General features: G+C 40.2%; 41 protein-coding genes, 4 long non-coding RNA genes and 1 pseudogene across 61 annotated transcripts; 32 read left to right on the top strand and 14 right to left on the bottom strand.

Moving 5' to 3' along the window:
• The first annotated feature begins 6,127 nt into the window (after window positions 1-6,127).
• pdss2 (prenyl (decaprenyl) diphosphate synthase, subunit 2) lies at window positions 6,128-39,628 on the top strand. Its single transcript, XM_042389186.1, has 8 exons — window positions 6,128-6,581; window positions 14,980-15,114; window positions 21,416-21,614; window positions 27,770-27,844; window positions 32,750-32,923; window positions 35,191-35,322; window positions 36,225-36,260; window positions 38,737-39,628. The coding sequence occupies exons 1-8, from the start codon at window positions 6,349-6,351 to the stop codon at window positions 38,890-38,892; spliced, it is 1,140 nt and encodes a 379-aa protein (XP_042245120.1). The 5' UTR covers window positions 6,128-6,348; the 3' UTR covers window positions 38,893-39,628.
• A 6,958-nt stretch (window positions 39,629-46,586) lies between these two features.
• Window positions 46,587-51,111, top strand: bend3 (BEN domain containing 3). The gene is made up of 4 exons (XM_042388914.1): window positions 46,587-46,755; window positions 47,550-47,604; window positions 48,039-48,220; window positions 48,329-51,111. Exons 2-4 carry the CDS (start codon window positions 47,553-47,555, stop codon window positions 50,558-50,560), a joined length of 2,466 nt encoding a protein of 821 aa, XP_042244848.1. The 5' UTR covers window positions 46,587-46,755; window positions 47,550-47,552; the 3' UTR covers window positions 50,561-51,111.
• A 334-nt stretch (window positions 51,112-51,445) lies between these two features.
• On the bottom strand, window positions 51,446-54,509 carry mtres1 (mitochondrial transcription rescue factor 1). Of its 2 annotated transcripts, none has more exons than XM_042388918.1 (4): window positions 54,404-54,509; window positions 52,733-53,189; window positions 52,014-52,086; window positions 51,446-51,883 (listed from the first exon to the last, which is right to left on the bottom strand). In XM_042388918.1, the coding sequence occupies exons 2-4, from the start codon at window positions 53,164-53,166 to the stop codon at window positions 51,701-51,703; spliced, it is 690 nt and encodes a 229-aa protein (XP_042244852.1). In that variant the 5' UTR covers window positions 53,167-53,189; window positions 54,404-54,509; the 3' UTR covers window positions 51,446-51,700. The 2 variants fall into 2 exon arrangements, with proteins under 2 accessions (XP_042244852.1, XP_042244850.1); XM_042388916.1 differs by lacking the exon at window positions 54,404-54,509 and adding an exon at window positions 54,049-54,067.
• Window positions 54,510-55,229: 720 nt separating this feature from the next.
• On the bottom strand, window positions 55,230-60,342 carry tmem151bb (transmembrane protein 151Bb). The gene is made up of 2 exons (XM_042388915.1): window positions 59,785-60,342; window positions 55,230-59,136 (listed from the first exon to the last, which is right to left on the bottom strand). The coding sequence occupies exons 1-2, from the start codon at window positions 59,860-59,862 to the stop codon at window positions 57,727-57,729; spliced, it is 1,488 nt and encodes a 495-aa protein (XP_042244849.1). The 5' UTR covers window positions 59,863-60,342; the 3' UTR covers window positions 55,230-57,726.
• Window positions 60,343-61,021: 679 nt separating this feature from the next.
• On the bottom strand, window positions 61,022-62,803 carry grxcr1b (glutaredoxin and cysteine rich domain containing 1 b). Its single transcript, XM_042389125.1, has 2 exons — window positions 62,024-62,803; window positions 61,022-61,793 (listed from the first exon to the last, which is right to left on the bottom strand). The coding sequence occupies exons 1-2, from the start codon at window positions 62,441-62,443 to the stop codon at window positions 61,749-61,751; spliced, it is 465 nt and encodes a 154-aa protein (XP_042245059.1). The 5' UTR covers window positions 62,444-62,803; the 3' UTR covers window positions 61,022-61,748.
• A 2,211-nt stretch (window positions 62,804-65,014) lies between these two features.
• Window positions 65,015-73,295, top strand: utp25 (UTP25 small subunit processor component). 2 transcript variants are annotated; one of them, XM_042389428.1, is made up of 12 exons: window positions 65,015-65,178; window positions 66,324-66,363; window positions 66,514-66,691; window positions 66,787-67,035; window positions 67,200-67,288; window positions 67,455-67,865; window positions 68,902-69,118; window positions 69,214-69,416; window positions 69,792-69,974; window positions 70,302-70,411; window positions 70,550-70,795; window positions 72,493-73,295. In XM_042389428.1, the coding sequence occupies exons 1-12, from the start codon at window positions 65,078-65,080 to the stop codon at window positions 72,746-72,748; spliced, it is 2,283 nt and encodes a 760-aa protein (XP_042245362.1). In that variant the 5' UTR covers window positions 65,015-65,077; the 3' UTR covers window positions 72,749-73,295. The 2 variants fall into 2 exon arrangements, with proteins under 2 accessions (XP_042245362.1, XP_042245361.1); XM_042389427.1 differs by having other exon boundaries at window positions 66,514-66,697.
• A 173-nt stretch (window positions 73,296-73,468) lies between these two features.
• Window positions 73,469-83,394, top strand: LOC121881486 (b(0,+)-type amino acid transporter 1-like). Of its 2 annotated transcripts, none has more exons than XM_042389266.1 (6): window positions 73,469-74,282; window positions 81,219-81,352; window positions 81,531-81,660; window positions 81,753-81,877; window positions 81,976-82,063; window positions 82,187-83,394. In XM_042389266.1, the coding sequence occupies exons 1-6, from the start codon at window positions 73,584-73,586 to the stop codon at window positions 82,415-82,417; spliced, it is 1,407 nt and encodes a 468-aa protein (XP_042245200.1). In that variant the 5' UTR covers window positions 73,469-73,583; the 3' UTR covers window positions 82,418-83,394. The 2 variants fall into 2 exon arrangements, with proteins under 2 accessions (XP_042245200.1, XP_042245199.1); XM_042389265.1 differs by lacking the exon at window positions 73,469-74,282 and adding an exon at window positions 78,865-79,592.
• LOC121881487 (b(0,+)-type amino acid transporter 1-like) lies at window positions 76,783-78,359 on the top strand. Its single transcript, XM_042389267.1, has one exon. It carries the CDS (start codon window positions 77,616-77,618, stop codon window positions 78,351-78,353), a length of 738 nt encoding a protein of 245 aa, XP_042245201.1. The 5' UTR covers window positions 76,783-77,615; the 3' UTR covers window positions 78,354-78,359.
• A 14-nt stretch (window positions 83,395-83,408) lies between the features above and the next one.
• adprs (ADP-ribosylserine hydrolase) lies at window positions 83,409-86,970 on the bottom strand. The gene is made up of 6 exons (XM_042389264.1): window positions 86,551-86,970; window positions 85,633-85,729; window positions 85,290-85,497; window positions 84,875-85,062; window positions 84,563-84,663; window positions 83,409-84,277 (listed from the first exon to the last, which is right to left on the bottom strand). Exons 1-6 carry the CDS (start codon window positions 86,735-86,737, stop codon window positions 83,886-83,888), a joined length of 1,173 nt encoding a protein of 390 aa, XP_042245198.1. The 5' UTR covers window positions 86,738-86,970; the 3' UTR covers window positions 83,409-83,885.
• Window positions 86,971-89,560: 2,590 nt separating this feature from the next.
• Window positions 89,561-111,836, top strand: si:ch211-266o15.1 (zinc finger MYM-type protein 4). Of its 3 annotated transcripts, none has more exons than XM_042389258.1 (29): window positions 89,561-89,985; window positions 93,795-94,380; window positions 95,026-95,078; window positions 95,478-95,627; window positions 95,961-96,024; window positions 96,302-96,498; window positions 96,700-96,824; window positions 97,518-97,752; window positions 97,872-98,087; window positions 98,348-98,498; window positions 98,662-98,777; window positions 98,905-99,267; window positions 99,386-99,536; window positions 99,713-99,888; window positions 100,021-100,198; window positions 100,381-100,494; window positions 101,126-101,169; window positions 101,307-101,445; window positions 107,237-107,382; window positions 107,480-107,597; window positions 107,728-107,973; window positions 108,201-108,277; window positions 108,567-108,696; window positions 108,813-108,964; window positions 109,064-109,178; window positions 109,801-110,058; window positions 110,280-110,391; window positions 110,510-110,578; window positions 111,091-111,836. In XM_042389258.1, exons 1-29 carry the CDS (start codon window positions 89,947-89,949, stop codon window positions 111,236-111,238), a joined length of 4,668 nt encoding a protein of 1,555 aa, XP_042245192.1. In that variant the 5' UTR covers window positions 89,561-89,946; the 3' UTR covers window positions 111,239-111,836. The 3 variants fall into 3 exon arrangements, with proteins under 3 accessions (XP_042245192.1, XP_042245191.1, XP_042245190.1); XM_042389257.1 differs by having other exon boundaries at window positions 93,765-94,380; window positions 97,875-98,087; XM_042389256.1 differs by having other exon boundaries at window positions 93,765-94,380.
• A 3,723-nt stretch (window positions 111,837-115,559) lies between these two features.
• Window positions 115,560-116,324, top strand: LOC121881478 (heat shock protein 30-like). The gene has a single exon (XM_042389253.1). It carries the CDS (start codon window positions 115,575-115,577, stop codon window positions 116,211-116,213), a length of 639 nt encoding a protein of 212 aa, XP_042245187.1. The 5' UTR covers window positions 115,560-115,574; the 3' UTR covers window positions 116,214-116,324.
• Window positions 116,325-118,038: 1,714 nt separating this feature from the next.
• On the top strand, window positions 118,039-118,884 carry LOC121881477 (heat shock protein 30-like). Its single transcript, XM_042389251.1, has one exon. It carries the CDS (start codon window positions 118,135-118,137, stop codon window positions 118,771-118,773), a length of 639 nt encoding a protein of 212 aa, XP_042245185.1. The 5' UTR covers window positions 118,039-118,134; the 3' UTR covers window positions 118,774-118,884.
• A 1,771-nt stretch (window positions 118,885-120,655) lies between these two features.
• LOC121881476 (heat shock protein 30-like) lies at window positions 120,656-121,501 on the top strand. Its single transcript, XM_042389250.1, has one exon. It carries the CDS (start codon window positions 120,752-120,754, stop codon window positions 121,388-121,390), a length of 639 nt encoding a protein of 212 aa, XP_042245184.1. The 5' UTR covers window positions 120,656-120,751; the 3' UTR covers window positions 121,391-121,501.
• Window positions 121,502-123,272: 1,771 nt separating this feature from the next.
• LOC121881475 (heat shock protein 30-like) lies at window positions 123,273-124,118 on the top strand. Its single transcript, XM_042389249.1, has one exon. The coding sequence runs from the start codon at window positions 123,369-123,371 to the stop codon at window positions 124,005-124,007; it is 639 nt and encodes a 212-aa protein (XP_042245183.1). The 5' UTR covers window positions 123,273-123,368; the 3' UTR covers window positions 124,008-124,118.
• Window positions 124,119-125,889: 1,771 nt separating this feature from the next.
• On the top strand, window positions 125,890-126,735 carry LOC121881474 (heat shock protein 30-like). Its single transcript, XM_042389247.1, has one exon. The coding sequence runs from the start codon at window positions 125,986-125,988 to the stop codon at window positions 126,622-126,624; it is 639 nt and encodes a 212-aa protein (XP_042245181.1). The 5' UTR covers window positions 125,890-125,985; the 3' UTR covers window positions 126,625-126,735.
• A 1,771-nt stretch (window positions 126,736-128,506) lies between these two features.
• On the top strand, window positions 128,507-129,352 carry LOC121881473 (heat shock protein 30-like). Its single transcript, XM_042389246.1, has one exon. The coding sequence runs from the start codon at window positions 128,603-128,605 to the stop codon at window positions 129,239-129,241; it is 639 nt and encodes a 212-aa protein (XP_042245180.1). The 5' UTR covers window positions 128,507-128,602; the 3' UTR covers window positions 129,242-129,352.
• Window positions 129,353-131,123: 1,771 nt separating this feature from the next.
• On the top strand, window positions 131,124-131,969 carry LOC121881472 (heat shock protein 30-like). Its single transcript, XM_042389245.1, has one exon. The coding sequence runs from the start codon at window positions 131,220-131,222 to the stop codon at window positions 131,856-131,858; it is 639 nt and encodes a 212-aa protein (XP_042245179.1). The 5' UTR covers window positions 131,124-131,219; the 3' UTR covers window positions 131,859-131,969.
• A 1,771-nt stretch (window positions 131,970-133,740) lies between these two features.
• On the top strand, window positions 133,741-134,586 carry LOC121881470 (heat shock protein 30-like). The gene has a single exon (XM_042389244.1). The coding sequence runs from the start codon at window positions 133,837-133,839 to the stop codon at window positions 134,473-134,475; it is 639 nt and encodes a 212-aa protein (XP_042245178.1). The 5' UTR covers window positions 133,741-133,836; the 3' UTR covers window positions 134,476-134,586.
• A 1,766-nt stretch (window positions 134,587-136,352) lies between these two features.
• On the top strand, window positions 136,353-137,203 carry LOC121881480 (heat shock protein 30-like). The gene has a single exon (XM_042389255.1). The coding sequence runs from the start codon at window positions 136,454-136,456 to the stop codon at window positions 137,090-137,092; it is 639 nt and encodes a 212-aa protein (XP_042245189.1). The 5' UTR covers window positions 136,353-136,453; the 3' UTR covers window positions 137,093-137,203.
• A 1,727-nt stretch (window positions 137,204-138,930) lies between these two features.
• On the top strand, window positions 138,931-139,820 carry LOC121881479 (heat shock protein 30-like). The gene has a single exon (XM_042389254.1). It carries the CDS (start codon window positions 139,071-139,073, stop codon window positions 139,707-139,709), a length of 639 nt encoding a protein of 212 aa, XP_042245188.1. The 5' UTR covers window positions 138,931-139,070; the 3' UTR covers window positions 139,710-139,820.
• A 1,795-nt stretch (window positions 139,821-141,615) lies between these two features.
• On the top strand, window positions 141,616-142,437 carry LOC121881130 (heat shock protein 30-like). The gene has a single exon (XM_042388777.1). It carries the CDS (start codon window positions 141,688-141,690, stop codon window positions 142,324-142,326), a length of 639 nt encoding a protein of 212 aa, XP_042244711.1. The 5' UTR covers window positions 141,616-141,687; the 3' UTR covers window positions 142,327-142,437.
• Window positions 142,438-144,186: 1,749 nt separating this feature from the next.
• Window positions 144,187-144,975, top strand: LOC121881138 (heat shock protein 30-like). Its single transcript, XM_042388787.1, has one exon. The coding sequence runs from the start codon at window positions 144,305-144,307 to the stop codon at window positions 144,941-144,943; it is 639 nt and encodes a 212-aa protein (XP_042244721.1). The 5' UTR covers window positions 144,187-144,304; the 3' UTR covers window positions 144,944-144,975.
• A 1,874-nt stretch (window positions 144,976-146,849) lies between these two features.
• Window positions 146,850-147,671, top strand: LOC121881123 (heat shock protein 30-like). The gene has a single exon (XM_042388771.1). It carries the CDS (start codon window positions 146,922-146,924, stop codon window positions 147,558-147,560), a length of 639 nt encoding a protein of 212 aa, XP_042244705.1. The 5' UTR covers window positions 146,850-146,921; the 3' UTR covers window positions 147,561-147,671.
• Window positions 147,672-149,420: 1,749 nt separating this feature from the next.
• LOC121881141 (heat shock protein 30-like) lies at window positions 149,421-150,209 on the top strand. Its single transcript, XM_042388790.1, has one exon. It carries the CDS (start codon window positions 149,539-149,541, stop codon window positions 150,175-150,177), a length of 639 nt encoding a protein of 212 aa, XP_042244724.1. The 5' UTR covers window positions 149,421-149,538; the 3' UTR covers window positions 150,178-150,209.
• Window positions 150,210-152,083: 1,874 nt separating this feature from the next.
• Window positions 152,084-152,854, top strand: LOC121881160 (heat shock protein 30-like). The gene has a single exon (XM_042388817.1). It carries the CDS (start codon window positions 152,156-152,158, stop codon window positions 152,792-152,794), a length of 639 nt encoding a protein of 212 aa, XP_042244751.1. The 5' UTR covers window positions 152,084-152,155; the 3' UTR covers window positions 152,795-152,854.
• Window positions 152,855-154,204: 1,350 nt separating this feature from the next.
• LOC121880761 (tubulin beta-4B chain) lies at window positions 154,205-158,572 on the bottom strand. The gene is made up of 7 exons (XM_042388260.1): window positions 158,417-158,572; window positions 158,151-158,259; window positions 156,706-156,816; window positions 156,207-156,451; window positions 155,761-156,083; window positions 155,334-155,678; window positions 154,205-155,132 (listed from the first exon to the last, which is right to left on the bottom strand). Exons 1-7 carry the CDS (start codon window positions 158,471-158,473, stop codon window positions 154,985-154,987), a joined length of 1,338 nt encoding a protein of 445 aa, XP_042244194.1. The 5' UTR covers window positions 158,474-158,572; the 3' UTR covers window positions 154,205-154,984.
• Window positions 158,573-160,418: 1,846 nt separating this feature from the next.
• nrde2 (NRDE-2, necessary for RNA interference, domain containing) lies at window positions 160,419-172,211 on the top strand. Its single transcript, XM_042389326.1, has 19 exons — window positions 160,419-160,526; window positions 161,979-162,084; window positions 162,536-162,715; window positions 162,832-162,972; window positions 163,248-163,516; window positions 163,995-164,221; window positions 165,336-165,560; window positions 165,686-165,875; window positions 166,080-166,213; window positions 167,020-167,140; window positions 167,391-167,563; window positions 167,704-167,866; window positions 167,974-168,194; window positions 168,326-168,821; window positions 169,746-170,140; window positions 170,312-170,451; window positions 170,663-170,804; window positions 171,599-171,670; window positions 171,793-172,211. The coding sequence occupies exons 1-19, from the start codon at window positions 160,463-160,465 to the stop codon at window positions 171,916-171,918; spliced, it is 3,585 nt and encodes a 1,194-aa protein (XP_042245260.1). The 5' UTR covers window positions 160,419-160,462; the 3' UTR covers window positions 171,919-172,211.
• A 2,712-nt stretch (window positions 172,212-174,923) lies between these two features.
• LOC121880988 (calmodulin-1-like) lies at window positions 174,924-183,610 on the top strand. Its single transcript, XM_042388643.1, has 6 exons — window positions 174,924-175,154; window positions 181,179-181,209; window positions 181,430-181,573; window positions 181,669-181,775; window positions 181,975-182,110; window positions 182,424-183,610. The coding sequence occupies exons 1-6, from the start codon at window positions 174,939-174,941 to the stop codon at window positions 182,450-182,452; spliced, it is 663 nt and encodes a 220-aa protein (XP_042244577.1). The 5' UTR covers window positions 174,924-174,938; the 3' UTR covers window positions 182,453-183,610.
• A 3,943-nt stretch (window positions 183,611-187,553) lies between these two features.
• On the bottom strand, window positions 187,554-210,199 carry ttc7b (tetratricopeptide repeat domain 7B). Of its 2 annotated transcripts, XM_042388755.1 has the most exons (23): window positions 209,996-210,199; window positions 207,334-207,488; window positions 206,995-207,070; window positions 206,755-206,847; window positions 206,012-206,175; window positions 205,201-205,322; window positions 204,178-204,256; window positions 203,592-203,767; window positions 203,340-203,403; window positions 203,082-203,219; window positions 202,640-202,828; window positions 202,287-202,404; window positions 201,950-202,007; window positions 201,263-201,335; window positions 200,939-201,099; window positions 199,597-199,713; window positions 198,521-198,618; window positions 197,656-197,919; window positions 195,287-195,334; window positions 192,272-192,412; window positions 190,597-190,799; window positions 189,625-189,698; window positions 187,554-189,204 (listed from the first exon to the last, which is right to left on the bottom strand). In XM_042388755.1, exons 1-23 carry the CDS (start codon window positions 210,114-210,116, stop codon window positions 189,057-189,059), a joined length of 2,880 nt encoding a protein of 959 aa, XP_042244689.1. In that variant the 5' UTR covers window positions 210,117-210,199; the 3' UTR covers window positions 187,554-189,056. The 2 variants fall into 2 exon arrangements, with proteins under 2 accessions (XP_042244689.1, XP_042244688.1); XM_042388754.1 differs by lacking the exons at window positions 195,287-195,334; window positions 197,656-197,919 and having other exon boundaries at window positions 209,996-210,198.
• Window positions 210,200-220,439: 10,240 nt separating this feature from the next.
• fam177a1 (family with sequence similarity 177 member A1) lies at window positions 220,440-225,205 on the top strand. The gene is made up of 5 exons (XM_042388283.1): window positions 220,440-220,573; window positions 221,914-222,099; window positions 222,862-222,928; window positions 223,022-223,119; window positions 223,294-225,205. Exons 1-5 carry the CDS (start codon window positions 220,505-220,507, stop codon window positions 223,516-223,518), a joined length of 645 nt encoding a protein of 214 aa, XP_042244217.1. The 5' UTR covers window positions 220,440-220,504; the 3' UTR covers window positions 223,519-225,205.
• A 941-nt stretch (window positions 225,206-226,146) lies between these two features.
• ppp2r3c (protein phosphatase 2, regulatory subunit B'', gamma) lies at window positions 226,147-231,963 on the bottom strand. Its single transcript, XM_042388374.1, has 13 exons — window positions 231,754-231,963; window positions 231,459-231,583; window positions 230,507-230,611; window positions 230,303-230,415; window positions 229,645-229,742; window positions 229,235-229,305; window positions 228,966-229,098; window positions 228,715-228,770; window positions 228,308-228,383; window positions 227,811-227,947; window positions 227,230-227,367; window positions 226,990-227,049; window positions 226,147-226,610 (listed from the first exon to the last, which is right to left on the bottom strand). Exons 1-13 carry the CDS (start codon window positions 231,818-231,820, stop codon window positions 226,416-226,418), a joined length of 1,374 nt encoding a protein of 457 aa, XP_042244308.1. The 5' UTR covers window positions 231,821-231,963; the 3' UTR covers window positions 226,147-226,415.
• Window positions 231,964-232,386: 423 nt separating this feature from the next.
• LOC121881527 (protein only RNase P catalytic subunit) lies at window positions 232,387-244,298 on the top strand. Of its 2 annotated transcripts, XM_042389366.1 has the most exons (11): window positions 232,398-232,499; window positions 232,755-233,153; window positions 233,303-233,441; window positions 233,585-233,819; window positions 234,002-234,306; window positions 234,914-234,961; window positions 235,161-235,293; window positions 241,724-241,834; window positions 243,209-243,357; window positions 243,750-243,948; window positions 244,039-244,298. In XM_042389366.1, exons 2-11 carry the CDS (start codon window positions 232,772-232,774, stop codon window positions 244,165-244,167), a joined length of 1,830 nt encoding a protein of 609 aa, XP_042245300.1. In that variant the 5' UTR covers window positions 232,398-232,499; window positions 232,755-232,771; the 3' UTR covers window positions 244,168-244,298. The 2 variants fall into 2 exon arrangements, with proteins under 2 accessions (XP_042245299.1, XP_042245300.1); XM_042389365.1 differs by having other exon boundaries at window positions 232,387-233,153.
• Window positions 244,299-244,570: 272 nt separating this feature from the next.
• psma6a (proteasome 20S subunit alpha 6a) lies at window positions 244,571-249,917 on the top strand. The gene is made up of 7 exons (XM_042389453.1): window positions 244,571-244,823; window positions 245,507-245,601; window positions 245,771-245,852; window positions 246,317-246,472; window positions 246,800-246,978; window positions 248,293-248,387; window positions 248,957-249,917. The coding sequence occupies exons 1-7, from the start codon at window positions 244,586-244,588 to the stop codon at window positions 249,012-249,014; spliced, it is 903 nt and encodes a 300-aa protein (XP_042245387.1). The 5' UTR covers window positions 244,571-244,585; the 3' UTR covers window positions 249,015-249,917.
• Window positions 249,918-251,822: 1,905 nt separating this feature from the next.
• nfkbiab (nuclear factor of kappa light polypeptide gene enhancer in B-cells inhibitor, alpha b) lies at window positions 251,823-255,860 on the bottom strand. The gene is made up of 6 exons (XM_042389426.1): window positions 255,512-255,860; window positions 253,685-253,790; window positions 253,335-253,545; window positions 252,493-252,581; window positions 252,116-252,376; window positions 251,823-252,014 (listed from the first exon to the last, which is right to left on the bottom strand). The coding sequence occupies exons 1-6, from the start codon at window positions 255,763-255,765 to the stop codon at window positions 251,979-251,981; spliced, it is 957 nt and encodes a 318-aa protein (XP_042245360.1). The 5' UTR covers window positions 255,766-255,860; the 3' UTR covers window positions 251,823-251,978.
• A 9,764-nt stretch (window positions 255,861-265,624) lies between these two features.
• LOC121881603 (insulinoma-associated protein 2) lies at window positions 265,625-271,257 on the top strand. Its single transcript, XM_042389476.1, has one exon. It carries the CDS (start codon window positions 265,656-265,658, stop codon window positions 267,594-267,596), a length of 1,941 nt encoding a protein of 646 aa, XP_042245410.1. The 5' UTR covers window positions 265,625-265,655; the 3' UTR covers window positions 267,597-271,257.
• Window positions 269,297-339,841, bottom strand: ralgapa1 (Ral GTPase activating protein catalytic subunit alpha 1). 3 transcript variants are annotated; one of them, XM_042389473.1, is made up of 45 exons: window positions 339,182-339,841; window positions 335,491-335,601; window positions 335,287-335,336; window positions 333,999-334,056; window positions 333,545-333,588; window positions 333,174-333,351; window positions 332,886-333,001; window positions 332,375-332,513; window positions 331,976-332,184; window positions 331,226-331,549; window positions 330,802-330,981; window positions 329,583-329,651; window positions 329,258-329,406; window positions 328,978-329,101; window positions 328,212-328,358; window positions 327,697-327,787; window positions 327,051-327,215; window positions 321,598-323,502; window positions 317,407-317,531; window positions 316,845-317,079; window positions 316,357-316,566; window positions 316,055-316,225; window positions 315,748-315,941; window positions 315,568-315,666; window positions 315,135-315,290; window positions 314,677-314,805; window positions 314,440-314,565; window positions 313,575-313,633; window positions 312,756-312,864; window positions 311,012-311,122; window positions 309,269-309,337; window positions 309,015-309,152; window positions 308,601-308,784; window positions 307,145-307,263; window positions 306,856-306,975; window positions 305,856-306,489; window positions 305,472-305,587; window positions 304,998-305,122; window positions 301,729-301,800; window positions 301,084-301,207; window positions 300,640-300,795; window positions 297,375-297,533; window positions 296,019-296,146; window positions 278,524-278,648; window positions 269,297-273,609 (listed from the first exon to the last, which is right to left on the bottom strand). In XM_042389473.1, exons 1-45 carry the CDS (start codon window positions 339,285-339,287, stop codon window positions 273,464-273,466), a joined length of 8,304 nt encoding a protein of 2,767 aa, XP_042245407.1. In that variant the 5' UTR covers window positions 339,288-339,841; the 3' UTR covers window positions 269,297-273,463. The 3 variants fall into 3 exon arrangements, with proteins under 3 accessions (XP_042245407.1, XP_042245409.1, XP_042245408.1); XM_042389475.1 differs by having other exon boundaries at window positions 323,299-323,502; XM_042389474.1 differs by having other exon boundaries at window positions 332,895-333,001.
• A 110-nt stretch (window positions 339,842-339,951) lies between these two features.
• Window positions 339,952-345,630, top strand: brms1la (BRMS1 like transcriptional repressor a). 3 transcript variants are annotated; one of them, XM_042389478.1, is made up of 9 exons: window positions 339,952-340,079; window positions 341,146-341,305; window positions 341,539-341,629; window positions 341,773-341,900; window positions 342,012-342,091; window positions 342,325-342,421; window positions 342,541-342,630; window positions 342,776-342,840; window positions 342,956-345,630. In XM_042389478.1, exons 2-9 carry the CDS (start codon window positions 341,167-341,169, stop codon window positions 343,052-343,054), a joined length of 789 nt encoding a protein of 262 aa, XP_042245412.1. In that variant the 5' UTR covers window positions 339,952-340,079; window positions 341,146-341,166; the 3' UTR covers window positions 343,055-345,630. The 3 variants fall into 3 exon arrangements, with proteins under 3 accessions (XP_042245412.1, XP_042245413.1, XP_042245411.1); XM_042389479.1 differs by having other exon boundaries at window positions 339,952-340,082; window positions 341,149-341,305; XM_042389477.1 differs by having other exon boundaries at window positions 339,953-340,079; window positions 341,154-341,305.
• Window positions 345,631-347,680: 2,050 nt separating this feature from the next.
• Window positions 347,681-368,434, bottom strand: ctage5 (CTAGE family, member 5). 4 transcript variants are annotated; one of them, XM_042388885.1, is made up of 28 exons: window positions 368,141-368,434; window positions 367,809-367,942; window positions 366,349-366,435; window positions 365,844-366,153; window positions 360,677-360,979; window positions 360,311-360,411; window positions 357,086-357,217; window positions 356,892-356,913; window positions 356,643-356,731; window positions 356,280-356,351; window positions 355,767-355,877; window positions 355,206-355,277; window positions 354,976-355,080; window positions 354,665-354,787; window positions 354,216-354,395; window positions 353,983-354,073; window positions 353,704-353,771; window positions 353,536-353,606; window positions 353,341-353,442; window positions 353,150-353,246; window positions 352,743-352,810; window positions 352,303-352,388; window positions 352,047-352,160; window positions 351,428-351,562; window positions 349,958-350,131; window positions 349,699-349,751; window positions 349,408-349,585; window positions 347,681-349,319 (listed from the first exon to the last, which is right to left on the bottom strand). In XM_042388885.1, the coding sequence occupies exons 1-28, from the start codon at window positions 368,259-368,261 to the stop codon at window positions 349,123-349,125; spliced, it is 3,396 nt and encodes a 1,131-aa protein (XP_042244819.1). In that variant the 5' UTR covers window positions 368,262-368,434; the 3' UTR covers window positions 347,681-349,122. The 4 variants fall into 4 exon arrangements, with proteins under 4 accessions (XP_042244819.1, XP_042244817.1, XP_042244821.1 ...); XM_042388883.1 differs by lacking the exons at window positions 365,844-366,153; window positions 366,349-366,435; window positions 367,809-367,942; window positions 368,141-368,434 and adding an exon at window positions 361,107-362,737; XM_042388887.1 differs by lacking the exons at window positions 360,311-360,411; window positions 360,677-360,979; window positions 365,844-366,153; ... (1 more) ...; window positions 367,809-367,942; window positions 368,141-368,434 and adding an exon at window positions 359,000-359,091.
• A 404-nt stretch (window positions 368,435-368,838) lies between these two features.
• On the top strand, window positions 368,839-372,697 carry gemin2 (gem (nuclear organelle) associated protein 2). The gene is made up of 10 exons (XM_042388844.1): window positions 368,839-369,120; window positions 370,014-370,098; window positions 370,330-370,419; window positions 370,733-370,792; window positions 370,902-371,018; window positions 371,147-371,191; window positions 371,288-371,356; window positions 371,774-371,884; window positions 372,030-372,088; window positions 372,200-372,697. Exons 1-10 carry the CDS (start codon window positions 368,999-369,001, stop codon window positions 372,237-372,239), a joined length of 798 nt encoding a protein of 265 aa, XP_042244778.1. The 5' UTR covers window positions 368,839-368,998; the 3' UTR covers window positions 372,240-372,697.
• A 1,205-nt stretch (window positions 372,698-373,902) lies between these two features.
• Window positions 373,903-381,989, bottom strand: pnn (pinin, desmosome associated protein). Its single transcript, XM_042388843.1, has 9 exons — window positions 381,836-381,989; window positions 380,823-380,903; window positions 379,368-379,439; window positions 378,763-378,838; window positions 378,210-378,304; window positions 377,994-378,069; window positions 377,239-377,394; window positions 375,993-376,131; window positions 373,903-375,900 (listed from the first exon to the last, which is right to left on the bottom strand). The coding sequence occupies exons 1-9, from the start codon at window positions 381,946-381,948 to the stop codon at window positions 374,639-374,641; spliced, it is 2,070 nt and encodes a 689-aa protein (XP_042244777.1). The 5' UTR covers window positions 381,949-381,989; the 3' UTR covers window positions 373,903-374,638.
• Window positions 381,990-385,767: 3,778 nt separating this feature from the next.
• LOC121880643 (F-box only protein 33) lies at window positions 385,768-407,647 on the bottom strand. 3 transcript variants are annotated; one of them, XR_006091610.1, is made up of 7 exons: window positions 407,071-407,643; window positions 404,366-404,476; window positions 402,197-402,357; window positions 401,804-402,012; window positions 400,761-401,058; window positions 394,871-395,245; window positions 385,768-386,813 (listed from the first exon to the last, which is right to left on the bottom strand). XR_006091610.1 is itself a non-coding variant. In XM_042388028.1 (7 exons), the coding sequence occupies exons 1-7, from the start codon at window positions 407,511-407,513 to the stop codon at window positions 386,771-386,773; spliced, it is 1,527 nt and encodes a 508-aa protein (XP_042243962.1). In that variant the 5' UTR covers window positions 407,514-407,647; the 3' UTR covers window positions 385,768-386,770. The 3 variants fall into 3 exon arrangements, 2 of the variants coding, with proteins under 2 accessions (XP_042243962.1, XP_042243963.1); XM_042388028.1 differs by having other exon boundaries at window positions 394,984-395,245; window positions 407,071-407,647; XM_042388029.1 differs by lacking the exon at window positions 385,768-386,813 and having other exon boundaries at window positions 394,358-395,245.
• Window positions 407,648-407,682: 35 nt separating this feature from the next.
• LOC121880645 lies at window positions 407,683-413,395 on the top strand. The gene is made up of 3 exons (XR_006091612.1): window positions 407,683-407,767; window positions 411,974-412,089; window positions 413,007-413,395. It is a non-coding gene; the product is annotated as an uncharacterized LOC121880645 (long non-coding RNA).
• Window positions 413,396-416,517: 3,122 nt separating this feature from the next.
• LOC121880644 lies at window positions 416,518-424,373 on the bottom strand. Its single transcript, XR_006091611.1, has 2 exons — window positions 424,203-424,373; window positions 416,518-417,320 (listed from the first exon to the last, which is right to left on the bottom strand). It is a non-coding gene; the product is annotated as an uncharacterized LOC121880644 (long non-coding RNA).
• Window positions 424,374-468,133: 43,760 nt separating this feature from the next.
• LOC121881172 lies at window positions 468,134-471,583 on the bottom strand (annotated as a pseudogene).
• A 4,246-nt stretch (window positions 471,584-475,829) lies between these two features.
• LOC121881173 lies at window positions 475,830-478,622 on the top strand. Its single transcript, XR_006091710.1, has 3 exons — window positions 475,830-476,728; window positions 476,807-476,868; window positions 477,705-478,622. It is a non-coding gene; the product is annotated as an uncharacterized LOC121881173 (long non-coding RNA).
• A 24,790-nt stretch (window positions 478,623-503,412) lies between these two features.
• Window positions 503,413-519,352, top strand: LOC121881386. Its single transcript, XR_006091774.1, has 5 exons — window positions 503,413-503,962; window positions 506,843-506,940; window positions 507,649-507,818; window positions 508,299-508,423; window positions 518,893-519,352. It is a non-coding gene; the product is annotated as an uncharacterized LOC121881386 (long non-coding RNA).
• The last annotated feature ends 54,744 nt before the right edge of the window (window positions 519,353-574,096 follow it).

Raw genomic sequence — 574,096 nt, 5'->3', positions numbered from 1 at the left:
TGATTATTTCTCTGCATGATCAATTCATACTTTTCATGCTATATTGGTTAGATTATTAGATTTATTTCATATAGTTGTTATTTTAATGTCATGTGTGTATGATAAAATATTCTGTCTTTTAACCATAAATTCACTGATGTTCCCTTTAAACCCACCTGCTCCCATTAAGCCCACTTGACTGTGTTTCAATGGGGATTTTCTCCCTTTTGACCTTTGAACTATTTTCCACTCTAATTTTGACCTCCCCTGATGAATCAGCTCCATAATTCAGATAATTAATACCCCTATTAAAATATCAGTGATAATCTATATGTTAATTGATTCTGGATAGGCCTATATTCTATCCTATTAGATTTTTTTTAATCTTTACTTTTCAGATTAGTTTTAGTTTGAAATGACTAAAACACAAAATAACTACAGTTCATGCCAATGCATGACAGAAGCATGCCATCTGTACAGGGAGGGAACAATGCGAAATATCTAATTTCTGGCATAAAGTTATGGAGTCGACAGGAAGTCGCTGAGACAGAGAGGAGTAGCTGAGCATTGATGCACAACAGGGACATGTGATCGACCTGTGTCCAGCGGTAGAACAGGACATTTCAGAGTGTCTTCAGGGTTACAGTGACTGATAAGCTAAGAAAAAGGTAACATGAAACAGTGGGAAGCCTAATATGAGGTATAGAAAAATGTGATTTTGCCTAATCTTGTGGTTTTCAATGTGTGGCTTGTGTATGTGTTTGTGTCCACGTGCATAAGTATGTGTACAACGTGTGTGTGTGTGTGTGTGTGTGTGTGTGTGTGTGTGTGTGTGTGTGTATATGTGCGTGTGTTTGTGTGCATACATACGCATACGTCCAGGACTAATGCTTTGTTCTTGATCCTGTTCAAGAGTTTGTGATAGCAAAGAATCTTCAAATGTCCTTCAAGGACCGAAGGTTGAAAGTGGTTTAAACGCTTCATGCAGGACGGAACAGGTCGGAACAGTTCCCAGAGGCAAGGGCAAAAGCCACATCCAACTCAGCCATTCTCAGAGGCTGAGAACTATCTCCTTTTTGAGGAGCGAAAAAGGATATGGTTAAAGCCGATGTCATGGATAAGCCAGAAAATATCTATCTCCCATGAATGCTAATATTTGACGGACATGCTTCCCACATCTCCCTCAGCCTTGCTTTAAAGGCGAAACAGAACAATGTGGTATTGCTGAGACTGCCCTCTTGCCTAACCCAGATTCTTCAGCCACTCGACAGAGTTGTTTTCAGGGAGGTGAAGAGGCGGTGGAGGACAAAGCTGTGGTGGCACTCCTGTGTGACCAGGGACAAGATCCGAAAAGAGAATTTCCCATCCAAACTGAAGGCGGTGTTGGAGATAGGTCTAAAGGGTGAGAATCTGAAGAGTGGGTTTAAAAGCACTGGCATTTATCCTTACTGTCCAGACAGGGTGATCACAGAAGACTACATACCATTCACCATGGAAGATGGCCAAGCACAACCACAGCCTCTGGCAGAGGCTATGACAAGCAACGACACTCCTCTGGGACCCCATGTGGTCACTCTGTCTCCACTTGCACAACCTCGCCCAGCCAGGAAAACACCACTAAACTTTCCAGTGGGACCCTGTGCCACTGCTGTATCTCCAACTGCACAACTACACCCATGCTCAACATCTGTAGGCGAAGAATCCATGTCCCAGATTATCCTCAGTGTCGAAACTATTGCTGGATCCAACATTCTCAACATCAGCAATATTGAGGTTGCAATGCCTGCAAATCATGAAATGTCACAACCCCAGCCAACAACTTCTGCATACTCTGCAACTTCAAGCCCTTCACCCTCATCAGGCATTGGTATCAAAGACTTCTTCCTGCTACGCATCATGCTAACGAAGAAGAGCAAACCAGCCAAAAGACATAGAATCCACACTCTAAAATATGGAGACTCTCTAACATGTGAACAAGCCTTGTTACAGCTAGAGGAAAGTGAAAAGAAGAAGGCAGCAAAAAAGAAACAACCAAAGGATGGCAAGACCAAGAGCAAGTAGGCTCCTCTGGAGAATCAAATGCATCGGAGGCAGTGGGCAATGAGGCAGCGGGAGGAAAATGAGAAAGAGGGAAGGAGGCAAATGAGAATACAGAAACCTACGCCACAACCTTCACAGTGGAGAGAGACGTGTACTATGCTTTCAGTGTTCATGAAACCGGCGGCATATCACATCGCACGATCACGCACTGAGTCAACACCACCAGAGGGTGAACGGTATGTGATGAAGTTCCTAGACAGAAGGCCAAACAACACATTCTTGCTCCCATCCAGGGACAAGATTGAGGATGTAGAGCACAAGTTCATCCTCTGCAAAGCAGGGCTGGAGGGACCTGGACCATTCTATTTGTGCAATCATTGAAAATCTGTACAAAAACAAGATGAAAGCCCTCAAAGACTTGTTAGCATAAGACTTGCAAGCAAAGACAACCACAGTGTGGACAAAAGATTGAAACAAACAAATAAGATAAAGCTTAGACAACCCTATAGCCTAAGTTATGTTACACAACTAAGATAGGCTACATGGAGCAAATGATAGTCTAACTAAAACAATACATTCACCTCAAACAGCACAGGCCTACGTTTAGCCTTTAGGAGAAAGTGGGAACTGCAGAAATGTTGACATCTTTCTTGTTTATTTTGCTTAAATTATCAAGATGTTATGACTAATGTCTCCTCACAATGAACTGAATGGTTTTAAAATGTGTTCTTAAAATGTCTTCAAACTACCAGCCTAAATGGTAGTTTTGACATTTGAAAATCAATTAAAGTTATTGTTCAATTGTAAATCCTGAAATTGACTCATTTACTATCCTTAGAACATTATTATTAAACCTAGAAACTGTTTCTCTCACAGTAAGTCAGTCTTCAGACATCTACACTTTCAACCAGCTGGCTGGACCAGAAATTTTGGCCAATTTCAAATGCTAACAGCACATCATAGGATAGAGATACAGACAAAATTACAAGACATACGTATAGAGAGATGAAGTATTGAAGAGTAATTTCCACTCTAGTTTGGATTTTGTTCGTAAATAGTTTTTTGGCTACATTCCAAAGAAAACGTGTTTTAAGTTCGACTTTTTCTGTGTTAACAACACAGCAAAAAGGCTGGTCACACCCATTTCAATGCAATTTACATTCCACAGGATAGGAGTGGAAGCAAAATGAAAAGCTATTGAGAGCTAAGAGATTACAGATTTGAATAGAACGAGTTTGTATTGTTAGGATTTTTTAAATATATATATTTATTAATCAACAAATCATGAAATGGCCTTATTTGGAACACCCATGGGCTTAAAAGGTACATAAAGTATTAAGTCCATGCCAGACTTTTGACATATTCTGACAAATTAAACAACAAAAACATTAGAAATTGGTATAAATGAATTCAATTGAGAGATTAGTTTTTCATTTTAACTAAAATGTTCTCACTTAAATTGAGGCATTATATATCAAAAATGTCTGAAAAGCAAATTTGGTGGGCTTAATAGGGAGGTTTACCTATCTGTGTTTGTTTTGTAAGTCAACAAAGGAGACTGCAGCTCACATGTTGCAAGCTGTCCTTGACACACTCTCTTTCCAGTCCAGTAATAAGCCAATGGAGTAGGATTCAATGAAAGCATTGTTAAACCTAACACTGCTGGGGCATTTCCCTATCATACTGAGGAACTGTTATATTGTAACAAGGACTGTGTTACATGAACTGAAACATGAGGGGCCTCTTTTTTCATTATTTCAACAGTTTGGTTTAAATGGATTTTCAGTTTTTTTCCACTTGGTATTCTTTTTTTTCAAACCTCAGCATAGTCTTAGAATTACATGACATTTAAATGTATGGTTTTAGTATCTGGCATTTGTCATAATAGAAACACATGATAGTTTTAGGACAGAACTAAGAGAAGTGTTACCACACAAACCCTCACTAAGTACATGTTCTTGTTTAACAGTAATCTGATTTAATGTGAAACATGCAGCTGCAAAAGAAAGACATCAGAATAAACATTACCATTACATTAATGGGGGACTACCCTACAATAACTGAGGAAAACCATAGGTGATGTTCTCTAATGATCAAACATTACTAACACATTAAATCTCAGATCAGTGCTGCCCTCATTCAGTCGCCTTGCAAATGTGAAAATAATAACATCCACAGCAAATGGAAAGCAGATGGAACAAGATATTACTTAATCATAGATGCTGGGTAACACCGCTGTTAGGTATAACCTCTTTTTCAATCTGCTTCCTCCTGGGCAGCCAACTCTGAAGGTAAACTGACATTTTACTGATAAAGCACATGTTTGTGCAGTATGGTTGTAGCCAGTAATTAATAAAAAGAAGTTAACTATGATGTACAGCTGGGCATATACGCAAGGAAAACAACCATCATTGCAAAATTCAATCACATTAATTTACAGCATATTGGCTCTATGACTTTATCATTTAACTTAGTTATAATCTAACAATTAAAGTCATAATCCTTAACCTATAAATAGGACCATTTAATTGGTAATTTAGGTGGGTGTACCCTCCTCTATTGCACGTCTATGGAATGTTATTACATTTTAAGTTATATTTTGGTTTTCAAGTCAAAGTAACCCAAATCTATATAAAGCTATACTGCCACCCAACATTCCTTTTCAAGGAACATATTCAGAAAATGAATTCTTGTTTATATCAGTAGCCTATTTTACTGAGAGAATTATATGGTTAAAAAACATTTCAAAGATGTACAAAATGTCTCCCTGACTGAACTTATATTAGAAATTTGAGAAAGCTTAAGGTGGTATGCTACTAGACTGGGGTGTCACCTGTGGATAGCACCTAGTAGGTGTAGGTGAGTGAGTATTCTGCTTCCATGACTGATGATTAATAAATGGTACGCTCACTTCTTCCACAATCACATTGTACTAAGTAGTGAACAGGTGTGAACCAACTGTTGAAGCTTATATTTGATGAGATGCTTGATAGATCTGCCTTTAGTTTTTGTGCATCCAAACACATGGAATGATTTTCAACACAATCTCAAGATCAACATTCTCAATATAACCCTGGAAAATTCAAGACTGTTATCTCAAAGCACTTCTACTCAGTGAGCAATTGTTTTCATTAAGTATTATCCTCTTTTTTGATCTATTGAAGTCTATTTATTCAGGAAGGCTTTTTCATCTCACCTATTATTATTAAATATTATTATTATTACTATTATTATTATTATTTTATTTATGTTGTGTGCTCTATGTTATTAATATTGAGGAAAACCTCAGTATATATGTGTATGTGTGTGTGTGTGTGTGTGTGTGTGTGTGTGTGTGTGTGTGTGTGTGTGTGTGTGTGTGTGTGTGTGAGTTGTATTGTATTTATTGGGACAATGTACAGTTTTAAACATAAATGTTAACATTTGATGTACTGCACCAGAGTTAATTTTCATCTGCAGTCCCTTACAATTAAAACATATAACAGCACAATAACAAACAGTACAAAGCAAAAAACACACAGGACACATTATACATACAAATACAAACTACACACAATAGCACATCACATACACCCACAATGTCAACTAGAAATTAATCATGTAAACTTGTCAAATTAAAAGCAAGATTATTTGTGTTCATGAGAAGACCATGAGATGAAATTTAGAGTAGGTGGTTACAGAGCTGAATAGTTTTTAGCAGATTTTTTAATTTAGTTTTGAACGTACTGATGGAACTGTAACTCTTCATATCATCAGGCAGGATATTCAACTGAGTTGTGGCTTTCACAGAGAAAGCTGACTGTCCAAATGCAGTGCGACGAGATGGAATGGCACAATCTTGTATAGAGGATATTCTGGAGGATTTAACAGAATTTACTGAGCGAGTGTGCACAAAGTCACATAGTGGAGGAGGAGATAAACCATTTAAAAATGTTTAAACTATAAATGACTTAGTCTAATTTTCTAATTTCATGCTTGCGAATCGTGAAACCTTTATGAAAAAACAAGACAATTCAAAGCCGTCTGCTCTTCAATGAAGGGGAGGTTGGGAGGGGGAGGAGTTGGGGGGGGCGTGTCGGAATCTGGCAACAGCCGTCGTTACGTTTAAGCACGTAACGTATGACGTGTACAAAAATGGCAGCTCGCATTGTCAGGTCGTGTGTTGTAAACATGGATGTATTATGAGAGCATGTTCTCACAGTGACAGTGTGATAGTATGATATGATCAAACTGGAGACATAGTTGAATAAGATGATGCCACGTGCCTGCGGGAGGCTTTAGGCAGCTGTGTCAAACCAGAAAAAACATTACAGTCAGAGAGAGAGAGAAATGTTTGCAGCTACACTGTCGCGATTGTCCAGCCGAGGACAGAGGACGCTGAGTCTGTTCTCCAGCTCAGGACCTTCAAACTGGAGCAAAGTGGTGTCAGACGCAGAGAAGATCGTCGGTTATCCAACGTCCTTCATGAGCCTCCGCTGCCTGCTCAGCGACGAGCTCAGCAATGTGGCCATGCACGTCAGGAAGCTGGTCGGGACTCAGCACCCTTTACTCAACACTGCCAGGTAACACACCTTCCTCTCCTCCAAACCAAACCTCCAGTCACAGTCTGTCTTAAAACAACAGTCAGGTGTCCATATGAACACTGAAATAGTAATCATTCCTCCTGTTCATACTGACTATTAAAAGATCCCCTTCAAATGTCCTTTCAATGTAAGTGACAAAATCCACAGTGTGTCCACACAGTCATTTAGTGCAAAAATGCATTTAAAAGTTGATCTGAAGTTTATATGAGGCTTCAGCAGTCTGAGTTAGTCATATCAAGGGATATCTGCCACATTTACAGTCTTTTTAGCATCAAATTCCCTTTTTATGTTTCCTTGGACAGTGTTCCCTGTTGAGTACAGTAGTAGTATAGTAACAAAAAGAGGGACTTTGGCACTAAAAAGACTGTACTGTTGAAAGATATCTACTTGATTTCGACAGCTGAAGCTTCACATTAGCTTCAGATAAACTTTTAAAGACATTTTTGCACAGAAGGAGGACTGTGGATTTTGTCCCACATCTCTTACATTGTAAATGCATTATGAAGGGATCTTCTAATGGTCAGTATGAACAGGAGGACTGATTACAGCAAGAAAAACATGTTTCAGTGTTGATTTGGGTGCCTGCCTGTTGTTTTAAGACAGACTTGAAATATTGTGAACCTGTCCTTGAAGGTTCCCAGGCCTGGAGGTAAATTTTGTGTAAGGTTAAAAACTACAGCGCCACAAGACAAGGACAAATAAAAGAAACGGCACATACTACTAAAGATTCAAAGTTCATGAGTACACTGTTCATCATTATTAATCCTGTCTCTACTTTGTGCCTCTCACATAATCATCACTTTTACATTTGAGAGTTGCACTGATTATAACATTCGAGTCACAGATAAGCCACTGATTTACTCAAAAATGAGTATAAGGCAGACTTTGGAAAACATTAGTGTGTTTATGTTGGTGTCTTATGAGACACAAACACAGCTGCACTTGAGTGCACATGAAGATGCATTCTTAGTATCTCATTTCATCACTCTGTTGCCATCAGGGTAAACAGCAATTGGTAGCAATCAATAAAGGTTTTTTTCAGTCAAGCAACAGCAGTTGCTATCAGAATACGATATATATTACCACTACCATCTAATTATGAGTCTCATTATGCTCCAGGTTTGATTTGGAGTGTTCAGGAGGACTTTTGTACAGATGGAATGAGGTTTTCATTATGTTAACAGAGTAAAAGTCAGACTGAAACCCAGAAGACTTAAAACTCAAACTTATAGAAAATAGATATCTCAAATTCTGACCTGTTTGCTCACAGCTCCATACAAGAATCACAAACATGATAGTTTACATGTGCAACCGTATTCTTGAACACTCTCATTTCTGCAAAATTTATTATCACATAATGGCCCTCTTAGACGGCACCTGCAATATAATGGAGTTGAGGCATTAGTGCCACTGAGTTCATGAAAACAAACTATAAATGTCCTGCTGCCATCTATCCTTGTAACATTAATCAAATAATGTTGTTACCAAGGCTTTGATTTGTTCTCTCTCTACTGGACTGTTGAAGCACTTGACAGACTTTTCAATTTGGATAGATGCAGTTTGAAAGCATTTAGGGGCTTTACTTTAAAGTGGATACATAAAATACCAGAATACAGAAGAAAAGCAGTACTGAGGGTACATGTGTTAAGATTGCTCCTTTCACATACTGATGCAGCCAATGCTTAAAAACAGAAAAAATAAATTACAATTCGATACACATTGTGACCTGCTGTAAAGAGAGGAAGGAACACGTCCCATGACATCAGCTGTAGCCTCTTCAGTAAACATCAAGCTGACAAACAGCAAGTGCCAAGAAACGTATCACGGAGCAACATGCGTTTTTTGGAAGCCATGAGACTCCATCCAGACAGCAACAAAGTAAAACTGATAACATTGACAGGGAGACTTTGTAGTTTTCAGGGGCACTACTACCCAGCCTAATGCTGAAATTTCAAGGCAATTTGGGGAACATTCATGAGCATTTTTGTGCAGAATCTGGACTGTGTTGCACCAGCTGTTCATAAATCCATCACAAAGTTTATGTGTAAAGTCCTCCCTAAGTTCTTAGTAACTACTAGCTATTTTCAAACTAGTGATTTACTAAATCTGGTTGCACCATTAAAACCTAAAAGGAATGTCTTTGCTAATAAACACTTTAGTAATGTGTAAATCAGTTGCGAGGAAACATGTGTACCATTGACCAATAGGAAGCAACCAATTGTGAACATGAAGTCACTGTATCACGAACTGTAATATAAATTCCAAAAATAACAATTTTAAGTGTCGAAAGATATAATAAACTTGACTGTAAATCCTTTGTGAATGTAGGTCTGACTTTGTTTCATTTATGTCTGCATACCTGGAGGAATATGTGTGTTTTATAATTAATAGTATTCACATTTACAGTGAGAGGGAAATATCCCATTATGCTAAGCTAACAACGTTATTTGGTCATTTAATGTTATTGGCATAGAGGTTTGTAATTTAAGGAATATTGTGTTTTTTTCTGTGAAATATAAAGTGTCAAGTCAGTTATGTTGACCATATTCCATATTTTACTCTTTTACTCTTCAGTTTAAACGGGTTAAATATTAGCAAGCTAACGTTAGCTTTGTCAGCGAGCTAACGCAACAGTTCCACCTGGCAGTTGGTAGATGTAAATATTTAGTAATAACTTATCACTATGTGAGAACTAGTTTGTGTGCTGCAACTGGCTTTAATTTAGTGATGCGTAAATCTCCATTTAGCAACTCTTACCTTACTAGGCTAAGTTTCAACTTTCGAACAGCTGGTGCAACCAGTTCCTATAAGTGCAACTTGAATAAAAATCTGTTTGAGAGGCAAAAACAAAGCTTTCTTGTATGAATGCTTAATTTCAGAGAAAGATTCCAAGATAGATTGACCAGAGAGGCATGACAGGTTGTTCCAACCTTTGCTACTGCTAAAATTATGTAAATACAACTCTAAAATACTTTTACAACCCTTCCCCTTTTGAATTGTAAATCCTTTTGTTTTCTCTGAAATTGGTAATAACTGCATGTAGAGCTGCAATGATTGGTCGATTAATCGATTTGTACAGTTTTTTTTAAGAAAAAAAAGTTTTTCTTTGGTGCCAGTTTCTCAAACATCAATATTTTCTGGTCTCTTTAGTCTTCAATGACAAGAAGCTGAATATCTTTGGATTGTGGACTGTTGGTAGGGACAAAACGGTACATTTGAGGATGTCATCTTGGGCTTTGGAAAACAGTAATCAACTTTATTCACCATTTTCTGACGTTTTATAGACCAAACAACTAATTAATATAAATATGTATTTATATATCCTGTATTTGCTCAAAGCCAGTTCTCAAATGTTACTGGTTTGTGATGCAACTGCAGAGCTACTATTGTATATTGAGGAAGGTGGAGCTAGAATAGGTTGTATTTTCCAGCTGTTATCTCATCACCTGTTTCGTAGGAGTTGCCAGAGCTTATGTTTTATCAAAAGAAATCAGGGACTTAGAGAACCAAGGAAAGAGAACGAGAAGAGAGAGTCCTCGAACTCAATCCCGCCATGCAGACGGGTGTGTTGGAAACTGTAGCCCAAGGGTGTAATAACCTATACACCTAAATCTGATATGACAATCCATTTGGGTGTTGTAGCAAGGGGCGGGGGCAGGTGGAGGGGGGGGAGCAGACCTCTTGACAGTCTGACTCCTCACTGTCAGCTTGGGTTGGCTGGTTCGTATTTCCCACTGTGTCTCCGCCTTAGACGCGCGGCAGATAAAAATATCCACAATAGCAGACAGGCAGACCCTCGTGGAGTTGGGTTTCGGTTTTTCCTTTCCTTTCATTCTCAAAAACTGCAGCTCAGCTAACTTTGCCCCAAAGTCTGGAGTTACAGCGAGGGAACTGCGGCCCAGGAGAAGAAACTTTACTTGCTTTAAGGACAGTCCTTGAGAGTTTGACTTAGACTAGAATTCCCTCACTGCTTTCTATTATTTTCTCTTTTTTTTTTAAAACAATCTTGCACTTTAATATTTTGATAAATTTGGTGACTATAAAGACTATTTAAATGGGGTGCCTATAGTGTGGACATGAATGAATGATGATTTAGAAAGCAATTGGAAGGCTTTAGCACCAAGGGTACAGAATGGAAGAAAGAGTAAAGACTAAATAAGTGCTTTACATAAGGCCAGACCTTGTTATGAACTGTTTTCTGAGGAGACAAAAGCACTTGCAACACTAAACTGTGTCAAGATATGACAAAAGTAATTGTGTCAATGTGCAGCCTTGACATATGTCCCGAAAACAGTGTGTCTCTCTGTTTCACTGTCAACTTTTCCATGTAAAGCCCCTCTCTGTAAATTCAATTTTTATGATGAAATTGGCAACAGTCAATGTTAAAGCATCAGGACTGTGAGTTGGTTTGATCAGATTTGATTGACAGTGGCTTGGCAACAAAGGCGAACAACCCCTCCACTCTGTCAAGACATGACAAATAAAATAATTAAATATAAAAAATAATACATTAATGAGGTGGTACAGAGACTTCATGTGATGTTTTGCAACATTATTTCCATGCTTTAGACACTCTTTACCTATTTATTGGCCCTGCTTTAAATGTATCTTTGTAATCTGATCATTCAAACAAAACTTTGGGGAGATTTTGAAAATGTTGACTTGTGTATGTGAAATTGTGTGAAAAAATATAATCAAATGAATCATATTATTCGGGAAGGAGGTATTATAATCAAAATAAGCAACCATGTCTTTATTCCTTGACTGTATACTGTAACCTGTATCCCCTAAATATTCCTCGAAATCTTTACAAAATTTCAGATAAATCACAAGAATAGAATCAGTGTATTAATGACTCTTCCTATTTCTTGTAAAATGTACAACTGGTTTCAGTGTCAGTAAATCTGCCAATCATGCTGTCACAGAGATATATCTTATTAAGAATTTTTTTATTTGTTAGAATTGAAATGGAGTAAACAAAGCATTTTTCCATACAATAATTTCAGTGTTAGCATTCCAATAGATCAGACTGGCACATACGGGTACTTCGCAAAACATCATGGCCACGCCCCTTTTTGGGAGAAAGAAAACCTCAGATCCCATAGATTTTAATGTGTGTTTAGCTGTGAATTTTGACAAGTTTGTATGCATTCATTTTGTGATAAACAAGCCTTTGTTTTATAGACATGTCTGGTAATTATTTTGCTACCTTGCCTGAACCTGATCATTATACCTTAACAAATTCAGGTTGATTGGTCAGCCATCATGCCCCTTCAGCCTCCATCCGTCCAAGTGGATCAATGACCCGACACAGTGGCCGTCACTGACATAACTATTAAAGTTTACTACTAGGTCTTAACTAGTAGAGACTAATTATGTTACTTTGTAAGTTATTAAAGAGTGACATTACCAGTTATGGAGTGTTTCCCACACACATATACATGGGATGACACTGGGTCCCATAGCTTCCCCTCATCATCTTGTCTCTGGATTGCTTAAAGCCATCAAACTATCCTTTTTGGATCCCTTTCTTTTCCAGGAAGGATGGGGAACCGGAGATCTGGATTTGTGTGTTTATTTGTTTTACAACCTCGGCATTTTGCTGTTTCTCCATTATTTGAAGGTGCAATTCTTTCCCCCAAAAGGGGGCGTGGCCTTGGCACTTGGCACTTAATGACGCTTTGCCGGTCTCGTCTATGGGAAACTCCTCTTGCTGTAACTTTTAACTAACTGTTAGCTCACTTAGGATCTATAAAATAAATGCACTTAAGTGTCAAAATAGGTACTTATTATTTATCATTTGGCAAGACAAATAGTTTTTAATTTTCACCGATTGGTGCATGGAAGTACGCGTCATCACATTTTTCAAACTGAGCCCCACCTGCGTCAAACCAGTGAGAAGAGCGTGAAGAAAAACACAAATGCAAAAATCTCTCAAGTGAAATAACTAAAACTGCTCTAACTTTGGCAGAGAGTCGTGTGTTCATGTAGGATCCCATCCCTCATAGTAAGTAGCTGATGAGAAAATTCATGTTTTATCAGGATTTTTGCAACGGAGAGAAGCACATCACAAGGTAGGAGCTACTGACTGTATTTCAAGTTTTTTGGAAATGTGAGAATCAAATCCTGGAAACTGGACTAAACTGTTGGTCGATATTCTAAACATATTGTGATTCTAATCTATAAAGGTATCTGGCTGCACATGGGAGGCGGATGCATTGCATAAATTCAGTCTTTAAGAAAAGGCATATCGTGCACATTCCTTCATTCATTACTTTGGAAAAAAGGTAGGTAGGGGATCAATATGACACCACACATGTGAGGTCACACATTTGCATGCATTAATTCCAGCCCCTGCGCACAGCAGCTGAAGTTTTGCCGAGCAGAAGGCGTGGTGACCTGTTCACAACCCTTTAAAATGACAGCAGCCCATTTCTCTCTTTCTGCACCCTCTGTATCCCTACTATCTCTCTTTTTCCACATCATCCTCACCCCACCCCTTTGCAGGAGGGCGGTTGTGATTGATTGATGTATGCTGGTGTGGATAGTGACATAAATATTAATCATCTGCCACCCTCAGGCCAGTGGCTCACCCGGACTCCCCAAGAGGAGAGCAGCTTCATAATTTTCGCTCTGTAGCTGTTTCTGTTCAGCGGGCCATGCTGCTGCGTTCATCAGTGCACCAGGCTAGTCCCTATTTTCCAACTGAGTAAAGATTTAGAGTGACCATAAATAAATCTCAAGAGCTGTGATGAAAGACAGCCCTATATAATGTCAGCTTTATCGTATATTTTTTTTGGAAAAACAGTATGAGGTGTTTTGTGTGATAGGTTTGGGTTTTTTGGGGGGAAGGAACAAAGCTTCAGGGCATGTGGGTTTTTTTTCCCATTACCACGACACTGAATCACTCATGTATTCCTTCTGTCGTCTTTTCTCGCATTCTCATTTCTGTCTGGCCTCTATTCCCTCCATCTCTCTCCATCCCCTCCCTCTCTTCATGCTCTATCTCTCACATCCACTCTCTGTCTCGGGTTGTGGGGGGGGAGGGAGAGGGGGGTTGGAGGGCTGAGGCCGATGTCTGGGCATTGAGCGGAGGGGGCGTGGCCGCTTGTCTGCCTCGGAGCCCCTAACGAGAGCGTGATTCATGGCACAAGGGGCTCCCATAGGGACAGGATTAGAGGTGCTCTGTCTAACCGCTCCCCAGACAGAGTAAAAAGATATTTAATCTGCCCACCACGCTGCAGCTACCACTAGGCTCTGTGGGTGTGTATGCCTTTCTGGGAATGTGTCAGAAGGTTGTTGGCCAGTGGATGGGAGTACACCCCTCCACCACCTTTCCACCCCCCCACCCCCCACACAAAAGAAAAAATATAGTCCTGCAGCCAAATTGATCAATTATAAGTAATTTATTTTCCATCTTTCATGATAAATTCTCACTTCAGCAATTCAACTCATCAGTTTGCGTGGCATCTTTCGGTCGACATTGTTTCTGTATTATTTTATGTCCAGATCATGATTTGAAAACTGGTGTATAATACACATGCTGTGTGTCTAGTGTAGGTGTATTTGTAGCCCACAAGTAAAGCATTGATATATTGGCCAATATTCGTTTAAATTTACCTGTGTTCATAAGGTTTTAGTTAGCTTTTTTTCCTTTAGATATTCCTTTCACACATGAGCAAGGAAGAGTGATACAGACAAACAATACATGTACTTTGTTAAAATTTAATATAAACAGATAGCAAACAAATAGCATCTACCTGCCTTTACACTGCATTTCACATCAAGTATCTCCAGGTTGGATTTCACTAGAAAATCATTCCACTAGTATGAGAGCAATTAGTCAGTTAATCCATTAGTAGATCAGCAGAAAATATTCAACAATTTTGATAACTGAATAATAATTTAAGACATTTATCAAGCACAAATGCCAAACATTTACTGGAGCCAGCTTCTCAAATGTAAATACTTGTTTCTTTTTTCTGTTGTACATCATGGTAATTTGAATATCTTTGGGTTTGGGGTTGTTGGAAGGAAAAAAAAGTACAACTTTAAAGACTCCACCTGAGGCTCTAGGAAATTGTGATGGCCATTTTTAAAAATGGTCTTAAATTTTATAGACTGAATAATTAGTTGATTAATTGAGAAATAATTGACACATTAATCAGTAATGAAAATGATTATTAGGTGCAGAGCTACATTCTACTACTCAGTCTTCATAGCTTCAAATTCATATTAATTGTACCACGTGTCATTATTAGTTACAGTTAAGTAAGATGCAATAACAAAAATACAGTTGAGTATACAATTGAATAAACTACAATATTTTGATGAATTTCTAACTGTATTTTTAATATACTGTAATGTTTCCCTGCAGAGGCTTTGTCTATGACAGCAAGAACAACCTTCAGATGAGGGGACTGGTCGTCCTGCTCCTGTCGAAAGCTGCAGGGCCGAGCCACGCAGCCTCAGATCTACTGGCTCAGGACATGGTCAGCGGCATCTACCCCAGGTAAACCAATCAACCAACTATCCATCTACAAACTATCTGCATTGGTTTACACTACCGTGAGTCACAGCAAGGCAAATGAGGGACTACAGATTCTGTAATTGAACTAAAGCTTTACTCATCACTAGTTAGATCAATCTGAAGTCTAATAATCTAAAATGATAAACTGTTCTTCTGGCTTTTGTTTTGGTGTGTTGATGTCACACCTCTTGACAACTGTCACACTTCCTGAATACCTCTGCTTGTTTGACTTTACAACTCAAGAGGGTGCGAGTATCAACATTAGCAGCATGCACTAAATCTCCCTCCCATGCCGGCGATTCCCTATAGCACGGCTAAGTGTGAAAAATGTAATTTGTTGCTATTACTCATGTGGTTGCTAGGGAGCTAATTGGCAAATCATTATATAAAAGACATTATACCCTTGAGGGTCTTCTTGAATGCTTAATGGTGTCTTCCAACCTTAATCACAGTTAGTGTCGTATCAGGAATATCATACCACAGGTAGTTTCCACTAAGCAACTTCTTCGCTCAAATGCATTAAAACCATATTGCTTATTCAAATCCAAAGCTTTTTCTTTAAATGCCATCTGTAACCAGAGCATAGCTGACAATCCGTCTACCTTCCACATATTTCTATTCTCATCTATGTACTGTTTGGAAGAAAACTGATGTGGGCAGTAAACATGCGTAACATTGTATTTCAGAACCATAAATGTGCATGGCAAGCCAACCAAGAAAGGCAATACCTTTTGTCCTTGTTAGATGGTAGCTGAAGAATAAATAGTGAAATAAAATCCTTGTGTCAGGTAATTCTATCTTGTCCTGTGTGGTTATAGTCCATATCAGTTCCTGTAAATGAAGCACTACATCATTTTGTGAATATGATGGAATGTGGGGGCAATACAGCCACAGTTACAAGGTGGGAGGATTTTTATTTTATTTGGTTTTATTTAGATTGTAGCTAATTCAAAAAGTCGTTTCAGTAGCTCCTTTCTTGGCCGCCGTCACTGCCGTGCATTTAATTTGCCAAAAGTTAGATAATGTACCATGTATTAGACTGGAAAGTGCACTTATGGCCAACAAATTTTATTTTTAATTCAAACTCAACAGTCAGATTCATGACAGAATTACCATATGGGACACAAAGCTACTTTCATTCAGCAACATACAATCAGCTGTTTGCATGTATAAGAGCATCTCTCAATACTTGTTAGCAGTAGAAGCTAAAATGAATCAACAGTATTATTCTTGTTGGGGCTTTATAAATATGGTATATGTATTAATTGAATATGAATATGTAAGAATTGCAATTTTTGATGTGCATAGTATTTACAGTAAGTTTGTATTTCCTAGTGTATCATAATTGTAGTTATAATCTTATGTTACAGTTGTTCTGCCTGTCAGGACGCCACCTTGGACAAGACAATCTCAATGCAAACAACTATTGGACTTTTTGTGGTTCTAATTGTATATTTGTAGCCATGCTAGTGGCTCTAGGGATAGTAATGTTTGTCAATTGGTCAACACCTTTGGTAGAGACTGAAATATCTCAACAACTATTAGATCAATTGCCATGAAATTTTGTGTAGACATTCATGATCCCCAGAAGATTAATCCTAAAGATTTTGGTAAACCTCTTACTTTTCATGGATGGATTGTCATGAAATTTAATGCAGATATTCATGGTCCCCAGAGGATGAGCCCTAATAACTTTGGTGATCCCCTGACTTTTCATGTAGCGCCATCATCAGGCCATTATTTTAATTTTTGGTTTATGACCAAATACCTGCATAACTAAGTAATTCCCATCAGCCTCAGCTGTACTTTGTGTATAGTGCTAATTAGCAAATGTTATCATGTTAAACTGATATACTGAATATAATGATGATTGACCACTGAACAATAAAAGCATGTTCATTTCTCATGTAAAGTGAGAATAAAATTGAAATATATAAGGATTCACTATTAGAAACCGACAACTGTATTTTGAGAATTAAAAAAGGGTATATCTTTGAATACTCATTCAACAGTAGAAGCACATGACCCGAACAGTTTCTTGTTGGCAGCAAAGCGTTTGCCATTATTTGCAGTTACTTGTGTGTAATTATTTTTTTATTTTGACACCACCCTCTGCCAAATTTACTTCACAATGACTGCTAAAGAGATGAAATCCAAAAACAAATTTTGTATCTAAATTTTTTTTATTCTCTTCAATGAGCATTACAGCCACACAGAGCGGCTAGTGTGGCTGTAGACTTGTTAAAGTATAAATTGGTAGAAATGACTTCCTGAAATTTCTGGAATAGATGTTAAATTACAACATTTGTTGATTTATTTATACATGTTTAAATGACAAGTGCCAAATGTGGTATCACTTTGCTGCTGTTAAAATGTTTCAGGTAGCACCCTCAGGTCTTTTCTGGCTTTTTTACACACGTCAGCTACCAGCATGCAGCTCAGAACAGGGTGTGGGTGTGTGCCAAGTGGTTTCCAGAAGTGACTGCTGTGTTTGGCGTGGTTCTGCACTGTGTGTCTGAAAGGCTTCTTTCTTACTGCAAGCTGGCACAAGGCACATGTGTGTAGTAGAGTCGTGTCTGTGCAGAAACATCCTAATATTAGAACTAATTGGAATAAACCAGGCGTCATGGAAGCGCTTGAGTCCGGTCGCGTTTAGCCCGTGAAGCCGAGCCATATCGGCAGGTTTGGTCTCACTATAGGACGAGTTATTACACACTCACCTCATGTCATGACCTGGCGCTCGCATCACTGTGTGACACTGGATCACTGAATCCAACATGCATTCCCTCACTCGTGTGTGATGGATAGTCCAAAACCAAACACACACACACACACACACACACACACACACACACACACACACACACACACACACACACACACAGCATGACTTGATCACCTCATTTGCACTATCTTGCTCCCTCTCTCTCTCCCACCCACAGTACTCCCCCCACCACTCCGGGGCTCATTAGCACCTCTGCTGATGGCGAGATGGAAGGATGGAGGGAGTTGGGGTGGGGCGGGTTTGGAGGGTGATTGAAACCTCCGGGGGATGGTCTCCTCCCTCCTGACAGGCAGCATTTGTAAAACATTTCCCACTCTGCTGCCTGACACTTATGATTCACCAAAGCACCACAATGATAGATAGATAGATAGATAGATGGATAGATAGATAGATAGATAGATAGATGGATAGATAGATAGATAGATAGATAGATAGATAGATAGATAGATAGATAGACACTCACAGATAGTCCAACTTGTACCCACCACACCTCTTAATTTCTTGTGAAAAATGAAAGCCATACCACCGAACACATCACACTGCCCGTCTGATGGACAGGCCACCTCTTTAAATCACACACAGGGACGCACTCAGATCTGCAAGGCTGTATTTGATGGCGAGGCAGACTGCGGAGGGAGGAAAATGGAACAGAACAGTCAGGACAAGGGGCGTGGTGAGGGGCGTTACACCTCGGCAAGATGGCATCGGTTGCTATGCAACTGGGCACCAAAGCTATTTATACACCGGCCCCCTTGTCCCCCTTTTTTCCTCCCCAAGCTCCACTGCTACTGATCAGGACTGCTAGATTGGAGGCACAGCTTTGGGATATGTATATACCAGGGTTCCACAGATATGGATTTTTGGAGGCTGAAACTTTGTGCCACTGTTCAATACTTTAAATACACAAATTCAAAGTAGATCCAAGGGTTGTGTGTTTCCTCATATTTCATTCGTGTCAGGGTGGAAATCCCTTTTACTGGTCCATCATGGCCATAATGGGACAATACAAGTGTCTGCTGAAAGCAAAACTAATTGAATTCTGATCTATCCAGTCATCCTCCAAAACAGATGGGATTATGACGATATAGATGGTGAGACAATATCAATGTCCAGTATCAGAGATTTTCCATACCATTTATACCATAGTAGGTATCTCTTTAATATATTTTGGTGTATCAGGCCATTGTGTACAATGTTGCAAATTATCAGAAGGGCTGCTTTGTTACTTTGTATTAGAGCTGAAACAGTTTATCAATTGATCAATCAACAGAAATTAATCATCAACTATTTTGATAATCAATTAATTGTCGTTTAAATTCCAGCCTCTTGAAAGTGAGGATTTTCTACTTTTCTTTGTCTTATGTGAAAATAAATTAATTATATTTTTGGGTTTCAGACAGTTGGTCAGACTAACAAGCAATTTGAACGTTACCCTGCGCTTTAGAAAAATTGTGATGGCCATTTTCCCTGTTTTCTGACATTTTATAGAAACAATTAATCAATCAGTTAAAAGAAAGTAACCAGCAGATTAATTGATAATGAAAATAATTATTAGTTGCAACCCTTCTCTAAATATTGGATTTCATCATTTTGGATATTGGATTCTGCATCAATGTGATAAAGTACCTTGGTTGTCAATCATTTTATTCAGTAATTAGCTAAAAAGGACATTTTTGTCTGGTTATTTTATCCATAAACATTTTCCTCAATTGATTTGATGTCCTATTATTTAGTATCTGTTTACAGCTCAAAAACTCTTGGCAGCATCAACAAACGACTGTCCAATTCTGATTCAAACAATTCTGACTGGTGCAAGGGAATACGTGACATCACCTTTTTCCAACAGAGCCCCACCCAACTCAAACCACTGACTTTGGCAGATGTGTTCGTGTTGGACCCCATCATTCATACTAAGAAGCAGATTGAGAAAATAGGTTTTCAGGGCCTTTAAATTCCCTCCCAGAGATTCTACATTGGTCTAACTCTATCTAGTGTATATAAGCAGCTATATCTGTGAGTCTAAACATGCATGTGTGCATTGAAAGAGCCGCTTTCATCGCATTGTCAATGTGCTGAATGAGATAAGCTGTATTTGACTTTTATTAGATATAACATAGTAGCTGTGAGAGAAAAGCTCCTGTTTGACTAATCAGACTTGCAGTAATTGTTTTGCACTTTGATGGATTGTCACAGTCGCATTTTCATGTGAAGCCAAAAGCATGAAGAGATGACAGGTTTATCACAGATTATCCTTTTTATTGTTGTTTTTTGGCTAATCAAGGAAACAGTCCCCTTAAGGCTGACCTTGGAACTTGGATAAAATTTTAAAATGTTATTTATCTTTACAACCCAAAATGAGTCTCATCTCTTTGTCGTGTTCCTCTTGTTGTAACAATGATCTCTCCTCTTGAAACCTGTCGAGCGTAGCCATCACTCCAAGGCACCTTGACTGTCAATCTGTTAATTTCCTCTTATTTAAACCCTGAACTTATTAACTCTCATTCGGGCGACTGTGTTGTTGCTCTGCGTCACCGCGCAGAGAAACCAACCAGACAATGGGTGTGATTGAGAGGCGAAATAGATGACATTATTGAATTTTAATCACATCTTTTTCGACACCAACGTTGAACACGGCAATTACCTGGCTACAAGACGTGTGTGTGTGTGTGTATAGGAAGGGGCTTGAGCGCAGAGCAGATGACTGGCTCATCAGGTTCTCACAGCGACTGAAAGAAGGTCGTAAGTGGCTATCAGCGCACCCAACCCTGTCTGGATGGATCCCTCCTGTCGCAGCGTGGCGAGCTCCTTCCATATGGAGAGGGGCCTAATTATCCCCCACCAATGACTGAATCAACATTTGATTATATCCTCCCTAAGGCTGCGCTGAAAGGCTCTATTCAAAGACCACTTTTATGTCTTTTCTCTCATAATCAAGAATGGCTGTTATTTGCTAATGATAAGTTTAATTTCTTTTTTTAACACAACCCCTGACACGCTGTGCAGCAAGATGTCAGACATATCTGGTGGTTTATGCCCTTGAGTACACTGATGTTTGTCTTTTAAACCAAATTGTAGTTGTAGAGAAATCTATGGGTTTTTGTTTTCTTAAAAAATACACAGTAATTCCTTCTTTTAAGTTGTCTCGTCAGTAAATGTTTCAGATCACCTTTGAATGAAGTGTGATGATCCCAACAGTCTTTGTTTGGAAACCGGTTGTATATTATAAACAAGACTCCAGCTTCTGAATATTGCAGTTTTATTGACTAAATAGATGTTTTCCTTTTTGTGAGATAGATGAAATAAAACCCCACAAATTCTTTGTTTTGACTGATTCTTTTGTGCTCAGGACACCTGTATGTGACGCTGTGAATAAGTTTTCAAACTTGAGAAAGCATGAAGACAATGAAAAGCTTTCAAATGCTTTTCTTAAAAGCTGTCGACAAAAAAGCTGTGATTTTTAAATTTATCCTTTTTATGTTTTGCTCTCCTGTTTCATAGCCAGCGGAACTTGGCAGAAATCACAGAGCTGATCCACACGGCGTTCCTTGTGCATCGTGGGATCGTCAATCTGAAGGAGTGGACGGTTTCAGACGGCCCGCTGAAGGATATGCAGTTTGGGAATAAGATGGCTGTCCTAAGCGGGGACTTCCTGCTAGCGAATGCTTGTACCGGACTGGCTGAGTTGAATAATACTAAGGTACTCTGTCTGTCTGTCAGTAACAAACTGTACCCCTGAGAAATATCTGACCTGACATCAGTGATATTAATGAGAAACACTGCTGTCTTAATAGGCACTCCCAGCGGCCCTTGCAGCTCCACATATCAGTGTCAGTCTTCATCACTACATCTTTTCTCTCGCTCACACCACATCCAAACTCTGACATCTCCCACTTGCAATCATAATATCTTGCAGGGTTCCCACTGTTCATGAAATTTATGATGTATTATTGATTTTAGACGTATTTTACTTCTTTTATCCAGAGCAGAATACCTGCAGTTCAACCTACTATTAATCCCTTTAGCAAAACAACATTAATATTGTAATCTGTAATATCCTCATGTTTTTTATTTTGTCTGAATCACTGGTGCTGAGTTTGCATCGGTGTGATGTTTTGGCTGTAGCCTAATATTTAACAGAGATATTGGAGTGTTTTTTGTTCTTCTCATCTAACTCTCAGCAAGCAACTCTCAAAATGTTGAATCATTCTTTTAACAAGATTAGCCTGGTTCAAAAATATGAAGAATGTGGGACATCGTTTTCTTACATAGCTTGCGAGCTACGTAGCTACATCCATGGAAAACAGCAGCAGGAAAGTTGTGACATAGTGTGGATGACATTGACACAGCTGTGCAGGTTGTTGCAAGCAGACTTACAGAAATAACTCTAAAAGCAACACATTTCTTTGATTTAGAGCTGCAAAGAAAAGTCAATTAATCGATTAGTCGATCAACAGAAATTTAATCGGCAACTATGTTGATAATCAATCTCGAGTCATTTTTTTTATAAAAAAAACCCCAAATTCTTAAATTTGAATATTTTTTGGTTTCTTTAGTCTTCTATGATAGGAAACTGAATATCTTTTGGGTTGTAGACTGCAGGTTGGGACAAAAAAAGACATTTTAGGTTGCATTTTGGGTTTTAGGAAACCAAACAACTAATCAATTAATCGAGAAAACAATGGACAGATTAATTGATAATAAAAATAATCGTCAGTTGCAGCCCTACTGTGATTAATGTTAACTACTCCCAGCAACCACTACCACAGCTTCTGTGTCAACTGCAGATAAATAATATGAATGAATGATATGAAACAAAATGGTAATTCAGTCTGATTATCAGGCTATAACAAGATGAGAAAGATAAAAGATGAAAATACACTTCAGCTGCACAAAATGATTTGTATTATTCTGACTTTTTTGGGAAATACTGCAGAGTTTTACCTTCTGAGACCTCTTAAAAGTATTAAATGAAATGGTCTGAGAGGAGAAAATCTGTCTTTTGTTGAGCCAGACACAGACATATGCAGCCTTTGACGAGGGGTCACAAGAAGACATTGCTTGGCTAAGATCACAAGTCAGGAAGATTGGGAATCGATGGTGTGGCCAGAGCTGTGAGGTCTTTTTATTGGATGTCATGCTGTGGTAGCCGAAGTTTCTGTAGGTGGTGGTCTGTTCAGCCATGATTAACGTGACTGCTAATACCAACTATCTAGTTTCTCTTTAGTATGTTCAAACACATCACTGCTTCTGTCATACAGTAAACGTCTCTCTGTGCATCTTCCCTCAGTCAGTTAGATAAAAGCTCAGATATTTGATGGCCTACAGCCTGTTTTGTATATTGGACAATGCGGTCAGGAGACCCCATTGATAACGTACACCATGGGAATCCCTCTTATTGAGTTTTCAGTTTTGGATGTATGTGTGGTGGTGGTCTCCTAAGTGCACCACAGATCATATCTGCTACGTAGCCTGGTAACCCCTCGCTGACAGATTCTGTCACCACGCTGTTCTGTCAGAATGCGGTCGCCTGAGGGGATCAAAATAACCGTCTCCCCTCCCCATGTGCCATCAGCCGGACCAGCCCTTATCACCTTCCCTGCCGCTTCGTATTCAGCACACACAGTCTGGGTTTATGCCTGTTGTACGGCGGCCAAATGATGCCCTACCAAAAATATGACGGAAGCGGTATCCATGGTGCTTCTGCTGTAGGAAACATTGCAGAGGGTCTAAAAAAATCTGTATTTCCTTTATGAATGAAAGATAATTCTAAAGGTGTGGCATTTCCTTTACTGTGCTAATTGGCTTTCATTAGGATTTGTCACTGCATCAGTATGATGAGAGATAATTGTCACACTGTGGCCAAGCTACAAATTACAGTAATGGAACTGATACTATTGTTTCCCTGGAAGATGGAAAAAAAACACTGAGAATGAAATGAAGGCAGATCTGCTGATGACTTGAGCTAATGATGATCTAATTTCATTAACTGTACATTCACGTCAAGCAACTTGGCATCCATTTAATCAAGTTTGGGAGCATCTGTTCCTTTAGTTTGGCTCATTTTCAAGATGAGAACAATGCCACTCAAACTCAGGTGGCACCAAATGATTGCACAGCGGCACATGAAACTATTAGCCTCGCTTTTTTTTTTTCCCTCCTAACAAACCTGCGATGCTGTTCATTAGGAGCGTGAAATCTGAAGCAACCGCAGGAAAGGGCCCCAAAGTGGAAGTTTTTAAGGGTAATAAGGACATCTGATAGCCAGCAGTTACTCATGTTTAAAAAGGTTAGCAAAACAAAATGAACCAAGGGCAAACCACAGAATGGACCTATGCTCATATTCAGCTGTTTTTCATGTGTGTTTCAGTGGTATGAACACAAGGGAAATTATATTATGGTGAGCAGCACTGATGAGTCCATCATACCTAGCTTAAGTTACGAGAAAGGGATTAGTTTTGACCAAAGTTTTGACCTGGTTGGATTTTAGGTTTAGCAAAATCATAACCTTAACCTCCCATTTGTGAGTCACATTTCACTTTAATTCAATTCTTCAGAAACAGAATCTTGAGAAATCTTGAGAATCGTGATCATGCTACACTAAAACCCATACAATATCTCAACTCAAGGTCCAATTACTTGCTCTTGAGCTTTTGACTGCATCTACCGCCTTCATCAGCTGATAGAATTAACTGTCAACCTCAGCTTTAAGCCAGTATGGACTTTTCATGGCAAGCTACACTTCTATGACAACTGAGAAAGCAACATCTGCTGATGAAGACAGTGTGATGTGGTGTGATCACTGCCATCTAATACAACAACAAACTGAATTTCACAGACTATTTTGATGCCATATACAAGAAAGCCAGTCAGATTATTTCTCATTAGAAAATTAAGGGGTTTGGAAGTTGGTCAGAATTTTCTGGAAGACGTGTTAATCAGCCTGATAGAGAGCAAAGAAGTGTGGCAAACAAAAATAAGTTGATTAGGGGAAATTGTAGGTCACCAACAAAAATCACTGGATGTTCTGTATAATACAGCTGCATCCCGTCCACTCTGAACTTGAGTTAATACCTTATGGACAACACTACAGAACACCTCTAGTGAACAAATTATATGTATGGGATTCTTTTTTATAAGTGCGGTCAATATAACAGACAAACAGTGCCAGCATATCCCCATGCCAGGAAATTTCAGGAAATCAACGTTTGCACACAGGCTTTGTGTTGCATTCATTGTTTCTATTGTCATGTTACTGTTTATATTTTGTTTTCTTTCTCTTTTTTACATTTTTACTGGTGACTGTGTTTACTGGTGAGATGAAGACACATTTCATCCCCTGATGGCACAATAAAGTTCTATTCTGTCTTACTCTAAAGGATTTCAATGGGTGTTTTGGTGGATTTGCAGAGACTTTTTGGAAACATTGTTCATAAGGCAATGAGGCGGATGATTAACGGAGGTGTGATATTCATACAGTTCAAGTATTTCTGTACAGATCCACATGACATTTGCAAACTTTGTGTCTGGCTGCAGAAATGGAAGATAAACCCACTATTACTGGCCCATTTAAATACCATGAAGCATCAGAGATGTGATACATACTGTAACTAGGAATAGAAATGGAGAGTCGCTGCAAACACTGCACTCTGCTGAGAGTCGTCTAGTTGTGGGTTAAAAACTGCATCCAAACTGGTTCAGCTCCTTTAGCTGAAAAAAGACGAACACAAATATATTGTTGCAGTTTAAAACTTACCCCGAGGCAAATACAGTAAAGGCTGTATAAGATTTAACTTTCTCTCATTAAAATCTGCTAATTACCTGATATTTATAGCCTTGCAACAGCGTCAAAGTGTCTTAAACTGAGTGGAGTTCGACTCTGGTATTAAAAACTGTCATAGTCTCCTAAACAGTGAATTGTCTTCCTTTTCTTGCAGCGTGTGTGTGGTCACTGTACCACATTGTTTTATTACACAGGGTGACAGATGAGTAATACTTGGAGCTTTGGAAGTTTTTCTCATAAACCAGCCTTTTTTTTTGTTCTTTTAAGGCAGTGAGAGCGATGGAGATTGTGTGTCGTGGCCTTGAGAGGAAACCTATGCCGCTACTTGTATAAACTGTAAAGTAATCTCGCCATGGAGCTCCGGTTTCTTCCCCCTCGCAGACCTGTCGGCAAAACACGATCTGGCTGGATTTTGGAATGGAGTAAGGGGGAGGCAGAGGGAGAGCTTATCTGATACTTTCCAAAAAAAGACCCCCACTGGCCCCCACTTCCCAAGGCAGGCAGAGACACCACATCTGGTAATACTGTAGGCACATTGTCCTTCCAGGTCTGTGGGCGAAGCTCTGGTTTCCTGAATATTTTCCCCCAGTGGATTCAGTTACCCAAAGGGCACTGCGAGGCTGACGGAGCAGCCAGCGTCACCAGACTTTTCTGATGAACCAAGGATGTCTGGGATGAGCTGAAGGAGCTCTAAATTTAACCTCATTCATCTGAACTGTACAGGCGTGGCATCGAGTTCTCTGTCCATGCTGTTCTGTGGCTGTGAATGAAGGATGCAGAGATCGACTTAAGATTTTTACTCATTCATCAGATAATCGCCTGAAAAGATGCAGCCTCTCATCTGGAGGTTGATAAGGGGCTGGTAGTGTTTCTGGAAGCTAAAATGTAGTCATGCATGCCCCCTGTAAGAGGAAACGGGCAACTGCAGTCTTAAACAAACAAAACTCAGGCCTCCACAATGCTTTACCACAACAGACTGTGTGACATATTTTTTAGTTTTTTTTAACTTGTCACTCCTCTTAAATGTTTTTATTGTTAAAGTAGGAAGTTAAATATTCTCTGATGTCTGTTCCCCAAAAGCAGTCCTGCACAGAGGTTGTGGCCTGGTTAGTTACCATCATCCCTAACAGCTTGAAACTCAATTTCTTTTTTGCCCTTACCTCTCTTATTGTGTCCCTTCTGCAGACATTTAAAAATGTATAAATACTCTAAATATCAATAGATGAATATACTAATAGGCCACACCCAGGCACACAAAGTGAAATAAATCGTCAAGAACTTGTGGATTGGAGGAAATGTGCAACCCTTGTGTCCGATCATTGCTCCAAAACCTTGTTAACCCCTCTGCTCTCTGGACACCGTCTTATTTCGTCTCACCATCTGCCTTTCAGCTCCATTTCAGCCCCTCGAAATCGGACAGACACCTGATCTGGCTCTGTTGAAGCGTCTCAACTGGACGTCGCTATAAATACAAAGTATAATGAACCAAGCAGAGCCTGGATCTGCTTTATGAAATCAACAGGAGCTCCCCAACAGCCTATTAATGAGCAGCTGAGTTTGCAGCAGTTCACCTGGTTCCAACCCCTCAGTACCAACACATCTTGCCTCCGATTTATTCACCAAACCAGCTGCTCAGATGAGAGCGCTGTTTGCTGGTGCTTCAATCAGGGCAAATTGTGGTTTTTAATTACAAATGTCACGGTTGAAGCGAGTGGCATGTCAGTTTTGATCTACCTCATTTACATCTACATTTTAGGATTAATCGATGCTGTTATTCAGAGAGATTATAATGAGGAAGAGGGTTATTGGTTCAGTGCCCAAGCCCAAGGACACTTCAGCGGGACATGTTGATTGTTGTGCGGATCAGATCTGAAGTCTTTGGCTTAAAAGATGATCAGCAATCCTTCAACCTGTTTCCATCCCATAGGTTTGTAGACTTATGAGTAAAATAGTTGTCTTTTTTTCTCAGTAGTGGTACGTGTCTAAATATGTAACTCTGAGGCCTGTTAATGCTTGAAGATTTATATTTTAGCCCAAAGGTCTGATGTTTTTTGTCTTTTTCTGTCTTACAGGTTGTTGAATTGATCTCCAGTGCCATCGGTGATTTAGTTCAAGGAATCTACTACGAAAATTCCAATAACACAGAGGTAAAACATCTATTTTCCTTCTATAGATCTACTTTGACGTGATGCAGCAGAGTCAAAAAATCTGTAAGAGTTTAGAGGCATGGGAGTACATAATGTCCAACAAAATAACAACCTTTAAAGTTTGTTGGACTCAATTTGAATAATACGATATGAGTAAATAATCAATCACTTAATCAATAATAAAGGCAAGGCAAATTCAGTTGCAGAGCACATTTCACACATAATGGGAACTGAGAATACTTTACATACAGAAACACATTTAAAAAGAAAGTTACAAGACAAGTTCAAGATTGATATATTTTTTAAAAGGCTAAATTAAAGGAACAGCCATCAATGTTATATATTGTTCTTATTGTCAGCAACTAACAATTAAATATTGTCCAAATTATCCAAATCCTGATATTTCTTGTTCATGTATGCCATAAATCTCCAGTCTTATCCAGAAACTTTAAACACATTAATGAGCCACACAATTACATACACCATTCTGCTTCTGTAAATACTCACTAGAACAGCAAATGTGTATTCTTCTGCTGCTGAAAATAGTCCCCAACAAATGCAGTTTACTCCTGTTTGAACTACGTTTGCTTAAAACTACAGTGCCCAGTTTTTTTTTGCTAAATTATAAAGATGAGCCCTTTATGAGAATGAAGCTTTATATTTGTGACAAGTTTCCCACTTTTTATTGAGATCTCACAAAGATATAAATAGAGCAGCACATCAAAGTCAGACAAAAAAATAATGCAAGAAGATACACAAACAAACAAAAATAACAATGAACAGTTGTCTGGAAATATTTCAGTATTCATACAAATATATCTTAATTAGGCATTCATTTAGGTGGTGTCATGTCTCATGAATCATATGATCATAAATATCATGAATATCATGAATCATAAATGTTTTTTCCAGGTCTTTTTAAATGACTCTCAAAAGGTATGTCAACTTTTCCATAACGAAAATGTCTTGGACAATTTCCAGCCACTGTTCCTGTTTTGGAGTGCCTACATTAAATCATTGCCTGGTAACGGCTTTCTTACTTCCTGCAAGTAAAACTTCTTCTCTAATCACAACATCTTCATCCTCCCAAGACACTGTATATCACAGGACAGGTATTTGGGATCACATATCCCAAAATATTTTTAACAACTGCATTAACATTTTCCCAATACAGCCTTATCTTTGTACAATTTCAGAAAATATGTGAGTGGTCAGCCTCCATGCTTCCACACAGCCTCTAATAGTGTTGTTGTGCAGCAAGTTGCCTACATTTTTATTCTGAAAAAACGAGTTACGCTCCATACTAGTGAGTTTGTGGATGTATATTGTGTCTCACACATTTGATACCATTCTTCCTCTGTTATTTGAATGTTTAACTGTGCTCCCCATTTTGCTTTTATGTAGAGCATTGATTCCTCCCCTGCTTCTTCCCAAAGCTTGATAGAAAGCAGAGATGACCCGAGGCCCCTTCTGTTTGTATGCACCCACAATCACCCCAAAGCTTGGTAGAAAGCAGAGATGACCCGAGGCCCCTTCTGTTTGTATGCATCCACAATCACCTCAGTCACATTATTTGAAGTTTCATCTGGTTCCGACCTAATCTCTTTTGTAAAGTAGTCTCTTAAAGGACCAGTGTGTAGGATTTAGTGGCATCTAGTGGCGAGGTTGCATATTGCAACCAACTGAATACTCCTCCCCCTCCCCCCCAAGAGTATAGGAGAACCTACGATGGCCACAAAACTTGCGAAAGACATGACAGAGCCAGTGTTTGATTTGTCCATTCTGGACTACTGTAGAAACATGGCGGTGCAACATGGTGGGCTCCATGGAAGAGGACCCGCTCCCTATGTAGATATAAAGGGTTCATTCTAAGGTAACAAAAACACGATTCTCATTAATTAAAACATACTTATGAATATTATATTCCATTTCTGCCAAGTCTGTTCTGCAAGATGCCACTAAATTCTACACAATGCACCTTTAACTGCAAGTATCTAAAAAAGTCTTTGTTTTCAAGACCGTACTTTGCCTTTAAATCTCGGAAGCTCATAAATTCACTATTTTCTGAAACTGTACACATTGCTGTTATGCCTTTTCATGTTCATTCTTTGAATATTGGATCATACACCCCTGGCTTAAACTTTGAGTCATATGCAAACCACCTCAGTGTGCAAACCCCTCTCTTTAATTTGTATTTTTCTACTATCACAGTCCATATTTCTAGCGTAAATGCTGCTATTGGATCCATAACATGTCTCAGAGCCCCTATCAAATATTTATATCCCACCAGGATCTGGGTCTTATAACCTTGTATTTGGTTAAACCATTCCCCCCTTCTTTTCATCCTTGGCTTTTTGCAATTCCAAATGAATCTAGAGATCATCTTGTCCCAGACTATGAATTTGTTTTGGGAAACATTAATTGGGAGAGATTTGAATAAATATAGTAGCTTCATTTTAACCGTTTGTATTCTGACACTGAAGTCTAAAGGGAGGGTAGACCACCTTTCAACATCTATTTGGATGTTCTCAATTTTGTTAAAGTTGGCTTCAGCGTGTGATTAATGATAAAATCAGAGGGGGGGCTGGGAGGGGAGATGGGGGTTGAAATGTTTTAGTGGGCCTATATAGACAATGATGCCTATTAGGCTATTTCCTGCAGATGTTACAGTAACTTTAATAAAACAATTATGAAATTTGAACTTGACCACTGCATTTGCAGGAATATTTTAATCCATTTTTTAAAAATTTAATTCATCAAGTAGCACAATATTTTGCCTTGTCCTTTCCTCATGCGGACACATAGGAGATGTGATCATATATAACCAAACAAAAGGTAAATGCTAATTAAACATACCAGAATTAAATCCCCCAACGCTCCTTTTAGTACTGTGGACAGTTTCCCTCGGCCAGACGTGCCAATACACTTAATTCAGCTTCTTCAATATTGAATAGAAAATAATAACAACATGCAATAGATCAACATGCTGTCATCATAAAAATAAATAGGCTACAGTACATGCCTACTTGTCAGACTCGCAGTCTGCTTTGATGACAGACTTCTGTCTTCTTCTGCTTTCCTGTGAAGGGGTCATCTGATGTGTTGCCCCTCTTTTACCCACATCAGATCTTTGAGCAGGGAAGGAGGCAACCCCTGCTACATTTACTGCGTCATCACGTAGCCCAGACGCGGTGTCATCTCTATTGGCACACAAGTGCTGACAGTGAAAGTCAATTTCTTATTTTAATGTTGTTTGCACCAATGACTGTTCTCACGTTGCAGCTCTTTACTTAGATTTTTTTTAAATAGCCTATTTTTATTATAGATATCTTTCGTGGTCTATGGGTGAAGCAGCATAAATCACTAAGAGGGGGATACATTTTTGTCCCCACTGAGGATAAAAATAACTCAGCAGAGGCAGGAATATATAGACCAGAGGCGGGGAAATCCCCACCATCCGCCCCAGCAAATCGCACCCTGATTTGGTTTCAAACACGTTGGAAAGCATGTTGTTTATAGTTACACCAAAATACTTAATTGTTTTTTTGCACTTGTGATAAGGATAGCCACTCCCCTCTTCTGGCTAGGTTTGTAGGAACTATAAAATGCATTTCTAAAACCAAGGAGGTTTCTCATGTTCTTTTTGAGGCAGGTGGGTTTCTTGTAAAAATAGCACTTGAGCCTTTTCTTTTTTTCAATTTAGCCAGGCCCTTGCTTACCTTGCAAGGCAGCTAGATTCGCAAGATCATGGCATCACGAGATCATGCAAGAATCCATCTTGTCAGGCTTCAAGTAATGTGCTTGTGTCTGAACCACTGGTGGTTCAAACCAATCAGTGTCCTGTGAGGATTCTCGTGTGATCTTGTGAATCCAGCTGCCTCCAAGACAAGACGGTGATAGACAGATGGTTCATCCAATCACCTGCCAGGTATTGTTTGAAAGTGCCTGCCCTTTTCTAAACAGTTTCCAAGGACGACTTCTTCGTCAGGTTAGGACCTTGCTCCTTTTAGCTGGATTATTCGTCCCATTTACATTAAGTGACACCAATTTTATATTGTTATGTCGCATTTAAATGACCCAATCCTGCATTGCATTTATAAACCTCCAGATAACTGCACATGCCTGAACGTCTGGCCAACGTGTGCTAAATAAAGAAAAAACAGTTGACTTCCAAGTAAGGGTGATTCCTTGCCACCCTAAGTCCCCATTGGCAGGCAGGGAAGGGAAAGTCTCCTCCCAGAGTGCCCCTCACTAGAAGTGAAATACACCATCCTAGTAGTCCAGTGTCATCCTATAGCACTTATTTTGTAGTCCAAACAGTCTTCAGCATTGATCAAAAATAATGTAGGCCAATATATAGCAGTATCGGAAAAGAATAAAAAGGAAAGAGGTCACTTCCCTACCAGTCGTCCTTATTTGAGCTGCAAAGTAAATAAAATGCCCTTCAAAGTCGAAGTAAGAAACAGAACTTTTACATTGTAGCACACCCAATTTCAAATATTCCGAAATATGTCCAAAGATGGTCTATTTAACTTTATTGTATATTTGCCAGCCAACTGCTGTATCAACCCAATTTAAGACAGAATACCCAATCATAGATCTTAGAAATAGTATTTTATGTATAAGGGTAAGTGTTTATGGAGTCACAAGAGTATCTTTCCTGCTCTGCCTGTGTCCCTCTCCCAACTTCCTTTTGCTCTAAATAACTGAAGAGCTTGTGGGAAAAGCTGTGTTAATGCTCTGTTACTCCCTCGTGCACAACCAATTACACACTGAAATAAATTCACAGAGCAGGAGGGGTTGTTTTGATTGAGTTCTGAGGTGCTTCATGGGAACTTTGAAGTTATACAGTATAAGCAGTGAGAGCTCAGGCCTGTGATGTCTCTGCCTCTATTTGCTCCTCAGGAGAATATTCTCACCAATGGCGTCGACATGGCGACGTGGGAGGAGCAGACGTTCCTGTCCCACGGGGCACTGCTGGCCAAGAGCTGTCAAGCTGCGATGGAGCTCGCCAAACATGACAAGGAGTCCCAAAGACTGGCCTACAAGTACGGCAAACACCTCTCTCTGGGCCACAAGGTAAGTCTGAATGCCCCACCCACCAAGCACCAAATACTAGTGAAGTTGGTCTGAGGAGGGTAAATCAATAAGGGTCAACTGCCACACCAGTGGGCTACTTTTTGAAATAATCACAGTAGAATGGTTTAGTTTAAAGGTCCTGAAAACATATTTTCTCAACCGGCCTCTTACTATGAGAAATAGAGTCTTGGACACACAATTTTCTGACTGAGGTAGAACAGCACATGAGAGATTTCTGTTTTTGTGTTTTGTCCTTTCTTTTCTTACTGGTTTGATGTGGGCAGTGCTCCATTGGAAAAATGTGATGTCACATATTTCTGTAAACCAATCAAAGTTAAGCAACATTTGAATCAAAATGTCGTGGCAGTTGTGGGATTGTTTATGTTGCCAGCACTGGCAATCAAATCTAACCAAACACTCCCACTTTTTTAAAATGAATATGTTTTTCCCCAACTGACTTTTTGATCTGACACTATTTTCAGGGGCTTTAATAAGGTCTTTGGTATTTGTTTGTACTGAAACTTGACCACTGTACTTTCTTTCTCTGGCTGTGATCAAGTTATATCAAAGGGAATGAATGACTCTACACCACAAAAAGCTGCTGATTAGCTGCCTGTCACACTGATTTACACGAATCAGTAGTGTGTATACGTGGATAATTGGTCTTATTTTAGCTTAACCTTAACAATTTTAGTATATCTTTTGATCCAATGCGTCAAACCGTAGCTGATTTGATACAAAAAAGTAGGTTGAAAGGGGACATGTGATAAAGTATATTCCTACTGAAAAATGCAGATGAAATGTGTTCACAGGTAAGAACCATTTGTGAGAGTTTCTTTTCAATATTATCATGTTTTTGGATACTACCATACCATTAAATTTTGATTTTGATTATGCGCCTTAGTATTCTCACATCAGAGTGAAATAAGAAGGAAGGTTAATTTGCACCAAGCTGAAATGTCATTGATATGTAATGATAATGCAGCAGATAATGCAGGTGTTCAAACATTTTTCAAGTTTCAGACATTTATTTTCAAATGAATCTCATCAGTGTTAGTCAGGGCTCTCAACTCTCACACATTGACCCGCAATTGACATTTTTCACACGCTCTCACGCCACACTTCCGATTTCCTCATGCAATGAAAAACAAATTCATAACTGATAACGTAAGAGGACACTGAGCGCACGGACAGACAATACAGAGCAGCACAGCGCAGCAGAGAGTTACTCAGACCATCAGGGGGAAAAGTGAGAAATATACACAAATCTATTATATTGTAATGTATTCCCATGCATGCTGCTCACAGAAATCTCAGTCAGTGAGTTACTATGGTTACGGGGATGCTCTGTGCCTCTGTCGCTCTGAAACTTTCTTGAGATTCCAATAATAGGTTTTTAACACCCTCAATCTAACTAATCTAGACTAGTGCAGGTGGCTGTTTCTTGACTTAATACAAGATGTTAGGTGGTGTAGAAATGCAGGAAACCCCCAGAACTCCCACCAATGATGTTTGTTTAAAAGTTTGCTCCCCCATTTTAAAACATATCTAGGTGCCCATGTTTGCATGTGTTGTCTTTGTTCATATGTTTATGTGGGCAGTGGGGGGGGCTCACAGATTACAGTCACTCATCTCACAGATTTCAGTCACTTTAACTTGACATGTATGCAATGATCATTTGTCTAATTTTATGAATTTGTCAGGTGTTACTCAGGATCTGTCAATGTAAAGTTGTAGAGCAGGTCTAAGTAGAGCAAGGTCATTGCAGCATTGCAGCACTAAACAAGGCCAGAAAGAGGTCAAGTGGATCAATTTACCACAAATAATTCACATTCTATTATAAACAAAAATAAGTAGTACTAAAATACCCCCACCACCATGGGAACAAATTTCAAGCTGAAGTCAAACATTGGCAGCCCTGGTGCTAGTCTAAAAGTCATTCATAATGATCCCACTCGCAGTACTGTATTAGTGAATCCTCTCCTGCTGTGGTGCCCTGTAGCTGCCTGTCTGCAGGCCTCAGTGGCCGCAGGGAATCTCAGCATGGGATGAAACAGGAATGAGGTCTTTGAAGGAGAACCATCCTAGCTGTGTGTTTCACTAGGCTGTTCATCATGTTCCTCATTAACAAGGTCACTCAGAGTGTAGGTAGGCACAATGCAGGCTCACCCAGTTCACGTTCTCACCACTTGGTTTGTTTAATTGGTGCCTTGAAGATACAAATGTGGATCTCAGCCTGACTGAGAAACATGCTTTCCCCTTTGCAGCTGAACTCCGACCTGCAGCCGTTTGTGAAGAGCAGCATGGGAGAGCCGGTGTCGTTCAGTTTTAGCGCCGCCCCCGTGGTTTTCCACCGTCAGATCATCGGCCAGGAGAAATGGCATCAGCAACTGCAGCAGGTACAGTGAGGGTGGTCTGTGGCACCACTGCAGCAACTAGATTTCTTTACTTTTTTTAGAACAAAGTCTGAAAGTCACAAAGTTTTAAACTTTAGTCACTAATTTGCTTGAGGATGACAGGCTTTTTTTTGTGATCAACTATGAGCAGATCGTTGAATGACCACCACGAAGATGTTGCGCCTAAGATTAGCTTCCATATTTAAAGGAATAGTTTTACATTTTTGAAAACACACATGTTCACTTTGTTGCTGAGAGTTTGATGAGAAGATCGATACTGTTCTCAAGGGTTACCAATCGTCTCTTTATTTGTGGTGGCTGTGGCTCAGGAAGTAGAGCAGGTCATCCACTAATCAGAAGGTTGGTGGTTCGATCCCCAATTCCATCTGTCCACATGTCAAAGTGTCCTTGGGTAAGATACTGAACCCCAAATTGCTCCTGATATTTGCTCCAGCACATTGCGTGGCGTAACTTTGGTGTGCTATTCCGTGTGTGAGTGTGTGTGTGAATGGATGAGTGAGCAGCAGAAACATTGTAAAGTGCTTTGGATAAAAGCACTTTATAAATGCAGCCATTCATCTAACTCTCCTCCAGATATTGAATAAGCATATTTTCCAAAGTGTCAAACTGTTCCCTTAAGGCAGAAGGGCTTCAAAATGTTCATTTAAGAAAATTGAGTAAGGTTAACAAGGTTTGGAGTGAATGAATAGATGGCTTTGAAACTAATTGAAGTAGGTTTTTTTATTTTATCATGACTTGCACCTCTCCCCATTATAAAATGTGCTGATCTTAAGTTGTGTGATAAAATAGCACCTAAAAGTCAATAAAAAGTTGTTTAATCATGTTAAAGGGAACTTGGAAATCTGGATAATTATACTGATTCTCTTTTCTGTCTTCTTCATAAGGCAAGAACGCTGAGAAACCAACTCAATTACTCAAAGGTAAGCCCAGTTTATTTATTGAAGTATACAGAATGTGAAACAAGTTAAAGAAACATTATACTCGTAATGAAAGTAGTAACTGTGCGGCTTTTATGTTGTGTATCAGACAAAAAAATCTGGAACAAATTTGTAAGATGACCATATTTTTCATAGTTGTATCCTATTGTATTCACCTGTTTTTTCATTGGCTCTGTATGTGACAGGGCCATCAAAGAGAAACAGGATGTCTTTTCACTGTAACCTGTATCAAAGTTGAGAAATGTGCTTTCCAAAGTCAATGTGTGAAGGAAGAACGGGACCGATAGGGGTGCAAGAAGAGTCTGAAGCTACAGAGGAGGGGTCTGATGGTGTTGAGGGGGGGTTATCTGGTCCCGTCTGAAACCAGAGCAGGGAGGATTAGTTACCGAGGCCTATTTGTGGAGGAGACACTGAGGCTCTGAGACAGTGGCATTGTGAGAGAATCTCCTTCAGCAGACCTGCCGAAAAGGGGACGTGGGGAGAAGTTTGAAGGGAAGGAGAGATGACGGGACACGAGGAGGAAAGCTGAGAGCAGAATTGAGGGAGGGATGAAATTTTGGGGACTAAAAAGAAAGACCTTGGGCCAATAAACATGAAATTTTGCTCTGATACAGCTCAAAGATTACAAAAATAGAAACTAATAGAGAAATAATTAGAGGAACTCTGTGTATATCCCTGGCATCTACAAATTGTCCACGTGATTTAGCATGCGCTTTCATCCCATTAACTACAGATTACTTACATAAACTCATGTTTTCTCATTTTACAAACAGCTAAACCGACAAATTTTTTAAAAAATTATCATTGTGGCTATAATTTGAAGATATAAATACTTTAACAGTAATAATATAACAAAATTTGACCACATGAAAGAAGTGAAGATGGCACATTTTACCTTGAAGACGGCTGTTGTCACTGACACATAATGACCAGTCACAGCTTAATTTCAGCTAATGTCAGCTTAATTTCTTGTGGTAAACATTTTCTGTGTCTTTGAGTCAGCAAAAAATGTGTTCAACTGAAAAAGGGAAATATGTATATTTTTGTTTGTTTGTTTTTTTGTTTGTTTTTTTAAGAAATAAAGTTTAACATGACAAATAGAGACAGAAAAAGATGCATTGATATACACTGAGTCACATACAGGCCCCAGGAATGAGCATAATCCCATTAATAGAGAATAAATAATATAAAGATAAAAGTGTATCACACTTAGTATAGACAGAAGTATAAATTGTCCTTATAAGCAATGCCTTATGGGTATTAATGAGAGCAGAATGCACAGGATGAGATGAAAGAAGGAGCAGGTGGGGGCGGATTTGCAAGTAGAACTTATGAGGTTCCCTAAAATGCAAACAATGAAGGGAACATTAAGTTACTGTAGAACAAAACAAGGTTTAGCAGATAAGATGTTGTGAAATGAGAGTGAAAAAAGAGTACAGTCTAGACCTGCTCTGTCCCTGAGATAACTTCTATTGTGATTTGGCGCTATATAAATAAAACTGAATTGAAAAAGAACCTTTTCTAAATTAAAGAAGTAGCCAGGGTGAAGCTGAGTTCGATACCTGCAGTTTTTTTTCTTTTTTTTTTTTTTTGTTGTTTTTTTTTTTTAAGAAGGAAGGCCTTCAGGGCTTTCCACCTCCAGAATTCATGAGGTAAAATGCCCTCAGCAAAAAGATGTCCCAACACACCAGCAGTAAGGCACAAAGAGACGCCCAAATTCACTCTGTCTGTATACTTAAGCTGTTGGTTGGGGGTTGATTTAACTTGATGTTTTGCCACATCCTCATATGCTGTTTGTGTGTGTGTGAGTACCTGGCCTTCAGTTCTTCAAATATTTAAGTAGTCTCATCGAGCTTAAATTTTCTTTTAAAAGAGACATAAAAACGAAAATCAAACTGGAGCTGAAACAAGCCAAAACATAAAGAACATATAGTAAGGAGTAATATACAAAATCATGTACATTTTTGGGGCGAGGGGCAGACATTTTATTGTCAGTGTTCTGCAGTTTGTTCAGTTTATAACCTGGACTGAAGTTCAGACTGTAACAGCAGCCAGTCCTGTGATCTGGTGCAATAATTAGTCAAGTAAAGAGACAGGAGGGCTGTGAGATATATAAGCAGAACCTGCAGAGAAAATTCAGGGTATTTTCCTGCTCATGGTCAAAGAGGACCTGCCAACTTTTTAAAATATAACTCACACTAATGAGTCTGAAATGTTTCCCTTGTAGTTAAATGTGGTAAGATGCCTCCAGTGGTACCAGGGGCAGCATGCAAATGTAGAAAGACTCTTATACAATGAGTTTTCTGTCATTAAAGAAAGGTTTTGCTCCTGTGCAAGCCTTTACTTTAAGAGTAAGCTAACTTTCTCTGGCTCATAACAGTTTGTTGTGTTGACAGCTGGATAGTAACAGGAGTGACACAAACGTGACAAACTAATGTGTGTTTTCATCCCTCAACAGCTTTTGGCAGCAGTTAAGTCGGAGAAAGGCGTGAGCTCAGCGGTGGACCTCTGCTGTTACCATGGCAACAAGGCTCTGGAGGCCATCCAGGCTTTCCCCTCCTCTGAGGCTCGATCCGCCTTGGAGAACATCGCCTCTGCCATCACCAAATTTTGACCTGGACTCACACATGTGCGCACACACACACACACACACACACACACACACACACACATACACACACACACACACACACACACACACACACTCTTGCTTCTAAAGCCTGGAGTGTCTATGTACAGAGGCAACAGGACGAGACCCAGTGAACAGCTGACACTTGAAGAGACAAATGAACTTCTTTTGAGCCAGGTGCTGGGTCACGTCTGGAGAAACTGTTCTGCTCTGTTCTGGATAACAGTGTGCATTAGAAATGCAATGGCAGTATCCATAAATGGTCATCATTAAATAAAAAAAAATAAAAACACATTACTTTAGCATCATGTCATGCATTGTGTTGGCTCTGATACATACCCTTTCCCTCCTGCATAGGGAAAATATCACACCAAGCTGCATTTTAAAACCTGGCAATTTATTGTTACCTTGCTTATCAGCAGAGGCACATACCAGGCAGAACGTAATTTAAGATGTTTTGAGGAACTGTTATTGTCATCTTGAAAATGTGCCATGAACGGCAAATGATGCACTGAGCAACATTTATTCTAACAAAATTTCATTTTTTTTTAGAATCAGTTCACCCTGCTTGTTACTGTGCACTCACCGCTGGATGTAGTGTGTGTACGCTAAATTGAAGAGCAGCTCCAAACCAGTTGTAAAAAATGTCTCAAAGTCATGTTCTACCACGTTTGTACCTCTGCTGATAAGCACAGCTGTAATAAAATGTTTTTTAAATGGAGTTTGGCGTGATATTCTCTCCACAGAGAGGGAGACGGCATGTATCAGGAGTAATGTCATTTATGTTGCCTTATTATGTCTGTCCCCATGCCTGTGTATGTGATCCAAGTCAACCCAGGGGTGGGGAAAGGTCACACAGCCTCTCCCCTTGGCCCAGCCAGCGAGCGCATTGAAGCTCCGCCAAGCAGTAATTATTAATGAAGAGACCTGAGCAAATGGACAGGAAATGCAGAGGTATTGATTGGGCCGGCTGCCCTGCTCTAAGCCGTACAGGCTGGCGCCAGCCTGGTGGCCTGTGGTTTCCCAGGCTGCTGTCTGCGGAGGGGGGGACAGCCAAGGTGTGAAACCAGGCCACCGCTGGCAGCTGTCTGTCACATCCAGGCCACACCTGAAGGACAGAGCACAGGAGACAGGATGAGAAAAAAAAAAGAGGATGGAGGGTACACTGCTAACAAAGAGGATCCTGTGTAGGTCCAGAGACGAGCATCTGCTTCTGCCACATCAGAACATCTCTTTAAGGCTTTGAATTTACATAAAGAAGGTTGGTGCAAGCAGGCATCATGAGACAGACGTGCCTGTGTGCAAGTAATTGTTAAATATACTGTACCAGTTAAAAGTTTGAACACACCTACTCATTCAATGTTTTTTCTTAGTTTTAACTATTTTCTACACTGTAGGACAATAGTGAAGACATCAAAACTATAAAATGACATATGGAATTAAAACAAAAAAGTGTTAAACAAACCAAAATATGTTTCACATTTTAGATTCCTCAAAGGAGCCAAAGTTTGTCTTGATGACAGCTTTGCACACTGTTGACATTATCTTAACCAGCTAGTCACCTGGAATGGTTTTCAATTAACAAGTGTGCTTTGTCAAAAGTTGACTGGTGGAATTTCTTACCTTCTTAACGTGTTTGAGACCATCAGTTATGTTGTGCCGAGGTAGTGTTGGTATACAGCAAATAGCCCTATTCCATTAGTGTAGTAATCCATATTATGTCAAGAACTGCTCAACTATAGGATAAGTTTGCCTTGGCAAAGACAGTCTTTAGGCTGCAACTTTGGGCAATCAGGTTTCAGACTTTTACTCTTAATATGACACTAAAATACAAACCCAAACCATGCTTTTTAGCCATGCTAGTGGCCTGGCTCCATGATGGCAAAATCAGTCTGTTGCTCAGTCCACCATCTCTGGCTAGACTAAAATATCTCAACAGCTATTGGATGGACAGTCATGAAATTTTTTGAAGACACTCATTGCTCCCAGATGATGAATCTTAATGACTTTGGGGAAACCCTGACTTTTCATCTAGCATCACCAGCAAGTCAAAGTTTTTATTCATCCAACACATTGATTTCTGACTTGCAAAATTACTTGCAAAACTAATGGCATTCCCATTAGCCTCAACTGTACTTTGAGTTTAGATCTAATTAGTAAATGGTAGCATGTTAACACACTAAACTAAGATGGTGAACATGGCGACATTATACCTGCTCAGCTTGTTAGTGTTGTCATTGTGAGCATGGTTTTGTCCCTGTGTGCCTAAATACAGCCTCATTGAGCAGCTAGCATGGGTGTAGTTGCTTAGTTTTGTTATCTGATAGTTCCCCTATGAAAGACTCAAACTCAACTTTGCAGTTTCACAGACTAGAGTTCAAGTTGCATCCAAATTGCACCATGTAAACCAAATGTTAGCTTTTCTGTGGGGCGCTGATTCGTAGCTTCAAACTGTGAGCTCATTAAGAAAAAAACATACAAAGATTCACTGGGAGTGTTGCAATTTTTCAAGTCTCTTGTTTACTTGTTAGTGATAGTTATCTGATCAGACAATACAGTTAGTAAGATTTTGAAAGCATGGGGCAGGAGGGGTGGTGGAGATGGAGGGAACTTAAGGTGAAAAATGAATGAGTGGAGGATGAAGACAGGCAGAAGAAACAAACGAGCGGATGACAGGGAAGGGGGAGAAGATACGTTATAAAAGAAGAAGGTGGGGTTGAAGTGCAAGAGGTGGTGATGTGGAGTGAACTATTTCAAAAACAAGCTCCTGTCTGTTGCTGGGTTGTACGTCCACTTCCTTTACTGTTTTGGTTTCCGCTGGTTGGGCTTCCTGGGTACAGCGAAGTACAGCGTGTGCCAGGGAAAGCCTCAGGCTCTTCATGAAATATTTATCCTCGCCGTGAGGAGACATGAGGAAAGTTACATGGAAAGTTAAAAGGACCAAACAAGGAAGGAGGCTGGGGCAATGCCAGAATGACAAATATAGTTACTAAACAAAACTTTTTTCAAAAGATGAGGTCTGGCCTAAGCAATGAAACTGTTGCATAGATGCCCCCAGTAGAAATCAACCAGGCAATGCAGAAGAGGATTTGATAGGATGAGTTTTTTTGTTTTCAACTTCAAGAGGAAAACAGAGTTCCTCCAATGGTAAAGCTAAATGTTTAATGCAGAACAGAAATCATATCCTTTATTCCTCCCTGATAACATTTCTACTCCTAGTATTAATCTTTGCATAGTCCAGATAGAGAGCAGAATGAGGAAGGAAGGAGCAGAAACCTTAGACTGTGTTTGCTTACAGTTTTCACTTTGAGAGTCTTGGGTATCATGAAAGCAGGAGTTGGCGAGACTATGCAAAACATGAAGTGGGTAACAGCGGCCCTAGTGTGCCCGTCCCAGACGATGAGTGGTGTAATTACAGCAGGGTCCAGTGGAGAGAGTCGGTCAGCACAGTCCAGCGGATTCCATTACACACACACACACACAGACACAGACACATACACGAACAGCACACAGTGTGGATGCTGGGAACAGACAGCCACTCCAAACTTGTGATTTTGACAGAAAAGATACAGTGTCTTTTCTGTGGAATATACAGAAAAATGGAAATTCAGGTTCAGCTAATACAAAACATTGTCTTCTGAAGCAATTTTATGTAAGGATTCTGTAGATTTGATCAGTGTTATGTGGAAAAACACCAGTATTCTGTGTTGCAACTCAGCATTTTATTCTTGTGAGGGTGAAAACAGCCCTAAAACAATTATTTCTTAGAGTGGGTTGACTCACCTATGAAATGCTGCAGGAAACCATTAAAAATCCTTTAAATTAAAAATTCTTTCATATGACTTTACCATTTGTACATTGCAACCAATATCTTTATTAGTGGTTAATACATATTTTTAATGGTGTGCTAATCATTAATAAGAGCAAAATCCCTTTGACTGATATTTATCCTCCTTCACTCTTGCTTTGTTTTTAGCTTTTAAATTCATCAGGAGGAGTGAAATCCATTTATTAACATTATTAACTTATTAACTGCAGATTGGATTGATTATGGTAAAAAAAAAAAAAAGCTTCATTAGCATTTATAACTAGAGACTTGATGACTTTATGGTGAAGTAAGACCCCCTCACGACCCTTTATTAATGGATTGAACATTTATAACTGCATTATTACTAAACAGAGAGGATAAATGCATGACAATGGCATTTTCCACAACCTGGCAACGAAAAATATGTCCTTATTAATGATGTATAACTAGAAAGTGGTACCACATATATAATAACATATACAATGAGTAAAAATAATCACATTTCGTTGTATGTTTTGAAGTTTTTTATGAAGCTTTGGTCAGTGAGAAACCTTTATCAGATCCACACTACTGGCTCACATTTGATATGGGGATATAAACTGGTGTTGAACCTCAGTTCTCTCTGTTCCTTACTGCACATCTCACATGAAAATGTCATGGTCTAGAAAGTACGTACCTTTGCTGATAAGTAAAACTGTAAGAGATAAAAAAAAGTTTTTTTAAATGAAGTTTGGTGTGATATCCTCTCCACAAAGGGGGAACATGAATCAGGAGTAATATAAGCTATTATATGTTGTTGACATACAGGTCAGAGTCTCATATTTGTGCATCGCTTAAATTTTATGTCACTGTTTAAACCCTTAGCTGTGGTGTTACCCTGCCTCCCCTCCAAATGATGCTGGGATAGATTCCCTCAGCTCCTGTGACCCTTTATGGAATAATCCAGTATGTAAAATGACTGACTGAATGAGTGTGGAGTGATATTAGAATCTCCATTTGTCTTCTTGTGAATGGCCCATCAGTAAACACCTGCTAATATCATCATATAGCTGACGGTGATGGATGAAAGTCATTCTCCTGCGATGGGAACAGTATGGCTGATTGGCCTCCTCGACACAGACGAGCATATTGGCCAAAAATGACACTTTAACGAGCTCTTCCCGGTGTTAAGTGCTGCATGCCGGCCCCTCGTAGCAAGCCGTCGCCTGGCTGACCCTGGGCCGTGCTTCCCCCTGCACAGGGCCTGCTCGCTTCATTGGCTGACAGATCAGACTGCCATGGAGACAGCTCATTAGTCGAATAATGAGAAGCACACCAGCCACACGTTGTCTTGTTATATCATCTCTGTATCGACATATTTGTGGCTGGGGACAGAACATTGGGTGCTAGTATGTGCATGAAATAGCCAATGATTAAGATGAAATTACGGCAGTGTGAGGTCTTCTGTTCACCCTTAGCTGACTGAAATCTCTGTTCATCAGAGAAAACCAGTTTACCTGCTCTGCTTAATGGCTGCTGCCACTTAAAATCAAAATTCTCCTCTGACTCCAACAATGTGGTATACGACTGCCTTCTGTTATTAATCATCTCACTCTTGACTTCACTTTCCACCAGCTCATTGTTATAAATATTTCACAGCAATGCGTTTTTTAAAATATTGACTTCATAATATTTAAACCTGGGATGTCATATGATACTATAACTATTGATGTACAGACTGCCAGTTGCCATTTGAGGATGTTTGTAACCAAACTGGATGAACAGTCAAAATCACACACACACAAACCACCAACTTCAGGATTTCAGGTGAGACTAACAAATTTAAAACTTAACATTTTATCTTTCCTCACTATGTAGTTAAGTCTGCACTCCATAAACATCTCCAGGTTGAGTTATCCATGTGTTTTTTTACATAAAAGAAAGTTTTTACACACATTTTTTTTTTTTAGAAAGAAAGGTAAACTTTATATACCACTCACACAAATCATATCAAAGCCTGCAACAGAACAGAAAAGGAAAAAGTAATTGCCTTTAATACAGCATTTACACATCGCTACCTCACATAATGTCACAGTCAGCTGCACAGAGGATGAGGACATATTTGACAGGGACATACACACTGTGTATTCACTGTCCATACTATGACAGAGAAGCATTTTAGTTAAAACATCATTGTGATTGTGTACAAACATATTTTCAAGAAATTCTGCTCACTGGTAAAAAGGGTTTCACTGAATTAGGAATTTATTAAAGTTCAATATAATGTAATTCAACAAAAAAAACGTGCGGTTGGAGTACAACTGTAGGTTTTACTCTCATCACTAATAATAAAAGAATCTTTCTAAATAGCATTCATGGTGTACTGTGTGTATTTGTGGGTCAGTGCCATTAAAACACTGATATCCTCTTGCTTTACATACAGTAGGCCTCACACAGACTGCAGGGTGGCAGATTGTTCCTGACAGACATCAGTTTATTATAATATTGTTGCAGTCTCTTTCCACTTGAGGGCGATGTTGCCCATGTAATAAGGGCTCTGTGTAAACCACTTTTTCTGGAGAGAGTTAAAGGGCCACTGATGTTGCTGTCAGATCTAAATCCATACTGCATAGCTGCAGATATACACATAAAAAATCTAGTACAAAATTTTAAAAAACTCAAACATTTTCTTTTAAAAGATAAAGAACAGTTTTTGCAGGTACTCCTGTTTTTCACATATTCAGTATTATGATGCAATAATGACTGCTGATGAAGGGTCCTGCATAAATTAGCTGCTGTATTTTGTGACATCATATCCTGCTAATTACTGATGCACTATTTCATCACACTATAGCTTGTTGTCTGTTTCATAATCAAGGACTATGAATCCATGTGTCAGCTGAACTAAAGGTTTTGTGTGTTTCTGAGGAAGCCATCATAAATCCCCTCTGTATGATTTTTGCTCCACTTCTCTGCACTAATAACTACCACTTAGACTAAGTCTTATGATGAACTGTAGCACAGTAATTTACACCATACTGTATTTTAAAGAGGTAGCTACTATGGGCTTAGTATATGCTGTTTGATTACTATAGTGACACCATAGCATATAGAAAAACCACATCATACTACACCCAATAACATCCCCACAGTGCATCCCCACTTATGTCAGGACAGGTGACTCTGTCAAGCCCACAACATGAACTGTTGAAACCGTTTGACTGATTGGTTTTTAGAGGGTTAAGGAAGAGTTAAGGGATGCAGAGACGATTTTATAGCAGCTGAAAACTGCATCTCCCTCTCATGTCTTTCAATAAATTGACAGTTAAGACAAATGAGCCCAAAATGCCCCAAAATGTGAACTGTAAATATTTCATAATGTCTTCATCATTTAACATTACCTGACTTTATTAAGTTTGTTATGCTGTCACGTGTGTTCGATAAATTAGTGATTATTTAACAATGGTATCAGCACTAAAGACAGGAATTACAAGAATATATCCAAAAGCATTAAACATTACACAAAGTATATGGCATAAACACAGCTATACATTTCTAGGTTCCGACATAAAAAGGGGGGAATTGTGCACTGGGGAGAACAGGGCCAAAAAGCAGGTCATTTCTTTTGTTTACTCGTTCCTCATGTGGTGATAATAAACAGCTAAAGATTTTTTTAAAAAGTCACATCACTGTTAGTAAACGTGACAGCTGCTCCAGTCCAGCTATGCACGTGACATTCAAAATAATAACAGATGTGATTAAACACTTTTTAAAAGACATGGTGCTATTGTTAGGGTGTAGTAATATTAGTTAAATAATCATATTTTCTCATTCTGACAGTAGGTTGAGCCACATTTCCTCTCTTCTCCACAGCTGTGCGGAAGTGACACAGCAGACGCGCGCACCGTCACGTCACGCGAGAAAGCGCAGAAGCCGAGCGAGAGAAAAAAAAATTATCAACAACAAGAACAACAGTTACCTGCAAATACAGCACCGTGACACTTCACAGACATGTCCAACACACCGCTAACAGTCCTGAAGGGTTGCATGGACTCGTAAAGGTGAGCTCAAACGCGCCGGTTACGCGCGTTTACCGTTAATTAATTTACCAAGAGTCCGAGCAGGAGAGAGCAGAGCCGTCCACGCAAACACTGCCGCGTCATTAACATTCACAAACAAAATGTTGCACAACTAAACCAACGCAGTGCGTAGATATACATATTGACGTGCGCTGTTGTTAAAAACGATAAGTTTGTGGCGGGGCATTGGCAGAGAAACAGTCTGCACAGCTGGTTTGTCTTGTGTTTTGGTTCAAGGGTTCATGGGCGGAAGAATGAGGAAGTATCCTGGTTAATGAAGGCTGCAGGACAGCTAACTCAGTGCACTGTGCCATGCACAGCAGAGTTTCTGGCAGCAAAAAAAAGAACGTAGCTACTTTCAGTGTGTTAGAGAAAATGAGATGGAAACTCAACAAATAGATTTCGACGTGTTTTACAGAAAGCGAGCTCAGGCTGCCTGTAAGTTCATGTGTTTGACTGCAGCTGATCACATGCTGTTTGTCATAACGGCAGCATACCAGACACTGTACTGTATGCTTATATGCTAACTAAACAGAGTAGTTTGTAGGTTATAAATGTGTTCAGTAAGGGTAAACGTACAGTATGAATGTGTTTATCGATGACATGATCCATCAAGCATATTTCAATAAAACCATAAGTTAGCTGGTCCAGTGTAATTTCTAACTTCACTATGTTAACATCAATGAAAAGTGTGACTTCTCTTACAGGTGCAATCTGACACCATATGTATGTTTATATATTAATTATGTATTTAAGATATGTTTTTTTTCTTTTAGGCTATGAATTCCTCTGAGTATGGGGAAGTTTCAGACGAAGCGATGCTTGAGAAAGGTAAGTTCAGCAACCGCAGCAAACATTCACCAGAATATTTGATGTTTGAGATGAATCACTGAGTATGGCAGAATGCTAAAGTGTTTAACTTAGGAAGTTGTAATACTGTGAACAGATTTAGAATATTTTAAGTATATATTATGGTAGAAATCCCAACTAACATGTGTTTTCAAAAAACCTGCAGGGCTATCGCATAGAAAAAGCCTTTTGATAAGACAGGGCATTTAAGGAAGCATGAAACAAAACACTTGTCCTCAAATATATGCACTTTTACATAAAATACATGTTGATCAACTGCTTAAAAAAAATGTTTTCCTTTATTTATTAATGTCATTGTCATAAACGTATGTGTAGGATATTAACAGTTAATAAATGTGAAGAAGAACACAAATGCTTTAACAAAGGAAACATGAAAATCTTTTTTTTTTTTTCAGAACACAAGCATGTCGAAGATGTTAAGGAGGAGGCAGAGGATTTTGCCATTTGTGAGCCACCTGAAGGAGGAGGAGGAGGAGGATCTCCCGGGGCCACTGAGGCTGGTAAACGGACATCTGCAGAGATGGGCCCTGACACCAACCAGTCCACAAGCAGCAAGAGAGCCAGAGTCTCTGGCGAGGTGAGCTAAACTCAAAAAAAATTTAGGGATACACTATTGAAAATTTGTATTTTATATAAAATATGTCACTGCTGTAAGATGTGTTCTTATGTTATTTATTCTGTCTAGATGAGGCGGCACTTGATGGATGACAGCGGCAGACAAGAGCCTCTATGCCTCACCACAACCGGAGAGAAGAGGGACTGCATCCAGGAGAAATCCAGAGCTTCCTATAGAAAGCCTCTCTTCAGCATCTCCCACAGGATCTCAGAGAAGAGGAACACACCAAGTCTAGAGCAGCAGGCCAGTCAGGGTGCTGGAAATCAGCTCAACTACAGCAGCGTCCTCTCATCCAAGCTCCAAAGTTCAGAGGAAAATGGCCCATTGGAGGCCTTCCCCACCACAGACACTTCAGGCCAAGCCTCGTCAACAGATTCTAACCTTTATCCGCTGATTGAGAAAATGTTTTTCATCCTTAATACCCTCAATTCGAGCATGACACAGTTGCATAGCAAAGTGGACTTGTTAACCCTTGAAGTCATGCGGATTAAGAAGCAGATCAAACCAGCTGAGATGGTGACAGAGTTCCAGCCTCCTCCCGAGTATCTGCTAACAAGCGACGAATTGAATCAGCTGATGGAACAGACATCAAGCGCTGGGGAGCTTGGCTGTCGCCTACTGGTGCATCTTTTCCCAGAGCTGTTCAAAGCCAGGGAGTGCTCTCACGACTGCATGGCGAGCAAGAGAACGTTGGAGTCTCTGCATCTGCAGCTGATCCGTAACTATGTTGAGGTCTGCTACCCCTCAGTCAAGAACAACAGTGTCTGGCAGGAAGAATGCCTCCTTCAGATTAATGACTTCTTTAATCGCTTCTGGGCGCAGAGGGACATGGAGAGTGCTCGGCTGCTCAGGAAGCAGACAATCACAGGTGCTGGGATAAAGGCTGAGCATCCTCAAACCTATCATTTTATTAATGAACAGGGTCAGGAGGAGCATCTCTCTCTAGATAACCAGCAGAGCAGCCTAGCTGCATCAGGCCTTGCTTTCAATACTCAAGCCACAGAGGAGCTGGATGAGTTCTCCTCCCCAGAGGACTTTGTTATTTTTCTTATGCACCGGCTCTTCCCTGAGGTTTTCGAAGAGGGAAAAATGCCAGAAGGCTCCAGCAGTTTCAATAGTGTGGGGCAGCTGATTCTAGACTCTGACAAGATGGAAATAATAAGAAAGTATATGGAAGCGAATTTTCCTGATGTGCCTGAGGACAGCTGGCTTCAGGTATGCATTCAGCATATGGAGGATGCACTCGAGGGTCCTCACAGTAATGGCAATGGAAGTGAACCTGACAATATCACTGATGAGGGCTATGACCTGGCCAGCCTTCCTGAAGATGTTTCTATTATTAAGGTGCCAGAGGTGGGTGATTATGAAAGGCCCAGTCGCAAGTCCAAAAAGTCACTGCTTACACCCGTCGATTTTGACAATCTGGAGATTCCCCTACCGGACTTTACTGTTCCCCAGGAGTACCTCTTGTCCAAGGAGCAGCTCAAGAACAACTATGAATGTAGCTTGTCGATTGGGAACTTTGCTTCTCGGCTGCTGGTGCTTATGTTCCCTGAGCTCTTCACTCATGAGAACACACGGAAACAGTACAACTGCAGTGGTTCTCTTGGTAAAAAACAACTCGACCCAGTTCGTGTAAATCTGATCCGTCATTACGTGCAGTTAGTCTACCCACGAGCCAAGAATGACAGAGTGTGGATGTTGGAATTTGTTGGCAAACTTGATGAGAGGTGCAGGAGACGTGACACAGAGCAGAGGAGATCTTACCTTCAGCAGCGCAAAGTTTATGGTCAAGACTCAGACCAGGACTTTCTTTGCCAGTTGAACCAGCTCAATCCAGACAATATGAGGGAGGATCCAGAAATTCCCTCTTTACCCCCAGAGAAAAGTAGTAAAGACTTTTGCAAAATTCCCCTGGATGAACTGACTGTATCCAAACCTGACTTCCCTGTTCCTTCTATCTACCTGCTCTCAGACACTGAGGTGCGGGAAATTGTCCAGCAGAGTCTCTCTGTTGGGAACTTTGCTGCCCGACTGTTGGTGCGACTATTCCCCGAGCTCTTCACCCAGGAGAACCTGCGGCTGCAGTACAACCATTCGGGGGCCTGCAACAAGAAGCAGCTTGACCCAGTGCGCCTCAGACTGATCCGTCACTATGTGGAAACGGTGTATCCTGTGGATAAGATGGAGGAGGTGTGGCACTATGAATGTGTGCCAAGCATTGACGAACGCTGCCGGCGCCCTAATCGCAAGAAGTGTGACATTCTTAAGAAGGCCAAGAGGTCAAGCACTGTGTCCTAGTTACAGTACTTTTCAGTTTGGCAACACTTTTTGTCATAAAAATAGTTGCACAGCATATAAGCTGAAAATGCATTGTTGAACTTTTACAAACTGTCCTTTGTAGGATGAAGCCAAGCTGTTACAAGTTTCTTCAGTACTATTCCTAGTCAGACTTTACCTTTTGACTACAGCAGTAGATGTTGTAGTTTATGTAGTATTATTATTGTTGGATAAAGAGTTAAAACAGCTTCTATTTATAAGCCAAAACTGTCATAGCTTCTCTAACATTAACTTTACTGATAACTTTATTGATAAATGTTGTAGCCTTAAAAACAATAACAATGATAGTAGCTAATAGCATAGATCACACATTTTGCTATATGGATAGAAATGAATCACAATGACGTGATATATTTCCATTGCAGTTACTGATGTAGCATTGTGCCACCACTGTTTTAATAACAATGTGCTTATGTTAAGCCTTCTTATAGAAGTTTATATTATAAAGACAATTTAACATGACAATGGATCATGATAACCTATTTCTAATAAAATCACAATTATAAATATTACATATGACTGGCCTGTTTCACATATTAATAGCTGTATGTGGACTGACTGAAGTTTAACACTTTAAAAACATCGATCTGACTTAAATAGCTTGTATTGTAAGCGCTACCTTCTTTTAACCGCTTATTCATACATTTTTTACCACACACCTAGAGGAGTGAGAGGTGTCCATTTCCTGAACTAATGCAATAATAACTTCTGCTCTATGTAACATGAATTGCCTATACTTGCCATTTTCTATTTTTGCTTTGATAAAACTGATTCAGTAGGTATTAACAGGGAAAATGAGAGGAAAAGCACGATATACTCAAACCATCAGGACATGATTGCAAAGTGTCAAAACTTCAAAGTGCACCTTTATTCGGAGAGTTTCACAGTAACATGGGGAAAGGTAAAGATTCAAAGTCTTTCTCCCAAACAACTGCGTCATGTCTACAACCATTGACTGTTAACCTTTACATCATACGTGTATAATCCATTCTAGATCCAGCTTGTTAGAGACCAATCAAATACCATTTGATGGCCTTCAATTCTCTGTGTTGTGGCCTTTAGGGGCCGATGGTATTACAGTCCGTACTGTCCTATTCGAGTTCATGGCTTTAAGGCCTCATCCTTGGATAGCTCTATAAGTTTCCAGCGCCTTAAGGCAACTTTGTACTTGTCTGTGTTACTGGATTCACCAAAAACCCTTTTGAGGATGACTCTCATCAGAGTGACAGTGTTTGTTTCTCGGTTCTCCGACAGCAGCAGGTCCAAGGTGTCCCCAACTTTCACCTAAATAAGCAACAAAATGTGTTATAACAACTAAATTATTAGACCTAAAAGCAAATACTGTATGTAATATATGTAAATGTGAGAATTAGGGGCAGGAATATGTCCTTATTTATAAGCATACATCACTTACTGTTTTACTTTTCTTGATGAGTTTGTGTCCATTTAGTCTGAGCTTGTTGTCATAGAAGGCATCCTCAATTTTACTGTGACAAGACAAAAGGAGGTTAGTATCTACTACAGTCTATGGTATCTACTCACGTTGGAAAAGGAAAGTTCCTGCTAGATTGCTGGTGTTTTTCAACATTTAGAAATCCAAATTTTATTATGTTCATGCAACAACAAGTATTTTCCCTGGAGTGCATGTTACCTTTTGTCTTACATATTCTCTAAAAACATTCATCAATTGTTTATTCTTAGCATTCAATTATCTATGTTTATTGCTAATTTTGTAATATTTCGTCATGCCAGACAATGAATGCCTGATTGATAGGCTGTAAAAACATCAAGGACAACATTGGAAATAAGTCCAGGACTTTATCATTCTAACCCTGATGAAGTCTGATATGTTGTATTTTGAAATATCTAGTAGAGTGTTGCCAATAAACCCTAAAACTAAAAACTCAAACACCACTGACAGCAAGATAAACCAGAGAAACAAGTGATGTAGAATAAATATGCTGTCATCTTAATCATTCTTATGCAGCATTTCACTTGCTTATATCCAATTGGTTGAAAAACTCAGATCGGGAAAACCCATTTATCCACTGAACCCTACTTTCTTTAAACTCAGCCAGCTAGAAGGAAAAGATTGCCTCCAGATCTGAAAGCAGCCAACACGAACTGACTCACTTGCGTGCCATGTCCAGGCCAGCTTTCATGATGACATCATAGCGGAAGGACTGCACATATTTCTCCATGTCTTTATAGTCTTTTGGCAGATTTGGGTCCTGATCCACCTCATCTTCATAATCGCTGTCCTCAGGATCCTTTTCGTCCTCTTCTTCCTCCTCCTCTTCCTGTGTTGCCCTAGCAGCAGCTTTCTTCTTGTTGCTTTTGAACCTCAGGTGATGGACAGACCAACTCCTGACAGCGTCTCTGCCACGAAGAGCAGGCCTGTGACAGCCGAGCACTGGGAACGCAGAGCAGCCCCACAGCTGCCGTGTATGGATGGTCCTGGGACACCATTCAGTCTGCCTCAGTCCATATCCAGCAGCGAGCAGGTGGCGAGGGTTCAACCTTCCTAGCTGCCTCATGGCCAGTGCCTGCACCACCAAACTCTGCATGTTGGCGCTCCTCAACTCAGCCACTACAAACACAAAGCAGGTTAGGAAGAATTATGCTAAATAACTATCAAATGAAGTTGCATCAATAATATCAGCAGGCAGACTGAATTAATTAATATGCTTTCAGAGTCAAGAGTCAAGTCATCTAAAAAATATTTTTCATCTGCTGCTCTCAAGGTCAAGAATGAACAATCAAGCTCAATGCCCTCTTTTATCCTATAATTTCAAACTTGGTACCACTAGTTGCATTATTCAATTAGATAAATGTGATTTTTTAAAATTTATTTATTTATTTAGCTTTAATTTGACTGCTGGAGCACCTTTGGTTAAAAAATATGATTATTTGGATGTCTTGTCTGCAGCACTTTTCAACTGCATCAAATCAGAGATAACACAAGGTAGAGATTTACCTTCAAAACATTCAAACTTTTACACCGACTTCTCATCGTCTTTGTAGAATAATGTTAATATGAGATGACATAAATTAACTAGTTATGTTTAAATATGTTTGTTTGTATCAGAAGTGATGTTTTTATGCCTGTTTAACTTGACACTACCTGACAACAAACATTTACGGTAGAGATGCACCAATACTGGTATCGGATTTTGGTCTGATACTGACTCAAATAGCTGGATCAGGTATCAATGACAACGGGCCGACAATGGGTCTGGTATCGGATACCCTTGTTTTAATAGATAATAATTCAGACTTATATCTATGTATTTATTTGTTACATTTTGTTTAACAAAGTTAGGAAAGCAATGTTTAAGTCAAGCCTGATTTTTGCCTTAAACATAAAATAACGATCCCAGTCTCTTCCACACAGTGAGGCATACAGCTTATTGATTAAACACTAGTAGCCTATAGGATCTGTAACTTACTCGGTATCGGCCGATACCCAAAGCCCAGAAATCAGTATCGGGTCTGAAAAAGTCGGAACGGTGCATCTCTAATTTACGGAAGGTCGCGTTGTCCCATTTCAGCGATAATATACTCGGTCTTTTGATATTAGCTGCTGTTTGTGTACTTTTCGGTCATCAATGTATGGACTGACTCTCTGCTTGACATTTTTTCAGGCTGAGGTTGCTGTGCGGCTAACTGCTAACAACAAATACTTTTCTTCGGCTGAGTAACGAGCTTGTTCATCAACAAACACACCACAGACAGTTTTTTTTCATTGCTAAATGATAAATATGAAGTTCTTGACGTGCAGTTATTATCAGTTAGTCCACTCACCTGTGAAGTAAATAACCTTTCACAGCTTGTTACTGGAGCTACTTCGCCGCCGCTTCCTACGTGCTATTTGTTTAGCAGCCAGTGTGACTGCTGCCACCTATCGCTATGGAGGGAGACGTATTCTTCTTTTTTTTATCCTGGATGGTTTATGCAAAAACATGAAGAATGCTTCAGGAGATCCTTTTTCAATTGTGGCTCCCTCACTGCACTACAGAATTACATGAAAAATATCAGAGTCTGTGTTAGTCTCTCAATTTCTTTGTCTAGACTGGCAACAGCCATGTTATGTACTGTTACCATTTAGTAGAACTTGTAGAGAACCGATTTGTTGTAGTTTGCATGTAATGTCCAAATACTTTCAACATTTTATTTTAACCAATATTTTAATGTTTATCCACCATGTTTTTTTAAAAGGGATTTAAGAGTAAGAGCACAACATCATATCAGAAATCAGAATCAAAATTAACATAAAATGTAATTTATATATACTGTATGTAAGTCCTAATTATGACAGGAAGGTTTTGCATTGTAGGAAAAGCACAGGTGTTACTAATCACATTAATGATGGCTCTGTTCTATGAGTGTCCCAGTATCCATGACAGTTTTACAGTGAGGCAGCATGAACAATACCAGGACCCTGAAACTGAAGCACCTAAATGAAATTCAGCCTTCATTCATTTCATTATTCACAGCTTTGCTTTTCCTGCTGTGATATTATCTTGTGTGAAAAAAGGCTTATTGGTGTCCATGAAGCAGCTCCTCCAGTGCTCACACTCTCCACTCAGATTTTCCCTCAAGTGTGAGAATCCAAGCCACAACATTTTTTAAATATACACGGGTTTCCCCCAGACATTTATTGCAACTTTTATTTTTCCAGCATGAGATAAATTTGAATACATATTTTAAAAGGTAATCAAGTTATTTATACAGCCCATTTGATTATTATGACAAGAACATTTTAATATTGTACAAGAAGGGATAAGCTCTAAGTTGCCGTGTACTGTTTTATGTCTGAGCAGTTATGTATTTGTCAATATATCATCTTGAATATTTTATTACCTCAAGGGAATTTACATCAACATTCAGCTTCACTACAATTCATAATGTCTAGTGTCACTTCAAGTGCATAATACTGGATTCACTACATTATTGAAAACAATGTAAGAAGAAGATATTATTTGTCAGGATGCATACAATATGTTCCTGTTAGATGTAAAAAAGAAAAAAAAGTCAGTATTATAAAGTTTGTATGTATGTCCATATGTAAATGTAAGTGCATTTACATCCTTGCATATACTGCCTGTAAACTCTACTGGAAAGAGCCAAAGATCCTCCAGATGAATCACATGTCAACAACCAAACACTCCTCTGGACACATGGTGGCATGTTAGTGTGCTCTGTCTTTATCTGAGCACATTCAGTATACACTGGACAGTGAAATCATCACTTTACAGATGAAAAATGGAGTATTGTTCCTTTACTATAGACACATAATGAATATACTTTTCATTGATGCTGGTGGTTTACATTCAGGTATGTTTTATGGTTTATAACACATTGTGTTAGCGGAAGGAAATCATGCAAAATTGGGCATGGATTTAATGATCATATGATCTTTTTGCTGCTGAATACACAGAGTTTGGTGGTAAAGACAGATACTTTAATAATGTTTGTGGCTGATGTGACACCCACCAGTTCAAATGTGTTGTACATTTAATGTAAACCTGTCCTTATCTTTTCTGACCACAAGATTAATGTAATGAGATGTCGATGTGTTTGTACCACAGTTGCCAGCAGGTTTCGTCGTGGCAGTAGGCAGCAAAAAAGTTTAATTTAAGACAAAACGTTTAAACTGCTTGATCGATTATGAATGACTAAATGCATTTTAGTCTAGGTGTTTAAGCTGAAGGCTGTTTTTGTGTTTGTACTTAGCTAGTGTTGGTGTTTGCACCAACAACTTTCCGGCTTGTGGGTCAGTCAAGTCAAATCAGTCAAATGTTAAAGCAAATATCCACCCTAAAATACCTTCTCTGACTCTGTTTTGTTGTTTCTTATTTCCTCACAGGTACCCGAACTTTGACAGTGTGACATCACATTGAGATATTTCCAACATCTACAGTGGAGGTTTGTAGGAAAGAAAAAATGTTTCAGAAATCTAAAACATCAACTGTAAACATCAGGTTTAGGTGTCAGTCTCTCAGCATCCAAAAGCTGCCATATAGCACCAACAGTCAACAGTCAAACAGAGAGAAATCCACTGAAGAAGAAGCATAAATATCAGTTATATAAGCCTCAATAGACCAGAATGCAATTCAGCCGTCAGATTTGCTTGTCTGAATTAAAACAGGCGTCACTCTCTTTTTATTGTCATTATGTGACTCTCCACCTATGCACATAACCCACAACTGAAAATAAGCTTATACCTGTTATCTGGGGTTGTTGAAAGGCATTCTGGGAAATGTAGAAAGTTATTAACTGAAGTAGAAAAAAGATGAGGCAGGTTGAGAAAAAGTAGGTACACCAAAAAAGTAAATTACGCCACTTCTTCAAGATATAAGAAATAAAACTGTTGAAACATCACATACTGGTATAACAGTGAGTCAGAATATCCAAGAGTTCATTTGTCTCTAACAGACTGGAGGGTTTCATGTTGACCAGTGTCAGTGTGATATGCATAAGCGCAACATATTTAATCAATATTCCTCCTTTTACTTTTCACTTGAGAAGATGGTATTTATTTTCACAGTTATTGCTGTAAGTAGAAGTATATTAAACTTGTAGAAACTCCTACTTACCATTTTTGATGATGTTAAAAACATCATAATCAGCTCCAACCTTATCTGACTTATCTGTCATCATTCAGATGTTTTTGTGTTTGTGTCACTGAGATTTCACTGAATGAATGAGATATTTAAGCCTGTCCATGTTGTCTGTGGCCTCTGAAAAGGTCTTATGAGGTAACTGCAGCTTCAGTTTCAGTTTCATACTGTACATATGAGATCTTAAAAGCTATGGCAATGATGTGCAGTGTAACAGTCATTGTCTGCTTGGTTTTCATTGGAAGCCAGACAGATATTGTTTTTCCATGAGTGTGTAACCTAGTAGGTTCAAACACCACTGTCACTGTGCTCTCCACTCACTAATCACTGTTATTGCTTTGGTGATTCACACATTCAGGATTCAGGCATTTGTTTCAGATAGTATGACAATACAGCATGAATCTGTGTATCTCACATTAAGACTTGTTTGCACACTCTGTTTCTGATGTCCAGAGTGTTTGTATGCTACAGAAATGCCACTGCGTTTTATCAGTGACTGCATAGTCATAAGGAGGTCTCCACACAGGAGCCATTTCTGTGGAAGGACCTGTGGTTGTGGCAATTCTCGCTGCAGTGGACAATGAGCACTGGGTAGCAAAGTGCATCCTCATAGTCTGGGGGTTCCTCATCATCTGTGGTGAGGCGCTCTGATAGGCAGTGTGTGTTTTCACTGGGACTCTCCTGATCATCCAAGCTGCCGCTCCTCCAGAAGCAGCTACGCTGAGAGCCATAGCGCCGTGCCAGGGAGAACCGACTGCCGCTGAAGGGAATGCGGGAGCTGGCACCAGTACAGATGCTGAGGGCACTCCTGGAAAACACTGAGGAGCAACTGATGGCTCTGTGGCAGCGCTCACAATTCTGACGAATCCCACCGAAGCTGGACGGGCACTGGGCCAGGTCCATCAGGCCAGCCTCTGAGTAACTGGGCACGAGCTGCTGGTTGGACCGAATGTGCCATTCCAGTTCTGTACTGTCAATGGTGTTAACACGGGGGATACGACGCCAATATGGCCGATCATCACACGGGGTCACAGGGAGGTAATCATGCCCAAAGAGCTTCTCAACACGATAGTGGACATATGCAGTACGATACTCTGTGAAGACTCTGAGAGGCCATGAGAATGTGAGGAATGAGGCAAACCAGAAGACATAGTGAGACAGATACCAGGGGTGGTGCTCTGGGTCAGACAGCACCATGACATATTCCTTCAGGTCAATGTTTTTCAGGTGCATGCCCTCCCTGGCTTCCATGTAGTCATCAAGGCCCTCATTGTCAGTGAAAAACCTTGCTCGTTGTGTAAGGTAGGAATTCTCTGATTCAACGTTAGCAAAACTAAAACACTTTGTGAACCGCATCTTTGTAAGGGCAGACTTCTCCAAGCCAAGCAGTTGCTTTGAAACATCTTTCACACCACAGTGACTGTAGTCAAACTCAGCTTCTGCCACATGGGTGTTGACACGTTCATGGTAAACCTGGGTACTAGTGTAAGCATCTCCATTGCGATAGCGTGTGACTTGTCGAGTTCGGCGAACATAGTGGTAGCTGATGGCCTTCCACCAGATGCAGGGTTTAGCTTGCTGCATCCTCTGGATGCGCTCGTAAATGCCCTCCACATCCACTTTGTGCTGCAGCTCGTTCTTCACATGACAGTGCCAGCACTCCACAAGATAAACCAAATACAGCATGCCCAGTAGGGCTAGAGGAATGTAGATATAGCCATCAGAGCATGGGCTGTCATGGTACATCATGGATTTCCCTTTGAAGGCACTGTCAAAGGTGAGGCGGGTCACCTTGGTGACATGACACCAAACCATTGCTCCCATGCAGCCATACATGAGAATGGACAGCAGAAGGCATTTCCAAAAACTCTCTCGACATAGTGACTTACTCAGAGATTGTTTAAGGGGTCTTTGCTGTTGAGTCAAAGCAGAAACAAAAGAGAAAGTAGTAAATAATAATAATAATAATATATCACATCCTTAAAATGTCATTTTGCTTGTTGCGGTGTGTATCACTGCTGAATGATGACTGCAACATCTGTAGCACAATTAGGACTTTTTCCAGACTAAAATTAAATGAATGGATCATGCATCCATAGTAGTAACACCCATGTGTTAGAAATTCTCTTGCAAAGATGATCAGACTGTAGGCAGTGGATAACAAGAAAGTTCTTTCAGCTCTGTGGATATTTCATCATTTTATAGCTCTGCTGAGTACTTGTTGGCTTGGTTTAATGCTGGAGAGACATTAAGATGAAATCAATGCTAAAGGCCCACTACAGCTGATGATAGATGAAAGACAGGTTAAGATGCTGGGATAAGCAATGCCATGTGTGCAGAGAATTTTACTCTTTTTTTTATGCTGGCTACAAGATCATAGAAACACTCCCATGTCAAGCTAGAACCTGGGAGATGTTTCTGTAATACTATACTCCTGGCAAATCATTAACCTGCAGTGTGCACACCATGCACATGGATTGATTGAAAGCCCTGCGACAAGATGTAACAAGCAGATCATAACAAAAGGCATTTGCTCTAATACGGGATGTCAGAAAATGATACCTCCTCTCTGGTGTCCTCCTCGAAGACGGTGGTCGTACTGCTTTCACTCGCTGTCGCAGCCGATGCCGGAGGGGACATGGTGCTGGGCAGCTATTGATAATAATGATAGGGCGTGGGAGTAGGAAGAGGAAGAGATTTCACTACCTTGCTCCGCAGCGTCCCTTCAACCGAGACGAGCTACTTGTTAGACGTGCACCACATCTGCTATCGTTTAGAGGCGCTCCACCCTAAGAAAAGCCCGAGACGAGTCGACGGACGCATGCTGATCGGAGAAACCCAAAATAAGGGGATCTTTCCGGCGGCTGAAAAATGGGGGGAAAAAAAGCGGGGGTGTGTCTATAGGAAAGCCCGCATCCTGCCCTCTACGGTGTTTAGCTGTCAGTGCCGCAGTAACATGAGCGTAGATTCCGCTGTATTAGCTGGTCGTCATTACAAAATGAACATGCCCTGCCCCTCGGGGACCCGCTGTGTGTTTATCAGTGTGTGTGCAGGAGGTGACGGCGTCGTCAGCGGGCTATGGAGAGCTGGCAGGGTCGCTGTCCATGGTGCTGACTGAGGCAGGTGTACGGTGAGATGCTGTTGCATAAATCTGTCACTTAAAGGGAAAGTCCACCCGAAAACTGAGTCTTTAAATTGAGCAGTTCTAGTGATGATGGGGCAGTGGAGTCATTATACTGTATATATACTGTATATACACAAACACACACAAATATAGACAACAAGCTGGAGATTAGATCATCAAAACTTGAATTGTTGATGTGATCATGTGACACAGATGGGGGTTGCCCCGTGACTTATGTGATTTATTCTAATGAACCAATCTGTCTGCTCATTATAAGTACTATTACATCTAAATGAATTTTATTTTAATGTAGAGTTTTTGGTTATGAATCAGAAAATGTCATCACATAGTTATATTTACATAACAATTTTAAATTTAAATCTAAATAAATTTTTCAAAGACATGTATGTTAGGGTTAATGCTCCTGTCAGTGCTACTGACCACTGGCACTAGCAAAAAGAACTGGAGTTGGTCCACAGGTGCTGCACTGCGGCTGCTCCCTGTGTATAGGATGGGTCAGATGCAGAGGATCAATTTTGTTTCAATGTATGTGAGTGCTGAGAAATTCGGTAATAAAAATAATCATTAGTTGCAGCGCTGAACCAACAAAGATAGAGGGTAAAACATTTTATCCTCATTGAGCATTTCCATGATTGATTTACAGTTGTTGCAATTAAATATGAACACCAACGCTTACATTAGTAATGTTATACTGTGTTAAACAGAATGTGAAAAGTTGTTTCCAGAAACCAGTGTACCAAACATATGAATCTACTGCAATAGAGGAATGAGAACAAAGTGTGTAGCTACCTCCTGAAACAAAGGAAGATTTGTATAGTTACTGTTTATATATGGAATTATGTATTAGAAATAATATTAAGCACATCTAGTACGAACATTATTTTTTAAAAATGCTTACAAAAACATGCATGTTCACATAATTGCCATGAAAGAGACCCAAATGTCAAAATCATATGAAATTCTGGGTCACAATTATACTTACATCATTTTAAAAAAAAAATACAAAAATCTTTTCAGAAACCTATTTAAAGTCTCAGATGGTCAGGTGAAGTTAATTGTTTAGTTGTTACTTGCCTTTAGTGATGCACATGCATGGGCAACAGTTTAGCAACATGTATAAAACTGTTACACAACCACATTTTAGTGAGTCTACATCAGTTTTTATGCTTATCAGGGAAATTAATCTGAATCAAAGACCTTGAACAGATTGAACCATTGTTATTCAGTAAAGCTGTAGTCCTTTTAGAGTAACAGGAGTAATGACTGAAGACACTGAACAGCTTGTTGTAAGTTGAGTGAGGAGTCCTGCTGTACACAAAACCACAGGCAATCTTCAGCCACAGGGCCATTTCTTCCTTTTGACATCATTGTGTGAAGCTATTTACTCCTTTTCCCAGGGTCTCCTTTTCTGATGACGAAGGGAACCCTTAAAGAGAGAGGGAATATAAGTTACAGCTAAACAAGCTCTTCATCTATAGGTCAAGAATTGTTATAGGACTTTATAGCTGTAACTAATCTTAAAGTATGAGATGGCAGGATGCGTGAAGATGATTCCTTGAACTGCTTTCTGGCAGAAATAATCTGATCACAACAGAATCAACAGGCATTAAATAGAGTTTCAAATAACTCCGTTCCACCTTTTCCAAAGCTACTTACAGAATACATGTTGGAGAGATTGTTGAAAAGCACCTGGCCCGCGCTCACTTTGTTCCTCACTCCTCGTATGGTCCCGTTCTTGCTGCAGATATTAATCCTCTTGTTGCTAAAGAGCATCTCTCTCTTGGCACTGGCATACAAAAGCAGGTCATCGGGTTCGCAGCCGTTCTCGTCCGCAGCCGTTTCCACCAGCAGGCCATTCAGGTGGCTGTTGGCCTCGCTGGAGGGAAGCGAGATCCCCTGCTCTGCCTCCGGGCTGCTGGTGCAGTCAGAGTCCACTGAGTCCGACACTGACCCACACCAGGCCGTTTCATCCTTGAACACCTCCGTCAAGACACGGCCGCTGTTGGCAGATGCTACCCTAAACCTTACTGTTCTCCCACCCTTTCCTTTCTCCTGTTTCAGATTTGGCCTCTCCATTGAAATACAAGAATGTCTCACATGTTTGACATCCCATTCAGCAAAGCGAGACGTGCTCTTTCAGCCTAATCCATAGTGGTATGCAATTATCAAACAATAATATCCTCATTGGCGCGTCAAAATGAACTGAAAATACCCCGAGTACAAAAATGGTTAATAATAGATGAGCTTCTGCCATGGTAACAGCTAAAACAGGCAAACAGTAAACTGATATCAGCATGTTCAATAATTGATTAAGGTTAGTTTTCACACATCAGATAGGCTACAGACCAGTGTCTGGTCCTTAGGAGATAGACACTCAGGATATGGTCTGTTAAACCAGCGATGAGGAAGAATTACCCACAAAGCGCTGAAGATAACCTTTTGTTCACTTTGCTCCATTAACCCTTGTCTGACCCTGTAATCTTAAGAGAACTAACTAATAAAATAGTCACAGTAACATTAATAGTTATAGTAACTTGCTATAGAGATTACATTATAAGACTAGCAACTAATTTTGTTGTGGTAGAAACTTTAAGAGTTTTTTAAGCTGCAGATGGCATTGATTTTGTTTTGTTTTGTTTTTTAAGTTTTTTTTTTTAGGTCCAGCACTTGTGCGTCATCAGCATAAGAACAGGTAGTTATTAGTGGACGTCAAATCAAGAGTAAATGCTCAAAATCCATAAATTGTCAAAATCATAAATAACTAAATATCTTATGTGGCGTGGAGTGAATATTTACAGTGATTTATTAAAAATTGGGCTAATTATTTAATGTTTACAAAAAAGGGGAATGAATTTCCAAAAAAGTCAATGCACACTGCTTTGTCAAGGTACAAAAGTTAAAAAGCCCTGAGGAAGACCAGTTTGCGCTCAGTACACATTGGTCTTCTTTTTATCATGTAGCCACTATAATAAAGGCATTTTAACTTTTATAGCTTGAGAAAGCTGTGTACTTTGACTTTTTTGGGAATTCATTCCCCTTTTTTCTGGACAGTGATCGCTTCCCTGTGCATCAAGAGCACCTGTTTTGTGTCACAGTGTAATATTGCTATAAATATGGCAGGTCCTGATTCTTGTGCCGTTCCGAGATGGAGTGCTGTATATCGTCCAGACACTCATCAGCTTGCTGGAGACCAAAGGCAAGAAGATAATGGTCAGCAACAAGAAAAGGTTCAAGGCAGATGACATACTGTTCACTCTGCAGAGACCAGATAATTACCATGCCATCTTCTCAATGTGGATATAATTTGTCAGTCTGTCTGTCTTCAGCCTTTCAATAGTCATCACGAAGACATGAATTGTCACTCTCTGTTTTTATTTATTGATCTTTTTTTCTTTCTATGGGTTATTTGTTCTCTATGCAATGCTGTTGTGTTTTTAGGATTTAATCCAATTTTTATTTATTTTATTCTAGACTTTTATTCTTTTTCACCTTGAGCCCCATAACTACATCTGTGTTTTTATTTTAATTGTATTTCTCTGTTTCTGTAAAGCACGTTGGTAAATTTTTGTTGATTTTAAATGTGCTCTAAAACATAAATTGACTTGATTTGTCTGTGTAAATGTCTTCTACCCGGGGCCCCAACAAAATGTCAAGCTGCTTCTGCATCACAGGAAACACAAAGCAGATGTTCTGCTTTTGTTAAGAATGAAAATTAACAGAGATTTGTGGGAAAGTAGGTTATTTCAAAGCATAGTACTAATACTGAGCAAACTATGAATGAAATGTCCAGAAATACATGTCTCTATTTGCAGTGTTCTTGCATTAACATTTAAGGTGTACTATATTTCACTTTTTTTTACCGAGTTTTAATTATGTGAGTTGAAATGTACTCTGTTATCTGAACTATTGTTCCTTCTGGACAAAAATATGAGCATCAAATCCTTCATCACTCTGACCTGACCCGACCTGAAAGGACAGGTTCACGATTTTTCAAGTGTGTCTTAAAACAACAATAAAGTAACCATATGCACACTGAAAGAGGTTTTCCTTGCTGTAATCATTCCTCCTGTTCATACTGGCTGTTAAAAGATCCCCTTCAAATGTGCTTTCAATGTAAGTGATGGAGGCCAAAATCCACAGTGTGTCCACACTGTCATTTGTGCAAAAATGCATTTAAAAGTTGATGTGAAGCTTATATGAGGCTTCAGCAGCCTGAGTTAGTCATATCAAGTGGATATCTCCACATTTACAGTCTTTTTAGCATCAAATTCCCTCTTTGTGTTTCCTCGGACAGTGTTTCCCTGTTGAGCTGCAGTGGAACTATAGTAAGAAAAAAGAGGAACTGTGGCACTAAAAAGACTGAAGCTTCATATTAGCCTCAGATAAACTTTTAAATACATTTTTGCACAGGAGGACTGTGGATTTTGGCCCCCATCACTTACATTGTAATTGCATTATGAAGGGATCTTGTAATGGTCAGTATGAACAGGAGCAGCGAGAAAAATGTTTCAATGTTCATTTGGGCGCCTGAATGTTGTTTTAAGACAGATTTAAAAAAAAAAAAAAAAAAAAAATGGGAACCTGTCCTTGAAACTCAAAGTGCAAACCTGTAATGTCACTCCGGTCCTGTAGATGGCGGTAATGTGCTGTTAATAACAAACAACAACCATCAAAGAAGCCGCAGAGAAACACGTGTAGCTCAGTGTCAACATGGGCAAAAGAAGGCAGAGCAAACAACTTTTCACCAATTTGTCTAAAAAACAGAAGAAACACTTGAAAGAGTTTGGAGAGGAGCATCCATTTCATGATGTGTGAGTTGCAAAGTAAATGTGGGCTTGTCTTGAAGAGATAGTAAAGCTTGTTAGCCAACTAGCCGAGTGACGAGCAGCGGCTGGAGTAACCGTCTATTCAAACAGAGTTAGTATGTTAGCTATAGATATGTGTCATTATTACTATCATAAAGAGAATATTAGTTGTTTTGTTTGTTTAACGTGGTTTGGGCTTTTTATGTAAGACCTTTTCAGTCCATTTCGTCAATTTAAAATGCAGACTAATGTTATCATCTGAAAGTGCTTTTAAAGATGATGCCTCACATGCCTACTCTATATTCAATTTATTATCCATAATAACTTAGCAATTGGCTAGTAGCTAGCAGAAAGAAGTGAAAACAATAAGAATATCAGTAGCAGACACATGTGCACTAACGCAGTGCAGGTTAACTTGTGTAGTACCTGACTGATACACATCCATACATGGGCGCACTATCATCACTACATAACCTTGTGTAATATGCACTGCCTTACCTGGATATTGGCTGGATGCTGGCTTAAGGTGTGTGAAACAGGTAGAGGTAGATGATTCAAATCTTACACTTCAGTGAAGAGTAATGTTTTTGACCAGATTAAGAAACTTCTCTGAACACACGTTGTATAATGGAAATAAGGCTACTTTGGAGATAGTATTTGGGTGCTCTGACATAAAACATTGTTTTTATTATACAGAGGTAACGTTAATGAAGAGGTACTTTTTGCACTTCAATAACTATAAAGGCTTACTGAGACACATGACTTCCCTGCTCTGTATGTTCTGTTAATCTTGAAACACCTTCAGTTTCAAATATTCAAACAAACTAGTTTAATCAGAGAAACATAAACGTGTTACTTATAATTTTGGAAAATCATATGTGCATACGTGCTTTTCTGTCCAAGGATTTTGTTCTAGACGTGTCCTTCACACAGTACTTTCATGGACAGGCTTTCCTCTCTTCACCTCTCATCCACAGAGCAGCCTAGTAATTTAGTCACCTCATTGCCTCACTCTCAGGCTAATTTGCAGCTATCACAGAGCCTTACTTTTTTCTGACTGAGAGCTTTGTAACCATGTCATTATATGTTTATGGTATTACAGAAGATGCTTGTTGTTTAAGTTTATGTCCCCCTTTGTGTTTTTGTCACAGAGTCAATGAAAGACCTGAAAGAACTGAAGTAGTGGAACTGGTGAGTAGCACTATATTTCTTATGATACAGTCATAAACCCTGATTTATGAAATACAAGATTGATGATGATAATAATAATAATAATAAGGATTCCCTGGTATACAAGACAGTTTGTAATATTTCACTTATACCAATATTTTGCAATTGAAGCCAGCAAGTCCAGAACATTCTGACGCTGATCCTGATGATCTGGAGGAAGAGGAGGATGAACCAGAGCAGAAAACAGCCTATCAGAAGCTTCTTTCAACTCTCAGCCAACCCGCCAGTAACGACCAGAGTGAAGAGGAGGAGAGCACCGATGATGAAGAGGGAGAGGAGGAGCTCCTTGGTGAAGGCAAATAATTTATCTCAAACACACCAATGGACAATAAAAAGGCCAACATACTGCAATCGACTAAATACAATTTTGCTTTTCTATCGTAGGGGACAGTGATGCAGTTGGCGATGACAGTGAGGACGGTGATGAAGATGAAGGGGAGGAAGAGGAACCTGAGGATGCAGATGAAACTCTGACTGAAGTGGTTGAAGGGAGGGAGGGGGAGGATGAGGAGGAGAAGCAGGCAGAAGATGAAGAGTTCATAGACAAGGAGCATGAGTCCCAGTTCTGCCTGGAGAGCAACTTCATGGGTGAAGGAGAAGAGGAAGACACTGAAAGCACTGCTGACAGCAAGGGTGAGAAAGGAGTGAATTTCTCCTCAAAAAGCAAGATTTCTATTAGATTTGTCAGATGCATCAAACTGTGCACAAAATAAACAAACTCCTCTCGGAATTAGACAACTTTAAAAGTGTGTGTAGTTGAGATATGTTTTTTTTTTTTTTTCCCTCTTGATTTGCAGACATGTTTTTACAGCATTTGGACACAGAGCTTGGTGAAGAGGATGTGCAAAAGATTACATCTGGCAGCAAAGCCAAGACCCAGATAACGGTATAACTGTTTTACTTCTGTTAAATGTTTTGCATGCATAGATTTCACTATTATTATAGTTTTAGATGAAAACAACAAGCAAGCTTTTTTCATTAGAATAAATCTTGCATTTTAACCATAGTTAATGTGCTTTTCTTTCTTTTGTATCTGTCGCTGCTGAACTCAGTGGCCAAAATTGGGCACTCTTCTCTGCACCAATCCCTTGGAGAAGTTTGGCCCCATCAGCTCTCAGAAAGACACAAACCCCCCAGTTTTCCACAAACTCGTGGATGCATGTTGGAAGGATTTAAACCAGACTTCCAACCCTAAAGGGGCGGCTGAAGAGATCAGCCCTTTCCAGCTGGAGCTATTGGCTCTCATGGGCTCCTACAAAGATCTCTACTACCCAGAGACCTGCCCTTTGAACCAGGGCCCACAGGTTCGCAGTGCGTACTGCCTCCACGCTCTCAACCACATACTGAAGGCCAACTCCCAGGTTCTAGCTCACAACGCGCAGCTAAGAGAGCGGAAAACTCAGGCTAAGCCTGGAGCTGAGCTGCAGGAAGAACCCAGAGACCAAGGTCTGACTCGGCCCAAGGTAAACTACTGGATAAATACTTTGTTTCTGAACAGAGCTGCATAAAACATTTTTAAACATCCCAATTAAAGGTACCCTGTGGAGTTTTTGACCCCTAGTAGTGCAATCTTTTTAACGGTGGGTCCTCATTTTATTTGTCTCATGCACATGCACCTTGGTGACACATTACACATTCCTGACAATGGTTTCACACTATTCCACTAATCTAAGGGTGACTGTAACGCACCAAGAAACACAGCAATGTACCAGCAAAGTCACAGTAAAAGACGACTGCTCGCAAGTAAACATGGATATAAACAATGCAGGTTTGAAAATGTTTTAAAAATCAGCTTTGCAAATGTTTTATGAGGAAGGAAATACATTCAACAAGTTAAGCAGACCTCAAGGATACACACATTGTTTTAGTGAATTACACATGTAAACACAAACTTTGCTTCTTTAAGAGGACTCCACAGGGCACCTATAAGTGTCAAACTCATTATGATACTTTGTTATTCACTCTGCGCACTGTGATAGCTCATTAGCACATAGTGTTTTTCTATCTCACACACACTGTGTTAGATTTACTGAACCTTTTACACCAGTATCAGGCATTTTCGGTTGTTGTATCTATTGTATGTTCTTCTTATTATGTTATTTCTCCAACAGTCCCACAGCATGATACCCCCATATACATGTATATTGCTCTAAACTACTGTGCTACAGAAGGATCTGCGCCTCAGGTGCTTTACTGTTTATGGCGTCATAAATTGTAGTATTACAACATACATTTTTATATCAATGTAGATTGACTGATATAAGGGATATAATATTGTCCAGTGATTTTTCTTTAATTATTGGGCTAATAGTTTCCCTCAATCCCCCTAAGGTAATTTATGTGTGTAGTCCATGAATGTTATCCCCTATCATCGCTTACCAAAATACCTAAAATGTACAAATATTCAAAAACATAGTATTTAATTCATTAATTTTTGACAACTTGCTCTCTCATGATGTTGCATTACAATTACATGTGACGTTGTTACACATATGGCAGGTCTTGATTCTTGTGCCGTTCCGAAGCGGAGCATTACATATTGTCCAGACAATCATCAGTTTGCTGGAAACCAAAGGCAAGAAGATGGTGGTCAGCAACAAGAAGAGGTTCAAGGAAGAGTTTGGAGAGGAGGTGGATGACAAACCATCCAATCTGCAGAGACCAGATGATTACCATGCCATCTTCTCAGGCAATGTTGATGATCACTTCAGGATAGGTACATCTGGAAACAAAACAGAAGTTGACTTACCTTTGGTGAATCTCTTCCATTTTCCTGTCTGAGGCCCTGTTGCTGTCCTCTCTCTTCACCAGGTATCTCCATCATCAAGAGCAACATACGCCTCTATGCCCCCTTCTACTCATCAGACATCATCATCGCGTCTCCGCTGGGCCTCCGCACAGTGCTTGGAGCTGAAGGAGAAAGTAAGAGAGACTTTGACTTCCTCTCCTCCATCGAGATGCTGGTGATGGACCAGACAGATGTCTTCCTAATGCAGAACTGGGAACATGTCCTGGTAAGAAAGCACAGCTCTTCTGACCATCAGTGTCAACATCTGGTATTACTGCTGGGGAAGATGGGGTACCATCTACTGTCCGACAACCACTGTAGAATTTGATGAATCACAACATTTTCTGTCATATTCAGCTTTAAGCAAATAGCACCGGAGCCTTGACAGAGCATTTCAGACTAAAGTTTGACTCATTGAAGTTTCTGAAGGGTGATGCTGATGTTTTTGGGTTCTGCTTGGTTTAATTTACTGTAAAAGGTTGTGATAAATAATCTATGAGCAGATAATTTTAACAAACTATTCCTATCAGAAGTTGCTATTTTTGAGGATTGTCTGTATATTTGATGTCTTCTGAAAACACACATTGTCCACCCCCACCAGCATGTGATGAAGCACATGAACCTGCAGCCTCTGGACTCCCATGGAGTGGACTTCTCCAGGGTGAGGATGTGGAACCTCAACAACTGGGCTAGACATTACCGGCAGACGCTGGTGTTCAGCTCCATCCAGGACCCACAGATCAACAACATCCTCACCAAGCAATGTGTCAACTACCGTGGACAGGTACACTTCACACTCAACATTACACCTGCTCCAGGGACTGAACATACAGTGCTGACTGCAATTTTAGTTGATCATACTACTAAGAGGTAGAGCAGCTCTGGAGACAGACATGATCTCATAGTTGTAGATAAGAGTTAATCCTCAGTGGCTGGAGCAGTAGCCACCCTAAGTTGTTTACTGTGGTTTGAAAGATATCCCAGGAAAGTCCTGGCTGTGAAAACAGTGAATCATCACCAGTTACATTTTCATTTGTATTTTGACCAGCGTTTCTTAATTGTCATTTGATGTTGATTTTTAAATTTAATTATCTCTGTGGTTTTGTCTCAGATTGCCACCAAGAACATCCCAAAAACAGGTTCCATCTGTCAGGTGCTGGTTCAGCTGCCCCATGTGTTTCAGATGTTCTCCTCAGACAGCTTCATGGACCATGATGCTCGGTAAAGTGCTCCTTTCAGTTTATTAGGTTATATTGTTCCAAATCACAGAATGTGCTGCAGAGATCTTGGCCAATATTTTGGTTGTTCCCAACAATATCTAAAGCTGTTTCATTTCTGCTGTTCTCCATCCTCCTATAGGTTTCAGTTCTTTGTAGATAAAGTGTTGCCACAGTACAGGGACTCGGTTATGTCCCACACTCTGATCTACATACCCTCTTACTTCGACTACGTCCGGTTGCGCAACTACATGAAGAAAGAGGAGATGAATTTTGCCAGCATCTGTGAGTATTCCAGCAAATCAGAGGTGTCCCGAGCCAGGCACTTCTTCCAGAAAGGGGACAAACAGTTCCTGCTCTTCACTGAACGCTTCCACTTCTACAAGAGGTCAGTTCTTTTTATGGCTTTGTTTGATTTGTGGGGGATTTTGTCTTTTCACCCAGTAAGTAGAGTACACATCCAGTCAGCTAGTACACTTCTCATGAAGGTAGGAGTAGGGTGTTGTTGCTGAAAGACACCAGCTGTTCAGTGGATCAGACTGGACATTATTAACCACTTCATGGATAAACATCACAGAATTTGAAATGCATCCTTATGGTATTAAATCCTGGAATCACTGCTTTGCCGGCAAAAGTAAGTATAAAGACAGTGATCTTTATTACCTTTTTAAAGGTTAACATATCACCTGCTGCAATAACCTGTGAAGGAAACACATGTGATCCCTTTTACAGAGTTCAAAAGTTAGACCACTTACTTTGATTGTGTATTTGTGACTACCTTGTCATGTGACTGGGTAGTCCTTCACTGCGGCCTTTTTGGCTGGACTGGCCACCAACCAGCCCTGTAACTGCGGTTGTCCGCAGAGCAACTGAATGAGTGATGAAGTTACACCATTGGTCAGCCAACCGAGTGTTGGAGTTTCCCCATTGGCCTTTGCCCTTTCAAAATGAATCAGCATAAGATGATGGAAGTGGAGGACAGCAGCATGACACACAGTGACTGTGTCTCCTGCTTCAAGCTCTGACGCTCTCAGCTCCGGTGTTAAATGCAGCAAAGTTGGCTAAACTCCTGCTTAAACAGACGCATACCAGTGTCTCCTTTCTACTGTACAGTGTGATCGACTCTCCGGTTGACAGTGCTGTCAGCAGCCAGCAGGAGAAACACTTTGCAGTGTGTTTGGATTTTATAACTGAACTAATACCAGGATGCAAGCTTTTTATTTCTCTGATGTTTTCACATCACAAACAATGAACAGCATTAAAACACGAGTCTTGCAGGTAAAACATGTGACTCATGTAGCTGTTATATCAATTTCGTGTGGGGCAGTTGCTCTGCAGGTGCGCTTGATTTGACTGTAACTGCGATAACCAGGTGGTTAACCTCCTGAATTTGCACCCAAAATGCTGTCAAAACTTTAATTTACCACAGTCTCCATGGTCATCAACCAGGAGTGAGGCAGAAAAAAGGCACAAAGAGGCATGAGGGAGAGTGCAGACTTAAAGCACCCCAAATAACAATCAGACAAAACACTCAATACAGAAAAACAAGAGATATCTGCAGAGTGAAACAGATGAAAGAGCTGGAGGAGTTAACAGATAATTAGAATAGTTAGAATCAAAATCAGTTCTCTTTCAAATCAAACACCCCAAAATATGATTGGAAAGTATTGTTCTTGCAACTGCATTCATAACCTTTTTTTCTGACTCAAATGTAGTTCAACCATGTCATGTGATGCTTCTTCAGTACACTTTAACATAAAATATTACTGGGACCACTACAGAAAATTGCAGATGAACTTTTAATATCCAGGAATTCACATTATAGACACTACGACTGACTATCCCTGTAAAAAAAAAAATTGGCCTCAGTTTCACACATGACCATACACGGTCCAGCCATATACTAGGTTTTGACCTAGTCTTTTTTATTATAGTCGAATAGTAATAAAACACACACATATATTTGTCGGTTGAATGAAACAACAAGAATGTTATTCTTCATACATTTCAGAAGGTGTGCTAATAAAATCATGATTGCACTCAATATTGCAACAGCCCGGATAACGTTTGACATCTTTTATTTAGGTACACCATCAAAGGGATCCAGAACCTGATATTTTACGGACTTCCCTCCTACCCGCACTTCTACAGCGAGGTGTGTAACATGCTCTCAGCGGGCAGTCAGGGGGAGGAAGCTAGCTGGACCTGCACTGCCCTCTACTCCCGCTACGATGCCCACAAACTGGCTGCCATCACCGGAGCCCAGCGAGCCGGACAGATGCTGCACTCCAACAAAACTGTTCACCTCTTTGTTACAGGAGGGGAAGATAAAGCCTCCTGATGGGGCTGGGTAGTTAAAAGAGGGACCACTGGACTGAAAACATGGTAGCTATCTACAGTACTTCATATAAAATCCCATCAGGATCTATTCCACAATGCTTTCCATTTTATTTGGACAGTATTGTATTCACTCACTCATGCACAAGGAATAAAACATGTTTATTGGCTTTGTTTAATGTGTTGTAGTTGGAAGTCGTTCTGAACAATCAAGTCAGTCATGTCAAGTCACACACAGTTGAGTGAAAAGATCATAAAATTTAATTGTGATTTATATAGATTGTATTTATATAGATTGTATGCGTTATCACTGTGATAAGATAGTGTTAAAACATCACTCACAGGTCAGCTATGTTTCCAGTTTCAACATATAAATATTTTATTATGTTGATTTTCATGTAAACAATTTGAAAAGATTTCATATTTGTAGCAGTACCTGTCTTAAAAGTGCTCAAATGTTCTGAAATTGGTAAAATAATGACCAATGACTTTTTTATGGTTCTTAGTCTAGTGTCATACTACAATTACAATATAAAATTGTTTCAAATCAATCAAGGGTGTGTTGCCTTTGTTTTCTGGTTAACTATTTTAGGAATGTTAAGCCAGAAGAATTTAAACTAGTACTAACTAATGCTCTGCCAAACAATCTCATTCTTAATGGACACTGATCCCTCTAAGATAAAGCAAAAGGCAAAACAGGACCCACCCACAGTCATATATTCCTTCAACATAATTATTAACTCCATGAGTTGCTGCAAGAGTACTTTGGCCACAGAATTATAGTGTTGTCTCATTTGGAACATGTGTTGGACAACAGCAGGTCTGTCACTGCTGCGATTATGGACGACAAGACACAGAAGCTTAGCCTGAAGCGGGAACTAGGGCTGGTGGGAGCCGTATCCCTCATCGGAGGGACAATGATCGGATCCGGGATCTTCATGTCCCCGCAGACGGTGCTGTACACCATTGGCAGTCCTGGAGCCAGCTTGGTGGTGTGGGCATGCTGTGGTGTGTTGGTGATACTGGCGTCTTTCTGCTACGCTGAGCTGGGCACTGTCATAACAGAGTCAGGTGGAGAGTACATCTACATCCTCAGGACTTCAGGACCAGTAGTTGCCTTCCTGTTAATCTTTAGTTCTGTGTTGTTTGTGAGACCTGCTGGTGTTACTGGCATCGCGCTGAGTTTTGCCCAGTATGTCGTAGCTCCGTTCTACCCGGACTGTGCCCCTCCAGTGCTGCTGGTTAAGTGTGTGGCTGCAGCTGCAATTATAACACTAGCCACTGTAAACTGCCTTAACGTTCGCTTTTCAGTGTCAGTCCAAGTGTTTTTTATGGTGGCCAAGGTCCTGGCCCTGGCAATCATTATAATTGGAGGTGTGGTGATGCTCGTCAGAGGGCACACTGACAACTTTGAAGACTCCTTTGAGAACACAAACTTGGGCATCAATCCGATTGGTATTGCTTTCTACCAGGGACTGTGGTCCTATGATGGCTGGAACAATCTGAATTATGTGACGGAAGAGTTGAAACGTCCAGAGGTAAGTATAAGGGGATAAACAGTTTGAGTGTCAAGTGTCATTGCACTGAAGGGAAACCCAATAAGGAGGCACACTGACATTGGCTGTTCTCCTAACCATCACCCTAAAAAAATAAGGTGGAGAAAAACAGTAAAGTCTTATAAGAGATGGATCCCATCATTAAAACTATTATACCACCCAAGCAAGAATATAAAGGATTCAATTAATGTTTAAGCTTTTATATCCGCTATAATACACTAGATTTTCAATGTCATCCTACATGACATACACTGTATAATGTCATGTAGGAGTGAAGTGAAAATCTGCAAGGAACAAAGAGCAAATGTACTGTATGTTTCAAGAAATGTTAATCAGTATCAGACCTTTATTGAAAAATTAAAAAGAAAATGTATTTTATAAAGCGATGATCATCTCTGTTGGGAAACTCTTTCCTCTGGCTGCCTACCAGACATACAAAATGAACCAGCTGTGGTAGCAGGCACATTAAGACAAAGTGTGATGACTGAGGCAGGACAATGGTGACACAGGACAGGTGATCCACTTAGACAGTCACAAAAGTATTATCAACCAACTGCTGTAACCACACTCGTGTTCTAAACTCACACTAAAATAATAAATAAGGAGTCCAGTGACCCAGTCAATGTTTAACACCATGCCTCTGGGACACTCCTAAGATCACTCTCTATCTGATCTACCTACTGCTTTTTGAATGTGGAGGGGTTTTTATAAAGACCTGTTCTGGGTTTGTTTGGTTATTTGAGTCAGCAGTGTGTTTGTTGTGTGTCAAGAATCTGCTTAAATTTACCTGCAAAACTTGCAAAAAAGATGAAAATGTTTCAGGTGTAGTAGGTACATTGCAGTTTTATACTAACCCTGCTGAGAGACTTGCCCCTTGTATCAACTCAGACCCTTTGAAATTAAAGTATGCCACTAGTGGTTTCATTTGTAAGGAGTAATAATACGATCACTGTCAAAATTTTCAGGGATAGAAATAATTTGGATTGTTTCATCTTTGGGTTTGTGTCACCATTATACTGACACTAGAAGTTGTGTCAGGTTATAAGAAGCTCTGCATAACTACTTATAATCTCAAGTCTAGTGAAAGGTTAACTTGTTGTGGTGCATCCTTTTCTACAGGTTGAGGGTATAGAGGTAATAATGAGCAATGATTTCATTGGCAATTGTGTGTGGTGTGACTTGCCTCTTGTGCTACACTGCAACTTACTGTCTGTGCAACATTATAACAATGTGTGCTGTGAAAGCTCTGACACAGTTCGTTTCTATCTTCTGCTTCAAGGTTTTTCACAGTTCCAAAGTATCACATTTCCCTAAAACTAAGTTTGCAGTAATTCTGAAACAATGCGATATCTTACATAGTCTGCAGAGCATAAAAAAACTATTTTTAGTCCTGGTCATCATGTCGAGGCACTTCTCCCTGTGATGGGCTCTGTCTTGATTTAGAGTTTATTGAAAGGGTAATTTCTTCTCATATTGTGACATAGCTGTGACGTTACATGACAGTAAGCATATGATCTACAGCCAGTTCAGAGCATGTCAAATGTCCTCTGTGAATGTCTTTGAGGAGGCAGCAGAACTGGACCACAATGAAGAGTGATAAACATAGACTCAATCTGAAGATGGAAGTAGGGATTATAGGAGCTGTGTCATTCATTGCTGGCACCATTATAGGATCTGGGATCGTCATATGCCGCCCAGTATGTGCTGTCAGCTAGCGGCAGCCCCATGGCCAACTTTGTCATATGGGCCTGCTGTAGGTTGATAGCCATGCTGATGGAGCTCTGCTATGCTGAACTGAGAACAGTCATTCCAGAGTCTGGAGAGTTTATCTACATTCAACAGACAATGGGGGGAGTGGTGGCCTTTATATTTGTCATCAGCTTCTTCATTGTCATGAGGCCTGCCAGTGCTACAGGAGTCGCTCTGAGTTTTGCTGAATACGTTGTGGCCATGGCTGTACCCCTCCACAGCTGGTGGTGAAGTGTGTAGTTGCTGGAGCAACTGTGGTGCTGGCCAGTTGTTGCAGAAGCAAGAACTTGTAGGAGGCCATGGAGAAGAGCTTACAATTGGCCTCAAGCATTCATCAGAAATACTCATGAAGCTGAGGCAGAACCTTCTCCACACAGTTTTTTAGGCAGAGGGACTGCTGACTTTGACTGGGGATATTGTCAGGCAGTGTAAGGATCACTTCAATGAAGTCCTGAACCCAACCAACACAGCCTATGTCGAGGAGGCAGAGTTTGACGAAGTCTTACCCATTTCCCTGGCAGTGGTCACTGATGTGATCAAAAAAGTCTTGGGGGCTCTCTTACCGGGAACAAGTTCTAGGGATGGATGACATTCACCCTGACTTGCTGAAAGCTCTGAATAGTGTTGGAATGTGTTGGATGACACCCCTCTTAAATGCCTGGGGACTGGCAAGCAGGGTTAATGTTTACCATTTTTACTATGTTTACCATTTTTTGGGGACTGGAGGGTGTGATCCAATTATAGAGGTATTAAACTGCTCAGCTTTCCAGGGTGCTGAAAAGGAGGCTTCAGATGATTTGTAAAGCCTCAGATTCTGGAGGAACAATGCTGATTCTGTCCAGGTCATAGATTAGTGGACCAGCTCTTTATTATTGCAAGTATACTGGAAAGGTCAAAGGAGTTTAACCATTCCGGTCTACATGTGCTTTGTGGACTTGGAGATAGCTTACAGCTGTGTTCTTTGGGGCGATTTGTAGGGGGCACTGTAGGAATATGGTGTGCCAGAGATATTGCTACATGTCATCTGGTCCTTGTATAATTGGAATGAGAGCTGTTTCTATATTATCGACAAGAAGTCAAGTGCATTCCCTGTTGATTTTGGGCTAAGCAAAAAGAAGAGATGCAATCCTGAGGTCACCATCCCAGGCACTCTCCACCCCTCAGCTGTGCCAAGAGATTCTGTCCTTCAATCCCTTATTACTGATTCTAGTTGTTATTTTCAAGAACAGAATCAAGGACACAGCATACCAATTTACAGAGTCCTAAAAATGTTACTACTATGGATTTGGATAGAAACTCATAAATATCAAACAGTCTTTGCTGTAAAAAAAGGAAAGAGTGATTTGTCTGTTAAGAGAATGCAACTGATAGTAACGAGCAAAGTCGAAGATGAATAATCATTACACACCTTGGTTTAGTGGCTGTTGACAGGTGATTTCACCTCGTACTGATTTCACCTTGTACTGTTGACCTATTACCCAATAGTTACCAGTTAACCGACAGCCAGTTCTCAGCATGTCCAGTGTCCTATGTGAATGCCTTTAACGAAGCAGCAGCACTCAAACAATGGAGAGTGACAAAAACAGACTCAATCTGAAGAGGGAAGTTGGGATTATAGGAGCTGTGTCGTTCATTGCTGGAACCATGATGGGATCTGGGATCTTCATATCTCCCCAGTATGTGCTATCTACTATTGGCAGCCCTGGGGCCAGCCTGATTATATGGACCTGCTGTGGGTTGGTGGCCATGCTGGGGGGGCTCTGCTATGCTGAACTGGGGACAGTCATTCCAGAGTCTGGAGCAGAGTTTATCTACATTCTGCGGACAGTGGGGAAAGGGGTGGCCTTCATGTTTGTCTTCAGCTTCATCATTGTCATGAGGCCTGCCAGTGCCACAGGAATCGCTCTGAGCTTTGCTGAATATGTTGTGGCCCCCTTTTACAATGGCTGCACCCCTCCACAGCTGGTGTTGAAGTGCATAGCTGCAGGAGCAATTGTGGTACTGGCCATAGTTAACTGTCTGAGCGTCCGCTTGGCCACACTTATCCAGGTGGTGTCCATGGTGGTCAAAATGCTGGCACTGGCAGTGATCATCTTGGGAGGTGTTGTAATGCTTTTCCAGGGCAACACCAGGAGCTTTGATAACTCCTTTGAAGGAACAAATGTTGGTGTCAGCTCCATTGGCATTGCTTTCTATCAGGGCTTGTGGTCCTATGATGGCTGGAACACTTTGAATTATTTAACTGAGGAGCTGAAACATCCAGAAGTAAGAGTTTCACAGTTTATTATTCATAAATTAAATTGAGAGATTAAAGGATTTTTTGTGCAATCAACCATGGTAAACTGTAGGTTCTTTCATCTTTTTTGTCATTCAGTGTTTATTGATTTTGCTGGGCAATCAGTCAGCCATTCAACAAAACAAGAAATTCACATTGCCCAGGAACACCTAATTCCCTCATACATACATCTTTTTTAAGATAATACTTCTATTATGAGCCTTTTATCTTAGAGGCTTTTAGTGAATAAACAAGGTGACAGTAAATTACAAAATGAGTGGATATGCTGAGGTAAATGTTTAATTGACAGAATAGAGCTGCCACTGCAGTCCAGTAAAAAGGTGATCATATCCAGATAAGGGATTGCTGCATAAAATTACTGGGCATGCGGAGTAGTTAATGTTAAATTAAGGTAACCTACCTTGAACAGTTTTACTGCCTCTTGAGCTGTAATGTTTTGTCTATCTTAATGCTTGCAGTCTTGTGTGTGTGTCTGCTCTGTAAGAGTGGATAGCAACTACAGTACCTTGTGCTCTCTAATTTTTGTGGCCATGGCTGACAAAGAACCTGAAGCCCTGAAGATGAAGCGGGAAATTGGATTGATTGGCAGTGTAGCATTAGTTGCAGGAACCATGATCGGATCTGGTATATTCATGTCCCCACAGTTTGTATTGGTCTATGTGGGAAGCCCTGGAGCAAGTTTGTTGATCTGGACTGTCTCTGGAGTTGTAGCTATGTTTGCAGCACTGTCCTATACTGAGCTTGGGACAATCATTCCTGAATCTGGTGGGGACTTCATCTACATACTGAGGATCTATGGTTCATTTCCTGCTTTCTTCGCAGCAATCACTTTTATCCTGGCTGTGAAGCCATTCGGCATTGCAGCAATGTCATTTAGCATTGCAGAGTATGCCATAGCACCCTTTTATGTGGGCTGCCACCCTCCACAGCTGGTAGTGAAGTGCGCTGCAGCTGTGGCCATACTGATTGTTGCCATAGCCAACATCTTGAATGTCCGCATTGCTGTCAGAATCCAGGTGGTCTTCTTGGTGGCTAAGGTGCTGACGTTGACATTCATTGTAATTGGAGGGATTGTGGAGCTCATACAGAGCAGCAGTGTCATTGTGGAGAATTTAAAAGTTGAGAATGCGTTTAAAGGCACTCAGTATTCTTTGAGCACGCTGGGAATGGCTTTTTATCAAGGACTCTGGTCTTATGCTGGCTGGTACAACTTGAATTATGTCACTGAGGAGATGAAAAGACCAGAGGTGAGACTTTAAAAAGCTGGATTGTGCCTGTTGATGACCGAAAAGCAAAACCTCCTCTCCGAAAAATGCAGTTTTTTGAGAAAAGTAAAAAAAACTTGTTTTCTTACAGAATGCTATTTATTAAGGATACCCAGTACATAATACACTGTTTTTGGACTATATTATTATATTATGTGTTAACAATACCGACTACTGCACCTCTTCCACTTAGTGCATTGGATATTCTATTATTTATTCAATATTTTTCAAACACAACAGTCCTTCTGGTCAAGATTATGCAGGAAAAACATGAATGTCTTATTGCCAAACTGGGAGGAAAATGATAGTGGCTAGCTAAATTGTAAAAACTAAGATGAACAGTGTTACTTTTTGACCTTCTCCTTTTCATAAGTTTATTTCAAAATAATTTATAAGTTCATTGAATATATGGCAGTTCAGATCTTCAGTTAACATGCTTGAAAGTTTCTATATAGACTGCAACTAAAGCGTTAAAGGTGTCAGTGCTATGTTACATAAAGGCAATCATGGTGTGATTGTAAGAAAACTTTTTTATTGGTGCAATTGCAGTCTTATCTAACTGTGATAAAGGTATGTGCCTGTGATGTTATCATCTTTATCGGTGCAATTAATATAAAGTAGAAACATGTAGCAACAAGCAGCAGTTAAAAAACAACCTGAATATTTTAAGAGAAAAAAGGTAAACTGAACTTTTTATTTGACAGCAAAAACAGATGAAGCCATTATGAGTGTCATGAAAGATTTTCCCTCACCGGTCTAGTTTTTACTAACTTTTCTCACACAATAGGTAGTTCATGATTATTTTATTCAGAAATTTCTTTAAATGGTAATGCTGTTTTAGTCTTGTGACTAGAAAGTCTAGTATGATGACAATGTGACCTTGTTGTGGGCATTTGGGCCTTTCGACAAGGGATGTAAATCATTTTCACTTTATTGACAATGGTTAAACCCTCTGTGAGATAACACTCATTGTTCATGGCAGCTCAAAAAGAAACTACAATCAGCCGCTTGAGCTGAATGCTTAAAATATTGTCGTGGCAAAAGGTCTAAAATATGTGTAATTGTACAGACTATTACTAAAAAGCTTTCAAGTTTTAATAGAGATTATTTTAGATAATTTCTGTTGTTAAACTCTTGGCACTTTGTGCACCAAACATTCTTTTTTTTCCAGATCTATGTCTTATTTAATAATAGAGGAGTGATTTTTGAGGGTTTGGAGGGCGATCCTTTTTCACACAGAACAGGTGGGGTGACTACGGTAGGGAAGATAAATACTGCTGAATAAAACATTTACTTCATAGCTGAGAGTTCCTGAAAATTTTACTCTGAGCTTGGAAGATGGTTGTTCCTTTGAATGAATCATTCTCATATTCAAGTTAACATTGTGTTATTCAGCTACTTTGAATTCCTCTGTTTGGCCCACAAACCATGTAGATCAAACCTGGAGAGAAAGAACTTTTGTCTAGCTTCAACCAGCCACATTTGTACAAAATAAATATTTTGGGGGGAAAAGCACAAAAACAGTTTCCATACAGTACATGTTTTTAACCCTATCTGTACGTACATATTAACCAGAGCATAAAAATTATTTTTGTTTTTTTGTCCTAGGTGAATCTTCCCAGAGCAGTTGTGATAGCAATTTCCCTGGTGACCGGCTTGTATCTGCTGGTGAACGTGAGCTACTTGACAGTAATGACGCCCAAAGAGCTCATGTCCTCCAATGCAGTGGCAGTTACATGGGGGTAAGACAGCACCTGATGTTGATGTTGACAGATTCAAGTAGACAGGCACAGATTGATAGTTTGACTTGCTGTTTCTGGTGTTAAAATTGCTTGTTATTTAAGGGGTTTTAATGTGTTAAGACTTTAGAGAAAGAATTGTGTTGCAGCTTTTGTGAGAACTTTAAACCCTTTTCCACAGGAATAAGGTGTTAGGAAGCTGGGGGTGGATCATGTCTGTAGCTGCAGCTTTGTCTGCTTTTGGTTCACTGAACGGGACGTTTTTCAGCGGTGGCCGTGTGTGCTTTGTTGCTGCCAGGGAGGGACACATGGTGAGAATCTTTCTAACTTATAAAAATGTGTATCATTGTTTTAAAATAAGATTGCTGTAACAGAGTTTCACTCAGTCTTGTTTGTTTTGTAGCCAGATATTCTGGCCATGGCTCACGTCCGCAGACTGACTCCATCTCCAGCATTGATCTTCACCACTATCGTCTCCTTGCTGGTGCTCATCCCTGGAGACTTCCAGAGTATCGTTAACTACTTCAGGTGAAGGCTGGCTCTGCATTTATTCTTACTTTCTTTTTTTTTTTTTAAATGCAATCTTTGTGTGTTTGTCTGACATTCCTCTTCATTGCTGTTGTCAGTTTCACTGCCTGGTTTTTCTATGCCATCACCCTGTCTGGACTCATCTATCTCAAGATTAAGAAGCCAGAGCTCCCAAGGCCATACAAGGTCAGTGTCACACATCTGCTCTCAAAGCTCTATCATCATAAACAAACATTTGTCTCAATTCTTGAACACCAGATGAAAATCAGCTTGTGTGCTCTTGTTCTCTTGTTCTTCCTTTCTCAACAGGTTCCCATTATTCTCCCCATATTGGTCCTCATTGCAGCAATATTCCTTGTGCTGGCACCCATCGTAGACAATCCTCAGATTGAATACCTCTATGTGTCTTTATTTATCGTGAGTGGAGTCATAATCTACATACCTGTCATTCATTACAAGCTCTGCCCAGGCCTGTTGACCAAGTTAACAGTGTTCCTGCAGCTGTTCTTAGAGGTCGCCCCGGCTGAGAAAAATCTGTGATTTGGACAGAAAAATCCAGGAGAAAAATGTGTTGTTTTGTTTTGTTTTGTTTTTTTGCTATGATACTTATGAAACATTGCAGTTTGCATTCAGTGGCCATTAAATATTTCCTCCCACTTCTCTCGACTACTGTTAACACACAACAATCTGCCTGTAAAAATGCTCCAAAAAGCATTAATCAGTTGGAGTTTACATTTGACTGTCTTAGAAGCAGTGTTCAATGTGCCCAGGTGCACTTAGTTTTCTTTTCTTTGCTGACATTCTTGAAGAATTGGAGAGCACATTTGTTTGTTTTGTTGCATGTGCAACAATTTATCACATGTGGCTTAGCAGAATATGAACTTTAATAGCTGTGAATTTCTGTTTCAGTTTATTGTGAACATTTATCTGCAGCAGGTTTCAGACCAAAGATCCATAAAAAAAGTATTCTGGATGAATTTAGCAACAACAAAAACCCATATATAGAGATTTTGGAGGAGCAAGAAGAGTTATTCTTGACTCCCTCTATTCCTGCACAATATACAGACACTAACGACAGCTCTCACTGTCTGCAAACTCTTGCACTGATACCACAGTGAGAAAAAGCACCGCAAGCTAAATGCTCTACTTTTTAGCTACAAGGGAAAAAAATTGTCACAATATTGCAGCTCCTCCGAGGTGCATGAAACAAAAAAACCAAAGAACCAAACTGCAGCAAACTTTGTCATTAAACACTTACTGTTACATAAACATGACTTGTGATTTCAATAATATGATGCATCGGAAATATTGTATGAAAAGAAAACAAGGTTTTTGTTCTAACACCAGCATATGATTTATAATTTCTTATGACTTAATATTTATATGCCATATATTTTGCTACTGACAATGTCTGCAATATTTGTTTTGTACTGTATTTGATTTGTGATTAAAAAAAAATACAGTGTGGATAAATGCATAAATGATTTTTGGGGACTTAAAATTCAAATAAAAACAAATGAAAGAGATTCTGTGAATTTAAAAAAACTTTATTAAATAATTGTTATACACCGGAAGGATAAACAAGACATGGCCAATTCACAGTGCAACTTTCACATGACAAAAGATTGTTCGACACAAAACAGGGAAGAGATGTATGGGGAAATGTATGTGTGTGTGTGTGTGTGTGTGTGTGTGTGTGTGTGATGTACTGTGTATGCACATGCAGACCACATTTTTTAAATAATCTGACACTTTGATATTTTCGTTTGCTGAAAAAATAGCCTTCCAGTATTTTTGCTTGCAAGCTTGTGAGTCTCAATATCTGCTGATCCAATTAGAAAGAAGAAAGAAAATTTGCTGTTTTCCAAGTAAAATAACGCTGCAATGTCGGAGTAGTTTGCTCTAAATCACAGGTTCTCAGTTAACCAACACAGTTCAGTCCAAAAAGTTTAAGTGTTTAATTTCTATGTGTCTTCGAGAGTCCTTATGTCAAAATTCAGTTGAGGCATCACTCTGCTCCTGTCTTCTTCTCTGTGCCGTTAGAAGTGTTTGACTGGTTTTCAGATGCATCTTCACTGCTCCGTCCCCCTGCTGCACTCCCGCCCCCCTGTGATGACTGGTGGTACAGCATGTGAAGTCGCTCTGCGTCCATGTCTGCATCCTCCGCCCCCTCGCAGCACTTTATCCAGGGCTGAGGAATGGCCTCGATGCCGTAATGGGCCCCAGCAATGGCCCCTGCCATGCAGGCTATGGTGTCTGTGTCCCCTCCCAGGGCCAGGCTGTACGCTATTGTTCTCTCCACGCCACAGTAGTTCTCTGGGAGGCTTTCCCGGGGCTGCAGGCAGTGGAGGACGCAGAAGATGGCAGTAGGGACTGAGTGGAGCGCTGCAATGCCGTTACCTGGAAGGAAAAGCAGGAAATGTTGAGGGATGTGAAAAACTAGAATGTGAGTTGCAAAACTGAGAAAAGCAATAAATTCTTACAACGATTAATCGAGAAATTAATTCAGATTCTGCTGATTAATCAATGATATAAGTAGTCGTTAGTTGAAGCCTTAGATACGCCAGTAGAAAAAATATAAGAATATAGAGTTTGCATGCAGGCCATGGAGGGACAGAAAAGGATGGATGGACATAAAAAACACAATCAAACAGACAGTAGGAAAGATCAGAGACAGATACTGACCCAGTTCAGAGATGACTTCCTCTATGCTGACCTTGCTCCTGCTCATCAGGTCTCTGATTCTATGAAGACGCTCACAAAACGGCTTCTCTGCTTCCTTCAGGCTGAACAGACACACCATGTTAAAGGAAGATGGACACTGAAAAATAACACTCCCAGTACAGCCTGAATTGGTCATTTTTGGGCCTTAAAACTATATTTTAAAATGAAATAAATGTTCCATGTTTCCTGACTGCTAACCCCAAACATATCTCCACAGACAGCCAAAACTAGACTTAATCAGATCTGAAGCAACCTTATTCATGTAGTACTTACATTCTGGCATCATTTTGTGACGCCTTGTCTCCCTCCACTTCCTCCATCTCTGTGATTAGCCTGCTGATGAACTGCTGAGGCAAGTCTAGCGCCCCCTGCAGGGAGAGATGGACAGCCAGTGCTTGCAGCACCGCCCCGTTATAACCCAGAGAGCAGGAGTGTGTCAGCATGGCGCCCAGGCGTGCAAACTGGAAAGAAAAGAGAAAAAAATAAATAAAAGCAATGGACCCACATGTCAGAATATAACTTTTCTGCTATCATGCAAACAACATTCAGTTTAAAAGTTTTTGATGTTTTGTGACTGACTCACAGCATTAATGAAATGACAAACATTACAATTCATGGCAATGTGCATAGCTTCAACATGCATGTCAACAAGGATGAAGTTTAGCTCACGAAGATGTCCACTGCTCACCCTTTTAACATCAGCCTGAACAGGGAAAGCCAGAGCGAAGGGGGCCGCCCTCATGGCCCCCCCGTTCCCAAAAGAGCCCCGACCATTAAACTGGTCCCTGGCTGGCTGGTACACGTCACTGAGCTGAGGGGAGGACAGCTTCTTCAACACCTGGATCACCCCAGAACCATAACCACGACCTGGAGATGTGCTGTACTCCTTAGCAAACCTAGAGGGGTGAGACATCAGGGCTTCACTGTGTGTGTGTGTGTGTGTAAGCACAGCTCTCAATTTACTTCACAAGCCTTTGAAACAATATTTTCACCACAACACACAAAAGTGTCAGCAGCACACATTTGTATACCTGCGAGCCATGTCCTGCTCATCAAAGCCGGCCCGGGTGAGAAGAGACTGGATCACACAACGTGCCATTGCTGTGTCATCACTGTACTCAAGGATACCTAAAACACACACACACACACACACACACACACAGATATAAATTCACCTTCCTCAATCAAAAGGCCTTTAACAGACTACAGTTTGTACAAAACTCAATAGCAATGTTTGAACTAGCACTACATTTACTTTCCTTACACTTTTTATTTTTGCATTTTAAATTCATTACATGACCAGGCACCTAGCTACATCCCTGAACTGTCACATCCACAACAAACCTTTACACATCACCTGAGATCCTTTTTGCACTTGGTCATTTGATTTTCAATATTGCTCAATACTGCTGTTGCTTCCATGTTGTACAGCACTTGTAAAATTTGTGTTGCAGTGCTACTTATTATTATTATTATTATTATTGTGATAATCTAATATTCCCTTTTCACCATTTACCAAGTAACAACATGTTAAATGTCAATGAATTTAACAATGTGAAATGCAGCTTGGTTTTCTCTGTTTTAAATTGAATACTTTGGGGTTTTGGACATCACTTTGGGTTCTGGTTATTTTCCCACTGTTTCCATGTCTTGCAGTTAATTACAGTACATTAAATTAAGATGAGCTATTCATAATACATGCATGGTTTTAAAAAGTGTTAAACCGCCTATTTAACGCTTCATTGACTCAGATTATCGCCCCAGTTTAGTATCATATATCTGACAGATGCAGGCTTGCAAAACATTAACAGCCCTATTTTATAAATAGACTTTTCAAGCTCTTCTGCAACACGGCTCGGCATGCCTGAAGAGTATAGTAGTCTGTGTTTACAGAGAGGAACCTAGCATGTTGCAATCTGGTGATTCAGAGATGTCATCCTGTCACTGACCGTTTCCTTTAGTCTCGTCGTCCAGGCTGTTGAGATGCTGCAGCACACTCTCCATGGGAACCTCCTCCGCTCCCTCAAACTCTCCGCCGACACAGTCGCCCAGCACAGCCGCCACCAGCGCTCCCCTGAACCGGGACAAAGACGCCGGCCCCCCGGCTGCCATCGCTCTCACTGCCGTCACTGCCATTCATTAACCGGAGAACAAGATTCTGAAGTAAACCGAGAAAACAGTCTGCTGGTCCGCTGACCAGGCTGCCAGACAGGGAGAGGATACAGCACAAGTGACAACAACAACAACTAATGTCCGCTCGGCTGTCCCTCTCATCTGCTTCCTGAAAACGCGTTGATGCCTGTTTGACCTGTTTAGGTCGTCGCACATAGAAATGCTGATAAATAGAGTGGGCTTTCATTAAGAAGGAGGCTGCAGTCTGATCTGGTTTATCAATTTCTATATAAGGAAACTAGGTGGATACCGAAATGAATATAATAAATGCGAAAAAAACATTACACTTTAAAGGACGGGTTCACAAAGTCTGTCTTAAAACAAGAGTCAGGAGCCCAAATTAAAATTGAAACATGTTTTTCTTGCTGTAATCATTCCTTCTGTTCATTCTGACCATTAGAAGATCCCTTCATAATGCAATTACAATGTAAGTGATGGAGCCAAAATTCAGAGTCCTCCTTTGCAAAAATGTATTTAAAAGTTTAGTCCAGATTAGTCAAATCAAGTAGATATCTTTCAACATTACAGTCTTTTTAGTACCAAAATTCCTCTTTTTGTTACTATACTTCCACCGCAGCTCAACAGGGAAACACTGTCCAATGAAACACAAAGAGGGAATTTGATGCTAAAAAGACTGTAAATGTGGCAGATATCCACTTGATATGATTAACTCAGACTGTTGAAGCCTTATATAAGCTTCACATCAACTTTTAAATGCATTTTTGCACAAAATGACTGTGTGGACACACTGTGGATTATCACTTACATTGAAAGCACATTTGAAGGGGATCTTTTAACAGCCAGTATGAACAGGAGGAATGATTACAGCGAGGAAAACCTCTCTCAATGTTCATATGGACACCTGACTGTTGTTTTAACAAACCTATCCTTTAATATTAAAAAATTTGAAGGGGACACTAAATTTACAACAGCATTGAAACATAAAAGGGCTTCTGAATAGCAATGACAACTTAAAATAGAAAAATATTTTTCAAAAGAGAAAAAATAAGTGCAATTTTTAAAAAGTAGTTTATTGAGTTTTACAATTGCATTATCCAAACTTAGGTATGTCCTGGGTGGTTTAGGATGCACGTTATTCTTGACTGATGAGTTCACTCTTCTCATGCCCCTTAAACGATTGTATTTTGCGCACATACATGTAGTCTTACGGTAGAGCCATACATGCGTTAAGCTCGCCCTCTGCTGGACAGGAGCTCTGAAACTGACGAAAAGTGAATGTCTTTGATTTAATAGTAAATTATTAAATAGATAACTGAGTTAAAATACTAAAACTGCGTACAAATTACAGAACAGTGTCTTCTCTCCATGTGGCCTCGACCTTGTTCTTAATTGTGCATCAATTGTGGAATTTGCTTAAAGTGCACAAATTTAAGAACAGTGTGACCACAACGTGGCAGCATGTCTACCAATCAAGAATAAATTAATTAATATAACTGTTGATCCTTTTCTTATCTCTTACACTTACAATGATATAAAACATGTATCTAATCCATTACAATTACCTGATTAATCCTGTCAAATTTACCCTCAAGTGAGAGTGATTAGGCCTATGTTTACTAAAAATTGTGGGGCTTAGACAGTTTGCAGATGGTATGCAGAAATCTTTTTACATGCCCTGAAACCATTCAGATAGAAAGACACACTTTTGTTGTGCCTCTTATGGCCACAGATAGTATTGTGCAGACCTAGCAATAATAACCATTATAAACTGTTACTTACAGTTGGTGATTATCATAACCTGCAAAAAAAAAATCAATCACATTTGCAAAAAGATTTAAACCATTTATAGATCATATCTTTTGTGATATCGGTTATTTGACGTCAAGATGAGTATATAAAGATATCTTTATATACAGTCTGCCATAAAGCAACAAAATAGGAGCTGTAATTTCTCTGCAAACATAAATGCATCGTTTCAGTCACCCAAGCTAAAATTACCGTACTGACATGCATATAGGACGTTTGGATATTTGAAAAAGCCAAGAGATGTTAAATTTGAAGACTATAAGCAGATGTAACGCATCTACAACCAAAGATTGCACTTAAAAAACAAAACTATAATTTTGCTGGAGAAAGCTACTACCAGTTGTCAACTGCCCACAGTATCAGGAGTAAATTATGGAGAACCCATCACTAAAAATTACGGTAACTACAGTGTTTCTTCTCTCACTTGTTCTTCTTTGTATTTATTTGGCCAGTTTAAAGGATTTCTTAACTTCATAGAGAGTCGAAAGCATGTGTTTCACTTGTGGGTGTTGTGTTGTTCATACAGTTTTTGCAAATTTAATTTATCAACGTTAGCCGGCTGCCTGTTCATACATGTTTTCCAGCAGCATCCTGCTTGCACACATAACCTGGACGACACTGAAGTCGGTTTCTGATTCGGTGTTAAGGGAAAAGTTAAAGGGAAAGTTAATGGAAACATAAATAATGATATTTAGCGGATAATTCACCGTTTTTCACCACTTACACTTGTGAAAAGTGATCCACATCGAAACAAAAAGCCTGACTGCTGTTTAAACCCATGCTCAGATTTGTGAAACTTTTATTTTGCTCATGAAAACAGAAAAATATAATTTCACTGATTATTTTACCATCCAGACCACATTAGACCAGGTCCAGATCAAAAACCACTATACTTAGACTTGCCACACCTGGACTAGATTAACAAGGAGATTCCAGAGACGCATTAAAACACAGTTTCAGATTTGTGAAACCTTTATTCTATTTGGAAAAAAAACAGAAAAATTGTGATTTCATAGTTTTTCTCCCATCCAGACCACATTAGACCAGGTCCGGATCAAAAACCACTATACCTATATGGATTAGATTACCAAATAGGCTCCAGCGACTTAAGTACAGTGGTTTTTGATCTGAATGGGGGAAGAGCAGTGACATTGCCCCTTTTTCTGTTTTCATAAGCAAAATAAAGGTTTCACAAATCTGAAATTGGGTTTCAACAGCGTTACGGCTTTTGCTATGATGCATAACACATTTTCATAAGTGTAGGTGGTGCAAAAACGGAGAATCAGCTGCTAAACATCATTATTTATGTTTCCTTTAACTTTCCCCTTAGCTCGAATTAGAAGCTGACTTCGGCGTCGTGGAGCTGGTGGGTGTTTGAAGCGCGGCGTCTGCAGCATAATTAAAACATGGCGGACTCGGAGGAATTTAGACTCAAACGATTAAAGGTAAGAAATACACTCCTGATATGTAATTATAGGAAGATTCGCTGCATACTAGCCACATACTGTGACATTTCGTTACTGTGGACTAGCTCCCAGTCGAGATGTGCATATATATAAGCTAACGTTAGCCAGCTTAGCTTACAACCATGCAACGCTAGCTCGCTGCATGTTTAGCAATGATGCAGTCTGACAATTTTATAATTAGCAAAACGAAGTCACTTCATGAAATACGACCCTTTTGTGAATCACCATAGCCTTTATCAATTTAGCACTGACACATTGTGTGGCAGCTGGTTGCACAAAGCCCCCTTTGCATAGCGCAGGGCTGCTGCGAACAATAAAAAAGTGGATATTTAGTTGAAGTTAAATGTTCCCTTGTGATTCACTTGCAGCAACAGCTACAATGTCTTAATTGGGTTCTTTGTTGTGTGTCAGTATAGAATTACAAATATGCCAGAAAGCAGTATAATGCCGATTTTTAAGCGGAGTTTGGTGGGACGCCCCCTCTTTGCAAATGATTGGGCAGCATGAGGCCTGCAGCCATTACCATCAATAATAGCAAGACATTGATCAGGATCATCTTTATTGGCCAAGTATGTTTACACACAAGGAATTCGACTCTGGTTTAGTGGCTCTCAGTGTACTTACACAGAACAACAACAACAACACATACACCTGGATTGACTGTATATAGGTGAAACCTTTCCTGTGAACTGTAAACAGGATACAAATAGTGCAAAGAAGTGAAGAGTGCAAGGAATGATGAGATGATATATAGTCATGTACCTATAGTAGGTAACATAAGTTAGTGGTTCTTAAAGTGGAGTCCTGGGACCCCCAGGGGTCCTCGAGGGGGTTCAAGGGAATTCCCAGCGAAAAGGGGAATAATTTATTTTCACCATAATCCCATCTATAAGTAACATAGTGACAGTCAGAATGTATGACTGTTTTGGTCATTGGATTCATACACTTTTTTTAATGAAACATCTAAAAATCAGCTGGGGACCGTGGTCTAATTTGGGTCAGTTTAGGGGTCCTTGGTATGAAAAAGTTTGAGAATCACTGAAATAAGTTACATGATAACAGTAAGGCTCAATTAGCTAGATCCTAAAATGTTGGCAAAGAGGCTATCTAGTGAACTAGGACGTTATCTGATGATGTTGTGAGGAGGTGTTGTTCCTCGTTATAACCCAGATAATAACAAATAAACTAACAATAACACTAGAATATAAAACAGAAACATAAAGAGCCCAAATCATATCTTCCCTTATCACCACGTTCAGATACTTTGTGTATTGGCCGTAGGCTGTCACTGCTCTATTACCATTCTGTTTATTATTATGTTACTCTGTGTTAGGAAAGGGAAAAGGTTGGATTTCCAGTCAACTGTGTTGAAAATGGGTTCACTGCTGGAGGCAGACTGTGTACAGTCTTGTCTATAGTGGAAGAAGACAGTTGTATGCAGTAGTTGGACCAGTAGACCTTTTCACAACAGGCATTTTGACACGTAGAATAAGAAAAGCACAGTTGTATTCAACAACATTAACAACGGTTGCACTCTGTTTAGGTGCCCCTGTTCCACGGCCCTGATATTGTGCATGCTGTGTCACTGGCATGACATAGTGGGACACTTCAATGGAGAAGAGGCATTGTTAATGTTGTTAGTTCCACCTGTGCTTGTCCTGTTATGATCAAATAAAATATGTGCTGTTCAAAGGCCTGTGAATTTAAGTGAAGATCAAAATTAACCACCACACTGAAATGATTTTACTGTGACTTTATTAAGAGCAAACAACACATTTAGCCTGTAGCTTCTTCAGGTTGGCTCAGCAGAATTACATGAGTACTTGCAGGTGTGATAAATGCATCTGGGTCACATTAATTTTCACAGTTTTCATTTTTTCAAAGTGTTTCAAAGGTGAGCATTTTACAAAGAACATGACTAATATTACACAAAATTACATTTTTCAAAAAACATAGCATGGTTAATATTACACAGAGTTACAAGAATTACACCATTTTACATAATTTTAACTTAATTAAAAGAACTAACTCCTGTGAACAACTGACTGAAGAGGATGAGCTAAGTTTCCTTAGAAGAACAGACAAGAACAGACAACCGGTTCTACAGTTGTCCCTCTACACCACTAAATCTGAGAACCTAGTGGCTCATCTCTCCCTAAGCGTCCAAAATTACCAGTGGAGAGAGATCAAATTAGTATTTTCATATCACAGAAAAGAACTCAAATCCTGTGTTTCATTAAGTCTATAAGGTCCAATTGTTATTCAATTCATAAATCCAAAATGCCTCCCTTCTTAAGATCTGGTTTATCAAATTACCACTTCTTGGATTAGGTCGCACTTTTTTAATGCCAATAAATTTGAGGGAAGTAGCCGAGCCGTGGTTTTTCTCCTTGTAGTGCCTAGCAATGACATAATCCATATTTCCATTTCTGATGGCAGCCTTGTGCTCAGCAACTCTCAGTTTAAGATGGTGCTTTGTTTGGCCTACATACATTAAGCCACATGGGCATTATCAAGATATAAATGACATGGGCAGAGAGACAGTTAATGAATTCTTTTATATCATATTTCTTTCCTGTATGAGAGTTATTAAATGTCTTGGGATCAAATGTGTTTGAACAGTGTGCACATTTTCCACTTCTATAGTTTCCATACACTTGTTGAGAAAGCCAGATAGTTTGTGCAGGTTCCTTATACATAGAACTAACAATATCACTGACATTTCTTCCTCTCTTAAAGCAAAAACAAGGTCTAGAGGATGACAAATGATTCAAACTTGGGTCACATTCTAGGATTTTCCAGTGTTTGTTAATAATCTGTTTGACTTGGATAGATGCCGTACAATATTCAGATAGAAAAGTTATTCTGTTTTCAGTGTGTCAAGGGGGAAGATTTAATAATTCTTCCCTATCTATTCTGTTAACTTTTTCAATAGCTTGATTAATAATTACCTGGTCATATTCCCTTTGTCTAAATCACTGAGACATTTCTTTAGCCTTAGTTTGATGATCCTCTTCTTTACTACATATTCGTCTCAACCTCATAAACTGACCATATAGGATGTTGCTGATCATACGGTCAGGTGGAAACTTGTAGAGTGTAAAATGGTGTTTCTGTCAGTTTCTTTTCGATAAATAGATGTCTCCAATTGTCTATTTTCATTAACAGTAATCAAAAGATCCAAAAAAATTTTTTTTTTTCACAGCTGTATTCCATAGTAAAATGCAAAGTGGGATGAGTGCTATTTATATAGTCACTAAATGCCACAAGAAACAACCATGTATAAATTAATACTCATCTTTAAGTGCTTAATATGAACACATAATTGATTAGAAAAATACAAGGTCTGTTGGGCATTTTCAAAATCTGATGGTTCATTAAGTTAGTAAGATGTGAGAATCCATTTTTGTCGTATTGTTTTATTATGGTCCATTATAAGGAAGTGGCACATATGCATATAAATGGAGTGAGGATTCAATATAAAACATGAATATCTGTCTGAATGGCGGAATGACATCTTGAACTTATTTCTTCTAATAGAGAAGGACAGATTTTTACCTCAGCAGTCAGGGTGCATCTAAGGAGAGCTGTAAAAACACCTTTTGCAACACAGTCTTTGTAATGAACATTTTGTTGTAGATGCTACTAAAACGGATTTGATCTGTAGAAAATTAATTTGTCAGATATTGACATTCATGTGTAGAAGAGTGAAGTGCATCATCCCTAAAGTACTAATATGAATTACCCCTTTGAAACAGCTTTTCAACCAACGTTTCCCCCCCTTACAGCACGAAGAACGCCTATCTAGAGTATTTGATGAAGTGATGGGGCTGGGAGACTTTGCTGACTCTTCCAGGGGCTCTGCAAGCTCCTCCAGGAGCGGAGATCAGGATGAGACAAAGGGAGTAGATGAAACTTCAGGACAACATCAACCGGTGGAAGAAGAGGATAGCAACAGCAGCAGACAAGAAGAAAAGATAGACAAGGGGATAGAAGAGTCATCCTTCCCTCGCATTGCCTCCCCTTCCTCTGACCGACGCTCCTCCTTTACCATGGGAACCAATGAAGGCGGAGGAGGAGGAGGAAGCGGAGGGGCGGCGTTTGATGACGCGCTGGACGGCCTTCCTGTGTATGGGCCAGAGGAAGACGATGAAGACTGGCACTTTGCCCTGCCTATGGGCACCTTGGAGGACGTTGATATGAGCAAGATGAACAGAAATGACAAACAGCCAGAACAAGGGAACAACAAAATTCAAGAGGATCCCTTTGCTCGGGAGTCCAGAGAGGAGGAGGAGGACCAAGAGAGGGAAGGGAGCAGTGGGTCTGCAAACACCTCCCACTCCTCCCAGGACCACACGCCCGAGAACAGCCAAGGTAAAGCTTCATTCACACACATTCATACAGTTTTAAAGGACACGATCAATCACCAATGCAATATTGAAGGTCCTGACACACCAACCAATCTGTGGGGTGTCATTACGTGTCTGTGGCCAGTTATTACCTCTAGTTAGTGGGTTGTGTTGGCGCTGTTGGTTTTGACAGAGCCAATTGCAACTTTTTGTCTGACACATTTTAATTTAGTATTCTGGGTATATAATTAGGCCATTTAGTTGGTTTGTTGGTCTCTCCTAATGTTCTTTGGAGTACAAATTTGGCATGAAACACTGACAAGTTATTTTGATAGTAGTTGAGTCTAGTTCTTTGAGGTCACCTGGGTGTGTCGGGGCTTGGTGTGACTTGCCCTGATGAATGGCACAGATGTGCATGGGAATCGAACAGCTTTTGTTTGTCCCAATAAACCCAGTTTGCTAAGACTGTTTTCCATGGAAAACTAAGAAAAGGTAGCTGAAATGCTTTGAAAAAAATAGTTATATGTTTGGCCTGATATTGTATGCAACAGTATATGTGCATTGTCCATCAGTTTCAGGTATTTTTTGGTTGGCACATGTGTAGTTTAAAACTTCTGGTTGAAGAGTGTACTGTTCTAATTAAATATTTTCTGTTCTACCTCTCTGTCAGATGGAGGGGTCCTGAACCAGACAGAGGAGACAGAAGACAGCCAGCAAGGAGAGGTAGGAAAAGTTTACAATGCTGGAAATGTAACATACCCAGGTTTAACATATGCTCCTCTGGAGCAGGTTCACTGCATCTCTGAGGCTCAGCTGGCGCAGTGATCTACCCTCCTTAAAAATGATCTGCCATCTTGAGGATGAAAAGCCAAGGTGTGGCTAAAATTCATTCATTAACCGTCTCATCTCGCTTCTGCATGTACTTTGCCACAAGACTCAGAAAGCTGCTCTCTGTTGACCTGGGGTGTTTTGTGATCAGAGATTTCTAAATGATATAATAAATGTTTTTCAGCATTGGAAAATAGATGAAATGACAGCAAGATGTGTGATTGAATACAAGTCAAAGATTGATCATTTGTGAATCCTCAGCGATTAATTTCGAATACTTTATTATTATTTCAGAGGTCAGAGGCAGCTCCGACAGAGGACAGTAATCCCCCGATTTCCCCGAGTATCAACATTAAAGATGAGCCTATTGATGAGGGTTATGACGCTGCTTTACTGCCTCAGAGCTCCATCAGACAGATCAAAGAGGAGCTGGAGCATCAGGAGGTAGGTGTGGGGAGAGAAAGTTATCATTATTTTGTTCAGTACCGGGTGTTGATTTGTAATTTTCATATTAGATAATACAATGGAGGATTCATCAAGTGTCAGCAAGTGAATAACAATATATTTGGCCTGAAGCTGTCGACATGCTGATTGATGCCACTAAAATTACATATTTTTTATAACAATACAAAATATTTAGTTAGATTATATTTATATTAAGAACTTTTACTTTTGAACATGACTTAAAATGCTTTACAGACGAGGCTTTGGAGGTTTAGGAACATATACAGTATTTAACTTCTTAAACTAAACCTCTCTTCTTGTTTGCTTATTCAGGAGGAGTTGAGGATCAGCTCTGTTTACTCTGTAGGTGGAGGGAACACCTTTGCATCCCCTACCGGTGAGTTGATAAGTTTCTCTTTTTTTTTCATTATGACATGTTTTCTGTCATTTATTACCACAGTTATTCTTTTGCAGTGGTCATATAAACATTTTTCATGACATGTCAAATGTTACTGGTACACCTGTGTTTTGACTGCTGTAGCAAATTAAAATGGAAAAGGTGTATTGGTTAAACTCTGCAAGATTAGTAAGAGTTCAACTCAAAGGGAAGCATTAAAATAATTAAAATCATGATTTCTTGGCTTTATCAACCTTTCTCTTCTTATTCACTTAAGTACCAGCAGCAGTCCCAGCTCCCCCTCCAACGGCCATTTTTATCCCAGGTAGAGGAGCTGTCCTACAAGCCATGGCTCCCCTTCCTGTCAGACCACCAGCTCCAGTCCCAAGTTCTCTCCCAGCTCTGACACAAATGCCCCCACGCCCACCTCACCCCCCCATTCCCGGTAGTGTTCGCTGCAGTGGCTGCTCTAAGGTACTGTTGCAACACTGTGCTGCTGACATTTAAATGGAAAGACAAAAGGATCTAGAAAAAGTTGCTCCATAAAGTATTAATGAGATAAAAATGTTAATAAAAATATAAAACTTAAAAATTAACCAGCTGTGTTTTATACAAAGTAATCAATCCATTTATTCGATGTGTTCATGAGTTTCATGGTTCTGTAAATGGTTCTAGGTTCTGCTAAAAGGCCAAACAGCATTCCAAAGAAAAGGCTCGACACAGCTCTTCTGCTCCACAGTCTGTCTGACTGGCCATCTGCCTCCAGCCAACAAAAACCGAACCTGTTTCCAGTGCAACAGGTATATTGTGGTCTCCCAATTTCATGTTCCCGTTCCAAGAATTAACTTTATACTGGTGAATCATCGAAGTCAGGACTTTACTTACAAACTGCCATTTGCTTACAGTTGGCCTATAAAACATAATTGGTTCATGTGAAACCTGATACATAGTAATAACCCACTGTACTCATGTGTTTATTTGTTTGTTTGTTTATTTATTAATAATGTTATAATTTTAACAATACAGTAGTCTACATGACTAGAAGTAATTATTCCTTACCTTTTGTCCAGGTAATAAACATGGAGGGCCTGTTCCCTTAAAACATTGAAGTTTGAATACAAAATTAATGCACAATCACTGAAGGCACTTTTCACTAGTCATGAGTGATATTTCATGTGCTCTTTGCAAATGTCACTGGCAGCAGCATTTGACTGAATCTTGACATTATATAAGAGAATCCAAATACTTTTCAAATGTTGCACCTTCAATGTATAACAATAATACGCTGATTTGGAGCTTGGAACCAAAGCAAAGGAAATTGCATTCACTCTAGTCACCTGTATAACACATGCAGTATGTTCTCATTCAAGTGAATGGGAAGGTGTGTCCAAGCTTTTGACTAGTATTGTAAATCATGTGCATTTGATAGGTTATGTTTGTTTTATCCATCCTCTAACCTGCCATCATCTTGTATCGCTTGTATTTTTTCACAGAGAGATTCTTCAGCCCAGGGACATGATCACGATTCCAGCAGATGACAACGCTTTCATGCACTTTTGTGGCCAGTTCTGTCTGTCTGTCTTTAGACACAAGAAGAAAAATTCTGAGAAGGTCATTGACAAATGGGTTGACAAACGACTTGAGAAGAAGCCTGAGAAGCCACAGGAGAAACCAGCTGAGCGACAGCCTGACAAAATTTTCTGCAGTGTGTGTAAAATCGCCAACAGGGTAAGATCCACAAATTTGAAATGAGCTTTTATGACAAAGACAGATTTGGGGTCAATTTTATTTGCTCCACAGTCTTATTGTCTATGTTGTCTTTGTTTTTGACTGTGATATGTCTCCAGCAGATTGAGCATGAGGTCAGCCATCAAGGTCGTCTGCACAGACTCTGTAGTGATGCTTGCTTTGTAACATGGCGCAAGATCCGACAATTAGCCATGAACTGCTGTGAAGGCTGTGGACTTTACTGTAATAGCAACTCGGGCTCCTGCCAAACACTCGTGATTGAAAGATCTAAGCTCAACTTCTGTGGTCCCACCTGCATTGGCACTTACAAACAGGTATGTTTGGTCTTTTTTTTTTTTTAAAGAAGAGAGAAATTATTATCACTTTGGTTCCTTTTTTAAAAGGAAGGATGTTATGCCAGGTTGGTGTAAGTTCTAGCCAACTTTGCGTGATGGTAACACAAACATTTCAGCTTCAGGTCCCAGTAATCATATAACATCCCCAAAAAAATTATACAGCACCTACATGTTTGTAAAGCAAACAGTCATGTGATTGCTGCCAAATGTAAAACTCTACAATACTCAATGTGTTACAGACTTGCAGAAAAACGGTTGAATGTGCCTACTGTCACAAGATGGCCATAGTGTCCTCCACCATTATGGAACGAGACCAAAAGGGCAAAGTTCAGCTTTACTGTTCACCTGTCTGTGTGGAACAGAGTCGACCACCCCGACACACTCTCAGCGGTAGGGTGCACCACAGAAACACATACTTACGTGCAAGAGTACACTGGTATATGCAGTACTTATATCACAACAGGGAAAGCTTGTTAAATTATTTATTAATACACATGAATGCATGTTGACATACTAGCAGGTAGGCTGTTTAATGTTACTATTATCTCCCTAGGTACTCCATTCCCATGCTGCCTGTGCAAGGTTCCAGCTGTTCCTCAGTATCATCTAGCTATGGTGGACGGCACCATTCGTAACTTCTGCTCCTATGACTGTGTTTCTATATACAGGGTAAGGGTACCAGGATTATTGGAACTGTTTTTAATATCCAACAAGAAAAAAGATTGATGATGGAACATCTGTCTGTCTAATCCCCATAGATTTGACCGTGCTGTTATTTTCCCTCCATCTGTTACAGAAATCCGGTCACGCCTCTCAGGCAGACATGACCAATGGAACCTCCTCTCCCAGGGACCCCTCCCTCAGAGATGCCCCCAGACCAGGGCCGTCTGCCGGAGCCAGCTCAGTCCCTCCCATCCCTCAGGACTACCCATCTTCAGTCCCCTACCCCGGCCATCATCCCAGTAATACCTCAGTGCCCCCATTGGTGCCTCCCTACCCAGCCATGTCCTCCCCCTCTGTCCCGGGGCAAGCCCAGGCCAGAGCACCCCCTAGTCAGCCCCTGAAACCAGCAGAGGGTGGACCAAGTGACGCCTCCAAACTGACCTGCCATCAGTGCAGCAAACAGTTCAACATCAAACCGCTGCTATTCAGTCACCAAGTAAGTCATGCACATACAAACACTCAGTATATACATAAACACTAACATCCTTATTGCTACCTGTATTACCTGAGTGTAGCACTCATCAACTAATACTAATAATGATTTTTTCCTGCAGGGTCGTATCTCTATGTTCTGCAGTGAGATGTGCTGTGAGCAGTATAAAAGCCAGAAAAATGTCCTGGCATTGTGTGAGTGCTGTAAACAGGAGAAGGTGCACTTTGACACTATCAGCTACAACCAACAAGACCTCTTCTTCTGCAGTGAAAGTGAGTTAGTTCACAGTTCCCTCTCCTGTGAATTATTTTGAATGTCATAAACTGAAACTTCCATCCCAAACATGAGCAGGAATCTCACTAAATTCTAAATCCCTTATATGATCTGTGTCAATGGGTCTGTAGGCTTATACTTGTCCCATCTATGCCCCACTCATTGTGTGTTTCAGGCTGTAAACTACTCTTCAAACATGATCTGACATCTCGTAACAAGGATCACCCCTGGCGTCCCTGCAGCTACTGCTCCAGCATTGGCCAGAAGATGCTGCACAGCCACTATGGAGGCAAGATGGAGGAGTTCTGCAGACCCCACTGCATGTCCCAATACACTGTACTCTATTACGGGGTAAAGTAAATAGTTCTTCCAGTACACTTTACATTGTATGCTATTGCACCAAGAAGAGTTCAATGTGGCTGTGTTTTTGTTTTACCTTCTCATCTGTCTTTCTCTCCCTCCTTCTTCTTCACTCCTGCCCAGATGGGTCGTTGTGACAGTTGTAGGAAACAGGGCTACTTGACTGAGAAGCTGCAGTGTTTGGGTTCAGTCCGTAACTTCTGCAACTTGCCCTGCCTACTGCAGTACTGCTACATGCATTTTGAGACGAGCCAACACACCAGCAGTAATGGTACTGGAACGGCCCCACAAACACCACATGGTAAATTGTGTTGTGTCATATCAGTGTTACATGATGTAATGGAAAACTAGATGTGGCCAGTTCCCATTGCAATGTTATTGTATTGCGAGAACATGTTTTTGGGTCAGCTAAGGACAAGTTAAAACAATCACAAATATTTTTCCATGTCAAGTATGATCGATCCCCTCTTTCTCTTCTTCCAGCTCCAACTCAGCCCCACCACTCCTCAAAGATGAATCCTGTCATAGCTGATGTTGTCTCATTGGCTAACGGCTCTGCCACTCAGCCCAGCGTGTCAGCAGATAGGGCTCTGACTGGTTAGTTCACACACATAGCCCATACACATAGGCTGTCTTAAGTACATCTCTGCATTTTTGAGCCACTTGTCCCGGTCAAGGTCATGATGGCCCCCGCTACCTCATCCAGCTCCTCCCATACGCTTCAGGCATCTCCAGGGTCTAGACTGGGGTCTCCTCACAGTCATCCATGCCAAGAATATTGATTGATGGTATTTATTTATTGGAACAGTGTAGTTTTTAACATAAAAGATGCACTGCACCGGAGTTAGCTCAAAGCTAAGTTACATCTGCAGTCTCTCACAATCATAACATACAACAGCACAACAACAAACAGTACAAAGCAAAAAATAGCTTGATTAATTTAAGTTTTCCTTTTTAAAACTCATTCTTACTTTGATTTTTTGTAGCCTTAAAATGTTCCAAGTATATAAAAATGAATTATTTATAACACTAATTGTAGGGGCTTCAGTAACATTAAAAAAAAAAGAATTTGAGACTTTACTTTCCTCACTGTCCCAACTGGCCTCTTTACTTTTGGCTGGCAGATGTCATGATTGAGTGTCCACATGGCTTTAGCAGTATTTACAGTAGGATTATACAGTCATATTAGTTTGAAGCATGGTTTTAATACAGTGTTGTTCTTTTGCAGGAGCACTTCCAACCTCCAACGTAGACGGCAAGAACCTAGACCATGTACGTAGTTTGTGTGTGTTAATTGTTGAAAAGAATAGTATTTCACAATTGTTTTAAATATTTGATATGAGTTCCAGTCAACACGCTTATCTGGGTTTGAGAATTAGATCAGATCTTCTTTGTTCATTTTTATCTAGGCCAGTACTCAGACTGACGCCATGCGGGTGCCTGTGTCCCGTCGCCGTCAAATGAAGAACAAGTCAGTTCTCTGCCGGCCGTTCACCATGGACCAAGAGAGCATGTGTCTGCTGCCCACACCTTCCACTGAGTCAGCAGGTAACTACAAAAAACACCTGAGCAGTTTAGTTTTGTTATTCCTCGTTCACACAGGACACAGAACAGCTGCACAGCAGGAATTATGTGCACCATTTCTGGCTACATGTACAGCAGCTGTCGATAAAATGCACTACGGGAAGTACAAATGCCATGTGCTCAGCTTACTGTACATTGTTCACACAGACATTACAACATTATGCACTTGAAATGTTTTTTTGGCAAACATAATGTTGCAACAGTCTTAAACATTTCCCACTGTGGATGTAAATTTATAATGACTTTCTGTATACTGTGCACACTGTGAAGGTGCTAACTCTTCAGTAAAATCTCTCCAGTGTGTGTTAAACATTTTCACCCAAAACATATACTAAAACAATGTTTGCATTGCCAAGCACAAAAATTAATACTCACAGTCTTTTGTAAAAAGGTTAAAATGCTCAAAAAATAGAGTTAATAGAGTTGATCCATTCAAGTCTCACTTTGAAGGAGATGCAGTTTTCTTATGGCAGAAGCTGTGAAATTGGAGTGGGTGGATGTGCAGTGTAGCATACAGTAAAGGTGGAAAAAGAGCATTGGTTGGATGCATGAAAATTTAGATAAAATATCATCACAGTGAAGACAATATGTCACTGAACGCTTTGTCATATTATATTGAGCATGCTTGAACTGTCACTGTCCACACAAGGATTAAACTGATATGTTGGGTTAATATTGATGATCTATCAAGAACAAAATCTACACAATAAATGACAATAAAATGAAAGCACTGATTTAGCACTAATGCTTTCCAAGACTATTGCTGGTCTGACCTTTTATGTAGGCTGTCACAAACTTCACCTTTCCTTTTATTCATTTATTCAGTTACTCATTTATTCAAACATTCGTTGATTTGTTGCTCACGACTAGCTGTTTCAATAATTGCACCAGCTTTGATAGATAGCGCCTCGCAAGTTGACCTGCCGTCTGCGGAAGCATCCACATCTCCAGCACCGTCACCAAAACCTCAGGGAGAAACTCAGCCAAGTAACGGCGTGCCAGCACGCTTAACCGGACGCCATTTCCTGGGCAAGAGGGAGACTGACTCTGACTGTAAGGTCTGCTCACACTACAAGAGGAAGAGAGGAGAGGAAGAACAGGAGGAGAGGAAGAAGCAGAAGATGGAGGAGGTGGAGGAGCCAGAGAACAAAACGGAGGAGGAGGCAGAGGGTGCACAGGGAGTAAACTCAGTTGATGAGAAGGATGGGGAGAGTAAAGAGTCGGAGCACTCTGAAATGAAGGATTGCGAGCAGAATAGTGGGACAGTGCGGAGGCAGACGTCGTTTTACTGTAAAACGTGTTCAGGAGAGCCCAGCCTCTGTCCTGTACCCTGTTTTGAACTCTACCACACAAGACTCATCTACAAAACACCTCCTGAACTGGAAAAACAAGGTGAGCCTTCTGAATAACACAGATAATCGATGTCAGTTTTACTCTAAATATCCAATATCACTTAGTAAAAAAGTTATTGTTCGTAGCACAGCTGTATCCAAGGTGTCCTATATTGTGTTTGTGTGTGTAAATTGTGATACTTATTTTAATGCCATTGCAATCAGAATAACAACTATGATGTACTGACATGACCTTTGGAGATTTATGTGCTTTTTCAAGCTATTTCAACTGACTTAAGAGGGTCGAGTGTGTCACCCGAGTTTTTCTCTCCACAGCCTCCTGATCTGCTGACATGAGGAGTTATCTTCCACCCTGACCCTGGACAAAGATTTTAACAGCTACAGGGTTATCCGGTTGTGTTCACACTTACACTACTTTTAGTCATTTTTGTTTTTGTGGTTTTGAAAACCATATTCACGGCAAATGCAACTGGAACTGCTGGATGGACCACCATTAGTTCTTATTAGTTACATGAATGTGAACTGGTAGTGTAGTGATATTATGCATTTGAAGCAGTGTTTCTGTGTTTTTAAAGATGGCAGTACTTGTCATACATTCTGCAGAACAGATTGTCATGGCTGTTTGTGTCTGCTTCATATAAAAGGGTATTTACTTTGTGTGGGGGATATTATAAGTGGTCTAACAGATGGGATGACAGTCTTGACAAGGTTGAAATACTTACAGAGTACTGTAACATGGTAGGAAAAATAAGATTTACTTTATTTATTAATTTGTGTCAAAATACACTTCATTATAGAACTTCATTACAGTTTATTCCAGTTATGGCACATTTGTCAAGTGTCTTAAAACTCCTGAATCTATTGTTCCATTCAGTGATTTGTGTAAGTTGCCTCAGGAAATGGTCTGTAATGGCGTACACATGTGTGATGTGGCATCACTTCATGTCCCGGCCTGTAAAGTCATGACCTTATCGCATATTTCATCGCATAACACCCATCATACAGTCTGTAACCCGGTTCTTATATTAATTAAGGTCACTTGTGCCTAACTGCCTCCCCAGATGCAGCCCACAGAATCTGTTCTTCCAAAAATGTAGCATGTAAACCGGTCACATTTCATTGGTTTTGAATAAGCAAACACGCTGTTTGTTTGTTCACATGTTTAGGAAATGGCTGCTAAACGAATGCCAAATGCCAGCAAGGCAAAATCTGTAAAGCTAAAACTGAATTTTACTCAACAAAGACATGCAGATTCATGGGGCTGGATCCAGGCAACCATACTAACAATGTGATTTTACTTTGTGTGTAATACTTGAGTACTGAATAAGTATTAAATGATTCTTTGTTTGATTGCAATTCCCTGTAAAACTGGGACTCATTTTTTAATGAATTTTCATTCAGCTGCGATAAACTCTGCATCTTACCTCTAGATCAGGCACAGATTCATCATAATCCAGCTGTAATTTATAAAAGAAAAAGAAAAACAGTAATAGCTCCAACATGGCAAGAGAAAGCATTACTTCAACTTAGATTGATATTGTTCAAAAGCAGTACAGTGCAGGTTTGTTTGCCAAAATAGCAGTAGATAAAAATGAATGTTCATGCCAACGGTTTATTATCATTTTAATCCTGCTCATTTATATTAGAGTGCATATGATTGCCTGTAATTCAGATTAAATAATGTAGAAAACACCAAGGTGTTCAACAACAGCTGTCAAGTTGTTGCACAAATGGACCATTTCGCTGAGAAAGTCCTCTAGACCCAATGGAGGGTTATAGGGTTATATATGTGTATATCTTCGGGTTGCACTGTTACTGCCAAAATAACCAGTGGATGACTGGATTACAGTAGAAGATGGAGGTTAGGGAGTTTTTGATAAACCAGGATGAACCTTCCAGTCAGTCATACTTAAAAATGCACTAACAGGTATAAATGAGGCTACAATCTGCAATCACTTGAATTTTTTAAGTGTCTGAGTGAAATAAAAACATTTATTTGGATGTTCACTTAACTTATTTGTACTGTTAAGCTACATTTTAATGTTCAGTTTACTATGTATGTGTCATGTATAAAAGTTTATGGTTAAATTCTTTGCTGTACCTCACTACTGATGCAGTTATGAGAACCAAGACTGACTTCAATTCATCCATCTGTTGTTCAGTTGGTTCCAACCCTGCATTACATTTCTGAAGTTTACTTTTTTTTTTTTTTTTTTTTTTTTTTTTTTTACTTATTTTACAACCTACTTTATGTATGTTGGAAATTTTTGTTACTTATCTACTGTAACTGCATGGTTTTTTTTTCTGTTTTTTTTTAATAATTCAACTGACATGTATCCGATTGTGAAATCATGTTCCATTATTGCTTTTGCTTGTTTTAATCAAATATTGTCAACACCTGAAGAAAAAGTTGTGTTTTGGTAAATGCAAAAAAAAGTCAATAAATTTAATTTTAGAGTAAAACTTTGTGGCGAAATTTATTTCTTCAAATTTACCTGCCATATCACTTACAAATGGCCTCCATCAGTATGAAAAAAACCCCCAAATGTAATTCATGACTAAATAAATATAGAATCTACAAACTGCAATAATCAGTATGAGGTGTGTGTGTGTGTGTGTGTGTGTGTGTGTGTGTGTGTGTGTGTGTGTATGCATGTCTCAGTAACATTGAATGTAAGAAAGAAGTTTGGAATGACTTTGGATGTAAAACTAACTACCCACACATGAGAAACACAGACGCATCAGTCTAAACAGAACTATGAAGTATCTATTATGTAGTAGCTAAATAGTTTGTTTCTATTACAGGTGGCTACTGTCATTTTAAATCACTTCAAGTACGTTTAAAAACAGAAAATTAGATTAGACCAGATTACTTTACCAGTTGAAAATTAAAGTCAGACAAGTGCATGAAAATAATACAAATCAATAAATATAACACATAGAAATAAGTTATTATAGATAAAAAATACATGGAAACAATATGCACACTGTGGGTCTCTATATAACAGAGAACCAATGAACAATTAAGATGTGACCAGTCGAGCATTCACGGTGTCTTTCAAAGAAGCTGAAGAGAAGACATGGGTTGTAAATACATCTAATGGAGACAGGAGAACTAGACACTAACATTTTGCCTTAAGTGCAAGAAAGGTGATTTATTACAAGTATTGTGTTCAGCAATGTATATTTACACTTATTCAAACCTTAAAAGATAGTGAACAGAGTCGTGAAGAATAAAAAAGATGTTAAATCAAACCTGTTTATATCAAGCAGCAGTTCTGCTTCAGTTAAATCAAGTGTGTAAATCAAATCTGTAACAATTTACCAAGGCTGTTCTCAATTCCTACATCAGCAGTGTTTGTCATTTGACTTTTTGAGTTCCATCCATGATACATGTACACGTAAATAGACTTATATTTGATTGTGAAATTTGTTAACCGACAGATTAAAAAGGAAGCTTTATACACTGATGACTGATCTTCCTTCTAAGAACTAAGTCAGTATAGCAGATTTGTAGTTTAGAAATTCAACTGCTGCAGATGATAAAGCCAATTTGATATTGGTAGTAAGTTGTGAATAGTTGTGACTTGTGTATTTTCGAAAATCGCTGGATACTAAAGACATTTTTGAAAGATCTTTTCTGATATAAAGTCATGAAAAGTTAGTTAAAGTTCCTTGAAATGTTAAGACTACTGATGCATCTGACAGCATATTTCATTAATATGTTGTCATTAGTATGAATTCAGAAAGACCTGTTGCACAGATAAGAGCTCTTTGGGAAATGCCAGAACATCTGAAGTCAGGTTACATGTAGTCTGTAGATGTTTTACTATTTCAGTTCAGTTCATCTATTGTGAGACATTTGAAATTAACTGTGAGGATTTATGAGGAAATGTTTTCTTATATTAGTGAAACATTCATTAACAGGTCCACTCATATGAGATAAAAGAGAGTCAGACCAAATACAATCTCATATAAAGTATTGTACATAGTATTGTATGTACTGTGTATAATTTTAGATGTGTATCACAATAGCCTTGACAACAACATGATGATAAATGTCATGTGTAGATCTTGAAAATAGTTTTTTTTAGTTTACTTTCACCAGCAAGAGAGAAGATACACCTGTCATTAATATTCTGTTCAACATTTTTAAAATCAAAAAAAAGTTCAAAGTGACCATTTAATTGTGACCCAGTTAATGTGTTTTAGTCACTGAGATTTCAGTGTTTTTTTGTAATTATTTCAATGTTTTGTGATATCTTTTGTCCTTAATTTACATTCTTGATTATCATCTTGTCTCATTTATTTCTCCTCTTTTTCTTTGCCTCTTTCTCCCTGCCTCTTCTTCTTCTTCTTCTTAATCTTTCTTCCTCTCATTTCCTGTTCCCTCCTTCCTCCAGCTCTGTCTCTGCCCTCAGGCAGCTGCTCAGTAGGAGAGGAGAATGTGAAGGTGTTAATGGTGCCAGTCCCAGTACCAGTCTTCATTCCAGTGCCTATGAACATGTACTCCCAGCACACACCTGTTCCAATGGCTATGCCCATGCCTGTACGTCCCATTACATTACATATAACACTGAATTGAAATACCTGCTGTCTGTGCAGCAGTAAAACAAATGTTAAGTCTTTTTTCCTATATTTTCCAGGTTCCAGTGCCCATTGTAGTACCACCACAGAACAAGGATGTAAAAGATGCAGCCGTCCAATCAGATTCTTTGGCTGTGAAGGAAGAAAATCAGAATGATAGGCATGTCTCCGGGGCAGGTGAGGTCTTATCCTGACTAACATACATTTAGATTGTATGTAATTCTACAAACTTTAGATATTTTGGCTACATTAATAAAGTCTCTGTTCATTTTTTCTCTGCATACTGTATGTTTGTGCATGTGTACAGACTATAGTGGAGATGTAGAGTCAGAGGTGGTCCCTCCCATAATCCACAAAGATGAGGAGACTCCTAAAGCAGTGGAAGCCCACCTGCCACTTACTGTAAGTTCAGAGGGGAGCACAGAGTCAACTGTACCCCAGCTTAATACCCAGCCAGAGGAGGGCACGACGACAAGCGACCCACCTACCACCAGTGCCGAGCATCAACCTCCCTCTTCTCCAATGATGGATTTGGAGAGTGACTTCCCACCTGGTGAGATATAAATTAAAGTTATAGTCAACCCCAAATCAATCTGTCAAAAAACTTCAAAGCTTTCACGTGTGTAACTGTTTGAATGCCAGCACACAAATAATATTATTGATTTGATGAAGATAAACAACAAGTGCTGATAGAAAAACTACATAACTACATACTCGACAGCACACACACAATGTGACTCTAACCTACAGGTCTTTTGTGTGTGTGTGTCTTTTTTGCAGAATCGTTGGATCAGAAGTCATCTGTTCCACAGCGAGGAGTGAAGAGACCCAGAGAAGGTTTCTCCGGCCGGAAACGGGTATGACTGACACCCCTGATAGATCAGCAGTCTTTGGGTAAACTCAGATTCATTTTAACCTTTTACTCTTCAGACTTAAGTTTGTAGGCAGTTTGTTTCGATTCCAAAAACCTCTCAAACCAAGAGTACCTCCCTGTTCTTGGATGTTATGTGTATTTATAGAACCAAAAAGTTTTCAAATTCACGCACTTTTGGCCAAGAAGTGCAATTCTCTGCTCACAGTGAACCTTTCAGCCATGTCAGTCATTTTCTACACTACCCAGTATTCATTACTATTCTGTCCATCCAGGGTCGAAGGCGAGTTGGTTCAGTGGACCGCAGTGCGGCGGCATCTCCAGCCACCTCCAAACTGAACCACCTGTATGGGGTTAAAGCCTGGAGGAGCTGGGTCCAACAACAGAGCAAACAACCCCAAAAATGTGAGCCTTCATTCTCTTTACTGTTTTCTGTTGTCTCTTCCTCTAATCCGCTGGTTGTTCTATTGAATCTGTTTTATCCTATACCAACTGTACTGTATGGTCTCTCTTCTCTGTAGCCGGTCCAGTAGATATTAAAGAAGACATCCTTCAGTGTGACTCTGCTGAGCTGAGCTTTGCTCTGTCTCGCTTCATCAAAGAAGTGCGTCGGCCCAATGGAGAGACTTACAGCCCGGACAGCATCTTCTACCTTTGTCTGGGGATACAGCAGGTACACAAATATTGTGTCACGGGTCTTGCTTCTTTAAGTGTGGTTCTCCTTTTCCCTACACTTCAACTCATTGTTTTCTATCTCCCTCTCTGCGGACAGTATCTGTTCATGAAGGGCCGCATAGAGAACATCTTCACTGACGAGCTGTACAATCAGTTTGCCTCCGAGATCACTGGGATGCTGCAACTCTGGAGGCCTAAACTACTACCTAGTGGTATGACCATTTAAAGCTGCACTAATAAATATTTTTATATTAGCAATGGGTCAAAAGAGTACATGTAATGTAAAAAGGTTGTCATAGTAAGAAACCCACAGCTCTACAGAGAGTTTTAGCATCTTTCAGCTCATTGTTTTGGTTTCACAGCCTGCAAGTTTAATGTTTTGGTTCACTCTCATTGACAGCATTTCTTAACTATAGCAGGCAGCTGTTTTTGTTTTTCTTCTACCTGCCCAGCACTAACAGACAAAGAGATAGACAAAGTTAGCAACTAGCTGGTGAACAAAGTGGAGCACTTAGAAGCTAAGATATTTCCTCCAGGAGTTGGTGGAGACCAAAACAGAGCTAAAAGGAGAATAAATATTGGATTTACATTCATCAGGTGGACCGAAACATGACTCTAAGGCTACACTTTGTCTGCTGGATGTGTAATTGGCCAACTGTTTGCTAACAGGATTTTCATATTGATTATTAAGTTGTTTCAATGTCGTGTTTACAGCTTGTTCTGCTGCCCCCAAGTGGGCAAAAATAAATGAATTCTGCTTTAATACAACCCAACACCTATGGGCAGTAGGTCGCTTTGATCAATTGTATCCCCACTTCCTACTTCCTCCTCCAGGTGGCTTTGTTTCCTCCCGTGTTGAAGAGCACTACCTGTGGGAGTGTAAGCAGCTGGGCGCCTACTCACCCATAGTGTTGCTCAACACGCTTCTCTTCTTCTGCACCAAGCATTTCCGCTTCACCACGCTGGCGCAGCACCAAAGCCTCTCTTTTTCCAACTTCACTCGCCACTCCAAACCCTGCAGCCGGACCGGCAAAATCCACTACCTCCAATACCAGAGAAGCTGTGCTGCCACACCGAGCCGAGAGGTGACAGGTGGGTGTCAGAGAACAGCACATGTACATCTTTCTAAATAAAAATTGTATTTTCAAACTGACCATTTCTTTCTGAACATCAACAATTTTGTTTCATGTATCTGCTTTCGCTCTTTTTCTAAGCATCAAAGCCAGATTCATAGATTGACTCCCTTTCTCAAAAAGCAAATTATGTTAAGAAATATTGATTAACTGAGTATTGGTACTTACTGTTGTTTTTAGAGCGAACCAGAAAAAGGCAGGAGGAGGAAGCGGGAGACCTGGAGATGCTAGAAAACGTTACCAACCCTCTACACTGTCCAGTCAGACTCTATGAGTTCTACCTCTCGAGATGGTAAGACATACAAACACACAAAGCAAAGCTACAGGCAAACTGACACATGAAGACAACAGTACTTACAATCATATATGTGTTTACAACAACTAATAAAACCGAACTTGCTCTCCAACAGCCCAGAGACGGTGAAGAAGAGAACTGACGTGTTTTTCCTCCAGCCTGAACAGAATGTCCACACACACAGGTCAGAATCACATTTAATAAACCTGGTGATGTCCAGATATTTCTCTCTGTAAAAGCTTTTAAGAAAAAGACATCTTTGAGGTAGTGTGTCAGTGCAGCAGGTTCACCTTTAAATGAAGTACATGTCAAATATGAAAAACAGTTGTAGTAATGTAGGACTTTGTTTTTTGTAGGGATTAAACAAACAATGTTTAATAACTGAGCTTTAGAGATGCTGGTAGGCAGATTTTGACCTTCAAACAGGCTAGCTGTGTCCCCATTTCTCCAGTCTGAGCCAGGCTAACTGGCTGCAGGTTTCAGCTTCATATTTGTAAGACTGCGATATGAGAATAGTATCAATCTGCTCTTCTAAAAGCTATTAAGCATATTTCAACCTTTCCAGATCTGAGAGGAGAAAACATCAGGGTAATGAAGATATGAAAATTCAAACACGTTCTCCTTCTCTTGAAGCTGCTAACATGCAGAGTTTTTCTGTTTTTTCTAATTTTTTTAAATTTCCATTTCTGACCTCAGTTCCCACTGGTATACTTGTCAACCATTGGAGCAGACCACTCTACAGAGCATGCTCACGCGCATCTTGGCTGTCAGAGAGCTTCACCAGGAACTGCAAGCAGCCCAACATCAGTCCTCAGCCACCAACAATGATGACAGCTTACAGTGATATGAAGCTGTTTATCCACAACCCTCATTGCAACAGAAACCTTCGCTGATGCTGAACAGTTCACAGTGAATTGAAGCTTACGCTCATCAGTCATTTCAGACTGAGACTGGCAGGTCTCTGAAATGTGGAGTTAATATAAGGATGCTGAATACCAGGCTGTCAAAGACAGAAAGGATACTTTGTCACAGGGAGACACATTTAAAGGACTTTATAAGTGTGGGATCATGGTATTTAGTTACCTCAGTGGCCACCCCCTCCTCATATAAATGCACAATGAGTTTACAAACATCTGATACTGTTAGATATGAAAAAGGGAGTGTTAAAGAGTAAATCTTCTTTTCTCACACCAGAGTGACCATTTATCACATGTGGCAGGTTTATTTACTACCAGTAATGGTCCTCACCAAGACTCTCAGATAAACTCCACAATATTAGAGTGGTGTAAGCAGCAAACTGCTTGTGAGAACAGTCAGTGCTGAATGTAGATGAGTTTACATCCATCTGTTGAACAGAAATGTGTTGTTTTTAGTGTTCACCCTCTTTGTATCAGCACTTTTTAACATGGAGCATATTGACTAATATGAGCTTTGAAGGTCAATGCTGGTATTTTTGGATCAAAGCTGCCACAAGAAGATACCATCTCCCTTTAAATTTCACCAAAACCTAACAGAATTATATTTTGAACAGGTGTTGTTATTTAGCAATGTGGTGCAACCGTGCATAACTGCACTAAACTTGGTAACACATACAGCCAGTGTATTATTTATCAATGACAGAATAAACATGTAGTTAAAGGATAAGGCTGACAATATTCTATATTTTTTATTATTGTCACCAAATCCCATGAAAAGACCAAAAACAACACTGTTTGACTTGTTGAGTTTCTGACTTCCCTACTGTTACTGTGGTTCTCAGTCCCAAGCCATTCATTCCTACTAAACACATAAATCTTTAAAGAAACATATATATATATATATATGTAGAGGTAGGAATCTCTGTATGTATGTATGTCCTTTGCGTATCTCTTGAACCGTTCATCTGATCGACTCCACACTTGGCGGGTGTATGGCTGGGGATTAAGGGGAGTGCAGTGTCAAATTTGGTGCAATTTGGACACATGATAGATTTAATATTAATGAACTGTGAATAGACCAGCTATCAGCGAGCTGCTCCACTCTGTGCAGGGGCAGGGCAGTGCTTCAGGACTCTGCCAACTGACTCCAGCATGTCAGAGAGACCAGAGATGAGGCATGACATGAGTCAGAGAAAAGTGCTCTAAAAAGAGAAAAGTAGACAGTGAAAACAGAGCTTTTAATAAAGAATGGACACTCTTACCCTGTGTCTAGACAGAAAACGTAGCGTTAGCAGCATGTTTAGCAGATCAGCAGCAGCGAGTGACTACACAGGAGGCATTCAGGTACAATGTTGAGTGTAGGCCACCCGCGTTTTGGATCCACTCAGAGTCCAATACACAATGACTGTATTTGCATGCATAAAACGAAGGAAATACTTTCCATGGGCAGTACAAACAAGTTTGTATCATATGCTCTGAGACCGTGGCAATTTTGAAGTGCCACTACAGACAAAGCACAAATCTTTGGAGGAAACATAGCCACTCAAATCCAAACTGAAGACACAGACAATAGGAACGATCTAAGAGCCCAATATGATCGATCCACTTTATATTAGGATGCACATTATTTTATTTTTCAAAGCAGCCCCTCTTTTACTTTAAAAGAGAAAAGAACATTTATTTACTATTCAACTACATATTATTTATAACATCTGTGTATAATAGAATATTAGTTTCATTTCTCAAAACAGCTGGACAGTGTAGTTTTTGCAAACATTACACAAACAGGAGTAAATAGTGCATTTTGTTGGGGACTACTTTCAGCAGCGTATTAATACACATTTGATGCTTTAATAGTGATAATACAGGAACATAATAGTGTTTGACTAGATGGAGTACTGCGGAACAAGAGCTAATTTATTGTTGGTTTTGGTCTTTTTATGGGATTTGTTGACAATAAGAAAAATATGCCGTATATTCATCAAATTAGAGGTGGATGAAATTGACTTGCTGACATTTGATTAAAACCCAATATTGGATATAACATGTTGTCAAATCAATATGTATCAATGTAACCCTTCTTGTAATGTTAGAGGAGACTCACGGTGCTTCTTTTTTTGTTTTGCTTTTATTGCTAACTAATTATCTGATGTTATGTTGTTCTCATTTTAGATTCTTGATGCTGTGAGGCCTTATTTCCTTCCATTGGCATCGCCCCCTTTTCCCTACACACCATCCACTTATTACCTCTGGAATTATTGTATGTAATCCTTCATGTTTGTCCTCCTTCATACCCTTTTATGTCTCTTCCTTCCTTACAGTGCCATTATTTTTTTCCTCTGGGACATAATTCTTTTTTTTTTTTTTTTTCCCTTCCTTCCCCCATTTTCCTTTGTTCCTCAATTTAAGGAATGGTGTTGGGAGACTTTGTGTTAGCAGAAGACAACTCAGTACTGGCAGAGTACTTTTCTTTGAGGGTTTTCTGTATTATAACTAAAGGTCCGTATGGTTTATGTATTATGTATTATTGTATGACGGTGTGCCTAAGATATTTACCACTGTGGTCAGCAGTGGTAATAAGTTTCTACTCATTCCTGTTATATGTAATAGACCTTAGATTAGGCATTGCATTCTGAACTTCTTTCTAATTTGGGATAAGGATCGTCCTGGTGACTCACACCATAGACAAGACATGGGAAACATGATTGGCACATAAGTCATCTAAAGCTCAAACACAGCACACCACTTGTCAGACACTTGGCCCAAATTTGTCTGAACATACTAAACACTTATGCCTATACTTCCATTGATGATTGCCATTTAAATAAAATTTGGATTGTATCTCATTGACACATAAGACAAGTAATACTCATTATTACTGCAAAATGTTAAATCAGTTTAAGATTTTCTGAAAACAGAAATGAGCATGTCAGAATTCAGCCGGTTGACCAGAAACTTTAAAAAAAAAAGAGTATAAAACACATGTTGCTATGTTGAGATCTCATTTTATTCTGTTGCTTGTGGTAATAAATACTCCACTACCCACAACACCATGTAGGGCAGCAGGGAGCTGGTGCATTTGTAATGCATCCATTATTACTTGCAATGGTTTTTGTTGTCTCAGCTGTTATTTCATTCTGTTGTGGAGGCCAATGTGCCTTTACTTCGCCTCATGTCATGTCCATGTTTTATATGAAATATATGTTACAGTGTAAATGACTTACAAAGTCTACAAATCAGACCAACACAAGGTCTGGAGTTGAAGTGATCGATCCTTCCAGCGCTCCCTGCGAAGATTTAAGCATTTAATGTTGACTGATAGTGATGGTCTCAGAATATAAGACTCTGTGTCACCGCTGCTGGTGTCAATGAAATATTACTGTCTGAATATTATCACTGCTGTCTGAAACTCCCATTTAAAGGTTGTTCAGCAGGAATAGGCCCGAAGACAGTCAGATGTTTTTTATCATCATGCACAACTGCTATATTGCCATCAAGTATTGAAAATTCATCTTATTCCTTACTTTCCTTGGTTGCAAGGAAAAACATTTATAACGAAAGCATGATGGAAATGAAATGTGATGTCGAGAGTGTACTTGAAGTTTGTGCAGTTTTGAAACATTGATTCATAAAATGTTTAAAGTTTTTTGTGTTTGACTTGATTTTAAGATCAATTTATCAGTGTGTGTCTCACTTTCCTCACTCACTGAGTCCTCTATTTTCTCTCTGTTGTCATGGAGATTGAGATGGGAACAGAGTACCCTGAGTTGAGATTATTTTTTGAAACTACTTCCACTGTCAATAATGAACAATTAAGGTGAAAGTAGTTTTTATATATTCATAAGTGCATTTACAATATATAACATTTACTGTATATATACGCCTGTAAGACAACTACTATAGTTCACTCTGAAACAAAAAAAAACAACAAAACAAACAAAAAACAAATTGAAGCCACAAGAGGTTTTTTTTTTTTCAAGCTACGGCCTAAAGTTGACCTACATCAATTGTTAATTTCACGTGAAAGTTTCTGAAAACACAAGAATATTCCAGTGATGTCATCACTCCTGAGAAACAGCTCTCCCCAGTGGCGAGTTGTGGTAATGACTGGAAAGTTCCTGAAGACTGTGAAGCCTCTCCACTTAGGATATAAAAGCTGGGACAGTCCCACTGCTGAGACAGAAAGCAACACAACCAACACAGAACAGAACAGACACTTTCACAGTGTTTCATCTCACAACAAGAGGACTCAACACACTGAAGATGCTGGGCTCTCATGGATTCCAGTCTACTCTCAGTCCATTCATGGACTTCTACTGGCCTGTACGCAGTCTGTGGCCAGAGGTCAAACCTCTGCTCTGCCAGCAGGATCTACTGCAGAGAAACCTCCAGGAGCTGCGCAGCAGTCTGGAGCTGATAGACAAACTTCAACACAAGATGCTGGAGGAGACGGAGCCTTCCCAAACCGCTGCAGCTGTGCAACCAGTCTCCTACCAGCTGGAGAAAGATGGAGAGCACTTTGGCCTGACCCTGGACACTCAAGGCTTTTCCCCAGAGGAGCTGTCTGTCAGGCAGGTGGGCAGGAAGCTGAGGGTCAGTGGGAAGACAGAGAAGGAGCAGGAGGACGGGAAAGGCTGCTACTCTTACAGACGCCAGGAGTTCAGACAGGAGTTTGATCTGCCTGAGGAGCTCAACCCTGAAGCCATCACCTGCTACCTGGCTCCAGACGGGAAGCTCCACATCCAGGAAGCCAAAGCTCCATGCGTGGAGGAGGCTGAGAGAAAACTGACTATCGAGAGGAGCGTGGAGGAGAAAACACAGCAGAGTGTGTGTTCACACACAGAAGGCAGCAGCACAGACACAGACCACAGCGCAGAGGACAAACCTGGAAACACGGACTAATCTCTATATTGTTTTGACAATGTACATTCAATGTTTTATTAAAGTGTTAATTGAAGATGATCATATGTGCTTTTGTATACATGTAAATGTTCAATAAATATATTGACAGCTGCACAATGTTTTCTTCATTTAAAATAACGTCTTTGTCAGAAATGAGAAAACCTGAAAAGATAGAAAGACCACTTCTTAGTGCTTCAGAAACTGGAAGATCAGTGTTTTGTTTCCAATCTTCTATGTTTGTCATTTAATCTAGTAAAATATCCACTTAGAATCAACACTGCTTCATCAGAGACCTCAAATTAGTAAAATGTGATATTTTACTTTAAGACTGAGGAGGGAAAAGTCAGAAAAAGCAAGTTTCCATTTCATCTTAAGATTGTTTATCATGGCTGATATATACCACTGATCAGCCACAACATTAAAACCTCTCACATGTGAAGTGAATAACATTGATTGTCTCATTACAATGGAACATGTCAAGGGGTGGGATATATTAGGCAGCAAATGAACGGTCAGTTTTTGAAGTTGATGTGTTGGAAGCAGGAAAAGAGGGAAAGCGTAAAGATCTGAACAACTTTGAGAAGGGCCAAATTGTCATAGCTAGACAACAGAGCAAGAATATCTCCAAGACGGCAGGTCTTGTGGGGTTCTGCCAGTGTGCAGTGGTCAGCAGCTACCAAAAGTGGTCAAAGGAAAGAAAACCAGTGAACCGGCAACAGGGTCATGGGTGCCCAAGGCTCATTCATGCACATGGGGAGGGAAGGCTAGCCCGTCTGGTCAGACCATACAGAAGAGCTACTGTAGCACAAATTGCTGAACAGGTTAATCCTGACTATGATAGACAGGTGTCAGAACACACAGTGCATCGCAGCTTTCTGCATATGAGGCTGCGTAGCCGCAGACCAGTCAGAGTGCCCATGTTCACTCCTGTGCACCGCTGAAAGCGCCTACAATGGGCACATGAGTGTCAGAACTGGACCATGGAGCAGTGGAAGAAGGTGGCCGGTCTGATCATCATGTGGACGGCCGGGTGTGTGTGCATTATTTACCTGACAAAGGGTTCAAGGTGTTGCCTCGGCCTACAAATTCCCCAGATCTCAATCCCATCGAGCATCTGTGGGACATGCTGGAAAAACAAGTCCAATCTGAGGAGGCCCCACCAGGCAACTTACAGGACTTAAAGGATATGCTGCTAACGTCTTGGTGCCAGATACCAGAGGACACCTCCAGAGGTCTTGTGGAGTCCATGCCTCGATGGGTGAGAGCTGTTTTGGTGGCACAAGGGGGACCTACGCAATATTAGGCAGGTGGTTTTAATGTTGTGGCTAATCAGTGTATATTTTCTTTTTTCATACTCTGCCTTTTATAACCCTCTTTTCTCAGAATTTTGCTATTTTATGTTCATTGAATCTGGCTTTGATCTTCATGTGGTCTTATTATGTTTTCTTCCTGTTCTGATGTAGGAAATGTTTCAGTCTTTCTTTTACTGATGAAAAGTTGAACTCACAATCAATAAAGCTCTTTCTTCCTTCATTCAATACAATCAGAGGTTTTTCTGCTGCAGCCTCATTTGGTCTGATATGACCAGTGACCACAGTCGCAGCTCTTTAGAAAGTTACATAGGATCACTTTAACTATTTGCAGCAATGATAAGATTTGACATTAAATATATTCAGATAGTAAGCTCCCTAAAAAAACCAGTATGATTCAGTGATGACGTCTCTCCTGAGAAACAGCTCTCCCCAGTGGCGAGTTGTGGTAATGACTGGAAAGTTCCTGAAGACTGTGAAGCCTCTCCACTTAGGATATAAAAGCTGGGACAGTCCCACTGCTGAGACAGAAAGCAACACAACCAACACAGAACAGAACAGACACTTTCACAGTGTTTCATCTCACAACAAGAGGACTCAACACACTGAAGATGCTGTGCTCTCATGGATTCCAGTCTACTCTCAGTCCATTCATGGACTTCTACTGGCCTGTACGCAGTCTGTGGCCAGAGGTCAAACCTCTGCTCTGCCAGCAGGATCTACTGCAGAGAAACCTCCAGGAGCTGCGCAGCAGTCTGGAGCTGATAGACAAACTTCAACACAAGATGCTGGAGGAGACGGAGCCTTCCCAAACCGCTGCAGCTGTGCGACCAGTCTCCTACCAGCTGGAGAAAGATGGAGAGCACTTTGGCCTGACCCTGGACACTCAAGGCTTTTCCCCAGAGGAGCTGTCTGTCAGGCAGGTGGGCAGGAAGCTGAGGGTCAGTGGGAAGACAGAGAAGGAGCAGGAGGACGGGAAAGGCTGCTACTCTTACAGACGCCAGGAGTTCAGACAGGAGTTTGATCTGCCTGAGGAGCTCAACCCTGAAGCCATCACCTGCTACCTGGCTCCAGACGGGAAGCTCCACATCCAGGAAGCCAAAGCTCCATGCGTGGAGGAGGCTGAGAGAAAACTGACTATCGAGAGGAGCGTGGAGGAGAAAACACAGCAGAGTGTGTGTTCACACACAGAAGGCAGCAGCACAGACACAGACCACAGCGCAGAGGACAAACCTGGAAACACGGACTAATCTCTATATTGTTTTGACAATGTACATTCAATGTTTTATTAAAGTGTTAATTGAAGATGATCATATGTGCTTTTGTATACATGTAAATGTTCAATAAATATATTGACAGCTGCACAATGTTTTCTTCATTTAAAATAACGTCTTTGTCAGAAATGAGAAAACCTGAAAAGATAGAAAGACCACTTTATAATTTTTGACCCTTAAAATTCATTTGATATTGCACAGCTTTCCCCTCTTTTCTTCTTAGTGCTTCAGAAACTGGAAGATCAGTGTTTTGTTTCCAATCTTCTATGTTTGTCATTTAATCTAGTAAAATATCCACTTAGAATCAACACTGCTTCATCAGAGACCTCAAATTAGTAAAATGTGATATTTTACTTTAAGACTGAGGAGGGAAAAGTCAGAAAAAGCAAGTTTCCATTTCATCTTAAGATTGTTTATCATGGCTGATATATACCACTGATCAGCCACAACATTAAAACCTCTCACATGTGAAGTGAATAACATTGATTGTCTCATTACAATGGAACATGTCAAGGGGTGGGATATATTAGGCAGCAAATGAACGGTCAGTTTTTGAAGTTGATGTGTTGGAAGCAGGAAAAGAGGGAAAGCGTAAAGATCTGAACAACTTTGAGAAGGGCCAAATTGTCATAGCTAGACAACAGAGCAAGAATATCTCCAAGACGGCAGGTCTTGTGGGGTTCTGCCAGTGTGCAGTGGTCAGCAGCTACCAAAAGTGGTCAAAGGAAAGAAAACCAGTGAACCGGCAACAGGGTCATGGGTGCCCAAGGCTCATTCATGCACATGGGGAGGGAAGGCTAGCCCGTCTGGTCAGACCATACAGAAGAGCTACTGTAGCACAAATTGCTGAACAGGTTAATCCTGACTATGATAGACAGGTGTCAGAACACACAGTGCATCGCAGCTTTCTGCATATGAGGCTGCGTAGCCGCAGACCAGTCAGAGTGCCCATGTTCACTCCTGTGCACCGCTGAAAGCGCCTACAATGGGCACATGAGTGTCAGAACTGGACCATGGAGCAGTGGAAGAAGGTGGCCGGTCTGATCATCATGTGGACGGCCGGGTGTGTGTGCATTATTTACCTGACAAAGGGTTCAAGGTGTTGCCTCGGCCTACAAATTCCCCAGATCTCAATCCCATCGAGCATCTGTGGGACATGCTGGAAAAACAAGTCCAATCTGAGGAGGCCCCACCAGGCAACTTACAGGACTTAAAGGATATGCTGCTAACGTCTTGGTGCCAGATACCAGAGGACACCTCCAGAGGTCTTGTGGAGTCCATGCCTCGATGGGTGAGAGCTGTTTTGGTGGCACAAGGGGGACCTACGCAATATTAGGCAGGTGGTTTTAATGTTGTGGCTAATCAGTGTATATTTTCTTTTTTCATACTCTGCCTTTTATAACCCTCTTTTCTCAGAATTTTGCTATTTTATGTTCATTGAATCTGGCTTTGATCTTCATGTGGTCTTATTATGTTTTCTTCCTGTTCTGATGTAGGAAATGTTTCAGTCTTTCTTTTACTGATGAAAAGTTGAACTCACAATCAATAAAGCTCTTTCTTCCTTCATTCAATACAATCAGAGGTTTTTCTGCTGCAGCCTCATTTGGTCTGATATGACCAGTGACCACAGTCGCAGCTCTTTAGAAAGTTACATAGGATCACTTTAACTATTTGCAGCAATGATAAGATTTGACATTAAATATATTCAGATAGTAAGCTCCCTAAAAAAACCAGTATGATTCAGTGATGACGTCTCTCCTGAGAAACAGCTCTCCCCAGTGGCGAGTTGTGGTAATGACTGGAAAGTTCCTGAAGACTGTGAAGCCTCTCCACTTAGGATATAAAAGCTGGGACAGTCCCACTGCTGAGACAGAAAGCAACACAACCAACACAGAACAGAACAGACACTTTCACAGTGTTTCATCTCACAACAAGAGGACTCAACACACTGAAGATGCTGTGCTCTCATGGATTCCAGTCTACTCTCAGTCCATTCATGGACTTCTACTGGCCTGTACGCAGTCTGTGGCCAGAGGTCAAACCTCTGCTCTGCCAGCAGGATCTACTGCAGAGAAACCTCCAGGAGCTGCGCAGCAGTCTGGAGCTGATAGACAAACTTCAACACAAGATGCTGGAGGAGACGGAGCCTTCCCAAACCGCTGCAGCTGTGCGACCAGTCTCCTACCAGCTGGAGAAAGATGGAGAGCACTTTGGCCTGACCCTGGACACTCAAGGCTTTTCCCCAGAGGAGCTGTCTGTCAGGCAGGTGGGCAGGAAGCTGAGGGTCAGTGGGAAGACAGAGAAGGAGCAGGAGGACGGGAAAGGCTGCTACTCTTACAGACGCCAGGAGTTCAGACAGGAGTTTGATCTGCCTGAGGAGCTCAACCCTGAAGCCATCACCTGCTACCTGGCTCCAGACGGGAAGCTCCACATCCAGGAAGCCAAAGCTCCATGCGTGGAGGAGGCTGAGAGAAAACTGACTATCGAGAGGAGCGTGGAGGAGAAAACACAGCAGAGTGTGTGTTCACACACAGAAGGCAGCAGCACAGACACAGACCACAGCGCAGAGGACAAACCTGGAAACACGGACTAATCTCTATATTGTTTTGACAATGTACATTCAATGTTTTATTAAAGTGTTAATTGAAGATGATCATATGTGCTTTTGTATACATGTAAATGTTCAATAAATATATTGACAGCTGCACAATGTTTTCTTCATTTAAAATAACGTCTTTGTCAGAAATGAGAAAACCTGAAAAGATAGAAAGACCACTTTATAATTTTTGACCCTTAAAATTCATTTGATATTGCACAGCTTTCCCCTCTTTTCTTCTTAGTGCTTCAGAAACTGGAAGATCAGTGTTTTGTTTCCAATCTTCTATGTTTGTCATTTAATCTAGTAAAATATCCACTTAGAATCAACACTGCTTCATCAGAGACCTCAAATTAGTAAAATGTGATATTTTACTTTAAGACTGAGGAGGGAAAAGTCAGAAAAAGCAAGTTTCCATTTCATCTTAAGATTGTTTATCATGGCTGATATATACCACTGATCAGCCACAACATTAAAACCTCTCACATGTGAAGTGAATAACATTGATTGTCTCATTACAATGGAACATGTCAAGGGGTGGGATATATTAGGCAGCAAATGAACCGTCAGTTTTTGAAGTTGATGTGTTGGAAGCAGGAAAAGAGGGAAAGCGTAAAGATCTGAACAACTTTGAGAAGGGCCAAATTGTCATAGCTAGACAACAGAGCAAGAATATCTCCAAGACGGCAGGTCTTGTGGGGTTCTGCCAGTGTGCAGTGGTCAGCAGCTACCAAAAGTGGTCAAAGGAAAGAAAACCAGTGAACCGGCAACAGGGTCATGGGTGCCCAAGGCTCATTCATGCACATGGGGAGCGAAGGCTAGTCCGTCTGGTCCGACCATACAGAAGAGCTACTGTAGCACAAATTGCTGAACAGGTTAATCCTGACTATGATAGACAGGTGTCAGAACACACAGTGCATCGCAGCTTTCTGCATATGAGGCTGTGTAGCCGCAGACCAGTCAGAGTGCCCATGTTCACTCCTGTGCACCGCTGAAAGCGCCTACAATGGGCACATGAGTGTCAGAACTGGACCATGGAGCAATGGAAGAAGGTGGCCGGTCTGATCATCATGTGGACGGCCAGGTGTGTGTGCATTATTTACCTGACAAAGGGTTCAAGGTGTTGCCTCGGCCTACAAATTCCCCAGATCTCAATCCCATCGAGCATCTGTGGGACATGCTGGAAAAACAAGTCCAATCTGAGGAGGCCCCACCAGGCAACTTACAGGACTTAAAGGATATGCTGCTAACGTCTTGGTGCCAGATACCAGAGGACACCTCCAGAGGTCTTGTGGAGTCCATGCCTCGATGGGTGAGAGCTGTTTTGGTGGCACAAGGGGGACCTACGCAATATTAGGCAGGTGGTTTTAATGTTGTGGCTGATCAGTGTATATTTTCTTTTTTCATACTCTGCCTTTTATAACCCTCTTTTCTCAGAATTTTGCTATTTTATGTTCATTGAATCTGGCTTTGATCTTCATGTGGTCTTATTATGTTTTCTTCCTGTTCTGATGTAGGAAATGTTTCAGTCTTTCTTTTACTGATGAAAAGTTGAACTCACAATCAATAAAGCTCTTTCTTCCTTCATTCAATACAATCAGAGGTTTTTCTGCTGCAGCCTCATTTGGTCTGATATGACCAGTGACCACAGTCGCAGCTCTTTAGAAAGTTACATAGGATCACTTTAACTATTTGCAGCAATGATAAGATTTGACATTAAATATATTCAGATAGTAAGCTCCCTAAAAAAACCAGTATGATTCAGTGATGACGTCACTCCTGAGAAACAGCTCTCCCCAGTGGCGAGTTGTGGTAATGACTGGAAAGTTCCTGAAGACTGTGAAGCCTCTCCACTTAGGATATAAAAGCTGGGACAGTCCCACTGCTGAGACAGAAAGCAACACAACCAACACAGAACAGAACAGACACTTTCACAGTGTTTCATCTCACAACAAGAGGACTCAACACACTGAAGATGCTGTGCTCTCATGGATTCCAGTCTACTCTCAGTCCATTCATGGACTTCTACTGGCCTGTACGCAGTCTGTGGCCAGAGGTCAAACCTCTGCTCTGCCAGCAGGATCTACTGCAGAGAAACCTCCAGGAGCTGCGCAGCAGTCTGGAGCTGATAGACAAACTTCAACACAAGATGCTGGAGGAGACGGAGCCTTCCCAAACCGCTGCAGCTGTGCGACCAGTCTCCTACCAGCTGGAGAAAGATGGAGAGCACTTTGGCCTGACCCTGGACACTCAAGGCTTTTCCCCAGAGGAGCTGTCTGTCAGGCAGGTGGGCAGGAAGCTGAGGGTCAGTGGGAAGACAGAGAAGGAGCAGGAGGACGGGAAAGGCTGCTACTCTTACAGACGCCAGGAGTTCAGACAGGAGTTTGATCTGCCTGAGGAGCTCAACCCTGAAGCCATCACCTGCTACCTGGCTCCAGACGGGAAGCTCCACATCCAGGAAGCCAAAGCTCCATGCGTGGAGGAGGCTGAGAGAAAACTGACTATCGAGAGGAGCGTGGAGGAGAAAACACAGCAGAGTGTGTGTTCACACACAGAAGGCAGCAGCACAGACACAGACCACAGCGCAGAGGACAAACCTGGAAACACGGACTAATCTCTATATTGTTTTGACAATGTACATTCAATGTTTTATTAAAGTGTTAATTGAAGATGATCATATGTGCTTTTGTATACATGTAAATGTTCAATAAATATATTGACAGCTGCACAATGTTTTCTTCATTTAAAATAACGTCTTTGTCAGAAATGAGAAAACCTGAAAAGATAGAAAGACCACTTTATAATTTTTGACCCTTAAAATTCATTTGATATTGCACAGCTTTCCCCTCTTTTCTTCTTAGTGCTTCAGAAACTGGAAGATCAGTGTTTTGTTTCCAATCTTCTATGTTTGTCATTTAATCTAGTAAAATATCCACTTAGAATCAACACTGCTTCATCAGAGACCTCAAATTAGTAAAATGTGATATTTTACTTTAAGACTGAGGAGGGAAAAGTCAGAAAAAGCAAGTTTCCATTTCATCTTAAGATTGTTTATCATGGCTGATATATACCACTGATCAGCCACAACATTAAAACCTCTCACATGTGAAGTGAATAACATTGATTGTCTCATTACAATGGAACATGTCAAGGGGTGGGATATATTAGGCAGCAAATGAACCGTCAGTTTTTGAAGTTGATGTGTTGGAAGCAGGAAAAGAGGGAAAGCGTAAAGATCTGAACAACTTTGAGAAGGGCCAAATTGTCATAGCTAGACAACAGAGCAAGAATATCTCCAAGACGGCAGGTCTTGTGGGGTTCTGCCAGTGTGCAGTGGTCAGCAGCTACCAAAAGTGGTCAAAGGAAAGAAAACCAGTGAACCGGCAACAGGGTCATGGGTGCCCAAGGCTCATTCATGCACATGGGGAGCGAAGGCTAGTCCGTCTGGTCCGACCATACAGAAGAGCTACTGTAGCACAAATTGCTGAACAGGTTAATCCTGACTATGATAGACAGGTGTCAGAACACACAGTGCATCGCAGCTTTCTGCATATGAGGCTGTGTAGCCGCAGACCAGTCAGAGTGCCCATGTTCACTCCTGTGCACCGCTGAAAGCGCCTACAATGGGCACATGAGTGTCAGAACTGGACCATGGAGCAATGGAAGAAGGTGGCCGGTCTGATCATCATGTGGACGGCCAGGTGTGTGTGCATTATTTACCTGACAAAGGGTTCAAGGTGTTGCCTCGGCCTACAAATTCCCCAGATCTCAATCCCATCGAGCATCTGTGGGACATGCTGGAAAAACAAGTCCAATCTGAGGAGGCCCCACCAGGCAACTTACAGGACTTAAAGGATATGCTGCTAACGTCTTGGTGCCAGATACCAGAGGACACCTCCAGAGGTCTTGTGGAGTCCATGCCTCGATGGGTGAGAGCTGTTTTGGTGGCACAAGGGGGACCTACGCAATATTAGGCAGGTGGTTTTAATGTTGTGGCTGATCAGTGTATATTTTCTTTTTTCATACTCTGCCTTTTATAACCCTCTTTTCTCAGAATTTTGCTATTTTATGTTCATTGAATCTGGCTTTGATCTTCATGTGGTCTTATTATGTTTTCTTCCTGTTCTGATGTAGGAAATGTTTCAGTCTTTCTTTTACTGATGAAAAGTTGAACTCACAATCAATAAAGCTCTTTCTTCCTTCATTCAATACAATCAGAGGTTTTTCTGCTGCAGCCTCATTTGGTCTGATATGACCAGTGACCACAGTCGCAGCTCTTTAGAAAGTTACATAGGATCACTTTAACTATTTGCAGCAATGATAAGATTTGACATTAAATATATTCAGATAGTAAGCTCCCTAAAAAAACCAGTATGATTCAGTGATGACGTCACTCCTGAGAAACAGCTCTCCCCAGTGGCGAGTTGTGGTAATGACTGGAAAGTTCCTGAAGACTGTGAAGCCTCTCCACTTAGGATATAAAAGCTGGGACAGTCCCACTGCTGAGACAGAAAGCAACACAACCAACACAGAACAGAACAGACACTTTCACAGTGTTTCATCTCACAACAAGAGGACTCAACACACTGAAGATGCTGTGCTCTCATGGATTCCAGTCTACTCTCAGTCCATTCATGGACTTCTACTGGCCTGTACGCAGTCTGTGGCCAGAGGTCAAACCTCTGCTCTGCCAGCAGGATCTACTGCAGAGAAACCTCCAGGAGCTGCGCAGCAGTCTGGAGCTGATAGACAAACTTCAACACAAGATGCTGGAGGAGACGGAGCCTTCCCAAACCGCTGCAGCTGTGCGACCAGTCTCCTACCAGCTGGAGAAAGATGGAGAGCACTTTGGCCTGACCCTGGACACTCAAGGCTTTTCCCCAGAGGAGCTGTCTGTCAGGCAGGTGGGCAGGAAGCTGAGGGTCAGTGGGAAGACAGAGAAGGAGCAGGAGGACGGGAAAGGCTGCTACTCTTACAGACGCCAGGAGTTCAGACAGGAGTTTGATCTGCCTGAGGAGCTCAACCCTGAAGCCATCACCTGCTACCTGGCTCCAGACGGGAAGCTCCACATCCAGGAAGCCAAAGCTCCATGCGTGGAGGAGGCTGAGAGAAAACTGACTATCGAGAGGAGCGTGGAGGAGAAAACACAGCAGAGTGTGTGTTCACACACAGAAGGCAGCAGCACAGACACAGACCACAGCGCAGAGGACAAACCTGGAAACACGGACTAATCTCTATATTGTTTTGACAATGTACATTCAATGTTTTATTAAAGTGTTAATTGAAGATGATCATATGTGCTTTTGTATACATGTAAATGTTCAATAAATATATTGACAGCTGCACAATGTTTTCTTCATTTAAAATAACGTCTTTGTCAGAAATGAGAAAACCTGAAAAGATAGAAAGACCACTTTATAATTTTTGACCCTTAAAATTCATTTGATATTGCACAGCTTTCCCCTCTTTTCTTCTTAGTGCTTCAGAAACTGGAAGATCAGTGTTTTGTTTCCAATCTTCTATGTTTGTCATTTAATCTAGTAAAATATCCACTTAGAATCAACACTGCTTCATCAGAGACCTCAAATTAGTAAAATGTGATATTTTACTTTAAGACTGAGGAGGGAAAAGTCAGAAAAAGCAAGTTTCCATTTCATCTTAAGATTGTTTATCATGGCTGATATATACCACTGATCAGCCACAACATTAAAACCTCTCACATGTGAAGTGAATAACATTGATTGTCTCATTACAATGGAACATGTCAAGGGGTGGGATATATTAGGCAGCAAATGAACCGTCAGTTTTTGAAGTTGATGTGTTGGAAGCAGGAAAAGAGGGAAAGCGTAAAGATCTGAACAACTTTGAGAAGGGCCAAATTGTCATAGCTAGACAACAGAGCAAGAATATCTCCAAGACGGCAGGTCTTGTGGGGTTCTGCCAGTGTGCAGTGGTCAGCAGCTACCAAAAGTGGTCAAAGGAAAGAAAACCAGTGAACCGGCAACAGGGTCATGGGTGCCCAAGGCTCATTCATGCACATGGGGAGCGAAGGCTAGTCCGTCTGGTCCGACCATACAGAAGAGCTACTGTAGCACAAATTGCTGAACAGGTTAATCCTGACTATGATAGACAGGTGTCAGAACACACAGTGCATCGCAGCTTTCTGCATATGAGGCTGTGTAGCCGCAGACCAGTCAGAGTGCCCATGTTCACTCCTGTGCACCGCTGAAAGCGCCTACAATGGGCACATGAGTGTCAGAACTGGACCATGGAGCAATGGAAGAAGGTGGCCGGTCTGATCATCATGTGGACGGCCAGGTGTGTGTGCATTATTTACCTGACAAAGGGTTCAAGGTGTTGCCTCGGCCTACAAATTCCCCAGATCTCAATCCCATCGAGCATCTGTGGGACATGCTGGAAAAACAAGTCCAATCTGAGGAGGCCCCACCAGGCAACTTACAGGACTTAAAGGATATGCTGCTAACGTCTTGGTGCCAGATACCAGAGGACACCTCCAGAGGTCTTGTGGAGTCCATGCCTCGATGGGTGAGAGCTGTTTTGGTGGCACAAGGGGGACCTACGCAATATTAGGCAGGTGGTTTTAATGTTGTGGCTGATCAGTGTATATTTTCTTTTTTCATACTCTGCCTTTTATAACCCTCTTTTCTCAGAATTTTGCTATTTTATGTTCATTGAATCTGGCTTTGATCTTCATGTGGTCTTATTATGTTTTCTTCCTGTTCTGATGTAGGAAATGTTTCAGTCTTTCTTTTACTGATGAAAAGTTGAACTCACAATCAATAAAGCTCTTTCTTCCTTCATTCAATACAATCAGAGGTTTTTCTGCTGCAGCCTCATTTGGTCTGATATGACCAGTGACCACAGTCGCAGCTCTTTAGAAAGTTACATAGGATCACTTTAACTATTTGCAGCAATGATAAGATTTGACATTAAATATATTCAGATAGTAAGCTCCCTAAAAAAACCAGTATGATTCAGTGATGACGTCACTCCTGAGAAACAGCTCTCCCCAGTGGCGAGTTGTGGTAATGACTGGAAAGTTCCTGAAGACTGTGAAGCCTCTCCACTTAGGATATAAAAGCTGGGACAGTCCCACTGCTGAGACAGAAAGCAACACAACCAACACAGAACAGAACAGACACTTTCACAGTGTTTCATCTCACAACAAGAGGACTCAACACACTGAAGATGCTGTGCTCTCATGGATTCCAGTCTACTCTCAGTCCATTCATGGACTTCTACTGGCCTGTACGCAGTCTGTGGCCAGAGGTCAAACCTCTGCTCTGCCAGCAGGATCTACTGCAGAGAAACCTCCAGGAGCTGCGCAGCAGTCTGGAGCTGATAGACAAACTTCAACACAAGATGCTGGAGGAGACGGAGCCTTCCCAAACCGCTGCAGCTGTGCGACCAGTCTCCTACCAGCTGGAGAAAGATGGAGAGCACTTTGGCCTGACCCTGGACACTCAAGGCTTTTCCCCAGAGGAGCTGTCTGTCAGGCAGGTGGGCAGGAAGCTGAGGGTCAGTGGGAAGACAGAGAAGGAGCAGGAGGACGGGAAAGGCTGCTACTCTTACAGACGCCAGGAGTTCAGACAGGAGTTTGATCTGCCTGAGGAGCTCAACCCTGAAGCCATCACCTGCTACCTGGCTCCAGACGGGAAGCTCCACATCCAGGAAGCCAAAGCTCCATGCGTGGAGGAGGCTGAGAGAAAACTGACTATCGAGAGGAGCGTGGAGGAGAAAACACAGCAGAGTGTGTGTTCACACACAGAAGGCAGCAGCACAGACACAGACCACAGCGCAGAGGACAAACCTGGAAACACGGACTAATCTCTATATTGTTTTGACAATGTACATTCAATGTTTTATTAAAGTGTTAATTGAAGATGATCATATGTGCTTTTGTATACATGTAAATGTTCAATAAATATATTGACAGCTGCACAATGTTTTCTTCATTTAAAATAACGTCTTTGTCAGAAATGAGAAAACCTGAAAAGATAGAAAGACCACTTTATAATTTTTGACCCTTAAAATTCATTTGATATTGCACAGCTTTCCCCTCTTTTCTTCTTAGTGCTTCAGAAACTGGAAGATCAGTGTTTTGTTTCCAATCTTCTATGTTTGTCATTTAATCTAGTAAAATATCCACTTAGAATCAACACTGCTTCATCAGAGACCTCAAATTAGTAAAATGTGATATTTTACTTTAAGACTGAGGAGGGAAAAGTCAGAAAAAGCAAGTTTCCATTTCATCTTAAGATTGTTTATCATGGCTGATATATACCACTGATCAGCCACAACATTAAAACCTCTCACATGTGAAGTGAATAACATTGATTGTCTCATTACAATGGAACATGTCAAGGGGTGGGATATATTAGGCAGCAAATGAACAGTCAGTTTTTGAAGTTGATGTGTTGGAAGCAGGAAAAGAGGGAAAGCGTAAAGATCTGAACAACTTTGAGAAGGGCCAAATTGTCATAGCTAGACAACAGAGCAAGAATATCTCCAAGACGGCAGGTCTTGTGGGGTTCTGCCAGTGTGCAGTGGTCAGCAGCTACCAAAAGTGGTCAAAGGAAAGAAAACCAGTGAACCGGCAACAGGGTCATGGGTGCCCAAGGCTCATTCATGCACATGGGGAGCGAAGGCTAGTCCGTCTGGTCCGACCATACAGAAGAGCTACTGTAGCACAAATTGCTGAACAGGTTAATCCTGACTATGATAGACAGGTGTCAGAACACACAGTGCATCGCAGCTTTCTGCATATGAGGCTGCGTAGCCGCAGACCAGTCAGAGTGCCCATGTTCACTCCTGTGCACCGCTGAAAGCGCCTACAATGGGCACATGAGTGTCAGAACTGGACCATGGAGCAGTGGAAGAAGGTGGCCGGTCTGATCATCATGTGGACGGCCGGGTGTGTGTGCATTATTTACCTGACAAAGGGTTCAAGGTGTTGCCTCGGCCTACAAATTCCCCAGATCTCAATCCCATCGAGCATCTGTGGGACATGCTGGAAAAACAAGTCCAATCTGAGGAGGCCCCACCAGGCAACTTACAGGACTTAAAGGATATGCTGCTAACGTCTTGGTGCCAGATACCAGAGGACACCTCCAGAGGTCTTGTGGAGTCCATGCCTCGATGGGTGAGAGCTGTTTTGGTGGCACAAGGGGGACCTACGCAATATTAGGCAGGTGGTTTTAATGTTGTGGCTGATCAGTGTATATTTTCTTTTTTCATACTCTGCCTTTTATAACCCTCTTTTCTCAGAATTTTGCTATTTTATGTTCATTGAATCTGGCTTTGATCTTCATGTGGTCTTATTATGTTTTCTTCCTGTTCTGATGTAGGAAATGTTTCAGTCTTTCTGTTACTGATGAAAAGTTGAACTCACAATCAATAAAGCTCTTTCTTCCTTCATTCAATACAATCAGAGGTTTTTCTGCTGCAGCCTCATTTGGTCTGATATGACCAGTGACCACAGTCGCAGCTCTTTAGAAAGTTACATAGGATCACTTTAACTATTTGCAGCAATGATAAGATTTGACATTAAATACATTAAGACAGTAAGCTCCCTAAAAAAACCAGTATGATTCAGTGATGACGTCACTCCTGAGAAACAGCTCTCCCCAGTGGCGAGTTGTGGTAATGACTGGAAAGTTCCTGAAGACTGTGAAGCCTCTCCACTTAGGATATAAAAGCTGGGACAGTCCCACTGCTGAGACAGAAAGCAACACAACCAACACAGAACAGAACAGACACTTTCACAGTGTTTCATCTCACAACAAGAGGACTCAACACACTGAAGATGCTGTGCTCTCATGGATTCCAGTCTACTCTCAGTCCATTCATGGACTTCTACTGGCCTGTACGCAGTCTGTGGCCAGAGGTCAAACCTCTGCTCTGCCAGCAGGATCTACTGCAGAGAAACCTCCAGGAGCTGCGCAGCAGTCTGGAGCTGATAGACAAACTTCAACACAAGATGCTGGAGGAGACGGAGCCTTCCCAAACCGCTGCAGCTGTGCGACCAGTCTCCTACCAGCTGGAGAAAGATGGAGAGCACTTTGGCCTGACCCTGGACACTCAAGGCTTTTCCCCAGAGGAGCTGTCTGTCAGGCAGGTGGGCAGGAAGCTGAGGGTCAGTGGGAAGACAGAGAAGGAGCAGGAGGACGGGAAAGGCTGCTACTCTTACAGACGCCAGGAGTTCAGACAGGAGTTTGATCTGCCTGAGGAGCTCAACCCTGAAGCCATCACCTGCTACCTGGCTCCAGACGGGAAGCTCCACATCCAGGAAGCCAAAGCTCCATGCGTGGAGGAGGCTGAGAGAAAACTGACTATCGAGAGGAGCGTGGAGGAGAAAACACAGCAGAGTGTGTGTTCACACACAGAAGGCAGCAGCACAGACACAGACCACAGCGCAGAGGACAAACCTGGAAACACGGACTAATCTCTATATTGTTTTGACAATGTACATTCAATGTTTTATTAAAGTGTTAATTGAAGATGATCATATGTGCTTTTGTATACATGTAAATGTTCAATAAATATATTGACAGCTGCACAATGTTTTCTTCATTTAAAATAACGTCTTTGTCAGAAATGAGAAAACCTGAAAAGATAGAAAGACCACTTTATAATTTTTGACCCTTAAAATTCATTTGATATTGCACAGCTTTCCCCTCTTTTCTTCTTAGTGCTTCAGAAACTGGAAGATCAGTGTTTTGTTTCCAATCTTCTATGTTTGTCATTTAATCTAGTAAAATATCCACTTAGAATCAACACTGCTTCATCAGAGACCTCAAATTAGTAAAATGTGATATTTTACTTTAAGACTGAGGAGGGAAAAGTCAGAAAAAGCAAGTTTCCATTTCATCTTAAGATTGTTTATCATGGCTGATATATACCACTGATCAGCCACAACATTAAAACCTCTCACATGTGAAGTGAATAACATTGATTGTCTCATTACAATGGAACATGTCAAGGGGTGGGATATATTAGGCAGCAAATGAACGGTCAGTTTTTGAAGTTGATGTGTTGGAAGCAGGAAAAGAGGGAAAGCGTAAAGATCTGAACAACTTTGAGAAGGGCCAAATTGTCATAGCTAGACAACAGAGCAAGAATATCTCCAAGACGACAGGTCTTGTGGGGTTCTGCCAGTGTGCAGTGGTCAGCAGCTACCAAAAGTGGTCAAAGGAAAGAAAACCAGTGAACCGGCAACAGGGTCATGGGTGCCCAAGGCTCATTCATGCACATGGGGAGTGAAGGCTAGCCTGTCTGGTCCGACCATACAGAAGTGCTACTGTAGCACAAATTGCTGAACAGGTTAATCCTGACTATGATAGACAGGTGTCAGAACACACAGTGCATCGCAGCTTTCTGCATATGAGGCTGCGTAGCTGCAGACCAGTCAGAATGCCCATGCTCACTCCTGTGCACCGCTGAAAGCGCCTACAATGAGCACATTAGTGTCAGAACTGGACCATGGAGCAATGGAAGAAGGTGGCCGGTCTGATCATCATGTGGACGGCCGGGTGTGTGTGCATTATTTACCTGACAAAGGGTTCAAGGTGTTGCCTCGGCCTACAAATTCCCCAGATCTCAATCCCATCGAGCATCTGTGGGACATGCTGGAAAAACAAGTCCAATCTGAGGAGGCCCCACCAGGCAACTTACAGGACTTAAAGGATATGCTGCTAACGTCTTGGTGCCAGATACCAGAGGACACCTCCAGAGGTCTTGTGGAGTCCATGCCTCGATGGGTGAGAGCTGTTTTGGTGGCACAATAGGGGGCTTCACAATATTAGGCAGGTAGTTTTAATGTTGTGGCTGATCAGTGTAAATTTTCTTTTTTCATACTCTGCCTTTTATAACCCTCTTTTCTCAGAATTTTGCTATTTTATATTAATTGAATCTGGCTTTGATCTTCATGTGGTCTTATTATGTTTTCTTCCTGTTCTGATGTAGGAAATATTTCATTCTTTCTTTTACTGATGAAAAGTTGAACTCACAATCAATAAAGCTCTTTCTTCCTTCATTCAATACAATCAGAGGTTTTTCTGCTGCAGCCTCATTTGGTCTGATATGACCAGTGACCACAGTCGCAGCTCTTTAGAAAGTTACATAGGATCACTTTAACTATTTGCAGCAATGATAAGATTTGACATTAAATATATTCAGATAGTAAGCTCCCTAAAAAAACCAGTATGATTCAGTGATGACGTCACTCCTGAGAAACAGCTCTCCCCAGTGGCGAGTTGTGGTAATGACTGGAAAGTTCCTGAAGACTGTGAAGCCTCTCCACTTAGGATATAAAAGCTGGGACAGTCCCACTGCTGAGACAGAAAGCAACACAACCAACACAGAACAGAACAGACACTTTCACAGTGTTTCATCTCACAACAAGAGGACTCAACACACTGAAGATGCTGTGCTCTCATGGATTCCAGTCTACTCTCAGTCCATTCATGGACTTCTACTGGCCTGTACGCAGTCTGTGGCCAGAGGTCAAACCTCTGCTCTGCCAGCAGGATCTACTGCAGAGAAACCTCCAGGAGCTGCGCAGCAGTCTGGAGCTGATAGACAAACTTCAACACAAGATGCTGGAGGAGACGGAGCCTTCCCAAACCGCTGCAGCTGTGCGACCAGTCTCCTACCAGCTGGAGAAAGATGGAGAGCACTTTGGCCTGACCCTGGACACTCAAGGCTTTTCCCCAGAGGAGCTGTCTGTCAGGCAGGTGGGCAGGAAGCTGAGGGTCAGTGGGAAGACAGAGAAGGAGCAGGAGGACGGGAAAGGCTGCTACTCTTACAGACGCCAGGAGTTCAGACAGGAGTTTGATCTGCCTGAGGAGCTCAACCCTGAAGCCATCACCTGCTACCTGGCTCCAGACGGGAAGCTCCACATCCAGGAAGCCAAAGCTCCATGCGTGGAGGAGGCTGAGAGAAAACTGACTATCGAGAGGAGCGTGGAGGAGAAAACACAGCAGAGTGTGTGTTCACACACAGAAGGCAGCAGCACAGACACAGACCACAGCGCAGAGGACAAACCTGGAAACACGGACTAATCTCTATATTGTTTTGACAATGTACATTCAATGTTTTATTAAAGTGTTAATTGAAGATGATCATATGTGCTTTTGTATACATGTAAATGTTCAATAAATATATTGACAGCTGCACAATGTTTTCTTCATTTAAAATAACGTCTTTGTCAGAAATGAGAAAACCTGAAAAGATAGAAAGACCACTTTATAATTTTTGACCCTTAAAATTCATTTGATATTGCACAGCTTTCCCCTCTTTTCTTCTTAGTGCTTCAGAAAATGGAAGATCAGTGTTTTGTTTCCAATCTTCTATGTTTGTCATTTAATCTAGTAAAATATCCACTTAGAATCAACACTGCTTCAACAGAGACCTCAAATTAGTAAAATGTGATATTTTACTTTAAGACTGAGGAGGGAAAAGTCAGAAAAAGCAAGTTTCCATTTCATCTTAAGATTGTTTATAATGGCTGATATATACCACTGATCAGCCACGACATTAAAACCTCTCACATGTGAAGTGAATAACATTGATTGTCTCATTACAATGGAACATGTCAAGGGGTGGGATATATTAGGCAGCAAATGAACAGTCAGTTTTTGAAGTTGATGTGTTGGAAGCAGGAAAAGAGGGAAAGCGTAAAGATCTGAACAACTCTGAGAAGGGCCAAATTGTCATAGCTAGACAACAGAGCAAGAATATCTCCAAGACGGCAGGTCTTGTGGGGTTCTGCCAGTGTGCAGTGGTCAGCAGCTACCAAAAGTGGTCAAAGGAAAGAAAACCAGTGAACCGGCAGCAGGGTCATGGGTGCCCAAGGCTCATTCATGCACATGGGGAGTGAAGGCTAGCCTGTCTGGTCCGACCATACAGAAGAGCTACTGTAGCACAAATTGCTGAACAGGTTAATCCTGACTATGATAGACAGGTGTCAGAACACACAGTGCATCGCAGCTTTCTGCATATGAGGCTGCGTAGCTGCAGACCAGTCAGAATGCCCATGCTCACTCCTGTGCACCGCTGAAAGCGCCTACAATGAGCACATTAGTGTCAGAACTGGACCATGGAGCAATGGAAGAAGGTGGCCGGTCTGATCATCATGTGGACGGCCGGGTGTGTGTGCATTATTTACCTGACAAAGGGTTCAAGGTGTTGCCTCGGCCTACAAATTCCCCAGATCTCAATCCCATCGAGCATCTGTGGGACATGCTGGAAAAACAAGTCCAATCTGAGGAGGCCCCACCAGGCAACTTACAGGACTTAAAGGATATGCTGCTAACGTCTTGGTGCCAGATACCAGAGGACACCTCCAGAGGTCTTGTGGAGTCCATGCCTCGATGGGTGAGAGCTGTTTTGGTGGCACAATAGGGGGCTTCACAATATTAGGCAGGTAGTTTTAATGTTGTGGCTGATCAGTGTAAATTTTCTTTTTTCATACTCTGCCTTTTATAACCCTCTTTTCTCAGAATTTTGCTATTTTATATTAATTGAATCTGGCTTTGATCTTCATGTGGTCTTATTATGTTTTCTTCCTGTTCTGATGTAGGAAATATTTCATTCTTTCTTTTACTGATGAAAAGTTGAACTCACAATCAATAAAGCTCTTTCTTCCTTCATTCAATACAATCAGAGGTTTTTCTGCTGCAGCCTCATTTGGTCTGATATGACCAGTGACCACAGTCGCAGCTCTTTAGAAAGTTACATAGGATCACTTTAACTATTTGCAGCAATGATAAGATTTGACATTAAATATATTCAGATAGTAAGCTCCCTAAAAAAACCAGTATGATTCAGTGATGACGTCACTCCTGAGAAACAGCTCTCCCCAGTGGCGAGTTGTGGTAATGACTGGAAAGTTCCTGAAGACTGTGAAGCCTCTCCACTTAGGATATAAAAGCTGGGACAGTCCCACTGCTGAGACAGAAAGCAACACAACCAACACAGAACAGAACAGACACTTTCACAGTGTTTCATCTCACAACAAGAGGACTCAACACACTGAAGATGCTGTGCTCTCATGGATTCCAGTCTACTCTCAGTCCATTCATGGACTTCTACTGGCCTGTACGCAGTCTGTGGCCAGAGGTCAAACCTCTGCTCTGCCAGCAGGATCTACTGCAGAGAAACCTCCAGGAGCTGCGCAGCAGTCTGGAGCTGATAGACAAACTTCAACACAAGATGCTGGAGGAGACGGAGCCTTCCCAAACCGCTGCAGCTGTGCGACCAGTCTCCTACCAGCTGGAGAAAGATGGAGAGCACTTTGGCCTGACCCTGGACACTCAAGGCTTTTCCCCAGAGGAGCTGTCTGTCAGGCAGGTGGGCAGGAAGCTGAGGGTCAGTGGGAAGACAGAGAAGGAGCAGGAGGACGGGAAAGGCTGCTACTCTTACAGACGCCAGGAGTTCAGACAGGAGTTTGATCTGCCTGAGGAGCTCAACCCTGAAGCCATCACCTGCTACCTGGCTCCAGACGGGAAGCTCCACATCCAGGAAGCCAAAGCTCCATGCGTGGAGGAGGCTGAGAGAAAACTGATTATCGAGAGGAGCGTGGAGGAGAAAACACAGCAGAGTGTGTGTTCACACACAGAAGGCAGCAGCACAGACACAGACCACAGCGCAGAGGACAAACCTGGAAACACGGACTAATCTCTATATTGTTTTGACAATGTACATTCAATGTTTTATTAAAGTGTTAATTGAAGATGATCATATGTGCTTTTGTATACATGTAAATGTTCAATAAATATATTGACAGCTGCACAATGTTTTCTTCATTTAAAATAACGTCTTTGTCAGAAATGAGAAAACCTGAAAAGATAGAAAGACCACTTTATAATTTTTGACCCTTAAAATTCATTTGATATTGCACAGCTTTCCCCTCTTTTCTTCTTAGTGCTTCAGAAAATGGAAGATCAGTGTTTTGTTTCCAATCTTCTATGTTTGTCATTTAATCTAGTAAAATATCCACTTAGAATCAACACTGCTTCAACAGAGACCTCAAATTAGTAAAATGTGATATTTTACTTTAAGACTGAGGAGGGAAAAGTCAGAAAAAGCAAGTTTCCATTTCATCTTAAGATTGTTTATAATGGCTGATATATACCACTGATCAGCCACGACATTAAAACCTCTCACATGTGAAGTGAATAACATTGATTGTCTCATTACAATGGAACATGTCAAGGGGTGGGATATATTAGGCAGCAAATGAACAGTCAGTTTTTGAAGTTGATGTGTTGGAAGCAGGAAAAGAGGGAAAGCGTAAAGATCTGAACAACTCTGAGAAGGGCCAAATTGTCATAGCTAGACAACAGAGCAAGAATATCTCTAAAATGGCAGGTCTTGTGGGGTTCTGCCAGTGTGCAGTGGTCAGCAGCTACCAAAAGTGGTCAAAGGAAAGAAAACCAGTGAACCGGCAGCAGGGTCATGGGTGCCCAAGGCTCATTCATGCACATGGGGAGTGAAGGCTAGCCCGTCTGGTCCGACCATACAGAAGAGCTACTGTAGCACAAATTGCTGAACAGGTTAATCCTGACTATGATAGACAGGTGTCAGAACACACAGTGCATCGCAGCTTTCTGCATATGAGGCTGCGTAGCTGCAGACCAGTCAGAATGCCCATGCTCACTCCTGTGCACCGCTGAAAGCGCCTACAATGAGCACATTAGTGTCAGAACTGGACCATGGAGCAATGGAAGAAGGTGGCCGGTCTGATCATCATGTGGACGGCCGGGTGTGTGTGCATTATTTACCTGACCAAGGGTTCAAGGTGTTGCCTCGGCCTACAAATTCCCCAGATCTCAATCCCATCGAGCATCTGTGGGACATGCTGGAAAAACAAGTCCAATCTGAGGAGGCCCCACCAGGCAACTTACAGGACTTAAAGGATATGCTGCTAACGTCTTGGTGCCAGATACCAGAGGACACCTCCAGAGGTCTTGTGGAGTCCATGCCTCGATGGGTGAGAGCTGTTTTGGTGGCACAAGGGGGACCTACGCAATATTAGGCAGGTGGTTTTAATGTTGTGGCTAATCAGTGTATATTTTCTTTTTTCATACTCTGCCTTTTATAACCCTCTTTTCTCAGAATTTTGCTATTTTATGTTCATTGAATCTGGCTTTGATCTTCATGTGGTCTTATTATGTTTTCTTCCTGTTCTGATGTAGGAAATATTTCATTCTTTCTTTTACTGATGAAAAGTTGAACTCACAATCAATAAAGCGCTTTCTTCCTTCATTCAATACAATCAGAGGTTTTTCTGCTGCAGCCTCATTTGGTCTGATATGACCAGTGACCACAGTCGCAGCTCTTTAGAAAGTTACATAGGATCACTTTAACTATTTGCAGCAATGATGAGATTTGACAGTAAATACATTAAGACAGTAAGCTCCCTAAAAAAAACAGTATGATTCAGTGATGACGTCACTCCTGAGAAACAGCTCCCCTGAGTGGCGAGTTGTGGTAATGACTGGAAAGTTCCTGAAGACTCTGAAGCTTCTCCACTTAGGATATAAAAGCTGGGACAGTCCCACTGCTGAGACAGAAAGCAACACAACCAACACAGAACAGAACAGACACTTTCACAGTGTTTCATCTCACAACAAGAGGACTCAACACACTGAAGATGCTGTGCTCTCATGGATTCCAGTCTACTCTCAGTCCATTCATGGACTTCTACTGGCCTGTACGCAGTCTGTGGCCAGAGGTCAAACCTCTGCTCTGTCAGCAGGATCTACTGCAGAGAAACCTCCAGGAGCTGCGCAGCAGTCTGGAGCTGATAGACAAACTTCAACACAAGATGCTGGAGGAGACGGAGCCTTCCCAAACCGCTGCAGCTGTGCAACCAGTCTCCTATCAGCTGGAGAAAGAGGGAGAGCACTTTGGCCTGACCCTGGACACTCAAGGCTTTTCCCCAGAGGAGCTGTCTGTCAGGCAGGTGGGCAGGAAGCTGAGGGTCAGTGGGAAGACAGACAAGGAGCAGGAGGACGGGAAAGGCTGCTACTCTTACAGACGCCAGGAGTTCAGACAGGAGTTTGATCTGCCTGAGGAGCTCAACCCTGAAGCCATCACCTGCTACCTGGCTCCAGACGGGAAGCTCCACATCCAGGAAGCCAAAGCTCCATGCGTGGAGGAGGCTGAGAGAAAACTGACTATCGAGAGGAGCGTGGAGGAGAAAACACAGCAGAGTGTGTGTTCACACACAGAAGGCAGCAGCACAGACACAGACCACAGCGCAGAGGACAAACCTGGAAACATGGACTAATCTCTATATTGTTTTGACAATGTACATTCAATGTTTTATTAAAGTGTTAATTGAAGATGATCATATGTGCTTTTGTATACATGTAAATGTTCAATAAATATATTGACAGCTGCACAATGTTTTCTTCATTTAAAATAACGTCTTTGTCAGAAATGATAAAACCTGAAAGGATAGAAAGACCACTTTATAATTTTTGACCCTTAAAATTCATTTGATATTGCACAGCTTTCCCCTCTTTTCTTCTTAGTGCTTCAGAAAATGGAAGATCAGTGTTTTGTTTCCAATCTTCTATGTTTGTCATTTAATCTAGTAAAATATCCACTTAGAATCAACACTGCTTCAACAGAGACCTCAAATTAGTAAAATGTGATATTTTACTTTAAGACTGAGGAGGGAAAAGTCAGAAAAAGCAAGTTTCCATTTCATCTTAAGATTGTTTATAATGGCTGATATATACCACTGATCAGCCACGACATTAAAACCTCTCACATGTGAAGTGAATAACATTGATTGTCTCATTACAATGGAACATGTCAAGGGGTGGGATATATTAGGCAGCAAATGAACGGTCAGTTTTTGAAGTTGATGTGTTGGAAGCAGGAAAAGAGGGAAAGCGTAAAGATCTGAACAACTTTGAGAAGGGCCAAATTGTCATAGCTAGACAACAGAGCAAGAATATCTCTAAAATGGCAGGTCTTGTGGGGTTCTGCCAGTGTGCAGTGGTCAGCAGCTACCAAAAGTGGTCAAAGGAAAGAAAACCAGTGAACCGGCAACAGGGTCATGGGTGCCCAAGGCTCATTCATGCACATGGGGAGCGAAGGCTAGCCCGTCTGGTCCGACCATACAGAAGAGCTACTGTAGCACAAATTGCTGAACAGGTTAATCCTGACTATGATAGACAGGTGTCAGAACACACAGTGCATCGCAGCTTTCTGCATATGAGGCTGCGTAGCCGCAGACCAGTCAGAATGCCCACGTTCACTCCTGTGCACCGCTGAAAGCGCCTACAATGGGCACATGAGTGTCAGAACTGGACCATGGAGCAATGGAAGAAGGTGGCCGGTCTGATCATCATGTGGACGGCCAGGTGTGTGTGCATTATTTACCTGACAAAGGGTTCAAGGTGTTGCCTCGGCCTACAAATTCCCCAGATCTCAATCCCATCGAGCATCTGTGGGACATGCTGGAAAAACAAGTCCAATCTGAGGAGGCCCCACCAGGCAACTTACAGGACTTAAAGGATATGCTGCTAACGTCTTGGTGCCAGATACCAGAGGACACCTCCAGAGGTCTTGTGGAGTCCATGCCTCGATGGGTGAGAGCTGTTTTGGTGGCACAATAGGGGGCTTCACAATATTAGGCAGGTAGTTTTAATGTTGTGGCTGATCAGTGTATATTTTCTTTTTTCATACTCTGCCTTTTATAACCCTCTTTTCTCAGAATTTTGCTATTTTATATTAATTGAATCTGGCTTTGATCTTCATGTGGTCTTATTATGTTTTCTTCCTGTTCTGATGTAGGAAATATTTCATTCTTTCTTTTACTGATGAAAAGTTGAACTCACAATCAATAAAGCTCTTTCTTCCTTCATTCAATACAATCAGAGGTTTTTCTGCTGCAGCCTCATTTGGTCTGATATGACCAGTGACCACAGTCGCAGCTCTTTAGAAAGTTACATAGGATCACTTTAACTATTTGCAGCAATGATGAGATTTGACAGTAAATACATTAAGACAGTAAGCTCCCTAAAAAAAACAGTATGATTCAGTGATGACGTCTCTCCTGAGAAACAGCTCTCCCCAGTGGCGAGTTGTGGTAATGACTGGAAAGTTCCTGAAGACTCTGAAGCTTCTCCACTTAGGATATAAAAGCTGGGACAGTCCCACTGCTGAGACAGAAAACAACACAACCAACACAGAACAGAACAGACACTTTCACAGTGTTTCATCTCACAACAAGAGGACTCAACACACTGAAGATGCTGTGCTCTCATGGATTCCAGTCTACTCTCAGTCCATTCATGGACTTCTACTGGCCTGTACGCAGTCTGTGGCCAGAGGTCAAACCTCTGCTCTGCCAGCAGGATCTACTGCAGAGAAACCTCCAGGAGCTGCGCAGCAGGCTGGAGCTGATAGACAAACTTCAACACAAGATGCTGGAGGAGACGGAGCCTTCCCAAACCGCTGCAGCTGTGCAACCAGTCTCCTACCAGCTGGAGAAAGATGGAGAGCACTTTGGCCTGACCCTGGACACTCAAGGCTTTTCCCCAGAGGAGCTGTCTGTCAGGCAGGTGGGCAGGAAGCTGAGGGTCAGTGGGAAGACAGAGAAGGAGCAGGAGGACGGGAAAGGCTGCTACTCTTACAGACGCCAGGAGTTCAGACAGGAGTTTGATCTGCCTGAGGAGCTCAACCCTGAAGCCATCACCTGCTACCTGGCTCCAGACGGGAAGCTCCACATCCAGGAAGCCAAAGCTCCATGCGTGGAGGAGGCTGAGAGAAAACTGACTATCGAGAGGAGCGTGGAGGAGAAAACACAGCAGAGTGTGTGTTCACACACAGAAGGCAGCAGCACAGACACAGACCACAGCGCAGAGGACAAACCTGGAAACATGGACTAATCTCTATATTGTTTTGACAATGTACATTCAATGTTTTATTAAAGTGTTAATTGAAGATGATCATATGTGCTTTTGTATACATGTAAATGTTCAATAAATATATTGACAGCTGCACAATGTTTTCTTCATTTAAAATAACGTCTTTGTCAGAAATGATAAAACCTGAAAGGATAGAAAGACCACTTTATAATTTTTGACCCTTAAAATTCATTTGATATTGCACAGCTTTCCCCTCTTTTCTTCTTAGTGCTTCAGAAAATGGAAGATCAGTGTTTTGTTTCCAATCTTCTATGTTTGTCATTTAATCTAGTAAAATATCCACTTAGAATCAACACTGCTTCAACAGAGACCTCAAATTAGTAAAATGTGATATTTTACTTTAAGACTGAGGAGGGAAAAGTCAGAAAAAGCAAGTTTCCATTTCATCTTAAGATTGTTTATAATGGCTGATATATACCACTGATCAGCCACGACATTAAAACCTCTCACATGTGAAGTGAATAACATTGATTGTCTCATTACAATGGAACATGTCAAGGGGTGGGATATATTAGGCAGCAAATGAACGGTCAGTTTTTGAAGTTGATGTGTTGGAAGCAGGAAAAGAGGGAAAGCGTAAAGATCTGAACAACTTTGAGAAGGGCCAAATTGTCATAGCTAGACAACAGAGCAAGAATATCTCTAAAATGGCAGGTCTTGTGGGGTTCTGCCAGTGTGCAGTGGTCAGCAGCTACCAAAAGTGGTCAAAGGAAAGAAAACCAGTGAACCGGCAACAGGGTCATGGGTGCCCAAGGCTCATTCATGCACATGGGGAGCGAAGGCTAGCCCGTCTGGTCCGACCATACAGAAGAGCTACTGTAGCACAAATTGCTGAACAGGTTAATCCTGACTATGATAGACAGGTGTCAGAACACACAGTGCATCGCAGCTTTCTGCATATGAGGCTGCGTAGCCGCAGACCAGTCAGAATGCCCACGTTCACTCCTGTGCACCGCTGAAAGCGCCTACAATGGGCACATGAGTGTCAGAACTGGACCATGGAGCAATGGAAGAAGGTGGCCGGTCTGATCATCATGTGGACGGCCAGGTGTGTGTGCATTATTTACCTGACAAAGGGTTCAAGGTGTTGCCTCGGCCTACAAATTCCCCAGATCTCAATCCCATCGAGCATCTGTGGGACATGCTGGAAAAACAAGTCCAATCTGAGGAGGCCCCACCAGGCAACTTACAGGACTTAAAGGATATGCTGCTAACGTCTTGGTGCCAGATACCAGAGGACACCTCCAGAGGTCTTGTGGAGTCCATGCCTCGATGGGTGAGAGCTGTTTTGGTGGCACAATAGGGGGCTTCACAATATTAGGCAGGTAGTTTTAATGTTGTGGCTGATCAGTGTATATTTTCTTTTTTCATACTCTGCCTTTTATAACCCTCTTTTCTCAGAATTTTGCTATTTTATATTAATTGAATCTGGCTTTGATCTTCATGTGGTCTTATTATGTTTTCTTCCTGTTCTGATGTAGGAAATATTTCATTCTTTCTTTTACTGATGAAAAGTTGAACTCACAATCAATAAAGCTCTTTCTTCCTTCATTCAATACAATCAGAGGTTTTTCTGCTGCAGCCTCATTTGGTCTGATATGACCAGTGACCACAGTTGCAGCTCTTTAGAAAGTTACATAGGATCACTTTAACTATTTGCAGCAATGATGAGATTTGACATTAAATACATTAAGATAGTAAGCTCCCTAAAAAAAACAGTATGATTCAGTGATGACGTCACTCCTGAGAAACAGCTCTCCCCAGTGGCGAGTTGTGGTAATGACTGGAAAGTTCCTGAAGACTCTGAAGCTTCTCCACTTAGGATATAAAAGCTGGGACAGTCCCACTGCTGAGACAGAAAGCAACACAACCAACACAGAACAGAACAGACACTTTCACAGTGTTTCATCTCACAACAAGAGGACTCAACACACTGAAGATGCTGTGCTCTCATGGATTCCAGTCTACTCTCAGTCCATTCATGGACTTCTACTGGCCTGTACGCAGTCTGTGGCCAGAGGTCAAACCTCTGCTCTGCCAGCAGGATCTACTGCAGAGAAACCTCCAGGAGCTGCGCAGCAGTCTGGAGCTGATAGACAAACTTCAACACAAGATGCTGGAGGAGACGGAGCCTTCCCAAACCGCTGCAGCTGTGCAACCAGTCTCCTACCAGCTGGAGAAAGATGGAGAGCACTTTGGCCTGACCCTGGACACTCAAGGCTTTTCCCCAGAGGAGCTGTCTGTCAGGCAGGTGGGCAGGAAGCTGAGGGTCAGTGGGAAGACAGAGAAGGAGCAGGAGGACGGGAAAGGCTGCTACTCTTACAGACGCCAGGAGTTCAGACAGGAGTTTGATCTGCCTGAGGAGCTCAACCCTGAAGCCATCACCTGCTACCTGGCTCCAGACGGGAAGCTCCACATCCAGGAAGCCAAAGCTCCATGCGTGGAGGAGGCTGAGAGAAAACTGACTATCGAGAGGAGCGTGGAGGAGAAAACACAGCAGAGTGTGTGTTCACACACAGAAGGCAGCAGCACAGACACAGACCACAGCGCAGAGGACAAACCTGGAAACATGGACTAATCTCTATATTGTTTTGACAATGTACATTCAATGTTTTAGTAAAGTGTTAATTGAAGATGATCATATGTGCTTTTGTATACATGTAAATGTTCAATAAATATATTGACAGCTGCACAATGTTTTCTTCATTTAAAATAACGTCTTTGTCAGAAATAATAAAACCTGAAAGGATAGAAAGACCACTTTATAATTTTTGACCCTTAAAATTCATTTGATATTGCACAGCTTTCCCCTCTTTTCTTCTTAGTGCTTCAGAAAATGGAAGATCAGTGTTTTGTTTCCAATCTTCTATGTTTGTCATTTAATCTAGTAAAATATCCACTTAGAATCAACACTGCTTCAACAGAGACCTCAAATTAGTAAAATGTGATATTTTACTTTAAGACTGAGGAGGGAAAAGTCAGAAAAAGCAAGTTTCCATTTCATCTTAAGATTGTTTATAATGGCTGATATATACCACTGATCAGCCACGACATTAAAACCTCTCACATGTGAAGTGAATAACATTGATTGTCTCATTACAATGGAACATGTCAAGGGGTGGGATATATTAGGCAGCAAATGAATGGTCAGTTTTTGAAGTTGATGTGTTGGAAGCAGGAAAAGAGGGAAAGCGTAAAGATCTGAACAACTTTGAGAAGGGCCAAATTGTCATAGCTAGACAACAGAGCAAGAATATCTCCAAGACGGCAGGTCTTGTGGGGTTCTGCCAGTGTGCAGTGGTCAGCAGCTACCAAAAGTGGTCAAAGGAAAGAAAACCAGTGAACCGGCAGCAGGGTCATGGGTGCCCAAGGCTCATTCATGCACATGGGGAGTGAAGGCTAGCCCGTCTGGTCCGACCATACAGAAGAGCTACTGTAGCACAAATTGCTGAACAGGTTAATCCTGACTATGATAGACAGGTGTCAGAACACACAGTGCATCGCAGCTTTCTGCATATGAGGCTGCGTAGCTGCAGACCAGTCAGAATGCCCATGCTCACTCCTGTGTACCGCTGAAAGCGCCTACAATGAGCACATTAGTGTCAGAACTGGACCATGGAGCAATGGAAGAAGGTGGCCGGTCTGATCATCATGTGGACGGCCGGGTGTGTGTGCATTATTTACCTGACCAAGGGTTCAAGGTGTTGCCTCGGCCTACAAATTCCCCAGATCTCAATCCCATCGAGCATCTGTGGGACATGCTGGAAAAACAAGTCCAATCTGAGGAGGCCCCACCAGGCAACTTACAGGACTTAAAGGATATGCTGCTAACGTCTTGGTGCCAGATACCAGAGGACACCTCCAGAGGTCTTGTGGAGTCCATGCCTCGATGGGTGAGAGCTGTTTTGGTGGCACAAGGGGGCCCTACGCAATATTAGGCAGGTGGTTTTAATGTTGTGGCTAATCAGTGTATATTTTCTTTTTTCATACTCTGCCTTTTATAACCCTCTTTTCTCAGAATTTTGCTATTTTATGTTCATTGAATCTGGCTTTGATCTTCATGTGGTCTTATTATGTTTTCTTCCTGTTCTGATGTAGGAAATATTTCATTCTTTCTTTTACTGATGAAAAGTTGAACTCACAATCAATAAAGCTCTTTCTTCCTTCATTCAATACAATCAGAGGTTTTTCTGCTGCAGCCTCATTTGGTCTGATATGACCAGTGACCACAGTCGCAGCTCTTTAGAAAGTTACATAGGATCACTTTAACTATTTGCAGCAATGATGAGATTTGACAGTAAATACATTAAGACAGTAAGCTCCCTAAAAAAAACAGTATGATTCAGTGATGACGTCTCTCCTGAGAAACAGCTCTCCCCAGTGGCGAGTTGTGGTAATGACTGGAAAGTTCCTGAAGACTCTGAAGCTTCTCCACTTAGGATATAAAAGCTGGGACAGTCCCACTGCTGAGACAGAAAACAACACAACCAACACAGAACAGAACAGACACTTTCACAGTGTTTCATCTCACAACAAGAGGACTCAACACACTGAAGATGCTGTGCTCTCATGGATTCCAGTCTACTCTCAGTCCATTCATGGACTTCTACTGGCCTGTACGCAGTCTGTGGCCAGAGGTCAAACCTCTGCTCTGCCAGCAGGATCTACTGCAGAGAAACCTCCAGGAGCTGCGCAGCAGGCTGGAGCTGATAGACAAACTTCAACACAAGATGCTGGAGGAGACGGAGCCTTCCCAAACCGCTGCAGCTGTGCAACCAGTCTCCTACCAGCTGGAGAAAGATGGAGAGCACTTTGGCCTGACCCTGGACACTCAAGGCTTTTCCCCAGAGGAGCTGTCTGTCAGGCAGGTGGGCAGGAAGCTGAGGGTCAGTGGGAAGACAGAGAAGGAGCAGGAGGACGGGAAAGGCTGCTACTCTTACAGACGCCAGGAGTTCAGACAGGAGTTTGATCTGCCTGAGGAGCTCAACCCTGAAGCCATCACCTGCTACCTGGCTCCAGACGGGAAGCTCCACATCCAGGAAGCCAAAGCTCCATGCGTGGAGGAGGCTGAGAGAAAACTGACTATCGAGAGGAGCGTGGAGGAGAAAACACAGCAGAGTGTGTGTTCACACACAGAAGGCAGCAGCACAGACACAGACCACAGCGCAGAGGACAAACCTGGAAACATGGACTAATCTCTATATTGTTTTGACAATGTACATTCAATGTTTTATTAAAGTGTTAATTGAAGATGATCATATGTGCTTTTGTATACATGTAAATGTTCAATAAATATATTGACAGCTGCACAATGTTTTCTTCATTTAAAATAACGTCTTTGTCAGAAATGATAAAACCTGAAAGGATAGAAAGACCACTTTATAATTTTTGACCCTTAAAATTCATTTGATATTGCACAGCTTTCCCCTCTTTTCTTCTTAGTGCTTCAGAAAATGGAAGATCAGTGTTTTGTTTCCAATCTTCTATGTTTGTCATTTAATCTAGTAAAATATCCACTTAGAATCAACACTGCTTCAACAGAGACCTCAAATTAGTAAAATGTGATATTTTACTTTAAGACTGAGGAGGGAAAAGTCAGAAAAAGCAAGTTTCCATTTCATCTTAAGATTGTTTATAATGGCTGATATATACCACTGATCAGCCACGACATTAAAACCTCTCACATGTGAAGTGAATAACATTGATTGTCTCATTACAATGGAACATGTCAAGGGGTGGGATATATTAGGCAGCAAATGAACGGTCAGTTTTTGAAGTTGATGTGTTGGAAGCAGGAAAAGAGGGAAAGCGTAAAGATCTGAACAACTTTGAGAAGGGCCAAATTGTCATAGCTAGACAACAGAGCAAGAATATCTCTAAAATGGCAGGTCTTGTGGGGTTCTGCCAGTGTGCAGTGGTCAGCAGCTACCAAAAGTGGTCAAAGGAAAGAAAACCAGTGAACCGGCAACAGGGTCATGGGTGCCCAAGGCTCATTCATGCACATGGGGAGCGAAGGCTAGCCCGTCTGGTCCGACCATACAGAAGAGCTACTGTAGCACAAATTGCTGAACAGGTTAATCCTGACTATGATAGACAGGTGTCAGAACACACAGTGCATCGCAGCTTTCTGCATATGAGGCTGCGTAGCCGCAGACCAGTCAGAATGCCCACGTTCACTCCTGTGCACCGCTGAAAGCGCCTACAATGGGCACATGAGTGTCAGAACTGGACCATGGAGCAATGGAAGAAGGTGGCCGGTCTGATCATCATGTGGACGGCCAGGTGTGTGTGCATTATTTACCTGACAAAGGGTTCAAGGTGTTGCCTCGGCCTACAAATTCCCCAGATCTCAATCCCATCGAGCATCTGTGGGACATGCTGGAAAAACAAGTCCAATCTGAGGAGGCCCCACCAGGCAACTTACAGGACTTAAAGGATATGCTGCTAACGTCTTGGTGCCAGATACCAGAGGACACCTCCAGAGGTCTTGTGGAGTCCATGCCTCGATGGGTGAGAGCTGTTTTGGTGGCACAATAGGGGGCTTCACAATATTAGGCAGGTAGTTTTAATGTTGTGGCTGATCAGTGTATATTTTCTTTTTTCATACTCTGCCTTTTATAACCCTCTTTTCTCAGAATTTTGCTATTTTATATTAATTGAATCTGGCTTTGATCTTCATGTGGTCTTATTATGTTTTCTTCCTGTTCTGATGTAGGAAATATTTCATTCTTTCTTTTACTGATGAAAAGTTGAACTCACAATCAATAAAGCTCTTTCTTCCTTCATTCAATACAATCAGAGGTTTTTCTGCTGCAGCCTCATTTGGTCTGATATGACCAGTGACCACAGTTGCAGCTCTTTAGAAAGTTACATAGGATCACTTTAACTATTTGCAGCAATGATGAGATTTGACATTAAATACATTAAGATAGTAAGCTCCCTAAAAAAAACAGTATGATTCAGTGATGACGTCACTCCTGAGAAACAGCTCTCCCCAGTGGCGAGTTGTGGTAATGACTGGAAAGTTCCTGAAGACTCTGAAGCTTCTCCACTTAGGATATAAAAGCTGGGACAGTCCCACTGCTGAGACAGAAAGCAACACAACCAACACAGAACAGAACAGACACTTTCACAGTGTTTCATCTCACAACAAGAGGACTCAACACACTGAAGATGCTGTGCTCTCATGGATTCCAGTCTACTCTCAGTCCATTCATGGACTTCTACTGGCCTGTACGCAGTCTGTGGCCAGAGGTCAAACCTCTGCTCTGCCAGCAGGATCTACTGCAGAGAAACCTCCAGGAGCTGCGCAGCAGTCTGGAGCTGATAGACAAACTTCAACACAAGATGCTGGAGGAGACGGAGCCTTCCCAAACCGCTGCAGCTGTGCAACCAGTCTCCTACCAGCTGGAGAAAGATGGAGAGCACTTTGGCCTGACCCTGGACACTCAAGGCTTTTCCCCAGAGGAGCTGTCTGTCAGGCAGGTGGGCAGGAAGCTGAGGGTCAGTGGGAAGACAGAGAAGGAGCAGGAGGACGGGAAAGGCTGCTACTCTTACAGACGCCAGGAGTTCAGACAGGAGTTTGATCTGCCTGAGGAGCTCAACCCTGAAGCCATCACCTGCTACCTGGCTCCAGACGGGAAGCTCCACATCCAGGAAGCCAAAGCTCCATGCGTGGAGGAGGCTGAGAGAAAACTGACTATCGAGAGGAGCGTGGAGGAGAAAACACAGCAGAGTGTGTGTTCACACACAGAAGGCAGCAGCACAGACACAGACCACAGCGCAGAGGACAAACCTGGAAACATGGACTAATCTCTATATTGTTTTGACAATGTACATTCAATGTTTTAGTAAAGTGTTAATTGAAGATGATCATATGTGCTTTTGTATACATGTAAATGTTCAATAAATATATTGACAGCTGCACAATGTTTTCTTCATTTAAAATAACGTCTTTGTCAGAAATGATAAAACCTGAAAGGATAGAAAGACCACTTTATCATTTTTGACCCTTAAAATTCATTTGATATTGCACAGCTTTCCCCTCTTTTCTTCTTAGTGCTTCAGAAAATGGAAGATCAGTGTTTTGTTTCCAATCTTCTATGTTTGTCATTTAATCTAGTAAAATATCCACTTAGAATCAACACTGCTTCAACAGAGACCTCAAATTAGTAAAATGTGATATTTTACTTTAAGACTGAGGAGGGAAAAGTCAGAAAAAGCAAGTTTCCATTTCATCTTAAGATTGTTTATAATGGCTGATATATACCACTGATCAGCCACGACATTAAAACCTCTCACATGTGAAGTGAATAACATTGATTGTCTCATTACAATGGAACATGTCAAGGGGTGGGATATATTAGGCAGCAAATGAATGGTCAGTTTTTGAAGTTGATGTGTTGGAAGCAGGAAAAGAGGGAAAGCGTAAAGATCTGAACAACTTTGAGAAGGGCCAAATTGTCATAGCTAGACAACAGAGCAAGAATATCTCCAAGACGGCAGGTCTTGTGGGGTTCTGCCAGTGTGCAGTGGTCAGCAGCTACCAAAAGTGGTCAAAGGAAAGAAAACCAGTGAACCGGCAGCAGGGTCATGGGTGCCCAAGGCTCATTCATGCACATGGGGAGTGAAGGCTAGCCCGTCTGGTCCGACCATACAGAAGAGCTACTGTAGCACAAATTGCTGAACAGGTTAATCCTGACTATGATAGACAGGTGTCAGAACACACAGTGCATCGCAGCTTTCTGCATATGAGGCTGCGTAGCTGCAGACCAGTCAGAATGCCCATGCTCACTCCTGTGTACCGCTGAAAGCGCCTACAATGAGCACATTAGTGTCAGAACTGGACCATGGAGCAATGGAAGAAGGTGGCCGGTCTGATCATCATGTGGACGGCCGGGTGTGTGTGCATTATTTACCTGACCAAGGGTTCAAGGTGTTGCCTCGGCCTACAAATTCCCCAGATCTCAATCCCATCGAGCATCTGTGGGACATGCTGGAAAAACAAGTCCAATCTGAGGAGGCCCCACCAGGCAACTTACAGGACTTAAAGGATATGCTGCTAACGTCTTGGTGCCAGATACCAGAGGACACCTCCAGAGGTCTTGTGGAGTCCATGCCTCGATGGGTGAGAGCTGTTTTGGTGGCACAAGGGGGCCCTACGCAATATTAGGCAGGTGGTTTTAATGTTGTGGCTAATCAGTGTATATTTTCTTTTTTCATACTCTGCCTTTTATAACCCTCTTTTCTCAGAATTTTGCTATTTTATGTTCATTGAATCTGGCTTTGATCTTCATGTGGTCTTTTTATGTTTTCTTCCTGTTCTGATGTAGGAAATATTTCATTCTTTCTTTTACTGATGAAAAGTTGAACTCACAATCAATAAAGCTCTTTCTTCCTTCATTCAATACAATCAGAGGTTTTTCTGCTGCAGCCTCATTTGGTCTGATATGACCAGTGACCACAGTCGCAGCTCTTTAGAAAGTTACATAGGATCACTTTAACTATTTGCAGCAATGATGAGATTTGACAGTAAATACATTAAGACAGTAAGCTCCCTAAAAAAAACAGTATGATTCAGTGATGACGTCTCTCCTGAGAAACAGCTCTCCCCAGTGGCGAGTTGTGGTAATGACTGGAAAGTTCCTGAAGACTCTGAAGCTTCTCCACTTAGGATATAAAAGCTGGGACAGTCCCACTGCTGAGACAGAAAACAACACAACCAACACAGAACAGAACAGACACTTTCACAGTGTTTCATCTCACAACAAGAGGACTCAACACACTGAAGATGCTGTGCTCTCATGGATTCCAGTCTACTCTCAGTCCATTCATGGACTTCTACTGGCCTGTACGCAGTCTGTGGCCAGAGGTCAAACCTCTGCTCTGCCAGCAGGATCTACTGCAGAGAAACCTCCAGGAGCTGCGCAGCAGGCTGGAGCTGATAGACAAACTTCAACACAAGATGCTGGAGGAGACGGAGCCTTCCCAAACCGCTGCAGCTGTGCAACCAGTCTCCTACCAGCTGGAGAAAGATGGAGAGCACTTTGGCCTGACCCTGGACACTCAAGGCTTTTCCCCAGAGGAGCTGTCTGTCAGGCAGGTGGGCAGGAAGCTGAGGGTCAGTGGGAAGACAGAGAAGGAGCAGGAGGACGGGAAAGGCTGCTACTCTTACAGACGCCAGGAGTTCAGACAGGAGTTTGATCTGCCTGAGGAGCTCAACCCTGAAGCCATCACCTGCTACCTGGCTCCAGACGGGAAGCTCCACATCCAGGAAGCCAAAGCTCCATGCGTGGAGGAGGCTGAGAGAAAACTGACTATCGAGAGGAGCGTGGAGGAGAAAACACAGCAGAGTGTGTGTTCACACACAGAAGGCAGCAGCACAGACACAGACCACAGCGCAGAGGACAAACCTGGAAACATGGACTAATCTCTATATTGTTTTGACAATGTACATTCAATGTTTTATTAAAGTGTTAATTGAAGATGATCATATGTGCTTTTGTATACATGTAAATGTTCAATAAATAAATGTATTTAAAGTTGAAGAATGTTTTCTTTATCTTTCACTATTTTATTTCACCAGAAATTATAAATATAGTATAAAAGAAATTCTCCAAATCCAAATGTTAATCTATAAAAGACATATCTTACTCTGATCATTTCTGTCTCCATGTGAACAAAGGAAATAGGAACAGGAAGCTGATGTCTGTGTCTTATCTGTCATTCAAATACTCAGGATTCTTTCCCTTTCTGCCACAGTTAACAGCTGGTGGTTATGCTTTATGTGTGCATGATTCATGACTATGTCTTCAATATATGGCTACATTTGAGATTTATGCATTTATTCACTAAAAACTTGCCCTTATGATAAAAGGTGAATATTTTCATATGATTTCAAGTTCCTGAATGCATCGTAAGGACAACATTTTTTTAAATGTGTAATTTCAGAATGAACAATCATCTAAATATATTTTCTTCCTCATATTGTTATAACCAATCACTGTTACAGAAGCTGCTGCTCTTCAGGTAAAAGTGATTCATGGCCCAAAGCATGTCTTTATTTGTGTGAGACAATCCTGAGATTGACCGGTTTAATAAGAGTTAAAGAAAAGATTGATGAAGTAAGAGTATTTGGACAAGGATGTTGGATGTTATCAGATGTGTGACCTGCTCTGCCAGATAACTTCCTCTGTTCTGATGGACAGACACCAAAAACACTGCTTTCATAGCTGATTTTGCATACACAGATATATTATCTTCATCATATGCATATCCTTCACAGATATAAAAGATATGAACATGATCAGAATGTGGGCCACACCTTGGTGTTTTTTGTGCATTTGAACTTGCTTGGCATTAAACTTGAAATAACAGGTGTCTGCTACTGAACTGTTTACCCACACATTGAATCAGTTCTTATCACTGTATCAGTCAATTGACAGCAGTAACTGGACAAAGACGTCATACATGTCAACAGGAATTGCATATGGAGGAATTAAATACTAGTGAAGTCACTTGACAAATGGAGTTGAATTCTCACTTGGCCATCAATCATCTATTATTAGCAACAGAAACAAATAAGTCAACGTCCTTGTAGTAAGGTTGAATTGTTTTAAGGCCGTACACACTCCCACAGGTGTTTTCCATTACTCTGGCTGATCAGACCTCTGCACAGGTTGAAGCTGAACAGATACACCCACCCAGCCAATCATATGAGCAGGTTTAATCAAGCAATTAAGTGAGAGCATCTGTGTAGGAAGTGTCCCTTGTGTAATGTGAAATTCAGCTCAGTCACATTTATTGGTAAGTAAAAGAAATAGTAATCCAGACAACAGGCAACAATTGATGATATGTTTATTAAAACCCATCTAAACTTTTTATGCCATTATCACAGAGAAAGCACACTAACAATAATGTACTAGTGACCGGTTCCTGACACTCCTTTTAGCTTTCAGCCTTAGTGCATTATCTTGGGTTTTTTTAATAAATGAAATGATACATTCTGGTTTGTTTAAAAAAAAAAAAGTTACATTCCATATTAAACATTATTAAATGAGGTAAGTGTCAAATTCAACAAAGAGTGCCTTGAACAGGTCAGTGTTACATTGTCTTTCATGACAAATATATTTCAAACCTGCAGTTTGAAGAAGATTGGACAGAGTGTGATCATCAACGGCCCTTTTTCACACCATCACAGAGGGGCCAAAAAATACATAATAGGTGCCAGCTATGAATAGACAGAGTTGTGATAGTAAGAGTAGGTAGTTCCACAACAAGTAATGTTAACTGTTAACTGTTTGTCCAGTCGATTACTCAACAGCTCCTCACAGTTTTAACAGTATGGTCCAAGTTTTTTTTCTATAAGTTTAGATGATGACAGGACAGATTAAAAACATTTATATCAAAAAGAGAAGAAGAGAATTAAAAATAGCAAATACGTGTGAAAAGACGACAGACGACATTTAAAACCAAAGCTTTAGAAATCCTTTGCTCTCCTGCTAAGGCTGAATCATTTTTTCTTATTTTAAGCCAATTATCGATATTGCGATTATGATGTGAACCACATCGCACAGCCCTCCTAACTGTTGCATAGTAAGAAAGAGGTCATGGTAGGTATCTAGGCCATGTCCTCTTCACCCTCTTCCTCAAACTCGCCCTCCTCCTCAGCAGTGGCATCCTGGTACTGCTGGTACTCGGACACCAGGTCGTTCATGTTGCTCTCAGCCTCTGTGAACTCCATCTCATCCATGCCCTCTCCTGTGTACCTGAAGACAACAAAGACAGTAAATACTTACTTGCAGATATTTTTTTAACAAATAAACTCAAGTCTAGAGGTAAAAATGTGTTGAAATATGAAAGATTTAGTACTGACATGAGATTCATGCATGAAAAACATTACAGGCCAGCATGGAAACAAGAATTTCTTCCCTTTCTCCTGACAGCCTTTTTAAAAAAAAAAAACTCACCAGTGGAGGAAGGCCTTGCGGCGGAACATGGCGGTGAACTGCTCCGAGATGCGCTTGAACAGCTCCTGAATGGCTGTGCTGTTGCCAATAAAGGTGGCGGCCATCTTGAGGCCGCGGGGAGGGATGTCGCAGACAGCCGTCTTGACATTGTTGGGGATCCATTCGACGAAGTAGCTGCTGTTCTTGTTCTGCACGTTCAGCATCTGCTCGTCCACCTCCTTCATGGACATGCGGCCCCGGAAGATGGCGGCGACGGTGAGGTAGCGCCCGTGGCGTGGGTCGCAGGCTGCCATCATGTTCTTGGCATCGAACATCTGCTGGGTGAGTTCAGGAACTGTCAGAGCCCTAGAAAAAGAAAGAATTCAATTAGGATTTATTAGTGAAAAGTGAGTGAAATACAGCTTGAGGGATTCTCCTGCGTCTCTACCTGTACTGCTGGCTGCCCCGGCTGGTCAAGGGGGCAAAGCCTGGCATGAAGAAGTGCAGCCTGGGGAAGGGCACCATGTTGACAGCCAGTTTCCTCAGATCAGCATTCAGTTGGCCTGGGAAGCGCAGGCAGGTGGTCACCCCGCTCATGGTGGCGGAGACGAGGTGGTTGAGGTCGCCGTAGGTGGGCGTGGTGAGTTTCAGTGTGCGGAAGCAGATGTCGTACAGGGCCTCATTATCAATGCAGTAGGTCTCATCTGTGTTCTCCACCAGCTGGTGAACGGAGAGGGTGGCGTTGTAAGGCTCCACCACCGTGTCTGACACCTGGAGGGGGAGGGTGAAGAGAAAGAGGAGACAAAGGGAGGAGGATGAAACAGCGTTATAGCACAGATGAGCAGGCGGAGGGACAAATATTTAACTTATAATATTTTAGTGTATGATCTGTACCTTGGGGGAGGGCACCACGCTGAAAGTGTTCATGATACGGTCTGGATACTCCTCTCGGATTTTGCTGATGAGCAGCGTGCCCATGCCAGAGCCGGTGCCTCCACCCAAGGAGTGAGTGAGCTGGAAGCCCTGGAGGCAGTCACAGCTCTCCGCCTCCTTCCTCACCACGTCCAGGACTGAGTCCACCAGCTCAGCTCCCTCAGTGTAGTGGCCTTTAGCCCAGTTATTACCTGCTCCGCTCTGGCCTGTGTTAAATGCAGATACAGAAATCTTTCACAGCTGTGGTTTCAAAAATCTCCCTTGTCTATTTAAAAGATGAAAAAATCTTAACATTTAATTGCAATTAGCAGTGCATACATTGAAAGAGACTGGTTTCTTTAGCATTGCAGGACTGTAGAAAACTACGGATTTCTGACTTTAAAATAAGAGTGATCACAGAATAGCTATTCATCAGCCAAAGTCAAAACATGTATGTGAATTTTCACATTTAAATTCTCACCAAAGACGAAGTTGTCTGGTCTGAAGACCTGCCCAAAGGGACCAGACCTCACAGAGTCCATTGTGCCTGGTTCCAAGTCCACAAGCACTGCACGAGGGACATACTTGCCACCTGGTGATGCAGGTCAATTATTGCAAAATTATTATATGAAACAATTTCAACAAATAGTGATGAAACAATTACTCAAGCAAATAGCTTGCTCACTTTTCTGTGTTTCTAGTATCATGCATAAAATACTTTCTTTGCATATATAAATACATCTCTGATTTCCTCTGATGTTACGAAGCACTACACAGTACGAAGACCTCTCAGGTCATCTGGGACAAGTTTACTCAGTGTTCCCAGGATCAAAACCAAGGAAAGTGAAGCAGCTTTTAGTTTCTATGCTCTCCACCTGGGGAACAAGCTTCCTCAATAACTGAGGTCTGCTAAAACTGTTTAAATTAGAGCTTAAAATATTATTGTTTACTGCAGCTTTCCAATAAATTAAATATGTAACTACTTTTTATGTAACATCTTCAACTATTTATTTGCTTGTTTTTGCTTTTTGTTTTTATTGTCTTTTTAAATGCAATTTTAATGTCTTATTTTCAATGTATTTCTATGTCCTTGTAAAACACTTTAAATTGCCTTTTTGTCTGAATGTTGCTATTATAAATAAACTTGCATGCAAGTATTTTGTTAATTGATACTTTCAGGCCCATCAAGCTGCGATGACAAGTTCTCATTATTTCAGTCATTTTACTAGCTGAGTAAAACTACAACTAAAATCAAAGCCGGGTTGGCGTTATGCAGTTTTAACTTTTTGAAAAACCGGTTTGGCTTCAACTATAATTCACTGGATGGCAAGTCAAGACACATGTGTTAAGAGCAGATAAAATGCAAATCTGGGTCTACAAACTTTATAATAATTATTGGGTCAGAAACGTATTCATTTACATTTTCATGCCTCATTTACGTGCTGCTATCTTACATTTACTACTGCTGCTTTGATTTACATACTTTAGTACTTTTTGTAAGATTTATACTTTTCATCATTATAGTATTCATAATTATTACCTGGTATTTTTCTGTATTTATTCTTGTGCAATTTTAACATCTGTTTTTTTTTTTTTTATCCTATTGCACCGGGACCAGAGCAATCTTAAATTACTAGTAATACTAATAATATAACATGCCGTATTAAAGATAGGCGCTTATATGGGGTGTCTTAAAATATTACAATACATTTAAGACAGTGCTGCTGGCTGGAGGTTTGTTGATCTGCTGTATCCTGGAAACCAGGCGACAGTAACTAGGAGGGGACAGTCAGGGGCCCACTGGCCTCCCGAGAGATCTCTGGCGGGGTTAGGGCCTCCTGCTGGATGGCTGCGGAACTAACAAGCCTTCTGTGTGGTATTGAATTACCTCAGCTCCCTAACAAATGACTGGATAATCTGACAAACCTGTTGCTTCATTGTAATACACGTTAATACGCTCCAGCTGCAGGTCGCTGTCTCCATGATAGGTCCCGGACGGGTCGATGCCATGTTCGTCACTAATTACCTCCCAGAACTAGAAAGAGAAAGAAAGAGATAGAGACAGGAAGAGGACAACGGTTAGATTATCTGGCGACGCAAAACCCAAAGCTAAGTAAGCTCATTTAGAAGCCCGCCCAAACCCAAATTATCAGTGAGATAATACTTAACGTTTAAACCAAAGTTATACTCACCTTAGCACCAATTTGGTTACCACACTGGCCTGCCTGCAGATGCACAATTTCCCTCATTTTGGTCGAAATAAAAAAAATACTTCTTAACAGCGACGGCAGCAGAAAAAGTTGTGACCGCTTCTAGAGCTCCTGTAAACGGACTAACCTGAGAAGGTGGCAGCGCTGGCAACTACAGACGGACCAGTGATTCCAATTGGACTAACCACACGTCAGTCAAAATATCAGGCTCCTCATTGGTCAAAATAACTTGGTTCCGTGTTTTGATTGGGTAGTTCTCTGAGGGTGCCGTTGCCTTGGTAACACAACATTGAATTAATACACAACAACTTTTGTGCAGAGACGCTGGGGACGCTCTGTATGCATTCATTGTTTTCTTTTTTTTTTATTGAACATGGTATTTATTCTAATTGATCTTTTCTCCCACAAAACTTTACTGGCCAAAACATATTTCCATATTACATTTATTAGTGTTAACTCTCAAAAGTACCCATAAATATTGTTTCCAACATTGAGCAATAATATTTTCCAGTTCCAATTTGCGATTTTCATTTTCATACAGAGGTTTGTTAAGTTTCCAACAGTCATTACCATATTTCTGCAGATATCAAGTAGTTTTAGTTGAATGACCCCTGAAATGACCCCTTTATGTCCTCAACTAATCATTTTATCAATTTTATCTTGTGTCGTACACGTGAAAACTGCACGGCCAAAACTAACTTTGGTAGGATTTTTACCTGTTTACCTGGACGTTATATTCAAGAAATTAAAGGCAAATATGCCTGTCCAGTTATATGTTGAAAATGAGATACCAAATCTATGTTTGTTGTATTGTTTTGATGTCTTTGTTAACACAACCAACTACTGATACTTTCATCATTACATCCTTTTCTCAAATGTTCGTGGGTGCTTTGTGATATTTTCATTTTAATATTGTGGACTATCAATACTGACTTGATCTTTATGCTTTGTTTTGGAGGAAATGTGTGCTTATTCACATATCTGTGATTTTATAACCAAAATATATGATCATTTCCAAGATGCACAATGGCTTATCAAATTGGTCATATTTCAGTTTATTCATTTACTTTTTACTTTTCTGTAGTATTTTGTAGTTTTTCGAAATGCAATTGCATGATTTGACCATAGGAGAGCTCTGTGGTCCACTTGAGTTCAGCTGTTTATTATATAGGCTATCTGATGGGTGTCTGTCCCAACAAGTACACTTTCACCCCACTTTAATGAGAAAAGAAGGCCAGGAAAGAAACTGTAGATGGAAAATATCCACAAGTTTCTAGGTTTCATTTTTGTCTTAAATCCACGTTCATTATTGAGGGGGAAACATTACAGCTGGAATATCACTGTCAGATACTATTCCCCCTGTGTTCAATAAGAAAATAAGTTCAGTTATATGAATAAGCACACATTTTATAAAGAACAAGTCAGTATTGATAGTCCACAATATTCAAAATGAAAATTTCTTCTCACAAAGACCTGAGAATTTTTTAGAAAATAATTTAATGATGAAAGTAACAGTGGCTGGTTGAGTTAGTTTTGGGCCTTATCGCTCTCCATATAACCCCAGTGGTACCAGCACAGTATCTCAGGCCATTGCTGTAAAAAATAATAAAATAATAATAATAAAAGCACAGTAAATAGATATATTAAAAAGAATAAAGGCAATTCTATGTTTTCAAAAATGTAATTATAATAACTGATGGTACATTTACCCTTTTTGTTTTGAAGAGATTTGAGAGAGTTTAAAAAATATGTGAAATCATGAAGGAACAGAAAATCATGCTAATTTCTTTGAAAAACGATATTTGTGAATAAAAAACCTTACCCTTTATAATCACCACATTCGCAATAAAATCAATTTTCAACATCTTTAACAGAAAATTTATGTTTATGATAGAAATGACAATTAAAATCTGACCAAAATTTGGCAACAAAGTTACAATTGAAAAAAAAAGGTGATGATTAATTTTCGTTTAGACCGGCTGTCGAGTGACGTCATGTTCCTGCGACTGTTTATGTGCGATAACCAACATGGCGCTGTTTCCAGCTTTTGCAGATTTATCAAACGACAGTAAAGTTGAAGATTCGTCCAAAGGTGATAACTCCTTCATTTATCGCATGTTTTAATATCTACTGCTTTTCTTCTCGTGACTGTTCTGTCGTTATCATGAGGAGATAAACCCGCTGAAGCATGAACTAGCTGATATTACTGATATTAACATTAACTTTCTGATTGACAGACCTCAGTTTCACTGTTATTTTACTATCAACACGTTTACATGTCGTTACACGGTTTCTTCAGGAAGCCAAGATACCGTTTGTCTGTTGGTTGACTCATATATGACGCCAGTGTCATGTATGAACTTTACATTGAGAGCATTAGCAAATATGCATACCAGGTAGAAAACGACGTAAGGCCACTGCTTTTAATAATAACCGAGGCATTTATTGACAGGTGCTATAAATAGTTAAGCTTGAGCTCCATAGTTGAGAAATAGTTGAAGATGTGAACATGTTATAAGATGTATATAAAATACTCTACTTTAAATAATAATTTGTGTCTGATATGATTTTTCTAGAAAGAAAGTATGATTACCACATTAAAATCCTTAAAATGACATCTACTCCTTCTCCCTCATTAAAAATTCCTGAATCTATGAATATGCAGATATTCTTGATTTCATGATCTTTAACTGCTGAACATAAGATGTCTCCTATGTACCTCTTTATAAAGTCAATTTTCTGTGTTTGTGCACTGGAGGCTTCAAGTTTCCTCATGACACTCGTGTAGGTTGAATATTGGACGAGGATTGGCTCCAAACTTGTTGTTTTATCATAAATCCTACTCGTACACTCACCCTTTAAAATTGGATTTTCAGTGAACACAGAGAAACTTTCCACCTTGAGCAGATACATGTGAAAACAGCTTTCTAGCATCAAACATACTGTACAGTGAAGCTCAAATATCAACCTGAAAGAACAGAAGAAAAACATATTTTTGAGCAGAGGGGAACTTTAATTATCATATGGTCACTGTCATGGTTCAGTAAAATAAACCTCTGTGTTGTCTTTTTTTCTCCAGAAACTGTGATATTTTTGGTTTTAAGGGCAAAGACCTGTTGTCATTACTGTTACATCAGTGTAATGAGTAGTGTAATGAACTGTTTCTTATATTTGGGACTTTACATGAAACACGTAGAAACCTGGTTATTCAGCTCCACATAGGCATGATTATAATATTATCCAGGTTTCTGATCATCTGTGGAAGTGCAGTCATGTGTTTGACAATCTGCATTCAAATTCAAATTCTGTACCTACTGAGTTAATTCAGTTTGGTTTTTGGCCACCTGGACTCTGCTGGATTTAGTTTCTCCGTCTATTCTTCAGTAATGGAAGACAAGAGAAATGTATCCCTTGCATTCCCAGGATGAGACTGTGATACTCCATTACATGAAAACACATTCATTGAGTGATAATCAGCACTATGATCCCTCAATCCTCCTGATTGGGGAGTAACACTCTTTTTTTGTGTACTCTCTCCTTTTAGAGTTAGAATGGCTGAAGAATAAGAGTTTTCAGACCGGGGAGGCTCTCTCTCTTCACAATCGTTTTTTAGAGAAGACCACTGAAAGGCTGAGCGAGAAGGACTCAAGGTACAAAACTTTGTTTGCTGACACAATACTGGACATTCTACTGTGCATGCTCAAGCACACAATGTTGTAGCATCTTTTAAATTCCCTCTGTAAACTTTATTTCAAAAGAAAGTCATTTTCATCTTTGAGACGTGGTCCCACTTTTAGTGATTTTTGCTTTTATGCCATGTTTTACTCCCTTTTTCAAATCTTTGCATGTATTTCTCCTTGGTTTTTTTGTTATTCTTCCTATTGAATCTGTTTGTCTTTACTGTGAAACACTCTATAACTCTGTTTAGAAATTTGCTAAATAAATGTCATTATTATATCACATTTCTAGTAAGAAGTACTCAAGATACTATATTGAAAATTAGTAAAATAAGTATTTGTTTTTACTTGAGGCAGGTGTTATGAAAGCATTCTTTGTGTTTCTGACTCCCATTAACGTTGGATTAATCTTAACAATCCTCAGTGTAGACAGAGATGAGAAAGAAAGTGATGTGCCACCCAAAAAGAAGAAAAAGAAGAGTGAAAAGCATAGAAAAAAGAAGAAAAAACACAAAAAGAAGAGCGGGAGGTATTCGGATTCTAGTGGGTCTGACTCTGAAACCATCTACCCCAGTGATCTCAAAAAGGAACAAGAGGCAGACAGGTATACACACACAAACAAGTTCACGTCACACAATCTTTAAGTACTTTAAATGAATCTTAATTTCACAAACAGGTTGTTGTGTTTGTTTGTGTGTGTGTGTGCACGTGCGTGTGTAGGCTCCAGGATGCTCCGTTAGCAAGTCGTTTCTCCTGGTTGGATGACCTGAAGTCGCCCACAGAGCAGCCATTCTGTGTGGACAGTAAACCAGACCCAGCCAACTGGACGTACAAGTCCCTGTACAGAGGAGACGTAGCAAGGTAACACACATACATTCATACTTACACACAAACACTATGCACCATGTGGGCAGTACTGGCACATCTTTCTCCTTGGATTTTGTTCATTTGATGAACTACCTGCTACTACAGTTAATTACAAACAAATCAAACACATCACTTACTGCTGAACAGAGGAAAGACACTCTGTAGTGGAAGTAGGTTTAATGACTACAGCAGCAAATCAGACATATACTTATACTAAAGTGTTGTAGGTTATGATTTTAAAGATATTTTTGAAACTGTGTGTGTTCCAGGTATAAGAGGAAAGGTCGGTCGTCGTTGGGTCTGGACCCGCGCAGACAGGAAGTCAGCTGGGATGAGTCAGAGTCAAATAAGAAACAGAAAGGCGGGGACAAGAAGAAAGCAGCAGACAGATACTTCTCTACAGTCAGTCGCCAGCTGCTCAGGTCCCAGCACCCCGTTCCTACGTTACCAACGATTCCTGAGTGTAGTGATGTCATCAGCCCCACCTCCTTCCTCCCCCTGGGTGATGATGAGGAGGAGAACAAAGGAGGAGAGACAGGTAACAAAGAGGCAGCCACAAGCAGAAGCCTTTTTATTTCAGTATGAAAAATGTTGAATCGACAGTCCAGTCATTATCATCCTAAAGTTGTTAACACACTGCATGACTGATTTTAGGCACACAGACTTGCCTCACAACCATTCAAACTGACACAGATTTAAGTTAAAAGTATCAACAATAAAAATTAATTCAGAAGTCCTAATTGTAGCAGAACAAAGGGATTAAAGCTTCACATTCCTAACAGGTCATTAGTACTAATACTCAAAGTAAAGCTGACCTGATTTGAAATAATAGCTTTAGTTGACCTATGAAGTGTGGAATGTGTCCTCAGCTTACAAGGATTTAACACCACAATATTGTGTGAAGACAATTTTCAGATTTGAGCGCACTTTTTTATGTCAGATATTTCTGGCATAAACCCTCATCTTTTCATTTTAATCCTCACATCTAACTTCAAACTTTTAATGCGTCAATCCAGGTGACAGAGTGCAGACATCCTCAGTAAATCCCCTCGGTGTGTACGACTCCTCTACGACTCTCTGGCTGCAGGGGAAGGGACAGCAGGACCAGACGGAGCATCAAAAGCAGGACAAACAGACAGGGCAGAGCGCTAACCTTTTGGCCGGGAGGACTGAAGAGTTTAACAGGCGGCTCAGAGAGCAGCCAGCAGATACGCAGCTATGGATACAATTTATACAATACCAGGTAGGGAGACTTTTACCTGGTTGGTTGGTTTTATTCTTTGTTTTACTTATCTATCAACTAATCCCAGGTCAAAACCAAAACCAACTATGTGTTTCTCAGTATTTTCCAAAGCCTCTACTCTGTGGTTCTCAATCCTAAGACCATTAATTTTTACTGAATATGTTTGAACATAAATCAGGAATATATAGTTTCATTAAACAGGTATTATTAGATATTAGAAATTTTATTTGTGGCATTTTAACAGTCCCATATGATTTCAAATATGGATAGTCTGATGTTTGACTTTAAGGTCTGACACAGATGCTACAATCAACTTTACTAGTGTACATAGAAATTGTGCTTGTTGCCAAATTAAAGTTTAATAAACTTGAAACTATTAATGTAATGCTTAGCCAGATTTGATCACAAGATCATGGCATTTGTTACTGATGTTTCTACAGAGATAACTAAAGGTCAGGCATTTTTTCACTGCATTGTTTTATGTGCTCTTGTGTCGGGTATTCTAGCATATATTTTGCACTATTTTATTATTTGTTGTATGTATTAGATCATGTTTAAGTCTGTGTTTCATCTGGCTAAAATGGAGAGAAATAGTGTTCACATTCAAAAAACAACAACTCTGAGCTGAGCCAAATAGGAGATGTCAAATGGCAAAAAGTAGAATCCGCACACTGTTCTTTGCTCCCACAATGTTTTTTTACCCATTATTGCTGGGCAGGGTTTTGATCAATGCACAAAGCAGCACTAACAGACCTCACATTATCTGCAACAGGCGACCGAAATTAAAAGCCATTGGCTACAGCTCAAGGCCACAAGACAATTTTTACCGTGGAGACAATAAAGTAAAAGTTTGATTTTGACATTTAAATTGCAAACTAACTAAAGTTTGCACTGCTGTAAAACTGTAGACTGTCCCACAAGTTGGTTGTTGAATCACAAAAATGATTTTAGGCATTCTACATTGTAACTTGCAAACAGCCTATAATTATCAGCAAATCAATAACTTATCTCTCTAATTTTTCTTTTTATTGCTTTTCAACAATCAAATCATTCCTCAGGTTATTCCTGTGTAGCATGGTGTCAAATGTTTATCATGTCCTCTCTCCCTCTTTAGGATGAGCTCAGTGCAACAGCGTTTGTAGGTGAGGAGGAGCAACAGGGCACAGATTCAGCTGAACGTCGTAAGTCTTCCTACCGAGCTGTCCTGGAGAAAAAGCTGAGCATCGCAGAGCGTGCCGTGGCCACCAACCCAGGCTGCATCGCTCTGCAGCTGGAGAGGCTCAGGATCTGCCAAGAGCTCTGGGAGCCATCAGTTCTGGCTAAGGAATGGAAGAAACTGGTCAGTTGACTGAGCTCGCTCAGTTTTTGTGTGTGCTCTAAACAATGCCAATATACTGTATGTGCATGTCCGTAAAACCAAAGCATACAATCGTTCTAACTCGTGTTTTATCTGTTGTATTGCAGGTGTTCCTCCACCCAAACAGTGCCCTCTTTTGGAGGGAGTATCTGGTGTTCACTCAGAGCTACTTCAGCAACTTCACTGTGGCTAAAGTCAACTCTGCCTACGGGAAGTGTCTAAGCACGCTCAGCGCTGTGCGGGACGGCAGCATGGTCTCTCACCCGGCCCTGCCTGGGATTGAGGAGGATATGTTGGGTAACAGAAATTTTGTTAAAATTTCCTATCCAGTTATAGCAGCCCGGTTTTATCACCTGCTTGTGTCACTGAACTGAAACCCTCACATTGAAAAACACATAAACACTTGATATCTTGACTGTGATACGTCATATTCTCATTTATTTTTGTTTATATACTCAGTGCTTTTTAAAAAGTCATCATTTTGTTTGTCTTTCTGTCCAGATATCTTCACCCAGCAGTGTCATTTTCTGCGTCAGTGTGGTCACTCAGAGAAGGCGATTTCTCTGTTTCAGGCCATGATCGACTTTACTTTCTACAAACCTGAAAGCGTACAAAAGATGTCCACCAAGCAGCAGGTACACACATACACACATGAACTAAAACACTAATCCTACACAGAGAATAAGCCTTATACTGATACTGAAACTGTAAACCTAAATCTTATGCTCATAAATAAACTAAACCCTAAAACCAAATCATAAGCTATAATAACACCTCAAAGGAATAGTTTGACAATTTGGGAAACACTCTTATTCACTCTCTTGGATGAGCCCAGTGACATCCTGTTTCCAGTCTTTATTCTAAGCTAAACTAACTATCTCATGGCTCCAGCTTCATGTCAAACATAGCCTATGGAGATTTTGACCACTATTGATGCTATGGGGCAAAATTTTTATGAGCAGGTCCCAGTTTTGTTTTATTATGCAAGTGCACAAGGATGCACAAAGCAGGAGGCTGCTAGCAAGTAAACATGGATAAAAACAATGTAGGATTTAAAATATTAAAAAGTGGCTTTGTAAATGTTTTATGAGGAAGGGAATACATTTAAGATGTTTGTAAGGGCTCAAGGATACACACAATGTTTTAGTGTTTGTGTAAATCATCTTATTTAACTCTTGGCAAGAAAATAAGCAGATTTCCCAAAATGTGCTCACTATATACATCTATAAACTGCTCTATTTTAATTAGATCAGATTGTACAGATTTGATCAGTATCAAAAAATTCTGTTTAGAGAGTAAGTTCATTGTATAGGCATTGTAAAAATACAGCAGGACATACACCGGTGCTCCGGTAATGTGAAAAAAGATGAAATTGTATCTCCCAGTTAATATATGGTGCGCGCGTGTGTGTGTGTGTGTGTGTGTGTGTGTGTGTGTACAGGTTGAGTTCTTTGAGCCGTTTTGGGACAGCGGGGAGGCGAGGGTTGGGGAGTTGGGGGCCAGAGGTTGGAAAGCCTGGATGCTCCAACAAGAGCGAGGAGGGTGGCTACAGCCCAGTGCAGGTAAAATACACACAAACACACACACACACACACACAAACAGAAGTCCTTACAGCAAGGTGAGTCAGGCCTTACTGCATATTTGTGTTGTTATAAATACTGTAATAATTTAGAAATTGATTTCTGTGCTAGAATCATGAAAACAACAAGAAACTGAGCTTCATGTCTCCGTGTGTGTGTGTGTGTGTGTGTGTTTGTGTGTGTGTGTGTGTGTGTTTGTGTGTGTGTTTGTGCATGTGTGTGTATCCACAGAGGAGGATGAGGAGGAGGAAGAAGATGAAGAGGAGGTGAAGGATCGGAGCCAGCCCAGATGGACAGTCTGGCTGGATGTGGAGTCGTCTCGCGAAGCAGCTCACTGGTTGCCCTGGAGACCTGACAAAGCCAAGGGCCAATCAGAAGAGGACTGTGACGACCCGGACAGACAGGTACCGACAGCTGGACAGACAGACAGACAGACGGACATGTCTCTAGATATGTCACCATCCCAGAATTTTATGTTTGGAACTAATTTAACTTAATCCACTTTGTCTGAACTCCCTGTTTCTCTCTCTTTCTCCATCTCCAGGTGTTGTTTGATGACATCGGCTCATCCCTGATTTGTCTGTCTTCACCAGAGCTCCAGCTCCGTCTTGTTCTCAATTTCTTGTCATTCCTGGGGCTTCCTGTGGACTCTGCTGCCCCCTGTCAGCTTGGCCTGTTGCTGGAGAGCCTTTCACTACTCACTCAGGGTAAAAATGAATCGATCGATCACAATAATAAAAAGCGGTTTGCTTTTTAAAAACTACCAACAACTTGAAGCATATACTGAGATGAGACTCACATTGTCTCCTCCCAGGTAATGATCTCCAGCGTCCTCTGACCTCCCACGACCTACCTGGCCCCGGGGTTAACTCTGTAGGTCACATGACCACTCTTCAGGGAACCAGGAAGCTGGCGGGGCTTGGGAAGCACGGCGAGAGGTTTGTCACCAATGTGTTCAATATGGTTCAACCTGTCCTTCCTGCCCACCACCGAGCTGTCTTATCACTCAGCTGGATGCAGTATGAGAAACTCAAGGTAGGAATCAGTTTGTCTGATTCTAAGTTTTATTGAAAACGGAAGTACAAATATTTAGATCGACTGGATTTCAGGTCAGAAAAGTGTCTGACCTTTGCAGTAATTTACTTCTTTGTATTTGTGTGTGTCAGGTCTTGCGCTGCCTGCGCAGCGGCAACAAGAAGCGTCTCCGCTCTCAGGGCAAGAGCAGCAAGCGGGTTGCCAAACGACTACTCAAAGAACCTGACAACCGCTCGTCGTTGGTGCTGTGGCGGGAGTACGCCCACCTGGAGTGGATGCTGGGAAACCTTGACGAGGCTCGCAAAGTGTTCTCCACAGCCACAGCGATAGGGGGAACCAAAGGGCTGAGTAGCCCCACCCTCTGTGAGCTGTGTCTGCTGTGGGCCCAGCTGGAGGTGGAGGACGGAGCAAGTGTGCGAGGAGGGGGACTAAGTGATGTAACCGCGTCCCCGGCTGTGTGTGTACTAACTAGGCTAGCAGAAGGAACCTCCTCATCATCCTCTTCATCCTCCCAGTCTCTCTCTCCAGTTTCCATCCTGAAAGCAAGAAAGTCATATGAACAAGCTCTGACTGCCAGCTTGGCAGCACTGGATCAAGACCCCCACAACCCTCAGGCCAACAGAAAAGGTTCACTTTCTCAACAACTTATGTGTGTTTCATCTGTCAAGGAGGTGCTTTCAGTGTGGCATGAAAATAAGTTGCAAAGACTTGAAACTTCTGTAAAATATGCAATCCCTTGAATATTTATTTGCCTTTATACTTTGTCAGTCAATCCAAACATCATTGTAGTCTTTGGCAAATGGTGGTCAATAATGTAAGCTATACAATACATCATTTGTAGTAATTTGTCTGAAACATGGAACAACAACCTTCAGTTATAAGTCATTATCATCACTTATAAACCAATCCAAGGTGTTTTTTTCCAAATACTAATTCCAATATATAATAGTGACTATTTATCCAATAGGAGAGGAATGTTCTTTTTCCTAAATTTAAAACCTCACTGCATGGAACATAACTGAGTAATCTTTGTGTAATCTTTGTGCTCTGACACTGAGTTGTCAGCCCGTTTTGACTGAATACATGTAACTGAAATACTGAATTTTATAATTACACTGACGATAAAACTGTATTTATTGTGGATCAGTCTCATTTGGCACTCCAATCCACTTACCAGATCAGTATCTGTGCTAGTACTGATCTAGCAGATCAGATTTAGTGCATACTTAATTATTACTCAAGATATTAATATAATTACTTTTAAAATAAACACAAGCATTGCCAAACTGATGGTAACTCCTTGCCTCTACAGTACATTGCATCTTACATTGTGTACTACTGGGCTTGATGGATTTCTGTACAGCAACAAAACATGACTGCTCTTCAAAGTCAAAAAGCCTATGGAAAAACTTCAAACTAGTTTCTTTATGTGATACTTGAGACATCATTAAGATACTTCAAACAAAAGAAATAACTCCCCTAAAGTCCTCCTGTTTTGAATGTTACCTAGTTGAATCTGTTATTCATGTGATGTCATCATTCCACCACCAGGTCAAGAGGACTTGAGAGGTCTGGTCGGCTGCTACGCTCTGTTCCAGTACCTCACGATGGGCATCCAAGCAGCTCACACTGTCTACAGTCAGGCAAGAGAGAGGATGGAGGAGCTGCACCGCACGCTAACATTTGACAAGCAGCTGAACAGTAATGAGGAAGCCAACCTTGCCAGCACTGATGCCAGTCACTCTGCAGCTACTTCCGGCCCGACAAGCAGGCAGTGTGTTAACAGGCTAGCTTCTGAGTGTGAGATATTAGCAGTACAGCACGCAGCATTGCTCAGGCACCATAACAGCATCAGTGTGTTTCCACTTGCAACACTGAGACAGACACTGACATCTGCCCTTTCAACCTGGCCCAGCAGCGCCCCTCTCTGGAGCATTTATGTACAGGTAAGCCGTGGTCTGCTCTTAAGACACCAAAACCGATTTCATTTTTTAATCATCACAGATTAAAATCAGATCAGTCAGTCATTTAAAATAAGCTTCACTAACAGCCACTTCTCCTCCTCCTTCCTTCTCTTGACTTGATAACCCCTATGCGACGTCCCCCATGTGTTTCAGGTGGAGAATCGTTACCATAGTGCTGGCCGGGCGCGTCGCTTTTTTCACTCTGTTACCAGGGACAACAGCAGTGTTGTGCCGCGCCTCTTTGCCATTGTTGCTGAACAACAAAGGAAGCAGCTGGTGGACGCTGCTCAGAGGTAAGGATGATAGGTAGATGTGGGGTTTTCCTGCACTAATGTTGTAAGGGAATAAGCGCTGTAACAACCCAAAAAACACAGTGAAAATGGCGTCATCATACATGTGCCAAGAAAAACCTAGAAAATACTTTATTTTCACACCTACATTACTTGTTAATAATTCTATCAATACCAACTTATTTTAAACTTAAACTTCCTATGGTCACTACAGGTCTTGTTGCAATGACGCTGCCTTGCCCATCCTGCCAGAGAATGGCCTTAGCAACCGTATCCGTGGACTGTTTGAAAGCACCATAGCAACGGAGATGGGTGCTCACTGTCCTTTACTTTGGAGGATGTACATGCACTTCCTGGTGAGACGGCAAATAACTCCCAAACTCACACACATTTACTGCTCTTGTGAGGGTACTCCATCACTTTGTACTCATTTTCTATCCTAGACCAGTCCGTTGCTTTGTGGCATTGAGGTGTTATAAAGAAAAAACATAGAAAATTCATAATCCCATTCAACTTTCATCCAGTTATCATACTGTCATTGTTACAGATTTCACTGACGGGGTTCTTGGCAAATCCCTGCTTTCCTTTTTTTATAGAATTAACTAGTCCATCAGCTGCATATATGGTGGTTAAAAAGTAGCAAATAAAAATGTATGTAAGACATGTTGATTTGTTTTGATTGCTGACTGTCACCACACCTGACCAGTGATACTAGTAGAAAGTGAGCACAGGTCAAATCATATCTGTCAATTTCCCACTTAAATGAGACAAAGAAATCCAACATTACTAAGCTTTAAAGTATCTCTTTAAAAAAGAAGAATCACATAAAAATGGCAGGAATATTATTTTTTTTCTATAGAAATATTTATTTAAATGTGCATTTCAGTAATCATGGGAAAGGTCCCCTTTTGTTCTGCATGTTGTGCTTATTTATGTCTGTCCTTACAGTGCTGCCTTACAGGGCTGTTTCTTTCTCGTTTTCCCAAATATTGACTTGAAGACAGTACATGAACTAACAAACACTAAGATCAGCTTATAAAGACTTACTTTATATAATTGCACATTTGGAGATACAAATATTGACTGAAAGTCTTATATCTGTGTTGTGTGTATATAACATGTTTGTATGTATGTATGTGTGTATTTGTAGGTGTCAGAAGGGAAGGTGGATAAAGCCACAGGGATCTTCTACAGGGCTTTACAGAATATTCCCTGGTCTAAGGTGAGACACAGCTGACATCTGTCCTCTTCATTTATAATTGTGAGGGAAATTAATTGTCTCCCTCGTGTATGAACGCACGCATGAATGTAAATTTGCATTTTTGCATGTGTGTGTTCGACCAGGGTTTGTACATGGATGCAGTGCAGCTGTTTCCTGACCGTCTGCAGGAGTTTGTAGATCTGATGACAGAGAAAGAACTACGACTCAGACTACCTTTAGAAGAACTGGATATACTACTGGAGGACTGAACACACACACACACACACACAACTTGTTCAAGAGCTCAGTTTGAGTTTGCCTTGCTGGCAACATGCCCACCCACATATTGGCACACTTGATGGCAACAGCAGGACACACACACAGACTTGGATGCTCACACACACATCGCTGCAGTATAAAACAGCGAAGTTGCAGTGATCTTCAGATGGGCAAGGAGCCATTTTTTGTATATGGGGCATGAAAATGCTTTATTTTCACAGCAAACCATTATGACTGTGTTTTACTAGCTAAGATTGTCAATAAAACTATAATTTTCATTTAAGTGCTGTAGTTGTGATCATGCATAATCTGATGAGCACACAGTGCATACAACCTAAGGTTGGACACCTGCGTTTTAAACAAAATAAAACCTCATGACATGTTTCTATTAAATGTGATTGCAAAGAGAACATCAACATTTGAGTCAAATTAAATAAATTGTAAATGAATACGAATGAAAAAAAAATTGAAATTAAACATTACACTTCCTCAGCATTTAATGATAATAAAGATTTATTTTTTTTCTATAGTAGTAATATGGTCATGATTATAAAATGTCAACTTTGAATGTTCAAATGCAAATGCTTCAACTTGTTCATGCTTTGGACACCTCAGGGTTAAGAAACTCCAGATTATGAGGAGGTTAAATTATATTTTATTCTGAACCTTTGTGTAAGGTAACTATTGCCAGATAAGAACTGAAAGGCAGATCAGACTGACAATGTCATCTTCACAAAGTTAGTCATTTTTCACATAGTACTATTTTATTTATTTTTTGGTCAATAAATACTTTGTTAAATTTCATCAGTGTAAAATCCGTTACTTGTGGCATAGACGAGGCATTTTTTCTTAAATTTAACTCTTCTAATTTTAAGAATTACATTTTATGCATAAATAATGCAGTCTCACTTTTATTTCCTCATTTTTACATCCTCAGCATAAATAGTTTTATTCATACATCCCGTCTCTGTTTGATAACGGACTTGTGTGAATTAACTTGAAAGTTTTTGCTGCTCTAATCACTATATAAATAAATATATCTTCGTATACAGTCTATGGACACACTGCACAAACACACAGGAGCGGTGGAGTCGCTCCCTCCTGCCGCCTTTACCGCGCCGTGGTTTGACGCATTGCAGATCCGCTCTAGCCAATCAGCGGCCTCTGTACAGCGTGCACAATATTGCGGGTCTTCTCTGGCCAATCGGAATGCGCCTCTCAAAAGCAAAACCGCAACTTCTCCAGTACCGTCAGGCGCGATTTTTTAGAACGTATCCTTCCGCCTCTATAAAACTCAGTGTAACAAGAAATAGTCCGTCACTTTCTGTGTGGCTGCGCTATCAAATTGGTGCGTGTTGATAAATACGAGGGATTGAAACGCAGATACGACGAAGCTCATTAAAAGTGACTTTTCTCTCCATTTTATTATTTCTTCTTTTAGGGTCAAACAGCCACTATTATGAACAATGAAATTATTTAAATAAAAGCTATTTTTCTTTTTTCCCCAAACAAAATCCCATCCTTGTAATAATCCTCCTATACATCTCAATATATTTTATGACAAAAAAAACATAGCTCACAACAGATGTTATGTGAAATAGGTCTGAGAAAAATGGTAGATGGTAGTCATTAATTAAGGTATCATTACACTAACATTGTCTGACGATGTAATGACAGCTTTTAGCACATCAGCAGACTTTATTATTGGTGCCAGGTGGATGAGACATGTGGCCACACAGAGGATAATGCAATAAATGTCTGAGAGTAGACAGATACTGGAAGGTATATGACAGTCGATTTGACAAGGAAACGCCACTAAGTCTATGTTCTGTTTTATCTGAGACACTCCAATTAATATTTATGAGACAGTCTTTGACACGTATCCCATGTTGACTGTCTCTCTTTGTTTTTAATTAGGAAGAATGTCAGGTATATTCTCTTTGTTCACAGATTTTGAGACACAACTAATGCAAATAGATGAACATGTTAGAGAATGCACGGTGGTTTACATGATTGATTGTTTGATTCATTTATTTATTGCTATTTCACCACAAATTGAAAGTCTCCACTGCCCTCATTTACGTTCAAAGAGACACACCCCACTACTGTTAGGTGACAACCCAAATGTTTGATTAGTAAGAAGTCAGCTTGCTTCATTTTTTAATTGTTCTCAAGTGCCAAATGAGGTAAATTAAGGTTTAAGTCTTTCCCCTGTGGTATTATCACTCTTTAGCCCTCGTTTAAAACTAGCTAGATAAACACAATTATTCCCAGAATCCAAGGTTATAATAATCTGCACATATATTATACATAAAGTCCCCATTTTCTCTACTCTCTACAGGTATGATAAATAGAGGTGATGGTGAAAAGGACTTAGCCCACAGAATCATTTAATTGTCTACAATACTGTTATTTTGTGTCAGACTTAGGACTACATATGTTCAATAACAGAGAAGTGGGCTTCATTTTATACTATTATTACACACCAGTTGACTTCTCTAAAGGCCTATGATTAAAACAGCATGAAGGCTGGATTACCAAGGGGAGAAATTGTACAGATCCTGATGGGCCCCAAAAGCTCCAGTTTCACTGCATGTGAACAGGTTTTGGTAATCTGATTAACCACAAATTCATAAGGAAAGAGGGAAACTGTCAAGACCTACTGTCATGCAGTTAACACAGAGCTTTTGGGGGCCCTGGGGATCTGGGGCCCACTTTGTGAGGTCTTAAATTCAGCCTTAAATTCACTGGACTTGATGAGAGAGTGGAGCCAACAGATTACATATATATTGCACATAGGTCGTTAGATGGTGGGTCAGTAACAGGGATCTCTCACCTGAGGCCCCTTAATGCAAACCCTTTCACATCCTAAATGCTCATTGAAACTGCAGTCTTCTTCACTTCCTTGTCTGAAATGTGTTTCAACTCAGAGAACCGGACGTGTTAAGAGAAACTTCCCTTTGTGAAACGTGACAGGTCACTGAGTTTGTGCACCTCGAAAGACTCTTACATGCACGTGTGTGTGTGCGCGTGCGCGTGTGCAGACAGAGGCAGCAGGGACACCTCACTGGCTGAGCTAGTTTATCGCACAGTGCGGAGGAATACAGTGAACCGTACAGCGGTGGTTCGGCCCGCCTCCAGCCTGCCCTGCTCCGTAACAGCAACCGTCCATTTCCTCTCTCCCTGTAGCGCTAGCAGACCAGCGTTTCTAACTCAAACAAGCATGGTGAGTATTTTATCTATTGTACTACATTACTTTCTTCTCTGTAGTCATTTAATTGAAATATCATGACGGCTCAACTGCAGAAAGAGAGCGAGTGGAAGAGACTCATTTGTACCGTTGAGTGAACTAAAGAACTAGCTGTTAACACTGTGGACTAGAGAGAGAAGCTTATGGTCACATCACAGGCGCGTAAGTTAGTACCCGCCACTGAATTTATCATTTTATGGAGTTAATATTTACAGAGCTTGTCATAGGGGGACCCGCATAATTGGCAATAGTTGTGGCAGTTCGTTTGGCTTGTCGTTAGCATCACAGCTAATGTTAACATCCTTAAAGAGTGATTTTCTGTAACATCAGACAACTCTGAGAGTAGAGGCTGTTACTGCAGGGATGTCGGTAGTGTTGAACACATATGATATGCCGGTGTTAAACCTGCTACGAAAAAAATAGGCTGATGGGTGAGACAGACAGATGTGCACTTCTGTCCACCAGTTTCTGCCAATATAGCTATCTTATATTGTCGCCTCAGTACTAGATAGGCTCACGTATCTTCCTAGATATTGCTATTCCAGTTATTGATAACAGCTATCAGAATGCAGCATGTAAAAAACTGCAGTGGTGAGAACTGGCAGTCCTAACTGGGTCATAAAATATGCTGTAACACCTGTATGTGGTCACTTTGCCACAGAAGAAAACATCCGTTAACGACCGATAAACTCAGAATTTGAACAAGTTGACTGTTATTTTGTTACAGACCGCCTTTTTTTGGTAGTGACTGACGATGCAAGAGGAAGTGTCTTGATGAAGTCTGGTCTGTCAGATGTTTCTGAACGTAGCTTGCCCATAAATGTACAATGTCAGCCTCTTATTCAGTGTCCTAGGATCAGTCCTCAGGGAGTGGTAGCATCATACACCCGTCATGGTCTGTAGTTTATAGCTTCTGGAGGGAGTTGTTTCCACACATACTCTCTGTTGTCATGTGTAAAAATGTAATTATATGGTATAGTGGACCTTTTCTTCAGGCTATACGTAAGTCTTGAATAGATAAAGACGTTGTTTGACAGATGCAATCTGCTGAACATATTGTAGGCTAGTGGCTCCAGGAAAAGCCGTCTACTTCTGTAATCATAATCAGTTACGTAAATACATAAAACAAACCATGCGGCAACATGCCACTTAAAATGATGCTTGGAGATATTTTCTCTGAAGGAACTGGATGACCTCTTAAAGGACTAATGTGTAAGATTTAGTGGCATCTAGCAGTGAGGTTGCAGATTGCAACCAACAGAATACACCTTCCCTTCCAAGTGTGTAGGAGAACTTACGGTGGCTGCAAAACTTGCAGAAAAAAGCGAAAGGCCCTCTCTAGATTCAGTGTTTGGTTTGTCTGTTCTGGGCAACTGTAGAGACATGGCGGTGCAACATGAAGGCCTCCATGTAAGAGGACCCGCTCCCTATGTAGATATAAAGGGCTCATTCTAAGGTAACAAAAACACAACAATTCTTATTTTCAGGTGATTATACACTAATGAAAACATACTTATGAATATTATATTCCATTTCTGCCAAGTCTGATCTGCTAGATGCCATCAATTTCTACACACTTAGGTAAATTCTGGTTAAATTTGAAAGTCATTATTTGCTTTTTTTTTTTTTGACACGTCCCTCTTATGTGCAATTCTTTACTAACTTGACTCTCACAGTGTATCTCAACCTTGAGTGCTTGTTTTCTGTTTCATCAGCTCATTGCTTGCAGTAAATTGTTATAATCTGCATAACAGGTGTTAAACATTTACTGATTATACAATCAGTTGCCAGTTTATAAGGGACACTTAGCCAAGACTAATGCAGTCTAATACAACAGCCCTGCAATAATACCTTCCCCTTATAGAGCTTATTATGTTCAGCTTTTGTTGAACTTTCTAATGGTGTTAATTCAACTTTATGGTCAATTGCTGTTGAACTGTGGTCCTTTTATACTGACAGATATTTCAAATCTTTCATCCACCCCAGTTATATGAATGAGTGGGAAAAAAGCTTATTATAATTTGCTTGAAATTGGGTAGTTGGGCTCAGCAGTGTGCAAATCCAAATTTAGTTTATTTAGATAGTTCAAGTATTTTAGGTTATCTCAGCCAGAGTCGGTTAGATTAGCCTTTAAACACAGCCAAGTGGTAATTGGCCTACTATATTTAATCATTGAAGTTTGAAACCACACTCAACATAGTCTGTGGGTATTAAGATTGTTTTTTCTTCATGTTAGCTGATATTAGGTACATTTAACTTCATTATATTATCTCATCATATTCTTAATTTAAGCAGTCTGACAAGTTTTTTAAATAACTAGTAGGATGAACTGTGTTGAAGTCATGACTTCATTTTAAGGCTCATCTCTCTACTGCATGTAGATTTTAAAAATGATTTCAAAATGGATATTCTGTCCCTCACAAACTGCTCTAATATTATTTTCCGTTGGATTAGTTACCATAGGTACGTGGTTAGTCTTTGTGGTTACTATAGCCACATGGTTGACGAAGTTTGACACAGGAAAGAGGAAGTAGTCTGTGAGACAGTTGTCACAGTTCCTTTCATATTAATGGGGTTTATTTAAAGCAGAAAAAAAGACGTGTGATTGTTCTGCTGTTGGATTGTGACTCAAATGTGCTCATCATAAGCCTGCTGAAAGTGAGAATATACTGAATACAAAATAGATATAATGATGTGTTCACACAGTCAGCTTTGATCGTCACCTATACTTTTTTTTACACATCTGCATTTGCTCTGCGTTGCCATCTTTTTTTAACAGCTCATAATTTTATTTTTCAAGAATGATTTTCTTTTTAAAAAATGACCACATCTGGAATCAATGATTATTCTTGATGATTTGGTAGAATCAGTAAAGATAAATACTGTCCAAGGGTGCTTTTAGATAAATCATAGGGCTTATGTGCTGCTATCTGACAGGAATGTGGTCTGTATTGCCAGGAATTACAGCACCTTGAGAGGAATTTGGCCTGAATATTACAGGGGTTAGCAGCTTGTTAACCATCGCTAGAGTGTGCACACACATGCATGGACAGAGACACACATCATCGCTGTCATTCTCATCGCCCAAACTCTGAAAGCCTCATTCCTAACGCTTGACTGTATTAATACCTCGTATTAGGGCTGGGTGATAGGGACAAAATAAAATGTCACAACATTTTTGACCAAATACCTCGATATCAATATTGTAGGGATGACTATTGGTGCTCTCACAAAATATTTACACAATGAGGTTTTTGATAAATAATCATCAATAATGTGGATATAATGATTAAGTGGGTAAAGACAAATAATAGAACAGCTAGAACAGTCTGGTATGTTCAGAAAATTACATCACTTTACTGTACAGCCTTTAAAACCAGGAAAAGACAACACTTCTGCCATATTATGATACTACGATATGCAAAATCTAAGACAATATCTAGTTTCATATCACAGTATCAATATAATGTTGATATATTGCCCAGCCCTACCTTGTAGTTGAAATGTTTCAGCACATACAAATCTGTTAGTTTTGAACTAACAGCTTTGTACGGCTAATTGTGCTTGAGAAAATCAAAAACTTCATGCAGGTGTGTCATGAATCTGATGGGTGCTTAAACTTCAAAATTATGACATGTTGAAATTCAAATATTTCATCCCTATATTTTTTGGTGTGCTGTTAGACATGGATTTAAGGAAAGACTTACGACTTGAAGAAAGGAAAGAAATGAGAAGTTATTTTGCAGAAGACACTTTCCCTTGAACATCTTTATATTTACTAATATTGCTGACAGTCTGGAGTGAGTTTTGGAAGCGAGGAGTTTTCCATTTTGGCTCATTTATTTGAACAAACCTGTTTCTTAATCACAAAAATGCTGTTGACGCAGGACTCAGGGAAATGAGAGTGTCACTCACACAAACTGTTGCGGATAGAGGCCCTGCAGAGGGGGCCGTTTGGTGTGACCCATGATGCTGTCTAGGAGGTCAGATGACCAGCCAACTGATCCTCCCTAGGAGCTGCAACTGTAGCAGTGAGATGACAGGCCACAGATTAACACACACATATGGACACACATAAAACCTCTGTGACCTCCCCTAGTCTGGACACTGTTACTCACACACACCTTAAATCAATTTTCTTGACACATTGGGTGACCTCCTCTGGCCTCCACACACACACACACACACACACACATATATTCTGTTTCTCTGGTAAACTGTTGAAGGCTCTTCGTCTGTTAACTACTGCAGGAGGTGGACACTTCATCTGTGCATCCATCTTGACTATACATCTGTTGGAGAGATAGACAGACAGCTAAGCGTTTCACTGTCATGCTTAGGCTCACACACACACACACACACACACAGGGAGCAGGTTTCTCCAAAGTCTCACCCAGTTGGGGTTGGATGCAGCCAGGAAAGGACAGTGTCTGGTCACGTACACTCACAGTGCTGCAAGACACAAGGACAGAAAGAAAGATCTACAGTTAGGCAGGTAGACAGACAGATTTATTGAGAGACGGACAGGCGGATGGACAAGTAACCAGACAAATATCAACAGACGGACCAACTATTCCATCAGCCCGTCGTCCAGCTCGTGGAAAAGGGAGACATCGCCTGTCAGGTCAGTGCCAATCCACTGACCTTTGCCACTCCAAAGGGATTGTGAACACTTCTGTCATCTGCCATCTACTCTGGAAGGATTGAAAGACAAGTCCTACAATTATCCAGTCATCTGATTACCATTCAAGCATTGACCCATCCAGAAGGACTAAAAAAAAAATCCATCAATTCTGCCATCCACTCAAATCAAGACTCAAAGTCAAGTTTTTCCTCATCTTTACAGTTATGTGACTTTTCAGAGAGATGGAAAAATCTACCGTTGATCAGCCTCTTCTTCCATCTGTTTCACTAATCAGGAGGAACTGATAGATGTCTGGCCATCATTTCTTTCATCCAACTATTCCTCCCATCCTAAGAAATCATTCCTGCCCTTGCTATCATTCCCTCATCATGATGCCTAAGAAAGTCGCTCTGTACCAAGCCGAGGATGAGCTGGTGAGCCTGTCGACAGTCTATGACCTCTTGGATGAACAGCAGCATTTCTACAAGGAGCTCATCCAGCAGCAGGAGAGGAACTACAGAGCCTTCCTACAGATGCTGATGGACACATCGTCCAGCCGCATGGACGGCCTGGTCAGAGAGATGCAGGACCTGAGGAACTGCCTGCAGAGAACCAAAGCCGAGTTAGCTGAAGTTAAAAAACAGGCTGTCCAGAACAGCAAGAGGGCTGAATGCATGGCTGAAGGCTTGGTGATGGTGCGGGGGGCCATAGATGGCCTCAGTATGAAAACAGGAGCAATTGGGGGAGGCACAGAAGGAAGAGGTGTGGATCTGAAGCAGCGCAGAGGAGGTGGTGGATTAAGGCTGGATGGAGGAAGACGAGGAGGTGGAAGCAGAGGTGGAGAGGCAAAAAAACCAGAACCGAAAGCAGTGAAGCTGGTGGCAGACCTCACAGATATCCACTTTGAGGGGATAAAGGTTGTGCACGAATGCATACACAGAGTGAAATGAATGGGTTAGCTGGGTGAGATGTTGGTGGTTAAGATTGCCTCGGAAATAACCCGAAACTCCTCCTACTGTCGGTGTTTTTGAGAAGGTGTTTGGTTCATACTGGAGATGTTTTTCCTGTGACCAGATGTTAGTACAACTGTGTGAGGGGAGTTGGTTCCAGAAGTGTAAGAAAAGAAACCTCATTGTGCCTGATCGTTGCATCACTCTGACTTAAACTTGAAGTTTAGTTCACACCGGGTTTTAATCCCACATGATTTCTGTTTTCATGTAGTTTCCATGCAGGCTGTTGCTGATATGTTGTTGGAAAAGAAGTAGGGTTAGGGTTAGGTTGTCACTACTCAAAGGATTAAGTTACTTTTATAGTGTATTTTCTATTTTCCCTACCTTCCACCTCTCCTAAATTTCTTTGTTTCTGTGTTTTTATAGGCTGACCAACTAACAGAAGAGCAGATTGCTGGTAAGTTGAAACTACAAAAACACTTTTTTTTTTTTTTTACCATCTTAAGTGTTAAACATATTTTCTGTATAGGTCCGTACATTGTCAGCTGGAATCTCAGTGTTGTTATATTGTGATAATGTTGCTGTTGGTAACATTTTCTCTCTTCTTCTCCTTTTTCACCACCTTCTATCTCCTTGTTTTCCCTCATCCCACCCATCCTTTCCCTGTACCTGTCCAGAGTTCAAGGAGGCTTTCTCCCTGTTTGATAAGGATGGAGATGGGACCATCACCACAAAGGAGCTGGGTACAGTCATGAGGTCACTGGGTCAAAACCCAACTGAGGCTGAACTCCAGGACATGATCAATGAGGTGGACGCAGATGGTACGCTGGTTCCCTCTCGACATGAGCAAGGATTTATTGTTAAACCTGTGTTTGTAGTTCTTTTTTAATATTGACTTTGCCGTTCTCTTCTCTAGGCAACGGCACCATCGACTTCCCTGAGTTCCTGACAATGATGGCAAGGAAGATGAAGGACACTGACAGTGAGGAAGAGATCAGAGAGGCATTCAGGGTCTTTGATAAGGTAGGTCTGAGTATGTGTGTTTTGTTATGTGTTGTAAAGTTCAGTGTTTCCCAAGCTTTTACTGACAGAACAGAAGTCTGTGCTTCTGTCTGGCCTCACTGATACTGATATTTGATAAAAGATTGTCTCCATTATAGACTGCTAATGACTAACTGTATAGCTGTATGTGTGTCAAACTGACCACCTGTCTCTTGGCCAGGATGGCAATGGTTACATTAGCGCAGCAGAGCTGCGTCATGTGATGACTAACCTGGGAGAGAAGCTGACAGACGAGGAAGTAGACGAGATGATTAGAGAAGCCGACATTGACGGAGATGGACAGGTCAACTACGAAGGTACAGGAGAGCAAAGTCTATCTGGATATTTAAAAACCCAACTACACTAATATAGTTGCACGCATCAAGGAACACACAGCCATGCACACACACCACCTTTCCTCCATCATCAGTATTATGATTCATTCCTGTTTGTGAAGCCAGAGCTAGTTATGTAAGCTGACAAACACTGATGATAGATAGAAGCTCTGTGGTCATTTTGAGCGTCTTATGGCTGCTTTCTTGCTGTCTGATCAATGATATTTTATTGTGTGAGTACATGTGTTAAACACTGTTTCTGATGTGTGTCTTTTTTGTTTGTTCCCCCCCACAGAATTCGTTCAGATGATGACCGCCAAATGAACTGGGCTCACATTAAAGACAAAGAATCAGTCAAATGTTTCACTTACCTCTTATTGCAAAAATCTACATTTATTCATACTGTTCTGTATAGACAACTTAAACTGAATGTTGGAAAACTGAAAATCTGTCCATATAAACAAGCTCAAAAAAGGTAAAAGACAAAAAGAAAAAAACTTAAGTGAATCTGCATGTACTGGCTTGTATTCCCCGCCCCCCCAGCGCTGAGCTGCCCAATCAGATCCTCTCTGCAGCTGGCTGGTTTGGCCACTGCTCCTCTGCTTCCTGGTTCCATCTGCCTGATGTCATGACGATTATTTGGGCTGGCCAATCGCCTTTCTTCTATGACTTCCTGTTTTCTTTTCTGTTCTTCATGCATGCAGCTTTAGATGGGTTACTGTTGTGAGCCCAGTGGCAGAGGGCTGTTGTTGGGCCTCAGGTTGGTCTGCAACCCACAGGGAGGAGGGAGGGGTTAGTTGACGGATGGATGGGAGCGAGTGAACCAGCAGAACCTTTGCAGTTTGCTTACCTAAATGAAGTCAGTGACGACAGAGATATTTTTAAGAAAAATATTAAAAAGGAATAAATAAGAACTCATTTTAGATTCTGTGTTTCTGGCATGTCAGGATAATCGCTTTATCCTTTGTGTGTTTACCTTTTTTTGAGGGTGAAGCCTAGGTGGGGCGTAGATTTGAGCCCCTCGGGCGGTGGGTGTGTCCTAGACTATTTGGAGGGGTTGGGTGGGCTTTAAAGGCAATGATACACAAGCAATTTTTGGGGCAAAATCAATATCATGAGTATCTGTTTTTACAGGTATTTTACAGAGATTTGTCGATAAGGAAGTTAATAAGTCAGTAGTGAACTAAAAAGAGTAAAACATCGTTATTCCTCACTGAATCATGCTCGACGCAGTGTTTTGCCTCAAATGTTGCATGTGTATCATGATTCTACGGGGTGTTCATTTCTGATTAGTGGGGACGGGGTCGGTGCTTTGCGGCATTTCTATCTAGTGTTTGTGTGTGAGTTTGCGCGTGTAAGTGTGTGTGTGTGGGTGCGGCGAGGCCCGGCCCAGTCCAACTGTTCAGTTCAGTTGATCTGCATTCCAAGTTGTACATGCTAGTCTTTACATTTTGTTTTTCCAATAAAATACCATGAACTAAAGATCTCGTATTGGGTGTTTTATTTCTTACAATTCCCTCAGTGAAGGCTGGTTCTGTGGGGGAAGTGCTGCTTTCAAGTGACTCATCTGCTACTTATTGCATGTAATGTCTTACAGAGAGCAAAGTGTAAGCACAGACATGAAAGCCCACATAAAGAAAACATTTTTAGAGGTGGTCAGTTTCTGCACTCCTAGATTAATGCTACCAAACATTTTAGATGAGCAGGATCTGACAATTAGGTCTGATGACCATTAAGTACACAACACTAGAACAGAAAAGTGCTACAAAAGGTTGCAACCATCCTCTCAGTCTGCGATTCAATATGTGTATTTGCAAAGGAGAAATGAGAGAGGGGACATTCTCTCATAGATACAACTACCAACAAACATAATTTACCATGAACAACACATAATCAATTACAACTTCCTATCAGTATCACTGTTCATATAAGGGGAGAGTTGTGTTAAAGGAGGGTTTTCAAACCCTGGAACAAACATGTCAGTGTATCATGATGATGATGGACACTAACACATCCTCATTAGTGTAATGTTACAGTGCAGTGTGTATGGAGATGTGTCACAAGGACTTCCTCAGATCGTCGAGAAACGTCTGTCTGCAGATGAGGAGGTGTTGCTAGGCAACAGAAGCAGGCATGGGATGGGTGGAAGGGATAGAGAGGGAGCAGAAAACCGTGGGAGTTTGAGGATAGAGCAAGAGAGGAGACAAGGGGAGGGAGGGAGATGGGGGATGAAGAGGTTGAAAGACAATAATAGAAATCCAGGACTTGAGGGAGAGGAAGAGAGCGAGGGATGAAAAGACAGAAATGAAAAGAGATTCAGAGTGCATCTTAAAACCATAAAACCTGCTGATATGATTTTTTATGGAAGTTTTAGCTCTAACAAAGACACTATTTACTGGGGAAGTATGTCAATAAGCAGTAAACAATAGCATATATTTGCACTACTGGTATTTTGCACTGATGCTACTCACTACAATATATAAAACGTAGCTGCTGATTGTGATTGTGGCGTTAATTAAGATGCAGACAGACAAACAGAGACAGAGAGGACAGAGAGGAAAGACAGAGATGGAGAAGTGTGGGAGGTGTTAGATTTATCCATGTATCTCTCTCTCCCTCACACACACACACACACACACACACACATACACAGTTGTAGTTATGTAACCGTCTGAGGCGTATTAATACATCTTGCAGCTCACTGCTTGCTATAGTGAGCTGCCACTCCAACATTATTAACAGGGTTTCCAATCCAGAAGATTCTTTCTCACATTCGCCTCAAACTTATCTCAATTTACACACAGTGTGACTGCACTAAATTGCTCATACTGCTGCATCTAATACATTACTCCTTACAAAGTGCCCTTCAAACCAGCTTACTCAACTTAAAATGTGTGTGTGAGAGAGAGAGACAACACCCTTATGTCATTTCCCTAAATCCACTCATTAGTAACACTTTCTTCCTCTCTTGCTCGCTCACACTTACACACACACACACACGCAAAACCCCCACTCCAGGCTCCAGCTTTCACCAGCATAAATATTTCAGTTTTTCTATCTGACAGCCAAAAGAATGGTGTGGGGACAGTGTGTTGGTGTGTGCGTGTGTGTTTGTGTTAGTGTTGGACATAACATTATATGTTTCAGGATATTTGCAGACATTCATTCTCCCTCTTTCCTCTTTGCCTTCATCATTCCAAAACTGTTTCCCCATTCATGAAAAATCCCCAAATTTCATGAACATAAATTGTTTAATCTTGTTTAATTCTCCAGTCATTACAGAGGAAGTATTGGAAAGTTTCCCAAAAATATGCGATTATATCCTTTTTATTTTATTTATATATCTGTCTCATGTAAGCACCGTCAGTTCTTCAATCTTCAAATAACAACAGCTGCACATAGTTCCTTTAATGGATTTCAGCAGAAGCTGAACTGTGTATCCACCAGAATGAAAATGTTGTTTCAGATGCAACGCTGAATCTGTTGGCATGAAAAAGTAAAATTTTAACTATTGAATAAAACAACATCAGCCTTCAGACTCACCCTATAAAACCCCTGGTGTGTATCTCAGTGTTGTTTACAGTAATAAAATAGAAATATTCCCTTTTTATTCAGTTTTTGAATATTGAACATTTACAATCACTGACAGCAGGGATTGGGGGTGTCCAAAGGGAGGGCAAATATTGCACCATAATTTATTATAGAAAACAGGATATATAAAGGATTTATGTTTGTTTACTCATAAAAGGTTTCAACCTTCTCTGATGTACCAAAACCTGAAGATATTCAGTTCATGATCACGAAGACAAAGAAAAGCAGCAAATCCTCCCATTAGAGGAGCTGGAACACAAGAATGTTTTTGCTTGAACATTAACTTGAATCATTTATTAGTTATTAAAATAGTTTCCAATTAATTTTTTGGGGAGCGACTTATCGATTAATCAAATAACTGCAGGTCTAATGGTATCATATTGTTGTGTTGTGTTGGATTTTCCTGCTTCCAGACAGGTTTATACAGTATGTCTCTACAGGCTGAAATAATCTTAAGATAATGTCAAAAATGCATGAACATTGAGCTAAAATGAAAGCGTGGAGACACAAGACTTAATTTACATTAAAAAATAATAAAATTATACAAAAAACATTCAGTTGAATTTATCTCATGCAGTCTGATAAAATATAATGGACTGGCAAAAAGTACAAAATAGAAATACTGAAGGACAATATCAGTAACTTAAAATCTGGCTGTGCATTTTCAAACAAGTGTCAGGAGTCCTCAGCTTGTGCTTATTTTTATTTTCAACTTAGTACTCTCAAGTCGTACAATCAATTTGTAATCAAATACTAATATCAGCCCCATGTGCAGTACATGTCTGGGGTGAGGCCATGACCTTTAAAAGAGACTGACTGTCACCGATACCCGAGAATCCAACTGGGACCTCAGTAGTGGGGGGGCTGTAGTGTCTGGTGTGTGTGACAGACTGATCAGTGGCTTCCTGACACTCCAGGACGAAGCCTGTCAGCGCTGTAATCCTCTGACAAAACACACCAAAGGAGGACGCACCTGAGAAAGTAACACACACCTCTGGCCCTGAGGTCACAGCCAGGGGGAACGCCACACACACAGTCAAACACACACACACAAGCTTAAACTAGCACAAATACTGTATGATGGCTGAAACAAAGGTTTATATATCAAACAGAGCAAACAGACAAGTCATGTTAAGCTTGTTTTTGACCACTTTTATTATCCTCATCATCATTATTATCATCTGAATTTCAGGCATTCATTTACAGCACAAAGGACTCACTGACTGAGCTCACATCGACCTCTCACTCCTCCTACAGCATCTCAGTAACATCACTCTCCAGAAAATAGAATTATAATTTACTTTCTAAAATAATAACAGTAATAATACACATGGAACGATCAAATATACAACAATAAATTCTTTGTATTTATAATCATAATAAGAAAAAAAACTATATTCATCTAGTTGTATGTAACATGACTGTGACATGACATAAAGACAACACAATCACTGTGGTTGCATTTACACACAACAGAGAATCTGATTCTTGAGAAGCTATGTGTAGCAGATTCCTCTCGTCCATAATTACAGTTGGTTAACATATAAATGTTACACAGGAGCTCTACACATTTACATGAAACTTATCATGTTTTTATTTCAGTTTTTGACGGTGGCACTCTTGTTTGTTCAGTCATTGTGTCTACAGCTGCTCATGCTTCAAAGTAGATCAGGAATTCAAAAATGTGTGTTTATTAATAAGGACATGGAATTTATTTTAAAGCAATAGTTCAACATTTTGTGAAATATGTTTAATCACTTTCTTGCCAAGAGTTGAAAAATAAAAAAGACATCATTACCATTCTCATGTCTGTATGCAGAATATGAAGCTACAGACAGCAGCTAGTTAGCTTAGCTTAGCATAGAGGCTGGAAACACAGGGGAAACAGCTAGCATGGCTCTGTCCGAACGTAACAAAAGCTGCTGCCTACCAACACATCTAAAGCTCACTACTTTACACATTTTATCTTGTTTATTTGAACGGTACATTGTCTTTTTAGGTTTTTTTGCACAGATTAAACTAACTTTAGAAGTACTGTTAGGAGGATTTCCCCCCTTTTCCAGCCTTTGTGCTAAGCTAAGCTAACCGGCTGCTGGCTGTAGCTTCATATTTTGCATACAGACATGAAAGTGGTATCTATCTTCTCGTCTAACTCTTGGCAAATAAGCAAAATAAAGGTATCCCTTTAACTTTAAATGGTTCCCATGGGGAAATTGAATAATACTACATACATTGATACATTGAGAGCCTTTGTAAAATCCTAGAATGTCATGAAAATATGATTAAACAAGGGAGCTTGTAAAGGCTTTACATATAAGATAAAGTGTGCTTTAACTCCAAAAAAAGTGCTGTTATAAATCCAGTCTCCTGTGTGTGTAAATGCAGCCCACGTTTTGGCATTTAGACTTAATATATTGATTGATTCTTCCGTGATCTGTTGATCATGTCTGTCTGTGTTCCAGTAGATTCCTAGGAACTGGCTGTCCTAAGCCAGCCATACAGTAACTGTGATCCTCTCCATATAAACAGCAACAAGTGACTGTGTGTGTGTGTGTGTGTGTTTTGTTTGAGTAAATGAAGATTATCAGTACTGTTTGGCTTATAGAGAAAACCGCTTACCTGCTCATAATTTATTATTGTCAAATTTGCTGGATTTACCCTCAGTGTGCGAAAGGAAAATAAACTCTGTGTGTGTGTGTGTGTGTGTGAGTTTTTGGACTAAATAACATGTAAACAAAATGTTAATGCTTAGGCTTCTGAATGCTAGAAATGGCAGAGCAGTAACTCAAATTGGATCTTATTTACATCTTTAAATGGGACAAACACACACATCATACTATAAATCACATAGCAGACACAAGTATGCACAGGCCACATGTTGGCACACATACACAAACATGGGTGTACATGCACGGGCACAAAACAGGCACACAAAAAGTGCATCTCAACACACAAACACACACACACAGCAGTGTGGCATCGGACATGCTGAAGGTGTATCTCTTTCACTTCAGCTGCAGCATGTGGTTAGGGTTCACAGCCACAGCAAAGAATTGTGGGAAGGGGTGGGCAGGCGGGGTGAAGCGTCTACGTATATTTATTTGTATTACATGTATTTGTATACACTGTGTGTGTGTGTGCGTGTGTGTCTGCGTGTGTGTGTCTGAAGGTATGGCAGTAAAACGTTGTGCAAGTGGCATGCAGGCATGCTGTGTGTGTGTATGGAGTGTGTGCAGCTTACAGGTCCATCATTTGTGCCACTGTGCTACAGTACTTAGGCTATATTTGTGAGTGTGTGTGTATGTGTGTGGTGTGTGTGTGTGTGTGTGTGTGTGTCTCATAGTGCTCTAGGTATGATGGTGAATGGCAGAATGGGGCTGCTGGCCTCCAGTTCCAAGGCGGTGAGGAAACACTCTGTGGCAGCGGCGGCGTTGCCCTGAGCCTGCAACACCTCGCCCAGGCTATTCCACACGTCATGAGCCGTACTGAGGAGAGGAAAAAGGAGGAGCAGAGAAACAAAGAAGAGGAAAAAGGAGAGATGAAAGAGAGGAAGAAAAAGGAGAAAAAAGAGGAGGCAAGAGGAGAGTCAGATGAAGAGGACAGAAAAAGGGAGGTGAGAGGACAGGAAAGAGGAGAGAAAAAAATGAAGCAAGGAGAGGAAAGGAGATAAGATGAGGAGTAAGTAGAGGAGAGGTGAATCAAGTGGAGAGGAGAGGAAATGAGAAGAGGAAAGGGAGGGAGGAAGAAGAGAGAACAAGGAGGAAGCAGGAGAGGAGGTAAAAAGAAGAGAAGCAATAGGAGGAGGCAGAGGAGAGGAAAAATATTGCAGTAAGTGCTATAAAAAATTACAATTAAATTTACACAAATTACAAAAAAACCCATTAAACTGGCACACACACACCCACCTGTTGACCTGCACGGCATCCCTCAGCACTTTTTCAGACAGACTGTAGCGCTGCAGCTGGTGGAGAATCAGACCCTGTGGAGCGGAAGAAGAACATTAATAGTCTGCTTGTGTATTTCTGTGCATTTTATTTCACTTCAAGTTCACGATGGTGATGATTATTTAAATTAGACACTAAAAAAAACGAACTTTATGGTAATTACTAAATTATTACAGCTCACTATTCCCTCACTTGTTTCATCTTTCTTGCAACATTATATATTTAACTGCAGCACTGAATCAGTGAATCATTACCAATACGCTCTATGTGTCATGAACTGCATTACTGGCTACTTTGTCTATTGCAGGTGTTTATATATGAATTCAACCCCCTCCCACATTGCATTACTCCCCTTGAAAAGTGCTGTAAAATAGATGGTAAAGGTACATTCATTTTTTTTTTTAAACTAGATATAATAATATGGGTATGAGACAAGTTAAATGAATGTAGATCTGGTTTAAAGTATCAGGAAAACTGTTTATATGAATAACTAAAATATTTGGTAAACTTGTCTGAATGAATCCTTCAATTCTCAGGCACATGTTTTTTTTATTTATGTAGTCTGGAAAGTCAGCACGGATGTCAACTGGCTCTCTGAGGGTTTTATACGTCACTTCTATACACTAACTGGTTTAGCATGTTCCTGGCTGATGATGAAACCTTCAACTGAATGTGCAAACAGCAGCAGAGAGCCAATAAGAGAGAAACAAGAAAGACCCAGAGGAGTGTACAGAGAACAAGAGAGGGAGACACTGTTCCCTCTCTTTACAGAAGGTCTAATAGCACTGTCTCACAGGATTATGGCTAAATACAGAAAACACACAAACCCTCAGGCGCTACAGACACTGCAGGCAGATTGAAGATCTGTAACATTCCCACGAGATCAAACACAAGGACAGAGCAGAGGGAGAACATGAGTGTTTTGTGCATTACCAGTCTCTGCATGGTCTTGACGTGCGTCGGGTTGATGGACAGGGCTTCTTCATACCAGCGTTTGGCCTCGTCTATGTTGCCTCTCAGCTCGGCTATCTGTCCTTTCATGTACAGCACGTTATGGGAGGTGGGGAAGAGGTTGGCGGCTTCCTGCGTGCAGGCCGAGGCCTCGGCGGGCTTCGACATGCCGATGTACACCTCAGCTGTCAGAGAGACACAGATAAGCGGGAAGAACATTGGGGAGATAAACACACTAAACCAGTGCAGCAGGTTTCCTTTTGTTTTATTAAAATGTGAAACATGCAGCAGTTCCAAAGCTCCATATATTTACTGTAAACAAGTGAGATAATGGTCAGCATAACTGGCAGCCTCTATCTGATAAAATTTAAGACTGCATTTCCCATGCAAGCTGCTCCAACTGGGACAGAGAGAGGAAATGAGTTTGAACTGTCTGCCTGTCTGTCCTGTGATTGGATGATTATATTAGCTGTGTCGCTGAGCTGGAAATGACCACCTCTGACAGGAAGCAGCTGGAGAGATAAACAGAAGCACAAACAACCTCTGTCCATGTCTCTCTGTGTGTGTGTGCATGGTGTCTGCATCTGTTTATGTAACTCTTCAGTCTGCTTATGTTTGCATCTACAAGTGTCTGCTGGTCATGCAGAAATGAGGATCAGGGCTCAAGTGTACTCTAAAGGAAATCAAATCTGGTGTGTATGCAAAGGCCATCAAACTGCTCCTGCAGGCTAATGCCAGTACATTCATTCCAACCAGGAGGAAGATCATGTGTTTCAGAATGAGATGAGACAAAAAATGATAGCTGACCGGTTGATGAGGATGTTATATTTTGGTATTTGGTGGTATAGTAGTAGTAGTAGTAATAGTTGTTTTGATAATTCAATTGCAAATACAGCATTTTAGTTGCAAACTTGCAATTTTACATGACTTAAGTTTGACATCTACTACCAGCAAACATTTTATTCTGTATTATTCGGTATGGGAAGGGTATTTCTCTATAAGCAATGTGTGCAAAACACCATCTGTCAATTAAAAATACTGGAAAGACAATGATTTAACATATTTTACCACTCTGGGCAAAACTAGGCAACAAAAGTTGTTTTGAACTCATACAGGATGAGATGTAAAAAATAATGCTGTTTTACACATGTAGCTTCAATTTAATTGGTATTATTTCAAAATCAACATCAAGAAATTTTCGCTACACTTATTTTCAGCTAATAGAGTCAATAAGGCATTATATGACCTACATGTTTCCTTTTTCACAGTTTGTTGTCTGATACGTTTATATGAACCGCAGGATGTCACACATGTCATCATGTTGAAGCGGGGAAAGCCCAGATAAGCCTATACTATGTAAAAGTTTTCAACTTATTAACCAACATGTGGCATGCAGCTGCCTGGAGGTGATGCTTATCAAACCACCTGTCAGATGAAAGTGACACTAACATTTCTTCACTAAAATAAAAGATCAAATGAAATTCTCCTCTAAAGTAGCATCAGAATCAAAATGGCTGCAGACAGGAAACACCATCATTATCTCATCTTGCCTTTTTTCCTCTCTCTAAACTCTATTAAAGATCACAAAAATAAAGCAAAATCATAATCTGTTGTGCCTTCACATACTGTATGTGTATTTGAATGTGCATGCTCATACCTGCGTGCAGCCAGATCTGAGCTAAGGTCATCCAGGGGTGAAGGGGTCCATGTTTGGGGGCGCTGCTCTGCAGGGAGGAGGCTACCTCAGATAGAGCCTGCTCTACACGACTGGCTGCTATAGATGTAGCATGCACCGAACCTGAGAGGGGCAGAATCAAACAGTTATACATACAGAGCATCGGCCTGAAGGTAATAGATGGTCTTATCACTGAAGCAGCGTTAGGCAGCCATGTGCCACAGTGCAGGCTTTTATTCCAACCAAACACTACAGCAGACGATTTCACTCGTTGACCACAACCTCAGAGAGAAAAGAGGAACCTTCCAAGTGAAATCAGTGTTGTTTGGGTGAAATAAAAAGCTCAAGACTGTCGGCGCACCATGGCGCAAAGTATTTTGTTCCTGCGCTAAAGCCTTTAATCAGTCCACACCATTCCACACGCTGCAACACACAGTGTTATGACCCTGGATTAACCAGGTTAAAATGCATTAATCTCTGCACCACCATGCATAAACACTGCATCACTCTGCACTCTACTGATTAGTAATTGAGAGAAGTGTCGCTCTGATTTTGTCTGATTACATCAGGTTGTTACAGGGATGCAAAATGGCCACTGTGTTGGAACTGCAGATGCACACTGCAGGTCTGTGAAAGCAAAACATAGAATGATGTTTGTGTTGTAAACTTCCATCATGTTTTCATATGCTTTGATGTTATGTACTGCATATACCTAAATAATGAACCAAAACTTCTTCAAAGGCACCTCAATCCACCCTTGAAGCATAATCCACGTCTCTGCTGTTTATCCATACACTCAATATGTTCCAAACAGTCTATACTAAACATGGTATCTTGTCAAAGACTTCAGTGTGTTTAACCACATTTTCCAACATAAAGAGTGTTAAGAACATGCTGAGTATGCAGATGGTTGGGAGAGAAGTTGAAGTTTTTAGAAGCACCTTTAAAGGGGTGAGCGCTGTATACTGTAAAGGTAAGTTTTGAGTGTAATATCTCTTTAAAGCAGTTCATTCTTTCCATATTTTCATGATACATTTCGACTGAAATGCTAGATTCAACAGTTTCAGTAATGATTCAAACAACGGCCATGCCCAGGATGTGTGACGTTCATTGACATAATATAAATAAACTCAAGTGTCGAACTGCTTCTAAAGGCTCTTTGATAAATACTGACTCAACAATGATACTTTTTAAATCAACTATGATCTGTTCTGCGTGCAAATCTGATTATGATTAACATTATAGAATATATTCTTCTGTTGCTCAACGGCCTCATTAAATGCTGTGAAATGAAAAAAAGGTTTTCTTTCTTCATTAAGTTGTCTTCTTGTAGATAGCTGCAAACTCTAAAAAAGACGGGCAAACAATAGTGACTGATCTGAATAGTAACATATGCGTGTGTGTGTGTGTGTGTGGGTGTGTGTGTGTGTATTAAGGGAAATAGAAACCTACCCATGTGTATAAGATGAGTGAGCTAAAGAGGAAAGATCTGAATATTCAAGGCTTTGTGTGTGCGTGTGAGTGAGCGAGCAAAGAGAGGAAGAGTGTGTTGCTAATAAGTGGATTTAGGGAAATGACAAAAAGGCGAAGTCTCTCTCTCACACACACGTTTAAAGTTGAGTCGCCTGGTTTGAAAGGCACTTGGTGATGAGTACAGCACATATAAAAGACATTAAAGTTGAAACATCATAACATGTATTGCTCACAAAATTAATTTTAAATGGATGAAAATCAGAATTAATTACGCTTACAGATGTTTCAGCAGCATTTCCATTTTCCCCTACATCCGCCGTTTGGTTCCTGAATTACAATCCTCATATAAGGTGCATCACCTTGACACTGAGAGAGAAAGTGTGACTCCGCTGATCCGTCAGTGATTGCTCAAACAGAGAGAGAGGTAGAGAAGTGGGATTTTCATATGGATTGCTTTCACTTGTGCCATTTTGTGCCCCTAACAATATGCGAGTCAATCTGTCAAGATATCACTCAGTGACATTTACAAATTTGCTCACTTCCAGCAGTGACTTTAATTCACACAGCAACACATGCACAAAAGCTTCTAAGTGAATTAAAGGAATACACTGACTTGCAGAAAAAAATGCAGCTAATCACCACAGCTTAAGCTGGTTAGTGTCAGTTTCCCCTGTGTTTCCAGTATGTATAATGCACATTCCTACAGCTGCCAGATGATTAACAGTTAATCTTATATTCATAGAGTATGTATGGTGTGCTTGAGTTAGTATAAATGGCAATAAAACAACTAAACCTTGAAAATAGATGCATGTATTTATTCCCCCATTCAAACCTTCCACAATGGCTTGTTAGATAGCAATCTATCATGGCTAATTAATTATGACAGTGGCAAGAAAACTGAGATCAGACAGTATTTGTGTCAATATAATGACCCCACTTTTCTGATGATTAGTGTCACAAGCAAGAAGCTGCTTCTTGTCTGCCTTTCTGGTGTTGCATTGTCTCTCCTTTGCTTTACTGAAAAAGATAAACATGTTGGAAGTGCTTTCTCTGCCTTTTACTTCTCATCGTGCGGCATTATCACCTAATTTTTTGTTGCAAAATCAAACCTGGTGCCACACAATGTATAAAACAGTGTAAAGGGCCAGTAGAGGCTGCCATATGTTTCATTGATTGAACAATATTATCCCAGCAATATTCTGTTTTGTGCCTTTCTGTGACAATTTCTTAAAATTATGGTAATACTATGAGTGTGTATGCACAAAACTGTTTTTGGAGAGATGTTCCTTTAAATCATTGTATTCCTTTAAATCATGTACAACCAATAAGAAAAATCTGTACAATTCTCCTAATAACTGGCTGCCGACATCAAGTAAAAGCAAAGGATGTATGTACATATTTTCTTTGCGCAGATATTGTACATATATCCGAACCTCATCGAGAAAAAGGCAGGTCAACAGGGACCGATGGATGGAACAATGGATGGAAAAAGGAAAGTCAGATGGAGGTTAGATGGCTACTTACAAACAGAAAACATGGAGGAAAAACCTAGAGTGGCGTCCTGAAGGCCGCCTTGAAAAACGGAGGGATGGGAAAAAAAAGAAAGACGATTGTTAATGATTGAAAGAGAGGAAGAGACAGAGAAAGAGATAGATATCCAAATCCTTATGATCAAAAAAAAGAAGAACACAGATTCCCAAAAGGAAAAGTGTACAGCACAACAAGGAGAATTTCATTCTTCACAGTGGCCTTTTAGACCACATCAACAGAGACAGGATGCTTCCACTTGTGCCTTTTTTATACCAACTAAATCTGTTCAAATAAGTGCTTACTTAGCAGCAAATCTGCATATTTACTGATAATAATTATGTTGACCTAGACTGAATTATCTATTAATTACGGTAAGAAACAGTCTGTAATTTTCAGTAATGGTCACAGTTTTGGTGAATTTCTATTCACCATTTTAAACAATGTAACTATTTTCCAGCTGGCTGAGAAAAATTGTGTTCAGAAAAAAAAAAAAATGAAAGGAGCTAAATTATTTAACTAAATAACAACCAATATTATTCAGAGAAAACATCATTAGTGGAATAGATGGCAACAAGGAAAGACAACATAAGGTTGGAACTGGGAAACAAGACAAATTAATGTTGGCTGAGATGAAAAATTCTCACAGAGACAGAAAGAGTGGAGGAAGATGCAAAATAGGACCAAAGACAAATGGCCGAGGGACAGGAAGATAGATCTGAAGAGACAGTAATTCAGTAATCAGTGAATAAATCATTTGTTTTGAAAGGAAAAAAAAGATCCCTACTGATCTCTAAATTCTGGCTGCATCGTTTGTGAGGGTTTGTCATAGTGTTTGAACTGTTGTATGTCAAGTGAGCAGGTGCACATTCACCTGAGTGGGTCAGAAAAATGCAAAGCAACTGCAGCACAACTGCACTCTGATCCACAACCAAAGCATCAGTTTTACAAGTAATCATGCATAGATTTAAAAGGACCATATGATCTACAGCAGGAGAACTATGTGTGACTATGAAACACATCCAAAACTCAGAACATAAGCGTTAGTCAGTTTAGTTTGAAACATGCTTGTGAGGTTTAAACAACAATTCAACTTCAAGATTCACCTTGTCTACAATCTTAGTGAAGTCAACAGACTACAACAGACTGCGATCGGTCATGTTGAGTTTTTGGGACGTCAGCTTGTTGGTCATCTTACTAGTTGAGTAATAAGGAAATTCCAAAAATGAGCCACATGTCCCTGGAAGATTCTTCCTCTTACAAATATGGATATGACATAAGATATGACCAGTAGCGCACGGTGGCAAATATTTACCAAACTTTGCACAAATATTTCTATATAACACACATTAGTGAGTCACTTCACAGACTTTATGACTCATCTCCACTAGTACGACTGTTATATTAGTTTAAAATCCAGCTAAATGCTAACTAAATTTTTACCTAAATGCTAAATAATAGTTTAGCATTTAGCATTGTGGTAATTTGGAGCCACTATTGAGCAGAAGTTACAAACTGTCTCGTTTGCAATCTCATGAATCTGTGAGGTAGTATTTGAGAGTCCTTGATTCAAATCTGACAATGTTTTTTACATGTGATTCAACTCCAGCTTAAAGACTGAGGGCTCTGTCTCGTGCAGCGGAGTCACACACTAAGGTACTGCTCAAGACACAATCAGGTTAGCCGTCTGATATAATCACACTTGATCTTCTGCTTAAATGTGGACAGAAGCTATGAAACTTCACTTACACAGCCACTGATAGCTTGTCATAACAATGGATGCTCCCAGTCCAGTGATAAGATAATAACATGGTGGGCTTTACTTCCATGTATTTCACACTGACTGGATACTAGAATTAAGTACCAAACATAAAAACATATTAACGGGAAACTGAGCAACTGCAGTTTCATTAATTGTTGATTAATTAAAACTGTGCATTTGGAACTGTTGACTTAACAGACTTTTGGTAACTCAAACTCAACACAGACATGTACGACTGTCTCACACTTTCCACAGGAAGTGAAGGCTGTACTCTAAGCAACGGTGGACTGAACAGTGTAAAGCTAAAAATCACTTCACGTGGTACTTATTTCCTAATACTAGCAATAAACCAAGTTGCATCACCAAGTTGATGAGCTAAATTTTTCAATTTTGAAAATTTTTGTCTTCCTCTTTTTGATATTGCTAGTGAACTAATATCTATAAACATACTGCACAGAGCACCAGAGAAACATGTATTCCAGGAATGGTCTCATTACATAACATCCAAGTTAAGAAATAAGCAAATCTCCCATAAACTCAGTGTGTTCTTTTAGGTCACTCTCCACACCATGCTACAGGCCGAGTGGACGTAGTGGCAGATTACAATTGGAGGAGAGCTGGCGCAGAGTGACGTGGTTGCAAAAGGAGTGAGTCCTGGTCTTGGAGGGCACAGGAGAAGGAGGAGTAGGAGTAGGAGAAGGGGGAGGAGGTAAGAAGGAGGGGTCTCTGGGAGGAGGGACAGGATGGTGAAAGATGAAGACAGGGGAGGAAGGGGAGGACAGCGGGGAGGAGAGCAAGGAGGAGAAGGTGGACATTGTGGATGGGGAGACCGGTTCAGAACCAGAGTGAGAAGAAGAAGAACCTGAGACTAAAAAAAAAACAAAAACAGGAAAACACAAATAAGTGACATTAATCAAGGAATAAAGAAAGGAAAGAAACATAAGTTGCTAGTTGCCAATCTCCATACACTGTTGCCAAACTGAAACTGAAAACAAGATATCTTTTGTATGTAAAAGTTTATTATTTTTGTGATTGTGGTGACTAAATAACATTAACTGATAGATAAAGTAACCGAGCAACATGTCAAATCAAACAAACTAAAGATAGAAAGAAAAACAAGCTCATGTTGCTGAAAAATGTTGGACCAGAAACCGATAAACAAAAGGGAAAGCAAATTAGGGTAGACATCTTGTTCTGATATCTGTAGTTACCAAAAAGAATGGATCCAAATGAAAAGAGTAAAGAGAAGGTCATCTCTCTCTTTTGATGCCCTTAAAACATTGTTAACAACAGGTGATTTCACCCCAAAAAAAGACTAGAACAAGAGAGAAAATAATCAGTGTGTGAATGTATGTTTACTGAACAAAGATAAGCACAACTGGATTAGTTTCATTGGATGGGTGCTGCGGGTCCCTGAAGAAGAGGGGAAAACCTTGTACGTGTGTGTGTGTGTGTGTGTGTGTGCCTACCAGTATCAGGGTCACTGAAGTCAGGCAGAGTCATGGCGTTGAGCTGTCGTCTGTCTGCTATGGCTCTATCCAATAAACTGCTGCCACGCCCCGAATCACTGCCACAAACACGCATGTATGTACACACGGCCACAGATACACAGAACAATTCATGCGCTTGAATGTTTTTGTATTGCGTTAGTTGCTAAGCAAACATGCTCTCCAAAAGAACGAGCTAATACTATTATTTTGCTTCTGTTACGCTTTGTTTTCTTACTGTCTGTAAGAAGAGTATTAGTTTGAAGATCCCTTACAGACATGTTTTAAAATATATAAAGATACTTTGTGTGGAATAATTCCACCAATAAATTCAGTCACTTTGTTAAAACCTTTAAAATTACAGTTATTTATTCTCCCTTATAGAAAAATTCAGAATGTAAGAATATGCAAATATGTTACATTTCAAAAGTTTAACTGCTGGACACAAGATGTCTATTACTTCACTGTAAAGTCAGTTTTCTGTGTATGTGCATGAACACAGGTTGCACCACACAAACCAGTTCTTATGTAGAGATTAGTTGGTACTAAATATTTACACCCAGTAACTGCATGGTGGAACTGTTGCGTAAATAACTGGACTAACTAACTGACCCATTTAAACGCTAACAGGAAATATCAAAATAGTGTTTCATAATCAAGTAAACTGGGAAGATTTTAAACTACATTTCACAAAAATAACACAGTATAACTTGAATAGCAAAAGTTAATCCAATAATGTGAGACTAAATGACTAAATAGCATTGATTAGGTTAGCATAATTGGATATTTCCCTCTAATTCTACACTGCATGAATGCTACTAACTCTAGAAAACATATTTCTCTGTGGACAGCTGCTACAGATGTTTCCTCGCCACCACTTTACTAAAGTCTTTACTAGCTAAGACATTCCTTAAGTTTTAATGATGCAATTAGATTCAGTAAATCTAGCAAGTAGCTACTAAGAACTTTACACATTAACTCATCATGGATTAAAATAAAACCAAGACAAACATCCGGATTGCTATTTGCATTTGGGGAGTGTGTGTGTGTCAGAGTACCTGGGGTTGGTAAGGTTGTAAAAGCTCTTCCATATCTGCAGCATATGTTTACAGGTAAGCAGAGCTTCCTCTGGGCCTCTACACATCGTCTCCAACTTCACCTTGGTATACAGCAGACTAGAATACAACAACACACACATAAACACACGCTCAGCTGACCTCAATCCAGTGAAACAGAAAAAAAGACACTTTGTATGTGCTTTCCCAGCAAACCACTGTGGATATATGTGGGTTTACTGTGGGTATGTGTGGGTTTACTGTGGGGAAGTGTGGGCAGGGCAAACCCACACTAATTCCACGTGGACCCCATGTGGGTAAGCCTATGCGCGGCCCCTCTGTGGGCTTTCTGTGGGCAGGCCCACCGCTGGACTTGCCCACAGAAAGCCCACACGGGCTCCCCTGTGGGATAGCCTGCGCAGGGCCCACAGCACTTTTGCCCTTTGGGGTCACCGTGATAGTTTCCCACAGAATGACCACACAGACCCCCCTGTGGGTTAGCCTCTGCAGGACCCACAGCAGATTTACTTGTTCAGGCCCAATGAGGGTTTTCTGTGGGAAACCCACTGTGGGCTTGCCCACAGAATTCCCACACCCCCCTGTGGGTTAGCCCGTGCAGAGCCCAAAGCAGTTTTGCCCTTTGGGGCCACCATGGGGGTTTCCCGTGGGATAGCTACTGTGGGCTTGCCCACAGAATGCCGACACAGGCCCCCTTGTGGGATAGTCCGTGCGGGGCCCAAGGCAGTTAACCAAAAGGACTGTAATGTAAAATTTAAATCTGTGTTTGTGGTATGAAACATATCAGTTTATTTGAAGAGAATTGATTGGCTGTAGTACCTGTCACTGTTTGTTAAAAGTTTTGATCTGCTGAAGGCCTTTTGATTGTTTTTCTCACCCTAATCCCAGCAAACATGCCCCTTTGAGGCCTGTGTGGGGCCACTGAAGGAAGAAAAATGAGCCCTGCAGGGGCAGCCCACTGTGGGCCCCATTACTGGCGTGAAATGCAGGGCACATGTGGGCCCCACACTATGGGGCCCAGGTGGTGCCCCAGTGGGACAGCCCACACCCAGCCCAAAGTGTGGGCTGAGTGTGAGCCCTACTGAGGTCCACTGTGGACCCGCAAGGTGCCCCAGTGGGCCCAGGTGGGCTGTGTGGGCCCCACCCGGGCCCACTGTGGGCCCCATAGTGTGGGGCTCACATGTGCCCCGCATTTCACGCCGGTAACAGGGCCCACAGTGGGCTGCCCCTGCGGGGCTCATTTTATTCCCACAGTGGCCCCACATGGGTCCCACAGGGCCATGTTTGCTGGGTTAAATCGAGTGTTGTATTAGTGTTTGTGTCTTACTTGAAGTTCTCGGGGTATTCGGACAGGGCCATCTCTATAATATTGAGACCGTCGTGGTAGTGTTTCTGTGCAGAGAGCAGCAGGGCCAGCAGATGAAGGGAGTGAACATCATCCCCTTGAAGCTGCAACGCCTGTCGAACATATCCTAGTGCCTCTGGAATCTACATACACACACAAAAACTACAGGTTTTCACTACAGTTGGGACACAAAGCACCATGTAAAGTGACAGATGTATAATTCCTTGATAGTTGCTGACTTTCACTGTCTGATATTCACACCTCAAGCTTCCATGGTTTTGACATAGTGATTATATGTTGTATTACCTGTCTGGACACAGCCAGCTGCAGTGCCAAGTAGAAGGCTGCTAGATGGTCAGTAGGAGACAGACTCTGAGCTCTAAACAGAGAAAGAGAGATTTTATGTTCAGACATGCTGAATAAAAAAACCTTATAAGATTAGATGAAACTTTAAAGAGCCCTGTGGGGAAATTGAGTTGCTGCAGTATCAAAAACCGTGAAAGAGAAGCAAAGACAGTAACGTGTAACAATCAAACCAGAGGATATTTAAACATTTAGACACAAGTAACAACTGTAACACTATATTAATAAGAAGAATGTATGAGTAAAAAGCATGATAGGACATATTGCAGCATTTTAACAACGTGATAAAATACAAGCACATGTACAGAAATAGTCCTAATGTTGAAAGTATATGAGCATTATAGTCTTGTTCTAATATATCCATCACTATCAGAACATATTTATAGAGAGAAGTTGCCTAAGGACAGAAATGAGTGCCAAGTCATATACTGTGTGCACAGATGAAAAGCTGTACAGGCAGACATAAGGTCAAACAATAAAAAACAAAATGCAATAGCCTTGTAGGGTAGTAACTTTAAACCATTCCTTATTTAGCTAGAGTGAAAAAGGAAGTTGTGCTGTGACAAACAGTGCTTGAGGGAGAGATGAGTGTGAAAGAGAAAACAGAGAGCAGGATGGCTCAGTCCCAACCTCTGGAAGGCTCCCAAAGCTTTCCTCTGGTACTCCTCCTGTGTGCTTCGCAATGATGCTAAAGAGGCGCAGAGAGAGAGGAGCAGAAAGACAGACAGAATGCAGTCAGGCACACTATGTATTAATACAACATCAGTGAAACAATAAAACAATATTTAAGAGAGTCTTTCAAGTCTTGAAGTATCTCTATGTGAAAACATCAGATAGGGAACAAGATCAACACTTGGTGAAGTTTTAATGTTAATTCTGTCAAAGTAAGAAACAACACCAAATCCCAACTAGGGATAATCATCCTGTCTTGTAAGGGTTAGATACACACACACACACACATGCTTACCATCAGTGGCTTTGAGGCTGTAAACCAGCCCAATGGCCAAGTAGCCTTTGGCTCTGAACTCAGCTGCTTTCTCTCCCATATCAATCACTGTCTTTGCAAAGCACTCCCCCTCATCCAACTGGATTGAGTAGAGAGACACGTAAAGAGAGAGCATGGAGAAAAATGGGAAGAAATGAAGGGGTAAAATGGCAAAACAAAGGTGTCCAGTAGGGCATTACAAGATAAAAAACTGACTAATCTGACAGTGTATATACACAGAAGTGCATCTAAAGCCAACCTCACCAAAACATCTGTGATTTATAGTTACACACATCAAGCTGTGTTTGAACTTATGGGTGCAGGACGGCCCTTACCCAGTGCAGGGGTCCGATACACAGTTTGACAGCCAGCAGCGGGATGGTGGGGTCATCGGGCTTTAGACGAATACACTCCTTAAGAACTTTGACAGCACGAGCTGATTTCCCTGCTGCCATTAGCGACAAGGCGAGCTGGTACCACAGATGGAACTCCTCAAAGGCAAACTTCATGGCTCTCTCTAAACACTGGAGATGTAGGAAATAGGATACATTTTATTAGTGTTATTAAGGTATCTGTAAACTTCATGTGGTTGAAGAGCAGATTAGATTGTAATAAAAGAATTATTTGTTCAGGGACATAAATGTGATAAAGAACTTAAGTGTAGTGTAATTCCATGTGGGTGTACTATGGGCTTTATCACTTTTCACAATCATTATGATTGCAATAAGTTATTCAGAACCATGACTGTGACTATGTAGCCCATGAGGTATTATTCACCTCTGACAACATCTCGTACTGCCCTCTCCTGCCCAGAGCTATAGTCAGCAGGTCGTACACCACAGAGGCAGACTGTAGGCTGATGATGCGATCATTATTGTGTTCAGGGATCCTGCTCAGGACAGCGTCACGGTTAGCCTGGAGTACACACAAGCAAAGATATTAATATAGAAACGACTCTCAGTTCCAAAGCCAAGTGTGGGATTCATTGTTTTAGAGAGGAGTGTGAAATATTTTCCACTGAGTGTTGGCTCTTACCATGGACTCACTGATGAGGAGCAGCAGCAAAGCTTCTTCTGTGTTCTCCTGAGGGCAAAACAGACTGAGAGAGAAAAATGCAGAGAGTCAGAAAGATGGAGTTGGAAGGAGAAAAGGAAAAAAAAAAAGAAGAAAAAGTGACAAGAAAGAAGATGGAGAAAGTACATTGGCAACAAGATACTTTTGGAGCCACGTTGGCCATTTTCCACTATATTCCCAGTTCAGCATCAACCAAATCACATTATCACTTACTTCTCTCCCGAGTACATTCGTGGGCGTCGGCTTAAGCTGTAGTTCTTGCTGTGAGTGTGTCCTTGCCGTGTGTGATCATCCAATGGTGACACGGTGGGTGGGTCTTCCAGAGGAGACCAGTAACTCTGTTCGCACATTCCTCTGAGCAAGATCTCTGCAAGCTGTCTGGCTATGGTCTACACACACACACACATACATACACACATTTGGCAAAGATACTCTGGCACCAACAGCGCAGTCTGTTTACTTGGGGCTTACTTTGCTTCTAATATACAGTACTTAGAATACAGTTATATTAACAGTTCATTCCATTGTATAAACTGTAATCTGGACTCTTTATTCATCATGTACAAACAAGATCAATTATTAATCCTAAGGTTTGTTTGCCCTTAACGTTTCTTAAAGTTTTTCTCACAACTTGGAAATATTAACATTCTACAGATTAAAGCATTGTGTAAATAGTTTGGTATTAAAGGGGTAGCAGCATCATGTTTAAGTAAGCCCAACAAGAAGCTGGAGGAAAGTGAGACGTCGACATCTCCCATCTGTGACCTCACAAAAGCCAACCTCTAAACTCATCCCTCACCATGCGCAGGTTCTGGGTAGTTCTGGTCTCAATAGCCCGAAGGATCTCTCGAAATCGGCCCACACCGTGTGTTAGGTTGCTATGGCAATAAAGACAGGAAACAGGACAAAAAAAAAAACATGTGGAATCTTCAGTATGTGTGCAGTACCAGTCATAAGTCTGGACACACCTTCTGATTCACTTGAATGAGAGGGTGTGTGTAGCATCACTATCAGATATTGCTTTGCACCAGTTTCAAGATGACACAGCAAAAGTCTGTCTTAAGGTGATTTTCTAACGCCAAGTAAATAAATCCCCGATATTAACATTCACATATCTTAGGACTTTGATCTTTGTTCATATATATATATATATATATATATATATATATATATATATATATATATTTTTTTTTTTTTTTAGTTATTTCATGCTGTGCTAGGCAATTTTGAATGCTGGCTGCTCCAAATGAGGGCAAGTTTTTAAAGGCTGTTACACCCAGTAATTATGTACCATGATGTGGGTGAACTTCCTGTGTGATTAAGTCTTTATACCTGACACTAGGTTATAGTCTCAGGTATAAACACTTAATCACACATGATGAATAAGGAACAGTGTCTACATTTTTTAAGTTCCTTCTCTTTCCCACTTCTGACACTGAGATGGATTGTAAAAAAACAATGCCCTACTACTGGGCAAAAAAACTAAAAAGAGCTGACATGGCCCTGGAACTATCTCTGCTGTATGTGGAACAACAGCTGCACTCTGTACGAAACTTAAATGTGTTGACACTTTTCTGCTTTTTTCCACATCAGCATTTTTGCAATACTGTAACTGTGAAGTGGGTGGAAAATTTCCTCCGGAGAAAGACTTGTTGCACACACACACACACACTTCTAAACTTAAAAACAGTTCAACTTTTAAGGACAATGAACGTGCCGAATACAAAAATATTTTTTTCTCTAAATGTTGTCTTTTTTGTGGCTCGGTTATGACTCACACCGTCTGTATCTGTCCATCAACACCTGTCTTGTTCTCTCTTACCCATTCTTGAAGTGGATGACATGGGCTCTCTGCAGGCCTGTCTCCAGGAAGTAGCCCAGTTCCTGTTCCTGGGCCACTGGGCCGGGCTTTGGGCTGCGGTTTTGAATTCCAGCTGACAACGCCTGCAGAAACATACAGAGATAAAGTAAGAAATAAAAAGACAACAGACAACATAGAAAAAGTACTGCCTTAAATCCCCCTAACCTACATTTATGATGTCTTCTATTTAAAACATTGAGTAGAATGGTCACAAATCTGTCAATGTATGTCAATGTGGTTACAGTATATTTTTAATAGCAATGCAAAAGGTTAGTTTTCTGCAAACAGCAGCTGTTCAAATTAAACTGAAAACAACATGCCTTCCTAAGTCAGTTGTCTGTGTACCAGCTACGTTTTTATGTTTACAGTAATGTCTGATTGAAAATTTCTCAGTTTTTCCGTAGCTATGGTGAGAACTGTCAGCCTTCAGACTGATCAAATTTAGTTTATTTATATGTATAAATCTGGACAATAAAGTCTCAATGGAAATGCAGGCTCTGATATCACTTTCTAAAGGTAGGATTTCACAAGATATGAATTGGCTCCTTAAACCTAACAGACATTCTCCTAAAGAGGAAGAGATTTGTTTGTCAGTTGGCTGTCATGGGCGGTAATGCATTAGTCAGACTTCCAAACTGTCAGCAGAATATTCACCGCACACCCACAGGGATTGCATAGCACATGGGAGTTCAGACGATAACAAGATATTTGATGAATGCCTGTTTTATCAGATAATTGTGTCAATTTAATTCACTGAAACACTCACACACACCTTTTCAGCCTCCTGCAGGTAGAGCAGAGCGATGTCTCCAGACTTCTCATAGCAGGTGATGATTTCCTGATCTCGATCCGTTGTGCTCCTATTGGATGAAGGAGATCCAGTGTTCTTATTGGACAAAGATGGAGAGGCAGCTGGGACTTTCTCTAGACACAGACCTGGGGGAGAAAGGGAGAGAGAAGATTTAGGGTGACAGAAAAAAAAAGTGTGACCAAGGACCAAGAAATACAGAGTTTCAGGACAATTGATTGTGCATTTTTTGTACACTGGAAAGATCTTCTTCTCTAATGATTGCTTCTCTGTAGATTTTTTTATATCCAGTAGAGATGATATCAAACCTACCTACAATTCAAAACATAATCAATAATTTATAGTCGGCACATTGATATCTTATCAAACATAAATGACTGGCTACATTTACTTGCGTTCGATTGGCCAGAGAAATTGTACTCTGTTACACAGACAAACTAGAGAAGAATGAAAATAATGAAGGATAACGCCACCTGAATATTAATTATTTAAGGACAAACAGAGATGTCTGATGTGTGTATGTGAGCGTCGATGCTTAGTTATTGCGGTTTATACCGCAGCTGTTGATCAGCAGTGACATTGTACTCCCACCATGTGGTGCAAAGCAGTACTGCAGAGATTAGGGCTGATTGGACTGATAGTAGGTGAAGTCAGGTGAAGAAAGATACAAGATGTAAAATGATGACTGGTTTTGTGTGTGTTTCTACCTTTAGTAGCGTAAGCCTCTGCTATCATAGACAGCCTATAAACAGGAGCTCCCGCCAACTGCATGTCCTCCATGTTCACCCTGCTGTAGTGACCTGTCAATAGATCAATCACGTATCAATGAGTACATCGATCGATACACTAATATTTTACATATACAATCAATGGCACTTTTTTTGATAATGAAATCATGCAGTGAAAAAATACAAAATATTAGTAAACCAGAGGAGTGTGTTCGCTACCTAAAGCATCTCTGTATTCTCCCTCCACATAGCAGAGTTTGGCCATGAGCAGGCTCGCTTCCTGGAGGTAGTCGGCCTGGAGGACAGAAAACATAAATCTGAAAGGTCAAAATATTAAAAACAGAAAACATCTTAAGTTTGGTTCACATCTTCAGATCTTTATGTGCGGATTCTGAAAGGCTTGCATGAGTCACTGTTTTTTTTGGCACTAAATGATCTGATAGAAACAGAAATCAATTTGTATAATAAATGATATACACTCAAGAATGGTTTACAAATTGTCTACCAAACCAAGACAGGCATTCAGTTCATTTGTCAGTCATCTCTCCATCCAGTTACCTTGAGGTTTCCTCTGTCCAGAGCAGCAGTGAGGTGTTTCCTGACCTCCACCAGTTTAGGTCGCGGGCCCCTTGGACTGGCTCCCTGTTTGATTGGATTCTCCTTCAGGTATGTCTGAAGCTTGCATTCCCCCAACAACAGCTCCCCTAGGTCATCTACACACACACATATGATAAGAACAACAATCGTTAATCTACAGTATAGCCCAACCAATGTAGGATTTTTGAGGATGATACAAATATTGCTGTTGTGTTTTTTGTAACAGTTTCAACCAAGAAATGTACAGGGCAGGATATTTTACGGTTGAAAAATTAACTTTTACTACTCCCTAATGAACTAACTATAGAATACTGACACTTCAATATCCTGTCATTTATTGACAAACACTCCAATACTAATATTTGTGCAATGAGCTACTGATTTATCGGTTGGGCTCTAATCTACAGCGCACCTATTGGTCCACAACCATTTAACAGGCTTGAGGTACATAAAATATAGTCAATCTTGGATCAATCTGACAGTTTAAATCAACCAATCTAAAGCCAATCTAAGGTAGATTAGAATTAAATCTAAGAGCTATATGATTAGTTGACCACTATACACGGTACTAACGCCAATCTAAGATCAATCTACAGCCAATCTGAGGTCCATCTAAAACTGACAATGAAACACTGCAACTGCTGTGGTTATAAACATACCAGCTAGAATTATGTATAGACTTATATAGGAACAAGCTTCTAAATTGTGTGTGTGTTTAGAGGTTCAAAGGGTGAAATAACCAGTAATCCTGTCACTGATCCCAGTCAGTGACCAGAGCTCACAGTGCTCATTACATTCCATAATGGGAGCTTTTTTCAGAAGCTTCAGAAATGGACTGAAACTATAAAAACACATAACAAAAGCAATGACTCTAAATTATTTATATTTATTCTATTCTAATAATCACATTTAGTCAATGTGATAACGACATGCCCGAGCATTTCTCACCAAGATGAAGATTAAGACATAAGACAGAAATATTGTCAAAGCTTTCTGAAATGATTCCACTGAATGTCAGCAGACCTTGGTCCCAGTTGGGGTCAGAGGATTTTAAACTTTGACTCACAAAAGTCTTTGAAATAATTGGTTTCATCCAGCAATTACACAATGGAACAGGAGCAATTCCTCTAATTGCTTCCTTGGCTGTGGTTGCTCACCTACATCTTTTTTCCCACATGAGATAGAGCTCTTAATGTTTGGCCTTTACTTTCTGGAGTAATCTCTCAGCAACTGGTGTTTGGCTGCTACAGCTTTAATAACTGTATTACACTGTCATACGGCTATCTTGACAGGAGACCAGGGACAGAACAGCAGATCAATCACACTGAAAGTCTTCATGTTAATGAAATACATTACCCACCATTCCTTGGCCATTTGCAGAGGTGGTAAGATAGAGTACATACACACCAGCAGCAGAAAAGAAACTACGATACATTTTCAGCATGACAGGGTCTGGATATTTCTCAGTTTGGAAAATCCATTTGCGAATTTATTTCTTCTAATTTGTTTTGTCTGTGTTCCATTATAGGCCTCCTGTTGAATACATAAGTCTGTATTCGTTGTTGTATGTCTCTTTTTGTCATGCTTTGTATGTCCTGTCAATCACTTATTTTGCAGTTCCAATTAAACATAATAATAATTCTCTTAAAATCTGAAAAGGGTGTCCGAGGCTATGTCAAGAAGTAAACTCCCTGTCTTTTCTTTTTTACCCATCACTGTATTTATAGAAAGCATGACTTACAATATGTGTGACAATGATACAATAACAGAAAACAATTAGGCATCATGATGAAATATAGATAACATAAAGGACATGACTTCACTTTCAGTGTGTTGATACAGATCACTGCAGATTAAAGTAATAAATAAACAGAAAAGGTGGGCAATATAATCAGATTTCTTAAAATATTATTGGAGCATATTGATTGTATGTGCACATTGCACAAAATGAGAAAATGACCACAGCTTTGTGACTGACAGTATTTGTTCATTTTTACCGTTCAGCATCAGCAGGGACTTGGACAGATACCAATATCACAGTAAAAAATCTGCCAATTTTGAATGTGCTGCTGCTTTGGAAAATGTGTGCGCATCCTGGAGCAAATGTTAACACATGTAATTAAGATCTAGATTGTTGTGGTATATTCAGCATCAGTAAAACCCAATAGTGACTGTTCTACTTCAGTAAATAGACGTGTTGTTATTCGCCCTCCATTGGTAAATTTGATGGTGGTGAACGCAAAAAGTGCACCGATGTGTTTGTTGCTGTATGTCGATGATTATCAAAACTTGTCATACAAGTCAAGCAGAGACAACATTTGTAAAATGACGGATTCATGAGAGGAGTTCAACATGACGGGAGAGAGAGAGAGGGAGAGCTGTCAGAGAGGAACTAAAGACAAGAGGGAGTTCTCCATGTCTTATCATCACACTGTCTCCATACATACACACCAAACAGCCCAAAAAGGTGGTAATATCCCTAGTGAAAAAAAGTCTCCCTCTTGACCTTTGCTAGCTAACTGGCACCGTGCTGTAGAGCTCCCCGCACCGGCTGCCCCTATCAGGAAACACCGAGGACTCACACCGGGGAGAGGGCCCTGTAACACACACACATCTTTCTTACCGTTGGATATTAGTTTAGCCGAGAGCTGCCGCACTAACTCCGGTATCTTATCCCACTGGCCCTCTGAACGGCACCGCTCTATCTCGGTCTCCAGCCGTGAGCCTGACTTCCTCGCTGTCATTTTGGGACCAAAACACCTCAGCAGAGGATCCCTCACAGTCTGCTACGTAGCAGCGTCAAGCTGACGCAGACAACAGACACAGCTTCCGGTCACTGCTTTCGAAATAAATCTTTGATTATCGATCAGAATCATCTTTATTGGACATGTATGTTTACAAATACGAGGAATTTGACTTGTTGTGGTGCATAACAGTCAAAATATACACAAAATTAAAGATAGAGTCTGTTTCAGTGGGGGTCCTGTATGGAAGTTTTTATTGGACTTTTAATAGTTGTAACCCACAGAAGACAGTCCACAAATGTGTACCATGATCAACAAATATCTCACTATCCACAAACATGTTTTTTTTATTTGTTGTGTAAAGTCATATCCACAGCAATATAGAGCGATGTGCATTAATGCATAACGTGCACATATTTTAATTTCACATAAAAAATGCTATAGGTTTTACAAATGTAAATAGTTTCACCACAAAAATACATGTGAAGTGATATTTACGCATTTTTGGATCAATTTGTAGATGTGAAAGGGTTTTGCACATTTGTTGTTCGCTTCCTGTCAGTTTGTGGGCCACGTGACATGTGTGACTTCCCTCCTATTTGTTTGCAGATTTTTGTCCAATTCGTACCGCAGCTGACCTGTAGGAAACATCCACAAACGTGAGGTGCAGTTACCAGCTACACCAGCAGGTGGAGACACTCCCTCTCATGAGCTGACAGGATTACAGTCTGTACTGGAAGAAGGTACAGGTCAGAGGTCAGTACTGTAGGCCCAGGTCAGATGTTCGTACTGTAGATACAGGTTAGAGGTCGGTAATGTAGATACAGGTCAGACGTCGGTACTTTAGATATAGGTCAGAGGTCAGTACTGTAGATACAGGTCAGAGATAGGTACCTGATGACTAAGTGCTCCCCCACTACCGCTACCACCACTGCAATGTCTGACTGTAAATTTTGTCCTTGGCAGTAGCTGTAGAACGAGTACACACAGCTCTCATGTTAACTGTAATGCTTTTGTTTTGTGTTCACTGTTTTTCCATTTACTGACTGATTCAGTTTGCTATAAATCCTGAGCTTTAGGGGGAATCATTTCACTGTACAGTCACATTTATATCAGATGATTACAGCACTTACAAAAAAGACCATTTATTCATATTCATATTCTTATTTTGTCTGTCTCACAATAGTATTTCTCTTCTCCCTTTTATTTACACGCTTTACAGTACGTGGACATTTTTATTTTACGTGGACTACTGTACTGTCTACCTCTGCTGGAAGCAATATGAATTTATCATATTTATGACTTCAAGGAGTATCTGAGAGAAAGATTTGCAGCTCGATACCTGTGAGCTGTTTCTACTTTTCAAATACATAAACATAAATTACTGTAGTGAGACAGCAATTTAAAGTTTTTCATTAGCCTAAGGTTTTTTCATAATTCTGACGAGTAAACATTATCCTTGAAGGGGTATTTTGGGACATTTTGTTTAGTGTCTTAAAGGTTGTTCAGTAACATGTCAGAATACTGTTAGTAAGGAAATAGTGCTCTCAGGTAGAGTTGGAGTGTTGATCTGACAAAACAGGACATATGAAGAGGTGAACATGACCGTTAAGAAATTATAACAGGCATCAAAGCATCAACAGATTGGTAAACCTGAATGTGCTGTGTCATAAACTGGTCACCTACAGCATGAGTGTGTTACAGTAAAAGAAGTATATTTGCACTTAGCACATTATTAGTAATTAATTATTAAATTATAATTAAGTAATATTAGGCTAATTTAGAGCTGCAACAGTTAGTTAATCAACAGAAATCAGTGTACCAGTGTGTGTGTGTGTGTGTGTGTGTGTGTGTGTGTTATGTTGTGGAGTAAAGTTTGGCTGATTTTTGCCTTGGTGTTTGCCTCTGAGTTGTTTGCCTTTGTGTGTGTCCAGGATCACCTGTGCTCGCCTCTTCCTCGTGTCACTCCTTTGGAAAGGATTTCACTCTGCTGACCTGTCTCCCCTGCACAAGCCCACTTCATCATCTTTACCCTGTCTCAAGTGCCTGCTTTTGGGTCCAGCTAACATGAACCGTTACATTTTGTCTTACTGATGGCTGGCTGACTTTTATAGCTGGGAAGAGATTGATTAAGCATCACATGAAAACAACCCCACATGTGAGTGACGGTGCATAGCAGCCTTATTTGTGCTGTCAGGACACATTGCCCCGAGTCGGGTAGTTTGTTTTGTCATGTCACTTTTGCAGAAGTATTGTGGTACAATTAAATTTTATTTGTATAGTGCCAAATCATAACAAAAGTCATCTCAGGGCACTTTTCACATAGAGCAGGTCTAGACCATACTCAACATGTCCCCCATGAGCAAGCACTTGGTGACAGCGGTAAGGAAAAACTCCCCTTTAACAGGAAGAAACCTCAAGCAGAACCGTACTCTAGGTGGGAAGCCATCTGCTTTGACTGGCTGGGTTGAGAGAGAAAGAAGGGGGGGCAGAACAACAACAATAGATACAGTGGGCAACTACACATTCTGCTCAGAGAGGAACTGATAAATGTGCCAAATGTTACTGAATGTGGAAAAGATTTGAGCATGAGAAATGTTGCCTTTTTCAATAAATTGATTTGCATACCATAATACTTTTTAGGGTGGGAACTCCTTTTTACATGGTCATAGATAGGACTTTTTTTTTGATAGTGTAACGTTAATGAGCCAGATGAATGCCTATCTATACATAAAAGAAGAAATAACACAATAAAGTGGAAACCGCTTATAGTGATCACGTCTGTCCGGATCAAATTGATCACTAAAAGTGGATGATTATAAAAACCGTTTTTTTATAGGTTTTTAAAAAAAAAAAATTCTTTATTTCTCATACAGAGTACCATCTAATTGACATTTGTATATTTATTACATGTATATAAAGTAATGAAACGGGCAGCTTCACCATTAACTGAATTTTACTGAGTGTTTCAAACTACTGTACAGCTGTTTAAATGCTGGTTGTTGTTTCACTGCTGCATCTTGTTGGCTCATTTTTGGCAGTTTGTCATGAACTTCACGGAGACTATGTTTTTCATTGAAAGAAAATGACTTTCTTTTTCCCCTCATGATTTCAATGTGCACGCAGCACCAGCATCAGGTACCCAGCCCAGAGCAGATGGGTTACCGCGAGGCAATAATGGTGCCACAGCCGCTAAGTACTTATCAAACGTGTAACATGGGAGTAAAACTAAAAAAAGAAATAACCGTAGTTCTGAATTTTTTTCCATATGTTGTCATGTATGAAAAGACCCAAAATGAACACTGTAAGCGGACTACTTGACTACTATAAGCGAATTATTTATAAGCAGTTGATCACTGCAACTGTGATCAATATAGGCGGCTCCACTGTGATAACAAATCCAACACTGTATAACCCTTGTTATGAGAGCAGCTACAAACAGTAATTGAGCAATGAATATGTTACAGTTCAGAACTTCCTCACAGAAACCGCAATCATGACATGCCACGGCAGGCCAGAATAAATAACATGGGTTTACCTGCGGCTACTATTCCAACACAAGGCGGAGTCCCAATTGGACAGGCAATGCCCCCCAATGCCCCCCTGTGCTGCTGAGTATGTATGGAAGTAACGACATCACCCCAGAACGATAACAACATCATCCCAGAGTAACATCGCTGTGATGCAGAAATGGCCACATTTCTCATGAACTACAATATTTTATTTTACAGTATTCAGGCTATCTGGCTAATGCTAACACCAATGCTTACAACTCTCAAAAACGTTGTCATTTTAATGCTCATGTAAAATGTAATTATATAACATAACATTGTCCATAGGGGCCAGAGTTCATCCTGATGAACGTCCATGTTACCGGACGTGAAATAAAGCATAGCTACATAAACAGCTGGCAACCAGCAAGAAAATACTTTGAAATTCTGCAACCAGACTGAAAGATACTTCTTTTTTGTGTCTCTGAGGTTGTGGAGCAATTGGACACAGAGGAATCAGCTGAAGGGTTAGGACTCACCCTCAATGAGGCAGGGAGAGACTTAGGTGTCACAGTGAGCCCAAATTTAAATTCAGTTTCAGACCTGTTAGCAATACTAGAATAAAAACCTATTTTGTGTGTGAAAACTCGGCTTAATATTTTACGGCTCCATAAAGTCCTTCTTTTGACATTGCCCTTTAAGGAATCAGATCTTCTTAAATTGATCTGAAATGACAAGTAGGTATTTCTTCAAAAACATTTGCAGAAAAATAAATCCGCACTCTTCACTTTGGCGCCAGTTCTATTGAAGCCTTATGAGAGATGCATGGAGAAGCACACTAAAACCCAACATATATGACCTTTGATGAAGGAAGATCTCTACCAAATGAAAGAACACACTGCAAAGAATACAGATTTTTCCAAATGTGCATGCAGTTTATTTACTGTTGTCCAAACATTATCCAAAGATGATTATAGGCATACTTTACAGGGCTCATGGCAAATTAAAATGCTCACTGTGGCAAATTTAAAAAATTGCAAGTGAAGTGGCCCTTGAAAATATGTTATATAACATTAGCTAAAGGGTTCAGAGTTAATTTAGTTCGGGTATTACCACAGTTTAGCTAACTTACTAATGTTAGTCTGTTACTAACCTCGATCACATATGCATAAGAAACTCCATTCTGTTATAAATCCTGGATAACATTAACATAACTTACATGCAAATAAATTATTGAATTAACATACAAATCAAATGAAATGTACCTTGAAAACACATGAAACATTAGCGAAATAACAACCGGTGCCTCCATCACCCAGGGTGCATTACTGCCATCTTTCAGACTCAATTCTGTTTCCTGCAGGAAGTTGATGAAGCATTGTCTGCCCTGTTTACTTGCACCCCACCCCAGTATGTTCTTTAATTCTGTTCCTCTCATCCATTATCTTTGCATTTCCTCCATCATGTCCTCCCTTCCTGAAGTATATCTATTGCAGTTGGTGATAACATGTTCTACAGTTTCTGGTGCCTGACAATGCTCACAGAGACGGGTTGGATGCTTCCCTATCATATGAAGTGTGCTGCGTAGGTTGCTGTGTCCTATTCTTAGTCTTGATATTACAATCTCTTCCCTCCTTCCCTGTATCTTACACTGCCTACTTTATTTTGAATTGAACTAGTGCAGTGCTTCTTCAAAACATGCCTCTTCGGAATGGGGCAGATTGCTTATTGTTACTTGAGAACCATATATATATATGCATCAACTTATGTGAAAGAAGAAACACCAGGTGTAAATGTTTCTGAGTGTGATTTTCAAGCTCTGAAAAAAAGTGGTTCATATTTTTGCATCTTGTTGTTTTCTGATGTGTGCTGCACATGAACAAACAGACAAATGTCTGGTTGCTGATTTTGCACATATATGCAAGCACTATGCCTCTTTTTTTCTTCTCCTCTGGGAAATATAATCCTTACTGTGGAATCTGTAAACCTGGATGGAAGTATTCTGGCTCAGACGATGAAGGCAAAGACTCAGCACATTCTTTTCACTTTGATTTGTTCAGTTCATTTCATTTTCCTGACATGGTTCACTGCAGTCTACTGGAATTCAGATCTTATTGTAACAAAGGTTTAGTCGCACAACCGATACAGTAAGAAATCAGTCTCAGTTTTACATCAGAGGGAGATAAGAAACATTGGCATTATATGTGATATTTCATGTCTTTTGGTGCTCCTCAGCCCTGCCTGTCAAAGAGGTCCATGTGACTGTGCTCAGTGCAAATTGTACTTTTGATCTAAAAAACCCCCATCAACCATTCACTCACATTTGTTCAAATCTCTGTGAATGTCAGCAGCACTGATCTAATGTTGGTTATCTGGTTTGAAAAGAGATAGTTTAGATATAGTATTTCCCACAGTATCATCAGTTGGCAGCAGATGTCTGAGGAGACACTTTGTAAAGCTCTGTGGGAAATATGCTCACTGTAACTTACATGATTGACATTTAATCTTTTTAATCTATTTAATCTAAATACTCAAGATGCCCTCTTGGGGGGAAAAAGTTGCAAATTTAATTTCCCCTGTCCCTCCATCTCAGTCAGCAGCTAAGGAGTCTTCAGTGTGTGATGGAAATTTACTGTGTTTGCAGAAAAGATATTTGCATGTTTTTTTGTTTTTTTTTTCCAAGACAGGATGGAGCATGTTATCCTGAATTCCAGCCCTGGAGAGGGATTTTGTTGTGAAATGTCCCCTTCTTCGGTCTGTGATAACATCTGATCAGTTCAGGCTGATTCTTCTATACCTTCAGAGAAATCTCAGAATGCAGCAGCCTATCGCCATGTCAAGTCAACACAGGCTCCTGGTCTTCAACACATTCTTTCTCAGACTGTCACTGGTTTTGTGCTTTTGCAATTTTATGGAAAAAAACATACAGCAGCACACTAACATCATCCATTACCATTGCTGAACATCACAGACTTGCACACCATTTGGTTTGGGGGCCAATGGACAAAAATACAAGACGTAATAAAATTTTATTTAAGAACACACATTTTACATTTTGCTAATATCTCATTTTTATGATTTGGAAATAGTATAGGATCATGTTTTAGTTTAGAATTGGACATATCTCCAACACAATTATCAGACAATTTAAATGGTTTTAATTGTGCCCTTAGGCATCCTCTTCAAAGGAGTAACAAAAGGAAACACATTGCAGTGCAGAAAACTTGATGACTGCTAATTACTATAAAAATCAGTATCACTTTCTGTATCTGAAAGGGCAGCCTACTTCTCAGAAATTGTGTGTACATGTTAAAGTGTGTTTCAGTTTTTCTACTATTGAAAGGCTGCAGAAAAGAATAATCTCCAATTCTGAAATGATTAGTCAATAAATTGATAAGTCCAAACCCAGTAAGTTTATTATTTCAAACATTTTATATCATCAGCAAATATGCCAAATGTTCTCTGACAGCAGCTGCTCCTCCTTGTAAATTGCATATCTTAGAGTTTTGACTGTTGGTCACAAAAACAAGGCATTTAAATAGAGCTGCAACATTTAATCAATTTGTCAATCACATAAAATTAATCGCCAACTATTCTGTTATTTGATTCATCATTTTGAGTCATTTCTTTTTAAGAAAAATGCCAAAATTCTCTTGTTCCAGTTACTTAAATGTGAATATTTGCTGGTTTCTTTACTCTTTTATGTTCGGGACAAAAAAAGACCTTTGAGGTTACATCTTGGGTTTTGGGAAACAGCGAACAATGTTTACCATTTTCTGACATTTTATGGACCAGTTGATTAATCGAGAAAATAATTGACAGATTAATTGTTAATGAAAATAATCATTAGTTGCAGCCCTAAATTTACAAACATCATCTTGTGCTCTGGGAAATTTTATTATGGGCATTGAACTGCATTTTTTACATTTTATAGATCAAAAAATTTGTTGAATAATCAAGAAAAGAATCAGCACAAAAGATTGAATAATGATGGAGATAATTGTTAGTTGCAGCCCTAAATTTTTTCCTCCTTTTTTTCAGTTTTTAAGCGCTTGTCATCCAGCATAAATAAATATAGCTGCATGTTTGGATAAATACTTAATTAAATTTTATCTGGATCTTTGCAGCCTCCCCAGACAGGAAGTGAGAAAGCGAACGTCAGTCAGCTGACTACAGAGACACACAGACACTTGATGTTCTGGCCTTTGCAGGAAAATGCCCTGTCACGTTCTCGCTGCATACAGGAAGTTCAGAAATGGAAGAGAAATAGCGGCTGACCAAACGCCCTAACACGCTCTCAGATGTGATGACTCCTCAGACTGTTGTGGTGAACCTCCATCTGCACACTCATGGATCAGACTACTTCACCCTACTTTTATCAATTTGTGAGCCAGTCAAGTGTCAAAACCTCATGTTGCCATCACATAAAACTCTTTTATTAACCCAATACCAATTATGAGTGGTTGGTTTTTTTTTTTGTTTGTTTTGTCTTAGGCATCTTTTCCACATAACTTGCTTAGTTTCTTCATGTTCAGAGTTACTGATGGGAGATTGCTATCAGGAGATTGCTATCCTCCCTGCAGCAGCTGTTTTAGTTGTTGGATCAGTACCATGGCCTGCCCTGCAGGAGAAGGGAGATGTACAGTAAGATGCTATGTGAAAAAATATATTTAACAAATATTTTATGTTACAAGTACTGTACAAGTATAAGTATATAGATGGGCTTATTAACACATTTCCATGAGATTCTTCACATTTTTTCAGTTTTCCTCCCATTCTGCCATCCCAAACAATTAAACAATGATCACATATCTAAAAATAAGGGATGAAAGAGTGGGAGCCTTGTTTTTGTTAATGACATCTGTTAACATAGCACCTGCTCTCCCTTTTAGGGGCCTGCTGTAGTGAATGGTGCACTACAGTGTGCATTCAGGGATGATCAAGAGTGAAGCAGGGGTGGGTTGTGTTGTTGTGTTCTGCACACACATTATTTTGAGGTTGAATGAATGAATTTGTGACAGTTTTGGTTTTTAGAAAAGGTCAAACCGATACTTATTCCTCAGTGTGCAGATTATAGTTATTATACCTAGTTAGCTACAGTTATTTTTTAAAAATTAATTAAGAAACAGTAGCAGCAGTTTTCTTTGATGTAAAAAAACATATGTTATGCTATGGAAGGAAGGGCTTCTGATAAAGTTACATGCAATTGAAATTGCAGGTAAAGTTTTTAACTGGATAATTGACTTTTTGAATAAAAGAACCATCCAGGTAAAGGTAGGATCAGAAATGTGCAATAAGTATGAGGTTGAAAATGGGACACTGCAGGGGACAGTAATAAATCCTATATTGTTCTCTATTATGATAAATGACATCTTTGGAAATGCATTGTTATTTATGGGAAGATCATTATTTGAGGATGATGGGGCTCTGTGGAAAAGAGGGAGAAAATTGCAAGAAGGAATAAATCAAGTTGAGATGTGGGGTAAGAAATGGGGTTTTAAGTTCTCGGTTGAAAAAACTAAAGTAATGTTCTTCACAAGAAAGAGGATTAGAGGAAATACTAGTTTGAAACTATATGGAGATAATTTAGAGACAGTTGAGTCATTTAGACTTTTAGGGGTTTATTTTGACACCAAATTAACATGTAGGGAACACACACAAGTATTGTGGATAAGTGAAAAAAAGTCCATCAGATTGTGCATAGGTGTAACAAGAACATCATCTGTGTGTGCACTACAAGTCAAGGCAGGAGAAAAGCTGCTGTGTTTACACAGGAAACAGCTCAGAGTCAACTATTGGATGAATTTGAGAGGGCACAGAGATAATCACCCAACTAAAAAAGTACTACATGCCAGCTGGGGAAGGGAGGGAACAGAAAAATCAAGTTTTGGCTGGACAGGATATGCAGAAGCAAGAGACTTGACGGTGATGTGGTCTACAACCCCTATATGGGTACTAGAATGAGTTCTATAATTATACAGAAAGTAAATACAGACAACACTGGTTCTGCAGTTGCAGTTTCTAGCCACAGAGCTGCAATATTCAAACGGACATCAAACTTCTTAAATGTGTATACGCTTGAGTCGTACGCTATTTGGATGGCTTTAGAGTGGGTTGAACAAGCCAAACCCAAGAGAGCTCTGATCTGTAGTGACTCAGCATCTGTTCTTTACAGCCTAAAGCTAGGTACATCCAGTAATCATCAAGACTTACTATTTGAAAGAATGGTATTAAAACAAGGCACTGTGGTCACATTCATTTGGGTTCCTACGCATGTGGGCATTATGGGTAATGAGAGAATGGACAAACTAGCCATACAAGCTGTAAAATTGCATGGAAAAAATGAATAAAGAGTGGCAGCACTACTGGGATCAGGAGATAAGAGGAAGACATGTTATACAAAATAGAGTGGGTATTGAGAGAAATAGGGGAGGAAATATAAAAGAGGAGGTAATAAAGAGCAGCAAGAATAGGACACAGTGACCTGAACGGGACTCTCCACATTATGGGGAAGCATCCAAATGGACTTTGTGAGCATTGTTAGGTACCAGAAACAGTAGTACGTATGTACTTGTTAACTGTAGGAAATATACCTCAGAAAGAAAGGTCATGATGGAGGGAATGAGGAGATCAGGGCTCACAGGAGCAGGCTTGAAGGGCATAATGGAGTGTTGTGAGAGTAGAAAGGGCAGGAAATGTCTGGTCAGCTTTCCTAGGAGAACAGGATTAATCGGGAAAAATCTGACGAACCGGACACTGTAGGAGTTAACTGACTCCGGAAGATGGCAGTAATGCAACACCAAGGATGCAGGGTGCCGTTTAACACCAAAGAAGAAGAAGAAGAAGGAAGTGCTGTCAGAACAACAAGCCCGTCGTTAGACTGAAGGAGCGACTGAGATGTCAGATTTGTCGTTGTATTTAACTAATGTCAACGTTTCCCTGGGGCAAACTATGGAAACTGAAAAGGTTAGTCCGTGCGATACAACTCTCTCTATTTCGTGTACATGAATGATAAAACAAAGACTTGTTAGATTTATAGCGAATTACTTCCTTAGCTAACAGCTAACTTAACAGTCAACAAACACAAAGTAACGTTAGCTACAGCGAGCTAATTTAGGAACGGTGTACTTTGCAAATGAACTTAAATAATGATATTAAGCGGCGGATTCTCCGTTTTGCACCACTTGCACTTGTGAAAAAGTGTTAGACATCGTAGCAAAAAGCCTTAACGCTTTTTAAATCCACTTTAAGATTTGTGAAACCTTTATTTTGCTCATGAAAACAGAAAAAGGGCGATTTCAGTGATATTTCTCCATCCCGATCAAAACCCACTATACTTAAACTTGTCAAATCTGGACTAGATTAACAAGGAGATTCCAGAGACTTTCAGATTTGTGAAAACAGAAAAAACGATTTCATTGTTTCCCCCCCCCATCCGAACCACATTAGACCAGGTCCAGATCAATAACCACTGTACTTATCTGGATTAGATTACCAAGAGACTCCAGAGACTCATTAAAATACAGTTTCTGATATGTGAAACCTTCATACTAATTGTGAAAATAGAAATGAAAATAGAAATGATTTCACTGATATTTCTCCATCCAGACCACATTAGACCAGATTTATTCAGTCTTTATAAATAGAATAGAGGTTTCACATATCTGAAACTGTGTTTTAATGAGTCTATAAAGTCCAGATTTGACAAGTCTAAGTATAGTGGTTTTTGATCCGGATGGGAAAAAGCAGGTAAATCTGCCTTTTTTCCTGTTTTCATAAGCAAAATAAAGGTTTCACAAATCTGAAAGTGGGTTTAAACAGCGTTTAGGCTTTTGCTATGATGTCTAACACTTTTTCACAAGTGTAAGTGGTGCAAAACGGACAATCAGCCATTAAATATCATTATTTATGTTGTCCTTAACTTTCTTGAATTGGAAGTTGACTGCAGCTTTGTTTGCAGTGGTGATGATGTTTTGTCAGAGAATTTGGGATGATGTAGGCACTTTCTTTACCCTATATGTAGCCACAGTACATTTGGAGATAATTTAACAAAAAATTAACAACATAATGTTTGTTAAATAACTAAAGTTTCTTATGTTTCATAGGTATGATTTAATTCTGCCAAACATGCCACCACCAGGGTACACCATACTCCATTAGAATATCTGTTAGCATGCTTGTTCCTTGCTTATCAGCACTTAAGCATTTACAAATCATACAAACGCACACAATATATACTATATACTTCTAATAAAGGTGGTGACGGCATCATAAACATATATTGTCTATTCTTATCTGTTTGTAAGGGTCCAGGAGGGGAGCCAGGCTTCGAGACCGTGGATATGGGCGACTCTGCGGGCAGGCAGGGGAGGGTGAAGGTTCCCCGCAGGATTGTCTACTTTGCCAGTGGAGAGACTATGGAGGAGTACAGCACCGATGAAGAGGAGGAAGAGGAGGAGCCCATGAAGAAAGATGTCATCCCAGTAGATCCGGTAGGCTGAGATCAGAAAATTTTACACTCACTTTACTGGAACCATCTGCTTTTTACAGATACTGACTCAGCCTCAGATGTAAGGCCAAGCCTGTGGATCGCTTTTGCATGATCTGTTTCTCAGGATTGTGTGGGCTTAGCTTCTATTTCTGTAATTTCACAAAGCATAAGCATATGTATTAGTTTTTAATTCTCACCAAATGCACAGTAATTGTGCTCACATATGTGTAAATATGATGATACAATGAAAAAAAAAAATTAAGAAGTACGTACACAAGCACTCCATTAAAAAGTCTGATTGTTAACATACATTAACTAAGTTTAAGGCACTAAATGCACTAAAACTATTAAAGCTCTAAAATGTAACTACTTGGAGGCATCAGAAAGTATATGTATACTGTGTATAAACTGTACATATTTAGAGAACAAGACAGATCAGTAGCAAGCATGTAAACTGGGAGTGAGCGCCAATGCTACAATTAATTGAACTTCATATGAAATATGAGCCTCACTTTTACTGGCACAAGGCTACATTTGATGTCATAATGAAGTACTGTCCCAGTTATCATCTAGAGACCCATAGAAGGGATGTTCCTTATCACTGCACTGCAGCTTTATATGGACTTACAAGATAGTGTAAAAGATCCCTTTAAAAGTCTTTTAATCTGACACTTGAGAAGTCATCTTACATGAATTCACCTTTTTGTTTTTGAACAATGGATGTGTGGTTGCATTATCTTGTCTCTCTTCATATGTATTTCAGTCCAAACTGACCTGGGGCCCATATTTCTGGTTCCACATGTGGAGAATGGCTACCTCCACTATCACAGGTACAGGACTACTGTGTACAATTAGAGTTGTTTTTTTTGTGTTAAGTTTTAGAAGTTACCTTAGTTTAATGTGTGTGTGTGTGTGTCCTGCAGTGTGTGACTACATGGGAGAGAGACTGGCCTCTCTCTTCGGCATCACTACTCCTAAATACCAGTACGCTATCGATGAGTACTACCGTATGAAGAAAGAGGTAGGAAACATGCACACGCTCACATCCTTGAGCTTCGCATGTCAATCTCACATGTAAATATGAATAAAGTCACACCTAAAAAGATGTTTACACAAAGGCGGGAGCAAGAGCACAAACGTTAGCTCTTAAATATACACTACATTAAGTCTATACACACTGTTGTCTTTCATGCAGGAGGAGGAGGAAGAGGAGGAGGATCGTCTGGCTGAGGAGGCGGAGCGTCGATTTGTGGAGCAGCGCAGGGGCGAGCAGGATGATCCTACTGCTCCTCATCCTGCTACTGTGGAGCAGCCAGAAGCATCCGGAGCCTCCTTTGTAAACATAAGCTTTGAGCTCCAACCAGAATCTCCTCTCAACACTCCAGACACCAACAGAGTCCCTTCTCCTCTCCCCTCCTGAAATCTCAGAGACAAACTCTCTAACATCCACACATTTCTATCAGCTGACAGAACCTTAATTTACTTAGTTGTATAGATTAATAATATTGTTATTTTTCTATGTTTTTATTTTGTCAAAAGAGGTCTTAGTACTCAGTGCAGGGAAAAATGATAAGGGCTGTGCATATGGCTGCATTGGCCTTACCTTTACCTGAATGTAAATTTGTGTATAGCGTGTAGTTGTATGCAAGACTGAGGAATATCATTTAACTATTTGTAGACGAGGACAACAGCCAGCTGGACTCAACCCAGTTGAGTCAGTCGGCTGCATTCATGGGCTAAGTGGAAACGCTTTCAATCCTCCTAATCTATATATGCAAATAACTTATTTCATAAACAACCAGATTTGTAATGGCGTGGCCTGTTAATGGCGCTGCCTTGTATTCATTTCCGCTCTCAGTCTCAGTTCTGTGATTCTTGTCTCTGACATTGTTGTCCAGATCTGATATGTGCATTTGCAAGGTGTAAAAGAGCTGGATAGTTTTTGACCTACAAACTATAAAGATAAGCAGGAAGTGATAAACTCAGTCACCAGAGCTGGTGTATTTTTAGTTTACACTGGGATCGTATTCTACTCTCCAGCTCAGCCTGTCGTTGCCATACTGTCATCTCTGTTATTTAGAAATATAAAGTGAAGCCTTAAAGTTTCAAATATTGGAAAGAGGAGCAGATGACAATGTATCTTATACTAATATACAATATACAGTATGTGTACTTTCTGTTTTTAAACATTATCTAACTTGACAAGATTACAACATCTGCTTAGAGAAACAACAGATATACCAGTTTTGAGTCTTTTGAGTTTCAAGTTCATCAAATATGACAACTGTGCTGCCTCTGCCTTCTAATGGTCATCAACGCTTTCTCAATGCTACTGTACCTCCCTGCTGTTTGACATGGACATGTAATAATATCTGGACTCATTTACCTTAGATTACTATCGCAGGGTCAGAATAAGGGCTGGTTAAAACAAGAGATAATTCAGTAGGTGTGATGTTTGGTAGCAGTAGTAGTCAATCACAGGCTTCTCTTCTCTGTGATGATATTTGACAAACAGAAACAACTCACATAAAAGTTGTTACTGATTGTTTTTGGTAGGAAGTGCAAATTTTCAGCCAACATTGTTTAAGTAATAAAACTAATCCAGTGCGAATCTTTGAAAATGTATCTGTGCTCCAATTCACTGATGACTAATGATCCACATCGCCCACCCACAGTGGTACAACCTTCATGTGTTGAAGGTTCATTCTTTAAGTGTCCTTGTGGAGCAGGCTGGCAGCTGTGACTGAGCTGTCATAAGCTTCTTATTCATTATTTTTATCCACCGATGCGGTTGTGTGGTGTAATTACAGACCTCATCAGAGAGCAGAGCTGAAGGGTTTAGTCAGGAGTAAACAAGAAGCACAGACATTGTGGCCTTCTGGTTTCTCTTAGTAATTCATAAGAAATTACACGCAGCTCTTTAAAAAAATGATCCATTTCAAGAAGAGATCTTAAAATGGGCTTTAAACATGTTTCAGCACCTTAGTTAAATGAAGGGCAGCATATGCAAAAATGTTTAGTTATTTTAACTGACATCTTAAATTGTAATGTATATATGTATTTATATTTTCTGTGCATTAATAAAACCTTGATACATTTAAAAGGTTGACTTTTGTTGTTTTATTAGTAGTAGTCCACTGCCCATTGAATATTTCACCTAAACTACCAGTGTTACTTCCTAGAAAACAATGTTTCTTTCATGGTAGCTTATCATGTACTAGCAGGCATTTAATTAGTTTAAATAATCTCATTCTCTTATCTAATTAACTTCTCTCATTCCATTTTATTTGTTTATAAATCTTAAATGACTTTGACACATCTCATGTCCCGTCCTGGCAACGTTTGAACATGAAATCTCAAAATATGGCATCTGTTTTCCTTCAACATCAGAATATTTCAAATTCAAGGCCAATCAAGCTGTTGGCACATTCTGCATATCTCCAGTTCAGATTGAAGTATAGAGAAATGCTCCTTAATGAATTTCATAACATTATGTCTTCATCACTAATAGAGAACATCAAATTTTGGGATATGGTTCTCTAAAGGAGTAAAGTTACTGATGATGACTGTGAGATATGGTTGAAAGCTAAAACAAATAGTAAGTGAATCTTGAGTTGCCAGACATAATAGTCCCGAAATCCAGAATGAACTGTACTGCACTGAAATGACCTGAATGATTGAATTTTGAGACACTTACATTTAGGCTTCAACAAGTGAGATTTGGTTGTTCCCAAATCTCATATATTACCTAAATTTAATAAAACATCATTAAGGAGATTACAGAGTATATTTCAACTGTACATAAATCATGCAATGCAGTTTTTCCAAAAGTTGCTTCCCTTTAGTAAAAACTTGCAAAAGCCTCATTAATACAGTGTCAAGTTAGTTTGTAAATATGCAAGTTGTGCTGCTGGGAAAAACTGCTCAATTTTTTACAGTTTAATGTGACGGTTTATCTGTTGTTTATTATATGTTTGGGCTGTTTGATTCCAGTGGGTGTGCTGAGGTGTTTCATGAAAGCTGAGGCGGATGGAAACATTCAAGCATAGTCAGAAAAGGAAACATTTATTTTAAAAAGGTCAATGACAACATGTATATTAGGTCCTCTTTACAATATAATAACAGGCAGGAACACAGAACAATATTTACAGAAAGCACCGTGTCTGGTTTCTTCCTTCCATCCAGCTCATTCATCTCTTTCCTCCATCTATGTACATAATCAGTTGAAACTTTACCAGAGGGTGCTGAGTCAGCAGGTAAGGGTTCAGTGTCCTGATGAAACATTAATGGACACAATGTTTTTGTTGATTATCGTCTTCAGGTATCGTCGAGGTCAGCTGTGTTGCTGCCATCGTTGTCATTGGCAACCAGCACTTCTCTGTTCTCGTAGGTCCAGAAGCCGTTGAGGTCGATCAGGATGCTTGTGACCGTGTCACCCTGGCAACTGTTGACCAGATCCTGCAGTGTGATCTTGTAGGGGTCTTTAGGCTTCACCATGTCAAAGATCTCATCCTGAGGAGAGAGAGTGGTCAAAACGCTCACTTTTTTTTACCACAAAATAATCTTAAGAATATTTCTGTTTCACTTAACAGACGGTCAAAAGTCTGTACATACTGCTTAGTTTAACTTTCTCTCAACTGAAACTAATGTTAATCTGACTGAAACTGCGTTTCAGTTTCTGACTGAAACTGCACCTTTGTAAGGACCAATTTCAGTTTTAAACCACAGCGGGGATATTTCTGCATGGTGAGGACATTTTGGTTCACTCCTCACTCCTAGTTTAAAGGACTGTTTGAAGGTAAGGTTAGATTTCGATTTAGGGGCTGGGGAATGTCTATGAGGGTCCTCACAAATATGGAAAGACAAAGTGCGTAGGTGTGTGTGTGTGTACCTTCACATCCTGGAAGGAGACGGGCTCTTGACTGTGGAGTTTCATCTGCTCCTGAATGGCCTGAACATCATCAAGAAAGCATCATGAAACACCGTAACAACAAAGTGAGTGTTAGGGTGAAAATTTTGTGACTAATGATTGTAACAAGGAAAAATGGATGGATGACACCCATGGTGATGAAAACATGTATTGTTTGAATCAATGCCCTGATTGTTTAGTGTGCTTGTGTGCAGTTGATACCCTGAAGAAGTAGTTGAGGGAGAAGACGTTGAGGTATCCCAGATTCTCCATGTCTAAAAGTTTAAAAATATACTGCAATGCTGCTGGTTCCTTCCTGTTCTCCAAGGCCAACACAAAGTCTAAATAAGTCTTATAATCCTGGAAGAAAGAAAGAATCAAAGAAACAAAATGATGTACAGGAAATTAGGGCAAATATCCAATAGAGACTCTGCACACGGAAATAGGCAAATGCGTTATTTGAATAGAACAAACTACTTAACATGTTTCATTTAGAGCAGAATTACACCAATACCCTGTCATCTTTGAAAAAAAAAAGTTGCCTGTCAGCTGCCCAGAGAGAACACACTATAAAGATTAACCTCATGGGGCAAGGTTGTCTGAAGTTGAACATTAACATACAGACAGGTGACAAATGAGGGGAAAAGCCTGAATAAATGGAGAAGCGGAGAAACTTAATGAATGCCTCCACACAGGCAGGAGAGTCTCTGCTAAGGGGCATCAAAGCTGTTCTTTACTATGTCACCCGTCTGTATGAACACCACAGCTGTCAGTGCTCCTCCTGGTCCTGTTCTCTGTCGTACCATTTCTCCATCATAGGTAAGGCACTCCTGAAACACTCTGTCCAGGAAGACCGAGGTGAGAGTGGCTGTGCCGTAACGTGACAGCTCCTCTTTGCTCAGCATGCCGTTGTGGTCCTTATCCAGGTTGAGGTACTGGCCTGTAAAGACAAAAAGATTTCAGCTACGTACCAAAAGGTTTTGTCTTCCAGGTTTGAAAATTTGACAAAACAGCAAGACAATCACTGGCTAACCTGAACGTTCTGAATCAGAGTTCCTAAGCAGCACATGAACGCAGCATAATAATAAGGCTGAAAACCGACAATTGTCTCGTAGCAAAAATCCGCTACTTCCACCAAAGTCTTCTAATTTAACTAACAGAGATGACAATGTCTTGTGGATGCTGAAAATTATACTGCCAGACTCCCTGACACCTGCATTGTTCCTGAGGATCATTTAACAACACGAGCATAAAATGTGAGACTGTGAAACCCGACGTTTACACACAGACGTTCTCTCACCGTAGACTCGCAGAGCTGAGGGGGCTGAGAACCAGTTAGACTCCTGGCTCTCTTTAGACAACTCCTCATCTCTTAACTACAAACACAGACGGAGAGAGAGAGAATGTAAGAGAGCTGAAGCAAGAAGTAACACCATTTAAGGCTGGCCTTTGTTCACACTTTTGGGAGTACAGCTTGATAATGAATTAGTCATGCATTACTGAACAATTTGAACAGGAAGAACTAGATTCATCAAGGTAATACAACCACAAAATGAAATCTTTTAAGAAAACTAGTACAGTAACAGGAAATTCCTGTATTTATCCTTGATTTTAGTCCTTTAATTGTTTCAGCCTGCTGATAATGTAGAAAGCTTGTAATATTTCACACATTCATCGACACAATCAGTTAAGGAAAACACAATCTACCTCCAGTAAGTCGTCCAGAAAACTGCAGGCCAGGATATCCTGGATTTTAATCTTTCCTGGAAAAAAAGGAGACAGACGAGCAAACAACTCCAGTAAAGGAAATGTTGTTGCTGACTTTGAATTATTCTTTTTTTATTGGTTTATATTCATGGTCTTTAGTAATTATAGTGGAAGACACTACAGTTTGACATGTGTTATTCAATATTTTACTGTTGAATAACACTGAGCTTTACAGTGGGGTTCAGTCTCACCGGTACGGAGGGGGTCAAGGAAGAAGAAAAACTTGCGGACAGCAGTGCAGACATAAAAGGAGTAGAAGGACTTCTCCAGTCCATCCAGCTGAGGCAGAGTGGGGATCAGCTCCAGGATGTAGTTCTCCAGATCCTGTGGAGAATAATAAGCATTTGAAATGTCAGTACAACTGAGTACAACTAATCTGCTACTGGCCGCTCATTACTTTGAAGAGCAGAAACTTTGTATATGACACATGGAATCTGTGGTTACTGATGGAAACGCTTACCGACTCTCTGAGGTAGCCCTGTCCTGCCACATCATACAGACTCAGACCAATCCGGGTCTGATGCAGCCACACTGGAAGCACAGAGAGAAAAGAGAAAAGAAACATTCAGTGGCAAGATATTTATTGATACAGATATATGTAGGAAGGTGACAAAACCAAATATGATATTTTGCTCACACCTTGATATCAGACTTTGGGTCTGACTGTACCCACAGTCATTATGTTCACTCAGCTATAACAGATTAATAACTTCAAAAGATTGTATTGGTTGATAATAAGGAAGCCTTTCAGACCTGAATCTGTTTGTTTTTCTTCCACCTACTTAAGATAAATTTATCTTTGCAGATTTTAGCTCACTGCTCAAAGTGTGGGAGACATGTTAGAGGAGAAAGACAGATGAAGGCGCTGACCTTTCCTCATGACGTAATTGAAGAACTGCATGATAGAGATCCTGCCGTAAGGGTCGTTGTGGAGCAGCTTGGCATACACTCTGGCTGTGAAGAATTTTCTGAAGGAAAAAGAGGAGAGAGGTGGAGTAATTGTTACTTTTCATTACATTACTCTATTCGATCTGATAAACAACCCTCCCTTTACATCTGCTATTCACTTTCTTCTCCTAGAAAGAAAGTCTTTTTTAGTTGGATTTCATTTTTCAAGATCAAAAATAGTTTCTGCTACAGAATGTAAAGACAAATTTCTCTTTCTATTGCCACAGTGCAACACATTACTTCCTTTTTGGAAATTTTAAACCACTGAAAACTGGAAGTGAACACCACCTATATAATTAGTGTCCACTTCCTGGTTCAATGTGTGCACTAAAGTTCATTTTTATTGCCACCTCCTCCTCCAAGGTTAGCTTACGTGACCAGATTTTGTGTGTTTTTGCCTATCCCAGTATCCAGGACAGGTGGATATAGAGTCAAAGTAACAAGGGTATTTCCCACAATTAACCTTTGATCTAGTGTGAATCTGTGAACAAACACCACACTGCTTTGTTAAACAAAGAACGTACAGGGGTTTTACCCAGACTGTATTGTTGCTGTTAGACTTCTACTTCCTTTAACTTACTTGCACTTGGGCCCGGCCTTTTCCCCCACCTGCAGGTAGGCTTCATAGCTGATCATGGCCTCCTCTCCACTTACTGGAGGCACCTGGTGCTTATCGAGCAGAAACCACAGATTCTACAGACAGACAGGCAAAGAATATAAAATAAAATAATCAGTCATTACTGCAGTAGTAAGCCCCATGTCGGACTATTTTTAAGCGTTTTACCTGTAGTTCCTCGTTATCCAGCAGTTCTCTGCTCTTCCTCTGGAGAAAGACGGCTCTGGATTCCTCTCTCAGCTTCTGGAGTAAAACTTCATCCTCTGCTGGCAGCTGCAAAACATCATCATCAGACTTATTTTCTCTTCTGCAGCTCCTGCAACCTCTACACCTCTGCACCTCTATACATGAGTCAATAGCATCTCCATTCAGTGTTGTTTTTCCCAGCCATCCAATGATGCACTTTATGGTTCCTGCTATAGATCAGCATTGACTAAATACTTAGTAAACAAACTTAGTGATGGTATTATATTTGAATCCAAACTTGATTTCTGTTTTAAAGAGGTTTGGATTGTTTGATTTTTGTTTCATGTTTATTCACACTATTATCTACACAAGATCTTCCTCTTTGTCAGTGTTTTGGATCATTTTGTCTAAAAACAAAAGTTATAAGAAGAGTTTAATGAAATCTTAAAGAAGTCAAATGAAACATCAAAGAATGCTTTACATTTTCCATTACCTTGTCATTTGCAAGTGCCTTCATCATTTCAAGTAAAAAAAAAAAATCCACATACACACATATTACATAATGTAAGAATGTAATGTAAGATTATCATCATCATCATCAAATCTGAATGGTGTGATCTTAACAATATCTTGGACTCCTGTAGTTCTTAAAAAGACTCATCACCTGCCATACACTGGCATAAGAAGTGTAATTTATTCATGTAGTTTTATTATTATTGGTAGACAAAGATCTATGTGACATTATATCTTGTTTCTATTCTTGGTAATACAAATTTGAACAATTTCTTTAAATGGAAAAAATTCTTTTACTACTAAACAAATGCTGTGGGATTTAGTGATGGTACTGTCTTGTACCATAACACAATAAACATTATATGCATGACAAAAGTGTTCATTGGGTTTATTAATGTAATGTATGTATATATTCAGTTACCCTGTAGTAGAACCGTGGGATGTTCTTGTAGGACTTGTCTCTGTCGCCTCCCCCCCTCCACTCTGTGTAATATTTGGTAAACAGCTCAGTTTCTTCTGCTTTCTTTTCCTCTTCGCTCTGCCCATCTTTTACAGCGACACAGGCATAGAACAAAAACAGTAAAAATCACATAAGGAAGGAAGGAATACACATAACTTAAATGTTCATGTTAATGTTGACGTAGCTTTAGCTTGATACATTCAATCCTAAGTGAGTTAGCTCAAGTTAGCAAACGTCAGTTTACATTATTTCTCACCTTTCTGGGAGTTTGCTAACCTCCTTTTCAAAATATCCGACCAGTGAGGCTCTTTTTCTTTAGCCATGTTTGATCAAAAGTGATTCTCAAGTGTCATGAGTATAAGTTTTTCTGTCTCAAAAGTCAAAAACTGCGTAAAGTAATGTTTGATCAAAGTAGCTAGGCTACTGTAAACTGACGTCAAGTTAGCTCAGTTGGCTCATTGAACAAGAACAAAGCTTCCGGTCGGATTGTTACAATCTGCCCTTTAAAAAAGCTACACAGTGAAGCATCAAAATACAGTTTATTAAATTGTGATAAATATCTATATCTATCTATCTATCTATCTATCTATCTATCTATCTATCTATCTATATATATATATATATATATATATATATATATATATTCAAATCAAATGAGACACAGAGAGCCTACAATAACACAGAGTACATATGTAGTAAGTATAGATTTGTATGAAATCTATACACAATTGATCATTTGATATTTTCCTAAAATCACATCATTTTGACATTTTTCCCTTTTTTTATAACTGATAAATGTATGCCTTTATTCTGAAAGCAGATTGCCTTTTCCGGTCTGTGTGTAGTTTTATGTTATGCTTCAAAACTTGACGCAGTTCATAAACGGGGCTGTCGAACGTTGATGACGTTCATGTATGCGACTCGAGTCATGCCTGCACAGATGTATTTGTCCCTGAAGTTTAGTGGCTGAAAACAAGCTGAAGACGTGTTAAAGGTTGAAGTGTGAGTCTCATTTAAACGGTTCATAATGATGTACAGAGCCAACGAGAGTGACAGTTGCGTTTCAGTAGCTATTAGCTGGCTTATCTCATTTCCACGTTATTCATTCATGTAACTAACAACATGTGTTAGTTTTGTTGGTCTGGGAAATGATTGTTAATACAGTTTGTATATGATATGAAAGATCAGGATTATAGCTGATTTATAACTGATGTGAAGTCGTAAGAAGTAATCTATATTAAATTCCCACAATCCCAGAGGTTTGACATCCTAACATGGGCTCCACCTTTATGTTAAAAGCCAGGATATGCCTGAAGCCACTAAAGCCTTTTTTTCGCCAAGGAAGTTCAGCTTTTCTCACCATAAAGACTCCTGTGCCATTAGCGGTGCCTCCCACAGCACGCTTTCTGTGCAGCAGAGACACAAACCCCAACAAAAGGAACAGCAGACAGGCTGAAGGGAAACATGGCACTATCAGATGGGCGGAAGAGGAATTGTGGGATGGTGCAGTGGAGGGAAGAGGTAAAAAGAAGCCTTCCTTCCCCAATTCTGTGTTCGCTGCTGGGACAGCGAAGAGGACGGCAGAGATGCTGAAGAGGAAAGCAGGGGTCCCTGAGGATGAGGAGGAGCCCGCCAGGAGGGCGAGCAGGGGAGCAGGTAGGAGAAACTGCAACTGGCATATAGTTATAATCAGGAAGGCTCTGTTTTACTTTTACAATCAGAGCTTTTTGTGCAAAATACAACAACATTTTATAAAACAAACGTGCACAGGAACAAATAAATTCCATATTTTTATTTATTTTCAGGGAAGCTGCAGCCTCCTGACCGGCCGCTCTCTGCTGCTGAGTGGCGAGAGCTGAAGGAGTCTGTGGGAAATCCACAGCGTTTTGACATCCAGATGATGCGTGCGCTGTTTTCCTCCGGGGCGGAACTGGATACTGCCAAGTAAGAGGAGGAGGAGGAGGAGGAGGAGGAGAGTGTTTGTGTGTCTCTGACTTTTGAAACTCTTGCAGATTGTTTTGTGAATCTCAGAGTTTTGTGTCCACTCTCAAGGTCAATGAATCAACATGTACCTTTTTTTGCCACAGGTCCCTGCTGACTTTTGTAGCCATGGAAACAGGAACGCTATCCTACAAACTGTTACTATGGTACCTGACACTGTGTGTCAGAGATGGCCACGACACAGAGGTCTTTGATGTCTATGACATCATGCGGGGAAGTTTCCCCTCTCTGGACACAGGCGCCTCCAGCCTTTTTATCAAGTCCTTCAGCCGGACAGCGAGGTGGAGGGAGGCTATCGGCATGCTGCACGAGGTTAAGAAGGTGAACAGTGTTTGGCTTGTTATTTCAAGAAGTACATTAAATCGAAGACTCAGTTAAAAAGTAATGTTATTCTTCAACTTTTCAGGGGCGAGCACAGTTTGTGGCTCACCCTTGTTTATCTCATCCTCATCATATTGGAGGTGGAGCTCTATCATCACCTGGTTTTACTGCCATCCCAACAGGTCTTCACCCCATCACCACGCAACTATGGTGACGTCATCACGGCAGCGATGCTAAATGGTGACACAATCACCGCCTGGGCCCTTTATGATGAATTAATCGAAAACGGATTGAGCCCACACCAGGACACCTGGGATGCTCTGTTTAAGAGAGTGATGAAGAGTAAGGAGGAAGAGAGGGAGGAAGTAGAGGTCATGTCTCATGCTGAGCACCAGGAGAGGCTGCTGGAGATTCTACACTACATGAGGAACAACCAGATCTACCCCCAGCAAAGCCTCACCAGCAGCATCAAGACCTGGTTTGAGAGGTACAAGAGAGTGAGAAAGATAGTGAGGGTTCAGTGGGAGGGATGTCACAAGATTTCCTAAACTCAGAAGCATCATTTCTTCAAATTGTGTCAAAGTCTATCAATATGATATCATTTACAAGCAAAACTTGTCTATCTACCTATAAATAAACATGATGAGAAGAAATAATTTGATCAGTTTTGCAATTAAAAAGCAGCATTTTTAACTACACAACTGGTTCATAAACCACAACTTTCAAAGTTTTTTCAAGATATGACTTCTAAATAAATATTAGATGATTTTCTCTCCTCTCTTTTATGATAAATTAAAACAAGAATAAAATTAAACTCATTAAAAACACGTAGGGATGCACAGATCCAACTTTTTCCTCTCCATATATAAATTCAGATACCTCAACTCAGGGTTTCTGCAAATGTAAATTCCCGATCCCATACCAATGTTCTGTTTTTTTACCAAATTTAAAATCAGTCAGTATCAAAACTGATGATTATAAAGTCTGCATGAACTTGACATGATCTCTTTCCCTACCATTGTTATCCACAACCACCGGTCATTCCACGCTCTCATTTCTCTGTTCTTTGTCTGTCTCTTCCTCCCTGTTTTCAGTCTCACCGAGCAGAAATGGACAGGAAGTTGGACCAAGGCCACCCCTAAGTAATTACATTACTTTCCTCTTTAACTTGAACACTTAAGAACAGTTTTTTAATTTTTTTTTAGTTTTTTAAATTCTTTTTATTGACATTCTGCAATTTAGGAATTTCACTGTTCTCATCTCTCACCTGTAAACCTATTGCCGGTGCACACACACACAGTATGTATGTACTGTATATTCATATCTATTGTGTGTGTTTAGGGGTGTGTGCAGGTGTTGTGGAACACAGTTAGAGTCCATCCAGCTGACTGCTGATGAGTACCAACAGCTGAAAGAAGGAGTCATGACTGAAGTCATCCAGGGACGAGATGTTTTCAAGAAGACTACACCGGAGGTCGGTTTGATTTACATGTTAATCAAGTTTGTTTCTTTTACTACTTAGTAAAGGAATGTGAACTTTCAGCTTCAGTAGTTTGAGAAATTTTAAGCTATTTTCCATTTGAAATTGTGTGTTTTTGCCAGCCTCTCTCTTTGTAAGTGCACAATTTAAATCCTAAATAGCAATTCGATATTATATCAAAAATGTGTCAAAATTTCTCTATTTAAAAGGAAAGATCAGATATCTATTGAGGCTATCAAATATCATGGAGCAGTAGTTTCTCTGGCTAGCTAACTTCTGCTAGATGGCGTCATTGGTTCACATGCAGTTCTAGTCTGTTGAGGTAAGTTGAAGCAGATTAGCAGCTGCTCAAACTGCTGCTCTCACTATCGAGATGAATGAGAGGAAAACAGCTTAAGAACAGATCTCCTTTTGACGCAGTTAAAAGAGAAGTTTTAAACTGTTTGTCCATCTGTACAGTCTGAAACACTGTACTGATTCATTTCTCAGGACCGGTATGAGTTGGATATTTAGTGATCAGTCCACATATTCAAAGTTTAAAGTTATCGACAGTGTTGTAAGAAGTACTCAGAGTTTTTACTTAAACAAAAGTAACAATACAGCAGTGTAAAAATACTATTATCAACAAAATAGTATCAGAAAGTACTTGTTCTTTAGAAAGATGGACTTGTGGCTGATATATTGTTATATATGACATTATTAGATAGTTCATACTGGTGCATCAGTGGGTAAACAGTATTTACTATTGTAGCTGGTCAAGGTGAAACTATTTTAACTACCTTTATATACAGTTAGCTATTTTAGCCCAGTGGTTCCCAACTTATGGGCCTGGGCCTTCCAAAGGGTCACAAGATAAATCTGGGGGGTCGTGAGATGACAAAATGGGGTTGGAGGAAGAAAGAGAGAAAAAACAAAGTTGTCCTGTACACAAACACATTTTTTTTACTTTTCTCTAATCTTCGCTTTTTTTGTCAAATATATGCATAGCTTGACTTCTTTGGGCCTCAGACAGTTATGTGAATGTCTCTTTGTTGAACTGCTAACAACTCATAGACATCTGAAATGTGACAAGGCCCCAAGTAGACATTGCTTCTTTTTTTTTTTATATAAGGGGTCACAAGCCAAAAAAGTTCAATCTTTAACACTGTATTACGGTATACACTGTACAACTGTATTTTATAGGTTTATTATGAGTTTTCAATGTAAAATCTGTGAAGTAACAGGAAAGTAGAGCGGTCAAATAAATGTAGTGAAAAAGTACAATATTCCCCTCTGAAATGTGGAGTAGAGACATAAAGTAGCATATCACGGAGATTCACAAGTACATGTACCTTGTAATATGTACTTAAGTACAGTACTTAGTTACTTTCCACCACTTTACTGTGTCATTTATTGATTGGGATAAGGCTAGTATCTGGTAAAGAGAACAGGAGCTTCCATATACTAGAACAACTAACCTGCTACAGTCTTTACGCTCGCTCACTTTTAACGTTTCTAACATTCTAATGTTTTTTTTCAGCTTTATGCAATAAATGGATAAAGTTTTACACTCATATAAAATGAAATGAAACGCAAATTATGTTTTTTCACCCTGTTGTCACAGGAAACAAGGGTGGTGAGTGAAGTGTCAGTGTGTCACATTTTAAGTGCTCTCCAAGCAGCAGAGCTCACACCACCTGTTTAACACATACAATGTCACCTCACAGAAAAGCAGGATCTTGAACCAGGGCTGCACACACAAAATGAGGATTTATTTTTAAAATTGTATGCTCCTTTTTTTTAACCAAGAGAAGGCAGTCTTCACTTTACCTTGCATGCATACAGTACGTGCGGAGCGAGGCAGGGCACAATTATTTTCATTGGACTGGAATGTACTTGCTGTATTTTATTACTACCGTTATGACAAAAAGCTTGAATATTCATTTGATATTGTGCCAAAAAGATGCTTGGCAACATCAGTAATATGTAAATAATAACATGTCATATTCAATTTATGAACGGAGAGAACGTTTGCTGTCTCCCTTTGTGTGTTTCTGTAGTCAGGGGAAGTTTGTTGGTGGAATAGTTAGTTAAATTGAGGGGATTTCCACCATGTGGAGCACCATGTGAATCTGGACCACAGTTACCTCCCGCCGAGCAGACAGAGAGAGGAAGGCAGACAGACATGCAGTTAAACTCCACTTTATTAATTCACCATTTAAGGCAATTCATTTTAAGGGCAAAAAGAGTTATTCAGACAACAAAGACGCAACAGATGCAGGGAGGGACAGAGACAGATGGAAGAAGAGAAGGAAGGAATTAACATCTGTCTGTTTGGTGATCAGTACGACTGTCACAGCCAACAGGAAATCATGATGCATTTTAAAGCAGATATTAGATAAACAGATAGATGCTGAGACACAGAAAAAAGCAAACAAAAATTGAATCAGTTAAGTTTCAGCAGAGTAGACGTGCTTTTTCACACTGCACCGTGTGACCAGAAAAATAGAAATGTGCGATAGAAATCAAACTAACAGAACAGCAATAATATATTATATTATTAGTGCAACCCATTTTGTTTAATTGTCGTCTAAACTAACAAAATGGTCATTTTTGAGGCTGTAAGTATCATGTTTACCATCTACGCCATCTTAGTTTAGGGTGTTAGCATGCTAACATTTGCTAATTAGCACTTAGCACAAAGTACAGCAGAGGCTGATGGTACTGCCATTAGTTTTGAATGTTTTTTTTAACCAAAGTATTGAACAAATTGAAATTTTGATACTAAATGAAAAAGTTATTACAGTCCATCCATCCAAGGGGAACATAAATGTCTGTATTAATTTCACAGCAATTCAACAATTGTGACATTTCACTCAAAACCACAAACGTGAACCTCATGATGGCACCAGAGGAAAAGTCAGGGGCCTCACATTAGGGGTCATTATGATACACCTTCTTGGCACCATGAATGTCTGTATAAAATTTACGGACAGTCTTTCTTATTGTTGTTGAGATATTTCAGTCTGGGGACCAACAGACAAACCTCGACTAGCCGTTCAGCTAACAAGGCTAGTTTAAAGATCAAAGTTTAACAAAGCTAGTAGTTTTGAATAACTGCTCTGTGTTACATTAAATTGTACAAAGAGTTTGTATTTTTCTGTTCAGATTGTTACAGCTAAATTAATCTTCAGGGGCTTCATTTGTTGAAACCTTGAAACAAGAGAACGCTATTTCAAGAGGTACAGAAAACTTAAACTTAAGTTAACCTAACTTTAACTAACTTAACTTTAAACACATAAAGCTTTGTTCTATCTCTGTTTTTCCCATTATAGTCTACTTTTTTATTTTAACACATGTCAGTTCTTTACGCATGTTTCACTTCAATACCGCAAATAACAATCACACAAAATGAAAATGAAAATGAAAGCCACATGTGATTAGCTGCCATATTATGATCCGGTATTACTGCGGCTGCTGTTTCTGCTATTATCAGTAATTGGTTTCCCTTAAATGCCATTTGGATCAAATATTAGCTCAAAAAGCAGTTGTGGCAGTGAACATGTACTGATCTTTAACAAACAATGTGAAGTAATGCAACCTACAGTAGGTTTAATGTGTAAGATGGATTCTTACTGTACTTTAATGTAGTGCTTTGACAAAAGTTGCAGTATTGAAGCACATTATACTATCATACCATATATGATAGAGAATTGTGGGGATGAATAAAGATGCTGCTTATGTTAACTTGTGAGATTGTTAAGGATACTGACTGTTCATTTATAGTGTTAAATACAGTTATTACAGGCATTACTTTATAGTGTTATCAAATATAAAAGCTGTACTTCCTGCAGAAATAAAAAATCACAAACAAATCAATATCGAAAGGTTCGGAAAAGGTGGAACCGATGTGATAAGGCCTAGAAAAACAGGACCTTCCTTGTGTATAGTGGTTAAAACTGTAAATGTAGATGTAATTTACAGCCTGGATCCTGCAGTATGTACATTTTTCACATTATATAGGTCAGTGGTAAAGCTGTCGGGTATCTTTTCAGAATACTATTGTGCTTTGTGTCATAGTGGTGTATAAGTGGTACTGTAAGCTTATGTATGCAAGTGCGAATGTGTCTAGGTTTGTGTGTGTGTGTGTGTGTGTGTGTGTGTGTTTTAAGCAGTCATATTATCCACAGCAGCACAATGAGCTGGTTTCACATATCAGCTCTGGAAAGTCCCTGGATAATTATACTGGACTTTCTCTCCGTCTTTCTCTCCATCTCTCCTCTTCCTTCTCCTGCCCTCACTCTCTTTCTTTGCAAATTTAATCTCTTTTTTTTTTTTTTTTTTTTAATTTTTTTTTTTTTCACCCATCCGTTTTTTCCATGGTCATATTGAGAGTCCGGAATTATTAAATCACAAACCTTATCCATCCATGTATTTAGAGTAGAGTCTGATATATGTAGCCTAACTTTTTACACCAATGCTGTGATGTCTTTAAGATCACAATAATAAATAAATGAATAACCTGTGTATAGACAGTGACAGGTGACAGCAACCCAATGGGCAGATTTAGGAAAGGTAGATACTCTGCATGTGATAAAATGGAGTGCATGTGTTTGTTCTGCTCTAGGCAGATTCATTATTGGCTGACTGTGATAAGTCATAGTGTGTGTTTATGTGTGTGTGTGTGTTTAATAGGTTATTTAATGCAATCAAAATGGATACCAGAGTATCAACAGGGCTCAGCACACATTTTATCTAGAGCACAGTTCCATCAGAGGAGGAATATTACAACCTTTTTACGGTCACATTTTGATTGAGCCTTCGTGATAGTGTGCGCGCAGTCAAGTTTCAAGTCCAGGGGAATTCACAGAAGCCTATTTCCATACTGCTGCTATCTAAAAGTGAAAGTACTAACAATGTTCCAGTGCTGGAACATTGTTAAGCTGCTCTACAACTTTCCTGTTATGGTACAAAGCTATGAGACAGTCTTTTTCATTGACTAGAAGGGTCACAGGTCACAGGTGTCTGAGAAAGTTGAAACAAGATCTGACATGTGTAAGAAATTCAAAATGAACATTTCTACCTGTGTTATGTTGATGAAGCCTTCCTCATTCCCCGCATTGCAAAAGACAACTGCAAAAGACATTTCTATATGCAGCATTTTTAGACGATGCAGTAATGCTGAAATTAAGCTTAAGGAGGACATTGAATATCTACAGATGACTTTCCACAGTAGACTTTTTTTGTTACATACTGTGTCTTTGCCCCATTGCAGGAAGGTGAGTATGAATACTGGACTGTGTGACCAAATGTAGTAGCAACAGTACAGCTGAGAGTATCCTTCTTTACATTTTGTCATATTAGTCTAAATCTAATCTGGATTAAGTTTTGCCCCATAAGGAAAAATGTTATTACAAAGGTGCGTAGACTTTATAAGCTCTTAAAATTTGTCATTACTCAGAGGACTATGCTGTTGCTCGGGCTGCCAGCTGGCGCTCTGCCACCTCGCTACTAAGGAAAGGCCAGGTAGATTTTTTTTTTTTTCCTTTTTACTGGCAGGCCTGTGATCAGTCAGCGAGAAAACCAGCCAACCATCAGGCCATTCATCTCACAGCTGGAGTTCAGCCTCAGTCCCTAACCACAATAAGGAACAAACCCCAGAATTTGCTATTAGAGTTCTGTTCTGTACATTTTCAGTACTGTTCATCGTCCAGTTAGTTAAGTCACTCAGCTTCTCAGAAAAGCAAGCACTCAGGAGACGTATAGCCAAGTGTATTTAGACATGACCACATTTCTGATTTTGGCTCAATAGTCATGACAGGAAAATTAGTAAATTTGAGATAATGCACTGCCGTATCAGATGTATAATTAAAGAACACACATGTTGGAAAGGCCAAACCTGAAAGTGTCTTTAAGTGCCAATAAAAAGAAAAATGTGAGCGGAAAAATTTTCAGCGCTTTCCCTATTTATGTGTCAATTTAATGGACTTTTACTCCTGGCTGGCAGCACCTAAATGACCTCAAAAGATCTAATATGAAGGCAACTAGTAGAGTCCATTCCTTTCTTTGTTTGTCCAATGGAAGAACTGCTTCAACTCTTATCCACAATCTACACATTATTTAGTATTATACAGTGAAAACATATAATACTGTAATATTTTGCAATGTTTTATAATAAGCTGTTGTCTTTGTTGCATTTCTGTCCACCTGTATGATCTGTTTGCATCTGATTCCATTGAGTCTATGCACTACACTATAAAACAAGGTCTGCATGCTCACATAGCTACAAGCAGGGATACTATGGAGGCTAAACTCATGTGAACCTAGTTCACCTGTCTGATTATGTGCATTAAGACACACTATGCAGTTAAAACATGCCTCTCTATATATAACACCATGTGAACCTTCTGTCTGTCTTTTTACTTCACTGTATGTGTCTGCTCAGGAGTTGGAGAGGTTCAAAACATTTGTGAAGAGGAAGCCTGCTTTTGATGTAGTCGTTGATGGACTGAATGTAGCAAATACCAACAAGGACAAAGGCAAGCTGTCAGAGACGGTAAGAAAGCTCACGGATGCATAGGAGATGATAAATTAAATATTTTACACCTTCTACCAACGCTACTTGTTCAGAATCCTCTGCATATGCACACGCACAGTTTTTACAGTTTTGTTCTTAGTGGTTTCTTCCTACGTATGTCAGTCCGACTCAGGGGCTTTTCTGACGGTCGCACTATGACTAACCGTGCAGCGTGTTTTTGTGTGTGAACATATGTGCGTAGGAGGTGTCTTTTATAACTGGCCAGTACCTGATTTTAACAACACCTAGCCATCTTGTCTGCCTGCCCACATCTGTCTCTCTGTCAGTCTGTGTGTGTGTGTGTGTGTGTCAGCATAACTGTCTGTCTGTCTGCCCTAAAATTTGTCACATCCCTCTCTGATGTTATATGGCTGCAAGTCAAAGGAAAGTTCAAACACAGAGACAGATTAACTTATTTCCCTATCAAGCCATCTAGTTCACGGGAAAGCTAATTAAATTATTAAAATTAATGCAAAAGTTGTAGAAATTTACATCAGGACCACTGCCAGTAACTTTTATTCAAATGTCAATTGATCAAAATGATCAGAATGAATTAAATCAGAAGCCGACTGCACAGTTGAAACTTTATAAACAACACCTGTTGAATTTATGATCTTAAAATACTTTAAAGGCCTGAAAACATAAAATAAAATGATAAGTAAATGCGTCTCCATGGCCCACAGACACTACAGCCACAATAACACTATAAGCAACTAACATTTAGTTCTAACATAGTACCTCTATGTCAAATTGTTGCTGAAGTGCTGCAAAAGTAAAGAGCAGTAGTTTTTGCTGTGGCAATAAGTAGCATTTCATAACATTATCTTTTTACATTAGAGAGACAGGAAGGTACAGTACTTAATAGCCTGGATTTGTCCCACTTAGACACAACACACTGTTCTTCCTGTCCTAAGGCATATCTGAAAAACATGACTTGTGCTGTGTAAACATATTGTATAACTGCATTTAATTTACATATCTCTCTAACAGTTACGTTGTTGTGTGTATTTGTTATGCAAATTCTGTCTAATTCGCTTGTGTGACTGTATCTTTACTGTTTATCTTTTTAACACACACAGTCATATTTTATTATCCTACACACACACACACACATACATTTTAACTGCCAGCGTTACAGTAGTAGCTGCAAATAACGTAAAAAAACTTGTCTTATAACTTTTATTTTTTATGTAGGAGCTGCTGTTGCTGCTTGCACCTTTAGGTGTGGTTGTTCACAGGATGTTAATGGAGTTGGCATACAGACTTGTTTGTGTCATATAATAGTCATGCTCTATTTTTTTAATGTGAGTGTATAAAAGTTTTAATGTGTGGGTGTGTGTGTGTGTGTTTCAGTTGTTGGCGGTGGTGTCGGAGCTCGAGCATCAGGGCCTGAGTGTTCTGGTGCTGGGGAGGAAACACATGCTGCGGCCCTCCAGATCCTGGGACAGACACCACATGAACCTTATCCAGCAGAAAGCTCACTGCTTCTTTACTGAAAACATGTGAGCACCTGATAATAAAATAGGATATCATAGAAAGCTTCATAGGAAACACATTTACACAGCAGAGGCAAAACAGGCTATTTACTGAGAGTGTTGAAGAAGCAGGAAAAAGGGAATCTTATCTTATGGAAATGTATTTATTCAATGGATTTTAACTGAGCATTATTTAAAGCTGCTCTTAAATCAAAGGGTTTTTGTTGCAGTAATCACATGAAAATGCTGCAGCATGTGGTTGGCTGACTAATAGAATAAAGTAGAATAAGGGAATATGAAATCACGTGGCATTCAGCACATCGTTATTCTGTTATATGTCTGTTTATTTAGAACCTTTTTGTTCTTAACGTCATATGTAATGTGTTTACCTCACACCTGCCTGTCAATGTGTGTATCAGTTCAGAGGACGACCCCTTCTTGCTGTATGCCTCGCTGCATTCTGGAAACCACTGTCGGTTTGTGAGTAAGGACCTGATGAGGGACCACAAGGCCTGCCTGTCCGACGGAGCCACCAGACGGCTCTTCTTCAAATGGCAGAGAGGTCACCAGCTGGTGGTGCATGGATATGTTGCAGCAGGCAGGAGGGTACGGTTTCAGGTGAGGATGAAGAGGAGCAGAAGGTGGGAAGGGTATGAGAGGAGAGAGTGGAGAAGTGTACTAATTAACCATGTATGTGTGTGTGTTTAGAGTATTCTCAGCTATGACACCATTGTCCAGACTTCAGGAGACTCGTGGCATGTCCCCTACGATGACACAGAGGACAGGAGCACCTATGAAGTACCTCAGAGATGGCTCTGCCTCACCAAAATGCACTGAACTCACCCATACCCATACCAGTACTGTATTTTTGATGTTAAATAATTTCAGAATCGTATAATTTGATCATAACTGTGGACTTGTAAATAAAACATTTACCATAAATAAAAAGCTTGTGCTTTTTGATTTAATTTTGAATCATAAGAAAATGAATTTTGGTTTGATTTTTATTCATAATGATACTTTTTTAAAAAATGATCAGTATATTTTTATTATTCTTTACCATTTCATCAAACTAATACAGTCCAAACATTTCATCATTCCCCCCCATAACAAAACAAACAGAAACAAAAACAAAACACAAAAAAAAATGATTATTCTAAACAGATGTTACTTTGACATCTTCTTGCAAGTAACTGCTGTCAGTAAAGGCCCTGTATGTATAATAAAAACAAGAATAAGCTCGTATAATAGATCCATGGTGAAGGCATGTGTGAGCTACAACGCTGTGACCCGGATACTGAAGCTTTCATCGGGACAGAGCACATCCGGTGTAGATGTTTGCCATGTTTTGGCTCACTTCATCACTTCAGTTTCAGCATCAGTCTACACCGGTGTACCTCAGCTATCTCCAGCCGTCATGTCCCGGGGCTCCAGTGCCGGGTTTGACCGTCACATCACCATCTTCTCCCCGGAGGGAAGACTCTACCAAGTCGGTAAGTGGTGAAAAAAAAAAAACAGAACAGAAGAAACAGAAGAAAACTCAACCTGCTCTGTCATACTATGCTAGCTAGCCACCATTCATCGTTCAGTGTTATGTAGCTAAGTTAGCAAGAAAGAAATAATAACTGTAGTTATTCATTTTGACTCAGTAATGCTAACGCTAAATACAGAAAACAGCCATTTTATTATATTGTAGCTAAAATATTTGCTAACCAGACGCTAGTTGCACTTGCTATCTATCTTAATTTGTTTGTATTTATAGTAAAACTGTTAATATAACATTAATATTAACAGTGTAAAGAAACTAAGTTGAGTTTTGTGGATGATGAATTAAACATATTAACCTCCTGTACAGAGATAACCGTCTATCCAAAGGAGGACAAAAGCTAACAATGCTAATGTTTTCATAATGTTATCTAGACATAGCAACCAGATACTTATCGACTTTAAGCACAATACAGACTATTTCTCGCAGTCTTATACAAGTCATTATAACTTAGCTGTATTAAATGTTAGCGTCAGACTAATACAATAACTTTGAAACCACTGTTCATATGTGACTGTACAATAACACAAATACAACTTGGTTGCTTGTGAAAAATGTTTGCCCCAGTGGAGAAATACAGTTTCAGTAGATGAGCAGTCTGTTCTTGTGTTCTTGTATATGTGTCCTCAGAGTATGCCTTCAAAGCCATCAACCAGGGAGGACTGACCTCTGTAGCAGTCAGAGGGAAGGACTGTGCTGTGGTCGTCACACAGAAGAAAGTCCCCGTCAGTATAAATGGACATATTACTAACACACAGAAGTTTGTGTTGTCTGTGTCTTCACTAAGCATGTGATCAGATTCCCCAGCTGTCATTATGGTTGTTACATCACTGGTGGAGTGTGGGGAGTATGTGTGCACTGTTAGCAATGTCCTTCTCTTGTGCTTTTTCTCAGGACAAGCTGTTGGATGCCTTGACAGTCACACATATGTTCAGAATCACAGAGAACATTGGCTGTGTTATGACCGGAATGACTGGTAAGCAATTTATTGTCCAGCTGATGGTTGTTACCCGAAAAAATGAGCCAATAAGGGATCAAACGATATTAAAAGCTTCCTTCAACAGTAATTATCAAACATGCATCAGGCAAGAAAGTCATGTCGCCATATTGTCATGTTCACGTTCTATTAGAAGCTGCAAATGCATCCTTCATTATAAATGTTTAAGAAATATATGTATTGAGGGATAAGACATGAGCTGTTATGAGTTGCAAATGCATCATGTAGAAAGAAAGTTGTGGTGGCACTCAAGTACATTTTTAATGTTACAGGCCAAACCCCCAGGATCTACCTTTTTATAGCATTCATTGAAAGTGATATGACTTGTGTGGCTGTGACAGTACACCTGTCATCTCATGGATTCATTTTTAGGCAACCTGATGGTGTTATGTTAATTCATTCATTTGTGTGAATAACATTTTCCTCTCTCTTCCTCCTTCCAGCTGACAGCAGGTCTCAGGTGCAGAGGGCGCGGTATGAAGCATCTAACTGGAAGTATAAGTACGGCTATGAAATCCCCCTGGACATGTTGTGCAAACGCATGGCTGACATCTCCCAAGTCTACACGCAGAACGCTGAGATGAGGCCGCTAGGATGCTGTAAGTAAAGGATTGGTCTGGTGCCCATGTGTGTTTCTGTATACATGAATTATATTAAGGTTTTTTATTTTAAGTTTGTAAAACCTACAATGGAATCTGCACATCATGTTTCTTTGAAGGTTTTTTGGCGCATGATTGTATAAATGTGTTTCACAGGGTTTTTTTCTTACCTCTGCAATGCATTAACAATTTCAAGGGCACAAATGAGAGTCAAATCGTATTGATATTGAATAGCAGGACATGATGTCTGCTATCTGCTATGTCTGGTATTTCACAACTCATAGTTGACCATCCCTTATGTTCCTCTGCCTTGCTTTCTACCTGTAGGTATGATGTTGGTCGGAGTGGATGACGAGCTGGGTCTGCAGCTGTATAAGTGTGATCCAGCCGGCTACTATTGTGGCTTTAAGGCCACAGCAGCTGGAGTCAAACAGACTGAGGCCACCAGCTTCCTGGAGAAGAAAGTCAAGAAGAAACTGGACTGGAGCTACAACCAGACTATAGAGGTGCAGGACACATGCGCGTTGTGTACTTACAGAAAACTACCAGAGTGTTGCCAAGCTTCCTGTGCTTATTATAGAAGCCTGGTATAATCTGATTCATAATGCCACACTGGAATTTTGTCCTAAAACAACCCTGCTGAGGTATGTCAGTCAAGTTGCATTACATTGTTTCATTGCAGGATTCCCACTGGTAATGAGATTTCATGGAATTTTGTTGGTATTTTCTAGACGGGGCATTCAGGGAGCTTTACAACTGTGTCACTGTCCTGGAATATCACTACATTACTTGATGGTTTTCTGGATGAACCAAACCTTTAGAAAAGGAAAGAATGAAAAGAATCAATGTTTTCTTTGTTATGTAGGGGAAACGGTAAGAATCCTAATACTGATTAGATGAAAAGGTGCGATATGTAAGAATTTTCGTGTAAAACATTCAGAAATAAACTAAAATTATCAACAGAATGTGAAGAAATAATAAAATGAGACCTCCAGCTTTCTTGGTTGCCTGCAACAGCCTGTGGATTTCTATGTAAAGGACTCGGGGGTGGTTTTGCCAGGAAAATCCAAAGGATGTGACGTTTATGTGCACTCCCGAGGCCCCCTACAGCACCAACAGAGTGCAACACTAGCTAACGTTAGCTTAGAAATGGAAACCGTTAACATCCGACTCCGAGCTGGCTTTCTTCCTATTGGACAGATAAGCTAACATTACTGCAAAGCATGTGAAATATATTGTGATATTGTGGTTTTAACTGGCTAATGTAAGCACCACTGCTCGCTCGCGCTGACTGAGTGCGAGCACACACAACAGGATGCTGCTGCAGCTCACTTAACAGCCACCGGTGTCATTAATGAGAGGGACTTTCTGATTCTTACATATTGCACATTTTAAGTGTTTATTTCAAATGATCTATTGGTTCATATTTTCCAGAAATGTTTTAAATTATATCCTCATTCCCCTAAAGAATTAGAAGTCAAATCTACATTTTGCAGCAAGTTTTTCTTAAAAACTTTGTGTTTGCGGTCAAATGTGTTCAGCCATGAGCACATACAACTGCACACACACACATATACACACTGATGTGCTGCTCACTGATAAGCATAGGCTTTCATTCGCTCATGTATTACTTGTAACTCCTTTAACAAATTCAAGCATCCCTCATGTATTTATACATTATGCTTCTTCTTTCTTGGTTATCTGACACTGTGAGCTCCTTGATGTCTTCAAGTGCATCTATTTCACAGATGTAATGTTTAACTTATTTTGCTCTCCTTCCTGTCATGCTTCTTCAAACCTCTCCCTCTCTTTCAACACAGACGGCTATCTCATGTCTGTCAACTGTTCTGTCTATCGACTTCAAGCCCTCAGAGCTGGAGGTGGGAGTTATCACTTCGCAAGAACCAACATTCAAGTGAGTATTTTCCTGAGCTGGAGGGAGAGAAACTATCTTAATGGCCTCAAGTAAAAATCTTATCCTGGCCACAGGCAGAAGACTGGTTCCACTGGTCTATTAAATGGGTTTGACAGAGTCAAAGTGAAGCAGGGTGCTGCTGAAAAAGACACAGGCCAAACTTCATAAATATATTTCACAAAATAAGAAGCAAATGAGTCTTTGGCATTCAACAAACCATGCAGCTCTGAACAGAACAGATTGTTCCTGCCTTTGAAGTGTTGCCTCTTTGTGCTGAGGAAAAAATAAAACGTTAAAGCACTAAAACATGCTAATCTGTTGGCACGCTCAAAAATGCATCAGTTGTTAACAATGAGAAAAAGAAACCCGTTTTGTAATGGAAGTCCCCTAAAATCTAACTAAAACCTTGGGGTTTAGATCAAAGTAAGTAGTTACAGGGTAACTAAAGGGTGTGTTAACATGTCTGTGTTTGTGTTTGTGTGTGTGTGTGTGTCTGTGTCTGTGTCTGTGTATGGCCTTTGAAATCTGGCAGAACAAAAAAATATGAACTTGTGTTATTTGTTTTCCAGGATTCTGTCAGAGTCTGAGATCGATGTCCACCTGGTGGCTTTGTCTGAGCGAGAGTGAGGAAAGTTGGCAGCCATGTTGCTGCTGTCATAAGTGGATGATGAACAGTAACGCCACAGAGCCCCACCTCCCGCACTCAAAAGTCTCATCTAGAAGGAAGACAAAGATGACGTATAAAACACAAAGGAAAAGATGAACAATATGGTCATTTTGTACCAGCTGGATAGAATATGTTACCCAGCTGTACTGTCTGTGTTCCCTTCCCCTCCTCCATCCTCCCTGGTCATAGCAAGAACCTGACTGGACACATTATCCACATGTCGGCCCCCTCCTGTATATTCCTTCTAATCACATTGAGACATCCTCGACATGTCGCAGAGCCTAGAAACACGCTCGACGTTCAGATCAGTCCATTATATGACACATCAGTCTGACATCTGGCTGCGTGGTCATGATGTGCCCTCTCAGGCTGCAGCTTATCCCAAATGACTTCAGTTGATGAGTGCGACATGAGCAAAGTGGAAGACGGAGGTGTGGTAACACTACAGCTACAGCACTCAATACCTCTTAATACCCCTTACTCTCTCAGTGGTCCAGTAGCATCTTGAGTCACTGTATTTAAACAGTGCTTCCTCACCATCTTTACTCAGGGCTACCACAACTTGTATTTCTCATTTTATTCATCTGCTTCAAACTCTCCCCTCTTCTCTTTTTTTTCATAGCAACCGCTAATGTCAGGTTGTTTATGCTCTGATGTACTGTGTGATAAACCAGGGAACAGCAGTGGGATTTCTCCCATTGCGACAGTCCTCATTGTCACACCCCTGTTTAAGTCTACTCAGGTCAATGTCAATGAGAAACCACCAATCTCTTCATTACAGAGTCCCTACTGTGTTTTGATCCTTCTGTCTGCTGCCATTTGCTGTACAGTACTGCACTTCTATTAAACATGTTTTTATTGAACTCTGAAGTTTCCCCGCTTCCTTTTCTCAGCATATGTCGCTGCCTTTACGGTAATCTGACAGCATTCAACTCATATATGTGCTGGTAGCGCTTGTGTAGGAAGTAATACAGATATGTTAATGGGTCTGAGTTATTAGTGTCATTGTTTATGTAAAAGAGACTCAGGCGACGTGAAATTTCCGTCACATTTACGAAACAAGATGCATATCTGAAAGTGGCTTAGATTATTTGTCAGATTAATAGTTTCTGTGGTGGGAGTACGAACGTTTAATTTCACATTTTAATTACTGTAAGACCACATTAAAATGTTGCTAAAAAACAGTTTACTGTAATAATTATATGGAATGTTGTCAATATAAATTATAATTATTTACTATCTTATTTCTATATTTAGAAGTATGTAAGGTGAGATAAGCCTGGTGTGATGTGAGTATGATTCAAAGGCTGAAATGTCACTCTAGCTGCACTGCTGGTGTTACAGTGGCTCATACTGACTGTATGAGCCACTGCATCTGTTTACCCCAAACTACTTCATACCAGGAAGGCAAACAGTAGCTGTTTTAATATTCATTTCCTCAAGATAGTCCATCATGGACAGGGAGTGTGACATGAGCAAACTGAAAGTAGGAGGCACAAATTGCACATGTATTTCCAGATGTTTTCAAGTGGGATGTCTCCATCGTAACTTTCAATATGAATCCAACACAGTGACCTTATGAATTTAGAGCAAAACTCTGCAATACACTCATAGAAAAATTGCGTAAAATTGTGTTTAACACAGACGTTGGGAATTTATTGAGAATTTATTAAGTAAAACTCCCTTCCTCCCCATCTCCCTGGGCTTGACTTGAAGCATCCTGTTATTCAGTGGAGATTCCCCTCTTTGGCGGATGAGAAGCAGGAATGTCGCGAACAGCTGAGTGTTTCTTGTTCCTGGGAATTTCCTGCCGCTTCCCTCATAGCCCCACCCTCCCAAAAACTTCCTGATTTAGATGACCGAGCCTCATTACACAAACGCATAAAATTTCCCTAGGCTTCTTATCTCTTTATACACACATGCCCAGCAGGAGGAACTCAGGTCGCAGGTTCAATTGGCCGCCACTTCCTCATTCAATGCAAACGATGTGTCGAGTTATCAGTCCTTTCCTTCATGACAATGCGTTATATGAAAAGAAAAGGTGGCTGCTCACAACCGAAACTCAGCTGTCACGCCTTGATGGCAGCACTTATACAAGCACAGACGAACTGACGGCAGCAAAAGGCCACATAATTGAAGTAATTTCCTGTGTTACTGCAGGCTTGTAATATTGTCAGGCGCTGTCGATTATACGCTGGATTTTGAGTGATCTTTTTTTATTGTAATATCACCAAGATTACTGTGTGTCTAATGGACACGTGTGACAACATCGACCAAAACCATTTTCCAATTGCACACCATCTGTTTCCCCCATAAGTCAACCGTCTCAAATCACAAATATATTCACACAGGAGGTTTTTACTGTTAAATATGAGTGTTTTAATTTAACTGGAGTGTGCTGGACTGTTTGCTGTCTGACATATACAACTTGCTCAACTGTACACATTCACAGCTTCCATAAAAAATACATCTTTGTATACACAGCATTTACAATATCATACAACAGAGCTGTTGCAGGTACATGTGTGTGGATGGATGTTTTTTTTTTTTGTGAGAATGATTTGCAGCGTCCACAGAATACAAGCGATTCCTTTTTATCATACAAGCAATCCCATCCCATCATAATGCGTCATGTGTTCACATCTCATCGTTTGTCTTCTCTCCTGCAGCCTGGAGCGGTCTAACTCTTTCAATTCGGCCATCAGTCTCTGTTTGATTTGCATTTTTGCAGCTGCCGGTTCTTCTCTAAGCTGTCCATCTGTCTTGTCAGCGGTCACGCCCGCTCTACGTCGTCTCTTGACGCGCTATCGGGCTCACGTGACGTCACTGCAGGAAGTGGTAGACGTGCCGAGGCCGTTTCTGTTGTCCTTCTCTGTCTTCATCACAGCCTCCTGCCTCTGCGACTTCCTCTCTCTTGCTTCCTGCTAATGCCCGTTCCACTGGATGTCGTCATAACCCACCTGCGGATACACGGAGAACAGAAACATGGTTACACACTGAGCAGGAAACTCGTTTTTTTTTTTTAGGTTTCATAGATTTCCTGGATGTTTTCAACACGTACCTCCTCATCACTCTCCTTGTCCTCCTCCTCCTCGCTGTCTTCTGATTCGCTTTCGGGCAGCTCCCTCAGGCCGGGATCAGTCAGCGAGAACAGCTCCATTCTGATATTGCCATTGTCGCGACCGTAGGTGAGGTGGAAGGGACTGTGGCCTCCGGATGTAAGCTGGTTGGGGTCTGCTCCTTTCTTCAGCAGCAGTTGGACCAGTGAGAGGTTCTGCTGGTCCACAGCCAGGTGCAGCGCACTGCGACCGTTACGCTGCTCCTAGAGAACAGGGAGAAGAGATTTTATCAGCACAGGGAGGCAAAGAGTAAAGACAACAAGAAGGCTGTGTTTCAGAATGTCTCAAAAATATAATACATCATGAGTCTGTTGTATACCTTTGCGTTAATATCAGCTCCTAGATCCACCAGGTTCTCCACCAGCGAGAGGAAACCATAAACTGAAGCCAAGTGGAGGCAGTTCTGACCTGCACAAAACATCAGAGAAACAGCTGAACAACTGACACCAGAGCAGCACATGTCAATTTGTCAAAGTGATTGTCTAACAAAAAAAAAAAAAAAAGAGTCCAGCATCCCAAGGCAGGTCACATGTTAGTAAAAATGACTGCAGGCTCTTTGGGAAACAGATCATCATAAGATAATTTCCTAATTGGTTCAATTTGTCCACATTAGTCCAGAGAAATGAACTGCAAATAAACTAAAAAATGTCTACACAGGAGTCTGAAACCAGAACATTCCACCTTTCTATCTGCATCCTTAGCAACTAACATTATGTACCATGTAATAGATGGGTTTTAGTCAGGATGTGATGTTAAGAAAGAAAGGCACTGGCATTCCCCTTGCTCACTTAAATATTTCCTTCCTCCTAACCATAGTGTTCAGGGATAACAGGCAGCAGAAATGACTCTTTTCATGCCCACTATTCTACCTTTTAAATAGTAGTTATAAGACTGTAAGAGACTGGTCAGCGTCTCATCTGTCTCCATGCAGCAGGGGTGGTCCACCACAGAATGGAAATCACCACCACCGCTGCAGAAGTTACTGTAATATGCTAATAATGTTCAAAAACTACCATTTAGCTAACCGCTGCTAAACTCAAGACATTTTTGTTCCAAAACATACAAACAAGTATCATTTTAACGTTGCTGACTGGAGCGTTTACGAGACATTAACAGTAAAATCTCACTATGTCCAAAGTGAGAAAAGTCCTACAGTCTTACCATGATAGTTGTAGGCCGCCATCACGCTGTGTAGATGCTCTAGCTGACAGTTCTGTGTGATGACGCTGAAGCAGGGCAGGTTACCGTGGTGACAGGCGATGTGAAGGGCCGTGTCACCGTTGTCGTCCACCAGCGTGGGGTCGCAACCGCCTGCCAGGAGGCGCTGACACATATCCGCCTGGTTTGTTATAACTGCTAAATGGAGAGGAGTCTAGAGTGGGACGAATGAGGAGAAGACCGGTAAACTCATTATTATTCTGTGTAAGATGGCGGACATCCTGTGTATTAGGGTTTATTAGTGGTACAGTGTGGTAAAAGGGGAAGGCTAGATACAGAAACATCTCACATACCTGTCTCTGGTCATTCTGTGCGTTGAGGAAGTCTGTGTTCTTGGACATGTCTATCATTTTTCTGGTAAAGTCCTTGGCCTCGTGGATGATGGCCAGGTGGAGAAGCCTACAAAGACAGAAGGAGAAGATAGATGAGATGTTAACATACATTAGATACACAACACAATCAAATCTAGACACCAAATGGAAAAATGTCTACAAGGAAACCAGTGAAACATTTGAAATACAGACTTAAAATATCCACATTATGGCTAATACATAGATTATGTTTTCTTTCATGTCATAAAATATTGTTGTCTATGGACAGTGACACCTGATACAGCTATCAGTGCAACGCTCCTTTTGGATTCTTACAACACAACAGTTCATAAATTTTCCATATCAGGCCCCTTAACAGACCAGATTAGATTACATTCAGTTCAAAGAATCCCATGTGAGAAGATTTTATAACCCTTCACTCAAATCAATCTAACAGTTTTATAAAGTCAACATAACTTCGGGAAGGTTTTTCTAAGACTGCAATTACAGTAGAATTAATAAATAATGACCTCCCCAAGTATTTCTTGAACACCACACTGCTCCTCTAGTGAAATCACTGTCACAGGTTTCATTCCAGTCATTCCATTTCCAGTCTTTACTTCTGATTAACTGTTTATCTTTGACCCAATAGCACATAATTGATGTGTGAGTTTAAATATGCTATTGAGCTAGAACTATATTACTCGGTGGAAGAACTGTGTTATAATACAAATAACATTTTGAGCCCCTCTTGATGTTATTCCCCCTGCTTTTCTATCAGTATGGAGCCCCCAGGGGTCATCTGAGAAAAAAAACTGATAGTGTAAATCTCTACTCTTTATAATCTGTGCACTCAAATTACTAACTACGTTACTGTTTAAAATGATAAAAACTCTGAAACAATAATGATAATTAAATGCAAATTTAATCAAATTAGCCCAACCTAATACATGTGCATTTACATATATGGCATGTTGGAGAGCCATATATGCCCATGTTCAAAATTGGAACAGTTTCATATATGTATCACACATGTTAAAAAAGTACAAAGTCATATGTGCAAGTTTCATTGATATTGTTATTATTGCATATATTTTATCCAAATATGCTCTCATGTGTTGATGTTGCTCTTATATGTTGCAAGTATGCTCAGATCATATATGGAACTATTCAAAATAATTAGTAATCCGAGGTTAGGGATTATAATCCGTGCGCACAGATTTCTAAACCCAGAGTACACATTTACACATGGACTTTTTGTTTTTTCCTCAGGTGACCCCAGGGGGCCTCAGTATGTCAGCAGCAGGCCGCAGACACCCATCTCAGAACCTGGTTTCGGCCTCAACACTGACAGACGTGCTTTGCAGTATTTTGAGGTACTTTTTCTACTTCTCGCTCCGCGGGAGCGCGCGTCGGTCGGATTCCTTGGCGGCGCGCCTGGGACTTTCCCAGTGTGACCCGCGGCCAGAGTAGATTCCCTCCTGATAATAGCCTTTTGTTTACGTCCAATTCCGCCGTGTCTGACCACAGCTAGACCCATTATTAAACCGGACACCAGTTCTGTGTATTGTTAACACTGCAGCTGCGTGCTTTTATAAGCCCCTACTGCATGAGAGTGAAGCCCCCAGCCCAGAGTGAGTTAGGCCTGCGCGTTGTTATAATGACAAGCGAGAGGAAGACATTCCCAGCAGGAAAGGGATCATGTTACCTCCAGGAGCTGGGCCTAACTCAGCTAGCTAAAGCCTCCGAAAACTAGTTCATATATGTCCCCTTATACGCTGCTGTGGCCTTATTTCTGGTTAAACTTACGTGTCTCCGTCCTCTGTGATCTGTGTTTTCCATTCGTGCTCTCCGACTGCCGTGGCGGCTTGTTGGTGCTGCGGCGGCGGCTCACAGTCCACCTGAAGCCGACGGATCTCGGCCGCCACAGCCTGGTACTCCTCCTCCTTCAGCGAGTCCAAGCCGCTGTCCAGCCGCTCCTCCGTCGACTGGGCCGGCTTCCCTTCTTTCGAATCCCGGCTGTAATCCATTTGGTTTAATATACTGGTCCGGTGGAGGTCCATGCTGGTCCTAGTTGTTCGGTACGAGGTGCGTTTGGTTGTATCCTAGCGGAGTTGTGCAGCAGGCTGTAAATGCCCTCTGTGTGGCTGCAGTCAGTGGGGCGGAGCTTACAACTAGGTGGGGGATTTCCAGAAAACTGTCACTTAGAATAACACAGATTGCTGGCTCCAAGAGGGGATTTCTATTGAGACACATATAAACACACTCCTCAGACTGTCACCAAAAGAGCAAACTGACTCTGCATCTGCTACAATTATACATTTTTTTATACAAGTATTTCCGTCTGTACATAAATAGTTCTTCAAAACAAAAAAAGCACATTTCAAAAACAAACATGCATCTTTTCTCAATGCCACATCTCAAACTTGCAATCAGTAGTTACTTCAAAAACATTATATCTCATGCAAACTGTGTAGTATTTTAGCACTCTGAAGTCACACTGGCCAATAGTCTGAAAAAAAAGAGAAGAAAAAAGCCTCAAGAAGGGGAAGCACTACAGCCAAGGAAGTCAGAATAACCCTGAAGCACAAACATATATATTTAATATTTTCCCCTCAGTAGAAAACTGAGTGTGGCTGCACTTGTGTCCCATGAAAGAGTTTCTGTTTTGACATGAGAGAGGGAGGAGACGCATGGAAAGTCCTTAAAACTGCACCTTCAGTAGCATCTGTCTGCTGAACGACTTGAACAAAAGGAAATGTTGCTCAGCAGCATTGGAGTGGGTGCGCAGACCTGCAGGAGGGGGGCTTCAGTGTGCGCAGGAGTTTCCTCCAAAACTTCAAGTGCGACTGAGATGTGATCTCGGTTTGTTTATCATGCTGTGAAAATGATATGATGTACACCAAGAGCGAGCCAGCAGGCCCGCAGTGGAGTTTCCCTAAAACCTGCAGATCTTGACCACATGGTCAAGTTTAAGTGTTTGTTCTTAAAGGTATATTTCACTTTTTGTTATAACACTGACAGATTTCATGCTTTATGCTTCATACATAGACTAATTGATTATGTATGTTCGTAATTATTAATACAAAGGGAAAAAACATGAGTTTCTTGCAGGAATAGAAGTCAGGAGTTGTGAAAATGTATTCAATGACGGCTAAACATCCTGCAAATGATTTCCACAGACACGTGAATTGAACTGCCACTGACTCTGACACCGTGCCTCTAATAGCCAAGTATTAAATCACTCATTCAATTCCTTTGCAGATAAAATGGCAGCACTCCAAGTTCTCGATAAGGCCGCAAGACTTCACGAGGCTGTGACCTATCCCTTTAAAAACAAACATCAAGTTGAACGTGATGTTCTGGAGGCCTGGGGGAAACTCCAGACTTGTTTTACCTCCCATTGTTCAGTCAGTGTGACCAGTTAGACTGGGAAGCTCGGGCCTTGCTCTCAGCACATTTTTACTGTCACGTTAGCAACTATTAAAGATATCAGTCAGGAAAATGCACACACGTGCGTGCAAACACATTGTATTTCATCCTGAACGCTGTGTCTGTGCTGTGCAGAGCAATGTGCATTCTTTAGAGAGCATTTACTAAGTTATACAATGTTGAATTAAGTATAATTCACTCTGCAACAATTGCAGTTTTTCATTGCACATTGCATTCTGCTTCTGTACATCAATATCTGAAGATAGACTGGAAAGATTGTAGTGAGGCAGACAAACCATACAAGCCACATTCACACCCCCACAGTTCATTTTAAATACATATTATGTATCTAGACTGCCGATTACAATCAGCTTTGCAGCGCACTGAAAACAAGACCTCTGTTTGAACCATAATAAGGCAGATGAATGGAGCAAAGGAATGCACACATCAGGCTGAAAGAAAAGGAGCTTCACTATGGCTGAGAGAAAGGAAAACAAAGAAGTTACACACACACACACACTTGCACAGAGCTTTGTGTGTTCAGATGAAGGAAACTTAATATTTCAACTATATTAGGAAAGAAAGATTGTTAAATCTCTACATCAGCTTACCTAACTCATCTTTCCATTTGTGAATTATAATTAGTCATTCTGTTTCTACTTTTTACTACTCTGGGTTATGCACAATACAGAGAAACAGCTTTGATAGTGCACAGGTCCTGAGGAGAAATCAGTCTGAGTGCATTAACAGTGTTGGACACTGACGGGAAACAGTAGCCCAATTTTTTTAGTATAAATGTTCAAATGAATATGATTGAAGTCAGCAGAACTGAATCATTTTGACCCGAAATCAGTCAAGCGAAGCCAGTGCAGCCCGGCTGACTGGAAGTCAGGGGCATCGTTGCATTAACTGTCTGAAACACGTCATACTGAGACAGTACATGAACAAAATGACAGCACATTGAAAAAATATCTAAACACCTAAGCAGAAGACATGGAGGGAAGTTGAATACAGTTGCAAAAGCGAGGAAAGATCGTGGATTTTTGCGTGCAATCAGTACTTTCCTGAGCTGCTCAAAACGTAACATGAGTCATTATCATGTGCAGATTACCTGGGGAAGTAAACTGAGACAGAGTTATCAAGTGTCTGATTAGTCTTTGTTATTAACGCTTAACAAGATCTGTACACTCAAGAGTTTTTAGAATGAATGATTCAGAATTTATCATATGAGACATGTAAAGTATTTGTATGCATGATTGTTTTTTTTTGTGATTTGTATTGTGTGTGGTGTGTGTGTTAAGTGATGGCTGTTTTAACACTGGAATTTCTTTTAGCTACTATAGACTAAGAGTAAAGAGTTGTTATTCTTGGCAGCTTAATCACTCACCTCTGTTTCTAGCAGTTACAGTAAAAATATTGACAACGCACTGTGATCACGCAAGAGAAAACATACAAAGAGGAGTGTTGGTGGTGAAATAACAGAGAGCCATAGCGGGAGAACACTGCCAGCTCCTGGCATCCAGAATTGCCTGTTTGAGTTTAACTCAATGTGGATTTCATGTGACTTCATAAAGCACAACCAACTCAGCACTAAGGTTACCTCAGTCCACTCAGCTCTTTACACTGGGCATAAATAGTTTCATGCATATAACTAATATGTTTTTAAAGATATGATACATTTGAGATAGAAATGTTCAACCAAAATGAATTTAAATTTCAAAAAAATGAAGGTTTTGCTGTATAACTGAGCCCGAATAGGCAAAAAGCTTCACCATGCAAACTATTTCTATTGAGTATCCTCTAGAGGGATCACCGTTGTTACAGAAATGCGTGGTTGTATGCACACCTGCACGCTCGCATGTACAGTATCTTTGCATGTTTGAGTGTGTGAGTTGGTGGGAATCCCTGAGCAGTCTGGACATGAGCAGACACGTACAGCACACAATGACTCACCACGAATCACTGAATCAGCCACTCACACTAACACACACACACACACACACAGAGTAAAATACAATAAGGTAAAGGGTCAAAGTGAACAAAGACTCATCAGATCACGTTCTTAACTTGTGACTGTGAAGACTGAAAGTATGACAAAGACATCAAAGCTCAACATGAACTCTGGCACCCCATAGGGATTCACTGGTTTTCACCTGTTCCAGTACCTGCTTCCCTTTTCTTCATTTCCTGCTTCCTGTGCGGGACTGCAGAGTCACTTCTTACCTATCAGACTTTCCACTGTATTTTCTGGAGGATTTTACAATCATGTGCCGTAAATGATTGTTGTTGTTTCTGTCCAATCCCTCGATAGACGTCCTTATTTGAAACAGAAGGGATTCAAAATGACGCTTAACTATTAAGAACTAAAAAATTCCCTTCTAGTCAGAGATGACGTGGAAGAAACATGCACATCACAGTAAATATTAACCTGCTGATGCATGTCTTAAGATCACATTCATAGATTTGGAATATTTGTTAAGGTTAGACATTTACAAAAGTATTTGTACTTGAGTAGTTCCATTTGATCCTACTTTATACTTTACTTATCTACATTTCAGAGGGAAATGTTGTACTTTTTACTCTACTACTTTTATTTGACAGTGATAGTTACTAGTTACTACATACAAAACAGAAGATGAGTCCTTAAAATATGTTGTATTGTTATAGATGAAACTACCCAACAGTGTACAAAGTGGTTTTAATTAGCTCCACCTCAACTCACTACTATGCCTCAATAATAACAATAATAACACTCATTAATAATACATCATAAAGTAACTCTGACAGGTGTCACTCTGCTACATAATGAGTACTTTTATTTTTGATCCTGTGAATGCATTTTGCTGATAATACTTCTGTACTTAAGTAAAAATGGATGTTAACTTGTAGGTGAGTATTTTCAGTGCGGTATTGCTATTTTTACTCAAGTAAAGGATGTGAATACTTCTTCCACCATTGTACATTTCAGAGATAAATATTGTACTTTTACTTTTTTGGCAGTGATAGTTACTTTGCACATTCAGGTTTTACATACAAAAAATGTTATTGGCTTATAAAATATGATGTTGGTAAAGATTAAACTACCAAACACTATATAAAGTAGTTGAAATGATCGTCACCTCCACCAGCTACGACATGAACATGTTGCCAACACTTTAATTGACCACTAATACTAAGACAATATTATAATATAACATGATTTAACACTGAGAGGGGCCTGTAGGCCATTTTGACTTGTCACAGCAGGAAATGCTGTGCTAATGCTAATTTATCCACCTTTTTTCAGAAATATTGGGTACAGATTGCTTCAGCAACTGTTTGCAATCATTGTATTTTATATTTATCTCTAAGTTACTGCTGTTCCTATTACTTTGCCGTTTACTCATTTGTTTATGTTCCTGAGTTTTGCTGAGTGTGCTTGAATGACCGTGGGGGTGTATACAGTCAGCAGAGCAGACTTCCCTTTACTAAAGCTGATGTTATATCTCACAGCACTTTGTTGAAAAAGTTTCTAAACAGATTGTGCAAATTTTGATGATCCTGCAGATATTCACAGCTCCAGTTTCCTGTCATTCAGTGCTAGTGGACAACAATCAACCAGGTCAGGTCTTTCTTTTCCTCCTGGATCTCAGTGTTTCACCAGAGGAAAGCTGATCTCATCTGATTTGATGAACTGGGATTCTCACTGGTTGCACAGACAACCAACCAGGCCACTCAGACAACAGGCCACACTGTCAGAGACAATAAAATGACAGCGTCACCAGGGTGGGTCAGACTCCAGGCTGCCATCAGCAGCTGATGTTGGTCAGCAGGGGGCGTACGAGTTCTGTCAGTCAAACACACTGTTCAAATACAAATCAGGTTACATTTATTATAAAAAAATTTCTCCATTGCTCTCTGTAGGAAAGTTCTCTCAACCTCTCAACTGGCCCCCTCCACAGGGAGGTCTGAGGTCAGGCTCAGTCATGCAGGAGCAGCCTTGGAGCTGGTTGGGATTTAAGGGATTTATTCTCTTACACAAACACACTTGAGCAGGGTGGGAACATGGGAATTTTAATCTGAGTCATCCAGCTGAAACACAGTCTCTCACACTGGACTGTTTGGTCTGACAAGCCAACAGAGCAGCTCCCAGAGAATGATTCAGGGCTCCAATTGTGGATCCTGGGAACCTCTGCCACTTGAATCCACTAGATGGCGACAGATGACCACTGTATATGACATACTGTAGCAGAGTGTATGTACTGAATTGATTTACCTCAGGGCTCCCTAACTCTCAGTGTGATACTGAACTGTAGGACCAATTAATCAACCAGGACTCATGAGGGATTTGGGTGTTTATTTCTCATCACTTAAGGGCTGATTTGATTAACAAGCCAACGAAAATGGTCGATTTCTTTGCTGCAGTTGAAAGGGAAATTTCCATAGATTGTTTAAATTCATTACAGCAACAAGATTACTGATTACTGGGTGTCTGTATGATTCTGTATGATTCTGTCAGTCTCCTCTGTTAGTGTGAGATGTTGCTTGATTTATCTGATCAAATGTTTACTTTAAGAGTAATTTTATGGATGAATAAATGCCTTCAGTCTAAATGAGATTCTTTAATCCAGACTCCCAGTGTAAATCATCATGACATTGCTTAATCTGGGTTTTGTTCATATAATATTTATGTTTAAACCTATTTGGACCTGTTTTTATATGTTATTGAGTTTGTTTTAGTCATTGGCATTGTGGTGAGAAAGACAAGTAATTAGCCTCTTAACTGGATCAGAACAAGTGAAATATCTTCATTTTATATCCTTTAATTCTCTTCTATCAGACATTTGGCTCCACACACACACACTCATCCCCGATCATGTACAAATAGAGTTCCCATCAGTCCAGTCAGTTAAGATGTAAACTCCATGTAAACCCAAACAGACAGGCAGACAGCTCAGCTGTATAATACTGCAGTACTTAAAAGCTTGTGACTGAGAAGCACAGATCAATAGAGTCATTTTCAGCAGTCTGGAGGATTATCCACCTCACTGCCCTCTGATGCGATGCAAACTAAAGACAGACAGACAGACACACACACACACACGCACACACACACACACACACACACACACAGTCCTCCTGCAAACAGCTTCTTCAGATTGTCTGTGGATCTATATTTTTTTTTACAGGAGATTGGCTGAGAACATTTACCCTGCTTTTAGTGACAAAGCCACCTGCTGTATATCCTGTCCCTCTTTACATTTGACAACTTCTCCTAATATCATGTTCCATTATTTTAACCTCATGGCAGACTTTAATGTCCCAGCCCAGTCTTTTTTCCTATGATGTAATTCGATTTTTTTCTGCTTATATTACTGTATGATCTGCATCAATTTAACGGTGAATATACGTACTACTTCCAATCCTGAAAATAAAAGAGTATACTGTACTGCGTGTAGCTGCTGGTTGCATCACAGGAATTAAACATTTATCTTGCACAGCATGGCACAAATGATGTGTCAAACATTTATTAAATACCAAATCTGAAGTGGCACAATAAAAAGAGAATGACTTATCAACTACTAATCATAATCGAAGCAATAATTTATCTTTTAAACTTATAAAAAATATTGTAGTATAGTTTTCATTCCTTTGATACAACTTATTCACCTCACATCTATCCAGTCTCTTGGGGTCATGGATTTTCAGCATTTCAAAGCATTACAGCTACTAAGTGCCTGATGCAAAAAACAGACACACATTTTCCTCACTTGAGTGTAGAGTAGACAAGTCTGTTTACAGAAATAAATGGAAGATAGTGTAGCGGTTACTGCAACAGAACATTTGTGTTTCATTACATATTTGAGACAGAGGAGGAGTGCCATGAAATAGTTTGCCAATTCCAGTATGTGAAATATCATCTTACTATGAAATTTCACATCTGCAAGGTAAAGAAAAAATGCATACAAAGTTAGACAGGATAATAAAAATATACTGTATATTCTATTGAAATAATAAGTAAAAGTAAAAATAAGACTCAACATTTTTTGTCTACAGTAAGTCAAAATAATGAGAAACTAAATCATAATTAGGAAATAAGTCAATATTTTTTTTTGCTTTTCAGGTCAACATTATGAAATAGCAAATCAACCTTATGGGATAAAAAAAAAAAAAACACCATAATTTAGTTTTTCATTATTTTGGCTCAACATCAGCATTTTTATTTTAGTCATTCCAAACATTTCAATAACTGTTTTTCCTGCTGGCATAAATGGGTTTCAGTCAGTGGGGTCAATAAATGTTAAACCTGGGTCAAGGTTTCCACTCTGAGAGACATTAGCAGCTGACAATTACAGTGAAAAATCACTAAAGTGAAGATCGAGCTTCGTGCTTAATTAGTTTTTAGTGTTTAGTGACTCTCCACCCATCTCGTTTCTATTCTCATTTCTATTCCCCAGGCGGCCCTCGTCAAGCCAGCAGCCCGACCCTCAAGCTTGTTCTCACGCTCATCCGCCTTGATTGATTTCCAGGGAGCGACGCCGGCTGGCCTGAGCCCACTGGCCGAACTATAGAGCGCCTGGCCCGCACAGAGGGGCCGGCCTAGCCCGGGGGGAGAGGCTGGATGGATGGATGGATGGATGGATCTCCCCCCGATCCCTTATCAGCCAGAGCAGCTTCTAGTGGGGGAGGACGGCTGTGAATAGTTCCTACACACACACACACACACACACACACACACACACACACACACACACACACACACACACACACACACACACACACACACACACACACACTGAGGGAAAGCTAAGCCCGAGGTATTCCCACCACCAGCAAAGACACTGATAATCAGACGCCTCAGCAGGACAGAGACGGTCATTAGTAGTCTTATGGAGATACAATCTGTATCTGATCCCATGGGTGCTGTTGGGTGCTGTTCCTACACTGACTCCAACATGTAGACTGTTTATACAAATCTGATCAGGTTTTCCTCTTGAAAATGTGTCCATTTGGACTCTCACTGTTGGCAGGTGAAGGCAGCTGAGTTTCTTGTAAAAAGAAGAAAAGATGAGTGGCAGGACCTCATCAACACTGGAACAGTGACAGCATGTTATTTCACACTCCAGCAAGCGAAATGGACGAGAAAATTCGGTAGAGCCAGTTGTCCACTAATCGGAAGATCGGCGGTCGGATCCCCGGCTCCTCCAGTCCGCATGTTGAAGTGTCCTTGGGCAAGATACTGAACCCCAAATTGCTCCCGATGGCTGCGCCAGCGGTGTGTGTGTGTGTATGTGTGAGTGTGAATGAGTATTAGATTAGATCCTGAAGAGCACGTTAGCACCTTGCATGGCAGCCTTTGCCATCAGTGTATGAATGTGTGTGTAAATGGGTGAATGTTGACATGTATTGTAAAGCGCTTTGAGTGGTTGATGAGACTAGAAAGGCGCTATATAAATGCAGTTCATTTACCATATACTAAATGGTACTAAAAGCCAGGAAATGTAGAACTAACTAACTCTATTACTATTTTCTTTTATGATGTGTGTTCTATGTTATTAATACTGTAGCACTTGGAGTTTCACTATGAATGAAAAGTGCGGTACAAATTAAATGTATTATTAATTTAAAATGATTACAGGCAAATGATAAGAAAATCAAGTGAATAATAATAATAGTGAAAGTAAAGACTTTTGGCATTACACATATTAATATACCCGTCTTAATAGGAGCCCAGCTGCTAAAAAACGGAAACAATACGACAACAGAAGAACTAAAACCTGCCAAAATGCAATCATATAAAAGAAAGTAAAAGGAGGTCAGAAAGAAACAGTCAAAAGTCTCTTAAAATAGTTTCTATACCTTCCAAAGGCAATGAATGAAAGCAGTGCAGCTCATTCAGATTTACACGAGATTATACAGTTTTTTACACGATTCAACTCCAAAAGATCATTTAAAAACTAGAACATTCGTGTTTTACGTGTTGACTAAAAAGTCTCACCTGACCTGATAATTCCACACTCACCATTTAAAAGGTGCATTTCATCGTATAGTTCGTCTCATGTAAACACAAAATATAATTATTTTGAAGTGATTTTGGGAACTATGCTGAATCTCCTTAAGGAGTTTATTACAGTGACCACTCGTTGTTCCGTTGAACCCCAAAACAGTCGGTTGTTTAATTTCTAATTTACATTTTTTGGGGGTAGTTTTCAAAGTATGTAGCCAAATTGTGTGTGCGCGCGCGTACGTGTGTGTGAGAGAGACTGATGAATAAAAACAAACACGCGCATCACGGACACTGACACACTTTCTCTCTCTCTCGTGCTCCTGTCACACCTGCACGCGCCTCTCTCTCTCTCTCTCTCTCTCTCTCTCTCTCTCTCTCTCTCTCTCTCTCTCTCTCTCTCTCTCTCTCACTCTCTCCCTTCCCTCTCTCTCTCTCCGGCACTTCAAAGCTCTACTTGAAAGTGCGCTCGAGACAGGAGTTGTTGTTCTTTCCGCCCGGTGGTGCCACGCGCCGAGCATCATCGTCATCATCACCATGCCTCGAGGATTCTTGGTGAAGAGAAACCGGCGATGTTCGGCGTCATACCGATCACGAAATAACGGTAACAACGGTCCTGTAACATATGACAGTGATAAGCCTGAAGGGACTAGACCGGAGGCGGTGAAGGAGGACGGTGTGTTGAGTGTCGGACTGCTCCCGGTGTCCCGCGAGGACTCCGCCGGTATCAGGGAGGCGTGGAGCCCGCACGTGGAGTCCGCGCTGGAGGCAGAGGCGGACCGGCGCGCGCAGTTACCGGAGACCGAGGAGCAGGTGACCGACGTGGACGTTTTGACTCCCGGTGGTGACTTCTCCTGCTTCTTCCCACCTCCACCTCCTCCACGCGACTTCACTTTAAGCCCTGTCAAACCGGTTGGCACGAGACTGCTAGAGCAGCACGAGGAGGGAGAGAAGCAGCCGTTATTCCCCGGCAGGTGCCTGACATCCTCCCCGGTGTCAGAGCTGCCGGCAGAGTTACCGGAGCTGCCGTTCCTGGTGAGCTCCACGCCGACTTCTATCGAGAGACTCCTCGCGAGCAGCAGCCGCCACCACGCGCCGTCCTACGGTCTCAATGACAAATACGACCCGAGTATGGCTCACGTGCACCTGTTCCCGCCACTGACACTGATGAATCAGGAGCAGCATCACGCTGAGAGGAAAGGCTCGTTCCTGGAACCGGATCAGCGCGTGAACAACAACAGACACAACAAACCGGCGGCGGGAAACCCGTCCAAGAAACCCAAGGTGAACCGGAAACTGAACTTCGAGGATGAGGTCACGACCTCGCCGGTTTTAGGTCTGCGGATCAAGAAGGAGAGTCCGGAGCTGAGGAGGCACCGGGAAAAATCGTCTGCTCTTAACGGGAACCCGCCGCTTGGAGAGTTCATCTGCCAGCTGTGTAAAGAGGAGTACCCCGACCCTTTCTCCCTCGCGCAGCACAAGTGCTCCCGCATAGTGCGCGTGGAGTACCGGTGCCCCGAGTGCGACAAAGTCTTTAGCTGTCCCGCCAATCTAGCCTCTCATCGGCGCTGGCACAAACCGCGTCCGGTCAACAACCGAGGATGCGAGACTCCTACGAACAAGAGCCAGCCGTTAAAAGAGGCACGCGGGCCCATTCAGCACGAGAGGCAGCCGGTAGAGATGGAGGGAAAGGAGAACGAGCTGCTGCGCATCAACACGAATCAGCACCACGAGGCGCAGGACAGCTCCCGCGTCAGGCGCGAGCCTTCCCTGCTTCTGCTGCACGCTCGGTCTCGAGACAGCCCCGACAGCGACAGCCTCGCGCCTCCTCGCTATGATTCCTCGTGTCATTACCGGAGCCCGGTAGAGAGCTGCTTGGACCTGCAGCAGCACGTGAGAGCGGCGGACAGTCCAGCCTCCAGCCTCCTTATGTCTAACCCAGAGGAGCGCGCGGACCTGCCACAGCAGCAGCCGCACCCTCCTCTACCGTTCATCCAGGCGTTACCGGAGGAGGACGTGTACGAGTGCCGGTACTGCGGGAAGAAGTTCCGCCGACAGGCTTACCTGAAGAAACACCTGGCCGCGCACGAGATGACAGCGCGAGCCTCTCCTCCACCTTCATCTTACGGGCAGGCGCGCGAGAATAGTGGCGGACAGAACCAGGTCTTTCTGTGCCACCTGTGTGGCGCGCGCTTCCCGTCAGTTGAAATCAGGGACAAGCACCGTCTGTGGCACGCGATGAGGGACGAGTTACTGGCGGGGACACTGGGAGGAGGACTCAGACCAGACGTATTCCACGTGCACAGAGAAGAGAGCGGCAGCGGGGAGCGCGAGCAGCAGCAACAGCAGCAGGTCTTCACGTGCAAGCACTGTCCGTCCACATTCTTCAGCTCCCCGGGGCTCACGAGACACATCAACAAGTCTCACCCCACCGAGAACCGGCAAGTGATGCTGCTGCAGATGGCAGTGCGACCGTAAAACGCGCGCGAGACACACACTTGAAATCATTTGGACAAACGATCAGTCGATGATTATTATATTAAGGACAATGAGCTGTTTAGGTTTTCATTTACACTGAAATATACGGTTCTGTTCCTTTTGTTTAAAGGTCAATATGCATCCTGACTACTAAGCTGGCACACATGTAATTATTATATCCATGATCATAATACAAACTGATCACGTCGCTGAAACTAGACAATTAAATAGTTGTTCTGAACTGTCCATGGTGCTGAAACTAACTTGAAACGTGTATAAATAAACCACGATGCGCTGTCCATGGTCCTGAAACCATGTCCGCTTACATGAGTGGACTCCTACAGTTCTCCACATGTAGTTCTGAGTGTAATTCCACCTTAATGAGTGACACAATCTCGCATTTCTATTAACTGAACAGATGGCAGATCTAATATGTTCCATGATCAATTTAAGAAGCGTTAACAGCAGGATTATTAAGATACAGACTTTAAAATTGGAGTCTTATCAAAGTGACCAGTATTCTTGAATGATATTGAAACTTTAGACAGAATCAAATTGTTTGTCGGTATTTATCTGGTTGTTTCAAGGAAGTCATAAGTCAGACATTGTCTCTATATTTCTACTCTCATATAGAGAATATATCTATCAATATTGGCACAGAGAACGCCATCTTCATTCAGCTTCTCTCGTTTCTCTCAGCACTCTGTAAATGATCTGACATTCAAACACAGTAGCTCAACTGCTATAGTTGGTAACATCTTGAGAGGATTACCTTTTGGACTGAGGACAAGTCACAAAGGATGTTTTGATTATGACTAATGATATTAAGAGACACTCACTTAACATACATTGACGCAATGATTGACACACTTCACTCATGTCTGTGGCAAAGTAATCTGATTACACTGATGCTCAGGAGGAGTCCAGTGTGTTACATTACTGACTTGAGCCAGACCATAATCAATGACCTGTAATTACGTTTAGAAAGTGACCTTTCTTACCCTGAGAACTGGAGACAGAATCAATGTCCTGACTCCCGTTTTAAAGACCATTTTCATGTACAGTGAACAATAAAAGAATCAAACGAAAACAGAAAATAATCAAATAGACCATAATATGCCTTTTATAGTAAATGTGCCAATTGATTTCTCAGCTATAAAATATTTTGATACAGAAATGAAGCATTTAATGTTAGTACAGCTAGTAAAAAATGTCTTTTGTCTTTATTGATTATAAATTACTGTTGGAGATATTTGCTAAAATGCCTTCATGATGCTAAAAATGTAATTGTAGTTGAATGAATGAATGAATGGATTTATTTGATGATATAACACTGCACTACAGTCTTTACACACATTAAAAATCACCGAGGGTGAAAACACAATACCGCCTGAAGGCTTATTTCCACTGCGGTCCTTTAGTCTGACACTTAACACACAACAAGATAGAAGCAAAACAAGACAGCAAGCGAAGACAACACAATCAACAAATAAACAGCAGGCGGCGGGGTAGCTATGACAACATGCTCATGGTTTGTTTTCTTAGTCATAAAAAGTTTAAATTGTTCTATGAAGCCTATACAGTACTATTTTGATATGTTTGATGTTGAATGTGAAATCTAAATTATTGTCAATAAATGTTCATTAAGATCAATGGGCGTTGTGCACTGTCAACCTTTTACATACACTCACATACACACATTAAAGCAGTCGGTGGTACGAATCGTTTATTGTCAAATTCCATCATCGCACATCCACGCTGTCTGTGTGTGAAACAGACGTTACACATGTTTACATACATACTACAGGTTTGACAGTAACATAGGTTGCGGAGTGTGTATGTGTGTGTTGTGATACAGCTGTTGTGATACACGGTCAACACATGCAGTTAGTACTGAACTGGCGTCATGCAGTATGTATAGTCAGTAGTTACATACATCAGCCTTGTCCCACACTGACGTCTGGACAACAGCTGAACCCGTATCCATCACTGCCCTCACAGTCAGAGCATCCATCTACACAGACACACAAGTTCCAATTTTTTTTTTTATTTGTGAACGGCGATTTCTGTGGTTGTTACGGCTGTTTAAGCAGCGGGAAATAAAGGGAATCTGATTTCCCCCCCTTTTTAGAAAAAAAAAGAAAGAAAGAGATCAGATTTGGGCCAAAGAGGCAGAAAAATAAATCTCTCTACCTAAATACAGTGACTCAGTGTAGTTGATTTTTAATAATGCTGAAAGGCTTTGAGTTACTTAGGATTTCTATAGATTTTGGTTGCTTCTAAGGAGATTTTTTAAACTTCACACACCCATTTCCAATCATACATCTGAGTTCAGTTGTGCTGTGTAAGCAGATCATTTGGAGTTTACTTCCAAACACTGAAATCCTCAGGAGTATTTGCTATCTGTAAAACAACATTGAAGTATGTGAATTTCCCCATTTTTACCCTTGGGACTTGAAAGCAGCATCATGACTGGAGCCATCATGTGAAGTCACTGGTGTTTTAACACAAAGAGGATGTGAACTTCAGGTGGAAGGAGTGTAAGTAAGCAGGGTGTTGCTGTGTGTTTAAGGTTCTGGGACGGAGTCTAGGATGTGGCTGGGTAAAGAAGTGACATGTGACTAAGTGAATAACATCCTAGGAGTGAGTGTGGGACATAGTGTCTGACTGGCAGGTGAGCAGCAGTGTATATACAGCATGTACAGATCAGTCCTGGGGTGAACTGGGGCTACTAGACCACGTGTCTTGACCAATCAGCGGGTGCTTCAACCTCAGAGTCCATTCACTTGCTCATTAGTAATAAAAAGTACATGAGCAACAATAATTTAAAGGGAAAACTCAAATCTCAGCTGACTTCAAATATTCACACACAAAGTAGCATGAATTTGACCTTATTTTACAATGTCATTTTTAAAATTGATCAATGTCAACCCTGCAGAAGGTCCAAAAAAAATCTGTTTACAATCCCTCTCCTCTCTGTGGAGGATATGTCTGGAAAAAAAAAAAACATTAAAGTGAAACAGAAGAAACAGCCCGTGTAACACACTCAGATTAAGCAGTGAAGCATTATGCAAAACCTTTATAACACGTATCTCTACTGTCACATACAGATCTTTCATATACAGTATGTAGGTTTCCTTTATAAGGGATCACGTGGATGAACGAAAAACCCTGGAAAACCACAGCCATGATTATTATGAAAATAGTGATAATTAAGCTTTGGAATGAGTGTTTGAGGCCACTGAGGTGTAATAAATCAAGCACACCTCAAGTACTTCAACCATACAAACTAATTTGAATATTTGTGACTTGTGTTTGTGTTGAGTCTGACTGATGGAGTGCTCGAATGAAGACGTTAAACACACAAAAAAAAAAATCCTCTATGGTAGTGTTAGATTTTTGATTACATGCGGATCCCCTCAATCCAGAGCTGGAGCTGGGGATGAGTCTAAATACAAGAGCGGAGTAAAAAAAACAAAACAACAAAAACGGAAAAGAAAAGCATTCATACAAGTTGCCATCTCTAATTTCTCCCCCTCTTTGGACTTGAATATACAGAATCTTTCTTTTTTACGCTTTGATTTTCCTTTTTCACCACTAAAACCGCCTCGAACAGAAAGACACTTGGCCTTATTTAACAACAACAACAAAAAAAGAAACACTGAAAACGATGGACTTAAACTTCTCTTATTGACATTAAACATGTCCTCAAATCCACCCCTTTATATATGTGGACCGCTCCACATTTGCAGCTATAGTGACGTTAAGTGCTTCACACACCAGGCCCAGTGTGTCTCCTCTTTTACAGTAATTCATGTTTGGAGGAAAAACAAAGTGACATTTAACAAAAAAAACAACATGGACGTCCCCAAACAAATTTACAAGATCATGGACAATCCTAATTTTTTCCTCTGTTCTTCCAGAGTCTGGCTGTGGCATCAAGGTTCAACACGTCAGCTGTAAAGTAGAATATCTGAGCTAAAATAAGATGAAGTGCAAACTGGTTATAAAAGAGGAACCGTTGAAGCATAAAATCTTGTAGTGTCAACCCATTTGTTTGGCTTTGGCAGCTATTCTCACATAACAGTATATACACAACAAGCCTTCTCACACTGTACATATTCTTATAGATATTCTTATATCTACTATATATATATATTTATATTTAGACTCATACATATATAGATATACAGAATATATATATTTATATACTCAAGACGAACAAAGAAAGAAAAGCTGTGGTTCCATTGCATCAGATGACAGAGTGACAGCGACATTCTTGTTCGGGTGAAAACAGTCAATAAAAAAAAACAACAACAAAAAAAAACAACAGCAAATTTCATCAGACTGAAGGAAAATAAACAAACATCAGTGCTTGTCCACATTTTACAGCATGAGCAAAAAACGTCATAACTAAACTTTATGTAACAAGTGCTCGGTTCTTTTAGCGGTTTGTCGTGTTCGTCTATATTCATCTATGAAAGACAAACAATCCCTCCATCATCACTATAACACTGTTTGTCGCGCTCGGAGAAAGGGTCGGGTCATGTTCAGTCCCATCAGTTCAGGCAAGGGGGGGATTTTCTTCTGGATTCAAACACTGAAAACATTTTTGGCTTGACAGCGTCCAACCTCTAAAGAAGGAACGTCATGTTTTCTTTATTGTTAGCAAATGAATGAGTTTCTATTTACATTTTATGAGGAGTGAATAGAAACCGACCCCTGCCCTCATCAGTACTATCTTTATGGGCCTAACGCTGCTCCGACAACAAAAATAGACTTTTACTATCTTGCTTTTTCATGCAACTTTCTACAGGTGCCATCACTCTGAAAACATTATTATTTTTTATATCAAAACTCAGCTTTCTGTCTGTACACGCGCAGGCTGACTATAATACAAATATACAGATTTCCCATAAACATCTTTCAAGAGCGCAACATCACACGGAGACTCTTTCTCTTTGTTCTGTAGTTTGATCTCACCGACCGAGCTCTCTAATAAGTGTACGCAGTCCAGCTGAAAGCAGAGCGAGGTACAATGTGGCACACTTTAGCTTTTTGCAGTCCTGGTTACACTTGAGTTTGTGCAATTTTGAACATGGCACAGATGATTATGAAGGAGCAGAACTTTTGTGCTCCTGTACATTGTCAGGAGAAGACCATGAACCGACTATAGTGGAACAAAGAACAATCAGGTCACACTACAGACTGACAGTCAGTCTGCAGTGTGACCTGATTGGTCCACATGGGTCAACCAACCTACTTCAGATGGTCTCTCCTTTTATCTTGTAAAATAACCTGATGAAGGTCTGTGTACTGAAATGTTGTTCCCAATAAATCTTCTCTATTTGCAAGTGTAGAAATGTGCGGGAGTTCTTTGTTCTACAAATGATTGTGAACTAATACTGCACTGCTTAGGCTGCAATTGTTCAGCTGTCGCTACTGTGGCAAAAATCAGCATGCTGCAGCACTGGTTTAACTGGTTTATGTGGGGGTTTTTTTTGTGAGCAAAGCTGAGGATAAATGCAGCAGCTGTGAGGACTTTCAAAATTAAGTTACAGTATAATTATAGCCCACAAAAATACAGTAGAGTAGATAAACTATTACATGAGTTTTTGAGAGTACAACTGTGCAATGAAGCGTTCTGTACATAAAAGGCCAGTGTCTAATCAGAACGGCAGCATGCTGGGGAGGGGCGGGGGGGGGGGGCGACTTTTAACTTGTTTTAACCGTTGTGTCAAGTTTAATTTCTTGTACTTTTTTTTTTTTTCTTTTTCTTTTTTTTTTTTTTAGGTACAATTACAGACCAAATTCCCTCTAAAGAAACGTCTTTCAAGGAGTAACATGATATGAAGTGTCTGGAAAGCTCAAGTCTTATTGGCCGATCCAGAGGAGCGTCGCAGCTTCATGGACATGCGGCTCTTGCTAGTCCGAGGAGACATGGGGGACGCCGAGTCGCTCCCGGCCTCCCCAAGAGCCGGACTTTCTCCCCGAAGAATCTCGAGGCAGGAGCCTGTGGAGGCGGCAGGGGTCGGAGGGGTTGAGGTGAAGGGGGCAAGTGAGGGTGGATGAAGGGATAAAGGAGAGGAGGGAGGAGGTAAATAAGAGGAGAGAAGGATGAGGGGACAACAAGATAATTACATGCTGCCCTACTGAGGCAGACAGCACACACTCCTACAGACACACAGACGCAGACAGAACGACAGACACACAGGACAACAGACAGGCAACATACAAGCTGCTACAGTTTTTATTCTATACTGGTTCGTTCTAGTTCCCTAAAAACACTGGACTAGCTTCGGTCCCATCATATACTCATATACTCCAGAAACACTACACAACTAAACACTTTTTGTTTTAAGGGTTTTTTCCTCTGTGAGGTCCTTTGAGATTGCATGTGTAATTAAAAGCTATATATAAAAGCTATATAAATAAACTTGTTTTGACATCATATGTTTCACACTTGCCTTGTGAAGGCAACAACAGGCTTGACAACTATTTGGATTAAGTGATAAAAAAAAGCAAAGTGCTGATGTTACACAACCTGCTCTCTACCTACACTTTCAGTGTCAGCTGATCCTTCTGTGGAGCTCAGCTCTCATTGGCCATCACATAAAATGAAAATGTGTTTACTCCATTAAGTTAATACTAATATTGTTGGGAAACTACACTAGACATATTGTGTCCAAAGATGTTATTAAAGTACATGAGGTAAAAGCTAAACTACTGTTCTATCTACAAGGCGTACCATTCACAGCTAGCATGAAGGACCTTCTGCTTCAGACCCTTCCCCTTCACCCTGAGCAGGTTAAAGCTGTCTAGTGGTTTAGGGACCATTAGATACATAACACTATGCTCCTCTGGAGAGGAGGAGGAGGCAGGAGAGAAGCAGGAGAACAAAGGAAAAGAAAGGAAAGAAGAGGAAAGGAAATGAGAGGAGAGGAATGGAAAAGGAAAGGAAAAGAAAGGAGAGGAAAGGAGAGGCAAGGCGAGGAGAGGGGAAAAAAAGGAGAGAAAAGAAGAGAAAAGAGGAAAGGAAAGGAGGGGAAGGGAGAGGAGAGGTGAGGGGAGGCAAGGGGAGGAGAGGAAAGGAGAGGAGAAGAGAGGAAAGGGAAGGAAATGAGGGAAGAGGAAAGGAAAAGAGGGAGAAAAAAGTGGTAGAGGAAGGGAGCAACGACAAAAGATATAGGGAATGGGAGAAAAGGAAAATAAAAAAGAAAGTGACAAACAAAAACAGAGAAAACTGAATAAAAACAGAAATTTGCCAAACAGAAAAAGTATATTTAGAGAGAATGTAAAGACATAACACACACACACACACACACACACACACACACACACACACCAACTGACTGATAAACACAAAACATATCACAACATGTACACATATGCAGTATAATAACTTCATTATTCTTCTGCTTAATATTACCACAACTAAGTTACTTATTACAAATAAACACATAACTACTGAAAAAGAAAAACAAACTTTGTTAGTTAAAAGTTATTCATTCAGACAGTGCGTTTGTGTTTGTGTGTAGAACTATGTATAGGTGTGCTTACCCATTTTTAAGGATGTGTCAGTTTGTGTGTGTGTGTGTGTGTGTGTGTGCGTGTGTGCAGTGCTACATTAATCAATACCAGGAAGAGAGGAGCATACAAAAGGTTAGAGGCAAAGTTTCACCAGGTCAGTGTGACATCACAGGTTAACAGAACAGACAGGAAAATTACTGAGTGAGTTCAAGGACAAAAGAGTCAAAATCTCACATGGTTAAAAAAAAAAAAAAAGGATCTATCACTTTCATCATGACACTGAGTGTAGTTTGGTATAATGAAGATCTGGTGAAGCTAGACAACATGCACCAATACGCAAAATCTCTGAGGGGTAAATGCCAAATCAGCTGCATAAGAGCTTAAAAAAATGTATAAAATCTATGTTTGTTGTTAGCTATTAAAGCTGCATGTGATTTTTTTGTCATACTGAACATGGAAAAAATAATTCCCCGTCAGTGTGTGAGTGGTCCTATTTGTTGATGCCTAAATCCTCAAGTTTATTCAGGGTCATGCAGTATGTTTTTGGCTACTGTACACGCTGTTAGGTGTGGGCGGGGCCAACAGGTAGCTGCTTAAAGCTGCTATAATCACTACGTCTATCTTAACAAATGATCACATTACTATCTGTATGTCAGTGTTCATTTCGTCAACAAAATCTAAAATACTCGTTGACAACCTTTTTTCACAACTAAAACCAAATGAGAACTTTAATTAAATGTATTACATTTTTCATCAACAAATACAAACTAAGCCATAATGTGAAAGATGGATGAATGGACACAAACTAATTACTGTTTCAATGAAGTCTTGTTCAATAACCTGCATGCATCTGCAGAGTCACACACTGTAGCTCCTCATTAGTAAAACTGCATCCTCTGCCACCTAAAAAAATTGATCAGAAATTGATTTAGCTGCTCGACTTGTCGAACCACTGTTAATAAGAAGCGTTGTGCATTCAGTAACATTCTGTCTCTGTCGGTAATGTTATCTGATGTAGAAACAATGGACTAAATTAATCTACAATACACTGAGAAAACATACAGGCTAACAGAAATGGAATGGCTAAAATTTGACAAAAACTAGTGCACATTTTAGACTAAAACTCCATCAAAATCGGGTGCCAGAATTAACACGTGACCATGAATGAATGTTGCTCTGTTTCTGCTGGTTCTGTAAACAGGTTTGCTAACATGTTTCTGTTTAAATAAATGTTATAAGAACAAGAGCTGGGACAGAAACTTGATCAACCAAGTGAGAGGAGGACAGGACTGATACACTACGTGCTTCAAGATGAAAATCTAGATCATAAAACTGGGGAAATTTTGAGCTCAAAAAAAGACAATGCCCTGTTATTACAGATTCTTAAATGTGTCACACCAAACTGCACTCACAGATGAGTTGAAAATGACATTTCCTTTTAATTAAGACAAGACTGCTGTAAACTCATGCAGACCTGCTTAAAGTCAAGAAAACATGGAGGAATAAACATGGAGAGATTAACACCATATGCAGGAGAAATCGGAGGAGATCAGAGGTTAGGTTGAAATGTCAGTAGGAAGAGCCAATCAGAACGGGGTGTGTCGTTCATGTGACCAGGCTTACCTTTTAGCTATAGGCAAGTGAGACATTACGATCTAAAGGAGGGGGGGAAAACAGAAGAGAAGAAAAGAAAAAAAAAAAACGAAATAAAAAAAACATAGCACAAAACAAAATAAAAATAAATAAATAAAAGAGGAGAAAACAAATCAAATAGAAATGAATCAGAAAAATGATATTAATAAAAAAGAAAATAAATGAACAAAGTTGGTGAAATTAAAACAAAAAACAGAAAGAGACAAGAATGTTTGATCATTGTGCTGTTAAAGGAGGGAAACCTTTGAGTTAATATAGGGAGAGGGAGGGGGGGAGAGAGAGAGAGAGAGAGAGAGAGAGAGAGAGAGAGAGAGAGAGAGAGAGAGAGAGAGACAGAGAGAGACAGAGAGACAGAGAGAGACAGAGAGACAGAGAGAGAGAGACAGAGAGAGAGAGAGAGAGATAGAGAGAGAGGAGAGAGAGTGGGGGGGGGGGGGGGTGAGTGAGTGAGAGCTGCAGTAATTTGAGGATGGTTTATTTCAGAACACGGGATTATCTTGTCCAGACTGAATTTTGTATTCGACAAACACATCAGAGTTAATATATCTGCACAAATTTGGACCTTTTTCTTTTAAATGAAAAGCTCGATATCAATCCAGTCTGTATACATTTAGCGTGTTACCATGTTGTCTATGATGAACGCTCATATCTTCATGTCTGACTAACTCTGCCATCCTGTGTTCTGAAATGGGCTGAACAACACACTATAGAGCAACATACTACTTCAGAGAGGAGGGTTTCATTAATACACAATATTCAGAATAAACCCTTAAGGGTGTTTCAAGTTGTTCTAGATGTTATTCAGCCTGGTTGATTGTTATTGTAAATTTATTATTATAATGATTTTTTGACACAATAGCTGGAGAGATGAGCAGAAGTTTGACAGAACAACAATTACACACACACAGTCACACATCTGCTTGACCAGTAGAGAAATAAAAGGCAAACATCATGTCAGTATTACATTATAACAAAGGCTTACGTCACACAGCTGTGTTCCTTTATGTTTTATATATGCAGTATAACCTGTTTATGAAGAGAACGTGTGGCTTGGCAGTGTAATCACATTATTGTAAATAACTGCCGTGTTGAACGATTAGATTATGTGTGAGTCAAAGGACAGTATACCGTTTTAAATTACACTTAAACAGGCACACTGCAGACAAAAATCATCAGTATCTGCCTAATAAACTTTGCAGGATACATATGAGAGTCAGACATTTAGAGCACAACTCCCATGTGCATGTGCGTGCCTGGCATCTCTACGGCTGATCACATGTCAGCTGATTCCTCAGAGATGCTCTGGAGACTGAAGAAGGCCGATCAGAGCTTTGGATAGAGAAAAGAACTCATCCGATACACGGCTCTGAATCAGAGTCCGAGCTGCTACCGGGTGTGTAGCAGCTCTCAGGCAGTATTATGGAGAATCAGTCCAAACCTAATCTAGAAAATCTGTATCTCAACACATAAGAAAATAGCTTCTAGGTGTGGGTTTTTCTTGAGTCTTTCATTTCGGTATATGAAATTAGGCTATGTACACAAAGTATTCAGTATCAAATTTCATATCTCTTAGTGTCACTTTCCTTCCATGGATGTAATACAAGCAGTTTCACAACGCTGCACTTGTCACCTGTACTCTGACAGCCTGTCATTCAAGGTTTCTGAGCGACGGTGTATCTGTTAGTGTGGTAGAATATTAAGTTTGGTTACTGGATGTTTCACAGAGCGAAAGGTTTAGTTGTACCTGTGTCAGAAGGCAGGTGTGTGCAGGGAGCGGGACTGTAGACACGGGCTGCATAATCCTCGAATGTGGTCGGCTCCTGGTGGTGCTGCACGATGGTTTCTAGGTATCGGGCACGTTCCTCATAGCTGAGGTCAAAGGTCAAGGTCAAACAGAAATAAAGGCACAAATACCAGCAGGACATGAAAGAAGAAAAATCTATTTTATATTTTCCTCAATATTCATTTCATTTATATTAAAGTAATTGTGTATATTTGTAATTATGTATATAATGGTTTTCTCCAATGAACCTTAGTTGTGGCATCGCTGGAAAAATCTTTTTAAGAGACAAATAAAGTGGGCCCAAAAATCCAAATTTGTGTTGCAATGTGGATTCATCTCTAAATAAAAGAGATCTGGAGATAATTATTTAGAATTACTAAAATAAAGTAAAGCAACGTAAAATACACAAAAGGAGAATACGTCAGTGAAAAAAGGATGAAAACACAAAAAGAAAAGGGAATAAAAAGTCATGCAGTTGTTGATTTGATATCTTTTAGATACAAATGCTGTTAACTCCATATACCTGGTTTTCTATGTGAGTCTGTGGCCAGAAGGAAAAAAAAAGGCAAACCAAAACCCTTTTATCACCAGCTATTACAGCCTTTAGCGATGAATGCAAAGAGAGGTACAGGGATTCAGCCCAGAGCAGAGTAAATGGAAACCAGGACTTCAACTGTCCATCTATTAGAGATAACCTCATTGATAGCATGACATTTACCCTCTCTTCCTTAGTCCTAGTCATACATCCAACCATAATGACAGCCATATGTAGCCCTAACATCTCCTGAACACACACACACACACACACACAACTCAGTCCCATCATCTCCCAATAGTATTACCATTTGCTCGGTGAGCTCCAATAACAAGAGGATTTTCAATGAGAGTGCGTGTGTGTCTCTGTAATTGATAAGGTTGGTTGTGAACAGGCGCAATGTGTGTATGTAAGTGCATGTGTCCCCTGTTTGAGTGTGTGATGGGATTAGGCCAATGAATCTTCAGAATGAAATCTGTGTGTTTGTGCCTCAGACTGTACGTGTGTGTGTGCACGCGTTGTGAATGGTTCAGCCATCTGTAATAGCGCCCATGGGTTTTCTATTGGGTTAGAGAGCTGGTCTATGGGCCTCAGAAGGAGAGAGATTCAGGTCTAATGGTAACTGATCCAGTTAGAGACAATGATAATAACAACAATATGGCTCCTTTAAAGTGGAGGGACAGACTGCGCTGGCAGAAAAGACGAGAAAGGAGGGTAAATAAATAAATAAATAAAAGGGTGCGGGGTGAGCGGAAAAAGCTGGCAAAACAGAGAGGAGGAAACATAAAAGTACACATGCCGTATCAAACCCCTCATTTAAATCCTACTGACTAGGGGAAGGAAATGAGGGGAGCAAGTCAGGGAGGTTAGAGGTACAAAGAAAGTGAGATGCTGAGGGAGGAAGAGAAGGGGTGACTTGTAAAAAGAAGGAGGGTGGAAACGGCAAGGGTGAAGAGGAAGAAGGGTGAGAATCCTGTGGCGAGTTACAGAGGTGGTGAGAGGGGAGGACAGCAGGTGAGACGGCGAGGAGGATATTTAAGTAACAACACGGTGCAGTGTGTGTGTGTGTGTGAGAGAGTGTGTGTGTGTGTGTGTGTGTCTTTCTCCCGGAGAGAGCTGAGAGAAGAGCAGCAGTCACACAGAGTGTCAAGCCAGTGTCTCTCACACCGGGTCTCCATGTGATCCCGCCGTTTGCCTTTTTCTTGCTTCCCGCTCCCCTGCATCACACTTTCCCCTTTGGTGAATGAATGTGTGTGAGGGTGTGTGTGCGTGAGAGAGATGTGTGGATGTAATGTAATTAGGAACAAGAAGTATTACATACAGTGCCTTGCACTTTTTGTGCCCTGGACTTTTCCGCATTTTGTCAGGTTACAACCGCAAATTAAAATGGATTTAGGATAGTCCATAATGTTGAAGTAGGAGGGAAATATTGGTTTTGTGTGCAATTTAATCGCAATATAAATAAACCTTTTCCGTGAAGGCCTTAAAGTTTGTTAGAGAACATTATTAAACAAACAGCATCACGAAGACCAAGGAGCTCACCAAACAGGTCAGGGACAAAGTTGTTGAGAAGTACAAAGCAGAGTTAGGTTATAAAAAATATCTCAAGCTTTGAATATCTCACAGAGCCTCATTAAATCCATCATTAGAAAATGGAAAGAATATGACACAACAGCAAATCTACCAAGAGAAGGCTGTCCACCTAAACTGACGCACCGGGCAAGGAGAGCGTTAATCAGAGAAGCAACCGAGAGGCCAAAGGTAACTCTGGAGGGGCTGCAAAGATCTACGTCTCAGGAGGGAGAATTTGTCCACAGGACAACTATTGGTCGTGTACTTCACAAATCTGGTGTTTATCTTGTTTAATCCTATTTGGAGTTTGCCACAAGCCATGTGGGAGACACAGCAAACATGTGGAAGAAGCTACTCTGGTCAGATGAGATCAAAATCAAACTTTTTGTCCCTGCTGCAAAGCTCTATGTGTGGCAGAGACCCAACACTGTACATCACCCTGAGCTCACCATCCCCACAGTGAAACACGGTGGTGGCAGCTTCATGCTGTGGGGATGCTTTTCATCAGCAGGTACTGGGATACTGGTCAGGATTGAGGGCAAGATGGATGGAGGCAAATACAGAGCAATTACTGAAGAAAACTTGGTTCAGTCTGCGAGAGACTTGAGACTGAGACTGAGGCGGAGGTTCACCTTCCAGCAAGACAATGACCCTACAGTCAAATCAACAGATTTCAGCTTTTTGTGTCTTAATTGTTTGTGTTACAACAAAAAGGTATTTTGCACCTTCAAAGCATATGTGTTAATATGCTTTCAAGGTCTTATATACGCATATTGTGTTAATCAAATGGTAAAAAGCCCAATAAAATGAATTTGAATTCTAGGTTGTAACAGTGCAAAATGTGGAAAAGTCCAAGGGGGATGAATCCTGATGCAAGGCACTGTATTCCAGCCAACAACACTTTTTGAAAAATATGAAGACAGTATCTGCAGGTTTTCAGAAACGTCTAAAAGGCCACTGTTTTGTTATTTCTGAGAGGGTGAAAAGGTTTAAAGGACACCTGCAGGACAGATAGAAGTCTACAGAGGCAAGGAAACTGAAAGAGAGAAGAAAATGGGAAGATGGAGAAAGAGAAAGAAAAGCTAATAAATACACAGACATGGTACGACTGCTGGGATAAATGACAGGAACATCGCTTTACTTTTCTTCACTCTTTCTGTGTCTGCCTCCTTTATATCCATCTCCTTCTTTCTTCCTCCCAGCGTGGGTTTCTGCCTGTGGCCTTATGTTACTGTGTCACAAACACCAACTCTCCTCTGGGAGAAGGCGACAACAGGAGAGAGACGCACTCTGATGCAAAACCTTTACCTACGCACTAATATCGCCTTCATATGTGGGATTCCTAAAGGTCCTGCACACCCACACGTGTTTTCAATCACTCTGGCTAATTAGACCTCTGCTCAGGTTGAAGCTGAGTGGAGCTACGACGGGAATTGTGTGACGTCACCAAACTCTATAACCAAATAACAATAAAAGCCTTTTTCCACAGAAAACAATTGTAAATTTCACAGGAGGAAAAGCACAGATGTAAAAAAATAACAAACAGTGATGGCTGAATTATGATTAGCTGCTTCAGTTTCAGGGTCCTGGTATTGTTCATTCTGCCTCACTGTCACACTGTCAGCTGACTGGGATACTTAGATAGAATGAAAAACATGTTATTAGCTACACCTGTGCTTTTCCTACAATGAAAAGTCAACATTTCTGCAGTGGTATAAATTGTCTCGCCCCAACAGGTGCAACAAACACAAAAGCTATGAACAAGCACTGCCTTGTTTATTCATTCACTTCTCCCTATATAACAATCACGTTACTCTATACTGAGCAGTAAATTGCTATTACGGGCTCATCATCATTTTGCATCATCACTGAAAGGTGTGGACTCGTATGTACAATGGTAATTTTCGCATCTATAAAATGTACAATCCCACAACGCAATTGTAATATACATGCCATGGATGCTACTTATTTTGTTCAATTGTGGGAATTTATGATGGTTGATAGTTTTATAGTGCATATATTTTCCGCTCTGATTAAATTCAGACACCATAAAAATATAAATAAAATACAGTACATTATAGAGTAGGGCTGCAACAAACAATTGTTTTCATTATTGAGTAATTTGCTGATTATTTCCTCTATTAATTGTTTAGTAGTTTGGTCTATAAAATGTCAGAAAATGTTAAAAAATGTCTCCTGTTTCCCACAGCCCAATGTGACATCCTCAAATGTTCTTCTTAAAAAATGATTAATCGAATAGTTGGCAATTAATTAACCTCTATAAGCCTCTCTAAAAATGAATGCAGAATCTGTAGGCAACAGGACGAGATTTTGGTACCAGAAACATTCTGGTTTCCGTTTGTAGTATTGACCAATCACGTTTGAGCGAGCTTTGGTTGCATGCGGGTAAACAGTCCGTGTGGAGAGCAAAAGAGCCGGAACGCACTGGCTGAAATGCAACCTCAGAACCCATCGGCCATCATCTGACGACAATTAACTTTTTAATTTTTTTTTTTTTAAATCTGCATTCATATACATATATCTGTTTATAGAGATTAGCAAAAATGTCGTCTGGACCGTGTTGAGTTGTTAATCAGACTGTAAACAACGACTGTAAACGACTGGCACATGGAAGAGGAAGTCTTAGCCTGGATATTGGTTATTGAGATATCCACTGGCTACACAGGAACCCCCAAATATTGGCCGTTGCCCCCTAAGGCTAAATCATTGTTGGACAGATAGCCGATGGGTTCTGAGATTGGCAATTAATGTAATAGCTGGCAACTAGTCAATTAATCATTGCAGCTGTATTACAGAGTAAACAGTGTGTGATTTCAGACATGGTCGATGTCTTGAGAAGAGGTCGAATCAGGTTAACATAGTGACATCTGCGTGGGTGGACTATGGGTGTGTAGGAGCTTTAATTACATGTTTATGAGTTAATATATATCCATCAAGCTTATAATACTCCTATTTTCATATTATTCAGAATACTGACTCATGTCAACATGGTAACTTGTTTAAACAGTAAACAAAAGCTTAATTTGCACACAGTCATATTGTCAGTCTTTGATCTTTGCAACTATTAGTCCTGTTATTTCGAAAAAAAGGAGGAGGAAGAAGCTGAAATCTGCCTCCTGAACTAAATGGCAATCTTCAATGTCTGTGTTTATCTCTACAAATGAAGTTATTATTATTTAAAAAAGTAGAAACCAGTGAGAGGTCATAGAAAATAGACTTTGATTGCATTGACACATCTCTGCCTCCATCCATCCATTCATCCATCCATCCCTCCCTCCACCCAAATGGCAGTCGTCACTATGAAATCTACTGTAATTGAATTTCAGATGGCACCTCTTAAGTCATTAGCAGAAAAATATCTCTTTTTCGGAGAGAGAAAGGGAATGAAAGAGGGAAAATTATAAGGGGAGAACGAAGGAAAAGGGCTTGTGAGGGAGAAGGAGGAGAACGCAGAGCGGAGAAAGGCAAGACAGGAGAAAGATAGAGGAGGAGAGGGGGCGGATAAAAAGGCTCTTTTGTGTCGAGTCAGAAACTCATTTTCTTGGCGTGGCTGAAAAGAGTGGGGAGAGTGAAGCGTTCGTGCCTTCTCCAGCTCGCTCTCTCTCTCTCCCGCAGCGCGGTTCATTGTGGCGGTGTTCGACTCCTGCGATCACTTGAGACCGAGGGAGACTGAAGAAGGAGAGGAGGCGAGGGCAGGAGAAAGGGAGCTTGTTAGCACATTAGGAGCTGGGCCCACTGCTGGGATGTGTGTGTGTGCGTGTGTGTGTGTGTGACAATGTTTTTATGTAGACGTGTGTGTCTGTTCATCGAATATGGTGTGAATATTCTCTACATGTGAATATATAGCCTGCGGAGCATTCAAATACACTGTTTTTTGTGAGAGACTTAGATCAAAACGGCTTAATTTGGTTTCTATTTCTCACTTTTATATACACGATGACCCAGCAGGTTCATATAAATCGTTTTGATTGACAGTTTAACAAATCATTTAAAACTTAAAGCTGAAATGTTAAGGCCTTTTTAGTGACCTGCCTTCAACATACATGACGATGACATAATCACACGGGAAAAGGGAAGGGTAAGGTAACTTTTTTAAAGGCACACTTGGCTCCATCATTAGAAAATGAAACAATTTTGTAAAAAGCTTCTACAGCCAATCATCAGAAGTTTCCAAATTACAGGTTTCACATACACTTCCTCTTACAGTCCATCTGCAGCTCATTTTACACTCATTTTCGTCACACAATACGTATGTACATGAATCATCTCTCCTGAATATGCACCATCAACTGTTGACTCATTTGTTTACTCCTGAAACAAGTTCATCTGTGACTTCACTCTGCCACCTTTCTGCTTTCTTCCTCTCTCTTTTTTTTTTTTTTTAAAGGAGTTGGTTGAATGTTGTTTGTGACCACTGCTCCTACGCTGGTCTTGGTCTCAAACAAGACTTTTGGTCCTCTGATGTCATAATGAACTAACAAAAAGCTGTATTCATTTCAAAATGTTTTAAAAGCAGAAAACTGTAAAACAGAGAAAAAAAACCCCATAATCTAATGCAATTAAACTTTTTTTTTTAATCCATGTTGTAAAAGAAATTTTGATATGTTCCTGTGAAGTCATCCTCACAGTTTATTCAATAACCTGACATTCCCTGTCTGGAGCAGGTGCCTCGGAATTTCCAAACATCAGCTCCTCTGTCTGTAAATGTAGGATAGTGGAATCCCAGTGGAGAATACACAGCCATGTATACATCTTATTGTCATTGACATGTATGGACATCATACTAACAGTCTACAAACAGCTTAATTCTGGTGAGAGTAGATCAATAGGCTTGGAGTGAGAGTTATCTATGTTGTTCAAGTGGAGCTACTTGGTGATATAAAAATCACTTCATTCATCCCTTGATAGAAGACTTTTTTCCCATAACATCAATCCCCACTCACATAGTAACTTTTCATTACTTCTCCAAATGGCATCTAATCTGAACCAGTTTGAATATTTACAAATCATTTACAGAGACATTAGACAAATGTAGACGGTATGTTTGCCAGCTGGTTTGTGAAGCTTTATACAGAAAAATACCAAAGTGATGAGAAGAGCTGACACTGGTGGGTGGGTTCAGCTTTCTCTGGACAGTGTTCACTCGCTGCTTTTCAGATTTTGCCTTGAAGTTTTTATGCATCATTTCCTTCGGTCGGTCAGATAAGTGACTGCATCACACAACGATTAAATTGGTTGAGTCATCAACATGTCAACCGGTGTGGGATAGGACAATTCCTGTTTTGGCGACAACTTAAGATGTAAAGAAAGCTAAATTTTAAATATAAAGATTCTTTAATCGCTTTAACATCTATTTTTAAAATGTAAGAGCAGGATATTGAAAGTGCAACAACAAAACTTCTGTTCATTATCTAAAGCTTGTCCAAAAAGATACCTCTCCTCAGAAACACACACACACACACACACACACGCTGTATCTCACTCTGCATCACACACACATACACCCTCTATCTGTCCTCTCCACCCCAGGCATTGGAACAGACAACAGAGAGAAGGACATCAGAGGGATAATACAATTGGAAAAGCTTTACAGCGTGTAATGATAAACCTGTGCATGTGTGTGTGTGTGTGTATGTGTGTGTGTCCATGCCCAAAGGAACAAGCTAATGGGTTTATATCTTTCTGTGATAGCAATGATATGGAGGCTTTGTGATTTCATTACAAGTGTGTGTGTGTCCACGTACGCCTTAGATGAGGACAGAGATAGGTTGGTCTCATGCACTACTTATTGTTAGGGGGATGATGTGCGTGGAGACACACACGCACGCTTCCACAATCGTATTTACCCCTATTCATCTGCTCTTTAACCTGATGCAGAAACAGGGAGCGGAGGAGAAAAACAGACGCGATACATTAATTGGCCCCTTCTCACCCCACTATTTCACCCTTTGACATGTGTATGTGTGTGCATACACCCTCACCCTCTTCCCTGTCACCACTGGGGAGCCCTAAAGCTGCCAGTGCAATTACAAGTTTTATTTAACGGACACACACACACACACACCAAAGCGTACAAACACACACACACACACACACACACACACACACTCACAGCATGGGTGTTGTCAACGAGGCCATAATAATAATTCTCTGATTAGGGAGATGGATTTTATTCTTATCTGCAGGCTCTAACAACAGTTACACAATATTCACCCTCCACATACACACAGATATGAACGTACATATATATCCTTCTTCTCAAATTCCTAACAGCGATGAATAAATCATCAGTTATTCTTTAACACCTCTTTTTCCCCCGGCGGTTGAGAACTATTCTCCTCTTTCTGTCTCTTTAAGGCCCAAATTGAAGACGCCTATTAGAGCTTATGATACACGGGTCGCTGTGCTGCACTTTGTCGTCGTGGTCTTCTTGGTCATCTGTGACATCCCACCCTGAATCTTAAACACCTCGTCACATCAAAATACTTACATTCACACACCCGGCCGCAAAATGCATTCACGCATTTACACACTCACACACACACGGCAGATTAGCTTGTTTACCAGTCAGAGGGGGGTCTGCTCCAACAAGGTGTGATCAAGCCGCTGATGGCTACAACTCATGTGTCTGCACAGCTCTCGGTGACAAGGCGTGTACGTGTGCACACAAAACACACACACACACACACACACACACACACACACACACACACACACACACACACACACACACACACATTACATGAATCATATATTTCGGAAATTAGACCAAAAAAAAACATGATAGTACATGAGTAATATCTCAGTGATACACCTACCTAACAGTAATTTACTCTTTCTCTTTGATAATTCAGTCCTCAGACCTATTTATGGACTATTCCAGTCAGACGGTTGTGTGTGTGTGCGGGATGATGTCTGTGAGTTTAATGCTACACTGACTTGGAACTTTGGTGCTTTCCGCTTGTGCGAGACCGGCTCCTGCCGGGGTCACTGTGTAAAGGTTTGCAGTTACAACCATTTTACATTACAACTACTCCATGCTTCTGAATTACTCAGATACTAAGTCTTCTGATCCTAAAGCAGGGTGGGAAACAGATTTAAATAAAATATAAATTTAATTTAAATTTTTTGAGGAAGGGGAGAAGGAATGGAATTTAAAGAAAATGCCCAAGGAGGTTAAAACAAGACTGGTCCAGTTTAAGAAAGTTATTCAGAGCTAAGCTGAGGGAGAGACCAGAGTGTTGGAGATGTAACGAGAATGATGTCACTCTGGTACACCTTTGGTGGTCCTGCTCAAAAGCGCAAGACCATTGGACAGCCATTCAGCCATTCATTAAATTGATCATTGGTCAGGATGTTCCATTCTGGGTGATCCCCTACCACTAACACGTCAGATGCAGATTGGATTCATACAGCTCTTATGCTGGGTAGGAAAATCATGTCTGCTGATTTGCCCCCAGTCAGCGTATGGTTCAGTTAACTGGGGACTGTAGCAGCATATGAGAAATTGTCTCTCAGCTTAACCCTTCTCAGATGTTGGAGCATCTGTGATTACATGACTGTGTGATGTGTTTGGATGTGTGTCTATTGCCAGTATGATGTTATGTATGTCACCTTTTATTTTAGTGTTTATTATTATTATTTTAATTATTATTTATTTGTCTCTTTTTTGTTATTTAAATTAGAGATTATACAATTTATGGCATTCTCATTTCTTGTTCTTGTATTGGTGTCATACTGTTTGCATTGAAAATGACAAAACGCATTTAGTCATAAAAAAATGGACTTGACTTCCAAAATGTGACTATTTGCTGTCTTTCCTTGTCATATATGACAATAAATTGAATATCTTAACATTTTAGGCTCTTAGATAAAACAAGCAAATTGAAAACATTACAACGTCCCAAAAAAGCACTTTTTTCATTATTTTCTAACATTTCATAGGATAAACAATTAATTGAGAAAATGATTGTTAATTGTACCCCTACTGACAAGTGAAATCAGCTGGCCTAGTGGAAGAATTTTGAAGGTGAATGTTAAGCAGAATTTCAGTTTAATACAGTTTTTAAAGTTTTGCAAAATTGTCACGTCTATCTACTTGGAAAACTAACCGAGAGAGTAATCTATTATTCAAACATAAATACATTTAACATCTGTATTATTTAATTGTACATCAATGTGTCAAAGATCATAAAGCTGCTTGTGAAACACACTGACACCATGAATGCAGCACACACACACACACACTCTCTCTCACTCACTCACACACACACACACACACACACACACACACACACACACACACACACACACACACACACACACACACACACACACACACAGAAAGACACAGACACGCATTTCCCTGAGGAGAAGTGGAAGAGATTAGCCGTGACCCCTCCTCCTCACCCTTTTCTTTTCATTTCCTCTATCTACCCAACGGGAAACAATTAACCACAATCACCTCCCCCTCTGCATGCATGCATTCACACACACACATACACACACACACACACACACACACACACACACAGTGTTATGTTCATTTCCTTACCCTTAACCTTCACTAATACACGGACTCTTAACCTAATCCTAATTGCATCTTTTAGCTTCAAACTCCTCTCAGCATGTGGTGCTGATTTGCTGTCAATTTGCCACTGTAAAAGCTCCACAGAGTGATGTGTTTTCTGTGAGGAACAGATGGGTAAAATATATTTATACTCATCCATATTTATCACTTTGAAAAGATGCAGCGTGCTGACTATTTCAACACTTGTGGTTTTGTTTATTATTCTAATTTCTAAAAAACATTGAAAAGATTATGTGAAACACAAGAAACATTTTTTTTCTGTTAATTTCGATGTAGTGAAGACAACCCCACTGAGTTTCTAGTTTGCACAATTCCGTCGGATGTATCTCGACCTGGAGACGGGCAGCAGTTCAGTTTTGGGTTTATATCAAAGGAAATAGCTGATGGGTGTAGTGCAGCTTGGGGGAGGTTAAGAATAAAATGACCCCATTTCAGCATCAGCAATAACAAAATGTCTTCAATTTGTGAAGCTTTGCCCTTACCTTTCTACCATGGTGAAGAACACACACTCCTTGTCACACACAGCAGATTGTAGCCTTACTGGGACAATAGGCTCTATTGTGGGAGCTGGCAAAGAGAAGCCAGGCAGGCTGCTAGGCGTTTGGCTGCTCTTGTGTGTGTGTGTGTGTGTGTGTGTGTGTCTGTGTGTGTGTGTGGATATGGGGGATAATAGCGCTACATGCCCTGAGCTGCCATCATTTCACTGGGAACAGAGTGTGAAAGAGAGGGAAAGGCAGTGACACACACATGCACAGACATCACACACACATACAAACACAGCATCGCTATCACACTGAGCCATATGCTGACCCCAGCCTCACTGCAGCTATCTCTGCCAATCAACTACTAGAGGGGATGTCCCACACACACACACACACACACGCATACACACAAACACACACACACTCACAGACAATAGCTCTAATCCTGAAAGTGAAACAAATACACATTCAACATAAACACCATGAAAAACACACACACACACACACACACGTGTAAATGGATAGATGATATACATTTGAAAATTCATGCACACAAACATACTCTTGCTGGCACTTTTTTTTGTGTGTGTGTGTGTGTGTGTGTATACGTGTGCAGTGGCTTAGTGTCTCTCCAACATTGTTCCCCAGAACCACAATCACCCAGGAGCAGATGGAGGACGTTCACAGCTTGCTCTTCCACACACACTAAACACCAACAGACATGTAAACCCTCACACACAGCAACACCTATCGCATAGAAATGTCGCTCAAACTCTCTCTGACACAGACACACACACACACACACACACACACACACACACACACACCATTATCAGATGGTAGAACAGCTGTAGCAGATCTAGCGAGGTAAACATCGGCCGAAGTGGTCACAAGACTGATTAATCTTTAATGTAACGTAGTAAACCTGGATTACACTTTTAAAAGTTTACAAAATATATGTTACGCTACATTTTTAAGTCAATTTATGTATTTTACTAAGGAGTACATATCAAACAAAATTCTCAAGTGTCTTATTTGGAAGTAAAATATAAACAGAAAACTAAATTACTGCATCATCGTGGACTGATCTCCATTCATACAATATGTCAATTTATTATTGCTCAACAGCTGATACAAGTTAATCTCTGTTTCGTGACATTCAATATAGTGTGATCAAAACAGCTGAACACTGTGGTTTTTAGCAAATATTACTCAAAAATAAATAAATAAATAAACACGGAGTATTTCCAGCAGCAGGATGGTGTATGTGAGATTGACTCAAAATAAACTACAATGTCCATGTTCATGGTAGTAAAGGAGTACGTCACCCAGAAGAATAAGATATATCAGGCTTTAGCTACACCTGGAATACTTGTTAGTGGGACCGATTCATAGTTGGTTTTGGATTTTTGACAATAGGAAAACACAGAATATAACCAGCCTGCCCTTTAAACATTTACATTCAATGTCTTGCAGGTGAAATTTTGTTTTCTAGTGCAAAAATAATTGTATGTTTCCATGTTGATATCACATCAGGTTACTTATCTTACTGGATGAATCAGCGCTGAGTGTTTGAATCTTACAATTACCTTCAAGGAGTGCCTTTGAGGTAAAAAGCTGGAATTTACCACTTTTCTGATATGATCTGTAAGTAGCATTAGGTTCAGGAACTCCACTGCCGCAAAAGGAATTGGTGACACCAATATATCACTCAGCAGTCTGCTCCTTCCTTTCATGTGGTCTAATCTATGAGTTAAGAAGGATTGATTCCACTGTGGTGGGCTACAGGAGGAATCCATCTTCCTCTACCTGGACCAAAGAGTACCAGTCATCAGAAGGTAGAGAAGTTTCAAAACACAGTGTTTTTTTTGCATTTCATTGTGATGATGTGTGAATACAGTGAGGGCAATATGGAGAGCAGCAGTATGTGTGTGTTGGGGTTGTCTTGGATTGCTTTTCTTGCTGCAATGAGCTGATACGTGAGATAGAGCTGTGCTTACACACAGCTGCCCCAGCAGCCTGGCACTCAGTGTACATGTGTGTGTGTGCGCTCTTGGATGGTTGTAGTCATGGTGAATGAAAGATCAGAGGGAGAGGGAAGGCAGATGGACCGCCCTAAGGGCCAGGAGAGAGAGAGAGAAAGAGGGAAAGAGAGAGAGAGTGGAAGGAGGGGGGATGAGGGAAGGGGAGAAAAAGAAAGAAGAAAAAAATGCCAGTTAACCACTGACACATTTAGCCCTGCCAACCTTCTTTCCATCCCTCTCTTTCCCCCCCATCCTGTCTGAGCCTCTCGCTGAGGATACCTGATGTTACAATGCAGCACTCACAATCACAAACAGAGAACACACGCACCACTTAAGAGGCACGCGAGGTTATCTAAGACTCACACTCTCAATGTGTCTTCTTCTCCAGGAATGTCTCATCTCATTTACAACAAAAAGGCCAACACTATGTATTATACTGACCTCTGTTACTGCTCGCTTAGTCTTAAATCTGGTAGTTATGGTACCAGATCACAAACCCGGCAAAGTCAGTCTTGATGCAGTAAGGCTTATAAAATATAACTTATTCACATATGTTCTATCATGTGACTGTTGGGCTGCTCTGTGTCTGTATTTGTGTTTCTTTGTGTGTATGAATTGTGTGACTTTCAATGCGCTAAGGTCTCCTTAACGCTCTGAACGAGACAACACAACCAGCAGGCGTTCCTGAAAACAGCCCTGTGTTAAAACATGGCCGGGGGCTGCACTGTGGTGAGGGTGTTTTGCTTCAGGTAGCACTAAGATCCATGAATTAGAGGGATTATAAGACACCGAAACACTGCGCAGCTGTTTATAATGATATGAGACAGAATTTTACAACTTACAGAATTATCACGGCAGGAGTGATTTTATCTTTTGTTGTAACAATCGTGAGCAGTCATCTGCCTGGAATGTTGGCCGCCAGTTGGCCACCGCAACGCCTTGCTGAATGATGTCATGTTGTGGCAAAAGTTGAGCCGCGTTCAACTTGCTGGAGCTCTCAGAATGCCCTCAGAATTAGGGGGGCTGTATTCTTTCACGCAGGACTAAAGTAGATCTGAATGTGTCCTTTTATTGAATTGTATCGTCCCAAACATTCATTTATTCTTATTCTCTAACTCTCCGGTTGTTAAGCATCATTATGACGTCATGACATTACAGCTTCTCTCAGATCTCTACAGCTTAGAGTTAAGGACATTGAGAATGAGCAGAAAACAAGCAGGGGGGGGAAGCAGAAAAGCTCCGAAAGACTGAATGAAAAAGGAAAAGTAAAGAAATCTGAGAAAGAGGAAAACCAGACAATTCAATAGAGATAAAGGGAGAGAGAGAGAGATGTACCGAGATAGGGAGAGGGTAGTTAGAGAGACAGAAGAGAAAATACAGGGACTGAATTAAAAAGGGAGACAGAGAAATGATGACGAGGGGACAGAGTGACACAAGACAGGAGCAGGGAAAAAAAAACGAGAGCACAAGACATGTAGGGAAGTTAAGGCAGAGCTACAGAGCCAGAGAGATAAGAGGGAGAAAAGGAAAGAAAAAAAAAAAGTGACAGAAGTAGAGGGCAGAGAAGGGAGGGAGAGGTGGAGAGACAGAAGAGGAGAGAGGTGTGTGTAGCAGAGAGATGGGGAGTCAATAATGACTGATTACTGTAATTCAGCCTGTCAGAGACATCGACCTGCTGCTACCACCAATCAATACACACCAGGACATAAGCAGACACACAAACACCTCCCAACGAGCATGCGCAACACATGTGTGTCATTAGGACCATGTACACGGTCACACACACACACACACACAGGCTGTACACATGTTTACATGTCTGCACACTTGCCCGAGATTGCTGGAGTCACACAAAAGCACGCACAAACTGATACGCAGACATGAACACACGCAAGAAGATACATGTGCGCGCGCTCTCTCTCTCTCTCTCTCACACAAACACAAAGGAGTCAGGGGGTGTTAGCTACGAGCTACAGCCCCACACTGAGCCTAACAATCTCTCTGTCTCTGTCTCACTGGGTGGACGTGACAAAGCAAAATGGCTTCTTCAACCTCCCCCTTCCCCCTCCTCCTCTTCTACCCACGCACCTTCCACCTTCTTGGCTACCATCACCACCTCTACCACTCGCATTATCTCTCTGAAAAGAAGAGAAGAGAAAGGATGAACGAGCGAAGAGAGGGGAAAAAAGAGGGAGAAAGACGAGGGTTGAGAGAGGATTAAAGGGGAGAAAGTCGGATGTGAAGAAGCGAAAGAACAGAGATGAAGGACAAGAAGGAAAAATGAGAGTAAAGGGACATAAGAGAACAGTGGAGGAGGGATGGGAGAAAGGGATGAGGGGGGGGAAACGTGAAAAAGGAAAAAGACGGAGCAGATGTAGGTGGCAGGACACCAAGATGAGATACAAGGGAGATGACAAGAAAAGGAGGGAGTCAAGGATAAGAGACAAAAGAAAAGAGTGGGGGTTGTATTATATCAGTGGCTATTTTAGTTGTGACTGCGTGGCTACCTGTTGCAGCTGCCGTCCTATCCTTGACTGGAGACGGCTAACCATCTTCTAATAGGTTTTATCCCTCCAGGTGCTATTTAGCCTATGTTCTTCTGACGCTGGCAGCTATCAATCCTTGTTGGTTTGGTCTATGTGGTGGCTAAGCTTGCCGGGGATGCCGTAGATAAATACAGCCCTTATCCTGTGCTGCAGCATTAGCTGATGAGCTGTTTTTCCACCCCAGTGTGGTCCCGCTGTGATAATTTATGCTGGTTATTTCTACTGCCCCCTTTTTTGCTGTGTTCCCTTCACTCATTTCACACAGCCCGTACACCGGTTCCATGATGAAACTAAGCTTCGCAGCATATCATTTTAAATCCACTGACACCTTTCACTTAGAAACTTGTTGAGAACACGCTAGTGATAACGAGACAGAAGGGTTTTATATAAAATAATTCCATGAGACTTAATTGGTAAAGTGACTTGAAAGCGTGAATGCTCAAGATGACGACATCCTCTGCTAAATTTAGCTTCTTGCTTTCAACCAAAACTTTTAAAATCAAAACTTGAATTTATCTTAGATATGAGGAGCAAGAGGTGCGAAGAAAAGAAGAAAAGAAGAGACAGACAGGAAGACAGTATGATTAGGGAATCAAACTGCTTTAAGTGCTGCTTAGAGGAAATTCCAATGATCAGTTAGTGGCTCAGTTTGGCTCAACAGGGGACACTGTCACCTCAAAATAGTTTGTGTGTGTGTGTGTGTGTGTCTCTGTACTTGCATTGCTGCACTTCTAAAATACTTGTGTCCATGCAAGTGTAACCATCCGTCTGTGTTTGTTAGAATTAAGCGGGGATACATGTCTGTATTTGTACGTGCGTGTCTGTGTGAGAGCAGAGAGCAAAGCCCCTCATTTAGAAACAGCGTTAGAGAGAGAGAGTCATCGATAAGTATTGACCGCTGGGCTTGTTCCAACCAAACTACCATCGCATCGGATCAAGCAGACAGACTGTATACACACCTGTCTATCTGTTTGGCTCTCTCTCCTGCACACACACACGCACGCACACGCACGCACTCCATCCCAACTTTGTCTGCCTGGCCGTGCACGACAAACACACACACACACATTTGATACAGCACTTCAGACTCAACTAAATACACCCCCTATCACACTGGCACTTATATTCTGAAAGCCAAACACCACTGGACATTGATTTGCTATTCTTAACACTTGAGCTGAGTGATAACCGACACTCTCACTCACACATACATGTGCAAGGATTTCAACAGGCTTCACGATGGCTTATATATATTTCAACAAGTTCAAGTAAGTAAGATGAGCCTTCAAACTATTTAAAGAGTTGACCATGAGGTGTTAGCATGGGGATGGAAACTCAGGCAATGACCTAAAAAGTGAAAGATTATGTTTTTCAACACAACCAGTCATGTGTGGACTAATGTGCTGAAATGGTTTCCATGGTAAGTATTTAGACTGCAGAAAAAGACAAAAAAAATACAGTATAAAGAAAGGACTCCCAATATTAATAATGTGTTTCTTCATATTGTAGTTACTGGAATATCGCCAGCATTCTGAACTGGCAGTGACCACAGTGCTGTTATCTGGTCTTCAGTTAAATATTTTGATTGAAGGTGTTGTTCTTGTCACCATGGAAGTGTAGAAATAAGGATGACTTACCTCTCACTTCTGATCCTGATTTTGCATATTTAGCTTTTTAAAAGGATACAAGTTCTGGTATAGAGGAATGAGTGATTTGAGAGCTCGACTGGCGTTGATAGCTGTGGCTCTGACCATGGTGGGCAAAATCTTCATGTCCACTATGGCACCGTCAAACAATGGACCGAAGAATGGCACCTATAGAGACGCACACATTAGACAGAACAAATCACTCCGTTCAATCACTGCCTATGGAAGTACCTCAAAGAAAGGAAATACTATGTATTTTTGTGAAATAGAATCATCTATGGGAGTCATTGTGGTTTTAGTGAACCAAGCCTGACGAGTAATGACTGACATGACAGTTTTTTTTATGATATACTATTTGATTCAGGCTATGGTTTTCTGGCATAATTCAATACTTTGCTTGTGGAATCCACCAAAGAGAATAATGTCAGGCTTTTTATTGAATTAATTTGGAGACCAGGTCTCTGAGCCATGCACTCTATGACCGAATACAGTGCTTTCAGGACGACAACACAGAGAATATCTTATCTAACTTGTTTTTGGATTCATGGTAATTCAATATTTTTGCTTGTAGAATGAATGAAACAGAATAAGGTTATGTTATTAGTGCTGTGGTATCTATGTCATACAGAAAAAAGCAGCATTTTATTGTGTTTGGTCTTGCTTGAAATAGAGTTATGCTATCAGTGCTGTGGTATTAATGTCTGTGTGTTTTAGACTGATACACTATCCAGAGCAACAAGACTGAGGGCAAGACTCTCTCTAGGATTGTTAGACACGCTGGATGCATATCTGTGTAGTCCGGTACGTATCGCACACACAAATGCGAACATATACAAAAGTATACAATTATGAACTGAAACACAAATAGAAATTCTGAAAACCAAGATTAAAGTAATTTCCATATAACTCTACAAATGAAAAAGTGTAAAATAATGCAACCCATTGTGTGATTATAAAAGTTAAATTTGGATGACTGATTGGTCTTTCCTGTATGGAAGAGAAGAAAGGGTTTAGTCATTTAAATTTAAGAGGCAACTGAAGACCTCATTCTGAAATGTATCCACTTCTAAATAAATGTAGTTGAAAATTAAATATAGCTGAATTTATAGCAGTGCAATATTTCCCTCTTTCCAATCAGCAATTTTAAGTTTTATTGATTTAAAAAATTCCTCCTGTTTTAAATTTCACCGATTCAGACCAGAACTTTTCTTTCTTAGATCACATGACTGACAGACTGTAACTTGATAGGACATTAATTCCATTCAGGCATTTTTTTTTTTTACCAATGTAAAGATTCTGAATAAACACACAAAATATTGGTAACTGGCAGTTTGAGTCCATTACATCATCCTTCATAAATTTGTATCAGTGCCGTGATGAAGAACACTGTTTTTACCTCAGGTTTTTTTAGGATATGGATGGAATACATGTGGTTCTTCATGGGGTAGATGATGATAAGCACATCTCCAAACTCGGTGGGGATGATCCCTCGACGGTAGTCTCTGGAATGTTCCGACCAAACGATGTGGACCTCGTCATTACCCAGGTGTCTAAGCTGGAGGGGGGGAACAGTAAAGAAATTTAATACTAGAATCCAAACAAGAATAAACATCTAGCATTTTTCTTTTTGCAGCACAAACAATACAATAACTAAGTCAATGCAAACCACACATACACACACAAACAGAAGAGGGTCTCACACAATGAGCCAGATAGGCTGTATCCATCATAAACCCAAGGCTTTTGATTTTGTGTATGTGTGTATGTGCTATAGATGGCCCTGGGGTGATGGAGTGAATGTGTGAAGATGGCGAGTGGACAAGAAGACGGAGTGAAGCTCCGGAAAGATGGAGTATAGGCTGGAAGACAGATGGGATCAAGTCTGATGCTGTGTGACGACGTGTGTGTGTGTGTGTGTGTGTGTGTGTGTGTGTGTGTGTGTGTGGTTCACATTCATTCAGTGGGCTACGGTCAGGGCTGGTGACAGCTTTGTCATTAACCTTGATGTCTGCCAAAATACACACACACACACACACCACCCTCCCACACAGAAGTCTCTCTACTTGTCTTTCACGTGGCTGTCGTTCTTGGCCTCGGCCCTGAGATGAATGCATTTCCTTTTTAAACGTGTGTTTAACTAGAATCACTTGTGTTCGTCCTCTGTGAAGGATTTCTGTATGAGATATTAGTTAACCCAAAAAGCTATGTCACGATCCGTATTTGACTAGACGGTGTATCAGGATGTGGTTAAATTGAATGTAATTTTGTTTGTAAATACACTCGACTCACGTATGCCTGAGGTATAAGGATGCTTGAAGAACTTAAGCTTGACTTATTCATCGTGTTTGGGAGTGACTTCACCCACTTGCCATAATGACATTACTTGAATTTACCTGACTGTGTTGAGTTATAGGTTTAATTAACCTGATATTTTCTAGTGATACATTAAGTTGATATATTAAGCAGACTTTGCAAAACACATAAGAAATACAGATGAATAAATCTTTTAGGAGGCACTTCCCTCTGACGTCGTCTGCAAGACACACAACTCACGGAGATATGAAGAACTGATGGGCTCTGCCATTATCACATTTGGAGAGTGAGAGTTATGAGCTTCAGGCTGTATTTTTGGGTGTTTTAGGTGACACGGTCTAATAAGGCTAATAAGTGGAGTCTTACTGTCTGATGCGCTGCTCTGTGCCGCATCACTTCTTAAAAAAAAAAAAGAAAAAAGTCCTATTATTAAGATCAGAATGATGTCATCTATAAATCCAGCATCACTTGGCGTAACGCGGCTTTTTTAATCATTTTAATTATGTTTCAAGCAGATGTGGTATGAGTAGGGACCAGCACACACAGCAAAGAGTGAAAACTGGACAAATGCCCTGCAATGGACTAAACTCACGCTGCACTGTGTGTTTGTGTGTGTGGCATGAGGATGGATGATAAATGCCTGCCAGTATGGACATGTGTATATCTGTCGGTTTAACCTCTTTGTGGACACATTTGTCAGACTGACTGTGTGTGTGCGCGTGTGTGTAATCGAGTGTGTGCTTCTGTGTCCAACGTTAATACAAATTTATAGTCTTGTGGTTATTTGAGCAGACTGATGTGAATAAAACCCTTTGTGGATGTGTGTTTGTGTCAAGTTAAACAGGTTTATAGTGTGTGTGTGTGTGTGTGTGTGTGTGTGTGTGTGTATGTGAGTATGTATGTTTTATGGGGCCATCAGCTGATCAGAGAGAATGATGGTGTCGGACCAGGCGCTGATAATCCAATCAGGAGCCTGCAGCGACGTGAAAGGCTGAGAAGCAGGAAGTATGATCTGATTAAAGGGACATTATGGCCATGTGTAGAGCGCCCAGTGCCTGGGGGCTGACAGGTGTGCACAAATGCACGCACGCACGCACAAACACAGACACACACAGACACACACACACACACACACAGAGTTGTGTTTCCATCACTTCAGAGGACATTACATTGACTTAAATTCATTTCCTGGAGACTTATCTTAACCTTAACTATAACCACCACATGCCTAACCCTAACCTTAACATAACCCTAAAAAACTAAGTCTTCACCCTGAAATTAATGATTTACCTTAAGGGGACTTGCTTTTTGTCCCCATAAGTGAGGCAAGTCCCCACAACATGACTGTGTAAACAAACAGATTCACATCCAAACAACATGTGGAATACCTGGAACCATACACCACACTCACTCACTCACTCACTCACACACTCACTCACTCACTCACTCACTCACTCACTCACTCACTCACACACTCAGTCACACACTCAGTCACACACTCACTCACTCACTCACACACTCAGTCACACACACACACACACACACACACACACACACAATCCTAGGTCACTTTTGGGGACATTACATAGATTTACATTCATTTCCTGGAGACTTACCCTAACACTGACCATAACCACTGACCCAAAAACCAGCGTTTTACCAACAGGGGAAATGGCTTTTGTCCCTAATTGGACAAGCCATCCACAGTCAACTGGTCTTAAGTCTGAAATTTGTCCCCGAAATAACCTGACAGACACACACACACACACACACACACACACACTAAACCTGCCTGCCAAGACACTGATACAACACCAGACAAATACAGACGCGACTACTACAAAGAGTTATTGGAAACACTGACATCAACAGATTGGTGTGTGTGTGTGTGTGAAGCAACCTATGCTCAATTTTCAATGTCATTCTCAGGCAAAGAAAGAGAGGAGGAGGAGGAAGAGGAGGGAAAAGGGAAGGACAGAGGGAAGAGGAGCAGTAAGGGTTTTTTCTCCTCCTTTCCTGTCATTGCACATCTCCCCTGTCCCCACCTCAGGAAATAAAGGGAAATTAGAGCAACAACAATAAATGTCATTATTACTAATTACTCCATCTTCCACACCACACACACACACATTGTAGTTTGAGAGAGAGCGATAGATAGTGGATAGACAATGCATAATGTAGAGAGCCTGACTATCAAACCATTTTGAAATGTCACAGTGTTTGTGTGTGTGGGTTGTTCCGACTCACCCGGCAACAAACATGCAATTAGATGCGCTTCCATTATCTGGATGAAAGAGAGTGAACACTGGGAACTACTGTACTACAGATGCTGTGGGTGTGTGTGTTACCTTCTTGGTGAGGTTGTGGTCTTGGTCGTGGGGCATGCGGGTGGACACGTGGTAGATGACCTCAGTGGTGGAGGTGGCGTAGTATGGTGTGGTCTGGCCTGTGCTGCGATTCCTCTGGAGACCTCCCATGAAGCCACAGTGAGTGGTGAGGTCCACCTACACACACACACACACACACACACATCATAAGACATGCAGAAAACATTAAAAATAATAACTCATTTTATAGCCTTTGGTACCATGAAATTTGAAATGAAAAAATGTGGAAACATGTTTTAAGCAAATTGAAAAACGTTGGTATATTTATCATGAAATCATTACTTGCAGATCAGATTATTTGTTACAGTTCAAGGAAACAATGTGAGAAAAAAAATGCAGAGTTTCCTCTGTTGACAATGGGAGCAATGTCTGAAAAAGACAAATGATGTGAGCACATTTTCTTACCTCCCAGCCCAGTCCAGAGACAAAGTCTTCATAGGCCTGGCTGCCTGCTGTGTTGGTTAGTATGGAGTGTTTGTCTTCTTGGCCTTCAGCCACATAAAACACTGCTATTTTATGAGTCTCACGGCTAGAGGAGAATGAAGGAAAATAATCATGAACAAAAAGACAAGTAAGGAGAGGAGATTTGTTAAATCAGTATCATTTATTTCAGCGATCTCTAAAAGTACAATCCTTCACCGGGGTTTTGTCTAAATACTCCCCCTTAATCCTGCTAGTTTCAGAGATGCTCCCAATGGCTTACTGAAGTGGCTTTACAAAAAAAAAAGCTTACAAGAGGTAGTAAAGGGACAGTTGTTCCCCTTCTTGTGTTTTAACAGGGAAGGTGAATCACGCTTTATTGATCAAAAGTTGCTCATTTCAGTCTTTGTATTTTTGCAATTGAATTTAAATTTAGAAAGCAACTAATTTGTCAAAACACTTTAAGGATAAAAGGACTGCTGAATTCTACTTATAGCAGAAAGAAAGAGGGAATAAAAGAGGGAATTGTGAAGAAGTAAAGAACATTCAAACTAGAAACAAGCTAAAAGCTGAATGTAAAGATGGAACAGAGGAGATGAGGGAGGAATGCAGTAAAGTATATTTTCTCACCACTGCCGTGAGTCCAGGTTCTTCAGCTCTCTCAGTAACTTCTCGTTCTTCCTCAACAAATGAAAGTTACTCCTGCCAGACACACACAAAAACACACACACACACACACAGGTTAAGAATCATTATCCAAAGTTATGAATAAACCTTCCTCTCTATCTGGCTAATACAGGTACCTAATTGGCTGGTAGCCTGTTTTTGTCACTGTTTCCTGGAAAAAAAACAAAAACAAAACACCAATCCCGTGCCAACTAATGAGACAGGAAGTAGAGTTGGCAGGACTTCTGGTGAAAATGACTAAAATAAAGCTCAGGATTAAGAAAAGGAAAAGAAAAACAATACAAACAAGACTGTATTCAGCAGGTAATGTTGGAAATTTTCATACAAATGCTTAAATCCTTATGAACCTGAATATAGTTTAGTATTAAATTCTTATCACATTAGTTTTGCATAGAGAAAAACATTTTATTACTAAAAAGTAGACTAACTACACACTGAACAACAACACTGACACCAACATGAGGATGATTCACCAAACAGCTTTTCAGTCAATAAAATATAAGGTTTCATAAGAGCTTAATTTTATTTCAATTCTGAAACTTCCAGCATGTTAAAAAACACGGCATATAAATACTCTGTATAGAAACACTTCATCAAAAGGTTATCAGGTGAAACTCTCTTTTGATAAGAAAACACTGAACTCCAAAGGATGTTGCCATGACTTCTGAACCGTATATTTTGCTTGTTGATAATAAATGTAACCGACTGGTAAACTCCTGAAGAGTAAGGCAGACTGGATGTTCTGATGGCTTTGTAAAAAAAAAACCAACAAAAAAACAACTCAGCTAAGTCCACCATTTGTCAGATGAAACTTTTACATTTGAATAGCATAGAAAAAGAGATGGATAAACATTTTAAAAAGGATGAATATGGAAGGTTTAGAGAGCACAAGCATCCTTCAATTACAGCATGAAGAACATTAAGTCTATGTTGCTAAATAACCAAATTTTTCTGTTTACAGGGTCTGTGTGTGTATTAAAGAGAGATGCTCTCTCTAATCAAAGCCTAAATTTTATGCACACTGCAGATCATGTTGGTAAAGCATAGAAAGATATACTGTAGCATGCACTGTTTTGGAGTAACTTTCTGTTGCATCTTCTTATAAACAATATCTTCAATATATACCTGAGGGATAGTGTCAAAAACAAGGCCAAACTCCTCAGAATAGTCAAACTTGGCAGTGCAATATCACCATGACAAAGCAGCTGAACGAATGACAGACAAAATCTCGCATGATTCATGCCATCCCCTGAATCATCACTTTCAGCTCCTGCCTTCAGGGAGACTGTACGGAGTCTCCTGTGCAAAGAAAAATATCTATAAAAAAAAAAAAAAAAGTCACACTTGCCATACATCTGTTAAACCAGTAAATAACAGACATGCCAATATTGTTTAGTTTTGTATAAAAGCTCCTCTCTGAAATATGCATTACTGGGTGTTATTATTACTGTCTTATTATTATTTCACAAAAGCATCAACACCTCATACTGACCGAAACCAGTGTTATCACCACCTTCAGAGCCTATATAGAAAAGGCTAAGGCCCTATTTTTTAAACCAAAACAAAAGCCTTTTATACAGACTAACTAGTTCAGGAACCGTTCAAAATCACCAGCCACCAACCTCAGCACCGCTGATATAAAACCAAGACTCGAGCGGTGAAGCTTGGAGTGGACTCATAATGACACATCATTCTTTTCTCTCTTAGAGAGCGAGAAAAAAAAAAAAAGGGAGAAAGAGCAGGAGATAAAGAGAGAGAGAGAGACAGCAATTTGCTCTTTATTAAACTGATACTTGGTAATGGCCTCATTCTCTGCTCTCAAAGACTCCATTTACACCCTGGATTATAGGGAAAAGCATAAAAGGGGACACACACATGCACGCACACGGGAGACTGTCAGTATCTTAGTGTCTGTAATGCCCCATATGAATACCTGGAGAGACATAAGGGGACAATAACAGATGATTAGACAATCTCTCCTTATCTTTCTTTCTCTTCTTTTCTGACATCCTACAAATTTATTGAGCCTTCTCATTTCCTTGTTCTCTCCCGCATTCACTCACTTATTATGTCTTCATTTCTTTTTTTTTTTTGTTTTTCCGTTCTCTCTCTACATCTGCACGTGTCGTATTCATCCTGTTTTCTGATTTGCCATTTCTCCCCCAATCATTCTCTTCTTCAACTACTGCCTTTTATTCTAACTCTAAATGGGTTGAGTTTGATCAATAGAGTACTATGCTCATTATAACACTCTCTTACACACACACACACACACACACACAATGTGTTAAGAAGTCTATTGTGCAAGCTGAATACAGACGGTGTAATTCCCTGGATAAAGTATAAAGAGCAATGAGTGTCCATTAGCTGGCCAGACACATTTAAAGTGATACCTTGACATTGTGTGTTCTCGCCCAGAGTCATTGAGAAGATGAAATGCTGCTCCATTTGAATGGAAAGACGTGATGTCTAATTAGCACAAAATACTTTCTTGAATTCGAAATTTTTGTCTCATTAGCATAAAACAAGCATTTGGTTTGTTCGAGGTGAGACAAAAACAAATAAAGATTCCTGCACCAAATATGTCCTACAGCAACCTGAAAAACAGCCTCATGGTAGAAAACTCATTAGTAATTTCTCTTTAAACAGAAAATGTGCAAAGGCAGTAAATTCAGCTTTATTTTTTTATTTTATTTTTAGTGATAATTTTGCTTATAGATTGTGGTGCAATATGTGAACAGCGGAGTTTCTTAAATTATAGAAAGGCTCCATGATGCAAGCAAGGGTAACTTGAAGCATATTTGCTCTATATGCTGCAAACAGAAGCAAAGACACATCTGCTTCCATTGAGAATGTTTCAATTGGTTTCTGATAAATTTGGAACCTGTTCTCGACACCAAACCCTAACTTTAAGGCTAAGACTAGCAGGCCATTATTATAAGCTGATATCACAGATATCAGCATCTGCATGTATTTCATGTTGGCTGATATGCCAAAAAAAAAACAAAAACAACAACAACAAAACAACACAGTACATGTGTGTTTCATAGTCTGCAGTTTTATAGGTTACATTTTTATGTATTCAAAATGTGCTGTTTATTGTTCAACTGTAAAATACCCTGCCAAATGATAACCAAACTCCAGGGATCCTTGTCAGAATAAGTGAAAGACTTTGTGTGTTCAGGTATATAACTGTCTGTGTCTGGTCTCACCTCTTCTCCCAGGAGTTGAGTCCCAGTATGTTGATCAATAGTCTACAGTAGTAGAAGGCTGACTGTGGTGTCTGGGTCTCTGGTTCAGGCTGCTGCACCGCTCTCATGTTCAACTCCTCACCTCTCTGGAACACACATTTCAGTTTAATGCAAAAAAACTTAATGGCTTACAAATATAAAACAAATGAAAAAAAAGAATAATGCTTAATAGAAAGCAGTTCTCTTGGATGTGTGTCTGTATAATGTTTTTATTGCCATCAACTCAGTGCAGTTTTTTCCTTAAGAATGATATATACAGTAGCTATCACAAAAGAAAAAAGATCCTCGTTATAAGCCAGCTAATGCATCAATCTTTTTTTATATTTTATAGACCGAACAACTAACTGATTAATTAAGAAAATAATCAACAGATTCATGAATAATGATTCAAATGACTAAACTCATACTGTTCATATGAATATGGACATTACGCACATGAAGGACAAACTCTCGCTCGGCGGCGCTCTGCTTCAGGATGGCATTGATCACATCGTTCTCCTGCTTTTCTGACACACATGCTGGAGGAGGGGCTGGGATGTTGAGCGGCATGCCTGGGGGACCAATCAGGACACAAAGTTACTGTAGCTGTTAAGTTGTTGTTGTTGTTTGTTGTCAGGATTGTGTTTGCTATCTTTACAACTTCAGGACAAGAGTTAGACTGATATATAATGGTAGAAGAGGACACTGGTGTCCGTCTCAGATATGACGCAGGATCCCCTGTTTTATTGAACCAACTGGGGGACATCAGTCTGTAAAATATTAATTGAAACTGACTTAAGGAGCTACTAACATACTTTGACTTTGTGTGCGTGTGTTTACCTGCCCTCTGAAGACATTCTGGACTCGAGTATCCCAGATACTGCAGCATTTCATCCAGTGCATCGTCTCCTTCCCTCAGCGAATCCCATGCTGGCACCGCCTCCCGACACACACGTTTAGCCAATGGTGGCGCTAGAAGCTGTTCCAAGCATGGCTCTCCTCTATCCCCGTCCGCATCCATTCTATGCTCCATCTTCCCCTCCTCCTGCTCCTCCTCTTCTTCTTCTCCTCCTCTTCGCTCTCCCCTCTCCTCCTCACTGACTTTCCTCTCCTCTCCTTCCTCATCTCCGTCTCCCTCAAACTCTTGCCTTTCACCCTCCATCCCTCTTCCTCCCTCCTCAGACTCCCTTTCCTCCGGCCTGTCTTCCTCGCTGTCTTTTCTCTCCACACCCATCTTTTTCGTTGGACCACCTGGTGGGGTGCGTAAATGAAGATTCGCACTGTGAGGTGATTGTGTGTGTGTCAGAAGTGTGTGTGCTGGGCTGCTTGGGGAACATGGCGGGGGCCCGTAGAGGACGGCAGAGTCCCAGGAGTGCTTTCCAGCCACATCTCGGATGATGACACGAACACAGGCGGGAGCAGAGGACAAACCAGCTGTCATTCCACCTCCTGGTACACCAGACTCTGACCGGATCTGAGTAATAGAGAAAAAGACGAATGAAACACTGAATACACATTAGAAAAATCACTCTAATACTAAGTTACTGACTCTTCCACACAATCCACATCTCAATTGTCTTAGTGTAACTTAATACCAAGTTAAAAAGTAATGTTTTCTTGCTGAAAAGTCTTTTGTGATTGGAAGTGTGCTCTGTTGCACCTGTAACCACGCCCAGCAGTGATGTCACAGCGTACATACACACATGTCTTGGAAGACACGTAATATAGGCAGTTGTGTTCTTGCCACATATCGACAATCTCAGCTGTCCAAGGCAGCCGTACAACAGCTTGTTATTAAAAGTCATGTAGTGTGGTTTACAAAGCATCAAATTTTGGTTACCTGAAGCACTGAGAGTAGCGTGGAGCCGTTCAGAACCAGGAACTGCAGGTTTGGTGAGTGGAAAAGTTCTGGTCCTAGATCTGCACTCTCACAGTATGGGTTGTCTTGGTTCTCACACACCTAGAAAACATGGACCATAGTGTCACGCTAGGAATACTCAAAAAATGTCTCATTCCCCTTCGGACAAACAAGTAATCATCATCATATACAGGACATCGTACCAGTGCCATACACACACACACACACACACACACACACACACACACACACACACACAGAGTAACAGTACCTGGCTGGACAGAGTGGCGGGTCCTCCAGACATAGGGTAATGCCCTAGATGGTTGACCAGGTGGGTGATAACTGTCCTGGCTGCGATGGAAACCAGGCCCTGCTGAATACGGCTACGAACTGCAGAAAGAAAAGCAAAACAAAGATAGAAGACAAGTATTTGGATCAGACAGCAGGCACCTGAAAGATAATTTCTAGTTTTTACTGTTGTGACGCCTGAAATGAAAACTCGTGAAATCCTATTTATTTTCTATTTTCTTTTCAAACTTTATCTTTTCTAATAAGCTTTTGAGAAAATAGAAAACATATTGCACTGCAGCTTTTCTTGGAGTTGGCTTTGGTCTGACTACATACTGATCTACATAACACAATAACTTAGATTTGCATCTAAAGGCCTCATATACAAAACTAAGTATTAAAATCATTGTTCCATGTTGGGCTAAAAGGTGTAACCGTTACTCTGAGTTGATATTTAGCTTCCAACTTAGAACAAAACTTCAGAAATTACCGTAAAAACAAGGAAGAGGTAAAAACACACATTTGGCTTGTACATAGTCTGCCCCATGCTGAGAAGAAGCCAATGCCATCACACACTGTGCTGCCAGCAGATCCTGGCTAATCAACATCATTACACATACACTGTGACAAACACACACACACTTTCAAACAGCTCCTTATTGACAGGGCTGGGTGTAGAGTACAGATATGTATTGACCAGACATTCTCGACGACTCCCTAAACCTCAGGAGAGCTCAGGAGGAGGAAGGAAAAAGGAACAGGAAAAAAAAAAGGAAAGGAAAATGAACGTGTAAGACTAAATCACAATAAAGAAGTGAAAGATAGAAGCAGAGATGAATGTTAAAAGTGAAGAAAAGAATATTAGCAGTGAAGACTAGAGGATGGAAGAGAGAAAAAGAGAAGAGAAGAAGCATGGTCTATCAGGGTGCTCCAGTCATTAGACTAGTCACTGTGTCCTGGTGGACCACAGCAGGGGACAATACACACTCTCACACGGATGCACACAGGTGCGCTTGGATACATACACATACACACACCTAACTTCTTCCATCTTTAGTGATTGGCAGTGGTTTGGTGACGGCGCTGGGTTTTGTGTTTGTGAGCGTGTGTGTCAGTATACTACTTTCCATGCATAGACGCATTATAGATTTAATGTAGATATGTTCCAGGTGATGTCTTGTATGTGGCATCTGTATGTAATATATTTCTGACGATATGAGTATTAAAAATACATATTTACATGCTTTCTTTCTGTGTGTTTTGCCATTGTACAATCAGCATGTTGTGTTGGTCCTGACTGGATCTAGCAGCATGACCATGTAGTCACAAACCCTCACACTCTACTAGATCATATAAAATCGACATAAAAACTTTGGTTATGGTACCAAATGATAGTCATAATGGCCCAGTAGTTGTATCCCTGGTGTTAGATAAAATACCTTCAGTGACTGGCTGTAGTTTGCTGGAGCGTTCAGAGTCCGGGCTGTGCAGCGGCTCTGGTTCTCTGAGGCTCTCTAACGGCAGGAACGGGTCGTAGTCTGGACTCAGCAGGTCTGACAGCTGCAGCGGGTAATACTTAGGGCTGTTGAAAGACTGAGCTCCATACACACACCCGTGCAACACCTAGAGAGATTTTTAGAAGACAGCGGATGCCGTTTAGTGAATGCTGTTTCACATTGGATTCCATTTAACCTCATTTATGCACTGCTGCTGATATTTCATTATGATAACTGATTTTCAACATGGGTGATGTTTTGGTGGAGGTGATAATGACATTACAATATGCAAGTGATTGTATGTGTGTGTGTGTGTGTTAGGGGCTATGTCACGATGACACAAGCACCCTTACGTACCTTATAAATACAGCTGAGCAAGGTCTTGGTAGGCTGGTCCTTGTCTGGAGGGCTTTGTGTTTGAACAGGTTGAAGGAGAGTCTTTGGAGGCAGAGCCATCACCCAGTCCAGCAGACACAACAGGAGGGACACTACCAGCTGCAACGCACACAGTCATAAAATTACTTCCCAGGCAAAACAACTAACATAGTGAGAAAATGTGAAAGACAATAATTGCTTGTGTGTGTGTGTGTGTGTGTGTGTGTGTGTGTTACCCTCTTATCCAGTTCATGAGGAGAGGACTCGGTAGAAGGCAGCAAGTATGTGATGGTGGCAATCAAAATCTGAGACAAAACAATCAAACAATTAGAAGAAAATATAACATTGCATTTGCAATTTAAATAAACATCAATTAAGAAAACCACAGAAGAACAGTAAGAACGAGGCTACATCCACACTAATACGTTTTCATTTCATAACGACGACTTAAAACGAAAACGATCTCCGTCCACACGAGCCTTTTAGCACTGTTTCAGAATTAATCCCCATCCTTACTAACATACCTGAAAACGCATATCACATGACCATTCATGTACACTGGGCACGTGCGTGCCGGTGTAACCATTGATAAAATGATCCCACCAGGCACTGGTGGAAAATAAAAAAAAAAGCAGGAAAGTCAATAAATCAGTCTGTATTGATGTATAAATGAATGTGGCTGATTCTTACAGTATCTGCTGTCCACAGCTGTTTACACTTTATGAAAAGCTTCTCCTTCAGTTCATTAGATCCCTGCAGCATCTGAAGGCAGCATGACTGATATGTTGATAAATCTGCAGCCTTTGAGAAGGGCCGTGCCAGAGTGCAGTGCTGTTATGCACGGCTGTTCACTGTGTTTACCTTCATTAAAATCACCTGAAAACAACACCGGGCTGCTACAGTATAACCACACACACACCTCTACACACATTAGACGGTTATAAGTCAATATTCTGCTTTTTGTGAAGGAGACGTTGGGTCAGCAGAGTTCATCAAAGCCTCTTTTCCAACTTTCTTTTTAGCTAAAGTAATGTCTCATGTTTTATCACTGAAACACATTGCAGTGCAAATGCTGTTGTGTAACATTAATAACCAAACTATGTGAGCATTTACGAGGCGAGATACATTAGAATTTTTGTTGAAATAGCATCAGTCTGATATAATCATATACCAAATCAATGTCTTTATTTTTTTATTTCTATCGTTATCATAGCAACTAAGTAATAAAAACAACTACTCCATCTGTCTTTGGCTGCAGATTTGTGGTGATGTGTGTTCATGTCGTGATGCTCTGACTCATCCAGACATTTCCTGAGGAATAACTTTCCGTTTGTTGAGCTGTCGTTATCGAGTTTAAGTGTGATTGGCACAGCTGTCTCAGAGCTATGAGAGCTGTGATGTGACTGACTGAGAGAGTATTTAATAATCACCACACCCACTGATTTATATCCACCTTCACTCAGCCCTTTTGCACATCGCGCTGCTGTACACACATGAACCAAAATAGCAGGTGTGCATAGAGACGCCCACACAGTCCGTGCGCCCCTGTGCTTGACATTTACTATTCAAATTTCATCTGAGGGTGCAAAATATTAAACTGAGGGTGCAGTGCATGCTTTTCCACCCTTGTAGAACTGGGCCTATCTGCGTCATTGTTTTCAAAAGTCTGTTTCCACCCGTCCAGACTAAAACGTGTCCCCTGAGTTTTCAAACTAAAACAGGGTCAGCCCAGTTTTCAAAAGTCCACATTTTAAGGGTTTGAAAACGCTGGAGTAGTGTGGACGCTAGGCGTAAATGTAACAAAAGCATTTGTAAAATGAAAGCATATTAGTGTGGAAAGGGCCTAAGAGAATCTGAGAACGTCTGCCCACCAAGAATGATTTAAGCCACCAGGATGAGTGGAAACGCTGATGGTGAGTTGACAATAACAAATCTGGGATCTAGAAACATAATGAACTGTACAATAATTTATGTCTCACCTCAACGATCTTCTTTGGAGTGTCAGGGGGGAATTTCAGAAGATGATCCACATGACTGATCAGAAGGTGAAGGATGTCTGACGCCACCAGTGCTACATTCTTATTGGGATACTGGGGGATGACATACACATTATTCATGTTAATTCAGTTTCTATGTATACAATCATATATTTGTCACCATACTTTAAAAAAATATATTTTAAATCTTATCTTAAATACGCATTACATGTTTAAATAATTTTTGGAACACAATAAAATACAAGTCAAAATATCTGCCATGAAAAAAGGTCTATTAGTGGAAAGGGAGAGAATTTACAGATTAGTAAAGCTCTAAACAGGATCATCATCTACAAAACAAAAAATGCTTCTGGATAAAATGAAGGAGGGATAGTAGGATGAGAAGGACAGCAGGAAGAAGTGGCTCTGCATGGAAATATGACAATCCCTCAAGCTTTGTGTGTATGTGTGTGATTGTGTGTGCATGTCACAGAGCCCATGGCTGAAGATACTGGCTGCTGCTATGAAGGCAAGAGATTCAAAAGTGGACAAGATGTGTGTATATGTGTGACTGTGTGACTGTGTGTTTGTGTGACACAGCTTGCAGCATTCCCCTTGGATTAGTCTCCTATCTGAAGGAGGACCAAACATATTGACAGTCCAGGGTTTGCTCCCAGGAGTGAGTGAATGCAAGTGTGTGTGTGTGTGTGTTGCTGTAGTGTCTTAGCGGGCCATTGGCTGCCGATACACAAGCTAGGGATTCCAAGGTGGAAAAGGTATGTGTGTGTGTGTGTTTGTTTCCATCTAGAGTCACTTGGCTAGAGATGAGACAGTACATGTTGGACAGTATTATTGTGATCCACAGGCCTCCCAGTCTAGTGGCCTGAAACAGACAACTGAGGCAATTTCACCAACACTAAAAATCATCTCCAACAATGTTTCCCACCATACTTTGGCTCCTCGCAGCCCGCCATGTTAAACACATGGAGATCCCAACTGTCCAGTTTTCAGCCAGTATTTTGGCGCATTTAAATGACCTTCATTTAAATTTTCACCGGCTACGGTACGTCCTCGCTCATTTCTACAGTTTTAGCCCCATGACTTGTGCCAGTGCTTTCCAATCAAAGACACTGGAACAACAACAGTTGTGAGCACTGGCAAATCATTTCAAGGAGTTTTTAAGTAGGATTCATTTTAACTCATACAACATGCTAACATGGCTAAATACAGTTGCTATTAAAATGTATAACCAACATTTAATTTTCACATAAACTGGTGCATTAGTCATTCAACTATTTGAAAGTCATATTTATATAATAAACTTGTTTAACTACATTAAGGACATGTTATTGTATTTAATCATATAGTGCCCTTTAGAATTAGCATTATGTTTCTGAAAGAGAAAAAGGAAGAGGAGCAGATGTTCAGACACTATGGTGTTGTGTAGATCAGTGTAGCAGGCAGCCAATCAGAGCTTGTTTGATTCAGATTCATTGCTTTGGTCTTATTTCACTGGATCACAGTCAGAGACAGAGCCTGTACGGTGGTCAGCAGGGACAAAGTTTGATGACCAGTCAGAGATCGTAATGTAGCTGATGATGTTATCCAACTGGTCTGACACTTACTGATTCATATTTCAAAGACCAATATCTGGACGGTGGTTGAAGCTCAAAAAGTAGAATTTCTGAGCCTGGACAGAAGATAATTGATGATGCCCTTTAAAACGGCACAGAGGTGTGTGACTGACCTTCAGAGTGACACAGATGACGTTGAGAGCATCCTTAATCTGTGGATGTTGAGTCCCATGAGACAACTCCTCACACAGCCAGATACCCAGACTGCACAGAGCCACACACCTAACAAACAAGTACAGTGTGAGTCAACAATTATACACACATAGAAAAAGACACACAAAGATCCACAAAAATACTGTGAACACGCTACTGAAGCAAACACTGTACACATGTATGTAAAAAAAAAAAAGAACCAACAAACAGAAAACCAGTATGTGAATACATACAGGTAGTCAGATGTTATGCTGTTTTACATAAAGATAATCAACCATTATCTTACACAGGTGGAGTCAATTAACAAACTGACTCTTGAGGTAACATGTTGCACTTGTTCAAATAAAAAAAAAAACACAAATACATGGAATATATATATATTTATACACTGTATATATATATTTTACATGTACATCTTTAAATATTATGCAATCCAATACAACACCATGACAAATTTTGACCTCAGAAATTACAACAGAGATGAGTCACATCCTCTCTAAGTTTCACAAAGGTGGTATTTATTGCAGGCTCATTCAACTGGATAGCATTACACGGTGTAGGGGTTTCTATATGAGCGATCACAGAGCAAATAAAGCTAATACTGAAGTGGCACAAGCACACGCACACACGCACACACACACACACACATGCACGCACACACACACACACACACACACACACACACACACACACACACACACACACACACACACACACACACACACACACACACACACACACACACACACACACACACACACACACACACACACACCTACCTGGCAGGAGCAGAGGGTTCGTCCCGGGCAGAAGTCAGGATGGTTTTGATAATGTGCTCCTGAAATACGAAGCATATTGAGAAACACAGTTAATTTATCTAACACAGTGCAAACCATCAGTGTTGAGTTGGGCTGTTATGTACACACTGTGAAACCTCTCACCTGTGTTAAGTTAACCTTTCCTTCGGGTTTGTTTAATGAAGAGACTTACTGAATGCTCAAACACTCCAACTGATTGTTTTTCAGATCATGAGAAAACTGATTCAAAGAATCACTTTATGAAACGTTAATATACATTATACACACGGCCTGCACTAAATATGGACACACAGTCACAGTACAGATGCATCTACACACACCCCCAGACACATTCACACACTCACTCATCTGGTCTCTTCAGTCAGTGTTAATGACCGCTTCGTGATTCAGAACAAGTTTCTGCCTTGTGAGGAACCAGTGAGCAGGCCTGAGATGCTGCCACGCATGGCATTAACTGTTTACACAGCAACAACAACAATAACAACATTACTCCCATAGCTCTAGACTGTTACAAGAATGACTGATGAGACATTAACCTATTAGTTTGGTTCTGAGACCCCCCAAGGAGAGCAGACGTGTGTTACAAGGTTTGGACTGACCTGGATTACACACAAAGTAGATAAAGTTTTGAGTAAGTGTTGGACCCTATGCTTTGCTAGATGTTAGTTTTAAAACATATGGACAGTGTTTCTGTGACAGAAGCATGATGACCTATCTCAGCTTGACTTACTGCTCTCTTGTGGATTGAGGTCTTCTTTTAAAAAAAAAAAGAAAAAAAGATCAGTGACCCCTCAAACCAGAACTACTATTAGTTACTTGAGTTTACCTTGACATCAGGGAACTTGGTAAGCACCACGTCGGCTGTGGTGGGATGGAGGGCTGGGAGTTCCCCATACAAGTTGGGAAAACACACCAGAGATCCAAGCAGGATCTGGGCCTCCACTCTCGGGGCCTGAGGGGGGGGGAGAAACCAGGAAGAAAAAAAAAACAGAAATGTGAATAGATAGATAGAGGAAATAAAAAAGAAAAATCTGATTTTCTAAGGACATTTTCTCTTGTTTACATTAAGTGATGAGCAGGCAGTGACTCTAGAAGCTGCAATGATGAAGTCCAGAATCAACATGGTGGCTCCAGGTAGACCGATACTGAAGAACCTGGGACTGCAGTGCTTGATGATGGTGTTCACAATGTCCTAGATTGAAAAAATAAATGAATCAATCACACTCCTATAGCTATAGCACATTTGTGCTCTCTGGTTTTTATCTGACTAAGTAGCAACTGATACAAGTACATATTTTGTGTATAAAGTGCTGCAAGAGGTAAACACACAGATTTAGGTGCCTTCTTGTAATTAAATCCTATTAACACTCCTATAGAAACTAACCAACTGGTTACTAATAGAATATGTTGTTTGCTCATGTATTGTATTCATATGGTTATTTAGAACCAGACTCGTGTTAATATTGTTGTGTCCTTTATAATACACACACACACACACACACACACACACACACTCTCTACCTGGTCTTGGTGCAGCAGTCCTTGGTGCATGATGTTGTAGAAGTGTGTAAGAAAGTCTGTGTTTGGGGAAACATCTTGCCGCCTCTTCATGATCCTGCAGATCAGCTTATAGGCATGAAGCTTCCCCTGCTTGTAACGCTCTGTCAGCTTGGTGGCCTGGTGGAAAATGCACATATATACATGTGCACAATAACAGATGAGATATACATACAGTATATAAGGAAGTTAAGCTGTTAACTGGCTTGTTTGTGGAGGTCTTCCTGTCTATGTGTGCGCTGAATTGTTATTTAGCAAACTCATTTCCATTGTTAAAAAGTATATTAAGGGACATTGAATAAAGTTAATATGACAGTATTAACTAACCCTTAATCTCATGTGTGGCTTCAATGTCATGAATATCAGAGGTCTTTTAGTGATCACTAGTCACACTTACCTTGAAGAGCCAGGGAGTGAGGATTCTCAGGGGTGGGATCAGAACAGGGGGCGGGGGAGACGACTGGTTGTCATGAGAAATGCCCAAATTATCTCTGATCTGAAAAAAAAAAGAAGTAATTTTTACTTACACAATCTTTATAGAAAGTGCTGTGTATTAATTGTGTGTACCAGTACGCACCTTTGCCAGGTTTTGCCACAGTTCACACAGGTAGTCGAAGACCTGAGCATGGATCTCGGGATCTTTGATGCTATTGACGTCCCCCAGGATACCCAGCATCCTCCGCCACATTACCGTGGCAACATCTGCGTGCCATCCAGTTAGAGAGCCACCTGCCATCACACTGCAGTCCTCACTGGGGAACTCACTCGTTTCTAGAATCAATCAATGAATCAATCAGCCTCTCGTTCACAACTGAGAGCTCAGTGGAAGAAAACAATGCGAAAGTAAGCCTACGTGTTTGAGTGTGTGAGTAAGTGAGTATTACCCAGGTCATCTGGAGTCTGTAGGACAGAGTTGTGGAGCTTCTGGTCCAGCTGTAGGTGTGTGTGTGAGTGGGAGTGTGTGCGATCTGTGTGCTCTGCAGTCAGTGTGGCAGGGGAGGGCGTCTGGGAACGAGAGCCCCCGAGGGAATGCATGGGAGACGCACTCTCAGAACCTAGACATAATAAGAGACACACGAAGAAGAGGAAAAAAGACATTTGAGCAACAACTTCCGGATACATCTGTGTAAAGATGGATTGTTTTACAGAAATATAGTTCTTCATAATGATTATATTATGAACATACCAGTCACAGTGACAGTGTGGCTAAGGCTGCTGGTTTCCGAGTCAATGTGAAGTGTCGTCAAACTTTCTACTTCGTGTTCTTCACAGGCCACGCCGCCTCCTAGGCTGTCCTGGTCCAGTGAGCTGCCTCGTCCACCTCCTCCTCCTCCTCCTCCTCCTCCTCCTCCAGATCCAACTCCACCTCCAGATGCTTCTGAGGTGAAAGTAAAATCTACAGAAAAACAATGTTGAACATTAATAATTATTTTGGGTTCCAGGGCTTTCTCTTTAGCAAGGTTTCCACATCAGGGCAATGAGATGTGCAATAATATGCCAAATGAAGTGTTTTTTCTGGTCTCACTTTAATATAAAATATATTTATATCCCATGACAGAAACTTACAGAGGTCAATCTATCAATTCAAATGTAAAAAAAAAAGCCAAATTTCAAAATTCCTGTGCCATGGTTTGTATGTATTAGGGGAAAAAACAATCGGTGTTTGTTCCTTACTATCAAACTTGCAGGTGGAGTATTGAAAGGCGTTAAAAGAGTCCGACTGGCTGTCTGAGCTGATGACATCAGAGCCGCTGGCACTGGCAGGTGACGTCCACTCAGAGGGAACCCCCGGATCATCAATAGGCCGGAGGTCATCTGTGGGTCGTGATCCAGGACTCTGACCAGCCTCCAGGAGCTCTGGCAGGTCCCTGGGAACCTCCAGACTGCCTGGGCTGCTGCCACGACGGCCCTGTGTATCAAGGAGAAAACAGTTGGGTTGTAAATGTACACTCAACATGCAAGTATGATATTTCTGGTAGCGAATGGAGACAGCAACAGACGTAGGAGATGAGACTAAAAACAGCTGCGACTGAGATGAAAGACATTTTCAAAGACTTTAAAATTGACTTAAAAAGGCAGCCAAGTCTGGGATGAATTGAAATGACCACATGGAAAACTGAAAATAGTGTCACAAGAGAAACTAAACATGCAGAAGTCATAAAAGGTAGGGCTGAATGTCAAAGTTTCCTCTATATCTCCACCTCTGTTGGTGTGTGTGTGTGTGTCTTATACTGACCGCTGTTCCTTTGGCCCTCAGTCTCTCCTGGATGAACTCATCCATGAGGTCAGAGAAGTTTGGGTTGCTGCTTCCCACATCAGTGGAGACTGGACGGGCCTTCTGGACCATCTCCTCTTTGTTGGCTAAGCATACACAAACACACATTAAGACATACACAGAGGCAGATGATAGTCAGTCAAAGATAGGAATAGGCACATGGACACACACACAGACTCGCACACACAAATGGATGAAGATCCACAGATGGACACGCAGACAGGTAAGATGTAGGAAGTGATAGACAGTGACAGATTCATACCTACACAGACAGCTCAAACCACACAAATCTGAGTAATAACCTTTAGGAATTTGTAAGATAATTATGTTATCAGTCTGATTTGCTGACAAAGTCTATTGCGGTAAATTATTTGTACTCCTCTAGATAATTATTTGCTGTATGTAGTGTCCTTGGGTTATGAGAAAGGTGCTTAATGTATTATTATTATTATTAATATAATAATGATATGGTGACATTTTGTTGTTAATTTTGCCTGTTTCACTTCCAAAGACGGAAGCTGTCAGAAACTGAGAGTGTTTTACACCCAACAGTATTTAAATGACTGTTGTTGATAGTTAAGTGATCAGGCATTATAATAAAATGTCACAATATCCACACAACAAACTGGAGTTTCCCTCTCTGAATTGTAAGAGCAGTCCTGATGTGTATGTACCGTAGGCCCTGAAATAAGCAAAAGACTGAGCGTTAAAAAAAACAAGCCACAACACAACAGGCAAACCCACCAGAAAAGCAATGCGGCAGTTAATTCACACCATGCACAAAGAGCGAGAGAGAGTATCACCTTGTTAGCATATCAGAGGCCCACATTAGTGCAGTTTTGTTACTATGAGTTATGTTGCTGTTAGCTTGGAGGCGATGTCAGTGATCAATGTGAGTTTATAAACTCTGATAGCAGAGAGCGTCCATCAACCCAAAGTCAGATGAGAGTAAATCTGTTGCCTACAGTATTAACCAACAAGTCTTTGATTCCTGAAATTCAGGCTGACAGAGTTGATAGAGCCAGGTTGCTTTCACAACCATGATCAGTGAAGCTTAAAAACAGAATGAAAATCTTGACTTTGCTGCCACCTAGTTGATGAAAATTTCACCTTACTGAACTTTTTTTTTTTTTTTTTAAAAACAAGATTTCAGACTGTAAACAACCACTTACGCCATGGCCTCTTACCACAAAACAAGACAGATTTATGTTCAAACTGCACTGCCTTACATCACTCAGGGAAGGTCATAACACGTGGACTGGTCATCTCACCACAGTGATCACATGGAGGGAACTGAGGTTGCCAGCAAACAAACTTACCAACAAAAAACAAAGTCCAAATTGTTGTTCTGGGGAACTTAGCTGATCTTCTCAAGCATTAACTGTTAACATTAACAATACTGTGTATCCACAACTAAAATGAGTTATTTAGATGTCTACTTCCAGCCTAGATGTTAAGCACCATGATGCTTTTCATATATACTTTTCGTGTATTATTCAACTGTAATGGTTATTTGCCATGACATCAATAGCAACAGGAGTGAGCTCCATTTATGACACAAAGGGCTGGTCTAAAAAATTCAGATGGCACTTGAACAAAGGTTCAGTAAATAAATGCTGACGTGTAAGCTGTATTCCACATTGGAATTACATCATAAATGGGTTGGTATTATGGTCCAAGTAGATGTTAGCTCACACTACAGTTCATTCACACAGCTTTTGTCCTCTTAAATGGCTTTACAAGCTTGAAAACTCATCTTTGCAGATCTGTGCAATAAAAATGTACAAGTACTGTATGTGCTCAGCCAATTAGGATGAGCTTACGTAACTACCCGGGATGTCTCTAGAAAGGGATATCACTGAAGATAATCTACTCTTTTTTCCCAAATGTTAGATGAATAAGAACTATGGATAGCCTTGTCTCAGCACTCCATCACACTAACTCCGAAAATAAGCCACACTGCCTGCCGGGCCACATCAGCATATATACTGGAAACAGCAATGGAAATATTTATCTATTATGTGGGGCTTCTATGGTGTTGTATATTGATGATGACTCCCTCAAACTCTGCAAAGCAATAGTTCATGCTTTCTTGCCGATCCACTAGACTTGCTCACTGCTGTCCTGTAAGCGCGATAGTTCAAAAATAGGTTTAGAAACACTGCAATGGGTCTTATTACAACTCTGATGGCATAGCGCATCAGAGCAGATCAGAGAACAGATAGGTGACTCTTGGATTACAAAGCAGCTACAATACTACTAAAAGCTTTAGTCTTTTGAAAAGAAGCACTTTTTCTTTCTTGCGTATTAAGCCAATCAGTTGACCTTAACAGTGACGTAGCTTGGTTAAATGTGGGGGTTATTGTAGTTCAGCAAAATAATCAGCTGCTGTGAGCAGGAAAATTAAGTACACCACAGCTCAAGCAGCTGTGCCAATGGAAAAAGGATGTACCGTTAAGCTTCCATGTCAATTCCTTTATGAGGACTTAAGAAATATACACATGGGATACATGGTTCCCTTTAACAGGAACAATTCCAATCTGGTTGAGTAAGCTCATTCTAATCAGCATAAACTGTGCATAAACTTTTTTAGTGCTGTGATCTGTGAAGTTGTGTGGTTAAACTTGTAGAGCCCTGATAGAAGGCTCCTGTGCTCACAGAACAAGGATTATGCATAAACATCAGCAGCCACAGAATTAAACTAGTTAAACACAAGGCCAGCTAGCCAGACAACCACACAACCACAGCCCATCATTTATGGCTTTAGTCTGCATGAACTACCAGATCACTGGGGTTGATAGAACTATACTTATAAAAATGTAAAAGTGAAGTTGCTGTCAAATTGTTGATCCACATTAATTATGTCAATGGTTAACAATCATTTCAGAATAATTTTGCCATCTACTGTGGCAAATCCCACACATCTAACACAAAAGTAGACAAACCAAAGAAACTTGCAAGCGGCTGGTAAGTGTCATTTGGCACAAGTCAGCGAGAAACACATCTGAATAAAGGTGAGGAAAAAAATGGCTGTGAAACAGTAATTCCACATCAAGACAGATTCAGATGATATGAATCACTGTGCTCAGGTCTAATTTTCAAGACAAAATAATTTAACCCTAATTCTGCAGTCTGCTAATCTCAAGAATTAGAATGAATAGAAATAGGGTATTTGCACTGCTGATTGAAACATGCCATTTACCAATCATCAGGCTTGATATTATCCTGCGGCAGTGTACAAGGCAAACAACCATACTAGATTGCTGATTTGAATATGTTTTCCTATCCATTTAAACTCTTTGTACATGCCACCATTATAAAGATGGCCATTCTCACATAAGGGCTTATGCTGCATTCTAGTGGTCTGAGTATGAACTACAGCAATATGTTTAAACTACATATATACATAGCAACTAGTGCTGACTCTTCTAAAATAATTCACATCACTGATTTACCTTTATAAACTCAATTTCATACCTACACATGTAGATGTAAAACACAAAGCTTTTAAAACAGAAAATGCCACAAAACATTTGGGGACTTTCTATAAGGTTTTATGTATAGCCACATCCATATTCTTTTATCTGTGCCTTATTTTATTCTGTGGACTGTTGTTTCCTTCTGTGTAGCTGTAAGGGGCCGGAGTCCGCGGAGGAGGCGAAGGAGGCACGCATGCAACATCGAGGTGAGAGAGGAGGAGGTGGAGAAGGGGGAAAGAAGGAGAAGAGGTTAAATTCCCACAGCCCCTGAGAAGGTAGAGGACAGGATGAGGAGGAGGAGGGGACCTCTGAGGTAGAGGAACAAGTGAGAAGGCATGGGGGGAGGGGGAGGGGGAGGAGGAGGAGGAGGAGGAGGAGGAGGAAGGGTGAGGGGTCCTCAACAGGAGGCAGGCTGGAGGAGGGGCTACGTTCAAGAGGAAACACATCAACAGGGAATTTGAATTTCAGTCCAGCAGCAAGATGATGAGTTTCAGCCAAAAAAAAAAAAAAAAAAAAAATCATTCCGTCATAACAAACCAGTTAAGAACAGCCAAAAAGGAAAAGAGAGTTGTTGATGTTTGTGTTTTGTGAGTATTTGTCTTTTCCGCAGTTTGTTGTTGGACTTTACTGGTGTTGTGCCCTTTGTGAGCGCTTCGTTCGTTGCGATCCTCACCTGGCGTGGTCGTCTTTCGTCCAAAGTAGCCCAGGACATGGGAGTAGAGGTCTCTTAGCGACGCGTCACCCATGGCAGCCCGGCCCTGTCGCTGTGGCGACGAGCCTTGGGATGACCCCTGACCTCGGGGCCGGGGCTTGGAGGACAGAGCGTGAACCACAGTCTTATACATGCCACCAAGAAGAGCCCCCTGGTGGTGCCGTGAGACAGTGCTGCCAGGCTCCTGGGAGCGTGAGCGGGAGGCCCGAGATCGTAAGGCAGAGCGTCCCAAACGGCCACGCACCCCCGACGACACACCAGAGGAACCTGAACTGCTTGGTAAGGCCTCTGAGTGAGCCTCAGGGCCCGGACTGGATCCCGCACAGGATCCAGGATGCTGCTGCTTGTCCTTGTCTCCTGCTCCAGTCCCAGCCCTGTTTTCCAGGCCTCCAGCACCTGCTATGCCCCCCGCCCCACTGTTATCTGTAACAGTCCCAGAGCCCGATCTCTCATGTGCCCCTACTCTATGGCCAATGCCTGCCACAGAGCCAAACTTACCTGCACCCCCTGCTCCCAGCTTTCCCCCTGACCCCGCCCCAGCTCCGGACCCCTGCCTCTCGCCAGCTGAGTGGCTATGAGTGTGGAAGTGACTGAGGCGGCGCAGCCTGGCTCTCCAGTGGGCCTCTTTACTCTCAAGGGGGTTGTGGAACTGAACAGACTCGGTCGAGGGCCGGAAGCTGACATGGACACCCCCAGAATGGTGCCTCTTGGCGCTACTACGGGACATCTTGGGCTTAGTTAGGTCAACAGGATGGGGAGTTTGAATTGGTTCAATGCTAGATTCTACTACGTTGTCTTGTCTGATTAAACTGGACCTATCGCTTGCAGCTGCTTCTTTATCATCCTTCTTCTCGTCTCCCAGTTCCCTTCGCATGTCACATTTTCCCTCCCACCCAGCTCCTCTTCCTGTATTTCCTCCCCTTTTCTCCTTCTCCCCAGTGTGTCTTTCTAAGCTGGCGCTTCCTTTAGCATTGGGTGACGGCCACTGACACTGCAACTCCAAACACTCATAGATGCTCCGCTGCTCTGTGTAACCCTCCTCTGTTGAATCAACGCTGCTGTGTCTCACTGATTTACTTACCTGCCTGTCCTCTGTCACAATCTGTCTCTCCTCTCCTCTCACCACCTTTCTTGCCTGTCCCATCTGTCCTGTGTATTCTATTTGTGTTCTAGCTATCCCGGTTTGCACTGGTACAGATGAAGGTACAGCATTGTTTTCTAATGCATGAGCAGGACTATCTCTCTCTCCTGTCTCCTCCTTCCTCTCAGCTCCTTTGTGAGTGAAATAGTCCCGAATAGAGGAGAATAAATCGTCCTCCTCTACCACAGCCCCTATTTCACCCTCCTCAGCATCGATTTCCTTTTCAGTAGAGAAGTTGAAGGCAGAATCCCAGTCGCTTACCCAATCAGAACTACAACCTCGGCTTTGAGAGCCAATCTGGTGCCAGAACTGGTCACATACACTACCATCATCTTGTCCCTCTGAGGTAGAGGAAACAACACCATTGGATAAGGTAAGAGGGGTGGGAGAGGAGGAGTGGAGGGGGTGTGGGAGTGGTTGAGCTGTGTGGCTATTGGCTGTGATTAAGGAAGTAGCTGTGGAGTGGTGGTGGTGGTGGTGGGGGTTCGGGATCAAACTGGGATCCCTCTGTGGGTCTTCACCTTTGACCCGCTCTGCGATGAAAGGCTCCATGATATCAGAGGCACTGCTGCTCCTTGCAAGGGAGGAAGGGCCCGGGGGATCCAGCTCACAAGCCACTGCCTGGAACACCTCAGAGCAGGAGGTGGGCGGGGCCTCGTCGCTCTGGGAAGAGTGTCTCATCCGAGACGGGCGGGACGTCAATGTGATTGGCGGGTCCTCGAGGTCTAGTAAATGAAGATAAATGAAGGGAGGTTAGAGGAGAGGTAAATGGGAATGCACACATATGTAAATACACATTTTACTAACATACACACACACACAGACATACACACATAAAATAACATAAAAAGATACATAAATCTGCAAACATAGTTTTCTCTCAAGTATGATCATTGTTCTATTTTGATGATCATGTTTTCTTAAGTGGCTAGACGAGATAACAAGACGCTATGTAAGAAAACACAAGAGTTTCCATTTTTTAAGTAAATAAGACTTAGAAAAAAAGACATTATAATACTGTCAAAGCTTAAGGGCATGGTCCTGAATGCCAAAATCTAATCTGTGGTCACAAATCAAATCATTATATCATGTTCATAAATTGGTTTAGCTTGGTGGGATAAAATCCAAACAGATATGCCATTGGTATTTATTAAGCTGGGATGTGGATCTTATCGGTCTCAGTATAAAAAGTTCTGAGATATAAATTTGAGCAGCATTTGTTTGGGTTATGACTTTTTGAGCATTATACATTTCAGTTTAACTCAATATTAGCAGTGGTCTGGGTAAAGCGAACCCTGCCTGCAAAGAAAAAAAACGTCTCTTGCTTTCTTTCACTCTTTAAATTTATACTTTAACAACACTCACAATTTGAGATCATTCAGGACGTTGGCCAATCTAATAGCAACTGACTCATAGTTACATAATGAGTAAAAATCTTATGAAATAATAGATTACACTAAGCAGGAAAAGTCATACCACTAAGGGCTTGGACACACTCCTTGCTCATAGATTTAACCCATAGTAGTCTATTTGGCAGATGGACCTGTTGGATCTCCACAAAAATGTACATGCGCGCACACACAATATCTAAGTAAAAGCACTTAAGCGGAGGATATGATCAAAGTAAAATCGTCAACATTGCCTACTGAACAGAAGGAGAGGAGTCAAATCAAATGCCATCCAAAGAATAAATGGCTTTAAAATAAATATCACAGAAAACCCCAGTGGTAGGAAGCTCCACAAGATGGGTGCAGAAACAAAGGGGAAATACTGTATGCTTGAAAAAGGGGAGAAAAGAGACAGAGTTAATGAAATGGCATAGGGAATATGCATGCAAGCAGGCAGACAAGCAAAAGATGCAGAGAAAGAAACCCGCAGACAGGAAAACATGCAAATCAGGTTTCATGCAAACATGAAAACAACAACAGAAACAGAGACAGTTACATTGTCTCCATCTACCTGTTAACATCAAATACTATGAAAATAAATGTATAGCAAAATCAAAATGTTAGATGCTGTTGTTCTTCAGTTTGTGCTTCAGATAAAAAATGGTTTATAGTCTCATAAATATACAAAAGCATACAAAGCACTTTTCAGTCAAAGTGCTTAATTGCTGCTGTTAATGACTTTGCTTTCAGCTAAACCTTCGCAGTTCAATCATTTCAACTTGAACAAAATTATTTTTCATGACATTTCCATTCTCTAGAGCAACGTTTACATCCCTCCTTCAACACCTATATATATATGGTGATGATGGTAGCATGAGACAACTAAACAACCTTGGAAAAAACCTCAACTCAAATTTTCCTCTATTTTTAAAATGACAAAAATCTCAAGTAGAGTGCTACAATATGCAGTTGTTCATCCATTGTCACATGCAAAATTTATGGAAATGCTGATGAGTTATCACACATGATGCATCGTTCGAGCATTTCTCACTAGTCGGCCTAGACACAGGTCAAAAAAAGGGAATGCTGTATGATTCTGGATGTACCACATGCAAACTGTTGCTCCAGTAATGCCAAAGAGGTAGGCAGAGAAATTGATAAGACACAGACGACAAGCATAAAGTTTGTTTGACAGACGTTTAAAGTTTTCTAGGCAGACAGCAGGCAGGCAGACAGGTAGTGCAAAGAGTGTGTACCTGCCAGCTGGTCGGCAAGGGGGGGTAGTAAAGGGTGGTGGTGGTGGAGGAGGACAGGAAGAGGCGGAGCCAGAGCAGGAGCACTCTTAGCACTGCGGATAAAGGCTGAGGACAGCAGAGAGTCCCCCGTAGAACAGCTACGCAGGGCTGAAGAGGTGGGAAGAAGAAGATAGAAAAGAAATAGAGGAAAAGGGGACGGGGGGGGGGGGAGGGGACGGGGGGGTGTGTGGGGTGAGGCAGAAGAGGAAAGCAATTAAGGAGCAGAGGCAAGAGAGAAAAGAAGGGCATTGTTGATGTGAGGTGAAAGGTAAGTGGGAGAAAAGTGGATGTATGGGTGAGGGTGGAATAGTAGAAGGAATGAAAATAAGGTGAGTGAAAAGAAAGACCAGAAAAGATGAAGAGATCATTGGTAGAGAAGAAGTAAAGAGGTTGCATTAAGTGGATGGAGTGTTGGGAGGAGAAGAATGAGCAAGAAAAATTGGTGAAAATTTTTTTTGAAAACACAAAGGGACAAAGAATAGAAAGGTATTTTGGGGAGAAAGTCAAGAAATGAGTGAAAAGACAGACAGGCCACAGGACAGTGTAGAAAAGAGGAAAATTCAAGGACAGACACAGAGGGCAGGAGACAGGGAAAGTGAAGGAGGAGTGAGACAGGGTTAGCTCTGGAGGAAAGACAGTGAGACAGTGAGAGGCAGGCAGCAGCTTGGCGCTCTGTACAGCTAAAATCTCCTCTCATGACCACAATACACAAGCTACTTATTTAGAGCTAGTCAGATACACTTAGCTTTCAATCACAACAAAATGACGGTGTCTGCAAGACCTGCAAGAATATTAGTTAGCATGAATGGACCCATTTCTCACAGAGAAAACACAGTGAGAAACTTTAAAGCTTCTACAAGTAATGCTAAACTGCATAAAATGCAATGTACAGACCCTGAGAGGCTGCTCAGCAGTGGTCTTTGTATTCAGGGTTATTAAATATACTACCGAGATATTTCTAGAGCCTACAGACACCCTGCCAACACTATTCTATCATTTGGTTGGCCTTATGGTATCTACAATGATTTTGTCATTTTTCACTTCACACAACGTATATCATAATTAAAAAATGGCAAACATGTAATTTAAGAAAATATATGTGTATGTCATATGGAGTGCTATTACTTTATTTGACTAATGTATAATATTACTATTTTAATTTTGGCAATACACCTATTAATATCTTATCGTGTGGTGTGACCATTTGTTTCACACCGATGGCCACAGTTGAAAGCTTGACATAAACAAGATTATGCTGGGGAGGAGGGATGACAGTAAGCATACACACAACTTCCTGTCAGGCAGACAGGCAGGAGGAGAAACAAAGAGGAGAGACAAAGTCAAGTCAAATAAAAGGGACTTGAGAAGAAAGAGGAGCTGTCTACAGTGCCCTGAGAAAAGACAGGATGCTAGTTTTTCACTATTATGCTCCCCTTCAACACTCACCTAGACACACATCTCAGCCAGTTTAAACAGGATACACAGAGCGACGTCTGGGAGTCTGTGCTATAAACATGACTGATACTGAACTGACTACTACCGAAGAAGTTAGGTTGAGGAGGACCGTCGTCTAAGAGAAGGGATACTGACCTACAGTCTTCTGGCGGACTATACTCCTGGCCTTTTCGATGCCTGGTGAGCCAGCGGTGGTGGCGCTTCGCTGCCTCATGGCTGCAGCCTGTCCTGGTTGGTCTCTGCTCCAGCCTTTAGAGAAGGAACGATCCACAATCTGCCGCTGGCCCTCTGAACCTATACCTACATAGTTGAGAGAGAATGTCTTGTACAGTACACATTCACCGGTTCTTATTTAAGGACGTATGCTACTCGCTGAGAGCTGCTAGCGAGTGTAAAGATGTGATGCATTTCTCTTTTCTTTCATGGTTTATTCTTTGCTATGTTTTGTAAATATTCCAATTCTCTTCATTCTTGTTTTGTTTCATATCAAACTGACATTTATATTGTTACAAATTTCATTCTGGTCACCTTTGAGAAGTTGTGTGGAATTGCTGGCAGCCAAAGGAGGAAACTCAATGTGTAAGCCTTTTACCTTTGACTTTTTGCACATTGGATATCAAACTAAGGATTATCATATTGTGTCAACAGATTGTAATTCCTTTGCAGCGTTGCAGTTGGCTCAGGGTTATATAATGTCAAAAACAGCTGGCTGCGTTTCAGATCCCCTGTTAGGAAGTTCTGCGTGCCTGCTGGCAATAAAGACCTCTAGTGACTGACCAACCTTTTCCTTTATGTTTCTTCTGTTTTTGTTCACTGAGTTTGTCCAGAGGCAGCTCGTTCAGATCAACACTGTACAGGTTCCTGGCCAACACCTAAGACATGGAGAAATACACACTGTTTGAACACTTTCTGAGTTTATTAACTAGTACTTGAAGGCAAAAAGCAGATATTTCATAAGCTGAGAGAATGGAAATATGCATCAGAAAGATTTCTGAATGTAATCTAGTCACAATAATGGCAGAGCATGTGAGAAATAGAATTAAAGTGAACACGGAAGCAGAATGATCAGGCATAAAAACAGGAAAGGAAGTGCTGCTTCCTTCATTTCACTAATTTTTTTCAGCATTTCACTACTTCACTAATGACCTTTTTATGTGCAGATGTTGTAGTAAGTCAGTGAATTAAAAAAACACTCAGTTGACTTGTTCTACATTCAATTTGTTAATTCAACAACTATTCACTTCTTAACATAAAGGTTGGAGGATAACATGATGAAAGTATAGTAACTTCCAGCACCTTGGTGAGGGTCTCCATGGTGAGTGACCACTCAGTCACCAGCTCCTCCCAGCAGGTAAGGGAGGAGAGGACGGAGAGGAGGTCATCCCACAGTTCTCTGCTGATGTAGACGTTCAAGTTCCCCTTAATCCAAGCTACTATCAGTGTCTGTACAGAGAGAAAGTGATGAAATAAAGAGATGCCATGTTAGGAAAGTACATTCCAGCTCCCTACTCATAAAAACAAAATACAAGTCAGCTGAGTCATACCTGTGCACTATCAAAATTCATTGTAGTATCCAGAAAAAACAGCATGTAGTTAAATGCTTTTTATGATTGTAGGACAACACATGCTCTTTACAATAAAACCACACTGTTGTGTAAGCAGAGCTTCCATTTATGTTTTAGAGTGCTATTGATTGTATTAGCATCACTGTTGTAGAAGATATGAAGGCAGCACAGATTAAAGGTAGATTAATTTGGGAGCCAAAGAGACAAAGATCATATTCAAATAAATTGCTCTTTAATTAGATGATTATATCACTCAGTCTACACTGATATAATGTGCTTTGGTATATTGTTTTGGGTAACATTATGTTTAGTATTTTAGAGCACTTCAAGCCAGGCATTTTTTTTTTTTTATAAGAGCAGAATATAAACAGTAATACAGTTTACTCCTGTCTACTGTGTACTCCCAACACACAAATAACACTGGAATACTGTACAAAACTTTAAGTTTGCAAATCATGAAGAATATATCTCCAGCTAGTGTCTAATAGTGATAGTACCTGAAAGATAGGTCCAGCCAATCTGCCTGACAGTGTGTTGTTCTTCTTGCCTGGAGGCATGATGGATGGAGGTCTTTTCATCACAGACTCTGTCACCCTCAGCAGAACCAGTAAGATCTGCTCCCTATGACCACCAAAAAACAAGCAGATATGACAACAGCTTTAATGACATAACACCACTGAAATGTATTTAGATGGCATTTCAGTTGGCAGTTTCATTGTGTCTACCGGTACAAGAAGTAAAATTTATTGTTTGTAACTGTGCAGTTCTTGTTTTTACCATGTTTTCTGGTCCATGGTCTCATGCATGACAAGGCTGCGGTAGATGTTTAAGACTCTCTTGCACATGTCGACATGCTCCTCTAAAAGGATCTTGATGTCGTTGGCTGGCTCCAGTAAGAAAACGTTAGAGGAGTGGGTGATAAAGACCTGAAGAGGAGACAAGCAGTTGGGATGTAAAATGGGTTTTTAAGCACAATTCTACAAGGTGGAGGAGGAACAGAAACAACAAATCTGCAACAATAAGATGTTTCTGTATGTTTACCCGTGTGTGTGTGAATATGAGTGAGACAGAAAGACACTGTAAGTGCCTGTTAGACCCAAACCTGTAGTGTAGTCTGAACTCCTGCATGAACACTGTACTCTAACAGTTCACTGTCAATCGCCTTGTTTCCCTGAGGAGAAAATAAACACACAAAGTTTAGTCACAATTACCTATGAAAATACAGGCATCTGTTTATGTTAAATATTTAGTCTTTGAGGAAGAATTTGATCTTTGACATTGACATCAAACAGCAAGGTTCAAGGAGAACATACAGTAACTTTTTCCAAGCACTGGATTCATTGTCTTTATAATTGCAACAACAGGGCCAGCCCTATAAACGCGAATGTCTGTGACTGACTGACTGACTGACTGACTGACTGACTGACTGACTGACTGACTGACTGACTGACTGACTGATGAAGTTACACCATTGGTCGGCTGAAGCTTGGGGCAGCCAAGTTTCCCAGAATGCATTTCTGCACCTGCACCAACCGACAGCAATGGCAGAGATTTTGAGCCAGGCTAAAAGCTGTTGTAATTGTCGTTGTAGGACTGTTAATATGTCACTTTATTAAGTTTTAATATTTTTCCCCAGGTGAGAAAATAACCATTTAGATTCCCAATATGTGGTCAGTTTATCCAAATAACACCTGTTTGAAAATGTCAGAGATGTTTCAGAGCCACTGGTCGGGTGAGAGCAGCTGGTCATCTCAGCTGCTAGCAGCCCCACTCCTGAGATAATTGGCTGGTCAACGTCTGTTGTCAGCTTTTTGGTGATTTATCACTGGCTCTAATGTCTCCACAGCACATTGATATATGATATAATTCCTTTTGGAAGATAAATGATGGTCTATCATCTCTCTGTCAATGAGGTTATTTTTTTGTGAGAAAAAAAGTGTGAGCTTTGAGTTGAGATGATTTTGTCACAGTACAGTCAGGCAGGTGTGTTGAAGCTGAGCTGCTGCTGTCAGCAGGAACACTGCTGCTCCAACTGCAGAATGATCGTACTGCGTCCTCCTGTCCTTGGAAGTTTGTATTCCTGAGTCGAACTTGCCAAGTCCGAACTACTACTTCCTCTAGCCTTTCATACATGGTCTAGCCATATACTAGGTTTTGACCTAGTCTTGTTCTAGGTTGTTCTAATGCCTTGTGGGCTGGTCCAGAGTGAAAAAACCTAGCAGTGCTTAAGTAGTACATGTCGCATGTGTATATCAAGATCTGTTCACATGGCCCACCTGAATACCAGTTGATTATATTTCTGATTTCAGGTGATTCCTCACCTCATCATCCTTGTCTCCGAGCTGAGAGCCTGTATCCATACTGCTTGCAGTGGCTATGGGATAGGGTCCCTCCTCTGGCTCCTTCATAAACACTGGCTTGTCCTCCATGGAGATCCACTCTTGGTAAACACGGACCACTTTTCGCATTGCTGCAGCTTCGCACATGGGAAGAAGAAAGGCCTATGATGGTAGAAACAGATATATATTTATATAAGTATTATCACGTGATATTTCTTATGTTATACTTCTGTTAGAAAAATGCTATGTAGATCTTCAACAAATGTGGACATATCATTGCATATTTTTATTGGTGCCTGCTTTGTAATTTATATTTTTAACATTGTTGAATAATATGTTTCAGTTCCACTGTGTCGAACTGTCTTACACCCCCACTTACTAAAAAATAAAATCACTTCTCCTTCACCTGTCTAAAGATCTCAGTGATGAAGTTGACGTTGGTTCTGGAGCTGGTCAGGACTCTCCTCACCACCTCCATGTCTGTTAGCTGCTCTTCATCCATGGAGCAGAGCGAGGAGGAGCTGGGCTCCCTCTCTGTCAATGTAGACGTGTTGGAGTGACTCTGTTCAGGTTCACCCCCAGTCCCTGAACCCCCACAGATCCCCATGCTGCTTCCTCCTGGTCCTAATGAGCTCCCGCTCCCTTCCAGGTGGTTGTCAGATCGGATACCTCCTCCACCGCTGTCGTCTGAGCTGCCTGCAGAGCGAGCAGCCAGTCCGGCTGCTGCTCGCTGGAGATGAAGAGTTACACAGTGAGGTAAGAAAGTAAGTAGAAGTCAGAAGAATAAGAGACAGAAAATAATTTCTTAAAGGCCTGTCTTAAAACAACACTGAAACAAGTTTTCCTCGCTGTAATCATTCCTCCTGTTCATATTGGCTATTAAAAGCTCCCCTTCAAATGTGCTAAGCTGGTGTTATGGAACATTCTTATATTATTTAATATAATTTTGTCTAATCTCTCACCAGCCTTTTTACATTTGCAGTTCTAACCAGCTGATGTGTAGTAGGTTTTTGTCAGGAAAAACCCTCTAAACAACAAGTTCTACCTTGTTCAAAAACAGGAGCTCACATTTGACCACTTCAGTGATGTCAACATGATAAAGTACTCTTTCCAGTGACTCAAACCACCATCTATTACCACAATATGTGTGTGTTACCTGTATGTTCTTGGGGACGTTCTCTCCCTCTGTTCCTGGGATGTGTGTGTGTGTGTTGGGTCGTGGCTCCAGCCAGAAGGAAACCAGCCAGCGGATGAAGATAACTCGAGCCTGAAGGAAACTCTCTTTGGTGCAGTAGATTGTTTCACCACCGTCCTGCTCCCTGCGCACCACGCTGTAGTAGGGTTTAGAACGCATCGGAGGCACATCTGCAAGGACAGACAATGATCTTTAGGTGGTTTCTGAGTGGACGGTGGTGCTATTAAAATACTTCAATATGCTTTAAAAATCATAATTTGTATTTCTAAAACTTAAATGTTGCGATTGCCATATTACACGATCGTATTATTCTTACAGTAGAAGCTCACAAGTAGCTCTTAATGATTTCATTGTACTGACCCAGTATGGGGCTGTAGAGGCTGGTTTCCATGGCGAAGTTGGGAAAGATGTGTGAAAGGTAAAATTTCCTGAAGTGACCAAAGAGGAAGCTGAAACCACGTTCGTGGTTGTCTTTACAACGCCACTCAAGAGACTTGGCCTGGTGGATGCACACAAACACACAAAGACAAACAAGCTCATGTTAGAGGGCATTACGCACACAAAATAGGGTTGAGTGGAGAAAAGCTCCATTGTTTTAAAGGGAGAATGTGCCACTGTGTGTGTGTGTGTACATGCATGAGTGTGATAGCAGCAAGAAGAGGAAACACAAGAGCTGTGTCAATAAGGGAAGAAACTTGTATAAAGGGTTAGTGATACTAGTCAGACATTAAATGAATACTTAATCTACCATCCTGTTTGTCAGTAGCTGATAGAATACCTGGTTTCTCCCACATGTTTAGCATTAGTATGGAGCATTCTTATTGTGTAATTATGTTCTGTTAGCTTTGTTAGTAAGAAATAATGATAATACCTGGTTTACCATGTATTTCAGTAGCGCTTCTAGAAAATAAGCAGTGAGGTCTTCCTGGTTCTTGTCACCTGACTGGGGAGGAACCAGTGGAGTGATTTCTTCTGGGGTCACCTGAGCTGCAAGGGGGGTGAAGCAGGGAGATTACATTGAATATTTGTCTCTGTAGATTGTGGTTCCAATCATATCCATTATATCAAAAGGTGCAACAGTGACTGGTTCATTTCCTTAATGAAAGCACATTTATCATTCTGTCCCCACTGTGTTTGTGTGTGTGTTTATTCTACTAACTCTCTGTTAAACTCAGCGACGGGTTGATCAGCGTGTCCAAGGTGCGTGGAGTCCCGTGGCAGAGTGGCGCTGGGAAGCCAGGGATCAAACAGGCAAACATGCAGAGCTGCTCACGCTCCGCATTAGTCTGTAGCGCCTGCATCCACAGCAGGAACAAGCGCACACCTTCACGGCGGATCTACAGAGCAGATGAGAGATAGAGAAGAGAGACGAGGTATGAAGAGAATCCAAATTAGTGTATATCGCTTGAAGCATTTAGTTTTTCTTCCCCAACATTATTAAATTAAGAAGACAAGGCTTAGGAGGGAGGACTAGGATCTAGGGGCTGTGACTGACAGGTAACACAGAGTAAACCTAGGTCAGAACAGTACCTTTAGAGAGTTCCCAGTGTGCAACAGCTTCTTGAGGATCAGCCCTGAGAGAGAAAGAAAATGTCAGCCTGGTCACTTAAAACATCTGTGCTCAGTAAATATAATGTAAGTTAGTCAGCTCCTCATACATTAGTGTGCAGATTTTTCCCATCCTTTTGCATTTGGGAAAATACTGAGATATCCAACTGCACATAACACATCTTAAGGAAAATGGAAATGCATGGTTGAAATTCTACACAACTGCACAGCAACGTCATGCCACAAATTCTTCACTATTTGTGAAGTTTTGGAGCTGTTTTGTCTCTTTACATTACATGAAACTATCTATCATGTGAGTGGCCAAAACTGGTTCAACCTGATTCAGCAACGCTGGGACAATCTGATCATGTCCACACTTATGAGACAAGCTGCAACACATGTTTCAAGGGGCCGAGTGTGGTTTTGTGGTTCTTACCGATGCTGTGGAACTGCCATCGTCTCTGAATTCTCTCTGGTAGGAGCTGGAGGATTTTCTGAAGAGGAAGGAAAAAAAAAAAAGACATATCAAGAAAACAATTATTATATATTTGTTAATACATCTGTTAATGATATTCCCTTTTCCATATTACCTCACAGGTCCATTATTTACAACATGACCATTAAAGAGTCTGGCTTTTGGACTGTGCTGTATATGCAAGCTGATGCTGTAGCTATTCTGAATCTAATCATATCGGATTCAGACAATTTAACAGTGGACAAAATGCAACATGAGTACATTTAAGTTAGTAAGAGATTTATAATATCAGTAATTTTATAAATTCAGTTTATTGTGGAACCATAATTTCAACTCACACCTAACATGGGAAACCTATATTTAGCACATTCTTTTACCAAAGTGCTCACTGGACTTGTGTTTTGCCCCGGCCCTGTTCTGAATTTAAAGAGGAGTATGTGGAGTGTGGAGGGGCAAATAGAGGTCAGCAACACACACACACACACACATACATACTCTCTCTCTCTGTTATCTTATCCTGGCTACTGTAAAGCACCACCACCCAGCTCTGAGTGTTGCTAAATGCCTGTGGTCTTACTCTGAGGTCAATGCCAGCTGGTGTTATGGTACTGACCAGGACCACCTACATGAGTTACAGCTCATGGAATCATAAACACCTCCGCGATTTAGTTTCATGTCATGTCAAAAATCCATTTTGTAGTCATGCTGCAACTAGCATTTAGTTCATAAGAGCAAAATAGCACAAGTGAAACTTCCATTTCTCCTCAGACATTCCACTAACTCTTTCTCAGGAATGACTTCTTCTTCCTAGATAATCTACATGAATCTATAATTCCTTTATAACTTTGTAGAAGTCAATCTTGTGCCCTTCCTACTGCATGTGTTCACTTTGTTTCCTGTTAATGGTAGAGATGATGCAGGGAGAAAAACACACACAACATTTTAAGAACCAAGACTTCATAAGAAATAATGAGAGCATGTGCTACAGTAGGTGGTTTCCAGGGTTGGACTGCAGCAAATACCTCACACATTTGAATGAATTATAATCAATGTGCGGTGAGATAGAGAGGTTTAAACAGTAGTTGTTCTGCAACTACTGTTTAGTCGTTCACAGTTAAATATTGACAGACACTATTGCAGCCCATCAAATCTAGTGGTCCATTGCCTCCATGCTTACATTTGTTATCCCACTTTTTTTTTAGATTTCCAGTAGAAATGTACAAAGTAGAAATTCGTAATATTTTCTTACCTCAAAGATGAAAAGGATAGAGTCCAGCTCCTCCCTCTGAGACTTGTGACCTGAAACACAGACTCACTTGAAAAACATCACCATGATATGAATCTAATAGCAAGTACTTATTGCTATTAAACAGAGCTATCTACCCTGTTAAAGCTGACCAATCAGCACTTGTCTTATTATTTGGTTCATGACTTTAACGTAGGTGAAACTTACCTTTTTGCTTGAGGCTGACTTCGATGGTGACAAAGTTCTCAAAGAAGACATAGTAGATATGGGAGTAGTTCAGGTCGAAGAACTGCTTCAGCTCTGAGGGCTCTGCATTTTCTGCACAATTAGAGGGTAAATGAAGTTGAGAATTAACTAAAACACACACTCAGGTGAAGAACACTAAGTTAAAGTGTACACAAACTTGTCTCTCATATCAAATGTTCATTAAACTTGGAACCCTCCCACCACCGTAACACAAAACATCAAATATGCTTCTTCAATTTGACCTCCACACATCTCTTCCTCCACACACATAGGTGTATGCAGTCAGAGAAAGACAGAAAAAATATAATAATAAAAATATAAGAGGACACTTCACAATGAATCTGAGTAATATGATTTTAAAATGGACATTTAAACCAGTTGGTATGCATTCCTCGTCTAAAGGATTTCCATTTAGGAGTCTAAATACATCTATAATAATGAGAAAAACTTGTGTTGTGAAGACCACATATTTCTGACTTTTCATCACAGGAAGTACATTTAAGTAATCTCACCTCACCGCAACATCTGGGTTCTCTAAATACACTCGTGTCACGTCAAGCCACAGTAGGAAAGACTCACAGACCAGTCTGAGTCGCAGCCACAGTTTAAGACATGCTGCTCTAAAAGATGGGAAGTTTACCTTAATGTGTTCTGGTCAGAATCTCTGCCTCAACACAACTAGCTGTCATTAGGAAGGAGACGTACTGATTCGGACACTGAGATAAAACACATGCTCATACTGAGAATGCACCCACCAGTGTAGCCCAGGGTCAAACCAGAAAGAAAATACACAAGTATGTGAGACTATCTTAAGCTACGCACAGCCGCACACATGCATGTCAACAGGTACACACACACACACAGAGACACACAGACAGACACACAGACAGACAGACAGACACACACCCACACGCAGAAGAGCCTCTGGTGATAGACTGTCTCTGGCTTTGTTTATATGACGTCCGAAAGCTGAACTCTGCCCCACACACACACACACACACACACACACACACACACAAACACACGCACACACACACACACACAGGCCATCTGTGTTCTGTGCCATAGTGGTTGCCCTTGTAAGGTCTTTGTGGCCTAGCTGAGTGGTTTTCTATCTTTTCCTCTGGGGACTGGCATTTTTCACCACCTGACTGCACTGGCCATTTCTCAAGCTGATGTACTTTAACGACTTCCCTACAAAACCCAAAGAAAATTATTTAGTCACTTAACATGTGTCAACAGAGCAACATTAAGTTGTAGTGCTGGATTCTCCATTAGTTCAGACCTCAGATGTTTGACTTCATGATGACCAGAGCTACATTTACCTGCTGTTCTATGTAAAACCAAGTCTGAATCACTCATCTTCCTGCTTTAGGCAACACATGCTATCTGTGGTTTTCATAATGTGCTGACCTTAATTCTGACCTTATAATGTGATTTGGCGGTGACATCCTCTGTCAGAGGACTGTGCTAAATAGCTCTTATATACAAAACTATATTATTTAGAGCAGTGGTTCTCAACCTGGGGTCTGGCCCCCCAGCGGTCCTTGAGGGGGTTCCAAGAGGTCCCCAGAAAAATGAGGAATATTTTAATTTCACTATTATTTCACAGACTAGAAGTTAGCCCAATGAGAGAATGTAAAAGAATGACTATTGCGGTCATAGGTTTCAACAGTCATGAATGCAGTTATGCAATAAAGTTGTCACAATACCAGAATTTTAAACTTTAATACCATACTAGTATAAAAAAACAATACTCGATAACTCTTCTGATACCAGGCATTGCTAACCTGACCCACCAGTTGTAGTGGGTTCATTGCTGGAGAGAATGCCATAACAGCCGCAGGTTGAGGATTGGTTGATTTTCTCTGACAGCCTTATCATGGAATAACTCAATCTTATCAGATAAGGATTCTTGAGACATCTTATCAAACACAGATCCACAGCCTGTTGTGTATCAGTTTGGGGTTCATTGACACCAAAAAGGCTGAGAACCACTGACTTAGAGTACAGCCAGATTATTAAAATCTGCAAATAAACACAGTCATGGTTTTGTCCTAAACACAACAGTAGGCCAGATTATTAAAATCTGCAAATAAACACAGTCATGGTTTTGTCCTAAACACAACAGTAGGGCTAGCAAATTTTCTTTTTGTTCTGTCATCAACAACAGAGCCAAACAGGACTTGAGAGCATTTAGTTAATAGCCCGATTGCATCAAAAGGGATTGCAAAGCTTCTTGTTGAATCATTCTGTCTGATTAGACATAAACTATTCTATTATAAAACTTGCAAAAAATACTCTTAGTGCTCAATCTCTATTTCTTACAGTGGCTATGGTGAATATTTTTCAGGAAACTGGTCAATGTGTTTTCATGAGAATGATGTTTACATGGGCAACATTATCAACATGGATAAACAGATCTTGCTCTAGGGTATATTTAGCCTGGTTTCTCCTCGTACTGGCACTGCTTCAGTTATTCTTAATCAGAGCTACAGCTAATAGTGCCCATGTGCATTTTCTTCAAGAGGTGGTCTGGCACCATGCATGTTAAAATGATGTTGTTGGCTATTGTTCAGCTGTCTGAGTATTCGTTCTCGAACAATGTAACTGCAAATGTGTGCGTGTGCGTGTGTGTCTGTGATAGTTATCAAGGTCTTGCCTTCCCCATAGAGCACAGAGAGGGGGCACACCCCTTTCTCTCTCTGTCACACACACACACACACACACACACACACACACACAGTCTAGTAGCTCTTACAATAGAAACAGGAAGCTGAGCTACTGTACTGGACACTGAGAGGAAATACTAGAGGCTGTTTCCCTCTCCGGTCAGTGTGTGTGTGTCCGTGGGTGTGTACATGTGTGAGAGAGAGTCTGTGTGTGTGTGTGTGCATGCGCCAAAGATACACAAAGACACTCACAGAGCCATCACACATTCACATCTATTACCCTGTCATCCACCCTGTTCACCCACACATTAAAAACATTGCAACTGGTGTTGTGTTGTAACACATCCTAATACGTGTTTTAAAGAAACACTCACATACCACGTCTTTGTCCAGCACTGAGACACACCTCTGGAGAAATCACAACAGTCTGACTAACAGCTTGTAGCATCTCTGTGCCTAGATTTTAAGCAGTGCACTTATTTTTCACAAGGGAATACATTTAATACGCCCAATTCTCCTCTATGCAAAGACCTTACGTCAAACGCAATTCATAAATCTGACAATATAAAGGCTTTACCACTATCATACATTATAAAGTCGCCTTTCAACCTTCTTCAACTCATTCACCTCATTTATTTTCAAACACATTTCACTTATTATTCACTGTATTCAAAAGACTCATTACTGTCCAACATAGTGATTCTGAGGGATAAAGAACAGAAAGCCATAACGTTAACTTAAAAGATTAAAGAATGGGGGAAAATTATAACCGAGTCAATGATAAACAAAATCTTTAAAATTGACTACAAGATAGATGCCGAATGGTTGAGCAGATACTAAAAGATCTTAAATGGTCTTAAAGTTTGTTTTAAAAAGGCTGTATCACTGTTTACAATGCAGTGCAACTTTGAATGTCGAGATTTTCGTACTGAGTTTGGTGTGACATTCCCTGTAGAAGCTAACCATGGTTTTTAACTTACCTATGACTATTCTGAGATGTTTGAGTCTCGTCAACACGTCCTTCTTCGGGTCCAACACTTTCTGTGTTGACTTTTTAACGTCCCCATGAGGCTTTTTGGAGAACATTCCCGAGGCAGGAGACACAAGAATGTGATGGTAGACAGCAAAGGAGAGGGGCTAGCTGTGAGTCTAGCCACTTAAAACAGCTTCAGCTAGCGTTAATCTTCAAATTATAACTGAAAAACCGTTGCTCCTGGAGCATTTATTAAGAATCAGCAGCCGTCCGCAACAGCGCGGAGTATATCAATAAGGAAAATGTGTCCGGAATGAAGCATTTTGTTTAAACTAAGACAAATATTTTGTAAAAAACAAAGCATCCATCCATTGCAGCTCCCTTCCACAACAGTCCGCAGCCTGAAGGCTCAAGTAGCTGCTGCTCACTCACAAAACATCATGGCGGAGCAGGGAGGAGGGAAAACAAAATAATGGATACCAGAGAAATCCAACGCCAACATAGTTGAACAATAAGCAAACTTTTATAATGTAGTTTGAAATATATGGCAAACGAATTTCATTTAAAAAATGAAGTATATTTCGGACTCACACGTCGCCTCAAATTCCACTGCTATTTAAGTTCTGAAGGCTTTGAAGCTCTCCGCTTCAAGCTACAGTGCTGCATTCTGGGTAACGTAGTTCCCTGCTGGTTGTTAAGACCTTTAGTGCCAAGAATCTTAGCGTGAAAAGAAAACTACAGTTCCCAATACAAATAAGACCGCCCTACCGAGATTTGTTTTTAGCTTAGCTGAAGGCGCACGAGCGGCATTGTATCATAGTGAGAAAATAAGTTTTAAGTTTGTTTTTGTCGGAAAATTAAATTTCTTTTAACATTCCCGCAAACTTCCAGCACCCCGCTATCCAGTGAGTTCTAAATTACCTTCAAGCTTCCTCATAAATGTATTTTTGTAACAAGTCGTGCTAAGCTTGCTAACATGCTAACGTAATGCTCGCTCAGTCTGTTGTTTGTTGGTGTTTATGTTGTCTCGTTTAGTTAAATAATTAATAAGACAAATAGCTACATCTCCAATTTAGTAGAAAACTGCTATACGTGCACATTCTTCAAAAATATAGCAAATCACAAGCGATATAATACATTTTCCAATATGGTTTATACTTGGCTTCAAGGATGTTCATTCCTAGTAATATTATAATTAAATCCAACATAAGAATATAGATAAATGAAGAATAAATATGCATATAACATCCTTCAGTAGTTCAGTAGATAAGTTATAGTGTTTCGGTGGTTACCCCACATCACTACCTGCATATGGTACACAAAAACGGTGATGTACAGTCAAATGAAAGAAAAAACAGAAATGTAGAAATATCTCCTCAGTCATTTGCTCAACGAATTTAAGCAATGTGCTGATGCTTGAAGAATTATTACTTCATAATCTGCTGTATGAGATTGACATTCAGTTTACTGGTAAGCAATGGCACTAATGTCACTCCTTATACTCAAGTATGAAACAGCTGATGAGGAGCTACTGCAGTCTTCAGAAAATCTCAGTTATGGCATCCTAAAAGTTTAATAAACATTAATACTTCAAAGTTTTTGCTTTGGACTGCCAAATCATCCCAATGGCCATGCCCATATGACAAGAATGCCATTCAAACATCATATTTATAATTCCAAGTGTTAAATGACTGCTCTCATTCCGTTATAATTACACATCATGCAGACGGAAAAACATCAGTAATAATGAATTTATGCATTATGGACAATCTGATGTACAGGCAGAACTACTAATGCTCCCCAGTGGATGTATAATGTGCACATGCTTTGACATGTTTTAGTGTTGTTATTGTCTGTAGGCCTAAAACTTTACTTATGTAATCGAGCAATATGTTAAAAGTGTAAAGCTGTATCTGTTGTGGGTAAAACTCCCTAAAGAGCCTGACATTGTCTTTCTATCTAACACTACCGGTCTGAAGTTGACTTGCTGCCATGCCGGTGCACCGAGACCGGGAGAAGAAGGAGAGCACAGCAGAGGAGATGGAGGTGGAGGAACATGAGCAGGAGGCATCCAGCTCAGAGGAGGAAGATTCGGACACCTCCTCTGTCTCAGAAGACGGAGACAGCTCTGGTGAGAAAGTCAGAAAGAGTAGAAAATGAGCACAACATTCCTATTAAGATTATATTAATGGCCGCCATGAATAGAAGTATTATGTAAGTGCAGCTTTGTTGCTGTGAAAGGTTTGAGTGGAGATTCTTACAAAATAAATTGTGCAATTTCTACCCTTACCCTCATGAAATTCTTTCAATATAAAGTTGCAAAACTAGAGGTGTGTGTGTGTTTGATACTTTCTGCTGTTTCAGAAATGGATGAGGAGGACTGTGAGCGGAGGAGGATGGAGTGTTTGGATGAAATGTCCAACCTGGAGAAACAGTTCACTGATCTCAAAGACCAGTAAGACTGAAACACTTTTGAAGTTTTGCTGTTTATTTGATCTTTTAATGAAAGAAAATAAAAACTTTCAAAAGTCACTGACAAGAATGAGTTATGTCTATAGTTACACGTGTGTGTGTGTGCGTGTGCGTGTGTGTGCGCAGGCTGTATCGGGAACGTCTCAGTCAGGTGAACAGTAAGCTGGCAGAGGTGGAGGCTGGTCGGGCAGCGGAATATCTGGAGCCTCTGGCAGTACTGCTGGAGAACATGCAGGTCCGCACCAAGGTGGCAGGTAACTTTAACACACACACAAACACACACACACACACAGCATCATAAAGTCTTATACACTCTGGTCTCCTCATTCACTCTCACTTTGTGTGTCTACCTCTGTCTTTGTCAGGTATCTACAGGGAGTTGTGTTTGGAGTCTGTGAAGAACAAATATCAGTGTGAGATCCAGGCAGCATCCCAGCACTGGGAGGTCAGACACACACACACACACACACACACACACACACACTTTCATTACCTTGCAGTTTCTCTCGAGTCCTCAAATTTGTTTCAAATTTCAATGAGTATATGTGTATCTCATTTCTGGTGGTGTATGTAAATATTCAGATGCATGCTTTTGTGTTTTATTTGAGGGGCTTATTACTGTATGTGTGTGTGTGTGTGTGTGTGTGTGTGTGTGTGTGTGTATGTGTGTGTGTGCAGAGTGAGAAGCTGCTGCTGTTTGATACAGTTCAGAGTGAACTGGAGGAGAAAATAAGAAGACTGGAGGAAGACAGACACAGCATAGACATTACATCAGGTAACACATGCATGTTCAACTAAATACAACACATTGTAATTTCAGTAATAAGAACACACCATACACATCCATTCAATGCTTATACAAAACATTAAAATCTTTCTCTGTGTCTCTATCAGAACTGTGGAATGATGAGTTGTCAGGGAGGAAGAAGAGGAGAGATGCTTTAAGTCCAGATAAGAAGAGGAGACGACCTTCAGTGGTGTCTGATATCCTTCTACTGTTACTGTTCACATTGATACTCCTACTAAGTGCTTTTACTGCTTCTATAAATCCCAGATACCGGTATCTGAATGTGTCCTTATATATAAATTCATTCCTGCTCCCCTTGTCACTGTCCTTAACCCTGCTTACGTCCATATATTGTCTACATGCTGCCTGACTTGGATATCCTGGAGGACTGGACAGCTATCAGAAAGGTGTGTGACTATTGATAAGCAGAGGTGTGTCTTTGTGTCTCGATGACATTAGCGTGGACAGGCATCTTTTAACAACCGTGCATTTGTGTGTGTGTGTGTGTGTGTTGTGCTCCAGGCTGTGGCTACGCTGGGTCCTCACAGAGGGAAGGCCGACTCCGACAGCTCCGTGTTTCCATTCAGACCAGACAGAAACAGACCCATTCTCAACTGCTGAGGCATACAGACACACGCACAATACATGCAAATACATATGACACACACAGTAGCATTCACTTCTCCCAGCACAAGAACACACACACAGATGAACATTTCTCTGAATCTTCCCAAAAATCCTTTAAACTCCTCAGCTAACAGCGAACACAGCCTCATCTGTTAGCGACACCAGTCGGTAAGCTGCCTCTCGTGCCAACCGGCACACACAACAAGGACTCACGGGTTGAATCCCTTTAAAGGACAAACAGGAATAGAAGCATTTTTTTGTCCCCACTGACAAGTTAGATACCGGTGCTTGAGTTCAGACGTGGACTCAGCAGGTGATTTAGACCACGTTATTGAATTTGAAGCGTTGGATTCTGTTCACACAGTGCAGGAGGAGGAGCAGGTTTTCCCACTAACAGTTACAGACAGTTACAAGCAAATGAATGGTTTCATTCCAAAATGACAAATCCACAATTTGATCACCAATACATGCTTTTGGAGGCTCATGTCACCATTTTTATGGAGAAATTGATAAGTTGATTTGTCCTACTTAGACAGTACCTTTCATTTGACCATTTTCATGCTAAACATTATGAGAAATTATTTTAGACTTTAAGTTTTAATCCCAGTTTTGTATTGTCGCCAGGCTGTAAAAAAAAAAATATTACAGTGATGCAGCATATTAAGTATCATTGGACAATACATTTATGAAATGCTGGTTATATATGTACTGTGTTAATGACTGATGCCTTGAAAAGGAAGAACCTCATCATAGTGCATGTACATGATGCAGATTGACATATCTATATTTTTATTTTATTATAACATTAAAAAAATATTGCCAATAATTGTTGCAACACAGTGACTCTGGCATGAAAGTAAAACACACTTTTGAACAAGAATTTCAGTATATACCAGTACTACATCCTTTCACACAGATGTTCAGTGTTCAACCAGGTACAATGTGGTGTTTTGGAATGAATCCTTTCAAATGCTCTCTGACAAATTATTTTCATATTTCCTGGTTACATTTTGAAATTTTGACTAGTTGTACCTAGTACCTAGTATTTGGTGAGGGTCTTTACACGCTAAGGTAATCTGACAGTATACTCCAACCAAAACTGAATTCATTTAGTGTCCATTTCATAGCTACAGTTAGTAAGATTGTAACTGAATTAAGTATTTTGTTTGGCTGCTTCAACTTTTTTTTTTTTTTTTTTTTTTTTTACAGCTAGTGGTCACCACCATCTGAGGTGGACTCGAGCCATCCATGTGACTCAAGTAGACCTCGAGTCACATGGATTGTTTGCCTAGTTGTCTGAGCACTGTACTCACCAGAAGTTCAGGAGCCATTGCAAACATTTAAACTTGAGTTTTGTTTGGTGATGCTGGAGCCTTCAGAGGGAGTGTTAGTTAGACCAAACCAGGATAAGATAAAATAGAAAGTTATTAATAAAGCTTCCACTGTCATTCAGGGAAATGGCCGTTAATACTGTACATGAACCTGGTCCATTGTGCCATGGAAAATGTTGATTTTTTTTTTTTTTGTACTTTTTTATGTGGGTCAGTTTAAATGTATTATGGGAGACTGATAATTACTTTTTTATGATGTTTTGAATATTTAGGTGGTGACCATATGACAGTTTGTACAGTTTTCTGTCATTTCAGACAGCATCCAGCACTCCACTGTGCCTATATTTCAAGTTAAGTTGTGGTAAATGTCATGTTTTTTTTGTTTTAATGGTGAATCTCGCATTTTGTGGAATTACAGTTTGATAGCTGCAACAGCGGTTGAGATAAACTCGTAGATAACTTAAATCGCACATTGATTGCAGCAATGAAAACACAAGACAGGGAGAAAGATTTGTCAAGACTGTGTGCATTTCACCAAGACGAGGTCATATGCACTCAAGAAGAGTTTTCTTAACTGTCTAAAGCCCAACTTCATGTTTGTATTAGATTTCTGTTATTCCAGGCTTTAACTCTCTCTTAACATTTTACACCACTATTCCTGCTGGTAACATATTCAATTGGGATAAGAACATAGCAAACAGGCAGTTATCCCTTTCAAGGAATTTCAAGTTACCCAGGTGTTATCGGTATATTCTCTGCTTACATATCTACCTCTTCTCTCTCTCTTTCTGTGTCACACTTTTTACATTATTACTCATGAAAGTTCTTCCATCTTGATGAGCATCCTTACAAGAACAGTTCTTTCAGCGTACTGCTGGTTTATAAAGCTGTCTCTATGGATTTGTTAGATTGGATTTTTTTTAAAGCCTACAGTGATGGTGGTTAATTGTACAGACTGACTGTGAGGAGAAAATAATAGTATGAGAAAATGACATGTTCTTCCAATTATAGCCCATCATTCAATCTTCATAGTTAAAAACATGTTGTTTATAAAGGATGATGAACAAATTGCCATTTAATATTATTGATTTTATAAACGGAGGTTTTTGAGGTGGTGGTGATGTGTCAAATCAATATTTTTCAGCAGTTTATGTGAAGTAATGTGTCAGGTACATTATTTTCATTCTCATCGATGATGTGGATGGGATGTTTTACGAGTAAAATCTGTTTTATAAAGTACTGTGTGGTGTCTCTTTTAATATGTTCAGCAGTGAACACACTGACAGCAGGGCTGAGTTGAGCACATTGATCTAAACTTTGCAGCACAAGCACTGCCCTGCCCTGGCTCTTTGCTTGTGATTTACCTCACTAATAAGAATTAAATATTTAGCAGCTTTCCATAACAGAGTTTACAAATTGCTTTACCGGACTGAAAGAGAACACATTGCAGGGACTGAAGAGGCCAACCCTGCTGAAATCTGAGAGGATTTAACACCAGAGTATATCCTCCTAATAAAATTATTATGGATCACATAATAATTTTATTGGATCACATAATCTCTTTTATACAGCGGTGACCACATGGGGCATGGAGAATTTGATAAATGGTTTAATGGCACGTTTCTTTTCATCCAACAAATGCACTCTGTTGCAGGAAGCTCTTACTGGCACAGTCGACACATTCACTCCATTTTCCATTCTCCATCACAAACAGAAGTAGTTGTTTGTTTAGGGCCAATTTCCCATAAAAAATGTGAAAAGTAATCATCACTTAATATTAACACATAGTGCTTGTTTCTATTCAAGTTCTTGACTTAGTCAGGCATTAAAGCCTTTAATCATTCAAGACTTTTAAAGCTGGATTTATCAGCCTGATCAAAGATATTCTTGTTTATTCCATGTTTCATACAGGAAACTGTTCTTACTGAACGTTACACAGCACCTACAAAGTATTGCTTCATTTACCCTCTTATCTCTGCAGCTTTCAGCACTGTTCAAAAAAAATCACTGAATTTGGTTTGGGAGTCAATTGGCTTTTCAGCATAGGGGAGTGTGAGAGTTGCAGCTTCCACATACAGTGACATCATGTGCATACCCTCTAAATAATGCACATAAGCCCAGGTGTGTCTCGTTTCACTAACGACTCCTAACTCTTACTAAAGACAAAATACAAACCTGGGACAAATGTAAGTTATTGTAACATTGCAGCTTTGTGGATTAAGGCAAAATTCTGCAAATTGCACAGGAATTTCTGCTTCAGCTAAGGGGGAAGACTTCGCTTTTTACTGTGACTGAAAAGCCCCCATTTTACCTCAGAGTAATATTTTGGAGAATTGAAGACCAATTCAGGTGATTGTACACCAGCTTGTTTCCAACTAGGGGAGACTGACAGTGGCAACTTCCAAGTACGGTGACATCATGTGTATATCCAGTATTTACTGTACATGAAAACACACTATACCCATGTGTGTCTCATTTTAATAACGACTCATTCTCTAGAAGCACAGCCCTGCAAATATAGAGATCACAAAAGAAAAAAAGGACATAAGAACTCCCCTTTTTTATACCAGAAATACCAAAAAAATGTACAATAACAGCACCTTGGCACACCTAAATGTAATACATCCATCCATCATAAATGTTATGATGTAGTAGTAACACCTGTGCTTCACCTGCTTTAACATTCCTTAAAATTATGTCGTCAGCTAACTAGATAACTAGATTACTTACCACCTGCAACACTGTGTTGATGTCTGCAATGTGGAAATTGAACAAAAAAAAACCCAAAATCATAAATCATTTGTATTTCCTGAGATTAAAGAGGGAAAGCGGCTTATTTTGATAACACGTCAGATCTTGCCAAATTTGATTTAACCCAATATATACCAGTATTTACCTGTAATTTAAATTATACTGTTTAGAAGTCTTGTCAAATGTATGTTTTCTTCACTTTCAAATAAACATTCTGTAAATGTCTAAAACGACACATAACAGATTGGTTAGGTAACATTACATATGGATTGTGCTGTTCAATCTGGGTTATAATAATTTGAAGTACATATTTAAAAGAATACTACAAGAATAATATGATTTGCAATTACTAATTTAACATAAAGCATTTCAACAGCATATGTATGTACAGTAAATATTATCCTGATCAATAACGAAGCCTAACTTCCAATTACATGCCAGTGTTTTCTTATCCATGTTAGCCGCTGATTGCTGTTACAATTCCATGTGCAACAAATTGCACATTAATATAATACATTAGTGAAATATGGAGGCAATAACAATTTGACAATCTTTATTCATCTATTAATAATCACTTTTTACAAAATTCACATGAATGTCATTCTGCCTGTGTTTACCTTCAGAGCCATTCTAGCTTTGAAAGTAGCCACTCTTCCAGTCAGTCCATTTGATTCACCACTCTGTGACTAACAAGTCACAGCTTACTTCAAGAAAATACAAATGGCTATTATAAGCCACTTTATTCAAGCCAGGCCATATGTAAGTCATTGTAACAAGATCAAAAGCACTGTTTACTTGCTGCTCTGTTTGAAGAAGTAGCTTTTATGACGAATCTTCAAAATCCCACAAGAAAGCCAGTAAATTAAGTTATGCACTGTAATTATATTTCAAGAAAATGTCTCATTTGACCTATGAGGAGTATTTATGGGTGTTTAAGACCAACTCAGTTCAGTTCAACTCAGTCTGACAAAACAAAACTAAATGTGATCTGACAAAGTGTAGTAAAATCCGTGTCAACAACAACAACAACAAAGCAGATGCTAAATGGCTATTTTTTTTAAATTAAGATGACAATGTTCAATGAGTCTTGGTATGACAAAATATAATGCATTTAGCCTAAAAAGATATAAGTATTTCCTCCCTGACAGCTTCTTTTCTGTCATCAGCATGAAATGTTGACCACTGACATAAAATGCTCCATTCTCAAAACCAACCACATATACAGCGTTCCTACATGCACACATGTTGTCCTATGTTCAATTAAAAACCTTTCTGGCATTGTCAAGCAAACAAACAACTGTTTCTGCTTCACATGGCAACATCTCCCGCATAAATATACACACGTACACGAGATTAAGCTGCTGTGCTCCTGGCTGTGAAATAGTTGTCGCACACTCTGGATCCATATGCATTTCTTTTTTTATTTAGATGACATTTAATGATTGATTATTATTGATCTTGAAGAAGGCCTGAGGGCCGAAACGTCATTTAAATAAAAGAGAAATGAATATGGAGCCAGAGTGTGGAACACTTTTTTTTTTACCTACTCTCAAGTCTACTTTCAGTGATCAGTACCTCACTACAACCCTTGTTGTGTGATACTTTTCCATTATATGTGAAATTGCTGACACCATGACTCCACAACAACAGGGACTACCTGACAGGGAATGCAGCTGGATGATGATTGTGGCAGCATGAGAGTAAAAGAAAGGAAGGAAGAAAGAAGGAAAATGACAAGGCAGAAGAGAGAAAAGACAGGATGTAAATGGAGGAGAAAGACAGAGCCTAAGAACAAAACGGGTTACTGATGGCTAATAGTTTCTCCTCCATTGACACTATCATTAAATACATCCACCTGCTTAATAAATAGTTGTTACAGAAAAGAAAAAGGTGGAAAAAGCTGCCTGCCCACCATCCATCTAATGCTGACTGAACATTAACCAGAAACACATCTTGGCTCAAGTGGAAATATGGGTAAGTTCAAATGACGTCTTGAGGCGAGGGTGTGTGCTCCTCTGGCGACTGGCTGTGTGGGCGAGGACCCATGGAAGGAGGCGGGAGGTCATCGGGCGGAGGGGGCCGCATCGGAGGGCCGTAGGAGGGCATGTGAGGGTGAGGTGGTCCACCGGGAGGGAAACGGGGAGGGAACATCATGCCTGGAGGTGGAGGAGCCCACACTGGAGACAAAGGATAGAGAGAGTCAGGTCACACTGATGACATCTGGAGATAAGATGGTACGAGCTGTAAAAATGTGGGACTTCTTACTAGGCATCATGGGAGGCCCCCCCGGTCCCCTGGGAGGATAGAAGTCAGGAGGTGGGGGTCCATAGGGGGCTCTACGAGGAAAGGGACCGTCCATGGGGCCCATGGGTGGGCCAGGAGGGGGTGCGCCCCCCATCCTTGGATCTGCTTCAGGGGGAGTCCTTCGATCACTAGGACCAGACTGGTGACAGATACAGAAAGGTAAATATTACAAAGGCTGCACATTTAGATCCACACACACACACACACACACACACACACAGACACACACACACACATACATACATGTCTTACCTCTCTGTGATCTTGTTCACCAGGTCCAAGGCTGTTCTCTCTGAATGAGCCATCTGGATTGACAAACATGTTGAGGAGTAGATGTGACTCAAGTCCACATTCAAATACAGATATTCACAAATGTTTCCCTTCAGCGTTTTCATTTCAATGCATCTAAGTTCAAGTAAATACATTTGAGAGGACATCTACAGTACAAAAGTTACAAATGGGAACATTATAAAAGGAATGACAAGCAGTTATAGAGTTTCCAGTCACTCACCTGCCATGTCTGCAGGGTGGGGGCGTCCTGGGGGGCCAGGAGGAGGGAGGCCCCTAGGATGGGGAAGAGGAGGGCCGAGTGGGAGGGAGCCAGGAGGAGGCAGAATGCCCATCGGTCCTGGAGGAGGAAGAGGTCTCCTGTACATGGGACCTCCTGGTTCTGGAAACATGTAGCCTGAGCGAGAGATGAGCAAAGAGATGATATGTGAAGAATATTATAACAAATATCTTTCCTCAGGTATAAAAAGATAAAACGATGCTCTTATGTGTCACATTGATATCTTTGGAGGTTGCTCCATTTATTAATAATGTTGAGGACAATAAAGTGTGATTGTCTGATGGATACATGTTGACTTAAAACTAAGAAATATGATCAAACCTGAGTTTTGTTGTTTATAATTTAAAATTTAGACAAAATAAAAAGTTGTGTAAATTGTGTTTTCAGGTGGACTTTTAGGATCGTATGATGTATGATCTGATGTCCACACTGCTGAATCACAAACACATTTATGGCAGAGCTTCATATGCAACTAGCTTTCCTGTTTCACAATGCAATAAACATAATACACATGCACTGTCATCATGCATTAGCATTCTCATGCACACAATATTCCATAACTTTTGACTTGACAAACACAGGAGCAGCTAATAACTAATGATAATGATGGCTCACTGTGACACCATAAATGGAAGGTAATGTTATTAGTAACACGTGTGCTTTTCCTGCTATGACAAGTCAAAATTTCTGCTGTGAAAAAAGGGCATTTGGAGTTCGAAAACAGTGTAAACACATTACCACGATGCCTTTAGTACATAATGAAATACTGGGCCTGAACACAATCACAGTGCACACGGTGCAGCATAGTCAGACAGAATTCCTACTCATGTATAAATAATGTAACACAGTGAAAATGATGCATGGTTGATGGCAAAGCGGAAATCCAGCAATGCCACATGCACGTCTCCCTCTGAGAGTGAAGACTCATACGTTAATGTTCCTTGGTGCAGTATGAAGGCTGATTCTCACTTTGATGTGCAGGAGCAGGAATCAGCAGGAACACAACTGTTCTATTTTCATCCTTGCATTCACAACTCAGTGTTAGTATTGTCAGCACAGTGCAGTTTTTTTTTATATTTAGGTCACCTTGAGCTGACTAGATTATTTTTTCAACACTGGACCTCAGTAAAATAAAAAACATAAAAACATACATCAATAAAATGTAAAGCACATTTAAAACACTTTAATGTTTAAATTGTTTGACAAGAAACTTGTGGTCTTTAAGGAGTTTAAAATCTTGAGCACTTACCTGCTTAGTTTTGGATCAAACTGAGGAAACATACTCATTTGTGATTGTCAGAAATGATCTTTTTTTGGCTGTGCAGGCATCACCAGGCCTTTCTGATAATACTGGTAGACCTGCCATAAATTTCTAATTGTCTCTGACTTTCTTTGTCTTGCATTTACACACACCTGGAGGTCCTAGGGGCCCGAGGGGTCCTGGCGGGGGTCCCCTGCGTTCTCTCTCCCATGTAGGAGAGATTGAGCCGCTGTCTGAGTGAGGACCTCCGCTCCGCTCCATGTCCCCATAGCCACCAGGGGGCTCCACTGGACCACAAGAAAGTAGGAAGGAGAGAAGGAGAGAGGAAAAGAACATGACAGAGAGAGGAACAGACAGAACCGATAGCCCAAAAACAAAATATCAGACCTTGAAGACAATTACACCAGAATGAGCAAACATTTTCACATGCACATTCCAGAGCACCGATAGCATGCCAGCATTCAGACCATGCTACTACACATGTTTCAGCACAGAAGGCTGGCCATTGCCAACATGCTGCGTGTGCTTTGTTGTAATGACTGTATGAGACTAGATGAGGAAATGTACTGCATGTAAAATAATCCCAATCAGTAAAAGCTACTATACAGGAAGTGGCTTTTAATTTAGGAGAGAGCACACAGCTGTACTTAATCTAATCTGTAATCTATATTTATGCTTGCAATGTAGGTGTTTTTGTAGATCATTAAAGTGGGTCTTATTTGGTTTGGTGTATGGCTGCAGCTGGCTGTATGTGGATTTCTGTGTCCATACCTCTAGGAGACAGTCTAGCAGGTGGTCCCTCCATCAGTGTGGGAGGAGACAGGAAAGCTCTGGTTTCAGATGCGGGTCGACCCAGAGGAGAAGGACCGTACGGTGACCTTTCAGCTGAAGGTGAAAGATAGTTTGGTGAGTGCACAGTCAAGGAAATCTGCCTACTGTTTGTATGCAAAGATCCACCAGACACAGGATATACTGCATGCTCACTAACGCATGTTTAGCGTATTTGTGTGTGTGTGTGTGCGCTAACCTCGGAAAGGCAGTGGTCTAGCCAGACTTTCCAAGGCGTAGGGATCTTTGTCGAGGGCGTCCATTTTAAACTGTGTGTCTGTCAGCCTGTAAATAAACACGCCTGAGTTAACATAGAGCAGACGTTGTTTTCTGGAGCCAACACAATGTGATGTATGCAGTGTAAAAAAAACATAATGAGTAAATTAAAAAAAGATGAAAACACTCACAAAACAAAAACATTCAGTTTTGATTTTGAATTTTTTAAATGATACCGCTGTTGGTTTCATGTACCACCAACATAAATATATTCTGAACAATCCATTTTTGAGTACATCTAAAAGTGAGTACACCTTAAACTTGTGTTAATTTAAGTTCAGTAAACTAATGGAGATGAGGACAGAAAAAGTCTCCATGAGGGTGCCGTCAGTGACTCGCTCAAAAATGTGAAATTCTGCTTACTTCTGTCTGAGGAGGGCGTTTTCTCTCCTGGTGTCTGATAGTTCTCTGTCTGCTGCTCGGGCTGCCAGCTGGAGAATCAAGTAAAAATCAGAAACATAATGTACATAAAGACAAAGTCAAGATCAGCCTGCTATATATAAATATACCACTATGATCAGTGATTTGAATCAAGTGCTCATGACATTATAGTTCATGACAGAAGGACTGTTACAAAACAAAATTTGTTTCCTAACATTCAACATCAGAACAGGTCTGTGTGTACTGCAGTAACAGGAAATGCTAAAACATACATTTGACTGTAATCAGTGGCCAAACAATCACAGCTACACCAACACTCTTTGGCCAAACAAAATGAATGGACCTCGGCATGTTTTTCTCACTTTTCTGGAGTGGTTTGTTTTACTAACCCAGTTATTGTGAGCCTTCTTCTCATGTGCTGATATTTGGGTCTGGTAAGACTGTTTGGTTTTCTCCAGCTCTTCCTCCATCTCTTCTGCACGATGTCTGAGGAAACATAGTGATATACACAGGGGAGAGTGAGTATGTGTAGAAAGTTTATTACATACTGTTAATGTGATGTCTTTGAGGAATCAGCTACCTGTAGTTCTGAAGTTCCTCCATGGCCAATGCAATGTTTTTGTCCGCTTTGTTTAACTTCTCTTCTTTCTGCAGGCGCTCCTTCTCCTCCACTGTCAGCAGTCTGTAAACACACACATTCATCAACATCCTCATTACTTTTTCAAAAAATTGATTGACACCAAACTTATCCATATATGTGTTTATGTGTCTCTACCTGTGCAGCTTGAGCTCGTTCTCCTGGTACATCTCTGTCATAATATTGAGCTTCTGTTGTAATCGTTGCACCTGAGCACATTTATAAAGAGTATTAATACAAAGACAAATGAATGTGGGACAACAATATAATAAAATATCACACCAATGCATAGTTGAGGTTAGCTACCTGATCTGAGTAGTTCTCACTGTCTGACTGCAGAGATAATTTCTCATTCTCCAGCTCCTTGATGCTCACTAGAGGAGAAAAACACACAGAGGGGCACAAAGATGTGACATCAGTGAACTGTATAAATGTTTTATAACCTGTAAGAACTGTTTGTTTATATGTCACAGATTACATAACAGATTGTATACATTATTGTGGCCAATATTAATCATCATCCTGCACTTGTTTTGTTCTGTATCAGGCATCATAATGATCTGCCTTAGTGAATCCTTGACTCACCTTCCAGCTCTTCTTTAGCTTTGACTTCATCATTCAGTTTGGCAAATGTTCTGTCCTTGTCTTCATCGACTGATTTGAGGTCTGCATTCAGCTACACACAAATACAAACACAACATATTTGCAGGTGTCCAATAAATTATATGGGGAGGTTTAATCTCAATGAGTCTGGTTTAGTCTAGAAAGCTTCCAAACATATTTTATAATATTGTCCCAGTCTACGCGTTCTTGTTTACCTTAGCAGCATAAATGAGTTTCTGGACTTTCTGGAGGTGGCCTTGTGATTCGTCCCCTCTTCCATTCTCCTCTCCTTTTCCTGCTGTCCCATTGGACGTCTCCTCTCCTCCTTCCTCACCCCGTTCTTCTTCCAGGTCTGAATCCCATGCTTTCATTCTCAGCAGCCGATCCGTTAAGGACTGGAAGCAGACAAATTACTTGGTTTCAACCAATTTTCTCACAAAACTAATCATGTCAAATAACAAAAGTGAATCCTTGAACCAAAGTTTTTTATCCGTTTGCAGTCTTCTTTTGTAGTAGTTCTTCTAAGAATATCTATATTATAGATTCTATATACAGTGTGGAAAATTATATTCTCTAATATTTTATTAGAAATTCCAAGGACATTACACAGTACCTAGCTACAATATAATTTATTTATTTTAATTAATGCTACAACCAATCATACCATTATACGCTCATCTTTGTTGGCCACATCCTGAACCATCCCGCTGTAGGCGACCTCACACCTCCTCATCTCCTCCTCCAACTCACTCACTCGCTCTGCCCATCCCTCCACCTGCTGCCGTAACTGCAGACGGAAACAAAAGACAGAGACATGAGATGATGGTGCAGAAACAAAACAGGAAGATAGAGAAGGACAGAAAAGCACAAGGGGAGTACAGATGGAGAGTAGAGAAAGACTACTTTTTATACCAAGAATGCTACCAAGAATGCTTTAACAATCACTTGCAGGTGTCTAGGTGTCTGGATGCTCACCTGAGCGTTGCTCTCCTGTTGCAGTGTGTTCTCCTCTCCAGCTGTTTCCAGGTTCCTCTGTAGTCTGTCACTGTTCATGCTGTACACTTTCAGAGTGGTTTGTGCCTAGAAACAGACAGAGAGACAGCCATAATGTCATGAAACACAGAGTGACACAGCAGAGGAGTTAAAGAGGAAACAGCAGAGGTGAGGAGCAGAAGCGGGAGAGCTTGAAAGACGGAGAACTGCACCTGTTCTTCCTGTGACTGGAGGTCCTTGGTTTCTTCCTCACATGTTTTCATGCTCTCCTCGAGCGCTGCTATCTGGAATGATAACAAAAAATAATTCACTGGATCAATATCACACTAGGGGCTGCAACTGATGATTATTTTCATTATCAATTAATCTGTCGATCATTTCCTTGATCAATTTATAGTTTGGTCAATAAAATGTCAGAAAATGGTGAAAAATCTTGATCACACTTTTCCAAAGCCCTTGTCTTATTTTGTCCTGTCCAGTTTACCATATAGAGGACTAAATAAACCAGAAAATATTCACATTTCAAAAGCTGGAATCAGTGAATTTGGATATTTTTTTCTTAAAAATTGACTCCAAATGATTAACTGATTATAAAAATAGTTGGCAACTGATCAATAAATCGACTAATTGCATCTATTGCAATAGTATGCTCATACTATTGCAATCATACTATTGCAATGGATGCTCATTCCTCTTCCAACTGCGACTGTTGAATAGTTAATGACATGGCTGCTGGAGTTTGGCAGTGTTTATAGTAGTGTGTGTCTTCTTACCCTCCTTTCTTGCTCTAGCCTGTGTTCTCTCTGCTGGTCCAGCTGATCCTTAAGTTGATCTAGATCCCTCTCCAGCTCTCTTTTAGCATGTTCCAACTGTCGGGTTTTGCCCTGGAGGAGCAAGAAAACAAGATGTGTTGAGGAAACTCAAGGTCATGCTACGGTGCAAAATGTGAAAAATAATTCCATTTCAGACTAATGTGTGAGGCAATTTTGACCTTTAACTATAGCACCATCATCAGAGCAATAGTTGAAAGTGCACCCACATTAAAATATCTAACCTATCAAACATTTTTCTATAATTCTGTTGGGAAGCACTTTTTCAAACATTCCAAGGATAAAAAAAAGATGTCTGACTGATTGAAGTTACATCTTATATGAAGTGGTAGAAGCATTTTACAATTTAGGCAAACCTCAAACTTCCAAAAGTATGTCCCACTGATAAACGTTTACCCAGGTTTAGATATTTATTAATTTCTAAACCCTCTCTCTCTCTCTCTCTTTCTGCCTTACCTCCAGATGTTCTGTCTTTTGAGTTTGGGCCAAGACACCGCTGTCCCTCAGTGAGGTCTCCAGTTCATCATACTACAAATGACACATAACAAAGAAATAAATCATATTAAGTATGGACAAGATTCCTGACAATCCTGATTTCAAATGACTGTATTTGGATATACAGTGCATATGCAATTACTCTGTAATGAAAGAGGTTTCTGTTTTTTCATCACACTTCAGACATCATGCTAAATATGACATGTTTTTCAAGCCATGCAAATCAAAGCATACTAATCTGTCTTTAGATTAAAAGACATGATGTTGTGTCATACAGTTTCTGTCTCCATTTAGCTGACAGTCAGCACTGACACCAGTACCAACCTCTTGTTGACATGTGCTGAGAGTCTCAAGGACTTTACACTTCTCATCCAGGAGCTGTGCAACCTGCTCAGCCATCCACCGCTCTCTACCTGGAAAAACATGGAATACAAATCATGAAGATACATCAAATTATTAGTCAATCAATCCTACTGTTTTATGTGTTGGTATACGGCAGACAGAGAGAGGAGGAAATGACAGCATTCAGTGATGTATTAGGGAAAATCTTATGTTAAGAAAGTGAGAACTTACTTCGATACATTCTGCTTTTGACCTTTGGAGAAATAAGGAGAAAACAATGATCGACCATTAGTCATTAAAGAGATTGATGGATTGTTAAATAGCCTGTCTCTATGTGTGAACCAACAATATCACCACAAATTCATAGAAACAGCATCTTTATTATGTTCATATGAACTGTATGTGTGTATGTGTTATGTACTCACAGAGCTATAACATCTACAGCTGAACAACAGCATTGTCACCAGCCCAACAAGACTGGAGATGATGACTGGTTCCCATGGCACCCCGTACAGGTCAGGCCCAGGTCTGATGTCATCAGGCAGCGAAGATACAACCTGGAAGAAGAGGAGAGACGAACTGTTTACCATAGGAGCTGGCTGTGATCAAAATGATCTTTGTTAGTATGGGAACAAAATCTAGTTCACTGTTTTTCAACTTAGTGGATTGTATACTTGTTGTGTACATTAGGATCAGCGTCTTCCTACTGCATGACTAACTTGTATTGACTTTTAGACAATACACCTAAAAAAAATATTCCAATGAATAGTTAAATCTCTTTTTTAATGAATGCTTTAAACACTAAAGGTTAAGTTTTATGCATCTAATCTTCACCTGATCATACAGGTTTCACATTAGACACAGTGGTTTTTAATCTAGATCTTGGTCTATAGGAACAAATGTTTGTAAACAGTTACATAGTTACAACCTTGACAGTTTACTACACAGCTGGTATTAGAAACTGTAGTAGAGAAATGTCAGTGGTATAGATAGATAGTTAGATAGATCGATCGATTGATAGATAGATTTGACAACAATAAAAGTACATGCAAGACTGCAGTCACTCAGTCCTGACATACAATTAAATTACCGAGGATAAAAACACAATAAAGCTAACACTTATTTCCATTTTGGTCCTCTAAGGGGAAAAGTGGGTAGGATGGCAGATATTTACATCAGGCAAGACCAGTTAAAACACATGCAATAACAAAAACACACAATCAAACTAACCAACAGCCAAAGACAAAAACAGAACCGTGCAACAAGCAAAACAAACTTATGATTGGCTTTTCATCAACCATATCATATTTATCTGCTGCAAAGAAAATTCACAAACACCTGCCATCTTTTAGCTTAACACGTTGACAATCACAAACACATTTGAAAGAGCAACATAAATTTTCAAAATAGTCTTGACAGCTGGTTGGCAGCACTGGTAGGACACACAAAAAGTCAAATATGAGAGGTACACAGTAAAACGTGTACATTTTAAGGAATAATACTGAGCTGTTTTCAGTTAAATGACAGTCCGTTACGTTCTTTCAGTTATGAAGGCTAGTTGGGAAATGCTAACGAAACCTGCCACATAACGTACATCCTTCACTTTCTCCACGGCGATACTATAGTAAGCTTCAGCCGTCGCCTGAAAGTCCACCGCTCTGCTGGCCAACTGGTCGCTCGCCATTTCCAAATTATTTCATTTGGTCCAATATTTTAGTGATATTTTTCATCAAAACATGACATAAGGAACAGAAACTACAGCCGCCAACCGGGCTAGCGGTGGATTCACTTCCCAAACGTTCAAGAGTGGACGACGTCACGTTGTACGTCGCAGGGGGGGAATATTTTGAATTTTCTCTACAAACTCCCTGTAACGACTCGAATAGATTGTTACTGCTTAAAGTAATATGATACATATATAATAAACACGAATAATTAAATATAACACACATATGTTTTTTTGAGTACTCATGCCGGCTCAGGAAGGGGCAATGACACCCCTGCTAAAGTAAATGGTTTACTCGCAACGTCACCAATTGTAGAATGCCACACTGGCATATCGGAGCAGTGACACTAAAAGAAACAGGTGTCACCTAAATAACTACAGTATTCTCAATATGACACGTGTGACTAAATATAATTATCACAAAATTATGTGTTTACACAAAAGCCCCCCTCCCCTCTCTCGAGCAGCGTGTGACCATATATTATCTGTTTTGAGTTAAGGGCACAGGCTAATAAGGCTAAAAACAAACTGGTTTTAGTAGGACGCAGGTGAACACATGACTCAGGTTAACTTGTTAACATTCATCTAATGTTAGACAAAAGGTTATACTCACCGAAGCTGCCTCATTTTCGTTCATTTGAAACTAGAAAATAACTTTGCCTCTCAAATGATTTAAAACAGATAGAGAACTGGCTGGACGAGTGTAGTGGACCAGCACTAGTAGGAATGTGAGTGATCCTTGACAGCTGGGAGGTATGCAAAACTGTATGCCAAAGGCAGAGTCATATCAACATGTCACAAGTTCAGTGTCTTAAAGGACCAGACCCAGCACTTTCAGAGTAACTGTATGGATCAAGAGGGCCAGGCAGTTGTTTTGCATACTTTTGGAACCAAAGCTGCCCATAGAAAATAATCCATAAAGGCAGAAGTTGCCCTTTGTATCAGTGAACCAAAAGTTACCCAACTAAACATGACAGGTTGGGTCTAGCAGAAATTCAGTGGAAACCTGCTTTTACCTGCTGTAAATTATGATCAGTATCCACCAGACCATGCTGTAAGAATGCACAGAATGAACCTATTCCAAACTACTGTTCATTAAACTTTTAGCACTTATCACCTGAGAAAACTTAACTAAAGTTAATTGTTTAAGAATATTCCTCTAATTGCACGTAAGGTTTTATTAGGATTTATGGCACTATTTAAGACATTTGTGGTACTTTTGTTTTGTTGAAATGATGAAACATCCCTCTCAAACACATAGACTGAAGAAACATACAGTACTGTGCAAAAGTTTTAGGCACTCTAGATGTTTAGATTCTTATCTATTATGTAATATCATCAGGGAGGCATCTGATCAGTCCCAAATTTATTCTGCAGCATGACAATGACCCCAAATGTACAGCCAGAGTCATAAAGAACTAACTTCAGTGACAAGAAGAACAACAAGTCCTGCAACAGATGGTTTGGCCCCCACAAAACCCTGATCTCAAGATCATGGAGTTAGTCTGGGATCACAAGAAGAGACAAAAGCAACTGAGATGCTTAAATCCACATAAGAACTGTGACAAGTTCTCCAAGATGCAGGAACAACCGTCCTGCCAAGTACCTTAAAAAACTGTGTGCAGGTGTACCGATTAGAGCTGCTGCTGTTTTAAAGGCAAATCATGGTCACACCAAATTATGATTTCATTTAGGTTTCCTCTGTTTACTGGACTTTGTATGAAGTCAATATTTTTGAAAGCATCCTCACTTTGGCACAAAACTTTGGCACAGTACTGTATATTGTAGCTGTATACCGTAAATCTGTTATTCCACTATCACAAAGACAAATTACAAATCTGTTTTAGATTATTTAATAATAATCTAGCCTTGTATTGGCTCCCATGGAGTGATCTGATTGAACCTGATATCTGATAACTCTTACCTGCACAGTAAGCCATATGAGGAGCTTCCTCACTGCACAAACATGAGTGAATGAATCTTCAGCAATCTGATGAACAAAGTCCAGAATCTGCTTCATTACCCCTGGGGTCAGAGTCACACACATAATGGACAATTAAGCTTTTATCACCAACTTCTTTTATGGTATTATAAATATAGTGTATAATCTGATGAAAGTTTGTGTAATACTAGTGTAAAATATGCCATATTAGCCCAGGTTGCGTGTTGCAGGAATGAGGCTGCAGCAGGTTGGAGTAGCATCCACTTTTATATTTCTTAATTTAAAAGAAATCATCTTTTCATCTGTTAATAATCTTCCACGATGAAGGGATACGTGGGTCATCCATACCTTTCTGTGACTGTGGTGATCCGGGCTGATTGTGAGACACCTTACTACCCGTCTCCTTGGGGGGCATTCTCTCTTCTTCACCTCCTCTTTCCATCTCTCCTCTTTTCTCAGTTTCCTTCTCTTTTCCTGTGCCTCCACTCAGTTGTCCATCCCTCTCTTTCTCCTCCTCCATCCCTTCATCTCTGCCAATGTTGTCATTCAGGCCTACAGAAGCATCACCTGTCTTTCTTGACTCGTCGCCCGCAGTCACCTCCCGATCTTTGCTGTGTGCTGAACAGGATGCACCGACACAGCTGGCCTCACCTGTATATGGGAACACATGCATTCTGATTGAGACAAATGCAAAAACCATACTAAACTTGCAGAAATTTAATTGAATCAGAGTACCTCTAACATCAGCCATGATATTTGTGGCAATGAAAACATATACCTTGACGGTTTGCTCGAATGATGTCTGATTTTCGTGTGTTGAATGTCTCTCTCACTCTTTTCAGCAGCATTTCTAGTTTCTGAAGTGCGATGAGTGTTCTGGTCTTTTCCTTGTCCTCCTGCGGTGCATCTGTGAGCTTCATACTCGGAGCGAAGAGTGTATCCCTGCGGTGATGCAGAAGTGTTTCTATATCCAACAATATAGACTCATCATCATCAAGGTCTTCAGTCGCGGGTTCTGAGCGGCCCAGAATGTAATCCAAAAACTGCAGCTTGTGTTGCCCAAAGAGTTCCTCCAAAATAGTCGTGTCATCCGCGCTCATATGGGCGAGGAGGGTCTTGTAATGTTTGGAGGCAGTTTTCGGTTTGAGGGGCGCTTCGGTGTTCGGAGATAGAACGCTGGGATGAGAAGGGGTCTGCGTTTGGGAGGGAGATGATGGCTGGATCTCGGCAATGGCAGGAGAGTCTTGACTTGTAGGAGTAGCGGAATCCGGTTCTTGCTCAGGAGTCAAAGAGGCTTGGGGCTGAGATGTCTCACCTGTGCTGGTATCCAAACTTGGCGCCGGTTCTGTTGACTCCTTTATTTCAGTGGTTGGCGTTTCGCCGAAGAGGTTGAAGGCATTTTTGAAAAGACCGAACGCTCCTCCACTTTCAGCCTCTGCTGTCCCTCTATTGTGATCGTCAGAGTGTATTTGTTCTGTTATCTTCCCAGCGTCGCTGGTTTCACCTGCACATTTCATATCTGCATCGTTACAGAGGTCTGCATTTTTTGTTTCGCCTGAATATAGATGATCTGAACTTTCAATAGGAAGCCTGTGGTCATTCTCACCTGAATATGGGACCTCATTGTCTGTGTGTTCATTTTCTCCTTTCTGATCAGAGATGCCGTTAGCACTGTTTCTACTAATGTGTTCATTCTGTTCAATGTTTTTTGTCTCCTCTTGTTCTTTTCCCCTCACATCAGCCTTAGTATCATCATTTCTTTTTTCTTCCATTTCATTTTTCATCTTTCCCTCCTCCTGTATTCTATCCTTATCACTTTCAAAGGAGATCCTCTCACTCTCTTCTGTCCTGGCTGATAACATGTGACCACTGTCATCCTGTCCTGTTTGTATTGTCCCCTCATAAACTGAACTCGATCCATTCTCGGAGTCGTGTTTTTCATCTTGAACAGATTGAGAACAAAGCTCATTTGAACATTTAAGACTCTCCTCTTCCTCTTTGCTCTTCGTCTTGTCCTCCACATCCTTTGCCTGCTGTTTTACTTCAACCTCCCTCTTCTCCTCTTCCTTAACCTCTACTGCCTCCTGTTTTTCCTCTTCCTGTAACTCCCCTTCCCTCCTCTCTTCTTCTGCCTGGAAGCTTTCAGTCTGACTCTTTTCAGTCTTTTCGGCTGCCTCAGAGAACACAGATTCCGATTCCTCTTGTGTTTCTTTCTCATTGCCGATGTCGTTCTGATTGTGAGGTGAAGAGTGGAGACCTTTTACCACCTCTTCCAAATCCTCCTGCTTCTCCTCTTCTTTTAACTCCTCCTGTTTCTCTTCTTTCTTTAACCCCTCCACCACCTCCTTCTTAGTCTCTTCCTTTACCTCCTCTATTTCCTGCTGCTTCTCCTCTTCCTTTAAACCCTCAACAGGCTTCTCTTCTTCTTTTAACTCATCCTCCTCTTCCTGCTTCTCTTCTTTCTTTAACTCCTCCACCACCTCCTTCTTCTTCTCTTCCACGTCCTCTTTCTTCTCCTCTTCCTTTAACTCCTCCACCACCTCCTGTCTCTCTTCCTTCTTTAACTCCTCCACCACCTCCTGTTTCTCTTCCTTCTTTAACTCCTCCACCACCTCCTGTTTCTCCTCTTTCTTTAACTCCTCCACCACCTCCTGTTTCTTTTCTTCCTTTAATTCCTCCACCACTTCATCTTTCTCTTCTTTCTTTAACCCTTCCACCACCTCCTGCTTCTTCCCTTCCACTTCCTCTTCCTTCTCCTCTTCCTTTAACTCATCTACCACCTCCTGTTTCTCTTCTTTCTTTAACTCCTCCACCACCTCCTGCTTCTTCTCTTCCACTTCCTCTTTCTTCTCTTCTTTCTTTAACTCCTCCACTTCCTCTTTCTTCTCTTCTTTCTTTAACTCCTCCACTTCCTCTTTCTTCTCTTCTTTCTTTAACTCCTTCACCACCTCCTGCTTCTTCTCTTCCACTTCCTCTTTCTTCTCTTTTTTCTTTAACTCCTCCACCACCTCCTGCTTCTCTTCTTTCTTTAACCCCTCCACCACCTCCTTCTTCTTCTCTTCCTTTATCTCTTCACTTAACCCCCCAACTTCCTCCTTTGTCCCTTCCTTTAACTCCTCTGCTCCCTCCTTTTTCTCATCTTTCTTAAATTCCTCCACTTCCTCCTGCTTCTCATCTCTCTTTAACTCATCTACCGCCTCACATTTTTCCGGTTCTTTGAACTCCTCCACTTCCTTCTGCTTCTCCTCTTCCTTCATGTCTTCCACCTCCTTTATCTCCTCCTGTTTCTCCTCTTCCTTTAACTGTTCCATCTCCTCCTGCTTTTCATTGTCCTTTAAGTCCTCCACCTTCTTCTGTTTCTCCTCTTCCTTTAACTCTTCTATCCCCTCCGGCTTCTCATTGTCCTTTAATTCCTGTGTCTTCTCTTGTTTCTCCTCTTCCTTTATCTCCTCCACCTCTTTTACCTCCTCCTGTTTCTCCCCTTCTTTTAACTCTTCTATTTCCTGCTGCTTTTCCTCTTCCTTTGATCCTTCCTCAGTCTCTGCGTCTGTTTCGGATTTCCGGTCACTTTCCTTCATAAAGTCTTTCTCAAAGTTTAATGTGTCTTTCTCAGCTTGAGCTGATTGGAAGTTGGTTTCCATTTCCATTAATTTGTCTGCATCACCTTCACTTTTTGTGGTCATCTTTTGCGTCTGTGGAGACACAGAGGCCAGATCTATGTTGTCCGTATTGGTATCTTGATCGGGTGTGCTTCCGGTCCCTCTGACCTCCTCTGAGGAATGTTCATGCATTTCAGTAATTCTATTAGCAGTATGGGATGAACCAAAGTCCTGAGAGCTGCCTTCAACAGATTGTGCTTCTCTTCCCTGTCCTAACTCACCATGATGTGTCTCTGTTTCTGTGTTATTATCAGTCTTGGCTAGAGTGTCTGAATGACCAACAGTTAAACTGTCATCCTCACTGGGCACTGGTTCATTCTTTTCCTCAGCTGTGTCAGATGATAAAGAAGGCACACTCCCTCCACTGCTGTCTTCTGCACTGCCACTGACTTGACTTTGTTCTGCTGATTCAACACGCAGAGTTGTGGGAACCTCTTGGTGATGTACATCTGTGTGTTCATTACTCCCTTCACCTTTATGATCAACACCACTGGCACTAATTTCAACAGACGTTTCAGTAGATTCTTCTGTGTTATCACTCTGTTTTGTAATTTCTGCCTCTTCCTCATCCACACTCTCTGTTTTCTCGCCTTGCAGCGGATCTTTTTTGATCTCCTCAGCCTCACTATCAGATTGTCCCATGGAATTTGACCCTAAATCGTCAGAACTGGAAACAGAGCTTGAGGCGATGTCATTTTGTGAAACAGAATCCTGATCAATGTCACTTGCAGTTTGAATTTCTTCTCCTGGCTCTCTGCCATTAAACTCATCCTTATTTCCTACTGATTCGGGCATCTGATGATCTTCACTCTCCATTTCTGTCTTCTTTTCCTCATCCACTACATTTTTCTCGTTCTTGTTATCATCTAAAATTTGACCTTCCTCTTCTTCCTTGCTAGACGATACAGCATGGGACTTTTCCTCTAACTTGTCATTACTGTCAGCATTGACTGATGCTGTGTTGCTAGACTGTGTCTCTGTGTCTGACGGGAGATGTTGATCTTGTTGAGTTTCAGCTGTGTCTTTGTTGGAGCTGCTGATCATATTATCACCTTCTGCTTCAAGGACTGACTCTGTTTTGGTCACAACCTTTTCCTCTAGTTTCTCGAAGCTCGGCTCTGTCTTTGCCTCATCTGTCAGTGCAGGTTGTGATTGACTGGTGTCCACGGTCTGTGAGCCTGGTGGTTGTTCTAAGGTTTTGTCCTCCTCTGTCTCTTTAAAGCCAGTTTCATCAACTTCATTCTTATCTTTCCTGAAGCCTAAAATGTCTGTGACCCCTAAATCAAACCATGAGCTGGATGCTGGCTGTTCCTCTTCCTCTTGGCTTGTCTCCTCAGCCTCTCTAATATCAGCTGTTGTCTCGTCTCCTGACTCCTGATTGGTCAGGCCAAACCCCAGTGTGCTGGAGAGTCCATTTCCCAGCCAACCCAATGTCCCCATCTCTTTCTTCTCCTCACCTTGTAATTGATCGGCTTCCAGGTCCAGAGACAATCTCCTGCCCCTGAATATCTCCGCAGGTTCTTTTTCTTCATCCATTTCTGTTTCTTCATCGTGCTCTTGTTCCGTCTTTTTCTCGCCTCCAAAACCAAGCCACCCGGTCATAGTTGAAGTGAAAGAATCGGCAGTTTCTCCATCTTCTTCTTGACTGTTTACACTGTCTTTGGCATCATCAGGTTTCCCTTCTCCTCCCAGCCCCAGCCACCCCGTCATCGAAGAAGTGAAAGAATCTTTAGCCTGTGTCTCTTCAATCTCATCTTTTTTCTCTCCTTCAGCCACATCGCCAGGTTCTTCCTCATTTGCCAGACCTAACCATCCTGTCACTGAAGAACTGAGCCAGGAAGAGGAGGAAGACCCACCTTGTTCATTCAGAGCCGCAGGAGTCTCGTCCACTTCTGCGTGAGTCCCGGCAGCGTCATCACCATCATTTTTGTTTTCATTCTCTTCTGCTGATGCGACTTCAGATTCCTGCACTGGAGATTCTGTAGTGGCGTCTTCAGATGTCAAAGGACTTCCAGCATTAGTGTCATCAGTGTATGGGCTGGTTTGGGTCGCTTCTGACTCCTGGATTGGGATTTCCTGATCACTGTCATCATCATCACCATCAGTGTCCAAATGACCAGAGTCAATGGGATACCCGAACTCATCCATACAGTAGAAATCTGATTTCTGAATGAGGAGAGGAAATAAAAATATGGCACTTAAGTAACAAGTAACCTCAATGCTACAGGAATAAATAAATAATTTTCTGAGAAAGCAAGAAAATAATGCATGCACATGTATTGTAAATGTAGGTTTATTCTTATTCCATCAACTTTCGTACTTATTATAAAAGAAGAGTTAGTGAAATTAAAGCTTATTCACCTGTGTCTCCACTATTTTCTCCATAGTCGCATAAACCTGCTCCTCTTCCACTGCTTCCTTTGGGAAATAGCCAAACTTTCTGTCAATCTGAAATAAAATAAAAAAAAATCACAGTTATAAAGCCACAGCAGTATTGTGGAAGAATTGAAGTAGAGCACACAGGAGAGTCAAAATGAGAGCAAATGAGAAACACACAAAGCTCATTTGTTAAATTACTTCAAAGGTTTCCTTCCTCAGTTTTCAGTCATTTTCAGTGCCAGCTTTATAGTCAAGTGATGCACTTGAAAAGCATGATGTCAGAAAGTAGGCTTGGATTGTGAGTCTGATTTCTCACAACACAAAAAGCACACAGAAACTGTATACAAAGTTTATATTATGGTCATTATTTTTGTTTTTAACTTGATATATATTGCATTTGCTGTATATTTCAGCTCATGCAAATATGTGTTACAGAAAAGAATCATCCACAAACAAGGTCAGTTGATACTTCAACTGAAGTCTTTTTACTGCTTTGTTTCTGTCATTTCCTCCTTTCATTTCATCCTGACATGTTTTCTCAGCTAAGGGTTTGATTGCTATCACAATGTCAGATTAAATTATAATCTTAATTTTATCATATTACTGATCATTTCACATCTTATTCAACTATATCCATACATTCCTCCAGATTTAAAGTCTTAACAAGCATTTTTTGTGTATGCAGGTGTACGTTTGGTTGAATCATTCCTTAGTAAAAGCTTCCAGCTTGATGGAAATAAGCACTGATTTTGTTTTTGCTATAAGACACTCAAAGTAGTGGCTGTCGGATTTTAGAGCACTTAGAAGTTTAAGTAAAATCCCAAGGGCTCATAAATCACTATTAGGAACTGTATTGTGTGGTAGCATGTCAAAGTGTTTAAGAAGTCTTTTATCTAGATAAAGAATTACATCTTATATTTCTTGTACAGTTTGTATTTTAAAGGTCCATCTAAGGACAGGTATTGCAAACTAGAATAGACTATAAATGCTGTGATATGTGACACTGGTTCATGCTATATTCTTGTCCATATAAAATAAACGTTGAGTAATAAATAAAGTGATCGCTAAGATAGAAGACAAACAAGTTGCATTGATTTTGGGTGAGCATGTTAATATGTCAATGATTGTTATTATTCACTAGTTCTGTCACTATCATTATATAAATGAAGTGAGGTGCTCTCACAGGCATTTGTGTTTCTCAGCCACAGTATTACAAAAGCTTCCAACATGGCTCAACTAATCAGTGCAGAGAACCTCAACTATCTGTATTATAATCAAGACTAATCTCACATTTTAACCTATTGAACCAGAGATGAGAGACTATTTCACTTGGGTAGGTTATTCATTATATTTTGCTTTAAAGAGACAGGGATACAGACAGACAGACAGACAGGCAAAGAGACAGACAAAAAGACAGAGACATACAGAGATATCAGACGTACACTGCCTGCCCAGAGGTCTTCCCTCTTTCCGGTCAGTTTGTGGTAAACAAGGATGGTGTCTCCTCGTCTGAAGCTCAGGAAACGACAGTCCTTACCGTGGTGGTCCCTGATGGCCTGTACCCTGCTCATCATGCCTACACACACACACACACACACACACAGAGTAGCAGAGACATAAAGATTCACAAAGGTGATAACAATGAATAGATAGTTGAAATAGGTAAGTAAATTAATTACTATGAAATACAATTGCTTTGAAAAAAAAAGCCACGTTATAGTTTATTACAGTATATAATGCGTTAGAATGATATATTAGTAGCTTTAGCACTTACTTGCACACTCAGAATCTCCACAGATCTTGTAGTCAGACATCAAGCCCAGATTTAAGTGAGGTAAAATCATAAAAACTATGCCTGTACCCCACAGGAACATGTAAGCCTGTGAAACAGCCATTCCTCACGTTTTAACAGTAGTGTATCAAGAGAAAATGTCCATAATTGGGGAAAATAACTCCGGTCAGTTGTGCTGGCAAGTGGACATTGCCTCTAAGCTGTTGCTGTCATGAAGACTCAATGGCAAATGAGAGAGCTGAGATAAGATATGTGCTAAGGCAAGCATGATAATCATTAACATTCAACACGTTTGTTTTTTTTACAACCTTTGTGCGTATAGTCTGTATAGTATTTTTTTTAATGCTTTTATATTTTGTCATCATATTGTTATGTCTTTTTATATATATGTATGCACTGTTTCTACAGTTAACGGAGCCTCCCAGCCAAAGTATTTCACACGATTGTACTTGTATAACAAGTGACTATAAACATCTTGAATCGATCTGGTCGCTGGTAAAAGGTTTTTATTTTACTTTAGAGCTTAATATTAGAGGAACATTCTATAATTTGCATTTCAGAGTGGAAAAAAATCAACATTTTGTGGACTTCGCCCCCTTTTATCTATAAAAAGATGACGACACGCGTTGGCGTTTATTACCATGGCAACCAACGCAGCGCGCAAAGAAAGCGTCATAACTCCGCGTCTATGTTTTTTTACTTTTACCTTACCAGCAAGATGGCCGCCTAGTTCGAGTGTTGTTAAAACTTGGATGTTTTGGTTGCCAGAAGACTTTTTCTGTTGTTAGACGGCACTTCATTTGCATGGTTTGATAGAAATTTGCTTCCAAGTGATACAAAATGAAGTCGGACGTGGAGGAGTTAATGCCGAGGCTGCTGCCCATTGAGTTTGGAGACAGTTCAACAGACGTGGACCTGAAAGCACCGCCGAGAAACCCCCAGGAATATCTCCGACAAGTGCAGTAAGCTCACTTAAAACACCTGCTTTTCTCCTGTTTGGACAGTAGAGAATTAGTCTGCTCTATTGTAACTCCACTACACTGATGCTGTAGCTAGAAATGTTGTAAATATAGAGGAGTAGAGTGCTCACCAAGCAGCTAATGGAACATTCAGAGTGGGATTTCACTGTGGCAGTCAGTGTGATGTTAAATGCGACGCCAGTGACATGTTTTCTTTTTCTTTTTGTATTCATTTCTTTATTAATGAGTGCAGGTTTGACAAACATTTGCAAGGTCTATTCATATCCCCTTGTTTTTGACATTCTATTGTGAAGAGTTGGTTCAACATATTACATGAAAATTTAATTCCAATACTCCCCCTCATTTGTTTATTCCAGTTCCCCCACAGCCCCTCATCACTCCTCCCTCACCAGAGCTGTGAATTTACTAACAGCTGTATGTATCCCTTGCACATCTTAACAACTCCTTCTGTTGAAAGAGCAATAGTAAAACAAAGAAAAAAACAATACATAAATAAATAGAAAGAGGAGAGGAAAAAGGGAAAACGAAGATAGAAGTTTTCCAGTTTAAGAAAAAATCGATTAGATTTTCATTGGAGCAGAAGACGGTGTCGCTTTAATGAAAATGTGAAAGCTTAAGTCTCTAACTGTGTAGAGGTGAATAGATCACAGTCCTGAGTGCCACCAAATATCGCGATAAAAGGGTAGTTTTTAATTTTAGTCCTAAATATTTTAGAAATGTTCTCTATGCTTCCATGTCTACTCTTTGCTCCACTGTACTCTACTTACAGAAAAATACACACTTACAGAGAAGTTGTACTCAGTTTTTGTATCTTTTTGTGAGTAGAGTGCAGTTAGTTAGTTAATGACTGGACTGATGTGTGTCCTTTTCAACAGGCTGGAGGCATCATTGTGTCCAGAAGTGGTGGTTGCTCAGATTGACCCCAAGAAGCTAAAGAAGAAACAAACAGTTAATGCATCTGTGAGTAAATATACACCAGTAAAGCATGTCTCCACAGGGGGGAATTACTTTTCTGCTGCAAAGAAAAATGTCTGCCTTTATAGTACTTTTGTTGTAATTTGTACTATTAATTTATAACAACCTTGATATGGCTATATGCTTCAGTTGGATATATGTTATGAGCTGCCAGGGTCACATGTGATGTTGGCACTGATGGTGAATAAGACGATCTCTGATAAATGTGTGTTTCAGGTGGCGGGGTGCCACGCTGCTCCGGTGGGTTTCTCTCCCAGTCTCAGCTGGCAACAGCAGCAAGTCGGCCACTTCTCAGATGTCAGACAGGTAGAACAAAACAATGCTCCGGTCGTTCTTTGTATCATCCATTTAGTCTATAAAATGTCCAATTAGCCCATCAAAAGTTACCAGAGTCCAAAGTCAAGTTATAAAAATTCTTGTTTGACCAATTTGTTTGTATTTGCTGTTGTCAGAATGATTTCTAGTTAGTTTCTTTCTGTAAAGGCGTGAGAACTCAGTGAAATAATGTTTAAATAATTAGAGGATTGTTGTAGGCAAATTATTCTGATCACATCTAGAGTATATTTACCCTCATGATCTGTTTTCTGAGTCCTTCTGTGTTCTGCCTTTTTGCTTTCAGAGTATCGCAAAGAACAGGAGACACTGGAGCAGCCAGAATCTGGATGACAATGTGCTGATGGTGAGATATCATCATGCAGATGATTGCAGATAACTCGCAATTAGAAGTGATAAGAAAAAAAAGCATTTGTTATAAACGTCATCTTTGTATGTGTGTGTTTGTCCTACAGCCAAAGCTAACAGATGAGGAGGGATGGAAGAGATTTTGTTTAGGAGAGAAGGTTTATTTGGGCACTTCATCCTGCCACACAGATGCAGAACCAGAACCAGCACTGGACTACAGCAAGGTTGTTACAAAAAGATAAGACTTATATTCTACAGCTTGTTTAACCACAGTGTCAAATCTAAACAGACCACAATAATAATGGAGCCCCACATGTTACTGTAATATAATAAAGCACACGTCTGTGTTCAGGTGGGCTTCCCTCCCTTCCTAAGCATCGTCAGCAGACTCAACCAGGTAAACTACACCCCCTGCCTGTTTGGACATTTACCTCACACTCTGAACAAGTTCAACACTCTGATTTATTGTTTTCTCCTATTTCTTTGTTTACAGTCTACAGTATTGATGGTGCTGGATATTCTTATCAGTTGGTTTGAAGAACAAGACTTTGTTCCACAGTTGGTGAGTTTTTTTTATTCCAGATTCTTCAATTGAGTGAAAACTTCTTACAAGCCAAAAGCACACAGAACATAACAGCAAAAATATATTTTACCCTCTACTGGTTCATTGAAGCAAACAAGATGATGACACATAAAGAAAAATATGTATATATATTTAACACTCACATTGTTTACCTGCTTATCTTTTCCAATTAAGATAAAATAGAAAATAAGCCCATTTGATTTCTGACTGCCCAATGTGGAAATATTTTGCTTTTGTTTAACTAATCTATTCTACAACTTCCCTTTTTTTCATTTTCTGACTTTCCATGTTTGAGATATTAAAGGCAATAGTACACTAACTATAATAATGTTTTTATAGAACTATTGTGAAATAGTTTGATTTCCTGTGTGTAAATCAGTGATTTGTTTTCTACAGGGTCGCTGGTTATATGCATTGTTAGCCTGCCTGGAGAAGCCTCTGCTGCCTGAAGCCCACTCCTCCATCAGACAGCTGGCCAGGAGATGTGCCCAGCTCCGCAGCACACTGGTACGGCTCCGTCTGTACTACTGTCTACTAGCCTTTCACAGCAGTACAGAGCACTTTTCTAGCACTTTGTGTTACATTGTGTGCTATACAAATAAAGTCTGATTGTTGATAACATGTATCTGCCCTGTTTTAAATGATTTAACAGGAGAGTCAGGAGGATGAGAAATTGCCTGCCCTGAACCTGATTATCTGTCTTGTTGCCAGGTATCAACCAGTTTGCTTGATCATATCGTATAATCATGTCAGATTTAACTGTATGTTGATTTTATACTATATGCATGCAAATAAGCTAATTTCCTTTTGTTTGTCCTGCAGATACTTTGAGCAGAACGACCTGGCAGACCAGCCGGTGTGAACACTGTTCTATTTAGTGACTGATATCAACATGACATTAAGGAGGAATATGCTGGAGGCCCTTGATGCAACATTCAGACAGCAGGCTCTACAGTCAAGCAACAAGATCTATCAATGAAGTTTATGGACAATTATGGAGACCCTTTACCAACCGAGTAAAATCAGTAAACAGAAATAAAACATTTCCAAGGTCTCAGCAGTGCAAACAATGATGTGGGTCCTGCAGTTTTGGATTAAAGTTGTGGACCGAAACCAAAGGGACTGAATGATGAACACACAACTTGTATTATTTGTAGTGAATTCACTTACTTGAACTGATCCCTGCTGATAAACATGGACGGCTGTCAGAGTTGTAGCACATCCAAAAGCCTGTTACTATGAAGTTTTTCTTCCTGTAATTCAGTTCTGGGGTTAAATCAAATGCAGGATTTGTCTATTAAACTATTGTGATTTGTAAGACAAGTGCTCATATGCATATTCTTGCTGGTTAATATTTTACATTCCAACAAATGTCTCATTCTGTTGATTTGAACAGTCTAAGTCAAATACTAAGACTTTAAGCTTTTCAAGCTGGTTTTAATATTTGAAGATGGTTTTCCAAGCAAACATCATTGAAGGAGGAGGATCCTTCACAGACCTGCTCATTTCATCAACTTCTTCATCTTAACAGCATTGTGCTGAATCAAAACCCATCGTTTCAGCTTACGCATTCATCAGGGGCCAAACAGGAACCACTTTTTATACATTTTCAAACATCATACAACACGTGTTCTGTTTTGACAGCAGCCTCTTTTTGCATACAACAGGAAAAAATCTTACAGGTATTCTAGTCTCTTCAGATTTGATAACCTGAATTCTCCTTGTTATTCATGCGCTCATTTCAATAACACAACCTGCACTAAAGAGTTCAGGTGTCCCCATTAAAGACAGACCTTCAATATAAAGGGACGTTCTTGTGCCACCAGCGGGGTTGTTTACATGCTGAAATGTCCATGTGGCTTGATGTGTGTGGGAAAGACAAAACAACTGAAAATCTGGATTTCAGAACACAAAAGCACGATTAGGAGACAGGATCTAAAACATTTTCTAGAACACAGCCACACTATTTCTAGTCTGTGTTTTCAAGACAATGAGAAAGTAATTGCAATAAGCAGGGTGGCAATCGGGATCTAATGCTTTTGAAATACGAAGCATTTTGGAAATGTAAATAAAACACACTCGCCATGTGGACTGAATGCAGAGCTAGACTTAAGGTGTTTCCTTACAAGCCAAGTTTAACTGTTGTTATTTTAGCTGGATTGATGTGTTTTGATTTTTAACCACAAGATGGTGTCATAATGTCTAACGCAAACACAGGTAACAATACAGATGATGACTGATGTAACTATCCTATGGGATGCCTTGTGTGATGTTTGAAAATGTATAAAAAGTGGTTGTCAATGTCAACATTCCTGTTTGTCCACTGATGAAGGCAGCACAATGCTGTTAATGAGGATTAGTGGTTTGTTTTTCAATTTAAATTAAATATTTGACATTCAAATATGCCCCTTTGGACTATTAACATTGTGAAGTGTTGTTAATATTTGACATTTTATAGACCAGGCTATTAATTGAATTAGGTTGCAGCCCTAATATGACTGAAATGATACCACAACACACACACATTTCCACTAATACCTCACCTTTAATTTGAAGCAGATTAGTTGGTACAAAACAATGGAAAAAACATTTTCAAAAACCTGTATTTAAGCAAATCACACATGTACCCACGTGATGAAGATACAAGGGCTGTGACACTGATCAAACAGTGGAAATAAACAGGGATTAACAGCGTTGTCACATCAACTTGAAAACACAGCTACTTGTACGGTAATGGTCGCTGCTCCCATAACCGTTATAATACCCCCCCCAGCCCATGGCATTATGATCAGGATGAGAAAAAAAAAAAAACAACAACATTCAACACCACCTTTTCATCATAGTAGCACAAAGACCTTTTTAAACCCCAAATGTCAGACTGAAGATAAATCATTTGGAATTAAAAATGACGGGACTGTCTCTCCCACCACAAACCTGTTTAAGAGCTCCAATTAGAGAGGGCGTTAGGGGACAACCCTGCCAGATGCACCACTGTCCACTTTACATTTCTTTTGCCAAGTAAAAAGAAAAAAAATTGGTGGAAAATTAATTATCAATTTAGTTTTGCCATTGCCTTATAAATTCCTACGCTGAGAAAAATCCTGCTTAGTTAAAACTTCAGTGGGCCTCGTGGAAAATGTGGCATTTTGAGGGGAACTGCTAGTTTTAAAAACATCTCATGTTGTTAAGTAAATAGTTGGAAGTTTATCCTCCCCTCAGTGTTTTCCTGTGGCCGCCAGCTTTACTACACAGAGGCTGAAGTTAGCGTCTCTTGTCCTTCCTGTCTCTATCTTTATGCTCCCTATCGCTCCGGGACGACCTGCTCCTCCCTTCGTCGCTCCTCCTCTTCCTCCTCTCCTTCGATCCCTTCGAGTCCCTCCCTTCTCCGCTGCTCCCTCCTCTTTTGCGGTGACTTCTTTCTTCTCCTTTCTTCCTGTCCCTTCCCGACGGCCTCCTTTTGCGCTTACCGCTGTCCCGGCTGCGGCTTCGGCTGCTGCTGTTGGACGAGGAGGACGAGGAGGATGACGAGGACGAAGAGGAGCGGCTGGATCCGGAGGAAGAGGACGAGCTCCCGCTGGAGGAGGAGCCGGAGGAGGAAGAGGAGGAGCTGTTACTGTGACTGCGGCCCTTCCTCGGCTCCTTTTCCTTCTTCCTTCCTCTACCACTGTCCTCCTCCTCCTTAGGGGGTGCGGGGGTCGTGCTGGGGGCCTCTTGGGAATCGGGCTTAGGTTTTTGGGGTGCTTCGTCCCCTGTTTTCCCTTCCGCTCCCTGGTTCTCCACTGCTGGTTCCTGGACCGCAAGGCCAGCTATGATCACATCCTGCCCTGGCATGTTGGAGGCTGTTTGGGGTTCTGGGGTTGGAGAGGCCTCCTGGGTCTCGGAGGACTTTACTCCTGGTTCCCCTGGGGTGGAGCTGGGCTGGGGCTGCTGACTGGCATTTGGTGCTTCTTGGATGGTTACGGTTGATTCAGAGGACTGGGTGTTGGGGGTCTTTTCATTTTGGAGGTCTGTGGGCCCTTCTTTTCTGTCTGTTTCTCCCTCCTCTACCTTGCTCCTGTCCTCCTTCTCTGCCCCCCCCTCCACCTCCATCTCCTCTGACCCTGGACCTGCCTCCTTGTCTCCTCTGTCCCTCTGGTCCTCTCTGCTCTTAACCCCCTCCTCTCCTTCCTTCTTCTCCTCACTCCCCGCCTCACTGACCTCCATCCCCTCCTCCTCTTCCTCTACCTTCTTTAACCCTGCCTTATCCCCGTCTCCCCTCTCTTCCTTTTCTGTGACCTTCCTATCCCCCTCCTTTTGCCTTTCCTCCTCCTCCTCATCATCTTCCTCCTCGTCTTCCTCCATCTCTGCATTACGCTTGTTACCTGTCACCTTGACTACCTGACCTGCTGGCTTACCCTCTGCCGAGTGGTCCGTCCCTGTTGCCGCTGTGTTTCCGTCCTGGTCGCGGTTTGGCTGTCGCCGGGGGCGAGACTCCATCTTGCTGAGGTGTTCGGCAAATGCCTCACGCCTCTCGTCAAACACAGCTGTCCAGACACAAAGATACACGAGTTACAGTGATCAAGAAACAGCTTTTAAAGAATAGGCAAAATGCTTCTGGAATAAGAGCCCTACTCACCATTTAGTTTCTTAGTGGAGTCGTCGAGGAGTTTCTGTGTGGCGGAGCACATTTTTCCAGGCAGGTAAAAGATATGAGGTTTGGTCTTGGTGCGAATGTATTTCACCAGACGGTTATTGTGGCTGGTCCACTCCTCTTGCTGTGGAGGCAGGAAAGAGAAATGATTAACAGCGTTTATATCCTACATTGCTGTTTCACAGTCTTTTTTTTTTTTTTTTTTTTTTAAAATCACTGAAGCAAATCCTAGTTTTTATTCCCCTCTCTTTAACTGCTTATCTCTTCCAATATTACTTCACTTGATTTTCATTCCTAAAACTCAGTTTTCTTGCAACTATGTTGTTGCAGATAGAGATGTTTTAGAATATCTTCAGACCATCTGCTGATGAAGATCAGGTGAAACAATAGAAAGCTCTAGAACAGCCTCTAAATGGACCTAGTACTGTCAAGACCTTTTTACTGTCAGATTAAAATGAAAGCAAATGACGACAATGACACAAGGTTGGAAAAACAATCCCTATCCAATTAACTTGTTAGTTTTGAGCGGTTGCTGAGCAGTGTGAAAAAAACAAACACTGTAAATGAGAAGCTTTGTAACATTGTGTCCAATTTTGTTTTTTTAAAACCACTGGAATGTTCCATTGGATAAAAAAAAAATATATATTTTTTTTTAAATCTATTTTCGTGATTCTTATTTGATCTTTGCATTTGCGCCTTTACTCAGTAAAGATGTGTATATGTGTTAAATTAGGGCTGCATTATGTGTAAAAGGTCTAAATGTCTGGAAATCAAGTTATTACAGTGTGCACAAAAACCTTATTTTAAGTTAAAAAGTAATGTAGATGATGGTTATATTAACCATCTTGAGTCACAACAGTCTGAACTGTGACGTGAATAGTTTCAGTCTATGGATGCGCTGCAGTTTGCAGAACTGTCCTGATTCATGATGACTAACTATCTCATCGCAGATCTAGAGAAAACATCTACAAGACTGAAAAACAACTCTGATCTGAGCTCTCGGTTTGTGTTTGTTAACAAGATTTTACCTGCGACTACGAGAGGTGAAGCCATGGAATTAAACTGAACAGTGTGTGGACTCTACTGTATTCAGTCTATCCAGGTTGGGTAGCTAATGCTAACTAGCAGCTATCTGCAGACTGATGTCTTGTCCTTTCATCTATCATGAATGTAAACAGTCAATGCCACTTGTTAACTAAACACAATTGTTGCGTTGAAAATATTTTCTTACCAGCTGAGCTAATTCGACTTTCTGTTCCAGTAATCTCAGCTCAGTCTGTTTGGCTCTCCTCTCTTCAAAGAGCTCCCTCTTTTCATTCTCCACCTTCTTTCTCTCAACTTCAGCCTGAATCTCGAGCTTCTGCTCGATCTCTGAACGTCGCTTTTGCTGTGAGGGCAAAAACAGGATGGACACAGACGGGATTGAGAAGAGAGTTAGAGGAAGAAAAACATAGTTGGAGTACAACAGGATTGGGCGATTGTCTGGCTCACAGTATAAACAGTATCAGCAGTGAGGTTTGTGTTTAAATATTTGTGTGAATTCTAAAGGCCTGTCTACACACAACATGTCACAGCAGAAGAAGCACAGGTGTTTATAATAATCTTAACGATAGCTGAATTCCATTTAGCTGTCACAACTCACTGGACACATCAACTGAACAGAGTCCATGTCTACTGTGCAAAGAGTCTGTGGTGAATTGAATGGAAACCACTAATTTGTGTGTGAATTTATCTAATATCACACTTAAGCGTCTGATATTGAGGAATTAATTTTTTGTTGATAACGTCTCTAAACTGAAACTCAAAAAACAAAACTGCCATTAATCAGTGGATTCAAATATTTCAGGTCCGTCTGTCTCTGCCAAGTCGGTTGACATCAGTTTCATTTTACAGTACTTTTGTTCACTGCTTAGGTGGTTTGTGTATTTGCTGTCCAGCTGACAGTCAGCTCAACAGCTCACTGATAAACTAGACGGATCTCCTCACCTTCTCTGTAGAGACGTTGGACTCCTGTTTGAATTTTTGCAGGGTCCCCATCAGCAGGCCGAACATACGCCGATTCCTGACAGAGAAAAACAAACCGTCACGCTTGTAATACTCAGCTGTGCAATGATTAATACTGAACATTTGCTCCAGTTTTGTTTACATTTGATGTAATAAGACTGATGTATTTGAATGCACCGAGATGTATGTACATCCTACCTCTGTTTGCCCCTCTCATCCATGGTCTGATCTTGAATGAGGTCTCGGCGTGTTCGCTCCTTGGAGGTAGCTACTACAGACGACTGCAACGCCGGCTGAGGGAAGCAAAGAACATGAAAGAGAGCAGACCAATTTGTTAGAGCTGTTTGCCTTTTACCAAAACACTGAATGTCTTTGCTTCTCCTAATATTTGGCATATACAGTCCATATCACAGTTTCTGAACAAATGGGCATTCCATGTGTTTGACATCTACCCATTTCAAAACTGATTACCCAAGATGCATTTGTGGGTGCCAAATAGAAAAAAGGTGTTTTTGTAACAATCCATGTGATTGAGATAAACAATGAATACTACAATAATACATGATAAAGTGTTCTAACAAACAATTAATGGATACAATAGATGCAACTGACAAGTCCAGACACCTGCCAGCCAATCAGAAATAAGTATTTTCTGTGGCCAGTCAACATTTCAGGTAATAAACTTTTATTTTCACAGGCTGCGAGCACTACAAACACTTTTCCGAAGTTCGACTCAACTCTCTCTTCTTACCTTTTTGACATCGTCATCGTCCTCGGCGTCGCTGTCGTGGCGCGCGTCTCTCCTGGCCCTCTGGTCCCCCGCCAGCCTGTGCACACGCATACACACAAAAGCAATGATGAGACCCCCGCAGATAAAGACAGTTCACAAACATCCTAACTGCTGCTCTCATCACAGCTGTCAGGGCTGATATAATAATTGTGACCTCACGTCTTTCAGAGAGTTAAATATCAAAGTGATTCAATCATAAACTGGGAAGTGACACATGAAAAAGATACAAAAATAACTTGAAGACAGCAACACCACACACCAACAGAACAGAGGGTGAATGTCATCATATTTAGTGATTGATCTTTGGCCTGAAACAGTCTACAGACTATCTGACAGTCAAACAGTTTGAATATCCACAGAAAATATCAACAATACAGATATTCTACATACTGGTGCTCAAATTGATTTTTATTAGTTAAAACTGGTTATGTTTGGGTAATTTCTTAACATTACCTGCCCTACCGTTTTTGACTCTACACAAGTTGTTAAAGTTTTATTATTGTTAAGCCGTGTGCAGAGTTGCTGTTGGTATGGTATATAGATGCACGTCAAAAATCTGATCTCACCTTAGCAGGGCTCCCTCGATGTCCCTCTGCTTGGCAGGGGGGCCGCCGCCTCCAATGTCTGAGAGACTACGCCTGGGAAAGCACACAGAGACAAGAATTAAAAGGTAAATAACGTTTTACAAACATTATTATTTTTATGATCACGTCCATATATTTAACCAGAGTTACTAGAGCAGATTGCCTGGAATGTCATTTCAGATAAATCCTGTCTTGCTAAAATGTTCACACTGGTAAGAACAAACCAGTGGTCTGTGTTTGTTTTGTCAGATTTGTTTTAATAGCAAATTTTAAATTAAAGAACACATTCATGAATAAGACCATTTTTTAAATTTCATATCTAGAGGGTCAAAACAACTTGAGCTGTATCAATGTCCAAATGACAATTTGGAAAATGGCATTGTGCACTTAATTGCCAAGTTATTGAGCACTCCAAGTTAAAGCAGTCTATTCTAATACAACAGCCCTGCAAAAAATCCTAACAGTGAGTATAATGTTGAGCTTTTGTTGACGCTGTTTTAAAGAAGTGATGAATCAACTATAAGGTCATTTCTGAAATGGCACTCTGTGATGCTGCTGAACTGTGATTATACTGAGAGATCCAATATGCAGTTCACTCTCATTGATATTATCGTGGGAATAACGAATATAAGTTTACCAAAATGATTATTTCAATAAATAACAAACATTTAAAGGACCAGTGTGTAAGATTTAAGGGGCTCTATTAGCAGAAAGGGAATATAATGCCCATAAGTATGTTTTCATTAGTGTATATTCACCTGAAAATAAGAATCATTATGTTTTCGTTACTTTAGAATGAGTGCTTTATATCTACACATGGAGCAGATCCTCTTACACGGAGCTCGCCATGTTTCTACAGTAGCCCAGAGCGGCCAAACCAAACACTGGCTCAAGAGAGGGCCTTTCGCATTTTTCGTGGCCATCATAGTTTCTCCTACATGTTTGGAAGGGGAGGCTTTTCAGTTTGTTGCAATCTGCAACCTCACCGCTAGATGCCACTAAATCTTACAGACTGGTCCTTCAAGAACCAGTGAGCTTTTATCCTCCCACAGCCTCTCCCCACTAATCAAATCTGTGGCTTTATGGTAGGGACATTATAATCAATTCTACACTCTGACAGGTTATCAACACAATGTGTCTATTGCACACCATGTGATAATTACACTCTTATTATTTTTTTAAAACATATTTCATTACACACTTAATTAATCCTGAGGGAAATTACAGTATTATCAGCTGTTTCTTGGTGGACTTGTTTGTCTTGTTTCTGAGCAGCTTTAATGAAGTGTTGCGGTTCATACACAATTCAATTAAACAGCCTAAAGTCTTGAGTTACATTTAGCAGGGCTTGCACTGTATTTGAGAGCACCCACTGAGTCTAGTAGAGAGACTGAATAAACATGCAGCTTGTTTCTTTTTGGTGAGACTGTGGTTTACCTGAGTAGGTTGAGTCCTCTGCCTCTGCCTCCTCCTCCAGGGCCGGCTGTGGGGCCGCCAAGCCGGCGGATCTGACCCGGCCTGTAAACACAGCGAGACAGGTCAACACAACTTTAAAGTCCCACTCCTGTCAAAACTGTGTTTTTCATTCTTGTTCCTACAGTAGATTGTTTGAGCTTCGTTGTGCAGAATGATGTATGTGCAAAGGTTGCTTTCACATTCATTTGTTGAAAATGGAAAGTTCCTCTGTGCTCAATGAAAATCAGATTTTAAGAGGTGGGCTTACGAGCGGGATTTGAGACGTCAAAAATAGTTTGTAAGCCAATTCTGGTCCAATATTCAACCTACATAAGTGTAATGTGGAAACCTGAAACCTCCAGTGCACAAACATCGAAAATGGACTTTACAGTGAAGTAAGAGACATCTCACGTCCAGCAGGAAAACTTGTGAAATAAAAAAATATTTGCATATTCATAGATTCTGTACTTTTTAATGAGAGAGAAGGAGTAGATACCATTTTTAGGATTTTAATGTGTTAATTATACTTTTATTCCGCATAAACCATGTCAAATACCCATTGTTCAAAGCAGAGCATTATTGTATGTCTTCATACATCTGTGGAGGGGATATTTAAATTAAATCGTGCAGCACTAATTTACAGCTGTTTCCAGAAATTCATGTTGATGTTTTTGTTCATTACGACATTAATTCTGTGGACATGTAACATGACTCGGGCCTCGCACTAGTTAGCCTGCAGGACTCCTTATTCCATTCCAGACTTTATTATCAAGATAACTATTTATATATCTCTCTTGTGTAGCCCGTATAGACATGTAACGTTAGCTCCTGTGTGTTCAACTGGAACACAACCAGCCCAGCACTAAACAAATGGGTATGTTTGCTATCCAGCTAGCGGCCTCATGCTAACAGCTCGTCGTTTGAGTGCTATCAAGACGGTTATCTCTGAACCAGAAATACGCCAAAAGCCAAGCAACCACTCAAACATAATTTACCTTGATTCATTGGGGTCTCGTCCAGTTAATTTACGAATATTATCGTCTACGTTTTTCAAGCTTTCTTTGGCTTTTTCGATCTGGTCCTGCAAGCTCCGCACCGCCACCGCCATCTTGCTTCCAGTTAGCGCGAATCACGTGTTCTTCTTCTTCTTCTGTTTTCTTCTTTATAGCGGGCTCATTACCGCCACCTATAGAGCACCTATCCTCACAAACAAACCCATACAGTCTGTATGAAAAACAAACACAAGAAAATACCGTCGCTTCTTTTTCCTTGTGTTTATTGGAGGATCGCAAACCAACTTTAAAGGTGCATACCGCCACCTACTGTATCGGAGTGTGTAGATTCATGGCATCAGATCATCTGAATAGAAAAACATAAATAAACAAGCAAACAAAAAATCACGCTCTATTTCCTAATCCAGCCTGCGTTATATAATTTATCAACCTCCTTCTGATTTCCCTGAAGTCCTGTCTTGTGCTCAGTAATGTTTTTAAACTCCAGTTTAAGAGTGTTACACTACACAGATTGACTTTTCCACATTACATATAAGGTGGAGTGAAAACCTGCATGTAATGATCACCTCCTCTCTGCAGTTTTCACTCACAATTCTTTTTTTTTCTCCTTCTGTTTTAACTACAGTTGACATTTGGTGCATTACCACCACTCTAGACTGCAGATTAAAAAAACAGCCATTAAGTCATTAAAATGTCATTAAAATGTCAATTCACCACAATGTTCATGTCTCTGCACATTACTAAACTTGTAAACCAGACCTCGTAAACTGTAACTATTTCATGCAAAGGTGCAAGCACATACAAGTACTGTAACAACATGTTACTACTCGCATTAATCTTCACATCTACATAAAAAATCAGATGCCTGTTTGTGTCAAAGTACCTCCTCTGAAAAACAAGTAAAAGTAAACAAAACACCTTTTATCTACTGTCATAAAAGCACTGAAACATGTTTTGATGTAAAATAGTGACATATAAGAGATGAAATTATGACCAACGTCTGAATAGGTCAGGGGCCCTGGAGTGGGACAGGGCCCAAAGTGAGCTGTTTTCAGGGGATGTATAATTTCTTACATTCCTGGTCAGGAATCACAAGACCACCAGAAATTAAACTTCATTAACTTGTACTATAGCAGTCAGCTAATTCTTGATTCATGACTGAATAACATTAATTATAGACAAAAAAATTCAACAACTTGCATACAGTACAATCTTTTTCAGTACATGATGAAAAAAGGACAGATTTTTTAACACAATAAATATCTGAATTATAACTAGTGATTGTATAAACTGAGAGTGGAAATGACAATATCTGACAAAGTTGAAAGACAGGATTACAAAGGTTCTATTAGAGCTTAAATCTTGAAATGTATCTATCGTTTTAGAAAATATGTTCATTTTGAGCTTGTATTTAGAACAGAAGAGAGGGAAATCATTTGCTTTATTCCTCTTGAGTTCAGACATTCCTTCTTCTCTTGACAGCCAGGTTCTTCAAATCCCTGCCTGTCTCTTTTGAACTGTATCACAAACTGCAGCGCACTGAGAACGCCAGCTCTGAAGTGTGAGTCCAAGATTGAAATGAAAACCCTTTTCAGTCCCACTCTTGCAGCTCTTGCATATCAAAGTGGGAAAGCAAGCATCAAACCACAGCTAGCAGCTGCTTTCAGGATTTCCTGCATGTACTGCTGAATTTCTGCTGTTTTACTGAAGCTTCATCAAACGTCAGTCTGCTACTGTGCACATACACACTGTATACAGTAGGAGTGCGTCACCACTATGAACGGTCTACTTGTATGTACTAAATACATTACGGCATTTAGCAGTGTGTGAATGTTACATTACTGCTGCATTTCTTTGTGAACTTGTGTATTATGTTCAATGTATTGTTAGTATTTAAAACTATATGTGTGTTGACATACAGTATACAGTGTATCATGATGATGGGAAGGCTACAGGAAATATCATAAACCACTATTCACACTTTTTTTTGCTACATTGGTTCAAAAGTTCAAAATCAAATATCAACATTTATGTCAAAATATTGTCTTTTTTTCTTTTTTATTGTGAGTCTGTATATACCACCAAAGTCAAATCGAGTGAGCTAAATTTTATTTCTATAGAAAATCACAAATCACAAATTTGCCTCACAGGACTCACAGGAAATACATTAATTTAAAGTATAATGCTCTCAAAATGATAGTGTCTTTAAATCATGACTGGCACGAGTTACAACAACAACAACATCATTTTCCTAACTATTTCTATTCAAGTTTCAAGTTGAGTAAGTCTTTGCTACTTACAGGACAGGACAGGACAAATGCCTACAAATATCACAGTAAACCTTTAGATAGTAAAAATACCATCCTTCTTGTTGTTGTATCCAGTTGACGATGACATATTAACACCTTGAGTGACTGAATGACGCCCAGTTTGCTATTAGTCACCTCTGCGGTTACTGTGAAAACATGTTATTGTTTCAGCTTAATTGCACAACATCATAATCTTATAGTCTCATTATCCATACATGAACAGGCTCTTTGTCTGCGGTCTGAAAGGAGCAGTAAACAAACTAAAGTTAGCAGTGAGCATATTTCTCTGTTATGTCGGCATGTGTTTTTGTGTATTTGGGTGACAGTAGTTCATGTCCATTAAGTTATTTCTAATCTTTGGATAAAATAGTCTACTTGGAAGGTAGGCTGTATCTTAAGGTGACTTGAATAATAACTATTCAGTTTGTAGGGTTTTGATGTCTCAAAATGCAGACAAATCTCACTGCTTGTCCTCTTAGCACTTTATGACTCATCAGATTACATTGTAAGGCTCATGCAGGTGTTGACCAGATGTGAAAGGATGATATCTTAATGCCAGCTAGGCTACTTGTAAAAATAAATATGAGAAAAAAAACCCATAAAAATGCTTTTCTTCAGTTTACAGTGAAGACACGATGCGGCTGGTAGGTCCATGAGATGGGTGGATTGCTGTTTACTCTCAGTAATTTATATTATAGGCCTTATATTTGTGTTATATCTTATATTTCTATCAATCAAGAAAAGGGGATTTCTTTCTTTTATTTTAAAGTTTAGAGAGTGAGAATAGTGAAAACCGTCAACTTTCAGTTGCCGTCTGTCTGCTTTGGCTCTGCCTTTCGATATCTGTTTCTCCTCCATTCACCAACCAATAATTTTCCTTCTTATTTTCCATTGTTGTCATGGCAACAGTGGTTGAATCTCATTTGCAGCTGTTTCCCGTCTCTCCCCCCTCCCCTTCAAAGGAAATCCCTCAGTGCACATCACTAAGCCCTTCTAAAGAGCCAATTCACTCATACCAGTGTTCCCTACTCATCAACTACCCTTCCTTTGGTGGAGTCTGTTTTTATTTTCTTTTGTAACCTAAAAATAGCTGTATAGTGTATGTACTGTACTTTTGTCAATCAAGCACAACTCAGACACAAATCCTTTATTAACTGATAACAAGTGGACAGTGTTATTTTCCTTTAGGGATTTGCAGTAAGATATTACACAGGAATTAGTGACTACTTCCCGTTTCTTGTTTGAAAGCTGAGCATTCAGGTAGTCAGGTGACCAAGCTTACACTATCTAGCGTGACATCAAACCCAGAGGAAACTTAAGGGTGTACACACACACCTATAGCTGAGTAAACCACAAATTATTACTTGTTTACTTGACAATGTTGAGTTGAGGATGAGGATTTGTGGTGGGCCCCAACAGCCAAACAAAAATCACACCAAAACATTTGTATTTAATTAGTGCTTTTTTTTTGTTTAAAACCATGGTTAACAATTTTTCAGTAATCCTCAGAAGGTCTTGGTATTGTATCTGTATCCCCAGACTGACTTATAGCTGCTGGAGCTGAAGACAAGAGGCAGAGAAACAATGAGACAATGGAAGCAAATTATGCTTTTTTGATGCTTTTATTCACTGACTAAAAAGAAGAGAAGCATTCATTCAACACTGATTCAAATCAACATTCGGCAGGTTGACCCCCTCAAAGTGTACGCCATCTGTCAGTTAAGAGGTTTTACATGGAGGCTTGCGTGAACCCTCCCTTTTTCTCCGCAACAGAACCAACATGGATCAACACTGTTCTCAATGATAAAATCTGTCCTCTCGGCTGGTGAGCTCGGTTCCACACCAAGTAAGAGGACTCTTTTTCCTGCAGACTAGACCAAAAAACTGCTGGGAAGGTTTCAAATCAAAAAGGTTCATATGATTTGAGTCTTAAATTTAGAAAAGTCCTCAATTAAAAAGCAGTTTTGTATTGACACTGGAGGAAACTCTTTGAACCTGTTTGAAACATGTAGATATAATTTAGTTGAGTTAAAAACTTCAGAGCAGATCGGATTGAACGTTTTAGAAAAGTACTCAAATGTATTTGAAATCTGGTCCAGCTGTGTTTTGGGTGAAGTCTTGTTCCTTGCTAACAGAAAAGAAGGTAAGACCCACTGCTATGTGCTCACTTTAACAAACACAATCACACAGGAACGTAACGCTCAGAATGTTCAACATTAAGGATGGTAAAACCATTTTTGCAAAACACACAAAACAACATCGCTTCTGATTTACAAAGTCTGTGTGATTTCATAATATACTTCATGTTCATAAATTGAACCCGGACATGTGTTGCATAAGAGAATACTACGGTAATGAATTGTTGATACCTATACAAATATGCACTGTGTGAGTTTATATATCTATTCATATAGTTTATATCTCTTCCTCTATGGTTTTCTAAAGACGCAGCCGGGCGCTGTCAGCACTGCTCGTGCCCCTTTGTGGCCACTAGTACGACTGCTGTTATTGCAAACTGTCCTGATTTTAAACAAATGCACAACATTCGTACCACAATAAAACTGGGGCCGTCTAGCCAGTCTCACAGAGACCAAGAGTGAGCCCGCCGTCACCGCTGCTGTCGCTGGGCTGGCTGACCAGAATCAAAAGATCTAAAAACAAAATGATAAGATTTCATAAATCATCATAAGGCCAAGTATTGTCATTGCAAGTTCTTATTAGTTTACGTCTTCATTTCTACTGTGTGACAGTGAGAAAAATAAAATAAAATAAAATGAAAAAAAAAACAAACAAAACAAAACAAACAAAAAAAAAAAGTGTGGATTATATGCATTCCTCTTGCATAGTTGTGAGGCTGGACTGGGCAGCAGGCCTGCCTGCCTGGCTAATTAGGAGGTTTGGCTCTCCAGACTTGACAAGAAAGACTTTGTTTACCAGCCAGAAACATCAGAGCCACAGTAGCTGAGATCGAAATGAGGATAGTTGGCTGACACTGAGCACGAATATCTATCAGTTCCTTGGTATAGCCAAGAGCTACACCCATCATCTGGATGGTACAAGCCGCAGCTACTGACTTTGGCCGGGTTATGCTATCAGTGTCATTTCTGTTTTCTTCTCTAAAACTACAAAGTGGCAAGTATATGATCACACACTTAAGATGTCAAAAATCCCCCCACATGCTGGCTGGAAAACCAGTTTTAGTGTCAACTACAGCTGAGACTAAAAACTGGAGTATCCTCTAAGGCTCTAAGTGTGGCGTATGGCCTTCATGTGTGTGAACCTCCCCTTCAATGAGCTTATATGTAGCCTCATACACGTCTAACCTGTATCTGTTACACAGGCCTGATTTTGTACCAGTGCAATGCACATCCAGTGTTTTTCTCAGAGTAACAGAACCCTACATCCAGATGTTAATCAGACTCTTCACATTCCTGCATGAGTCCAGCCCTATGTGAGCTCATTCATGTCTTGCATGTACTGGTAGTAGTCTGTGGTCATAGCATTTAGATTTTAAAAAAAATGAAACACACAGGAAGCATCTGAAATCTCACACTGTGATGAGGAAACCTTGTCTCTTAATGGTCTTTCAGAAATATTTAACCTTCCACTAATCTTTTTTTTTTTTTTGGGAAAAGTTTTTCATCCACAATCATCTTACTACCTCTTTTCTACAGCTATTTTGAGAGGCGACATTACAAACTCTCAAGTTGGCATTGAGTCTGAGCAATGATCAAAGTGGAAATGAAACTGGTCTGATGTGTGTCCGCCAGTGGCTCGGAGCCTGTGTTTAGACTGATGCAGATCTGACGCAGTCTGCTGCTTTGGTACTAAAATAACACACACTCACACTTCGGTCCATGTCAATGGTATTAGTATTGGCTATTAGGCGTTAGTACACAAGTGTCAAACTCAACTCTTTGTATGTTTAGGCCTGGTAGGACAGACATACCCAGATCCCTGTATAGTATATATATATATCTACAGTTCTGCAATCTCGACACAGTTTTAATAAGCTGTCAAGGCTAACTGTCTCAGATGGACGACATTAGAGGCCAGCTCTGTGGTTTCTATTACCCGTCAGGCCACAGGGACCCCGCTATCTTCCAGGATTTCTATATGAATGCATATAAAGAGCACAGAACCAAACCAAACCAAAACAAAACCAAACAAAACAAAACAAAAAAACAATAAACAGGTCAAAAAGGGAAGATGGAACTGGCTGCAACCACATTAATGTACAGTAACTGCTGGTAATGGTCTCCTGAATATCTGACACCCCATCTCTGCTCTAGAGCCTTGCAAACTCTGGTCGATTTAATGTAACGCATTAAAAATAAGGCTCAGCTCGCTGCGTGTCAATCAATCAGTCTCTGTGTATACACAGTATAGTGTAATCATACACAAAACTCGGTCTGCATGTGGTGTATAAATAGTTCTGCCCAGACTCTTGGTGCTCCCCTGTATCCAGAGCGAATATGTCATCTCTGTGTGTATCAGTGTACTAAATATGCAGACTAACTTCCTCTTACTGTGATTCAGTGGGTGACACAAACTCATTTTATTGAGAGAGAAGTTAATCATTATATTTAGCACAGTCAGAGTAAGTTGCTTTCTTTCTTTTTGTGTACCGGACACAAAAGGCCCTCTAATGGCCTCAGGATGCTGGGGCATCAAGTGAAAGCAAAGCTTGGCATTGCAGAAACACACATCAGTTGACCTTTGAAATAGCGACACACTTTAAACGACCACTTCTAAATGGTATCACACCTCTGCTCTGCTCAGACCAGCTGGTTATCTGGTGTGACTAGTCAGCGCTTGCTGTATCCCCGATCCCTTCAAAAACAGATTCAAAGTAAAAAAAATAGAGTTTATATAGATATATATATATGTATATATATAGTCTTAATTTTCATGCAGACTCTTTAGCCACGTGGTAAACTGTTTGCTAGTCAGATGGCCTGAGCGACCCCCCAATGTGGAATGTTCTGTTCCTAGCAGATCTCTAGCAGCAAATCACTTTACAGCTCTAAAAGCCCGGGACCAAACACTTCCAGTCAAATCTGACCTTGGCTGCGGGCTCGCCATACAACGAATCAGATCAGGCACACTGGCCTTACGGTCATAAAACTTCCAGCTCCAACCTGGTAAAGGAGTTTCACTGCCATGCTTTAGAATATCCCCATTAATCTCATATTGATAGTGGCTGGTTCCAAACCCAACCTTGTGTTTTTCCTTGCTGGGAAGGCTACGATCTGTCAGACAGTAGCTTCTGGAAGCATTTGGCAGTGTTTAGTCCCTGACGTGTTCTGAGATTGAACCAAACTCCTCGTCCTCCTCGCCTTTAGTTTTACATTCACTCACTCCTCACAGTGAAACAGGTGATGAAGAAAGAAAAGAAAGAGGGAGGAATATGGTGGTGAGCAAAATATTGTTGACACGGTCCAACTCCAAGACCCCTTTGTGTTAGCCTCTGTCACACTGTGGAGCTGTACCGCACTGGACAAGGGTCTCTGGGTTTTGTCAAATGAAAACCGCAGTCACCAACACAACATCGTACATACTGTACCTGCTTTGGTTTGTTTTCACTGCAGCCACAGAACAAGAACTCTGCTGTCAATGCGAGCTGTTCACAAGATTTCCTGGTCCAGCACAGTATGGCCTGCAGTGTAACACGGGCAGGGTTTGGAAAGAGTGGGGGTAACCAAGAGTGGAGTGGACTACAAACCGCTAAGAGTAGGAACGAGAAAGAAATGGCAGAACAGAAAAGTAGAGTAGAAGAAGACTACTGGACCAGCCTCCTGCCAGTGTGTGTGTGTGTACACGGGCACTTCAGATAGACTTGTGTCTGGGTTTAAGTTTGTTCCACTGTGGTCTTTGGCAGCTTAAAACACATCGAGGGAGGAGAACAGATCCAGTGACCCCTAATAAGAGTGAGCTACAGGCCTGAGCTATTGTTACTCTCCCTCCTCCTCCTCCTCCTCCTCTTTTTGAAAACCGATTGTACCCTGAGAACGAACGATTTCTGTTCCTGTTTCCTGCTGCAGTAGAAGTGATAAGACTACACTGAACATGAGCACACCCCCTCCCACCCCCCCAAATATACACAAACAAGCCGAAAAACATATGATGGCTGCACTGCTGACAACTTGTTCACACACACATACCATTATTCACACATTTCTACTGGATACACTTGAATGAGAACTTGCGCAGAGACACAGCAGGCACACTCAGAGAGAAATGAAAACACGTGTGTGCTGAAACCCTAGCTACTGTAGCTCGTTTATGCTGAAGAGTGAACGAACAATCACAGCAACATCTACAAACAAATAACACGGAGCCAATAACTCGGGGAGAGCAGAGGTTTGCAAAGCAGTGAGACTCCAGAGGCTTTTAGGCACAATATGGCTCATTATTTAGCTATTGGTGATGACACACTGGGATTAAGGATAGGTCAGTAGTTTTCAAAATGCTATGCTTTAATGTAACCTCCGAATGTGTCAAACCGTATCTGATTTGCCTGTTAGCATTGCCTTGCTGGCAGAACTTTGTCTCACCTCTCCTCTCCTTGCAAAGACAACACAGAGCTCTCTGCACACCATCTTTACTAGAATCCTTTTTGATGTGTTTTTGGGGAGGAAACAAAAACTGAAAATAAAGCAGACATTGTTTTGCAATGCCTTTCTGCTCTCATGCATATTATCTACATCATCTTTTCTCTTTCTCCCTCCAGTTTTGTGGCCTTGATGTTCCTAAAAAGAGTCAACACACTAACCTTTGATAAAGAGATTTATCCTAGTGCCTCCATATAGGACTTTTTTCATAACTGTCTTGAAGTGAAACATATGATTAGAACAATCCTTTTTATACACTGTCTGATTGGGAATATATCTAGTGTATCATATTATGGTTAAATGATTTTTTTTCTGCTCAAGCTGACCATAGTCTGGTAAAACCACAGCCCTTCCTTTTATTCTGGGCAGTGAAACTGCAAAGCAAGTTGGACTGCCCAAACAGTGAAATCCGACTTTTAGTGTGGAACCAACAACATCTGGAGACTTGAGAGGACAGGGAACAGAGGAAGAAGCACACATGGTAAGTAGGGGTGGAGTTTGTAAAATTAGCTGGTTAAAAACTGTTTGTAAAATTGAATTTGCTTGATTCAGATGACTGTCTAGTTTGACATTACATTTTATTTTAAATTGCTGTGATTTTACCCCCTCTTATCAGGTGATGACTGCACACACTACAAACCTCTAACTACTTAAAAGTCTCACATAAAGGAACAAAGCTGAGCTTTAAAAAGAGATGAGAGGAAGAATTAGAGGAGGGGAAGAGGAAGATAGGATAAAAAAAAAAACAACCTATTTTGGTCTGATTGTGTTATGTTGGTATTGCTATCCCCTCTGAGTATGTTTGTTTGAGTGCACAGCTCTATATATAGCCACAGACAGCCTTTAAAAGAAACTCTTGGTACCAAAGTGCAATTATCCTGAGATATGGACCAAGGACTAGAGATTATCATGGCTAAACCTTCAAGGTCCTGTTACAGACAAGCAAACTACCGGTAACCACAGGCCCATCACTAGGACCAATTCATTGCGCTAGCACACTGTATGACGCTGGTTCCATATCAGTCCATGGAAAAAAATCTCAACTCGACCTTGTAAACTACAGACCTTGATATGGACCTTCGCAGTCTGCAATGCCATTGCCCCGACCTCTAAAAGCCATGGTGTGTTCAACAATAACTGAGCTGTAGCCATGTGGGATTGCAACTTTCCTAACAATGGCTGGTTGACAGCATTCACTTCAGAAAGTTTGGTGCCCTAAAGCCCAACATAACTTTAAGTTTCTTGTTAAAATCCCAACTCTGCTCAGGAAAAGCTTTAATGAAAAGACACGAGTGTACCACAGCTGTCACAACCACTCAGCAGTCCCAACACTGGAGCATCAGATGTAACTGCACTGGGCCCAGTTATCGACCGGTAACACTCACAACTAGCATTTGTTTATGTCTGCCAGGAGTAAGACATTTAGTTGCTAGATTTTGTCTTGAGTACTGAGAGCTTGAATAACATTTATTAGAGCAAAGGCATTCACTCATTGATTTCAAAAGTTAGAATCAGACAATAAACAAGCCTATGATTCAATCAAAGTCATGCCTTCACACTTGTGATTGAAAGCCTGAGGAACAAGCCAGTAGTCAGACAAGATCCATTGTGCCAGACAAAAATCGTTTCACCCCAGAAAATTGACTACATTCAGTTCAGACATTAATTGGGCCCAGCAGGTCCTCCATTGACAGCATGGATTTTCTACAACTCTGCAGCTATTCTCTGACCCCCTGATAACATCTACTGGAGATATAAAATATGTGCCATTCTTTAGTCTATCAACCTAAATCTTTGAAAACAAATGTATGATTAGGTTTGCGGACCCTCCACCAAGGCAGAGCGAGGGTTTATCAGATGGCAAGATAAACAACATCATCATTAACAACAACAACAACAACAACAACAACTGTATCCAGAAAAAACAAGGGGCTGTTTCCAAGGCAACTGTGACTCAAGAGGAACTTAAAAATAAAACAATATCTCACAATAACTGATTGTTTCCACACACCCTACGCAACATCATCATCACCACTGTCCTGGTCATAGTGATGTTAAAAAGCCTACCTGAGACTGACAGAGAGAACTTGAGACACGTGACCCAAAACCATGTTGTGCTGTAGGTGCCATTTCTCAGAAAAATAACAAGTCTTGGCTGTCAGTGGAACCTACAATGTCCAGACTTAATTTATTCAGCAGCCTTGACTGTTGTGGCAGGATATGCATCTGCCGGATTTCTGCTGCAAATATAACTATACAGTAAGCCTTCCCTAAAAAACGCAAAACCTGACTGACTGGCCGACAGAATGAGAGTTTAATTACATTCAGTGCATCCTTTTCTTTTCCCTGTTCTTAATCATGAAATCATTTACTACGTAACAAGAAAGCCACTGTTAAGAAATTCAGCTTCCTACCTACAAAGCTGCTGGGATGATTGCAAAAGCTGGGTATTTACAACCATAGGAAGCTGTGTCTGCTGAATACTGGTGTTGTTTTAGCATGGCCTCACCAAACATTTGGAAGCAATAACTCAAAACACTGATATATATATATGGCATTATGGAATATGGAAAACCAAGTTTCTCATCAGATTAACACAGAGCTATTTGAAGATTTGTATGCACCTGAATTTCAGAGCTCTTTATATCATGATGTACAATCCTATTCTTGTCTTTCATTTGTTGTCAAGCTTCCCCTTTGATGCCTCCATGTTAGCATGTACTGAGAATTATTCGGGGATACCAAATGACAGAAGCGTTCAATGCAAAAGGGCTCTGGAATACAAGTCAGAAAGGCCTGACCTCTACAGGAGAGAAAAGCTGAACAGAGTAGGGGTGTGTTGTATTGTGAGGGGCTGAATTTTATAGTTTGGCTCTGAATGTCAGTCGGAAGACAAGGCTCCCCTATTTAGTCGACTAGTGGGCTTTCAAAAAAAGTCGACAAGTGAGCAGGGTGGAAAGTGTGTTGGCGGCAAGCATGTAACATTATTCTCCATAACACCAACAGTAAGGTGCTCTAACTCCTCAGTAAAACCATTTGGCTTTGAAATGCCACTTACCACCTAGCAGTGGTCATAAATCTGAGTCATGGCACTGACATGGCTGTTGCTGAAAACTGCATTAAAACTGATTAACACCAGCCACAGTCAGCCAGTTTAGAGTGGAAAGTCCCACCCTGCTGGCAAGGCTCTCTAACTAGTGGACAAGTGCACGAGGTGCTCTTTCAGAGCAACAGAAGCAGCCAAGGTTGTGTTACCAAGGAAGTGACTGATTGGTACGTTAACAAACTCCAACTTTTGCTAGAGTGGATCAGACAGACACAGAGCAAAGGTTTTTAAAAAAAAAAAAAAAAAAAAAAAAAGCGAAAGAAAAAAACTTTCACAACTAAAGCTAGTAGCTTGTGTCTGAACACACACTACCCTCCCATTCCCCCTCTGAATCTCACTGGTCCTTCACTCAACCCGCCTACCTGTCCTGTTCTAGCTGTGAGCAGGATAATAATATATCTGTATTTAAATACACACAAAGCCTATACAGGCAAGGGAACCACCACACAGGAAAAACAAGATTATACACAGAGCGGGGAGAGATGAAGAAAGTCAAATAAAAAAACAAAAACAAATCAAAGTTACATCATACAGAGGCTCTGGAGGTTATTAAGGTGAAGGAGAGACATCGAGCTCTGAATACTTGTGGGCAAGACCAGACCAGACTGGGCCGTGCCAGACAAGAGGGCATTTCAAGGAGCAGGGAGACTCTTTTTAGCAGACAAGTCTTGTTGGTGGTCAGAGATTAATGATTGATGAGACATCAGAAAAAAAAATTAGTTGGAATATCTGATATTAATTTGATATTCCTAATTGGGCCATTTATCTTAAGTATTAAAGTTTGTTTCTTTAAGTCACTGGTTAACTAGAAAATCAAGATGCAAAGCAGGAAAACAAGAAACATATTGAAAATTGGTTGGCCTTGATTTTGTGTTAAAACCACTGTGAAAGGAACAAAAAATAAAAATAAAATAAAAACAATCACCTCACATCTGTTCTCATAAGTGTAATTTATAGATTGTTTTAAGATCTAGTTTAGATGTCTCACTTGAGTCTGCTTTTGGCCCATTCAGAGGTATGAGCTGACATGGACCTGGTTGGTCTGGCCTGGTCTTGACACAGTTTAGGCCGTGATGTGTTGGGTCGGCCGTCCCTGCCTACATGCCCATGCTGAAGGCGTGGAGCTCGCGGTGGAAGTGCTGGGTGGGTTCAGACAACATCATGGTGGAATCCAAGCAAGGGTGCCAGACACGGCCGAGGCCCAGCGACACCTCCTTGACCAGGTTGTGGACTGGGTCACCCTCCATGTACACAGACTGGTCCGGGTCGAAGTCGATGCTCTCCTCAGACACGGTCAGGACACGGAGACTGGAGCCTCGCAGTCGAGAGATGGCCACCAAGTTATGGGACCACACAGTGTAACCTGCACAGAGAGACGGGGTCAGGGAGGTTGGACTAATCCTGCCAATATCAGAGATTAATAATAAATGCAGCTGTACACTCAACAAACCATGACATATGATGATATAATGAATAGAAGAATAAAAATATAGGCTTGCATTTACAGTAATTAGGACTGCGATTTCTCTTCCACCAACATTTCATCACATATAAATGATGAGAGGTAACTTGGACCCAATTCCAGACAAATTAATTTCCTGTAGGTCAAGTGACAATTGCTGAAGGCAAGCACTGACAAAATGGAAATATTCACTGCAATGTCTAGTGGTGTGGAGTATTTGAAAACATGCAACACAATAAGCAAATTTCTTCATGTTTGAGATTTTGCTTACCACAAAAGGAAACTGCAATTCAACAGACATTTATTCTAAACATGACTTAAAGCTGCTTGAATCAAAATGTTTACATTAATAAATGATGACTATGTGTAATGTTAAACTAGGTTGCATGTAGTGACAAACCCACATATTAACACCTATGGAGAGTTTTAGCTTCTTTCAGCTCATTGTTCTAGATTTTTGCTACCAGCGACTTTACTGTTTTGGATCAGCTTTGTTTCCGGCTGCAGCTGGCAGCTGTTTTCTGTAATTCTGGTATTCTGGTATTTTTCAACCTGGAACCCATTTTCCCACAATTTGGGGTATAAGTGACTAACGGGGACAAACATTTTTGGAATTGGTCCAGTGTTGAGTGAGATTGCTTCAGCTGGCAACTGCTAAATGGGCTGCAATGTAATCATTGGAGAAAATGTGCCCCATCAATGTACATCCACTAAGAGTCCTTGTTTTTACCACTGACAGGCTCAGATTGTTATTATAAGTGTCTAACATGAAACAGAGGACTTGCTGAAGAAGTCTCACGAGAACTGAGTTGTTGCAGGAAGACAACGGTGGAAACGTGAGTTAGAGTTGGAGAGAGGAGTGCCAGGAAGAATTTGTTGTGTTGGAGTATAGAAAGCTGTAGCTAATGCTTTCTAAAAGTTGAAAAAAAACAATGGTTCGTGTTTGCGCATTTCCGAATTCTGCCAACAGAATGTTGTGCCACACTTGGCGCAGCTTTCATAAACCACCTTTGTTGGATAGGGACACATTGAACTTGTTTGTTACATACTGTACATCATTCTATTCTAACTTCAACCTGTTTCTTTTCGATGATTATTTGTTGTTGTTGTTGTTGTTTTACTTATGCCTGGCATACACTCGAAGACTTTGAAAAGACACCGTCTCACATCTTAAGACATTAAGTCACTGAGCTTTTAGTCACAGACACAAAGACTGATGATCTAGCAGGGTCACTATTTGCAAGACTACAACTAGATTCCTTTTGAGATTATTTCCCATCCAGCTCCTGGTGGAAATTTACAAGAAGAAAAACTGTTGAACAATGGAGCAGAAACAGAAGCAGCTTTTGGCCACAGCTGCCCTTGTGTGTGTAGTGGTTTGTTCGGAAAAACCAGGGCTGCACCAATTTCTGTCCTCTTTTTTTCCTTCTCCACTCTGTCGTGGTACAAATAGGAGGGCATGTCAAAGAAGCACTCTTGTTCACTCCACAACTCCACCAGTTTCTTCTACTTTTCCACAGTCCGAGACAACCGAGACTTGTTCACATTCTTGAACCTCCCCAGAGTCCCTGCCATGTTTACCAACTACCCGGTTTGCTGCTTCCTGTATGGTGCTGGAAAGAGCGGTTCGTTGTTGACAATGTTCTTGTCACCATTTGCATGAGCCAAGACTAAAAACTTCCGTTTAATTTAAACATGTTTGATTTTATCAGAACGTCAAGACAGGAAAAAGACTGACCTTAGAGAGCTGTGTTTTATGACCACTGTCCACTAAATGATCGAGATGATGGGAGCGCACCTCAACTCTTGCAAAACTCATGATTTTATTTTAACATTGGAAATTTGTTTGCGACAGTGAAATCACTTGAAAAGTCGTTTGGTGTAAGGACAGCATTAGGTGTGAAGAAGAAACTTCTGGCTGCATCAAATAAAGAGAACAAAGATCTCCAACCACTTGTACTGGTCATGTGACTCATGTAAAGGTGACAAGGGGAAATAATGAGATTATTTAGTAAATTTAATACACTATCAATGACTAGAGACCATGTTATCATCGGCGTAAGAAAAATGATTGATAGGATGCTGGATATGAATGGTATTCAGATTGTTTCCACTCTGGTATAATCCAAAAGGCAAAAAGATATTCCTTATCTGCTGTCCCAGATACATAATCCAAATTTAGGGTTCCTTTCCCATACTTTGTGTTTTCCAAGGATAAATGTGTCACTTAGAGTCTGTTCTCATTTTTTAGGATTGCGCGTGCCGATGGAGGTCGCTGTCAACATTGTGAATCCAGCTGCCTCGCAAGGTAAGACGGTGATAGTCGGTGATGAGGAGATGGTTCATCCAATCACCTGCCATGTATTTTTTGAAAGTGCCTGCCCTTTTCCAAACAGTTTCCATGGATGATTTCTCAGATGGTTCTGTGTAACAAACCATCTGGCGTGTCAGGTTACGTGGATTTAGCTCAAACTGTGGTTTTTGAACTTGCACCAACACAAGATCTCTGGAGGTGTACCATTCTTCCATGCTGAAGTATGCTCAGAGGAGGCTACACTTCAGATATGACTCCGTGAGGAGTGATGGTTCATAACGCCTACGTTGGCAGACCACAGGCAACAACAAAGGAACATAAAGATGTGAATAATTACCGGGAATGTCTAGTGATAGATCCAGCCCAGTTATGTTATGTTGTTATTGTGTACTAGCTGGGAAAATATTCTGTGCAGAGATCAGCGACATGTTTCATGAGATATAGAATGGATTTAGGAAAGTTGAGAAATGTTGAAATCCATGAAACATCTAATAACCACTGTGTAGTACCTGTAAGATAAAGAAGAAACATTTTGTGTCACACTTACCTTTGTATAGAACCTGGAGAAAGACAAAAAACAGACTCATACTTGCCAAAGTTGGACCTGTTAGTATTGTTTCTACTTTACTAAAAAAAATTCTGTATTCTTGACTCTTTATGGTGTTCATCGCAAGACAGTGCAAGCTGCATGATGCTGTGGTGTAAAAAAAAAAAAAAAAAGAGGAAAGGAGAAGCAGTCATTTTGAATCTGAGTGCTCATGATGATATAGAAAAATCTTTTTATACACCAGTATTGTGTTCAGCTCTATTTCCTGCTATAACAACCGCATTCACCTAAAACGACCTAATGAATTCATATGCATCAATGAGATAGTGAACTAGAACTACATACTGATATTGTTTTTTTTCACTTAGGGGAAGCCTGGTACATATATACGCATATTACAAACAAAGTCAACAATGGTTTTCAAATACCATCTATGAACGCACAAAGCAGAACTTCCATCATGACCTCATGGAGCATGTTCTAACACATGAAGACGAGAGAGGACCAGAGTGTTGTTTACTCCGAGCCTTTGCTCCGTCATCAACCAAGCCAAAGAAGACTACTTCACAACATTACTCTTGTTCCAAGGCCTGATAAGGCAGATTAACTAGCTTGACATATGCCAAGGTTCAAACAATAGTGAAGCTGAACTAGTCAACAGCTTGATTTTCTTGTTAAGCATTTCTTATTGACTTCTATACATTGTTGGATGTCTTCTGCCTCCTTAATGTAACTCAGTCGGTGTGTTGCTTTTACAGTGATTGTATTCAAAGATTTGAAAAGACAGGACAAACAGTCCTGCTATTATTATTATAATAAAGGATGGAAGAGGTTCAACAGATGGCTCAGCAGTACAGTCAAAACAACAGTTACTGAAGGCTCACTCATGGAATAGGTGTGTATACAGGATTATATCAGGTTATTCTGAATATGTCTTCTGCCTCCTTGAACCCAATATACGTGCAGGTGGGGGAGGGGTACTTGCTTCTGATGGCAGTGATGATGCAGCTAGGCAACACTCTTCTGCACTGGCTGGAAGAGCCACCTCTTCCAGTTTATTTTGGGAATATGAAAGAATGACTCCAGCACAGCCCTGTTGATCATAGGGGGATCCCCTGACATGGTGGCACTGCATAGTGTAGTGTCCAAGGTATTCCCTGGACCTATCAAGGCCACAATACCGGGCAGCAACAGGTCCCACTTTTTACAACATGGGCATTCTTCCTCTGTGGGCATGAACATGAACACCACCAGTCTCCCGAGCTTTGCAGCCTTGCAGTAGCTGGTTCACCCTCCACTGCCTGTTGCCCCTCTCTCTCTCTCTCCTCATCTTCTCTTCGATTTCTAGGAGCTCTTCATCCGTATACGCTGGCTCAAATAATACGGGAGGCCATCAAATTCAAAGGCCTTATCCACATTGTTGAAATCAGTCTAATATTCAACCGTGACTTTGGAAATAATTCTTGCTAAAAGTTCATCTATGTCTCAGGTTATGCTACCTCAAATGAATGGTCAGCTCTGATAAGATTCGGCGTGAATTCTTCTTTTGTAAACATCCAAAAACACGCCCCCATGTGGAAACAGTAGAAGTAAAAGGGATGTTAGAACAGAGACCAGTAGAGGCGAAACAGACACTTATAATGACAGTCTGAGCCTGTCAGTAGAAAAAAACAAGCACTTTTAGTGGACATACATTGACAGGGTGCAATTGCCCCCAAGGATTACATTGCAGTCTGTTTCATGGTTGCTGGCTTAAGTGATCTCGCTCAATACTGGATCAATTCCAAAAATTTGTCCCCATTAGTCACTTAGCCAAATGACGGGAAATAGGGTCCAGCTTGAAAAACACCAGAATTACCCTTTAAGAGCTCTGTTTTTTTTGGGTTGTTTTTTTTAACCTCAGGAGTAGGTGGAGACCAAAACAGAGCTAATAGAGGAATGAACTTTGCACTTGTTGCACTCCTCCAGTGGACAGAAACATAACTCCAAATGAATGCTAATGTTGTTCTGTGTCTGTTGGATGTGTAAATAGGCAACTGTTTGCCAAACTTTATAAGGTGAGAATATGTCAGTATTGTGTTTACAGCTTGCTGTGCTGCCCCTAAGTGGCCAAAAAATAAATTAATGCAGGTTTAAAGTTCAAGTTCCCCTCTACTCCAAATATGTTTTTGCTTCTTGTTACTTTAGTTGGATGTTTGAGCTTCACTGTGCAGAATGATGTATGTGCAGAGTTTGACACTACAAGACTTTTTTCACATCATGTGCTGAAAGTGGAAAGTGTATTTGTATGTCTTAATACGTGTCTGGAAGGTATCTTTAAGATAAACATGAAATTGTCTGTCCAGGGTCAGCCATGGTTCCAACTGACTTTGAAAAATAATCACAGAAGTCAGTACCATTTCTTGATTTTAAAAACACAAGTCAAAACCAGTTCAGATCTCATTACAAACAAGCACATATGTAAACTATATATACACCATCATAAAGAAGGCCCAGCACAGACAAGCATGAACCAAAGGTCAGTTTATATCACTGGAACAACAAGCTGAACTCACCATGTATCACCAGTACAGCCAGCTGAGTACATCTCCATGCCAAGAGGACCAACGGATCTTCGTTGCGATTGACACTGAGGTCGGGGAAGTCGGGGTCATCCCTCAGGAGCAGGAAGTGAGTCAGCGTTTTGTTGTATTGCTGAGAGATGAGCTCCAAGGTGGCGTCGGTCACCAGTGTGCTGTAACTGTCAAGATGGAGGCGCTCCAGAGGAAGGCTGGGCTTTAGGACCCTGAGGAGCTCTGAGCTGTCGACCTCCAGGGTCATGATGTACACTCGCAGGTTGGCACTCACACGGACCTGGGGAGGATCAGGTAAACTTGACTTGTATAGAAAGTTTTTTTTTTTAAATATATTTTTTGGGGCATTTTATGTCTTTAATGGCTGGAAATAAGAGGAAGAGAATCAGATGTTTTTTTAAAGCACTGTGATTTCGGTAATGTGGCAAACACTGGCGGAATCGAGGAATTGATAATAAAAATGGAATCAACTGTAAAATGTGGATACAATTAATAAAAATCAGGATTTTCCCTGCCATTATTAAATGTTTTTTCACAGTGCCTATGTCGAATGAACAGAAAAAACTATGCGTTTTGGTGTCATTTACAGGCACGCTGCTGCAGCGTCTATCCTGCTGCCTGTGTGTCTGTGTTTCAGCGAGGGCGGGGCTCAACTCCTCCTCCACACACACACACACACACACACACACATACACACACACTCTCATGTTGAAGAGACCCTCTGAGACAGCTAAGTCATCCAAAAAACTGAGGAATTCGACACTTAAAGCTAAATTTAGAGCAGAGCAATATCATAATATGACTACTATGAGTCAGGAGAACAGCTATTCTGATAGTTTTGCAAACGTCTGAATGTGAAGTTCAGATTTGAAACACTATTTTACAAAAGGATGGAATGTTTTGTTTTATAACTGTATTGAAGCACTTTCTTTGATAAAAAAAGTAGTGCAACAATCATCATATTCATTGATATTCATTAAATTTTGAATATAATCTTATTGAATTGTTGAAATTAGTGCCAGTACCAGTGCCTTCCAGTCATCCTCTGTAGCTGTCCCTTCTAATGGTTTGAACTCCAGGGCGGCGCCGTTCAGCAGCAGGGAAAGGCGATGCAGTGGAGTACGGCGTGGAGATGCCAGCAGACCACAAAGCTCAGAAGTCAGATCAGAGAAATCCAGAGCCAGAGAATGAAGATTAGAGAGACGATCCAACTCTGATGGTGAGATGAGGGGACCTGAAGAAAATTCAGCAGAGGAGAGAAGTTGTAAAATAATAATAATGTATTATCACTACAGTCATCGTCACAATGGGTTCAAATGTTCTGGAGTTAAATCAATAAAATACCACTGGTTTTTTAACTGATGCTGATGAGACTATTCTGTTTGTGTTATACCAGACAAACAGATACAGAAACATACCCAGCTGGTGGTCCAGTAAACTGAGGTGTTGCAGGGTCTCAGCTGAAGGATTTGACAGACAGGCTAAGGAGCAGGGAGTCACCAGACCCAGCATGAAACTACAGGACAACCACCTCAGCTGCCTGCTGTTGGACAACAACTCCATGAACAACTGCTGGATTCTGCAGAGAGCAGAGAGGAATGGAAATGAGGAGAGGGAGGAGGAGAATTAGCTTCAATTCACTTTACCGGCATGACTTCAGCTTCCTACCAGTTAAATTTAACATAACCATGGAGCTTTTCATGCCACTTCAAAACAAATGCAAGAGAAATTTCATCCTTAAAATAAACCTTGTGGGTGAAGAAAGAAAAACAGGATCAGGATATACATTTGTGCAAAGAGGAAGATATCTAACAGAAAAACACTGCACTAAGAAAATGTAATTTTTTATGCTTTTATATAAACAGGCCTGCAAGCTCAAATGGGACAAGAAAACTGACCGTTCTGAAACCTTAGTTGACGACATACAATTGATTAACATTAAGATATCAAATATCATATTAATATTATGTTGTCAAACAGAGACTATACTTGGGTATGTCCAACTCTATTTGAACACAAAGTAGTTTTTAGTTCATTCTAATCTGAAGTTAAGAACAGTTTGATGTAATTTAGTTTGCTTTGAATCCTTGAGACCTGTTGTGCAAAGCAGAGCACGGACAGCACAGACGGTGTTCATTGACATCACATTATCATGTGATACCACCCACCTCCCTACCACTAAAATGCAAAACAAACCCACAGTGGTTGCTATAAATGTGAAGTGCAGTGACACTGGGAGGGAAACAAGGTAATATCTTCAAACAGAAAATGCCGTTGAAATGCCGACCATGATTGAGTTATCTGACATGTACAGTACCAGTCAAAGTTCTGGACACACTTTCTCATTCAAGTGAAAAGGAAGGTGTGTCCAAACTTGACTGGTACTGTATGTACGACTCTACATCAGAGAATAACGTTACAAAAAAACTAAAATGCATGTAGATGTTTGGTCCCACTTTAAAGCAGAATCAATTAATCCATCAAGAATGAACTGAAGCTCAACTTTCCAACCAACATGGATGATAAGTCCTCAGAAACAAATGAAAATTTTAACATCTACATTTCCATGACAACTTTTCGCCATAGACTGAAAACTGCACCTCAACACAACATGCTAGGGCATCCATTTCACTTCTTAAAGAAAAAAGCTGTTCATTTGAGAGGGTTGCACTTTCAATTTGATGACATCTAGCTCTTGTTCCTTTCGAGTTTGAAGACACTTCTTGGAAGTGTCTGCCAAATGAATGTAATGTTATGTGGCAACTGAGCAGATGTTGTTTGCTGATGAAGATCATGTGGTTTGTACAAAGGCTATTAATGGGACTCATTAGATTCTTTTGTCAGCTGCTGTTTACAAGGTCAAGAATGAACTTTGAAGCTCAACTGGAGTTTGCTCTAAGTCGGTGCGTGCAAGTTAGGAAGCTTTCATTAGCTACTGTTGGCCAAACGGCTAATGTTTAATTCATCTTAGTGCTTACACATTAACTCATGATCTACTTCTCTGCAGCTCTCCTTGAGTTTGTTTGAGAAGCCAATTGTGTTATTTGGTGGATGGGAGGAGGAGAAAGCTTTTATAGAAAACAACTGCCATGAAAAGAACTTTCAGATTTGACGTTAGATCTACAAAATGCCCGATCAGAGACGAACCCAGCATGATGACAGAAGTTGATATACAGGAATATTTTAACAACATCATCTGGGTCTCAAATTACATCTGAAAGGGGACGTGCACATGCTGTGGTGATGCAGTAGAGGCTTAGTACGAAGATAACAACATCCGCCCCTTTATTAACTTAATTATCATTCTGAGACACCAAACAACACACACCGTTTCCAAATCCTAACACGGGTGCCAACACAGCCATTTTGTAATACTGTCCCACTCCCACATAAACAGCCACTGAGGATAAACTGCAGTAGATAATATGATTTTGTCCCATCATGCTCTGCGATCAATCCATTACCAATATAATACCATGCAGTCCTATATAAAGTCTGGTTTATTTACAGTGCAAGAAACAACTAGTGAATACAACTTTGTCTGACATTCAACAGAAAATGACTTATGTTGCTACTCTCATGCTTACTCGTTGATCTTTTTGTCCCCCTGGTGAATCTGGTGCAGGTTGGAGCTGTCCAATAGTCCCTTTTGCTGGAGGATACAGGTGTCTCCATACAGGCTCAACTTCTGCAGGTTCCTAGGGAGTGAAAGAGAGAGAAAGACGGAAAGTGAGCAAAAGCGTTCGATGCTAGATCAATCAATGATAACAAAAACACAAACGTGTCACAAAGTAAGCAAGAAATTTAATAGACATAAAGAAATTAAAAAAAAAGAGTTGTTTTTCTCTTATGTGCAAATCCCATTTGAAACGTTAGTGAATAGTTATATGAACAGCAGCAAATACTAAGTAATATTTGAGATCTGCTTTCAACAACAGTGGACATAGCGAGTTGTTTTCTTAAAAATTCAAAATGAGAAAAAAATCTGCATGAGTTTGTCATTAACAAGACATTTATATCAGAAAAAGCAACACAGCCCACTACATTATTGTTAGTATTCTTAACTGACTTAAGTTGAGTCAAACCTACTCCTTTAAGACACTTGTAAAAAGGTCTTAAGAGGATACTTGCTTTGTCATCTCTTTGCTGTGTCAACATTTGTTCAAGATATTATCGCTCTAAGTTGTGTATCTAGTTCTATCACACTTAAGAAATTGAGGATGTTGAGAACTTTCAATAAAAAAGGAACAGCAGCCATACTAACTGTTTCCAATCAAAACACCTAAATTGTAGCCATTTTGTGCCATCTCCACTAGCCATGGTTCTGTATATTGCTGAGTTGTCTTCTGTCATGCACAGAACCATGGCTGCCCTGCATTTGGCTGCTCTGCTGTCTCCAGCCTGCTATATCCTGGTACCCAAAATAGATGAACAATTGGCAGCAATCAAGCAGCAGTCCATTTGCCAACAGTTGATGCTTTGAAAGCAGTTAAGGTAAGCATAGAGGTCACAATGGACACAATTGCCTTGTTCCAAACAGGCTATCTACATCTGCTCTGACAATGGTGATATTTGGAAGATCAGCAATGTAAATTGTAAGCAAAAATCATCACCTGCAAGCACACCACACATGAAACGAGCCTAACTACTGGGTACAGTGTACATTACATTTGATGTAACCCATTTCCTGTAAATCAGCTGAGAGCTAAGCTTTACAAAATGCCTGTGCAATGCAACCAACAACAGTCTCACATGCAGCTACTTAGTGTGAGTAACACAGAGTTATCTGTTCTCATTATTTTGGCCATGTACCAGTACCAATGTACAAACTGAAAGAAAAACTGGCTTTTCAATTACCTGATAATGTGAGAGCTGAAGTTTGAGTTTGTAAAGCGATTCTTCCTCGATTAGTGTTAATTGTTATAAGATGATGTATCTTTTGTATAAAAAAAAAATGACAGGATAAGATTATTTTATTTGATTATGACATACTGCTTAAAATAATCACTTGCACTGTCATTATTTTTTAATGCTAGTTCGCTTATGGCAGCCTGGAACTAAAAAACTGCACAGTGCCTGCAGTAATCCCAGCTTGAGCTCCATTACAGACTAGATCTGTGTCCCAGTTCAACACTACAATGTACAATACAAAATGTACTAAAAACTAATCTTCACTGTATCCGTAGTGTACAAGAAATGATCATACTTTATTGTTTTGTACTGACAGGAAACGATGAAAGTCACGCACCACCGAGCGCGACCTTGCCAAGGATGAAAATATTTCAGTTTTTGTTATCTGAGATATTTCTGAAGCTCTGTCATTACCATCCAATTAAAAAGACAACAGTTTGCAGCCCTTTATGTAAAAATCAAGCAAATTAAGTGAGCACACTGACATCTGAGTGTACCCAATTGTGTCACCTTTCCAGCATGAATGCACAATATATTCAAATCTGTGTTGGAATTAGTCTTCAGTATGGAACTGGGACACTTGTTAGATTCGTCAATAGGCTTTTGAACAGAAAATGTTGGAAAACTGCTTAATGAGAAGAACCCAAACAACAGCTGAGCTTTCAGCCCCCTCAGCAGAACTAAGACATGAACTGCACAGCTCTGGATGGGAGCTATTTCAATACTTCAAAGCGCTGTAGAGAATAATAGAGAATGTGGGAGAAGCTTTTTGCACAGAAATCTTAGCGTTCAAAAAGAAAGTTTTACAAAATAGCAAATATTTCACAGCGGAAATGAACAAAGTGGATATTTTTTTTAACAGATGCAGCACATAGGTGATTATATCCTACAGCAATTATCGATATAACACAGCTAAATATATATAACCTACACATACACTGTATATGTGTGTGTGTCAGTGCTGATATCAGCAAGTCACAGCCAACAAAGCCTTCTCTAGCCACCACCAGTGCTGCATTGTATCTGCTGGTATGAAGAGACCAATGTATCACAAAAAAAGGCCTGGCAACAAAAGAAACGCAGACAAGCGTTTGACTTGCATTGACACTGAAACACACATTGTACACCATTATTTGATGATTATAAAAATGTAAAAATAAGCAGAGGAATATTATTATTACCAACGACTTGAGAGATGTAAGGATAACGTTGGCTCAGTCGCAGAGACATGATTACGTAACTCCTAATGTCAGGGTTTGTTTATAGCTACCTAAGCTAGCTCACAGCTACGCAACAAATAGCGTCATGCACATTTCTTCAATTGAATAAAAACACACACACAGAAAGACATTTTTTAGAGCGAATTTCGGCGTTAAGTTACCTGTTGTTGCGAATGCTGGTAAACACACACAACACCTGGTCCAAGTAGGTGGCCATGGCGTCTCTCCATCGCTCGGAGAGCTGCGGGTCGCTGTCTGCACCGGGAGGCTGGTCCATCCGGGGGGAGGACGGGTCGTTGTTCAGCGGGCTGAGATAACCCTCCACTGGGGCGAGTTCCAGCTGCAGCTCCCGCACGAAAGAACCGAATTTCCGCATGAGGAACTCCAGTCTCGAGGTCTCCTCGGAGGAGCCGGAGCCGTTGTTACAACCACCACCTATCCGCAGTTTCAGCTCGGTCCACAGAGCGGGGTAGAAGAGACACTCCCTCCACCGGGAGCACACGGCCGAGGCCCGGAGCTTGTCTCGGTCGGACAGAAAGGAGAATATATGGACGATAAGCTCGCTGGGCAAAGCCATGGCTCCAACACCCCCGCACAGAGCCATGGCGAGCTAAGAAAGCCGCTGTGTGTGAGAGGCAACCAGATATAAAACAACTGTTACAACCGTTTTTTAAAAATCGGTGCTGCGGCGGTAAATGTCCGCAGCGCTTCTTCCTCTCGGTGAAAACAAACCGTTTTTTCAGCTTTGCCTTCAATACTATTGGACCGCACCACTCCTTCTTTCTGCACGGGGGACAAAACAATCCACATTCATATCAGAAGAGATGTTAAAAGAAGAGCTGCATATCAGTATTGATGGTTAGTGAAATTACGATTCTATTTGTTCAACCATATTAAGGCTTTAGTCACATTTTCCACCACAGTGTTGGTATTCCGTGCTTGCATCTCGGCGTTGTCAAGTGAATGGTTTCGTCCTGAGGTGCTGTTATTTTTGCCATACTCCCGTACGCCGCGGGAGGGCGGTGTTTCTCGACACGGTAACTCTGGCCAACACGTGATCTGTATTTTGGAGCTGGTTCCCACCCAGACACACCCCCTTTATTTTATACTGAAAGACTCTTTATATACAGTCTGTGTTCTTACCATAGACTCTTTATATAAAGTCTGTTATACCCATAGACTTTTTATATAAAGTCTATGTTATACCCATAGACTCTTTATATAAAGTCTGTTATACCCATAGACTATACGCAGTCTGTTCTTACCATAGACTCTTTATATACAGTCTGTGTTCATACCTCAAAGACACTTTATATACAGTCTATGTTCATACTCCATACAGAAGAAAAAACAAGAGGGTGAACATAACTCCACCACAACATAAAGTTAATGTTACTCTAGCAGGACAGTCTCAACAAAAATGATAATGTCTCATGAGAGTGAGACATGCATGGTCAAGTGTTTGGTTTTATTTTGTCTATCTCACAAGAAATCAGAAACACGTTTATTGCCAAGTAGATTTGTACATACAAGGAATTTGCCTTGGTGTTGTCGATAACGATCAAAAAATAGAAGGTAAGAGAAAAACACAAGTATCTGTACAAAGTAAGAGAAAAATACAACTACCACAAAAGAAAGGTGTAGATATATATAAAACGTTTACAATTAAAAAATTAAATATAGTAAACTTAATAAAAATACATTGTAAGTGAAAAGAGCTGCTGAGTGTTAAAACATTGTACAAGATTTTGACAGGGAATGTGCAAAAATGTCACAGTATAAACTGTATAAATGGTATATGTAATGTCAAATGTAATAATACAAATAATACAATACATTACAAGCTGTGCAGCAACCTGAAATCATGTCCACAAACCTTCTTTCTCCTTTCATTTATGCTGCATTAAATAAATTACAATCAACAAAATGATTCATAAAAAGATATCAGCCTTGATTGTTCAACCTTTTAGTTCATTACAGTAATCACCAAAATATCATCATTTGATCTATGTCATGATATTGTGTATAGGTTAATATTAATTAGCTGTAAGTAAGAATTGGCCCTACTTAACTAGTTAAAAAAATATGCCTTACACATAAATGTTCTGCAAGTTTTGCCTAAAGTATGCATGTCATAGGCCTATAAATGACAACAATACAAGATCAATTTTGAACCACTCAGGAATAACAAAGTGTGTATCACACCTTTCCATAATCAGATGTCACTAATGGTGATTTCAAACAGAGTATGAAGATAGAGTTAATGAATGTAATACACTATTTTCCCATTGAATACCATATTAGATTCTGAAAAGAGAATTTTTTCCCCATAAATTATGCTAATGAGTCTTGAGGTTGCTGCTAACATTAGCCTCAAAGATATCCATATTTGTGAACATGACCAGACAATTGCTGTTTGAAACTTTAAAAAGCAGTTTTATGATTAAGTAAAAATTTGGACTCCTTGTAAAATCTGAAAAAATAGACAAGGTGCACATCTCTTCTCTCTGTATGTACTGCTGGAGTGTCTTTGAACAGACATTTGAGCTGTCAGCTGATCCAAGCAACCTGTTAAATGGCCATTAGAGTTAGATTTATCATGTGAGTGTGTGTGTGGGTAACCTTTTAAAGCATGAACATCACAGTTTGACATTAACATTAGCTTTCATATGTTTCTCAGATTAGTATTAATCAAAACACAACACGAGCTGTTGTGAGGAGCAAACCGGAGACATTGTGGTCACAGTTCAGTCTCTAACCACACAAACCACCTTTCTGTGTGTGATTAGACTTCTAAATGAAATATTGGACGTGGTAGCAGTGATAAAGGCACAATAACAAGTTCCACATTTCACCACACGAGAGCAGTACAATGCTTGAGCACAGCACCACCAATGAATTGTATTCTCCTTAAAAGTATTAATCACAGCAGGGCCTCTATCTTATCCATTTTCTTTCAGTCACAATGGCTGATTTCCTGACAGGGAATTAGTTAGAGGAGATGAAGCGTGGAGAGAAAATGAGAAGATTCTCCATTTAGGTCTAAATAGCAAAGCCACTGGAGAGGTAAAACACTTTCTATAGAATTCCACTTCAATAGATTGATTGATTGTGGTAATTTTACAATACATGTACTGATATGTCTGATGTAAATGTTCATGTTCAGGAAGCCTTTTATCTTTGATGGATTAATTAAAGTTATTGCTGGTTAATTTATGTCGTTGATTCCCTTTAAAATGGCGATGAAAACGCATTGTGAGAACATATAATGACCTTAATATGATGGGTGCTCTAGAATACAAAAGGATCTACAGCAAATTCAGGTCCAGTTAGAAAAATAACATATGAATAATGCATTTTGTGTGATCATTGACTACATGGATAACATATACATGATTTCATTTATCAGTATAATCCAATGCTTAAAATTTAGCAATTAATATTAAAAATACAGTAATCAAAGTCATATACAAGATTAATGTACAAATAAATACAAGAAGACCCTTTAAAGACATGGACTAAATAACCAGGCTACCATACTTACACGCCATTTATTCACCTGTCCAAAGCACACTTTGATAAAACTACAGAGCAGGAGAACTTGAAGGGACCCTTTGATTCCCTGAAAAAAGAACAACAGCAAGATAAATGGTTAAGAAATCGTTATATTATTACATATATTTTATTATTATTAGAATAATCTAAGTATTTGTATTTTGTGAGGTGTCAGATAAAAATATTTGGTTGTCAAAGTTGTAGAGTAAAAGTTGGGGAGCATAAAGTGAGTCTGAACAGCTAATAGGACAATCTCTGACAATCTCTGAGAAACTTAGGACTCATGTTGAACATCTTACTCAAAAACTAAGGTGTTGTTTCTCTTTTCAAAGCAGAAAACACATTATACATTCTACCATACTGTCGACATTGGATTATGTAGATATGCTGTATGCCTTTAAACCTCTGGATGCTTTCGATCACAGTGCCATTCCATTCATTACAGCACACAGCTATCACACTCACCACTGTGAGTTATATGAAAAGGTCAGAGGTCATCCCTAACATCTAGAAGGCCCCAGCATACGTGTGTCTTCATTTATGAGGTCTTGCTAAGTTACTGAGAAATGTAACATCCCTAGTTGAGCTCAGAACTAATAACTATAACATGAATAAATAGAGCTTATTATCAATAACAACGACGACAATAATAACAACAATACTACTAATAAAATGATAAAGCTGATCTTAGCCTATTCATCTCCCTGACTGCCTCCTGTTAAACTGGGTGATTGATCTGTGGCTCTATTGTGTTTTTGTTGTACCTGACTACCCCCGCAGAGGAGATCTTGCTCTCAGTGTGTTCTATCCAGATATTAATTGCTCCTTTCATTTATCAAATCAGGCTGCATGTTGTCCTAGTGTATGTGAGATCATCTTCTTTAGCAAAAGACCTGGCCTACTGAAATGTCCTTGAGCAAGATACTTAATCCCAATATAGCTGGCTGATCCAGCACCCTAACCGGAGGGCAGAAATCAGTTTCCCTCTTCAGAAATTAAAGTACATCACATCAAATAAACCCTAACATTGTTGAATACCAATGTGCAGGAGGGACGTGCCCAAACTATGAATCTCCTCAACCCAATTGTAAGATAATCTGTTTTATTTCCACCCACAGAGTCTGATGGCAGCTGCTACGACTCTCATGTTGATACCTTAATGATGCTTCACACATCGCTCACTGGTAACAATACTAACTGCTTCCCCTGATGATGAATTCATGTCTGTAAACATGAGAACAAAGGGATGTTTATTGTGGCCAAGTATAAGTGCTGAAAACTGAGTGACTGCAGAGACAACAATAAAAAGAGAACTATTTATTACGCTTGCCAGTGTAGGCTTTTCAGTTGTGGTTTCCACTGACAAGAGCCTTTGCCAGTCTGCCTCCTTTGTTGCAGTCTGCTAATCAATGGCATCCTTACAAACTCTATCTCGCTGCTCTGATTGCTTGCAGACATGTTGGCGCCTTCCTCTGAATACTCACCAGTTTCTCCGTTCTCACCGCACAGATATTTGTCTATCTGCATTCCCCTGCACGATCCTACCACTGCGACTGTTTTGATCCAGAATTTTACGCTGTGATGCGCCATTAAGCCAAGATTCTGTCTAAACAAAAGAAAATGAGGTGAGTATTAAACTGGAGCATTTTGATTATGTATGCTCTCTTGAAAAAAATGTGTATATGGAGCTCATTTTTATGCAACTGTTTTCTCATAGAATATAAAGACAACTTATTGAGCTGTGATGTGGTAGATACATTCAGCCAGCTGTCAGTCTCTGTGGAGACCACATAGTTCTTGTGAACCTCAGCCCTGTAGACGAACAGATCCCTTTGATCCATTTAGTGCTGAATCACCTGCCATTACAACTTGCTGCAGGTCCACTACAAAACACTGGGTGGTGGTAAAGCTCCATGACTGTCTGCTACTGTCTTACTGATACTAAAACTGCCATCATGAGAGGAGAGGAGAGGTATATACTACATATAGTCTTGTATTGATATAGCAAGGTGCTATTGCAATTGCATTGATGTGTTGTGAATCTGCATATACAGACAGGTATGTAAAATACAGGAATGTATTAAACAGTAAGATATTGGATAATAGTAATAACAATAATCACAGTGTTCAGTAAACATTATTGAACATTTTTGGATGAACTGGAATAAATAAGACAATGAATGTCATAGAGTGTATGTCAGCAGTTCGTCCTTTAAAAGAGAAGAAAGGAGAAAAGAAAAGAAGAGAAATGCAGTAGATCAAAAGTCCAGCAGTATTCATTTCAATGTCATTATCAAATAAATGATCTTAGCTACTTTAAGATATTTTCGATACATAAAAAACAAAACAAAACACTCAAATAACATCGTTTTCATCCAGACAGGGGAAAATACCAATAATGTCACAAATAACAACCCTATTGTAATGTTAATTTTTTCTTAAAAGAAACATATATTTTATTGTAAGAACACAGGTTAGGATTTGAAAAGAATTACACAATAAAATGAAGTTGTCTTCTTAAGGTGTTTGGTGGTCACTGCAGGTTCATTTGCAGGAAGAAAAGCATCTGACTGACTGACAGGACTGAGGAGCTGCGGCTGAGGAGGGTCAGGAGGGAGAGGGAAGAGAGGCTGAAGGGGTGAGATGGAAGACCTTGAAGGACATCAGGGAGCGCCTAATAGAGGCTGTGAGGGCTGTAGAGAGGAAGATGGTCACTCTCAAGAACAGACTGGCTTGCTGGCAGCTCCTTCACCGGGCTGGCTGCCTGAAGAACTGACGGCTGGAGGATGAGGTGGAGAGGCTTGACAGGCAGCTGGCCATTACGCTGAGTGTGTTGTAGAAGCTCTTCTACAGCCAGAAACAAAATAACCATCCAAACCACAGTGCTGCTGCTGGCGACTAGACCATATAAGGAATTTAGCTCCCGGCATTTTCCCCATCCAAATATATATATATATATATATATATATATATATATATATATATATATATATATATATATATATATATATATATATATATGTATTTTATCACTCTATGCATTGTTTTAGGCCAAAATATAATAAGGCCGAAACTGCTGAAGAGAAAAGGTTGCTATCTGAGGATAAATCCAAAATGAACGTGGGGTTTGTAAGACAGGTAAGACAAGGAAGCAGACTAGAAGGATTATGTTCGTCATACTGAGCTGCTGTGATATTGAGCGAGACAGCCGTGCGCATGTATAGTGTAGTACATATATACCCAAGCAGCGGCTGACTGATCCTCTGTAAGGCATCTTTCCTGGGGAAGAGTGAATTATTACTTGAGTCAATAACACACAGAGCTGGATAAAATTAGCATCAATATCACTGGATTTGTGTGCAGGATCAGAAATGTTGCAGGCAATAATGCCAAAAGAAATAGTGGAGGATATTCCTTACATATGAGTTTGAGTAAATTTGCGACATCAAACTGCGATTTGCAACATGAGAACATTTGCTGTCCTGCTAATTTGGATACGTTTCACTTATCAAAATGAATTCCATACTTGCGATCAATGCATTGTAGCCTTTTAGGACTTGCAAATTTATCCGCAATTTGCGAGCGACGATCATTTGTGAAACGTGAAAGAGCCACAATATGCAATTTGCAATCTGTTTCTAAGCTGTGTTTATGAATTGCTTTTGTAAAATGGGCTCAGCTGAGGTGGAAAAAGTGAGAGGAGAAAAACAAAAAATGTGGAAAGAAAGATCACGGAGTTCAGTGCACATATCCAGTTCAATGTGGCCTTTCAAGACTGCTTCACATCAGCCTGATAATGGTCTGGTTCTACAGATGTGCAGCTTCAGCAAGAAAATGAGTTGTCAGTCATTTGTGTGACACTGTCTGGGACCTCTTATAATGCTTAAAAATAGCATGTATTAAGCAAGTTTGCTCAACTGATTTTTATTAACCCTCTTGTTGTGTTCCAATTGAATTGGACCTATTCACAAGTTTTGGTCTCTGAAAAATGTAGCTCATTTAATCTGATTGTCATAAGGTTCCATGACTTTGTCCATACAGGGCATCTGAAAACACAAAATACATTTTGATATTTTTCTTTAAATTCTGGGTGTTTTATTTAACTTTCGTACACTTGCGGTGTTCCTGGTCAAGTATGACAGGTCATTAGAAATGAATGGATGAGAATACAATTAGTGGATAAAATTGAGTTCAGGCACATGCCCATTCATCAGATGGACATACTTCCTCTCTCAGACTCCTACATGTATGTCTGTTTGAGCATGCACACACACACACACACATACACCTCACTCACTCACTGTATATGAGGCTCTTGATCATATCTTTGATCACGACACTGGTGGGGAGGAGAGAGACCAGGAAACTGACAGTGAAGACGCATTAGAGGAGGAAGTGTCAGAAGTTGAAGACAAAACAGAATATGATCCAGACCAAGAGAGAACCGATGTGGAACAATCCAGCGATGGGGGCCCGACTGAGGTTGTTATTACATTTCTGTCAAAGAATGGGAGTTTGTCCTGGTCTTCATCCCCACCTGAGAGGAGAGGCGGCTGTCGGCTGAAAATATTATCAGGATGACCCCAGGGCCAACAAGATATGCCATATTTGTTATAGTCAAAATAACCTATACATTATGCTTTTTTTTGTTTTAATCCAGAAATGAGTTGTATGAGCTCAGGCCAGTGAGGCCTACAGGTCATAAATAGCAAACAGAAGTTCAAAACTTGTAACGTTCACAAGAACTTAAGTTGATAAAAAAGATTTAACACATAATATTTGTATAATTATTATAATCATCTATAATGGGGCGGCCATTTTGGATTGGGAACACAGAATTAATGAACATGAAACAAATACAACAGGAGGGTTCAAGAGACCCAAACAGTAAAGAAAACATATACACTAAGATGAATATGGCCTGCCAACAGGTCTGGTTAAATTGCATTAAGATCTCTTTTCAGATGTCCAGGCTTAGTTTTAAAGACAGATAAGTCAACAGTCACACCCACACCTTCCACTTCTGTCACAAATCTTTTTGCAACTGCAGGTAATGCTAGATGGAATTGGCTTGAGAACAAAACTATGGCTTTACTATACACAAACATCCTTTCAAATAAAGCTTTAGTGAATGCAAACGGAGGCCATCACTGTTCAGTACATTGCCCACAAGGAGTGATTTGCAAAATCGCTTTAACCAATCACAGTGGCATAATATTGCTGTGGTGATACAATTTGCAATACATATGGGGATTTACTTTCCAGCGACTGAGTGATGAGTTAAATGAGTATGTATGAGTGTGTGGAGGTGGCATAAGATGTTGTTTCTGAGATGCTACGCTTTAGGATTTGGCCTGTCTGAATAAAAGACACTCTGGAGGAGGATTCGTCAGCCATTCTTTACAAAACCTGAGCCTCACCCCTAAAAACAGAACTGCGGCTGCTTGAAAAGTGGAAATTACAATAGTCAGTATTTGAACCTTGACATATTTTTCAATTAGTTTTGCAGCCCAAGTGAAGAGTTTCTAAATGTCACTAATCTATTGCATGCATATTTATTCTCTTGCTCTATAAAAGGCTTGTATTACTGCTGAACCATGTCCCACAGGCACAGGATGTTTTGCACAGGGAGTAATCTTTGTAAGGTATGTGGCATGCAAAGGACCTAATGTATGCCACATTTGGTATGTAACATAGCTTGTAACATTAATAGATAAATCAAGAATAAATAAGACAGAGGAAGGAAGAGTAGGCACAGATTTAAAAAAAAAGATGCAGAAAAGGGATAAGTCAGAACTATAGATGGACTTTCAACTATATTACTGCTCATTATTATCAGGCTTATAAACCTGAAAAAGAAGCCAGACATCATTATTACGTCTGGAAGAAACAAGTTTGTCTGGCTTAGCTTCAGCTTAGATGTCTGAATACAAGTCCTCTGTTGTGTACGCTATGACAGAAGCCAGACTTTGTACAGGGAACAGGACAGATGGACACATTATTGGCTGTCTCGGAAATGTTTGTGCCGCTATGCAACCAAACACACTTGGGTGTAAAATCTCAAACCAGTTTATTTCATGAGAACACACAGTTTCCCCGCTCACTGTCAACAAAGCAACAGCAGAAGAGGCTTCTGAGAGAACATTTGGCTTTTTCAGCCTTCAGGGGAGAGTTGTTCGTCTTCACAACCGAACTAAAATCTTTAGAAGTATGCATGAATTATCCATTTAAAGAATTTAAAATGCTAGAACAAACACGATTCAAGTGAAATTTGAAGTGTTTTTACAGATTCAGAAGCGTGTAATTTATAGAATTTCTTGTTTCTTTTTTTATTCCAGAACATGTATATGCTACTTTCAGAAACATTGTTGCACACATAACCGTCTTGTTCAACACAAAAATTATAAAACTGAGAGTCTACCATCAGTGACAAGGTTCAGTACTAATGGAGGAAGTAATGTGCCCTTTATGAAGCAAAGTGGAAAGTGAGGGGGTGGATGGCAGAGTGGTTTGGGCATCCAGTGTGTAAGGCTTTCTCTTTTTATTAACCGTAACCACAATTTCTCACTAATTTAAGTGTTTTAGTTGCCTCATCCCAACCATACCTCAACCATAGTTTTTCTCATTTCAAATCAGGAGAGACATGTGAATGAAGTAAAGATAATGTTCATTATAACAGAGATAGAGATGATTAGTCATGACAAAAGTCTTTGGTGTCCTCTACAGGGACAGCATCCCTGAGCAGCTGTGAGATAGATCCCCCATGGAGTCCAGACACTGGTGATGGTGGTGGCTGATGACATCTGTTTAGACTGATAGGCTGATGAAGTGATGAGACTGATGAACCTGCGGGGACCTATTTAAAAAGACAGCAACCAGATGATAGGCTAACAATGAAGGTGTGTTGCTGTGCTATTGGATAGATGTGACCCGCGGATGTAACAGCTGATATCTCTATCAACGCCCCAGGCAATGACAGCGAGGAAATAAGAGTGAGCGTGTGTGAGAGATGAGAATGACAGGATGGTATGAAAAATATAATTACAGGCCTGACTGAACTTTCACTAAAGCTCCATAACAACAATATTCACATATTGTTGAATGTAAAAACTTGAAAAAATTTTGGCATTGTATGTAAAAAAAACAAACAAAAATTGTCACTGAACATAATTGTACTAGGTAACTTGTCTGGTAACAGGATTGAGTGAGCCAATAGCAAAACTCTCAGAACAATGCAGACAACACAAATACATGTCTTTCCTCCCAGTAAACATCAGTATTTTAACCTGTGTGGAAAACAATAGCATGAAAGCATCATACACGTGTCAATTAACAACCAAAGAAACTAGCTCAGCTGCACAAAATCATTTTCAAATCAACAGACTACCAGTGTAATTAGCTACACATGCAGCAGCATGACAGAGCAGTTAAAAGTAAATTATGTACCCTCTCGAAAAGAATATTGTGTTGTTTTGTTCAAGTATTTTATGTTCCACTTCATTCCTGCTGGCTGTCTTAAGCTCATGTCAACAGTAAGCAAGGGACCACAGCTGAAACTGGACTGAGAAAATATGAAAGCACTTAATCAATCGAAAGTGAATCTTATGCTGCACATGTACATTCGCTGGGACTTGGAGATTATCAGCTCGGGGCTGAGATGATTCCTGCCATGGAATAAACTGACAGTGACTGCCAAAGTACCCTCTCTTAGTTTTCTGTTTTGGCATAATGTCTTCATATTTATAGAAATGTTTGTTGCCAATGTAAAAATGTTATTTTTTATTTCCTTTTATGATAGGAATTGCCACTGCTGCTATGCTAGCTTTGTTGTTTCTACACTTGCTTTTTTTATTACTGCTTTGCCTTTTGTCCCTGCATAATATCATATATTTTAATTCTTTCTGACATGTTACTGCATTTTAGGCTAAACTCGTTCTTCTAGACTGTTTTAATTTATTTCTCTTGGTTGGATATTTTCTTTTTCTTTCTTACTGACATTGTTTTAAAAAGGATTAGTAAGGTGATTGCAATTCTTGTGAAAGTGGAAAGAAAAATTTCTGATCTAAAGGTGTTTTTGTACAAAACCTTAATTGTTTCTGTGTAGCAGTTGCCTTCTTCCTTTTGCATGCATTCACTTAAGTTAAGGAAAAAGCACTTATCTGTTAAGCACAATGAGTGTAAACTTTGGGTGAAAGTCCCAAGGCATTAAGTTTGGCCTGTAACAACACCTAGTCAACCCCCTTCCTGGCTTGGTCACACCAGCAGGAAATGCTGTACAAACACAATTATTTTTTTTTTTAGCATTCAAATCTGCTTGACCTTTTTCCGGTGTTGTATAGAGGAGTAGTTGCTGTGCTGCCTGAGGTCAAAGCAGGCCACAAATCTACAGGTGGAGTGTAACTTCCTCTTACTGCTGAACAGGCAAGTGAGGACAAGATGTTGCTAAAGAAGAAGCATGGCAGCTTCTCCTAGGCCCTATCCCAGTGTCCACGCTCACAGATTCATGGACTTTAAGGCGCATTCCCCTTAAGTCCATGAGGGCTTAGGGCTGTCCCACGGTCAAATGCATGAGTGCATGAGAGCTCTCTCGCAGACTTTTTAAGCCCTTTATGCACACTTTCTGAAAGTCTGCATTTCTGCAGACTTTGCCTGAGGGAATTACCCACAGTTCATAGTGTTGTGATTTCAAATACAGGGTTACAAGGGGAAGCCTGGAAGCGTTAAAAAAACGATTATATACCATTTCGAGCCCTTGCAGCCTCTCGCACTCAAGCACTTCACCCATTTTGGATATTATCACTCAGTTGAATTGGCATTATCAGTAGTTATGGGTTAGAAGGGACCTGCTACATGTGCTAGCAGGTGCATATCAACCCATTGGAATAGGACTGTGACACCTACCGGTAGGTAATATGCCGCTACGTTATGTTACACTACAAAATAATTGTTTTATTATGTGACTATGCTGTGGTTAAGGTTTGGTTAGGTTTAGGCACAAGACCACTTGGTTAGGTTTAGGAAAAGATCATGGTTTGGGGTAAAATTATCACTTGAAACATGGTTAAACGTGGCAACCGTTATGAATGCAGTAAAATGCAGTAAAAATGTCCCGAAGGAGGCAAAAGGTGGTCTTGAACTGTTGTCTCTTGCTCGCAAATTGCAGGTTGCTAACTATCTATCCATTCACCCAGCCCACCTTCTCCTACCAAGTGAAAAATCATCTCATCAAGTTACAGTATCTTATATTGATGTCATCTGACCCGGAAGTCACCTCCCCAGGTCATAAATACTATGGGTGCTAGATGGCATCTGTGACTCAAAGGTGACCTCCACTTTACCAATGGATGATAACACCCTTCTTAACCTACTATTAGGTGTAGCAGGCTCCTTCTAACCCATATCTATGAGGCTGATAACTACTGATAATGCTCATTCAATAGAGTGATAGCATTCGAAGAGGGTGAGCATTTACCCAGTTACGTCAATTAAGTCCGTGAGGGTTCAGGGCTTAGGCCTTGGAGGGGGACACTGGGATTGGGCCCTAGACATCAACTAGTTTGAAGATTGCTACCAAGCTTAATGACCACCCTCATGCTGTATGGCATTTTAGGGAGCATCTTCCTCCAGATTAAATTGCTCCAGTCAACTTCCTCTCCCAGTCTCACCACCACTCCCAGAGCCCTGTTGAACTACCAGGCCCCTGGTATGGAGGTACAAGCCCCCTCTACTGTCCACAGTGTCGAGCCTCACTCTTGCTCCAGTAAACTCTGGCAGGTGAAGCCCTTTAATAAGTACTCAGGCTGCTTGAAACAGAGAGATGAGAACATGGAAGTGATTATTTATGAGCGATGTAAAGTAATATCACAGCATACATCACTGTGAAGGATAAGTAATCTAATTGACAGAGCAAGTGGGAGAAGGAGAGACAGAGAGATGAAAGACTGCCAGAAAAGCGGCAAATTTTTAGACAGTCGAAGGATATAAAAAGTGAGAGGGTAGAGTATAATATATTCAAAACCACATTTATAAAATACCACACATTATGTGACATGTATGCCTCTCATTATGCCTCTCATTATCAAATATGATATTGACCTTTGTGGTTTATAGGGGGCGTAACTTTACTGGGTCAATAAACAGGAGTGTTTGAGTGTGTGTGTCAGCAGGCTGTGGGATTCATATTTCATGTAGATGTACCAGGATTGATTTCAGTGTCTCAGCAGAGGGGATTAGTTGTATATGTGCTGTTACTGGCAGGCCTGTGTGACTGCACTGATGCATCATAAAACCCTAACTCTTCATTCATAATGCTCATAATGTAAAAAATGGTAAAATTTAAATGAAAATCCCTATTCAGTAGAATTAGTAGAAATCATATTCACATATGACATCATCAGTATCAATGTGCCTACTCGCACGTCCTGATTTTGCCAAGTGGTTGTTGTTCTGAGACCAACATTTTGTATAATAGCCCTGGGACAACTGCCTCAGCCAATTAACTTTTGTGATGTCATCAGAGAGAGCACTGCTGCCAATGCCAAAATCTTAAAATAGAAAAGAAAAAAAGAATTAGAGGGTAAAATGGCTGTGCAAAGCATGGGTGTATAAAGAGAACTGGATACAGCATTGGAGGCGGGGCCCCATTCATTCCTATGAAAATTCATGCGCCTGAAGTGGCGCATGAAGCCAAAAAAGTTCAACTTCTTTCGCATTGCTTCCGCATCTGTGGGGCCCATAGAGCAAGCGCATTAGTGACTTTTGCTGGCCGAGCCGGCTACTTCCAGTTTAGCCCTCCAACTAACTTGAATGAAGGATAAATTCAATTGTGCTGCTCCTCTAGACTTTCGAAATGTGATCAGACCAAATGGATCAAATTATGACAGTGAGACGAGTCATTTCGTGGGGATTGTGACACAAGTGAGGTGCCACCACCAGTAATAGCAACTTCGCTATTTCCATCTGCAACCCGGATTTGTCTATAAGGAAAGGAATCACCAAAAGTAATTGCAACAAATAAAACTACTCATAAGTGAAACACAATCCATTCACTACAGTGTATGCCCACTATATACCAAGCACATGCATTTTATTTAAAATATTGTAAAAAAAATCCCCACTGGGTCCCACATGCTTAAGCTCTCAAATTGTGGGTGTATGTGTTTTGTTCTGCCTTGTATAGAAAGCATCTCTCCCCCTGTTTTCTCGAAGGTAGAGAGTTCAGTGTTCTCAGTGCCAGGAATCTGAGTTTTTCTCTTTCTCACCGTTGAAAGATTAAGTACAATGGAGTGTGTAGGTGCCTGGGATTTCATCTATTCATCATGCCAATAGTCTGGTCTCAGCTATATATGCGCGAGGAGACCGAATCAATTCATTCAGGCAATAATCAGCTGAAATAAACAATGGGGATGGGTATGGTGTGTGTGTGTGTGTGTGTGTGTGTTTGTGTGTGTGTGTGGGGGGGAGGGAGGGGGGGTCATTCCAATGGTTGTGGGGAAGATTAAATAAATAAGCCACAAGAATACGGATAATATGGATACTTAAAAACACATTTCCATTTTAATGATGCAATATAGCAATTCTAAGCATCAGTTTATTATTCTCTAATTGTCTTAGTATAACTATTGTAAACACAATGGTCAAGACAAGTGCCAACCCTGACCTCACAGCATTTTCCACCAGTCATTCTCATTTTGCTGCATCTAATGTGACCCAACACTAACAGTCTACAGCCACATGCGCTACCGACTCTGTGAGGCTGTACTTAGTGGAGCTTTTAGTTAATGCTAATGTCAGCATTCTAACATTCACACAATGACAATAGCTAAATTTCCATCCAAATGTAACAGGAAAAAAAAAAAAAAATCAATGCGAGCTTTCATCCACTCCTGTTATGAATATATTTGGAGTTGGCTCGTCTAGATAAACAGCAGGTGGTGGCGCTAACTTTCCGGCTGGAGGCCATCGAACCATTGCAGAAGAAGAGGGTATTTATGTTTTGTCTGCTACTATTTTCTGTCTTTAGTGGAGCGGAAGCTTCAATAGACATTTACGTCACATTCTTATACATCATGATTTATTCTCCAAGTCTGTTCCCACTGCACTTTGTCAAATTTTGCTTTTATAAAAAAGGAAATGTAAAACCTTTTTTGTTATAATTTCAGGATTCTTTTTGATTTTTTTATGCTCCCAGTCAGGTTTTTTATGTGCAAGCATAAGCACATGCTAATTTTAGCAGGTATGTTTACATCATTTACCATCTTAGTTTAGCATGTTAGCATACTAAAATTGGCCCATTAGTACTAACATAATGTACAGCTAAGGCTAATGGGAATGTCATTAATTTGGTAGATATTTAATCATAAATATTTTGACAAATTAAAACTTTGAATTGCTGTATTGAATTTTCTGTCAATCCATCCAGCAGATGTTGAGATATTTTGCTGAATTAGTTAGTAAAAACTTTGGCTTGCTAGTGGTGCTACAGGAAAAGTCTGAGGATCACTGAAGTCAGTAGAATTCATCCGCTGCGCACCATTCTCAAACAAAAATGTCAACCTCTAAAGGAAAAGTCAGGGGATCACCAAAGTCAGCAGGCATCTGCAGACTACAAATGTCTATTTCATGTCAATCCATCTAACAGTTGTTGCGATACTTCACTCTGGACCAAAGTGGTGGACCAACTGGCTGACCAACATTGGCATCCTCAAAGCCACGCTGCTTACATGGCAAAAAATCTGAATGCTTATTACTCAGTTCCAGTTTTGTGCCATAAAGCAATCTTCCCTTGTGTCTTATAGCATTACAGCACATTCCCCAGAAATCTGACCTGTAGCTAAGGAAGGTTATTACAACATTAAACTTTTTGTAGTTTGATGTGGTGCATCAAAATCTCCATGCCAAGTATGTGTTGCCAATAACTGCCAGACATCATTTATTTTCCCGACCAAACTGCTTGTCATTTAAGTTGGTTTTGAGTTTGCCGTGAGTTATACTGATGTGGGTGTAGATCTGTGAGCAACTCTGAACATTCACAGCTGTCAAAGACTTGCCAGTCGTGCCAGCTGTGCTCTGTGAATGCCATGTCAGACAATCCCTTGTTGTGCTTCAATGCCTCTCCAGCATCAGTCAGTGCAACCACATGCCAGACGTCTGTCTGTAACTGACAGTCTGTACAGGTCTCTCCAAATGAAACTGGAAGACCTTATTTAAGCAGTTGAATTCAACTAAACTGCAGCTGACACTCTAAGATGACATATGTATAAAGCTCTAGGAAAAACAATGACCTTTTGTCAAGCAAATCAAATCTTTTAGACGTGTACTTTAGCAGACAAAGGCAATATGTTAATAATATTACATTTTTGTAATTCATTTATTCTTAAGCTCTTACTGGTCTCCTGAATCAGACATATACAAACTCTGGTTTATTGTTTTTTGTGTTCTACACCAGTTGTTATTCAGACAGACTTACAGGATTCCTTTCCTTATTTAAAAATGTCATGGGTGTGGGTATGAGGTAGTGGTAGCAGGGCAAACAGGAGGAGGACACAAATGCAGACACCGGGGCAGGACAGGTTAATACTGTTAAACTGACTGCTTTGCTATCTCTTTCTTGTAAGAATCATGTATAGTGTGTCCTCATGTTTCGGTGAGACAATTTTCCACCGTGGTGGACAATAAAGATATGTTCTATTCTATAAAAAGGGCCTTTAATAATCAAAATCCAAAAAAAGAGGCTTACTGGTAAAGGCAGGAACAGGAACAGGCTACAGGTGGCTGGAACGGAAGTATACAACAAAGTAACATTAATGATCTGGCAGGGAATGGATGGCAGAGGACTGGTGTTAATGATACTGGGGTTGATGAGGTAATGAGCAGCAGGTGAGGATAATTGGGGAGTGGTGAGCAGGTGGGTGTGGGTTCCAGCCAATAAAGTCCGGGGGGATCTGGTGGACACGTGGAGAATGGCAAAACCTAGGGAAGAGAAAGTGTGGGGCTGAAGGCAGGGACAGAGAAAGATGGACAAAGATGACAAAATAAACAGGAATGAGGTAGGAATCGTAACAAAAAGAAATGCTTTTAAATACCCACCAGCATTCATCATTTGTTTTAATGTAACAGAGTAAAAATGCTTACAGGAATCTTTTGACATTTTGGGAATACGCTTATTAGTTTTCTTGCATAGAAGTGATGAGAACAACTTGTCATTTTTATGATTTTTATTGAACATATTAAACAAATAAAATAAAAATGTGTTAATTAGTGAGCGTTAGAGGTGCTAGTGCGTTGTTTTTTTTACCTTTACAGAGCAAGCCTTGCTATTTGTCTCTGTTTCCAGTCTTTTTGCTAAGCTAAGCTAGTCACCTGCTGGCTGTTGCTTCATATTTAGCTTAAAGACATTAGCGTGACATTGGTGTTCTCAGCTCTTGACAAGAAAGCAAATAAGCATATTTTCCCAAATGCTGTACTATTCCATTAACACCTCCATTCATCAATGCAGAACCTGTTTTTCCCCTTGTGTACCATAAATTAAGGTCCCCTGAAGGAAGGATAATAACTTAGATGTACACAGGTGTCAGTAAGAATTGGATCTAATTATGGAAATCATTAATGCTACTGATCAGATCCTAGACTCTGAACTAAGTGAACTTTGACATTTTTGATTTGTTTTTAAAAGCCTTTGACCGTATTTGGCAAGACGAGTTTTATTATGCAGTTCTCCTGAACGGTATATAGGCTGCAGTAAATTTTATAGCGCAATCAAATCAATCTACATGAGAAATGGCAGTGGGCTAATATTGGCACTAAAAGAACAGATGTTTTCACTCAATAAAGAAATAAGGTGTGAGCTTTAGGGGTCTGTCTGTCGAAGCAGTAAACACTAACATTTAGATGAATTTATTAGTGGTGCTGTTGGAACAGTTTGCTTCATCTAGCAATAAAGCCCTTTAGTCACAAGAACATCAGATAGCCTAGTGCCGCTGTCACAGGACATGCCATCAAGCGTCATCTCTACCTGATATGCTGCAAGGACCCTAAAAATTTAGGGTAGAGTACAACTAGACCTCACAAGAAAAATGTCATCATCAGTCATTTGTTCAGATGTCTAATATGACCTATGTTCATGTTTATCTGACAAAGACTTCTAGCAGCCATGTGAGTTATGATTCCTGTCTGTCAGGAACAAAGGCAATGGTGTGACGTTGTAGAGCTGCTAATTCTCTCAGGGAGGAGGTGAAGTGGATGGATAAGTCAACAAAGTGTGCAACTTTGACATGCGATGTCAGTGTTTCTCTCTCTTGTTATACACATCACCAATTATATATTATTATACTGCTCTGTAGATGGGTCCCATGCTTCCATGTGGGTTACATAGTAAGATTGTATAGTAACAAGCAACAAATAGAAAGGTGCAAGAAAGCAAGAGACACAGAGAAAAAAAATACTCCAGCTACATTTACCAGGTTTTGCATTTAAGCAGTGTTCCATTCAGTTGTCTCAAGTCAACACAAGGCACACAACAAATGACCCAGTGGGCCCACAGGGGAGTAAACAGTTCAGCACCACTGAATGCAATACAGCAAGACTTTTGTACCATTTATTTATTTTTAATAAACTATCAAATTTGTCCCAAGGAAAAAAGGCATTTAAAAAGATCATGAAGACTTATCAGAGATATCAGGTCAGAGCAGAAACCTGATAAAACATAAAGAATGTATCTACTGTAAAAGGCAATGTGATATAATGACATTTTCATTCACATTAAGAGAAAAGAGATACAGCAGTTTTTCCCATGGGCAAACCTTTCAGAAACGACCCTGCTGGAAGTCCTGCAGATGCTGAGTCAGCGGGTTTTCAGTGGAAAGACAGGGTTTGTGAGTACAAATTTTTATCCTCTTCCAAGTGGAAAAGTTTCTGTCAGCCTCAGATGTAAGATTTGTGATGATTTTCAGCAGAATGAGAGTCAGCAAAAGCCCTAAGTGTTTTTTACGGATGGATGACAGGAGTGCCTTTGTACCCTGGGGCCCAGACTGTTGCCCACAGAGGGTCCAACTTAGACCTTCCCCCGGTTCCCGAAATAGCCATGGTTAGACATTACAGTCAGGCTCAGGGAAAGGAATCGACCCAACAAAAAGTGAGGAAAAATGAGCTTTCGACCAGTTTAGCTGTGAAAACTGCTGTTCTGCCTGAGAGATGATGGTGTCACATCTGTCCTTCATCACTGGTGCTGTGTAGGTGACTCATCTGATCTGTCATGAGGGCAGGTATTCAATCTATCAAGTGGCTATCATACAGTATATTTTCAACATTCACCTTGAACTGGACAAGCAGGTGAATTCTTGAAGAAGGCAGAGTTGTTTCATTGACAGCACCTGCTATATGATTCACCATGACACCTTCATCCTGGTTGTGTTTTGATGTTCTCCAGACATGAGAATAGACCTTCTGTGCTGTTTCTGCAAAGGGCTGCAACATGCTACGAAGAACCTGTACAGATGGCGTCAAAGGCTGTTAAATGTGCTGTAAATAACACATTTAGGATGATCCTTACAGAAAGTAGTTGTGTCAATGTTAGTTGTAGGTGGCAGACATAAACAGTGAACAAAGTGAGCTTGTGGGTTCATGTGTAGCGCATGAACATTCCCACTCACGGATCATCACACTCCAGTGATTACACAACATTTTATGGCGTTGGAGGTTGGAGTCCAGTATTTTCATCCAGCACAAACACCATTTGTGATCTACAGTAGTGTGTTCCCCCACCTGTTTCCACTGCAACAAATGTTGTCATGGCCGCTGTTTGGTGATCTCATCCTAATGAACATCATACTTATGGCCCAAAATCGCATTTTGTACAATGCCAGAGGCACATTTTTTAGAATTGGCTATGCAATATAATTTCTTTTGAGCATGGAATCACCATCACACATGATTTCAAAATGAGATCAGAATATTTCAAGGTTTGCAAACAAACTGTATTGACCCATCTGACTGAGCATGTTTCTTTCCACTTATTGGTTTGTTGCTGAATGGTGCATTACTCTCAGCAGTCATATTGGCCCTATCTTACCAAGTAACACTCTCTGCAATGTAAAACAGTCATATCTGTCTCCCACATTTCTTGTTTATTTTTAACTTCCCTTCATAATTCTATAAACAGTATTCAATCTTGTTTTTGTACAGTGTAATATTCCTGTATAACTACATGCATAGCCAAGTGAAAGCTTATTCTTGAAGTTGTTGACAAAATGTCATCTCAAGGTCCATTTTGGACCTTGAGATATCTTTTGAAGGTCATTAATAAGATTCCTCTGTGGTGGTCTGTCGTCAACATTTTGATAATGCTATTCCACAACATTCTTGCAGGAAGATACCTGTATAAAGATACTTGATCCTTATTTTAAAGTGCAAGTTGTTGCATTGACTTCTTTAAAGGGAAAATTCACTGCTGTGAATATGATGATTTCTTAAAACTAGGTCACGTATGTAGTAATGTGCAATTATTTTTGAAATTGGTGCCGTATGTCTAGAGACACCAGACGATGCGCTTTGCGTCTCCCAGCGGACTTTTGCTGGCAAATGAATTGGGGAGCTCTGGGTACAGACAACATGGAGGGAAGTTAAACATTGTTCATTTGCATATACTACACACATTGTAATGATACAATGCTGGTTTAAAATCGGCAAAGTTCCCATTTAAAGGTGAGTGCATTAAGAAAACAAATCCTGCAAAGTTACACTAGATCACCCACACCTTCTATCATGTTTTTAGTTTTCGTATGCAGCAAATTTAACCCCTTTCCTGAATAGTGATTGTCCAATCATGGCTTAGCAAATGTAACTAGGCACAGCAGGCCTGTCAAGCTTTGGATTTCTGAACATGTTAAAGCAATGTCCATAGTAGTAAGACGATTCTTGGAATTAGTAGTTTAAAAATAGTAGTAATAGTTTAAAAAATTGATTAAATAGTGTGTCAATCTGCTACATTGTAAGCTGCAATTGTTAGCATGTCCGGCTAATTAGCTTACCTACAGTAACTGAACATTACTTAGAAAGCCATGAAGCATGTCATTAGCGTTAACCACATTAATTTGTGGGGTTAAAATGTTGTTAACAAAGTCTTGTTCATAAATAGTACATCCACTGTGTAGTATTTCTTCATTGTGTGAAAGCTTGTTCTGGCAGTTATTTCTTTTGTTTAGGGTAATGTTAGCAGCTCTGTCCGACTTGTTATTGGCTTTGGGGAAGTTTACTCCAGCAACCCCAGCCAACTTTACCTAAGATATTATGTTTGCCAAACACATAGTCCTCATCCTAAAAGGTTTTTGTCTTGTAACGTTAAAAGTGTGAACATACTGTTTAAAAATACGAACAACTTTGTTAGCTAAGCAGCCAAACAGGGTGAACATGGAACATGTTAGAATGAATAACAGTCTGATTACATTTTTCCTTATACTTATACATAATACAAACATAATACTAGGACTAACTAGCCACTGTATACTTAAGTGAAGAACAATGCTGTTCTTTATTTACATGTCTTTAAATCATCATCTGGTGAGGATGCTGACTTTTTGCCTGAGACATGCAGCTCTAGCCTCAGTCCATTAACATGACACAATGTATGTAGGCCTCAAGTGCAAATTTGTACTCTTTTTCTTTTACAAGATTCTCATTTTAAAACAGCTCCGCTAGAAACCTTAAAAAAATCAGCTGGCGTGTTCAATGAACTCATTGAGCTAACGTTAGTTAGCTTAGTTAGTTAATTACCAAGCTAGCCACAGCTGACTAAATCTGCCACCAACAGGTGACTTCTCAGCTTGCAAAATCAGTGGTTGTTGGCTAGAAATGACAAGCCTGCTCAAGAACCTATTGTTTAAAAAAATTACAAAAAGAAATCATTAAAGTTTAATTTTATGTCCTGTCATTTATGGTTAAAATATCTACTGGTTTGGAAGCTGGACTACTTTTGGCAACTCTGCCAAAATACTTTGAGTTGGACATACTCATTTATTTTTCAGGGAACATGAATCTAATAAAAGTAGTTATACGGAAGAAGCTTGGAGCACATTAGAGCTTTAAATAAATTTTTCTAAAACTGTTAGGAACCAATGAATCAGAAGAGCGGAGTGAAACTTGCGCTTAGTGCCATAAACTCATGAAATTTAGGAAGAGCTAATATACTGAGCTTTGCTGATGTCAACCATCAATATAAAAGGTAGGTTAACATACACACACACACACACACACACACAACACTGTCGAGTGGCATAACAGTTTTGATTAGTCAGCTTTATGACTGACTGTGAGACAGCTGTAGTGTATGTGGCCCTGAGGTCACTGTACAATCTGTAAGTGTGTGTGTGTGTGAGGCTATAAAGCAGGACCAGGCAGAAAATGAAGCTTGGGTCTTTAAGATAGACAGACAGAGAGAGCGGCAGTAGATGATTGGAGGACGCAGGGAAATTTCAGGGGTGAGATTGAGAAATGAAGATGGGGGATAGGGAAAGGATTCAGGAATGAGGAAATAAAAGAGGAAAATGGAGGTGATTGGACAAGAAACTGATGGGGGACAGGTTCAGCAAAACTGAAATGTTACAGGAGAGGTGGGAGAAAAGAAGGATGTCAAACTTAAACAACAAAATGTCTGTCAGGCCTTTGAATTGAAGTATCTGCAGTACAGCGTGAAGCCTCTGAGCCAGAGGAGACTTTTTCTTCGGGAGTGCTGAGGTGAGATGCTGCCACTGGAGGTATCACTATGTCATGAACCAATAAAGCTTTAGTGTTAACTTTCAAGTTTATTTCAGTTTGACATGTACACAGATAAAATATCTCACAGCACAAAGTTAAAAGAAAAATCTACAGATTGAAGAGATCAGTTCTCTGATCTCTTCAATCTGTAATATTCAAATGATTCCAGGAGTTAGGAGTTATCGTGTTCTCACTTTTTCCTACCTTTCAACAACCTACCTTGTATTTCACCACATCCGCTTGTGATTTTTAATTTTTTTTCCCCGAAATAGTTTTCAACAACAGACATTCACAAAGATGTAGCTTGCCAATTAATTCATGGATTCGGAGTAATTGGTAGAAAGTAGATGAATTGGTGTCACATGGAGATATTTCCACTGCAGCTACAGCACATTTCTATAGGAGAAATTGTTTCTATGTTGAACACATCAATGTGAACATCTAAATCAAAGAATGTCTATTTGCACTGTTGTACAGAAATCATACATCAAGAGATCCCTCACAAATGCAAATTTCTTCACTTAGGTTTAGGCTTAGGATCGCCTCAAAGAGCAAGCAGCCACAAGCAGCTTAATAATTGTTACTGTGTGGACTGTCACTAAAATGGTCCAGGTTTAATCTCATATTCCTCTTTGGTCTTTCTTTCGTTAAGGGGTCTGCTTGTTTGGTCATCAGTAATTGTTGTTGCTTGCGACATCAAGCAAGTTCTGAACTTCCCTGTTCACCTCCTTGCATCTGAATGAGCAAACAGAGCTGGGGAGCCTTTCTCAGGCTTGTCAGCTACACAAATCCCCTACATGTACTGTATCGGATCATGCCAGGTTACAAGATAGGAGCGAGGTTGAGGATGAGTTTTTGGAGAGTTGTTAGATGTGCAGTGTCTCCTGCTTTCTGTTAACTTACCTGGTGGTTGCTGGAGGGTCGGGGTTCGGCGGGAGATTGTTTATCCTGCGGTGAACTAAGTGACACATTGATTTGATGGCAGATGAACAAATTCAACCTTTCCATGGGTTTAGAAATTTTGCTTTAAAGTCACCAAAAGGCACTGAACTGGATCAGTGTTATTTCCCATAAGTACATTGCAATGAACCAGGAAATTGACTTTTGCTGACTGCAGGAGAAAAACAGCAACCTGATTAATTTGTATTTATTTTCTAATGACCCAACTTTCCATGTGTTTAATAAATGAATTAGATAATCAGTCAGCTTGGCTTTGTGTTATTGCTTCCTAATATTTCCTCTTCATTCAGTTCAGAACGGTTTCCCACCCTTGGGTGCTACAGTGGTTGAAAAGCTATTGGGATTTTTGCTAATGAATAACATTTCAAAATGTTATGCGTGGCTGTCCCCAAGCAGTAGAGAAATATTGGGGACATTCTTGTTTGCCATGATAACTGTCCAACACTTAAACATAAATAATAATTCTTCATAATTCTTGTCCTTTGGCAGCTGGGTATATCAGCTACATTGATCATCGCATTACATTACATTATGTGTACCACTACTGGGCCACATAACTTTTGCTGCCAGGCCACAATGAAACATGATTTGCTAAGTAAGCTGAATAATAATTATACAGCATTTAGGCCATTTGTGCTGTAATTACCTTATTACCTTGTCATCAGTACACACGGTAATCACCCACTTAGGTATCTTCGATTTGTGTGTGCTGGGTCTATTATCCTATAGACGGGTTTTCCGGGTGACATCATCAAGAAATGTCACATAGGCCAGTTTAAAAAACAAAACAAAAAACAAAACAGAAGGACTTTGTTCTTACAAGGACATCAACATGAGTGCAGTCAGTCTCTGTCCATGGTCCCCTACAACTATTAAATACTAATACTTATTATATCCTGTATCAACACAGTGTGTAATTAGAAGTTAAAATTATGAATCCCTTTACAGATTTGAACTGTTAAATTCACAAAATGCACTTCAGCGGTACAACAGTCAATGAATGCAGTTCCTCATACCAACATGCCGTTCAGTGCTGATTCTGACTGTCTTCAGTTCAGTGGTACATTAAATTTGTTGCTAGTTCAACCTTTTAGTGCATATCGTGGATATGTATTGTATACAGTATGTGACCTAATAGATCTTGATTGTTTGGACTGTCTGTAGTTTGCACCTTCGGGACACAATACACAGTATTTTACTGCCATCTGTACTTTTCATAGTTTGAACATCTAATAACACTGCATACTTACGTGTCTAAATTACCTGTGCATTTGATCCGTCATAATGCGAACAGCACATTTTCACATAAATTCACACAGATTTTTCCAGCGAGTTTCAAAAGTTTAATCTCTTCTGTCAAAAGTCACGTATCTATCACTGTGTCCCTGCACTACCTCATGCATCTGTCCATCACAGATATTCCACTGAAAATGTAAAAATGGGTTTCCGAGCAGCTGCCAACCCCCAGTGGATTGTTTCAGCTGGAAGTCCATGGAGTCAAGCCTCCCTGTCTAGAGTTCTGTTTTTGTCCTTTACTTTTCTCCCCTCCCTCATTCTCCCTCTGTCTGTCGCTCTCTCTATCTTCTGTCTTTTGCTCTGCCATTTTCCTTGTAGTGAGAGGGCCGAGGTGGAGCAAAGGTTATAAAATACCTGGAGAATGGTAGGAGAGCAATAATGACTCTGTGTGTGTGTGTGTTCATGTGTGTTTGTGTTCTCCAGAGACAAACTCTAGAAACCTATTAGAAATGGCTGCAACTGCCCTCTGCTACCTTTCTCCCTGAGGAACACACACACACACACACACACACACCCTTGTATTTCTGCCCTCATAAGGATATATCTAATTTTTAACCACCCCAACTTGGAATCATGAAAATCTTAGTAATATTCATTTTACACTCTTAATCCTAAATGGAGCAATGTAAGGAAACATGAGGCAATGAATCATTTTCCTAAAGACCCACTTCTGAGTCTCCTGATATTTCTCAGTTGGGGGACAGAGGACACAATTACTTTCATCAATTGTTGGTTACAGCAGAGGTCACATAGTGTTCCCAAAGGTTTGCTATTGACTGAAAACCTATCAAGTCGGCCCTGAATCAAGTTGAAGGAGCTGGCTGTTTAGACGAAAAGGACCTTATTGTAATTTAGCTCAAGAATGTTACAGAACACACAGCATTTTTGTGTGTGACACAATACACACACAGCCTATTAAAGCAGCTTGAGTCATCTCATACATACAAAGCAATGTGAACATTGGGATGTTTCAAAGGAACATAAAAATAGAGAAGAGCAGTGAGCCAAGAAGCAAGCTCTGTGGGATGCCACGGGTGATGCAATGTTATCTATGTGAGTTAATGTAAGCAATATGTGGTACTACTTGGTATAGTGTGAAGTAAAAAGTAGTAAATGTGAGCTGTAAGGATGGACCTGTATCACAAGGCTTCAGGACTGGTAGAAGCCTAGAAGATAGGTCATCATAATCAAATAAAGACTCATAACACTGATGTACATTTTATTGACAAATATTGAACATTAGGCAAGACAATAGGAAGGTGGAACCCAATGCGACATATAGAAGTTCAAGTTACAATATAAATCCAACCACAATTTCAATAATAAACAAACTTAAAAATAAAATGTGTGCACAAAAAAGCACATACGACTGATGTACGGTAATGCATTTCTCCAATGGAGCTGTATGTGTGGGTACCATTCAGTCCTACTGCACCTGAACCAGGTGTATAAGATCAAGTGATTCACTTGTTTCTATTTGCAAGCAACAGGCTTTGCACCTAGTGGGCTACAGCTCACCATCTAGTATTGGATGGAGTTCTCCTCTGGAATCTATGAAATCTCATCTGAAGGATCTGGCCTTCTAAAAAGACATAAAAAAACCTGACCCGTTTTAAGGAAATCGCTGCACTCTATCTTGCAAAAGGTCTATTGCTTGAAAGTAATGGTGTTCTGTCTATCCACATTTTGGTTTAAAGTTTTGTCTATGAGAGTATGAATTAACAACATGAAGAATCATTACTGGGAATCAAATTCTACAAAACTCTGACTCAAGTCCTTACTATTTAAAAAACAAGGCTCTGCTCTAGTTAAATGCATTGTGAGCGGTCGGTGGACAGTCAGGAGGTGGGCTGAACCATCTGACTGGATACGTCCATCAACAGAATATTTCCTATATATATGAATATTATTTCAAATATTTATATTATTTCAGATTTAATCCATTATTTTCTCATAGCCATAGGTTTAACTCATGGTTGATTTCCATAATTATCTATTCTGGGCTACACCTATGTTTCAGAGCAGATTTAGAAATGCTGACTCAGCCTCATAGATGGTGAAGACTGATCGCCAACATCAAAATTAGCAATCAAATCTGCATCAGATGCCATCAACAGATTGTTAGGGGAAGTTAAGAAAGGAGTGACAACTGGCACAACAGCTAAAGGTCTCTCAAGTATCATGAAGCACTGTGACATGATGTTCCTTAAAGCAAATGGAATAAAGAGCTGTGTTTCATGCAGCAGGCAGCGAGGCTCTATAAGAAATTCCTCTGCAGTCTTGTAGCAATTTTCATCTTGTTGACATGAAACAAAAAGGTATCAATACTGACTCATTTTAGTGCCTGCTGCAGTAACACTGTGACTTTCGACTATTGTAGGAGTCTCAGAGTGCAGATCAATAAAATTGTCCAGACAAATAAATGTTGAGGCTTATAACAATTAAGGCCAATGTGATTCATGCATTATTAAGTATGTGTGAGTTTACCTTACAGCCTTTAGACATTATTGCTAAACATGATAGCTTCCAAGAGAGAATTTCTATTCTGTTGTGATTATTTTCTCTGCCTGGTTACCTGATTTGTAGACAGGACTGTCTGGTATGGAGACAGCACCAAACAGGACCGCAAGGCCCTGCAAAGAGTGGTTTGTTTGGCTGAACATACAATAGGAGGTGCTCTATCTTGCCTAAAGGATATTTACACCAGGCGCTGCACGAATAAGGCTAGGAGAATCATTAAGGATCCCAACCACCCAGATAATGGCCTTTTCTCCCTGCTGCGTTTGGGAAGAAGGTACCAGATACACAAGGCCAGCACTGAGAGGCTCAGGAAGAGCTTCTACCCTCAGGCCACTAGGATCCTAAATGAGGACACTGTCTAAAACCGCTCATCTGCTTTTCCCCTCGCTCTGCCTTTTACAAATGTGTCCTTGGAACGAACCCAAGTATAATAAAAAAATAAACCTTAGCTTGAAAACAGGTTCATTTTTATAAAAAGGTTGAAAAAGATGTCATGTTATGAAAAGGGGTGATAAATTATGTATGGTTAGGTTTACTCAATCTATCACTTTTTTAAAAACTTGGCAATGTAGCTCTGTTGGTCGATCTTACCACTTTAGTTGAGACTAAAATATCTCCACAACTATTGGAAGGATTGCCATGGGATTTTGTACAGACATTCATGGGCCCCAGGGGATGGAACCTACTGACTTTGGTGACCCAACGACTTTTCATCTAGTGCTACCAGCAGGTCAAAGTTTTCATTCACCACTGAAACATCTTGACATTTGTTTGATAGATTTCCACATTAATGGTTCCCAAAGGATGAATTCAAACAACATTGGTGATCCCCTGACTTTTCCTCTTGCGCCACCATATGGTTGACATTTGTAGTTTTGAATGAAATGTCTCAAAAACTATTGGCTGGATTGCACTGACATTTGGTATATACATTCTTGTCCCCCTTTAGAAGGAATAGTAATAACTTTGGTTATCCCCTGACTTTTCATCTAGCACCATCATTGGGTCAACATTTCAATCTGTCCAATACTTTGGTTCATGATCAAATACCTGCAAGTTAATCCCCATCAGATTCAGCTGAACTTTGTGTTTAGTGCTAATTAACAAACGTTAGCATGCTAACACAGTAAAGTAACATGGTGAACATGGTAAACAATATACCAGCTACATGTCAGCATGTCAGCATGGTCATTGTGGCCATATTAGCATGCTGACATTAGCATTTAACTAGAATGGCTGTATACTCTTGTTTTTACATATTTCTTATAGTATACAACAGGGTTTAAGTGGTAATGGACTGAAATTTTGTAGAATTGTAAAACTTAAGCCATCAAGGTGCATTTGTATGATACATGATGTAGGTATTTATGTAATGCTCTTAGTCAAAGTGATTAAAAATGAGTGCAACAGCAGAGCACCTCCAATTGCTATTTTTGCAAAAATATCATTGTCTACATGAGAACCCTGCATGCTTCTTTCAGGTCGCTGTGATGTGATATTAAGGGACAAAGAGGCTGTGTTAACATAAAATGTTACTGTTAGCTAATAAATGAAATTATTGACCTGTGAACAGCGCAGAGAAAATAAAATTAAAAGGTCAGACCCCACTTCACTGCAAGGTGTGAATATTGATTAATTGCTTGGTACTGTGGGTGCAAATCAATAGGGTGCATATAAATGGAACACTTGTGTACAACATGCAAGAAAGCGAACCCTTTTCAAGCTCATGATGCTGCCTGAGGAAAACCTTGAAACCGTTAATTATCCTGTATTAGTATAAAAGCCTATCACTTTGTTCCAGAATTGCTCTTTATGCGCCTTATGGATTTATTCCAACTAGGCATTTAATCAATTTTCACCACTTGCATTGAAGTAATTTTCAACATTTTCATTAGAAATAATGATAAAAAAACTATCACATGATGCACATTTTCTCTTCTTTGTTCCACTGCAAAGAGCATAAAGTAGTTCTTTGCCACTTAATCAAACCAGTAATTTTGTCATTATTGCTGATCAAAAGTACTTAAATGTGAGACAGTTACAAAAAAAGTAACTTGTGGTTTGTTCTGCAAGTAGCATGAGTAACAAGGCCACAGAAGTCTATTAATCTTCTGCAGAACTGAGTGACCTGGGAAACTGTTGCTGAACTTGCTGAACAAGATCAATCTTCAACTGCTAAATATCGGTTCTTTTCCTTCATTTCCCTGCAGATTTGATTCTGTTTCAGCAGGAACAGTTTCACAACACTGCATGACAAGCTGTTTGCAGCTGCCAAACCCATCCAAAACTAGTTTTATTTAAGAGACTAAACTGATAACTGTCCAATAATCATGCTCAGAGAAGGGTGTGTGTGTGTCAGATCAACTGACACTAAACAGTACAACTCAGTGGAGTCAAAAGTACAACACAGTCAAAAAAATCCTCTGAACAGATGTACCCAATAACTGAAAATGACAGAGAAATTAAATAAACAAGTCTTTAGGGTTGCCCCTAAATGTGGATGATTCACATCATCAGTCAAGCTCCTGAGTCAAGTCTCATTGAATCACTGCACTTGTATTTTTTTTTCTAGTGTCACTGTACACAGAGCAACGCAGGAGATAAAACATGAGGCTTGACATGTGGGCTGCTGGAATGTACTGTATTTGGACAGAGGTCATGAATTATATATATATATATATATATATATATATATATATATATATATATATATATATATGGAGATCAAAATATAAAAAAAGGATATTTGGTTGAAATAAACCATTACCAAATCTCAGTATTATTTATAACCATAGACTGTAAAAAATATGGACGTAATCACTGTGACGTCACCCACTGATTTGTGAGCTGCTGTTTTGACCATCGCCATCTTGGATTTGGCCGTCACCATGTTTGATTCTTGGTGCCAGTCTTATACATGCATTAATACTTTCTGATGTGAACCTACACTTTTAGATCTGTGAATGTTTTTAGTGTTTCATCTTTCTAGTATTCAGCACTGATCTGTATCTGTATCACATTATAAGCTTTGTGGTACTTTATATATTTCTGTATACTAAGAAAGTACATAGGAAACACGTGTAAATCATGTGATATTTTGTCTGTTTTTGAAGAGAACATAAATCTGTTGTCACAATAGAACAGTACTATAAATTTGAATTTCACTTTGTTGGTAAAATGACACATCCTGAACCACTCCACGGCTAAAATGAGCAACAATATGTATATGCTAAATGTCTTTAAAGAAGCAGCGTTTTCACCACTCAGGGGTTTTTGTTTTTGAAAACAAATTGATTTATTGGCATATAAAATTGCCCGCCACACCTCCAATTTCATCAGGTGGGGGACAATGATATAGTTTGATGCGGTTTGTTGTAAGATTCCATGTTGGTTTTCCTCCCGTCCTCCCCAATTTTTTGAGTCACAAGCTGCCACTGATACATACACACACACACACACACACACACACACATATATGTGTGTGTGTGTGTATGCAAGATGTGGTACAGAAAAAATATCAGTAATAATGTGTATTTATTTATTTAAAAAAAAAAAAAAAATATATATATATATATAATTAGGGGTGTGCTTGAATACAAATACGAATGCAAAGCACCAATAGTGGGTTTTTATGAACATTTGTTTCATACACATATTTTAAAAAGGAAGGAAAAACAAACATGTCACTTTCCAGCGCGCAGGTCGGTAACATCACTATCTCAGTCTCTGTCCTCTGCTCCACTGTTACGTCTATCAGCAGGTCTCAACAAGGGGAGTCACATCCATCTGCTACATGACACACATTTCCTAATTTGGACATCACTCCTGGAGTTGAGGGTGTTCCCCAGAGATGAAGCTGAGCTACTGACACGTGAAGTGCTCTCAAGGGAATCTCCATTACCGGTTGTTCCCCTTCTCCTTTCCACAAAGTTAGGTTGTAAAAAATAGGCAATAAATGAAAACTGCAAAGCAATAATTGCCTTTGAAGTTCTTCCCTATATGTTACACGGTGTGCTGTCTCTGTGTTATGGGTGTATAAATAGGCAGAGGTCTGTCTGCACTGAGGTGATGAGTAAAGTTTTAGCTCAGTAGTCAACGCAGTCATCTATGATCTGGGAGACGCCAGTTTGAGACCCGTGTGGAGACCTCCTTCTTAAGATAGTTTATTCATGATCACTTATTGTAACACTTTAATTTTCTAAAATTAAAAGTGTAATAAAAACAAAAACAGGATTTTTCTTCTGCTTCTTTCCACTTTTATTCGAACACAAATAATTTTGCTGCGTCATAAAATATAGATACAAATACAAATACTGGGCCCTCTGCACATCCCTAATATACATATGTATATATATTCATCCCCGAAAAATCAAATATAAGCCCAAAGTGTTTTTATGTGTTTTTAAGTACTTTTCAGTGCTGCTGTCAGCTGAAAACTGCATTTACAGACAAAATACTATAGGACACTATACACAGAATTATAGAAACCTGGAAAGCAACGCTGCTCATGATAATTTAAAAGGAAAAATTAAATGACACAGTCTATAACCATTTGCTGTAAATGTCAATCCCAAAATGGAAGTGTCTCTAACTGAAATAAAGTGTCAGTTTTGTTGGGTACAGAAAAGCAGGATATCAAAAATGAAAAAAGAATGAAAATGTAAAAGCATAGCCTACATAAACAGAATACAGAAAAAAGTATACTCATAAAAAAACATGCACACCATAATGAAGCAAAAAGGGACCTACTGCGAAATCTGCTTCAATTTAATCCTGCTTGGAAGACGTGTAGCCTTGACTCCACACGGCACTTCAATGGTTAAAAAATGTAACACAAATGTCAATAATTACAATTACGATAATTACAATTCAATTCAAGATGACAAAAATCAGATCCACTAAACCACACAGTAGCATATGTCGCTTTTTGTTTACTGCTTCACATCTTTGTGTGAGATAAATAATTCATCAGATAAAATAATTCATCTGAAAGATGTTCACCGATGTGTCTGTAATCAGTTGACACAACATAATCAAAACTTAATAAAGAAAATATTATGAAAGAAGATGTACAAGGTTAGCAATTACACTTCATGGAGTGTTTTATCTGTGTATATCTGGATGATGTATCTGTATTTGATTAAATCCCAAGAACACCTGTTTAGATTTTAATGGATAAGAATTAAAAATATCCCATTCAGACATGTTTGGGTTTGAATTTCTAAAACTTCTTTCAGTCCACAGAGTCAGAAGAACTTGCACATTAATTGGCCTCTCCTGTGTCTCCTCCTCCCTCTTTCTCAATTGTAAAGGTCACAACAATTTCTGCCTCTGCTCAACAATCTCTTATTAAGAAATCACTAGGTGTGTTTGTAAGACGGGCAGGTTTAACCATCACACACACACACACACACACAAACACACACACACACACAGACACACACACACACACACACACTCACCGAACACGGTAAAGTGAAGAGTGACTCAGAGGCAGTTATCCATAGAAATGGAACCATTAAATATTCAAACGATCGGGCTCACTCCACTGATGGATATAACTATAGACTGACCTCTTCATTCAGTCAGGCCATAGGTTCAAGGATCAGGATAAATTTAGAGTATGGAGTGAGGCTGGGATTATGGCTTTGGCAATTAATTTAATCCAAATACAAGAACACCATGAATACAGAGTGAGGGAGTTACACAGAGTGGAGATTTACAGTATGGGCTATCAGTTGTGGATTAACTGCTAAATAAGCTAAATTCATTTTAGCGTTGGACACACACATGCTCTCCCTCCCTCACACACACACACACACACACACGCGCACACAAAGAGGTCAATGCACTATTAAATTTAAATTCATCAGAGGGGTGAGTCCGATCATGTGAATATTTAATGGCGCCTTTTCTCTGAAAGACAGCCTCTGAGCCTCTGAATGACTCATATCTGCGAGTGAGTGAGTGTGTATGTGCCATGCATTGTGATTTTTCTGCTCTGTTCATAGCAATTAACATGCATTATTTCTACATGGTGTCTAAATGTGATGCAGCTGAATACTGCATCACATTGTAAATTCCATAATTCAGCAAAACACAGAGGCGTGTCGCTTCCTCTGATAATGTTTCTATCTTTTTTCTTATCATCAACGGTAAATACTTTGTGACATTTATGTTAGTAACTGAAGTCTTCATATCTAAATGAAATCCTTTCAAATTAGACATTTTCCAGAGGAGACATTTTGACATATCACAGTAGGAAAAGCACAGGTGTAAATAAGGAAATGAATGATGGCTGAATGATGGTAGTGTGCATTCTCTGCTCACTGTCACACTTAAACATGGCTTACTGGGATGCTTCAGTAGGATGGATAATCATTGTTAATATTATTAGAAACACCTGTGCTTTTCCTACTATGACAAGTCAAAAGCTCTATGAACTAACATCTAAAACTACTTTGTTAACGTTGGGGAAAAATATACATCATTTTTAAATGAAACCAATGTTGTTAGAGGAGAGGCAAAGTTGACACCACATGACTTTCTAATGCGCATCCACCCCAACTTCATCCTTTACAGCTTTTATGGTATTATTACAACATGATACTACTTTTCCAGTGCTGTTATTTTTCTGTTAAGGAAAGCCAACATGATACTCATATTGATGTGTTATTATCAATCCAATATAATGCTGGCCAAACAGTATGAGTTAAAGTAGTAAAACATTTAGTGGCAGTCAAAGTTTGTAGTCTGGAGTTCAGTGGAGGTCTCTTCTCCCAGTGGGACATGTCCAGAATAGCTCCACAGGGAGGCGTCTGAGGAGGCATCAGATGCTCAAACTACCTGAACTGGCATTTCGTCTATAACAACCTTATTGTGGTGCAAAGTTTTCCTGTCAGAGTAACCCTGGAAGCTGTGTTGTCTGGAGCATACGATGCTGTTAGGGCATGGCAAATTGGAGCCTGGTGAGGGGCCAGATAGAGTGTGGTTTGAAAACCCTTCATGGAGCAGCCAAATGGTAAAGTTCAAGGCAGAGGCTTGGGTGACCCTTGGCTGAGGATGCTGGCTCTAGCTATCAGTAGCAGTCTAAAGCAATTAGAAAGGATATCAACTCTTAAAAAATCATATTGGTCAAAATTGGAAGGGAATCAGTCTGAATAAGCCTCTTTTCAGTGTCCTTCAAAGCTGGTTTTGGTGTTTAAATCATCACCAAATCTGTCTGCTGGTACACCATGTGAAAGCCAATGCATGTGCTGTTCAACAACATGCTTCTATGTAAACATGCTGCATAAAACATCTGTAACAGAGTGAAAATGACTCCCTATTACACTCACTCATCCATCAACTCTGCCTGTCTCTCCTTGCTGCTGCTGCTGGGGTTCAAGTGTAATATCAAATTCCCCTCAGAAGACAGACGGATGTCTTCATCAGTACGGTGATGAAACTTGTCTCCCAGTGTGTCTTTTATTCTTTCGGTTCACTCCCTGGGCATGCCTTTTAGATCTGCTGACTGTCATTAAAGTACAGATATTGACAGCTTCATTAGCAGGCAGAATGAGTATGAATTAGAAAAGAGTAAGATACATAGATAGATAGATAGATCTAAATTTAAATGGAAGATACAGTTCCTTGATTTGGACACAGGGGGCACTGTTGATCTGTGCAAAACCATTTGTGTGTGTATGTGTGTGTGTCTCTCTCCTCACACTGGCCGAGCTTCCCGTCCTCAATGCCAGGAATTAATGATTTCACCCTCTCTCCCATTCTCACTCGCCTTCTCACACACAAAAACACACTCTGCCTCCCTTTTCCTCTCTCTAATGCACACACTGAGTCTCTCTCTCTCATTCCGCTCCACACTCACACACTGAATTGAGAATGCCTTCAATGACGATAATGTCTTTCAACCCGTGCGTTGATAACACTGTCCGGCGAAAGTGTGCGTAGTTTCATGACATCAGTCGAGTTCTTACCTATGTGAACATCAACATTTATAAATCACAGTGTAACACGTGACTGTTGATTCACTTACTTAGTATTCTCTGTTCATTGTGGGATCATGTCCCCTATATATATCAAACAGAAATGGGAGTTTATCCAGTAACAGCTTTAGATGTGTAATAGCAGGAAGGCTTTCTCTCTACTGAAGGGCTACTATTGCTTTGATTTAATACTGACACTGGATGATCATGTGTCCATGCAGAGATGAGGTTTCATTATTTTTTTTTAAAAGGAAGGAATTTATATGTCTTTTTTGCCCTGAAACTGGTATATCAGGCTGCCTAGTGTGTGCTGAGAAAAAATGTTAAAGGTTATTGATACACAACAAATGTAAGGCAAGTATTGCCAGCATTTGGTGTTATGGGACAGCAACCTGACAGCTTGGCACTGCATGTTGCAACTTAGACATGATGATGTTCCTGTTTGTCCCACAAGCGTGTGTTTTGTTTCCCAGTCTGAGGGGACAGAACAGCTTTGACTCACCTGTTGCAGGACATGACTCTGTATCATCCACAAGATGCAACATCCTACTATTGGCTCTGACTGCTCTTCTCTTGATATAGGCGGTTCGGGTTTTGTTTGCTGTTGGGTAGCAACGCATGACTTCATAACTTACTGTAATGTAATTGCTTTTTTTCAGTAACAAGTAGTGTAAGAGGTTATAATTTGAAATGTAATAATTAAGTTACAGTTTGTGCCATATTTTTTTGTGTGGAGGATTTGGACATTTTTTTAGTAACTTGCCCAACTTGGGTTTTATTTCAGTTGTAAAATTGTGGATTGCCAAGCCTGAAATTGTCACACTGTTCAAAGCAATAAATCAAGACATAAGCCATTTTCTCAGCAGATATTTTGACTTGTCATAGCAGGAAAAGCACAGGTGAAACTTATATTGTTAACAATGGCTCTGTTTCATTTAAGTGTTCAAGTAACTGACTCTCTAACTGATTTAATTAAATGGAATGCAGTCACTAATTAGTGTTATTAAGTGCACCTGTGCTCTTCCTGCTATGACTAAAAATGTCAAAACTCCACCACTGTGTTTCTCAGGTGTGTCACATCAGCGTTATACCTGTCCCCCCCATATGTCTGACCTTTTGATGTTTTTCTACACACGCTATAATATACATACAGCATAAAGAGATGAAGGGGGGGTCTGTCAATCCTAGAGAAGGAGGTGGGATTTGTGCACTGCCTGAGAGGAAGGTTGCCTTTGAGTATTAACTCAGGGCTTGTCCATTTTGGAGGTGAAATGGAAAAATGTAATGTGCTGTGAGATGAATCACTACTGTTATATAGAGCAAAAAATTTACAAATTACTTTTTGTGGAATGAGCCTGCACTCATGGTCAAAAACTAAAAATCTGCAGTAGCTGATAGCACTTTAACATAACCACTTGAAGAAAAGACTTAGGCTTTGAAGGGTTGTGGGTAGAGTGTGGGCGAAAGTGTGGTTGAATTATACAGTATCATGAAATATTTCAATTCAAGTGAAAAACACATTTACTTTTCATTTTGTTTGTGTCTTTTCCTTTTTCCTCCTTTCTTTCTTAGAGGAAATGGTCTTTTTCAGGGCTCACACTGATGTTTTTCCATTGAAAGGAATCATTTCAGTATTTGTTGCTCATATTATATTACTCAATATTTTTGGATTTGATCAAACTTGAGCTTTAAGAGGACACAAGAGCACTGTTACTTTAAGAGCTGACAAGCTGAAACTCAAATTACTGTTTTCCTTCACATTTCCCTTCAAATCTAGTTTCAAATAGGCTTTTTGAATGCAACGCATTTCCCCTCTCCTCTCAGCAATTCAAATCAGTGTACCAGACTGAATTATACCCCAAATAACACTTGTTAATATTCTACTGCTATACAATAATTCATCAATATCCTTGTGTACAAATACAGCTACACTGTAGGTAGATTGATCTGCAGTTAGAAGACGTTTGAACTAGTTTCTACTGTCTTCATCAGGAGATGAGGCAGTTTCTGTATGGAGGGAAAGATGAGAAGAGAGTTTGAAAGCTTTTGCCAATGGCAGTTTGTTCTATTGCTCTATTTTGGGAAACACAGTTAAACCTGTGTTAGATACAGTGAGACAGATGGAGCACTTAGTCAAAGCACTTTAGCTCCGTAGCCCAAGTCCATTACAGCCCAGTGCTACTGTGCTTCTGAGCACTGGCTCTGAAATAGCAGATCCTATGTTTTAATAATAAAACAAACCTTTACTGCTGAAGATGATGATGTTTCCCTCCATCGCTGTTGGCTGCTCCATAGGTGTGGTCAGTGAAGGACAGGGATCAAACAGCATGTTAGTGTCACAACATTAGTAAAACCAAGATAACAAAGTTACTCAACTTTGGAGCTTAATAGACACAGCACCTACATGTGGTGAGGATATTGTCAGTACCAAGACCATGATCTTTCCCTAACCTTAACCAAGTGCTGCCAGTGTCTAAACATAACTATAAAAATGTTTAATAATGCTGTCGCCACTACCAGTGGATATTACACTGCAGGATCAGATATTTTGGTGGATTTTGTTTTTTTTAACTCTCTAATTGTTTCCACCCAGTTTTAGCATCAAAACCTGGGAGACTGTCCTCAGTCTCTAGGAGACTTTCTTTCTCTCTCAACCCAACTGGTCAAAGCAGATGGCCGCCCACCTAGAGTCCAGTTCTACTTGAGGTGTCTTCCCGTTAAAGGGGAGTTTTTCCTTACCGCTGTCACCAAGTGCTTGCTCATGGGGGAATTGTTGGATCACTGTAAATTAAAGAGTATGGTCTAGAGCTGCTCTATGTGAAAAGAGCCCTGAGATAACGTTTGTTGTGATTTGGCGCTATATAAATTGAACTGGTATATTAATTAACAACATTTTCTATTTATGTTGACAGAAAATACATTTGCTAGTATATACATGTAATTTCTAGGAGACAGGGTTGCATATACATACTGTATGCAAAATGTGTGGTTATGCTTTACTTGCATTATTGTCTTTGTTGCATTAAAAAACATTATTTTTGGTGCACCTTAATGGGAAAAGTGGCAGTGTACAATATGAATGCTTTGGTTTTCACTTAAAGGAATAGTTCGACATTTTGAGAAATATTCTCATTCACTTTCTTGCTGAGATATAGATGAGAGGACACCATTCTCATGTTTGTATCATAACTATGAAGGTGCAGCCAGCAGCTGATTAACTTAGTCTAGCATTGAGATTGGAAACAGCTAATCTGACTGTCCAAAGGTGAAAAAAACTGCCTATTAGCACCTCTACACCTCACCAATTAGCACATTTAATCATGTGTGTGTAATCTGCACAAAAATCAAAGTATAAAAAGACACTTTGTGGTTTTGGATTATGTGCCACACTATTTCTTGGCTGGGTGCAGTGATTTTCTGGAGCCTCTGCCGGGTGCCTGGCAAACTCATGGTGACAACAAAACTCCAGACTAAGTGTCTGCTGGCAGAAGCTTCATATTTACTGTGAAGATATGAGAATGGTATCAGTCTTCTCAATCTAACTCACACTAAAAAGGCAAATAAAATATCAAACTATACCTTTAGAGTCACAATGAAATGAGTAATGACTTATCAACTCCTAAACAAAAAACATTTCAGCTTGAGCTTTATCGAAGGTCAAGAATGAATTGTCAAGCTCAACTCTGAAGCCAACATGGACAAGAAGCCCTGAAAGTGCTCAGAATAATCTAAAGATTCAACTGACCAAACTTGTTGGAAAGAAATGAGTAAATGGACCTTAAATGGAGATTATTCTGTCAACTACATGCATGTAAAAACACACTGAGCCAGATTTACATACATTAAAGGACCAGTGCAATTTTCTATGTCCCTTGCATGCAATTCATGTTCACAGTATGTGTGAAAATACATAGATAAAGCAGCTATTTGCGCCAAATGAGAAAAATTACTTTGGAGGTCTGTTTTTTTCTTTCATTTCTTAACATTCATGCAGCAGGAGTCATCTCATGTCAATTTCTGACGAAAGATTGGTGGACGACCATCACAGCAGGAGGAGCAGGCCCAGATGGAGCAACTGGTCGAGCAGATGCTTGTACCAGAGGAGGTGAAGGGTAGATAGAGGCTCTGATATAGCTGATGTTTTGCTGAAATCCTTGGAAAGACTGTAACCAGCATTAGCAGTTTATTGAACCCCCTAGCTTTTGTTTTCGTCTTACTAGCCAGTATTTTAAAAATGATTACAGCTGTCATCATGTGAAGTGTGCACAGTAAGCTTGTGCTGCGTGTACATCTTTAAAGAGACAGACCTGTGCTAGTTGTGTGAACTCCATCAATTTCAACATACTTGCTATTCTCCCTTGAATACATTAGTAAAAAAGAGAAAAGTGCCCTTTTCTGATGGCGCGCAAGGCACGCACAGATAAAAAGCAAAGTGCTGTTCAGAGCGAATCCCCTGTTTGATAGATAACACGCATGCCTTCAGGCGCAGAATGTGTCTGAAGCAAAGCACAAAAGTCTCAGTGAATTCGACCCTCTGTGTCCATGTGGAGGCCATGTGTCATACCCAATCCAAGACTCCCTGTGATAGACAGACAGGAAGTGGGCAGCAGGGAGACAGGAAACAGACCCGAGAGATACAAACACGCCTCAGGCTTCTCTACAACCTGTGCATCTGTTCTACCTCCCTCTACTGCGCAGGTTCTCCATCTTACAAGTGACAGCAACAGTATACTTATTGATTTTCACCACAATGGGACACAAAGTCCTGATGTGACTTCTCTCAGAGTTGTTTTGCTGGCGATATTCAGAAATGGCTTCAGAATTGACTTCTTAACTTTTGTTTAATCTGTCTTTCCCATAATGCATTCAACTTATAAACAGGTTGAAAAGCAAAATAAAATAAACTGAATGAAAGATACAAATAGCCCCCCAAAAAAAGTTCATCAGTGTCCCTTTTTCCTCACTACAGTGAAGCTGAAGTTATTGTTAACTGCACAAGTAAATCATAAAAAATTCTGGATTTTTCAGATCTTTTCTCCACTTTGTCTCCTTTGCTTATTATCTGGAATATGCCTCTCAAAATTCCAAACCAGTAAGCAATGAGCACTTCACCTAAACCGGTATTTTATAGCGCAAACACCATCACACAGTGGAAATGTTGAATAAGTAAAAAGTCTGTCAGTGACTGTATTGAAGGGCAAACACAGTGTTAAATGAACAATACACACTATAAACAAAACTGTCTAAATGTTTCCTTTCTTCACCTGCCATGCTGTTATCTCTTCCATTGCTTTTAATTATTTATAATTCAAATCTCCAGATTCCACATTAGTGATGTACACGAACCTCATGGAAGATTCAGTTTCATGGCTGCATGCTTAAGTCTACACACAAAGTACACAAACACACAAAGATGCACACTTACATGCAAATATGCGCACAAAAACCCTGTGTATTCACAACAGTAAACACGTGAGTATAAACACTAACGCATATATACATGTGATGCAACCCAACATGTGTGCAGATGTGTACATTTAAAATCCAAGTCTTACATAACAACCATAACTGGACATTAAATAATTTGATTATATCTCATTGATAACTGTATGAAGTTGTACAGCCTCCTAATTCTGTTGGCTTCAGTGATTTATCACTTGGTTACATGACACTAGAATATTGATAATGACGATAACAAAGTGTCAAAGTATGAATTTTCCATGAAAGCCACTGAAAACCTGGCTTTCAAATCTTAAGTATTTCTCTATAACATCTAACAATTATAACTAAATATTTAACAATCAAAGTCAAAAAAACATTAGGTTTTATTTATTAAAGGTTATTAAAAACTCTCAGCAGCTAATCTGCTTCATCAGGAGTGCGTGGGTGCGATTTGATCATCATGACATCACATTTAAAAAAAACAAAAAACTAGTGAGGGCAGTATAGAAAATTAACCCAAACTGTTGAAAAAATTGTGTGTTCATACAGGACCCCATTACTCATACTCAGAGGCTGATTGAGAAATTAAATTCCACCTTCAGACCAAAAACAGCACTACATCGCAAAATGTAGACTCTGTGTCATGTCATTGTGCTGATGTGGCAGAGTTGCCCCTGCTAGGACTCTGGCAAACCCCCCACAAAACAACGCAAGGACGTCCTGCAAAAAAGTTGATCATGGCTTTTTTTTGCATACATTTGAAAATTGTAGGTTTTTTTAGGCATAATAAGTGAAAGGACGGGTGTAAAAAGCTTTTCTACACAGCTCAAACACATACACAGTACATTAACTGTCCCCAAGCGTCCGATGACTCACAATCATTTTTCACGCGGACATGCAAACATAATTAGACTGACCAACCCCTAATGTTTGAACAGGATGTACAATGATTATTATGGCAGGCAGCAAATACAATTAACCTACATTATGGAAGGTAATATGAGAGAATGTGTATGTTCTTATGCATTAACAGATACTGTCTGCAACTATGGGAGCACACACACACAGCTCTGCAACTCAGTGGGTACAGCGTGACATCATCAATCCCAGGTTTAGAGGTTGCATGGGGGGCCATTTGTATCGAAGGCGGTCACCATCTAAAATAATGATGTTTTATAAGGTAGGATGGTGGACAGGTCACTGAATATTTCTCATGAAAATCTTAACAAGCATCCAGAGCGTCTCCTACAACGCAACACACACCAGAGGCAAACATGCTTCCCCCCCCCATTCTGTGAGGCTGAATGTTTTATGTTTCATCCGCTGTGCTTAGAGATTCTACAGAGAGATTCGTCTTCTTTAGAGAAGTGAAGTTGATATTGCCTCTAATATTGTCCTCAGCATCAACAACATCAATATCAACAGTGGGGCGGTGGAAAGATGAACAGAGAAATGGAGAGAGATGATAACATACCTGATACAATATTGAAGCACTCAGCAAAGAACTCTACTTTATTTTTATTGCTGTGGAGAATAACACGAAAGCCAGCATGAGACGTACACACACACACACACATAAGCTCAAAGTGTAATTCCCGTGTTGTGGAGACTGGGTACATGGCTCTATAAATTGTGTTTCTATATTGTCAGAAGGGACTGCAAGGACAGAAAACACATGTTTTCAAAGATGTCTTCATCACATTCACAGATTATTCCAAAAACTCTCCTCCTGGATCAGCAGACACCGGATAAGCTGTTTCACTGCGTTCAGGTCATCCTTGTCCACAGACAGTGACATATGGCCTTATCTGGCATGCACACTGCTCCAGGTCACGATAGATTTAATCCGCTGAGCATCGCATCAGTTATCATGCCTGTGACCTGGGATTGTTTTATCCAGAGGTAAAACACAGCAGATCAGCTCAGATAGCTCAGGGTATTACGATGCCGGTAATCTATACATGATCTCAAAGCTAGCAGAGTATTGTGAAAATAGATCTAATCCGCAAATCTGCCGGCATACTGAACATCTGAACAATACGGATTCACCTGAGTGTGTCATCTGGCTCCCCTGCACGGTGCACAGAGATAAAGAGTGGAACGCACTGAGATATTAACACTCTGTAGTCAGTCATGCTAAAAATGTGCTGTATGTGCTCATCAGATTTACATTATGTTAATTAGCACTTGCATTATAGTGTAACTCTTTGTAAAAAATTTGATAAATCATAGACCCCTCGTTTTTTTATGGAGCTGACAAAAAGTTAAATCTAGCTCAACTTTTGCAAAATGCAAATGCTTGTTTAGCTGGTAATCACTGAAACACAGAATAAAGTTTAAGGAGTTGTAACAGTATTGTGTTTTGGCATTTCATAACTTCATAACTCCTTCAAACTCAAGGATCTATTACTAAAACTTGGCTTGCCTGGATTTTGGCCAACCAGTACCTGAAGCAACACACTCATAAGAATGTGGCCTCTTGCGTTTTTTGTGCAGTTGCTGTTTTTCAGTCTGAACTGGTTACAGCAATTGATGGAGGCACACGCTCATTTGCATTTTCTTTTGAAAACTTTTTGTAAACATCAATCTTATTTCAATGGCTACTACAACAAGTCATCTGAATTGAACGACAAAATATGTAACGTAATTGCCGTCCCAAGTGACACATGAGAGTTTTCTGATCTGATGCCCCTTTTGGCAGGATGACATAATTTATCAGTGCATCACAGAGGCTTTTTCTGATCTGACGTTACCTCTGGTAAGGTTTGCTTAGGTTTGGGCACAAAAATCATTTGTACCATTATTTGGATTAAAATAACTTCATTAACATTAGGGGCGCTTGGTTAAAAGTTAAAGTTAGGTGATGATTGTAATCATAGTTTAAAGAAACCAACGCTGACAAACGGTAAGAAACAGGAAGTGAACAGCATCCATCCACCCCATCCTCCTCCCTCTGTAAATGTTGTAGCTCTAAAACAGCATCACACTATTTCCTCCTTTGCTCCTGCTGGACAAGAGTCATAATTCTTATTGTTATGGCCACTAGAGGGCTTTGTCACTTCTACGTAAACATATGTTGTTATTGGGCAACTGCTGAAATGACAGATGCTGTTGTTTATCCTGGGAGAACAGTCTTAAATGTGTCTATCAAATGCTTTAACCATATTTATAAATCACTGCTATGGAAGCCTAGCTTGTCATAAACTTCAATGAACCATAGCAACAATAGCTGAAGGTTAAACTCACTGCGTGTGTATAGCAAAACAAAGTTTATAGAGTGGAGGACAGTCTTAATTTACTCTTGCTTGTTCTCTTCAGAAAGTCGGCATGGTTCACAGTAAGGATAATATTGATACACAGAATTAATTTGCATTGAAGCTCACTCACAGTGTTGCATGTTGCAGGAGAGCAGGGTGCTGCATGTGTGGCAGTTGTCAGCAAAACAGAATATCCCTTTGGAGACAATAAGTCTGTTGAAATAAATTGAAGTGAATTTACATTTTCTACCCATTTAGAGGAACATTTTATAATGTAGCAGTTGTTCCATTACCCAGCTATATCATTAAAGGCTACAGGGACCTCGAAGATGATTGGCCTTGTTTTTGTTTTTGTCTGTGACATTTTTTTTGTTATTGCACAGGGGGAAACTTTCATCAGATCCTGTATATTCCGCGCTTAGATATGCCATAAGAGGAAAAGCGTCGGGCGCCGTCCTAGGATGAACTGTCTAAGAAGTTCCCCGTTATCAGTCACGCTTCTATAAACTTCTCGCTGCAAGAAAAGAAAATACAAGAAATTCAGTAAATTCACCCGCGAGCCCAAAGCGGTGCAGCACAGCTTGTGTGTCCCTTTTCTTTGTGTGCATCTCTGTGTTTTCTCTTCTGTCACTCCCCCCCCCCCCATCCTCTCCTTCTTTTTCTATCTCATCTTCTCTCACCCTCCCTCCACACTGTCTAGATCGCTCAATCCCTCTCTTTCTGCACCCCCCCCCAACCCGCCTCCTTCCCTCTCTCCAGTGAATGCCTCTGTAATTCCTATTCTTATCTACTCGTCGGCGCAAGGATAAGAGCCTCTTTACTTATGTGCTTCTGCTTTCCATGGGGAAGAGGAGACAGAGAAAACATTTTTAAAAAACCTAAAATTACATGCAGGGAAGCAGGTCAGAAGAGGAGAAGGGAAGAGGGGAAGAGAGAGGGAACATGTTAAACTTGAGGTGCATTCAAAGCAAAGGAGTAGGGAGAGAAGTGGTTTGATAGGAGAGAAGCAGATTAAGATTCAAAAATACACAATTATTCTGGGGTTGTTCACTTCAAGTTGAGCTAATCCTGTCTCGAGTTGTTTTACGTTCTCCTGCCACGGCCCGGATTCACTCACAGGCCGCAGTGATGGAAAAGATGCTCGTATAACTCCACACACACTCACATGCATGCTCTGTGCTCTCAGCTGCACGAAAAACTTCAATTCTTGCAGCATGCTCATTGACAATTACATACACACACACATGCACACACACTTACAGACGCACACAGTGGTGGTGTGCGGGTTTAGCCTCGCCCTCCAGACGCTGTCACACTGAGACTGCTCATTAAAAGATTTCATTAGGTTTCAATCAGGCCATAAGTAGGCCAGCTGCACTATTACAGAGTGAACATTTGACTGGAACAAGACTGCAGGAGACATGATATAATCAATGAATCAGTATGCATGTGTGTGTGTGTGTGTGTCACATTATTACAGAAGGATTTAACTGAAATATGACTCGGGGAGAAACCGTAGAGAACAACATTAAATTCAATCACTGTTGAAGTATTTTCAGCTCTGTTGAAAGTTTAATGCCGGCTTTGTCCTCAGTGACTTTTTTCCAGCAGCGTCTGAGACAACATCCAGGACACATCGGCGTCTGGGAGAACCTGGAAGCAAGCTGGAAGAAAGTAGTACTGCAGAAACAAACATTGGACCCCGAGTCGACCTCCTCCGGCGTCAAAAGATGATGACAAATAAGACGCCTAACATAACCACAGGCAGATGAATAATCCAGAGCGGGAATTAGGTTGCTCTCAGTTGTGAAATTGGGAGACGGCGGGAAATGATTGATTTTGATCAAATTTGTTGAAAAGGGAAAACTCAGATGTTCGTCTAGGGAAACGCCGAGGCGTAAATAGTTTTTTCTTCATTTGTTTCTCATCCTCTCTCACAGATATGACACTCCTCTATCATCACTCCTGCCTCTGGAATTCCCTTTGCTCATTTTACACAGGGTTGTATTTTATATTACTATACACTGTTACACTGTACATGAAAGTATAGTTCATACCATACTATAATATACCATTCATATTCACATGACATGAACAGTTGAAGCCAGAAAACAGAAGAAACCTTGTTCTGGAGCTAGAAACTTTTCAATTTCCTCACATACAGAACAATATAATGATCAATACTGAGCAAAATCACAAATACCAGTATTAGAATAAAGCTCCACAGATGCAACCCCCCCCCTATGAAGAACACTGTAACAGAGAGCGATAAAAGATGTAGCATACACACCCACTCACTCAAAGTCATTATTAAATAAATAAAAACCAGGCAATAAAACTGAAAAAAACAACGAAGAATGAAAAAAAATACTATAATAAAAAAGATATATACAATTTCAGGTTTTATGAGAAACTATCTGACTTCTCTGGGAACAGCAGTAAACTTTATGAATCTCATTTCTCATTTTCAATGCTTCCATAGGCAAAACTTATTAAGATTTCAATGTTTTAATCCTCTATCCGTCAGAGTAACATCAAAAAAGAAGTGAGCATTAGTTGGAAGGTTCAGTACCTCATGAAACAGATGTGTCTGGTGTTATGTTTTAAGATAAAAACATATCAAATACAGTTTAAATTGCTTATAGTGATCATGTCTGTCCAGGTCAAATTGATCACTGTAAGCGGCTGATTATTATAAACAAATTTTTTTCTTGATTTTTCATGCAGATCATCATGTAGTTGACATTTGTACATTTATTACATGAATATAAAGTTATGAAATGGACAATTTTGCTTTCGTTTTTAGACCTTTTCCAGCACATTCCAGTTCTTCTTTAGAAAAAGTTTTTTACTGGTCTGGATGAATTCATCGCTTCATTCATATAGAGTCTGCATTAGGAAGGCAGTATTACAGCTCCCAAAAAAATATTCTTATCTTGCACTATCCAACTTCACACAATACTACCAGACATATAATGTTCAGAAAATTCTATGTTGGTTGTAGAATCCAGATGACGAATCTCCTATTTGGGCTTGTATGGAACAGTTATCTGCACACTTCTCATTGTGTTCCATTATATGCTCTCAATTGCCACTGTTATCCCCCTTACATTCAGTAAAAATCTACCCAACTACTCATGCCCCAGTTTTTAATAATCATATGTTTGGACCATCACTGACAGACTTTACATTCTGTATATGCTTTAACAGAGGCATAAAGAACATTGATGACCTTTATAGTAACAGTATATTTATGTCTTTCGCTGAGCTTTCCACACGGTTTGGCCTACCCACCTCCCACATGTTTCACTTTTTTCAAATCAGACATTTTCTACAAAAGCAGTGTACTCACTTCCCCAATTGCTCCCCTGAGTTACTAGTAGATATCTTGTTAACTCTGAATCCACAGCAACAACGCCTCACCTCTACTATTTATGGCCTAATTGACTCTTTCAATACAAGCCCTCTTGCTCACACAAAAAAGTTCAAGGGAGGTGGACCTAGGTACTGAGCTGCCAGAAAGAAAGTGGGATCATATTCTTGATCTTGTTCACTCATCCTCAAGTTGTGCAAGGCACAGCTTGTTACAGTTAAAGATTCTGCACAGAAACCACAACAATGCTAAGTTAACAAAGATGTACCCTAATGTTAGTGACGCCTGTAATAGATGTAAACGCTCACTTGCTAACCTCATGCATATGTTATGGTCCCGTTCCAGGCTACTATTTTGGACAAAAATATTTGAAGATAAAGAGGGTGTAGAGTACGCACATCCAAAAAAACTTTCACAGGTGCTGGATCAAAAGTCACACTAAAGGCAAAAATCAGAAAAAAGATCCACACACTGTACTAGTAGCTCCCAGCAATTTTAATTGAGCGACGGCAAAAATATATTGAAACCTTGCAGGAAGCCAATCACGACAATAGGGTTCTGGCTTTCACAACTTTATTGGCCTGACGTCTCATCCTTCTAAAGTGGAAACATGATTCACCCTCCACTCATGATGGATGGTTTAAAGAAGTTCTACAGTGTATCAAACTTGAGAAAATGTAGTTTCCATCAAAGCCTCCTTGAAAACTTTTAATGAGACATAGAGACTATTTCTGGATAGTGTACATAACTTCACGGTTATACCTGACCCCACACTGTTCCCTTACCCCCAGTGTGTGGCTCTGTTTTTTCAATTCAGAGTATGGTTGGGTGGGTCATGGGTGGGATTTGGGCACCCAACAACCCACAGTTGGGTTTAGTTTCTTTAGTTGGGGGGGGGGGGGGATCACAAGCCATGCACACTTGTACATTTTGTTTAGTATGTTCATAAAAATGTGAAAAAAATGCAATAAAAAGATTAAAAGAAACAACAAAAAAAGACGAGGCCAGAAAGGCTCTTTGGAAGCAAAGCAGCAGCATCTGCCTACAAGACAGGCTATATTTACTATTGCTACTGTTATTTGATTACACAGGGACCAGAGGGCAGGATGCCAGATGAGTACGCTCCTAAACAAAGAAAAAAGACCACAATATTCCACCAATATCTGAAAACAACTCTTAAAAACGCCTCAGGGCGTAAATATTACCACTGAATGAATTTCTGTTCAGTCCCATCACCTAAAGAATAAATAAATACAGATAGAAAATAAATTTAAAAAACAATATTCCACCAAATATCTCCTGCACCAAATGCCTTGAGGGCCCGCATATTAATGCCGATCCCTTCGCTGCTATTTGAGCATGTGGTGGAAGGAGGAAGGAGCGCACACGTATAGAGAGGAGAGCACATAAATAATCCACAGGGACGCCCGGTAGAAACTCTGAGGTAATGCAAGGTGACAGGATATGGAATGGGAAAACACGGCCAAACTGGGTTCTCACAGATATATGGAGAGGAGGAGAGGAGGGCAGAAATAATAGGATAAGGAGAGGGGAGAAGAGAGGAGGATGATTATCATAAGAGGAGGAAAGGAGGAGAGGAAACGGAAGGAGAGGAGAATGGTGAGTAGTCATAAGAGGAGGAGGAGAGGAGAAGTGAAGGGACTGGAGGAGAAGAAGAGAGAGAAAAGATGAGGAGAGACTCAAAGGGGCAAAAAAGGACAACAGGGGAGTAGAAGAGGAGAAAATAAGGAGAGGAGAAAAGAAAAAGAAGGAAAAGAGAGAGAAGGAAAAGGGAGATAAAGGAAGATAATGTAAAGATTTCGGGAATAAAAATGAGAGAGAAAAGGAAAGACGATAACCTTCACATATGTATTATCACCTGTCTGTTGCTATAGCAACCAGGAGACATCTATTGTCTTTGTGTGTCACCCTGATGCAGATGATTGTGTGTGCATGTGTCTCATTATGCCGGCATGCGTTGTGTGGTAAGAGTTTAATCAGGTGTTTAAGCTGGTTTTTATCAGTGGGATAAATCTAAAGAACCTGTGTGTGTGTGTGTGTGTGTGTGTGTGTGTGTGTGTGTGTGTGTGTGTGTGTAAGTGTGTAAGATGTGGATTAGCATTGCAATCAGTGAGAATTTATCAATGGATCAGTCAAGAAACAAATCAACACAGAGATTAGAATGAGACAATCCACAAATGCTTCAATACAACCCTATAAACATTCACTTAGACACACTTTCACACACACACACACACACACACACACATGCACACACTAATCCACCCACACACACAAATAAATACACTTAACATCCGTGTTTGGTGGCATTTCACTGGCATTTACGCACCACTGTAAGCGGCGAAAGGCTTTCCACCTGAGGTGACTGCTGCATTTTGATGCGGCACCTTTGAACCTCTCTGTCTTGAATCTGACATGAAACGTCGAGTCAAAACGTCAAACGCCCCGGTAATACTTGTCAGTCTGATGCCATCTGAGCATTCAGAGATCTCTGATGTGATGGGAAAGCACACTGCAGGGCCCAGCGGTCCTTGGTGTAAAGGATTATTCACACTCGCCTGCTATGATCCACAGATCAGAGAGGATGTGGATTCAGCTGCAGCATCTTTAGGATACTTAAAGGTTGTACATGTAGAATTCCACATAAATATGAAGAGGCTTAAAATGAGTGATTAGTGTTTTACAATTGTGCATGTTTGTCAGTCTCTGTCATTCTGTCAGAGTGCAGGAAAATCCAATAAAGGCATTGGACTTTTAATATTGCCTTTGCATAGCAGAGTGACAGAATTAGAGATTGTGCTAGAGTGAAGAAAGAAAAAAGAAATTCAGCACAAGTTCAACGAAAGTGACATTACATACTTGCAGAGACTTTTTTGAAAAGCTAAAATTCTAAATGTCACAAGGTTGACTGTAAATGCCAAAAAGGATATACATGGAACTGTACAACTCCACAGAATGTCATTGTTTGAGTAATAGGTTCATCAAATGAGCCTAGAGCAGCTTTTCCCTGAGAGGGATAATTGACATTTTCACTCTGCTCGTTTTTTTTTCACCAGGCATTTGTCACGTTGTGTGGAACAAAAGTTTTCACACTGACTGGTTTGCATCGGTTAGTACTCCTAAATGAAAACAATGGATGCTGATAGCCACATGCTATATGATTAATGAGACGTTCAAATGATCAGAGAATAATATTCCCCAAAAGGGATACCTTGACATTTTCAGTTTATTCTGTTATTTTTCTACATCACACACTTGTGGTGCCTTTAAGTAGCTGTATTTGTCCCCCACTCACCAGCATTTCTGTCTTGATAATTTGATCGCTTGTAACTTAAAGGAGTAGTTTTACATTTTGTTTGAGTTAGATGAGAAGATCAGTACAACTCTCATGTCTTCGAGTGGTATTCATCTTCCTATCTAACCTTCAACAAGAAAGTGAATGAGCGTATATCCCAAAATGTCAAACTTTAATTTTAAGTATTACTTTTAATAGAGTAAAAATATTGTAGTATTATCATTCTCAGTAAAAAAATAAATAAATAAAGAAATTAAATAAAGAAATGTGAAGGAATGCGTGGAAGTGTCCGTTTCACCTGCATTCCACAGAATGAATTAATTATTGAGCTTTAGAGGTGGTGGTAGGCAAATAAAAAATGGTTGATACAGTTTACCAGACAACTCCAGACACCACAGGATGCTTAGAGATACATCGAAATACATAAATCCAACTACACATGAACAGGAACTTTGTTGGCTGCTTTGAGAATGATCAGTGTGTGTGTATGATATGATTTATTTATGGATTGCAGACATAATACAATGGTCCCAGATGGTTCTTGTACATTTTTTGTTGGCACCAGTTTCAAAATGAGGGTGATCTGATTGCAGTTAAGGTAAGTATCAACTCACACATGTGTTTTCAGTCCTGGAGGATTAGAGGTTTAATGTGGGTGGAGCCACTGCAATGACATGAAGTCACTGGACTCCATTTACTAATAAAGGTGATGATAAAGGTGTAATTTTTGCTACCCTAACATGTACAACAAAGCTAAAATGAATGTGAGGGAGACTTCAATAAAGTCCATATACTGTACGTTCACACAGTCCAGAAAAGAGGTCTAATCAGCCGTCAGAATCTATTGAAATCACTTGTGTGGATTTATCACAAGTGTGTGGTGCCTTTAAGGTTAGGAATAGGGTAGATGTAAGACATTTACCATTGATAGTTATGGATTACTGTCAATTAAATTAACTTGATGAGGGTGCTCACAAACTTTGTAATTAGAAGGATGCAATACAGAACTGTAATTCTTACCAAATCTCAAAAATGATCAGTGAAGATGAAAACAGTTCACAGGTTAGAATATTTTGCAGCATGTTGACATGTTGACCTTCTCTGTACTATATGTTTATTATGGTATGGAGACCTTCTCATTACTCTCATTAATTGTTTATGAGGTAATTTCTCTAATGTGCTAGACTAAGACAAAGGTTTACAAATAGGCCTGTAATCATGGAAAATATAATTAAGAGCACCTGCTGTTAATGCAATGTGCAGCACGCAAAGGGACATTAGGGATTAGAGCGTGGCTGTGTGCACACAGGAAAACACACAAATGGTGAACATGCCCATGTAGAAACAGACACAGTGCTCGGCAGCACTCAGGGTGTCATTTGTCAGGAGTTTATCTCAGCTGTGGAGGTCAGATAGGAATACCGGAGTCTCACCTCATTTTACCTTTGTTAGGGGAACAAAATACACCTGCTCACCTGCGCCTCATTTAACACAGATTCATTCACACCAGCAAATTGCTCAGATTAGCCACAACTGTGTGTGACTGAACTGCACTGCTAGAACAACTGAGGTTTAGTGACTCGCTCAAAAGAACATCAGCAAGTTTTTCGAAACAGGTACCAAGATTAGAACCAGCAACATCTGAAGACCACTTCCAAGATATTACCACTGTAGTGACTACTGTTATACTGAATGTACACTACTGCTTGATTTGAAACTGCATGAAAAAATTATTAAAAAAACATAAATGTAAATGTATGTTTTAAATTGCCTCCATCAAGCGAACAGTTTCGTAGAATTATAAAAGTATGTGAAAACCTCAGACCCACACTTAGATACCATAAGACCCTGCACATAATAAGCACAAACTAATGCTCACACCCTTGAATTTTTGGGGAACTGACACTTACTTGTGGCTGTGCGTTGTGCAGCTTAGTCCAAACTGGCAATCCACCCTCTGAGGGATTAAGAAAGGGCAGACAACACCTGAGGTGGTGAGGAGTGTTGGCAGCCCAGAGTATAGCGTGACTGTGGAGACTCAAGTGGTTTAGCAGGAAGCCTAGGGGGTTACAAAGCTACTTGCAACACTTGGAAAGAACTTCTGCCCCAACTCCCAAAATATCAGTTTTTTTTATTTTTATGCTCAAAAATCAAATCTATCCTAAGTGTAAGATCAGGTCCAAAGAACATGGAAGCCAAGACAGACAGAAAAGGAAATGGGGTGTTTTATTTTAAGATCAAATTTTAGTGTGTGTTTGTGTGTGTTGTCGGAGACACTTAAGCCACCATGTTAAAATATTAGTTTAACATTGTGGGAAATACACTTATATTCACTTTTCTGTTGAGAGTTAAATGAGAAGATAGATACCACTCTAATGTCTGTATGGTATTTGATGCAATACTGCCGGCAGCCGATTAGCTTAGCTTAGCATAGCAGCTAGCTTGGATCTGTCCAATGGGCTGTAGATGTACTGGTGGATTGTGTTACCATTGGAAAGCTGTTTCCAAAGTGACCACTAGCACACTTATTAGAGGGCCAAAACTTTTTGAATGGGAGCCAATTGGAGCATCTAGCGGCTGTCTGTGGCATTACATTCTGAGGTACGTTGGCATTGGCTTCAGCCTCAAGTCGTTGTAGCAGTAGCTGCTTGATTTAACTGTAGGTTAGGAGATAGCAAATAAGCAAAATGTTGTACTGTTCCTTCAAGAGGGCATCCTTGGTACAGATAATAAAAAGACGTAGGGATAAACACATTTAGAATTCATAGAAAGAGCCAATTAACCAAAACCAGTATATGTGGCCAAGTGTAAATGCAATGTGTTTCTAAGCAACATATGTAAATGTAAATTTTAACACACAATCCTTGAGGATCTTGCTAATCAATAGGTGGCAGTCACTCAGTTCTGCATATTAAGGTGTAAAGGACATCACATTTTTAACATCAGTTGTCAATCTCACAAGAAATTGAGAGTCTGTTTTTATAAATAACATATTGGTTAAGAGCAGGATACAAGTACTTTACTTTATCCCCCCCTCCATCCCTCCTCCTGTCATCCAATCATCTGCTCCCCTCTTTGAGGCCGGTCCCTCTGTGAATATTCTGACCTTTCAAACAGCTGCTCTACCTTCTCCCCACACACACACACACACGAACACACAGCCTGTGGCCTGGCATCATCTCACTGGCATTAGGGAAACAGCTTTCAGTGTCTCTGCTCTCATGCCATGCTGTTGACATTTTGAGCTCTGAAAGCTCACACACACGCACACTTCACTGTCGCCTCGTGTCATCTCTTGCACACACCAGACGCAGAGTCCCACATGACTTTCAACTTTTTTGATTGTGCTCTCACTCTGACAAGCGTCTATTTATGTAAAGTGCAGTATGTGACATGTTATCCTCCTTTTCTTCTTTCTTTTCTCATCTCCCTCAATCCCTCTTTTCCACCTTCACTGCCGTTTTCTTTGCACTTTGGTCTCTGCATTGCTTTAAACATTAGACCGTTTCTGAATTGATCCATACATATATCCATACATTCCCCGTCATTCCTTCTTTCCTTCCAATCTATCAGCTGAACCCATTTTGTACAATTCACTGCATTGTTCTCAATGCAGAAAAAAATACAAAACATAATGAAGCAGAAAAGTTTTTCCTCAGTCGCCTACACACTGAGACTATGGACAAAGTGTCACAATCCATTACATTAACTACATAGAGAGAGTCTCATTCTCTGGGGCCACAAACACTTTTAACCTGTTTTCACACATGCAGGATATTTTGTGTCAAACCTTCTGTGCAATACTCAGGTTGCAGGTTGAAACATGTACTCATTTAAAAAAACACTGGCATTCAGTTTAATTAACTCGCAGCACCACTACCTGAACTCAATTAACACATTATTCTCAAGGTGCAAACACTAATGAGAAAAATTATTCACAAACCAGACAGAACCTCAGGATGAATAAAAAAGAGCCACAGTTTAGTTCATAATTTGGAACAATTCGTCAGCATGACGCAGAAAGTGATGAAGTACAGAAGTACAGTACAGTGATTTAGTAATGTGCTTCCATAATGTTGGGAGTTTCACAAGAGACAGATTAAAGAAAGAAAGATAGTCAAAACTGATGCAGCGGAAGTTGAGATGTACTGATTTTTAGTGTTTAGTATGGTTCAAGCTCCAAAAGCACTGAATCCTACATTTCCCATAAAGCAACTCTATAGCATCTTTTCTTCCATACCTTGTAAAAGTCTCTGTCACTCAAATTCCACACCTTCAGTTTCAATCACAGAGTGTTTGTCAAAAATAATAAATAAATAATAATCATAAAGACTCTAAGCCAAAGCAGAGATCACCCTGATGACATCATCAGACTCATGAAAACTCCTCCCAGAGTCACAGAGAGACCCACACCCATATGAGAGCATCTCCACTAATGATATGCAGATTTTTCTCAAGCAAGTCCACAGGTCCAGATATATTATATACATTTCTTTATTGCTCCTATGAGGCCTTTTGGAGAAGCAACCCTGACAGAACTGATTACAAGACCATCAGATTAAATATTAAGTTCAGAATAACGTGCTTTTGAGCCACTCATATTTCTGTGTGAATGCAGGACTTAACCTCACTTAATGAGAGGGGACGTGTCCCTGGCCAGCATGGAGGGAATGTTAAAATGTGCTGCCATCATGAGTTTCTAGACCACCATTAGCCCTGTAATACCACACATCTGCTGCTTTTCCCCTGGGGTCCTCAGGATAATATATTTCAACAGGAGCAGAGTGAGCAGGGCAGTCATGCTACATTGTTTTTTGGGGCAACATCACTTCCCTCTGCACTACTGTGCTGAGCAGCTGGTTCAACCCTTGACCCTGCTCCTGAACCACACAAAAGAGATTTTTTCTGCATGGAAGTTGAAGGTATGTGAGAGGAATACATGTGAGCAGGAAAACCTGGTCCAGGCCATGGACCAGGGTATGATACCTTGGAGTCTTGCCAGGGCTAGAGAAAGTCAGGAGAGATCAAAGTGTATGTCTCCTGCTGCCTGAGCAAAAAAAAAAGGCAACCTCAAGGTCATCTTGCTCTCTTTAAGATTATGCTGTTTATTCCTTCTTTTACATACAGTAGTTACATACTTGGGAGTTGTTTTACTCTACCCTCACTTTTGACTTACGCATTATTATATTTACTTTTTCAACCAACTAGGTAATAGATCTTTTAATCTGATATTGTGTTTTTTACCTGCTTACTTATATGTATATACATGTATGTAATATTATTTTTGCTCACTTTTGAATATTACATTATCACATGAAGTTATATTATTGTTGTTCATAATAATAATAATGATAATATTTTTCTAAGGACACCAGGAAGAGTTGCTGTTGCACTGGATCCAAATATATAAATATATAAATATATACATAAAACAATTAAAACATAAAAAAATATTCAATTTACAGTAGCCTACATAGAAGTCAGGAGCAGTAGTGGGTATATTTTTTATCTCAAAGATATTATTCTGCATTGTTTATTTGTGTTAATGTAATAGTGAAAGTGTTGTTGCTGAATTATGATGAAGACATTATACATTGAGACTTCTGGTGTTGTATCTCCTATTTCTCCGACACTTCCTAAAGTGTGTGCATTTTCATGGGTTTGACTCTGTTTTCATAAAGATTTGTTAAGCTTTTCTATAAAGGGGAATGTTTTCCTTAAGAGGCTACACATTTTCTTCACTGGATTTACTTTTGGTGTTTTTGCTATATATGTAATGTTAAAGATCCCTTCCACACATGTTTTAAGATGTGTGTGTAATACTCTACTTTGAATAATAATTTGTCTTATTATAAAGTTTTTCTACAAAAAAAGTTAAATTATCTTGTTAAAATCCTTAAAATGACAGCTACTCATTCTCCCTCATTAAAAATACCAGAATCTATAAATATGCAAATCTATTTCATCTCAAAAGTTTAACTGCTGGACACAAGATGTCTCCTACTTCACAGTAAAGTTCATTCTCAGTATTTGTGCACTGTAGGCTTCAAGTTTCCACATCACAATTGTGTAAGTTGAATATTGGACCAGGATTGGCTCCAAACTTTTGTACTTGTATGCCCACCCCTTAAAATTAGATTTTCAATGAGCTCAGAGAAACTTTCCACTTTCAGCACATGAATATGAAAACAGCCCTCTAGTGTCAAACTCTGCACATACATCATTCTGCACCGTGAAGCTCAAACATCCAACTGAAGGAACAAGAAGCAAAACATATTTTTGAGTGGAGGGAGACTTTGAGTTAATTTTAAGAAAGGCAAACCCAACTAAATATCAAATCATTCTTTTAAAACACTAGCACATGTTTTCTATCCAAGAGGAACATATGGTCAATCACAGCATGACTTTCAAAATACTAACAGCTGATGGCATTGCAAAAACTGCATTAGTTTTCATGTTCAGTTCTACCTGCACAGTAGACAATTGTTTTTTTATAATTCAGTTTCCTTTTACTGTAAACCAGTCTTGTTGAATGTCGAATGTGTGCATTTTTGGCAACATACTATCTAGTAAAAGTGAATGAGTCATCTTTTCTTTTTAGCAAAAATAGTGACAGAATTGCTGCAGTAAAAGCTTTATTGTATTAGCAACATAAAATTGCTACCAGTGATCAACAAAAAATCCTCATATTTGACCAAATGTGTAAAAATAAAAAAACACAATTACAGTCAAAAAAGGCACATAAGAGAAAAAATGCACAGTCTTCTAATCTATACGATCTTCAGCATTTTGCCACATGTTCTCGTCCACATCACATCTTATGTCGTCCATGCTATACGCCTTGGCTAGAAATGCTTGGTATGCCTTATCCACCCCTGGCAGTCTTCAGCTCAGGTGTCTCTGTAGCTGGTGTCCATTGCATCCAGGAGGGACATTTGATCATGTGGCCAATGATCATACACTTTCCACCTCCAGGCAGAAAAAAAATTCTCAATGTAGAGGTTTTGAACATTAGGTTTTCATTTTTTGCATGCTGTGTGCAAGCATTTGTAAATAAGACAAGAAAGATCCTAACTTTTGTTTTTGGGTAAGCTTGTATGTAAAGAAAATTTAAACATTTTAGAAACATGTTAATTGACTGTATATTCTGTGAAAACAACATGAATTGCGTTAACGGTATGGTCCACAACAGATGGGTGTTTGTGAAAATGTGACTACAGACGGGACAAAAGGATGTAAGAGATTGTAAAAAACTGCAAACTGGAGTATCTTGTCAGAAAAACATCGGGGTAAAAGAACATACTATCAGTTTTACCTGCTCAATTAGTGGACCTAAACCTCTCCTGTGAACAGAAGCTGCAGATTAAAATAATTACTGTGTTTGTGCATGTACAATACATCAGTTTATATTGGTAGATGAACTAAGTCTGGGGTTAATTACACCATGTTAGGAAGCTCAGGGTTGACTCCAATGCTTTGGAGAATGGAAATTGACCTGTATGTGTGTGTGTGTGTGTGTGTGTTTGTGTGTGCGTGTGTGTGTTCAGGAGACCTGGGTAAAACAATACACATTTGTCACCCTTGGTGTGCAGTGGACTGAGCTCAGAAATGATTGTAGACAAGGGTTTGTTTCTCTGGCTCTGTGTGTGTGTGTGTGTGTGTGTGTGTGTGTGTGTGTGTACGTGTGTGTGTAGTTTGCTGTCATCTACAACAGGCTGTTACTGGCCTGCAGTTAAACTGAATGATGTGTTTATTGTGTGTGTGTGTGTGTGTGTATGTGTGAGAGAGAGAGAGAGAGAGAGAGAGAGAGAGAGAGAGAGAGAGAGAGAGTGAGATAGTGTAGAGCAAGAGTACGAGGACACTGTCTGTTAAAATTACTGTTGTTGGACCTGGTCTCAGTTTGTAATATCATACATACACACACATACACACAGTCACCAGCGGCTACAAAGACCGTCTTTAACATCAAAGACAGCTGTCTGCCAAAATGACCAATCAGCCTGCAGCGTTGAGGCGAGATAGGCCAATTGGATGACAAAGACAGAGAGGGAGAGACATTCAACGAGAGGCAGAGAGCTATTAGAGTGAACCCACGGGGATAAAAGCCAATCAGAATCAATATAACCATCCAACTAGCCAATGGGTTGACAGTTAATTATGAAACACTGACAGCCAGAAGGACAGACAGACACATGGCACTGATTTTACCCGCAATCCATTTTCCTTTAAATAGCACTTTTAGACTCATTGCTTAGATTTTATTCATTTGGGACAATAAATTGCCGGGAGAGCAGCAGTAAACATGACTATATTGAAATAATTCATCAGTTGTGGTCTTTGGACACCAACTTTAGTGCAGTAATTGTGTTTGTTTGTTAAACTGGCCTCAGACTAACTGCTCTCCAAACCTGCTGAAATACAGTAAATCATATAAATAATTATGATTTTTCTATTTAGACCTTTGCTGACTAAGGAGCCGGCAGCACATGCACTTAAAATTGAACTGCAAAAAATTAACTTTTCAAAAGCATTTATTTAGCTACAAACTCAATAAATATAGACGTGTTTGTTAAAAGTAGCAAATCTATGTACCAATGCACACTCACACACTGTTAAAATCTTTTCTTTCACAAAATGGGATAGCTGTTGTCATGGTTGCATTGATGTGTGCTGACAGCCCTAATGAGGTTTTAAGGAGATCCAAACAGATGATGACCTGACTGAGAACTGGAGGATGACATACACAGAGATTGTTTCCATTAATGCAGACTTGCATGCACACAGCTCTACTGCTCCAAACAGTCATTCTTAGTTTGTAAAACCGTCGCACTTTTACTGTGCAAGTGTGGTGATTTTGCAAAATAATCTTGGCTTGGGGGTATTACTGACATGGCGTTTCATGGCCAGATATTGCAGGTAGCTGATATTTGCTGACACTAAAAACTTTCCAGTGCAACTAAAAGCTTTTTTGGTGCAACATTAGTGATCTGTGCACGTTGGCAAGACATTCACTGTATAAATGAATCTACAGAAAATTACAATCCAGCATACCAATTACGCTGAAGAAGGAATAGGAGTCTTTTGTCCTCATTTACACATTTGCAGTCTTACAAAAAATGCCTCTTCTCTGCCAAAGACATCTGACAGTTCATAGGACACAGATTCATTGCATAAAAGATGACAAACAGATGACAAATCTAGTTTTAATGCAAAACATTTTACATTGAAGTGTTTTTCATTTTTCTGATTCATTTCATTGTTATTAATCCATTGATTCAAATTCAATAATCTGCTATTGCTCCTACTTAATTTAGAAGATCATATCTATTCTTTCATTCTATTAAATTCATTACACTTGTGAGGGTTTTTTCTAATTCCTGGTCATATTATTTTACATACATGTCATTCTGAAAATAAAAGGTGATTCTAGTTTGTAGATAATAAATATACTCATTCATCATGATGTGTTTTGTTCACATGTATATATAATCCATGCATGAGATACTTAATATAAAAATTTTTATTTTTTGTCTTTAAGTTTAAAGTGTATTGCAGAGAACACTACCTAAACCAGAGACAATTAACTTGTGAATGACATGAAAAACATATTCACTAGCAAGGACCACACCATCAACGAGATACGTTTGAGTGATTTTATTGAAGACAAATGGTATGGTGAATGAATCCCCCCCAAAAACTTCTATTACTTGAGGTGAGCTTGAGCAGCTCTGAGATCTTTGAGATCCTAATGGATGTAACAATGGTATGTTTGGGAGGACCATTGGCCCATGAGTTGAATGAAATGTTCTGGGACTCCATTGCGGGAAGCTGAAGTGACGGCTGCGATTCTGAAGGAGTGTCCGGAGTAATGAGTGGGGGATATCCCGGAGAGGGAAAGTATGTGGTGGAAGTGTTGGTGGAACCAGAATCTAGTAGCCACTTGGCTGGATTTGGATATAAAAAGATGATCTGTTGCTATGGTGCTTTGAGATTTTCTGTAGATCAAGTAGTTTGCCAGGGTTTCGAAAGGAATTAGGGGCGATTGGATTTTGAAGTAGAGGACAGGTGTGGGTGGACTGGATTGGTTGGTTTTGGTTTGCTTTCAGTAGAAGACCATGGTTTCATCTTAGAAAAGGGACAGATCTGAAATGCAAGCATGGCGGTGGGGTCAAAGTGAAGTGAAAGGTTGAGGAGGTGAATTCGGAGCATCTGAGGAAACCGAAGAAGGCGAGCAAGAATGTGGCTTCTAGCATTCAAGCCACATGAGGAGCGCTGTAACCGGAGCAGATGGTGTGGATGCATGTTGACAGAAAGTCAGCAGTAAGAGGTAGGTGGTGAGGGCTCTTGACGGAGGAGAACTTTGAGGAGTGAAGTTATCTGAGGATGGTTTGTACACAAGCTCGGACTGCCACTTATGAGTTTGGAAATGAAGCTGATGCCACTCAGGTAGACCTTAATGGTTTGTTTTTTAATAGTCATGACAAAATGGGCATAGGTTATGAAACAAGTCAGGGTGACGAGATCGAATGATGGGAAGGTTATGTTGTGCTGGCCGTGAAAGTAGTGGTAACTTTTCCAAGCTGTCCAATATGATGAGAGGGTTGAGGGTGATAGGCTGTTGATGATGTTTTGGGAGTCGATGATCAGGGGTACTAAGGCGGGATTTACAAGTTGAAGGTCAGTGCTGAATATGGAGGAGCTAGAGTAGGCAGGGTGTCTGCGTGCGAAGCCAAGCTTCTGAACTTCTGAAACGAGAAACGGGAAAGAGAGTCAGCGATAGTGTTGGAGTGACAAGGAACATGGGCTGCGCGGAGGATGTAATGGTGTGTAACTGAGTGCCAGGTTGGGCGGCGCAAGAATGGCATGATGGATACGGAGTTGGAGCGACCTTTGTTGATTATATCTATGACTGCGAGGTTGTCAGAGTAAATGAGGATGGACTTGCGGGACCATTCGTGGCCCCACAGGACAGTGGCGGCTATTATGGGGTGGATTTTGAAGAGAGTGGAAGAAGCGACTTGGCACTCATTTGCCAGCTCTGGGGGCCATTCTGCTATCCTGTTCCAGTTGGAAAGGAGGTTGAGCCGCAGACAAAGTTCGGCTTGCCTTGAACTGTCCAGAGAGATGGGAGTCAAGAGTGATGGGACAGAAGAAGTGATGAACAACAGGTGGGAAATGAAGGCTCGTCCTTGGGGGATGATGCGAAGGGCGTAATTAAGGTGGCCCAAAAGCGAGAGAAGTTGGTGTTTGGTGCAGCATGGGGCAAGGAGGAAGTTTGATATCAGGAGGCTGATTCGGTTAAGTTTCTCGACTGGGAGTGAAGCTTGAAACAGATTAGTGTCGAGTGTGATTCCCAGGAACTCGAGGGATGTAGAGGGGCCCTCTGTCTTTTCTGCAGACAGCGGAACCCCGAGGTCCGAGAACACTGAAGTTAGGTTGAGCAGGCCGGAAGCGGGTGGTGATGAGGGAGGAGAAATGATGAGGAAGTTGTTCAAGAGATGGACGAGGAACAGGATGTTATGAATATTGGAGAGGATCCAGCAAAGGGCCTCGGACCAGGTGTTGAAGAGTTTAGGGTTGCTTTTGCACCCGAAAGTGAGCCTGATGGCAAAGTAGTATGCGCCTGCCAGTGGACACCAGAAGTCAGGGTGTATGGGGAGAACCCTTGAAAGCGCTAGTGATGTCGGCTTTTGAGAGCCAAGACCCCTTGCCAGCAAGTTTGATGAGGGTGATGGCAGTTGATGGTGGCGTAGTTAAGGGAGAAGTCTTCACTTGGAATCAAGCTGTTGATATTGGGAATGGTACTGCCGTGTGGTGCCGAGAGGTTGATGATAATCTGTTTCTTTCCGGAGTATTTCCTGGTTGCGACGCCGAGAGGGCTAATACAGAAGGTAGGGAAAGGAGGATGAGTGAATGGGCCGATCATGAAGCCTTCTTTGAGTTCCTTAGAGAGTAGGTGATCGACTGCCTCAGGGTCATTTATGGCGGACTATAGATTTTTGCACTCAAAGGAGGTGGATGGTAGTGCAGAGATTCAGGGGTGGAACCCCTCCCGAAATCCATTAATGAGGAACTTGACAAAAGCTGGATCGGGGTGATTATGAAGTGCTTCGGCCAAGGCGGGAATGTTAATGGGTGTAGACGGGTGCTTACCTAGCTTCTGTGAGGTGGGGTTGTGTGGGCACACAAGGAGGGCGTGGCCACCTCCGCAGAAGGAGCCGACGTGGAGGAAGTAGCACTGCAACATAGTGCATTCAGTATCATTACAGTTGCACATGGTCTGGCCACCTTGCCACAGGACGGGCCTGCCTCTTTTGTCGGTGCCAGTAGGTAGGGGAAAGATGACGGAAGTGGCAGAAGACGCTGGGGGTATGGGTGCAGGTGGGGCCGCTGATGTCAAGTGGGAGAAAGCAGAGGCTTTGGGTTGGATTCAGTGTGTCCTGGCGTGGGCGGGGATGGAACAGGAGGAGGTGGGGTGGGACGATGCACCACAGAGGGAGCATGTGAGGACTGTATGGGCAGCGAAGATGCGACAGTACAGTTTGGTGTCAAGTGTGCCCCGGTGTGTGGCCTCGTTGAACTGGTTTAGGTGGGTTGCGGCATCAGAGGCGAATTGAATGTGGCACTGGTAGAAACCATTTCCACTAAAGCGGAGGGCCAGATTTAGCACGGTGGATATGTGATCATCAAGTTCCTGACAACGGGTGGGAAATTTAGAGCACAGCACGTCCCTGAAAAGTGAGAAAGCATACGCGAACTCTGCGGGAGTAAACTCCCTGGAACGGGCTGGTGTTCTTCCTTTGGAGTAGGGACACTCTTCGTGCACCTCAAGAAATCTGGGAGGTAGGTGAGGGAAGGCAGGAGGAGTGCTAGGTCTATGTAATACCATCCAGGATCTGTTTACAGATGTTGGTGGGAACATGAGCAGGATGGGAGATGAAGTTATTGAGGTGATGTCCGGGAGGACTGGCTGTGTACAGGGTGAAGTTGCTGGGTGCTTGTTGGGCTGGAATGGGTTGCGAAGGGATATCAGAGTTAAGGGTGGAATAAACTATCTGCTGCGTGGGCTGTGGGGCAAAACTGGGAGCTGGCATCCCGGTGCGAATGGCTCCGGTGGACGAGAGCTGCAGGGACTGATGAGGTTGAGAGGTGGAGGATAGAGGCAGCAGGGGATGCTGGCATCCTGGTGCTGGATGCCCCCGTCCAAGCAAGCTGCTGTGGATGTAGGATAGGGGCAGTATGGGGCGCTGGCATTCCAATGTCAGAGGCCCCGGCCGGGGCAGGCTGCTGCAGTTCTTGGGAGTAAATAGCGGGGGGCGCCAGCATCCCAGTGCCGGGCTCCCCATTGTAGGCTGTTGTGGAAGTTGGCACTGATTGGCATGGGCTGCTATGGCATTTGCCCAGGATGTTGTAGGCTCCTGATGCCAGTGGTGAAGAGTCATTTGGAAGATTGAATGTCCTAGAATGGCAGTGCCTTCATCGGAAGTAAGTGACTGTGTGCAATGTTGTTTTTTCCTTTGATGCTTTCCTTTCCACTGGCTTTTGGCTGGAGGGTGTAATTGTGCTGTCTCTTCAACAAGGGCTCTGACATCACTATGTGTTTTTAGTTTTCGCATAATGGTGTCACCCGGAAGATGGCTAGTGTTTACGGAAAGGTGTATGCAACAGGCTGACATTAGTTCATTGAATAGTTTTGCCTTGTTGTCCGTGTGGTGGAATGGAATTCCTTTCTCTTTTAAAGTTATTTGGAGAGTGGCTACGGTCCAATCTGAAATTCTTGAAGTGGGCAGACTTTTGGGGGACCTCGCTGGAGCGTGGTGGCACAGCGAGTGGCTGCAGGTTGAGCAGCCAGTGTCGGGGTGATGCTGGTGGGCTGGGGGTCGGTGGCGGCGGTTATGGGATGTCTCTGAATTGCCTTGCTCTCTCTTAGCTGGTGAAGGAGAAGGGCTGGGAGACGACGAGGATTCGTCAGATGAACTATAGTTTTGTGTGTTGAGGAGAGATGAAACGGGCGGGATATGGACTGTGGAGGAGACGGGGCTTGCTGGAGTCGCCTGCTTCCTGAATGGCTTGTGGACCATGGAAAGCAGAGTCTCGGGCACAGAGGCGGCAGGGAAGTTTATAGCGGGATCCGTTGGCGTTGGCTGGCTGAAACTTTCGACTTGGTCGTCCTGATGCCATCCAAAGAGATTGTCATCCTGCGGGGATAAGGAGACGAAATCCATGATGGGAAGGGTGAGTGGAAGATGAAATAGCTCAAAGCTATGTAGTTTCTTCATAGTACTTTTTTAAGCGCTCTAAGCGATGTGGATGGTTTTGGCTCAGAATCGGAATGCGAGAGTGAAAGGAGAGGAGAGGGTTTGGTTAGTATTTATGGGATTGCCGGAAGGGGTGCGGTTGAGGTGTGGTCCTGCTCCTGAAACTTCACTAGTTAGCTTTGATTAATTGAGAAAAGTTATGACTCAGACCCAGATTTAATGATCCTTATGGTCCAAGGCCAGAGCAGAGCAGCCTCATACTAGTTGTCACTTTGAGTTGTAACACCTTTGCTTCAGAATTTGGTCAGACAATTGGACCCAGTACACCTGCTTGCAGGTCTAGCTAATGTTATTTAGGAACCAACAGGCCCCCTTTGACATAGTCTTCATGTTTTGTATCAGTATTATCACGTGAATTCACTTACAAATCTGTAACATTATAATACATTCAACACAGTTATTTGTCTATTTTTCCTTTTCGTGCCCTTTTTCAAAGAAAGATGATTCAGGAGGCATGTAGTCTGTTTTTTTTTTTATTTATTAATTTTTTTTTAATAAACAGTGCATTTTCCTTACTGCATCAAACCAGGCCTGTGATGAAAACGCTGGATGAATTTTCAAAAAAAAAAGAAAAAAGAAAACCCTTTGGATAAACTTCAACATGAGAAAGATGTCATATCCAACCCAGTGTATAAGTGAGGATGAATACTCTTGGGGGGATTGGTTCAGACATGGGAGACATTAATTTCTCGGACTTCGGTGACTTCCATTCTATAGAAAGAAGTCAAATACTAGATTCATTCTCAGGAGATAACAGTCTAATTGAAAACCAGATGGATATTTTGACCTTTCCAGTTAATTATACATTGGTGCTGTAGATTATTCTCTCTCACACACACTGGGCCAAGACCTAAAGTTGGGTGGTGAGAAAATTAAATAGGGCTGCAGAATTATTCTGGATATGGTTTTGACAGGGAAAGTTTCATCTTGTATGAAAGTATTGAATTTCTTATGCTGCCAAATCCTCATGAAGTCCCTGCAGTGTTAGATACTATAGGCCTGCACTGTGTGATCACAGACCATAAACCAGACTAAAACTTTTTGCAGACACAAACTTAAATCCATTTAAAAACAACCATATGTTTCTTATCTTAGACATACAAAAAATGTTTTTCTTAATTGTTAAGCTGGTGTTAAGGGAATTCACTTGTGTTCTGGTATTCTTGCAGTGTACAGTTAACGATCATTTCCAGTCTCAGACTAAATGCAGTTCATCAGATGCTGTCTGTATTAAAACATTATCAATACATTTCTGAGTGATATCCTTTCAAATAACAACTATAAGGGTCTTGATGCTGTATTTGGTCTTTAAATGAAAAATCTACTTACAGTACTGACAATAAGGCTTCAACCAGATTAGGACTAGAACATACAAAACACTGCTGAGTTGTAGTTTACAGCACATTTTCATGTAAATGTTGGTATTGGCCTCTCAAGCTTAAAATGTGTCAAATATCATTAGTACATATAGTATGCAAAAACGGTGTTACAGTTAAACATTAAAGCATAAAGCATTGAATCATATTTATTTATCATATTTAACTCCAGATGCACTGATCAGTTCCTTTGGATACGTATAGGCTCCAATATCAGCCATACTAAGCAAACTGGACATTGGCAGGATGTGACAAAAAATTAATAATTTTTCAGTTCTCTGCCAATGATTTGTAGTGGTGATATAATTTTGATGGGACAGGCTCCTGATGCTATTCGTCACTTCCACTATGTGCTTCACACTAAGTGCATTTTAAACATGAAGGCAGTGGGAGGCCTTTACTGTCAAACTGAAGGTGTTGACAATTCCATTTGTGGTTAACAAAAACCGACCATGGTTCTGCGGGCTGCACAGAGGCGAACGTCCACAGGAGACATTTGCATGACTGTTTCTTTTACACTTGTATGTAGCATGTGTTCAGCGTCTGTTCTTCTCTGTTTCAGACCCACCTCCCAGCAACAACTGAATCCAGCAATTAACTTGCATGTTGCTCAGATCTGCACTATGTGTTGTTGAAATTTGGAAGGTATTTACATCAGCTCCTCCGCAAGCCTCTGCAAGCTGCAGGTACCCATAACACCCTTCTCTACGTATGTTTGCAGTGTATCTTTGGAGAATCATAATTCCACATTCATTAAGTACATTTTCTGTACTTTTTTCTCAGGAAGTTGTTTTTAAAACATTGCATGGATAAAAATAACCTCAGACTTTTAGGTACTGGAGTAAAAACACACTATGGAGGAGCTATGTACTTTTGAAAAAGAAGAAAAAAAGACGAAGCAATGCACAAGTGAATATTTGATGAAGAGCTGCAATGTTTGCCTCAGCTGTTCTGTGAACACAAAGAGGACAGCGAGTGCAGCATTGGCTCAGCGCTGTCTGTAAGGTCGTCATCTGTACACAATATCAGTAATCCTGCAGCAGGATGTGTTTTTCATGTATCAGACAAGCTGAGTGTGATGTTGATTCTGTCAAGTAGGTCAGGATCAAATTTAAGTGAGGTTGATTCATTATAACATAATCTCATAAACTGTCTAAAACAACATAATTAACATATGCAAAAGATAACATTTTAATTTGGTGACAAAGGGAGCCGATAAGCTGTGTTTAGCTATCAGGAGAAAAAAAAAAGTCAGATCTGTGAATTTCTAATTTTAACTCCTCACTGACTCAGAGCACAGAATTTTCTTCTCCCAGAGGCCTGCATACAGCGGTCACATGGCGCGGGAAGGTTAAACACATTTACATCTAGAAAAAGAACAACTCCTGTGGGAAGTCAGATGTTAATTTCCTCACCATAGACCACCCTAATAGCAGCTGCTTAAGGAGGGAGAGCATTACTCATTTTCTTCCTGAACAGAGATTTTCTCCAGAGAACCCAACTTCATTACTAACTTTCAATGTTCCACTGCCATCCTGTAAGCAGTTGATAAAGTATATTATTCAATAAGTTCCCGAGAATTGATTACTTTTCTTATTGACCTCTGCAGTTTAATTTTACATGCCGTATACATACTGTATATATATATATCTATATATATAAGGTGCTGAATATTAAGTTGCCGTTAATGTTAAATGGGTGCATTTACAGTATATAAACTGCACAGCTCATTGCGTCTGTGTAAATCTCCATTTTGTAGTGAAGTATTGACTTTGAAAATGAATTTCACCCTGGTCTGGAAAAATTTAACAGACTTTGGACCATTTACTGCATGGATACACAGTTGAATGTGGTGGGAAATATTCTCCCCACATAAATTCAACCAATGTGGAAGCTTAAAGACAAATCCTTCATTAAAAATGACAAAAAGGATAAAAACCAAGAAATTCAGATATGGCTCAAGCAGCATCTTGTGTACAGGTGGAATGGAGGGAGTGTGCAGCAGTGGCATGAATGATCAGCAGAGTGAGTAGAGTGTGAGCTGTCAGATTATAAAGGGCACTTCATTGACTTATTTGAGTATGATTGATGACCTTCAAAGTCAGCTGATTCATCAGCCAAGCTGTCAGATGGTGGGCTGAACAGCTGGTGGCATGTTTGACTTCAGTCTTCTGCTTGATGCTGAGTATCTGACTGTTTGGAGAGTGTCAGTGTTTGGAGCAGTGTTTATGTACATCGCAACAGCAGCAGGAAACATGTCATGCTCTACAAATGTAGCATTTCTGTATCAGGCCAATCAGGAATAAGATGCGTCATTAGTCCACTTCATCAAATTAGACAACAGGAGTAGTTGAGTAGTTGAAAGTTTTCATCTGCAATGACATTGTCCTCGTTTAAGTTATTCCTCCTGTTCATACTGGCCATCAGAAGATCCCTTAATAATGAGAGAGAAGTGAAAGTACTCTTGTTTCAAACCAGTGTAACCCACATGGATTAGAGGGCTACAAAACCCATATATGTAATTACATGTCCTTCCCACAAGGGGGCGCATATACATTGTGCGCCTGTTATGTTGAGGGAGGTACGTGCCCTCTTTGTTTTACCGCAGCAGCACTCCCAAACACAGCAGACGTGTGTGAGCATGTAAACAACAGAAAAGCGAGCAATTCCTGGTATGAAACACCGCAAAATAGTCATAAAAGTCAGACTAATGTTCATATAACAATGCTAATAAGTTGCTCTTTTAATAGAGGTCCAACTGTGAGTGAGAGGGAAACAACTTCTGTCAAGTTATTAATGTTGAAAAACTCCGGTGAGTTGTTGTCTGTTTGTTTGTTATTGTTAACCACTGTGAAGGAAAGCTGCATTAAATTTACTGTTGAGTCAAGATACTTTTCATAAAAACCAACCGATGATTGTGAAAATGTGGTCTAATGTTTATTATATGCTTTGGTGCAACTGTTTCATTGTATTTATAGTCTGAAAAGATCGCTAGCTGCTAATCGCTAGCTGCTAACGGCTAAGCTAATCGCTAAGCTAATCGCTAGCTCTGGCTAATGGAGCTACCAATACTGTCAAAACTTTAAAGGACCATTGCACTGTTTTCTAATATTGAAATCGTTATGTTTTAACGGGAATTGTGCACTGTTGTGTTTTGAAATGCCATTAAATGGTAATTTAACCAATATTGGCCGCTAGATACACATGCTAAGTGAATTACAAAGGATAATTTAGTTCATTTTCATGATTAAGTTACCAGTACATTAAAATGGTGCATAAAAATGTAACAATACAGTAAATAATTTAGGTAACTGTTCAAATATTAATTGTTTTGACATTAGAAATTCATAATAAGCAGTCTGTTACTTTAAGAATATAAATGTTGATGTGGAAGGGAAAATTCATGTAAATAATTTATTGTTAAAGTTAAAAAGACACCTGTTTTAAAGAAATTCATGGTAAATTGTTCATGTTAAAATTACCATTAGTTAAAATATGGTCATTGTAGTACAAGTATATCCTATATATATATATATAATTGCTGGTTATATGATGTATGGTATTCTGAGGGAGAAAGAACTTAATGAGATCTCATTTTAGACACATAAAGAGAACTGAATAACTTATTATCCTGCACTATCTGTGTAGTTTGGTTTTTTTGTGACCAGATAGAATCAAAGATGGTGATCCCAGCCTGTGACCCTGTGGCCGGTTGGAGAAACGGTGTTTGCCAGACCGTAGGAACTGCTCACAGAGGACATCTGATTTAAAGTGATACCCATTTTCATTGGGTTACAGATAAGACACACACTAATTATCCCATTAGGGTAGTCGTGATAGTAGTGACATTAGACGACGGAACAGATACAACACTAAACAACTTTGAACTGAACTCTTGAGCTCTTTAACTATAATGAGTCCCTACGGATTAAAGGGACATTCAGTAAACCAAAGAACATTTCATTGGAGAATTTCCACCTCCATAACGGACTATTTCTGATTATTTTCTTATTTGATTTATTTATTTTGTTTTTTATTTTCCATTCTTTAAAACTTAAAGTCTTGTGTATTATTGTGTATGAGTCGAGGCAATAACTGGTCACTGTTTAACCGTACATTAATTCATTCCCTGAATTATTCAAGACAACTGCTCATCGGACCTAGTTAGATGTTAGTGTCTTACTACTATTACTACTACTATTGGTTAGCACTGAGGACGCTACACCAGTTTGACAGTTTTATGACTTTAACCTCTGTCAGGCAGCCAAACTGTCTTCACCAGGCTGACTCATGACGAAAATTGTTTTAATGTAGTCTCCAAGAAGTCATTACAGATACTGTTAATAAGTTCAGATCATATAAACAATGGGAGATTCATATGATTTAAACAGGCCTCTGTGGAGATTACTAAGCACACCAGAGGACAAAAAAATTGGCTCAGAGTATAAAAAAAGACAGATTGATATCTTTTTTATGAGTCGAGCAAGTGATGGATGTAAAGAAACACCTCCTGTGTGGATTGCCCATTAGAGTGGTACATCTGGACTACAATTTATCTTAGCAGAAGAAAAACCAAACACACCATTCCTTATTTCAAGGAAAGGTATATGTTATGCCATATGTCTGTGTTTGTTACACTATTAAAGGACTGTTTCACAGTTTTTCAAGTCTGTCTTAAAACAACAGTCAGGAGCCCAAATGAACATTGAAACATGTTTTTCTTGCTGTAATCATTCCTCCTGTTCATACCGACCATTAGTAGATCCCTTCATAATGCATTTGTAAGTGATGGGAGCCAAAATCCACATAATATGAAGCTTCAGCAGTCTAAATTAATCAAATCAAGTAGATATCTTTCAACGTTACAGTCTTTTTAGTGCCAAAGTCCCTCTTTTTGTTACTATACTTCCACCACAGCTCGACAACGAAACACTGTCCGAGGAAACACAAAGAGGGAATTTGATGCTAAAAAGACTGTAAATGTGGTAGATATCCACTTGATATGATTAACTCAGACTGCTGAAGCCTCATATAAGCTTCACATCAACTTTTAAATGCATTTTTGCACAAAATGACTGTGTGGACACACTGTGGATTTTGGCCTCCATCACTTACATTGAAAGCACATTTGAAGGGGATCTTTTAACAGCCAGTATGAACAGGAGGAATGATTACAGCAAGGAAAACCACATTCAATGTTCATATGGACACCTGACTGTTGTTTTAAAACAGTCTTTAAAATTGTGAAACTGTCCCTTAAGGCTTGAAGAAGTGTGTTTATTCTCTCCTCAGACCTGTCGAAGCACCATATGAATGAAACATGTTCACTGTGATAAGTTCATACAAACATAAAGATACACAGACTACTATACTCCAGACTACTGAACACAGTTAATTACTCCTCTAATAAATACATGCAGCAGAGTGTGTGTGTGTGTGTGTGTGTGTGTGTGTGTGTGTGTGTGTGTGTGTGTGTGTGTGTGTGTGTGTGTGTGTGTGTGTGTAAATCCTTTGCCACGTCCATCTGTCATGTTTCCAATCCAACAAGGTAATACCGCAGTGAGATTCTCTAGTGGCTACAAATCCTATTTTCCTTCTAATGGCGCCATTTTTCTCCTCTTCCTCCACACACTTAAACAGCAGGAAGGTATTCATCTTGCACACTTTTAAATGATGGACTGAGAATGTTAAACACATCTTCCTGCACTCGTCTTCCTCTGCTTCCACTTCCCCCTTTTTCATCTGCTGGTGATTGACGCCAGAAGCTCTCTCTCGTGGCTTTGTCGTGTTGTCTTTTCTCCTCCTCCTCCTCCTCCTCCTCCTCCTCCTCCTCCTCCTCCTCCTCCTCCTCCTCTCCGTCTCCTTCATTTCTGGTGATTTACACAGAAAGCTTGCCTATGTCCTCCCTGTTTTCTTTACATCCTCCTCCTCTTTTCTGATGATTGACACTTGAAAGGGCTAAGATGTTTAAAGAGTTTTTTTTTCTCTCCCCACACACTGAAGAGCTCTCTAAGTAATGAAAATGAATGTAATGTGTGTGTGAAAGGGAGAGATAGAGACACACGCATCCGCGACTGTACAGTAAGAGGAACTGAGGAGAGAGAAGATGTAAATTATTCAGGCACGAGAATCGCTCTGAATGACTCTTATTGAAGTCCGCTGGAGTGGTTGTGTTCTCATAAAAAGGAGGCTGTTGTGAATCACAGGTACATGATGAGGTTTTTGGAAATGTGAATTAAAGAGAGCATCGTGCAAATGATTACATTTAAAACTCGGTAGAGGTTTGTAGTAAGAGAGAGGATTAATGTAGCGGGTCAGACAAATATATGCTATCACAAATAATGAGATAAGCAGTGCAGAGTGTTTCTATTTTCCCCTTGTAATGCATCCTAAAAATCGGGGAAAGCAGCTTTTTAATTTTCTGTCTCGAGTCTTTATCCATCACTCCCCCCTGTCAGTTTCTATTTTTACTCCCACCGAAGAACAAGGAAAGATGAGAGGTACTTTCATTAGAGGAAGAATCAACAGGTGTCAGAGAGGCCGTCTGAAAGTACCAATTACAAGTTTTCAATCTTGTTGAATTTGGGGGATGAAGAAACTGCGAGGGCAGGTGGAGTTTTCTCTTTTTCAGCAGACTCTGTGTGCTTTACTGTGGGTGTGAAATCATTGTCACATGAGTCAGCAGCACAGATGCTATCTGATATGATTTACGTGAGATGCCAACAATCAGTGCAAAAGCAGGAAGTAGTGTGCCCTTTATGTAGCGAGGTGGAAAGTAAGGGTGTGGGGGTTGGACCTGTAATTGACATTTATGTTTTTATCAATCATAACGCTCGTTCTCTACCCTCACCCACCCACCTTCACTACACCTTAAATGACAGGTTAATTTTTTCAAGTCCATCTTAAAACAATACTGACATGCCTGGTCTTTTTCTTGCAAAATCAACCTTCACATTCAATACAGATCACACAACATTCATTAGGAGCTAGCCAGTACGATAATGGCACTTATGACAGGTGGCCAAATATGCTGTAAATACCATGATGTCATCGGGTCATGTTTAAGTAAATTCCAAATTAACTTCAGCTTTTAAGGCAACATAGATGGGAAGTCTTTAAAGTGCTCAGAACTGGGAAAATTATTTGAATATTAGTAATTATTATTTGAATGTGTTATCTTGTCAAAGAGCTTCTTCCTAAACCTCTTTGCACTGATGCACAACAGTTAAAAGTTCTTACCAATCTGCACATAACGGAGTCTTATTAAACCAATGCGTTACATGTCAGCACCCTGTCTCATTTAAGCTGTGTAACTGTATTCTGGAAGAAAGATGGAAGAACTGATTAATTGAAGTCGAGAGGTAATCACATCATTAGATCACAGAATATCTACTGTTTCTTCTACCCCCCGCTCTCTTTTCCTTGCTCTCTAGACCTCTTAAACAGGCCAATTATCAGTGACCCCGCTGTGGAAACCATTAGACAATAAACTGTCCACTGGTAGATCAGAAAGGCTGTTTATGTCCAGTCAGGTTACCTACAACACCAGGATGGGACATTAGCCCTTCCCCATACAGCCTGCTCTGGTGCAGTTAATTAATGGAGTGCCAGAAGTGTTATGTTTAAATGTATCAATACAGACAGTGAGGATGTCTTCCCTTATTTACCCTTGGTTGAGATACGTGTGTGCCTCAGTAAAGGTGATCAGAATAAAAGGATTACGGTATAATGCTGTTGATCAAACAAGGAGAGGTGAACATTTAATTTTAGCACAGGATGAAAACTACCCCTAATTTGATTCTTAATCACTGAAAAGCTGTGTTTGTGGTTTGGAAGGATAGAAGATAAATTAAACTCTCTATAAATGTTCTTTTTTCTGATGTCTGCACTCACTGAATAATTTGTTTGAGAGCTATAGAACTTATACAATGCGTGTCTAAATGTAGAAATTACATTTACATAAATTACAGTTACCTCTATGTGTGTCTGTTTCTCTGTGATATGAGTTATTTATCCAGTAGACACTAATACACCAACATATAATTTTAATCTAATCTGAGTGAGACACTGTACTGGGTTAAATTGAGAAGTTGTTATTATTAACAATATACATCATCCACAATTAATGTAGACTATATGAGGGCTTCTTGTTGTTAATTTACCCATTCTGGCATCTGGAAAAAGGAGAAAATGTGCTTATGTGTGTTACATCTACTGCTACAATGAGGAATGTGCTTTGGATTTCAATTCACTTTACAGTTATATACTGATTATAACATACGTGCCTTACTTTAAAAGGGACATATTATGCTTTTTGTGGTTTTCTGACGTCGGATATCTATGCTAATAATGGTCAAAGTTCCAAAACTTCAGGTTAATGTATGTGGAAACACTCCTTGCAAGTCAAAAGCTCAGTCTCCTGGGGTGCAGCTTCCAAGAGCTGGCCAATCAGAACAGAGTGAGTTCCTAGGGAGAGGAGCCTTAGGAGCCAGGAGTTAAAACAGCCTGTTTCAGACAGAGGCTGGACTGAGGGGCTGCATAAAGTCATCAATCATAAATCATACAAAGATATTCCAGTATAGCCCCATATTAAAAATATAGACCTGTAAGTGTGCATAATATGTCCCCTTTAATCTGGTGCTACTGCCACTCCCTCATTCTCTACTCCCTATACAATAGACACTCAATAGTGTACTCAATTGTGAGCAGTAAATTGATTTTTTTATAGTTATTTACAATGCACAATGTATTACAAACAAGAGGTTTGGATATGTAGCACAACAAGCTAGTGCAGCACTGTAAATGGAACTGCCTTTCTGCCCGTACACAGTCGTGTCTGCCGTACACAGAACTACTCTCCGGAGACTGAAAACTTGATCATTGTTACTAGTCTTTAGAGCCATTTCCAAATAAACTACGCTAACCATTGCCTTGGGGGAGAAGGAACATGTCACCCAGTGTAGCAGTGTCACTCATGTGTTTTTGATTATATTTATTATATTTATTATTAATTAACAATAAATTATAATTATATTTTGGACAACAACAGAGGTGTACGGCACAGAGAAATAAGATATATAAGGCTTTTAATACATGCATAATGCTTAGTAGATCAACTCATTGTTGGTTTTGCTCTGCACATGAGATTTGTTGACAAAAAGAAAAATAGAGAAAATTGCCAGCCAAATCCTTTAAATACTTAAGTCATACTGCACTTTGACAAAAATATGTAAAAAAAAAAAATTCCTTCAAAAAATTACCTCTCTCATTGTACCAATAATCCAGCTATCACACTCTACGTATATCACAGGTGATGCATTTACATCACTTTAATATTTAATTCATGTTCACAGTGGAAACAAGTGATTTATTTAACCTAAATCTGACCTAATCAGTCATACTAATGTTGAGTTTCCGTAAAATTGACAGCATCATTTAGACTCATTTACAGGATCAAATTTACCATAATCACATCTAACCCTCAGTGGCTCGAGGAAAAAGCAGTGGGGCGGCAACTAAATCAAGGTCAACAGAAAACGCTCCGTTAAATTAAGGTCAGAGAGAGGGCATTTTTATATTCAGTCTACTCTCAGATATTCACAGTTAGAAACACTTCTCTCATTTCCATATCGTAAAAGTGCTGGGGTTGCATTCTGATGCTGCTCCAGTAACAATAGTGGTAATTTTTCATTTCCATGTCATCTGCATATGATTATCATAACCCACATCTAACGAGTCATTGAGAAGGAAGTCGGTAAAATTCTAAACTGGCATCTGTGCTGCAGCAGGACGTCTATAGAAGAAGTCCGATATTCAAAGATAGATTCTGTATGATTACAGATATTGAGTCTCATTCTTGAAATCTTCATAAATTCTCCATTAAATGTTTGTAATAATAAAATGAAAAGAACTCATTGTATGAATATTGATGAAGTCCCATTTACTTCTAAATGGAGAGTGTATTCATGGAACCATATTTATCTTGAATTAATGTGATGGCACCGCCCTCTACATGCCATGTTACACAGTGGAGATCATCACTCACCTACATCGTCTTCTGGACTGACATAGCATTGAAGCAAGTGAAGCAGAAGAGGTTCAGTGATGCAGAAATCGAGGTAATGCTCAATGCTGTCAACAAACAGCCTAATATTCTGTTGAGGACACTATGGTCACAGTGGACAATTCACCCGACACTGAGCAGGTGAAAGCTGTCTGTGCAAGAAATGGAACAGAAATAGAGCAGTTTTATCACCTGGGAGATCTGAAGCCAAATGCCAGGGACCGACTTCAGTGGTGCACCCAACAGCACATCATTCCTCTTTCACTGTGCCATGTTTGAGCTCTCTGTGCTCCTATGGGTCAACATCACAGAACACGCTTTAGAAGAGAAAAGGGGGGAAAAAAAGTAAGTTGAAGGTGAGGTAAAGATAAGCCTACTACGTGAGGTGACTTTGAGTCAAAAATCATACTCCTTCTCTGAGTCATAACTCAGCCAAATCCTAATACACAGACATGAAATACATACTGATATCATTCAGTGTGACTTATTCTTCCTTAGGATATCATTATCTCTGATGCCCATCATGAATAAACTTCCATAAACCTGCTTAGAAATCATGGAAAAAGGAGGCTTGAGAACTTGCCTGAGAATTGTCACATTTTAAAGTTTTCTTCAGTATCAAAGTAATCCCGTGGTAGTTGTCTTTCATTCATGGTTACATTGCAAACAGGAACTGCTAATAGCTAATTTGACTAACTTTTAATGGTGCAACTTTGGGTGATCTATTTTGCCAAAATTTGGCAATTTGTCATCATGTTGGCTCCTAAACAAGCCTATATGTTGGTGTTAGCATGTTTCCATCGATCAGATTAGCAGAGACATTTTTGACTGTCACCATTTTCACACAAAAGTCATTTGTGTTTCAAATGAGTTTTCACACTGAGTTGATTAAAAAAAATAGCAGCTCTTCCCGTCTAAAATCTCAGATCCTATTTAGAATTAGTTGGACAGGATTTAAATTACAGGAGAAGCAGTGAGTTCCCCCCAAAACAACAGGTAATGGTGGCTGTTGTCCAATATTCACATGTTTCCACTTCTCTATGACTCGAGCATTTTAGCAAATTTATACAGTCCATGATGATGAGTAAAAGCTGAACACTGACTAAAATTGCATTTTGTAGTTTCCCTCAAGTATTGTAGTCCTCGAGCTGTGCACCCCACTTCATGCATGTTTCATCAAAAAGGCAAAAAGACATGTATTGTTTGTTCATAAACACAAAGTGTCACTAAAACCCTGTTGAATACATGAACGTGTGTAATTTATCCCTGATAACTTTTTTTTGCACATCTGCTCTGCTCTTGTTTCAGGGATGAGAGCCAGTGTGCCATGTCTCTATTATCTAATGCCAAACACAGCAGAAGGACAGAATTCACTGCGTGATAGTGATCATTTAAAGGTATCCTGTGGAGTTTTTGAAGCATACTGTAGCAATGTGCCAATAAAGACAGGGAGGATTAAGACAGCAATCTAGTAAACATAGATGTTATCAATGCAGGACTCAAAATATATTGCAAATGTCTAATAAGAAAGTTTGTTAAAGGTTCAGTATGTAGAATTAGTGGCAGACGGACTTGGCAGAAATGGAATATGATATTCATAAGTATGTTTTAATTAGTGTATAATCACCTGAAAATAAGAATCATTGTGTTTTCGTTACCTTAGAATGAGCCCTTTATATCTATAAAGGGAGCCGGTCCTCTTTCACAGAGGCTGCCTTGTTTCATCACCATGTCTGAAAACAAACACTGGCTCTAGAGAGGGCCTTTCACATTTTTCGTGAGTTTTGCGGCCACCACAGGTTCTCTTACATGCTTGGAAGGGGAGAGTGAGGGGAGGTGTATTCATTTGGTTGCAATCTGCAACCTCACCGCTAGATGCTACTAAATCCTAAACTAGGTTGTTTAGAGGAAAACTCCACAAGGCACTTTTAACATGAGAAAATAATTACTTTGTCAATATGGATTTTAATGTCTCTGGTCACTGAATACTGATAATGGGCCTTTTAAGTAATTAATGGACCACTGAATTGAACTGAACAGAACAAAGGAGGGAAGGATAGACTGGTTTCTGCACTAACTAATCACTGACTCGAGGTCATGTTAGAATTGTATCTGTGAACGTTTTCTTAATGGAATTTCGACATTTCTATCTAACATACAATGTGCAATGAAGCTTGTTTTATTTATTCTTGTACCAACAGCAATACATTTCATATTTGTTTAACCTCTATTTATTCAGGGAAGTTTCATTTAGAGGGAGCCTCTCTTTTGCAGTAACGCCCTGATCACATTCAAGCCGTTACACACATTCACACCTGGAAGCTTCCCAGTACAACCACAATCTGATCTGCCGGCCACAGAGCAGATCAGAGTCTTGCTCAAGGGTGCCTCAGTCGTGGTAATGAGGGAGGGGCAAGCGCTACTTTTTCACTTTCCCCACCCAGATTTATCCTATCCCTCTGGGGAACTGACAACCTTCCAGTCACAAGCTTGCTTTTCTAACCTTTAGGCCACCACTGCCTATATCTGCTCCATAAAGCACAAGTGAACACCTCTACTGCTAATGGACATTATGGCAGAGCTCCATTTCTTCTGCCCTCGGCAATATGATCCAACTGTTGCGTTGTCAGTGGTAATAGAGTTTTCCATCAAGGCGTGATGGATGATGTGAAGGGTTAGAGGTAATTTGGTGTGGCACATTTTCTTCCGTCAGCAATGAAAGTAAGGTGGATGAGAAACCAGAAGCTTAAAGGGGGGTTATTTCAAGCTGTATGTCCCTTCCATGTTTAGAGCAAGCACCATCTCAAGGTTATTCAATAATCTTTGCCTCGACCACACAAACCTCTAAATACTAACACTTTCTGTCGGGGACTTACGGCGGTGTGTTGAGTAGTCATGGCTATTCCTGTTCTGTTACTAATCCTGAAATTAATACTATTTACAATTTGACCTCGAAGACGGAAGCATTTCAGGCCTTACAGAGGCAGATAATACCTATAATTCTAGAGGTGTAATGATATTAATACACAAATCTATTCCATTGCAGGTTGAAGGGGTAACTGAATATTGCCACAGGAGAATATTGCCAAGGTCATCTTTTTTCTGCACAATTTAATTCATTAATATGTATGGACCAAATAATGATGTTAATTTTTTTTCAAAAATAATTTTCAATTCATTTTTGAGAATTTCAACATTGCCAGTCAAGTACATTATTGCTGGGGACATTATTTGTGTCCTGGATCCAAGAAAAGATAGATCTTTTGGAGTGGATAACACTCACACGAGATCTAGGAAAGCCATACATTACTTTATAAAAGAAATGAACTTAATGGACATATGGAGACACCTGAACCCATCAAAGGAAGAATTTTTCTGTAATTCTAGTACTTACAAAAGTTATTCTAGAATAGATTACTTTTTGGTGTCAGCTCTAATATTAGAGGCTGCCATTACAACACCATAGTCCTCTCGGGCCATGCAGCTGCATCTGTGAAACCAAAGTTGACACGGCAACTTTGGAGATTGCATTTAAATGGATGCAGGACTCAAAGTTTCTACAGTTTTTAGGAGAACAAATTGATATTTTGAGATTAACACATCCCAGACTTCTGCCACAACTAGGTGGGAAGCCTTCAAAACATTTATTAGAGGTCAAATTGTAAGTTACACAAGAAAAAGAACAAGAGAAACACGGGATAAAATCAAAGTGCTTGAGAACAAGAGTTTTCAGGAAGGGCAGAATGAACATGACATCTCCAAGCAATTATTACTACTTAGAACTCAATACAATGAGTTAACATCTGATAAGGCTGCTGCAAATTTAATGAGGCTCAAGCAAAATTATTGAAATTGAGAAGAAAAGCCTGGCATAGTCCTTGCATGGTGCATCAAGAAACAGCAAACAGAGAGGGCAATTACTAACACTGAGGTTCAAACGGGAATACTATAGTTGATCTGTTGGAAATTTATACAGCATTTAAAAATTTCTTTGAAAATGTCTACAGATGAGAGTACACTATTAATGTTGATACCCACTGAATTTCTAGACAAACCTAACATTCCCAAAATTTCTGAGGAAAGTAAGAAAATTCTGGATAAACAACTAAGCATAGCTGAGATATCAGAAGCCATAGGTGCGTTGAAGGCTGGAAAATCAGCAGGGCCTGATGGCCTGTGACTTGATTTGTTTAAAGATAAATTGATAATTCCTCTATATGAAATGTATTTGGAATCTTACATTAAAGGTTATCTATCCGCTTCGATGAGAGAGGTTTTGATTATCCTGCTTCCAAAACCAGATAAAACTAATGCTAAATGTGAGAATATGTGCCCTATTAGTCTAATAAATACTGACACAAAAATTCTCTGTAAAATCTTGGTTCTAAAAGCAAGGGAGATGTTATAAGAGAGAATTGAAAGTGGGGGTGTGTGGGGATGTGGTGGGGGTGGGGTGTTGTTTGTTAAAGTAAAAACTTGCAGTGTAATATATTGCACAATAACGCTGACATCTGTACAATGAAAAATCTATAAAGACATTGTTAAAAAAACAGACTCTCTGTCTGCTGGAAGGTGTTCAGTTTGTTTTCTGCCAATACTATTCCTGTCTAAGTGTGCTTTAATAAAACCAAGATGTTTTACATGTCTGCTCCACAGAATGCATTATTTGGCCATTCTATTGTCAATATTGTGACCACAAACTCAAAATCTATGTCTTCTGGTCTAATGTCTTTTAGTCACATTAGTGATTTTCCAGACGATGAATTCTAATGACTTTGATAATCCCCTTACCTTTCCTCTATTGCCACCATGAAGCTGACATTTGCAACTTTTTTGTGAAATATCTAAAGAACTATTGGATGGACTGCCAAATTTGGTAGTCGTTCGTATTCCACACAAGATGAATTGTAATATCTTCCCTTAACTCTTTCTCTAGCTCCATCATGAGGTCAAATTTTTCATTTGTTGAATACTTTGGTTTGAAGCAAATACCTGCAAAACTAATAATATTCAAATCAGCCCCAATGTTACTTGTATTTTAATGCAAGTAAGTTGGTTGTGGTGGCTTGTGTATATTTTGTGCGTGTTTTACTATTTCAGGTTGTCTGTGTCATATTGGATAAATATAACTAGTAATAATACTGTAATATTAAACTTTCATGTAGTCAAATAAACTTCTTTTCTCATGTAGAGTTTAACCATAGTTAACAAACATTGTGGAGTCAAGATCATTAGCCTAAGGCATTATTTACTCAAGATCAAGCTCATTAGAGATATTACTGAATGCAAATTTCCTATTAGCCTCAGTTGTACTTGGTGTTTAGCACAAATTGTCAAATGCTGCAAACACACTAAACTATGATGGCTAAACCTGCTAAACACCAGCTTGTGTCAGCTTATACTGACTCTCTGGCAGTAACTGTTCCTGCTGCATTTAGTTCATACACCTCCCTGTAGTCTCCCTGTAGTTAAGAATGTGTACCTCGCTTACAACTTTTAAAACAAAACTTATTATCTTTCAAATATTGCTTTTACCAAGAGAAACTTATTACTACATTTTGACCTCACCTACAATATTAATTGTCTATTTATTTACTTGAGTCATTAAAGTCAAAAGTCATTATTATGAGCATGTTAGCACTTTACATAAAGCACTGCTCTTCCTCACTACAGCCTCACAGAGCTGCTAGAATGGCTGTAGACTCTTGGTCTTATTCTATTCAAAGCTAGAGGTTTAGTGGAGGGTTTATGGCTCTCAAAAACTCTGATTCAGTACATTATATTCTTTACTTAGCTATTTAATATAACACATGTTCTAACTCACAAAGGCTCCGCCCTCTACTGGACTCTATGGGTAATACTCTCCTACAATCACATGCATGCAATTGCCCACTGAAATTTGATGTATGTAACCAGCCAATCAGGATACACTTACCGATTATGTGTGTCTCACAACATATATAAAGCAGCATCTCGCTGCCACTCACTATCCTTTTCTCTTCAGCGACAGTGAAATCAACTCACTGATCTTACCTCTCTGTGGTTGGAGTCGCTGCTACAAGCTTGTTTCTGCCCATTATGCCCTGGTCTCATTAATGCTGCTGCTGGGCACCTCTTTCGCTTCGAGTGCCTCAGAGAGCGGCATGATGTAGCCACCACCCTGTGCGCACCGCCGGGCAGTCCCTCCTATTCAGGCAATGGTGGAAACATTTCCTGCTGTGTGATGTCTCACTCCACTGTGATGAGAGCAGACTGGAGCTCGAGATTGATCTCCGAGGTGAAAATGAATTCACTGCTTCGTCTGGCCTCCCGCCACGGCCACCAGACGCCTCAGCTGAGTCTCTCCGATGGATGATGACAACCTCTCGTCTGTCTCTGCAACTTTGCTGACCTTTGAAAATCTGCTGCCGATTTCCTGAGAGTGCAGGGCCACAAGGAGACAGGCTGTCCCGGTATGCCCCCCACTGAAGAAGCCCTCGCAGACCTCCTGTTTTCTCACACGGCTGGCTGGGCGGCAGCAGGATGCAGGATAGAGACACGCTGGAATATTTTGAAAAAACAGGGAACAATCTGGGTGTGTTGGACCTCGACGGAGAGACCACAGCACCGGCCCTCCCCTGACTGTGGCCCAGGCTGGAATGAGTAGTTGAAGCTGACTTACGCTCGGGGAAAATCAGTAGTGCCATAATGACTGTCAACTGAAAGAGGAGCATCCCCCAGCCACGCCAGCAGGCGGAGTACCTGGGAGTCGTGCTTGACTCAGTCAGGCTGCGGGCTGTTCTGTCAGAACTCAGATGGATAGCCCTGCAGCAGGCAGTCCTCAGACTGTGGTGGAGAGTGGCAGTGACAGCTTTGACTGTTATGCTGACATTAGGACTCATGACGGCAGTCTATCTAGTCATTCCACTGGGGCTCCTGCCCATGCATACATGTGCTGCCTGCAACGGTGGTTTTCCAGCCTGTGGTGGTTCCCAAGAGGCACCTGCACTGTCTGTTGAACGTTCCCCCATCAGTGCAGGAGGACGTGCATTATTGGAGGTCCCCACAGCATCTGTTGGCAGGAACACCACTGGGTTGAGTGACCTCCTACATAGGTATTCACAGATGCGCCCCTGATGGGGTGGGGGGGCACCTGTTTGGAGAGAGTGATAGGTAGTGTGTGGCCTGCAGAGGAAAACTGACACATCAACCTCCTCAAACTTCTGGCAGTGCCCCTGGTTCCCCAACACTTCCTGACTCTGGTTCAGGGGAGACACATGTTGGTGAGAACAGACAACCACACCACAGTTTCCTACATCAACAGGCAGGGCTGTTGCACAGCCCTGTTGAGGCCTCAGAACACCTTCTGTCTCTGAGAGCCACATTCCAGGTCTGGAGAACAGGGGCATAAACCTCATGTTAAGAGGTGGCCCTCTGGCAGACGAGTGGGTGCTGCACCCTGAGGTAATGCAGCAGATTTGAAACTGGTTCGGGAAAGCAGAAGTGGACTTGTTTGCCAGTCAAAACAACACCCACTGCCTGCTCTGGTTCTCCCTGACACCGCAAGATGATCCACCTCTCGGGGTGGACGCGTTCGTCCATGTGCCATGGCCAAGTAGGCTGCTTTACGCCTTTCCTCCTCTCCATCTCATTAGCCCCTTTGCTGGAGAGAGTGAGACATGAGAGACTGTTGGTCATCCCGGACTGCTGCATGGCGCGGTGGCATACATAGATGACCTAGATGTTGGCGGCCCAGCCCTGGTCCATTCCCAAAGTGTGGGGAGCTCTGTCCCAAGAGGCGGGTTTGATAAGCATGCTACCCACATTGGGCCAACCTTTTCAGGCTTGGCTCCTGAGAGGGACATGCTGATGCGGACTGGACTGTCTGCACAGGTGGTGCAGACCATCCAAGAAGTGAGAGTGGGATCCACCATTGCTTGCTATAAAGCTAAGTGGTTGGGATTCCAACGCTGGTGTGAGGAAAGGAGACTGGACCCTCTAACGTGCAGTGGAAGAGGTTCTCTCCTTTCTACAATATCTGGTGGAAAAGGGGCTGTTAAAGTATACTGTTAAAGTGCCACTATTAAAGTGTATGCAGCAGCTGTTTCCTCCTGTCATGAGGGCTTTGGAGACAGACATGTCTTCACCCACCTCTCGAGTAACATCTCTAACAGGAGGTTAGGAGACAATGTGTTCGGGCTTGCATGTGCGACTCAGGACTTGTGAAAAGGGTGGTGTGTGTGACAGCTGTGGAACACCTGACCCCCCACCCCTGGGCAATTATATGCCTGCATTCTCCCATGATCCAAGATAACTTGGGGAATGGGGCGTGCAGGGCGGTGTTAGTAGTAGGAGGGTTGCAGCGACTAATCTATAACCGGTCGGGCTCAGTGAGGCAGTGTGATGACATGTCATGGCAGGGTGTACATTCATCTGGCTCCTACTGTACCCGTACAGTCAGGTAGAGGGCGGAACCTGTGTGAGATAGAACAAAGGTTACGATATTGTAACCCTAGTTCTATAAGCACAAGCAGTGCCCTCTACCTACTGGACCCTACTGCTCCCTACGCCGTCTGCTGAAGTGGTTTCTGGATACTGAGTGGCAGTGAGAGACTACTTTATACATGGTTTGACACAAGTAATCGGTAGGCGCATCCTGATTGGCGGTCTATGTACATGCAAAATTCAGTGGACGATTGCGTGCATGTGATTGGAGGAGAGTATTACCCATAGGGCCCATAGGTAGAGAGCTCTGCCTGTTCTTATAGAACTAAGGTTACAGTATCATAACATTCATTTTCTATAAAGTGAAATACATTGAATAAATTTGTCATGTTGGAGAACAAAGTGTACATTTATGAAACTCGCAAATGTCACTGTAAGAAAAGTCTTACAAACATCTAATAAGGTTCCACTAATGTTATATATCTTGCAAGATGGTGTAAATACTACTTGGATCATAATAAATAGCACAGAACAGAGATTAAACACTTGTAAGGCAGAGAAACATTTTTTGCTTTGAAGCTGTCTTTCTGCCTCCCTCTCTTCCTCTCTCCTTCTCCTCTGCTGTGCTTACAGGTTGTCAGAGTTCAGGCTCCATTCCGCCTGAATCCTTTTCAACATCATTTCCCTTCACCTCGATATCAAAGCCAACAATGGCAGTTAATTTTTCTCTGTGTTAGAATAGGTTGTGCTCGCCGTTGGTCTCTGTAGCCATGCTCTCCAGAATAGCAGAATGAGAGACTGCATGATGAAATCAGCATAAAAGTGAATCTGACTGCCAAGTTCACAGGCTTATTGTATTGTAACTGGATAGATGAGACAGACAGAGATATAGGAAGAAAGAGACGGAGACTGATAGTGGAAAGGATACTGACCAATAGTGATAGGGACAGTTGCCCAGCTCTGGGACTAATTGAAGTGCCATTGTTGGCTTTGATACAGCAGGAAGAGGAATGATATTGAAAACGATTCAGGGGGAATGGAGTTTGTAGCTGAAGTAACACTGCAGATTGAGTTTAGACATACATAGTAAGAGGTCCTCCACCTTCAGTCTATCTCACATTATTAGTACCATGGTACCATATAATTAGCCTTACTTTTATTTAAAAGAAGCACCAGGCAAGAAGGCACACATCTAATCAGACTAAAGCCTTATTTGGATAGGATTTGTTTTACAAGGTGGGGTTATGTGATTATTAACACAGTATCTCTTTAATTTTCCTCCTGTCCAAATTGGCCCCAATAACTTTGGGTTTATTAGCTCTGCTCCAATTAACATGCTTGAGGAGCTTGCTGACAAATATTTAATGGTATCCTGTGAATAAAGGGAATTCCTGGTCAGCTAATTATTGTTCTACCTTGACATCAAGTGTTATAAAAACATGCCAGATAATCAAATTAATCCGAGAATATAGTTGCAAGTATTTATCAGAGGTTTAATGTAAGTGTCTATATTAGCTTTTATACCATGGTCTGGGTGAATACTCTTTTCTGATTGGCCGGCAGGTGTGCGTTATAACTGTTTAATGCACACGTAATTCAGCTCAAGTTTAATCACCATTCTAAAGTCATCTGCTACCCAACCTGTAACCATAGCAAAATTAAAGAGCACAGCTGTCAAAGCTTACTCATTATGACGTTTTGAAGAATGGGATGCAGCAAAGGAAAAAGAGATGGAGAAGAAAAGAAAGAAACCAAGTGAAAAACAGCACAAGGAACTGACAACTGAAAAGCTTAAAATGATTGAGGAAGAGAAGGATGAGATTAATACAAAAGAGGCAACAAAATAAGGTGAATCACCCTCTGCTTTGCGTCGGGTGTTTCTTTACCACCACGTCATACCTTAAAACCATTTAACACACACACCTACTTGTTGATTATACCTTACATAGCCAACACACATTATATGCTCATGGCCATCTTGTTATAATGTTGTATAATGTTTGTCTGCCATAAATTCTACTTTTATGAAGCTTATACATTTTCAGTTTTCTTGAAACTGTATAAACTTCTTCTATACAGCACATTTCATTCCAGGTGGAAGCACTATGTGAGAGCATGAGCTAACATGGAAGTTGCAGCCACAAAAACTGTGGATAATGTAAAAGATAAAACACTAGACATAAGTAAACACAATTAAAGCAAACACATAAATAATACACGTGTTAAAAAAAGTAGGAATAAAATAAAATAATAATTAAAACCAGCAACTGATCAGTAAAAAAATAATAAGACATCTAAGTTAAAAAGCATTAAAAAAAATAGGAATTAAAAAAAAGACCAGCAAACTAGACGACTGAAAGGCGCAGCTAAAAAGGATTTTTTTCCGTTTGGTTTTAAAAGATGATAGTGTTGGAACACACATAACATAATTGGATAAGATGTTCCAGCGACTTGCAGCATAAAATCTAAAAGCAGCTTAGCCAATTTTTGTGGAGACCCAGGGCAGACGACCTGAGGGGTCTAACTGGTTCCTATCTGACAAGCATGTCAGAGAGATATTGGGGTGCCAGACCATGTAGGGCCTTAAGGCTTTAATATGTAACTATTCTGCATTAAAATGTCTAAAAACAACTAGACCTATACTTTGTTGAGATGTATACCTACATTATCCCAAATGTTTCCATCAATTTTCAAACCCAGAGAAATCTGTAATTTTAATCGAGGTAATGGTCTGTTTCATGTGGTCACCTGTCAATGGCGTCATAGCCCTCTACCAAAGTATACACACACAAGATGCATGCGTTGGCATTGCGGTTGCCTGCTACAATGGCCTCTACCAAAGAGCATACGCATAGAAGATAATATGTCGCCATTGTGGTTGACTTTTATTCAGTTTTAAGCGACATTTTTATGATAAGCCTTTTAGATCTTGGTTGTTTTTGACTGTATCTTTTAACTGGATGAAGGATTTTAGTCATTGGACGTCTAGATCTTAAGTTATCGGAGAAACAAGCTGAGCAAACATTAGCAGCAGCTTGGCTAACAGCCCCTCCCAGACGTTCTCTTTCTGCCAAACAGTGCCAGAGAAACACCAATTTTTTTAGTGAAACTGCTTTATTTAGTGTTTTTACGGGTTTTAATCCCTGTGTACATTTGTTTTGGAGAGGAGGAGACCTCTGGATAATTTGGCTCCCGGTAAAAAACATGTTGAACATCTGTGTCTTAAGTTATTAGAGAAACAAGCTGAGCAAGTGTTAGCAGCAGCTTGGTTAACAGCCCCTCCTGGATGTCCTTTGTCTGCCGAACAGTGTCAGAGAAACACTGATTTTTATTGTGAAACTGCTTTATGTAGTGTTTTTTACCGATTTTAATCCCTGTGCACATTTGTTTTGGAGTTCTCTGCGGATAATTCAGCTCCTGTAAAAACATCCTGAACGATGAGCACTGTAGTAATCCTATCCTGTAGAAGCTGGTTGTCAATGAAGACAACAACTCCCATGATCCCATGCTACTTCACAATGTCATCACACTCCGTCTTTTGTTATTGTTTTGATCGAGAGACCCCTAGTGGCAGAAATTACATATTGTGCGTTTAAAACAAGAGTTAAAATTACAAAATATATTCTAAAATTTACAGGAACCAGTGTAACAACCTCAGCACTGGTGTTATTTGCTCATATTCTCCTTTTTCTGGTTAAAACTCTCTGCTGCATTCTGGATTAGCTGCAGTTGTTCAAGATGTTTTTTTGGTATTCCTGTGAGCAGCGCTTTACAGTAGTCTAGCTGTCTGAAAATAAAAGCATGGATGACATTTTACTCCTGGGATAAAAACCTAATGTGTCTCTGGAAAGTGAGGTCAGCGTCCAGACACCAAGGTTTCTGACCTGTGTGACACTTTCCAGAGACAGTTTAAATACAAACAACAGACCCTTGAGTGAGGTGCTACAGACCTACAACTTCAACTATATAAAAACATGATCAGTCATTCAGGATTATAATTAGCCACAAAATGCTCACTTTTATATTTGATAAAAACCTGTCCCATTGAATCTCACAATTATATGCTCTTCATTGCATTTATTTCCAACGGAGCTCTACAGGGAGCCATTTTGTCCACCACCCAGTGATTTTAAGTTTCTCATAAAGTAAGGCTCTGTAGGAATGGTTCAGGCTCACATTTGACTTTATATTACTTTTATTTTACAACCCCCAGATTAGCCATTACATCCTCCTATCTTTGTACCTTTATGTATTAGACCAAGTTTCCTCTCCTTTGTGCAGTCAGGACACCAGATGGTTTTAATGTCAAAATATTTTTTTTACTCAATCTGATCTGCACCATGTCACACCCATTGCTGTAAAAAGTCAGTAAATGTTGGTAAAAGTGCAGGTACTCATCCATAGTAACCTTTTCATTTGTTGCAGAAAACAAAAGCAGTCAATCACGCCCACTGTTTGATTATGACTAGTGTGGATAATCATGACATTATGGCATGTCAGTACAATGTAAATTACATTGCAGGGGATATACTTAATCCTTTAAGAGACCAGACTAATTAAGGCATTTTGTTGGATGTGCTGTGAATTACTTTATCTCATTAAGCATACGAACAGTCATTGTATATGTTATCATAGCCTCAGACTGTTAACCAATGACTATTTAAATAATGATGTTATAATAGTGTATACCATTATCTCATTATTTCACACAATCTCCCAATTAGAAAGCCAAGATTGGGAAGACAGGCTAAATTAAAACCAGTAATCCCAATGGAATGCTGGGATTAGACCAGGGAGCAATTATTGTTCCTATTAACAAGCCTGTAACAAGGTCAATGACTGGATAACCAAGTATAGAGGGACTGTGTAATAAGGGAGAGAGAAGAAACAAGAAAAAATACGTGTTTTACTGGTCTTGCAGGCTCCAGTTTTATTTAATCTTCTAAGTGACTGATTGCACTACATGAATCCAGCCTGCCTCAGGTCAGATCACTCTTTATAAAAGATATTAGAAATCAAGACTGAGAGCCTGTGGTGGTGCTGAGGTTAGCGGGGTTGGGGGTTGATGGGCCTAAGGACCAGTGCCCCTATGGCAACAAACCTCAACCCCCTTGTAGAGATGTGCTGGTATACTGTTTTTTAATAAATGCTGTGATGAAACATTCTGATGATAACAATACCGCCAAGCATTTCCATTACCATCATTACTGTGAGTATCATTGTTTTCAGAGGACAATGTGAATGCAGCACTGCTCTCCTGTCTTTGTTAGCAGTTTCATTCAGATAAAATACAAGAAAACATCTTTTTACCATGTGCTAACGCTAGCAAGTCGACCTACTGAAGTGCAGCTAGTTTATGGTTAGGTGAGTACAAGTGATCAACAGTGTGCAAGATTTTTTCGTTCTTTCACAACTGTCTTTCACAACCCATTACAAATCAGAACACGCATCGAATCTGTGAGAAAGCTGACTGGAAATGGCTTTGAATTCAGTGAGATATGGCAGTGAGATATCGAGATGAGATTCTGCAACCAGTGGCAATCCCATATCTCCGCAGTCTGGGACCGAATTCTATCCTCCAAGATGACAACGCTCGCCCTCACAGAGCGGGACAGAGACTACCTCCAGGATTTGGGGGTGAAGAGGATGGAATGGCCTGCCAGCAGTCCTGACCTCAACCCCATTGAACACTTGTGGGATCAGCTTGGGCGTGCTGTTTGTGCCAGAGTGACCAACACAACCATGTTGGCTGACTTGCGACAAATGCTGGTTGAAAAATGGGATGCCATCCCACAGCAGTGTGTGACCAGGCTGGTGACCAGCATGAGGAGGTGCCAGGCTGTTGTGGCTGTGTATGGTTCTTCCACACGCTACTGAGGCTCCTGTTTGTTGAATTAATAAATTGTTAAATTGCCAATATGTCTTGTTTCTTCAAACTTCAATCATCCAATCCACCAAATACCAAACAAGAGTCAACAGCAAAATAAGCTGTTTGGCATTGGCAGAGAAGATTTGGCAAATTTTTCATGGATGCAACCCACATATTCATCTCTGCTGCTCATCCCACAAATGCATGTTCCTTACAAATGTGGCACCATTTAAAAGAGAAATAAACAGGCTTTCCAATGGTATAAGATTTATTGCCAAGAAGCATTGTTACAACAAAGAAATAATCTACCAAACACAAATTTCCTTACTTTTTCTGCTAAGTTTAGTAAATAACGTCTGTAGTTGGGTCACCACTGTATGGAAGTACAAAACAGCTTTTTCCCTGGGAAAAAAGTTTTTTCAGGGGAGGTGATGCTGGAAATAGGACAATGATGTGAAATGTCAAGGGGCGGTGCGTTGATGCGCTGGTGTGGGGGTTGTACATAGAAAATAATAGGGGTGGCTGTTTTGATGTGTGCTGTTCAACGGTGGCCTTCTGGCTTCACAAAAATTGAAAGTCCACATCATCTAAAGGAAACAAATGGGAGACTTAGCAAGGTTGACAGTGTTGCTAATGATATCAGCTAGCAGTTTTGTAAGTTAGCTAGCAGCAATGGAGAAAGGTGATAAGAAGTTCTGTCAACAAACAAAAAGGTCACAACAGCAAAAACCGTGGACAATAATGTTGAATGACATGGATATTTCACCTCCCTGAAGGAAAGGAGAATGGACGTAAGTCAGATACACCCTCTGTAGCTATCTCTTGTTGATCGCTGGTCTCTTTTCTGACAGTTAAATGTCTCCCTGTGGTTCACTGTGTATATATAAAATTCCTTTTCTGTGTTTTTTTTAAGTTTTACTTTTATAAAATTTTTTTTTATTACATACTGTACCCTGTTTGTCTGGACAGTATAGTCTTTAGTGTGCTGTCCACATACACAAGGTTGTGAGGAATAATTTGCAATTTCTCCAGGTTTAGTTTGTTTTTAAGAGTCACCTCATTAGCTTAATATCTAACTAGAATACTGTAGGCTTTGTATGACAAACATACAGAAAAGTGTGTTTAAGTCATGTATTTGATGCCTGCATTGGTACTTTTACATGTGAACAAACTTCTACATATGTGAATATTTTTAGTGTTAAATCTTTTTAGTATTTAGTCTTCTGATCTATACTCTGTTTCATAGTATAAGCTTTGTAGTACTGTATACTTTTTGTATATGTGTATATAAATGTGTGTAGTACCAGTCAAAAGTTTGGACCCTGGTACTGTATATTTATATAATTGTATAATATAATATGATATATAAGGAATGTGTGTAAGTGTGTGTAAATCAATGTTATCAAAGTTATTTTAGCGTAATGGCTAGTTACCTTGTTCGCCAAATGCATTATTTCACATTTTATGACCAGTTAAGCTCTGTGAAATGCATTACATTCACTCATTACACTTCTTTCAGTAGGTCACAACACTTTCACACAGGGGACATTTGATATGACTTTGCTACTTTTGTGCAGAGTTGTTAGCTAAACAGCCGAACTTGACCTCGTATCTCTAAATAACTGGGAAAGTTACACAGCTACCAGCGCCATTTAATACTGAGAGAGGTTACCCATGAGCCAACTAGACCTACTGGAAGTGGAATCACACACTGTACAAACCCTGTTACATATTGTCATGTACAATATTTCCATTGTTTTTTCATACTTCAGTGTCAGGTGTTTTGCTGTATTACACCACAGTGAAATGGTATTAGAAATCTGAATTTAACTTTGTTGGTAAAAATCACACATTGTCATTTTTAACACCCTGTGCCCTTTAGAGGGCCTGTCATGAACCACTCCATTACAAAAATGAATGCTTAGTCAAGTTAACCCTCCTCTAAAAGAACAGTTGACCTGGTAGTTTAAAAGGGTTAGAACAGCAACAGGCTGAGAGAAATTCTCAGCTCACTGCATGCTCTCATGGTTTTGCATTCAGATTCAGTCTTCAGAAACAAAGATAATCCCCATTTATTGGTTCTCTCGATTCCCACAATTCCTTACCCTCGATATGGTGGGAAAATGTGCTCTCTGTCAAATTCACATATTATCTGGGTGTCATTTCTGCACATTATGAGGTTCAGTTTTCATCTTCCTTAGCAAAAACCATTTGTACCCTCACTTGAGGAGCTTTTTAGTCGATAAAAATATTCAGTATATGGCAATGTGAAAAATTTGTCAAATATATTATGACAGAGTCTTAATTTAGTCTGATTTCATCATAGTTAAAATGTGTTTTTGAGATCTTTTTTGTAAAATATCCAGAGATATGTAGAATCTCATTGCAATGCTATTTAGATTATGTATTTTTTTATTTGTGAGTTCTATGGTTTACCGTCAATTAGTGAGCCACCTACAGAGGGACCCAAAGATCATCCAGCCACAGTGGGACTTCCTTATCCTGTGTGAGATCTTGCTGAACAACTCAAGGTCACCATATCATTACTGTGCCTCTCACACACTTTCATATTCAGACATGCACATTCATAATGAGGCTGGCAGGGTGGCAGCAGCACTGATTTGTTTCAGTGTTGATTTCTCATTATCTTCTCAGTGGTTAAACTGACCTGCTGACCTTCAAGGTGTGTGTTGGAGAGACAGTGTGTCAATGAATGTGTGTGTGTGTACATGATATATTTGTCTAGATAATATCCCAATTTTAAAAAAGAGGTAGTTAGTGGTCGAGAAAGTGTGTATGTGCACGGGATATAGGGGTGTTTGAAGTGTGACAGGTTGCACCTGGCAGTGTTTCTTAGGATGAGTGACTAATCAAATATCTACAGTATCACTCTTTTGTTATTATTTGCATATTTAGAACATACAGCAACAACTACTTTTTGGTGCATGGGGACAAGAAATCCAGGTGAAAATTAGTTTCATCAGTTCTCCTGAAAACCGAGTCCAATTTATACATATGTCAACTGATGGAACTTTCTTACGTTTTGTACTTTTGTAACAAGATTAGATTAACAGAACTTTTCTTTACTTTGCTCTCAAAGTACACAAAACTGCTTAGTTCATACACACTGTACCTTAACCCCTGTGCACATACAAGTACTGCAGAAAAAGTAGTACAGGAAAGGGCCACAGTGATTAAGATATCAGCCAAATAAAACATGACAAGGCTTATGAAGTCGAGCCCAGACAGAGATTGAGTCTCACATGTAGATTTTCCATGGTACATTAAGGCTTTTTCCTTTATTCTCCCTTCTAATCTATGTGAATCTATGTTCTTCCCTTCATCCTCCTTTCCTTTGTAGTTTTTATTTTAATAGATCTTCATTCTGTGATTTCCCACTCTGACCTCGCAACCTCATCTTAACTCGACTCATTTCCTCCGTCTCAGCTGAGATTTAAAGCCTCAGCCTCAGTAAAAGCGGCTGTCAAACCTCCCTGAGGCAACACACAACCTCTGCTGAGATTCATCTTCTTCATTTGTGCATGTGTGTGTGCGCAAATCTGTGTACTGGTGCATGTGGGTTTGTCTGTGTACATGTGCGTGGGAGAGAGAGGTGTTAGCATGTGATTAAAGCCACATCACTGGTATTAGTGTAGGTGTTATATAAGTCTTGGCCTTCTTTTAAAGTTTGATTCTGAATGCGAAGCAAACAAAAAGGAAGAGTTGCATGAATGTTTTTGTTTGCAATGCAAATGATTCTGCATCTATTTGACCTCTAAACTTTATAAATTGCGATCCAAATTGCTTTACTTTGTTAATTAATATTTTTATCTCCAAACTGTGTTTATAATGCAAACAGTCTAGTTTTCAGTTAGTTAACATCTGATCTCTACTTTTTGCTTTCAATTTTGATCGCTGATCCAAGTGACCCACCGACCGACAGCTCAGATTCACTCCTTTACTTTCAACTTCCCTTTTGTTGTATTTGCTCTGCCTAACACCAAATGAATAGGTTTAACAGTGAACAAAGTGGCAACTTGTAAAATGTAAAATATTACCCTTTAAAATTGACATTTTACCCAGATTTTTACAGTGAATAGCTATTATCACATCCTGACATTCAGCCTTTTCATTAGCTTTTTCCCTGTGTCTCTTTCTCAGATTTTCTATAAGCTTGTATGCAGCCACTCGTTGGTCAGTAGACACAATGGGCTCTATTTCAATCGTTCTCGCACAAAAGCAAGCGGAAAGCCGTAGGTCTCGGGTGCGTGGACTGTGTGGGTGTCTCCAAGCTCACCTGCTAATTTGGTTCATGTAAACGTGAACAGTTAATTAGTGCAATGACAATAGAAAGAAATAATTAAAAAGTAAATTGGTTAATTAATCCACATCATGTTGTAAAATGTGACACAGCCGTGTTTGCACTATAATTGATTTTAAGAATAAAACATGCCTTTTTAACCTATCTGTCCTGTTGCTTTCAGGCAGCAGGGATTTATTGAAGTGAAGGAGAAGCTTTTCATACAGTATGTAAAGCATCTGTGGACAACAGATACTGTAAGAATCACCGGTATTAATTTATAGATAAATGTTGATCGCTTAATGGACGTTCCTACTTTGTCTACATTCAAAAATATCTTTTGATGCTGATTTAAATGCATCTACTGGTTGCAGAGTGTTAGTTTATTTACAGTTCAAGCATTTTTCCATTATTGTTGCGCATGTTCTCCAAGTTTTTACTTTACTCTTGTTGACAAAATCACAAAATCTGCAACAGAACAAATTCTGAGACGTCACAGTGCAGCTCGCTTTGTGTGCTCCCACCTGTTGTGCCTCTCCTCCCACCTGTGCGCCGTGCACACCCATAGAGATGAGCAAAGCATATTTCAAAGTCAGGAAAATCCCAAAATGTCCCAATAGTTTGGTATTGTCCTGTTTATGCAACAACAATTTGTTGGTTAGCGATAAAGCAGGAAAATAACAGATAAGGGAGACGTTTATCCCTGCATTCTGTAATTATATTTGACTGAAATGGAAGAGCATATGTTTTTCATACCTCGTCAATCCCAGAAAGGTTTCTGCAAATAGGAAAAAGCCTCTAAAGACCTTATATAGGAGCTGATACTGTCAACACTCATTTGTCCTGAAAAAGAAATACAGTAACACATACAGGCACCGAGAACACACACACACACAACCAGCACGTATGGATAACATACACATGCACAAACACAAATAGACACAGTAACACACTTTCACAGATGCAGATGCCACCACTCTCAGCACTGATGAATACAAAATGACATTTCAATTTACCTTTTTGGGTTGGGAAGGTCTACTTTTGCATACTGATTAACTCCTTTTTTTTGTAGAATAAAGATGTGAAAAAGGAAATGAAAAGACAGAAGTGGAGGTTGAGCGAGGAAATAACTCCTCTTCCTGGCAAAGAAACAGAAAGAAATGGTGGGAGTGAAAGGAGGTGGTGGCACCTTTCAAACAAATGACAGATAAAGAAATGAAGATCACTGTACTCGCATGAAGAAAATAACGGTGAGCTCAAGGAAATTCTCTAAACAAATGGATTTGCTCTGGCTACAAATGAGATTAACCCAAGCCACTGGCATATTGTTTCATTTGTTTCAAACTGCATACGATTTTACATTTCAGCTCCTGATTAATCGCCTGAAGTATGCTATATTTTTCAGCGTGTCTGTGCATGAGTACAGCTATAAATATAGAGATTGTGGAAAGTGTTTGACTGAGTGTGAAAATGGAAAGTATCATAAAGTTAGCGTGGTGTTGCAGCAGGCGAGGTTTGTGAGGTGTGATGACAAGAACTACTGTATATCCTTTAAGCTCTGTCAGCTATTTTCACTCATTTTAAATGATACTTTTTTTTCCTTCTTTGTTCCCTTCTCTCCTTCACTTCACTTGAGTCTTCCTGTGCTCCCTCTTTTCTCTCTCACCTTTCCACTCAGAAGTGAGAACCACCACTGTCAGTTTTATCGCTTTAGTTCAGACGGTTGCCTTGGAGATGGAGTGCGCTCCCAGATTTTGTTGAAATGCCGGTTTTAATTTGTGACCTCTGCTGAAAATTACTCTGAGTAATGACACACGAGCCAAACATTTAATGGAACTTCATTTAATGAGGACCCAAGTGACAACAACAACCCCCCACACACATACACACACTAACATATTTATCTTGACCCTTGGGTTTTTCTCGAGTATCAGGACAATCACGAGGATGCTGGTCCTCCACTGTGTCTCAAACAGGAACTATGCACGCCTCCTGCTGGTTGGCTCAGTCAACAGCCAACTTTTTATGAGCTGCTTTCTCAAACTTCTAATATCAGAAGACTATATGTGTGTCTTTGTGTGTTGGGTTTGAGCTGTGATTTTTGTATCGGACTGTCCTCCCAAGATTTGGGAGTTTTTGACACATGATGTGGTCCTGCTGATTGGTGTCATCAGATCATGAAATGCGTCTTTGTGTCACTGTGGAGTGCATGGACCAACGGTGTATTTCGTTGATTTGCATTCACTAAAAGATTGACTAAAGGTGGGAATGATTAAGTTGTAAGTTTTAAACTTCTCCTGAATGACTGACTCCTCACAGAATATTATTTAGGTCTCACCAAATCCTCCATATCAAACAACAAAATGCATGTTGGTCCATGAACTCCAGAATGACACACAGAACCATTTTCTGATCTGACTTCTGATCTTGGTTTAGGGAAAGATCATGGTTCGGTTTCAAATGACAATAATGACCACTCAGTTAAGGTTGTGGAATGATTGTGGTCATGGTTTAGAGAGACCAATGTTGACTGTTGGTAGAACAAGTGGTCTCCCATGTTAAAGTCTGACCTTTTGTTGAACCCTCCATCCACCCTGACCTCCTCTGTTGACTTTGTGGCTCCATGTTAACATTACTTGACTTCCTAGTTTCCTGCCGATGAACAAGAGTTATAATTACTACAGGCCTTAGAGGACTTTGTCACTTTATTGCAAACATATGTCGTTCCTGGCCATTTGCCTTATGCAAAACTTTTTGCCAAACGACTGATACTCCTGTTATTATTGGGAGGACAGTCTCTGAGGTCTATTTGTTTATGCATATGTGTTTGGGTATGTTTTGACATTTTTTGATACTTGTATTGAGCTGGGTGGTGAGAGGCTGTGACCATTCAAGCCATACTGGCAATTTGGTCCTGGTAGCAGTGTTGGACATCTGCTAATTGGCACAAATGGCAGTAAGAGCCTTTTGACTGCAGCTCTTCATGTAAGAACTTACTGCTGTGTTGTTCCTCGCGTTATTTAAAAGTTGGTCCTGATCAGCTCTGCTACCAAACAGGACCACAACATCTCCTGCTGTGAGGATGCAGCGGAAACACATTTGTGCGCTCATTTATAATACAAACACAAAGCATTTTCAGTATGCAAAACAACAACTTAGTTCAATAGATTGAGTCACACAGATTTTGAATCATTAAACCAGTCAGCTAGTAAACTATGAAATCATTTTCTAGTTATTTTTTTTAATTTGTCAGTTCTTCCCTTGTGTGTATGTGTGTATGTGAGAGTGAGTGAGTGAGACAGGTATATACAGTGATCTAGTTGATCACCCATGCTGAATTAACCATAGGTAAAACTCTCTCACTCTCTCTCTCTCTCTGTTTCTCTTTCACACACACACACACACACACGGTAGCAGTGAGTCAGCCAGTTAGTTAGTCAGTCACTGACCTACATTAATGTGTCATAAGCCAGTCTTTAATTGTGTGTGTGTGTGTGTGTGTGTGTGTGTGTGTGTGTGTGTGTGTGTGTGTGTGTGTGTGTGTGTGTGTGAGTGAGTATGAGAGCATGTGTGTACCTGTGTATCACCTCACATCGTCATGCCTGTCGGTGTGAAAAGAAAACAGCTGGTCCTTCCATGCCATATTATTGTGTGTGTTCAGTGAATGTCCTGTCTAATTTAACATGGTTGATCAACTGGATCATTTCTGGGCCCCTGACACACACACGCACGCACACACACACACACACACACACACACACACACACACACACACACACACACACACACACACACACACACACACAAACACACACAGTAACAAGGTGTTTAGAGACCATCTGTTCCCTTTTCCCGGACTGACAGATTTTAAAGAAATGGGATGATACAAACACATACATACACACACACACACACACACGAAGGAAGAACTGACCGATTAAAAAATGACTAGACAGTAATTTTGTAGTTTACTAGCTGACTGGTTTAATGATTCAAAATCTATGTGACTGAAATTGAATAAAAAATGTATATATATGAAATGGAAATGCTTTGTTTAGTTTAAGATACAATGGATGCAATGCAAAGTTTAAATTCTCCTTCTGTTTTTTTTTTGTCTTTGCCTCCCTCAGATCCCCCTCACCCCCATCTCTCTCACTTCTAGTGGACCCACTAGGGATATCTCCAGTCACACCTCTCACTCACGAAGCTGAGTCACTGGTCTGAAATGGTCAGTGGCCAGAAGAACTTGAATGTGTGCATGAGCATTATAAACTGACTATCTCACTGAACTGAAACGTCAGTGAAACTTTGCAGTGTTCGCCTGTCAAACAAAGGGAAAGCAAGCAAAAGAAAGTCAGAGAGGAGCAGTGAAATGATAAAAAGATCAAACTTTTGATTAAGTTTTTTTATGTTATATTTTGGGGTATTTGGCTTTAAGGGTAAGTTTCTTCATGGTCATTTGAGAATATATGCAACTGCTGTAACATAGAGGAGCATTATAGTGATGTTGACTTGTGAGAACTTTCCCCAGCTGTAAAGCTACTGTAAAACATCCTGAATAATGCAGGGCTAGAAAATTCACATTCATGTTTTTTTTAATATTTAAACACATGTACTTATTCCTGTTTGATGTAAATTAATGGCATCTCATCTTTAGAAATTAGCAAACAGGGGTTATATAAACATATTCAACTGACAATGTTTACACTGCACTCATGCGAACAGTTATAAACTGGCACAAACAGACACTAATAAACTCTAGGCAAGTGCATTTCAGGACTGTGGAGTTTTTAGTGTGGCAGTTTAATCAGGTGCTGACTCACACCTGTGATGCCTGCCAGGTGAGTGTAATTAATTAGAATGAACAGCTGCAGTGCTGTTAAATGGTACATTCCAATTACCTTATTTGACTGTTCCTCACTCCTCACTTAACCAGGAAATGGTTCCAGTCCTCCATCTTGAAGGCTGTCCCAATCCGCTTATTTGTGTTTGGAGAAGTAAGGAGTGCTCCCTGAGGAGGCATGAGCAAGGATAAAGGAGACCAGTGTCAAAACTGGTACACAGAGATGGAGGACTCAAGTGCATGACTCTGGAGACAGTTCAGCTGTAAGATCAAAAAAGTATTTACTCAGAGAAAAAGGGTTTGGTACACAAAAAGGCAGTCAGTTGGGCAACAATCCAAAAAAGGGCTTTGGCAAAGACAAGGTCAAAAATACGAATAGAGATCTAGAAAGCCAGGAAAACTAAACACTAGGAAAATGCTGGAATGCTTGACACTAGGGACGAAGACAAACTGGCACAAGGAACAGGGAGCACACAGACTAAATACACAAGGGGGGCAGGAATAATTGGACATAGGTGAAACACATCAGGGCAGGGCAGACAATTGCAGAAGTGGAAACACACACGGGCAGGAAGTAGGGATCTGAAACGAGAGGAGAGTAACAAAATAAAACAGAAAGTAAAGCAACAAAAATGTGAAACAAAGAAAACATAACATAAGACACGGGATGAGACATGACAACTAGTGGTGCTCTTATTATGCTAACTCTATTCTTCCTCCCATCTCTCTCCTCTGTCCTCCAGCTGTGACCTGGAAACCGATCTCTCTCTGTCATCATGGAGGATCCTCCAATCCCTTAAATGCACCTGGAGGGGAGAGGAGGCTCCTGGAGGAGCTTAGAGTGAGGGACCACAGATGGATCCAATGTGTAAGTTTTTTACCAGACCACAGCACCCCTTATAGAAATATATAGAATTGTAACACGCTAATGTGTATCACATTTGTATCATGCTAGTATGTTAGTATAATGGCATGCATGTTAGCATAAGCTGCGTGGGAATTGGTCTTTTTCACAGCAAACATTTTTACTTGTCATACAAGTGTCACAGTCACAGTTTTGTCATTTTTTATTCATTGGCAAACTTCAAGAGGGCGGGTCTTATCTAATTTGAGGCTATCAGAGGGCTAACGTTAGGGAAAAGCGTAGAGATGTGGGTGCATGACAATGCTTATGAATGTACTTTGATTTAGTTTCTTTCTGCATCTATTTGATAAACTGAATGATATGAAACCAATGCAGAGCTCAGTACATGGTTGGTGACAAGAAGAGGACACTGAGTCTGGCACCAGCTGCCCAGTGAAAAGATTAAAGTAAGGCCTGAATCCCTTTCTTGCTGTTGGCAATGATGGCGTTCACCATATCTGGTTGCCCGTTTGTTTTCTTGTTTGCTTATTTATAGGGGACAATGCACATTAATCAACACTGACATTTTAACAACAACAATGGTAACTGGTACAGCCAAAAGACTTAGTGGTAATTAAATCCTCTAGACTGAACAATGAAACATTCAATCACAGCATTTAATCTGTGTTGTGAGAATAGGCAAATAATAACATCAATGATGGCTCCAGTCTCTCCCAGTAACAACTCATTACACGTGACAGTGAGCCAGCATGCACAATACAAGGAACTGAAACAGCTAAATGGAATTCAGCCATCATTTTTATTTTGTATTATTTACTTATTTACACCTATGATTTTCCTGCTGTGACATGTTAAAGTGTCTTCCATAGAAAAGGTCTCTTGTGTCATTAGTTTTAGTTTTAGATGAAGATCCCCAACATCATTGTCATTCATCCTCTATTGATCATGAATATCTACAAGACTGACGGACCATCACTGACATCCACTGCAGCGTGTCTACAATGACGGGCCACAATGCCACAGTTTCACAGCAGGTTTTAGGGTGCAAGAGTATCTAAGAAGCTTGGTTTTAAAGAGAATGCCTAATTTTTAAGAAGGCCTTTATATGCTTATACTGTCTATAGTGTATTTGTTTTGATATTAGCAGGAAGGACAGAGGAGACAGAAGGAGGGGAGGGGACGACATTGTTAGTACAGGATGCGTGCCTTTGTCTAGCGGCCAAAACGACACCCTGATTAACCGTTAACCTTTAACATTGAGGCAAAGTCAAACAGCAAAATATCATGTGATTCTGTGAGCTTGTTGCCAGACAGCTCTGAAAACACCCAAGTTCCATTTAAACTCAGAGCCAGGTTGCGGCAGAAAGGTCACAGCACACACATTCATGCGTGGCCAGGTACACACACCTTGCGCAGTGTCACATATACAACCCTGCAACTTTGTAGGGGAAAACAGTCGAAGAGTGATTGGGCAGTAATTGTGCTACTTTTTTAGAAAACTGTGGATTTAAAAAGGTCATGCAGACAAAGTCAAGTTTATACAGCAGCTGCTGTGTGTGTGTGTGTGTGTGTGAGTGCTGCAGTGGTATTCAATCTGTGGGTGTCAGTGAGAAAGAAAGTGAGATTACAGTATATCTACTCTATTTATCTTAATGTTGTATCTTGACTTTCAAATCAATATTATAAACAATATACAAACTCTCTATATATTGACAATGATTTTGTTTCTGTGCAAGTTTGTCTGCCAGCCAGTGTTTCCCTAACTGCACTGGTGAACACACTGGTCATGATATGATTTTATTATTTTTTCATAACCAGATGGAGACACGGCTGGCTTCTGGACACAAAAGCCTTATTAAACACATTTTATTAGTGTCGCTTGGCAAATTATGAAACCTCTCATAAGCTCAAATACCAGTGTTTGGGTCGTAGCACCAAGCATACATGGAACACATTCTGGCACGCATTTGTCTGCAGAACAGCAGTTTTTTCACACCACAATACACTTGGTTTAGACATAATGAGGCTTAGCAAAATGTTTACTGGCCTAAAATGACACATAGAACGCATTTTTTGAACAAATGAGAAAAGAAAAATCCCAAATTTGCTGAAAAAGATGGTAAAAACGGTAATTTACAAAATCAATAAACATTCAGCTGTCACTAGTTTCTCTCCAGAGCACACAAACCTATTGCGTAGAATATACAACAATTATCTAGGGTTACTGTGGAGATGAATTATTAATTGTTTTATAATGAAATTGTGATTTGAAAGAGTGCAATTTTCAATTTTTTAAAATTTCCACAACAGCTGCTAATATAAATTTCATCATTAAGTCTGTTAACAAGCTGAGCGAGTGACTGTTGAAGCCAGCTGCAATGAACACTAATGCGGGTAAATGTACTCAGCTGCAGCTAATTAACGTTAATTCTGTGATTTGGCAAGGACATAATAAAAACTCCTGGTGGTTAACTGGTTAATAATCTGCTCTCTGAAGAAACATCACTCGGTTTAATTTCAAACTCTGAAAAATAAGGAGTGGGCTGTGTTTTTTTGCTGTTCAAAACAGACCAGACAGGTCATCACCTCACATCTGGTAGCTAGCAGTTAGCTGATTGGTAGTTGTCCAGCATCGCAAGAAAACTGTTGAACTCTAAGTTGAACTTAAAAACATTTCATATCATCATTTTGATATTGATACAAATGTTATACACAGTAGCATGTAACAATTCTATGTATGTATTGAATGTATGAATGCTAACATGTATTACCAGGGTGGTAATGTTCAGATTACAGGGTTGTTTTCTTCTCCTGGGCACAATGACTTCTGTCCTAACAGAGAACTGAAATCCATCACAGTTGTAGATCTCACAGGACTTCTCTCTCAATTCGTGATCCTCCAGTGTGGCCTTGGGGAGTTTGCAGTTATCCTTAAAGGGTCCACTCTAGATTGATGCGCTCCTATAGTCCAGTGCTGTCTCTGCAATTGTAGTGACACAAAATTTGATCTGCCATGTCTGGCCGAGGGGAGTTTTTAGTGTCTTGGGGATAAGAACTGAGACTTCAGTGCTGGAAACAGCACTCCACCATGCAGGGCTCCTCCAGGGTGGCAGTGATGAACCTGAAAGGATTTCTCCATGGGTCCTCCTTTGTTTAGCCTGTCCTACCCACTGGCACATGCAGCCATCAACACACAGACCACACAAGAGCCCACAGCTGAATGACAAATACATCTGAGAATTAAGTGTCAGATGGATGTGTCGGGCTCAAGACAATAGTAGGGACATGACATATTTCTGCTACATCAAACTTTAATCAGTCAAAGTCAGCTCTGTTCAAATTTAGTCCCACGATAAAGAAAGAAGTGACAGTTAAATTGGCCAGCCTGACACTGCATTTCCTATAAACAAAACAGGTCATGCAAGTTAATGAGTTAGCTGGGATAAAGTGCTTCTATTAAGCTATATTTTGGCAAACTGAGTGTCTTAAACACACTGAGCACTGAGATACTTTTTTGCTGTGAAGCTGGGTCACCATTGGACTCCGTTGTGAAAGTAGTTAATCCATGCGTGAAGGGGCAAATCATAAACTTTTTAAAGCCACCTTTGAAGTCTGTTTGGTGAATGATTTGATATTCAGCTATTTTTCTGTGGAGTATTACTTCCAGAAACATCCTCACACCTACTGCAGCTGAGCAGTTAACATGTAATAATTTGTTTATATTGGCTACTTAATGAGAAAGTGAATCTGCATAATTCAGAAATGGATGAAAACTGATTGGAGAGATCATAGGGTAGCAACGCTTTGATTGCAGGGTGAAGTCTCAGTGAGGCGAAGTAATCAGCACTGTTGTTAGAGAAAAAGAGATGTAGTGATTTAACTGTAGGTGACTGTCAGTAACAGATGAATGCCTTGTTTCTCACTGTCTTCATGTCTTTGCTCTCTTTGTTCTCTCACACGCTGCAGGGATCTGAAATGTTTCTCACTAATAGGATAAACAAAAAAAGGCCATGGGGATGGCCTTGTATGTTGATGCAACTCTTAAATGTAAAGCAGCTCAAAGTATGTCAACAGCAGCAGATGATATTATGGAATGCATTACCATAGAAAGTGATGTAGAGAAATCTAAAAATATCATAAGTGTGCATCGGGAGCCTGACAGATTCAAGGATAACTTAGTCTAGATGTCTGGAAAGATAAATGATATGAACGTTGATTTTTATATGAGAATTCTACATTAACCATATTGAATCAACATCTGTCAATTTTGACATTTGTCAACATTTGAACAGTTGTCTTGACATGAGCATAAATTGATGACTTTATGAACACTGTATAATGTGAGTTTGTACCCGGAAATCATCAAACCAAGTAGAATAACAATACATAATGATACATGTACTTTGATCATACATATAAATACGTAACTTGCTGCCTTTTCTGCTGGTAGCCTTGAAATGTACACAACATGTTTTCTGCTTGAACAGACATTGATTGGCTGATTGTCACTATTGATTTTGGAACTCTTAGTTCCAAAGTGATTCTGCTGTTGAAACCAGCGTAAACAGACAATTGAAGTTTACAATTGGAGAACTTAGTGGATAATTTACTGGTGTTGCTTGTGTTCTGTTGTTATTACACTCAGTAACTTATCTTCCTCCAAACAAAGAGTGAGATATACTTGTCCAGGAGTGGGTTACACTGGTACTTTTGTTGAACCCAATTCCAAAATTGTGATGTTCTACAAATTCTGAGTCTCTGTTACTGTCTATGTCGGGCTACAGGAGCTGACACCTTCATCTTAGCCATGTAAAAGTGTGTTCAGACAGAAAGCATCTAATCGCATCACTTCATTGACTTTGTATGTAATCGCGCCTCATCTGAAATTTGCTTTGCATCCTGTTTGAATACAGTACGGGGAGATTTCCATCTGTGGCACACAACTGTTGGTGAGTTCTTCTTGATACTTGGAGAAAGACTTTATATATAGTTTACCTTTATTTTCCGACATCTCATTTTCCCCAATACAATCATTTACTCTCTGTTAATTGAAGAGGTTTGTATGACTTGTCTTGCATCTTTTGGTCTACCATTTCAACAGGCTCTTTTATAGACTGACTACTTTCAACAATGCATTGTTAAAGAGATTACTGCGACATGTATTGTCACATCAGGCTTAGCTGTGTCTAGTTGCAGTTTTGCAGGGTTAACCCCTGCAAAACATATATATTCATCACAAGGATGAATATAACTCAGTTCAGGTTACATAACATTTTAAAATCCAGCTGGCAGCTGGTGCGATGGGCCCCAGCTTCATTCCTTTTTCATCATTTGAGCAAACCACTCTTTCTACAAAGCTTCCCCAGGTGTCACTGATACACTAGCTGAGTCAGTGCCCCACAAACCACTCTCACTTAAAAACAGAAACTATAATGACATACACACTGTCAATAAAATGTAATGCAAACTGCATGTAACACTGAATTCTGCCTTTAAAATAACTTTCGGGAAAAGGCCCCTCTGGCATTGCCAGTGTTTTAGCTGACTCACTGTCTGATAACCACAGACAAGAAAATAGATACAAAATGATACAAGTCCAAACCACAAAATAACACACCAGAAATACATCATAACAAACTATTACTTTAAAAATGACAGGGGCTAATGAAAGTGTCCCCTGGCATACCCCACTGTTTAGCTGACTCAGTGTCTTTGTGTCACATAATGAAGTGAAAAGTTATACAAACTTTGCATCAAACTGACCGTTCTGGTTCTAACATGCTTTTTAGAAGATGTCCCCCTGGGGTGGCTTTTACTCTGGCTGACTCAGTGTCTTGACAACCATTGCAATGCATGCAATAATGATGCACAATATCACAAACAAAATGAAATCTATAAAGGACGTCAAATTGATCACTTTTATAACTCCATGAAAAAGCCTGTCTGGACATTGGAGTGTTTGTGTGTATTTGCAAACTGAATGAGATTTCTTTTTTCTTTTTTTTTTTGCACATTTGCTTACAGCAACAGCTTTTACAGTCGATTAAACCATAACATATTCATTCTCACTCCTTTGTTCATGGTTTCTTTTTTTGATTTTGTTATACTTACAAAGTAAAATATCTGTTTTTGAGTAATTGTTGTCTTGTGACCTGGAAATAGTTCATTATGAGCCAGAGTTTTAGTTTACAGAGATATTGAAATACGATTGTGCCTTAGGCTTAAACTATTGTTTTAAAAGTTTTCCCCATTTCCTCATGTTTGGTTGAATGGGGTTGCATTGTTTTAAGTGGATGTCTCAAATCACATTGTGTAATGTGGGAGGCGTCGCTTGTAGTGATGAACCTCCAGAGAATTATCAGCAACTCTGCAGCTTCCCTTCAGCTTTATGCAGCTTTACAGTGAGTTTCAGCTCATTGTTTAGCTGTCTGACTGCAACTTTACTGTTCTGGTTCATTCTCACCGCTTTCATAGTGTTGTTTTCAGCAGCAGCTGGTTAAGCTCCTGTTGGCTACATTGGATGTCATTTCCAGTAAAGAAACATCTAAATATCACAATATAAAACATGTGTTTTCTGTTTAAAAAGTACAAACGTAGGATAGCAAGTACTCACCCATCTTTTACTTGAGTGGTTACGTCTCCAGTCTGATCTTCTGTGCACAGCTGATAGGTACATGGTTTGTTTACATGACGTAACAGAAGTGCATATTTAATGGATTCAGTGTGGACAGAGAGCGTCCGATGTTATACAATGAGACATGATAGTTGGATACTCGCTTGTTGTTAGGACATGGTGTTAGGAAAAAAATTTTTTTTTTTTTGGACAACTGACACTGCTAAATATATCAAGATTTTGTCTGCTGATCACCAACAGTAGGACTTGACGTGTTGAAATTCTTCTCTTGGGTGATAATTTTGTGAAGGACACAAGTGTGCAACTACTCATGAACAGGCGGCATTGATCAGTTTGAAATGATTCATGTTTCCTGTTTCATCATAGGGGTCAGAGGTCATAGAGAAGCTGGCTTTGCAGTATTAGTCTCCTTACTCAAAAGTTTTAAGGTTATTTTGACACAGACTGTTAAATGAATGGCTCAGTAATCACCAAGCCACCTTTTCAAACCATCCAGGTTATACACAACACCAACCACTTAAAAGTCAAGAGAGTGGCGCTTTCAAAAAAAAAAGTATCCTGATTCCATGTTAGTCTGTCCAAACACCCAGCAATTCATCCAAGAAAATCACTGCTATCATCAGCTCATCCTCACTCCACTGAATCATTTCCCGTCTCTCTCTCTGCTCGCTCCCACTCAAACAAATCTCCTTCTCTTCTTTTTAGCTTTCAGTCTATTTCCTCTGCTCTTACCCAATCATTCACGACAGCGTATAAAATGAACAAATGAGAAACATTTTTAAACACCAGATTCCGCATGTCTACGTGTTGTGTGTTTCACAGAGAAACGTTTGTGTCTGTGTGCGAGGCAGTAGTGAAGAAGCCAGACAAAGCTTCTATAACAGCTCACCACTTTTCGTAACAGCCCCCATTTAGCAATGAAACTATAGTGAATGTCATCCGCACAAAGTTGAACGCGCCACACTGTGTCAACAAGTAAACACTTTGTCAAAACCACTTAACTCCACAGGACCCCGTCTGAATCAACGCCACACACTGAGCCAACATGTGAACGATGTTAAATAAGGCGTGTATGGCATCACCCATCGTGTCAATGATTGATTTTAGCCACATGATGTATTGCATTTATGTAAATCAATGTGTTGTCAGTCAATATCACCCGCACAAAGGCACAGAAACGCACAAAGCTGAAAATGCCAGTCTCTCTTTCCTTAATCACTCCCCTCCCCCCTCCCTTTCTCTCTCACTGACATTAATAAACTAATTTCCCCAGCACTTAGTAACCTTTTGCATCCATCCATTTTCTAAACCGCTCAGCTCTGTTCAGGGTCTCTGCGAGTAACCTTTACCATTTCATATAATATTTTCCCTAGAAAACAGGCAGAATCATGGCATTTTTCTTCCAGTAATTTGCTAAATAATAACGATTATCCTGGATGCTGATTATAATTATGAAAAATGGGGGGCAAAAATATTTTACACTTACTTTTTTTTTTGTAAAAACAGTAAATTGAGTTTTAGAGAGCTCTCGCAAAGCTTACAGTTGAGCCTATTTCCTTAATGGTAAGCATATGGTTCAGAGCCATGAGTTTGGCAAAAGGCGTTAATGTTGCAGTGATGTTCTGTGGACGTTTTCTAATAATAATCTATAAGTCTTTTCTGAAAGGTTAAGTGTCCTATTATGTTCCAGTTCTATAGCGCTCAAGCATTTTATGTTTAGTGTGTGATAATGTTGACGATATGGACGGCCTATATAGATGTTTTAGGGGTGCTGAACCCTGTGTAATTCTCTTTCTACCTCAGTCTGCATGTTTCTATCTCAGTCTGTCTGTGGTCGTCAGAGTTGATTGGTTGCTGTTTGACTTACTAGTTATGTAAGGACTTTGCTCTCCCTCTCCAAGTTTCAGTTGTGTGTGTGTGTGGCCATTTTTGTGTTTATGTGTACATGTTTGAAGAACAGATTTGGTTATCTCAAGAGCCAGACTCCCCTCATTACCAAGGCAACAGGCCACCAGGGGGGCAATCTTGCTTTTTCTTTTGACTAACTTCCAAAATCAATTGTCCAGACTCTGGACACACATACACACACACAGCTTCTTTGCCTGCAATAAAACCAGTTAGAGTTTTATAATATTCTGATTCCAATTATGGCAAAATTGAAAAGAGCACAACACAGTTCTGACAAGTGGAATTAAATTCACATAATTAACACCATAAACTATAATTTCCCTCTGATATAAATGCAGAGTGGGTATGAATTGTCACACCACACCTGCAGTGCAAACTGTCGACTTTATAATCCTCCTGACAACTGAAATTTACTTAAATCAGCTCACTGTTTTAATATTGGTTCCACATAAACCTCTGCTATACTGCAAAAAACAGTGATTAAGGTAGAAGTTAACTTGTATTATACATATTTTACTTTTCCTCTAAAGCCACCACAAGGTTCAGAGTTCTAGGTTTGACTGAAGTATCTTGAAATCCGCTGGATGGATTGCCATGAAATCTGGGACAGTCAGTCATGTCTCCTTCAGGATGAATTTCATTAATTGAATTAATGACTTTGGTCCCTTAACTTTTCATCTATTGCAATCATCAGGTCATTTTTTAGAAATTGTTCAATACTTTGGTTTATGACCAAATACCTGCAACACTAATGATATTCCAATCAACCTAGGCTGAATAGTGTGTTTAGTGCTAATTACCTCATGTTAGCATGCTAACCTGCTAAACCACAATCTTGACAATGGTAACCATTATACCTTCTAAACATCAGCATGTTAGCATTGTCATTGTGTTTATGTTAGAATGCTGATGTTAGCATTTAGCTCAAAGCACCACCGTACATGGCTTTAGACTCTTTGTTCACTGTATTTCGACCGTTTTGCAATTCACTCTTTTATATTTTTGTCTTTTTAGCCTACAAAAACATAACTTGTACATAAAAAGGACACAAAGTACAAAATTGATAACAGAAAGTTGTGCTCTCTAATAACCATGCACAATTCTGTGCTCATATTTAAGCATAGAATGAGATTTATTCATTTCTTGCGCTCTCTCTCTCTCTCTCTCTCTCTCTCTATCTATCTATCTAATCCTAATATCCGTACAGATGTGTGATTATCACTGAGTGATGAATCAGTCTTGCATTGTTATGGTCAATACATCCTGTGTAGTATGTGTGCATGTGTGTGTCGCGGGAGGAAATGGGGGGATCAGAAAGCTATCAGTGCTCTGAGATGAGGGACATAATGACACAAACCTCTCCCTTTTTCTCTCTCTTTCAGTCCATGTCTGTCCTTTGTGATGTCTTTCTCTGGATTTAAGGTTACAACCCACCTCCCTCTTTCACACGAGAGAGACAGAGTTAGCAGGACTCTGGTAACAAATACTAGTCTGCAGAGGAGAGCGTTTACTTTGTGTACAGACAGACTAGCAGAGTAGTGATGGTATCTTAGTTGCTTTTCTCTGCGAGATTTTGTATCAAGAATGCTGAGACACATATATTGTTTAAGAGTGAAAAGTACAATTCACACCCATTATCTCCCAATTTTGTCTTTAAAATTAAAGCTGGGGTAGGCAGTTACTGGAAAAAAAAAGACGAGCACGGGCATATGCACACACTTCATACGCACATGCAGCACATCAGTGTTTAATACTGCACTCACACACACAACTTCCTCTAAGTCACAACAACCTTTACTAAACAGTAAATGGTAAACAGGGCTGCCTCTCACCTGTTTGAAGTCTGCCACAAAAGTAATGAGTGTCCCATATCCCTGCTTGAATTTAAGTGATATTATGTCTCTTTCATTGTCCACCTCCAAAACCTCAGTCACCAGTCCGTCAGAGAGCCAGATCTGGACCCGCAGATCCGAACCGAGTCCCAGAGCGGTGAACAGCACCAGTGCGCAGACAGTGCGTAGATAGGACAGTATCTGACCTGAAGCCGAAGTGATACATAAAAATCTATCAATGCTTTTCACTTCTGGGAGCTGAGTTCACTTCCATTGAAAGTCTCTTGTCCGGAATTGTTGATAAGATTATGCGCTGTTGAGTTTCTCTCACACTACAGACAATAGTCCAATGATTGCATGTTACTTTTCTTCTGCTTTCTGTTGATATTCAGACAGGCAGGTAGGCCATCCAATCATTTCATGTGGGCCAAATGAAATGATTGGATGGACTTATCACAGGCTTGTGACAACCACAGATAACGGATTCTTTTCTTTTTATTGTCACAGCATTTGATTTATTGATTGCTGTTGGGATGTAAAGAGAATTTCAACAAATATAACAAAATAAAGCTAAAATAAATTGTCCACTCTAGCTTTAAAACCACTGATTTCAGATGCATTTCAGTTGTTAAGTAAATCCACTGTGGGTGTAGCAGTGTAACCAGGTATTTTCCCTTGGCACATACACATTGAGCTCTTTTTAGTCCATGTAGAGTCCAGGTGTTTTTGATTAAATCTAAATAGAATTCCTTGATTCACAAGGAATCAGAACAGACATGAAGGTGATGTGGGCTCCCAACAGAGATGGCAGTGTAGAAAGTTGCTCCATAAAACCCGACACCAGAAAATAAAGTCATCCATGAATACCCCTGTCTTTTTGCGCAGGATATAGTGAACAACAAAAATAGCTTTTTGTCTCGGCGGAATCAAAATACCACTATCTAATTGAGAAATCAAGATTTACCACCAACACAGCTGGCTAAAGCTAGCAAGAAAATAGACATCTTTGTTAACAAGCCACCAAAAGATGCAACAGCTGCACCATGTGCAACCCCCGGTGAGCCCACACTGAATTTTCTTGCCTTGGAGATAAGAGCAATTTGCGTGTCCACACAGAATATTGAACATAAGACAAAAGAAATGAAATCGAAGCTATCCAAGAAGAAATGCAAAAGCTACGAGAGCACATCAATGATTTGGATAACAGAGGACAGCGCTGCAATGTTAAAATCCTGGGAATACTGGAGTTGAAAAAAGGAAATTATATATTTCACAGCATGAGATTCCAGTCATGCTGGAGCGCCGATTCCCACCCTTGGAGATACAGCAAGCTCATCGAGTTCTTACCGGCCCGCCAAGGCAAGACCAGAGAGAGGGAGACCGGCTGTGGCCCGTCATGGTCAACATGCCCGCTATCAGGTGAAAGATACTCTGAACAGCCTCAGAGAAGGGACAGATCGTACTGTATGGCAAGGAGTCAGGATCATGTTTTTCCCGGACTATTCCAAGCAAGTCATGGATCGGAGGGTTTCCTTCAAACAAGTCAAGACTGATTCGAGGAACAGGGGAGTGGAGTACACACTCAGCTTCCCCAGCACTCTGGAGATTAACACAATGGTGCATGTCATTGATTCAGCTCGCCCGAGGACGCATCGGAGTTCATCAGGAAGAAGATTACCAAGGAGAGCTGATTTAAGTACATAACCTGTGGGGTAAATTAAAAACTACTGGTGGGCTCCTTTCTCTATCTTAAATATTAGTAATTTGTACTAGTACATATTAATGGAGCCTGTTAATATTTTATTTCTTTTTTTAATTTTGCTTATTTTACTTACTGATCTAAGCAGAAAGTCAGATTTTTCCTGGATAAATACTGTCACTATAATAGCTACCATCCAATAGAGGCCGACAAAGACCACATTTAAGTTTTATTACTCCCCACCTAATACAGCTGTCAGGGAGTACTACAGATGTAAATTGGTGAGTTGACGAAAAGTTGTTCGGGTGACCATTTCAGGTTTTTCAGTTACAGAGTCTATGACTTGGTTTACGTTTTCAAGTCCCAGCCCTTGGAACTTGGCTGGATCTGTACAATTATAATTTAGGTTTCTATATTTGTAACACCTGTTCGCCACCGTTTTGTTAATAATATATACATTATAGCACACACACAATGTACAATCACTTTCCCATGGCCAATCTAACTGACCTAAAAATGTCAGTTAGATTGTGTTAAAAAAATAATGTTGTTAAAAAAATAAAATGTTGACATATCTAAAGTCAACATAGCCTTTGTTCAGGAAACACATTAAAATAGGAAAGAATCCTTAAAGCTGGCATGCTCTCGGGTGGGGAAGGTTTTTTCAAGCCAAGGAACTGGCAAAAGTAGAGGGGTCTACATTTTGGTTAATAAGACAATTTTAATGAAACAGAAGAGTAACCTGACTCAGATGGCCGCTATGTAATAGTAAACGGGTAATTACTGGACACAACATTAGTTCTTTATAATATTTATGTGCCTAACTTAGATTAGAGAATTAGAATCTAAGTGAATCTTAGAGAGTGAACTTAAAATACTTGAAACCTCATACTATAAAACCAAGGACGGATCCACACTGAACAAGAATAAGAAGAACTGCCTCTAAATATCAGTTAAATAAATTGTATCATAAGAAAGCAGAGTATGGCTTATTTCAAACCAACTGGGAAATGGGTGAAAGGCCTGGTCTGCCTCTGGCCTACCACTTAGAACAACAAAACAGTATGAACCATATAGCTGGTATATGAAAGCCAGATTGAAATATCGCTACCTCCTCTAAGCAGATAAATGATGGATTTAGATCATTCTATAACACTCTTTACTCATCACAGGATGATTTACATAAACAAAAGTTTGACAGCTTTTTTGCTGATCGTAATCTTTCACAACATTCTGACAGGGACAGAGAGCCATTAGCACAGAGGCTGAGGAATAATATAGATATTCATGGAGTCACTGTGGGCAATAGTCATCATAAACTTTTACTGTATGCAGATGATATGTTACTACTGCTAATGCAATCAGCAAAATCTATACCTACCTTATTAAACTGTATTGAGGAATTCACACTATTATCTGGATATCGCATTATCATGTAGGGGCATCACTCCCAAGATTTATCATTTACTATGGGAACAATTAGGTGACCTCTTGCTCAAGGTCAAGAAACACTGGGCAGGGGACCTGGCTGTAGACATATCTCCTGAGGATTGTAAGTCATGTTTGAATAACATTAATACAATTTTAAAAGGAAATGGGAAATAGGTTTATCCAACAATACACAGATGGCATCAGGCATCAGACACCACAACAACTACATAAATGGAACCTTCTTGCTGAAGATGTGAAGGAAATGGTTACTCTATAGTGCATATACTTTGGACATGCCCAGCACTAAAGGACTGGTGGAATAATATCCAAGAGATTATGTTTGAAGTCCTGAAGAAAATGTTCCAAATCTCTACAAAACTGTGTATCTTGGACTTAACTACTGAGCTCCAGGACTCTGGCTTCTCCTCCTTCAAAAAGAGATGGATTATTTTGTCTCTTACAACAGCCAAACGGATACTGCTGAGACACTGGAGGAAGAAAAGGCCTGCCCCATTACGAAGAATGGTCTACAACAATGGCACAATTGGCTGCTTATGAGAGGATGACATACTATCTACTGAATAAGTAGTAAGTAAAATAGACTGTTGTGCTTATCCTCGGAGAAAATGCCAGTGTGGTGGTCTGTGTTTTGGTTTCGCTCTCTTTTGTTCTTTTCAAATTTTATTTCTCTAATTTATGAGTGAGGTTTGATGGTTCTCTGATTAAGTGAATCAATCCCTGTCTGTCTTATTTCTGAGGTTAAGATTTCAATAAAATTTTCATTAAAAAAACAAACAAAAAATCCAGACATTAAATTGCATAGCTCAAGACAAAATCAGTGTTTGTGTTGCTGGGTTTCACAGCCCAAGCCTCTGGGTGGCAGCTGAGAAAGAAACAGAAAGATGTTCTGCAGTGTAACAGTTTGTAGATAACATATGTGATTTACTGATCTAAGTGGGATGTTCTGGGAGGATGTAGTCAGTGCCTTTAGGAAATCAAACTTGTTCAAAAGGGGCATGACTGTGGCTGAAAATTACAAGTTCCAGTATCTAAGGACAGAGGTTTTTAGTCATGTGTTAAGTGTCCAATCAAACCAGCCTGAATTATTTCAGTAACTGGAAATATGCATGATGTTAAATTGCAAGTATGTACTTTACTAAAATAAACCTAGCTGGCAACATGTTTTTCCACTACAAAATAATTACAAGATTAAGTAACGTATTATATCTATCCCAGGTCTGGCTCTAGACAACAGGGGCCCTAAGCAAGATTTTCTTTGGGGGCCCTCCATAAAGAGAAATTATACTTTTCCTGTCCGTGAGTAGACCTATGCGAGGGTCTGGTGGGTCTTTGTTATGCAAATTTCATCATCAGAGCGTGTACGCGTAGGTTCTGTGGACATCCACGTACCTCCAATTTGTTGCAGTCCGCATGACACTACCTAGCAAGCTAAATTCTGTTTGCTAGATAGCGCCTAAAACACTAACAAGGCTACACAGTACATGTTACATGACATCAAGTATCTTTGCTAACTAACTTTTTGGCTTACCATTTGATATTATCAATCATCATTTCATTTGTCATTATCTGCTCCACTTACCACTTTCCTGCTTTCTTTTCTCTTCCTCCTTTTTCTTTTTTCACTCCTGGATGAATAATTCCTCTCTATTTGTGAAATGTTAGTCAATGCAAACAAACTTGCGCTGCAGCTCTTTGATGTGACCAATGAGATAAGGCCCCTTGGGGTTTTTCCTAGTACAGGTTGTTGCCGCAATGGTAACACACTTAAGGGGTATTTCCATATTTTGAGACAGTGTTAGTCAGCCCTCGCCCTTCCCAGCATGAGCCCCCCTCATGCTGGGGGCCCTATGCAGGTGCTTAGTTCACTTATGCGTAGGGCCGGCTCTGATCTATCCTAATCCAACTTAATCCAACAATAAGTTTTTACTTTCCAAAACCTGACCTTTCTCAGCTTTGTCTTAAAATTGAGATATGACATCTACTAATTCATGCTGCTATCACATTTGTAAAATTTGTGAAATAAAGTGCTATACTGTTTTGTCAGTGTGACAACCTGCAGACTTGAAGATTACAAAGGAAGAAGATTGAAGAGATGCTGTGCGATGTTTGATGGTTCAAGACTTGAATTGATTTCGCAGATGCTTTTTTCCAAAACCTCTTATAAGAACTGCAACACATTTAGTAATTTTATTTTTATTTATTTTCCCCTTATTTATATGCTGGCACACTGAGTGGCACTTCTCTTCTACTTTCTCTGTTTCTTGCAGTCCAGTTTGTGTAAAGCAGTATTTACAGAACAGCTCAAGATTCCAAATTTCAAGTTTATAAGAAACCCTCAATGGTTATGTTACAACCTCGCATCAGTAAATGCTGATGTCGAATTTTTATTTGTCTCTTGAATGTTAACTACATTTATTCTGACTCCTTTTTTTCTGTTTTTTTTTTTTACACAAAAATTCTGCCCGCAAACTAAAGGTAAAATTAAAAACAAACTAAATATTGATGGATACCGTATCTAATACATATGATATTAATTACAACCAGGACTGGTAACATCAACAGTATGGAGTCGTTTATGATAAACTGGAATACAGTATAGCAATGTCTCAGATCTTCTCTGTGAGCATTCATAGTGCTGAAAAGCATGAGATACAAATTAACTGCAATGATGAATCATGAAAGCAGAAAGGTGCATCAGATAAGAAGTGCAATGTGAATTTCATACTGTAACTATGTGGGCTGAATAGTTGTCAAGGAGTCTATGTGCCAGTTGGACTCTCAAACTACCCTTTAGCTTCTGCTTTGCTGGAGCTAATTTATCTTCATTGGAGTGCCACTACTGCACTATGAAAATTATATTACAAGCATTAACCAGTGTTACAACAGAGAGTATCATCAGTTTAAATAATCAAGTAAATTGAGTTAAGTTTTTGGCTTTTTTTTTTTTTTTTTTTTTTTAGAAATTTTGGATTTTATTTTACTGCATGTTAAACTTGTTTAGTAATCAGAGAGCTTTCAGTGATCACTGTAGGATCGGTTACATATATGAGTATAAACAATGTTGTACAGATATAACCACAAAAAAATTTGTTTTAAATTGCCCAAAGCATTTGTAATTTACTTGTTTTGTTAATTTAAAACAGCAATCATAAACTGCTATGTCTTATTGGGTTATAAATAAAGCCTGTTTTGAGTGACTAGTAGATAAATATATGGGAAATAATGATACAGTAGTAGATGCTGTAACCACAGAACATTTATTAAAGACCAAAAGGGACTTTTTAAATTCCAGACTTCATGATGTATCTGTGTCAGAATATGCCATCTTTCTGTCACCACTTCTGTAATGTGTGAGGTCTTTTTCTTTTAATAAGTTTCTCTTTTCATCTCACTTTTCATCTTCCATCCCACCTTTAGCAGAGGTTGTAATTGGTGTCAATTACATTCCATCAATCTGCTAATCCTCTCATCAAAAGATAGTGCCACAAATAAGTGAAGTTTATTTATACAGTACCTTTCACAGACACCAGTCACAAAGTGTGTGCTTCACAGGCACACAAAAAAACAATAAATGAATAAATCAAAGAGTTAATAAAAGAGTTAACACATAAAATACTACATGCTACTTAAATGCCTGCCTGAACAGATGGGTTTTTAACTGCTTAACTGCACAAAAGTTTATAGTGGAGAGGTCTTTGTAGACGGGAAAATGGTGCAAAACATATATTTGAGCTCTTCTGCTACAGACTGTGACATTTTCTTGTGTGTACTGAAACCAGCTGGGATTAGTGTGTTGAGCTGTGTTTATTATCTTGGCTCACCATCACCGTCATGGCTCAAAGGACCTACTGTAGCAGAGAACAAATTTACCTAGATCCAATTAAACAACATTTACTCTTCACAGAACAAAATTATTTAATATTATATGTAAAAACAAAAAACACAAACACAACAAAATACAAACCACAAATTAGCATTTTGATGGTGGGGGGGGGATCTCCCACTAGGACACTGAAGGTGTATTGTGTGCTGGATTCAAACAGTAATAAGGACAGAAACATGGACGTTGAAAATAAGAGTTAACATGTTGATGATACAGCTTTTATGTGCGTGGTCTTATGATGATATAATATCATTACATCTGTATTATCATTATAGTCAACAGCATGAGGCTAAAGCCAATATGGAAGTACCTTAAAGTACAACGCCACAGACAGCCGTAGATGCTCCAACTGACTCCCATTCAAAAAGTCTCAACTTCTCTCTAGAAGTACTAAGTCAGTCATTTTTTTCAGCAAGTCATTATGGTCTCAATCACTAAATTGAGGCCCTGTAATAAGTGTGCTGGTGGTTATTTTTGGTCAATTATTTCTCCACTAATAAGATTTGAAGATGTATAGTAGCTTTGATATCTGCTGTGTGGGCGTTGATTGACAGCTGTGATTGACAGTTGGCTCAGTAAGCTAGTGTTAGCTTTGTTCCTAGGTAGCGGTGCATGTTTCCAAAGCATGAAAGGCAACACCCCGGTCCTGTCTCAAATGGAAAAGGTGATAATGTGACACCGTGCTATGTCCATCTTTACATACAGTCTATGGTTACCACGCTCTGGCCCAGATCCTGGTGTTGAATGCTTATATGCCAATTTAATGTCACTCCCTGACCTTTCCTATAGCACCATCTTCAGGCAAAAACTGTAGTTGTACATAAGACACATAAAACTTGACTGAGCACATTCATGCTCTCCAGGAGATTGACTCTTTCAAGTCAGATATTCCATGGGTTTTCCTTTTGTCCCACTCCCAGGCCTAATTACCTTCATTGCATGCAATGAACCTTTATGATTTGATGACTATACAGTCTTTCCCTGTCTATCACCCTCAGGCAAAAGTCTTCACCTTCACTTATTAAAACCTAGAAAGAAAAAGCAATACAGTGTAATCCAGTATACTATCTTTAATTTGTACAAGTGTTAATCCTCAATTCAGCCTTGGCATAATCTCTTGTCTCCATCAATGAAGCTCATTTTAACAGGATAGGAAATAATGGCTTCCCCAAAGATCCACGTCTTCACTGTGCGCCGTTGAATGTATTGGTTGCTATTTAATATACTGTAAATTTGTCCTTGAAGTTGATGTAAAATGCTTTGGGAATCCTATGAGCTCGCCTCCAGCAGGAATGCCTCTGCACATCATTAATATCCTCAGGATGGAACTGAAAGCAGCTCATTGTGGCAATAGGAAAAGGTGATAACGTCACACTGTGCTATGTCCATCATTACATACAGTCTATGGTTACCACGCTCTGGCCCAGATCCTGGTGTTGAATGCTTTACTCTGCAAACAGAGTTAAATCAGTTTTAGATTTGAACTTTTATCAGTGCTCATTCTATTTCAGGTGCTTCATCTTTTAATTTCAATTTTCAATTCAATCGTACTTTAAAAGCTGTGCTACAGGCAAAATACTTTTTTATAATAGCAGTCAATGGAATAAACTTTATAATTAAAAATGTATGTATAAGTATTTTACACATTTCGTTTTAAGTTACAACAGGACAAAACTGTTTCTAATGACACAAATAAAGAACAACACCTCAAATATATTTGGTGTTAAACATTCAATTATCAAGCTATCCGTATGTCTAAACTGGAGTAAGCTAACCAATTAGCCTGTCAAGACCATCTATATTTGAGGCTTGTTGGCTGACAATATTCATCATGACCTGCAGTTGCACTCCACTTACCCTTTCTTGGTGTCATTTTTATTCTTAGGTACCAGTCATGTAAGTCATCCCCAGAGGCTCTGACGATTGAAGTCATTTGAAGTTGTAAAGTCTACATTTAAATTTGATTTGACTGATTCTAGTCTATATTCGTATAGTCTAATACATTATTGATTTGTTAAAATTTTGGTGTGAATGTGATGAGGTGATACAGAGACATCACTCGGTTCAACATCTAACTTTGAAGAGCTTTTTTTTTTTTTAGTTTTAGTGTTGCTGCTGTCAACACTTTTATGTGATTTGATGGTGGAACTTAAGGGCTCCGTTCAGCAGGGGGCCAATCAACTGTCCTGCAGAGAGTAATTTCCCTGCCATTGGTGAGAATCATCCATTCTGCCCCTCAGCCAAGTTTGTGCTTGCATGCATATGTGTGTGTCCTGCTTTTCTTACAGTCCATTCCCCTCTATATTTAAAAAGTATAATTTCTGTTTCTTGTGTCAGTTTGCAGGCATTGTCTGTAAGAGGGGGGTTTATTTTACACACAAACACAAACACACACTCATCCTCTCTCTCACAGAAGGCTACACATAGAAACTAGTCACAGGTGCTACATTTTCTAATAAAAACAAGAAGCCATGCTGTTTGAGCAGAAACAATAATTATCTTCAGATCAAATTCTCCACTGTGTAGGCATCACCCAGGGAAAATCAGATACTGTTTTACAGACACACACAATGACTAGATAATAGAGAGATAATGAAATAGGCTGTTCTCATTGTAGCTGAGTCTTGTTTAATCCCCAAACTATCAGGGGTTTTTATGTCGCTACGTTGTTAAGAAAAAGTGCTGAGGAGAATCTTAATTTTTGATGTTTGGGTGGAACAGAATAGATGTAAGATAAGCTTTCATCAACATTTTTGGTCCATGAGAAGGATTGAATGGCTAGACATAAGATGAAGCCTTTTTAATGTCACTCCCTGACCTTTCCTATAGCACCATCATCAGGCAAAAACTGTAGTTGTACATAAGTCACATAAAACTTGACTGAGCACATTCATGCTCTCCAGGAGATTGACTCTTTCAAGTCAGATATTCCATGGGTTTTCCTTTTGTCCCACTCCCAGGCCTAATTACCTTCATTGCATGCAATGAACCTTTATGATTTGATGACTATACAGCCTTTCCCTGTCTATCACCCTCAGGCAAAAGTCTTCACCTTCACTTATTAAAACCTAGAAAGAAAAAGCAATACAGTGTAATCCAGTATACTATCTTTAATTTGTACAAGTGTTAATCCTCAATTCAGCCTTGGCATAATCACTTATCTCCGTCAATGAAGCTCATTTTAACAGGATAGGAAATAATGGCTTCCCCAAAGATCCGCGTCCTCACTGTGCGTCATTGAATGTATTGGTTGCTATTTAATATACTGTAAATTTGTCCTTGAAGTTGATGTAAAATGCTTTGGGAATCCTATGAGCTTGCCTCCAGCAGGAGTGCCTCTACACATCATTAATATCCTCAGGATGGAACTGAAAGCAGCTCATTGGGGCAATAGCTGTATGGCATTCTGTGCATTCAAATTTTTGATATTAATGTATGTTTGAGGATAAAATGTGGTAATAAAATCAGAAAGATATGAGGAAAACACCCAGTGAGCAGATGTTGCAGCTCCTTGCTTCTTTTTGAGGTTTGAGAAGTGTTTTGGGGTTAAAAATTAGGGCTCCCATTAGGTTGAGATAAGGTTAAATAAAGTATAACACCATGTTGGCTGATTGGCATCAGCTGTTTAAAATATGCTTGACAGTCATCAGCTCATTCTCAGCTGTTTGACTAGGAACATCCAATCATATTCATGCTTCATATTCCAATTCCAGTTGGTCTCAGCCTGAGACTCACTTGAATATTTACACCCAGCAACAAGCTCTCCAGAGGGGGTGACCCCTGAAGGACAGGGCCCTCTCAAGGTAAGAGAGAGACATGGATGGTCCCATAAGTTGCACCACATGGTACATGTATATGTTAATATTAATAAGGTAATTTAAGGGGATAAAATGCTTGGGCAGAATACTTCATGCATTAACTTCCACACATTTCAGTTTGTGACCTAAACATTTTGATGGCTGTCTACTGTTTCCTGCAAATTGATAACTAGTGATATCAGTGTTTCAGCTGTTTGAATACTCAATGTGATTTAAACATTTCACCACTGGTTTACACATGAATGAACATGCATGTAAATCAGGCCAAAGGTCCCCTTCTTTTAAGTGTTCAGTGAGCCCTATATGAAGATAAGGGGTTAATCTGTCCCTATTTATCTAGAGTTCAATTCTTAACATTTATTCTCTTTGGTTTAGGCTTCACCTTGTAACAGCTTTACTATTGTTTAGAGACTAAGCTGCTGGATCCAGATATAATTCCTCATATTCCATATAAGCACCTTGACAACGACTCTACAGAGGGTGAATAAAATCATGGTGATATATTTCATAGGAACATAAGTACCTTCTCTAAGGCACAAAGGTAAGAGTCTGCAAAGAACAAGAGTAATAAGTTAATATAATTAAATGTTGTGGGCATGGCTATGTGTTTGTGTGTTAAGCCTTCACATAGCTAGTGTAGTGCCATTTGGAGATGGGTTTCCCCACTTATCCAATACTGTGATGTATAAACAGCTGCCATATTGCTCTGATAGAGGTTGTTTATCGCACTGTCCATGAAAACTCTGACGTCAGTCCTTTTAGGTTTTCATGATCATAACGTAAGATGTTACTTTTGACATTAGCTGCCAGCAATGAGACAGTTTTTGTTTCAGGGATATTCATGCAAAAGGTTCAGACAGTTGATTGCCCAAAGCTCTCAGCATAAAAGGGAGATCCCACTGTGGTGTGATGGTGCGTGCTATGTGGCACTTTTCTTAAAATAACTGTGAGAAGCGACCCTAAGTCTTTGTGACATGAGGAGATGGCTCAAGTAGAAGTTTAAAAGTTTAAAGCAAATTGGGATGCCTTTACTTTACCATGTGACAAGAGCAATCCCTCAGTAGGGCAGCCTGCTTTCTCTGTGAGTAGCTGTAGCTGAGGCTGTGCCGGATGGTGTTAATTACAGTGGCTGGCAGTCCTTGAAATTCTATCCTGATAGATGCTGATAAAAGATGAGGAGTTGGCCTCGTCTGATTAAAATAATTGATTTGGGAACCATTAAAGTCAGACTGTCAAAACTGAAACTTATTAGGAGGCTCGGCAGGCAGAACATTCCCTCTACATGCTTTGAAAATGCTGCTGTCGATAACCTGGGGTTAACTCAAACAGACTCATGTGTGATCCTGCTGTTGAAAGGTGATTCTACCTCTGATGCTATGAAGCTCATTTGAAAATGGCTATGGCCACCACTTGAGTGAGACAGTTACTACTGAGGCTTAATCTACCTCCTGCACCTTGACTGGGATGTAAGTACATTTTGTTGTCCATCATGATCAAGGGGAAACTGCTAAAAAGAACTATACTGCTGGTTTCAGGGCTTGAATGAGTATAGCTTTAACCTGCCTGCATGCTTCTCCATGTGCTGTGCCTCAGTCCTCAAATCTATTCTTTAGAATAGGGTGGTAAAAGAAACCTTAAAGGTAAATAGGCTTAGTCAACATCACATCTATATATTTTGGAGACTGGTGACATATAATTTTTGTTGTCTCTGTTAGATTGTGGATCATAGAAACCTGTCAAACACATCCTAAAGACTGGTTTAACCTCCAAACTCCACTGACTAATCAGAACTTGACTGCTTTTAGTTATTGTGCCCTGTAAGACTAAGCTACAGACAGAACAGAAAGTTGATATCTGATGTTAAATCTGTCAGCTTTATTGTTTCAGTTTATTTTTTCCTCAATACTGTTATGAATATAGAGTTTTCCTCCTTCATTGAACGGGGAGACTGTGTTTCGGTGAGTGAATGTAACCCCTTGCAATTGTTTTTGCCTGCAGTATAGGGACGGAGTGGAGATGCCTTTTTGCACGACTTCTACTTTTATCAGACCAAGACAGTCATCTCAAACTAGTTGACTCAGAGGTTTGTTTGGGTGCATCTGTAGCACTTGATGCCACAGCGGCAGTTTCTGTCTCCATAAATACATCTCCACTACCTACTTTCCCCATCCAATGTGACAGAGGTGCAGATGGAAAAACCTGACATGAAGAAGAATCTCCTCTTTAGTTCTCACTTAGTGTCGATCTGCTTCGAACAGTTGCTGCTCTTTAAGAAATTCAAAGTTCCCAATATGTCCAAAGAGTGTGGCAATTTGAGAATTCTAAATGTACAGCCCCTTCCCACACACACACACACACACACATACACACACACACACACACACACACTTGGGATTCACCTACAGATCGACTTGCGTCAGCAGGCTATGAGTTCCACAGACAGACAGATGGATCCAGCTGTATTGCTTCCATCAGAAAGTCAGTAACAGCAGCACTTCCAGCTGGAGTTGAATTGATTGAAGCATTCAGCCAGAAAAATAGTATAGAACCATTTCAACCTTTTCACACACACAGACACACACACTGAGTGCATGCAGTGTATTGGGGTTTGACACAGCGGGGAAGCAAACAGCTGCAGTATCTGCACTGCAGGAAATCTCTTTTAATCAAAAGAGGTGTCGAAATCTTACACACTATCGGACTTTGAACACAGGCACGTACCTGGTGATTGTGTGTGTAATAGAGATGTGTGTGTAAAGATAAGTGATTCTCCTCAGATGTACATTTTGTACATGTATTTGTTATTGTTAGTCCTGTGTAAATGTGTAGTTGTGTGCTTGTGCATGTTTCATATTCATCACTACCAAATGCCTGTCAGTGTTTTCTCTGTGTGGTTTCTTATTCCAGATACTGTACTTGTGTTCATGTTGAGCACTACAGACCTACCAACTACCCTCCTTTTGCAAAGCATTGTGAGGGATTTTCTGTAATATAAAATGTCACAATTCCCAGTGATCATTTTTGGGACATTATAAAATTTTAAGATGGGTATTTCAGAAACATGAAGCCAGGGAACGTAATATACTCTAAGGGAATATCGGGCAATTTAAGAAGAATGTAGCAGACTGTAGAATAAATGTAGAACAAAATTTGTCATAAACTTGACTGTATAGTGTGAAGACTAAAAAAAGGTAAGCAGAGAATGTTCTGAGCTTTGCAATATCAGTGTGCATCATTCCTGTGGAGTTAGAGCCTGGTTCAGTTTATAGAGCAATAGCAGAGCTGATGATGATATGCAGTGTTGCTGACTACTGTCATAAATATGTTTTGCACGGGTAAGAGTATTGTAATGGGACTGTTGTGGTGACACAATACAGTACAATACAGTATGCTCTTTGAGACACTCTCCAAACATTTCTTTGGGTCACAGATAGTACTGTGAATTTAAGGTTACATGTAAGGCTGAGATATATGCGTTTGTGCTGGAAGCAATTTGCAGTCTGAAGGAAGTGATTAGTTAAAGGTCACATAGTATTGGCGCATTATCTTGTAGACGTATACTCTTTGGTAGATGCCATTGTGGCGGACAACCAAACGCTGACGCATGCATCTTGTGCGCGTATACTCTTTGGTAGAGGGGGTATGATGTCATTGATGGGTGACCAAATTAAATGGACCATTACCTTGATCAAAATGACAGATTTCTCTGAGTTTGAAAATTATTGGAAACATTTGGAATAATGTAAGCACACAACTGAAAAAAATATATAACATAGGTCTAGTTGTTTTTAGACATTTTTATATGGAATAGTTATATATTATAGCTTTATGGACATAAAGGCCTGGATGACCTGCAATTCAGCTACTGAACTCAGACAAAACTGAGAAACTGACAAAACAATTATTGTGCTTGGCCCTAAACACCCTAGAAACACATTATCTAATGATATAGCTACTCTGGATGGCATTACCCTGGCCTCCAGCACCACCGCAAGGAATATGGGAGTTATCTTTGATAAGGATATGTCATTTAACTCCCACATAAAACAAATTTCAAGGACTGCCTTTTTTCAGCTACGTAACATTGCAAAAATCAAGCACATCCTGTCTCATAAAGATGCAGAAAAACTAGTCCATGCATTTGTTACTTCTAGGCTGGATTATTGCTATTGCTTATTATCAGGCTGCCCCAACAACAGGCTGGTCATTTTCAAGGTCTTTGGCTAGATCACTCATATGCAGGTTTCTGGAAATGCTGAGGAATCTGTCTTGTGAATGATCAGTCCATTTGAATTGTTTTCCCTTTGCAATGTTCTGATTTTTTACAAATTATCTGAACAGTCCTGTGATCAAAAAAGTATTTGAACAGCTGCAGGGGGCCCTTTCCAATTAGTGGTTGCTGGACACCGGGATTTCTCTTGGGTATGAATCTTGGGTGTGGCTGTGGCAAAGTGTCCAGAACCTTCTCAGTTTTCCATCCCGTGGCTGGCTGTGGCTGGTATGAGTTGGGCAGAGTGTTGTGTTGCAGGGCTCTGCTCCCCTGACACTTGGCTCTGATTGTACATTTCAGTGTCTGCACCATGGGCGTAGGGACTGGGAGGGACTGGGAGGGACATGTACTTGCACCCGTGTGGCCCCCAATTTAGAAAAATCCTAGATCTGCCCCTGCACACACCTAACTCAAGAAATCTGATACAGTGTAGTTGGAAAACGACATTTCCTTTCTCTATATTTTGTCTACATATAGTTACCCCTCAAAATAAGTAGATAATTAAATTAACTAATACTTACATGTCCTGTTGTAGATCAGTTCCATCAATAAAATTGTCCTCATCGTCAGTGTAACACAACTCCACTCAACTAACATGCTGCTTTGGAGAATCAGCTCCAAAGCACACTTCTGTGTGTAGCACAGAACTTTTTCTGTTTTTTCTTTCATTTCTAAACATTTTCTGGAAAAAAAAGACAATTACTCCTGACTGACTGACTTTTCTCACTGACAGACTGAATAATTTCGACTGTATACAACTCTAGTTTTACAAATATGGAAAACAAGCTCTGATTGGCTTATTTACCCCATCTGTCAAAGAATATCAATGTTCTGATTGACTGGAAGCCTTGTGCGATGATGTTATTGATGAAAAAGATTACAGCTACGCTGAAAACATATCTGTATAACAAGCAAACATGGCGTACATAGTAAATGAATGCAGTTTTGCATCCACGTTTTTTATAACTTTACACAGTGATTTTCCTAGTGTAATCGACCCATAGGCAGAAATAATGGTGCACACTGTGCAGAGGGAAGTCTACGGATTCAGGAGAAAAAATTATTGCTCTAGCCCAAAGTAAACAGTTTTGGCGATGTTTTAAAAACATGAAGAAGCTGTCCCCATTGGCTCCAGAGGGTTAAAGGAACCAGGCACTCAAACCAGCTATTCTGAACAGGGCTGTTTAGACAGGGTGAGAAGGCTGCTGTGGTGCTTAATCCTTGTGGTATTTTGACCAAAGCATGTCAGAGACATTTTATTAAAACCCCAGGGAACTGTGTTAACTTGTGGAAAAGGGGTATAATACTGTATGTCACCTTTAAGCAATTAGCATTAGTGATTAGTGTTGGCAATAATTTTAGAAATTCACAGGCTAACAAAAGTGTTAATGGTTAGCATTAAGGGTCATTTGGAGTCAAAAAAGCTCCATACATGTTAATGTATAGTAACCTCAGAGACCATTGTTAAAAGACAAGCAGTTTGCTAGCAGCCACCTGTCGACTTGTAAAGAGTTAGCCAGTATTCCTGTATGTAGCGTGATGCTTGCTTTTGATTATTTTTTCTTTTCATCTTTTAAAATGAAGTTTTAGGAGAAGTTAAAACCATAATGTTAAGGTGATTATAGTCCCAATCACATCCAAGGGTGATGGCAGAGCTAATGCATGTTGAGCTAATGCCGGACAATGATATGAACAGAGTTGCTGATTATTGACATAAATACGTTTTGTACTGGTAACTCCTGTAACTAAATGTGTTGCACCAATATGGACCCAGTGTTTTATTCCAAACCTTAAACATGTATTGCATTAGTTTGGGATTTCCAGCATGACTGTAGCAGAAATCAGATTGTTCTGGAAATCCAATACCAAAGAGGTGTGGAATGACACTTTTAGGTCATGAAAATGCTCCAATTTAGTCACAGAAATTCTTGTAAATATGACATCCGATATCTTATGAGCAGTGTACTACCTCAAGGCATAAGACTTGTCCAGAGATAAAATACGTTTTAATTGCTCCTCTGCAAGAAGGAGTCCTTTATTGTGACATCCTGTCATTTCATTGGTTTTTGTTCTGGATGTAGAGCAAACTGATGGGATAAAATGAATTTCCAGTCGAATAGTAAAGCAGTTGGAATGATACTTGTTTGTGTTTTGGAAGGCATGTGGATAATTATGGTGATTTGTTCATTTCCCATTTTCTCTGTAAGTGGTAGTAGATTTACTGCTGCTGTGACCCGCCACTGAAGAATGAATATATTTAACAATGTATAGTTTTGTGCTAATCGTATTCTGTTTCATACACACACACGCACGCACGCACACAAATAGTCTGTCTTCGGTCGGTGGTTAGCTAATTATAAAACATTAATTTCCTTCTCATTTAGAGGATAATTGTGCTTCACAGCATCAGTTACCATGTAGAAATAATGAGGTTCTGTTATCAGAAAATCAGGCTATGAATGTGTGCACACATACACACAGACACATTGACAATAAGTCACATTAAAACATTCAACAGAATGTTTCAAATGAAGGAATATTGTTTTAACTGTGAAAACTGGCTGCACACACACACACACACACACACACACACACACACACACACACACACACACACAAACACACACACACACACACACACACACACACACACACTCACATGTACAAATTAATTTGCTGGGGAAGCTTGAAATGTGCTGTAAGCTAAGTAATTAAATGTTTGATTATTAATCCCACACAGAAAAGAAAGCCTTTTTTTGTTTTTTGTGGGCAAAATTACACTTTAAAAATATTCTGAACACAAGGACTTCAGATTAATGATTAAAATAGCTGAAAACAGACACACATGCAGCCTTTCTAGTCTTTATTAATGGCTCATTGACTTCAAACTCCCATTGATTTATGGCTGCACACGTAAGTTTGTTATGCATGCCTGCAGTGCCTTTGTTGGTGTGTATACATGTGAATCCAGAATCGTCCTTTCTTGTGTTTGGCTTCTCTAGCTCATGTAATGATGATGTGAGAAAGAGATAGATCAATAAAGTAGAGAAGTACTGCTGGAACAGTTAACAGTGTTTTATATACAGTAAAAGCAGCTCCAGCTCCACTGAGACAGAGCATGAATGACAGCAGGACATTTCATCACAGCACCACCCATAGACTTATGATGTGCAGTCAGCATGTCTTCACATTGTTCCTCTATGCTGCATTTGTCTTTTCAAGTCTTTTGATTGTCACATTTATGATGCTAAAGATATTTCTTGGCAACATGTCATGTTTCCATTCACATGGCTCATTAGCTGAAGCTGCAGACTCATTAATACGACTGAGTGTTCCTTCACTAAGACAACTTTGTGACAATAATTGAGGCGTTTTTCTGACAATTTCCAACGTGCTTTGTAATAATACATCAAAACGAAAGGAAGTGAGGGTTCGCTAAACCCCATTCCCCTTAGTTACTGTTTCTATGCTTGTCAAGCTCTCTGTTCATTACTGTAATGATTATGGGTCAGATTTACCACTCCAAAATTCATCCTAGTTTTTCAAACAATGGGTCTTTGTTTTCAGACACAAGAAGACAAAAGCAAGCTTATCATTTCTAGCAACAACAGATGCTTTAAATGACTGTCACAGGCATATTTTATCAGCTTTGGCTAGCTGCTTAACTAATTCTAACTCTGTGAGTTGGCTCAAAACTCTGTCTCTGCTGACTTTAAAATGTTTACAGCTGACTCATCTTAAAGCAAGAAGCATGTAAATAGGCACTTGATGTAGAAGACATGTAAATAAGGAGCAACATTTTTTCAACCCTAATATTACAGGACAGTATTACAGGTAAAAATGAACTAAAAAATGTTATTTCGATCCAACATAGTCTAACTTGCTAAGCATCCAAACAGGGTTTGCATCAAATTACTTAGTCACTGCATTTGAAGTTCAAAAATTCGAATGTTAAAGCGTAAATTGAACCACCGTGGTGCTCATCCAAGAATGTTTTTCAAGCAAGCTTTCAAACCATCCAAAGGTAATGTTAGAACAAATGACATTTCAGTTAAATTTTTATTTATAATACTGTACTATAGGAATAAGGGATAACTGGCTCTATCCTGCAATGAAATACTACTCCATTGCTACTTTTTTCCATGTCTTCTAGTTAAACGGATCATCAGCTGGTGAGGATGCCTACTTTTTGACAGGGACTTTAGCCTCAATCTTTACAGTATGTAGCCATATTTAAGACCCTGTCTTGTTTTAGAACAAATCAACTAGAAACAAACAAAATCAATAGTTATCAGTTAAAAATGAGAAGGCTGCCTTTGTTTACTTCTGTGTGAAATTACTGCAAATTTCAGGTGGTAAACTTGCCACCGTTACTTTTCTAAACTGCATATGTGCCGTGTGAGAATGGACAGGCATAGCAACAGTAACTAAAGGGGGCGTGGCTTAGCAAATGGCCAATATCACGATGCTGCTTGGCTCTTTCACTGGCTTTATGGAACTCCTACTACAAAGTGATGTTAGGCTACTACTTTAATCAGTTTTACCACACATCTTGTAATCAAAACTATGCTGTTAGTACAATGCATCACTCACCATACCATTCCACATATGTGGAAACAAGCTAAAATTATCACCAAAAGGCATCATGACAGCTTCATATTGAACATTTTGACTTTGTTGTTGCTTTGAGCTGTGAAGTCGCTGTGATAGTCGCTCCCATGTGACATGAATCCACCCTCAGAAAGCTGTCAGCTGTGCCCTGTGTTTAACAAGCTGCCTGTCAACCACACAATTAACACCACCTTGTTGAGAAATCAATTAAGTGTCACAGGTGATCCCTCTTCTCGACTGGCTTGATGACTACATTGTCAGTATCCAATCATCTTTATTTGAGTGTTATGAAGTTAATCACATTTGAACTAAATCCGCTCTGACTCACATGCACTCACTGCTCTCTGTGGAGTCCATCAGTGATATTTTCACATCAAATATTTATCTGAATTGTTGTTAAATGTTGAATGTCAGACTTTTGTATTATTATACACAGTTTAGTGAACCTCACCACATTTGAGAAATATCAAACATTCAATTTATATTTTGGTTTTGTGACAATTAACCACATTTCAAGTTGTATCCCTTCTGCATATACAAGAAATATTGCATGATTTGAGAAAATGTGGAGACTTAATTATAAGACTTTTCTTTTAGTGTAATATAGAGCATAAAAGATAATTCTCCAGTGTTCTACTCTCCATTGTTTCCCTCCGATTCATGGTTCTATTTAATCAAGTTTTCTGCCGCAGTCTAATCACAGAAGCTTCATGTTATCTTTTTGGCATTTCTTAAGCTTCTTTTTGCACGACTTTATTCATTTTCACTTTACATTTTCAATCGCGCCTTTGTAACCGAGCTGCGTGTCTAAAAACTGTCGTGTCACTGGAAAAGGAAAAGTATTACCCGCATATAGCACTTTTGAAGACATTTTGGAGAGGCAAGTCACCATGAGAGGTGTGGCATTCTGTCATACCAAACAACGAAATGTTTCCTTGCAGGAGACACGTAGTGAAAAAAAAATGAAGCAAACTAACTTTCTTTTACAGCACAGTAAAGGTTATAAAGTTACTATGCTGTCAGGGCTTTTGCTTCTCATTCACTTTCTTGTTGACATTTTCCAACATGACACCTACAGCATTTCATGCAGCCTGCAGCAGGAGGCTTAATATGTGTGGCTGTTAGTTTAAACTCTATGATGAACATCACCCACACTATGCAGGGAGGACTCATTTCACTTGGCAGATAACGTCTAAGGGTCACGGATCTCTCATCACCTTCCTATTTTTAGAGCAGTTGTTTAAACTATTCCTTATCTGCCATTCAAATGTCAAATCAGTCAAACCGCTCTCCCGGGTTAGCGGCGTACCTGCAGTGCACACAGACATGCATAATAACCATATGATGTGTCAGAAAACTAACTACGGCTTCTCCTCTGATATCTTCATACTCTGGATATTCCTTATATTTACATATTCACTTTTGTGAAAAAATGTCAGCAATGCTCAAAGAAGGAGAAGAGAGAAGCAGAGGAAGATGAATTATTGGTTCTATTTCAGTGATGCAAGGTGCTACAATAGGTCATGCATGCAAGATCAGAAAGGGCGTACCTGCTATTTTTGCTCATATATGTAGGTGTAACATGCTATGTGCAAAAGCGTAGAGTAAGACGGTACATACATCAGAGGGGAGCCATGATTAACACCTAAAGTGAATGGGTAAGAACAGCATATGGTGTGTACTGTATGTTGGCAGGTGTATGTATTTGAAAGGACATGAATGTGTCTGTTTGTGTATATGCACATGTACAGTGTGTGTGTGTTACTTAATATACTTGTGCCATTTATTTATGATCAGCCTTTAAAAGCTTTTGTTTTTTATGGAATCTGATTGGTTCCTCTGTGCTGAAGTACAGTCCTGGTTGACACTGATATTCACCAAATCATATAAAACAAAGGCAGTGTATACATTTGTGTAAGCATTCATACATTATTAATGTACATGCATGTCTTTGTGTGGGTGCGTAATAGTATCATTCATGTACATATTTTGTGAGTATGTAAGAGACAAGCTGGTGACAGACAGGTAAGAATAGAATCTAATTGCTTTACAGGTTATTAGCCGCAGCATGTGTTTACTTGTTTATGCAGGATGTGTTCTGTGTTATTCTTTTTGTCGGTGCACTGTGTGTGTGTGTGTGTGTGTGTGTGTGTGTGTGTGTGTGTGTGTGTGTGTGTGTGTGTGTGTAACCTCCAAGCCCTCAGATGAAATACTATCCTTTCCTTTCGCCTCAAGACAACATGAGCATATGAGCATGGCTACAAGTCATAAATCAAGAGGAAAGCCATGCAGTGGAAGAATGAAATAAGGAGAGTAAGAAAGAGAAGATGAAAGAGAAGTAGCTGAGGAAGGTGAGGAGGAGGAGAAGGAAAGGGCAAGGACAGAATGTGTTTGTGTTTGTGTGTATAATTTTGTCTGAAAACAATTTCAAAGGCACTTTAAAAAAAGGGATACATCCCAAAATAATACAAATATGTCTCTTTCTGTCATATTTTCATTACTATGTTTTGCAGGATACTAAGATTTTCTGACAGCAGTTTGACACAGAAATGAGTTTTGTTCTGAGAGAGTGTGAGCTGTGCCAGAAACTAGTGATGGGCAAAGCAGTACTTTTCAGTGTACTGAATCATTAGAATCAGTTCATTAAAAAGATTCTTTCAAAAGATTCATTCACTGAATCGCTCAGTGCTTAACTGGAGTTCCGACTGTGTAGCCCCACTCACTGACCTGTAACATGGCCGAACGTTCAGTCCAGCTCGCCAACTACACACACTCCATTCAATGAGTGTATCCTTATAGCTGTCCTCTTTTCAAAACCGTAACATTGTGTGTGTGTGCATACTGCATGCGGACATGTTAAATGTCACTGTAAAGCCTATGCATATAATATCAGTCAAGATGATGTCATATATCTGGATTGCAGTCCAAGACCAATGGTGCTGAATCACTGCAGCTAAATGTTAGCAGCCCGAATCAGCTGTGTATTTGCTTTGTTGAACACACCCCATTCCTGCTGCGAATGAATGACGTGAATCACTCACTCAGCGAGTGTATTCCTGCGAAGGAAACACGCTTGCTCACCACTGACTGAGCGTTCAGCTGAACTGACTGAGAAATTTCAAGAAGTGATTCAGTTCAGTTTCTTCACCCAAAAGATTTGTTCTTTTTTAACAATCAGAAACCACACAGAGAGATTCTTCAACAGTTTGTGCATCCAATCAGAGAAGAAAATCAAATCTTAAATTTACAATTTCAGTACCCCTGCAGCGACACCTGTGTAGACCACCAAATGTAGATACCAATTTCCTCAAGGCATTTAGATTTATCTCAAATATTCATTTTGTATCATTTACAGAATGAGACACTACTTTATTTGGAGTCAAGAGGAAATACAACCAGCTTTGACATATGAGACTTCCTGGTTTTGTCTTTTCAGGCCCATTTGGTTGGCAATGGAAAGAAAATCTCAGCAAATGAAACAACAAATGAATCAATCTTATGATGCTAGCAATTTTTGTGGGCTTAATATTGCTGCTCAATACATTTGTAAGAGTGTACTACAAAAATAAAATAAAGTTTAGACACCTCACTGGTTGAATACTGCAAGTGGAAATTTTAATTTTGGCTGCTATTGTGAAACAGCAGTAGACCTGAACCATGTCAGTTACAAATTAGCGCTCAATAAAACCACCAAGATGAGATTCCCAACATTGTAAAAATCTGCTATTTGTGTATAATTAAGTGTTTCCTAAGAAATGTACATGCAGCAGAGCTGTGGAGCATGCTGCCAGATTGCAGAAACAAAAAAGTCTATTAAAGTAACTTATTTCTCACATGGAATCTGTCTATTAAGACATTAAATTTCTGTCAGGCAGGGAATAGAGCCATTACCTTGAAAAATCCACCACCGACCTGTATGTGTTTAAATATGTATACTTAACACACATAAAACTACAGCATCGTGGATGCAGACTCATAAACACATGCATAATGGATGGAGGGCATTATCAGTGTGTCCTTTCTGTGCCAGCTGTGCATTCATGAGATGAGATTGGAGAGAAGGGACAGAATTGCAATACCTTTATAAACACACACAGACAGACACAGCAGTGACTAAGTAATTTTGAATGCTTGAAAAGACACAAGGAGCACTTAATTTCTTGCATCTGGCTGTTCCAGTGTCAGAGGATGCTTAAGAGCCAAGCAGGATAAACCAAGTGCAGGCTTAAGCAGAGGTATCTGTGACCAATATACTGTGATTGTTAAAAAATCTTAGAGGACATCTGCTGTTTCCCTGACCAACCAGGTGAACCTTGCTTAAACTGATAATCCAATATCGAATGCACCTAAATCTGCTTTGAAAATTTGCATATTAAGTGGACAAGAAAGATACAGTCTGTAAAGGGATAGTTACATTTTGGGAAATATGCTTATTCACTTCCTTATCAAGAGTGAAATGACATGACATCACTGTCATTTCTGGATGGAGAAAATGAAGCTAACAGCCAGCTAACTTAGCTTAGCATAAAGACTGGAAACACGGGGAAACGGCTACCCTGACTCTTGTCAAAAGGTAGCAGAATCTGCCTACTAATCAACAAAACAATTTGCTGTTTTGCGGGCAGTTATACTACTAACTACTTCTTAGCCAGGGGACGTTGCGCTTATTAACTTTCTTGGCATGAGTGTTATTGCCATGTTCTTGCCAGGAATAGTTTGACATGTTTCTATCTAACTCATGGTAAAAAGACTCACTGGAGCTCAGATGGTTGGGAAATATACTCATTTTCTTTCTTGGCATGAGTTAAATAAGAAGAAGAATAAATAAATAAATAATAATAAATAATGAAAACTCTCACGTCTATGCGTTAATTATGGACATGGAGCTGGTTAGCTTAGCTTGAAGACTGGAAGCAGTAGGAAGCAGCAATGATTTCCTGGATGTCCTTACAGTGACAACAAGCCTCCTGAAAGTCACTGCACCTGGCCAAGAGATAGTTCCAGCACCCAATCTTAAAAAAAAAACAAAACCTGTGGACAGAGACAGGATAACTGTTTCCCTCTGTTTCCAGTCTTTATGCTAAACTAAGCTAATGACCTGCTGGCTCTATCTTCAAAGTGAATAAGCCTATTTCCCAAAATGTCAAACTGTTCCTTGTGTGTTATGTTCACATAGAATATGTGATAAGAATGCAAAATTTTGTCACAGTAGGAAAAGCACAGGTATAAATAACAAAACTAATTATGGCTGAATTCCATTTAACTGCTGCAGTTTCATGGTCCTGGCATTACTCATTCTGGCTCTCTGTCATGTCTTACTGGGACACTTGAATAGAACAGAGCCATTGTTAACGTTATGAATAACACCTGTGCTTTTTGTACTACAAGTCAAAATGTCTGCTATGTAAAAGATCTACAGAGATTAAAAATATAAGCTTTATAACATGTTGATTAAGAATATTATTTCTCACATTTTGTATATACCCATTTCAGGCAATAACTGATTTTCTTATCCTGCATTACTGAACAAGACAGTACGTGAAAAATAAATCTTAGTAGTGTACCTGAAACTAACTGTAATCATCTTAAAATAAGTTTTGTATACTGCAGCTGTTTTTGCACAGAATATTAATGTATGACTATAACAGCATAAATTGACAAAAAAACAAATGCACATAAATGTATTTATACAACCACAAAATGTTACGTAACCACAAATCCTATGAAAACATTTAGTTTAACTAATGTTGCCTATATTATTGCCAATAATATTGGACTTGATAGATTTCTCAAGTACATGGACATAACTCCTCAAGACTGATTACCAGTGGGGGTAAAAGATAAAGGATCAGGACAGGATTGGCAGCAAAAAGTCAAAGGACCTGGAGGAAACAGGGAGAAATGAACAGGGGACCTGGCAGTTTGGGAAGAAACTGTTACTCCCATCCATGTCACTGGAGCTTAGTGAGGACTGTGATCAGACAACAGTGAAGGCTTCAGAGGATTCTACTTGCAGAGGTGGAGCTGTAAATAGACAAGCAGACAAGTTTTACATGGTCTAGACGAGAGGAGAAAAAAAACTGCATTAAAAAAACATGTTTCTTGAAACTCATGAAGCCAGAATGGAGAGCTCCTGCATGTCTTTTGTAGTGTGTGGGCCCTTCAATATAGTAAAATTTCAGAAATGTCACGGCAAGCCACAAAATTACCTAACAAGTGATAACAGGAAAGAATTAACCAGAAATTGCCACTTCAATAGCACGATGATCACTGCACTTGATCTGCGTCAGCACAAAATCAGCAACTTTGATGTTATTCAAATTACCTGAGCGGGAAAAAAAAATTCCAGTGTGTGTGTGTGTGAGGGGAAGATAATGAAAAATAAATGCGACTGGTGACTTGGGACCTATGTTGTTACAGGTGTTGCTGTTTATTACATCACTTCATTGGTGTGAAAAGTCTTTTGAATAATGATTAAAAGTCTGACTTTTTCAAAACAAATGGAAACTTTTAGGAGTAGCACCGTTCTTCATTTTCTCACAGTCACATACACTAATGTATATACACAGTGCTCACTGAATAAACAGACCACTGAAGTTGCAGTTTTTGCTGGCAAACAAAGTACATTTTAAGTTTCGAAGTCAGCAGTGGTCACAAGCTGCCAGAGACAGACCATTTACTTCCACTAAAGCTACAGTACATTAACTTTCTATGGTTTTCTATCAACATCCGCTTCCAACGCAAACGCTTTAAGTAGGTGCAGCTCACCCACTATGACATTAATTCAATCAGGAGAGACTTCAATTTTTAAATTTTTTTTTATTGAACATACATAAAAGATGAAGTGAGAAGGTCTCTGGCGATTAGACCCCATAGTGATATCATCATATTTATAAGGGTGAGAGTAGAATGGGCTATCCCCTGAAGAAAAGAAAGAGATCTGAGAGGAACATACAAACCAACACAATATATTTTGATTCTTACCTTACCAGGCAGCAAAGGATCGGAGTAAAATATGCAAAGGAAAAATTAGACAGAGAAATAGCAATAATAATATAATCCTAATAATATAATAGTTTGCGCTTGTTATATGCTGAATAAATGATAAATGAGCTGATAGACCACGAGTGAGCTTGCAATCACTATGACTATGTGGTGGGTGCCGTGAGGTCCCGAAGACTTTTTTTGTTGCACATGCACATTAAAGAGAAAAGTGAGCGGTCATGATAGACTGAAAGCAAAGTGATACGAGTCCAATGGGCTCTTTATACACATGCCATGTGATGACAACGTGGGAGCGCTTTACCATGCACATATGCTGAGAATATGAAAGTCTTTGATGTGGTAAGAAGTGTGAATACACTAACTGTGATCAGCAGTGTCATAAACAATGAAGCTGAGACACCCATAAACCGGGACACCACCACCACCAGTTTTATGCATGACTTACCAGATTAAGGTTTAAGAGATCTTTGATTTGTGAGAACAATGCTGACGTAGGATGTGTAAGCAGAGGATGACCACCATCCCAGTTGTTGCAGGGAGGGAGACAAAATACCTTGGTTAGCAGCAGAAGTAGCCGCACCAATCCTAAAAGAATGCTCTGAATAATGCTGTGGGGATAATTTACTTTTGATGAGGAATTAAATGATAGTTAAACCAGGATTTAGATACAGGGAGGTTTCCTGGGGTGAGGAATAACAGAGAGAGAGGGCTAGTGTTAGCTCTAATATGTAAGTATTTTATCATAGATTTGAAAGGGCTAAAAGAGGAATCAGTGCGAGCCACGATTACGGAGCAAGCACCTCCACATTTAGAGTGCTTAAGGCATAAACTAAAGTGGCTAGGATGAAAAGCCAGATTAGAAAAGAAAATATCTGTATTATGGTCGAACAACTGAGAAGAAGTACATTTGCCATTTCTAAGAAATGCATAAAAAGCCAATAAGCAAAGCGTCAATATATGGAGAAAAAACACCATCCCTGAGTACTGATTGCATCCTATGCAAAAGAGAAAGAGTGATAGGCTGTCTATGGTTGGGAACAGGAGGAGAAACTTTAGAGATGCCTTTTAACAGAATTTTTATAGCCGGATTGGAAAATAAGCTAGGAAAAGAGGGGTCATATCATCTAATGTTGAATTGAATCCCAGCAACCAACCCACGAATGTACTGAACATCCATGCAATAGCAGATGAAAGCACAAATAGTATTTATGGAACTCTAAATATCTAAGCATGGGGCTTTGGTTTAGTACAGCGTAAGAGATTGAAGAGGGGAAACTTGAGTAGGCACTGGGCTGGCTTCTGGACAGATGCTCCTGAAGGTCTGAAAATTGAAAACGGGAGAGTGAATCAGCTAATGTGTTGTAATGACCAGGCTCGTGACGGCTGTAATGATGAAGTTGTGAGTGATAGATGACCAAGTGCCAACAAGTGCTTGGTTATCACATAGCACTGAGATGTGTTTGTCCCTCCAATGCTGGCCCCAGATATAGCATGCTACAGCAATGGGGTAAATCTCATACAGGACGGAAGAGGGATTGAAATGTGAGAAAGAGGGTGGCCAGAGGCTAGTGAACCACTGCCCTTAATGAAAACTCCCCAAAACCCATGGATGTGGGCGGCATCCGTGAAAAACTTCAGTGAATCAGAGGAATGCACCAGCTCATTACAAAAGAAAGTGATGCCATTCCAATGATCAAGCAGATGAGACCAGAGGCTCAGATCGAGGAGCAGAACCCTTCAGCTAAAGAGATGAGATCATCCAGATTGGGCACAGAAGAAGCCAAGTCCAATAAGTGGGAGATGGAAGAGCGCCCCTGAGGGATGACACATATGGCAAAGTTTAGATGGCCGAGGAGGGAGAGCAACTGTTGTTTTTTGATGTTCTGAACGGCTCAGAAGGACTTAGTGATCTCATGAATGTGTTGTAATTTATGAAGTGGAAAGGACGTTCTCATTTCAATGATATCTAGAGTAATGCCAAGGAACTATAGGCGCGTATCTTGGCCTGAAAACAATGTTTCAGTTTAGACAGAGATGAGGCTGAGCTGTGATGTGGGGGACCATTCAGAAAAAAATCGTCCATCAAATGAAAAATGGAGGGAATCCTGATTCTGTTTAACAGGATCCAGCAAAGAGCATTGGAAACGCATGTATAAGTTAAATATACATGGGCTGCTCCTACACCCGAGAGTCAGGTGGACTGAAAAATTATATTTTTATTCTCACCTGATGCCAAAAAGATGCCATTGAGAGGGATGTATAGGAATGATTTTAAAAGCGTCAGTTATATCTGCTTTGGAAAGCCAAGCACCTTGTCAAGTTAACTTTATTAATTTAATGGCGTTTTCAACAGTAGCATAATGGAGAGAGAGGGACTGGTGGGATGAGGCTATTAGATTGAAATCTGTTTTTACCTGAATATTTCCTTGTGGCTACTCCTGTTGGGCTTGTGCAAGACATGGGGAATGGAGGTGACTGAAATGGGCCAGTGACATATCCATTATTAACCTCTTTCTCTAGCAACTGAGAAACTATTTCTGGCTCTTTAACTGCAGACTGAAGATTTTTAGCCAAGTAAGTAACTGTAGGGGGTGAGAGAACCCCGACATGAAACCCCTGAGAAAGACCAGTGGGAAAATGATATACAAACAGAATCAGGATGAGGAGATAGCTCTGCTGCTAGACTTTGAACATTTATTGGAGTGGAGGAAAGATTGTTCATGATTTCTTCGAACTGCAACAGTTCTCCTGCTGTGAGGGGGCCCGGCTGATGCCCGGGGCATCTTTGCAAATGCAGCAAATGTGGATAAAATGGCAGTTAGGGAACGAACAAACATTTTCATTAAAATTGTTGCAGATAGGCATGCTATTGGAAAGATGAACCTGCTGGTGGCAAGCGTCAGTATTTGAGTGCCTCTAGCAATCATCACTAGTAATTTGGTGACCTGATTATGTCCTGATAGATACCAAAGGCTATGAGATCACTGTTTCCACAGCTTTAAGTTTTTTAATTACACTCGTTTTTTGGTCTTCCCATATGAATTTTCTGAGGGTATTATCTCATTCCTTGAAATACTTGGGTGATGTATGAGTTGGTAGGTTTTGGAACAAAAAACAAAAACCTGGGAAATGTTGTCATTTTAACAGATTTAATCTTTTCAACAATGCATAGATTTAACAATTTCTGTCAATTCAGCTCTTCTGTAACCTGATCTTAAATAGTTAATTTCAAATAGCTCCTCCGGATTTTTTGGAATCTTAATCCAAGTATTTCAATTTAGTGCATTCCTATTTAAAGTAATATTTTTTGTTAAGTTCTTTTCATTTGGCTCTCCTATTGTCATTGCTTCTGGTTTATGAGTATTTAATTTGTAACCAGAAATTGAGTAATCTAACAAATTCAGATTACATCCAACATTATCTGACAATAACCTGCATGTATAAAAGCAGTTTGATACAGATATAATAAAATATGAGGTTATTTTCAATAGTCTATCAGCCATGATTGTGGTAAACAATTTTTGATCTCCATTTCATAAAGAAGTGGTTCTGTATGAGCCACATTTAGTGCGGTCCTTACCTTCATTTGGTATAACAGTTATAATTGAAGAGTTCATGTGAGAGGCCATACTTCTTTTTCCAAAACCCAATTAAATCATTTGCACAGAGCTGGACTTAGAGTTTCCTTGAAAGTTTTGTGTATCTGTCACTTCCCAGGCTCTTATCCTTCCTACTTTTTTGCATAGCTAATAAAATGTCTTTAACAGTTATTGGTTGTATTAATTTAATATGTTCAAGTATTGTTTACCTCCATTGTTATTACTTTCTTAGACATTATGGCTCATTCTTTTTGCTTTTTTTTAACTTGATTGCCAGAAGCTTTAACACTTCTTGGCTGTTGTCATAATATTTTTGTCTTATAAAGGTGAGAGCTTTTTCCTCTTTCATCATTCAACAATGTATGTAATTTATTTCTCATTTTTTAATTCCCCTCTTATATTTTCATCTCCTGTATTTTCATGCTCCCTTTGAAACCTTCCTATCTCTCCTTTTGTTGTATTTATTTCCTTTTGTGTTTTCCAGGTTGCATATGATATTATCTCTCCACGTCTCATTGCTTTTGCTGTTTCCCTCAATACAACTGGTGTTACTTCTCCATTGTCGTTGTTCTGAAGGTAGCTTCCCATAGCTTGTTGAACTTAATCACTAAATCCCTTATCTTCAAGCAGGGAATTATTTATTCTCCATAGTGTTTTCCCTCTTTCTGTTTCCAAAACTATTGTTAATATTATTGAAGCATGATCTCCCAGACTTATTGTGCTAGTTTCACATTTCCTCATTCTTATTGTCATCTTTAAAAACGAAAAAAAATCTAGTCATGAATATATCTTGTGTGCTTCAGAGTAATATGTATATCTTTTTCCTTGTGGATTCAAGGTTCGCCAAATGTCTATTAATCCTATTTTTACCTCTGTCTCAATACCACAGTTTTTTCAGATTTATGTTTCCCTTTGCTCTGTGTATCGTTTGTGTTCATAACCATATTCAAGTCTCCTCCTGTGATGATTATTCCTCTTGCCTCTGTAACCAGCATAGACAGCATCTTCACCATAACTTCTGAATCGTATCCAGGTGGATTATAAATGTTCAGAAGCGTCACTGGTTTATTCTTTACATTTCCTTTTACTAACACATATCTCCCTTCTTTGTCTTTTACATTTTTTTCAACCTTAAATGAGATATGTTGGATATGAAGGATAGCTACCCCCCTTTTAGCTGTACTGTGGGATGATGCAAATACTTGAGCTGATGTCAATTTTTCTAACTTACGATGTTCCTCCTTATTAAGATGTTTCCTGTAAAAATTTTATATCACCCATTTTTTTCAGGCTTTGTAAAAATGTATTTCTTTATTAATATTCTGTGAAACTATTGTTATTTCACTCATTTTGTATTTATTTTTACCCTCTTCTCCATCTATTGATACTTTCCATTTAAGCCTTTCACTACAATTTTTATTCATGACAGTACCCACCAATTTTTTACTTCTTTTTTGTCTATACCTCCACACAAAAGAGAATAAAAACTAGGAAAAAAAAAGAAAAGATAGACCAAAAAAGAAAAGAAAAAAACCAATGACCTACACAGATCCCTGTGATGGCTTTTTTGGATTTCCACGCAGGCTCTACTGCATGGGTTCCAGGATCCTTTACCTTCTACAGAATCTTTTGATACTCAGTTTTTATATAACTTAGGTGAAAAAATTCATCTCTGTTCCCTCGTCCTCTTTCATCCTACTTTTAACATTTAATCAAAATTGCATAATTCTTCCAAAATTCAATTTGAGACTGAATGATTCCCTTTAAACTCCCTACTATATCATTCTTAGAAGGTTTTTCAATAAAAGGAGAAATAAAAAGGAGTTGGATGAGAGAAAGTAAAGAAGAGAAAAGACAGCAAATAGGCTATAATATTATAATAGAAGGGAACTGACAAAAAAGTGCTCCTTTAAATTCCCTTTTCTGTGTTTATCCTCTCTTATCATACTGTCGTTAGATAAAGAAAAAAAACTCATAATAGTAATAATAATAATAATAACAGCGAAACCAGAAGGGACAACAGTAATCCCAATCATAATTACATATAAATCTTCTCTCACTTTTAACTTCACTTTTCTTCTTCTATCCCTCAGGCTGCCTCTTATGTAAAGAGTTCTCCTTTATAATTTTCTCCCCCCTCCCTCTCCCGATCCCCTGGCACAGTCTTTATCATTTTCACTTTTCATCATTGAGTGGCCTACCTCTTTTGTATTAGGCTATGGATGTAGCTTAATCAGAGGATTGTATCTTCAGAGTTTGTCCAGGGGGAGCACAGGACTTCACCTTCTTCCATCCCAAACTCTGTAGTCTGTCTTCCTGCTCCCCTGGGTCGTCTCCTGTTGAAGAGATTCCATGTGACTGTTAAGCCTCCTGTGGGGTTTCATAGATGTTTTGCCCTTTGTCCTCCATCACCCAAGTTAGTTGTATAGTCCTGGTCAAAGTAGATTTGCTCTCCACGATATGCAAATTCCCTCTTCCCCTACTCAGTTTTCAAAACTTGTTGCCTCATCAAGTGAAAAACACACTATGATACTGTGTTAATTGGTGTTTCTGGACTTTTTGCAGCAGTTGAATGGAGCGCTGTTGCATAAAGTTTTCCAGGACCTCGTATATCAGCGCTTCCACAATTTGTATCATGTTGGCAGGATTGGAATCTTTGATTTTGTATATCCTGATGTTTTGGTGTGATTTATTTTCAAGATATTCCACTCTCCTCTCAGTCTCTTTCAAATCTTGTGTCAGCGTTTTTATTACCTCCAACAGAATTATTTCTCGTACCTCTGTGTTGTCCACTCTGTCTTCAATGCTTTTGCCCCTTTCAGCTGTGTGTTGTAGTTCATGTTTCTCTTGCCCAAACTCTTTTTTTTATATCAGCTGACTCATGTTTTGTTTTGTTCTGAAAGTCTTTTACCTCCCCTCGAAATCCTCTTAGTTCTTTTCTCTCGGCATTTCTTTGTTGCGGGATTCCTCCCTAGCTGTTTGTCTCTTTACTTAAGGTATTCTTGTTTTTGCTTTTATCTTCATCTCTGTGACTGTGCCAGAACATAGATTCATTCCTTACTCAAAATGAAGTAGAGTCTCTTTCATCATAATCGGCCCAGATAATTATTTTTGTATTGTTAGGCCAAGCTTTGGAGGGAGATAAATACTTAGGCTGCCATCTTCTCTTCCTCAATTAATTAGACACACTCACCTTCACAGTGAGTCACCAAACTACCAAACCAAGTTGAAATGAGTGACAGAAAACCCTCTGTTCTCCTGACCGAAATGCTACTTTGCAAGAAACAAACAGCTCAGTCATGATAACAGGGCCCGCTGTGGCCTGTCTGGCTGCGTGGAGAGTTGTTTGATTAGCTGATGTATCAGAAAATTACCCTGAAATGCAGTGTAGGGGCTGCTTGTCTCCTCAGTGCTTGTCATTATTATACATTTTGACATCATGTGGAACCTTTAATGTACGGGTTATGCTATTTTTAAATACAGCATGGTTTTATAAATCATGTTAGCTGAAGGGTGAACTAACAGCAGTGACGTCATTAGGTCAATGTGAAGAGAAAGAGGCAGAGAGAGAGAGAGAGAGAGAACCTCATGTGCTGAAAGTGGACTCCATCGACACTGATCTGACATGAGCCATGGGGATTCGTTAACATCAGAAATCTATTAAAATCAGCACTAAGACCAATTTCCCTTGTATGTAACAGGCTTTTTACTGCATTCCTACGAGGTGAGAAAAATGTCTTTGTTCCCTGTAAATCCCCTCATACTTTACATATCATTGAAGGTATTCAGAAGCAGGTTTCAGCCAAGCTACAGCAAATCTAATTTATTTTTGTTGGTGGTTATTTATATGGGAAAAGGTCAAATTGTGAATATACCATATGACATTTTGCTGTTACATCATTGTTTCCTATGTTCTTTCATCTGTATGATCTTGCTGTGTTCCTGTCAGACTGTGTTCCCTGAGCCTGGATAAGACTTGTCAGTTGTCTAATTCAGGGAAAGTCTCTTTATTTTAATGCATGCATTCTTTAGGGAGGGCTGTATACAGCGCAGACGAATATGATTTTCTTGTTGTTCTCTCATCTTCTCTCCCACGCTTCTCTTTCCCTCATCATCCTCTACCTTTGTCTTCACCTGTCACTGCCTGCCATTTCCCTCTGTAATCATCTGTTTCGTGACAGTCTTATAGGAATTACTTCTCAAACATACAAAAACATAGCAGTATTTTGCAAATATGAATGAAAGTTAGGAAATTAGATGAGTTTACTGTAATGGGTAATTAGCATATTTAAACCACCTTACAGTTATAATTTTCAAGAAATCAAACCCCATTTTTCATACTGTTTATGGTCACTATTTTTTCAGCAATAGCCACTCAGTACATTTACATTCAGTAATTACCTCTTTATATTGCTGTTTTCATAGTTAGTGGCGGGGGCCGTCATTCCCGTGCTGGATTCAGATTGTTTTCACATGCACAGAGGGATCAAATAAATGATTCAGACACATAATCCAGTGACTGCGTCACTGTTTGTAATTCTATCTCATTGATATCAGCCTTACTGTTACTGTTCACTCTCCAAACACTGTATCAGAGATGTTAATGCTAATTCTCCTAATGCAAACCAAAAAACAATTCCACCGGCAAAACACGTGGTGAATTTTATTGTAACACTACTCAGGCAATGTGCAGCTGGAAATCAGATTGTTGCGTGATGGAAAAAGGCAAATTATTGACAGACATCTTTACTAAACTATGTTAATCCTTTTGGCTGCATTGTAAACAGATATACAAGTTGTTCCTCTATTGTCGAGTTCTGTCTTGACTTTAAAATTGGAATGTTTGGAGTCTTGTTAAGGCTTTTATTTCACAGAAATAATAGAAGTGTGAGTCAGATGAGACAGAACAGCTGAAGGATACATGGAAAAAGGGCAACATTAACCCAAAATGCATGGAAAAAAGCTTTTCTTTTGCAAAAGTTTGAAAATGCTGACATTTTTGGTTTATTTTGGTTTATCCACTTTATAACTTGTCAAACCATTTTTCTTTTTTTATATGTTTCTACGTACTGTAATGCATGACTACTTCACTATGGGAATGTGTAATTTAACTGAATTACATTTAGAGAAGCAAGAAGTGAGGACAGAGTAGAGACAGACGTAACTGAACACAGAAGATCAAGTAGAGGAGAGAGAGATGAAGAGAAGGAGAGAGGGAGAGACATGCAGAGACAGGTGGAAACCTAAACTGCTGGTTAGTCTGATCAATGAATGGTTTGTGTAAAGTGAGTTTGCTGGGATCCTGCCCGCCTTTTCCAACGTCTTCTTCCTGGAAACACTGACTACAGACACTGTCTGGGAGGAATACCTCCACTTCTCGTCCATATCAGACATCCAGCTGTCTATCTGGAGCTGCCAGACAAAACACGGTCAGTGAGAGGGAGCGAGAGACAAGCCAGACCAAAACACAGACTCATTTTATAAAGCTGGATGGCAATATGCAAACTGGGACATGTGGGATTACTGATAACAGTGCTAGATATTTATTAAATCTTTCTAGTTTTCATTTTATTTTATTTGATTAGAATCATTGATTTGAGAGATAGATAAAAAATCCTGGGTGAATTAGAGGCATTAAAAAAAGACAAAACCAAAAGATAAACACAAGAGGAAAGAGAGAAGTAAGAGGCAGGAGAGTTTTGGAGACAGACACAGAGGTTGATGAGGGTCTAAAGGTCATTATAAAAGTCTGACCTTCAGTTTGACTGATGCTGCTGACATTTAAACTTGATTAATGCAGGCACGTGGACAAACACACACGGGACTGTAAGCTGAAGATCTCTCCTGCTGTATAGACTTATCCAGTATTTAACAGAGGAAGGTCTCCATAATATGAACTCCTGCTTCCCCAGTTACCCCTGAGCTAAACATCTGTCAGCCTGCTCAGTGCCTGTCTCTCTCACTTTGTATCTCTGTTTGAATCCACAGAGCTTTCCTGGCTTTGTGATCACTTTTAGACTGTCAAGGCACATTCTATAATGCAAACACGTTCATCTACACTTTATCAGATATCGCTCAGTTGGATCTTTCGCGTTACAGGCATACTATCACCTCTGCTTTTAGATGCTATTTTATATGCCATTATATGGCATAAGAGGATATTATATAACAGCATGATCCCACACTGCATGGCGCTCTGTATGAAAGACTAGAAAAATGATAAAAGGATTTGTCTATTTGCACTAAATGACCTTGTTCAAGTGAAAAATGAAATCTGCTGTTTTACCTGCAGATGCCATTTATATGCTGCAAGACAGATAAAGTTGTCCAGGTATTTAAGGAAACTTGTTTGAACTGTATCTTGTGGATAGTGACTGGTGACTGATGGAAGACAAAAGCATTTTACTAACAGTTGGAGCTAAGAGTGTTTGATTTGTATTAATTTGAAATGAGTAATACCACTGAATCAGGTTGGGATTCCACTCAAATTAAATCATCTTTGCCAAACAGAGCCTCAATCTGGTTGGACTGTGTTGCAAGCAGAAAACCTTGCTTTAACATTTAGGATAATCAAGATGCTTCTTTATTAGGTATATTAATGCACTAACGTCTTCTTCATCTTTGCATGCAAATGGATAACAAATTGCAGGACCGGGAGACTTTCAAATTTTCCCACCGAAACAGCACAATAATCACAAAGTTTCTTGTTTTTTTCCTTAGTTTTATGCCTTCTTTGGCTGTTTTTGTTGAGAGTCTTTTAGGTCTTTTCCACTACAAGAACTTAAACACCTGTAACTTAAGGTGTAGCCATTGTCACACTTCTGTTTTTGTCTCGACTTCTTTGCCCGGTTTGGTGGTGCGTTTCCTTAACTCAAATTTCAGCACTGCTCAGGAAATGATGATAAATCCAAGGTCCAGGTGCTCTCAGAGGAAAAAAATGCAATAGCTCATTTGCAACACAGTAAACAGAGTAATTAATAAACCAGGTTAGATAAGCCCTGCAAGGTAGTGTGCTTCAATATAGAGGCGATATTCAGATTTAGAATATCCAACATGTTTGCTGTCATTTATTTGTCTCTGTAAACTGTGGACTGTTTGCACAGTGCTGGAGAGTACTCAGCTAGTTAACAATAAGTGTAACATGATGCCAGGCTAATTCATGATATCAACATTTTAAAAGTCTATTAAGTCGATTAAAGTCTATTAAAAGTCTATTAAAATGTAAAAGCATAAGCTGCATTTGTTCCATTCTTGCGAGTCCTACAGCAACCAAACAGTTTATTAAACTCACACCATTTGTGCTGGTGTTTTTTTGCAGTATATTGAAAGTGGTATTGCTTTTTCAAAGATTTATATTCAAAGCATTCTGGTTTGCAAAACACAGCAAAAATGCAAAGCAGAATCTAAAGCCTAAACAGGTTCTTAAACGTTCATGTGAGGGGAAGCTCCTCATTAAGTTCGGGTAGTGGAAAAATGCTATTTGCTTCATGCTCTACTGCAGGATTTCTGTAGGATTCTGCAGGATTTGAGGGCAGATTTCAACAAGTGGGGAAAGACAGGAGAGGTGATGTTAAAGTAAATGGTAAAAATGTGCCTTCGATTTGTCAAATCATCTTCAGGTACCTGAGGGGTATTCACAGCAAGATGAAGAATGGTTTAATTTTGCTGTAATCTAATTTACTAGAAATTATCCCATCACTGAACAAATGCAAAAGAATGGTTGTTCTAATCAGGGGTTTCACTCTCACCGCTGCTGTCTCAAGGGAGGCAATTATATGATTCAAAGCTCCCTTCTGCATCACTGTGACTAAATCTGATCAAATGGTTCAATGTGCCTCTATTTGGTGGCATGTGAAATGAAAACAATTATGAATCCCTGTACTGTGCAGATACTGGGAGATCATTTGAGGGGACTATTATGAGATTGTAAGCAATGTACAGACCAGAAACACTGCAGTATTTGATCATTTGGGCATCCTTCCAAGAAAAGCATGAAACCACGACATGATAATTAACATTGCTAAAGATAGAAGTTGTATTGTAAATTGACCATAATGAAAAGGGATTTATTTTCCTCAGAACTTTACTTGTCAGCAACAAACAGCATCGACAAATCGACTCTCCTCACATGGCCTAACACATTCTTTTCTGAGGAAGAATTCAATTTGTTTGCACTGAAATTGTCACCTCAATAAAGGTAACATTGTTTTGCCTGAGCAGAGTGTTATTTTACCTGAATTAAAAGCAAATTCATGTTCATCTTACCTATTGGAGAAGCTGCATAAATTTGTTTCCTCATAAATAAAACTCATGTCTGTGTGTCTGCGCTGTGTACATCCACTCTCCAGCACAGGCTGAAATTTTACTTTCATTTTCCCAGCCAGGCAACATTGTCCCCCCTGCCAAAACACATAACCACACACCACATGACATCAGCATATTTTGCTGAGGGTACAGACCAGATTGTCTGACTGGAAAGAATGCAAAAGAGTCCAGGGGCCGGATGCATAAACGATGCGTATGCACAAAAACCATGCGTGCGCCATTTCCATGTGTGGTGAGAATGTGCGCACCTCACATATTCTTCAGACCAGGCGTACATATGTTTTTCTGAAAGTGATCTGATGGTGATATGACGAGGTGGAGATGAAATATAAGGTGAGAGATGGAATCTTTTAGTAAAATATTGTTTAGGTTGATAACCAGCTGCACTGATTGTGTGATTGTTTTTTCTGTCTTGCATTCACACAGAGATTTGTAAAATGCCAATCAAAGGCACATTTATAAACGTAACATTGATGGATTACTTTTGTGTGATTAATTTATCATTCTTTTAATTTACACTGGAGTCAACATTTTATTTTGCTCTTAATATTCTTTTTATTTTATCCTTAGTTGTGTCACACCTTGTAAAGTTGGTTTAGATATGAACGCTACAAACTGCTGACGATGGTTTACATTCCATGTGATGAATTAATGACATGGAATAAGCGTAACGGTTGCACGTAATGACAGCTGCTCTTCTGTTCTAGAACCTCTCTGGTGCAACACAATCTGTGAAACGACACTTCTTCTTTCCCATTTGTTTCATTGACAGCTGTACGGACTGGTGGAGCAGACAGCGAACTGATATGAAAACCGCTGGTTCGGTGCGTGTCTTCATCCATTTATGGTTGATAATGGGAGTGGAAATGAGGCTTGTGCACATGCACCCAGTTCCTCAATGACTGAGATTTATAAAACAGAACCAGCTTTATAAATCTGAAGAAAAGAAAGCGTATGCATATTTCTGTTTTTGTGCATACACACAGTTTTAGTCATGAATCTACACAGTTTTATGCATCTGGCCCCTGATCTAGATGATGAAAGTACCTTGACATCAACTGAACACATTTCAGCAGCATATAAACTATGTGGCTGCAGGAGCCTGTGGATATTGGAAGGTATTTTATTAGGAAGACTAATGTTTTTCTGTAGCCTTATAGCACATTATCTTGTCCCCATTTTGTATGTGCAGTAACATTAATTTTAAACCTGCCTTAACCAACTGATATTTAGCCACTTTGGGGTCAGCACAACAAGCTGTAAACACAAAACTAACCTATTAAAAAACTGTTACTTATTTACACATCAAACGGGGGCAACATTAACTTTCTCTCAGAGTTGTATTCCTGTCCACTTGATAAATGTAAGTCCAATATTCACTCTCTTTAGGACTCCAACGACTCCTTTAACTATTCCATCATGACCAGCTAGCTGCTACCTTTGTTGGTCTGCCATTTGGTGCTGGGCAGGTTGCGTTACAGTATATTTATCTAAAGTTTTTCACTGAAAACAGCTACCTGTGACATTTGGAAATAGTAAAGTTCCAAACCAAACCAAAACAATAGGCAGAAAGGTGCTAAAACGGCCTGTGGAGCTGAGGGGAACTTCAAGCAACCCCTTTCACATTACACATAGTCATTTGATCCAGTGTTAATGTTAATATAGAACAATTGATTAGAGCAGGTTTAATGTCACTAAGCATTCTGACCAGATTTGTTGAGAGTAAAGCAGCAGACCTTCACATATCAAAACTGTTAGGAATCGTTCAGAAAAACACTTTGAAATGAGTTACAGGATCAGGAATTACAATTTATCTCCATGGAAACACTGGAGGTCTTAAGTCCCGTCTCAGAGTGCATTTTATCTCCTCACGGCCCAGCACCCTCGCAGATTTGACGTGACACGTCACGGCATGTAGAACTGAAGTTTGTGAGGGCTCAGTCCGCAAGTCCAAAGGGTGGCCATTTGGATTCAGCCAAGGTGAACCACATCAATTTCTTCTTCTTCTAATGGTTTCCAGCATTCATTACATGGCAGGGCTTAATGCTGCCCTCCTCAGTCAATACCATGCATTATGCTGGGAGCCAAATTGACAGAAGTTAGATTGGATCCCATTAGGTGCCAGCAGAGAGGGCCACTGGAATTGTAATGGCGATTGTGTCACCCAATGGCTCATTGCTGGCTTGACCAAAAACATGTAAACACTATTATCCTGGAGAGCTCAGACTTTCTATATTTTCTATACAGATCTGAGCCTTTATATGAGGGCACACACATCAACATTGGCATTAACCCAACTGACAGTCATCATACTGCAACATGCGTTAGTGTGCATGAGACAGAGAGAGAAAGAGAGAGAGTTTTATATTAATAACTTTATTCATATGGCGATTTTCAAAACAATGGTACAAAGTGCTTCAAAGCCATTCAATTATTCAGCACACATCACTCAGGGCTCAAGCACAAATAAAAGCACACATGCTCACACAGAGATTTAGAGAAGAGATAAACAGGAAACAGATTGTCCTCAGGTCAAAAGCCTTCACCCCTGCACATTAGCTGTTATAAGGTAGAAAAAGAGAGAAGAGAGAAAGAAAAGAAAAGCAGAAAGAGAAAAATGTGCGGCCGGCTAAAAGCTGCAGTGTTGAGAGAAATCCTGCAGGGTTTTATTTACAAAAATAATGGGCTTCCTACTGCGATCTTAACAAGCCCGGAAGGCATGCCACTTGACAAGAGAGCAAGCATTTTTTTATTAGACCGATTGTCAGGGTGAGAGGTGAAATCCGCTCAAAATGAGGTGAAAAAAGTTGAAAGTGCTGTCATGGATTTCTGTTAAATGAAAAGGGTTGCAGCTGAGTACTGAGGAGGTTGATAATATTTTCTGTAACTGTTATCAACTGTAGAAGTTGAATTCTCCATATGCTTTTTACTACAGGTTTCATGAACTGTTGCTGGACTTCAGACGGCAGACCAAAATTAAATTCTGGACTGGCATCTGACTCCCTGACAGACCCTGTTAAAGTATTTCACATTCAAAAAAGGAACATTAATACCAGTGCAGATAAGGAGGAAAAGTGTGACCTGTAAGGTAGGATTTTAAATTACACCACCAGTTGGTCAAATTAGACCCTGTGCCCACCTGGTATCTTTCTTAAAGCACTTAGCAGATGATTATGATAAGTGCTGCTGCAATGAAGCCACTGAAAAGACACTTCAAGTACATGCATCTTCTTCTGAATTGAAATTATTTTAGCTTCGAGTGTTGGTGCTCTGAGTGCCAAAAGCCATCTAAGGAATCTCTGTGGTCTGTCATCACTGTATCCTTTCCATTGTGAGGCAGGAGGGAGGTCTTTATTGCAAACTTTAAAAGCCACAGTGGTAATGGTAGTGTTGTTTTCATCCTTTCTATAGGACCTCTCTGCAGTATAACCCCCTGCACAGTCCATATAAACCTCCATATTCACATCTCCTCATAGAGTAGAGCCATAAAAGAAACTACAGAAACTTCTAAACACACAAACCACAAGAGAGCCCAGACAACAAACTAAATAATTTTTATCCCCATTTCCTCTCTCAGATTAAATATTTATACGCATCAGGCTATTGTTTTCTTACTTTCTTTTACATGTTTTTTTTTAGCGCCAGCCTTGTATGCCATGCAAGAAGAAAGGGGTGGTCTGTGCGTGACTTAGTCTGCACAACAAAGACTTATTTTTAGCATCCTTCAACAGCGTTTCTTTTTTTTTAAAGTAGCCATTCATTTCACTAACCCAAGTTCCTCCATTTTCTGCTATTGTTACTATGTTTTCATTATACTGTAACTTATATTTAGACATGAGAAGCAGAGAAGCACCACAGCTCATCCATTTGTGGCCTATATTAAGTGTAACATACATTCAAATGGACCAGTACCTGGCCAATCATACACTGTATTTCTGAACAGAGTCCTCTTCCACCCCATCATGTAAATTCTCAAGTATTAAATTAAGAGTGGCAGTAAAGAATGAGGAATGAATATGATGTGTTGGAGGGATCCAGTCTGATCAGTCACACAAACAAACATGTTCTCAGCTTCCCGTATTCTCTGCATAAGCAATGTTTGAGCATGCTATGCATGATAATTTTTGCAATTTTGGTGATGAAGAGTGTAAGTGGTGCAATCATGTTACGGTGTGGAGCAGTGTGGTAAAGAGCCTGGAGCTTGATGAATGAATGCAGTATGAGCAGTTTAAGTTGAAGTGAGCTTCGATAATGGCCAATCACATCAGCTTCTCTCATTCACCTCGAAAGCAGCCGTCAGTTTAATAAAGAGAAGAAGAATCCAAATATTAATATACAACACCCCAAATATGAACAGAGAGCATACAAACTATATAAACACAGGGTATTTTCCTATAAGAGTAATTATTCATGACTAAATAAACAACAATCAAAATTAAAGATTATTTATTAAGAGATTAACACTAAAAATTCAGATAATCTGCTTCATCAAGACTTTGTATGTGTGGTTTGATCAGATTTGATTGACAGTGACCTTCATCAGTTATATAGATATACTCCGTGAAGGTCGAACTGACCGAAATGTCATAATTTAATAAATATACCAGCAGTAGGGTAGACTGCTGGGTCTCACACTGTGAAGTGCCCCGAGTAAGAGAGAATGTGAATGTGAAATTTTTGGACGTAGTCCTGCCAATTTCTAAGCATTGAGAAGAGCTCAGAAAATAAAAGCACAGAAAGAAATCTTTTATGAAATCACCAAAACTATTCAAACCTTGGCAGATTATTTTGTGGTCATGTAGGTTTTAATAAATTATAGTATAAAAATGATTAAGAAGACAGATTTTCACTGCCTTAAAGGGTGTACCTATCAACTCAGACAGTAACCGTGAGCAGGAAGGACTGCAGTTTCCAGACTCAGTCCTGTGTATTTTCTTTCCTTTGCCCATTCTGCTTCTCACCCTGCCTTCAGCCCCACACTTTCTGCCACTCCCCAATTATCCCCACCTGCTGCTCATTACCTCATCAGCCCCAGTAGCATTTATACTGGTCCTCTGCCATCCATTCCCTGCCAGATCATCAATGTTGCATGCTGTCTACTTGTGGTCCAGCCACCTGAATGCTGTTCTGTCTGTTACCTGTTCTTGCCTTTACCTTTAGTTTACACCTTCTGTCAGTTTACAACCTGCCTGTCTTGCCCCTTTGGACTTGTTTGCTGGTGTGGGCTGCCTTCCTATTACTGGCCTGTGAGCCTGCTTTTGGATTTTTGATTATAAAAGCCTTTTTTACTTTACTGTCTGGCCTTGGCATCTGTATTTGGGTCCTCGTCCTCTTTGCATGGTACACACCTGTGACACTCTTCAAGGGATGGTGGCTGATGTTCACCCAAAAAGTTGTTAGATTTGTCAATACTTTCTCCTGTGTAATAAAGTAGCTAAAAATTGCCATCATCATCGCTCAGTCAGCAACATTGGTGAGCTTTAAGATGTCTCCCAATGGGTCACCTTTAAACTGCTTGCATGTGCAGACAATTGGTGTACAGTCGTGTGAAAAAGACAGGACACCCCATGAAAACATTTGTCTTCATATTTCAACATATGGACATTTGATCTGTATTTTAACAATATTTAGAGATGTAGTTAATATAACTAAACAAATAACATTGAAGAAATGTCTTTTAAAAATGTTTTGTAAAATGTAATTTATATAAATGCAATTTTCTTGTGAAGAAAAAGGACACAAACACATTTATTACTACTTTTTAAATGGCTAAAATTATGGCTAAAACACATTGCTTCTACTTCTACACAGCTTTGTGTGGAATTGTTGATGACCACGAGGCAGACACAGATGCACAGATGGAACATGGTATGTTGTTTTATTAAGATGGATAAAAAGACTTTTATTGAACAAAATCTTCCATAGATTCGATCAATGACCACAGTGGCTCCCCAGGGACACAGGAGATTGAGGGTGAAGAGGCCGCATTTACCGCTGCTGCCAGTGTGCATGGGGAGGCTGCTTCCATTGCTTGTGCGCAATCAGCACCAAACCCTGCAGATCGGTCACGTATGCGTGTTTTCACAGATGCTGTGTTAGAGTCACAGAGAGAGATAATAAACGCAATCGACAATGTTGCAATGGAGTTGAGGGAAATACAGATTATGTCTGACATGTAGCTGTTTAAAAGAATTGGAAAAAAAACCCTTTTTGTGAGTATTGGAGCCTATTTTCTATATGCTTTGAATTACACACATGAAACTTTACTAACCTATACATGACGCATCAGATTAAGATGTATGTCATTAGCTGTTTGAGCTTGCTCATGTGGGACCCCATGATTCTGATGGTCATCAGGTCGCAGATGCTCAGGGGGGAAGGGAATACCATTAATTTGTGCTACATTATGCAACACAGCACAGGCCTGGATTATTATACAACAGTTGACCGCCAGATACATCCAGACACAGCCACCATCCTCATCTGTGGATTGATAAATGGGGTCAATAGCCAGGAATGCAGGGGGTAGCCGTTATCGCCTATAGAAGAGACACACAACAGATTTTAAGAATTGTAGACCCCATGACGCATGGGGGTGGAAATGTCATGGTTTGGGGCTGCTTTGCTGCAGCAGGTCCTGGCCAGCTCACCATCATAGAATCCACTGTGAATTCTTTATTGTATTAGAGGGTGCTTGAGGAAAATATAAGATCATCAGTCCAAAAGTTGAAGTTGAAGCTGAAGCAGATGTGGACCATGCAACATGATAATGACCCAGAATATTCCAGTAAATCCACCAAGGAATGGCTCAAAAGAAAAAAATGGAGAGTTCTTGAATGGCCAAGACAAAGGCAGGATCTTAATCCTATTGAGATGCTGTGGGGTTATTTGAAATGGGCTGTGCATGCAAGAAACCCCACAAACATCACACAGCTGAAAGAATTCTGCATGGAGGAGTGGGAAAAACTTTCTCTCAGTCGATGTCACACTGGCACACAGTTATAGAAAAAGTCTAATTGAGGTTATTTCAGCCAAAGGGGGCAATACCAGGCATAGTTAAATTTTCTTTTTTTTGGATTGATTATATCACATTTATCTATAGATATTGTTTGAAAGAAAATCAAATATATGTCCATATTTCTAAAAAAAGAAGTAAATATTTCATGTGGTGTCCTATTTTTTTCCACATGACTGTATTTACATGTACTTAAGCAAGTGGGTGACAGTTGACTTTCTCCAGTAAGCTGATTTCTTGTCATGAAAATGAGAAACCTGGTTACCATACCATAAATAGTGTAGGGGATCAGAGAAAACTGGGGGCTATTTAACAAAAGCAGAATTTAGAAATCCAGGATAACAGAAAAAATGAGGCTTTTGACCTCGTCCAGTCAGTGCATCCTGGTTTTATACGTATCACATTGGCAAAGCCAGGTTGAGGCGGTGCGACTAAGTCAATCTAGGTGTAAGTAATTCGGATAAATTAAGGGCATAGGCTTGGAACCTGTCAGTTCTAATGAATGTGGCAGGGTGAAGGCACTTCTGTAGTGGACGATGAGGAGATTGAGTGGACTACAGAAGGCTGAAGGTATCGTGTCAGTCTTGTAGTTGGTAATGTGGCGCTCATAGAAAAATTTGCAACTATTTGTCCTATTTGCAACAGGACCCTGACACTGTACAGCCTGAGAGCCAGCCTTGCAACATAGTATTACCCAAAGGACATCCACACCATGCACAATTCCTGCTGTGTTAATTGATATGTGTTTTACAGAATTCACAGGCTGTCAGATCGCTGTACAGCATGCACTTAAAAAATCAAATAGAGTTGGCAGATGTGAAAATCAAAAATCACAAAAAAAACAAACAACTGCAGGACGAGGACATGATATAGAGATAAAAAGAAAGACACAGGAAATTAAACTTGGAAATCCAGAAACTAGAAAGAGAAGTAAGTGATGATTTCAATGCACACTATAAACATGACTATAACACAGTGCATTAATCATTATATTTTTCTCTCCCAACGTCCCAGCAGACAAGTTATCCCAGTAAAATAAAAGGTCAAAACACACTGGGCCTCATTCACAAACAGTGCGTGCACACAAATCTGTGCTTAAACCATGTGTACCAACATTTTAAGCACAAATCCGGGATTCATCAATATGTTCTTACTCTGCGAACAAATTTAGAACTGCCTTAGACTATGCATACGCACAAATCATAAATGTCCCACGGTCTTAAAAAATGATAGTCAATATTTATTCAATGTAAACAGTATATTAAAACCACAATTATTTAAAAAAAAAGATTGGGCCTAAATATACAACATTTAAGTGTGAAATTGCTAATAATACACAACTTATTTACTAACTTATTTATAAAATTAATAGTTAAAATGTTTTAATCCATAACTCATTATCATAAATGTAATGAAATTTTTAATATATTAAAATTGTCCTGTTCCCACTTTTAGATGACAACAGCTTATATATCGTAATATGACACCAATTAATTTCCCCCATCAGATTTGGCCGTGATATATGCAGCTGGTTAACCAGCAGCCTGTTCAGTGTCCTCACAGCCTGACAGTTCAGTAGTGGCAGAGGGAGGGACGCAATGCTTTCACTACATCAAGGCCTGTTGTGGACAGAGACGAAACATGATGCGCGGCAGTAGAGATTTTTTTAGATCAATTCCACAGATCTACACATTTACCACCTTTTTATTTTGTTATGGACATAATGGTGCAACAGGTATGCAGGCTTCACGATGGGGCTCCAAATGGTTGCGCCACTGACATGTTTACTGGCCAAATCTGCCTTTTCTGGTTTCCACTTCTGAGCAGTGAAGTTTTCCTACATTTTTACCATCACAGCCCTCTTTGCAATGAGTGACAGCTCTCTGCACTGCTGCATCACTCCAACAGTTTTCCTTATATAGAGAAATGGGGGCATGGTAGTATGCTAATTAACAATAGCGGACACGCGCCTGTCAATTTAGAATGAATCTGATTCACTAACATATGTATGGCGGTAAGAACAAAATTGGCCGGTGCGCACATGTCATGAATCCAACGGTGATTTTGCATGCGCACTTATTTTGTGCGCCAAGTAAGAACATTTCTACACACATATTAGTAAATGAGGCCCATTGTGGTGTCCTCTAACTGTTGGTCCAGTTAACTGGGACTATAATTTGGGAGGATTATACAATTATAAAACCTAAAAACCACAAATTGTGTGCTCCCACTGCCAAATAAAATACACATACACATGGAAGAGTAACATACATGATCCATTATTGTTAAAGAATACATCAAAAAGCTATAAATCAACTGAAACAATTACCAACATATTGGTCTCTGACCAGTCTGCCATTAATGTTATCAGGAAATATTGCAGCATTGTGCCAGTCCATCTCCATGGCCACTCTGGGAGCTCTTTCCTTCCTGAGACAGGCAATGTTATGAAGGACAGTGCAGGCAACAGTGCTGTCATAGGCCCTGTCTGGGCTGACTCTCAGGTGGTGAAGGCACTGGAAACGGGACTTGAAAAGGCCAAATGCCATTTCTATTCAGGCCCTTGTGGCGGTCTGCAAAGAGAGTGAGTAGAAACGGGTGACAGGCATAATCCTTGTCTCCCAGCAACATGCCAGAGAATTTACCTGAGAACGCAAAATGTAAATGTTACAACTACAGTGTTTCCCCTATATTCATTCAGCAGCGGTGACCGCCACTGCAAAATTGTGAGCGCCACTCCTAAAATTTCACATGATCATTAATATCAATGGGCTACTAATGATTTTCACTCGTACACTGTGCGAGCACAATAACACCCTACATTATTGTGGAATTGTTTTGAGTCATGCTCCCTCTCTTCATTCTTCAAAGGACATCTACATGAAAGGTACTGTTATAAGAGTAGCGTAGCGCCACTAAGGAATAGGGCAGTGCGTAATGAGTGTGTAAATGAGCGTGTGTAGTTGAGCGAGTAGCAGAAGAGTTATTGTGAATGCAAGCGGAGCAGAGGAAAAGGTTAGCAGTAAGTTTTCAATGCAGCAGTAAATGTACAGTACAGGCCACAGTGTGTCAGTTAAATGCTGCAGCTTCTCAAGACCATGAAAATACTCGTCTATCAAAGTGGGTTAATGGTGAAGTTAGCAACAAAGCATTAGCCTAACCTGACCAGGCTCGCTTACGGTGGACTGACCTTTAAGGTGGACCAGCAATTGTCATTTTAGTGTCAATCTCAGCTGCTCTTTAACAGAGAACGGAGAAATGTCTGGCTGATGAGTGTCTTGAGTTTTTGATAGCTCACACCCACTGCTTCCATGAAACTGAGTCACGGCTAAATTCAGCCAGGATAACTAGGAAATCCTGGCTTAATCCCCTGTCTAGGTTTTGTGAAATAGCCCTCTGGTTTCCCCAGGTAGATTTCTTTTGGAGAACACAGATTTCTCTGTTATGTATACATGTAATTGGGTTTCTAATCTGCTTTTTACAAGGATGCATGTGCATGACAAAAGACTTCACACATGGATCAGCGGAGCGGCTGAATGGAAGGAGAGGTAATTACATGGAGTGATGCATCCTTGTATTTAAAGTAATTCCATGCCAAGTCTGACTAAGACTGAAAGTGACTCAAAGTAGCCCCAAGAAGTCTAAATAAATTGGTTTCCACTGCTGACCATTTGACTGTTAAAGTCATACACTTTCGTACTGTGAGAAAAAGCCCCACCCTGTCTGCCTGTCCTCTCTGCACCATCTGTTCCAACACACTCCAGAAAAAAAAAGTCATCTTCTGTCCATAGAAAATAAATGATCCACCCCTCCAAAATAAGGCCAGGGTAGAGGAGAAATCTACTTACTGATTTGCTGCATGTGCATGCAGATTTACAGTAACCAGATTACTACAGTTACATGAAAACATGTTCTCTGGTTATCTTGGTAAACTGGTCTCTGTGTGTGTCAGTCTGTGAGTGACAGGCAGTCAGAGACATTCAGTATCTATAGGCAAAAATATCCTGGCATGTGCCCATTTAGTTAGATCTTGGTACCATGTTGGATAATTTTACTAAAAAAGGTTGACATTGGTTGTTTCACCAGTGCATGATTATGAGCAGCACAAGAGACTGCTCATAGAACCCGTTTCATTCTTGCTGCTATGTGATGGCTACAGGTATTTAATCAACTGAAAGGCCTCATGCATGCTGCAAAGCCCAAATCATTATGTTTGTGGAACTGAAACACCTAAAGTCAGCATACTTAATGTTTCTAGACTGGAGATCCTAGATAGGACAACAACCTATTTGCAGTGAATCAGGATTGTGACACAGTCGTATTGACGTCAAATCTGCACATTCTCAATGTTGCCTACAGAAACTGGAGAAACACTGGTATGGATTTTGTCCAGAACCAATAAACATTATTCAACCAGCTCTATCTGTCTTTGGAGCGAGCATTTCCCCCCACCTTGTAATTAGCAAACATAAGCTCCCGCCACAAACATATTAGCATTAAACAGCAGGCACATTCACTCCAATTAGCATTTATGTGCCATACATTACCCTGCACCATCTGAGTGAGGGTTTATTTTTTTATTTTTTGCTTTTTATTTTCTTTTACATCCACTGCTTATTCAGTCTTAGCCAATGTTTTCTCCTCTTCTGACATTTCTTCTCCCCTGTAGCTTATTGGTTTTCTTCCTCCTTCAAATTCCTCACCTGCTCTTATCTCTCTTACTCCTTCCCTCTTTCTGTTTTGGCAGTTGGTTCTTTGTTAATCTGGTTTTAATTATGGTTTAATTCTCTCTTCGACGCCTGCCTCAAGATCATATTACCACAGCAAATCAGGAACATGACCCCTTTCTTCCCTCGCTCAACCTGCAGTTTTTTCCTTTTTCTCAGCCTCTCTCTCCATCGTGCTCCCATTAATAGTTTTATGACAGCTCTCCAGCTGTAATGAACTTTAAGGTACCCACAGTGTTGTGCAATTAATATTCCCATCACATCACTCGATCTTTCACTTTCCCTCTCTCTGTGTCTGTTTTTCTCCCTCTCTAACAACATAACATAATCATTATTCTGATCACACTTTGCTCTAACTTTCCCTGCCACATGAAATCTCCCGCGTACGAGGATGTACTCTGGGTGTTTACGAAAGGCACTGGTGTGTGTACATTTGAAGCAGTCTTCTCTGCATACTTTCATATACCAAATGTGCAACAAGGAATACTCTGGCAACAAGTTTTTTGACAGGCAGTAGCACTGACTGATGTTACTGATAGCTACTCGCCTTAAAATAACAGTTTATTCCAAAATAAAAATGATTTTGTTCTGTATTCTGCCCTATGCATGTCAAACTCAATTGGACCGCCAAAAGCATAGCGAGTTCCAAAGTCTTTTTGAAGCACAGTCCAGTTGTTTGGCTACAACAACTTAACTCTGCAAAATCTATGCTTCATTTGGAACACTGAACACATTAAACCCTGAAAACAGGACCACAGCAGGTCAGCTCTTCAGGCTGGTGAGTATCCTTGGTGGGACTATAAATGAAATGCCTAGTATCTGCTTGCATTTCCCAATCCCTTCAATGCTCTAACCTGCAGTGAATTCAGCAATATGAGTGTGTTTACATGCACGCTAGTATTCTGCTTATGACTGGGTTTTTGGAGTATCCCAGTTATGTGTTGCAAATGTAAATACCTTATCCTGGTTTCAGAAACCTGGTTATGCTACCTGGAGCATTCCAATAGAAACCAGGATACTGTTGCATGTAGACAGCTTATACAGGTTTCTCAACATCCTATGTTGGTACAGAACATAATGGCTGAGATGGTAAGCACGTAAGAGGACTCAGATGATCAGAAACCCAGATACTGTTATAATCATGTATACAGGGATATGAATAACTAGGTTTCTCATGTTCCATGTAAACACCATATCCCAAATATGATCAAAACCAGGATACTGGTGTGTATGTAAAGGCACATATTGTTTTAGTCCAAGTCAAGCCCACAGAGTCATAACAAGGTCAATGTAATGTAAATATAAAAAACATATCATAAATATAAAAATACATTCTGCAAATGTATTACCTAAATTGTGAATGAAAACCCAAAACTGTAAACGAGAAAATTATTTCTGTAAATGAAAATCAGAATTTAAAAACAAGAAAACAAAAACTCGCAAACAAAGGGGCAATCATGTAATCATTTATCCTCTAATTATTGTAAAAAAAAATAATTCTCAGAGCATTCACCTGGCATGTGATTGACAGCTTGTGTCAGGCAACATGTAAAACAACTTCCACTGTTCTGACTGCTTTCCACAATTGAAAAAACACTGATGGCATGCTAGTTTCACTGTACTGTTCACAAACTGCTCTAATAACAAACAGAAACAGGATAATTTACCTTTTCAAAACTTTCCATCTGATGAAGAGCTGCCAGCTCAGTAGTATTGCTAACGTTTAACCTTCTCTAGCCTTTCATATTGTCTTCTTGTCAACTGTACAATTTTTGTCCCCCCGGGTCAAAATTGACCTGGTCTGGTTTGACTGTTTATAAAGCAACAAGTATAACTTATCACCAAATTCTGTGTTACACCTTTTTAGCCAACTTCATTCCAACTCAATACCACAAGTTTTACACCTCCTTTTGGAATTTATGGTCAATAGACCTCATTTACATTAAAATTATACCTTGTTTTTTGGTAAAAAAAAAAAAAAAAAAAAAAAAGCAGAAATTATTTTGTTTGTGAGTTATTTTGGATTATCACAGACTGGTATATGTCAAATATTAGCCAGGATATCTCCAGGTCAAAATTGACTGATGCAATTTTATTCATAAATGAGCAAACAAAGAGCAAAACAATTTTATTTTCAAAAAACAGTGAACATTTATCTCCAAAATTTAGAACTTTAGTTCTTCAGAGTAATTTCAGTTCATTTGGATTATAAATTAATATAGACTGAACTGTTCATTTATATTTATTCAAATGTGGTGATATCTGTACATATAGAGCCCCAGAGGCAGTGCTGTTTTTCTGTCCAGTAAAAACATGAAGCTTCACTCTACATTCAGGCAAACTAATGTGGCAGCTACAATTGTTAGATTTCATCTGTGAGACCAACATTTATCTTCCAAAAGGAATTATACCATATATCAAAATGCTGCGGAGACATTAGAGCCAGCGATACATTTTCAAAGAGCTGCAGATAAGTTGATCATTTTCTCCCCAGGATGATAACGCAGGACTCACCTGGTCTCACCCGGCCAGCTGTTCCTCACTTCTCCAAATATGTTGTAGCAGATTTACAAACAGGCGTTATTTAGATAAACTGACAACATATTGGGAATCTAAATGGTTACTTTCTCACTTGAAAAAAAAATTGAATGATAATGAAGTAACATATTAACAGTTCTAGAGTGAAAATTACAACAGTCTGGCTCAAAATCTCTGCCATGATGCCATTGCTCTCGGATATCCGATCTCCATCAGACCGCAAGGCATACTGGGTAATGTAGGCCCAGCATTACTCTTCTCTATGCTAAAATGGTGACAGAAAGTTGAAACTGAACACCAGTGACAATAAAAAACAGACAGGCACAGTGATAAGGTCGCAGCTTGACATTGGTCAGATATTCAGTAATAACCCACAGCAGAATGCCTTAACTGATGAATCACAATTGAGTATTCAACTTAGCTGTGTAGCAAGGGAAAGGTAGAGTAAAGTTGCATGAAATTAGTGAGTCTTAGAAAAACGGGAGACGTCCTGCACATAAAAGCGAATGGAAGAGCAGGCTGAGGACCAAGAAGCCACAGTGCAAATGTTCTCCACTGTCATTCGATTGTGCAATGCCGTGGAGGATGAAATTCCTCTGGTGGAGTGCACTCTAATGCCCTCCAGAGGCTCCACTCCAGAGGAGAGAAATGCCTGTGAAACAGCCTCACACAGCCAGTGTAACAGATGTTGTGCAGACAGAGGAAGTCCCTGAGATTGCTCTCTGTAATGCACGAACAGACGCTGTGAGCGGCGCAAGGCAGCAGTGTGCTCAACGTAGCAGGTCAGTGCATGTACCTGGCAGAGAAGATGAGACATGGCCTCCTCCTCAGACTTCTGAAGAGGTGGAAAGAAGCCCTCCAGAGTTATCACTCTCGATCGAAATGAGCTAGTGATACTTCTAGGTGTGAAAGCCATTTTTGAACGCAGGATAGCTGAGCTGCCATCTCCCTGTATCCTGAGACGTGATGGAGCCACAGAAAGAGCAGACAAATCACTGACTCTTTTCGCAGACGTCAGAGCCAAAAGCAGAGCTGTCTTGGCTGACAGAAACTTAAGCGGAACCTGATCTAAAGGTTCGAAGGGGGCTTTAACCAGCGCACGCAAAACCAGTGCCAAATCCCACTGAGGAGCCAGAGAGCGTGACACCGGCTTGACTCTCCTCTCACCTCTCAGGAAGCATTTCAGCAGGGGATGGCTAAACACTGATCTGTCACCAAAACCCTCATGAAAAGATGAAATGGCAGCAGCATAAGTTTTAATCATGCTGAAGGCCAAGTTCCTGTTCACTGGTAATTGTAGGTATGAAAGCATGTGAGGCAAGGAACACACAGTGGGATCCAGACTCCTGTCTATGCCGCGACACTGGAAAGCTGTTCGTTTTGCTGTGTAAGATTCAGTGGTAGACGCAGCTCTCACATCCTGGATAGTGCATACAACATCTGGAGAGAGGCCCAGCCTCTCTTAGCATTCCCATTCAGTGGCCAGGCCCACAGACGCTGGCCTATCACCGGATAATTCCTGATTGCTCTCTCTGCCTGAGGGAAGGTGTCCTCGCGCCATGGGAGTTCCCATGGCCAGCCTGATATCAGCTGCTGCAGGCATGGAAAACATCACACGCCTGTGTCCTCTGAGACTATCAGGATTGTTGACAGACGCTCTTCCTGCATTCAGTCCAGGAACTGAGGGATGAGCGGGATTGGTGGGAAGGCGTATAGGAGCATTCCGGGCCACAGCCAATGCGCAAATGCATTCACTCCCAGCAGAGGATTGTCACGCACGCTCAGAGTGAACCACAGAGCACACCGTGTGTTTCTGCTTGCATCAAACAGGTCCACCTCCACTCTGCCAAACTTGGTCCAAATCTGGGAGACCAGTTCGGGATGGAGACTCCAGTCCCCCTGACGAGGGCCCTCCCTCAACATAATGTCCGCCCCTCTGTTCAACTCACTGGGTATATACACTGCTCTGATGGAGAGTAAGCGTGTGTGCGCCCAGCACAGCAGCCGTCTGGCTATGTTCAGAAGCTGTGCTGAGCGCACTCCTTCCTGACAATTTATGTAGGCTGCTGTCGCTCTGTTGTCTGTGTGAACCAGCATGTGTTGATTCTGCAGCAGCAGGGTGAAATGTATCACTTTCCACAGTGAGAAGTTCTAGTGCATTTATGTGGAGACATGTGAGCTGGCCACTGTCCTCCCACCACCTGTGACGTTTGTGGGCTCATTATTACACATCTTGTTTTGTTTTAATTCAAAACAAGTGCAAGCTAAAATAACAACACACACACCTCAACCCATCAGAACTCCTCCCCCGCTTCCCTGGAGGCTCATGTGGAGGATTGGTCCAAGAGCAGGCCACACGG

This window comes from Thunnus maccoyii, chromosome 16 (assembly GCF_910596095.1).
Source record: "Thunnus maccoyii chromosome 16, fThuMac1.1, whole genome shotgun sequence".
NCBI classification, from domain to species: domain Eukaryota; kingdom Metazoa; phylum Chordata; class Actinopteri; order Scombriformes; family Scombridae; genus Thunnus; species Thunnus maccoyii.
Note: the sequence above shows the minus strand (reverse complement) of the source record. Positions and strands in the feature narration are given on the sequence as shown.

Excerpts from the sequence above, each read along its gene's own strand:
- LOC121880761 (XM_042388260.1), bottom strand. The coding sequence starts at position 158,473 with ATGAGGGAAATTGTGCATCTGCAGGCAGGCCAGTGTGGTAACCAAATT. Across the intron at positions 156,452-156,705 it reads ACCAGACAACTTCGTCTTTG|GCCAGAGCGGAGCAGGTAAT; the intron begins GTGAGAATTTAA and ends CATTTAACACAG. Across the intron at positions 155,133-155,333 it reads CGCAAGGCCTTCCTCCACTG|GTACACAGGAGAGGGCATGG; the intron begins GTGAGTTTTTTT and ends TGTTGTCTTCAG.
- LOC121881479 (XM_042389254.1), top strand. The coding sequence starts at position 139,071 with ATGCTGTGCTCTCATGGATTCCAGTCTACTCTCAGTCCATTCATGGAC.
- LOC121881477 (XM_042389251.1), top strand. The coding sequence starts at position 118,135 with ATGCTGTGCTCTCATGGATTCCAGTCTACTCTCAGTCCATTCATGGAC.
- grxcr1b (XM_042389125.1), bottom strand. The coding sequence starts at position 62,443 with ATGGAGAGGCCAAATCTGAAACAGGAGAAAGGAAAGGGTGGGAGAACA. Across the intron at positions 61,794-62,023 it reads ATCTCTCCAACATGTATTCT|GGTTCCCTTCGTCATCAGAA; the intron begins GTAAGTAGCTTT and ends TCTCTCTTTAAG.
- ctage5 (XM_042388883.1), bottom strand. The coding sequence starts at position 362,190 with ATGTTATCAGCCAGGACAGAAGAGAGTGAGAGGATCTCCTTTGAAAGT. Across the intron at positions 354,788-354,975 it reads AACAGGAGAGCAACGCTCAG|TTACGGCAGCAGGTGGAGGG; the intron begins GTGAGCATCCAG and ends TTCCGTCTGCAG. Across the intron at positions 349,752-349,957 it reads CCACCCTGCAGACATGGCAG|ATGGCTCATTCAGAGAGAAC; the intron begins GTGAGTGACTGG and ends TTGTCAATCCAG.
- LOC121881480 (XM_042389255.1), top strand. The coding sequence starts at position 136,454 with ATGCTGTGCTCTCATGGATTCCAGTCTACTCTCAGTCCATTCATGGAC.
- ralgapa1 (XM_042389473.1), bottom strand. The coding sequence starts at position 339,287 with ATGTTCTCCAAAAAGCCTCATGGGGACGTTAAAAAGTCAACACAGAAA. Across the intron at positions 335,602-339,181 it reads ACATCTCAGAATAGTCATAG|AAAATGCAGAGCCCTCAGAG; the intron begins GTAAGTTAAAAA and ends CTAATTGTGCAG. Across the intron at positions 312,865-313,574 it reads GAACCCTCTGCTCCTGCCAG|GTGTGTGGCTCTGTGCAGTC; the intron begins GTAGGTGTGTGT and ends CTTGTTTGTTAG.
- adprs (XM_042389264.1), bottom strand. The coding sequence starts at position 86,737 with ATGGCAGTGACGGCAGTGAGAGCGATGGCAGCCGGGGGGCCGGCGTCT. Across the intron at positions 85,498-85,632 it reads GAGCAGGACATGGCTCGCAG|GTTTGCTAAGGAGTACAGCA; the intron begins GTATACAAATGT and ends TCACCCCTCTAG. Across the intron at positions 85,063-85,289 it reads TTCAGGCTGATGTTAAAAGG|TTTGCACGCCTGGGCGCCAT; the intron begins GTGAGCAGTGGA and ends TTTTCTTTCCAG.
- LOC121881487 (XM_042389267.1), top strand. The coding sequence starts at position 77,616 with ATGGAGAGTGACAAAAACAGACTCAATCTGAAGAGGGAAGTTGGGATT.
- pnn (XM_042388843.1), bottom strand. The coding sequence starts at position 381,948 with ATGGCGGTGGCGGTGCGGAGCTTGCAGGACCAGATCGAAAAAGCCAAA. Across the intron at positions 377,395-377,993 it reads CCAACGTCTCTACAGAGAAG|CAAAAGCGACGTTCAGAGAT; the intron begins GTGAGGAGATCC and ends TTGCCCTCACAG. Across the intron at positions 375,901-375,992 it reads CTCCACTAAGAAACTAAATG|CTGTGTTTGACGAGAGGCGT; the intron begins GTGAGTAGGGCT and ends GTGTCTGGACAG.
- bend3 (XM_042388914.1), top strand. The coding sequence starts at position 47,553 with ATGAATTCCTCTGAGTATGGGGAAGTTTCAGACGAAGCGATGCTTGAG. Across the intron at positions 47,605-48,038 it reads CGAAGCGATGCTTGAGAAAG|AACACAAGCATGTCGAAGAT; the intron begins GTAAGTTCAGCA and ends TTTTTTTTTCAG. Across the intron at positions 48,221-48,328 it reads GAGCCAGAGTCTCTGGCGAG|ATGAGGCGGCACTTGATGGA; the intron begins GTGAGCTAAACT and ends TATTCTGTCTAG.
- LOC121881141 (XM_042388790.1), top strand. The coding sequence starts at position 149,539 with ATGCTGTGCTCTCATGGATTCCAGTCTACTCTCAGTCCATTCATGGAC.
- LOC121881473 (XM_042389246.1), top strand. The coding sequence starts at position 128,603 with ATGCTGTGCTCTCATGGATTCCAGTCTACTCTCAGTCCATTCATGGAC.
- LOC121881470 (XM_042389244.1), top strand. The coding sequence starts at position 133,837 with ATGCTGTGCTCTCATGGATTCCAGTCTACTCTCAGTCCATTCATGGAC.
- utp25 (XM_042389427.1), top strand. The coding sequence starts at position 65,078 with ATGGGCAAAAGAAGGCAGAGCAAACAACTTTTCACCAATTTGTCTAAA. Across the intron at positions 66,364-66,513 it reads GAACTGAAGTAGTGGAACTG|CCAGCAAGTCCAGAACATTC; the intron begins GTGAGTAGCACT and ends TTGCAATTGAAG. Across the intron at positions 67,866-68,901 it reads AAGGTCTGACTCGGCCCAAG|GTCTTGATTCTTGTGCCGTT; the intron begins GTAAACTACTGG and ends CACATATGGCAG.
- pdss2 (XM_042389186.1), top strand. The coding sequence starts at position 6,349 with ATGTTTGCAGCTACACTGTCGCGATTGTCCAGCCGAGGACAGAGGACG. Across the intron at positions 6,582-14,979 it reads CCTTTACTCAACACTGCCAG|AGGCTTTGTCTATGACAGCA; the intron begins GTAACACACCTT and ends GTTTCCCTGCAG. Across the intron at positions 15,115-21,415 it reads GTCAGCGGCATCTACCCCAG|CCAGCGGAACTTGGCAGAAA; the intron begins GTAAACCAATCA and ends CCTGTTTCATAG.
- LOC121881472 (XM_042389245.1), top strand. The coding sequence starts at position 131,220 with ATGCTGTGCTCTCATGGATTCCAGTCTACTCTCAGTCCATTCATGGAC.
- mtres1 (XM_042388916.1), bottom strand. Across the intron at positions 52,087-52,732 it reads GGCCTGGACATGGCACGCAA|TAAAATTGAGGATGCCTTCT; the intron begins GTGAGTCAGTTC and ends GTCTTGTCACAG. Across the intron at positions 51,884-52,013 it reads TCATCAAGAAAAGTAAAACA|GTGAAAGTTGGGGACACCTT; the intron begins GTAAGTGATGTA and ends TTGCTTATTTAG.
- ttc7b (XM_042388755.1), bottom strand. The coding sequence starts at position 210,116 with ATGACAGCGAGGAAGTCAGGCTCACGGCTGGAGACCGAGATAGAGCGG. Across the intron at positions 206,176-206,754 it reads AGAGGCTTACGCTACTAAAG|GTCTGTGTCTAGAGAAAGTC; the intron begins GTAGAAACACAC and ends TTTCTCCCCCAG. Across the intron at positions 201,336-201,949 it reads GCTTTGGGAGCCTTCCAGAG|AGCTCAGAGTCTGTCTCCTA; the intron begins GTTGGGACTGAG and ends TTCTCTGTTTAG.
- LOC121881476 (XM_042389250.1), top strand. The coding sequence starts at position 120,752 with ATGCTGTGCTCTCATGGATTCCAGTCTACTCTCAGTCCATTCATGGAC.
- LOC121880643 (XM_042388028.1), bottom strand. The coding sequence starts at position 407,513 with ATGGCTCTGTGCGGGGGTGTTGGAGCCATGGCTTTGCCCAGCGAGCTT. Across the intron at positions 404,477-407,070 it reads ACCAGCATTCGCAACAACAG|GAACCTGCAGAAGTTGAGCC; the intron begins GTAACTTAACGC and ends TTCACTCCCTAG. Across the intron at positions 395,246-400,760 it reads GGCTGTACTGGTGATACATG|GTTACACTGTGTGGTCCCAT; the intron begins GTGAGTTCAGCT and ends CTCTCTGTGCAG.
- LOC121880988 (XM_042388643.1), top strand. The coding sequence starts at position 174,939 with ATGCACGTGTGTGTGTGCGCGTGCGCGTGTGCAGACAGAGGCAGCAGG. Across the intron at positions 175,155-181,178 it reads TTCTAACTCAAACAAGCATG|GCTGACCAACTAACAGAAGA; the intron begins GTGAGTATTTTA and ends GTGTTTTTATAG. Across the intron at positions 181,776-181,974 it reads CATTCAGGGTCTTTGATAAG|GATGGCAATGGTTACATTAG; the intron begins GTAGGTCTGAGT and ends TCTCTTGGCCAG.
- brms1la (XM_042389478.1), top strand. The coding sequence starts at position 341,167 with ATGCCGGTGCACCGAGACCGGGAGAAGAAGGAGAGCACAGCAGAGGAG. Across the intron at positions 341,306-341,538 it reads AGAAGACGGAGACAGCTCTG|AAATGGATGAGGAGGACTGT; the intron begins GTGAGAAAGTCA and ends CTGCTGTTTCAG. Across the intron at positions 342,422-342,540 it reads CAGCATAGACATTACATCAG|AACTGTGGAATGATGAGTTG; the intron begins GTAACACATGCA and ends TGTCTCTATCAG.
- LOC121881474 (XM_042389247.1), top strand. The coding sequence starts at position 125,986 with ATGCTGTGCTCTCATGGATTCCAGTCTACTCTCAGTCCATTCATGGAC.
- LOC121881603 (XM_042389476.1), top strand. The coding sequence starts at position 265,656 with ATGCCTCGAGGATTCTTGGTGAAGAGAAACCGGCGATGTTCGGCGTCA.
- LOC121881486 (XM_042389265.1), top strand. The coding sequence starts at position 78,876 with ATGGCTGACAAAGAACCTGAAGCCCTGAAGATGAAGCGGGAAATTGGA. Across the intron at positions 81,661-81,752 it reads CTGCCAGGGAGGGACACATG|CCAGATATTCTGGCCATGGC; the intron begins GTGAGAATCTTT and ends TTTGTTTTGTAG. Across the intron at positions 82,064-82,186 it reads AGCTCCCAAGGCCATACAAG|GTTCCCATTATTCTCCCCAT; the intron begins GTCAGTGTCACA and ends CTTTCTCAACAG.
- LOC121881160 (XM_042388817.1), top strand. The coding sequence starts at position 152,156 with ATGCTGTGCTCTCATGGATTCCAGTCTACTCTCAGTCCATTCATGGAC.
- ppp2r3c (XM_042388374.1), bottom strand. The coding sequence starts at position 231,820 with ATGGCTAAAGAAAAAGAGCCTCACTGGTCGGATATTTTGAAAAGGAGG. Across the intron at positions 231,584-231,753 it reads GTTAGCAAACTCCCAGAAAG|ATGGGCAGAGCGAAGAGGAA; the intron begins GTGAGAAATAAT and ends TCGCTGTAAAAG. Across the intron at positions 228,771-228,965 it reads CCTTGACCCCCTCCGTACCG|GAAAGATTAAAATCCAGGAT; the intron begins GTGAGACTGAAC and ends CTTTTTTTCCAG.
- LOC121881138 (XM_042388787.1), top strand. The coding sequence starts at position 144,305 with ATGCTGTGCTCTCATGGATTCCAGTCTACTCTCAGTCCATTCATGGAC.
- nrde2 (XM_042389326.1), top strand. The coding sequence starts at position 160,463 with ATGGCGCTGTTTCCAGCTTTTGCAGATTTATCAAACGACAGTAAAGTT. Across the intron at positions 162,085-162,535 it reads CTGAGCGAGAAGGACTCAAG|TGTAGACAGAGATGAGAAAG; the intron begins GTACAAAACTTT and ends AACAATCCTCAG. Across the intron at positions 170,452-170,662 it reads CTGGTGGACGCTGCTCAGAG|GTCTTGTTGCAATGACGCTG; the intron begins GTAAGGATGATA and ends TGGTCACTACAG.
- LOC121881130 (XM_042388777.1), top strand. The coding sequence starts at position 141,688 with ATGCTGTGCTCTCATGGATTCCAGTCTACTCTCAGTCCATTCATGGAC.
- nfkbiab (XM_042389426.1), bottom strand. The coding sequence starts at position 255,765 with ATGGACCTCCACCGGACCAGTATATTAAACCAAATGGATTACAGCCGG. Across the intron at positions 253,791-255,511 it reads ATCACAGAGGACGGAGACAC|GCTTCTCCACCTGGCCATCA; the intron begins GTAAGTTTAACC and ends CTGTCTTTGTAG. Across the intron at positions 253,546-253,684 it reads CACAGAATGACCAGAGACAG|ACTCCTCTCCATTTAGCAGT; the intron begins GTATGTGAGATG and ends GTCCCACTCTAG.
- si:ch211-266o15.1 (XM_042389256.1), top strand. The coding sequence starts at position 89,947 with ATGGCGGACTCGGAGGAATTTAGACTCAAACGATTAAAG. Across the intron at positions 89,986-93,764 it reads TTAGACTCAAACGATTAAAG|CTTTTCAACCAACGTTTCCC; the intron begins GTAAGAAATACA and ends CCTTTGAAACAG. Across the intron at positions 96,025-96,301 it reads CACCTTTGCATCCCCTACCG|TACCAGCAGCAGTCCCAGCT; the intron begins GTGAGTTGATAA and ends TATTCACTTAAG.
- LOC121881475 (XM_042389249.1), top strand. The coding sequence starts at position 123,369 with ATGCTGTGCTCTCATGGATTCCAGTCTACTCTCAGTCCATTCATGGAC.
- LOC121881478 (XM_042389253.1), top strand. The coding sequence starts at position 115,575 with ATGCTGGGCTCTCATGGATTCCAGTCTACTCTCAGTCCATTCATGGAC.
- psma6a (XM_042389453.1), top strand. The coding sequence starts at position 244,586 with ATGGTGAAGGCATGTGTGAGCTACAACGCTGTGACCCGGATACTGAAG. Across the intron at positions 246,979-248,292 it reads GCTACAACCAGACTATAGAG|ACGGCTATCTCATGTCTGTC; the intron begins GTGCAGGACACA and ends CTTTCAACACAG. Across the intron at positions 248,388-248,956 it reads TCGCAAGAACCAACATTCAA|GATTCTGTCAGAGTCTGAGA; the intron begins GTGAGTATTTTC and ends TTTGTTTTCCAG.
- gemin2 (XM_042388844.1), top strand. The coding sequence starts at position 368,999 with ATGAAGTCGGACGTGGAGGAGTTAATGCCGAGGCTGCTGCCCATTGAG. Across the intron at positions 369,121-370,013 it reads GAATATCTCCGACAAGTGCA|GCTGGAGGCATCATTGTGTC; the intron begins GTAAGCTCACTT and ends CCTTTTCAACAG. Across the intron at positions 371,019-371,146 it reads CAGCACTGGACTACAGCAAG|GTGGGCTTCCCTCCCTTCCT; the intron begins GTTGTTACAAAA and ends GTCTGTGTTCAG.
- LOC121881527 (XM_042389365.1), top strand. The coding sequence starts at position 232,772 with ATGGGCTCCACCTTTATGTTAAAAGCCAGGATATGCCTGAAGCCACTA. Across the intron at positions 233,442-233,584 it reads GCGGAACTGGATACTGCCAA|GTCCCTGCTGACTTTTGTAG; the intron begins GTAAGAGGAGGA and ends TTTTTGCCACAG. Across the intron at positions 235,294-241,723 it reads TCAAGAAGACTACACCGGAG|GAGTTGGAGAGGTTCAAAAC; the intron begins GTCGGTTTGATT and ends GTGTCTGCTCAG.
- LOC121881123 (XM_042388771.1), top strand. The coding sequence starts at position 146,922 with ATGCTGTGCTCTCATGGATTCCAGTCTACTCTCAGTCCATTCATGGAC.
- fam177a1 (XM_042388283.1), top strand. The coding sequence starts at position 220,505 with ATGTCAGATTTGTCGTTGTATTTAACTAATGTCAACGTTTCCCTGGGG. Across the intron at positions 220,574-221,913 it reads AAACTATGGAAACTGAAAAG|GGTCCAGGAGGGGAGCCAGG; the intron begins GTTAGTCCGTGC and ends TCTGTTTGTAAG. Across the intron at positions 222,100-222,861 it reads ATGTCATCCCAGTAGATCCG|TCCAAACTGACCTGGGGCCC; the intron begins GTAGGCTGAGAT and ends TATGTATTTCAG.
- tmem151bb (XM_042388915.1), bottom strand. The coding sequence starts at position 59,862 with ATGTCCCCTCCGGCATCGGCTGCGACAGCGAGTGAAAGCAGTACGACC. Across the intron at positions 59,137-59,784 it reads AGGAGGACACCAGAGAGGAG|CAAAGACCCCTTAAACAATC; the intron begins GTATCATTTTCT and ends TTGACTCAACAG.